This window comes from Canis lupus, chromosome 4, assembly GCF_011100685.1.
Source record: "Canis lupus familiaris isolate Mischka breed German Shepherd chromosome 4, alternate assembly UU_Cfam_GSD_1.0, whole genome shotgun sequence".
Lineage (NCBI taxonomy): Eukaryota > Metazoa > Chordata > Mammalia > Carnivora > Canidae > Canis > Canis lupus.
In genome coordinates this window covers 22877004-23446636 of record NC_049225.1, presented here as the reverse complement: position 1 = coordinate 23446636, position 569633 = coordinate 22877004, and the positions used below count along the sequence as shown (strand labels likewise).

General features: G+C 52.5%; 5 protein-coding genes, 3 long non-coding RNA genes, 1 other non-coding gene and 2 pseudogenes across 25 annotated transcripts; 7 read left to right on the top strand and 4 right to left on the bottom strand.

Annotated features, from left to right (window-relative positions):
- Window positions 1-12084: 12084 nt before the first annotated feature.
- Window positions 12085-46618, bottom strand: CHST3 (carbohydrate sulfotransferase 3). 5 transcript variants are annotated; one of them, XM_038534270.1, is made up of 3 exons: window positions 46517-46618; window positions 19479-19703; window positions 12085-18279 (listed from the first exon to the last, which is right to left on the bottom strand). In XM_038534270.1, exons 2-3 carry the CDS (start codon window positions 19616-19618, stop codon window positions 16986-16988), a joined length of 1434 nt encoding a protein of 477 aa, XP_038390198.1. In that variant the 5' UTR covers window positions 19619-19703; window positions 46517-46618; the 3' UTR covers window positions 12085-16985. The 5 variants fall into 5 exon arrangements, with proteins under 5 accessions (XP_038390198.1, XP_038390197.1, XP_038390201.1 ...); XM_038534269.1 differs by lacking the exon at window positions 46517-46618 and adding an exon at window positions 46098-46227; XM_038534273.1 differs by lacking the exon at window positions 46517-46618 and adding an exon at window positions 46098-46200 and having other exon boundaries at window positions 19479-19736.
- Window positions 46619-103087: 56469 nt separating this feature from the next.
- LOC106558685 lies at window positions 103088-104317 on the bottom strand (annotated as a pseudogene).
- Window positions 104318-107045: 2728 nt separating this feature from the next.
- Window positions 107046-139796, top strand: PSAP (prosaposin). Of its 3 annotated transcripts, none has more exons than XM_038534262.1 (15): window positions 107046-107204; window positions 123718-123851; window positions 126108-126182; window positions 126747-126872; window positions 127970-128170; window positions 128777-128920; window positions 130247-130303; window positions 132505-132510; window positions 134278-134409; window positions 135920-136015; window positions 136306-136492; window positions 136576-136733; window positions 137055-137135; window positions 137387-137494; window positions 138616-139796. In XM_038534262.1, the coding sequence occupies exons 1-15, from the start codon at window positions 107165-107167 to the stop codon at window positions 138649-138651; spliced, it is 1581 nt and encodes a 526-aa protein (XP_038390190.1). In that variant the 5' UTR covers window positions 107046-107164; the 3' UTR covers window positions 138652-139796. The 3 variants fall into 3 exon arrangements, with proteins under 3 accessions (XP_038390190.1, XP_038390189.1, XP_038390191.1); XM_038534261.1 differs by having other exon boundaries at window positions 132502-132510; XM_038534263.1 differs by lacking the exon at window positions 132505-132510.
- On the top strand, window positions 113047-115978 carry LOC119871469. The gene is made up of 3 exons (XR_005357938.1): window positions 113047-114407; window positions 114756-114889; window positions 115419-115978. It is a non-coding gene; the product is annotated as an uncharacterized LOC119871469 (long non-coding RNA).
- Window positions 124585-124688, bottom strand: LOC119871686. The gene has a single exon (XR_005358757.1). It is a non-coding gene; the product is annotated as a U6 spliceosomal RNA (small nuclear RNA).
- Window positions 139797-140103: 307 nt separating the features above from the next.
- On the bottom strand, window positions 140104-505610 carry CDH23 (cadherin related 23). Of its 6 annotated transcripts, XM_038534260.1 has the most exons (69): window positions 505493-505610; window positions 499263-499340; window positions 430453-430595; window positions 429836-429883; window positions 429632-429724; window positions 375381-375575; window positions 371659-371787; window positions 364047-364125; window positions 326831-326943; window positions 324689-324877; window positions 300314-300319; window positions 298396-298545; window positions 297784-297942; window positions 271544-271608; window positions 270087-270324; window positions 268665-268770; window positions 266464-266591; window positions 261578-261650; window positions 259736-259852; window positions 256043-256155; window positions 254763-254870; window positions 248325-248514; window positions 247867-248012; window positions 245415-245634; window positions 243892-244044; window positions 241715-241828; window positions 238671-238819; window positions 229777-229837; window positions 228799-228947; window positions 223767-223902; window positions 221917-222305; window positions 220719-220820; window positions 220442-220444; window positions 216624-216773; window positions 215289-215417; window positions 214272-214400; window positions 213287-213514; window positions 173171-173392; window positions 172746-172865; window positions 171905-172085; window positions 166726-166859; window positions 166059-166268; window positions 165427-165534; window positions 163965-164067; window positions 162487-162612; window positions 161553-161756; window positions 159689-160147; window positions 156108-156224; window positions 154707-154931; window positions 153957-154126; window positions 153619-153756; window positions 152592-152711; window positions 150908-151085; window positions 150541-150752; window positions 148245-148436; window positions 147989-148102; window positions 147292-147421; window positions 146933-147184; window positions 146693-146854; window positions 144944-145200; window positions 144536-144633; window positions 143999-144119; window positions 143843-143922; window positions 143665-143705; window positions 143439-143499; window positions 142827-142956; window positions 142501-142623; window positions 141979-142083; window positions 140104-141086 (listed from the first exon to the last, which is right to left on the bottom strand). In XM_038534260.1, exons 1-69 carry the CDS (start codon window positions 505557-505559, stop codon window positions 140760-140762), a joined length of 10065 nt encoding a protein of 3354 aa, XP_038390188.1. In that variant the 5' UTR covers window positions 505560-505610; the 3' UTR covers window positions 140104-140759. The 6 variants fall into 6 exon arrangements, with proteins under 6 accessions (XP_038390188.1, XP_038390183.1, XP_038390184.1 ...); XM_038534255.1 differs by lacking the exon at window positions 141979-142083 and having other exon boundaries at window positions 143439-143514; XM_038534256.1 differs by lacking the exon at window positions 141979-142083.
- Window positions 180179-207720, top strand: VSIR (V-set immunoregulatory receptor). Of its 2 annotated transcripts, none has more exons than XM_038534266.1 (7): window positions 180179-180275; window positions 192328-192753; window positions 193362-193418; window positions 198637-198744; window positions 202063-202090; window positions 203392-203588; window positions 203762-207720. In XM_038534266.1, exons 1-7 carry the CDS (start codon window positions 180194-180196, stop codon window positions 203797-203799), a joined length of 936 nt encoding a protein of 311 aa, XP_038390194.1. In that variant the 5' UTR covers window positions 180179-180193; the 3' UTR covers window positions 203800-207720. The 2 variants fall into 2 exon arrangements, with proteins under 2 accessions (XP_038390194.1, XP_038390192.1); XM_038534264.1 differs by lacking the exon at window positions 180179-180275 and adding an exon at window positions 182010-182211.
- C4H10orf105 (chromosome 4 C10orf105 homolog) lies at window positions 231967-239727 on the top strand. 2 transcript variants are annotated; one of them, XM_038534268.1, is made up of 2 exons: window positions 231967-232349; window positions 235175-239727. In XM_038534268.1, the coding sequence occupies exon 2, from the start codon at window positions 235180-235182 to the stop codon at window positions 235549-235551; it is 372 nt and encodes a 123-aa protein (XP_038390196.1). In that variant the 5' UTR covers window positions 231967-232349; window positions 235175-235179; the 3' UTR covers window positions 235552-239727. The 2 variants fall into 2 exon arrangements, with proteins under 2 accessions (XP_038390196.1, XP_038390195.1); XM_038534267.1 differs by lacking the exon at window positions 231967-232349 and adding an exon at window positions 233318-233410.
- LOC111095476 lies at window positions 337909-350703 on the top strand. Of its 4 annotated transcripts, none has more exons than XR_005357935.1 (6): window positions 337911-338409; window positions 338515-338663; window positions 338988-341446; window positions 341716-341944; window positions 348364-348484; window positions 350216-350703. It is a non-coding gene; the product is annotated as an uncharacterized LOC111095476 (long non-coding RNA). The 4 variants fall into 4 exon arrangements; XR_005357934.1 differs by having other exon boundaries at window positions 338981-341446; XR_005357936.1 differs by having other exon boundaries at window positions 337997-338409; window positions 338981-339084.
- Window positions 350719-354531, top strand: LOC119871468. The gene is made up of 4 exons (XR_005357937.1): window positions 350719-350884; window positions 351188-351373; window positions 352371-353997; window positions 354329-354531. It is a non-coding gene; the product is annotated as an uncharacterized LOC119871468 (long non-coding RNA).
- Window positions 377951-378066, top strand: LOC119871716 (annotated as a pseudogene).
- Window positions 505611-569633: the final 64023 nt, after the last annotated feature.

The following is a 569633-nucleotide window of genomic DNA, read 5'->3' as shown; positions in this document are numbered from 1 at the left end:
AGCTGTGTGACTTTAGGCAGGTGCTTGACATCTCTGAGCCTGTTTCCTTATCTTCGAAACAGGACCTGATGCCAGCCATCCCCTATGGGGATTGGTGTAAGGATTAAATAAGATACTCCTTGTAAGAGCTGACCCCAGGGGAAGTGGAGTATGCTCATTCTCCTCCCTCTGCTCTTGGGGGTACCTGGGTCCATCTGCGTGCCTGGCTGTGTCTCTTTGAGGCTCCTGGAGTAGGAATGGGCCAGCATCCACTGACCCTTCCCTCCCTGATGGGAGTATTACTGGGCTCCATTCTTCAGTGAAGTCATCATTCAAAGCAGCTGCTCTTTGGTTTGCAAATCTTTCCACAGTGGGGCTGGAGGCCTGTGGCTCCCCTTCTGTGAGGCTCCGATGGGGATTCCTGCCCTCGAAGACCAAGGATCAGACTGTCAGCTGCATGCTCAGCTGCTGCTTTCCTGGAGCTGCCCGCCCAGGCTGAGGATGTGGGCTCACGGGACCTTGGCGCTTTCACTGATCCAGGCCAGTCAGCTTTCTTGTAAGGGATCTCTGCACATGGGCCAGGAGAAGGGATGTTTCTCTTGGGATGAAGCAAAGGGGCAGAGCAGAAAGACACCAAGGAACCTGTAACTCGAGAGCTGAGCTTGTGACCAAGGGGTGATGCCAGCACTCAGCCAGGATCCGGAGCAAGGCAGAGACAGGCAGGTTGGCCTCTGGGAAGCTGCAGACCAGCCAAGTCAGAGAAGGAAGTCAAGATCCCTCTTTGATGTACAAAAGGAATGGGAGTAAGATAAGGCCATGATTGAGAACAGCTGGATTTTTGTTGGTCCTTAACGGATAACTGGATGTTTGTACTTATTTTTGTAATGTGCTCTTGTAGCACAGCTCCCCTTAATTGGCTCTGGAGGTGAAGGAGTTTCTCTCGGGATCCTCTGGACATTAATTTTAAGTTAATTAATTAACTATTTTTTAAGTAAGCTTCATGCCCAATGTAGGGCTGGAAATCACAACCCCAAAATCAAGAGTTGCATGCTTCTCCATGACTGAGCCAGCCAGGGGCCCCACCGTGGCCACTTTTAAATAACAGATGCCCAGACCCCAATTGCAGACCAATTGAGTCAGTCTCTGAGGACAGGGGGAGGGCAGCGGTTCTCAAAGTGTGGCCCAGAGACTAGCAGCCCTCTGCAGGTCCTACTCGTGCACTAAAACTGCAGTGTATTAAGACAGGTGACTCTCTTGGCCTTCTGTGACCATCTCCAGTGACCTCAAGGAGATTCCAAACCAAGAAGAGCCAGAAAACTAGTTCAGCAGAGGCAGGCAGGCAACGCTTTTTAACAAAAAGGTATGAGAGAAACATAATGTATTAAGATATATTATGGAAAATCTATGTGACTAACATGGAAATCAGTAAACCTCCATTTTTACACCTGAACAAATTATACTTTGTGATGCACAATTACATCTTGCAGAGTTGCTTGCAAGGACATATGACCTCAGTAAGACAGCAAATAAAGCACTTACTAACCTATTTTGAGGTTGGCTTTTTTTTTCTTTTTCAGTCGACACACCCTGACCCACTGACTCAGAAACTCTAGGGTTGGGCTCAGAAGTCTGTGTTTTAGCAAGTCCTCCAGGAGATTCTGATGCATAGGAAAGTTTGAGAATGAATGGGTGATTTTTTTTTTTTTTTAAGAGAGAGAGAGAGAGAGAGAAGTGGGGAGTGGCAGAGGAGAGAGAGAATCTCAAGCAGGCTCCATGCCCAGCGCAGAGCCCAACACAGGGCTCATACTCATGACCCTGAGATCATGACCTGAGCTGAAATCAAGAGTTGGACACTTAACCGACTGAGCCAGCCAGGTGCCCCGAGAATCTTCAGTGGGTGATTTTAATGTGTGTCCAGAGTTGAAGATAACTGGGACAGTTCAGGGAGCTCCATTTTTTTGTTGTAGTTAAGTAAGTAGTAAAAGGGCAAGTGTTGATTTGAGTGGCTTCTTCAACAGTGGCTAATCTTTTCCCTGCTGAGCCCCAGAGTTCAGGATGAAGGCATTTGGTCTCCACTCCCTGGAGGAGGAAGGGAACGTGATCTGTTCATTCTTTGAACATCTTCTACATCCATGAAGGAGAATAACGCAAAACTTATCATCACAATTAATATTCCTGCCCAATCATCCTATTACTAACAGCAATAACAGAGGAGACCGGCCCCAAACCTGCTCAGAACATCCTTGACCAATGGTATTTTGAGACTTTACTGATATGCAGAAGAGTCAAGCACAGGCTCCCTTAGCTGCTTCTGCATGAACTCCATTGGACCAACCTCATGGCCTGCAAACATAAGGCCTTTTTCTTGGGTTTTGGCCCATCCTTCACAATCCTAATCCTGGAGGAATTAATTTCTCATTTTGGAGTAATAGAATAGTTGTGGGAAGTGGGTGGAGTGGGAATTTCTAGGAATCACAGCTTTTTAAATGCACTTTCTCTCATTTTCAACCTAATGCTTCTGTTCACCCTTCCTGATGCTGTACCCAGCGACAACCAGTGCTCTGCCTTGTGTTGGCTCCACGGAATTAACACCCGGATCCTTCTGGGTTAAACCAAGTGGAGGATGGAATCTGGCTGGAAACCCCATAATGCTTTTGCTTATCCCATCTGGAAGGAGGTGTGTGTGTGTGTGTGTTTGTGTGTATGTGTGTGTAGGGGAACAGCTACGACATGTCCCATGATCCTATTCTCTCGTGTCTGGAGAGATCTGTGACCGTATGAGCCAGCTGCTGCCTCCTGAGGGGCCACAGAAGAGAACAGAAACCCAGGGCAGGTGGACACTTGCCAGAGGCCACTGTCAGCTCCAATGGGCACACCTCTCTCTGACCCATCCCTCTTGATTTCTAAATACATCAGGCCACATGGACATGCCTCCCCCCAGATGCACCCTGGCCGTCACTAGGTTATTAAGCACCCTCCTCATTCCTACCCATCTCTGCCTTTCAGGTCTCCTGCTGGCAACACTGTAGGGTTTCTCTCTGGCTTCTTCCAAGTCTGCTGGGCTAAGGGAGATGTCTTGGATTTATTAAAATCAGCCCCATATTGGAGCCAGATGCTTCATAGCAAATGATGTGGTCAGGATGAAGTGAAGAAACAAGCAGAACAAACAAGGAGGCTCCAGCAACAGATGCTAGTCTCTTCCTGGGCTTCACTAAGAAGTCTCCTTTCTTGCTCCTTCTCTCCTCCCAAATCAAACATTTGCTTATGCATTTTTGTAAGCTCCCGTGTCTCACTCAGGGGCCAGCAGACCAGTGTTTATTGGGTTGTTTCTTCCAAGCCCCATCTGTGGCCAGGGGCAAGGAGGATGGAACACAGGAGTCCTGGCAAGTGTGAGCTGAAGGCCTTGCAGGAAGTCAGGGGAAGCAGGCAAACACTCAGGCGTTTGTCCTTCCTAATTGCAAGAGGTACAGTGATAATCCTAATGGTAATTAGTCATGGTAATCATAGTAGTGGTAATGATAAATCACTGCGAGGCTTTGTGTTAGGGGCTTCACACATACTGTCTCCCTTTCCCAACACCCTCTGAGCAGGTGCTTTGGCACGACTATCATTATTCCCATTTGTACTTAAATATGGAAACTCAGAGATGTTTCTGTGAACCAGAGATAGAATTGGGATTTGATGGGGTGCCTGGGTGGCTCAGTCGGTTAAGCATCTGACTCTTGGTTTGGTTTAGGTCATGGTCTAGGGGTCGTGGGATCAAGCCTTGTGTTGGCTCCATGCTCAGTGTGGAGTCTGCTTGAGATTCTCTCTCTCCCCCTCTCCCTCTGCCCTACCTCTGTTCTCTCTCTGTCTCCTCAAAATAAATAAATAAATCCTAAAAAAAAAAAAAAAAAAGAATTAGGATTTGAACTCGGGCAGCCTGACTCTAGAGGCTATACTCTTAAACGCCAAGTGACAGATGCAAGGAATACATGTTTGTTAAAGAAATAATTGAAAACTCAGATAAGTAATTTACTGTCAACAGTTTGGCTTGTGTGTTTCCAATCATTTCTCTGTGCAAATGTATTCACAGTACAGAGAATATTTTCTATAAATCAAGTCATATGGTACTTGCTGTTTTTATAGATTATTTGTCATGTAATTTTCCTAAACATCTTTGTCATTTAAAAAGTCTTCTGCATGGTTTTAATGGCTACATCATATGTGTAACCACAGTTTATGTGACCGATTCTCTATTATTCAACACTTAAGTGGTTTTCTACTTTTTCACTATTATAAGCAACATTTAAGTTTGACAACATTACATTTTAGCATTTAGCCGCAGTTATTTCCTTAGGATAAATGCCTGTACTGGATTTGCTGGATGAAAGTATATGAAAAAAATGTTAAGGTGTTTGATACATATCACCAAACTTTCCTCCTCCAGCATCCCATAAGATAAATGGATGTTTCTCCACACCTGCGCCAGCACTGGGTTTTACTATTTTAAAAACATTGTTGCCAATTTAAGAGGTCATTATTGTTTTGGTTCACATTTCTTGGCTCTCTGCAACCTTGATCTGTTCTTGCTTCACTTCTGTAAGCCTTAGTTCATTCAGCAGTAAAACGGGTGATAACCAAGTGCCCGTGTCACAGATTGGGAGGACCATCCAATGAGATCATGCATGACAGGCACTGGGCACAGTACTAGCAGGCAGTACGCGCTCAGTAAATCTTCGTCATTATGATTCTCCTTCAGTCGTGAGTATCCGGAGGACTTCAAGGGAGCCATTTGGAGTGAGAAACAATAATATGAATGTTCACTTGCTTGAAATGTTCATGGACACCCAACCAATCTTGTCACTTCTGGGAAGAAAATTCATCAGAAGTCCATTTTATTCTCTTTACTCCCACCTCTGGCCAGACTCTTAACATAATACCTAACATTTATGAGCACTTACTACAGGCCTGGCCCCTTACACATACTACTTGACTTCATCCTTACAGTTACCCCCCAAGGTAGACACCATCTGTATTCCCATTTTACAGATGAGGAAGCCACAGCACAGACAGTCGGATGGCTTGCCCACAGTGACACAGCATGGATGGGGGCGGAGCCGGGATTTGAGAACAAGCAGGCTGGCTCCGGATTACACACTCTCGTTCTCCAAGATACACAGATGCTAATATTTGCAAAGATGGTAGCGCTTCTGTCTATTTTGGGGGAAAATGCCCGATCTCACTTAAATTTACTTCAGTGTATGCTCCAAGAGGTCACGTGTGGCACCACCAGGGCTCTGCAGGTAGCTTCCAGGACAGGCACTGAACCTCCTGCAACGTCTGAGAAAAGACACGAAGGGATGGGCTCTGACCCTCTGGATCCTGCCACTTTTAGGCTTGTCTGCTGGATCCTGCCCCAGGGAGTTCAATGACTAGAAGTTTTTGCATGAACCGTCTCCTGCTCATGTCCTCAGGACTCCACACTGCTCCCACCACCACATGACCATAGGGCTTTCTGGGCACACTGCTGAGAAGTCATTGAGCCTGCCACAGGACTGGGGGCTGGTCACTCTGCTTCCGGGTCTGAGATAAAGTGCGCTGCAGTGGCAGTCCTGGACCTCTTGAGGAGACCTAGAAAGCTCCCTCGGAGCCGCAGACACAGACTGCAGCACTGTCAAGGCCCGAAAAGAACTGGCGAGTTACACTTGAGCCAGGGAGGCCCCAGCCACTTCAACCTGGACATTCCCATCCCTCATAGACAGGAAGGGATGGACACAGACACAGGGTATTGATGGTGGGTTTTGTTTTGCCCCAATTGGGATTTTTTTTTTTTTTAGGTACACAGGTGGTTACAAGCCTCATTAGAATCATTAATGAATTTCTTGTGTTGGAAAGTATAAAAATATGTAATACTGAGTCCGCCCTGAAAAGTCTAACATAGAATGTCTGTTCTTGTGCAGATAGGGACTGTGCTTTCGATTCTCTACCTTGCAGCTCTGCGTGGGGCCCGGCACACGGTGGGCACGCAGCCAGGGTTGGCTGGGCTCAACTGTTTGTTACTTTCTGGGCTTCAGTTCCTTTATCTGTGAAATGGGGACATAATTTCCACCCAGCTGAGAGCAGTTCTGAGGGTTCAATAAGAGATCATGGGCAAGTGCCCAGCACAAGTATGCAGGTCACAGTAGGTGTGCAGGAAATGTTTCTGAAACCAAACTGTTGCCAACAGGTAGAAATGACCCAAGGGGCCATCAGCGGATGAATGGGTATGCAAAATGGGGTCCATCCAGACAGTGGAATAATATTTAGCTTTAAAAGGGAATGAAGTTCTGATACATCCTACGTGGGTGAACCTCAGAAACATGATGCTCAGTGAAAGAAACCAGACACAGAAAGAAGGTCACATGTCGCGTGGTTTCATTTGCATGAAATGCCCAGAATAGGCAAATTCATATCAGTGGTTGGTAGGGAATATGGGGCTTCCTTCTGGGGTGATGAAAATGTTCTAGAGCCAGAGAGTAGTGATGGCTGCACAGTATGCATGTACTAAATGTCACTAATAGTAGAGCATTCATTCATTCATTCATTCATCCATGCAACCACCACTTGTGCTGTGTCAGGCACAGCGGGAGCCCATGTAAAGGCTCAAGTCTGTCCCCCAGGCTTATTCAGTCATGAAGAAGAAGAGGGGACATTGGCACCTGCAGGCAAGATGTCAGGAGCATTGCCCCATAACGGGGGTCCTTGGATTCCTGCTTCCGTGGGCAAGTCTTGACATGTCTTCTCAATGGTTCTTCTGCTCCCCGGCCAAGCGGACGTGTGTCGGGAAGCAGTGGGCTCCAAGCCAGCTGCGAATGAGCCTCTAGTCGGGGCCAGGGCAGTGGGAGCAGCGCCCACCAGGCAATGTTTTGAATGAATTGACCTCCGCCCAAGTGTTCTCGGCCCCCCAGCGTCGGTCTCTCTGCTCATGCACACAGAAGGCAGAGGGCAGGTTGTCCCGGGAGGACGCCGCTTACAGAAATCCCCATCGAGCCAGGAGGGAGAGGAGGTTAAAGCACAGAAGGGGAATTAATGGAAACTTACAGGAGGAAATGGGATTAGCCCCTGTCCACTTTACCCAAACTCGGGAGGTTCTCCATGGGGCATCTCGGGCCTGTCCCTGAAGCTCTGCTCTGCTTTTCAGGATTTGGGACAAAGGGCAGCCTGACTGCCTGTGGCAGGTGCTGAGAGGCCCATTCTCTTCGGCCCTGGGTTCCATTAGAAGTTCTACTTGGGTGTCCCTTCCAGCCTTCAAAATATTTGTCAGTTCACTGATTGAGAGGCATTCAAAAGAGGGCGAGCATGGGGTGACGGGCTCCAAGTAAAAGCAGTAGCTGTTTATTCAGGGTTCCTCATGAACCAGGCACACAGGCCCACATCCCTGTCTTTCATGTTGATATTGTCCTCATTTTACACATGAGCAACCTAAGGCCCAGCGAGGACAATTCACTGGTCCAAGGTCACACCGCTAGGACGCATGCTGCTATTCAAGCCTGGAAGAGAGCAGACTTTAAAAGTGGGCTTTACTTTTTTTTAAGTAAAGAGGGGTCGGGGACGCCTGGGTGGCTCAGTGGTTGAGCGTCCGCCTTTGACTCAGGTCATGATCCCAGGGTCCCGGGATCAAGTCCTGCATCAGGCTCCTTGCACGGAGTCTGCTTCTCCCTCTGCCTGTGTCTCTGCCTCTCATGAATAAATAAATAAAATCTAAAGAAAATTAAAAAAAGAAGAGGGGCTGGGCTTGTGCCGTCTGATGCCTTTGGTTCTGTGCTTATGCCTCCTTGGCATTTCCATGACCTGTGGGTGCTCAACAGATCGCAGTGGGAGAGTTGAGGCAAAGGATGGAACAGAAGGGTCTGTGAGGATGCGAGACATGGATTCACATCCTGACACTTGCTGGTCATGTCAGCTGTCTGGGCCTCACTCTTCTCATCTGTGAAATGGGACACAGTGAGCACAGCAGGCCACTCTGCTTCCCTCTCCCTTTAGTGGCTCCCTAGCTGCAAGATCAAGTCCCTCCTCTTCCTAGTGTGGCTTAGAGATGCCTGAGCATTCCGGCCCAGCTCTGCTCTCCAGCTTCCTGTCTCATCAGAAGCAAGCTGTTTCTCAGGCCACAAGCAGAGCCAATCCTCTTTGTCTTCCAGGCCCTTGGGCATGCTGCCTCTGGGGAGGGGGGTGCCCTCTGCTGAGCTTTCCTGGGTGAGACACAATGGGGTGGCATTTGAACCCAGGCCCTGGGGACTGCCACTGCGATCACTGCAAGAGCACGCTGGGGGACCTGTGTACTGCACAGGGAGCATCACCTACTATGCACATTCAAGAGAAAGGAGTTGAAACCTTTCCAGGGAGGGCGGCTCTGGTAAGGACTGGACACCAGCTGCCCCCCACCCCAGCCTCTAGCTGGCCAAAAACACCTGTCTTCTTCCTCGATGCTCATTCTGCGCCCCCTGCTCGGATGGGCCTCGGCTGCTCTGGGGTGGGGGTGGGCAGGAGAAACCCAGATGGGTGCAGACGGGGTGGTTGGGTTCAGTGTTCTGACCAGGCAGACAGACGCAGAGCCCACAAGGTCCAGACTAACCAGCTTATTCCTCAGGTTTAAGGGCCAACGAGCCCGGGGAAGGCCTTGCTGCGAAAGTCAACCCGGACCCCCGCATGCCACCAGGGCTTCAAGCTGGAGGCTGGAAACTCAAAGGCCTATGGGGCCTGGGGAGCGATCATAGTGAATGGAGTCCAGCAGTGGCCCCGCTGGCCCGTTGCTGTCTCACCCTGGACAGAGGCGGATTCAGAGGTGGCTCAGCTGGAGGCGCAAGTGCCCTGGTCGATGTTGCCTCAGTGCTGGCGAGGCCAGGCGACTGGGGCACCCGGCTCCTCTCCCCCGGCCGCCCCCCTGTCCCTGCGGGAACAAGAGCCCCACGTCACCCGGAGCAGGTGTTGCCAGACTCCTCCCGCCCTTACAGCCCACTCTGCGTACTTACACTGCGTTCTGGAAACTTCCAACCACTGGCATCTCTGGGCCCAAAGGCTCGTTCCAGAATTCTGGAATGCTGTTTTGCCGGCAAGGTTGTGCTGGGGAATTAGTATTCAGCCAAAGTCTGACAAGGACTGGTGTAGGAACCCTCCAGGCTCACTCATCCCCGGGGGAGAAGGAGTCTAAGGCACCGGCTTTACCAGCTTTACCATTTCCTGGAGGGGGCAGCTGGCCTAGCAGGGGACCTCCCCCCCGCTGGCTCTCCCCCATACCCCCTCCCCTGCTGGCTCTCCCCACTCCTCCTCCCCGCTGGCTCCTCCCACCCCCTCCACCCCTGCTGGCTCCCCTCCACCCCTGCTGGCTCCCCCCACCCCTCCTCCCCTGCTGGCTCTCCCCCACCCCCTCCCTTGCTGGCTCCCCCACCCCCTCCCCTGTTGGCTCCCCCACCCCCTCCCCTGCTGGCTCCTCACCCCCTCCCCTGCTGGCTGGCTGCAGGGCCCAGATAAACCCCTTGCTCTCTAACCCTTATCTCAGCATCAACTTCAGGTGTTACTCAAACCAAGACACCTGATGTTCAAGAGGCAGCAGGAAGCTGGTTTTCACATAAAACCCCTTACTTTTTAAGTGTCGGCCTCTGATGCCAATTGTTTAAAAACAACACCTGACACTGCGTGGGCCGCACATCCAGGGTCGGTTCGGTCCGGGGCGGGTGGTGTGCCTGGGTCCTGAGTTCTCGGAGTTGGTGGCCGTGGCTCTCCTCGAGGGTGTTCTTTTTTTTAGCGACTTGGCTGTCTTCCTCCCCTGCATCTCACGCGGATGACCCCTCCTTGTCATCACCCCCCACCCCCCTTCCTTCCTCCCTTTCTCACGGTCTGATTTTCCGGGGCCCGCCCCTCCCGCTGAGCCTTTACTACCCGCTTGCTCTTCCAATAAACCGCCCAGCAGGTTTAGCAAGGGGTTTACCAGCTGCGGGAGGTGGATTACATCTCCAGGGAACCTGTTTACGGTCGGTAACCTTTGTCCTGCTGTTTAAGAAATGGCTCCTTTTAAGAGTTACCTCCAAGCTCAGATCAACGGTGTCCTGTGGTGTTTACGCCTGGCCTGGTTCCCCAGGGTGACCCCCCTAATGCCGCAGAGGCCCTGCAGGTGTGGGCTGAGTTGAGGAAGCCAAGGACCCAGGGTTTCAGGCGACCCGGAGGTTTTAAGGCAGCAGGGGGGATGCCTCGGGGTGTGAACTTTGACCCCTCCCCCCAGTGCCCCTGAGGCTGCTACATTCTCAACCGGCCAACTCACTCCTGGCCTGCAGCTTGAGAATGGCCCGAAGGTGGGATGGGGCCCTGACTCTCAAGCCTGAACTTTTTTCCCCACCCTCTTTACCCACAACCTTCTTCTTGTCTGCTTGTCATGGCTTTTAGTCCCATATGCTTATATCTGCAGGTTTCTGAGAGCTACAAGGTGTTCAGTAGAATGCCAGCATCTTGAAAAGGTTGTTTGGCCAAAAACACTTCTCACGATGAAAGAATTCTACCCATAAAAACTGTTGTGAGAGAATTCCGGTCAGTTGGGGCAAAGGAAAGCAGGACTTCTCAGAGCCTTTAAGATGCTAACATGCACTGTAACTTCCTAAGCACGGTTAGGCGACCGCAGCTCCTCCAGACACATGAGGAGACACACTGATGCAGACTCCAGTGCTGGGCCTGCCGTGAGCAAATGACACAGGTCCCAGGCCCCTGCTGGTGGCCCAACTTCTTCCCAGATGGATCCAGCTGACTGTCCCTCCCTCGGAGACCCCGTGGAGTATTTGGCTCCTTCCCAGGGTTGGGTAACTCGGAGAATAGTGGAGGAAGATTCAGGAGTCCCAATAGGCCTGAGAGCAGGGAGGAAGGTTGTCTCCAGGCTGTGCTGGTGACTGAGGGCGTGAGTGGGTGGGAAGGTCTCCAGGCTTCTCTGCTCTATGATTATGGCAATTTGTTTCTCCAGGAGGTCATTTGTGGTAGGAAACATAGCCCAGAAATTAAACTAAATATATGTAGTCCCCAGAAGAGTGGATGCAGCAATGGCACCTGACTGGGGGTGGGGTGGCAGAGATATTCAGGTTGGGGTGTCATTGCAAACGGCTGTATTTCAAGGGTGGGGAGGAAGATGGTTTGAGTTCCCAAGGCCTGGCCTGGGTGAAATGGCAGAGGTACGGGTTTGAGTTTTGGGGAAGGGGTCCCATTCCTTCACATCATGCCTCCCTCTGTTGTCACCTCCCTCCAACTCCAGGTACCCAATTGCTCACGAGTGCTCAGTCGTTCTCTCCCTCTTCATGGCTGCTGCTGTCCTGTCTCCCCTGTGCCCCAAAACCCACAAAGCTTTACCAGCAACGTCTTCTCAGGTTCCAATAAAAAAAAAAAAAAAAAAAAAAAGAGGAACCCTCTTCCTTGGGAGATGCCTATTGTCTCCAGGTGGCTGTTAGGAGACAAAAGGGCCAAAATCTAATTGGCACTACAGTGATGAGTCAGGTCATAACGACTTGAAAGGACCCCATTCCATTTCTTAGCCGAAAGGGTCTTTGACGATCACCTCATGTGGTTTTTGAGATTTTGTTGAAGGCCAAAGGACTTTTAGGTGCCATTTCAACATGTGAAGCAGATCGATATGTAGCTGCTCCAGGCGAGAGGGCATTGCCTGCTTTTTCAGCTGACTTCTGGAACAGCAGTTGTAAGTCGCTGATTACATGCCTCGTTCTCAAGGAAACTAGGGCTCAGAGGAGGGAAGTGACTTGTCCAAGGTCACAGGGCCAGACAGTGGCAAAGCTGGGACTTGTCCCCGGGTCCCCTGACCTCTAGCCAATGCTCCTGTCCCTGCCCTGTAACACCGGGGTATTCATGTCTCAGACCTCATCCTTGCAGCCGGCTCCAAGCACAGTTGCCACCAGCTCTGCCATCTTGGTGACGTAAAAGGATCATCACACCCCCTGCACTTAGCCATGCTTCCCCGAGTCTTTCACTTCTCAGGGCCTTTCCTCTGCCCTGCCTCAGGCTAGAAGCACCCCTTTCCTACTGCTGCTAATTTTGTTTCTTGTTAATTTTTGATGGCTGCTGAGAACGAATGCGAAAGAAAGGCAGAGACACATTGGAGACTTTGCTCGCTGCGTGTTTTCATTTTTAATTAAATAAGTCAAGTAAGCCATCGAGTGATGGTTCACATTCTGTTCCACAAAGCAGACCCTGGCGGGCTCTCTGAAGGGCAGCCCCCTGCGTCTCCAGGAGACGGCCGACCGTAGCCGTGACAAGGACAGCCGGGGCACGTGATGGCAAGGGGGCTGGGAGGCACGTAGCCGAGCACAGCGAGCTGCACGTATGTACACGGCCACACACGGCCGTGAAGGGAGGGTCCCATATCACATGACCATGAACCGTGACACAGGGCCGAGGGCTTGGCAAAAAAATGGAGTTTGTGGGACCCAGGAGGGAGCAGGGGAGCCAGGCACAGGGGGCCTAGAACACACGGACCAGATGGAGACTTCTGGGGTGCCCGATTCACTCCCAATGGTAGAGGAAGCAGGGTATTTCCCCCAATAAAATGCCTGGTCTACATTATGAGCTGGCCCATGGGGATGGCACCGCGTCCATACCCGTGGACACACACAACTGCTCCAGCCTCCAGGCACAGTCACGGAATGATGAAGCACATGAGACCAAAAGATCTCAAAGCTCTTAAGACATCTGAACTTGTCGGTTCTGTTTCATCCTGTTGAGGTAAAGGGCAGCTGCCACTATTCCTGAAGTTGTGGGCAGCAGGGAGCTGATGCGGCTGCATTCAGGAGGTGCCCAAGGAGCCTTCCGCCTCTCATCCGGCTGGACCACGTCCTGGCATCTCCACTAGCAAACCCGCCACCTAGGGTCCCCCGGACTTCAGCCGATGCTCCTTCCGCTTTGCGCAGATCAGCAAGGCCTACTCGGCTTCTGCGGATGCATTTCCCCATGCCCACCCCCTCTTCTTCCTGCCTTGGGAATGCATCCCCTCAAGACCCATCTTTGCTTTCAGCCTCGGGGATGGGACCAGGGGACCAGGGGACCAGGGGACCGCCTCAGGGATGCAGCCATCTGGTCTTCGGCTCCCGTCCTTCATAATCCTTCATAATGAAGGGGCAGGCCCTAGAGTCAATTAAAACAGGTCCATTCCCCCCTAATGTGGGAAAGGTCCACCAGGGCTGGGAGAGACCCTTGGGGTCAGGACCAGACCATCTGATGCTTCCATCTCTGGGCCAAGCGTGCATCTTCTGGGACAGGGATCCCCTGACTTCCTGCTGGAACTTACTCCATCATCAGACAGGGCAGAGGTGGTGGGGAAAGATGCCCTTGTGATGGGTGGGGTAGGCCCTCTGCTCTCAGGGCTCCAGTCAGCTGCTGCCCCTTTACACCAGCCCTGGGCAGAAGCTTCCATCCAGGCTGAGAGTACTGACAGCGAGTAAACTCTTCATTGAACTTTTTTTTCCTATTCATTTACTTATTTATTTTCAAGTGTATGCATCACATAAAGGGACCAAAGGTGAGAATTTGTTCATGTCTCAACCTCAGGAAGAGCTTGGTGATAACCTGCAGTGAGGGGTGGGCAGTAGGTGGGAGGGTGCCACGGAGCTGCGAATCTGCTTCTTTCTTCCTCCCTCTGGGGACTCAAGGACCCTGCTCCCCACCGACTGGTCCCTGAGACCCCCACCCCCAACCTGGCGCCTTATTCCCTCCAAGGTGTACAAAGAAGGCTGGAGGAGAAACCAGGAATAGGAGGCAGTGGTGACAGCCTGTGGGTGTTAAGACACTCCCCTGTCTCACTAAGGTCTGGAATGTTCTGTACTATTTATATAGGCCAGGCTAAAGAGGTCTTCGTCAAGAAAAAGAAAATGAGTAAACACTCATTGCTGAATGGACCTCTTGTTCCGGGGAAGCTGGCAGCCTCAGAGGTAAGGCCTCAACTGCTCCCTGTCTGCAGGCAGGTGGACGCTATGCGGGGGGAAAGCTCCGGTAGAGCCGGCAAGAGCAGAGAAACCTGTGCTGGCCTCGCTGGAAAAGGACGCACTTGCCTTAGCTGGACCCCCTTCCTCAGCCCAGCTGCCTGCTGAAAACCACAAATGCACCCCCACCAGGTTCCCAGAGTCGAAAGTCAGTAGTTGCCCCCACCCTGTCCTTCCCCAAACCCCAAAGGTTCCCAGAGCGCTGCTGAGCCCCAAGGCAACACTCATGCGTGTGGTGTCCTGTCTCAGACACCAGGGCAAAGGGAATACAGCAGAAAGGGCCTTAGAAGTCGCATCTTCAAAGCAACAAGAGAAAACCAAGGTACCTTCTTAAACAATATCCTGGGGCCAGGGCAACCCCCTGCCCTTGGGTTTACTCTTCTCTTGCATTCTGAATCATCTTCGAGAGTCCTCATGTGCATGGCGTGAGTCAACGCTTTCTATCACTGTTTTGTCTTGATTTGGGTACAGCTTTGAGTCCCTGCAAATAATAAGGCATTTTATGTCTCTCCTTTGTCACAAAATAAATAAATTAAGTCAACGTGCAGTGTACAAATTGTCAATGTCCTGAGAAGTCCCAAAGGTCCATTCTCGGCACTGTCCTCTGAGCTCGGAGGTGGATGCCTCGGCCCCAGAGGCAAAGGAAGGAAGAAAGCAGTTTACTGTCCACACCAGGAGGGCCCCAAGAAGAGCCCCAGATGGAGGTGGTTGCCTCTGTCCTGCCCCGGCCCCCACCAACCACAGGTGGGGAACAGTGCAGGGAGCAGGGTGAGGCTGGGGAGGAGCAGCCAGCAGAAACATCTGGGTCTCGCTCTGCCCCGGGGTCAAGTTTGCAGAGCTGGAGTCCCTTTGGACCCCAAATCAGAGCCAGCTCCCTGCACAACTTATTCTGGGGCTGGAAACCCAAGGCTGGAGACCCCCTTGAATGGCTGTAGACCATGGGGATGGAGACCCAGCAACTCCAAATGCAGTGATTATAACAGACCCCACAAATGGCTAAGGTCCCACCCTCTCAAACAGCAGCTTCTGGCCAGGACACACTCCCCATGGCAGCACCAGCTGGACTCAGATCCTCTATTTCCCTTGTGCCCATGTTACTCAAACCGAAACTCAGCCCTCTGGGTTTGACAACAGGACAGATCTGACATAGAAGTTGTCCAGGAAATGAGAAACAGCCCTTGTGAACTTGGGCAGCTCTTCGAGTTCTGAGGTGGACTCACTTCTGCTCCCCAGTTTGGGGACATTTGCTGTTTGGCCATAGGCCCCTGACCCCCCAGGAGATGCATTTGGACCTGGAAGAGATGTTCAAATCAGGCCTCATCTCGGGGAGAGGGTGAGAGCTGATTTATGTTGCTTCTGGATAGACAGCAAAGAACCCTGGTGGTTTCTGAGATTCATTCCACATGGGGTTCAAACAGAAAAGCCCGTGGGGCACTGCAGGATGCCAGGTGGCCGCCTAGGCTCTGTTCCTTCTGGGGAAAGCTCTTCCTCCTCCTCCTCTCCCTTCAGCAGGAGCCAGAGTGCTCCCTGCTGGTCCTCCCAGCCCCCTCAAGCCCAGATCACTTCCAAGCATCACTCCTGCAGAAACAAAATCAGAAACATAGCCACAAAACAAGATACCAAACTATAAATAACTTTTTTTTTTTAAAAAGTCCAAATAAAACACCCAGCCTATCCCAAGTTGAGCAACACTCTTCCCAGAGCCCTGAAAGCTGGAATTCCAGACACTAACCATGTAACCATGGTGACCAACCAGGGGCTGACCTCTGTCCCCCGTCTTCTCAGGGGAGGGGGTACCCTGATGTGACTTCTCCCCCAAGAGCACTCTGCATTCTCTCCTAGGCCCGGCCCCACACAAGGCCTGACTGGAAATGGCAGGACTCAGGAGCTGCTTTTTGGCTCCAGTCAGGCCCGAGGCAGCCTTCAAACATGGACAGGCTCTCAGGGAGCCAGCCCAGCTGGGACGGGGCATTTGGGCCGCAGTCACGTGAGAGTTGGCCCACCATTTCAAAACATCCTGCCTGCCAGCAGGGAGGACGTGAATGGGCCGGAGGAGGTAGCCAGGAGAAACCAAGGCAGGCGGGGGCCACAGACTCGGCCGTTTTGTATCTACCGTTCAGTCCCAAATCTGGTCGGAATGGGGTCATGGCCTGGGACCATGTTTCCTTCCCCATCCCCAAATGATTCTAAAAATGTAATTAAAGCCTCCTCTTTGGGTGTGTGATTGTTAAACCCTGTGGGCCTAAAGCAACAAGGAAGACTGTGGATGTGTATATGTGGATTTGCGTTTCTACGGTTTTGTGTGTTTGTGTGTGTGTGTGTGTGTGTGTGTGTGTGGTGTACGTAGAGGCACTGTCTTTACCCATGTAGGTGTGTTTCGTAGCTCTGTGCAGGGCTGATTTCATCAGTAACCAGCATGGCTATTTCATTTATGAAAATACTGAATCACTCTTGGTTGAAAAGCCTCAACTGCCATCCTCGGACGTTCTGGGCCATTCCGGTCCCTCCCCAGGGATCCGTGCAGATGGCACACTGGATTGTGTAGAAATCCAGAAACTGAGTACAGCAGGAAGCCTGTGACCGGTCGGTGCCCACAGTCCCTTCTGGTTAAGCCTCGGACTCTGGCCCACAGGGTCCGCAGGCATTTATGCCTGTTTTGTGTATGTGCGTGTGTGAGAGAGAGACAGAGACAGAGACAGAGACAGAGACAGAGAGAAAAAGGCTTGTCAACAGTTCTGGGCCCGTGTGGGCCTGCGAGGGCCTGCCCGGGAGGCCGCGGCCCCTTAGGCCCGGGTCTGGCGGTCCTCGCCGGACAGGCAGCGGCTCGCTCTCGGGGAGACCCCAGCCCCAAGGCTGCGGTGGGAGAGCTAGCTGGCGGAGGGGGCGCCTACTGCTGCGGCGGGGGGACGGCCTGGCCCGCGGGAGAGGCCGCCGGCCGGGCGCCCCCCACCCTCTCTGCGGGAGCCACCGTCTCAGGGGCGGCCGGGGCGCGAGCAAGGCAGGTGGGCCTTTGACGAGGAGGGCGGCCTACGTGACCCAGAAGGTTCCCCGCTCCTCCAGCAGGCTGACGGAGCGGTTGGCCAGGGCGGCGGCGTCCCGCGCCAGCCGGTAGCCGAAGAGGCGCATGGCGGGCCCGCAGGCGGCCTGCACCACCTGCGCCAGCTTGAAGGGCATGCCGAAGCGCCACTTCTCGAACTGCTCCGAGGAGTTCTTCTGCGTGGAGTAGATGCCGCTGGCGTCCTGGGCCGCCTGCGTGTTCCTGCGGATCCAGTCCTCCACCTGCGCCGTGAGCGGGATGCCGGCGAAGCGGTACATCTCGCGCGCCTTCTGCAGCGGCCAGCGCGCCACGTCCTCGTAGCGCACCAGCATGTAGCGGCCGCGCAGCCAGGCGGGCTGCCGCAGGCCCAGCTCGGCCGACAGCCGGATGCTCTCGCAGTTGCCCCGCAGCCGCTGCACCTCCTCCTCGCCCAGGCGCGCCTGGCCCTCGGCCAGCCACTTCTTCCAGCCCTCGTACTTGCCGGCGAAGGCCACCATGCGGGAGGCCAGCACGGCGCGCGGGTCCCGCACCAGCTGGATGACGCGCAGGTCCAGCCGCGGGTCCTCGGCCAGCGGCTGCAGGAACTCCAGCTGCCGGATGCGCACGGCCTTGAGCGCCATGTGGTCCTTGCGGCGGCAGGCCTCGGCGGCCAGCGTCACGTTGAGCGGCCCGCAGCGGCGGTTCTTGCAGTGGTACTTCTCGAAGACCTTCTTGACGAAGGGCGTGCACACGGGCTCCTCGCACAGCGAGCGGCTGGAGCCGCGGCGGAACATGAACTGGGTCAGGTGGTCCTCGGGCAGCGGGCTGATGAAGTGCTCCAGCACGTACAGGTCGCACAGGAACAGCTGCTTGAGCACGTCGCGGTAGACCAGGGCCGCGCCCGCCGCGTTGGCGCCTCCGGGCTCGAAGGTCACGGTGCGCTCGATGTGCCACAGCGGCTCGAAGAGGTAGAAGATGTTGCCCTGCTGGTTGAAGAACTCGCCCACGAACGAGGAGCCGGTGCGCGTGGTGGCCATGAGGAGCACGTGGCGCCGCGGCCGGGCCTCGGTGGGCCGGGGTGGCCCCCCTTCCCGGGCCGCGGCCTCCAGCCCGGCCTCGGCCTCCCCGGCGGGCTCTACGCCCAGCTGCAGACTCAGGTTCCGCAGGCGGCCCTGCAGCTGGGTGAAGGCTGAATCCAGCTCGCTCAGGGACAGGAGGGACGCGTTGTCCGCCAAGATCAGGGCCGGGTCGGTGCTGTTGGCGTCCACCAGGGGTTGTGGGATCTGCTTCAGCTTGTCTGACACCCTAGGGGCGAAAGAAGGGAAATCGGGGTCAGCGAGCTACCGGAGGCGCCATCCCTTGTGCAACCCGAAGCATCCTCCCGGGGCCATCACCCCAGGCCTCCCTTAGCTGGGTTTCCCTGGAAGCCGACTTTGGAGCAAGGATTTGAGTTTAGCCGGGACATGATCACGGGGAGAACTGGTAGAGAGGTAGGAGGTGAGGTGGGGAGAAAAAGAGGTCTGTAAAGGGTGAGCAGGTGTCCCTGTGGGCAAACCAACCCCACAGGGGCACACCTGAGGATTGTCTCACTCAAGGGTGTGAAGCTCCAGCTGGTCTTAGCTAAGGGCTGCTCCCAGAGGTATCCCTAGCTTACCCGTGTGCGGGGAGACAGAAAGCTCTCTGGCAGAGAGCTGCAGGGGCTGGCAGTAGGACCCTGTGGGCCCCAACTGGAACAGTCCATGCTGAGGAACCCAGGTGGGGCGGTGGCACAGTGCCTGCTACACAGGCCATCCCTGGCGGCTGCTTTCTTGGAAGGTGTTGTGCTGGGAGAGCAGGTCTAGAAATCTTTTTGTGTCTAGCAGGCTCTCCAGCAGAACCACTGCACAAGGTGGAATGCCACCTCCAGGGGGTGGCATTCCTAGTGTAGTCGAGGTGAGTGCACAGCCCCAGAATTTAGCAGTATACAACCTGGACGGCTGCACATGGCAGCCCTGCCCATCAGGGTTTGTGTACCAGGACCCCGCCTTTCCATGGGCTCGCCCTCAACCATGGCCTCGGGCTGGTTATGGATTGTTAATGTGAGGCATCATCCTAGCCAGGAAGTAAATGAATAATAATAGTCATGGTCAGCAAGTATTAGATGCCAACTGCCTGCCAGGCACTGAGGTAAATGTTTTACATGTCCTGATTTAATCTTTATAAGGAAAGCCCCATCGTTAACCGGATTTTACAGAACTTAGGACACAGAAGAGTGAATTTGTTCAAGCTGTCACAGCTAGAAAGAGCCAGAATAAGGATTCCAACCCAGGCTGCCTGAGTCCAGAGCCCAAGTGTTATCCCTATGTAGTCCTGAAGACCTGTGCAGGCCCACTGCCCGGGCACAGGAGGGGCCTGATGATTACTGGTTGAAGGACTGCCTTTGTAGGTCCACGAAGAGCCCTATAGCTACCTCTCTCCCCATCCGCCCCTCCCTGATAAGGAAGACTTGTGCTTGTATCCCTCACCTTGATATGATTTTATTTTCCTTTTCAATGAAGACAAAAACCACCACCACAAAAGCCAGGAAAAGGGCATATTTGCTCCTCATTCTCAGGCTGTGCAGAAAGTCCCGGCAGTCCTGGGGAAAAGCGAGTCCTTTCTCCATGGGGAAGGGTGGGGCGGTGGGCACTCAGCTCAGGAGCATCACTCAGGGCCTGGCTGGTCGTCTTCAGGTGGGGGACACCCTTGTCCTGTGAAGAGACCGGTGGTCAGGACACCCCTGTCTGGAGATGAGGAATGAAGATGAGTTTTTCCACCCAACTTACAAGGGTTGTGGCCCTGATTAGGCAGCCAGAAACCCAGACCCACTCTCCCAGTGGAAGAGAGGTGAGATCAGATCATTCCAAATGCCAATCAGCCCTATGATTCATTCATCCCACTTCCATCAATTTATCCTTTGACCTCACACGTAACTCAAGGGCAAGTACGCAGTAAGAATGTTCCTTGCACTATAAATGTCTGCATTTGCAAAAGACTACAAATACCTAAATAAAAAATGATGGAGATGGCCCTATGAGTGCTGATGCGAATAACCTAATACATATACTAGATCCTTCACTCGGTCCCTTCCAAAATCCCTTACATGGCCCTCGCGTCTCAGCCTCCTGGAGCAGCCTCCCGGTGGCTAGGTTAGGGCTCCCCCGTGCCCACCACCACGCAAAGACTCCTATTAGCACCTGAGACTGTCATAATGTGAGCCCACTTGTAGCGATTTGTTCAACACTGATCATCCCTCTGTGGAGTTCAGGGAGTTTGTCCAGGACCCTCATTATCCTTTAGCACTGGGCTGGGCACACAGGAGACACCTGAGCACGGTCACCACATAGCAGAATGGATAAAGGAATAAATGACCCTCAATGGAAGATGCATACAATTTTAAAAGCTGGGGCAAATACAGCACGGCCTGATGGTGCCCATTTCCTGCATTCCTCCTCACCATCACACACACCCCTGTCCTGCATCATGAGCCCCAGATTCCAGCACAACACCCACCCCCCGCCCCCCATTGAAAAATCTATCCCTTTTCCGTAAGGACCTTCATCCACGGGTTACTATTTGCTCCAAGTGTGGAGAAGTCTCATGACCTGGTGCAGGGCACCCAGGATCATCTCTCCTTCTGGAAAAGATGGATATTCCCACAGAAAGCAGCTGACGTCAACATGGGGGAGCAGGAGGGCAGGAAGGTAGGTCCCATGACTGCACCTGCATCACACAATGGAAGTGGCCAGAGGGACAGTCAGAGCATGTCCTTTGGGGAAGGCAGGGGGGTGGGGGCTCTGCAACGCAAGGAGGCAGATGTGTAGCCTGGTAGCTGATGGCAGCACCCAGCTGTGCGGGGCAGAGGGGTGGCGAGATGTCCTGAGTGTGGGTGACTGGAGAGGGGCTCAGGAGGGAAGAGGCCTGCAGGGCCAGCTCCAGGGCAACTGGAATATTCCTGTCCCTTCCTAATTCTCCTGGGCCTTTCCCCACACACTCACTAAACAACTCCTTTCTGAGCACCCACTCTGTGCCAGCCACTGGTCTAGGCTCTGGGGATACAGCAGTAAACAGGCAGACCTGGTCCTTACCCTCAGGAAGCTTCCATTCTGGTTGGAAAGGCCAACTGGAATTATTTGGGTAGCCAAAATTTATTGAGTGCTTACAGCTCTGTGGCCGGTGCCAAGCTAAGCACTTGATTTGCATTTCCTCATCAGATCCTTACAGTCCTATTAGGTAGCAACTATCCCATTTTATAGATGAGGAAACTGAGGCCGAGGGGTTAAATCACCTGTCCCAGCTTCCTCCAACAGCAGCCTTCATCGCCTCCCCAAGTTCCAGGTCACTCGAGCCTCTCTCTGCTCCCCAGTCACCCCTTCCATAGCACGTATGGTTGGGCTTTCCAGCTGATGGTCTGTCTGTCTTCCCTTCTCAGACTCCGAGTCCCCTGAAGTAGGGACTTGTGTCTGGAACGGCACCCACCATATACCAGCTGCCCGACAAAACACGAGTGAGCAAACCTGTCAAAGCTGGTGCCTGGCAGGCTGTCACATGAATTTGCAGAATGACGGGCAGAGCTAGGTTCCCCATTTAGTCCATGGTGGGGTGCGAGGCCACCCGTCCCTCTGGAAGGGTGAGACCCAACGCTGAGTCTGCAGAGCACCAGGGACTGAAATCCTGACTTTCTTCCCTCTCATCTCTCGGCTGAGAGTTGCCTGTGTCTGACAATATGAGGGAAGCAGAAGGAGCCGGGTCCAAAAGTCCTGGGTTCTAGTCCTCTCTTCCTCTCTATCAGGCTGTCTAACCTTGTATGAGTGACTTAACTTTTCTGGGCCTCAGTTTCTCAACCTGTAGCATATAAAAAAAACCTGTATATAAGGTTGCCATGAGGAATAGTATTTGGGGCACTGTAAGTGTTCATGAAATATGAGAGGGGAGAAGGGGAAGGGGTGGGTGGAGGGAGTTGCCTTGCCCTCGCTGATCTGGCCCTTCTGGGTCTTTGGTAAGATTAGAAGTTCGGCTGTCTTGATGATGAAGCTCCCGTGCCTTCTCCTCCCTTCCCTTGCAAGCACTGTTTCTATTTTTGAGCTGCCACCCCAGTCCCCTAACCGCCCTGAATAATACAGGATTCCTAAGAACCTTCCCGGCCCTAAAAGGAAGAAGCAATGGTGAAAACTCTCTGACACAAAACACAGGGCAGGCTGTTGACTCCTTCGCCCTGTCCCAGCAGGCCACTCCTAGCTTTAGCTCTGGAAGCCCAGACGGTGGTGGGCGGGGAGGTAAGGGAGGTTTAGAGGTCCTGGGGGAATGTGGGAGGTCCTTAGACCCAGGAGGTGCAGAGGGGGCCCCAGGGGCCAGGAAGTCACAGGGTCATGAGGGAGGAAGATGGGGCCAGGATGTGGGGTCACCTGGCAAAGCTCCTGACAGAGGCCCTCTGTAAGAAATGGGTCTGTGAACATCTGTGAACACTAGTCAAACCTTTGTGCTTACCTCCTTTCCAAAACCCATAGTGAACCCTTGCTTAGCTCATGGGAAGCATGAAACATCTTTTCCTTCTCTTGGCAGACGCCGCCTCCCGAGGGAATACTCGATATCTTTTCTCCCCTGACACCCAGCAAGTGATGTGACAGCCAAAGGAAAAGGGGAGACGCCAGCTGAGATCCCATTTCCAGGGCAGCAGGGCCAATGGTGAAGAAGGCCAGAAGCACGGGCCAGCCCAGCTGTGCCTGGATGCAGCAGGGGGTGGGACAGCCCTTGGCCCAGTTAGACCCAGTGCTCGGCTCGGGAGTCCTCCCCGGGAGCCCTTCCCTGACCACCAACCTCACGCCGACCACCTCCCCTCCCCCAGCACTTCCCTTCCCTTCTTAGCATCCTGCTTTATTTCCTTCCTGGCCCGAGATGTACTGGTTTCTTGCCTAATGCAGCCCCTGGCGTGTAGGTCCATGAGAAAGGAGAGCTTCGTCCATCTGTTGCATCCTTGTATTCTGTGCCCAGAATCCCCGTGTCCTACTCTGGGCGTACCAGGCACAGAACAGGTGCCCAGAATACCTGTTGAACGAGTGGACGAATGCCATTTCCAAAGCATTTGGCCCAGCGGGAGTTGCTCGCTCATTCTAAGTCAGTGGGACACACGAAGAAGAAAAAGCAGTTGTCCCCTGGATGAGTGGACGATGTGTGTGCTGTGAGCATGCGCTGTGGGTGTGCGCTCTGAGCATATGCCCTGAGTGTGTACTATAGGGATGTGCCAGGTGTGTACCACAGGCAAATACTGTGCGTGTGTACTATGGGTGCAGCTTCACACTTGGGGCTTCACATCTGTCAGTCTCTGGAATTATCACTGTCAATCTGGGATGTCATTTTGAGGATGAAGAAACTAAGCCTTGGGGCTTTCAGCTCAAGCCCGCACAGCTATGTGCTAGTGACAGGAGGCCAGAAAACCGCCAAGGGTATCCCACATAAATCTTAGTGTGGGAGAACTGAAGAGAAAGTGGGCTGAGCTAAGGCCCCAACTCTAGGCACCAACCTCCCTCTGCTCCTCTCCCCTCGGGGGCCTTTCTGCTTAGGCCTCTCTCCTGCCCAGCGAGGGGGCCCTCACTAGACAACAGTTTTCTACTTGGATGCCTCCCAGTCTGCTCCTGCCTCCCCTAGGGGAAGGTGGGGTTCCGAGTCTGCTGGGAATGGAGCTCTGATAAGGGATGGGCCCTGCCAGACATTGCATCAGGCAGCAAAACTGCACGCCCCTCGCATGCAGAGGCCAAGAGCACCGAGGGGGCTGGGCCTCAGCCGTCAGAGGCTCTGCTCCTCCCTCTGTTCCATCGGAGGAAGAGCCACCCCGAGAAGAGGAGCTGAGAGAGGGCAAGAGGCCAGAAGGGGGGCTCTGGGGTGCAGTGAAGGCCCCTGTGGAAAACTCTAAACCAACATCCCGTGGGCCACAGCCCGGGGGTAGAAGGGAGGTGCCCCACACACGATGCCACCAAAGCCCGTGAGGGGAAACCTCAGGAGGGCTTCCTGGAGTTGCCTCTGAATCCCCCAGAGAGTAGGACAGAGGGCAGGGCAGAGAGGAAGGGCTCCAACGCTGGGCCTGCCCCTGAGGTAGGCCATCTTTGCGTGGGGAATGCAGAAGCCCATCCAGTGGCCTGTCCAAGCTGGGTTCCGTTTCACATAGGTAAGGAGGGCCTGGCAAGGACCAAGGCTCCAGTATCTCAAGCCAAGTGTCTGACAGGAGAGTAAATGCCTAAGGGCTGTTGGATGCACCAGGGAGTGAAGGAAGAAGACAGTGAGGACGTAAATGGATGTCTGGCTGATGCTCCCCTGCGCGGCTTGGGGCTGTCATTCCTCCTCGAGCCTGCTCACAGGCCAGGACTCTAGCTTCCTCTCCCAAGAACAAACCCCTCTAGGACCTCCTTACGGGCCTGCGCCCAGCCCCAGCCAAGACAGAGACAGACGAGAAGCGGCCAAAGTTGAAGGTGCGTCTCACCTCGGCAACAATGGACATCCAAGAACTTGTGAGAAGAAGTGGGCCACAGCCACGAGGTGGGCCACGGACCGGGCTGAGGGCCAGCCTGGTGGGGATGGGGCTGCCACAGACTCTCGGGGCATCAGCTCCGCCTGGGACGGACCCCGGCTGCCCCTCAGCCCTGTTTTGCAGTGTGGGGATGTGGGACAACACACTCTCTGCTCCCATTTGAGAGTTGCTTCATCAGGGCCTGCTCAGCCCCGTGAGCAAAACATCCCGTGTAAACCCTAAAGCCAACAGGCACATGAAATACAGGGCTCCAGAGAACAGTCCCAGGGCCTGCCTGTCAGCAAAGGCACTTCTAACACCTCTCACACTCAGCCTGCAACCCTGGGCTGGGTCGGAGCTGACCCCCACTCTGGGCTTTGTCCAGTCGGGGCCTGCAGTGGAAGCTGGGTCCAGGTTGTCCAAAGAAATGCATCCTGTATACTACTCCCCCTAGATCATGAAAAAAACAAAACATAGCTCTTGTCCTAATCCTGCAGAATGTCGGGACTTGGAAATTTTCTTACCTGCCCTTCCTCATTTTTTATCTATAGAAATTCAGGCTCAGAGAGACTAAAGGATACAAGTGGATGGTGACAAAACTCAAACTACTACACGGGTCTTCTGTCTCCCAGGTTAGTGATGGCCCTGCCCCAGTGTAGCACTCTCACTCTCACAGCTTAGGCCACTTAAGAAGCTTCATTACCGGGATGGCAAATACACGGCACCACACACCACCACTCACGTGTCTTGTGCCTGGAGCAGACATCACTCATCGATGTCCTCTCCATAGCTGCGACTGCATGTGGCCTCATAAACCTTATTGCAGCACCAATCCATTAGAGTTGTCAGGTGAAATAAAACCAATTTGCCCTCCCAACTTTACAGGATCCTCACTGGCTACCAAACAAAATTCCTCACCACCTCTTAGTTTGGCATCCTACAATCTGATGTCACCCCGAAATGCCAGCCCAAACTCCAAGTCTCCTCTTACATAGACCCTCCATTCAAGCACATGTGCCTCATACATCCACCCTCCAAGCCCTTAGCTTAGCCCATAAAGCCCTTTACTGAACAAAACGTTGCAGATTATCATGAATGGTGAAGGTTACTAAGAATAGTTAAGACAAAAATTGGCAAAAAAAAAAAAAAAAAAAAACCCTGCTTTTTTGAAAAGAATTGCAATGGATGCAAAGTTCTTAGAGCCCCACCTTTCTCCCTCACGTGGCTTGTGCTTTCCTGAACTAGAGTGGAGGCAGAGTTACCGAGAGCCTAGGAAATTGCACAGAACCGCTGCCAATCCATTCCATACCACAGCTGGCAAAGATCTTTACACGGCTAATTTTATATTATTACTCACATGCCTTTATATGTTTTTATGAATAAGAGCCAAAACTTAAAAAGTCTCAGGGCTTCCCCACAAAATGTTTTCTGGGTTCTGGCAAAATTTGGGCAAGCCCACTGGAGTGTGTCTTAAGTGTGAACATAAGCTGCTGTGGGTACTACGGCAGAGAAAGGTTGAGGCCAGTTGCCTAAAGAAAGCACATGAGGGCAAATGGAAACGACACATGGGGCCCATTTTTTCACATACCAGATTGAAAGACAACATCTTCTATAATCTACTCTACAGGTAAAGTTATGGAGAAACAATCGGCAAACTGGCAAACACTTGGCGCTCATCAAGCCCCCGCATGCCTCCACCTTCCCCAGCCTGTTGAGGCGTATGACCAGGTTTCACTCAGTGGGATGTAGGTTGGAGCGATGTGAGCCACTTCTAGGCCTGGTCCTTCCGATGATCCTACACATTCCTCAGACCCAGTCTTCTCTTGCTGTGGCAACACTGGAGGCCACATGTTGCAGCTGGCTTAGTCTAGATCCTGAGCTATTGATGGGAGAGCCCCCAAACCTGTGTCAGATGCAGTGCAATAAGCCTTTGTGGGGTGAAGCCACTAAGATCTGGGGGGTGTGTTACTGCAGCATATAGCCTGTTCCGTCCTAACACACGGGATCTTCTGGTAATGCTGATGAGAGCATCCTTTCTGAAGGACAATTTGGCAAAACCATCACCATTTTAAATATGCACACTCTTTGACCCAGGGGTTCCATTTCCAGAAATTAATCCTGCAGATACACCCCCACAGATACGAGGACACACACAATAGTAAACTGTTCATAATTGCAAAAGGCTGAACATAACCCTAATGTCTGTCAACAGGCACAAAAATAAAAACTCAGGACAAAAGAGCTAGTTTGAGGGGCACCTGGGTGGCTCAGTGGTTGAGCGTCTGTCTTTGGAAAAAAAAAAAAAGCCCCCAAACCAGGTAGATAAATGATGGTACACTTACCAGTGCAATCCTCTGTGGTGATTAAAAAGAAAGAGGCAGCTCTGTGTGGACTGATGTGAAATGCCGTTCCAGACATGAGTGATACAAAGTAGGGGCAAATGCAAGGTCTACAAACATCTGTATAAAATCGGGGGTGCACACACACAAACGCTCATTCACAGAATCTCTCTAGAGAGGAAAACAAGAAATTGGCAAGAGTGGTTGCGGGGAACTGGGAAATAGGGGTGGGAACGGGGACCCATTTTTCACATATACCTTCTTGTATCGTTTGAATTTACCATGCTTATTTATTACTCTGTCCATATAAAAGGAAGTGGTTATAGGGGCACCTGGGTGGCTCAGTTTGTTAAGCATTTGACTCTTGGTTTCAGTTCAGATCAAGAGCTTAGGGGTGTGGGATCGAGCCCCACACTGAGCTCCATTCTGAATGTGGATGCTGCTTGGGATTCTCGCTCTGCTCTTCCACCCAGTTCATGTTCTCTCTCTCTCTATAAATAAATCTTTAAAAAAAGGAAGTGGATATAAAATAAGAATAAAAAGAATATATGACATTGTGTTGTAACCCATTGCCCTATATACAGTTCGTGCTTAATGTTTTTACTTGAATGATCAAGCCTGCCTACGCTCTGTGATACACTTAACCCAGCACAAGCAAGAGGGAGCTTGACAAAGATGGTGACTGTACCAGGTTTCCAGTGTCTTGAACCAAAGAATGCGCTTAGGCTGAGGACAGCAAATAATCCTCAACCCGTGAGCCAAAGCCAATAGATGGGTATTAGAGTTCTGGGACAAGACTGAGGCCAAGCTTGTGTTCCAGGAGGAAGTGTGGTAGTTGATTACTGATGTCTGCCATGTGTGTAGGCTGGGAAAGGGTCGACACATGTGTCACATACTTGCCACTCTTACTTTAGGAGGAGCAGCCTAAGAAGGCTAGGAATCTTCTGGGTCATGGAATTCTTTTCTTCTCTCATTCCTCATGTGCCCTATTATTTCCATTTTGGTCATGTTCATTACTACAAAATTCTGTGCTTATTTGTGGGTTTGGGAGCTTTTGCTGGTTTGATTGGTCAGCAACCCTTCACTCATAAACCTGTATACATGCAGATGGGCACATCATAGGTGAACATGTTCAGGAGAAGCCCATGGCAGCTATGGGAGGATTGGAGATGCCCTTTAATATTACACAGCTTTCCCAGCCTGCTCTGCACCTTTGTGAAGATAACTCCACTACGGCATTTCTGGGATCACTGGGTAGGAAAAAACTCTCAGTGTATAAGCCCAGGATCCGCTTCCTGCTTCATTCTTTTCTTTTTTTTTTTTAAGATTTTATTTATTTATTTATGAGAGAGAGAGAGAGCACAAGCAGGAGGAGGGGCAGAGGGGCAAGCAGACTCTTTTCAACTCTGACGGCAGGTGAATCACTGGTGGGGGGGGGGATGGGGGGGGTTCAGAAATTACTGACATCTGAGTCCCACCCCAGCGATTACAACTGAATTGGTCTGGGTATGCTTGGGCGTTGATTGTTTAAAGTTCCATGGGTGGTTCTACCCTAGAATGGGCAAGGGTTGAAAGCCAGGCTTTAGACCATCCAGCTTCCTTAAAGAGCAGCTGCCTATGGCACCAGCTCCGCAGCAAGACCAGACTGGGAGAGGGGGGAGGGGAGGGAGTGGCCAGGGGAGGGTTGCTGATCTTTTGCTCACCAGGGATGGATGCCAGCTGTACAGGTCTGTGTTCCTTGTTTTACTCAAGACACAAGCACTTGGGGAGCTTCTAGGCCTGTGCTGGAGCAGTCCACTAAAAACCAGCTCCCCTATACCATGGGCTACAACTCTGCAATAAAAAGGCATGAACTACTACTACACACAACATGGACGAATTTCAGGGGTACTGAGTAAAAAAAAAAAAAAAAGCCAGTCTCTAAAGGTTACATACTGCACGATTCTGTTTATATAAGATTCTAGAAATGACAAAATTATAGAGAACAGATCAGCATTGTCAGGATCTAAGGAAGGCATGGTCCAGCTATAAAAGGGCCACGTGAGGGATGTCTGTGGTGCTCTGTCTTGACTGGGTCAGTGTCCTGGTTGTGATCTTGTAGGAGCCTGTGTAGGATGTTACCGTAAGGGGAACTGGGTTATGGGTTTATGGGATCTTTCTGTATTATTTCCAAAAATTACATGTGTGTCTATCTATAATTATCTCAAAACTAAAAAAATTCGGAAATTGGGGATTACGGATTGCACCTGTGATGAGCACCGGGTGATGTATGGAATTACAGAATCACTACATTGCACGACTATAACACTGTATGTTAATTAACTGGAATTAAAAGAAAAACGTTTAAAAAGTTAAAAAGTTTAGCCGAAAAGAGAACGAAAGGAAACTGGCTCTCACCACAGAAGGGAGATTGGAAGAAGACCTTGGAAATACAGCTAGAGGCAGAGATGGTCTTTGTGGGGCAACTGAACTAGTTGAATCCAAACTGGAACCTTGAGCTTGGCTTTTTTGTGGAATCATGAACTGGCCAGGACCCTGGGGTCTATCCACATGCAAGGATAAGCCTGAGGACTTTTTGTAGGGGAAACTGAGGGAGGAAGTAGAACCGCCCCATCCTCACAGCAGGAGAAAGACAAAGAGAGGGATGGGATTTGAGGGACCCCCATGGTCTGTGACCAGCTGCACCCCACTGCCGCCGCTGCTGCCCCCATCAGTGGGAAGGCCTGGTGTGGGTTCCAAGTAGAAGAGATGCTGGGAGCGGGCCCAGGGTCCATGTGAGGCCACCCAAGGCTCAGTGTGCCACTGGTGCTGCCACAGGGCCCGGAGACCCCAGCGAGAACTTTGTAGGTTAGCCAGGTATGGCCTCGGCAATGGTGTAACCCTGGGACGCATGGGTCCTGAGAACCTGGGTGATCTCTGAACTACTCCTGGGACTTATCAAGAGGCAGAGCAAGCTCAGGTGCTTGGGGCTATTCTGCAGCTCCCGGGCAAGAAGGAGCAGGAGGAGGGTTTGCACAAACGTGGGATTTGTATAAAGTTAAAAGTCTAGGGTAAGTCCCTTGCGAACCTCTGGATGATAGAAGCTCACGCGGGACAAGTCGATTCACTTGCAGAGTACTTGGCCCAGGCGCTGGCCATGGAGGGAGGGAGAGACACCGTTTCGGCCCTAGAGGAGCTGAGTGGCGAGTCCCCACTGACCGTGAGCAAGGTACTTCGAAGCACTTCACACACATCAATGTATTTAGTCCTCGAAACAACCCTATGAGGAAGGTGGGACAGCACCCTTTCAGCTACTAATCACCACCCCCAACTAAGGCGAGGAGGCGCCACACAACCCACCTCCAGGCACAACGTAAAGCTCGGTTTTGAACCCAGGCAGTCTGGCTCCACATTTCAGGAACGCAACTACTACGCTGTATCACTGAGCAACCAGGTTTAGCCAAAAGGTGGGAGCCTCACAGCAGCAGGCAGCTCAGAGCTCTGGCCGGGATCTCGTCTGCCAGGACCTGTCGCCCACTTGCTGTGTGGACAACTGTCTAGACCTCTGCTTATCTCACACTCCTCAAAGAGACACACATGACCTCAGATACGGGGTGCCTGGAGTCTTGTTAGAAACATCCTTTGAAGGCACAAGGCCACTGCTGGCCTCCCAGGAAACGGGAGCCTGCTGGCTGTCCCAGATAAGCAGCTGTTGCTGGCTGTGGAGGACATCGAGTAGAATGCTGCTCCCGGCCACCCTGTGGTTCTGAACAGGGGGCTGGCTCGTGGCAGGAGGCCAGATCCCAGAGGCCGGTGGCCCCGAGAGACAGCGTGAGGACATGCCGCAGAGAAGACAGGAGACGGTGCCCGTGGGCTCTGCTCTTCCAGAAACAACTTCAAACATGGCATCCTACCTGGGAACAACAGGGCCCACCCTAGCTTTCCTCCACATGCCCACCCCACCCCACCCCTACCTTCCCCAGATGGGTCCCACCATTAACAAAGGACACAGGAGGGCAGCCCGGGTGGCTCAGCGGTTTAGCACCGCCTTCAGCCCAGGGCCTGATCCTGGAGCCCCGGGATCGAGTCCCACAACAGGCTCCTTGCATGGGGCCTGCTTCTCCCTCTGCCTGTGTCTCTGCCTCTCTCTCTCTCTCATGAATGAATAAATAAATAAAATCTTCAAAAAGAAAAAAAAAGGACACAGGAAACAACATGGCGGACTGGGCTTGTTCGGACCCATGTCTGTCTGGCTGCAAAGACGGGGCGGGGCGGCGAGGGGTTCCCAGCTGACTGCCTGCCTCTCTCGTCCTCATCTGTAGGACAGAGTTGGGGACCGCCCTGGATTCGTTCCCTATAGCTGCTGTAACCCGCCCCCATCAACTCAGTGGCTCAAAACAACACCTAGTTATTACCTTAACAGTCCTGAATGTCGGAGGTCCGAGATCAGTTTGGACAAAAATCAAGATGTCAACAGGCTTGTGTTCCTTCTAGAGCCCTGACATTTCCAGCTTAGCTTCTAGAGGCTGCCTGCTCTCCATGGCTCGTGGCCCTCTCACCCATCTCCCAAGCTAGCAATGGCTAGTGGAGTCCCTTCAGGCATCACTCTGACTTCCTCTTCTGTCGTCAAATCCACCTCTTATCAGGACCCGCATGCTGACATCGGGCCGCTGGATAATCCGGGGTAATCTCCCTATCTCAAAATCCTTCACTTAGTCACACTGCAAAGACCCTTTACCTTGGGAAGTAACACATCCACAGGCGTGGGGGGTTCATGTGTAGCCATCTTCGGGGAGCCATCGTCCAGCCTCCCGCGAGCACGTCCCTCATGAAATGGGTACTACAAGTCCCACGCTTAGTGTGGCGTCTAACCGATAGGAGGCCCCTGATGCTTAACCCCAGCTGGGAACGAGAGTCATTTTTCCAGCTGCTTTTACAAAATATTAGGGCCTAAGATTCACTCCCGAAGATCTGGGAGGGGCCTGCGCACTGGAATCGGTATAAGCGCCTTAATGACTCTGTTGGGCAGCCAGGGATGGGGTTGACTCTAATAAGCACTGAATTCTTGTCAGCAGTTTTTCTTATTCCCCGCAGCTACTTAGCACTGGGCCTCCATGCCCAGCAACCGTTCAATAGATGTTTGTTGAAGTACACTGAACTGAAGCACCCCTGGGGCCTCGAACCAGCCCTGGAATGGGATAGGAAGGGCCAGCGGGCTTCTCACTGTTGCATCAGGGCCTGAAGAATGAGGTTCTGTGGGCAGAGGCCGAGGACTTGAATCAACTTCACACCCAGAAATGGTTGCTGGGGTGGGGAGGGGAGGAGGGGTGCTGGAGTCCTTCCTCCTCCCCGAAGTCCAGTCAAGGGGGGCGCCCTGAGCAGAATCCAGTCATCAACGGGCCATTGTTAATGGAACAGAGGGGCTCTGTGCCCATTTAACACTTCCCTCCCTCGCGAGGCTGCTCCCAGCTGAGGGTTGGCTTCTAGAGGACTGCAGGGCTGGGGAGGGCCCCCCCCCAGGCTCTGAAGGGGGAGGATTAGGAGTGGGGGCTGAGGGTTCCCCGGGTGGAGGAGCAGAGGCAGCTTAACACTTGGGCAAGCCGGGTGCTGATGCACGGGCTCAGCTGCAACGCCAGGAAGTTTCCAGGGGAAGCCGGGATCCAGGGAGAGCCAATGAAACCCAGCAGACCCCAACCAGAGCGAGGGGGGACAGCTTTCCCCATGGGATGGTCACGCTCGACTTCCCTTCTTCCCTTTAAAAAACCAGAATGGGTACAACCTACGTGGTAAATGGCACCTTTCATTGGCTATAGAGGAACAGTGTTTTCCAAAGGCCTGGGAGGGTTTTATGTCCTGTGGGTTGGGGATTTAAGAGGCAGGTAATTCAACCAGGGTCGGGCATAAACGTCCCTTTGCTTAGCAGACCTTTTCTGTGTTCGGCACTTGATATGAATAGTGTGAGCTGGATTTTGGGAGAGTAGCATCTAGGATCCCGAGGATATTGCCTGACTGGCACTCTCAAAAATGTCAGAGACCCGAATTCCGCAATCCTCATCTGTTGAATAAAGCAAATCCTCTGGCAGTCTCTGCTGGGAAGTACACTGCTTTTTTTTTTTTTTTTTTTTTTTTTTAAGATCTTATTTCTTTGAGAGAGAGAGAGAAAGAAAGAGAAAGCACAAGCAGGGGGATGGGCAGGAGGAGCAGACTCCCCACTGAGCAGGGACACCCCCCCAATGTGGGGCTCCATCCCAGGCCCCTGGGATGATGACCAGAGCCGAACGAGCCACCCAGATGCCCCAAGTACACTGCTTTAAAAAGCAATTGAGGAAGGTTGGATCTCAGAATGGGGTCTAGGGCAGCAGCAGCAGCAGCACCTGGGAGCTTGGTGGGAGGAGCGCACATTCTCGGCCCGTCCCCAGGCCTCCTCAACCAGAATCTGCAAGCTGTTCCAATAAGCTCTCTAGGTAAGTCTGATGTAAAGTTTGAAAATCATTCTTCTAGAGCAATATTTTTCAAACTCCAGCTTGCAATCAATTTGGTAGGTGGACAGGCTTTTTAAGAAAAAATTAAATAGAATTGTGTAGAACTGAAAATATCAGAGTGTATCATGTGTAATAAGGATTCAGACGGGGTTCATAAGACTTTTGTTTCACTTCTCTGTATCTTTGGCTAAGGTTTTGGTCCAAAGATTGAAAACTTCTGTTCCAGGGGGCACCTGGGTGGCTCAGTGGTTGAGTGTCTGCCTTTGGCTCAGGTGTGATCTCCGGGTCCTGGGATTGAATCCTGCATCAGGCTCCCAGCTCAGCAGGGAGTCCGCTTCTCCCTCTGCCCCTCACCCCACTCATGCTCTCTCTCTCCCTCAAATAAATAGATAAAACCTTAAAAGGAAAAGAAAAAAGAAAACCACTGTTCTGGAGCTGGCATGTACCCATTTCAACCAGCTCCCCTTTTGTAATTGGTCTGAATCAGAAGGTTTTAAAGAGCAGAGACCCCCACACTCCCCTCCCCACATGCCCTCAGGGACAGGGAAACAGATGAGAGGGGCTGCTTTGGGGCACACAGCCTCCTTACAACACTGGCCTAAAAGTTAAACTATGCATTTCCCCATGTTTATAAAACTTTCCGCCTCTCTACTGCCCCCTCTTCTATGTATACATGCCTGGAGAGGTATGTGCACCAAATAGCCAACTGGTTACATCTGGGTGGTGGGGCTGAGGGGGGAGCTGCAGCTTTCTTATCTGCATTTGTCCATTTTACTTGAATTTTGCACAGTAAGCATCTACCACTATTATAAAAACTATAAAGTCATCACTTAAAAAAATACAGCTGAAGGTTCATTTCTGGGTGGAAATAGGGAAAAGAAAGGCATTCCCATGCGAGGGCACGCACATTATCCCAGGGGCCAAGCTGCCTAAGAGGGCATCGTGCCTGGCCAAAGTCTACTCTAAGGCTGAGCCCCACATGTCCCCAGAGCCCTCCCTGACCCAGCCCCCTCAGCAATAATCAGTCCCCCAGAGGAACAGCACTGCCCCCACATACCCCCACACATCTGTCACCCTCTCTTTCCCAGGAAGCCCTTTTGCTACTACTGGTCCTCAGGCCAGCCCTGTGCACAGCCTGGATCCTTACTACCACCTTTGCCTTCATTATCCGGATGAGAGAGGAAGGCCAGCTACCTGGTCAAGGTCACCCAGCAGGAGATGCAAGGCCAAGATATGAAGGGCAGGGTCTGTGACATCAGATCTCCAGCACATTGCTCTCCTGGCACTATTTATTCCTCTGCTTGCTCCATTCTTATATATTAGAGCTAACATTTGCTATACAGCACCACATAAATATGTCAGGAAAGAAGGTGGGAAGAAGGGAAGGATGCAGAGAGGAGGGGATAGGGGAGGAGCAGGGAAGGCCAAGGTCACACTAGGTCACACCAGGAATGGCAATGGAGAAGGGTGGACCTGGCTGCATGAACCCCCACACCTAGGGGACCCTGAACATGCAGTCTGGCCAAGAGGCAGCAATCTGTCCCCACAGGCCCCAGCTGCAGGCCCCAGCCCAGCCAAACAAGAGAGGGAAGTGGAGGAGAGGCAGCTGGGAGCACAGGAGATTGCCACCCTTGGCAGCTAAAGGGCCAGGCTGGGGCTGTGGGGGCTGAGGGATGTGGGGGCCCTTGTGTCACCTGGGTGGAGTCCAAGCTGACTGCGAGGGGGGCTGCGAAGTGGCAGCCAGCACAGCCTTCGAGGGAGCACTCACTGGCTGAGCAATGACCCTGGGCAGGGGTCACACCAACTGTCCAGGGCAGCTACTCTCGAGCTTGAGCCTCAGTTTGGAAGAGATTTCACCATACAGCTGTTTGTACCTTTCCAATTGTGGACCATGGGCATATCTTACTTAGTTTATAAAATTTAATCAAACTAAAAAAAACAAAAAAAAAATTTTAAAGCAGATCCCAGTTTCTCCTCATAGAAGTAGAGGCAAAGTTCTTTTGAGGTGGAGACTCCCATTTTAACATGCCTTTGAATTTAAGCAGCGGCAAAGCCAGCAAGGAAAATCCGGAAGCAACGAGAAACAAGATTGTCCCTCCCATCAAACTTAACAGTCTACTTTCCCTGCAAGAAAAGGGACAAGGGTCCAGAAGTTACTGCTCTGGCTGTTAGGGGGAGTAACTGGTTTGGGTCCCCTCCCTTCTGGGTGTGGGGGGGTGGCCACCCTTGAAACCTGAGGGGTCCTGGGGGCTAAGGCGGGGGCAGTGTCAGGAGGAGCCACCCTACAGACTGTGGAACCCTGGAGGATCCCCACATATCTGTGGAGGGGGCACTTGGAGTTGTGCTAACCTGGGACTTGGGCATGCAAAAGGCGATGAGGGACCCCTGAGAATCTGGCACCTGTCTGTTGAGTCACAGGCTGAGTGATCACCTCAGTCAGGTATCTGGTGGAGGCCCTTGGTTTCCAGGCCAGGACTCAAGCGGGCCGGCTCTTCTGGTGGAAGCCGGGGGCGGGCCCCATGGCTTCCAAAGTACTCTGGAAAAAGAGTAACTCACAGCCCAAGGGAAATCAGAGCTTTTCTCTCCCCCCAGGGGGTCATTCTCACTGCGACAAGGGGACCCAGTGACTGCACAGTGAATCTGAAATGCGAGCCTGAGAATAGAGCTGGCCTGTACCCTCGGTGTCAGAGGAGAGGCTAGCTCCTCCCTCCTCCCCGTCCTCCTCGCAGAAAGAAGACTTAGAGTCTCAGTTTCCTCCCTTTCCGGCCAAAGGAGTTCAGATGAGCCAGAAAACCCCCCTAAGCCTCAGTGTCCTCACCTGGAGGATGGGGCTAACCATGCCACCCTCGTGAGGCTGGGGGGGGTGAGGACACGGGGGAGCACAGGGCAGGCCCCGGCCCCTCCTCCCGCCTGGGGCAGCTGGGGCGGGAGGAGCTGGGAGTCGCAGCAGCAGCTGCAGCAGCCTGGCATCCTGTGCCCGCAGACTGCGCTGAGGAAGCTGGCACTCCGCCCCTCTCTTGACTCACACTCCTTTTCCAGGTCTGGCCCACCAAAACCAGAACGGGTGCCCCCGACCCCTGTGCTCCCTCCAGAGACGTGAATTTCACCCCAAAAGGCCATGTCAGCAGGGTTTGTTTGCATGGCCAAGAAGCTGGGTGCTCTCTGCTACCTCCCTGGAGATCCACAGTCTCCAAGAAACTCCGGGGAGTGATTCACATTGAAAGATGAAAACTCTCCTGGCACTTCCTGTCTGCACCCCATTTGGCAGGCATGGGTTCATACACCCTACCTCCTATGACTCTCCGGTGGCTTCATTTTGCAGCTGGATTGTGGAGTGGCTAGGAGCATAGGCACAGCTATAGTTGGGCAGTTGAGGGTTTGAATTCTGGCTGTGTGACCTTGGGCAAGTCACCTAACCTCTCTGGGCCTCAGCGCTGGCATCTGTAAAATGGGGCTACCTCGTGCAATCAGAGTGATGCGAATAAACCACTCAGCCTGAGGATGCTTAGTACATAAAGAGCTCTCAGATACTCAACTGTACCTAGCAGGAAGGCAGAGGCCTTTAGGATCTAACATAGTGCTGGGCACACAGCTCAACCAGGCTCTACTTTTTTTTTTTTTTTTTTTTTAAGATTTTATTTATTTATTTCACAGAGAGATTGAGCAAGAGAGAGAGCGAGCACACGGCAGGCAGAGGGAGGAGAAGCAGGCTCCCAGCTGAGCAGGGAGCCCGATGTGGGGCTTGATCCCAGGACTCTGGGATCGTGACCTGAGCTGAAGGCAGATGCTAAACGATTGAGCCTCCCAGGCACCCCCCTCAGGCTTTACTTTTAAAAGTGATTCCAACACTGCAATTCCCAGGGTTCCAATCAGACACCTGGCAAGGATATACTTCTGGAAGTTCTTCATGCCCATCACCACTTCCAGAAGCTTCTGTCACAGCTGAGCTTATGAGCCAGGGGTGTGGTGCGGACCCCAGGCAGGGAAGGAAACATTGGGAAGGTAGGAAACAGCAGCTGGGGAGAAGCCAGGACCGGAAGCCGGAAAGCTGACCTGGCTCTGCTACCCAGGGTGTGAGGGTCCCTTACAGGACTTCAGGCATGAGGTCACCAGAGAACCACAGAGGGCAGACTGGCAGGTAGGCAGCAGACAGTGAGACTCAGTGATGTCATGCTTTCCCAGAATGACTCAGTGGTGCCCCTGGGCTGTGAATGGTGAGCTGTGTGCTGCAGCCTCAAGGCCTCCCTGTCTCCTTGCCCTCGGAGCACGGTTTCTCTCCTTCCTCCGTCTCCTCCTGCCCTCCCCGCCCCAGGGAGGGCCCATGACTACAGCATCCGTGCACCGCTCCTGGCTGTGCCCCTGGGGCTGCCTCTGTCACGTCTCTGCAACCTCCACATTGACAGACCTAACCGCCAGAGAGACTTGGATCTCATTCCTGCCCCCGACTCCTCCTCGCTGAGCCATCTGGGGTGGGTTAACCTGCCTCTCTGAGTCTCAGTCTCCTCATCTGCAAAACAGACACATTGCTAACAACCTTGCTGGGCTATATGGGGCTTAGAGAGCCGGTCTATGAAGTACTTGGCACACAGCAGGTGCTTAGCAAATGCAAAGTATGGCATTCAAGGGCCTCTATGATCTGACCCCCACTGACTTTTGAAGCTGTATTTATTTATTTATTTATTTATTTATTTATTTATTTATTTATTTTAAATTTTTATTCATGAGGGACAGAGAGAGAGAGGCAGAGACAAAGGCAGAGGGAGAAGCAGGCTCCATGCAGGGAGCCTGACGTGGGACTTGATCCCATAACTCCGGCGTTATGCCCTGAGTCAAAGGTAGATACGTAACCGCTGAGCCACCCAGGCATCCCCAAGCTGCATTTATTTTAAAAATGCGAATAATAGCTCTTTCTTCTTGATGCTTCCTGTATGCGAGGCACTGCTCTAAACATTTGTATAGGGACACATTTTATTCTCATATCACCCCCACGTGTGTGTGTGTGTGTGGGGGGGGTATCGTTAGCATCTCCATTTTACAGATGACAAAACTGAGGCACAGAGAGGTGAAGCAACTCGGCCGTGGTCACACAGCAGGTGAGGAGCAGGCTCCCTTCCCTCGCAAGCAGCCCGGCTCTCCAGCCTGCACCTGCAGCTACAGCTCCATCCTGCCTCATCTCTCATCTTCACACATCCTGCAAATTACAGTTCAGTCCAACTGGACTCCTCACCATACTCTGCATTCTATCTGAACCTTCCCACCCTGTGCCTTGGCGCAGGCTCCCTCCCTGCGCACAAATGCCCACCTCGTCCATGAAGCCCTCTCCAAGTCCTCCCTCATGGCCACCTGTGTTGGACTTGAGGGTGGCTATCTGTGCCCAAGTCTCCTCTCCCCTTCTAGACTGGAGGTACCTTCTGCTACCCCCAGGCCACCCTGTGCAGTGTCAGGCATGAGCGGGCATGCAGTACCTGGACAGGCAGGCCATGCCCGGGCTGAAGCACCTAATGTGTGCACCCTGGGTGGTGTGGAGGAGAACCTGGCACTCGGGGCCCCCACTACTTCCGCAAGAACAGCCCGAGGCCTGCAGCTAGAACCAGCCCCAGGAGGCAGCCTGCCAGCTGGGCCTCCTTCTCTCTGCTCAGGGGAACAGACTCAGCCACAGGAGGCCTGCATTGCCTTGGGGGGTTGAACCCCGGAGGGACTGGAGGGGCTGGAGGGGCTGGAGGGGCTGGAGGGGCATCTTCCACAAGGGCACAGGACTGAGAACCATTGCTGATGGGGGGGCCCAGAGTACAACCTCCCACCAGCCCACCTAATGCAAAGGGGCCTCTCAGAGGGCCTCAGGCCCATTGTCAGGATCTCAGCCCTGCCCAGTCCATAGGGTAACAACTGTGGCAGCGCACGAGCCCATGGTCCCAGTCTCCTGCTTCCACCTGGTCCCACACAAGGCTCTGGTCCGCAACGACTCCCACCACCTCTGCCCAGACTCAGACCACTCCCCAGCAGGAGCATCCCATCACACCCACCGCTGACCTAGGCTTCCGGGGTGACCCCCACGCTGAGGCCGAAAGGCAGCTGGCCACAAGAACAGCAGGAAGGAGAGGCCGCAGAGGCCGCAGAGAGCAGGATGCGTGCGTCTGGGGGAATGGGGACAGTCTGGGCCAGGGGACAGCGAGGACAGGGGGCGCTGGGGAGGGCAGGCTGGGGAAGAATGACCATCTAGGAGAAGCCACTGGCACCCTGAGCACCTCGACACCTACCCCGGGGGGGGGCTTCTGTCTTGCTGGAGCACCCCGATCGGCCAGTTCCTCTTCGCTGGCTCAAATCCCTTCTCCAGCCATCGATGCCGCTTCCTGAGGCCCGGCCATTGCCAAGCGGAAGCAGCAACCGGCAGACGGCCGGCCTTGCCAAAGGAGCTCTGGGGCCACGGCAAGGGCCCGGTCCAGGTCAGCCCGGGCAGCTGGGGACCCTCGGGGGCCGCGCCGAGCCCCGGGGCGGCGGGCTGGGAAGCCACTGCTCCTCTGGCCGCGGCCACGCAGGGGCACGCCTCGCTTGCACCTGGCAGCGGCCTGGGCGGCGGGCAAGGCCTGGGCCTGCGGGGTCTGGAACAGGGCGGCAGCGAGGCGCCTCCGGCCGAGCCTCGGGGAGCAGCGGGCTGGGCCGGGGCCGGGCACCTGCACCCCGACACGCGGAAGAGGAACCTTGCGAGTGAGAAAACAGCTCCTCTCCGGAGAAAAACAAGAGAGGGGGCCTGATCTTCATGGTCACGGGTGTTTCGGTTCTTCGCCCCCCACCCAGGCTGACTTCCCCTTCCTCGCAGGTGCTAGGCTTCCGCCCGGCCCGGGCTGCGGTCACAGCCGAGCCGGGCCCGTGCCCTAGGCGGGACTCCAGTTGTGAAATTTCTTGCTGAATATTGGTGCCGTCTCGGCTGGCGGGGGGGGGGGGGGGGGGGGGGGGGGGGGGGTTCAAATTATTTCTTCTGATAGCACTGCTTTGGCTCGGGCCCCTTAGCACTCTGCGGAATCCTGCAGATGGGGAGGCAGCTGGAGGGAAAGGGAGGAGAGGGAGGTGGGGAGGAGAGTGGGGGAGGCCGGGCCACCCCTCAGGTGGCTGCGTGGGCTCGGGCGCGCGTGAACGGGCATGCACACGCACGGGGACGGAAGCACGTCCGCCTGCAGAGAGGGGCTGTCAAGCCGTGGAGCCTTCTTCTGAACCAGAACCTCCCTCAGAAGCTCCATGTGTGGGGCACCTGGGTGGCTCAGTGGTTGAGCATCTGCCTTTGGCTCAGGTCATGATTCCTGGGTCCTGGGATCGAGTCCCACATCAGGGAGCCTGCTTCTCCCTCTGCCTGTGTCTCCTCTCTCTGTGTGTCTCTTATGAATAAATAAGATTTAAAAAAGAAGAAGAAGAAGAAGCCCAATGTGAACAACAGACAAGGTGGGGAGAGTTCTGGAACCCCACCCTCAGCAGGCCTCTGAGGGATCCCCACTGACCTCTGGGGCTCCAGGGGACCTAGTCTGAAAACCCCTGCTGCTAAAGGAATTCCTGCCCTTCCTTGGGGAGAGTTAGTACCAACATTGTCTTAAAATAAGGAGCTTTCTGAGGGAAGATGAAATTATTTTCCTAATAAATTATCTTTTGAGTCTAGTCCTACAAATGCCACACATTCTGAGAATCAGGGCCCAGAAAGTACAAGGTGTTTGATTCCCCTCACTGACAAGTTTGTGGGTACCTCTCTGAGAAGTCTTGTGAACTCGGGTCTGAATAACTGGGGCAGAGGGCATGTGGTGAATAATACTTGTAAACACATGCCTAGTTCTATGTACAGGCATATTTCTAAACTCCCCACAGACACTATTTCACTGACAACCCTATTACCTATGACCTATTATATCATCCCCTCTTACCTAAGGCCCAGAGAGGTTAAGTAACTTGCCCAAGGTCACATTGCTACTAAGCAGTACCACGAGCACTCTAGCTTCAGGACATGGGCTCTTAACCATTACATAATTTGCCTTCTGGAATGAGTGTGTGCACGCATGCACTTGTGCCTACAAATGTTTTGGTATACGGTATGTCCAGCTGTTTACTGAAATATTTGTGTGTGGGGGACATATGTGTGTGTGTGTATTTTAGGCCGTGATGATGTGATGGTAAGTATGTAGGGATGCAGTCTCTCACCCACCAAGGCTGCAAATTAGGGGGCTCACCCCAAGTTTTCTTTCACCAGCCTGGCCGCAGCGTGACAAAAGAACTCCTTGGCCAGAGGCAGGACCCAGAGCCTCCCAGCAGTGCCTGGTCTCCATAGCCCAGAGGTTTCGGTTTGCTGATCCAGCTCGGTGCAGTCACATACAATGGAACGGCCCTAGCCACTCCCTGGGTCCCAGCCAGGAACTGCCCCCATCCAGAGCCTTCCGTCTCCCTTCTCACTAGGCGTCTCCCTTCTCACTAGGCGCTGGGTTTTAGAGTTCTTCAACTAAAAGCACAAAGTCCCTAAGCTATCAGGAATTTGCTTCCTCCCCCGTAGACCCAGTAACTCGCGACAGCACAAGAGCTCCTTGAAACCTCTGGCATGAACTCACACCACCAGCGCCTTGCACTGATATGACCTAATCTGATACGACTCTGGCCAAACGCAAAGAACCCTGACATTCTGGTTAGTCCTGAAAGCCCTTCAAGGTAAATGCACAGGCCTTGAGGGTTTCTTCACATGTGAGCCCCATCTTGGGCCAGGGGTCGGGGCACGAGAGGCGAAATTTAGCTTTGGTCCATCCACTCTCAACTGATGCTTAAGACGCAAAACTTCATCAGGCGCCACGAGCCTGGACAACCTCCCCCCCACCCCCCCATTCTCCATCACCAAAGTTGAACTCACCAACCGGGAGACCACCCTCTGCCTCGCTGAGTGGGGCCAAGGCCGAGAGACTTGCTCAGATGGAGCAGGGCTGAGCTGGCCCCCACATGTTCCTTCTGGTCCCAGCAGCCAGGATGCCAACCTCCCGCAGCACAAGGACAGGCCAGCAGTCTGGTCCCCTGTGTTCCCAGACTTTTGAGGCTCCCAAAGCCAAGGAGGAGGGGCTGGACAGGGAGAGGGGAGGGAGTGGGGAGCTGGTGAAAGCAGCCAGTGAGCCAGGTATAACCAAGGGAGGCCAGCACAGACCTTCCCAGGCTGGCCTCCCGGATGGCTGTTTACTTGTGGTATTTAGGAGACGCTCAACTGGGAACTGGCTTATTTATTTTCCACACTTTCCTCCAAATCCTTTTCAGAGAGTCCTCTAGAACCCCAGCGATAAATTTCTCAGGGCCCAGAGAAACCCACAGTCCTTCAGCACACAGCCATCTTTGTGGAGCAGGGAGAGAGGGGGTGGGGGACATGCGGAGGGGAGAGGCAAGAGGGGGAGGAATGGGGGGGTGGAGTTACTGGTGGCTGGGGGCTCCCATGGCCTGCCTGTCCCCTCTCTCCACGGTGGTGGATAAGGGTGGGGGGAGCAACCAGCCAGATTTGGGGCAATGGAGCCAAAGACGGAGCCTGTCTACCTCCAAGCACAGAACGAACCGTCCAGCTGGCCAGGGACCACCCCACACCCAGCCGTGGAAGCCACATGCTCAGGGCAGGACAAGCAGCATTCTATCATCTATTTAGTCATCAGAGAAGAAGAGATGACACTTATGTCTTATTTCTGTTTAAGGAATGAAATGGAGAGCTGTTTTCCTCCTGCATGACTTCATGACAGGCAGAGACCTCTGTGAGTGTTTCCTCATGGCTAAGACTCCCTTGGCTGCCCCGCAGTAGGACTTCCCAGCAGAGCCGCTCGCTCGCAGCCCCTCCCAAGGCTTCACCCATCACCTGACAACGTTCCCAAGTACTTCCATGTCTCAGACAGTGGGATGGAGCCCGGATACAAAGATGAATGTCTAGACCCTGTCCCTCGGGTGGGCAGCTTCTCCCCACACCATCTCCCAACTTCCATCCTGGACAGCATGTCCACTCCACAAGGGAGGCGGAAGAGGCTTCCAACACCTTGGCCCAGCTCACATGGAGCTCACCCATGTGGACTTCCTGGGGAAGGTGGGCAGGGGCCAGCTGGGTAGCGCTCACCCTCCATTGCTTGCAGCATAGCCTGCTGTGCCCTAGCTTCGTGACCTTGGGCATCCACAGCACCTCTCTGAGCCTCATGTCCTCATCTGTAAAGTGGGGACAATAACCACTGTCCCTCTGTGGGGCATGTGTGGGAAAGCTCAGGCTCGGGACCAGCTGAGCCATACATTATCATGCCTCACCCATCTCTCCTGGGGACCAGAAGCCACCCCAGAGCACATGGCAGGTGTGGGAAGGGCAGCCACAACATGTTCCTTTACATTCACCAGGAAGGAGGCGGCAGGTGAGGGTTGATTTCCATGTATAACAGATTGCCACTCTGATGACAGCCGAGAAAAGAAAGGAATATAGTAATCCACTTGAGGATGTTTACCTGGCAATTTCTCCCAAACCCAAACTTATAACTTGTATGGTCTAAAGTAGCAGCTTTCTCCCCACTTCTGGGGTAAGCAGCGAATCATCTCTCAATAGAATTACTGCAAAATCTCTCTCAATCACTTCCAAATCTCTATCATTTCCTGACTCCCGTTCTACATGGAAGGTTCTAGCAGCTTGGAGCCACCCAGATTTTGATTTCCCATGGCCAGTGGTGTAACCCAATCTGGGCAGAGTGTGTGGGAAAAGGACTGCAGTCAGAGGCCCCAGGACCATGTTCACAAGTGTTAGTAAGAAGCCAGTGTTGCTTCCTTGTTGCCATGGAGAACCCGTAGGGACCTTAGAGATAGCCTGGCATGGTGGAGACAGCATGCTTCCAGAGTTAGACTGTCCAGGTTCAAATCCCAGCTTTGTTCCTTATCAGCCGTGTGGCTTTGAAAAGTTACTTACCTATTTTTCCTAATCTGCAGAACAGCGATAAAATGCTAACTTCATAGGGATGTAGGGCTTAATGAGATAAAAGAAGATGCACAGAAGACACAAGGTGGGAAGGTGATATGGGGAAGGGACTGGCTGCGGCATTCCACCTGAAATTGGAGGTGGCCAAGTCCTGGTCACTCCCTCCCTCTCTCACCTGGGGCCACAGTTCTGGTGCCTCCCACATACTTCGGTGATTTCAGCACTGAGACCATTTAGAAGCTTGAAATGCAGACTCTACCAAGTCACAAAGGGGCAGGGGAATGACACATACCCTTGTGATTCCATGGCCAGGTTGTCTCCTATCCTTGCACGCTCTCAATCCCATGCCGACAGGGAATCACTCCCAAGACTGTTTGTAATCCCAGTTCCAGGAACATGAGATGTTTCAGCTTCTCTGGGAAACTCTTGCCATCTGGCACAGAGGAAACTGCCCGCTGCTCAGTACAGGGACTCTGACTACCCTTCCACCTGCTGCCTCTACAGGGTCAAGCCCTTGCTGGACGACACAGCCCCTAGGCCCTTCATGAGACCCATTTCCAGCCAGGCCCGCAAGAGCCGGGAAGAAACACCCAACACCATCCCCTGCTTAGCCAGATGTAGAAATGGAAACTTCCCCGCTGCCCCTCTTAGGGGAACACAGGTCAATGATGAGATCCAAGTGTCCAGTGCCAGCCCACATGGCACAGTGGGACATGCTGCTTGGGCCACTTCTCCGGACAAATCAGGCCGGGCTCCCCGGAACCACTCAGGGCTCCCTCCTCTGCAGAAAGACCAATTCCAACCCAGCCGAGGCCACCAGGGTCGGCTCATAGTGAGTCCTTAGCAAATACTAATTATTGGCGTCATTCATCATCCAACAACTACTGAGAGTACCCACTATGTGCCGAGCACTGGGCTCGGATCAGGACAATCCTTGAGACATCCTGGGGCCCCAGCACACCAGGGCATCTGAAAACAAACACAGCTTCAGGTGCAGTGAAAATAAATAGGGCTCCGCCACCGCCCTGGTTTCTTCGGGACCTTGGGAGTCTTAAACATCCTCCACCCGGGGTTTACACACACACACACACACACACACACACACACACACACATCCAGGGCTGGAATCTCCTCCGCTGGTCCTCCTGGAAGTCCCTCTGAGGAAGCACATCCGCTGTGTGTGTGTGTGTGTGTGTGTGTAAATCTGTGTGCTTTCCTCGCAGGCCCTGTCACTGTCAGCACCCGGCAGAGCCCGGCACACCAGTCCGAGTTTATGAATCACCCCCTCCCACCTCCTCCCTCCCCGCTCCCCGCCCGCCTCGCCTCGCCTCGCCTCCGGAAGGGCCGCGCACACCCAGACACATCACCAACACACCGAGTGTCCACACCAGACCCGCTCCTGATGACCCCCGAGTCCGCGGCACATCCGCTTCCCCCTCCCCTACTTCGAGCCTCGAGGTGCCGGCCCCGACTTTCAAAGACAAGACGGCCCTTCCCGGGCCCGTCGCTCTGGGGGCTCCTCGCCGGAGGGCTGCGGGGGCAGCAGACAAAGACCGCGGGTGTCCCCGAGCGCGGCGGGGCGAGCTCGGTCTAAAGGTCCCGGCCCCGGCCCCGGGGCGCCCGGCTGGCGTGGCGTGTGCCGCGGGCGACCACGAGCTGCGAGGACCCGGCAGCCGCGCGGCGGGGCGGGCGCGGCGGCGGGGCGGGCGGGCGGGCGGGCGGCGCCGGGGGTCGCGGGTGCCCGCGCGGAGAGGTCCCGGGCCGGGAGCGCCCCTGCTGCTCCGGAGTGCGGCGGCCGCCGGGCCGCGGAGGGTGGGGGCGCGCGGCCTCGGCCGGGCGGGGAGGCGGCTCCGGGACGCGGGCGCCCTACTTACCGCGGCCGCCGAGCCTCCTCCGGGGGGCGGATCCGCCTGTGCGCTGGGCTCCGGCGCCGCAGCATCCGCTCGCGACTTTGCCCCCTCGGCGCAGACCGCGCGGAGCGGCTCGGCGGCTCCGGGGCCCGCGGCCCGCGTCTGCGCCCCCCGGGAGGCGGCGGGGGGAGGAGGGAGGGAGGGGAGGGAGGGGAGGGGAGGGGAGGGGAGGCGCGGCCGGGGCGCACGCCGAGCGGGAAGCGGCGCCAGGCGGGCGCCGTCCTGCGCAGCGAGCCGCGAGCGGTGCTGCCCGGCGCCCTCCTCGCTCGGGCCCGAGCCGGCGGACGGCCCGCGGCTTCCTGCACCGCGTCCAAGGAGCCCGGGGTCCTCCGCCCTCCTCCCCCCCTCCTCCCCCCCCCCCTCCTCCTCCTCTCCGTCCTCACCCCACCCAGCTGCCAGCCCAGCGCGCCCGGCAACTTGGGAGCCGTTGGCGAAGTTGGCGCAGCTCGGACTGCGCGCCGGCCGGGCCTCCGGGTGGAAGGAGGGGAGGGGAGGGGAGGGGAGGGAGGAGCCGAGCGGGGCGGGAGGGGGCGGGAGGGGGCCACCCCGCCCCGGGGAGCCGCGCGCTCCGGGACCCCCTCCGTGGGCCTTTGTTCCGGGCGCTGCTCGGCGGCCCGCCCTCCCCGGGGCTCGCCGGGGGGCCGCTCGCATCCCCGCACCCCTCCCGGGGAGGCGGGGAGGAGCTCCCGGCCCGGGGTGGGTTTAGGTGAGCCGAGAGGCGGCTCCTCGCCGCCGGAGCCTCCCTCTGCCCGGAGAGCTCTCGGCTGCGCTGTCCCTCTGCCCGCGGCCGGACGGGGGCGGGGGGGGGGGGGTGGGGGGGAGCGGGGGTGGGCAGGGGGTCCCAGGGACCGTCCCTCGCGCCTTCAAAGACCACAGCGCACCCTCTCTGGGCGGCCTCGGGCCACCCAGCCGCCGTCCCGCCGTCTCGCGCCTCCACGCAGGAGTTCCTGTAGCGCGACCCCCCCAGCCGACACCGGGGAGCGAGGAGGGAGCGGGGTCCACGGGCTCCACCCGAGCTCGGGACCGCTTGGCTCCCACGCGTGGGGCAGTGCCCGGTTAGGCAGCGCCGGCCCCTGGGTTCGAGGCCAACCCCGCCAGGAGCCTGGGGAAGCGCTGGGAACGGGAGGACACAGCGCGACTCCCCGACAGCTGCCCGCATCCTGGCCTGTGCCCTGGCCTCCGCGGGCTTTGATTGGGGCTGGCCAGGCTTTTCTTCTGAGTCTTCTCAGCGCTCAGCGTCGGGAGCTAATCCAGGCCTCTTTGGGACAGTGGTCCTGGCATTTTAGGGAATGATAGAGGGTTTAGAACAAGAAGTCCTTTCCTGTTCAGGAGAAATAGGAAAATCCAAAAAGGTAAAAAAAACCCTCAACATCTGCACTTTGCCACCCTTGCCATTTTTCAACATTAGTAGAAAAGAAACCCAAAGGGAACAGAACAGGGCCCAGGCGTTGGGGGTGGAGGGTGGGGGCATCGGTAGGTGGGAGTCCTCACAGGTGGGGGAAGTCGGAGGTCCCTGTTCATTACCTGGGTCAGGACCAGCCCAAGCTGCCACCTGGACTGTGGGCTGGAGGGGACCCAAGCAAAGTGCTCCAGACTGTGAAGCAAGGCCTTGGTGGGAGGCTTTGATGTTTCTTTTGGCAGAAAACCCCAACTGGGTGCCTCAGTTCTATTATTAACAGTTCTGTAACCTGCTCTAGGGGACTAGAAATCTGGTGAGAACTGACACCGTAAGTCACCTCCTAGGTAAGCATTCCGAGGCCCTCTGCACGTCTCCTGCAGCCCTGGCTGCCCTGGCTGTGTCCACAGGGCACGGGCCTCTGCTCTAGAATCGGTCTGCATGCTCGCCAACCAGTTCCCGGAGCAAGTGGGTCTCTCCAGACTCCATCATCTCTCCTCTAAAGGGGTGGCCTCATTGGAGCCCCACAGAACTGTCCACAAGTTACATTTAGCCGCACCTGCTGGCCTTATAAGGGAGATCTTCCGATCAGACGCATGGAGTCTGGGATTTTATTGCCAGAATTTTGTAAGCATCTCAGGGACACAAAGACTAAAACCTAGGACTGTGTCACCACCAGATTATAGAGCAGGGGCGGTGCTACTGAGGTAGGGGTGGGGAGGAGGAGCATAAGCAGCCACCGCGAAATTCCTGTGTTCCCCCAATACTTAGTCAAGCACCTATTGGGTAGTGGGGCCCACAGAGGTAGACAAGCCTTAGTCCCCCCTTCTGTCCAGAGAAGCCAGATCTATGTCTCAGTAAATACTAGTGATAACGATGTGCTATGTGAGGGGAGGCTGGGGCTGGGGGCAAGGGAGTGGGTGTCTCCAGAACAAGATCACAGGCTTGCCCAGCTCCAGGGGCCCCAGGCAGATGGAATGTGATGTGCCTGTTGGCCCCCTGGAGTCGTTCAGTGCTGCAGCCTTATTCTTGGAGCTGAAGACCCCAGGCCTGGGCTTCGGAGAGGAGCTGGAGTTTTGCGGGCAGAAGAGAAGGCAGAGGTGGGGCAAGGCTTTCTAGGTGAAGTGACCAACAATCGAAAGAAACGGGTTCCTTTGGGCTGACATGGTGGCCAATACATGGGCCTTCAGTTGAGGGTATCGTGGCTGTAAAGGAGAGGGAGAGGGTAAAGTTTTGACAGGACATTGGAGATTTTCATCCTAAAATAGTTTCCAGGCTCCACTTCTTCCCACAGTTGGTCTGCCAAGAGATTTGGTCTCGTTTTTTTTGTCTTCTTTTGTATTGTTTTGTTTACCCTGTTTGAAAAATAATTGAAAAATGTTGCCCTGTTCAAAAAAAAAAAAAAAAAGAACTTTCCAGGCCAGGGGCAAAATGGCAGAACAAGGAAGAAGGTGGGGGGGGGGGGGGTGCTGAGTACCATTTTAAATCCTCCAAGTTAAGATCACTAATAAAGGGGCATGCCAGCACCACGTCCCTCCTGATGTGATACACTGGAAAGGTTACAATGTTGAGTATGAAGCATTCCTGCCAAAAACAATGCACCACCTGAATCTAATCATGAGGAAACACTGAACAAACCCAAACTGAGGGACATTCACAAAACAGCTGGCCTGTAATATTTTAAAATGTCAAGACACAAAAGACAAAGGAAATGACTAAGAAACCACTGCAGATTAGAAGAGACGAGAAGGCTGTGAGCACTGTGGTAGGCAGGCGTTTCAGATGGTCCCCGATGACCCCAAATCCTGGAGTTCACTCCCTCTGCAGTCCCCCCTCCTTGAGTGCGCCTGAACCTGGCGACTTGCTTCTCACAAATGCAACATGGCAAAGGTGAGGGAATGTCATTTCTGGATTACAAAAGACCATGATTTAAGTTACAAGAGACGGTGTCTTCTGTCTTGCTGCATTCTCTCTGGGTCTTACCAGCCTGCTGGAATTGAGAGCTGCCCTATGGAGAGCCCCATGTGGCAAGGCACTGATGCCTCAGGCCAACAGTGCTATGAGCTGAATCCTGCTAACACCTGCTGAATGAGCCCAGGAGTGGATCCTGTCCCTGTGGAACCCTGAGATCACAGTAACCCTGGCCAACAGACACCTTGACTGAAGGACCCTGAGCTAAGCCACATCCAGATTCTTGACCCACAGAAACTGTGGGATAATAAAAGTGGCTGTTTTAAGCTGCCACACTTTGGAGTGAAAAAAAAATGCTATAAAAGACATTATTTAGATAATCGAGAAAATATGAGTAGGGGCCAAATGATCGCTAATATCGTGTCAGTGTTCTATTTCCTGTGTTTGATAACTGCACCGTTCTGTAAGATGATGTTTGGTTCATTACAGTTACACACTGAAGTCTTTAGGGTCATAATTTTTGCCACTTCCTCTTAAATGGCTCAGAAATACTAATAAAAATAAACATTAGGGATCCCTGGGTGGCGCAGCGGTTTAGCGCCTGCCTTTGGCCCAGGGCGCGATCCTGGAGACCCGGGATCGAATCCCACGTCGGGCTCCCGGTGCATGGAGCCTGCTTCTCCCTCTGCCTCTGTCTCTGCCTCTCTCTCTCTCTGTATGACTATCATAAATAAATAAAAGTTAAAAAAAAATAAAAAAATAAACATTAGGGCGGCACCTGGGTGCCTTAGTCTGTTGAGCATCTGACTCTTGATTTTGGCTCAGGTTGTGGTCTCAGGATTGTGAGATCAAACCCTGCAGCAGGCTCCATGCTCAGCAGAGTCTGCTTGTCCCTCGTCCTCTCCCTCTGCTCTTTCCTCTGCTCACCATCTCTCTCTCTCTCTCTGTCTCGAATAAAGAAATAAAATCTTAAACATAAATAAATAAATAGGTAAATAAATAAATAAATACATAAATAAATAGATAAATAAATAACATTAGAGGTGTCTGGCTGGCTCAGTTGGTGGGGCATGTGACCCTCGATGTCAGAGTTACAAGTTCAAGTCCCACGTTGGGTGTAGAGATTACTCAAACATAAAATCTTTTTTAAACAAGTAAACCTTATATGCATTATGCATAGAATACATATTACAGTGAAAGAATTTCATTTATCTATTAATTTATCTGTTGTAAACAAACCATCTCTAAACGTAATGACTTAAAACAACAGAAATGTATGATCTCTCACAAACTTGTGGATTGACTGGGTACTTCTGGAAGGCTCCCTCTGCTCCTTATGGCATCAAGCGAGGAGGGTACTCGCTCTGCTGCCTTCAGCCGGCAGGTGGGCTGGGCTGGAAAATCAGAGAAGGCTTCACTCCCAAGTGTGGCACCCCAGTGTTCCACCACACAGCGTCTCTCTCCCCATGTGGCGAGCTCGGTGTCCTCACAGCGAGGTAGTTCCAGAGTAGACAGGCGTCTTGCAGAGCAGCTCCCTTCTGAAGAGGAAGTATAAGCTGCGTGTCCTCTTAAGGCAGCCCAGTCTCACGCTGGGCCAGGGAACTGCGGAGTCATTCTTGGAATCTGGGGCCCATCCTCCTCTCTGGGTCAGGGAGACCAAGTTGTCTGTGACTCAAGGAAGAATGCTGACAGCAAAGGAAGAGGGGAGGAGGAAAAATCTAAAGGGTGCCCCACCTGGAGTTAAGGAGCCCAGAAACTCAAGAGCCTCCAGGAAGCTCTCCCCTCTCCCCACCGCTCTACCCTAACTCAGCTTCCTCTACTCCCTGGTCATTTTCACCAAAGAGCTCACTAAAAGATGGTTAGGGGCAGAGATGGAAGGAGAAAAGTGTCAGTTGTTGAACACAAAGTGCCAGGAGCTTTCTCCTCATGATTTCTTTTATCCTCACGGCAGCGCCGCAAAGAAACTATGACTATGCCCTCTGAAAAGAAGAGGTAGCAAGCGTCTCAGGCAGTGTGGTGACATGAGCCCCCTCACCTTGCAAAGGCATTGGATCAAAGAATGTCTTTTTTTGCTTCTTTATTCAACAGTTTTGGGCCTGGGTCTGCACTGGGCTTGGAAACACAAGGATGAATGATGTCTTAGTCAGCTATTGCTACAATGATGCTGCAAAACAAACATCCTCCAAATCTCGGTGGCCTACAGCAAGTACGGATTCTCTTCGTTCAGAAGTAGGTCAGCAGTTGAACGTGGAATTTTGTTTCAGGCCACGGGTTGGCTGGGCTTGGGGCCAGCCTCTGTGTTGGTTTCAGGTCTACTGTGCGTGTCCCCTCATTCTATTTGGTCCAGTGGCTACATGTGACACATTCTTCTCGGAATAGATCACAGGAGTACAAGACACAAGGCAAACCGCCCAAGTACATTAAAGCCTCTGCTGACATCTCTGGCCAAAGCAAATGCCATGCCCAAATCTGAAGACTTGAAGGCAGAGAGGGCTATTTTATCCACTCTGAAGCCATGGCGATAACAGTGAGTTCTGTGACAAGGAAAATAAGAATTGAGAGCAGAAATCCAGTCTGCCACAGGTGACTAGGCACAGGCCTTGCCCCCAGGGAGCTCACAGTCTAGCGGGGAGTAATCATGGAGACACAATTATAATGCAGTGAGGTAGGTACGAGGAGGAGGTATAGGTGGGTGGCATGATGGTGTGTGCACACACACACACATGCTGCCACCAGCTAGATATTTATTTTATTTTATTTTTGTATATATTTTTTTATTGGAGTTCAATTTGCCAACATATAGCATAACACCCAGTGCTCATCCTGTCGAGCGCCCCTCTCAGTGCCCATCACCCAGTCACCCCAACCCCCCGCCCACCTCCCTTTCCACTACCCCTTGTTTGTTTCCCAGAGTTAGGAGTCTCTCGTGTTTTGTCACCCTCACTGATATTTCCCACTCATTTTCTCTCCTTTTACCTTTATTCCCTTTCACTATTCTTTATATTCCCCAAATGAAAGAGACCATATAATGTTTGTCCTTCTCCGATTGACTTACTTCACTCAGTGTAATACCCTCCAGGTCCATCCACGCGGAAGCAAATGGTGGGTATTCGTCGTTTCTAATGGCTGAGGAATATTCCATTGTATACATAAACCACAGCTTCTTTATCCATCATCATTTGATGGACACCGAGGCTCCTTCCACAGTTCGGCTATTGTGGTCATCACTGCTATAAACATTGGGGTGCAGGTGTCCCGGCGTTTCACTGCATCTGTATCTTTGGGGGAAATCCCCAGAAGAGCAATTGCTGGGTCATAGGGCATCTCTATTTTTAACTCTTTTGAGGAACCTCCACACAGTTTTCCAGAGTGGCTGCACCATTTCACATCCCCCCCCCCCCCCCGCCGCCCCCGGGTAGACATTTAGGAAGATATTCTAGAGAAGATACCCAAGGTAAATGCTACAGGAGAAAATAAATAGGAGCTGTTGACTGAAATAGAGGGAAGTGGGCAGGTAGGGAGGGTGCAATGGGCAGTCATGACTGTGAACAAAGCCAAAGAGGCCAGAAATGGAATGGTGCGTTCAGGGACACTGAGAAACAGCTTGTCTCCAGAGCACCTGGGGAAAGCAGTGGGTGTCAGGAGTCGATGAGAGGAGGACAAAGGCGAGGCCCAGCCATAGAGGGCCTTCATCAGGAGCTGGGCACCTTCCCTTCACTGCCAAGAGTGCTGCCCACCCTTCTCCACTCTGCTCTCCGTCCTGGGTGACTGGCCTGTATGGACTGCAGCCAAAGAAAGCCTGTCTTCTTCTGGGATGATGGCAGAAAGCAGAAATCTCTTCCCAAATTCCTGCTATTAGGGATTGAAACCTGTTCTCCCCCAAATACATATGTTGAACTCCTAACCCCCAAAGTGACTATATTTGGAGACAGAAGCTTTAAGATGTAATTAAGGTGACATGAAGTCATAAGGGTAGGGCTCTAATCCGACAGGGCTGGTGTCTATAGAAGAAGAGGAAGAGACCAGATCGCTCTCTGTCTCTCTCTCTGTGTCTCCACCAAGGAAAAGCCGTGTGAGGACACAGTGAGGAGGCAGCTGTCTATTAGGAAGAAGGAGACCCTGACAGCATCTTGATCTTGGGTTTCTAGGCTCCAAAACTGTGAGAAAATAAATTTCTATTATTTGAGTCACCTCACCTATGGTGTTTTATTGTGACAGCTCTAACACACTAATATAGCAACCCCCCTTAAAAAAAACAAAAACAGGGACACCTGGGTGGCTCAGTGGTTGAGCAACTGCCTTTGGCTCAGGTCGTGATCCTAGAGACTGGGGATCGAGTCCCACATCAGGCTCCCTGCATGGAGCCTGCTTCTCCCCCTGTCTCTCTCTCCCTCTGTGTCTCTCATGAGTAAATAAATAAAATTAAAAAAAAAAAAAAAACAAATGAAAAACTAGGTTAAAAAAATATCAGGAGATCCACAGACAGTATCTATGAAAAAAACAAAAACAAAAAACAACAACAACAAAAAACTAGGTGACAAGTTAAAGCCACAAACCCAAAATACAGGCGGGTTGGGAATAAGCCACAGGCAGGCAGTTGTCTGTGTCAGAGGAAGCAGGAGGAAGAAAACTGGGCTTCTCATGGTCCTGGGAATAGGTAAACTCCCAAATCACCAATGGTGCTCAAAACTGTGGCAGGTCTGTTCAAAGTAGGGGAAACTGGAAAACAATTGTGCAGAATCCAATTAGTGTGGAAGTGCCAGGGGACCGCGGCACACTGAGGTCTAACAGTGTTGGAGCCAACCCGGCCTCGTAAACTCGCTTTTGCTTCCCCCTATAAACTCACGAAGCTAATAGACTGAAGCTCTTTCTTTCTTTCTTTCTTTCTTTTTTTTTTTTAGACTGAAGTTCTTTCATGACAAAGTCCCTTACTGGGACTTTGAGAGTAGAATCCAAACTGATGAGGACAGACCCACTAAGGGACAAAGAAAGAGAAGCTCCAGGGGAGAGTGGCATTGCCAGGGGGCCAGGGGAGGGTTGAGGAACCCCAGGAAGTACAAACTCACATAAGTGTGTGTGTGTGTGTGTGTGTGAGTGATCATTGAGGCAGATTTTAATTTTCAAAGATGGCTGCAAAAATGATCTCCTCATCCCAAGTGCTCTTCTTACAATGGGACCTTGATATTTATCTCATTAAACAGTGGGATCTAGGCACCTCGTTGGAACTCTGTGACTGGCTTGACCAGCACAGTACAGTGGAAATAAAGGCCATGGCACATCCAAGACCTTCAAATGTCATGTAGTCTACCTTTTTTTCTTAAGAAGGTCACTCTTGGAAATCCCCTACCATCGTGAGGAAACCCAACAAGGCGCATATAGATAGTCTACCAGACAGCCAGCATCCACCACCAGACATATGAGTGAGGAGACTTCAGATGACCCCAGCCCCCAGCTATCAGGTCACCTCCACTCAGTCTTCCAGCTGAGCCACCAGGCATCAAGATGCAGAGACACGCCATCCTCACTGTACTTTTTCTGACTGTTTGACCCACAGAATCTGGGAACACAATAAAATGGTTCTTGTTTAATACAGTAAATTTGGGGTGGTTTGGTGGGCAGCAGTAGGAATTACGACAATCACATTGTAGACTCAACGGAATAAGGAGCTCAAGAGCCATGAAGGTAGAAAAATATTCTTGCCCTATGTCTCCTAAAAGTGCTGGAAAAAATCAATCTAATTTAAAAAGAAGCATTGAGAAAGCACCAAGGTTGAATTCTGCGTAAAGTTATAAGAATAAGGAGAATAAGTAGCAAAATAATATTCTCACAAATAATAGAAGCACGCCAGAAAAACATGTCCATAAAAGAGATGGAAATGGTAACTGAATATTTCAAAACCAAGTTAGAGAAATTTTTTTAAAATGGTAGAAGTTGGGCAGCCAGGGTGGCTTAGCGGTTTAGCGCCGCCTTTAGCCCAGGGCGTGATCCTGGGAACCTGGGATCAAGTCCCATGTCAGGCTCCCGCATGGAGCCTGTTTCTCTCTCTGCTTGTGTCTCTGCCTCTCTCTCTCCATGTCTCTCATGAGTGAATAAATAAAATCTTTTTTAAAAAAATGATAGAAGTTGTGAAATGATGTAAATTGAAATTAGAGAAACTCAGAAGTGATGAGGAAAAAGGAAAAAAAATGGGGAAAAGTGATGATAAGTCAGAAAATAACTAAATATAAAATAAGAAACCAGGGGACCTGGGTGGCTCAGTCTGTTAAGCATCTGCCTTCAGCTCAGGTCCTGATCCCAAGGTCCTGGGATTGAGCCCCACATGGGGCTCCCTGCTCAGCGAGGAGTCTCCCTCTCCCTCTCCTCCCTGCTCATGCTCTCTTCCACTCTCTCTCTCTTACTCTCTCTCTCTCTTAAATAAATAAATAAAATATTTTTAAAAAGTAAAATAAGAAACCCTTTCAGAAATAAGATGAAAAAAGGAGAAACAGAAGAGAGAAGAAATACAAAAGATAATAAATATTCTAAGAGAAAAATGAGATAGAAAGGAAGGCATTTTATATTTTATTTTTTGAAGATTTTATTTTTAAGTAATCTCTACATCCCACATGAAGCTTAAACTCACAACCCCGAGATCAAGAGTCACATACCCTACTGACTGAGCCAGCCAGACACCCCAAGAGGAAACCATTTTAACATCTAGAAATAAAACCAAGGGATAAAAGAGGTTTAGGGGTAAGTGATCCGCGTACAGAGCAAAGGAAGATCCACTATCCATGTTAATAGAAATCCACAAAGAGCCTTAAAGAAAACCAAAACAATGGAATAGAACAAATATGAAAAGCTGTAATTCAAAAAACTGTTCCTCAGAGAGAGCATGGCCTGAAATTTCATATTGAGGAGGCATGCAGTATACCTGGTTTGGCAACCCAGAGACTGAAGTCTTGGAAGACTGTTGGGCTTTTAAAGAAAGATAAAAGGGGGCAGCCCAGGTGGCTCAGCAATTTAGTGCCTTGTTCAGCCTAGGGCCTGGTCCTGGAGACCCAGGATCAAGTCCCATGTTGGGCTCCCTGCATGGAGCCTGCTTCTCCCTCTACTTGTGTCTCTGCCTCTGTGTGTGTGTGTGTGTGTGTCTCCCATGAATAAATAAATAAACTCTTTAGAAAGAAAGAAAGAAAGAAAGAAAGAAAGAAAGAAAGAAAGAAAGAAAGAAAGAAAGAAAGAAAGAAAGGTAGGTAAAGGAGTGCCTGGTTGGCTCACTCTGGGGAGTATGCAACTCTTGATCTCGGGGTTGTGGGTTCGAGCCCTATGTGAAGTATAGAGTACTTAAAACTAAAATCTTTTTTTTAAAGATTTTATTTATTTATTCATGAGGCACACACAGGGAAGATGCAAAGACACAGGCAGAGGGAGAAGCAGGCTCCCCACAGGGAGCCCAACGTGGGACTCCATCCTCAGACCCCGAGATCACACCCCAAGCCAAAAGCAGAAGCTCAACCACTGAGCCACCCAGGTGTCCCAAACTAAAATCTTTAAAAAAGAATAGGGGCGCCTGGGTGCTCAGTCAGCTCAGGTCATGATCTTGGGGTCCTGGGATCAAGCCCTACACGGGGCTCCCTGCTCCAGAAGAAGCCTGCTTCTCCTACTCCCTCTCTCTCTCCCTCTCCCTCTGCCCCTCCCCCTGCTCGTGCTTTGTCTCTCTCTCAAATAAAAAATATTTTTAAAAAGAATAAAAAGAAAGAAAAAAAAATAGAGGACATCCAAGTAAACAGACCATACCACTCTCTGATGAAAGAAGGAAAAGCAAATTGCCATCTGGCTGTCAACAGCGATGCTTTATGTCAGAAGACAATGTCATGTTTAATATAAGACAATATAGTATTTCAGGTCGTGTGAACCACAGATTTAACACAGAGTGACACTGACCATCAAGGATAAGAGCCAAACTGTTACAGACATGGAAAAGCCTGAGGAATATTCTTCCCTTGAACCCCTTCTGGATAATCCACTAGAGAACAGACACCGGAAAATCAAAAAGATTGGTGAATCATTGGCATTAAGTCTTGTGAAATGTCCCAGCTGTGTGAACCAGACTAATCTTTGGGCAAATCCTCCATGATGACCTTGCTGTGACCTGAAAGTTTCTTGAGCTCAGCCCCCCTCCCACATTCTTTCCTTTTGTTTAACCACACCTTTAAGGGGGGGGGGGGGTTGGAGCGGAAGGCTTTGTCCTTGATCTGCCCTGGAGATGGAGATGTGACTATGACCCACATCTCTTCTTAAACATTCTTCTTTTAGGTGGTCTTAAGGGAGGTGGGGTTGTGGGAGAACTACTCCTCCTGCAGCCGCTCCGTTAATAAACTATTTCTTGACAAGCTGGACTTGTTGGCCTTTTTCTTGGGTCTTTTTTTAAATTTTTTTTAAAATTTATTTATGATAGTCACAGAGAAAGAGAGAGAGGCAGAGAGAGAAGCAGGCTCCATGCACCAGGAGCCCAATGTGGGATTCAATCCCGGGTCTCCAGGATCACGCCCTGAGCCAAAGGCAGGCGCCAAACCGCTGCGCCACCCAGGGATCCCGCTTTTTCTTGGGTTTTAAGGCTCCTTTGGCCTTAGGCAGTCATTCTTCTTTTCCAGAACACTAGCTAATAATCAAAGAAGGAATCATAGAATCGAAGTATCACCATTTTGCATCCCTAATGAGTTAAAGAATCTGGGAATTGATCATCTATGGCTGTTAATACCACAAAAAGAAAGATCACCAGACATTGTGCATCTCCTGATGGAAGGACAAAATATAGCCTATTAATTGGTTTTGCCAAAAAGAAGCAGAAGAGGAAGAGAAAAAAATAAACCTGAATCTAACAAATATTTTTTTTCTTGTTTAAAGATTTTATTTATTTATTCATGAGAGACACAGAGAGAGAGAGAGAGAGAGGCAGAGACACAGGCAGAGGGAGAAGCAGGCCCCATGCAGGGAGCCCGACATGGGACTCGATCCCAGGACCCCGGGGATCAGGACCTGAGCCGAAGGTAGACGCTCAACCACTGAGGCACCCAGGGGCCCCTGAATTTAATAGATCACTTAAGGAAATAAAAGGAACAGAGGATTGTTAAAATGATACCTACCATCAAGGTTAACAGAATCCAGATTGTGGAAATTTCTACAGATGGAAGATTTACAGAAACTAAATAAAGATTGCAAGAAAAGAAAGAGATGGAGGGGAACCTTATAAATTAAAAGAAATTGAATTAAGAACAAGAAATCAGGGTGCCTGGGTGGCTCTGTCAGTTAAATGTCTGCCTTAAGCTCAGGTCATGATCCCAGAGTACTGGGATCACGCCCCCCATTGGGCTCCCGCTCTGTGGGGAATCTGCTTTTCCCTCTGCCCCTCATCCTTGCTCATGATTTTTTTCTCTCTCTCACTCTCTGTGTCTCAAATACATAAATAAAATCTTTTTTAAAATCCCATAAGAGGGGATCCCTGGGTGGTGCAGCGGTTTGGTGCCTGCCTTTGGCCCAGGGCGCGATCCTGGAGACCCGGGATCGAATCCCACATCGGGCTCCCGGTGCATGGAGCCTGCTTCTCCCTCTGCCTGTGTCTCTGCCTCTCTCTCTCTCTCTGTCTATCATGAATAAATAAATAAAATCTTTAAAAAATAAATAAATAAAATCCCATAAGAAATCAGAGAGGCACATAAGTCAAACACATATATGGACTATTTGGATCCTGATTCAAATAAACTACTTTGTTTTCAAAGATTTTTATTTTTATTTATATTTTCATGAGAGACATAGAAGGAGAGGCAGAGACGTAGGCAGAGGGAGAAGCAGGTTCCCTGCGGGGAACCTGATGTGGGACTCGAACCCAGGACCCCGGGATCATGACCTGAGCTGAAGGCAGATACTCAACCACTGAGCCACCCAGGCGCCCCCTATTTTTTCAATTTATAAAATATCTGGTAAAATATGAACCCTGATAACATATTTGATGATTTAAGGAACTATAGTTAAGTTTTATAGATGTGATAATGGGGTTGTGGTACTATTTTTGTGAGAGAGTCCTTATCTTATAGAGGTACACAATGAAATAGTTACAGATGAACTGGTATGCATGATGTGTGGGATTTCCTTCCAGATAATCTAAAGAGGAGGAAGGAGTGCTGGGGAGACTATAGATGCGACATGATTGGCCAGGTAGTGATTATTGTTCAAGCTGGATGCTGAGTACATCAGGCTCATTATACTATTCTACTTTGTATGTATTTGAAATTTTCTTCAATAGAAACTTCTTTGAAAGGCTATTTCTGCTGATACTTGATGTCATCCAGGAGAAGAAGGAAACAGGACAGTCAGAGACTATCCCAGGAAGACAATGCAGGAAGAAGGAAGAGAAAGCTGCTTGGAGCAGAGGGGGTAGCCAGAGAGGAGCCTGGAAAGTCGGTCTTGGGTCTCCTTACGTTAAGGAGCTTAAACAGTTTTGAGGAGTAATAGGGGAAAATGGTAAGATTTAAAGCAAAAGAGTGACACAACCAGATTTTTACTTTAGGGAGGTCATTGAGCACATGGAACAGAGGAGGGCTGGGCCGGGGAAGGCTGGAGTTAGCTAGCACCCAGTTTGGGTCCAGGTGAGGAGCTGGTGGTGGCTTGGACAAGATGATGGCTATGGGGATGGAGAGAGGTGGGCCTTGTCAAGATGACTTTAGGAGGTGGCTTGGGTGAGGCCTTGTGATTGACCAAATATGGGAAAGAGGGCAAGGGGAGAGCCCTGCAGTAGTGAGACAGAAGTCCTACTGGGGGCAGACCCTGATCTAAGCCCTCCACATGAATGAGCTAATTTCACCTTCTCACAAACTCTTAGAAGAAAATAATGGTTGTCTCACCTGGATTCTTATAAAGCAAAGTCTAAGAAGCCAAATGCTGGTGCCTACTGCTTTGTTAGGAGGAGAGGCCACAGGGAGCGGGAGAGAGGAGCACAGGGAAGGAGGCAGAGTTGATATAAAGGTATGTGATCCAGGGGCACCTGAGTGGCTCAGTGGTTGAGTGTCTGTGTTTGGCTCAGGTCGTGATCCCAGGATCCTGGGATGGAGTTCTGCAGGGAGCCTGCTTCTCCCTCTACCAATGTCTCTGCCTCTCTCTCTCCGTGTCTCTCATGAATAAATAAATAAAACCTTAAAAAAAAAAAAAAGGTGTGCAATCCAACTCTCTACCTCCAAAGCAGACAAATGAATGTCCTATCCCCTGGGAATATTCTTCAAGAAGGCATCTAAAATGTACCTCAGGACAGTTGGACCAGGGTAAAAAGGAGAAAGAATTTATCTACTAGCTCCTGTCTCCCATTGGAGTGCCCACCCCGAAGAACTCTTCCCCCACTCCACAAACACTTCTTGGTTCCACAGCAGTAGACACCAAGCAGAGCCCTGCGGCATCTCATGCTTTGATGGCCTCGGAGAAGCCCCAGGACAGGAAGCCAGAGCATGCAGTGTGGACATAAAACCAGGTGCTATCAGACTGTGCCCAAGTGAGGCCGTTCACAGTCCATTCAGAGCTAGTTGCCACTGCAGTGGTTAGAATGAATGATAGCAGAGGCCAAGGGCATCTGAAGTCACCCCTAAGAGGTGTCCAGTGCACCATCATCACTGATATCATCATCACCACCATTATCCCGATTTTACAGGTGAGAAAACTGATGCTGAGATCACCCAGCTAGTCAATAGCAGAGCCAAGATTCAAATGTAAGCGATCTGGCTCTAAAGATTGCATTCTTGGGGATTCCTGGGTGGCTCAGCGGTTTAGCGCCTGCCTTTGGCCCAGGGCGCCATCCTGGAGTCCCGGGATTGAGTCCCGTGTTGGGCTCCCAGCATGGAGCTTGCTTCTCCTCCTGTGTCTCTGCCTCTCTCTCTCTCTCTCTCTCTCTCTCTCTGTCTAAAATAAATAAATAAATAAATAAATAAATAAATAAATAAATAAATCTATCTTTAAAAAAAATATAAAGATTGCATTCTTAGCCATTCTGACATCAACCCTTAGTATGCATAGATTCCAAAGCCTTTCAGGATGTCAGGGAAGTAGAGCCATCAAGACAGGCATGATTATTGGGGAGGAGTCAAAAGTAGGGGAAAAGGAGTGAAGAAATAAAAATCATACTGGAAGAGAGCTTTGCAATTTATAATCATTCACTCAACAAACATTTGCCAGGCCCCATTACATGTCTAGCCCTATGCTTGGTGCTGGGGAGACAGAGGTAGATTCGACACACGGTCCCCGAACTGGAGAGCTTGGATGCTGGTGGCAGGACAGACATGCATTAAGTGTTCCAGAGCGAGGCAGTCAGCATGAGAGGCAGGATACCTCATCTGTAAGATGGGGCAGCAGCAGGCTCTGCAGCGCGGGTACTTAGGATAGCGGCTGGGCGTAGTGCTTATTGTATGGCTACTGTCATTATGTGAAAGATACAGTGGAGGGGACATCCCTTTATCCTCAGGCCCCACGCTCTGGATCAGCAGCTCTGTTTCCCCACTTTGAACACAGGGTCCCAGCCACCCACACCTCCCTGGCAGATGAGCCAATGCCTGTCAGTGTCTCCTGTCTTCGGACTTTTTTTTTTTTTTTAAGATTTATTTATTTATTTTAGAGACAGAAAGAAACACGTGTGTGTGCAGGGGGACAGGGGAGGCAGAGGGAGAAAATCCCAAGCAGACTCCCCACCCAGCCAGGGAGCCAGACACAGGGCTCAATCTCACCATCCTGATCATGACCTGAGCCGAAATCAAGAGTCAGACACTTAACCGACTGAGCCACCCAGATGCCTCTGGATCATTTTTTAAAAAAAGTAATCTCTACACCCAACATGGGGCTCAAACTCACAACCCCGACATCAAGAGTCTCATGTTCTACCCACTAAGCCAGCCTGGCACCCCATGGAATCTTGACCAGAAACTGGGTCAATAGGTCAGCCCCGAAGCCCTGAAGGCCTCAGCCCACTTGGCATCTCTCTCTCTAGGGTCAGTTTGGGAAGCGGAGGTTTGTGGGCTGATGGGATACTGTCCAGAGATTTCTTCAGAAAGAAGCCAATGGGCCCAGTTTCTATGGTAACAAGAATGCCTTCCAGGGGCTGCTGAAAAGCACAAAGGCCCATCTGACTCTTACTATAGGCTAGCAACAGGGCCCAAGCTGGCCAGGAGTCTGCTTCTGTGGCTGTGTGTGTGTTGGGGTGGGGGTGGGGGGGCGGGAGGGGGGGTTAGTTTATACCAGGGTAGTCAGATTAGTAACCCTCACTGTGCTAGAGACTTTGAATAGGCTCTACTGTCATGCTTAGAAATATCCCAGGTAGGGGCACCTGGGTGGCTCAGTGATTGAGTGTCTGCCTTTGGCTCAGGTCATGATCCCGGGGTCCTGGGATCGAGTCCCATATCAGGGTCCCCGCAGGGAGACTGCTTCTCCCTCTGCCTATGTCTCCGCCTCTCTCTCTCTCTTGAATAAATAAATAAATAAATAAATAAATAAATAAATAAATAAATAATCTTTAAAAAAAAAAGAAAAGAAATATCCCAGTTACCCATCAAACACTCAAATCCCTCTGCTTGAAACTTTCTAGGCAGAAGGTGGAAGGAAGGAACATGGGTGGTGGCAACGTCCTTTGCAGCTTCTCTTGCTGGGAAACCCACCAGGAAAGCCTGGGACTGGGGAACCTGGTTCCGATCCTGAGCTCCGCCTTCAGCTGGCTCCATCCATCATGGAAACTCCCTGAGCCGCCTTGCTTTCTTTGGCAGGATGATGGGATAGAAAAAGCACCCACTTTGGAACCAGGCCGATTTGTGTCTGAATCTAGGCTTTGGCCCTGAAGTTATTCAACAAAATTTGTTGAGTGCCCACAGAGGGCTGTCCCTGGTCTGGGTCCTGGGGTGCAGCTGTGATCAAAGCCGGCCAGCTAGCTCCCTGACCTCAAAGGCTTTAGTTTAATGAGAGCCACAGGCCACAATCAAATAATATAATGGAATGAAGAGGAGTGTGGTGTGCCATGCTAACAAGTAGAGGGTAGGGCAATGAACAAATATGACCCAGGGCAAGGGACAGAGAAGGATTCATGGTTGGGGGCATGGGGTGGGGGGGTGGGGGGGTAGAGGGAGACTATTTTAGATAATGTGTTCAGAAAGGCCTCTGGCCTGGGCAAAGCTCCTGGCCCAAATCTGAGCCTTGTTTTCCTTATCTGTGACCCACAATGTAGCATGCCCACCTCCCAAGGATGTTGTGAGGATCGAATAACACCACAAAACCTTCACCAAGCAGAGTAAATGACGCCAGAAAAAAGGACATATTTCTCAGCCAAAGACTCACCATGAGTAAGTGAAAAACAATCTAGCAAAGAAGTCCATCTAGTTTCTGATTTTATTTTATTACGAGGTCTTCTTTTTTTCTCTTGTTAAGGTTTTGGTGCATATTGAGACACTAATACTCATTAAATAAATGAAAATCTGCCAAAACCAAAACAACTCTGTGTCGGGTACTCTGTAAGTCCCTAGTAATATACTAAATTCCCTTCATTTTGAGGAGTTGGGGCTTATCTTGTGGATGTTCGAGGAGTGGCATGGTGGGAGTTGGGTTTTAGTGAAAGAACATGACAGGCACACAAAGCGAACCTGAGTCTTCCTTGAGGCAGGAGAGCATGTCACTGATGCCAAGCCAGGCTGGCCAGAAAAGTCGGCATGCCCACAAGTGAACACACACCAGGTGTGGAAAAACTAGGGTATGGGATGCCTGGGTGGCTCAGCGGTTGAGCATCTGCCTTTGGCTCAGGTCGTGATCCCGGGATCCGGGATGGAGTCCCACATTGGGCTCCCTGCAGGGAGCCTGCTTCTCCCTTTGCCTATGTCTCTGCCTCTCTCTGTCTTTCATGAATAATAATAAAAAAAATCTTTAAAAGAAAAACAGGGGTGCACTTTACGGAAGGGTACCCCTGGGTCTGAGCAACCTCCCCTGATGCTCCCCTAGCCTCCCTGTTGTAAAGCCAGCCTCGTGCTCAGCACCAACCTATCTCCTTTCAGAAGAGACAGCACAAGCATATTCTTAAAATAACTGAGACCAATTTGGTGATAGAGACAAGGCAGGTGCAGAAAATCCACAAGCCTCCACACCCTCTCCTACCCCACTTTTGATTCTGTAGCACTGAGCCCTGACTTTAATTTGCAAAAGAGACCTCTGGCTGCAGAGCATAGCCAAAGTGCACGTCAAAGGGGCCGTCTCGAGGTCTGAGTGTCTGCTGGGGAATTGCAGCAGAGAAGTGGTCAGGCTTCCAAATTACAGGGCTGCCAGGCTAAGTGGTGACTGGGATGGATAAAAATAATCCATGGCCAAGGTTGGGAGGTGAGGAATGGCATGTCCCCTTAGAGAACTGGGGCAGCTTCAGACATGGCCTTGGCAAGACACTGGTGGCAGGGTCACACTCCCTTCTGCATGTAGCTCTGCAGTCAAACCGGCTGCCACGAATGGGGCTGTGCGTAGTCTCCGCAGGAGGGCCAGCCCCACTCAGGGTGACCTCTGCACCCCGGCCCTGCCTCACCTGTTGGCCAGCCAAGAGCCACTTTTCCAGAGACGATCTAGGCAAGAAAGAAGATTTAAAATTCGAATGCTAGTTATTTCACTTTTGTCCCATCTTTGGGCCTGATTGAAAAACCAAAACAGACAAAAACTTGGAATAATATTTTGAAGCCTATTTCTGGAGCTTATAGTGTGTTCTGTTTAATCTTTCTTAAGAACCCTGGGGTTTAAAATGTTCTAGAAAGGCAGAACAGTGCACCTAGTCAACTACCATTTGTGTGAAAAATGGGCTGGGGAGGAATATACATTTGGATTACCCCTGGGAAGAATTCTCTAGAAAATGATAACATTAATTGCCTCCAGGAAGGGAAACCAGGTGGCTGGGGCACAGATGGATGGACAACTTTTAAGTTTTTCTTTTGCTTACTGTAGAGAAAGGCTCAGAAGAGAGGGGGTGAGGAAGAAGAGGGCAGGGTACAGGGGTAGGCCTTACATCCAACAATTCCACTGCTAGGAATGTGTCCCAAGAGATTAGAGGTGAAGTGCACAAAGGTGTTTGTAAAAGGATGTTTTTTTTTAAAGATTTAATTTATTTTGAGTGGGCGGCAGAGGGAGAGGGAGAAGCCGACTCCCCGCTGAACAGGGAGCCTGATGTGGGGCTCGATCCTGGGACCCAGAGATCATGACCTGAGCCAAAGGCAGACACTAAACTGACTGAACCACCCAGATGCCCTCGCAGAAGGATTTTACCCAGTATTGTCTGCATGCAGAACTGGGATTAGGAAAATACATTATATATATGCCCACGGAAAACTATGTGGCTCTTAAAAAGGACAATGTGGATTTATAGACACTGACATAGGAAGACATTCCCATCATTGTCGAGGGGGGAAGGCATGAAAAAAAAAAAGTGTGGATTGTATGACCTGATTCCCATGGTAGGAAGAAGAGCTCTCTGCCATCTGACTGGGCTCCAGTGGGTGGGGTGGGGAGCTGGAAGGGAGGAGGTGAAGGAAACCATTCAGAGGGAGGACGCAGGGCCTCCTCGGTGGGAGAATCAGCACAGAAGCAGGAAGGAGCCTGGTGGTTCTGGGTGTGGTTCCCAGGTGGAGGGCCTCGGAGCCGGCGTGGCTGGCAGGGGGCAACGATGCCGCTTGCTAGCGCTGCCATAACAAGTGGTCACCAACTTAGTGGCTTAAAACAAGGCGAAGCCAACACTGCACAGTCCTATGGGCAGAAGTCCTGCCTGGGGCTCCCTGGCTCCAATCAGGGTGGCTGCAGGCCTGCATCCTCTCCTGGGGGCCCCAGGAGAAACCATTTCCGGCCTCCAGATGCCACCCACTTTCCTTGGCTCGTGGCCTCTGCCTCCATCTTCAAAGCCAGCAGCTTCACATCTCTCTGACCCCACTTCCACGGTCACCGCTTCCTCTGACCAAAGCCAGGGAAGGTTCTCTGCTGTTCACAGCTCACATGGTGAGACAATCCAGGGTTGTCCCCCAACCTCAAGGCCTATAACCTTCACCACCTCTGCCAAGCCCTTCTGCCTGTGAGGTAACGTCCACAGGGCCTGGGGGCTGCGACATGGACATCCCTGAGGGGGCACCACTCAACCAGCTACACCGCCTCCCTCAGTTCTCCTCCGTCCCACCAGCCTGGCCTCTTGTTTTATGAAGGAGAAAGAGCAGCAGATCGTTCAAAGACTGATGGAGCCCAGTGCTGGGGGCCCCTGCATGCTCATCCTCTGCACCAGGGGGCTGGAAATTGGTCCAACCTCTCAGGGGAGCAATTTGACAGCAGGTACTAAAATGTTATATCCATGAACCCCTTCCATGGAAATAACAATCCTACTTCTAGGAATGAATCACACAGAAATACAGCAAGCCTGGAAACATCAGTGAGAGGTCGATGCAAGCATGTAGTTATAGATTTAGATATGTTTGTGGCAACCTTGTCATACTGAAAATAACATGTATATGTGTAATGGGATTCTAGGCCATGATTTAAAAGGATAAAATAGATCTACAAATACTGACCTGAAAAAATGTCCACGATGAATTACTGAGTGAAAAAAAAAATGCAGATCAATACTAACAGCATCATCCCACTTTTGAAAAGAAAGGAAGAAAATGTCTTCTGCTGTGTGCTTTCCATAGACTCACATGTAAAGCTGTGTCAACATAAACTGGGGCAGGATTTGAAGAGACTGGGCCTTAACTGGTTACTAACTGGTAACTAGTTACCTAACTGGTAACTAGTTAGAAAGGGATAGAGACAGGGGACAGGAGGGTGGGCAAAATGGAAATTGTTACTTCTTACTGCATAATGTGTAGAGTGGTGGGATTTGGGGTGACTTTTGAACCGGTTTTTTCCTGGTTTTGAGCATTAAGGAAAAACTCAGGGACACTTAGCTCAGGCCCCCATGAGCAGCTCTGAGAGGGTGTGTGTCCAGGAGGGGCAGGGGATGGGCCAGGGAAGCCCTCCTGTGGGAGCTCAGATCTTTGTCATTCTGCAGGACTGACAAAGGACTCTGGGTCCTCTATACTCTGGAGAGAGGACAGGGGAAGCCTGTTCCATGTAGGCCCTAGACTGCTCCACGGCCCCATGCAGAGTGGCCCAGGTGGTCCTAGGAGTCAAGACTCCTGGACAGGAACAGAGGATCTGTGCCCCACTCATTCTGATTGTCACTGGACTCTTTCTGCCTCAGTTTCCCTATCTTAAATGGGAATCATATGGATTACGAAGGCAATGCTGTAGAAGAGTGTATACAAGAACAACCTCACTGCATAAAAATATACATCAACTTTAAAAACGAGATGCAGGGACGCCTGGCTCAGCGGTTGAGCGTCTGCCTTTGGCTCAGGCATGATCCCAGAGTCCTGGGATCGATCCAGTGAGTCCCACATTGGGCTCCTTGCGGGGAGCCTGCTTCTCCTTCTGCCTGTGTCTCTGCCTCTCTCTCTGTGTCTCTCATGAATAAATAAATAAAATCTAAAAAAAAAAATTAAAAAGGGATGCACACAAAGAAAAAAAACAAACTGGGATATCTTCCAGAATATTCTCAGTTGTCCTCTTTCAGGAGCAGGACTAGGGGTGATATTTCTTTCCTTCTTTCCTTGTTTCCAACAATGAACATTGAATCCATGGTATTGTTTGTCACCTGCTTGACCCAAACTAAGTCATAAAGTTAATGCTTTGGGAAAAATGTGTAAGGAGTTCAGCAAATGGGAGGCAGGGAGGGAGAGAGCAGGGGAGGGAGGAGAGTGAGCAGCCCAGCTCGCCACAGTCATGTGTCTCCCTCGCCAGGGATGGAGAGCATCTGGGCAATCTCCTCCCTCCCCAGGCGAGCGTGCCAGTAACACGCATCCCCGTGCCCCACACTCAGCAGCAAGGCCTGGCATCGAGGAGCCTGGGGCTGGGTCCTCAGGATTTTGCCTCTGAGCCTGCCCAGCTCTCCAAGATCGCTCAGGTGGTGGCCGCATGAGCACCTACTCAAGCCTGTGTCCACAGCCACTGGCCCACTGGCAACCGGCCACGGAGCCCGAGTTGTCCTCCTGGCACACCTGCCCCACGTGGGAACAGCAGGCCCCTGAGAAGCGTGTGCTGAAGCAATGCATCGTCCCTCCCCCTCGTGCCTTCCTGAGGGGGCGATGCCACCTGCCCAGGGTCATTCAAAATCCTTCAGCCTGTGAAGGAACGGCACCCTGTCCCGAGCTGGGCCACGGGGGCTGGACTCCATACCCCATTCAGTCCTGACACTCGAGAGGTGCACACTATTATCATCTGTTTTACAGGCGAGGCGGTTTGTCCAGAGTCATGCAGCAAGGCAGAGGCTGAGTCAGACTCTCTCCCAGGTCCTCTGGCTCAGTGGCTCTTTGAACACCCCAGAAAAGGTCAGTGGTTTGCCCAAGGGCACATAGCTGGGGGCAGACCCAGTCCAGAACCAAGCCATCTGCTTCCTGACCAGAAAGTGGGCCCAGGCCCAGCAAGATGAACGTGAGTCCAGAAATCTCCACAAAATCAATTCAGAATGACGCAACAGGGTGAGTTGGCTTGACTGAGAACGTGAGAAAAGGTTTAAGGGCTTGAACTGGCATCAACTCTGATCAGTCAGCAGTGCGGGGTGGCTTCTAGATGGGCTCTCGGATCGCACTGATAGGAGCATGGCGTGCAAGGCAAAAGAGGTGGCACATGCTCTCTGGCCTTCATCTCCCGTAACACCAGGCAGGCTGGGTACAGTTCTGGACTCTACCCCTTGAGAAAGACTGTTCATAGGAACGTGCCCAGGGGGACAAAGCAACATGATAGATCAGATAAAGAGCAATAAGTGGGACCAGGGCATATTCAAAGGGATGTAGGGGATCCACAGGGAACTCGGTCTCTGGCTTACACAGGGATTGTTGTGGGAAAGAGTGCAGGCTGCCCAGAGGCCCGGGTGGCACCAACAGGCAGGTGGATTTCAGCTCAAAACAAGGAAGTTCTTGTCACATCAGAACAGCCCGGTGACAGGTGGGCTGCGTGAAAGGGGCTGAGTCCCTGTCACTGCAACTGATGAAGCATGGGACAGACGTCCAGCTCCTGACTCAGGTGAGGTCAACCTTCACTGACTTCCCCAACCCTGAGCAAACACCTGCTCCTCCCTGCCTTCCCAGGCCCGCTGAACCTGGCTCTGCCCTACCTGCCCCTTCCTGGCCTGTCTCCCTGTAGCTCCCTCGGCTCCACACGCTGGATTCTTTCCTTGAGGTGAAGTCTCCATGACGTAAGCGCAACCATTTTAAAGTGCACCTGTCAGTGGCATTCACACCTTCAGTGTTGTACAGCCGTCACCTCTGGGTGGTTAGGGAACCCCCACACCCCTGAAGCAGACCTCCCCTGCCCTCCGCCCCGACTTTGGCAATCTGTTTTCTGCCTTCACGGATTTGCCCAGCCTGGATATTTCATAAAAATGGAATCATATAGCATGTGTCATATAGTATGTGACCTTTTGTGACTGACCTCTCACAGCATAATTTTTTTGAGGTTCATCCATGCTGTAGCACGTACGACTGCTTCACTCCTCCTCACAGCTGATAAATATTCCAACAAAACCCACCTCCTGGGGATCCCTGGGTGGCGCAGCGGTTTGGCGCCTGCCTTTGGCCCAGGGCGCGATCCTGGAGACCCAGGATCGAGTCCCACGTCGGGCTCCCGGTGCATGGAGCCTGCTTCTCCCTCTGCCTATGTCTCTGCCTCTCTCTCTTTCTCTCTCTGTGACTATCATAAATAAATAAAGATTTAAAAAAAAAATAAAAAAAAACCCACCTCCTTCAGCTCCCAGAGGGCACCATGCTTTTTCTCACCTCCACGTGTTTGCAGACTGTTCGCTCTGCCTGAAACTCTCCTTTTCCCGTGGTCACCTGGTGAACTCCTATCTGTACCTTCTTACCTTCCTTTCTTTCTTAAAAGATGTTATTTTATTTATTTATTTTTAAGGATTTTATTTATTTATTTTGGGAGGCACAGAGAAAGAGGCAGAGGGAGAAGCAGGCTCCTTGCGGGGACCCCGATGCGGGACTCGATCCCAGCGCCCCGGGATCACACCCTGAGCTGAAGGCAGCCTCTCAACCACTGATCCACTGAGGTGCCCCTAAAGATTTTATTTTTAAGTAACCTCTATGCCCAATGTAGGGCTCCAATTTGCAACCCGGAGATCAAGCATCCCATGCTCCACCTGCTGAGCCAGCCAGGTGCCCCTTTAGGTTTCTTTCTTGACTCCCAGGATAAACAAGGCCCCTCTCTCACGGGGTCCTAAGAGCATCTGTTCTCCTTCATGACCCCGAAGAAACTGCTGGCTCTTCTTTTATTTAATTTGGTGGATTTTGCTGCTGGTGTATCTCCCCTGCTAGACTGGAAGCCCCATGCGGGCCTGGGGCTTTCTTGCTCATCATTGTGTCCTCAGTGACTGGTACAACCTCTGGCACTCTCCAGGTGCTCAGACATCTTTTCTTCATTAAACACGTGAGCGGATTCTTCTGTCGAGCACCTGCTAGCAACTAAAAGTTTTATATACATCGGGAGTTCCCAGAGTCAAGGCAGTAGTGGCCAAGGTTGGCATCCAATAACTTTCCAGGTTGCTGCTGCCCAATCCTGCGGCCTCCCTCAGCCCCTCTGGGTTTAGGGGTCTAGGGTGTGCCTCTCCCCAGGGTTGCTTATATGGAAGCCGGAGGAAATAGCTTAGCCTGCTAATTGGGGCGTTTCATGTATCACTGTGAGCAGCTCTATAAGGTCCCTTCTGAACCAGCCTGGCTCTTCCTGGTCCCCTGTCCCTGGGACCCCAGCTGGGTGTGGGGTTTTAGCGCAGGAGCCTGGGTTCCCAAGGGTTAGCCGGGGAACCGTTGTGTTCTTCTGTCCTCTTGTGGTCAGTCCTGAGATAGCAAGTGCCAGCTTCCTCGCCTTCCAGACGCTATGCGGCAACCGGTGGCCAGAGGGCAGGGTTCTCAACACTAACCCCCAACACGTTCCACACTTAACCCCAGCTTTTTAAAAAGGGAGATTATTTTTTAACAGCTTTATTGAGCTATAATTCATATGCTATAAACACTTCAGCCATTCGGAGCATGCCATCCAACATATTTTGGCATACTTCTACAGGTGAGCCACCGAAATCTAATTTTGGAGCATTTTCGGGGCTTCAAAAGAAACCCCCCATCCTTTAACTGTCACTTCTTCCATTCCCACCACCCCAGCCCCAGCCCTAGACAACTACTAATCTGCTATCTCTATAGATTTGTACCTTCTGGACATTTCCTATAAATGGTATCCGGCATATGGTGCTTTGTGACTGGCTTCTGTCACTTAGCACAATGTTTTCAAAGTTCCTCCACGGTGCAGCATGGATCAGAACTTCACTCCTCTTTATTGTAAAATCATCTCCTACCCATGGATATACCACATTTTATCTACGCATTCATAAGCTGATGAACATTCGGACTGTTTCTATTCTTGCCTATTATCAATAATGCTGTTGTGAACCTTTCTGCACAGATTCTTATGTTGGGCACATGTCTTTGTTTCTCTCGTGTATATATATATACCTAGGAGTGGGATTGTTTCTCTCTGGGTTTAACAATTTCAGAAACTGCCAGACTTCTCCCCACAGCAGCCGCACCATTTTACATTCCTACCCACAGCGTATGGTGAGGGTTCCAAGTTCTCCACGTCACTGCCAATGCTTGTTACTCATTTTTTAAAAAAAGATTTTATTTATTTATTCATGAGAGACACACAGAGAGAGAGAGAGAGGCAGAGACATAGGCAGAGGGAGAAGCAGGCTCCCTGCAGGTAGCCTGATGCAAGACTCGATCCCAGGATCTTGGGATCACGACCTGACTAAAGGCACACAGATGCTCAACCACTGAGCCACCCAGATGCCCTAAGGAGTGGTTTTAATAGCCTTTCCATAATTGTGGGTTTTCTTCTTTGATAGTACACCAGAACTTAAGAAGTGGTAAGTTTCTTAAAGATTAGTTTCTATGTGGAATCTGAAACTACATCCATGAATATTTCATACACTTTTATTAAAGACTTTTTTTTTTTGAGAGAGAGTATGCAAGGGGGGAAGGGCAAAGGGAGAGAGAAAATCCCCAAGACGACTCCTCTCTGAGTACGGAGCCTGACCTAGGGCTCGATCCTGTGGCCCTGGGACGATGATCATGACCTGAGCCGAAATCAGGAGCTGCCAGCTTAACGGACTGAGCCACCCAGGTGCCCCAGTATTGTCTTATTTTAAAATCCATGATCTATCTTGCACTGGAAATGGATCTTTAACCCAGGTATCATGCATCAGTCACTTGGAAGTGTTTGGTTTGCCGAATGGTGCAGATCTTCCAAAAGATAACACATCATTAAACAATGCAAAAAAAAATCACATTTGTTGACATCGTCACTCATCTCATCAGAAAAGTTTTTAAATATTAGCAAGCTGTCAAGCCCACAGTGGTGGATACAAGTTTTCCAAATTTCTGACTTCTGCTTTACAGCTCAGATTCATCATTGACAACGAATGTGATCAATCATTTTCCCCTGAAGTGACATCTTGTTTTATTTTTCATCCTTTCCCCTATGATCCTGTTTTGTTTCTTAAATTCCACATATGAGTGAAATCATATGATAATTGTCTTTCTCTGATTGACTTATTTCCTTAGCATAATACCCTCTAGTTTCATCCGTGTTGTTGCAAATGGAAAGATTTCAGTTTTTGATGGCTGAGTAGTAGTCGGTCCACTGTATGTATGCGTGTGTGTGTATATATATATATACACACACACACACACATACACACACCACATCTTCTTTATCCATTCATCCTTCAAGGGACATCTGGGCTCTTTCCATAGTTTGGCGATTGTGGACACACTAGTGCTACAAACATTGGGGTGCACATGTCCCTTTGAATCACTATGTTTGTATCCTTTGGATAAATATACAGTTGTGCAATTGCTGATCATAGGGTAGCTCTATTTTAACTTTCTGAGGAACCTCCATACTGTTTTCCAGAGTGGCTGCACCAGCTTGCATTCCCAACCGTGCAAGAGGGTGCCCCTTTCTCTGTTGGTCACTCTTTCAAGTAAAAATGATATTTTGTGGACCAAGAGGCTAGTTTGCTTCCAACTCAGACAAGCTCACAAGTGCGTTTCCCTACAGCTGTCCACGTAGTTATCAGCCCAAGTGTTCTAGACACGTGGCCAATCTCATCACACAGAATATTAAAAGTCAGGCACTCACGGGCAGAGATTGAAAGAAATTGACCATTTTTAGGGGCGCCTGGGTGGCTCAGTGGTTGAGCATCTGCCTTTGGCTCAGGGTGTGATCCTGGGTCCCAAGATTGAGTCTTGCATCAGGCTCCTGGCAGGGAGCCTGCTTCTCCCTCTGCCTGTGTCTCTGCCTCTCTCTGTGTGTCTCTCACGAATGAATGAATAAATAAAATATTTTTAAAAGAAAAGAAATTAACCATTTTTACTGTTTCACCAAGGACACTCTTGAATGATGCTGGCATTTTTTTGTCACTGAGAGTGTGTGTCTATGCAGGATACAGTGGCGACCTCCAAGTTTGGGGCCACTGCTTTGCTTCCTGCTGAGGTTTCAGCAGTTTGACCTGCCATGGCTTCTGCATCATCAAATGTCCTCGTGGTGAGAAAGGCACTCCCTTAGTACTGCCCCATAGGGTCTCAGGGATTTCACTATAAAATCTTCCATGCAGATAATCGAACTTATGTATACATATAATTTTTTAAAAAAAGAACAGTATAATGCCCCAACTAACAAGTAACAGAAAAAGAAAGTCATAGTAAATGTATGTGCATCTCACCAGCAGACACGAGGTGATGCAAGGTGGCCGCCACACACTCATGCCACATCAAGCGCATCACACATGCCCCACCACAGATGCAGGTGGCTTCAAGGATCCTGTTTTGGGGACCTGAATCCCATTCGGTTAGAGCTGTGATTTTTCTGAAATGGCTAAAAATCCCAGGGGCGTTGCCTATGAAAAAAATATAGTCTCTCATTAATTTGCATCCTCAGGGTATGATTCAAAAGGTGCAAAAGACCACCTTGTATTTAAGTGTGAAATGCAAGTGTGAAATGGAGTTTGGATTTTTCTACTGACGTGAATATCTGAAGAGACTCTTGAAAATCAGGAGAGGACGCTGGAAACAACGTTTCTGTCTCAAGGGGGCAGCCCTGAGCAGTGCAGGGTCGGCCTTGCTGCCTAGCCCCAAATGCCTGCAGTGGGTGGGGGGATGGGGTGACTGGGTGACGGCACTGAGGAGGGCACTTGACAGGATGAGCATTGAGTGTTATACTATATGTTGGCAAATCGAACTCCAATAAAAAAATATACAAAAAATAAATTTAAAACAAAACAAAAACCCCACAAATGCCTGCAGTCCCTCTCCCTCATCATTGCGAGGAGCCAAGAGACCAGCACGGACTCCACACTTGCCACAGGGGCTGCTTCCCTGCAGGAGCCCCTGCCTCAGATCCAACCCCAGGGCCCCCAGGACCTGCTGCTCACCCAGAGTGTCTCAGTCCTTGGAGGCTGCTGACAAAGTGCCCAGAGTGGGGGGCTGATGAACAGCAGAAATGTATTTCTCCCAGTACCAGAGGCTGGAAGTTCCAGATCCAGAAGCCAGCATGGTCACGTTCCAGAGAGGCCCCTCTTCCAAGATGCAGACTGTCGATGTCTCATCATAGACTCACATGGAGAAGAAAAGCACCAGGAAGGGGATCCCTGGGTGGCGCAGTGGTTTAGCGCCTGCCTTCGGCCCAGGGCGCGATCCTGGAGACCCGGGATCGAATCCCACGTCGGGCTCCCGGTGCATGGAGCCTGCTTCTCCCTCTGCCTATGTCTCTGCCTCTCTCTCTCACTGTGTACCTATCATAAATAAATAAAAATAAAAAAAATAAAGAAAAGCACCAGGAGGCTCTCTGAGGTCCCTTTTATAAGAGCACTGGCTCCATTCGCGAGGCCTCCACCCTGATGACCGACCTACTGCCCCAAGGTCCCACCTCCTAATGGCATCACATTGGGGGTTAGGATTTCAACATGCGAATTTGGGGTAGACAGGAACGTTGTCTATCACAGAGGGTGACTGAGGCCAGGCTGGGGCCAGGGGAGGGTCCCCCAGGGAGCAGTCTGTGACTTCAGGCTGGCTGCCTTTGGTAACCTCTGCTGTGTCACCATGGGCCGGCGCCATGGTGAGGGTGCTGGCCTGGAACTGGGTGCTTGCAGGCACATCTGCTGCACAGCATCTGCGTGACTTGATCTTCAAGAAGCTGTGGAATGTCAGGGCCTCTGACGGCCTGGACAGCCAGAGAGGTAGCAGAGAACGGAGTCCTTCCAAACTCCAGAACTGTTCCTGTCCTCAGGGTGGCGTCCTCCAGGTCCAGCCTTATCTCTCCAGGGCCCTGCAGGTAGCATATTCTCTGTCTCCTCAGGGCCTTTGTACATGCTATTTCCTCTGCCCCCAAACCCTTTCCTACCTGCTGCACTAGCCTGATAACTCACCTTCCAAGTCTCACCTTAGATACCACCTCCTCTAGGAAGCCCTTCCTGACCCTCCTAAGTCTGAGTCAAGTGCCCTGGCAGCCCTGTAATCACCCATCAGAGCATTTATCTCTCACTCTCCCTATTCCTGGGTCTGTCTCCCCACTAGAGCTGTGAATCCACAGAGGGCAGGTCAGCTCTAGTTCTCTCCTGCATCCCCACAGGCCTGACACAGGGCTGGTGGTCATGGTTAATAATATCTAGGAACTGATGGATGACGCCAATGAATGGTGTAAACTGGAAGGTGTGGAGTGACTGCATTGCATCTGGAGGGACCAAGGGGAGAGATGCTGTGGGCAGCAGCATGTGCAGCTCAGAGAACGAGATCCTACAAATTTGGGGGACTGTGGGAGACTCAGGGGAGGGAAATGGCCCAGTGGTCTCATGCCTGGCTCCTGGCCAGTGTAAAGAAAAAGGAGCAGCAGGAAGAGCTCCCCTGAAGGAAGTAGGGTCTCTGGGGGTGGGAGATGGGGAGTTCAAGGGCCAGGGCCAGAGGAAGAGCCACATTGAGAGGGATGGTTGCAGGGGCAGGGATGTTGCTGGGGGTGGGGGGCTGTAGGGGGAGAGGCAGGATTCAGGATGGGGCAGGGAACCAAGGACTCTGGGACCCAGGCCTAGACCACAGGCTTGAGGAATACCCAAAGCTGCCTTCTTCACATGAGCCCAGGGGCAGGCCTCGTTAGTATTTCTAACTCTAATATAAAATCCAGGGGCCTCAACTCCTTCATTTTAGGGATGAGTGTGAAACGGGGACCCAGGGATGGGGTGACTGGGCCAGGGAAGCGGCAGGCCCGCGGCAGGGCCTCTGAGCAGCAGGGAGAGGTGGGGACAGGGTGGAATTCAGGCCTCCGCCTCCTTCCTCTCTGGGGTGGAAGGTGCGAGGTGCCCGGTGGTCCTCAGCACTTCTGCAGGCCTCGGCCTCAGCCCCATTTGACAACCCAGGTGGCCGAGGGGTGGGGGGGGCTTTCCCCGAGGTGTGGTGGGCAGTGCAGAGGAGCTCCGGAGAGAGTTCCTGAGGAGGGGGGAGCCCGGGTGCTGCCGGAGGAGGTGGCCCGGGAGGGAAGGAGGGAGGGAAGGAAAGAGGGAGGGACGGAAGGAGGAAAGGAGGGAGGGAAGGAGGGAAGGAAGGAGGGAGGGAGGGAGGAAAGGTGGGAAGGAAGGAGGAAAGGAGGGAAGGAAGGAAGGAGGGAAGGAAGGAAGGAAGGAGGAAAGGAGGGAGGGAAAGGAAGAAAGGAGGAGGGAGGGAGGGAAGGAGGGAAGCAGGGAGGGAGGCAGAGGCGCGCTGCTGGCGTCCGCGGGATGAGCCGGGGCTGCGGGAAGGGGCGAAGCGACCGGGCCGCGTGGGCGCCGCGCTGTGGACGCGCGCAGGTGTCGGCCCCGCCGCGGGCCTCCGGGGGCCCCACCGCCCAACCCCGGGCCCCCCACCCCCACCCCCACCCCCACCCCCAGGGGCGGCCTGAACCCGAACGTGCAGGCCCTCCGCGCGCTTTCGGATCCTCTTTCGCTTCTCCTTCCTTGGAGAGCCGACTGCGGGGTCCGCGGGGACGACCTGAAACTGCGTTTCGAAAGAGGATGAGGATCTGGGCGCCGGGGGTCTTGCGCAAGGGGCGGGGCGGGGGGAGGGGAGGGGAGGGGAGGGGGGGAGCGGGGTGTCCTCGGAGCGAGCGGGGCCCGGGCGGGAGCTGCCCCAGAGCCTCCGCCCCCGCCCCCGCCGCCCGCCCCGAGCCCCGGAGAAGTCGGGGCCACGCTCCCTGCTGGGGGGCGGGGGGCGCCTGGCGGGCGGGGAAGCCCAGGAGTTGCCGGCTCTGTTTTATTTTACGATGAAACTATTTTGGGGGGCGCCTGGGGGCTCAGCGGCTGAGCGTCTGGCTTCGGCCCCGGGCGTGAGCGGGGTCCTGGGATCGAGGCCTGCCCTGCGGGGAGCCCGCTTCTCCCTCGGCGGTGTCCCTGCCCCTCTCTGTGGGTCTTCATGAATAATAAATAAAATCTTTATTTTTAAAAATTCAACCGCTTAAACTTGTAAACGTGAAATTCCAAGTCTGACTTTCTTCTTTCTTTCCTCCTTCTTGCCCAAGGTCACCAGAGAGTTCGTGGGAGAGCAGGGACCCAATCCAAGCTTGATTCCGAGGCCGAGGCCGGGGCCCTCTGGCCAGTGCTCGGGGTAGCAAGACAGTGGACTGCCAGGACCTCTCCCCTGCCTTCTTCTTTCTTCTTCCTCTGGACAAATTTTTCTTTCTTTCCTTTTCTTTCTTTCTTTTTTTTCTCTCCTTTCTCTTTTTCTGCTCGTGTCTCTTTTAACAGATATTTCCTGAGGACCTATCATGGGCTACGGGATGTTCTGGGCCCAAGGATGTGTCACTGAACAGACATGGTTCCTGCTTCTGCGAAATCACTGTGTAGTGAAGGCAAGTTGACAAATAAGTGGGAAAACAAGTGCATAACTATTAATTGTAGTAAGGATTCTGAAGGTTTGGTGTGCATCATATTTTTTTTGCATGCAAATGCATGCAATTTTCTATATTGCACATGCGTAGGCTTTTTATTTTTCATTTCTTTAAAGATTTTATTTATTTTTAGAGAGAGAGAGACAGAGAGAGAGAGAGAGAGAGAGAGCATGCACAATTCAGGGGAGGGGCAAAGGGTGAGGGAGAAAGAATCTCCAGCTGAGCACAGATCCTCCTACCAGCCCGAGATCATGACCTGAGCTGAAATCAAGAGTCCTCTGCTTAACTGACGGAACCACCCAGGTGCCCCATATGTAGGCTTTTAAAAAAACACAAGGATCATATACAATACATGCTGTTCAGTATTTGTCTTTCTTACTTAAAAATGCATGGTGGGCAGGCAGCCCCAGTGGCGCAGTGGTTTGGCGCCGCCTGCAGCCCAGGGCGTGATCCTGGAGACCCTGGATCGAGTCCCACATCAGGCTCTCTGCATGATGCCTGCTTCTTCCTCTGCCTGTGTCTCTGCCTCTCCTTCTCTCTGTCTCTATGAATAAATAAATAAAAATCTTTAAAAAAAAATGCATGGTGGGAAATGTTCCCAATTGGCAGGCACATGCAGGCTACCTTGTTATTTTTGGTGGCAGCATACTATTCTAACCTAGAATTGTGGGGCTGCTATATTAAGGACTTGCCACAGATTCTTGGAGTTCCTGGGGTCCTAGGATTGGCCTCAGGGATGGCTGGAGAGGGCACCGAGTGGGGTTTGTGGTCTGCCTCTCTTTAGCTAGCGCAGCCCTCCTTTGATATGTATCCTCCACCCTGGCTTCATATAAGTCACCTGAAATCTTTTTAAAGCATTGAATCAGGGGGATCCCTGGGTGGCTCAGCGGTTTAGCACCTGCCTTCCGCCCAGGGCATGATCCTGGAGACCCAGGATGGAATCCCACATCTGGCTCCCTGTAAGGAACCTGCTTCTCCCTTTGCCTGTCTCTGCCTCTCTCTGTTTGTGTCCCTGCCTCTCTCTCTGTGTGTCCCTCATGAATAAATAAATAAAAATAATAATTAAAAAAATAAAAAAATAAAGCATTGAATCAGGATCTCTAGGGTGGGCTTGGGGAATGCATGTATTTTTTTTTTTTTAATGAGTTCCTCAGATCTGTCTAAAGTACCACCAGGACTGAGAAGCGCTGTGCTATCGTGGGGTGGGTTTGGGGGTGGTCCACATGAAGATTTTGAAAGCCAGTGACCTCAAAGGAGGACATGGAGTCCTCACAGCAGGTTAGGAGCAAAGCAGCGCTGGGGTTGGAAGTCTTGCTGCCCACTCCAGGGCTCTTCCCTCTCAGATCACCTTTTCTGCAAATTTCCAGTGTATTTGCAAATTTCCCTGTCTTTGAATTCAGAGATCACAGGTAAAGACAAGTGTGTTTTCTTCCTTCTTTTTAATTAAGATTTACATTGCTATTCCAAATATTAAGGCAATAAAGTTCTAATAAAAATAAAAAGATGTACATGGGTAGGCAATTCACAAAAGTAATCCAAAAGACCTATTAAAATGTGAAAAGGAACCCCAAGATAAAGACGCACAATTTATTTATTTATTTTTTTTTAAGACGCACAATTTAAACCAAAGATGATATGTCCTCCCACCCATACCATTGGCAAAGATGAAATGCTTAATGCTACAAAAACGTGGGGAAGTGGGCACTCCCCTTAAAATCATACCCATCCAATCATCTAGAGGGGATTTGGTAATACAGATTAAAAACATTAAAAAAAAATACATTCTGTTTGCTCTAGCAATTCTACTTCTAGGAAAATGCATGTGCTAAGTAAGATACATGTAAAATATGTTATTTGTTACTCTTAAAATAATTGGAAAGAGCAAAAAGATCCAAAAATAAATTATTCTGCATCCCACTGTGGAACAATAAGCAGCCATCAAAAAGGATGCATCTGAGGGTGCCTGGCTGGCTCAGTTGGTGGAGCATGTGACTCTTGATCTTGAGGATGCCAGCTCAAGGCCCACTTTGCGCATAGAGTCTACTTTAAAAAAAAAAAAAGGTTGAAAAAAAGGATGAGTCTGACCTATGGATGTTGATATGGAGAAATGGATATATTGATAAAAATCAAGCTTCAAAATGGTGTTTGGATATGGTCTAATTTTTGCATAAAATTAAATATATGTGTATATTTGCATATGTACACATATTCATGTATATGTGTGTATATAGGTGTGTATGTATGTACGTTTATGTATGATTGTGTACATATGTGTGTATGAATATATGTGTGTATGTGTAGACGTGTGTATGTATATGTATGATTCCGTGTGTGTATGTGACTAAGAGGATACTAACACTGGTTATTTCTGAGCAGTAGAATTACAGAGTTCTTTTGCTTTGTACTTTCATACATATCTATATTGTTAAACACAAGGAATACATAGTTATTAGAGAAAATTCAGAAAAATAGAATAAAGAACCCAAGTTCCCTTTGGTTCTATCCCACAAAACCTATGGCAGGACCACTTTAGCTCATTTGCTTCTGTTTTTTTTCCCTGTGTCTTTTTTATATAGCTGTTGTCATTTGGCATTAAAAATTTCACATCCCATTTTTTTTTCCGCCTTGCATTTTAATGTAAGCACATGCCTCACCATGAAAAACCCTTCTCAAATGGCACCGTTGGTGGCTGTGTAATATTCTATGACTGTCTCGCCGATGTTCCTTATCATTTTCTTCCTGTCGGACATTTGGGTCATCTCAGACTTTCTGCTGTTATGACTAATGCTGTAATGAGCATCTTTGTCATAATGTTTTTCTAAAGCTTCTAGGCTTAGGGTCAGTTCCCAGCAGTTGAATTAGTGGGCTGAAGGAAGGAACACTTTTTAAGTCCTTGGCACTCATTGCCAAATTGCTCTTTGAGAGGGTGGACCTGTATCCCCTACACCAGCCATGCAGGGGGCCCACTCTTGAGAGGCAATTTTCTATATTATTTTCAAATAAGACTGTTTCCTTTTCTGAATCTTTGCCCCACAAACACTCATTTTCCCCCTACCCCTGTCCTCCCTCCCTATGGTTTCGTGGACAAAGCAGGGTACCATGGGTTTAAATCACGACTGACTCTGTGACTAGCTGTGTGACTTGGGGAAGTCACTTGACCTCCCTGGACCTCCATATTCTTCCTCTAGTTCCTGTCTTCCTTCCCATGTGGCTGGAAAGATAAAGCACCTGACCTTGGAGAGTGTTACTCTCTTTCTTCTCTGGGACAGCGCCAAACCTTGTCCTCCAGGGATCTGGCAAGAAAGGCTCTCCTGGTTTGTGAAGGATATGTCCTGCTGCCTTTCCCAGAACCAAAGCAATTGCTCTCCTTCAGGCCTTCCTCTCCTGGGAGAGAGAGCAGGGACGTGTTGGCTCCCAGGCAGCTTTGTCTTTCTCTTTCTTGTAAACCAGTATAGAGAAACTGCAAGTGACCTTCTTCCTCCTTGGCCTACCTGGAGACTGAAAGGTTCCTACTGAAGATTCAGGGTAAAAAGCACCAGAATCCCTGGATGTATTTACTTGTTGAGACATGTTTGCATTCATTAGACCACTCATTTAGTCACACATCCCACTAGGGTTAATGGAGGCCTCCTTCTGGGTGCCTGCCTTGCTGCACTCTGAGAAATACCAAGGCCTCTGCCCTGTAAAGTGACATGTTGAGGGAAGCAGGGTGGGACTATCACAGGCTTCCGATGGCCCTTTCCATCAAGTTTGGACTGCTTCAGCCTGCAGAGCTCTGAATGATCAAGTCCACCTCTACCAGATACCTGGTGTTCCTGGAACCTCTGCTTGGAAGGCTTCCATGTTCTGCCCTCTTGGCCAGGCTGTTGCTTATCCAGGGTCCCAGTTTAGCTCTACCTTCTCCCAGAAGCCTTCTAGGACTGTCCAGCTTCAGACTGAGCAGCCTCCATGTGTTTCCAAGGCAGCCCCTCCTTTTAAATCTGATCACACATTCTATGACCTTCTCTTGTTAGTCATCCCATCAGACTATAACCTCTTGAGGGCAGAGATTATATCTATCTTACTGAACCTTGCATCTATTTTATCCAAAACAATGCTCTGCATACAGTAGACACTCAAAAAATATTTGGGGGGGGGGGATAAGTGTACAGAGAACCAAGGCAATGTGAAGTGAAACCCTCTGAAAGGTACGGCTCTCCAGCATGCTGTGGAAGCCCAATGGTGCTGAAAGAGGTGGGATGTGAATTGGCTTCACAGAGTAAGCAGGAATCAGATGAGCAGATGGGGAGGAAAGGCATTCCAGGTTTAAAAAAAATATATTGGCACAAGCAGAGACAAGATGGCGGCATAGCATAGTAGGTGTGAGGTTATCTGGTTGGCTGGGTGGAGGGCTTTGACAGGGAGTGCGTAAGAAAGGTGGGCATTGCAGATTGTGGGCACAGAGGCGGAAAGTGAAGGGGGCACTCTGGAGAGCAGTGAGAGATGCGGGGAGAGGAATTGAGTGTTGGCTGCCAGGGAGACGGTTTGGCTCTGGTCCTATGAGCAGTAGAGAGACAGCAAGAATTACTGAGCAAAAAGTAGCAGCAGAGTGCGGTGTCATGTGGTATGATGGGCCCAGCTCTGTACAATGAGCCTGAAGACCTGGGTTCAACTCCATTTCCACCTAGCTTTCTGGCCCGGCAAACCTTTTTCATTGCCCCAAGACTCATTTATTCAACAAAAAATGTTGACCTCCTTCATACCAGACACTGTTCTGGGCTCTTGGAATTCAGTGACAGTGAGGGTGGACCCAGTCTCTGTTCTCACAGATCCTTCCATTTTTCACAACTGGAAAGCCTGCAGGGAAAACTATGCCATGAGTGTGGATGATGACTAATAAAATTTTCCCTAATGTCTGTTAAAAAAAAAAAAAAAAAAAAAGAAGGGCACCTGGGTGGCTCAGTTGGTTAAGCACCTGCCTTTGGCTCAGGTCACGATTTCAGGGTTCTGGTGTCATTGGGCTCCCTGCTCGGTGGGGAGTCTTCTTCTCTTTCTACTCTGCCCCTCCCCTCTGCTGGTGCTCTCTCATGCTCTTTCTCTCAAATAAATAAATAAAATCTTAAAAAAAAAAAAGAAGAAGACTGTATGGTCTTGGTAGTATCAGATGGGATAGCTTATGTGAAGCCATTTGTGATGGCTGTAGGAAATGATAATGAAGATGATGGTGGCCTCTGAGATTTAGGGAGTCCCCGAAAATGGAGTGGGGGATGGACGGGGCAGAGAGAATGTATAAGAAGGTCATCTCTTGGTCCCTTTGGGACTTGAGTGAGAATCTCTTGAAGGCAGGGCTCCGCTATGCCTTCCTCTCAGCAAAGGAGTTGGAAGATATGATTTTCTGTGTCAACACCAGCCCACTGATGTCTCCCAGCCCAGGAAGAAGGCCTAGCTTGTTTCTCAGTGAGTCCTTTTGTCTCTAAACCCAGATCAAGTGTTTTAGAGATATGGAGAGAACAATGAGGATTGTTCCCAAAGGAAGCACAGCTTTGGGCAGAGATTGGCTTCCTTCTGGCCACGTTAGGACCCACCCTAGGTCCCTTCCAGAACTTCACTGGCGAGGCCTGGCTTCCTAGGGAGTCAACCACCCCCAAGGCCTTTCAGGGATAGTAACACATCTGCTGCCCAAACTGGATACAAACTATCCCACTTCACCTCTGTCTTTCTAGAGCCCCGTCCCCAAAGGCCTTTGTTCCATCCCATTAAAAACCTGGAGGTGAGAGTGCTTACCTGGGGACCAGGGAAGGGTGAGATGTCAAGTTGCCTGGAGCTGATTGTGGGCCAAAGGGGCACAGAGTTATAGGAGATGTGTATTTGTCTTCCTTACATTTTTCTTGTATTTTCCAAAATTTGTTTCCAATTGAGTATGCTTTTGAGAATTATTTAAAAACTACATTTTTCTTTGACAGGATATATAAATAAATGAGTGAAAAATTAAAATATAAAGGGGATGGATTGTTTCCACATCATGGAGGCTGAGATTTGGGGCTCAGTGCCTGGCACATAGTAGAGGCTCAAAGTGTTGGTTGAAGGAGTGGCAGGGTGGTCCCCTCCTTTCTCACCACCACCCATTTGTCCCTGGAGCATTTACTGAGGAGTACCATGCTCTAGGAGCTTGGGATCCAGGCATGCCTGGGTTCCCAGGCTGGAGGGGGAAGCAGCTGGTACAGGCATTGGAGCCCAACCCAGGTTGTCCCATGCATCATGGGGGATGTGGTCTCCTGTGGAACTGAGGAAGGTCTTAAAAAATTGAGTAATGGGTACGCCTGGGTGGCTCAGAGGTTAAGCGTCTGCCTTTGGCTCAGGGCATGATCCCAGGGTTCCAGGATTGAGTCCCACATCGGGCTTCCTTCAGGGAGCCTGCTTCTTCCTCTGCCTATGTCTCTGCCTCTCTGTGTGTCTCTCATGAATAAGTAAATAAAATCTTAAAAAAATAAAAACTGGGTAATGCTGGAGCTGGATCATGAAGGATGGGTAAGGAGCTTGTTGGACTGGGGAGAGAGTGCAAGCATTCCAGGCCATGGACCCATATCCTTTTGCTCCTTCATTTATTTACTTGCTCATTCTTCACATAATGCTTGTCTGTGGCCCCAAACTGTCACTGCCTCTGTATCTAGAGAATGTTTCCAGAGCACCTACTATGTGCCAGGCCCTGACCCAGTGGCTGGAGATACAGCAAGATTGTCTCTGCCTCCATCATACTTATATTCAAACAGGCTGGCAGAAAGTAAACCTATGCTACAACTCCAAAGATAAGGCCGAGAGGAAAGTGCTGACAGGTGACAGGTGAGGGTGGAAGCCATTCTGGTTGAGGTCATAGGGGAGCAGACTCCAGAATGAGTATCTGGGGGAGGAATGCTCTAGGCTGAGAGAAGAACAAAGGGCAACTCCCTCCCAGGTGGGAATGAGCTGGGTGTGTTGGAGGAGTAACAGCAGCAAAAAGCCACTGGAGGATCCCTGGGTGGCGCAGTGGTTTAGTGCCTGCCTTTGGCCCAGGGTGTGATCCTGGAGACCCTGGATCGAGTCCCATGTCGGGCTCCCAGTGCATGGAACCTGCTTCTCTCTCTGCCTGTGTCTCTGCCTCTCTCTCTCACTGTGTGCCTATCGTAAATTAAAAAAAAAAAAAAAAAAAGCCACTGGAGAATTTTGAGCAGGGAGACAGTAAGGGCTGATGGATGTCTTAAAATATTGTTTTGATGACCACTGGGTGTTATGCTATATGTTGGCAAATTGAACTCCAATAAAAAAATAAAAACAAAAACAAAAAAAAACAATAGCCAAAACTCTCCAAATGATGCCAGTTAGTATGTTCAGTTTATGCAAATTAATCATGTTTATACCTATAATACATGCATTTTTCATTATGTGTATTATGCTTCAATAAAAAGGTTTTTTTTTAACTAAAAAAAAAAAAAGATTGTTTTAACAAGGCAAAACACTTTTCCCCAAGAGGCACTCTTTATTTATTTATTTGTTTATTTTAAAATTTTTTTCCAACAGGCACTCTTTAAAACATATTTGAAAGATGTGCCTGGCTGGCTCAGTCAGAAGAACATTCAACTCTTAATCTCAGAGTTGTGAATTCAAGCCCCACGTTGGGCATACAGTTTAAAAAAAAACACTGAAATTTTTTATACCATAAATTTAAAAAATTTGAACTTGCAAATGATGCATTTTGTCACTTGCTATATGTTATAGATTTCTTTTTGGTAGATATTTTTAAAATATTGTTTCACCCAACTTTGGGGCTCCAGATATAACTCCTTTGACTTAAGAAGAATGTCTACCCTCAACATGCCGTCACTGCAGTCAGCCAAGACAGACTTGCTTTCCATCAGAAAGCCTCTGACTTTATTTATTATTTTTTATTATTTTTCATTTAAATTTGTTCTTTAACTCACTTGCCATCTAAGCAACACAGTACAAATAACTAAAGAGCCACAATGCAAATTTCTCATAGATGTACAACAGATAATGTAATCCTACCAGTGATCTGGATCTAAATGTCTAAAAGTCCTGGAGGAAAAATATAATGAGCACTCCTTTAACAAGCTTTTTTGTTTAAATTATCTTTGGAAGGGCAGCCCCGGTGGTGCAGCGGTTAAGCGCCACCTGCAGCCTGGGGTGTGATCCTGGGGACCCGGGATCGAGTCCCGCATCCATGGAGCCTGCTTCTTCCTCTGCCTGTGTCTCTGTCTCTCTCTCTGTGTCTATGAATAAATAAATAAAATCTTTTAAAAAAATTATCTTTGGAAGTGTAAAAACTGCTGTTATAACTAACTCCTAAACATTTATGACTTACCTGTGACATTCAGAGGAGCATCTGAATTGCGTCATATGATTTATCCTTACTAAAAACTTTCCACTCCTAAAGATAACTTATGGATCAAAATTATTTTCCTTCTAAGCAAGTAACAGGTTGGCCCCAACTAATGGTCATTGAAATTTCTAAAGCTCAAATACTGACTTCACTTTTTGTTTAATTTTTTTTTTTAAGATTTTATTTATTTACTCATGAGACACACAGAGAGAGGCAGAGACAGGCATAGGCAGAGGGAGAAGCAGGGTGCCTGCAGGGAACCTGATAGGAGACTCAATCCCGGGACCTCAGGATCACCCCCTGAGCCAAAGGTAGATGCTCAACCACTGACCCATCCGGTGCCCCTAACTTCACTTTTTAAAATTCTAATAAGCATGTGTGCCCATGACGGCCTCTTTGCTTCTGAGCTCTGAAGTTGAGAGATTGCAGGGGGCTTGTGGGGCCCTTATTTCTGCCCTGGTTGGTGTGCTGAGGCACCCAGGCTCTGCCTCCAGGTGCCTTCTCAAACTGCCCTTTGTTGCATGGGGCAGTGCTCCACAGAGGATGTGGTTGGGTGGAGGGTAAGGAGTGGGAGAAGGTACCCAGGAATGGGGACTTGAGAAAACAAGATAGGTGGGCCTCAGCTGAGTGGATATTCCTGCATATACCGGGGTCGTGGGTACAGATGCTTTAAGAGACTTTTGTGACCTCTACACAGAGGCACCCACATTCCTGGCATGGAGGATGGAGAGCAGGGGGACAGGGGAGGGAGCTGGGAGCCCGCCAAGGCTACTGAGACCATTCTGTGAGGGCGAGGTGGGACCAGGGTAGTACCAGTGGAAGTGGTGAGAGGTGGTTGAGTTCAGGAAATATTAGGCTTCCTCCAGATAGTAGAGCCTGGAACACTTCTTTGGAAATGTGACTGATCCTGGGCCTGGTAGAAGGAGCAGAGACCTAGGAACTTAAGGCCCAATCCCACCACTAAGCCGCTGTGTGACCTTGACACTTGACAAGTCACTTACCCTCACTGGGGATTATTTGTCAAGTTGGCCCAGCCTTGCCTAATTGTCAGGAAGCTGTAAAGCTGGAGTTGAGGCGGGGATGGGCTTCCGGAAGGCAGGCACACTGGGTTCCTGAGGCATCACCGTCCAGACTCAGCCTCAGGCTAACCCAGCTTCATACCTTCAAGGCTTGGGGTCTCAAAGACCCAAGGTACTGAGCACCAGTGACTCAGGACCTCAGCTAGGCTGTCACTCCTGGTACTCTCTGAGCATCCCACAGCCCAAGCTTACTACTCAAACTTACCACTCAAAGGCATTTCTTTAATCAGAAATATTGCTCAATTATGATCTGAATGGTCCAATTCATAGATCAGAGGTGAGGCAGAAAGGAAAAGAACAGTCAACAGGCCCCAGGAGCCCTGGCTCAGCTCTGCTCAACCTGTTCTTCCCTCACGGAAGCACCTCCAGCCTCAGTTTCCCCTCTTGAGGCCCTGCTGTGGGCCAGGCTGACCTTTGAAGGCATGTTGCTGAGATTCTAATGGGGAGAGTTTAGACCTACGAGGTAACCAAAGCCCTACAATGTGCAGAGCCTGGCTGCCCACGGGGACTGCAGATCAGATCACCCCCCCCCCCCCCCCCCCCCACACACACACACTAAGACAGATACCAGTCCAGGGTAAGGAACAATTTTCAAAACCCTGTGCTAGCCAGAGTATTGGCAAGCTTCCAGGTAGGCGTGTGTGTTGTGGCCGCAAGGGAAATTCAAGTAGGAGGGGATCTGAGTGGCATAGTCCATAAGGGGCTGAGAATTGGGATTCTAGGTCTGAATCCCTTATCTTCTGGGGTGTAACCTTGGGCAAGGCTCTCAACCTCTCCAAGCCGCTGGTTCCCCATTGGTACAAGAAGGGCAATAATCTAGATTGGTCTAGAGATCTCAAAGCGCCCTTTCAGCTTTGATAGTTTCTGTTCTACTTTCCTGGGTCACGTGATTGTGTGCACTGCCTGCTGGGACAGAGTTTTTTCCAGGACAGAGACTTCAGTTTTTCTTTCCCATCACGTGTGGGATCCCCTGCCCAGCGGGTCCTTAACCCCTATGTTGACTGCCCCTCGAATGCACCATAAAGCCTGGGACTCTAGATCGCTGGGGAGACCAGATATTCCTGAGCACTTTCAAAGTGTCCTGGTCAGGATGATACATCAGAAACATCCACCGTGGGTGGTAGGACCCACCCACAGCTCACCTTTGAAGGCCCAAAGAAGGCTAGACTCCAGTGTCATCCTGAATGGGGAAGGGAAATTGAGAGTAATGCCAGATTCCATGGTGACTCATGGGGCACCCATCCCCCAACACACCTGTGGGCCCTGACCTGCCCGTGCAAAGCCTTTTCCAGAAATACCAGCTGTGACCGGCCTAGGCACATGGCAGCTTCCCACCTTGATAGTATCTATAAACTTCCTTATCCAAACTTGATAAGCACTCCTCTTTCCTTGGGCATGGTTCCTTAGGCTCCAGAGATTAAATGAAATCCCAAGTTAATTTTTTTAAAAGATTTTATTTATCTATTCATGAGACACACACACACGCACAGAGAGAGAGAGAGAGAGAGAGAGAGAGAGAGAGAGGCAGAGACACAGGCAGAGGGAGAAGCAGGCTCCATGCCGGGAACCTGATGTGGGACTCAATCCCGGGTCTCCAGGATCAGGCCCTGGGCTGAAGGGCCTCAAATTAATTTTTTAGCAGATTCAGGGCACCTGGGTGGCTCAGTGGTTGAGCATCTGCCTTCGGCTCAAATCATAGTCCCGGAGTCCCAGGATCGAGTCCCACATCGGGCTCCCTGCAGGGAGCCTGTCTTGCCCTCTGCCTGTGTCTCTGCCTATTTCTGTGTCTCTCATGAATAAATAAATGAAATCTTTAAAAAAAAATTTTTAGCAGATTAGATCCAAGGCAAAGGCCAAAGCCCTGGAAAAAGAACTGTCCCGGGAGTCAGGAAACTAGGGTTCTGCCTCTAGCTGAACAAGTGACCTCACTTGTTCCTCTGGACCTCAGTTTCTCCTTCTGTACAAGAAGACCATTGCCCTAGGGGGATCTCTGAGGAATTGTAAATTCTCTCTTAACTGGTTTTGGTGCCTTGGGGCAAGTTCTCCTCAGCCTGCAGTGTGCTTGATACAAGCAACCTCTGCCACCGCCTGTCCCCCTCCCAGCCCCCTGCTCCCCCACCCTTCCCTCGGTCCAAGGCTCTACTGAGCCTTTTGCTGATGGCCAGAAGCCAGAAACCCAAGGGAATCATAGTTTTGATTGTCTCTCATTTTCTGGAAGTGGTGACACTAGGCCAATATCTGTGGCTCAGCATATGACCCCAGGCCTGCTCAGTAGCCCAGATGCAGACAGTTTTATGAAAGTTGAGCCCTATGACCGGCTTCCTACCCAAGCATGTGACCCAGGCAGCTGCAGGCTGGGCTGACAGTGAAGTTCCTTAAGGCTGTAACCCCACGTGGGGGCCTGGAGGCCCAGGGTGAAGGTGACAAGGGCCCAGGAGGGACTGTTTGCCCGAGGAGGGTAGGAACTAACCCTTCCGGACCCCTTAAGTGAGGCCTCACTTAAAGTGAGTGAAGGTCCCTTCCTTTTCTATAGTTCTCAGGAGATGAGGTTTTTATAAAGCTGTAGAGGAAAAAGATTTTTACTCCTGTTGCAGGATTTCTTCTCCTTAAGTGACAGTGGCTCTTGGTCACGCCACTTGGAAGAATGAAGAGGTGGACCAGACGAAGGGTGATGGGCAGCAGAGCAATGTTTATTGAGCAATAGTACAAAGCTCCCGAGGAGGGAGGGGACCCGAGAGGGTTGCCACGGGAGTTTCTAAGTCTAGGGGTTTTTTGGGCTTTTGCTGGTGGGCTGTTTTCATCTGATTAACCCTCCAGGTGCATGTCACCCAATCGGGTTTTTGTCATCTGCCTAAGGCTTGGGAAAGAGTGGAAGGCTTCTTCCAGGGTGGTCTAAAATCCTTTAAAGGGTGGTTTCCGGGACACCTGGGTGGCTCAACAGTTTAGCGCCTGCCTTCACCCCAGGGCGTGATCCTCAAGTCTCCGGATCGAGTCCCACGTCGGGCTCCCTGCATGGAGCCTGCTTCTCCCTCTGCCTGTGTCTCTGCCTCTCTCTCTCTCTCTTTCTGAATCTCTCATGAATAAATAAATTAAAAAAAATATATTTTTAAAAAAAGGGTGGTTTCCCCTTGGGGTGGGGGGCTTGAACTTGCCTGCCTTTCTTCTGACTATCCTTCATCACTTTTTTGTGCCTTTCCACATTTTCTCGACTACCAACTGTGAAGGTATACTGCTTTGGTAATCAGGGAAGAAAGCCCATTATTATTTTTTAGTACCATTCCTGAAGCCATCAGCACCCGCTGCTGTGCTCATTTCAGGATTTTTTCTAGGGAGCCCAGTGCTGGGTGGTGGAAAGGACTTGGGCTGGAGGGTTGGACAGACCTGGGCCGGAAGCCTGGCACCATCATTTCCTTACTGCATGTCCTTGGACAAGTCATGTAAATATTCTGCACCCCAGGTTCCTTCTAAAACAGGAATTGGGGCACCTGGGTGGCTCAGTCAGGTAAGTGACTCTTGATTTTATTTCAGGTCTTTCAGGTCATGCTCTCAGGGTTCTGAGATAGAGCCCCAGGTCAGGCTCTATACTCACTGGGGAGTCTGCTGGAGATTCTCCGTCTTCCTCTCCTCCTTCCCCACATCTCCCCTCCAATAAATATATAAATCTTAAACAAATAAAATGAGAATAATAATAGCAGTCAATCCAGGGCACCTGGGTGGCTCAGTGGTTGAGTGTCTGCCTTCACCCCAGGGCGTGATCCTCGAGTCTTGGGATCAAGTCCCACATCTGGCTCCCCGCAGAACCCTGCTTCTCCTTCTGCCTGTGTCTCTGCCTCTCTCTGTGTGTGTCTCTCATGAATAAATAAATAAAATCTTTACAAAAAAAATAATAGCAATCAATCCTAATATACATTTAGCAGGTGCCAGTCACTATTCTAATCACATTACATGTATTTACTCATTTGATCCTCACAGCTCTATAAGGAAGTCACTAGCATCAGCTCCATTTTACAAATGAGGAAATGGAGCAGGGAGCTTCATTCATTATCTTGCCCAGGTCATGTGCTAGTTCATGGTGGAGCTGGGTTGAGCCCAGGCTGTCCAGCCTCAGGGCCTTGGAGGATGCCCATCTCTCAGCCTCATGGGCTTGCGGGCCAGGGAGTTAGGTGGAGTGTGCAGAGGGCTCAGAGCCCCACACATGGTAAGGTCACAGGCCCTCCTCTCACTCTTCCCAGGGTAAGAGAGAATCCATGTGAATGTTTAGTCTCACGGGGATTTCCTACTACGGGGGGAGCACTGGTCTGAGCCACCTCATCACTGCAGGGGTCAGGGCCTGAATGGGGCCTGGACAGCCTGCACCCCAGCCCCTCACTGTTCCAGTGGTGATGGAAACAGCACAGCCAGGGAGGTGCAGCGCCTTGCCCAAGGTCCTGCAGCTCAGTCATGATGAAGGGGAAGCAGGAACCAGGGCTCCTGACCTCTATCATGGTGCTTTCTCTGGGCCACAGCTTTCTAGGCCAGGAAAAGCCACTTGGGGAAGCAGGGAGTAAGCTCCCAGCATCTTGAGTCTGGCTTTAGTCAGATACCCTCTTACCACCTACTGGGCTGGCTGGGATGGGGGGTGGGGGGAGCTGCGGGAGCACCTGCCATCTGTAGACAGACCAGAGGAAGCACGAAAGCATGCTCATCACTCATCAGCAGCTGGAAGGGGAGGGCTGGTGACAGTGGACTAGGGCACCTCTCCTTCCCTGGGCATTGACATCCCCAGCTACTCCAGCCACTGCAGGCCTCTAACCCTGCCACCAGCACAGGGGTGAGGTGACCATGGTGATGGGGCTGTGGAGTGGTTACATCTGGGGGGAGGGGATCGAAAATTGTGGGACAGATACTGGCCTATCTGTAGGGGGAAGGGAGTGGAGGACAACATGCAGGCTCTGGGGTAGGTTCCCCTCTCTCTTTCCACACTTGAGGAAGCCCCTTCCTCTGACTCTTAATAAATAATAAGGAAGTAAAACCCCACACCATCCCCCACATGTAACATCCTCCTGCTCCTAGTTCTGTTTGCATTGTGCTGATGCAGGGCCAGGCCGGTTTGGGGTGCTTCCGGTTTGGGGTGCTTCACGTGCCCCATCTCATCCCATTCTCACAGCATCCCTGTCACACAACTGTACCCATTGTCCTCATTTTCTGGATAAGGACACTGTAGCTTGACAACTTGTCCAGGCTCCCACGGTTGGTACAGCAAGTGATGGAGCTGGGACTTGGACCCTGGTGTCTCTTCCCCTGGACATTTTAGGGCCAAGATTGTTTAGGCATTCTTTTTTTCCTTTTAAAGGAGAACATTTTCTAAAAAACAGCTTTAAGATATAATTCACATAGTAATGGTTATAATTCACTGGCTTGCAGTACATGCACAGAGCGACGCTCTTATCAGCACCACGAACTCTAGAACAATTTCAGGACAGCGTTACTCACCAAAGTGTTCCCACCTCTCCCTCTGTAGATTTGCTTATCCTGGACATTTTCCTATAAATGAGCCATATAATGTGTATGTTTTGTTTTTGTTGTTTTTTTTTTTTTTTTTTTTTTTTTACTGGTTTCTTTCCCTTGGCATAATGTTTTCTAAGTTCATTCATGTCGCAGTACATTGTAGTGGACATTTGGGTCATTCCCATTTTGGGACGACTATGAATAATGCTGCATGTACAAATGTTTGTGTGGATGTAGGTTTTCAATTCCCACGGGTGTATACCTAGGATCACACAGCAATTCTATGTGTAAGCTTGCAAGGAACTTCTAACCTGTCTTCCACAGTGGCCACACCACTTTACGTTCCCACCAGCAGTGTAAGAGGATTCCGGAATTCCCCAACACTGGTTACTGTCTTTTTGATGTTATGGACACCCTAGTGAGCGTGTAGGGGCACATCATTGTGGTTTTGACAACCATTTCCTGATGACAAATGATGTGGAGACTCTTTTCTGATAACTAATGATATTGGCCACTTTTTAGAATAGTTTTAATCTTTATTTTTTTTAACATTTATTTATTTACTTTTTAGAGTGAGAAAGTGAAAAAATGGGAAGGGGAGAAGAGGGAGAGAATCTCAAGCAGACTCTTCTGCAATGAGTAGGGAGACTGATGCAAGGGCTCGATCTCATGACCCGTGAGATCAAGACCAGCGGAAATCACTAGTTGGTCACTGAATCAACTGAGCCATTCAGGTGCTCCAATCTTCTTTATTTTTTAAAAATAGACCCAAGCACCTGGCTGGTAAAGTGTGTGACTCTTGATCTCAGGGTTGTGAGTTCAAGCACCATGTTGGCTGTGGAGCCTATTTTAAAAAAGAAAAGAAGAACAACCTTTTTTTTATTTTTTTTTTATTTTTTTTTTAATATTTATTTATTTATGTATGATAGTCACAGAGAGAGAGAGAGAGAGAGGCAGAGACACAGGCAGAGGGAGAAGCAGGCTCCATGCACCGGGAGCCTGATATGGGATTCGATCCCGGGTCTCCAGGATCACGCCCTGGGCCAAAGGCAGGCGCTAAACCGCTGCGCCACCCAGGGATCCCTTTTTTTTTTTTTTTTAAATAGGAAATGCCTTTATGTGGTTTCTCAATGAATTCTAAAGGAAGTTTAGTAAAAACTTTCCATTCCACCTGCCCTGAATTCCTGCAGAGATATTCTGTGCAAAAATGAAAAATATGTACAAATGTTCTTTCTTGTTTTTACACAAATGGAGTATATTAAACAACTGCTCTGTACTTCAATTTTCTGCCTTATATCATTGCATATTTCGACATTGCTTTAGTGCTGCCAGAACCACCAGAGATCCCAGCGTGTCTGCAGGACCATGAGCCTCTAATTCTCTATGAGGGCGAATCAGGCATCCCTGGCACCAGCATCCAGGAGGCCTTGTAGGATCTGATCTCTATGGCAGGGTTTTGTGTGTGTTTGTTTTATTTTGTCTTAAAGTGGGATCCCTGGGTGGCGCAGCGGTTTGGCGCCTGCCTTTGGCCCAGGGCGCGATCCTGGAGACCCAGGATCGAGTCTCACGTCGGGCTCCCGGTGCATGGAGCCTGCTTCTCCGGGGCATGGAGCCTGCTTCTCCCTCTGCCTGTGTCTCTGCCTCTCTCTCTCTCTCTCTCTGTGACTATTATAAAAATAATAAAAAAAAAATTTATATTTTGTCTTAAAGTGATAGACTTCCTTTGTTAGAGCAGTCTTCGGTTTATAGAAACTTGAGCTGATAATAGAGTTCCCATATGGCGCTTCCCTTCCCTCCCACTTCCCCATTATTACTGTCTTGCATTAGTGTGCATTACTTTGTTACAATGAATGAACAGATATGGATACACTATTATTAACTAAAGCCCAGAGCTTACATCAGCTTCACTCTCTGTGGTGGGGTCTTAACCCACACAGGATGTCAGGCATCCCCATCACAATATACAGAATCCTTTCACTGCCCTCAAAATCCTCTGTGCTCTGTCGGTTATTCCCCACCCTCCCAGCCACCACTAACCCTTCTACTGTTGCTCTAGTTTTGTGAGGCAGAGCCTTTTTTTTTTTTTTTTTTTTTAAGATTTTATTTACTTGAGAGAGAGTTTGGGTATGAGTAGCGGGGAGGGGCCCAGGAAGAGGAAGAAGCAGATTCCCTGCTGAGCAGAGAGCCTGACTTGACTCAGGGCATGATCCCAGGTCCCCAGGATCATGACCTGAGCTGAAGGCAGACGTGCAATCCACTGAGCCACCCAGGTGCCCCTAGGTAACAGAGCTTTGAAGGGGAAGCCCACCCTGTTCAAGTCCTGCTCCCAGCACCAGGGAGGGGGCTAGAGCCCACTGAAAGGAAGGCTGGGGTAGGGGGTCCTTTGAGAAATGTCAATGACGGAACTGAAACAATTTAGTAATGAGACTGATGTCCTTTATTCAAGAGAAAACAGTGCACGGATTGGGCACATATAGGGCCTTGCAAGCAGGGGAACATTCTTATGGAGGGACTTGGGCGGGGGGCAAGAGCAGGTTTTCTAACATTAAAAGGGATAAAGAGAGAAACAGGGCATGATTGGCTGGGTGGTTGGGATTTCTTTCAAAAGCTGGAAGATCCTGTTTCCTAGGATAAAGAATGCTAGCTAAAGTGGAGTTGGAGGCCCGTGACTGGTGCATGATTCCCTGACAGGTGTTTCCCCTAAGTGCAGGCTGATTTAGGTTTAGATTTGTGACTCAGGCCTCCATTTTGTGTGTTGTAGTGTAAATATGGACTAACTTTATCAGAACTGACCTTGGAGAGTCCCTGAAGGAGTCAGGCACTGCTCGGGTTCCCTTGGTGAAGGATTCGGGTCTCAAATTTAAAAGCGTCTTTACAAAGCATACCTTTGTGATCCTTGGTAGAAAGGAAGGGGGAAGAGATTGCTCAGAAATCGCCAGCCTCTGAGTCTCCACCCGGACTGCCAACTCTCGAGGACAGAAAAACCTCTGTGCTGTCATCTACCCAGTCCTGGCCATGAATATGGATTAGTTGAACTTGTGGTTGAAGAGGCAAATTTGACCTTGAAACAGGCTTATGCCTCCCAGAGTCACAACAATTCCTTCTGGGGGCACAGCTTTTTCCAACTGGCTGCACAGCATCATGATCTTGAGGTTATGGTTGTCCAAGGGGCTTGGTCCACCTGGCCAAGTGAGAAGTTTCATTGTTTCAGGGCCTGGAGTTGATGAGGCTCACGAGCAAACTCATGAGTCTGATACATAAACTAGACCAACAGTCTTTGCCTTGAGAAATAGCCCTGTTACCTGAATGGGATCATCTGCCCAGCCAGGCAGCGCATTCTCCTGTGCCATCAGGCCGGTCAGGCAAGTTACCGAGTCTGCTCGGGGCGTGTGGCATCTGAACATGGAAGGGTGGTTGTTTGATGGTGTTGGGCCCTGACACCTGACAGCCCTGCTGCTTCTCTGTAGTTGGTGTCTGTCTGCCCTGGACACGAAGTTGAGTGTCCTAGTTGAGGCACTCCGGGCAATTCCGGGCATGAGTGAAGACAGTGTGGTGTAGACTTCAGCCCCAAACCTTCCTGGGCGTGAATCCTGGTTCTGCTGGGATTAGGGATATCCTAGGCAAATCAGCCTCCTGAGACTCAGTGTCTCTGTCTGTAAAATGGGCATAATTATTTCTTGATTTAAGGATTTGAGATCATGTATGTAGAGTGATCAGTAGAGAACCTGTTGTATAATAGGCGGTCAATTAATGCCAGCTGTTGTTGTTACTGCTGTTATTCTTTGATGCCAGTTTGCCTTTTTTTTTTTTTTTAAGATTTTATTTATTTATTCATGAAAGACAGACACAGGCAAAGGGAGAAGCAGGCTTCATGCAGGGAGCCCGATGTGGGACTCGATCCCGGAACCCCAAGATCACACCCCAGGCCGAAGGCAGGTGCCAAACCACTGAGCCACCTAGGGATCCCCAGTTTGCCTTTTTGATTCTTCTCTCCCTCCTCTGTTAAATTCCAAGTTCCTTAGGAAACTTTTTTTTTTTTTAAGATTTTATTTACTTATTCATGAAAGACACAGAAGGAGAGAGAAGCAGGCTCCATGCTGGGAGCCCAACGTGGGACTCGATCCCGGGGCTCCAGGATCAGGCCCTGGGCTGAAGGCAGGCGCTAAGCCACGGAACCAACCAGGGATCCCAGGAAACTTCATTTTTTAAAAAATATTTATTTATTTCAGAGAGAGAGAGAAAGAGAGCATGCATGCATGTGCAGAGGTGCAGGGCAGAGAGTCTCAAGCAGACTGCTGGCTGAGCAAGGAACTGGACTTGGGGTTTGAGCTCCTGACCCAGAGATCATGACGTGACCAAACCAAGAGTTGGATGCTCAACTGACTGTACCACCCAGCTGCCCCAGGAAGCTTTACATTTAAAGATAAACCATTGTAGTCAGTTTGATGATAGCCCAGTTCTCACTCTCCCTTTCAGTTTCAGAAGCTATTCAGTCTAATCTGATCCTTGCTTTTGTTCTCTCTCCAAGCCTGGCCCAGAGCAAGGGCTGAGTGTGCTCTAGAAGCTGGAAGGGGAAATGATGCCTAAGGCTAGTGGAAGCAGGGATCTCCCCTGGAGGTGGAATGCAGCTGGACCTTGAAATAAAAGGGAGGCTTTTATTTTATTGAATAAAAGTGAGTGCTTGGAACAGAGAGATTAAGCTGGTAAATGGAGAGGGCTGGAATTTCAGAGAGCTGGTTCTAGTCCCAGTTCCGTTATTTACTGGCCTTGTGACTGGCTAAGTCACTTCCTCTTTGTGTTTACTGATGTTCTCATCCCGATGTTCACAGATGGATGGCAGAAGTCTGCGAACCTCCTGAAAACAATGCAAAATGTTGTGTCTGAGCATTTTTTGGCAGAGTGTTCAGGGTTCTCAGCAGATTCTCCAAAGGCTCTGACCTCACAGACTTACAGATTTCTCTTACAGTGACTCAGCACTCCCCGTGGGCTCCACTGTCCACTGCTGACTCACCAGCTGTTAGCAGCCCTCCTCTGAGCTCCCCAAGGGAGCATCTGATTGGCTGAGCCAGGCATAGGGCACCATGAGGACACCTGTGGGCAGAGTTCTGGGACCTGACCATGTCCTGGGGGCCTGCTAGCCTCCAAAATGGACTGTGCCTGGGACTGTGCTCATTGGTCCCCAGCCCAGAGGGTGGCAGGGCCTCGAGGTTCCAAATGCAACTCTGGCTTAAGGTAACATCAGGCCCCTTGCGAGCCTTTCCATTCAGCCTGTTTCCTTCCATTCAGTGTCCTCGGGCCCCTAGCATAGTGCTTAGTAAACCGTGGGTGCTCCATAAAGATATTGCTTGAATGCCACCAAGACAGCTACTTGACAAAGTACAGTGGGAGCAGTGACGAAGGGAATCTCGACTGGCTCCTAAGCCCTAGGAAAGGTTTCTCTCTGCTGCATATCATTTTAGCTGGGTTATGAAAGTTAAACAAGAGTTCACTAGAGCAAACGATTTGAGGTAGGGCAGGGCCACAGAGTTGTGAAACTGTAAGGGCTGATTTAGGCTGCCAGGAAAGAGTGGGGCAGAGAGGCTGGAACCCCAGGGTGGAGAGCACCCTGGGAATTTGAGGGAATGGGGAATACAGAGATGGGGGGTGGGCAAGGCCTTGCCTTCTGAAATGTCAGAGTAGGAGGAGACATCTGACAGCCCAGAGGGTATCGTGGTGCAGTCTACAACCACATCTCTCTTTCGGGACCAAGGAAGTCAGCTCTCTGCTGCCTGGATGGCTGCCTGCTGAGGGCTCACAGCCCTGCATACATCTTCATGTGCTCAGGCTGCCTTAACAAAATGCTGCAGACTTGGGGGTGCAGGGGTCTTAAACAAAGACATTTACTTGCTCTCAGTTCTGGAGGCTGGAAGTCTAAGATCCAGGTTTCCACTAATAAGGTTTTTGCTGGGGGCTCTCGTCCTGCCTTCTCACTATATCCTCACACGGTCTTTCTTCAGTGTGTGCAGGGGAGAGCGGGGGTGGGAGGGGAAGAGAGCAAACTCTGGTGTTTCTTCTTATAAGGACAATAATCCTATAGGATCAGGGCCCCACTCTTACCACCTCATTAACCTTAATTACTTCCTTAGAGGCTCCAATTCCAAATACAGCCACACTGGGGGTTAGGCTTCAATATTGCAATACGTGAATTTGGGGGACGTGGGGAGTTGTGGATACAAACATCCAGTGCATCATAGCCCCTCTTCAGGAATTGCCCTCAGCCAAACAGAACCCCTGGCTCAAGGTTACCCCTTTCCCAGGGGCAGTATTATGTTGAGGTATAAGGGCCATTCCCCTTGCTTTAGTTGAGGATGATTCAACATGGGGTAGGCTGAGAATTCTTTTTTTTTTTTTTTTAATTTTTATTTATTTATGATAGTCACAGAGAGAGAGAGAGAGAGAGAGGCAGAGACACAGGCAGAGGGAGAAGCAGGCTCCATGCACCAGGAGCCCGATGTGGGATTCGATCCCGGATCTCCAGGATCGCGCCCTGGGCCAAAGGCAGGCGCCAAACCGCTGCGCCACCCAGGGATCCCTAGGCTGAGAATTCTAATGCAACTTCATGGCCCTTGGATTTCCCCATCTGCCCTGGCTTGCTGCCCTCACTGCCTCAGGAGTACAGTCCTGAGAACATGCCCCAGTAAACTTCTGCACTCATATCTCAGCATCAGAGCATATTTCCCAGGGGATCCAACCTGAGACAGATGGCAAATAGGTCAATCCAAGAGCCAACTTTGACCAGCTGGTAAAAGCAGCTGGAGGATTGAGTTGAGAAGGTTTTGGAGGTCAGGTCCTAGTAGTGATTCTTCCATGGGTGAAGAAGTGGGCCTGGGGACCGTGGGCTGGATGTTCAGCATCCCTGCGGGGTGGTGCTGTGTCACTGATGTCAAGTGGGGGAGTTGGAGGAAGGAGAAGCAGACCAACGGTGTCAGAGGCCAAAGGAAATGAGAAGGGGGATCTTCCAGGTAGGAATTTACAATCTGCTTTCAGAAAGCCATTCAGTGGAGGGCTGGGCTGGGTTCAGGTTAGTCTGGAGGGAGAATTGGGGACATGGTGAGTGTAGGTGATTGTTTCAAAGAGTAGTGAAGGGGAGGTGAGAAAAAGTCCACAGCTAAAGTGAAAATCATGAGTGAGGAAAGACTTCTTTTAGGATGGAAGAGCCTTGGGTATACTTGCAATCCAAGGGGGAAGAGTCAGTGGCAAGGCAAGAGACTGAAGATATAAAAAAGGAAACCATACTGATGGAGCAAAGTGCTAGAGGGATGACGTTCAAAATATTTAACAATTGCTAAGGTGCAAGTGGGGAATAAGAATGAGGTCACAGGAGCTGATTGGCAAAAGCAGAGGAGGGTATATATAAGGGTTAGCCTCCTACAGAGAAGAAAAGGATTGCTTCCTCAAAGAGGTAATAGAGGAAATGAGCATGAAGATAAAGTGAGGCAGGGGCTTCCTGAGTGTTGTGGGGAAGATCTAGAATGCAACAAAAACTCGAGACAATGGAAACTTAAACAAGATATGTGTGCATTTACATAAATAAAGTCTGGGGGTGGGCCACACTGAGCAAATATAATCATCAGGGATGGAGGCTCTCATCTTGTCCCTTTGTCATTCTCACCCCCTCCCTTTGTCATTCTTAACAAGGCTTTCACTTCATGATCATGAGAGAAGCTTGAGCTCCTGCTGTCGTGTCTGCAATCCAGGTAGCATGAAGAAGAAAGGAGTTTGTAGCCAGAGCTGGCATTTGGTGCAAATCAGTAGAGCTTTTTCAGTAGTGAAATTATTGAAATACTTCTCCACCAGCTGACAATAGCTGAGTCATCAGCTCATGTGTACCTCCCCATTCTCCCCAACTCATCTCCTGGGTCAGTTGGGAACTTTCACGGCATTCCCCCAGTACTATGGCTGGTGTCCTGGCATATCAGTTGTTAAATATTTGCACTGGATGTGTCTCTTCAAGGACAGTACCCAGAATTCACAAAATGGTCACTTGTTCTTTTATCACATTGGCCAGACTAAGGTCCCATGGTTGTAAGGGAGGTTGGGAAATTGGTGTTTATTCTGGGTGGCCATGTACTAGCCAGAAATGGGGGGGGGGGGTGCTGATTACTAACTATAAAGTCAAGGAAAAAGAGGTGAAGGACACTAGGAGACCATAGCAGAATCGACCACACAGGAGGGCTACAGAGGTGTGCTGTAGCACAGAGGGCTTTGTGAGCCTAACTGGGATGGTTGATTCTCCAGCAGCTTTCTCTGGTGGGGATAGAGAAGAAGAAATCATAGGCTGGGAATTGGTGGGTGGGTGACTGAAGTGTTATGGGGAGTGTGGTCCTCATGAAGGGCTGATATTTGAGCTGCCTGAGGGGTCCAAAATAGGAGAAAAGCAAATGTAGGCAGGGAAGACTGAAGGCTGGAGGTCTTGAGGAGGAAGATGCTGGATGTCACTGTTTGAGACACAGAGGCTCAGAGGGCTTCCAGGGCAGGATGAGGTGCCAGGGTGGCTGTCTGGGGAGCCAAGTGAGTGAGCCGGGCCTTCACAGTGGATGCCTCTGCTAAATCAGCTATCTTGGCCATGGACCCTTTCAGGTGTAGAAACAGATGAAAGTTCTCTGGAGCCAAAAGTGAAATACCAATGGATCTGGCAGGTGGGTGTTTCAAAAGAACTCAGGCACTGAAAATGGGGCCTCATGAGGAACTGGGACCCAGAACTGGATAATCATCAGGATTGCTGCTGGGATTTCCAAGTATGGCTCACATTTCTGAAGAAAGAGATCTTTTCAGTTTCCTGAAAACTTGAGCTCACAGTAGGGAGGAAATGAAAGGGATTTTCTTTTCTTTATAAAATGTTCCCATAATCTTTTAATTTTTTAAATTTCTTTTGGTTTTGGCCAAACTTTTTATTTAGTTTTCTGCAGTTGCTTAACACACACTTAAATGGTCTTATTGGGGGAGCAGGAAGGGAAGGCTCTTGTAGATTCCCAAAATATGGCCAGCATTATCCATTTGCTTTTTTTGGATTTACTGGGTGAAAAGCATTTTCCTTATATAAGCACTGATCTCAGGTTTTTCATTACTGAGAACATAGAGATTTCAGTTTGAAGACACTCTGAAATCCTAAGCGTAGCATACCCCGACCACCCTCAAGTAGCTAGCTTATTTGTATAGGCAGAGGGCTCACCTCTCCATTTTATTTTATTTTATTTTTTTATTGCTTTATTTTATTTTATTTATTTTATTATTTTTTTGACCCACCTCTCCATTTTAGATGGCTAGATGTTTGTGGAAGGTCTTAGAATTGCTTTGCCTCATTTACTAGGAAAAATCAGATATAAAAAGTGGCCTTTAATGACACTTTTAACTTGAAGAGTTACAACACGAGTACATGAGTCAAGTCTTAACACATTTAACATTTGCTTGTCGAAAGCGATGTCATAAGGTCAAATAATATTAAACAGATTTGACTTTCTTTCCCTCATAAGAACATAAAAAATTATGGAAGGAGAACTTAACAGGAAATTTTAAAACGGTAATGTAATTTTTCCTTTTAGTAGTCTTGGGTAGTTATGACAGGAAAGGTTCCACTTTTTTGTTTGTTTCTTTGAACGGGCATTTTGGTCCAAAGTTTTGTTTGTTTTTAATATCTGCTTCTGCCTCCCCCTCTAGCAGATCAGCTTCCTCTGCGGCCACCACCTCTTGGTGCTCTGTGGCTTGAACTGCTGTAGGAATCATGGGCAAGGGGGGGAAACCCTCTTTCTTGTCTGCCAACCTGATCATGACCACTTGAATAGAGAGATCCCTTTGGCTGCTTGAGTAGCTGACTTGACTTCCATCGTATCTGTCACGTGAGCTGCTGTAATCATCGTGACTGCTTCCACCATTAGATGGTGGGGGCCCTCATATAGGTGGAGCACTATGTGAGTTACCATTACTGTCAAATGAATCTCTCTAGGAACCTCCACTTGGGTGATCTGAATAGTCACAATCATGACCATAGCCATCTCTATCCTATAGCCTCTTGATGGGTAGTCATTATGTGAACTGGAATGACCATGTCATGGTAAGTATACTCTCTTGGTGATGGTGCATAATCTCTTTTTTGATATGAATTTGGGTAATCTCTGCTTGAATAGCTATCTTTAGTAGAATATCCATCATCTCTTGGGGACAAATAAACATCTCTATGAGAGGGCAGGGGTTCCTTTCGAGGTGGGCCTCCACAACTATCTTTTCCACATGACACAGGAACTCTTCCTCCCATTCCACTGCTGCTGTGAACTGGTCCTGAAGGGGCAGATCTTTTAAGAGGAGGACCGCCACTCTGTGGTGGTTGGTGGTCCTCTTTTTACTGGAAGTGGTCCCCCGGAAGAATTCATGTTAAAATTCATGGAATAGCCCCCATCATCCATGTGTCCTCCACATGAGGGAAGTCCCCTGGTTCCTCCACTTCCTCCTCTTCTGCCTGTGAGACCTCTTGGAGGACCTCTACTCCTTGAGGGTTGAAGTAGTCCATGTCTACCACTTTCAAATGATGGTTTAGTTGTTTGTTCTACCTTGATGGGTTTTCCATCTAAGGACTTTTCATTCATGTCTCTGGCTGCATCCTTAGCATCTGTTGGGCTCTCAAAGGTGACAAAAGCAAATCCTCTTGATTTGTTGGTTTCACGATCTTTCATCAATAGAACTTCCACTATTTGTCCATATTTGCCAAATACTTCTTCAAAGGCTTTTTCATTTGTTTCTGTATTGAGGCCACCAATGAAAAGTTTTCCTGGGTGATTTGCTTCAACCATTTTTTCCCCCTGGTGGGAGTTAGAGGGGTGAAGACCATTCCAAGTTCCTACAAGCTCGCCAGTAGGGGCTTCGTAGCAGCTCAGCCTAAGGGAGGGTTGCCGGTTCTGAGAATGGAAGAGTGAAACTGCTAGCACTATTGCACAATGAGCGAATCTTTTTCGTTAAAAAACATAAAGTAACACGTGTGGACATTGTAATGAGTAAAATAGGGCAAAGATGAGATAATCCAAGTCAGCAGGCTCTCTCCCCACCTCCAGTTCTCTGTTCCTCTCCTCACCAAAAATCCCACTTCTAGGGGGGAGACAGGGCAGGAGGGCTTTGCTGCCCCTGTGTGTGCCTGGACTGGGGGGTCCTGAAGCTCCCTCTCCAGCTCCACATTATCCTCTGGCAAGTCAGTTGCAGCAGGACTTGAAGTGGACAGTGGGGCTTGGGCCTTGCTCTGCCTGTATTTTCCTGGAACCCACTTCCCTCTGAGGCTTGCTGTATACCAGCCCTTGCTCCTTCTAGCTCATGTTTCAAAGGCACTTTTTGAGTATTAGTGCTTTGTCAGGACAGTTTCCTTAGTTAGCTATCATTGTTCAGCATTTGAGATCTTTCTAGTATCCACTCTTATACCGAGTCCTTCTGTGACCACTTTGGATAAAATATTTCTTAGCTCTGGATTATTTTCCTGGGGAGTATATTCCCTGGAATGGTATTATAGGGTCAAAGGGTCCAAACAATCTCACAGCTCTTTGTTGCCTATGTACAGATGGCTAAGAAGGTATTTTAAGAGATTCAAGCATCTACTGACTTGGTAAAAAAGTTACAATAATCCACTTACTGTTTTTATATTCTTCATTAAAATTCTGTCCTACAGGGAGCGAGATGGATGCAGGATCATATTTTTGTGTTCTAGGTATGTAAATGAAGGCAGCAAAAAGCGCATCTCAAAAACATTGTCTTATCCCTCTAGTTATGAGACAGGAGGGTATTACAAAAGAGTTGTGGTTGGTTCACTCTGTCGTTCAGCAGCTCTGAGAGCTCAGTAGCTCCACCAAAGGGAGAGCATATGATCAAAAGGGTCTCTAAATTGCCTTTTGGCAGAGTCTTGTCATGTCTGTATGGCACACAGAGATGCTTTGCTGGAGCTGAGGGACAGAGCTGTGTTCTAGAGTCCCACCTCCTTTGGCTGTTGGGGTGATCGGCCTTGTGCTTGTGCCCGTACCTAGGAAGCCTGAAAATGGGGCAGCCGTGCAGCCATCTGGCCACTGAGGCCAACCAGTGAGGTACCCAGTTTAGATCTTGTCCCAGCTTTACTCAGGGCTCTCACATCGCCCACTGGGGGTGCACACTTCCCTGTCAGCAACCAGTGGGAAATAAGAACCACAGTGTGGGGGTGGTGGGGAGGAGGTGAACCAAAGGCTTTGAGACCTTTTGGTGGCCGGTTCTGGTTCCTAAAGGAGTACAGATTGTTGGAGGCAGATGGATCACTGGGTTTGCCCCTCTCTGGTCAGGTATGACTGGATAAATGTCTTTCCCTCTTTCCCAACTTCCCCTTTGGTATAAAGATGTAATGGAGCTAGCTGATCTTTAGACCTGCCCTAATAGGCTTAGATTTCCCTCCTTTCCTTCCTTGGGCTGGCAGATACTTGTCCCTTAGGAGGGGACAGGGGCAGGGTCAGACCTCTGCTCAGAACCGGACTGGATCTGACACAGGTAGAGGGCAGGTGATTTTGTATGGGCCACCTGCGCCTTTCTTATTCTGGAATGAGAAGAAGATTAAGGGCTGCCCAGTGTGGGGCCACTTCCTTCTCCAACAAGGCCTCTGGCTGATGCACAGCCAGGTTCTCAAATTCCAGCTTCACTTCTCCAATGGCTGAGGCCCTTCTTATTCTTCCCCATCTTCCCCTCCACTTTGTCCAATTCCGGGACAAACCAGGGTAGGACCTTGGCAGGGACAGTATTTAATATTGAAAGTGCATCTGTAGGTTATGAGAAGTGATTGTGGATATGAAAAGTTAACAGGGAAAATCCGGGCCCAGAGTGAGGCCACACTCGGGCCCCAGCTAGGTAAATAGATAAACATCCTTTGGGAGACAGTGTGGGTTCAGTGGGTAAGTTTGAATAATAACCTCGAGGACTTCGATAAAGTCGTTAACCTTTCTGAGTTTGGATTCCCACCTGAAAAATGGAATGGAATTAATAACAGAATATTGTTTCTCTATAATTTCTATAATAAAAAATGGTACATCACGGAAAAAATGTGAGGCATGAAAGATATTCATACATAATAAAATCTCTAATGTGGACTTCTTCAATTACTAGTTTTGTCTTTGCAGGACCTGTCCCTTTCCTTCCACCACATATTTCCCCGTCCCTCTCCTCCCATCCCTCCTCCCGTCCGCCTTCCATCCCCCCTCCCGTCCTCCTCCCATCCTCCCTCCCGTCCTCCTCCCATCCCTCCTCCTGTCCCCCCTCCCATCCCTCCTCCCGTCCTCCTCCCATCCCCCACCCGTCTTCCTCCCGTCCCCCCTCCCATTCCCCTCCCGTCCCCCATCCCGTCCCGCCCCCTCCCGTCCCTCCTCCCGTCCCCATCCCCCATCTCGTCCCCCTTCCATCTTCCCTCCCATCCCTCCTCCCATCCTCCTCCCGTCCCCCATCCGTCCCCCTCCCGTCCCTCCTCCCGTCCCCCTCCCGTCCCCCTCCCGTCCCCCTCCCATCCCCGTCCCATCCCCCTTCCATGCCCCTCCCTCCCCTCCGCCTCCCGTCGCGCAGGCGCCGTGCGCGCCGCTGAGTCAGGGCGGCGGGGAGCGCCGGGGCAGGCCTGGTCGGGGCGGGGCTCGCGCCTGCGCAGTGCGCGGCTTCGGGGCGGGGCAGGTTTATAGCCGCCGAGGATCAGCTGACGCTCTGCATTGCAGGCTGCGGAGTCGGCGTCGCCATGTACACCCTCTGCCTCCTGGCCAGCCTCCTGGGCGCGGGTAAGCCCTGAGACCGCCCGCCCCCGCCCGCCCCCGCCCCGTCGGGGAGGGGATCCCCGCAGAACGTGGCCCACCCGTCCCGGAGCGGACCGCCCGGGGCCTCGCTCCTCCGTTCTCGGTTGTGGACGAGGGGCGCTCATTGCGCAGGCGCGCCCGGCGCTGCCACCTGCGGGCGCGGGGGCTGTGGGAGGGGGCGGGGGCGGGGCCGGGGCCCCGGGCGGGGGGGCGGGGCCGGGGAGTCGCAGCCTCTCCCGCGGGGGTCAGGTTGGGGGCGCCCCCAGGTGACCCCTGCTGCACCTGTGCTGTGCTTGGGGCCGGGCGCACGTGACCGAGACGGGCTGCAGTCCCGTCCAGCGGGACCCATTCTGACCTCACTTGCCCCAGTTTTTAATAATGTTGAAATTGCAGGAAGCACATTAAGTATGTCGTCTGTGTTGATGTTTATCTGTACCTATATATTTGCCCTTGGTTCTGCATCTCAAAGATGATACGGCGTTTTGTGGAGATGATTTTGCAATGAAGTTCAAGTTTAAAGGAGAGCCTTTAAAAGATCTTGCAAAGCCGCTGGCCCGTTTTAGCAGCGGCCTTTATCTTGAGGAAAATGTATAAATACGTGAGAAGCTGTGATTGCCCTGAAATGCTATTGAAATCGTTGCAGGCTATGAAGGAAACACTTGGGAACCAGCTGCATTGCTTTCCTGGAATTAGGATCCCTCCTGCCCTCCCCATGTCACTGTGACCTTTCTCAGTTTCTGTGCCCCAAACTCGTGCCTTCGCATCATAACCTCCTTTAAATCATCATAGTAAAGGAAAGTGAGTGAAGTTGAGTCCTTAGCAAACTTCTCTAGTTTTATAGTCGTGAAGCCAGGTTTTAATTTGTATACGGAGAAGATCCCAAGTCTTTCTTCCCCCTTTTTTTCCAGGTAATACAGCTTACAGAAAGGAAATAAACCTGATCTTTAAGGCCAACCTCCGTTTCTGTTTCTCTAGTTAACTGTAATTAGGGGCTAGCTTCCATTCTGTCATGCAGCTATTCAGATTTTGATAAACAGTAATAAAATAGATGATGGAGTTGACGAAAAACCAAAAAGATAAATAAAAATAAGCTTGTATAGTTGAAATAAGTTGAAGATGTTTTTTCTTGTGTTAGCTTTGAGTGCCTCCCAAGAATGTGTCTTGACCTTAAACGATGCTCTTACACTTCTTTTACTTGTATGCTGTGAAAGGTGATCTGCTTGTAAAGATTTTCAATTTTATAGTCACTGAAGAAAATGTATTTCTCACTGGGGTTGATCCTTCTTGATATTCCGTGGTCTGTAGAATAAACCAACACTAGTCTCTAAATTTTCTGCACGGATTGAGAGAATGACTTTTTGTTCCATATCAAACAGTTGTTCCTATTGGCAGTGAGTCACTCCTCACAAGACCCTGAGGAATTCTGAATCACTCAAATCACCACAAGGGGACTTGTTTCTTTTGAAGTGTAAAATCCTCCTCTGGTATATTTGGGAGTATGGTTAACCAGAATATTTGGTTAATCAAGGGACCCTCTCCCTTTCCCTGAACACTTGAGTAAATGGGAGTATGTTACAATTATAGGCCTTGTTCTAACCTTGCTGTCTGGCCTTTAGGATTACCCCAACGTTAAGAATTTCTTTTCTTTTTTTTTTTTTTAAAGATTTTATTTATTTATTCATGATAGTCACACAGAGAGAGAGAGAGGCAAAGACACAGGCAGAGGGAGAAGCAGGCTCCATGCTGGGAGCCCGACATGGGATTCGATCCCGGGTCTGATCCCGGGTCTCCAGGATCGCGCCCGGGGCCAAAGGCAGGCGCCAAACCGCTGCGCCACCCAGGGATCCCACGTTAAGAATTTCTAGTGATGACTGAGTTTGTTAGTGAAGGTGTGTGGTGACTGAAGCCATCCTCTGCTCTCTGAGAGGTTCTTAGAACTTGCCATTCCAGCATGGCGCTACTGTAGTACAGTGTCATCCTGAACCTGGATGAGCTTTGTTGTGAGTTAATAATGATGTCCTGGTGATTATAGAGACGCTTGGTTTTGAGGGTTTTTTTTTTTATTCATCCCATGGTCCTGTGCTCTTCCCCACCTGATAAAGGAAAGTAATGGTATATTGAGAAAATTGGAGAGCATCTAATCTAATTTCTTTGTAGGTAATGAAGACACTGATGTGCTCCCAAATCACAGGCTGTTTACTGGGGAAGTCAGGATCAGAACCCAGGGCTCCTGGCAGTGCTTGCACTTTCCATAGCCTTCCGTCAACACTTAGCTTTTGTCACCTGAAGGGGTTGTAATTTACATACTGAAAGCATGCACATTTTAAATGTACAATGTGATGAATTATCACAGAATGAACATAACCACTGTAAGCAGCCCCCAAGGTCAAGGAATAGAGAACATTAGCAGCATCTAGAAGCCCCTGTGCCTCACCCATTCGCTACCCTGTTACACTTGCAAAGGAAACAACTTAATTAGCTTCTAGCACCATAGATGTAAAAATAACTTTTTGAACTTTCTGCAAATGGAATCATATGCGAAGGGCATATTGTTGGGTGACTCCTCGTGGAAGAAGCAGGGCTAGTATTAATGAGGTGGTATGTGTAAAGCATGTGGCGTGGTGCCTGGAATGTGGTATGTGCTTAGTGAAGCTTAGCTGCCCTGTTACTGTCCCTTGTGTAGTGGCTAACCAGGTAAATGCTATGTGCCCAGTGTTGAGGCAGGTAGGCTCTCTGGGGATGCTAGGATGTATTATGTGTACGTATATATTCATTTGATAGCTTATGTTTATGGTGATTCACGAAGTAAATTTATGGTGCAGTCTGCTGAATATCAGCAGAACTTCAGTTTTCACCTGACAGGAATTTAGAATAAATCCCAGTTCTCAATTTTCAATCATTAATTTTATTCTGAAAACAATAATGCAGTTAATGAGGGGTTTATTTGTATTAGCCAGTCAAGGATTTGGTAAGTGCTTTAATTGCATTTGACAAGTTATATTTAATACATTCTACAAGTGGTTCTTTAAGTGGAAGTATATTGGATTGACTGGTCTGGGTTTTTCTAGATCAGAGGAAGGAGAAGTAGTTCCTCCATTTTCTTGGTTTGTGAAACTGGAATGGCCAGGCTGGGACTTGACTAGATGGGGAAGAGGGAGGCTGGACATGGTGCTGCTGGCTGCGGAAAGCACATAATGAGGCATGGGAAGCTCTCTAAGCCAAGACCTTGCCACTTGGGCAAGTGTGTGCCACAGCTTTTGGAGACAGTCTTCTAGCATGGTCATTCTAGATTACTGGATGTCAGGCTCAGAGCCTTGCTCTCTGGCTCCTGTTTGATTCTGCCACCAGGAAGGAAGGAAGGACAGGATTTTCTTTCTTTTTTTTTTTTTTTTCAGGATTTTCTTTAAACCAACTGAAGGGAATACTAATTATATTACCTTCCCTTTTTCCTCCCCCCCAAATAGTTTTAAAACAGTAGTGAAAAATACAGCAATTGGGATGAACAGTTTGGTTCTTGCAAGGTACTAGGTGCTTTACTTTTTTTTTTTTCCCCATGAAGACCAAAATTATGTCCTTGGGTAATAATTTGTGTACTGAAAAATAATCTATGTAAACTCCATGTTTTCTTAGGGAATTTATAATTATAATGGGATTGAGAGGAAACTGGAAGAGAATTTTATCATGTTGCTGATACTATGTTGATGATTTTGGACAAGTTACACTGTACTTCCTCATCTGCAAAATAGTTACTGATCATTCCTATCTAATAAGGTTGCTATGAGGCTTTATTATTTTGCTCTGTAGAATGGCATAGGTAGTAGGTACAGTAAGGTTGGCTGTTATACCATGAATAAAATCTGTATCATGTTTGTCAGTGTCCTTGTTGTACCTGCACAAGCAATTCTCCTCTGCCCTTAATTTTGTGATATTCCCTAGCCTCATTCATTTCAGAGGTCTTATATTTAATAAAACCATTAAATTGAATTAGAAATGTGTGTGCTGTATGTAATTATTGGGCAGGAAATCAAATAAGGGTAGGTAGTCTGCAGTTAAGAGGGGGTGGGAGTCTACTGTAGTTGCCAGACTTGGTTTAATATGAGATCAGCCTTTATCAGCACCTCAGGGCCTCTGTCCTGGTAATCTGAGTATTCCTTTTCTAGGCTCTTGTTACTACCATGGTACTTGTTTAAGTCCCCTCATCTGGTTTCCCCATCCAGAAAAGGGGAGCGAACTGTTGAGATAATAGCTGCACACGCTGAACAAGTCCAACCATGTAAAAATTAGGACAAAGAGTGTGTTTCCTTCCCTCCACTGTCCCCCAGACCTTTCCCAGAGATAGCCTGGTACCAGCTCCTTTGGGAGCCTTTCTGAGCAACGTATAGTTGACAGTGTGTGAGAGTCCCCCTTCTCTCTCTTTTTTTTAAGCCACAAATGGTAGCCTGTTACACCAGCTTGGTCTTTTTTCACATGTAGAACATTGTAGGCCTCCAGAAAAGTGGGAGAATAATTATAATGAGCACCCATGTATGCAGCACTTGGTTAAGAAACAGGGACTAACAAGCTCCTCCTCCTTTTTTAAATAACCACCTTCCTGGGCTTGTTATTTAACATTTCCCTTCAGGTCTTCATCCTCTCAAGTGTATGACCTTCAACAGTATGTATAGTATTGGGTATTTTAAACATTTTACGAATATTGTATGTATTCTTGGGTTTTTTCTTTTGGCTAGTGAAGTTCATTCATGTCAATAACCTGTAGCTCTTTCATTTTCACTGTGGTACTTCATTTATGTCATACTTTGTTGCTAGACATTTAGATTATTTCTAGATTTGCTTTTATCTTAAACTGCTTCTATAAACTTGTGCACATGAGCAGACATTTCTCTAGGTCTGGGGTCTAGGTTTGATGTTGTCAGACTTTAAACTTTGCCAATTTCGTAAAAGAATGAATAGGGTTGCGTTCTTTTTAAATTTATACCTCAGAGGCCATTTCATGCTAGTACAGATAGACCTATCTTTTAAATTTTGGGATACTTTTAGATTTAAACAAAAATTAAAAAGATAGTATGGTGAGTTCATGTATACCCTTCACCCAGCTTCCTCCACTGTTAACATCTTATATATTCACTTGTATACTTGCCAAAAGAAAGAAGTGAACATCAGGACAGTGTTAACTATGTTGCAGACTTGATGTGGCCTTTACCAGTGTTCCCACTAATCTCATGTTTCTGTTCCAGGATCCAATCCAGAGTACCATGCTGCACTTAGTTGTGTCTTAATCTCCTCCTACCTCCCAGCTGTTTAAAAAACAGTTACAGAGGATTTCATTGTATGCATGTGTCAATTTAACTTCGTTGATGAACATCTTTTTTTCAGAAAAGAATGAGAATCCTAATGACACTTCTGAAATTTAAAATTGAATCCTAGCTGTATTTAGACAGATAACTGCTTTTGACAAGAAATTACTTTAAGGGATATTTCATAAATTAGATTGAGGGAGATACTAGAGAAAGTTCTTTTGGCCAGTCTTTGTGATGTCACTTGTCACAGTAAAAAAAAAAAAAAAAAAAAAAAAAAAAAAAAAAAAATTCCTGTACCAGTGGTGATGGGATGCTGTTCTGCGATTGTAGGCATTGATACCAGAGGGTCACAGGGCTTCGGATCTCATGAGGATTAAAACTTAAGGTTTGGTGGCAGCCCGGGTGGCTTAGTGCCACCTTCAGCCCAGGGCATGATCCTGGGGACCCCGGATCCAGTCCCACGTTGGGCTCCTTGCATGGAGCCTGCTTCTCTCTCTGCCTGTGTCTCTGTCTCTCTTCCTCTCTGTGTCTCCCATAAATAAATAAATAAATAAATAAATAAATAAATAAATAAATAAATAAATAAATAAATAAATAAATAAATAAAATCTTAAAAAAACTTAAGGTTTGTCTTATGGGATTGCATGTTATCTAGGTTTTGGCTGCCTTTCAGAGCTCTTCTCCCTCTTCCTCTTCCCTCCCACGCTCAGTCTCTGGTGCCTTATTGTAGCTCAGAACCTTTGCATTTTGTATTCCACCTGCCTGGACCCTCTTTCTCTTGAGATGGTGCATGTGGATTCCTCCCTCTACTCAGTTGTCTGCTCAGTTGTTGCCTTCTCAGTTCCCCACTGCTCTGTCCAAATGGCCATGCCATCCTGCTCTAGTTTTGTTTTTCCTTTGACCTTGCTGCATTTTTCTTCATTGCACTCACCACTACCTGGCATTCTGTGATATGCGTATTTGTTGTCTTGATCACTTGGTATATCTGCAGCTACGTGACTCTGCTCGCCTGTAATAGGTGCTTAGATTTGCTAAATGGGAGTGTGAGGTACAGCCAAGTGGATTTCAGCCCAGGAAGTGCTGGTAGGTTAATTGCACGAAACTTCAATGTTAGTAGTGCCAAGTCTTTGTCACAAATAAAAACATCTTTTTAAAAATTTACTGAAAATAGTTTTAAGAGTTTGTGTCTTGGAGTTGACAAATTGGCAGTGAATGTGAGCTCAGATGAAATCTTGACCAGTTTATGTCCAGATTAGAGGGGCCCACAAACCTATTGGAAGGGGTGTTGTGTAGGCAGTAGAGATATAGGAGCCTAACAGAACTTAGATACTCTGGTGGCTGTGATTTGTGGTAAATCGGAAAAGGGAACTAGCTATAATTTGAGAAGTAGTTTTCTCTCTGTTGGTTTTCAAAAATTGGCTGTTTGTAAATGGTGGCTCTAAAGCTTTTTGGTGTCTGCATCCCTGTATACTCGTGAGTTATTGAGGGACCCCAAAGAACTTTTGTTTATGTGGGCCCTAGCTATCGATATTTATCATCTTATATAAATTAAGCTGACAATTAAAAAATAATCCTTTAGAAATGGTAAACATGTTAACGTATTACAGTTTTAGTGAAAAAAAAACTTTTTTGAAACACAGACATGGTAAGTGAGAAGAATGGCTTGTTTTACCTTTTTGCAGTGTTTCTAATACCTGGCTAGATTCTCTGCTGCTGCTGCATTCAGTGTGCTGCCATTCACCTGCCCTTTGCCTCCAGAAAACCTCCACTGCACATTTGGGAGTAAATGAGTGACAAAGGCAGCTAACACCTTGGCATTACTACTGTTATGACACTTTTGAGCTCATAGACGTCCTGAAGGATGATTTAATCCTCCCAATTGCCCTGTGAGGTGAGAGCAACTGAATCAGAATGCTAGGGCATCCTAATATCCTGCCCTAATCTATGCTGTGGTCTGAAGTGTAGATTTTGACATTTCAAATGAAGGATGGTATTCCTGTTCCTAAGGTGAGTCAAAAGTAACCTTTATAGTTGACATATTTATATGTATTTGAAACTTTTTAGTTAATGATCTTGTGGGACAGGCTCAGAGCACTGAAGTTCCGTATTAGTGGGGTTTGCATGAAATCTTTCTTAGCGTATTATTCTGCAAGTGTGCCGAGATCACTCAGCCTGCTAGCAGGGATGGGGTACTACAGCCCATGCCAGTTTCTAGCTGACTGAATCAACTTCTGTGCAGCACCCGGGCCAGAACTAGGACCATGTAGATGTGATGCTGCCCTCTGCCTGGACCTATTCATCTGACTGGACCCTGAGCAGTCTGGCCAAGGGCTCATTTCTTCATGGTCCAATTGTGGCAGCATCTTATCTAAGGTAATTGAAGTTCATCTCTGATCATTACCTGATAGGTTTGATACTTGGAAGAAGAGCTTTGCTAGCATATATTGGATTGGAGTGCTATCAAACGAACTAGGTAGGAATTTCTCTTCTCCAAATTAATTATGCCACATTGCATCACCTTTATGCAATCTAAGAGGTTTGCATTCTTGTCCTCAGTGTCTCAGTTAATGATTGCACAAACTTATTTGCCTGATGACTCTCTTGCTTTCTCCGTGTAGATCAGTTTTTTGTCCTGGAATGGTCTTGTGAGAAAAAATTAAGGAGCAAGAGGAGGGAAAAATTGAGGGAGAGGGGAAATAGGGAAGAACTTTTGTCTTAGATACACAACTAATGGCTTACTGGGGCTGGAGGTGATGGGCGTCAGCCAAATCAGCTCATTACAGATTTCTTTTGTAATAAGAGCAATCTTTGGGCTTTACTTCCTTCAGATCAAGGCAGGCTGCTTTTGAGCACATGCTATTCTGAATGATTAAATGGGCAATGTTTTTATTCTACTCTGCAGAATGTTTTCAGAAGCAGGATCCTATGAAGAAGAGACAGGTCCCTCTGCCATAGAAGCCAGCTCTCAGATGGAGCAGTTGGTGTTGAGTGCAGTGGTTTATCTCCTGCAGGATCTAAGTGCATGAATTCCGAGAAATGTCTGAATGCAGGGAGCCTGAAGTAGATGCTGCCCCTCCCTGGGTCAGCCTGTCTTGGTTGCCTAGCAGCCTGACTGTTTCCATGGTGCTCCGTTACCAAGGCGGCAGATCCATTGCCCTGCGGAATGTCTGCTCTGATCATTGGTACTGCAAAGCTGCTCGTATTTTCTTTTATTCTTTTTTTGGTAACTAGACTCTGAACGGTATTTAGCATATGTTATCTAAGATATTTCCTGGGAAAAACAATGGATAAAAGAGTAAGACTGTTCTAACATATGGAATATAAGGTGCACCTTCTAGGAAAGGTGGTCCCCTTCATTCTGAGAGTGTTTTTGAAAACCTTTGGTGGCTACATTGTGTATGTAGGCTTTTAAATATCCTTATAAAGACTTGTTATTTTGGGACTCTTCTGGTAGATGATTAAGCTGGTATTTATTTATTTATTTATTTATTTTTTGATTTTTTAAATTTTTATTTATTTATGATAGTCACACAGAGAGAGAGAGAGAGAGAGAGGCAGAGACACAGGCAGAGAGAGAAGCAGGCTCCATGCACTGGGAGCCCGACGTGGGATTCGATCCCGGGTCTCCAGGATCGCGCCCTGGGCCGAAGGCAGGCGCCAAACCGCTGTGCCACCCAGGGATCCCTAAGCTGGTATTTAGTAAGGCTTAGGTTTGATTTGAGATAAGAGACTTAGAGTAGTAGTGGCTTAAATACAATAGAACCATCCCTAACCTTCCACAGGAAGTTCAGGAGCCGACCTTCCAGGGCTAGTGTCTGGTGAGAGACTGGGTCCTTGAGGTCTAGCCCCTTTCTTCATGAGTGCTAAAGATCCAGCCATCACACTTGTGTTTAAAGGTGTGAGACTCTACTAGCATCCCATTACGCATGTGGCTTCATGGCCAGACCTTGCTGCAAGGGAGACTCGGAAATGTAGTTTTTTAAATTTTGGCAGCCATGTGTGTAGCTAAAAATCCTTAGTTCTGTTCCTGTGAAAGGAGTGGAGAGTGGCTATAGGAACAACTTGTCTCATGACCAAACCGGAGTTCCTCGCTTGGGTTTGCAAGAGAGCCAGTCACTGAGACATCAGGTTTGCAGCTAGGGAGGAGTTTGAGAGCTAGCCAAACCAGGAGACAAGAGAGCAAACCTTAAATACTCTTCCCTGAAGGGGGAGAGAACATGTTTTTTTTATAATCATAGGGGTTGAGGTTACATATATTGATGAAAAGGGCAGGGACACATTTCCTCACTATTCATGAGGAAAGGTGGAGTATGTGCATTGAGTAAACATATATGTGACCTATCCCATGTTCATTTTGGGGTGGGGACATAAAATTAAAATGAGGAAAAACTGGGATCCTGATGTCAGATCGGTCATCTTAGGAGCAGAAGAGGGTCTAGGGGTTATGTGCGATCTCCGAGAGCCCATATGAACTGGAAAGGGTCTCTGCTTCTGTCTCAGGTAAGGAATGCAGGGCCTGGCTTATTCCTAGGCTGGAACCTTATCAGTGACCTTCAGCCCAGGCCTGTGCAGGGACATCTAGTGTATTTGTTAGATCTGAAAAGAAACAACAGTTGATTAGGGAGAAACAGGCCTATTAAAAACAAGCTTTAGATTTCCTGATAGTTTCAACCTTATTAACCCTATGGGATACAGTTTGTTTCTGCCATATTGGGCAGTAATTATTCCTGAAATTGGTGGTAAGGTTTAATTTTTTTCTGACTTTAAAAGTAACATGGAGAAAAATTATACCATGTTATAAAAATCAGAATGTGAATGCCTTCAGTTGGTGGTTCTTCCTCTCAAGTCCATCATTAACGATTAGGTGTGCTACTAACTGAGCTTCGTAGGTACCAGACACTGTCCTTTCTCTGCTTTCTCATTGATTTTCACAGAATTCCTGAGAAAGGGCACTCTTTTTTTTTTACCCTATATTTTCCCCACATGATTGTGGCCTAAGTAATTGACCAGTTCTTGGCTTTAGTTCGTAGATAGCAGAGCAGGGGGTTTCAGTCAGCCTGGTCTACTCCCCAGTATGCAGGGCACCAGTCATTTTGTCATACACCTCATCCTTCCAAAAAAAAAGAGGTTTTTAGGGGGCTCTATAGAAGATGGGTTCCAGAAATAATTTGAAATATGACAACTATATCAGGATTAGAGGAAAATAAGCCCATAGCTCCAGTGCCATGAATTATTGAGAGCATTTCATCTGTAATGTTTTTAGCACTTTGCTGGGCACCTCTCATTCTTGCTCCTGCAAACCTCTTATTCAGCACATAGCGTCAATTCCCGGGCTTCTAACAATAGAGCCTATGTTTCCCTCTGTGTGACTAACCGACAGCTTCTGAGGATTTGAGATATAACTCTCTAGGTCTTTGAGCTGCCAGTTAAGTCCTTGATAAAATGCAGAGTAAACCAACAGAATAGCTTGGATTCTGCTATTAGTGGGAGCACCTGTTTTGGGCAAGGAACTGGATCAGGGAAAGGTCCTGCTATTGTTTACTACAGGTGGTAGTGATGATGAATATCACTTACTGGACTTCTGTAGCATACTAGCTCTGCCCTGTGTTTTACAAATATTGGTTAATTTGTATAAACTCCTAGGAGTACTAGTAATAAGCCCATTTTGCAGATTGGAAGCCTGAAGTCTTAAGGTCACCTGACTAGAATTGGTGGAGGCATGATCTGAGCCCTTGACTGTCTGATTTCAAAGCCAGCCTGGTAGGGGAGCTGAGACAGTGGATAATTGAGAATGCCAGAGAGATGCTCATAAAGGCATGATGGCTGAGAGATGTAATGTTCTGGCAGTTGAAAGTGTGTAACTGTGTCATTGTGATTCTCAACAATCCCACCAGTAGCTACATCTTTATTTTACAGATGAAGAACAAGCTCAGGACAGCGATTGGGTGAAGGTCATTTATTTGAGTGGGACTTGGAGGCAGATCTGGTTTTCTTTTCAGTATCTCACATTTGAGAAACATTTCATTTAGGTGGTGGGTCAGTTACCTTAGATTTCTCTATTTCTAAGCACAGGGTTTAGTTTCTTTTTGGAAAAAATCATCACACCTAAAACAACATGGCTCTAGTGAGTTCTCCCTGCCTTCCAGGCTCACTGAGATTTTTTTTTGTGTGTGTGTCCATGTAGAGTCTAGCTGCCGTAAAGCCCATTTCTGGTGTAGCTCATGGCAGCCGATCTCAATACAGTAAAATTCCATCATAGCCTATTTTTTTTTTTTTAATAAATGATCTACATGTGAGTTATTTAGAACATGGCTATTTTCTTCTAGGCCTGGGGAGTCAAAAGGAAACACAGTGCACCCATCCCTTTGCTAAGGAAATACAATTGAAGTTCTGTGTCTCAAAAAACAACACAAAGCCCGTCTTTCTTTAAGGAAACTTGCCCATAGGGTTTTAGTGTCTCTGAAATGATAATTTCTCTGATCTCTGTTGTCATTGAGAGCTCAAATGGCAGGCCTCAGAACTGAGGGGGGCTAGTGCCTGGTTTGCCATGAGGAGTGTTTGTGTCTTATATTTAATTAGAACTCTCGAGGAGGTCAGGCACACATTCTAAGAACTTTCTTAGAGTTCAACTTATTGTCTCAAAAGAAGGAAGTTGGTATTTGGGGGCAGAGTGTGGGAGAATGAGAATAGATATGAAAGCTTTGCTGAGAACATGTTTTGAGAAATAACTCATCAGAAAGTGGTTTAGGATATTTTTTATGTATTGGTTATGTATAAACACTGAAAATGTCATTTGGCTCATTCTTATAGGAGTGAAGATGTGTAGCCCCCAGAGGACTTCTAGTCCTGCTCATCACGCAGGATTTCTCTTCCCACAGAATTCCTTGGAGGTTCAGCATTTTGTTTCTGCGCGGTTCCTTCTGCTTTTGGAGCAGTCATCATCTAACGAGGCAGCCCATTCCCTCTTTATAACCCTGTGGATGGCCCCTACCTCGAGCCGTCGTCTGTTTCCCTTAACCTCTACTCGCAGCTCTGCTAGCTGGGTCTGAGGCCACACAGCGGATCTGCCCCCGCGTGATAGGTGGAAGGCCTCCTTCCCCTATGAAAATAGCATTGTTTCTAAGAGACGTTCTCTCTCCCAGCTAACACCTCCAGTCTTGTAGGGGCGTCAGGAATGGTGTCACGCGTCCTCACCCTCCCAACCTGCTGTGCTTGTCTCTGACTCTGGGAAGCAAAGCACACAGGTGTGTTCTTTGTGCTGCCCCTCAGCGGGCTTGTGTTCACATTTACGTTTAACCCTCTGAGTTTCGTTTTCCCAGCTGTCTGTTCTTGTGGAATCTTTTTGTTAGCTTCTCTCTGAGCCTTGGTTGCTACTGCTTCTTGCTTGGAATTTTTGGTGTGAGCTTGCATTCCAGTTAGATGCCCCGTCATCTGAATCCCCCACCTCCTTTTGTCAGTTCTGCTCTATGATGCCTGGGTTTTTAAGACACTAGTGTGAGCTGTTGCCCACAGGGTGAGTTTTCACACAGGGATGACCTCAGATGAGGTCGTCTTGGTTGGGCCTGGGGTCTCTCTGTGCAGCCTGGCTTGGGAGAAGACAAAGATTTCTCTCCTCCTTTGGAATGTTCACGAATTCCGTTTTTCTCTCTCACCCAGTCTTTTGTATTTCTGTTTTTAGGGGCCAGTTCAAATTTTGAAGAAGCTTCCTCTAGCTCCCCTATGTGGTTAGTAATTTTGTTGCTCCAGGGCTTGTCATTCCCTGTGTTTCTATTAACATACCACCATTTCTTCGGGGCCTGTCCGGTCCCACTGTGGAGTCAGAGACCCCAAGTGTGTCCACCTTGTTCTGCTGCTTGAGTGCACAGTTCTTGGCCCAGTCCGTGGAGTTTGGTAATCAGCCTTCATCTTCATGGTTTTCCCCCTTGGTTGGAGAAGAGCCATGCTTGCTTTTAGATCCTTCAGTCCACAGCTGGGATCTGGACAGGTGTAGTGCATAAGAGCTCCCTGAAGTAGTGTGAGGATTTTGTGTCTAAATACATTTTCCGGGAAAAGGATTCATGTCTCAGTAGTGTTCTGACCCACTCTTTGGCTCCTTCACAGGGGATCAGGTCCTGAAATAAGCACCTGAACCTTCCCCAGGTGGCTCCCTGGCATCACCCATGCTTGCATTTCTGCCTCACATTACCAATCCTGAGGATACACAGTTGTTTCTTTGTAAATACACATTGGGTCATTTTAGGACATCAGATTTGTTGTACACCACAGACTATTTGTATAAAGTGCAATTTTAAAAATTTGGCTTTAGGTTGGAGATACATGGGAATGTCTTACTGAGAATTTAATTTCTAGGAGCTGGGAGTTTAGTTTCATTTCTCATTGTCCATGTAATGTGTTTTAGGTTGACATTGAGGACATCATAGGTCTAACAGGTTGCCCACCGTGCATTTTACTTCTGAAAGTTCTGAGGTGGGCTGTTGAGTAACAGTAACTGTTGAGGTTGGGAATGACTTGGCTGTTTGTTAGCTGGATGGATCACAGATAACCAGCTACCAGAAAAGACTTTTAGTCCAGAACAGTAGCTAAAACTGGTAACAAAGTCATTATAGCAAATGATTACTGTTTCAAGTTCCTTGAACTAGTGAACAAACTACAAAGTATTCTTGCCTCTCAGGCCTAGCATGGTGCATCTTCCTCCCCAAGCCTGATAGATTTTGGCCCTTGTGGCCAAATCCTGGCTGGATGGTTGGAGAAAACCCCCTGGGTTAAGTCCTATTTGACTGCATATTTGTGAGACTGGAGATGGTAGTCGGGCCTTATGTAGGGAGGGCTGCTCACTGGCCCTGCCTTTCTCTCTCAACCCTGTGTGGCTCTAGTCGGCTATTGTTCCCCGCTCTTTCTTCCTGGCTTCCCTGTGTCTCACTCTGCATTCTTGGCTCATTTTTCATTTTGTAGCTTCCTGTTATTTTTTCCGATTCTTTTCTTCCAGTTGCAGGTAGAACCAGTTGGTGTATTTTGGGTGCTTCTCAGAATTCTCCAGGGCCCTGTACCTGGAAGGAGCATGGGAGGCGCTGGTGGAACCTGTGGGCTTTGTGTGCTGTCTGTGATGACCCCCACTTCCCAGAACCCTGACCTACAGCCCAGGGCTGGCCTCAGCGTAGCGTAGCTACGTTATAGGTACTAAACTCTTGTGAACCATCTGGGGATTAGTATGAAATCTGCTGCATGTTTCCCGTGGAAACCGGAATCTAAGCCAACAGCTGTTGGAAGGTGGCCAGTTCAGTTGTGTTTGTGAACTGGTTATGGATGTGATTTTTGCTACAAAGGGGCATGAAAGGCTGTGACCTGGGTAGCCGATTAATAATCACTGCCGGTGTCTGAAAGGGTGCATATCATCTGGCTTAAGCTTTCTGCGGACCTGTGACTCAGTGTTTGTGTGAAGAGTTCGTGGAATATAGCTTTGACCACATTTCATTGCCCTCTCCTGGAGTGAGGGCACCTACCAACCCCCGTGTTTTGTGTACTGTGTGTGCGTTACCTGTCTGTAGGATCTCTGTGCCTTCTCATTGGCTTGTATTGAGCTGCGTGACTCCCGAGGTTCTCCATCTGTTTCATGGGTAGCTGTGGGCTTTCTCCTCAGACTTGGGCCTTGTGTTACCTATTTACAGCAGAAGGTGGTTTCGCCCTACTGAGGTGTTTGTTGGAGTTAGCTGCCTGCACCGACACCCGTCTTCACCCGTCTTTGTGTAACCCGATGGAATCCATTGTTCTCTAGCCCAATTGTTGGTCTAGAGGTGAGGTTCCAAAGTCAAGGTTACTATAGACCTATTGTAAGAAACATAAGTACTTTCAAGGCATTTTATAAAATATTTTTGTAGAGTTACTCACATACAACATAACACTGGGAGTTTCAGCCAACCACCCTGCTTTGTTATTCTGTTTTTTTTTATACAACTCCTACATAATTTCCTATTCTTGGGTTTTTTGTTCTATTTGATATATAATTTTATACTTAACAGCTACATATTCTTTTTAGTAAGAGTATCATTAGTTTTTCCTCTCTATTTTTGGCCATTCAAGTTATATCTACTTTTATTTTTAGTATTGTGAATTACATTTAATAAATATATTTATGCATATCATATTTTGCCTCTTGGATTGCTGTATTTCCTTAAAATCTATTTCTAGAAGTGGGTTACTTTTTTTTTTTTTTTTAAGTAGGCTCCACACCCAGCCTGGATCCCAATGTGGGGCTTGAACTCATGACCCTGAGCTTAAGACCTGAGCTGAGATCAAGAGTTGGATGCTTAACCGACTGAGACTGAGCCTCCTAGGTGACCTTGAAAGTGGATAACTTTTTTGAAGAGGGATTTTTTTTCCATTTTTTGAAATCTATTAATATATTAAAAAGTCCTGAACAGTCACAGCCTTACAAATGTATATTTTACTACAACCTTGTCACTTTTTCCCTCCTTGGCTAATTTAACTTTCAAAATATGGCACCTTCTTGCTGTAACCTGTATTTCTTTTGGTCCTAGGTGACTTGTACCTTTCCTGTGCTTTCCCCTAGTTTAATTACTGTGCTTGTGACTGTTGCCTGAGTCCTTTCTTCATTACCACAGCAGATGCCATGCTGTGCACCTGACTTTGAGTAGACACATGTTCACCGTATCACATGTTTGTTGTGATACCAAAGTGGATTATGGAGGATTCTTTGTTAGTAAATTTGTTTATGAGCATGTGTTCACAAAGTTAGATTTGTAAAAGAGCTCTTCTACTAGAATGTTAAGAATCGTTTTTGTAATAAGGATATGAACCTTGTTTTCCCTATAGATTAATAAAAAACTTAATTTGTCATTCTACAGGAGTTTAAAATTTTGTATAATCTGTCAGTGTTTACTCCTTTGATTTCTTTTATTACTTCATGGAAGATTCTTAAAGTTCTAAAGATTAAAAGGCCTGGTACAGTTTAGAAATAGTTTGAGAGGAAAAAAGCAAACCAGATAAATTAGTCCCTCTCAGTCCTGTGACTTTGACTGAAGGTGGTCACCGAGCTTCTGGCCTGGAGCCAGTGGCGCTGTGGTTTGTGTGGCACGCCGCTGGGTGAGGGGCCGTGCCGCTGTCCAGCTCAGTGCCTGGGCTAGTCCTTCCCCCTGGGTAGGTAAGTGAGGTGGGCTACCTTCTCATGATGGTCTTTCTTTTAGCTCTAGCCAGCCCTGTCCTAGGCCTGAAAGAATGTACCAGAGGTTCAGCGGTGTGGTGCCAGAACGTGAAGACGGCGGCCGATTGCGGGGCCCTGCAGCACTGCCTGCAGACTGTGTGGAACAAGCCGACGGTGGTAAGTGCCACTGGTGCCGTCCTCCATCTCTTCATATTGGCTGTAGCTGTTGCCATTTACCAAGTGCTTTCCCTTGCTTCGTTTGCTTCTCACGGTGGCCCTGCGAGGGAGGCAGGACCTGTTGCAGGGTGGACCCATTGTAGTACAGTGGAAACAGTCGCAGAGAGGTGAGGGTTCTATTCCCCCGAGGTCACTGAGTCTCTTGGAGGCAGAGGATGAGGCCTGCCCATGGCCGCCACTGTGTGCACACCATGCCACCTCCCGGGCCTCTGGGTGCGCCACCTCTCCGTGCCAGGTGAGGGACCAGGAGGTATGCAATTTCTATTCCCAGGCCTGGATGCGTGGGCAGAGCTCCATCCTTGGTCACTCCAAAAAGTAGATGCTAGGGGTGCCTGTGTGGCACAGCCAATTAAGTATCCGACTGTTAGTCATGATCTTGGGGTCATGAGATTGAGCCCCGTGTTGGGCTCTGCACCCAGTGTGGAGTCTGCTTGAGTTTTTCCCTCTGCTGCTCCTCCCCGCATGTGTGTGTGCATGTTCTCTTTCAAATAAATGAATATATCTTAAAAAAAAAAAAAAGTGCTAAACTTTTGAAGTCCTTCCCCACTTTTTGGCATTTTTCACCCTCTGCCTCTCAGGCAGATCACTAATTCAAACCCTAGAGTTTAGTAGCTATTTAAAATTTTATTTCTAGCTATAGCCAAACTGGAAAAGACGCTGATTTTTTTTTTTTTTTAATATAGAACACTTCACAAATTTGCATGTCATCCTTGCTTAAGGGCCACACTGATTTCTGTATCATTCCAATTTTAGTAGATGTGCTGCTGAAGTGAGCATGATGCTACTGATTTTTCATCTAAATGGTGTTAAATATAGCATATTAATGTGGAGCTCTCAATACTCATGGAGAATTACTCCAAGATGACAAGGCTCAAGTGCATTCTTCCTGTGACCTGACCCCTCTCAGGAGATGGCTGAGCTTTGCTGGCCGTACCAGCTGATTGCAGAACATGCTTGTGGCTCGCTCTGCGAGGTGCCACCTCCTGTGGCACAGGCCCACTTTGCCTGGATTTCCAGATCTAAAACTTGTCACTAGTGGCTGCAGGTGCTTCTTCTCTTCATTAAGAGAAGAACAATTAAAAACCCTGTTCTTTTAGAAATAGTGTCTGAATTCGTCAGGCCTCTACCCTCTGTGGCCAAAATTACTTTCTGATTTGGTTTTCAATTTACTTCTCATCTTGTTTTTAACATGACTTCTGCTTTTCAAATTCAGCATGTGACAAGGGGGAGGGGACTTCTGCTCTTTCTGACAGGACAGTCTCATGGGTGCCTGAATCTGGTAGTAGCCTGATGAGGCCCAAAGGTTCAAATTGATTTTTTTTTTAAGTTTATTTTTTACTTGTTAGTGCGCAAGAGAACCACAAGCAGGGGGAGGGAGAAGGGAGAAGCAGGCTGAGTGGGGAGCCGGACATGGGGCTTGATCCCAGGACCCTGAGATCATCACCTGAGCTGAAAGTAGATGCAGTAAGGCTCAGCCACCCAGGTGCCCTTAAATTGATTTCTTTCAATGCAGTTTAGTTCACAGGTCTTCCTTCATCTCACCCACATGTGTTAGTTCCTTCCTTCTTCATGGGGTACAAATCAGTTGCCCTCAAGAAGGGAGCTTCTCACGAGCCTCAAGAAGCAGCTAGAGTCTCCATGTCTGGGGCCACATAGAGCTGTGGGTGTTCAGGCTTATCAGGGGATAGGCACGCTGTTTTTAAGCTCTGGGGTGGTGACATATGGCTTCCAGGTGAGCATACCTGCATCTGCATGGTGGGAGGTGGATATAGTGCAGGAGGTAGTGCCAGTGTCTGCTTGGGCTTCTCTGTCCCACCCCCCTTTTACTCTGTGATAGTGATATTGGCCCCAGGTGACCGACTGACTTTCTCTGATTTTTTTCACCCTTTCAAGCCTCAGTTTCCTCCTGGAACTGCTGTGAGCATTAACACGACATTTGGCCTGTGCCATGTGTGCTGAGGTATAGAGGGTACAAGAAAAGGGTATCTACCCTGTAGAAGCACAGTGTTCTGGTCAGTCCCATCTGCTGATTTTTACCCTGTGGCGTCCTTGTACTTCTCATCTAGGTTGAGGAACCAGGCTGTGCCAGTGTGGCAGACATCCCTGGGTAGATAGGACAGAGGCCAAGGGGCTTTTCAGCTGTAGACTTATGTCCTACAAATATGGATCTCTCTCCCTCATGTTCTTTCCTCTTAGAAATCCCTTCCCTGCGACATATGTAAAGATGTTATCACTGCAGCTGGCGACATGCTGAAAGACAATGCCACTGAGGTGAGCCATCATGAGTATGTGTGACTACGTGTGAGCAGTGGCTGTGTGGCCATGTGTGTCTGTTCCTTCAGAGATCGCTCTGTGGCTTTGGGGGTCTAAAGAGGAATGGTCTAAGTCCAGGTAGGAAGTAGTTCAGATCTTCTGAGCCACATACTTTTTCTGTCCCCCCCCCCCCCCATCCTTTAAAAATGTAAAAACCATCCTGTACAGCTACGGGTTATACAGAAACAGGCTGTGGGAGGTAACTTGCTGTCCCTGACTTTGGCATGTAAATGCCCAGGGTTGATGAGGATTTTTGTATTGCTTTTTGCTATCTTTTAGGTCCGTTTTGGCCATTTCTGCTCAGAAGTCCCTGTGCCCTTGAGACTGTAGGTCAGAGTAGCTTCATTTTGAGGAATGTCTGCTTTTTGCCTATTTATCTGATGGAGCCACGGCCACCCAGTGGCCCTCTCCCAGGCCTCTTCCCTGAGGCTGCTGTCTGTTGGGAGCTGTGGAGGTCCTCTGCTCTCGTTGTTTGCAGAGCAGAAGTCCATCCTGATCTCACCCTTACCTGTATCCCCTTAGCAAGAGATCCTCGTGTACTTGGAGAAGACCTGTGACTGGCTGCCTAGTCCGAACCTGTCTGCCTCGTGCAAGGAGGTGGTTGACTCCTACCTTCCAGTCATCCTGGACATGATTAAAGGACAAATGGTATGTGGTGGAGAATACTGTTCCTTCAGGGAACTTCTGGGGCCCTGGGAGGTGCCAGACAATGATTAAAGCGGAAAGTCTTTTCATGGATTTGGTTTTTCTCAGCAGCTTATTGCTACAGTTCTGACCTCTGAGATGGCTTTGGCCCAGCAGAACACTGTGCTTGTAACTTTCAAGATTGAGGGAGAGTCCAGGAGATGGGAACTTGGAGAATACTGAGGGAATTGTAAACTGCTGTAACGTTCATATATGTGCCCATTTGCTAACTCATGTCACATCTTTAGCTCTCCCTTTGAGCATACAATTCATTTCATTTCTGTGATTTTTATCCTGAGGAGTAATTGAGGGAATGTACTGGTGGGTTGAGCTATAGCAGAGTTCTGCCTGCATTTCAAATAAGCATCTACTGTGCATAAACCAAGTGCCACTGCACAGGTTGGGTTTTCAGCAACAGACAAGGGGCTGGGTTTTGTGGTATTTGGAAAGACCTTAAGAAGGTCGTAAAAGACCTTCCTTTTAAGAAAGAGGAGGTGCTTAAAACACAGGGTCAGCAGGCAGGAGTGTCCCGAGACTGGACAAAGGTTTTGGCAAGGATGGCATGGATCACACCATGCAAGGCTCTCTTTAAGGATTGCAAGTGCAATAGGAAGTTGTTGGAGGGCTCAAGGGGGAGGAGTGACATGATCATAGGTGCCTTCTCTAAAGGGTTCGGTCTAGCTCCCACCAGTTGGGAGTTGGAAGAGGGGAAGCTGGCGGGACAGTCTGTGTGAGATGTGTTGGAGCGGTAGAGATGGACAGATGCACATTCTGGTTCAGAGGAGAAACGGGCTGGACCTGCTGATGGAGGGCAGGGAAGGAGGGAGGAGTGAGGAACGTCTTCCAGGTTTCTGGCTTGAGCTGCTAGGAGCAAGGTCGGGGAGCAGGTCCCCTCCATTTGCTAAAGTGGAGATGGAGCGGGGAGCAGGTCAGGTGGTTTTGTTTGAGATGCCTGTGAGTCGGGCCAGGAGGTAAGTACAGGGCCTCATACAGGGGCACCAGCCGATGGTTTTGTTTCCCTCCGGGGAGAGCATTTCCAGCTGGACTTCTTTCCCTACTAGAGCCATCCTGGGGAGGTGTGCTCCGCTCTCAATCTCTGCGAGTCTCTTCAGAAGCACCTGGCAGAACTGAATCACCAGAAACAGCTCGAGTCCAATAAGATCCCGGAGCTGGATGTGGCTGAGGTGGTGGCTCCCTTCATGGCCAATATCCCCCTCCTCCTGTACCCTCAGGATGGCCCCCACAGTGAGCCCCAGCCAAAGGTAAGGCCGTAGGCCCAGCCACCACGGGCCCCGTTTTTAATTGGATTACAGATGAGACGTGAGAGGGGCATAGTGTGTGTGTGTGTGTGTGTGTGTGTGTGTCTGTCTGTCTGTCTGTCTATGTGCATGCTTGTTTCTCAAACTGGGGGCTTTTTCCTTCATCTGACACTGTAGGTACCTGAGCAGCCCTTCAAATGGTTGTGCCATGTTAGTTCTGAAGAACTTGGGATATTTAATATATGCAAACAGTTCTCTTTGTTCCAATTAAATTTTTTTGAAATCAACGCTTAATTGATTTTAAGTCTTTTGATAATTTTAGAGCCTATAAAAACACAGAGCTGGGGCACCTGGTTGGCTTAGTTGGTGGAGTGTGCAACTCTTTGTCTTGGGGTTGTAGATCCAAGCCCTATGTTGGGTGGAGCCATTACTTAAGAAACCACCAACTTTAAAAACCCAGAACTGAGACACTCTCTAGTGCTGTGGTCATGAGCACATGAGGAAATTTTCTTGGGAAATTGAAGCCTCTGTTATCATAGAAGTATGCTGTGTTTACAGACTTCCACCCCCCACCCCCCACCCCACCCCCCGGTCATTCTGTCTCTGCAGGCTGGTGGGGATGTTTGCCAGGACTGTATCCAGATGATCACTGACATCCAGACTGCTGTAAGGACCAACTCTACCTTTGTCGAGGCCTTGGTGGACCATGCCAAGGCACAGTGTGACCTCCTGGGGCCTGGCATCGCCGACATGGTGAGCCTTCTCTCTTCATGCACAGGAGGATGTTCTGGGCCAGGGAGCTTGGCTCTGGAGATAGGCATGGAGGAACTGAGAAAACTTCAGTTCCTGAGGTACTGTTGTTTTAAGTTCCAATCTCAGGGCTTTGAGGAAGAGATTGTTTATACAACTCCCATTTCCTTTTTCCCAGAAAGCATCTGGGAGAGTTGGTGGGTACTTAAATACTTTGTCGGTTAGCTGAATTCATGTATGTAACAAGATGCCTGGAGTAAAAAATAGTGGAAGGAGACCACTTTCGTGAAGATTTTTTTTCCCCTCCCAGTCACTATATGTATAAGAAACCACACTAGATTCCTTTATAACCTCCTTTTAAAAAACCTGGCTGTTACATATTCATAATTCTAAGTGTGCTCTCCTCACAGCCAGTGGGGTTGTTGTCCATGGGAAGCCCTGTAGGCTGGCATGCAGGACACCTTCCTTACCTTGGTGAATGTTAGTCCTGCAGGGTAAGAAACTCATTTTGTTAGGTGCTTAGAAAGTTTCACTTCTTGGATCCTGTTCGCATAACCACATGCCTGTGAAATTAATAAGTAAAACCAAAATGCTAGTTTTGTACCTGGCAGCAGGGAAACCTTGGCAGGACTGGATGTAGGGAAGCTGGTGATGATAACTCCATGGGTCTGGGATCGTAGAGCATCCTTCTTGGATAGGAATGGCTGGTTCTGGAAGCTCTGGGTTCTTCTCTGTTGACTTCCTCTGGGCAGGAGTCTTGGCTTCCTTGGAGTATCTTTGTACATGGCCATGTTACCTTGGCTTCCCCACTTCAGCCCTGCCTGCAGGCTATTATGCACTTTGACTTTCTCACTGTGGAGGCACCCAGTGTAACCAGAACTAGTCTGTGAGGGTCTACAGGAAATACCTAGATGCGGATGAAAATAGGTTGAGCTGAAAATCATCCTAACTTGGTTCCTCCTGTGTTTAACTTTATAATCTTGTCCGGGAATCCATGAGTAGGTTTGAAAAGTCATTTCAGGTTTGTAGCAGCGTGTCTGTAGCCACATTCAGAATTGCTCCTGAGTAGCTGCTCTGTGACCTTTGGGTGACTTTGGGCTGTAAAAGGAGATGGGAGGACTTCATCTCTTCTAAGGGCCTTTGGGACCTTTTGGGACATTTTCAAAACATCCTAGCACACCTTTTTCTACAAGGCATAAGATAAATTGCCATCTTTATTTCAAGATACTTGTAAGACTCTACTCTTGGAAACTTGATAGTCCCCTGTTGACATTGCTAGGAAGGCTGGGATTTTGGTGTGTTACTAACTGCCTGTTTCTCTCTCCCCAGTGCAAGAACTATATCAACCAGTATTCTGACATTGCTGTCCAGATGATGATGCATATGGTAGGTGGCAGGGGAAGAAGCTCCTTGTTAGCATTCTTTGTCTCACACTTTGTGATCCCAAGGATTTTGAAAATTACATGGTTTAGTTTTCCTTTTCTCCCTTCAGATAATAAATTGAGTCAAAATGAACCCTTCTGACCATTAGATTCTCTGACCACAACTCAGTACCCCCTCTTTACTTTCCCCAGCCAGGGGAAAGGCTGAAGCAGCTCAACCCCCAGGTGGTTTTCCTGGTGGCTCGTTGGCCTGTGCATATGTGAGCTGACCATCAGATTTCTAGTATCTGGCTTTCACCCTGGGATCCATGGGAATAGTCTGCTCTGTAGCTAGGCCAGGCCTGAGAATTGCTACATTGCAGCTTGAATTTAGAAGTGCAGGGAGTCCTGCCGGTCAGAGTCGGTCCTGCACTCTGCAGCAGTGTTAGCTGTAGCTGCTGCTTAAGCCTGTAACTCCTGCACTTGCTTCTGATGCATCCAGGTGGCAGGGGCGTCCCTCCGTTGTTAGAGGTAGAAGATACTGATTGTGGAAGTAAGCTAGCTAGCTCCATGCAGAAAACTGTGCTACAGAGCAGGGTGGTCTGAAGAGATTCTTACGTTGGGAATGGGCCCTGGCTTCCTGGATCTGAGCATTTGGGGTTGAGGAGGTGGGTTACACTTCTTGTCTCTCCATCCTGCTGACTTTCTGACTTGGTTGAGACTATGTTGAGTTTGTTCTCTAACCAGGGGTCAGCAGACTGTGGCCTACCACCTGTTTTTTGTAAAGTTTTATTAGAAAACAGTGATGCTCATTCCATTTCTTGCTGCGACAACAGAGTTGCAGAGTTGAGACCTGATGGCCTACACAGAAGATTTATCCTCTGGCGCTGCTGTTAATTGCTCAGGGGCTCCATTCAGGCATAAGAGAGTTAATTTGGGATTATTACACCATACTTTATTCTAAAAATACAAAGATACTCAGCTAAAGTAGGAAATAAAAGTAAGCCTTTTTTTTTTTTAAAGTAAGCCTTTGATTTTGATTTGGTTAGGTGCTTTCTCATCACTAAAAATTTTCTCATTATAAAGAGTATAATAAACACGGATTTTTTTGAAAATACAGATAATACTTCCCAAATCAAAAATCATTTGTGGTTTAAAAAAATATCAGTGAGGTAATATGGTTATATAGTACTTCAGACTTTGTAGTTTGCACTATTGTGCTTACAAAACATTCTTGTACAAAATGATTTTTAAGTGGCTGCATAATCCACCATTTGGGTAGCACATAATTTACATAACCAATCCTCTTTAGGTTGCTTTGAGGTTTGCCTTTGGGATCAAAAGCATGATGAACACCCCCCCACCCCCACCCCTTACTGTTAGATATGCAGATCCTTGTTTCTCCTTCAGTACAGATAACTTGAACTGTAATTGCTGAGTCAAAGGGTAAGGCTTTTGATCTCTTGTCAAATTGGCCTTCTAGGCTTGCATTTGGCTACCTGGGGTAGTTGCCCTGAGGCCTAGGCAGCAACAGGTGTGGTTCAGGATCCCTGACCCCTCGGAGTGTTTTATTTTTATATTTTTAATATATATATTTATATTTTTATATATGTGTGTGTGTGTCCGTGTATATATATATACACGGACACACACACACATATATATGTATATGTATATATATTATTTGGGGGCAGCAAAGCAGAGTTTATTGAGTAATAGTAAAAAGTTTATTGAACAAAGCTCCTGAAGAGGGTGGGGACCTGAGAGATGTACATATTACCTGCCCTGGATGTATTTTATATTATATAGCATACACCCCTGATTTGGGCAGTCCTGTGTCATGTTCCACTTGGCTGCATATCACCTTGCCTTCATGGTGGGCTTAGGCTTCTGAGGATGGAGAGCTCCTCATAACCTGGCATTTTCTGGGACCTGCTGCCCATTGTTTTGAGTATGATTTGGTGTGTCAGGGGCATGGGGATAATGTACAGAAGCTGGACAGTGTGGTCTGTCCCTTGAGGGCCAGAATAGCTCTCAGGGCCCCCCTGAAATGGTAGGAACAAGCTAGGATGCCTATTTGTGACTGCAAGTTTTCCCCTGAACTTCTGGTGATATCTTTACGCCTTCATTAACTGATTGTTGTTATTTTAATTTTTTCTTAACTGTTGTGTCCTTTCCTTTCTCTTATTTTCATCTCCGATTTCCTGTTTTTTTGTTCAACAGCAGGATCAGGTATGTGATGGGGAATTTGCTTGTAGTAGTGGTCTGCTGCTTGTTGTAGTTACTTTGCCTTTTTTTTTTTTTTTTTTTTTTTTTTTAATGGCATGATCTGTGTTAGTAGGCTGGTGGGGGAGCTTCTGCCTTTCTCCCCTCTGATTTATCACTTGAGGTACTGGGGGTCTCCTTTCTCCTTCAAGAGGACAGAAAGAGAAGTCAGCAGGGCCTTGGAGTCCAGTTACAAACCAGCACTTAGCTGACCGTGTGCATGCCACTGGCATGATGATGGGAAGTGACGGGTACCCTGGAGATTCCTCAGCTTCCTTAACTGTAGGCCTGACTTTCGGTGGGACGCCTTGTTTCTGTCATGACTTGAGGGAGCATTGCATGTCTTCAGTGCTGTTTTCCATGATCCCAGAAATGCTTCTGCTGCATGAGCATATCATTTGCAAATAGCGAGCAGACTGTTCCCGTCTGTTGGATCCAGAGAGTTGGAAACAATCTCTTGATTGTGGCTTCTGCCCCTCTGGGTGATGGGGTCCTGCAGATCCTGGAGCCACATCAGACGGCTCAAGAGCCAGGCCAATGGTGGCAATAACACAGGGACTTAAGGCCCCAGACCACACTTACTGAGCCAGTGCCTCCTTCTGAGCACTGGTATCTCTTTTTGCAAATTAAGAGTTTTCAAAGGTACTTTGAAATCTAATGGGAGAGAACTTGGGCTGAAATATCTGAATTTTTACCTGGGATGTCCCAGGGAGGGAGTAGAACAAAGCTCATCTGAGACAAAGCAGCCACACATCTCCTGAGTCTTTGTCTTTTTTTCTAAAAAGCTTTCTGTGTCTTTGGCCCCATTCTGGTTTTTTCCCCATTCTTAAAGTGTGCCAAAGACAGGATATTTAGGATACTTTTGGATTTCCCAATTTTACTTAATTCTAGAGACTTCTCAATATTAAAACAATGTGAACAATAGCCATGGTCTAGCTGTCTTGCATCACAGGTCTTGTGTTAGTGGTCCTGTCCTTCTGCTTTATGGTTTGGTGGTGGGAGGCAATTGCTCTCAGGCCCAGAGCTAGGTGTTGGTTGCATTTGGTTCACAAAGCATACAAAGTATATATGCTTTTCTCATTCTTGGCACCATCATATTGAAATGGTCAGGATGTCCAAGTCACCTTGTTTCCTTTGGTTTGGTATCTGGGTGGGAATGGGATCAATCTGGAGCTTCTGTGACCTGAAAGAATTCATCGGTTTGGGACATTGGGTATTTGCGTGTACTGGGTTTGTGCAATTGTAAAAATAGAATGTAGTTTTCAAAAAAGTTCATCATTTTTTCTTAAATGATCCTGCCAGAGGGAAGCATTTGGCTTTCTGTTTGTGAGCCTGGTGGTTCCCCTTCTAGAAAGATCATGCAGTTTGTTTACTACTGCAAGTAAACCAGCTGGACCAAGAAACAGGTTCTGGAGCACACCAGGTGTCCTCTGAGAGGATATGATTGCCTGTGAAAGGGACTCAGGTGCCAGAAATCCTGCTTCCCTGGGGTGCTCCCTTGTTGGAGCAGGTTCAGCAGTTCTGCTCTCCCTTCAGAGCTTTGTGTGGCCTCCTGCCTGTGTGAAACTAGTACATCTGCACCTGCAGGAGTCCCTTTAGATTTAACATGGCAGTCAGACTTGACGCTGTGACCAGGGTGTTCCCCCAGCACCCCGACCTTTGTGTGTGGAGAGCGGGACTGAGGGATGATGGGCACGGGCCTGCATCTGACTGCCTTTTCGGTGCCTTCCTCAGCAACCCAAGGAGATCTGTGGCCTGGTTGGGTTCTGTGAGCAAGCGAAGGAGATGCCCATGCAGACTCTGATCCCTGCCAAAGTGGTCTCCGAGAACGTCATCCCTGCTTTGGAACTGGTGGAGCCCATTAAGGTACCTGGTGTCATCGTGTCGTGCTGGCCAGAGTTGTGTGATGCCCAGGCCACTGCATGTTACATCATGCTGTATGAGGCACATGCCTTCTTGGTTCCTTGCCTCACTCCGAAAGGTGTTTGAGTTTGGGACCATTCATTAGTTTATGGTGTCCCCTAAACTAGTGTGGCATCTCTCACCCAGTCTCACCCAGTATACTGATTTCCTTGAACCCGAGTGCTCCACGGAATCGGCCTCCATCTGTGGCCTGTCTGTAACCTCCTGATGTTTCTGCCCCTCTGCCCTGCCCGCTGTCATGCAAACCTCCTATTCCAGAACACCCTGGGGCTTGCACGGAAGCCTCTTGGCATGCTGCCTTGCATGCGTGGGTGTGTTTTGTTTTCCTAGCACCCTTCACTTGGTAAAGATCCACTGTATTCCAAAATCAGTTTACATTTAGCACTTTCATGGGTCTTCTAGCAGTGTGTTAGAGATTGAGTCCTGAAACCGTTCACTAGTCAACAAGACCGACCTCATGTTCGTGCGGCTCACAGTTCAGTTCTTAGGAGGGCCCAGGCCATGTCACATTTAATCACATGGCACACGGATGCATTTCTTGTTTCAGAACTTGTGTGTCACTTGACCTTTAGCTTTCTCCTCCCTCTGCTGTCCTCCCTTAACATATGCAGCATGTGGACACAGGGTTAGGAAGTCAGATGGAGCTGGGGAAGCACTTGTGCCTGCCCTGTCTTGCTGACTGAATTAATAGCCAGGGAAAATGAGGGGTCATTACAACTTATATTCTAGCCGCATGTGACTACTTATATTTAAATAAAATTACTCAAAACTTTAAAAAATCCAGTTCCTTGGTTACCCTCACTGCATTTCAAGTGCTTAATAGACACATGGGGCCCAGCTGCTCTGCTGGACAGCAGAGGTGAAGAATATTTCTACTGTCACAGAAAGTTCTGGTTTAGCAGTGTTCCTTTATTAAAGGCAGGCTCTAGGAAAGCAAGCTCAGGTACTCATGAGACTTGAAACTCTAGAGCAGACCTGAAATGTGTTTAAAGCTCTGTCTTCTAAACAGTGAGCAGGTAGTAAGTCCACACTCTATCCTGTCCCCCCCACCCCCCCGCCTTCTCCCTTCTCCAGATTACTCCAGAGCGCTGAAATGATTGTGACCAAATGTGTCACATGGACAGATCTTTAGGGTAGGGGGTGGTTTCCCTGCCTCTGTTTCCTGACCTGTGAATTCCTGTTTTTTGTGTGTGTGTGTGTGTGTGTGTGTGTGTGTGTGTGGTGGGGGTTGGGGGTATGTGGTAGGTGGTAGTATCAGAGAGGGCCGGGCAAAAGGATGGGTCTCCCACCATACAAAACCAGCAGGGATGGGAACTTGGATGCTGGGAGAAGCCACCTTTTGTGTGACATTCTCCGGTCCCTGGCCACAGGGTATCCCTTCCCTTTAGAGCAGCAGGACACAGGGGTGAGGTGAGGGACTCAGCATTGAAGTGCTCTCCTGCCCGTTCCACAGAAGGACAAGATCGAGGAGAAGACGGATGTTTACTGCGAGATGTGCGAGTACGTGGTGAAGGAGGTGGTCAAGCTCATTGACAACAACAGAACTGAGGTATGTGCATTTCCAGAATGCTGCCGTGCTCCCTTTCCCTGGTGGCAGAACTAGCAGAGGAGGTGGGCTTGGCCCTTGCCTTCATGGGACATCGGCCCTGGGAACCCGTACACCTGCTGCCCACTGGCGGGTCCCTCTGGGCTGGGGTCAGGCTGCTTCCTAGGTCAGGCCTTTCTGGGGAGGAAGTAGCACCTTGGTGTTGGCTGGTTTCCTGGTCACGTTCGTATTTTGAGAATCATTCCCAGCATCGTCCAGTCTCCCATCTTCTCATATGATCGTTTGTGTTCCAGGAAGAAATACTTAACACTTTGGACAAAGTGTGCTTGAAGTTGCCCTCGTCCTTATCCAAGGAGTGCCAGGAGGTGGTGGACACTTATGGCTCCTCCATCCTGTCGATCCTCCTGCAGGAGGCGAGCCCTGAGTTGGTGTGCCGCATGCTCCATCTGTGCTCCTCTCAGGGGCTGCCTGTGCTGCCTGGTGAGCAGGGTATGTGTGTGCTGGGTGGGCCCCCTCGGCTTGGAAGGGCCCTGCCAGTCCTGAGTCTGTGCTCCTGTGTGCAGTACGTGTGATTAAGCCAAAGGACGGTGGCTTTTGTGAGGTATGCAAGAAGCTGGTGAGCTATTTGGACCACAACCTGGAGAAAAACAGCACGAAGCAGGAGATCCTGGCTGCCCTTGAGAAAGGCTGCAGCTTCCTGCCTGACCCATACCAGAAGCAGGTATGCCCTAGGCTGCTTTGGGCCAGAATGTCAGAACCTGCCTGGGGAGCGCAAAAGCTAGGGTAGCTCATGGACTGCCTGCATGCCTGATTGAGGTTTCCAGGGAAAATTAGCCATTTCTTACGGGAGTCTATTGGCTCAAGGGAAGCCTCTGGGGGAAAATAACAGGAGCAGGTGAGATGGGGCACCTGGGAAGGGGGGCCTGGGCTGGCAGTGGCCGGAATTCTTATGGAAGAGCATGCGTCCCCCCCTCCCCCTTTTATGCTCCCACTCTGCATGGGCACACCTAGACCTGGACCCGTACCCTTGTTTACCTAACAGTGTGATCAGTTTGTGACTGAGTACGAGCCCGTGCTGATAGAAATCCTGGTGGAGGTGATGGACCCTTCCTTCGTGTGCTTGGTAAGCTCCTCTGGGTGGTGCTTAGCCTGGGCAGTTCTGCACCGAGGGGTCCTCTGAGGTTCTGGCAGTCTCTGGGGGAAGGGCTGTGGGAGGCCAGGGCTTCTAGGCCCTCAGCACTTGGCTCAGCAGCACTGCCTTTTTGGAAGTGGCATGTCAGAGCTGTAGTTCTAGTTGCTTCTAGAAGCTGATAGTTTCTGGTTTTGGGGATTAGTAGGGTGCATCTAATTCTTTGCCCCCTTTTCACCATATAGAAAATTGGAGCCTGCCCTGCTGCCCGTAAGCCCCTTCTGGGAACCGAGAAGTGCGTGTGGGGCCCCAGCTACTGGTGCCAGAACATGGAGGCAGCAACCCAGTGCAATGTGAGTAGCTCGGCGACCGCTGCACAGGCCTGCCTTGCCAGTCGGGCAGCTCCCGGGACAATCCTGCGTGAGGAGGAGCCTCCGTAGTCAGTGCTCTGTACCCTGTCTCTGTGTCCGGGAAAACACGGAGGCCCCGGAGAAGCAATTAGGCTTATTCGCGGCCGCACAGCAAAGGCAAGAGGACTAACTGCATTCTTGCCTGTGAGAAGCGAAGGGTGTGGGTATTTGTTAGTAGGTTTTGCTTCTGCCTTCTTGTTTTTTTTTTTTTTGTTTCTTTGTTTTTTTGCCTTTGGTTCCCTTGTCACAGGGTCAGGATCAGATCCACATGAGGCTGCTCTAGAGGTGGCACAAGTCCTCCCCCTTGGGTCAGTCTCGCTGGAGCCTGGCCTGAATCTTCACCCAGGGCCGACCTGCTGTTCCTGAGTGGCCCTGAGGTGATGGCTGCCCAGCAGCTCCAGGGTGCTGTGGCGCTGTCCTCACTGGGCAGCCACCAGTGGTGGCGACATATTGCTTGGGTGGGACGTGTGGACCAGTTACTTAATGTTTTTATGCAACTTTTTCTTCCTCAAGCGGGTTCCTCGTGGCCAGCAGGGCATGACTGTGGGTCTGGTTGCATCAGTTTGGGCCCCTGCGGGGAAGGGTGGGTAGTGATGCTCACCCTGGCCTGGTCCGGCTCCTTGCTGTGCCAGGCCCGAGCCCACAGCACAGTCAGTGGAGGAGCAGGTGCCTGCCGCTGCCCTGGTAAATGGGCCTGTGGGGTCATTGTTTTCAAGGCCTGAGCTGCTGTGCACCCTGTTGGGTGAGGGTGAGGGCTTCTGCCTTGGGACTTCTGCGCAGTGCCAAGACTCAGCATGTAACCAGATGGAGGGGGCCTGGACCCTACCTGCGTGGGTGCTCACCTCTAAAGCACTCGGTGCTCTGCAGCTGCAACTCTGGACTCTTGCCATAGGAGTCCCTGACATTCGGGTGGCCACATGCTCCCCAGGTCTGCGTGGGGTGCTGTCCAGCCAACCTCGGACAGGATAATGGGTCCCATTTTTGGGTGATGTCTGCTGCACTGATGGGCCAGGAGTGGAGTTTGTCACACAAAGGCTAAAACCCAGCTTCCTCTCTCCCGTCAGGCTGTCGAGCATTGCAAACGTCACGTGTGGAACTAGGAGGGACGTTCCATCTTGGAGAAACTGCGGCATCTTTTCCTACTTGTGTGTCTGGGGCAGTGAACACACCGATCTCTTGACTCGGTTATAAAAATAGGACCCCCTTCTCCCCTTCCTCCCTCCCTCCCTCTCCTGTCTCTCGATTGTAGCATCGCTGTCTGTGTGGGAGGCACCTGGCCTGCAGCTGCCACCACTGCTTCACTGTCCCTTTCCTTTGCCTAGACAGGTGAGGAGGACTGTGCACTTGGAGGGCTTTCAGCCTGCCCTTGCGCGGTGGCTACCTGGAGGCGGCGGCAATGGAGGTGGTGGGGGCCTTGGGTGCTTGTGTGAGCCAGAGCTGCTTGACAGAAGGCTCTCCATCCTCCTTGGCTGGGGCCTTGTTCTGAGCCCTCCACCTACCCCTAAGCATGGACCTCCCCTCTTCCTGGGCTGCTATACAGAGAAGCAAAACAAAGGCAGTTTTATAAGAAAGGCTCAGAATAATTAGACTTCTTAAAAACCACATAGTTCTCACTGGAGGGGAAATTCAGGAAGCGGCTGCTCAGGAGGCCTGGGTGGGTCTCGGGTTTGCTGTCCCCGGGTCAACCTCTGATTCAGCTTTGCGGTGTCTTTCCTGGTGATGCCTTGTTCCGAAGTTCTGTGGGTTTGGGTGGGAGGGGAAGAACCTTCCTGAATGTAATCTGCTAGCTCTGTGTGGAGGTCCTGTGGGCTTGGCTCGTGTGTGTGTGTGTGTGTGGGTGTGGGTGTGGGTGTGGGTGTGGGTGTGGTGACTGCCTCTTGCTTGCTCTTGTGTCCGCCCGACTGCTGAAGCCTTGCCTTGTGCATCTGTAGTGCTGCCCGGAGCCCACCTTTGCTCTGGGCGTCCCGGCCCCTTCCCCTGCGACCCCCATTTCGTTTGACCTTTAGGTAAATGTGGATGACAAGCTCCTAAGCCTCTGGCTGTCAGGTGCAGGGTGTGCTAGGCGTGCTCTCCAGGGGCCCTGGCTGCCGCCCTGCCTCTCTCACTTGGCCACCTCTTCTGTTCACTTTAAGTTGCCAGGAGACAGTAAGACATGCAGTTACTATTAAATAGACTTAATGACTTTTTGGTTTGTTTTGCACTAAAGTTCCTGTGATTTAACAATAAATAAAATCTGTTAACCAGACCTGAGCCTGAGTGGTTCTGTAACACCTCAGCCAGTGAGTTTGGTTTCTGAATAGCTCCAGGGCCACAGACCTGTGGGTGTCCTCTGGCCCTCTTGGCCACAGAAAGAAGGCGCAGTGGGTCAAGGGAACACCTGAAGGTCAGGCACACATCTGCCCTGCCCGGCCCTCTCCCCCTTGCCCAGCCCCGAGGGTAGTTTACTAGAGGCACAGCAACTTGCTGTTCTTGTGAGTTGCCTTTCTTATTTAAAATGCAGACCATTCCAGAAACGTTCAGGGAGTACCAGTTAAACAAAATCAAGGGGGAAATATTGAGGGAATAACTTAATTTAAAAAAGGAATACACACAAACACTCTACATTCAGAACCCAGGGGAACACCAGTCATTTCTCTTTATGAGCCGGGCACAGTTGGGAAGCCGGTGGAATGTAGGGAACGGTTCGCTCACATTGAGCATGTCCACGTGGGGAGGCAGGGATCACTGTCCAGCAGGCGATGTGCTGGAAATGCACTGGGACTGGAACCAAAGTCAGGGAGTTGAGGCCAGGTGGGATATGCCAGCTCTGGGCCTCCCTTCCCTGGTGCTGGGCGCGGGTGAAGGGGGACGGGCACGATGTGGGGTGGGGAAGAGGGCCTGCTCGGCCTCTTGGGGCTCGGCCTTGGCTGAGTTCGTCCTGACTCTTGGGGCCCCCAGTGACCCTCCTTACCTTGTCCTTAGATGCTTATTATTTGTGTCTGGTTTTTCTTAAAAAAATAACAAATTTTATGAAGGTAGAGGTCAGGTGCTGAATGGGCATCTGGCGGAAGTGGACTCTGAGCAGCTGGTGCAGGCTGCCACCAGGCCCGCCCGAGGTCGTAGGCCCAGAGCCGGCCTGGGGAGGGGCCCGCACTGTGGTCCTGCTCTGCCCTGCCCTGGGAGGGATGGGGGACAGGTGCTGCACACACCGCCGAGGCCCCCCATCTGGTCATAGCTCTGTGATCTCCAGGGGGCTCTCCAGGATCACATCACGAAGCTTGTGCAGGGGCGTGGATTTGGCCGACTCTGTGCGGGCGTTGCGCTCAAAGGCACTGGCTTCAGCGGTGGTCAGTGTCTCCAGCGAGCGACCCAGGCCCTTCTGGTCATCCTCGGGCAGGCTGTTAAGGTCAGTGGCCAGCAGTGTGCCCGTGCTGCCGTGCACCATGTGGATTCCGTCGGGCCCCTTGAGCTCTGTCGGTGGCTTGTGGCGGAAGCGTAGGCTGCCCTGGCCGGGGCTGCGCTCCCCTGGCTCCTCGTCCAGCTCAGTCTGGATCAGCTGCAAGAGGCCACGATCCCCCAATGGCTCTGGGACCCACCTGTGGGCTCAAGGCCATGCCCGAGGGCTGAGCAGCTGGCTGGCCCAGAGCCGCACCTGCTGTGTCCCCCTTTTCCTCCCTACTGCACACAGGTAACTGCAGGGGTCTCTGGGCTCATGCTGCAGTAGGCCGTCCAGCTGACCGTGTTTTCTCACACTGGGTACAAAGGGGAACCACGGGCACTTAGGGTGCTATAGTTGTGTTCTTAGAAGGTGGGCCTCCCATGAGAATCCTCTATTTTGTGTATTTGATGAGCTCTAAAGATCCCATGAGGCAGTTTTAGTATCTGGATGTGTTACTACCAGTCTGTCTTCAAGCAGGATCAAGTCTGGCCAGGTAGGTCCACAGGTGAAGTTGGAGGGGATGGGATATAGTGGGACTCAGCATGTGGCACTTCTGTGTGGAACTGTTAGCTTTAGCCTGTTCCATTTGGGAATGGTTGGTCTTACTGGAAATCTGGGTTTTTAAACATAAGTCTGAGTTTTTTAAAGTGTTGACATCACTGCAGGCAAACAAATCTACGTGGACCCATTTGACCCTGACTGATCAGTTTCCTATAGGACATCCCTCCTTCAAGGCACCTTTTTGGGCTCCTCAAGTGTGAGACACACTCCTCAGCCCCCTGCAGAGCCCAGAAAGTAGACTGGGCCTGGGGCTGCTGCCTGACTTCCTGGACCCCATCCATTGCTGTCTTTGGCCCTGGCTGCTAATCTCCAGAGACTCTGAGAAAGAGAAGGGTGGCTGGGGAGAGAGAGGGAGGGTTGGAGGGAGACAGGGAGGGAGGGAAGCAGGGAAGGAGTGAGCATCCCCAGTGCTGGGGCACAGCACACAGCTCCGGGCCCGCCCGGCTACCTCAGAGATGGAGGAGTGGCAGGAGGAGGCTTTTTGCACCATCCGCTGTGCAAAGAGCTTTTTGAGCCGCAGGTAATCCTCCAGGACCACCTTGAGCAGCGAGCCCTGGGAGAGGGAAAGGGTTAACCCCCACCAAGGCCCTTCCCTGCCTGCCACACCCCTCACTCCCATAACTGTTGGAGGCGATGGAAGGTGCTAATAGTCTAGGATGCACAGGCACCCGATCCAGGGGTAGAGAGAGGGCTGGGAGCAGAGCCTGGTGACCGTGACCGGCCAGGACCCACATGGGCTCTGGGCCACTGCAGGCTGAAGCAGCGCCCTATCAGCCCGGTGCCCGGGCCCCTCTTTCTGCCTTGTCGCTCTTGCCCAGTGGAGAGCAGATCTAGCTGAGCCTAGAGGCGGAGAAAGCTGTTTTCCAGGACCCTCCCCCATCCCTGTATCGTCTGGAGCCAGTCCAAGCTCAGAGGTCTGGGTGTAGGGCCCCGACGGGGTGTGGGTGCAGGAGCCGCAGGGAGGACTCACCTTGATGGGCCCCTCCCGAATGATCTGGCCCAGCTTGGCGATGTTGTCATACTCCTGGATGGCTGCCCGCAGGTACCGGTCGTCATCAGGCTTGACTGCTGCCGGTTCACGCCCAAAAGTTCCCTGGGGAGAGGGAACATTGGCTGGAGCAGAGGTAGACTGCGTGCGTGCATGCACAGGTACGCACACGGGGCGGTGGGTACAACCCCCACCCTAACAGCGCAGCCCCTTGGCGAGCCGTGAAGACCTGCTTTACCTCCGTCCTGTCCCTCACGACTGCACCCCCTCCCCCCAGTCACCCGCCCCTAGCTCTGGCCCCAGCTCACGTGGGTGCGGGTGGGGCTGTTCCACAGGTCTGCGATCTCACTCAGGTTCTCCGGCAGGTCATCCTCATGCTCCGCCTGGGCAGCCAGCTCCAGGTTCCGGCAGAAAGGATCCAGCCACACGGGGTTGGCTCTGCGCGGGGAGAGGGGCGCAGCGAGTGGAGCGAGGAGGGGCAGCCCGAGTGGAGAGATGCCCTTGTAGCTTCACCACCACTAACCCCCATCCTTTTCCCTGGCCGGCACGGGCCTGGGGGTTCAGGGCCATGAGAAGTAGGCCCTTGCCTGTGGCCCTTGTGGGTGCACCCTCCCCGCACTAGGATCCTGAAAGAACCAGGCCAGCGTGTGGGTCCGGATTGGCTTTGCTGCAGAGGCCTCACTCCCCTCTGGTGTCCAAAGTCTGTGTCCCCTGAAACTGGGGGCCCACTTAGGGTGTGGATCACAGCTCAGCCAATAGTTTCCGAGTGTAGAGAAGGGTGCCTGGCCCACTAGGGGGCACCCACACCCCAGGTTTTAGCTAGTCTGGTCCCTCAGAGCTTGAGGGGTGGTAGAGAATCCACTCAGACTTTGGGCAGGCCTCCCCAAAGCGCACCCTGAGGGCTCAGGGACCCCACTCACCCGTCGAAGGAATACTTGTTGGTATTGGGCATGTCCATGATGTCAATAAAACCACGATTCCCTGTAGGGAGAAGTGCTGGGGCATGGAGGGGAGAGATGCACCCTGCTGGGCCGGGGGAGCCCCAGCCAGCCTCATGAGGCCTAGGCAAGCCCTCTAGGCCCCTAGGGCCCCTTCTGCCCTCTCATCCACCCCCCACCCCCCAGCCCCATCACAGCCCTTGCTCACCTGCCGAGCCAGCCACAATGGCTTTGAGCTTCCTCTTGTGTCTGGAGAGAGGCAGAGAGAGGGGCTGGTGAAGGGGGCTGGACTGGGCTGGCACCTCAGGGCGCTGCCTGCCCCTGTGACTGTCCCAGGAGCAGGGCTGGGCAGCCGGGCCCAGGGCGGGGAGGTAGGGGTCACTCACACGGTCCTGTAGTACCAGTTCATGAGGATGAAGAGCATGGCAGCCAGGAAGAGAAGGATGGCCAGGACGATGATCGCCATCTGGGGGAGCGGGCCGGGCATGAGTGGGCGGGAGCGCGCAGGGTGGGGCGGTGGGGCTGGGGGCCACCAGGACTACCTGCAGGGCAGACATGTCGTCGGGCAGCCTCACGGAGATGGCGGGCTGCACATCCAGGACGTTGTAGTTCCGGAAGAGATTCCGAAGCTGCTCCTTGTTCTCGTCGATCATCTGGATCACCCTGGGCGAGGGGCAGGGGCCTCAGCTCCCCAGTCAGCCGTTCCTCAGGAGCTGGTCCCACTCAGGAAGGGCTGCTGCCCCCCACCCCCACCCCCACCTTCACCCCCACCAGGCCTTGCAAGATCCGATCCCGCCCAGCGAGGACAGCTTTCTATCTTACGGGGTTCACCACGCCTACACGGGATCCTGCTTGCTCCTCGCGATCCGTGGAATGCTCCCGTCTCACAGATGGGGAGAGTAAGGCGCAGGGGGGTGACGACACCCCCAAACGATTCCCCACTAGCCCTGCCCACTGCTGGGGGAGAGCCCCCCCACAGCCGGCCTGATGGTGTTAGCTGCCTCCTTTGCTGGGTCCCCTCCCCAACTCCAGGGCAGGAGGGGGACTGACTGATGGTCTGAGCACGGACCCCCACCCACCGGTCCACGTCCAGGATGCGGTTGGTATCGCGATTCACCACATGGATGAGCAGCTCTGTCTGTGCGAAGTTCACCCGACCCTTCTTGTCCACATGGAACTAGGCGAGAAGGGGCATTATGGGGTGTGGCAGGAGCAAGGGGTGGAATGGGAGCCCCCCGGCCCGCCCTGCCAACAGACCTATCGCTGCTGAGTGCCGAGGACCAAGCATGATGCCAGTCACATCACCGCACCCGCCCCATTTACAGGGGAGGATGCGGAGGGCCGGAGTCATGGAAGGACTTTCCCAAGGTCATGGTGCTAGGGGACGACCCCCTTTCATACCACTGATCTCTCCACGGTGCCCTGACCCTGTGGCCTGGCCCTCCTCCCCTCAGAGCCCCTAGACCCAGGGCGGTTCCGTGGGGCACCTGCACATCATCAGTGTTGACGATGGCACCAGTGATGTTGGACAGCAGGCGGATGAACTCCTCCTCAAAGCCACGCACGCGGTCGGGGATCTCATTAATGACGATCTTGACACGCTGGTCATCCCTCAGGATGTAGATGCCAATGATGGCCGTGTCATTATGGCCTGCCAGGTCCCGGGCCACGATGTCCACCACAAAGTAGCCAGGGCTGTAGGCCATGAAGAGGTCGAAGGTGCGCAGGATGCCATCCACACTCCCTGCAGGAAGAGCCCGTGGGCAGGGTGCAGCTCAGGGGCCACCCAGTGCCCCTGAATTCCCTGGGAAGGGCCGAGGGCCAGGGGCATGTGGACACACCAAGGGGACGCGGCATCAGGCCCAGGAGAGAGCAAAGACAACAGAGGAGTAGGGGACAAATGAGCATGAGTGTTCATCTGAAGGAGCAGTGGTGCTGGCCTCTGCCCGGCTGCTTAGTATCCTGAGAGAATGCAGCCAGTGCGGCCAGAACTTGTACTTCTGGAGATTTCTAAGTTTTTACTTAAACTTGCAAGTTGAAACACAGCTCTGGGCTGCACTGACCTAAGGATGGTAAGTTTGGGATTCTGCTGTCCCATGTTGGAGGACCACGGAACACGTCTGAGCCCCTCAGTCTCTGTCTGTCTCACACACACACTTCAGAATTCCACGGCCATACCAACGAGATGACCAGAGGTGGTGTCACAGTCTTCTCTTAGAAGACTCTAGACCTGGGTTTGAGATCTGCCAGTTTCTAGCTATGTGACCTTTAGCAAGCTACATAGCCTCTTTGTGCCTTAATTTACTCAACTAAGAGCAGTAGTAGATCAGGGGACATAGGGATGGGGTCTGGTTGTGACTGGAGGAGGTGGCATGGGAATTAGGCTTCAGAGGATGGTCAGGGGGAGCATATCTGAAGGCAGAGGGGAAGGTCAAGATGGTATTTCAGGAGGGGAAGATGAAGGGCCAAGGCCAGTGGAGGGTGGTATAGAAAAGGCTGGAGGAGTGGTGAGGCATTTGTCTTGGGTGGGCACAGGTAGTGGGGGGCTGTGGAAACGGGAAGAGGATCCAGGAGGAAGACTTGGTGAACCTTGAAAGCCCATCCAAGGGAGGAGTCTAGACTGACTCCCGTAGGCAAGAAGAGTGGGGAAGGGGTTGGGTCTGGAAGTAAGGTATTGGGACACTCACCAGGGCACCTTCTAGAACCTGACCTAAGAGGCTCAGCTATCCACACAGGCAAACACACAAGTCAACATTGTACCTTCAGGTACACGTGCTCTTTGGGTTCTGGCTCCCCAGTGCTTAGCCCAGTGCTTGGCCCGGGGGATGGGGAGGTGCACAAATGGGAAGAAAGGTGGACGTGTGGAAGGGAGGATGGGAAGGTGGATGGATGAGTGGGCAGATGGGTGGATGGGTGGGCAGATGCACAGGGTGAGCAGACTGACACATGCGTGGATGGATGGATGGATGGATGGATGGATGGATGGATGAATAATGGATGGATGAGAAGATGGAGAGAAAAGAGAAGAAAGTTGGTGGGTAGAGAGAGGTGGGTCAGAAACTAGGAAGGTAGATGGAGCAAAGGATCAACTAGGGGCTGGCTGTATGATGGTTAGGTGGGTGGGGGAACAGAAGGATTCATGGTGGCTGGCTGGCCAGGCCCTCACCCCCTGCCCACACAGACCCATCTCTTCCACGGTCCATGCAGTGACCAAGATCCTGGGTGGAGGCTCCTACCCATGGTGAAGACCTGGCCCACGTCCTCAGAGTCATTGGCGAGGGCCCGGAAGTAGTGGATGGCCAGGATGCTGTAGAAGACCAGGCTGTTGTTGCCAATGTCTGCATCCAGGGCCAGCACCTGGATCAACTCTGAGCCCACCTTGGCATCGGTGGCCACTCCTGCAGAACGGGCAGGCGGATGTGAGTGGCAGCGCAGGGGGCCGCCTGCACCCCGGACCCAGGCCCTGGCCCCAGCACCTGCAGTGTACTCGGCCTTGGTGAAGCGTGGGGGCTGGTCGTTGATGTCTTCCAGCACGACGCGCACCTCCTGCAGGGTGAGGTCAGCGACCAGGTCGAGGGCCGGGGAGGGCCCATGCGGGGGCGTCCAGCTGCGATTGCTTGAGGCCTTGACGATGAAGGAGAAGACGGCCTCCCGCTCCCGGTCCAGGTCCCGCAGCACCAGCAGCCGCCCGTCGGGCTGCAGATGGAAGTTCTTCTCTTCGTTGCCGGCTGCGGGCGGGACCAGGGCACGGGGTGAGAGGGCAGGGCTGGGATGGGGCGCACCGGGGTCATCTCCAGCCCTGGGGGCAGTGGGGCACTGGCCCTGGCAGGCCCACCTGCGATGAAGTAGTACACGATGGCGTTGGGGCCCTCGTCTGCGTCCACGGCGCCTGTCACGTTGCCCACGAGGGTGCCACGTGGTGAGTGCTCGGGCACGGTCAGCAACTGGTACTGGGGGCTGCCTTTCTGCGGGGGGGGGGTCACAGGAGGCTAAGTGCCTTTTGTGGGTGCTGAGGGACCTTACTGCCTGGGCCCTGTGGGGTGAGCAGAACTGTAACATCCAGGGAGCATGGGCGGGCCCGGCCTGTTCTATGACGTATCCCGGCCCCCGAATGGCTGTCTGAACAAGGGGGCACACTCCTGTGCCCGTGCACGTGCACACACCCCCACACTCACGCAGTCTCCAGGGAGCCTCACGTCCCATGTGCACACAAGGGAACACCCCCACCAAATTGTAGAGTGAGTCTATGCGAGGGGCTCAGCCCCAGCTCAGTGAAGCGGGGCTGAATTTCAGGTTTCCTGTGTGCGGCTGGGAGGGTTACAGCCCACGAGGCAGGCCTGTTCTGCTTTTCTGACTGCCTCGCAGAACCTGGAAATAGTCGCCGCTCAGTAAGTATTGGTTCTAGGGGGTGTATGCACAGTTTCCGTGTGTAGTACAGTGTGCACTGAGCGTGTGCAGGTGTGCCTGCAGACAGGTGCGTCCCTGTATGGATGTGGCTGGTGGGAGGGTGCGGGGGGGATGGATGAGCTCACTGGAGGCCTCACAAAGAGGGGTTCGTTGTCATCAATGTCCTCCAGGGCCACTTGCAGAGGCTGCATGGTCTCATACGGTACTGGCTGGCCCAGGTCGCTGGCCACCAGGATGAGCTGGGGGACAGAGGAACACAGTCAGAGGGCACCAGGGGGGCAGTTCCTGGGGGCCCGGGTCACCACCTTGGGAGGCGTTCTAGGTGGGAGGTGGAGGCCCTGTGCCCAGAGGAAAGCCCCGCCCCCGGGGCCGCCCCCTTACGCTGTACAGGGCCTGTTTCTCCCGGTCCAGGCGCTGAGCCGTCTGGATGAGGCCGCTGACGGGGTCGATGGTGAAGTACTCCCAGTCCCGGTTGCCCGCCGTCTTCAGGAAGCTGTAGCGCACGGCCCCGTTGAGGCCCTCGTCCTTGTCTGTGGCATAGACCTCGTAGACATTGGAGCGCAGTGGGATCTCCTGCAGGGGGTGGGGGGGGCATCTGAGGGAACCCCAGCTCCCAGGCCCCGATGCAGCTCTTGCTCTTTCTCCTCACTGAGTGGAAAGTCCTTGCCACCACCTTCCAGCATCCTTAGGAAACGTCTGCCTGCTTAGCTGGACTTGCCTAGAGTCTTGAGCATCTACTAGAACATCCCTTTGGCCCATCCCCACTCCCTGCCCAGAAACGGCTCGGCCTGGTCTCTGCCCTCCGTGCTTCAAGCTCTCTCAGGGTTACTGCCCTTCCAGGGGCTTCCCCATCCCTCGGATCCCTCTGGAAGGCAGGAGGGGAATCCAAAAGCTGAGGCCACAGCTGGCTCTCTGTTCCTGGGTCTGTCTTGCTCTCGGCTACCCTAATCACGGGGGCCCTAGGTATCCCCAGACAACAGCATCTGCCCAACGGGGTACCTGAAAACGAGGGACAGGTGGGCAAGGATGACATGGTGGACAGAGGCAACACCCGGGGTCTAGTCTGTTACCGATTTACTGGGTGACTTAGACATGCCGCCTCACAGCTCTGGACCTCAGTTTCCTGATTCCCCTGAGTTAAGTCAAAGATATCAAAAAATCTGATGGAGGGACACCTGGGTGGCTCAGGGATTGAGCGTCTGCCTTGGGCTCAGAGTGTGATCCCGGGGTCCTGGGATCGAGTCCCACATCGGGCTCCCTGCATGGAGCCTGCTTCTCCCTCTGCCTACGTCTCTGCCTCTCTGTGTCTCTCATGAATAAATAAATAAAATTTAAAAAAATCTGATGGACATCCTACAGGAACCCATAACAAGGCTGCACAGGGCACAAGGAAAAGAACAACTTTCTAGGCTTTTACTTGAAAAATTATCAGCTCAGCATGGTTTTACTGTTGATCTCACTGATCATGACAATCAGAAACTCCAAATGGCACTTACATCTAATTAATAGAAAGTGGGATGACAAAGAGCATTACTTAGCAAATGCTGGCTGTTTGGGAGACAGGAATCTTTCAAAATATGGTGTCTTGAAGGGAAACACATAGCAAATGGGACCTTTGTTGTGGAAAGAACTCAATTATTTTAAATTTATATCTTGCCTCATTCTACAAAGAAGACTGGAGACAACCTACAAGAATGTGTAAATTATCACAAGAGCGGAGAAGTTAAAAAAAAATCGGGGTAAAGGAAAATAAGTGGTTGGCAGGAAAATGGAAACAGGGGTAGGGGGGCGAGGTCTGTGCACTCAGTCCCTGCAGGGTCACGGAGCTGGGGCTGGCTACTCTGAGCTCCCTGGTGGGCAGCGCAAAGAGGACCACCCATCACGGCCGTGGGCACCGGGAAAAGCAACTCACGAGCTAAGAGCACAGCGTTTCCTGGTGCTCAGCCCCACTCAGGTGCTCAGCCCCTTGTGGGGCCTCAAAGAAACAGAGACAGAGTGACAAGGACCCGACGCTGACATTCTGAGAGGTGGAGGCCCGCTGAAGTTTGGGGAACACGTGGGAGATACCCCAAGTGTACCCCCAAGGAGCTGGTCAGGCCTGGTGCTGAGAGGAAGGCAGGGCAGGCTGGGGGATAAGAGTACACCCGGCCTTTACAAGGCCATTGAGAGCAAGGGATGAAAGAAGGACTGGGGAGTTCTAGAACCTCAGCCACTTCCCCTTGTTTCTTATTTTGACGTCCCTCCCCAATTCCTAGGCCTCGTATCAGCAGGAACAACAGACAGACGGAAGGAACATGTGTGTGTATTTTGAGACACGAATACAGGGGAAGTGGGTGTCCGGGGAGGCTGCCTGTGGGAGCAGACGTCTAGGAACGAGAGATAGGGTATTTATTATTCTTAGTTCCATTTTGTGGCTGAAAAACCACTTAGAGAAGTCACTTTCTCAAGGTCATTGGCTGGTAGTGACAGGACCAGGACCTTGTGCTGACACAGCTCCTATTCCTACCCACTCTCTGGCACTGACCCCTGTGTGACACCGAGCAAGTCTGCCTCCCTCCCTGGCCTCAGTTTCCCCACTGTCACAGCGGGACCCTTGCACTGTTCCAGGCATGACTGCGGGGGGATGTGGCGGGCTGGGCACCGGGAGGGAGGCGGGAGGGCCGGGGGACAGCAGTACCTCTCTGATGTGGAGGACGGTGCCATTGGGCGGGCGCATGAAGACGGGGCGGTTGTCGTTGACGTCGATGACCTCTACCAGGAGCATGGTGGTGCCCCAGAGCGGGGGCTGACCGCCATCCGTGGCCACCACAGTCAGGTTGAACCTCTCGTAGGACTGCAGTGGCCGCTTGGTGGTCACCAGACCTGAGTCCATGTCCACGTGGAAGGCCTCTGGCAGGGGGCAGACAGCACAGCCGTCCTGGCTCTGGCTGAGACGTCCCTCCCACCCCTCCTCGTCCTCCCCCTCCTGCCGGCCTGGGGCTGCACCCATGACAGCCTGCTCCCCTCGCCCCCAAGGCATCATGGGTGGGGTGCAGACTACTCACCCACGCCGGGCCCCTCGAGTGAGTAGGCCAGCTCCCCATTGGAGCCCGCATCCTGGTCAGTGGCCATCATGGTGATGACTGACGTGCCTGCCGGCTCATTCTCATACACGCTTGTGCTGAACTGGGGCTTGGAGAACTGTGGCCGGCAGTCATTGACGTCCAGCACCTGGATAACCACCTGGGGCGGGGAGGGGGGGTAGGTTGAGGTCAAAGGTCAGAAGCATGCTGGGGGGGGAGGCGGCTGCTTCAGGCCACCCAGCCACACAGGAGTAACCCAGGGTACACAGTGCCCACAACTGGAGTCCAGCCTCCATTTATCCGACCCCTAGAGTCTCAGTTTCCTTAGCTGTACGTTGGGGGGACAGTAGTGTCCCATGGCTCAGGGGCTGGAAAGGCTCCCCTGGGATGGTGGGGATGCGCAGCGCCTGGCCCAGGGAAACGCTCCGCAGCTGGTCCTGCAGTCACCTGGTAATGTGTGCCTGGGTCCTGAAGCAGGGACCCCTCCCCGCCACCTCCCGCTCTGTCCTTGGCTCCTTCCCACAGCGGCCCTCAACATCCGACTCTAATCTCCGAAGCGTAATGCTGGACTGTGATTCTTTCATCCCCAAAGCTCCCTGTCGATTGGGATTTGTTTCTGGCTTGGGACCTGGCTCCCTCTGCGGACCCCACAGCCCAGGGTGGGGCCTATGGGCCCAACCAGGCCAGGAGGCCCTTTCTCCCCCCGCTCCTGAGGCCCTGCCTGACGGCGCCCTCGTCAGAGCCCTTCGCAGCGGCGACTCTGAGAACCCTGTCCCGTGCACAAAGCGCCTTTCGAGTGTCCATCCCCCTGACCCACCACTGCCTCGGGCAGGGGGCGTCATCATTGCTTCCCCCTCGCCCCCCTCCCTGCAGAGTGGACACCTGAGGCTCAGAGAGCGTCCAAGCCGAACGCAGTGTGCTCAGCTTGCGCACCCTTAGTCTTCGGACTCCAGATACTGTGCCTTTCCCGGCACAGCAATGCGACACAGCGTAGCCAGTGTGACAGGGCCGGGATTCAGGTGTGCAAGTGCTCCTGGCCCCTTGCTGCTACCTGCTGACAAGACGGTCTCTGCCCACCCGGCTTCCCGACAGCCCCCACGCTTCAGGAGAGTTCCCCTTGGATGGTTGGGCTGCTGTGGGGAGGGGCGGCAGGAACAGGGGGAGGAAGACGGGGAGACAGAGCCTCAAGCCTGGGGGCTTGGACAGGAGTGGGGAGAGAGCTCAGAAGGTGGTACGCTGGCCTCAGGGTGACCGTGCTGATGCTGGGGCTGGAATGGGAAGGGGTCTGGGCACCAGATCCCCCACGAATGATCCTCAAGGAACAAAGTTATAAAGATAACTGCGTTACGCTTACGTTTCGTTGCTGGGCTGTGCTGCTTTCACTGGGACACAATGGACAGTGGGACACGTGGAGCCCCTTGGGTTACACTCGGGTCTGTTTAACTGCCTCAGCAGGGGTTTGGCACAACAGATGTCTCTTAGAGAGTCCCCATCTCCCTAAGCCACTGCCACTTGGAGTCACCCAGCTAAGCTCCTGCTGTCTACTCCTGCCACCATGTCTCGGAGGCGACCGGGGGGCTCTGCATTCTCTAAAGTAAAAGCGTTGCTTGCTGCCTCCGCAATTCCAGTCCTTAGGGGGTCCCTGGGCCGGGCTGGTGGCCCTTACCTGCACTGAATTTTCTCGACGGTTGCTGGCTATATCCCCAGGGTTGTCTTTGGCCAACGCAGTCAGAATATAGTGGTCTTTCTTCTCCCGGTCCAGAGAGGACAGCACATAGATGTCACCCTGGTAGGGGGAGGGTGGAACCAGTTCTTTCAAACCAATATTTATTGAGCATATACTATACGCCAGACAGCGTTCTGGGCTCTGGAGCTGCGGCACTGAGAGAAACAGCCCCTACCCCCATGGAGGTCGGAGACTAGCGGTTCTGCTTGCCTGCTTGCCCCCACTACTCCCATCCACCTGGAGGTGGGATGGACCGCCCAGGCCGGAGCTCACCGCCTGACTGTTCATACCGAGCAGGAAGGAGAGAGCCCTGCTGACAGGACAGAGTGCAGGAGGATGTGGGCAGTGAGAGGCAGAGGGACAGTCCAGTTCCGGCCTAGCCCCCGGGGAAGGCCCCGCCTGACCAACCACCCCCAGGCCACAGTGGTCTCACCCTGTGCTGACACACCAGCTCTGAACCAATTTACATTCACTGGAAATCATCACCCACCCTTTGTCTTGAGTTTCTACTCTCCCACAAGTCTGACACCCATGGCAGCATGGGGGATGCACCCATGGGGCTGTCTTCCCTCCCCACCAGCTGAGTATAGGGCCATGTATGCAGTAGGAGCTCAAACACTGTGCCCACTTTCTGCAGAGCTTCCCACACCTCTCTTTTGACAGTTTTGAAAAGCAGTCACATGGACTTGAATCAAGTTTTCTAGTCCGGTGGGGACACATCTCAGAATTTTTGTGTCAAACAGAGGCTTGTTCCAAAAGACTTTGGCCACAGGGACGGAAAGGCCACAGTCTTACAGGATGTCTGGGACTCTTGCCAGGCTTGCTGACTTGGTTAAAAAAAAACAAAACCCTCTGAGACCACAGAGGTCTCGGTGGCAGGTCCCAGAAAGTGGGATGACTATAATACTTGTGGTGGCTTCTCAGCCTCTGACCCTGGGCCCTTCTCCCTGCCCGCTTGCCTGCTTACCGTGGTGGGGTTGATGGCAAATTTGCCCTCTCCATCCCCGAGGCTGTACTCGATCAGGGCAAAGTTGCCTGAGTCGGCATCTGAGGCAGTGACAGTCAGGATGACGGTGCCTACAGGCACATCCTCGAAGACGGCTTCCTGGGAGCCCAGCGGGCAGGGAGAGAGGGGTGGGGCTCGGGTCCATCCTGGAGGCTCTGCTCCTCCCCTAACCACTCATCTGGTAGACAGCCCAGAGCACCAAGCTGCTCACGGGGAGGTCATGCCCCCGGGGCTCAGAAGCTGGCAGGGGAGGGCTGGAAGATGCCCAACGGCCCCAAGGCGTGGGCACGGCTGCCCACCTGGTAGGAAGGCTGGTCAAAGATGGGGTTGTTGTCGTTGACGTCCACGATCTCCAGGTAGACAGGGATCTCAGCTGCCCGGGGTGGAGACCCGTTGTCCGAGGCCCTCACGGTAAAGTTGAGCCAGTGCACTTCCTCATAGTCCACTGTCCGGTTGGCAATGACTTTCCCTAAGACACAGAGGCACCCACTGCCAGTCTGGCCACTCCTCACTCGTGGAAGCTCTCCAAAGCACAAAGAGACGAATCTGGAACTCTGAGGGGCAGGTGTGGTCCCCTGGAGAAGGACCGTGGCCCAGCAGCACTGTCTGGTGGCAGGCAGGCCAGAGGCCTCACAGCAACTGGTAGCCAGCCGTGCTCCTTACCGGCAGGGGTGAGAAAGCTTTTCACAAGTCAAAGGGATGAGAACCAACTAGTCCAGGACCTCCTCTGAGAGATTTTGCTCTTGGCCTTCTCACTCCCTAAGTGATACTCATAGTAGAAGCCTGCTCTGGCTGGTAGAGATGCTGGCGGAGTATCCCAGGTGTCCAGCAGACCTCAGAGGAGGCTTCCACCCCACCCGGGACGAGGTTCTCTCCTTTCCTGGAGTTTGGGCATCTGGGGGTGATGGGAATGCTGGCCATACTGGATCTGGCCAGCCCACTGAGGGGCTATGGTGGGACCCCAACTGGAGGGTGACAAGTGGGCCATGGAGAGGCTGAACAGGCACAGACATGTGTCCCCCAACCCTCTTCTGGAGTTTACCACCCACCTGCTGAGGCGTCTTCCAGCTGGACATAGCCTGGGGGCATGAGGTCCAGCAGCGTGTAGGTGATCAGCCCATTGAGGCCCTTGTCTGGGTCCACGGCTGCCACAGCAATGAGCGTGGTGCCAGGGGTGGCCCCCTCCAGGATCCGCTCTGTATAGTAGGTGATTCCAAAGGGCTTGAACTGGGGCGTATTGTCATTGACATCTAGGATGTTGACCGTCAGCTTGGCTAGGGTGGAGGCAGTGGGTGAGGGTGACATGAGGGACACCAATATGGCAAGGCCTGGCCTCCCTAAGTGTCAGTCAAGCCTGAAGAGGGTGGTGGCCTTTCACTGTCCTCCTGGGACTCTCTGAAGCTCAACCCAACCCTCATGCGGTGGCATGTGACCCTTCCCTCTGGTCTAGTCGCTCACTCTTCCATAGCGGAAGGGGTTTGGGTTCTACCAACGGGCTGAGTGACCTTGGTGGAGCCCCTGGCCCTCACTATGTCTGGACTCTCTGAAGCTCAACCCAACCCTCATGCGGTGGCATGTGACCCTTCCCTCTGGTCTAGTTGCTCACTCTTCCATAGCGGAAGGGGTTTGGGTTCTACCAACGGGCTGAGTGACCTTGGTGGAGCCCCTGGCCCTCACTATGTCTCAGTTTTCCAGCCTGTCCAATGAGGTGGGACTGTGGTGGTCTAAGGGTCTAAGATCCTTTCCACTATTCAGCCTTCTACTTCCTGTCTGAGTTGTCCCCTCCATGTAACCCGCCTGGGTCCTTGTCCTCTCAGTGGGGGACATGCAGGCAATGACCAGGTCTGCCCTTCCTTCCTAAAAACTTGGGCCTCTGGTCTGTAAAGATAAGCAGCCACTATCTGCCAGGCCTATTTCCCCATCCCAGCAGCTGTCTGTGCCTCAAAGCAGAGGTGACTTGAGGCCACCCCATCACTATGTCCCCCTCCTGTTCTTGCTCTGCCTACACAAAATCCACTCCTTCAGCAGCCTGTAACCTGTCATGCCCCAGGCTGCAGGCAGGGCAATGACCTGTGCCCGTGTCTGCTCTGCTGTCTGCACCTTCCAAAGTGGTGTCCTAGCCTCCACAGACACTCACATTTCCTGGTGCTTTCCTTCCTCTGGGCTGACCCCATGGTTTGCTCCTGGATCTGAGATCCCTGTCACACATGCCAGCCACACCCTCTGCACTGGCTCTGACGAGGGGAGCCTGGCCTAAGTCTCGGCTGGCCTGTCAGTTTCTCAATCCCCATCCAGCCTCTATCAAGCCTTCTTCCCACTCTGAGCTTTTGGGCTCAAGATCACACACAGTTCTGGGCTTCTGTATCCCCCACTGTGCATGTCCCCAGCCTGCTGCCTCTGCCTTGATGGGCTCTGAGTTACCCAAGGGAGATGCCTGGGGGGAATCTTACCATTTGGCACGCTGACAGAGCGCTCTGGGAGGTCGCTGGCATTGTCAATCACTGAGAGAGTGACCTCATAGGTGGCAACCAGCTCCCTGTTCAGTGGGGACTTCACCATTACGGACCCTGTAGACCAGACTAGGTTCAGTCTGAGGGGAACCCCATAACGTTTGGGCCTCCCAGGGGGCGCTCCTGGCTAGCTTTCCCAAACCACACCAAGGGCAATGATCCCCAGTAGAACTGGGGCTTGCCGGTGACATCTTTGGCTGGGATGAGACCACAGGCATCTGCAAGCTGGGGGCACCCCACTCTGCCCCTCACTCACTGCTCACTAGCCAGGTGAACTTGGGAGAGTTATTTAACATCTCTGCACCTGTTTCCTCACTTATAAAATGAGGATAATTACAATACTTACTGCATGGGGCTATTTTGAGGATCATAACTGTAAAATGAGCTTACATTTGCAAAGGGTTTAGAATGGTGCTTGACACATAGTGCCACGTAATTGCTTGTTTCAAAAATGCTCATATTTTACAACAATGTGAGTATACTGACACTTCTGAACTGTACACTTAAATATGGTTAACATGATAGATTTTATGTTATGTGCGTTTTATCACAATTTAAACAATGCTTGTATTCTAGGGAGACCAAGTATAAAAGGTCAAGGCAGCTAGTAATCCCTGAGGGTGTTCCCTGGAGGGGACAGTGGTGGGGTGGACTGGGTAGTCAGGCCTATCTCTTTGTCTTAAGTGAGGCTTGACAGGGCCTGATAGCGGGAAAGGAGTACTGACCTGTGTTAGTACTAGCAAGGAGCTGTTTCCTTTTCTCCTGACCACCACCCCCCCAGCCCCTGCCTGCCCCTGAATCACAGAGGAACCCTCCAGAGGCTTGGGCTTGAACTGGAGAGACCCACTTGGACCAATCTCAGGGCTGGCTCTGTTGGAGGGCCTGGTGGCCTGATCCTAGGTGAAACTTTCTGTCTCCAGCTCCCTCTCAAGCAGTGTGATATCTGGGATTCCCTTCCCCCTTGGCAGATCCCCTGATGGGCTTCTGTCTTCCTCGGGTCCCCAGCCATGGGGCGGTCACTTACCCTGGGCCGCTGCCTCCTCCTCCTCCTCCTCTTCCTACTCTCGCTCCCCGTCCCCGAGGTTGGGGAGCGAGGATGGGGAGAGGGTGGCTGCATTCAGTCTGCAAAGGCTGGGCCACGGCCTTGGCCTGGGCCCACAGGACAGGAAGGGTGGTAGGGGTGTGGTATGGAGGAAGACAATGGGGTGAAGCAGAGATGAGGTGGCAAGTGACAGAGAAACAGAGCTCAAACCTGCAGGCCTGCCAGCCATGAGGAAGAGAGAAGAGGGTTAACATCAGTTAGTTCAGGGTGTAGAGGGGATGGAACAGAGCAGGGCATGGGGGACGGTAGGATTCAGAGCAGACAGGGGCAGGAGGTTTGAGAGGGAAGGGAGTGGAAGGGAAGGGGGGTAGGAAGCCAGGGGAGCAAGTGGGAACCCCGTTGGATAGAAGCACTCAAGGGGCTGAGGCTCTGGCAAGAGGAAAGGGGAGGAAAGGTAAGCAAGGGAGGGAGGGAAAGCATGAGGAAGAGGGGGCAGAGAAGACACTGGAAAGAAAAATAGAAGAGAGTCAGTCAGAGGGAGGGAGAACAGAGAAGAGAAAAGCGGTAGAGGCATCAGTAGAGCATAAAGTCGGGCAGGGCACAGGGCAGCTTTCCATGGTCCTGACCAGCCACTGCGGCGGGCAACCTTGCTCACCTGGGGCCTGGCTAACCTATTGAGATTGTTCTAGTGCTCATGGTTTTCCTGTCTTCTTTTCTCCTTTGGGCCTCAGATGCATATTGAGTGAATCATACTCTTTGGTTTACTGCACCCTGTGATCATTGGTACCACTATTTATTTATTTATTTATTTATTTATTTATTTATTTATTTATTTATTTTTTCATAAAAAATACCACTCTTGTTTTATGTATGCATCTATTCTCTTTTATTCCCATACTCCTCTCCCCTCTTATCCCCTTTGCCAATCACTATATTACATTTTTTTAGTATATTTGTTTATTGGGGTTCGATTTGCCAACATATAGCATATCACCCGGTGCTTATCCCGTCAAGTGCCCCCCTCAGTGCCCGTCACCCAGTCACACACACCCCCACCCACCTCCTCTTCCACTACCCCTTGTTCATTTCCCAGAGTTAGGAGTCTCTCATGTTCTGTCTCCCTCTCTGATATTTCCCATTCATTTTCTCTCCTTTCCCCTTTAATCCTTTTCACTATTTTTTATATTCCCCGAATGAATGAGACCATATAATGTTTGTCCTTCTCTGATGGTCAATCACTATAATGGACTGAAGCATATTTTTCACTTGAAAGTGTTCCTGAAAATCATGTATTATTTTTTTTGTGTATTTTACCTTTACACAAATGGGATTGTGATATCTATATCTATATCTATACATATCTCCCATTCTACTTCTTACTCTTTCAGTAAGTCCTTATTTTTAAGGTCTACCCACATTTCTCTGTGAATCTAATCTATTGCTTCTGGCTGCTGTATAGTATTCATGGTATATACCCACCATGTTTTGCTCTCCAATTTCCCAGGGATGGATGCCCAGGTGGCCTCCAACTCCCACCATGACAGGTAGCATGGCATACAGTCCCGTTACTGACCTCAGAATATCCTTGGGTCATATACCTAGGAGCAGAACTGTTGAATCATGGGGTATGAGTGTACTTTATGCAATATAGCAATATAGCTGTCAAGATGGGGGAAGCAGTCTAAACTTCTACAGTAGTGTATGAGTGTTCTGATGTCCTCACATTGTCACCAATACTCAATACTGTCCAGTATCTTAATTACATATAGAAAATTAATATCTCATTGCTGCTTTACTATATGTTTCTCTGAGTAACAATGATTTTTAGAATTTTGTCATAGCCACATTAGTTTTTCTGTCACTCTCCTGGGCCTTTTAATAAGTATACCTATAGGGGTCCCATGGCCCCTTCCTAACACCCTGGAGTAGCAAAAACATGAAACTCTCGGGAAAATGGTAAAGCCATCAAAATTAAGATAAAAAACGAAAGGCCACAGTTGTTTGTTTTGTGATAGTGTAAGAAAATCATCGAGGGTATATATAAAATTTACAAATGACTTAAATGACTAGCATATGTTTGAAGAAAGTGTTCAACTACCCGGTTATTAAAGAGATACATATTAAAACAAGGTCTCATTTTCCTTACACAATTACAAACATGAAAGCTTTATAATATTTAGTACTGGCAAGAGTGTAGTGAGGGGGGCGTTCTCATGGGAACACTGGTAGAGTGAGGGAACCTGAAAGGAGAGGTGGAGCTGGTCCAAGGAGAAGGAGGAGGAGTGAGGAGAGAGGGAAGGAGCCAGGGGAGAGAGGGAAGAGAGGGAACAGTGTGGTGTTGGGGGTGGGGGAAGAGAGTAGGAGGAGGAACAGCTGAGGAAGGGAGGAACCCAAAGAAGAGGATCAAGAAGAAAGCAGAGGGCACAGAGGCTGGGGCAGGGAGTCAGGAGTGGGGTGGCAGGGGAGCAGGCCCTTGTACCTGTGTTGATATTCACGGCAAAGGCATCCTCCTGGTCGGGCACCAGGCGGTCAGTGTCGTCCTTGGCCACGATGCCGATGATGTGGTACTCGAGCCTTGGGTTGAGGTCGCGGTCAATGGCGGTGATGTTGGCAATGATGGTGCCCGGCTCAGCCGACTCAAGCACGCTCACCGTCTGGATGGGTTTGAGGAACTCCGGGCGGGAGTCATTGACGTCGTCGATAAGGACGGTGATGATGGCCGTGCCGGAGAGAGGGACAGTGCCCCTGTCCGTGGCCACCACTGTCAGCCTGTAGGATTCCTGCTCCTCCCTGTCGATGGTGGCATTGGCGACACGGATGACCCCAGTGATTGGGTGGATGAGGAAGCGGTCCTGAGCCCCAGCTTCTATTCGGTAGATCAGCTCCCCATTGAGGCCACTGTCCCTGTCCGTGGCTGTGACCTGCAGGACTGAGAATCCTATTGGGGGGATGGGAAGTGGCTGAGCAAAGTGGCCTCTTGCAAAAACCTTAAACCAGGATACATTTGTTGGAGGTTCCTAAGGGCTGGGTCTTGCCAGTGGGTATCCTTTACACAATTTGCATGTTTGCAACTTTGTGGGTAACTTTATTTCACATTCTGGGATTATTTTTATTTTTTAGAGATTTTATGTATTTATTCATGAGAGATACAGAGAGAGAGGCAGAGACACAGGCAGAGGGAGAAGCAGGCTCCTTGTGGGGAGCCCAATGTGGACGATCCCAGGACCCCAGGATCATGCCCTGAGCTAAAGGCAGACGCTCAACCGCTGAACCACCCAGGTGCCCCATTCTGGGATTATTTAAGAGATTGAAAAATCTTTAATAATTTAATGATTAGTAATATCTTTTGCAAATTGTTAGCGATTAGTAATATCTTTGGCAAATAGTCTGCTTTTGACATTTGTCCCCTTATCTGTGAACGTATGCAAATTATAGAATTATGATAACTGGAGACTTATCTTTTTCTCAGTTTGTTTGCATTTTAATATTGGTTGTTATTATGATAGTTTTCTTCTCATTTGCTTAGAACTTCTTGATCAGAACTCAGAAAAATGTTCACCAAAGTTTCTTCTTTTACTTGTAAAGTTTTCTACTCTTTTGTATTTTCTCTAGGATCTCTTTGGGTTTCATTTTGGTGTCTGATATTTGGTGAGATTATATACTAAATATTAATATTTTGCATAAGTAGTTTTCACAACTGATTTCATTGTTTCCTTTCCTTTTTTTTTTTTTTTAAGATTTTATTTTTAAGTGATCTCCACACCTAATGTGGGGCTCGAACTCACAACCCTGAGAACTAGGGTCGCCCACTCCACCGACGGAGCCAGCCAGGTACCCTTCATTGTTTTCTTCATTACATAGTATTACTTTCCTTAATTTATCCTTATATGATTCTGGGTTACTTTGTCCCAGAGTCTCGTATTCATATCGTGTGGTTTTAAATACTGCAATTTTGTAATATGTTCTAATATCTGGAAAGGCAAATCTGCCTTATTTATACTTCTATCTCAAAATGTTCTAACTCTTCCAGATGACCTTCATAATCAAATATACCCTCCAAATCATATCTGATTTTAATGGGAATCATATTAATCCTATTTTGACTTTAAAACAGTCTTTCCATCTAGGAACATGGATGGAACATATCTTAATAATCTCATTTTACAGACAAATAAGTGAGGGCGGTCTGGTTTTTCTGACTTCCTCTCCAGTGCTCTCTCCACCCACCCTACTGCCCTTCTTTCTCTCCACTGGGTAAATTCTGTCTCCAGCCTGTGAGGCTCCAATCCCTGTGGACCACCAAGTAGCTCCTGCCTGGGGCTTGGGGCCTGTGCCCTGCTTACCTGGTGGGCAGTTCTCTAGCAGGTGGACAGTGAGGGTGGACGGGCTAAAGGTGGGCCAGTTGTCATTGTCATCCAGGATGGTGACCAGCAGGCCAGCTGTGCCATTGAGCAGTCCAATGTCCTCAGCCAGCAGCAGCAGCTCCAGGACCGGGGGTGAGAAGGCCTCCCGGTCAATGGTGACACCTGACTTCACTGTCACCACGCCTGGCACCCGGTACCACCAACCAGGGAGACACAAAGGAAAAGGGGTAGAGTGGGGAGACAGGGCAAGAGCCAGTCAGGAGGGGATAGAGAGACAGGGGCAGGGTAGGGGGAGGAGATGAAAGAGGAGCAGAGAAGACAACACAGTGACTTTCTTCCCCAGAGGCTCAACAAGCAATGTTTGTGGAGGGCCCTACGGCCAGTTCCCTGTGACTGTCCTCCCCCCAGGTACCCTCTGCAGTGTTCCAGAGTCTTGCCTACGATGAGGGGCCCATGAAGGAGCACTGACCTGCTCTGTTGAGACAGGTGCCAGCATATCCCTCCCTACTGTCACCTGTCACCCAGTTGGTCTCCTGTCCAGGACCAGAATGATGGGACATGGTCTCTGGGGAACTTTAGATGTGGTCTGAAGATAGACCTTCGGCTGCTTCCGGTTGATTAGGGGCCTGAGCCTCTGCCCAGGGCATGGGCAGATGGAGGGAGGGGGTTTGCCTGAGAGCTTATACACCAGCGGGTCCCTTATGTTGGCTCCAAGCTTCCTGCTGGGTCCTCCTGCCTGGCCCTAGGGGGCCCAGTCCAGCTGCAAAATGGGGGTTGGGAGGAATGAGGTCCCCACGGAGAGCCTGGATCTAGTGCTGAGAAGCGAGGCCCTAGGTTGAGCAGTGGGTCATTCCCACCCTAGCAGGAAGACTGGAGCCAGGCTGGGAGTATGGGGGTGGCACGGAGGCCTCACCGGTGCTGTTGTTGATGTCAAAGAGGCCACTCTGGGAGCCCAGCAGCTTGTAGGTCACCACGGCATAGACGTCCAGGTCTGCGTCCAGGGCCAGGATGGGCCCGTTGAGCACCGTGAGGGGGGTCCCTGGGCCGGGGGTGGAGAGGGGTCACTGCGGGGCCGACCTGGCCCCCGCCCTCCCCCTCCCCCACCCCTGCCCCGGTGAGCCATGGCTGACGATGGATGAGAGGGAGGGAGGTGAGGTGGACGGGGTGGGGAGGCCCTGGGCCGGGCTGCGGCAGCCTTGGCAGACTGACGCAGATGCCTGGGGAGCAGCCTCAAAGCCCTGCTGGGGAGAAAACACAAGAGCCGTGAGCAAGCCCCTCTGGCCCGCCTGGGGCGCGCCTGCCTTCCCAGCAGCCTTTGAGGGTCACTCCATGGGAGGGTCGGGGGCTCCCTGAGTGTGTGGGCCCTGTCTAAGCTATGCACATCTGGCCCCATCGGTCTGCACGTGTGTGCTCAAGACGCTCTTTACAGGCGTCTGGCTGTACCTGGCTAGGAATACGTGACACCCACGTGCGTGCAGGACTCCCATGTCCTCGGTCATGAGTGCACACACACGCGAGCGCCAGCAGGCCGGGGATCCCATGGTTGTGCACCTGTCTGACTCTGCAAGTGGGCACATTTGCACCCGGAGCACACTGTGTAGGCCCCTACCCATGTACCTATGTGTGTCTGTGTGCATGAGCCAACCCACACCTATGCCTTGACATGGGCACGTACTGGCATATCCATGTGTGAGCATGCACACAGGCAGGATTGAGAGACGGGGGCGGATATCCAGCCAGAGAGACAGGAGCATCTTAGCTCATCTCTTTCTGAGTTAGAATCCAAGCTTCTGGGGCTGGGAGGCTGGAGGAGGGGTGAGGGAGCCTCCTCAGGGGCACAGGAAAAAGGAGATTCTGTTCCTCTGTATAGGGGGAGGCTGGCCAGTGTACTTGTGCAGGGTAAGGGCTAGGCTGGCCTACGTGGGGCGCCGTGGCCTCCCTCCTCTGATTATACATGCTCCCTGAGCTTCCAGAAGCCCCTAGGATGCCTTGTATTCCAGGGGTGAGGGAGTGGGGCGGGGTGAGCTTACCCCCTTCCTGGGGAGTCTTCATGCCTTAATTGTCCCTCTTGGGGGGGTGGTAATGGGGCTGCTTTCAGACCACTTTGGGGACTAATGATCACAGCTTTCTTTTCCAAGCAGATCTATGGCCTCTTTGGTTGGTCCCCAAGAGGTGTGGCAACCTGGGGCCCACCAGCCCCTCAGAGCTGTGCCCCTTCCTCCCGTCCACACCCTCTGCACCTGCCGGGTCTGTGTTCAGCCATGTGGCGAGGCCGCTTCCCCAGCCAGGCTTCAGCCGGGCCCCTATCAAGCGCAAGGGAGGTCCTCAGGCATCTGGGGCCCAGGTGGTGCCTGGCAGCAGCAGGAGTTCCCAGGGGCGTCTGGCACCTACCAGCGGGAGAGTTCTCCATCACCTCTGCCTGGTAGGTGCTCTCAGTAAAGAGGGGATGGTTGTCATTCTCGTCTGCCAGAAAGATCAGCAGCAAGTCAAAATCCTGAGGGAGGCACAAGGGAAGGATAGGTTGTAGGACAGGTTCTAGCAAAAACGCTCCGGTGGGAGGAGGGCTGAGAGGTGGGGGGTCAGGACGCAGAGGTAGACAATTAAAAAGCCCCCACTTGGGGGTCCAGACACCTGGGTTCAAGTCCCTGCTGTGCTGCTAGCAGCTCACTTGGTGGCCTTGGGCAAATCATGTCTCCTATCTGGGCCTCAGTTTTCCAGTCTGGCATATGGGAATCCTAACTCCTTCACAGAGGTATGGTGAAGTGACCAGGATGGATGAGAACAGCAGTTAATCATGTTCCATCTCCTGGCAAGAAAGGGCTTCTGGCAGGAAGAGGACTCTTGTTTTCAGACCCTGTAGGCCTGCCTGATGCTCCAGTCTGGGCTCAACCAAACTCTCCTCCGGTGCTGTACCTCACACCTTTCAAAAACCACAGTAGAGTCCTTATCTTAGAACCTCTCCATATCCCTGGATGCCATCCCATTGCAGAGCTGAGCAAACCAAGGCCCAGAGGTGGGGCAGCTATTCAAAGCCACAGGGCAAGCTAGCAGCAGAGTGGGGACTAGCCTCCCGGCTTCCTGATTCCCTCCCCCAGGGCTGCTGCTTCCAGGATGACCCAGCCCTCCTCCAGCACAGACAGGTGAGGGGGAGCTGAGAGCCGGGGGAGAAGAGGAGGAGGCAGGAGGTGAGAGATGGAAGAAAGGAGAGGAACACAGATGAGGGGCTTATACAGATGGGGGAGCCGAGGCCCAGAACGGGCAGTGAGTCATGCAGCCCGTCAGAAACAGAGCTGAGAGGAGCCAGACCCAAGGGCTCTTGGCCAGGGCTCTGCCCCAGACCTCATGCGCTGGGGATAGAGGGTTGACTCTTACTCCCAAAGGGACTGTTTTGCAATACCCACCTCCTCTTAGCAAAGACATCCAACTTTCTTGGCTTTTGAGGGAAAGCCACCTGGAAAACGCAACCCTTTCAGAACCCAGAGTATGTGTTTGTGAGTGTATGCAGGTCCGTATGCACACACAGCTGTGGTGTGTGCTCAATTGTCAGTGGTATGGGGAGAAAAGATGACAGCTTGTGTTCTTTGAGTGTTTGCCATGTGCCAAGCACACCATTGACAACTGTCTAGATATTGGCTCCTTCAAGTCCTTTCTACAACTTTGGGGTAGGGGTGGTCTTTATTTTGCAGAAGAGAAGAAAAATGGGGTATGAGAGAAATGTGTCAAGCCGCACACTCAGTGACAGGGAGAACTGGGATTTGAACTGGGCACTTGCTCACTCTGAAGCCTGTGCATCTAATCCCCAGGCATGCTGCCTGCCACCTCTGGCCTGCTCCCCTGTGTCCTCCAGCCTCACCCTCCTGGCTATGCGTGGGTTCTCCGGGTTGTCCTTCACGGAAATGGTTAGCTTGTACTCTGGGATCCGCTCGCGGTCCAGTGGCCGGTTCACGGTGATGACCCCTGTCTGAGATATGGAAGGCTGGTGAGCTGAGCAGCAACCTGCCCCTCGTTTTGGGCTCTGGTCCACAGATGCCCAGCTGCTTGGCCTGCAGCCACAGGGGCAGGTGTGAATTCTCTCCCTAAACTGCCCAAGATCTGGTCGAGAAGGCCATAAAAGGCTGGCAGGGTCTTGCCAGGGCAAGTGATCCACCAATGCCCAGTCTTGCTGTGTGAAAGGGGTGGGCCCCCTGAAGACCCTGCAGGGGCTAGGAGCTGGTAACACCCCAACAGGACAAATGAGGACTTGCTGGTGCATCTTGGAATGAGGCTCTGGCCCCATCTCTGCACACAGCAAGCCTTCGGGGTGACAGGGACCCCAGGGATGGCTCAGCTGGAAATCCAGGATTCCATGCTACCCAGAGACCCCCATGTCCCAGCAGAGGGCAGAGGCTCGAGGAGGAAGGTGAACCAGAAGATGCCCAGACAGCAGAGCAGAAAGCCTCTAGGGCAGGGCCCTCTTCTTCGGAAGGAGCCCTGGGGCCTCCGTACCGTGGCATTGATGGAGAAGGCCCGCTCTCGGTTGCCCGCAGTGATGTTGAAGGTGAGGAGCGCATTGCACCCGCTGTCAGCGTCACTGGCCAGGATATGGGTGACGAAGCTGGAGACAGGGCTGTTCTCACTGATGGTGATGTTCATGGGCAGGTTCAGCAGCACGGGGTCGTTGTCATTAATGTCCAGCACTCGAATCCCTACCATCATCTGGGGCAGATGGGGGAAGAGGAGAAGTGATGGGCTCCGGATGAGGCAGGAGAGCAAGGGGATGGCGATTGCAAAGGAAAGGCGCAGGTGGCCATGGAGGAGGAAGACGGAGGAAGACCAGGATAATGAAAAAGGCATGAGGATGAGAATGAGGAGAAGCAGCAAGCAGAGAGGCAGAGCCGGGGCAGAGGGCAGGGTGCAAATGGCAGCGGGTGGGCACCGGGGCCAGGCCGTCTGGGTGGGGGGAGCTCTGCATGGCCCTGGCTGCCAGGTCCCAGGGAGCCCCGAGAGGCACTGGCAGCTCTGTTAGGGCCCTAAGGGTCAGGACTGGCTCCAGGTCAGCCTGGGGCCTCTCTGGGCGCAAGGGTGGGCATATATATATATATATATAGAAATCTCTATGGAGAGTTCAGGGAGCAGTGAAGGGAAGCCACTGGAATGGGGGCCCTGGACTCACCGTGGAGCTGAGTGGGGGCACCCCCCTGTCGCGGGCACAGACGGTCAGGTTGTAAAAGGCGATGGTCTCCCGGTCCAGCTCCACATCCTTCCGGACCCGCAGCACCCCCTCCACAGGAGAGATCACAAACTCCCCTGCGTGTTGCCCCGGGGGAGGCTGAGTTAGCTGGGACCGGCCGGGAGCTCCGGAAAGCCCTAGCCTCCCCCCGCTTCCTACTACTCGCCCGTGTGGGGGGGATGGCTGGGTGCGGGGCCTCCTGGACCCCAGCTTCAGAGCCTCAGGGAGCCTGCCAAGGGCTGAGCAGTGCGGGAGCGAGGGGGACAGAGCAGCGCTAGAGGTGCGGGTGCTCACGAGCCTGCTTCTACCCCAGCGGGCCTGAGACCCGGGCCAGTTCCCTTCCCTGGGCCACGCTCAGGACACAGCACAGGGACTGACCCTAAGTAAGACGGTTACGTCGGCAAAAGTGGGGGCCCCTTTTGACACAGGCACCCTCTCACCACTACGGATCAGAAACGGGTTAATGAAGGTCTCGGGTACCCCGTAACGTGCCATTCCTTCCAGATACCATGTATTACCCCCAGCGAATGGCTTGCTCTTGGTGAGGGACCCCGAGTACGATAGAGCGGAAATGATGGAGGGCAGGGGAGCCCCAGCTGCCCCACGTACAGGCCTGGTCGGAGCCACAGCTGATGTGTCAACAGGCTCCTGCCAGGCCTGGGGCCACGTCTCGGCCTCTCGTCAGACCTGACTTCTTTCCTTTGATGTACTAGAAAGCCCTCAGCTGGCCCTTTGGCTCTGGTCCTTGTTCCGGCCTGGCCGAGGGGCCCGGATGTCTGAGAGTGTCCCCAGCAAGAGCCTCAGGTTCTCGGACTGACCTGGTAGGGACCTCAGAGACCATCCAGGCCCTCACGTCCTTCGGAAAATGAATGGAGAGTCCAGAGAAGGGTGACAACTTGCCTAAGCTCATTCCAGAACCAGTATTCGAAAATCCAGGGCTCCAGGTCTCAGCCCACTGCACGCACAGGGCAGTGGTCTTCCGGACACCGCCATCAGAGCGCACAGGGTGGGGGGTGCTGGGAGGGAAGGGTGGGGACAGGTAGCGCGTGGCGGGGAGGGCAGAAGGGAGCCCAGGGGGATAGGAGAAGAGCAGGGGAGGCAAGGGGACTGTCCCCAGGAACTAAGGACAGAGAGGAATGACTTGCTTCACTGTCCCTTTGATGCTTGGGGGCAAAGGCCCAGAGTGGGGCATCAACTTGCTGGTGGACACGCAGCATCTGGACGTGGGGGCAAGGGTGGAGGCCCGAACCGCCAACAATCTTCTTTGCCTGCTCCTTCCCATCCGGCCTCACCATCCCTGCCCTCAGCTCCGGTTGCTCTGACTATACTGGCAGCCCTTCTGTGGCCCACCTGCAGCCTCATGGGCTGTACCTCCCTGGATGGGTGCAAGCTATCTGAAGCAGGATTTCCTAAGCCTGACACTTCAAGGGCTCACAAGATCTGGGGATTCCCTTTCTAAGGGGTTTCCCAGCCCTGTCTGGGCCCCTGACCATGTGCCATCAGATGGCATCCAGCCCTGTCTCTAAAGCCAGCCACTGTCTTGAAGGAAGGAAAGGGGTTCGGAGAGCTCAGGGGGGCGGCCTAAGGCCTAAGGCTCTGGGGGCCTGGGCCTGGGCTAGACTCCCATGAAATCAGCTCAAGGATTGAAGATCGGGGAGGTGGGCAGTCCAAGGACCCCACTACAAATTATCCTCAGCAGCTTGCCCCCATTCCACTCCATCTGCACCCTGACTTCACTCCCATGTGCCCTTGGGCATGCTACTGAGCTTTGCCTCGATGTCCCCATATGGAGAATGGGCCAATCAAGAGGTGCCATTGCAGGGTTGCTCTGGGGCTGGACAAAGCCTGGTCCGCCTCATGTGTGCTGGATCTGTGCAGGTCTTGGTATCATTAGGGGGACCTGGAAAGGAAGCCCAGGCAGTGGGGGTCTTTCAAGAAGGATGAGGATGTGTGATAGGTCTGAGGAGTGGGCTTGACTGGGAGGAGCCGCTGGAGGTCCTGGGAAGGCCAAGGTAAGAGCCAGGGGCTCAAGGGGATATGGTCTGTTTCCCAGCTATTTCTTTTTTTTTTTTTAATTTTTTATTTATTTATGATAGGCACACAGTGAGAGAGAGAGAGAGGCAGAGACACAGGCAGAGGGAGAAGCAGGCTCCATGCACCGGAAGCCCGACGTGGGACTCGATCCTAGGTCTCCAGGATCGTGCCCTGGGCCAAAGGCAGGCACCAAACCGCTGCGCCACCCAGGGATCCCTCCCAGCTATTTCTTGACCATGGATCCTCTCTGTCAAGCCTAGTGGGCCTTGCAAAAACAGTGTCGTGCCTGCTGTGTCCCCCTCCAACAGGAGCCCCTCCAGGCTCAGGCTGCAGTGCTGGGACCTGGGTGGCCCTGGCATGTGCCTTTACCACTGGTGGGGCACTACACTGGCTCTCCACAGAAACAGCCCTGATTTGTAGCATGTCAAGTTTTCAAGGCACCACCATGGTGTCACTGAACCAGGAGGGAGGGGGAGCGGTGGGGGGGGGGCGTGGAAGCTGCGCCTCGTGGGAGCCAGTCACACCCCCAGCCTTCACTTGTCCATCCTGCAATGGGGCCGTGCTCTGGGACCCTGAAGTTATCTTTGGGTTTGGAACATCTACTCTTCCTTCCTGGGGGAAGCGGATCCCAAGCTTCTGTTACTCCTCTGTCTCTCTGTGTGTGTGTGTGTGTGTGTGTGTGTGTGTGTGGTGCCTCTCTGTCTCCTGCGACACACCCATAAGATCCTAAATTCCTATGGCTGACCATGATCATGTGTAAATTTAACCGGGAGGTTTTGCTCATGACTCCAAAGGCCCATGGCATGGAGGAGCCTGCAGTTTGCTAGGATACAGGTGTAAGCCTGACCCCAAAGCTGGGTGCAGTGACGGCCTCTTACCAAGAAGGGACTCAGCTGCCTGCCCAGCATGAAGCTTCGGCAGCCCGGCGAACAGGCGCAGGGACACCCGCGCAACCATAAAGCCTCTGTGTTTGTGAGAATAACACAGAAAGTCCCTTGCTCTGCTGGTGTCAGAAGTGGAAGGCACAATGCTTGGCCAGAGAAGGGACTTTTGGAGTAAATGGAATGGAGAGCAAGGCTCCCAGCCTCGCTCTAACAAAGTTTTAGGTTCTTGATTGCAAAGACACCCCAGGTGCTATGTTTGGTCCTTGGACCTTGCGTCCTATCCTTGGGCCAGTCCTTACCTCTCATCTCGGGCCTTTCCCTGTCTCTATGGTGACAGCTCCCACATACCTGCCTCCAGCAGAGACCTCTCTCCTGAGGCCCTGGCTTGAGCATCTAACCCCCACCTGACATCTCTCTCTCTCTCTCTTTTTTAAGATTTTATTTACTTATTCATGAGAGACAGAGAGAAAGAGAGAGAGAGAGGCAGAGACACAGGCAGAGGGAGAAGCAGGCTCCATGCAGGGAGCCCGACGTGGGACTCGATCCTGGGCCCCGGGATCACGCCCTGAGCCGAAGGCAGATGCTCAACCGCTGAGCCACCCAGGCGTCCCCCCACCTGACATCTCAAACCTAACGTCACCTCTTCCTCCTCACCTACTCCTGCTGCAGCCTACCACAAGCTGACTGTCATGCCCTCTCTCCAGTTGCTCAGACCGAAACCCCTCTGTCATCTTAGACTTTCTCCACATCGCATAAGTCAGCACATCCTGTTGGTTCCATCTTTGAAATATACCAGAGCTGTCTACCTGTCACCACCTCTGATGCCACCAGCCTGGTCCCAGCCACACCATCTGCAGCCTGAGTGATTGCAGCAGACTCCCATAGTCTCCCCCATTCCACCCCTTAGCCTCAATGGTCTTTTCTGGGCAGAGGAATTAGTGGTCCTGGTAAAATCTAAGTCAAATTGTGTACCTCCTCTGTTCCAAGCCCTCCCATGGTTCCCATATCACTCGGAGCTAAAGCCAGGTCCTCATCATGCTCTGTGGGGCTCAAGACATCTGGCGCTACCAGCTCTCTGACCTCATCCCTTCCTGCTCTTCCTCTCGCTCGACTTCACAGCAACATCAGGGCCCTTATATTCCTCTGTGAACATGGCAGGGCATGCTCTGGCCTCAGGGCCTTTGCACTTGCTGTTCTCTCTGCCTGGAATGGTCTTCCCCAGATGTCCACATGACCCACTCCTCCTTCCTTCAGGTCTTTGCTCAAATGTCACCTCCTTGGACAGGTCCTCCCTGTGTACCCTAAAATCACAGCTTTTGCTTGGCCCTCCCTGTCTCCTGGCTAAGCTAAGTGCTATGGAGTGTTTCTCCATAGCACTTAGCACCTCCCAGTATACTAAGTTAACTACTCAATCACTTATGTTCATCCCCTGAGTCTTCTGACTGGAACACATGCTCTCTAAGGGCAGGGACTTGTGTCTGTTTTGTACTGTTCCACATCCTCAGCACCTGGAACATGACTGGCATATGGTAGGTGCTCAATAGATATTTATGGCATGATCAATTAAGAATCAGGATGTTTCACAGAGATTTGGATTTCTAGCTTTTGTTTTGAAGATGGGAAGACCTAGCTCCTCTGGGCCAACATTTTGACATAGCCACGCTGGCAGGAGCTGAGCTGGGACCGTCACAGGCTCCATTGCTCCCTGCTGTCTTGCCTAACCCCCTTCCCCCATGTGTGTCCCCTGCCTGACACCGCCAGGCCTTTGAGTTTGGAATTCCTCCTCCAGGCCAACCCTCCTCTTCAACTGAGGACAGTCACCGAGGTAGCTGTGAAGGCTATTCATGGTAACAAGATATGCAGAAAAATCCAGGTGCTAAATGCATCCAGAGGGTCCTGAAGGTTTGGGGCAAGGATATTCATCCTCCCTCCACCCTGGAGTCTTTCCTCTGGGTGTGACGCAGGGGCATTTTCTATCTGATTCTCAAAGGGGCCTTTCTGATCCTCCAAGGCTCCCAGTCTCAGATCTCAGAATGTTCTCACATATCCCTGTGAAGAAGGGGAGGGGTGGGAGAAGAGTATACCCATCACCTTATGGGTGGGGAAACTGAGGCCCAGAGAGCTCAAGGCCACTGCTCCTAAGTGGGGTAGAGGAGAGGCCCCGGGTTGCGCCGCCCTCCACACCCAGCTCAGGCCCCACTCACCCAGAGGGTCTCCATCCACGATGCTATATTCCACTTGCCCGTTGGGGCCTGAGTCCTGGTCATGGGCCAGGAAGGTCCATACTCGGGGCCCTGGCTGGCCCTCGGTGACGTCAAATGGCCCCTCGTAGTCTCGGGGGAAGGTGGGCACATTGTCATTGATGTCATTGACGTTCACAAGCACCTGAGATGGTGGACAAGCTTAGCGGGGGCTGTATCCCACTTGCCCTGCGCTGAGCCCAGTTCCCTCATCTATAAAGTGGGTCTGATAATCCTGTCTCATGGAGCGGATGCAAGAATCCCCAGGGATCATGGATAGGGAGGGCCTTTCAAGCTATGCCTGTGGATAGGTTATTGCCATTGTCAGAGCCTTTTTATGGGCATCATATTATTATTAATAATAATGCTACAAACTTCTATTATTGCTGCACAATGGTTATTTCTCATCTGCTCCTCCCACACCCTGACAAGCCTTTACTATCTCCCTTTCGTGGAGGAGGAAAGTGAAGCTCGGGCCGGTTAACAGACTTGCCTAGTCACACAGCTAGGAAGTGGAAGAGCAGGGATCTGAGCTTCTGTTGGTTTGACCAGAGTTTGTGCTCTTCCCATGAGGGGGAGAAAGGCAGGCATCACTATCTGTCTGATAGATGCAGCCACACAGAGAGGTTCAGCAACCTCCTCAAAGTCACACAGCAAGTGTTGCTGAGCTGCCAAGACCAGGTCAGGGCTCTTGGATTTAGGTGCTTGTCCTGAACAATCTTTCCCTATTACCCTTCCCTGTTAGAGCTTTCTGAACCCTGTCCTCCCCCATGTTGAGGCTATGTCCCATCTCCCACCCACCCACCGTGGTGGTAGAGGTGAGGCGGTGTGACACGATGGGGCACTGGTCTGTGGCAGTGACAATCAGAGTGTAGCGGCCATGGCTAATCTCGTAGTCCAGCTCCTTGGCAGCACTGATGATGCCCTGGGGAATAATAGAGGGGACAAGGGTGGATCAATGGGTGGTGGGTGTGGGGCACCCCAGGAACCAGTTTCTTCAGGGGGTCCTCTCAGACCACTCCAGGAGATGTGCTCTGGCATCCCGATCATGACGGGGAGCCTCTGTTGCCATCCCATCCAAGCTTTGCATCCTTCTGCACTGGCTGCCCCCATACTTTCCCCTCATACTCCATCTTTGCCCTGCTCCCACCTCCCATGATGCCATTGAGGTCTCTTCCAATCCCCTTAGCCAGCTGAGCCTCCTTCTAAACCCCACCATCAGCTGCTGACCGTGTGTCTGTCGATATAGAAGGTGTTGATGATGTTGCCTGCGACAATGGCGTAGTTAACTGTGCCATTGGGCCCCTCGTCCAGATCTAGTGCCTGGATGGTGATAAGGCTTGCGTTGATTGTGTCCGGGCCCTCGTCCAGTAAGATCTCGTAGTAGGGCTTCTGGAACACTGGTGCATTATCATTCTCGTCCACGATGGTCACGTACACGTGCGTGGTGGCCTGTGAAGAAGAGTGTGGTCAGGTTCCTTGGTCAGCTGTCTAGAGGGACTGAAGTGCAGACAGCTGGATGTTCTCCTAGGCTGGGATCACTCAGCGTGATCCAATATGGTGAGACAAAGAGAGAAGGATGAGAATGTGGGCAGTCACAGGCTAGCAGAGGAGGAAATCACAGAGGCTCCTCCAAAAGCCAAGCTAGGTAACTGTTTAGGTCCAAGATGGCACTGCCATCCCCACCCCTTTACCTCTGCCCGTGGCAGACATCACTAATCAACTGTGGCACTGCGGAAGCTAGATGCAACCTCATGATCCTTGTCAGCACAGCAACCTAGTGATTAAAATTAGCATAGGAGATGAACCTCAGTCACTACCTTCGGGCCACAGCTTCGGTTGGGTTGGGGCCTTACTGACCCTGGGCCTCTTGCCAGATCACCAAAGGCAAGGATGTCATGTTCTCAGCCCAACACAGTAATAAGCTTCACCCACTATTCATGGAAATGGAAGAAATACCTATTTTTGGCATTTTTAAGAGGCAAGACACTGGGTTTGGGGCAATTAAATGGCAGGATTTGTTGAACCGTGAAAAATAAAGCTCAGAGAACATGACTTCACCGCAGCAACATTTTCTGCCATATGTTCTCCTGCAACAGGCCATTCCTGGCTGATGCTTGGTTTAATCAGACCACATGAAATATCCAGCCAGTTGGAACTCAGTGATTAGCACTCAAGAACTCAGTGATTAGCACTCAAGAACCATAGAGACATGACTGAGGTGCACTTTACAAGCAGAGTGGATAAATGGGAGAAGGAAATGAGCTTTGTGCTGATATTCTCTGTCCCTCGCGCTGCCCCCCTGCCATTCTCTGCTTCTCCACCTGGGAGGACATCCCCTGTGGACTGCCTCATCTGGGCTCCCTTCCCATCTGGCTTCCAGATGCGGTTTACCAACAGGAGGTCCTAGCAGAAGCCAGGAGGAAGGGAGAAAGAAAGGTGGGGCATTTCTTTCACAATTTTACAGTTGTGCCAGGGGTTGTATTTCTCCTGCTGGATGGCCCTTCTTCCATGGCTCCAGCTCTCGCTGGGCTCATGCCACCTCACCTCCTCTTATTGTCCTTTTGGATGTGTGGGTGGTAATGGCTTCCTGCAGTTGCTGCTCTATGGGTGCTTCACCAATCCTCTGTAAACAGTCCCCTCATTAAACTCTCTTCAGCTGAGCCCTGAGTGTACCATCTGTTTCCTGCCAGGACCTTGACTAAGACAAACCATAATTAGTGACTAATATTAGATAATAAGGTTATAATAACTGCAAAGATGTCTGGGTAGAGGGAATATGACTACTAGCCCATGGCCAAAGCCACAGAACAGAAAACAAGTGCTAAAAAAAAAAAAAAAAAAAAAGGCTGGATGCAGACAGCTCGTGCGTATCTTTTTCTTGGGGCTTTGGAACTCAGCTTGGGTGGTTCTGGAATCATCTCCAGAGGGATAGATGGGCAGAAGATGTAGAACCAAGAAGACTTTCACTGCCCCCAAGGAGGCAGTGAGTCCACTGAGCTGTAGCTGTGGATCTTGGAGGGGTGGGCGTTAGGTGGTTGCTAAAGTTGTTTCCAAAGCAGGTAGGGCTGACACCCTTGAGATGGAGCTCTGTGACCCTGGGCATATTACATTTCCTTTTTGGACTTTTTCTGTTAATAAAGAACCTGACTTGATAGTTACAGTTCCTTCTAGCTCAAACTTCCTGGGGTTCTGGTCTGTGGTCATTAGTCACATGGACTAAATCCCACTATCAGGGAGGCATTCTTCTGGGTCTTAGAATCTCAATGAATCTTTATTAAAACAATAATCACACAGAGAGGGGAAATGCATTATTTTAACATTTCTCAAAATTTTCTACCAGGGTAGAGAAGGAACTCGCATAAACTAAGAAGAATACTCTGAAGTGTCTTAAGAAGGAAATATCTTCGAAATCTCTCATGTTATCTTTGAATCCTCATATGGATTTTATCTTTTCCATAATGTGTTTGTGTTCATTTTTATTAAAAATGGTGGTGGGGATTTATTCCCCCAACAAAGTGCATGTGCATGTGTGCACATGTGTGCACACACACACATATGAAACACATACACACATATATAAAATACACACGTGTGCATTGTGCACCCCCATATATATATATATATATATATATATATATATATATATATAGCAAATGTTAACAGACATAAAGGGAGAAATGGACAGTAGTATAATAATAGTATAGGACTTTAATGCCCCACTTGCATCAATGGATAGGTTATCCAGAAAGAAAATCAATAAGGAAATATTGGCTTTCAATGACATATTAGACCAGATGGGCTTAATAACTATATACAGAACATTTCATCCCCCTACTACAGAATACACATTCTTTTTAAATGCACATGGAACAATCTCCAGGATAGATCACATGTTAGGCCATAAAACAAGTCTTAATAAATTAAGAACACTGAAATCATATCAAGCATCTTTTCTGACCGTGGTGGTATAAAACTAGAAATCAATTCTAAGAAGAAAACTTAAAAAAACCCCCACAAATATATAAAGGTTAAACAACATGTTACTAAACAACCAATGGGTCAATGAAGAAATCAAAGAAAAAATAAATACCTTGAGATGAATGAAAATGAAAACACAACTTTCTAAAATCTATGGGATAAAGCAAAAAAAAAAAAATTCTAAGAGGAAAGTTCATAGTGATACAGGTATACCTCAAGAAACAAGAAAAAATCCCAAATAAATGATTTAACGTTATACCTAAAGGGACTAGAAAAAGAAGAACAATCAAAGGCCAAAGTTAGTAAAAGGAAGAAATAAAGATCAGAGTGGCAATAAACAGATAAAGACTAAAAAAATAGTAAGGTCAATGAAATTAAAAACTAGAAACATGTAATATTCTGAGATGGAATTATGAAGAAATAGAAAATCTGAATAGACTGATTACAAGTAATAAATTTAATCAGTAATTTAAAAACTCTTCCCAAAACAAAAGTCCAGCACCAGGCAGCTTTGCAGGCAAATTCTGCCAAATGTTTAAAGAAATGTTGGTAGTTATCCTTCTCAAATTACTCTAAAAAGTTGAAGAGGAAAGAATGCTTCCAAACTCATTTTCTGAGGCTGATACCAAAACCAGGCAAAGACACCATGAAAAAAGAAAATTACTAGCCAGTATTCCTGATGAACATAGACACAAAAATCCTCAACAATTAGCAAACTGAATTCAACAATACACTAAAAAGATTACACACCATAATCAAATGGCACTTATTCCAGGGATGTGAGAATGGTTCAACAACCACAGAGCAATTGACTTGATACAGTATGTTAGCAAAATGAAGGATAGAAATCATATGATAATCTTGATAGATGCAAAAAGAGCATCTGACAAAATTCAACATCCATTGAGGATAGAAACTCTAAACAAAATTATATAGAAGGAACATACTTCATCACAATAAAGGCTATATATGACAAACCCACAGCTAACATCATCAATGGTGAAAAGCTAAAAGCTTTTCCTCTAAGATCAGAAATAAGACAAGGATGTTCACTCCTACCACTTTTACTCAATATTGGAAGTCTTAGCCACAGCAATTAGACAAGAAAAAGAAATAAAAAGCATCCAAATTAGGAATGGAAGAAGTAAAACTGTTATTATTTGCAGATGACAAGCTACTATATATAGAAAACCCCAAAGACTCCACCAAAAAAAACTATTAGAACTTGATAAATGAATTCAATAAAGTCACAGGATACAAAACTGACATACACGAATTGACTATTTCTATGCACTAATAACAAGCTATCAGAAAGAGAAATTAAGAAATTCCATTTATAATTACATCATAAAGAATAAAATACCTGAGAATAACTTAAACTAAGGAAGTAAAAGACCTATACTCTGGAAACTGGAAGACAGTGAAAGGAATTGAAGATGACACACACAAAAATGGAAGGATATATGTGATGCTTATGGGTTGTAAGAATCAATATTGTCAAAATGTCCATAATACCCAAATGAATCTATAGGTTCAATGCAATCTCTATCAAAATACCAAAGGCATTTTTCCCAGAACTAGAACAAAGAATCCTAAAATGTATACGAAACCACAAAAGACCCCAAATAGCCAAAGCAATCTTGAGAAAGAATGAAGCCGGCAAGATCATGACTCCTGGTTTCATGACTCCTGGTTTCAAACTATACTACAAAGCTACAGTAATTATAATAGTGTGGAACTGACACAAAAACAGACATACAGATCAATAGAATAAAACAGAGAAAAAAACTCCTAGGCATATATGGTCAATTAATCTATGACAAAGGAGGCAAGAATATATAATGGGAACAAATTTAAAATGTATTAAAGACTTAAATGTAAGACCTGGACCACAAAATTCCTAGAAGAAAACATAGGTAGCGAGCTCTTTGATATCAATCTTAGCAATATTTTTGGCTCACTCTCTCCAGTCAAGGGCAACAAAGGAAGCTTTTGCATGCAAACCATCAACAAAACAAAAGGCAACTACTAAATGGGAGAAGATCATTGCAAATTATACATCTAATATGGGATTAATATCTAAGATATATATAAAAAACTTACACAACAAACAAATAACTCAATTAAAAAATGGACAGAGGGCTTGAATAGACATTTTTCCAAAGAAGACCTGCTGATGGCCAATAGCAGGTGAAAATGCTATATGAAAATATGCTCAACATCACTTGTCACCAGGGAAATACAGATCAAAATCACAATGACATATCACCTCATAACTGTCAGATTGGCTATTATCAAAAAGACAAAAAAAATCACAAGTGTTCTAGATCAATGGAAAAGAACAGAAATCCTGAAAATAAAACCACAATTATATGGTCAATTAATCTTCAACAAAGCAGGAAAGAATATTCAATGGGAGAAAGTCAGTCTCTTCAAAAAATGATGTTGGGAAAACTGGACAGCTACATGCAAAAGAATAAAACTAGACCACTTTTGGGGCCCCTGGATGGCTGTTGGTTAGGTGTCTGCCTTTGGCTCAGGTCGTGATCCCGGGATCCTGGCATTGAGTCCCTCACAAGCTTCCTGTCCAGTGGAAGTCGGCTTCTCCCTCTCCCTCTGATCATGCTCTCTCTCTCTCTCTCTCTCTGTGTCCCAAATAAATAAAATCTTAAAAAAAAAAAGAGAGAGACTGGACCACTTTTTTACGCCATACACAAAAACTCAAAATGGATGAAATACCTAAATGTGAGACCTGAAACCATAAAGAACCTAAAAGAGAACATAGGCAATCGTGTCTCTCACATCAGCCACAGCAACATTTTTCTAGATACGTCCCCTGAGGGAAGAAAATGAAAGCAAAAATAAGCTACTGAGCTACATCAAAACAAAAGCTTCTGCACAGTGAAGGAAACAATCAACAAAACTAAAAGGCAACCTATAGAATGGGAGAAGATATTTGCAAATGACATACTGATGAAGGGTTAGTGTCCAAAATATACAAAGAACCTAATTCAACACTCCCACAACAAATAATCCAATTAAGAAATGGGCAAGAGAAAGGAACAGACATTTCTCCAAAGAAGACGGCCATATGGCCAACAGACACATGGAAAGATGCTCAATACCTCTCATCAACAGGGAAATGCAAATCAAAGGAACCATTGTGCATTGTTGGTGGGAATGCAAACTGTGGGAAATAGTATGGAGGTTCCTCAAAAAGTCAAAAATAGGACTATCCTATGACCCAGTAATTGCACTACTGGGTATTTACCCCCAAAATACAGAAACGCTAATTCCAAGGGATACATGCATTTTTGCAGTATTGACAATAGGCAAATCATGGAAGCAACCCAGGTGTCCATGGACAGATGAACGGATGAAGAAGATGTGGTATATCTATACAATGGAATGTTAGCCATAAAAGAATGAAATCTTGCCATTGGGAAAACACGGGTGGACCTAGAGAATATTGTGCTTAGTGAAATAAGTCAGATGAAGAAAGAAAAATACTGTATGACTTCATTTATATGTAGAATAAAAAACACAAATGAACTAACAAAATAAAAGGTGAAAAAAGTAAAGGGGACTAGGGAGGGGTACAAGCTTCCACTTACAAAATAAATAAGCCATGGGGATGAAAAGTATGGTGTAGGGAATACAGCCAATAATAGTGTAAAAACTCTGTATGGTGAGTAGACTTATCATGGGGATTACTTCATATCGTATAAAATATCGATTCACTACTGTCATAGACACTTGAAACCAATAGAATATTGTTATGTCAATTATATGTCAACGAAGGGTGGATGCCTCCAGTGTTTGAGAAAAAAAATGGCCATATAGGAAGGCTGCTGTGTTCATCTCATGGTTCTGCATGGGCCTGGATGCAGCTATGAGCACTCCTCACCTGCCAGGAGCCCAGCGTGGAGTCCTCCCGAGGTGCCAGCAGAGCCTGAGGCAGGGGCTTCTTTCCAGCCTCGCTGATGGGAGCAGGAGTGCTGGCCTTTCCCACTTCCCCAGACTCCCAGAAGTAGGTCTAACCATCATGCAGGTTTCAGGGGTTACCCCACAGAGCCCCCTTCTTTCTGTGACCCGGCCTGAGGGTAGGAGGGAAGGGGAGGGGTCTGACTTTCTGCAGCCTCTGGAGTAAGGAGGAAGTCAGTGCCCCAAAGGCCCTCTCAGCTGGGTCCTTCCTGCCCTGGCACTGAAGAAACAGTGCTTGAGGTTTCTGGACCATGCCCACACCTTAGGCAATGCCTGTGTCTCACTCTGATGCAAGCCCAGGAGGCACACCAGTGGGCAGTGTGGTGGGGAAGAAGGAAGTGGAAGGAAGCCCCACTGGGCCCCCAATCAGGTATTCTGGCTCATGGGGGGAGGGGATGGCCGGGTAGTTGCTTCCTTCCTGCTAATCCCGGATCTGCACTCTTTATCCACCTTCTAGGCCTTGGGGCAGAAGGAGTCTGGTCTCAAGGGTGGCCTGGGTGAGGCCAGGCCAGGAAGGGATACAAGGAGAAAGGTCAGGTGCTCTAGGGTCTCACCCTTCAGTGACCCCACCTCATGTCTGTCCAAGGCTGGCCGGGGGGGAAGAGGGCCCAATCTCCACCTGATTTTACCTGGCTTTCTACCTCCTGTGGGTGGAAGAGCTCACACTCTGCCAGCAGGAAAGGCCCTGGGCTGTTTCCCAAAGTGGAGTCACAAGGTCAGGATCGTGATGAAGTACCCACTTATGTCCTGGCGGTCCCCGGGGCTCCCATCTCAGGGGGACTGGGCCCAGGCATTGTCACCTAGTACTAAAAGCCTTTCCTCTGTATCACTTTTCTGCCCCAGGACTGAGCTTCCAGGAGAGCCTCTAGCCAGGATAAGGTCAGCCATGGGGCACCCCGAATTCCTGGCTACCTTTCAGTTCCACTGATCCCTAACCCAGATGGACTCTAGTGGTCCTCTGTCCTTCAGGCTTGGGTCACATGAGCTCAAGATCCCTAATGGGCCAGCAAAGTCCCGGGAAGCTTCTGCAAGGCTGGGGTAGATGGTACAACAGCTGTGTCCACCCCCCTTCTCCTGACCCCTGGTCTTAGGCACAGCCACCCCCACTCCTCCATTTAGGAAGCCACTTGCTTACTTCTCGGTTTGTTCATTCAGATAAGAGTGCTTTAGACACCTTCTTGGTGCCCACTTTTGTGCCAGGGACTTGGGAAACTCAGGCAGAGCAGCTCACAGTCTAGCTCAGGAGGGCAGATCTGTCCAGGTGCAGATCAGCTGGTTGGCAACTGGGGTGTGAAGAGTGAGGTCTGGAGGGGTGCTTGCCAGGGAAGCTCAGGACCCCTGGGGAAGGGGAAGGATTTGAATTGAGCCCTGAGGGAGAGGGGGAGGCCAGTGCAGGAGCAGAGGACTGAGGGGGTTGTTGCATGACGGTCCTGTGGCTATCCAGGGCACAGGGAGCTAGAGAGGGTGCAAAGTGGGAAGCGATGCTGGGGCCTAGAGGGAGAGGAGCCCTGATGATTTCCCACGGGACACGCTGCCAGATGCACACGCACATGCATCTGTAGGGGTGCCAGGGCTGCTGTGTACCCCTGCACCTGTGCCACGTCTGTGTGTGTGTGTGTGTGTGTGTGTGTGTGTGCATGCACCAGGGTTTTGCAGGCTCTGGGATCTACAGTCAAGTCGGCTCCCACTTGCCTAGCCCTTTGCAAAAGTTAGATTTCCTTCACTCATTCGCTCATTCATTCATCCCCGGGCTGGCTGGAGGGTGCTGGGGACAAGTGCTTGCCCCCAGACAACTCAGAGGCTGCTGGGTGAGGTCAGACACAACCCGCGATGGGGACGCAGCCTGCTGAGTTGGGGTGACACCGTCCAGCCTGCGCAGCAGCACGGCCCTGGGGGGGGGGGCGTGGGAGAGAGCAGCCGCGCGGAGCGCACAGGCCAGGCGCTGCCTCCCCTAGAGGCGGGGAGCCCGTGAGTCACCGGGGAAACCCCTCCCGCGGGGCCGCCGGCGAGGCAGTTCCCCCCACGGCCCCCCGGGGGCGCTGCGGGGCGGGGGGCGGGAGCCGCGGCTGTCGGAGCCCACGGAGCGCTCGGCACTCGCTCCGCGGAGGTCTCCGCGCCGGCCGTGCGCGCGGCTCTCGGAGCGCCAGCAGCTCCCCTGCGCGGCCCGCGCCCGCCCGGCCGGGGCTCCCGGGCTCCCGGGCTCCCGGCGCCGCCCCTCGGCGACATGGGCGTCCCGCTGGGCCCGGAGGCCGGCGGCCGGCGCTGGGGGCCTGTGCTCCTCGCCGTCTTCCTGGCCGCCTCCCGAGGTAAGGTCTGCAGGAGCTGCGCGGGCGGGCGGGCGCGGGGAGGCGCCCCGGGACGACCCCGCGGGGGAGGGGGTCGCCGCGGAGCCCCCCCCCCCCCCCCCCCGCCCCGTCTCCTCCTTGCGGGGCGAGCTCTCCCTGGGCGGCGGCACATCCGCGTGTTCTGACAGCTGCCCCAGCTGCTGCCTGCGGGCCCCTGGCTGCCGGGAGCCCCGTGCGGGAGTGGCTGCTGCGGCGCGGGACACAGACACACAGACACGGCGGGGACAGCCCCAGCATTTTCTAGGGGGCGCCTCGGGCTTTTGACACCTGTGGCATCTCCTTGCCCCTTCTGCCTCAGGGCTCCAGGGACTCACTGGTCTCTGCGCCCTGCTCCCTGGGGACCCTCCTGGTTGAACCCTGGGGTGGGGGCACTGGCCGGCTCCCAGATGCCGGCCCCACCTGTCCTTATACTGAGGGGCTGCGAGCTGCGAGCGGAGTGGTCAGCTGACTCCTGGCAGCCTAGCAAGGCTGCAGCTCAGGGACCGGTGTGGGCGCCCCAGGAGAATGTGGGCCACTTTCCAGACTCAGCCAGGAGCTCCCGCTCTGGGTCCCCAGGGGTAACTTATGGCATCTTTCTGGTTTGGGTTTCCTCAGCTCACGGTCAGAAGCCCTACACCAGGGAGGCGCCACTTTCTTCTTCCAAAGTCCAGACTGTCACAGCTCCAAGTGGAATCCTGGCCAGGACTCAGGGGCTCCGGGGTGGAGGTGCGGGGGCAGAGGTCGGGATACCCCCAGCCTGGTTCTTGCATGCCCAGCACTGGAGTGGCTGGATCTCAAGGGAAGAGGGGGCCAGCAGGCAGCCTGTGAACTACACTTTGTGGGAAGGGCCCAGGGAAAGCTTGAGTCATGCCGGGAGTCAGAGAGGCAGGAGGAAGGTGGGGCGCTTGGCACAAGGACGCAGTGGGCGGGTCAGAAGAAGAAAGGAGGGGGGGCACAGGGTCAGAGCAAGAGCAGGGAGTGGAGAGAGCCTGCAGTGTGCCTTGCAGACAAAGTGGGTGCCTGTAGGCAGCTGTTATCAGCTCCGCGCTGGCCTCTGCTAAGGAGGAGGGAGCCCACACCCCTCACACAGAGCTGCCTAGCCCTGGCCTGGAGTCCCCCTGGGATAGGGGAGGCAGTCTTGGCACCAAGGCCACACTTCATGGCAGGACGTGGCTTCCAGAAAAAGCAGGGGATGGCAGCAGGCAGGAGGCCAGCAGTGCATGCACCAGGGAGCACCTGCCCTGCCCCTTTCTCCGCAAGTGACCCCGAGAGGTCCTTCTGTTTTCCTGCCTCTTCCCCTGCCCTCCCCTGGCTGGGCTGCTCTCTGTTGGGCAACCCCAACTGGGGAGATTGAACTCTAGAGAGCTAAGGTACCCAACGTCACAGAGTAGCTGGTCGCCGCGAGGCTCAGAGCCCTCGCTCCTTATGGTCTACCTGGCCAGGAGCCTTCTCCCCTCGAGGCCTTGGCTACTCAGAGAGCTTGGCACTCCGAAGGGCCAGCTCTTCCTGGGCCCAACTCAAGGACATGATTAGGCCTCTAAGCGGCTTTCCCCAGAAGGGGATCAGAAGCATTCTCTTAGCTTGCAGCTACTCTGGGACTCAGTATTCTTAACTATAGCATGGGCGTGCTAATGAATATTCACTCTGCCCAGGACAGTGTGTAACAAGTGGCTAACGGACGGGGGGCCTGGTCGCAGGCACCATCAGGTGGGACTGTGGGTCGGAAAGACCTACTTGCTGGCCTCCTGAGGTGCTGGGCTGCCTTGGGCAGGACTGCTCAAGGTCAAAGCCTTCATGTCTGGGAAGGTGAGGTGGAGGTGGGTATGTAGGCCTGTCTTCTAAGCTCTGCTGAAGGTGCCCCTTTCCTGGGCCTGACTCAGGGGGAGACGGGTAGAGGGAAGCACCTCCAGAGCCAAGGCCCATAGACCCCAAGGGTGGAACACTCTTCCTTCCCAAAAGGCACTCCTAGGACCTGAGGGAGTTCCTGGCCTCAACATGTCCTTATAGGCTGACCCAGGAGGCCCAGATTCTGGGACTAGCATATGGAGGTGCAGTGAGGTTAAGGAGGGGAGACCCTATCTTCCCCTTCATGGTAAACAAGACTGCGGGGCTTTGTTGAGTAACCCAGTGGTGCAAGCCTATGATGCAGCAAAGGTCAGCTCTTAGGAAATCTACTATCTTCTGTCTAGAACCTTTGGGGTGGCCCCAGAGGCCAGCCCATGGGCATGAGGGGGCATCTACCCAATGCCAGGGATCCCCAGTGGGGCTGGTCGTTCCTGTCCCCCTGTCCCCCACCACCACCCAAGCAGGCCAAAGATCACCTGCCGGGGCCTGATCTCCCTGGGAGAAGGTGGCTCAGGTGGGAGGGACAGTGCTGGGAAGCTGCAAGAGGCCATCTCCCTATATGCATACACATATGGACCTTGGGCCCCAGCAGATCAAGGGAAAGAAGGAAGGACTCCTCGGTGCCCATCTGGCCTATAGGCAGTGACCCCTTTGACCAGCACTGACAAAGCCCCACATACTGAGCTTGAGGTCCCCAGTTTTAGGTCGACTACTCACCCAGGGGCAATCTGGCTTTCCCTGGGCAGGGTGAACCTGGGATTGGCAGTGCACTTTCTGCTGGACCCGTGCGTCCCCTTAGCAGCAGCACCGGCAGGCCCCAGGCCTTGCTGATGGCACTCTGTATGGGAATGGCGGAGCAAGGGACCTGGTGTTGAGTGCCTTGTATGCTTCCCATACAGTCCAGTCACTTAACCATCTGGTCTGGGGAGTCAGTTCCATCTAGGTTCCAATTCCAAGATGGCCATTTACAGGCTGTGACTTTGAGCAAGTTACTCAGCATCTCTGTGCAAGTGCCTTCATCTCTAAAATGGGATGATGACGGCCCCTCCTTCAGGGGCCTGCTGTGAAGAGTCAGTGTGCAACCTCAGCACTGTGCCTGGTGTCTGAGCTCGCTCTTGGCTTTCTGAGGCCACATGCCATTGGCCCTCCATCTAAGTTCCTTGCTGCCTGCAGAGCCCGGTGGAGAGCTCAGGGCATGGACTCGAATATTCCCAGAGGATGCACAGGTCCAGCTACCTGTAGGCACCTACAGGCACTTGGGAGTGTGAAACGTCCATGGAGGCATCTGCAGATTCTCTTCAAGGTCCCCAGAGATGGGGGCTTTTTGCACTTTCAAGGCCACCAGGTCAGCTTGGGGTTTGGTGGTCAAACTGGGGTCTTTCCCGCAATTGATCTTTTTTTTTTAAATTTTTTTTTTATTTATGATAGTCACAGATAGAGAGAGAGAGAGAGAGAGAGGGAGAGACATAGGCGGATGGAGAAGCAGGCTCTATGCACCGGGAGCCCGACGTGGGATTCGATCCCGGGTCTCCAGGATCGCGCCCTGGGCCAAATGCAGGCGCTAAACCGCTGCGCCACCCAGGGATCCCCGCAATTGATCTTTATGTTTAGCCTATTTGTTCTGGTTGCTCACTCCCAGCAAGTGGATGAGGTCCCCAGTTTGGGGCTGCCGCACCCATCCATCATTCAGTAATGACCTTTCTGTGCTTCTGCCCAAGCAGACCTCATCCTTTAAATGTTCCACATAGGATGCTATTTCCTGTGGGGTCCTGGGGGGTCAAGTCCTGCCTCTGTTGTTTGCTCCCTATGGGACCGCGAATGCACCCTCTGAGCCACAGGGAGGCTGGGTGACATGGTTTCAGTGAGGCTGTCCCCCTTCTGAAGGGGAGTCCCAGGAGAGTACTTCTTGAGCTTTAGCCTCCTACTCATTACCTTTGGGATTTCTTTTCTTTTTTTTTTTTTTTTTTAGATTTATTTATTTAAAGAGACACAGAGAGAAGCAGAGACATAGGCAAAGGGAGGAGAAGCAGTCTCCATACAGGAGCCCAATGTGGGACTCGATCCTGAAACTCCGGGATCACGCCCTGAGCCGAAGGCAGGTGCTCAACCGCTGAGCCACCCGGGTATCCCACCTTTGGGATTTCTGAAGCATCTATCTATCCTATGTACTTAGTTTTTCCCTCCAATCAACTCATTCTTTTACTTAAGTAAATAGATTTTTTAAAAGGAAACTTTCTATCACTGCCACCAGTGGAAAGCCAGTATTATTGCCATAAATAGAACAAAATCATACAAGAACACAATAAGAAAACCAAATAAGGATATTAAATTCTAGCTAGAAACTATAGCCTGGGGAAGGCTCTGAGCCTGAAACCTGCCGGCCCTTGTTAAAAACAAACCAAACCAAACCGGGGGGAGGATAACCTTCTATGTGATTCGATGCCATTTAATGACATAAAACTAAAAGTAAAACCATCTCTGCTGCAGTCACCATCAGCTCCTCCCCCCATCACTGCAGAAGCAAATTCACCACTGTGCGGACTGGTAGCTGGTGGCAGGGGACGGGTCAGCTCTCCCAGAGGAAAAGAAAGAGAGCAGTAGTCCCCAGCCTAAGAGGTCAGGGCAGGGTCAGAGGGCCTCTCTGGGCTTCTTCCAGCCCCCGATCCTCCCAGCCTGTTGCCTTCCTCAAATAAATACACTGTCCAAGTAAATACAGTAGCTCCAGCTGGGGCCTCTCTTCCGTTGGGACCAACTAGCTATCCCAGTAACCACGGGGGACGGAGGGGGAGAGGGAGAGAGAGAGCTTATAGCAAGCTGGGCCTTCACTGGCCCGGCCATCTGTCCATCCGCAGGAAGGCCATGCGCCCTCCAGTCGGTCCCAGGCTACCTCTCGCGTGAGTGTCAGCCACCACGGGCAGCCTGCGTTGAAGACAGGGCACAGAAGACTGGAACGTGGACCTTAGGAAGTCCTCCCAGTACTGACCCTGGAGGGAAGCTGGCTAGAGCTAGTGTTCCCGGCTGCAAGCAGTCATCCTCGGGGAGGGCCTGGGGAGGCTGGGAAGGAGTCGTCCAGAGGAGCGTCCATTGGCAGGGCGTCTGGCCAGCTGCCCGGGCCCTCTCCAGGGAGGCGCGCCGGCCCACGGCCTCCAGCCCCGGATGCACGGATGCCTTCCCAAGGTGCTGGAAGTGCTGCTTCCTCCAATAGAGCCTGGCTTCCCCTTCCCAGACTCCCTGGTCTGATGTGAATGGACACTTCCTGCGGGGGCAGGTATCAATAAACACATCTGAGATGCCCTTTGTCCTTGCTAGCCCCAGACCCCAGGGGCTGACCTGCCGGCCCAGCCCCTCGCACCGGGGGCACTTCCTGGTTGGTCCTTGCCTCTGTTTCCCTCTGTGCTCTGCAGCTTGATAAAGACAGGACCGAGCCCTTCCCTGTACCCTCCGCGGACTGTCCTGGGGGCCAGGGCCCGGCAGGGAGCTGGACACCAGTTCCATGTCTGTTGGGTGTGCCTCCCGAGGACGAGGACCTGGCCTTTTGCATCTAGCCGAACAACAGCAACAGCAGAAGATCAGAGGCTGTTTACTTCTAACCCCTAGCAGCAGCTGGACAGAGTTCAGCTGTTTGGGTGGGGCCTCAGGCCTGACTAATCAAGCTGGGGACCCACCTCCAAAGGCTGGGGCGTTGCCTTGGCAACTGTGGGCTTAAACTCATGCCCTGGCAGGGAAAATACACAGGCCTCTCCACACCCACACACACCCATCCCGTGCACACCCACAGGGTTTCATGAGCTGCCTGTCGGGTGGAAAGAGGTGAAGTCATGAAAACTAGTATCCCGAGAAGGAGCCCATCAAGAGCTCGTCTCCCCTGTGCCGGAACAGAAGCTTCTACAAGGGGCTGAGCCCCACCTTTGGCTGAGGATCCCACAGCTAGAAGGTGGCAGGAGCGGGACTAGAGTCTGAGCGGCCATCCCTTAGGGAACTCTGCACCCCCATGGCTCTCTGCCCTGGGCCTGGCTCATGGTGGGACCTCAGTTAAATATCTGTGACATGAAGGAATGGTGTTTTCAGTTGAGGTCTGAGGCTGGGCGAGGATGACTGCCTAGAAAGTGCTGTCAGGAGGGGGTCAGTTCACTGTCCAAGCTGCTGGAGGATGAGGGTGTCGGCCCCACCTGCTGCAGGAGTTAGTGGGGACACTCTTCCTTCCTGCAGGGCTGGTGTGTCCAAGGTGTGGGTTTCAGCTTAGCCAAGTAGGGTTGGGTGGTCTTGGGTAAGTCACCTGACTTCTCTGAGTCTGTTTCCTCATCTTTAAAATGAGGATGATGATCCCTACATCAGGGGTGTTAGCTGTGAGGATTATAAAGTGCTAAGCAAGTCCTGACACATAAATAAGAAGTGGTTCATTCTTGCCCTTTCCTCTACCTTAAGGAAATACAGCAACAGGCTTTCAGAGCTAGAAAGGCCTAGGAACATGGGGAGTCTCTTGAGATGAAGGGAGGGAGGCACAGAGAAGGATGGGACCTGCCCAAGGTCACACAGCAAGGACATGGCTAAGTGGGGACTAGGGCCCAGGGATCTGTCAGACCAAGTGTTTTAATCCTGAGACCTGGAATTTCCCTTGTTCAAAGCAATCTTCCTCCGGGTGCTTCTGCCTCCTTAGCCCAAGAGCAGCACAATGACTGGATGGGTCCCGGCTGGGCACAGGCTCAGGGCCAGGCCAGGGTCATTTTCCTGTCTCACATGCTCTCGGCCGCCCTGGAGCCGAGGGCTTTCCTCCCCACCCACTCTCCCCAGTCTCTGACAATGACCCAGGTGTCCGAAAGGATCTGCTCCTGACAATAAGCAACATCCTCCCGCCAAATAATTATAAATCCAGCTGTGCTATATGTATATCCCCGATAACACATGCGCAGTCGTGGGTGGCACAGGGTGTGTGCATTATTCTCCCCAACTCTGCGCCTTTGTATATCCTCCCGAAGACAGGCTGTCCTGGGCTTTGACCTGGCTTGAGTCTTAGACACAACAAAAGGGATGTTCCCACCCCCACCCCCCTGCCCCTGAACCCCCGTGCCCGGACAAGATCCTGAGAACACTTGGTCCACTGCTATCTGGCCCTTTTGCTAAAATTGAATGCTGTCCCCCATCCCCCAAACCTGAATCCCACTGCAAGCTTCTCTTTTCTGTAAAAAGGGAAGAAGTCCTCTAGGGTGTGTAGGGTATTGGGGATTGTGCAATGCACCCCTCCTCATGTCCCCCTCCCCTTACTCTCAACCCCGATTCTATGTCCCATTGTGGGTTTTCAAGGACATTGCATCTAGGGTTGAAAACCTCTCCCCGGGGCTTCCAGGCAATTCTGGGCTCACTGACACCAAGGCTTGGACCTTAAGGGCTGGGGCCCCGCAAGCTCTGCCGGCAGCCCCAGTGCTGGGGCCCCACTGGAGGCTCTGCTGCTTGCTCCCACCCTGCTCCACCCACCCAAGCTATGCCCCAGCTTGCCCACATCTCAGCCTCACCCCACTTACACCTCTGTCCACTGGGCAGCCCCCACCCCAACCTGGCTCAGCTCCATGTTCCACTTCCTGCTTCTGCCTCCACCACTACTCCGCCTGCCCCCCTTGCAGCTACCTCAGACATCGGCCCAGCCCCCGAGGGGTGTGTGGGATCTCTGCAAATGCTGCTTGAGCTGGATGTGGTTCCCAGCCTTGGGTTCTCTGGGTGGATGTGGGGTTGGGAACAGGGAAGATAAGGCGCCAGTTGGGAGAGGTGCTGGTGGGAGCTGCTGCCTGCTGGGGCCTGCTGAGGGAAGGGGGGAGCTCAGGGCAGACAAGCCCTTGGTCTGCCCTTTGGGTGGGTTTTCTTCCTGGGAGTGGCTGGGAGGGGCCTTTCCCTAGCTACACCCCACCTCCATTTACTGGCACATGTAGAAGTTCTGTGGCCACAGCCGCCCTACTGGCCCATGAGGGAGAGTCCAAGTCACTGTGATCTTCAGTGAATTATTCAACATCTCCAGGCCTCGTGTTTTTTCCTCAGTAAAAAGGAAAAAAAAAAAACAAAAACAAAACAACACCTACCTTATGGGGTTGTTAGACATGCCCATAAAGGACTTAGCATAGCACAGGACGCGTGCTCTTCCTCCTTCTAGTTCTAATTAGATCTAGCTTTACCTGAAGCCGCCCATGCTCCCCCAGGTTCTGAGTCCATACCCTCTGTGGCACTTTAGGAAAATCACTTTCCCCTTCTGGGCCTCCACTCTTCTGCCTGAAAAGGAGACCAGCATCTTGCCAGGAAGTTCTGAAATCTCCTCTCACCTTGGCAAAGGTCTTCCATAGATCTGGGGCTTCCAGACACGGCTCCCTCTTACATGGGGGTGGAGCGAATGGAAGGATCTGGGGTTCGTGTGTGTCTTCCTTCCTTTCTAGGGGTCTTGCAGACATTTTCTTTGGGGCCATGCTTTGCTAAGCCCCCACACTCTGTTTTGCATACGCAGGCGCTCCAAGACTGGATTGCAAGCTGTTGTGGGTCATTCGCACCTTTAGTGGGAAAGAATTTGAAGCCGCCTTCTCCATTCTATTCTGCAGAACTATTTTCACTCCTGGGAAATGTTTCTTGACTTGCCGGAATGAGCGACAGAGCTGTCTAGCTTCTGTGTAGCAAGCACCAACCACTAGCAAAGCACTTTCAGAGCCCTTCAAGTAAATTATTTGTAATCCTGGCCTCAGCTCTGGCAGGTAGATGTTTCCACTTCTGTTCGACAGTGAGGACTCTGAGGCTCAGAGTCTGACTCCCAGGTATTGGACTCCAGAGCAGGCTGGTCCGGTTCCAAAGCTACACCAGGCTGCCTTCCTCCAGACTGAGCAAAGCTTTCCCCTCTGCTGGTGGGTCCCAGGCTCTAAAGGCAGGAAGGGGGTGTCTGCAGGAGGAAGTGGCCTTATCTTGATTCAGGCAGAGGCAACAGAAGACACATGTCGGTTGGGATTCTATTCACATTTCCAAACTCCCCTTCCCTGTCTGACTTACGACAGCCCCTGAAATGCCAATGAAAACTCAAATACCACTAATGTATACTAATCATAGTTTTCCTCCTTATGTCTGTAGAGGGCATTAGAACTCACATCTTCTGTTCTCAGCTTTCCCTCGTTCTGTCCTCTTGCAACTATGCATAGTGTGAATATTTTCCTCATTGTACATGTGAGGAAGGGGGTGCTCTCGGGGCTAGATGGGAGCCGGGACTCCGGCCCCAGCATTCTGCTTTTAAGGGCCAGTGCTTTGAGGGGTCAACATGGTTAAATACTAGGGCGTTGGGGCAGGGTAAAGAGGACCAAGGGATGGCTTTGTTTGCCAACTGAAAACAAAAAGAACTAGAAGATATTTCTAAGAAGACTGGGTGGCAGCAGGTACATGGATGAGGTGAGCTTTGATGATTTTTCCTGGTCCTTCCCTGAGACATCTTGGGTTTACCTGCTTCCTCAACCCAGGGTACCCCCTTTACTTGCTGAAGTCTTACGTGTCCATCAACCCCAAAGACACTTGCTGCTTCAAGAAGTCTCCTGACCATCCCCAGGATGGCTATGTCTTCCCTCCTCCAAGTGCCCTGAAGGCTGGCACCAGTCTGCCCACTAGCCTGTGGGGTGACTTGGTCAGGAACGCATGCTTTGTCTACCCGGCTAGGCCATAAGCTCAGCATCCAGGTGAGATGTAGCACCTGGCACAGGCCTTGCACACAGGGGTGCTCCGTGATGAGGAGGTGGGAAGGCATGGCCAGCCCTACGAGTGGGAGGAGTCAAAAGTGCTAATGGCCCCAGAATGGTGGTCAAGGGCAAAGGGCTGCCTTCTCAAATAGCCTTTGTGCTGCTCGTTCTGCTTCCCATTGGACAGCACAGGGCATGGAGGCTGGAAGTGCCAGGGGCCAGTTGTGGGTAGAGCCACAGGGCCTGCAGGGGTGGTGTGGGGAGATAGACCCACTGGCCGGGCCTCATCTGCCTGCCTGCCCACAGTCTTCCCTATGCCTCATCCAGCTTCCCTGGGGTCAGGGGCGTCCCTCGCCTGGAGAAGCTCCTCCTCCCACACAGCCTGGGACCGAGGCAGGTTCAGGAGCTGATGATGAAGCTGAGGCCTTGGGGAGGTCAGCTGACTAGCCTGGGGCCTGTGGCTGGGGAACCCACATCTTTGGAGCCCCAGACCAACGTTCTTCCTCACTTTGGAGGAACTGGGAGTGGGTCTGGCTCAGGCAGGTGACAGTCTCATCTCTCTGAATAGGTCTGGTAGCAGCTTTCAAGGTCGCCACACCGTATTCCTTGTATGTGTGTTCTGAGGGACAAAACGTCACCCTCACCTGCAAGATCATGGGCCCCATGGCCAAAGGGCACGATGTGACCTACTACAAGACGTGGTACCGCAGCTCGCGGGGCGAAGTGCAGGTCTGCTCGGAGCGCCGGCCTATCCGCAACCTCACATTCCAGGACCTTCACCTGCACCACAGTGGCCACCAGGCCAACACCAGCCAGGATCTGGCCCAGCGCTATGGGCTGGAGTCGGTCTCTGACCACCATGGCAACTTCTCCATCACCATGCGCAACCTGACCTCCATGGACAGCGGCCTCTACTGCTGCCTGGTGGTAGAGATTAGACACCATCACTCTGAGCAGAGGGTCTACGGTGCCATGGAGCTGCAGGTGCACACAGGTGAGGGCCCCCTGTATGGGACGGCCCGGGGGTGCGGTGACTCGGTGCGGTGTGGGTACCTGTCTGCAAGGGTAAGCGACGAGGACACTGTGGCTCTGGGTGTGCGGTGCTGTGTGTCTGACGCCGTGACCATGTGTGATGCTAGATGGGTGAGGCTGTCACTCCAGGGATGTGTTTGAGATGGGGTGGCCACTGTGTGGGGAGCTGTGTATGGGTCTGTGTGGGTAGTGGGGTGTGATGGAGAGGGGGGTATACGTGGTTCGGTCTAGTGAGAGAGAGGGAGTGCACAAACCTAGGCTGGGATGTACTGCTCCTGACTGTATGGTGGCCGTGTTGTGAGACCTGGGGTGTGAGCCCGTGAGCAGTTGTTGGGGAACGTGTGTGTGTGTGTGTGTGTGTGTGTGTCCAGATGAGAGCGTGAGGGGCAATACACTGGGTAGACATGTGGGTGCCAGCAGATACCTACATGCCTGGGGGGCATGTGTGAGAGTGGGCAGGGCATACCTGGCCACGGGGTGAGAATACGTGTCCGTGTGGACCCGTGTGCTGGCTGGGATAAGCCTCCCTGGCCTCATGCCCACCTAACGATCCTTCTCTTTCCTCTACAGACAAAGAAGCCTCATTCCAGTGCATCTCGTACCCACCTTCACCCAGGGAGAGTGAAAGTAAGGGACCACCCTTTTGGCCCTTCTGGGTTCTCTGTTCTCCTCTGCCTCCGTCTTGGACCAAGGCCCCACTCTGAACTCAGACCTCCTCGCCCCAAGCCCGCAGAACCCCCATCCTTTCTCCTCTGCTATCGCCTCTCCCTTCTGCTTTCCCCGTCATTGGAGCCATGGGGCTGCAGTCCCAGAAGCCCACTCCCCTTCCAAGGCTTAAAGCCCGAAGAAGCCGGCTCCTGCTCTGACTCCTTGGGGGTGGCCTTTAGCTAAGTGCCCCCCTCCCAACAGGTGCTGAGTGCCACAGGCTGTTATCAGTGGGTGCTGCTCTTGCTCACCAGTGCTCCCCAACATGGGAAGATTGGAGGGCTGTGGGGGGTCCTCTTGGCTTAGGCCCACTTGCTTAAAACTTCCTCGTTCTGTACGTGGGGAGAGAGGACGGAGAGACTCAGGCAGGGGGACAGCACTACCGTTCTTAGAGCTTTTCCTATATGCCAGGCACCGAGCTAAGTCCTTGCAAGTACTGGTATCTCTTGGATTCTGACAAGAACCCTCTGAAGTAGGCACCACTGTTTTCATTTTCTATACATGGAAGCAGAAGCCCAGAGAGGTGACATAACTTGCTCAAATCCACACAACTGGGGTGTGCTCACTTTACCTTCTTCCCAGCTTGAGGGATGCACAGGGCAGTGGGTGGGTGGCAGTCCGCCCCTGGTGTTTGCCCAGAGAGGCATCCAGTGGAGGAAGGGGGCACTGCTCTGAGGGACATCTGGGTGCTCAGAGGCCAGGAGACAACGCCCAGCAGCTTGGAGGCAGCAGGCAAAGGGGAGACGTCTCAGGGGCGCTCTATTCTTCTGAGAGGACAAGGTCTTGGCTTCCAGAGCCTTCTATCCATCAATATTGACTGGGCATCTAGTGTAACCAGCCCCTGCCCAGGCCCTGGAGACCCAAAAGTGCAGACTTTCCCCCTGCCCTCCAGGAGGACATGCATAGAGTGGAGGCAGGAATGAGAACAGTTCAAACTACAGCCCCAGCCAAAGCCCAGCTCAGAGGCCATGGTGACTTTCTACTCCAACTATATTTTGAACCGACGCACAGCTTTAGCCAGGAATAAAATTAGAACACACATTTCGGTCTGAGCCAGACCCTCATAGAACTAAGGAACCCTGGTTCAAGCCCCTGTCCCTGCACACCACAGACCTTATGTGTTGCCTGGGTACCAAGCTGCTGCTGTCCTCACTTCCTCCACCAGCAGCTCCCCGGAGAGGGTGGACTGTGTGCTCCGAGCAAGCACAGGGGAAGGCAGGGAGCCTCACCTGGAGGGGCCCGCCAGTGCTCACTTCCCCATTGCTCCTTCCACTCTGAGCAACCCTGCAGTCCCCCTTCTTCCAGGAGCTCCCAGAGCTCACCTGTGCCACTGCCCACCTCTCACCGATGGGGAAACCAAAGTACAGGGATTACTTCCAGTCTCTCAGCCAGAGTGCCTGATTCTCAGTCACAAACCCTTCCCTGGGAGTCAGGCTGCCCGCCCCTCTGTCAACACCGATTTTCTGACAATTAGTTGTATGAATTAAAAGTCCTCGGGACAGAAACAGAAGATGCCAGTAGGGACCCCAAAGGAACCAGGTGCAAAACGGAGAGGGAGCAGAGATTTGGTTCATTTTGCTCGATCTAGACTCCTAGAGAAGTAGCTGCTGGAATTAAGGAAATGGAAGTCACCCGGAAAGTCCTGGGAGTCTGGCCGGTAAGAACCTGAGGGTGACTTTGAACTTGACTGTCACGAGTGGGTCAGGCTTCCTCTGCTAGGCACTTCTGCTCTCAGCTTTTGACATTCGCCTTATGCTCCAATTTACAGGGATGTGCAGCCTCCCTCTCTGGTCCCTGCTTCCCTGAACTACTGGCCACAGTGAACTGGCTCCCCAAGGGCAGAGGGATGTGTTTACTTCCATCCTAGCTGTTGAGGGCAGGGAGATGGCTTTGGGGACCTCTGGAGTCCCCTTCCAGACTCTTGGTTCTGGAGGTCTGGAAACTTATTGCTGTGGTGGAGTCTTGTCACTAAGGTGGCATGGTGTCAGCTGAAAAGAAACCCAGCTATGCTTTTGGGTGCCGTGTGGGGGGGTTGAGACAGCACTTCCATTTTCAGGCGGTCATGTGTCCATGGAGAAAGAGGAGCAAGCATGTATCCTTCCCACTAACAGGGAGGCAACCAGTGTTATTATCCAAGAGGCTGGATCAGGGACCTGGGAGTAGACAGTAGGGAGGGGTGGAGACTGTGGCGAGCAGCTAGCTGCCAGCCTATAAGTGCAATTCCAATTGCTGCATGCTTGGAGAGGCCCCGGGGATGCCAGAGCCACTCCATTTCCAAGCAAAGTCAGAAGTCCAGATTTTACATAAACTCTCAATTTTAAAGTGTTGGCAAACAAAACAAAAAACAAAACAAAACCAGTTACATACTATGTAGGCCATGATAGGATGGCAAGTAGATGGCAACAGATAGTAGACACATACCTGTTTTCTAATGGTTTAGAAACATTTGCCTGGTGACCCATGTGGCTAGTGGGCCTCAGGGCTGGCCGCTGGCTACTGCCATCAGTGCTGCTTACCTTTGGAAAAACCTTAGTCCCTGCTTGCTTGAAGACAGGTGCTCCACGGCCCACCTTGGTACCTGACCAGCTAATGATGCTTCCAGACAAGCAGCTTAGATGTCTCTACCTGCAGCCCTGTCTTCTAACATTCCCTTTGGGAAGTAAGAGGGTGGCTGGCCTAGGAAGTCATCTGAAAGCCCAAGTCAGGGGAGGCAGCAGCAACAGAGAGAGGCTGAGGAAGTTGGTCCCCAAGGAGCCCCAAATTGCTGAGGGTCTATTTTTTTTTTTTTTTTTTTACTGAACACCAACTGGAAGGGGGCTGGGCAGCTTACCTCCTGCAAAGCCACCTCCCTATACCCTACACAGAAGGATGTTTGGTTTGCTTTCACCAAGCCCCCTTCTGGGGGACCAGGCAGCCTGACCAAATGCTCTTCTCCCTTCTTGTACCTCCCTCCCTCCCGACCTCCAGGGTACTGGCAGGCTCTAGACAAGGATCCTCTGCTGAGAAAGTTGGGGGGGGCCCTCCCATCCCAGCCTGCTGTGTAAAGCCTGGCACCATTCTCAGAGCTGGCCTGGCAGCTGTCTCTGCCAGTGCGTGATTACCTTGCCAATGAGTTTGGCTCTGGATGCAATCCACCCCCTCTTCCCCAGGTACTGGCCATGCTTGCGGGAAGGGGTAGGGAGCTGCGGTGAGGCTGGGCTCTGCAAAGCTACTAGGGCACATGGGCCCACAAAGCTGTCCCCAAACTCCTGCCTCCTTGTCCTGGCCTCAACACTCAGCCCAGGTTGTAAGGAAACCAAGTCCTGATCCCCTAGAGGGGTCGCAGAGGGGGATCTCTGCCTGGGGACAGGAGTCAGGCCCAGAGGGGGACAGGGAGTCACAGTGAGTGAGCACGTAACCTCACTGAACGTAGTTTTAGTAGCAATCCGGAGACCTGCTTTGATGACTAGAATAGAGCACTTTGCAACCCCCTTCTCAGTGCCCACAAGAAGGTCCTATGACGGGCAGTTAGAAATCCTCAAATATCTGAATTATAGAACATGTCTACTTTCACACTTCCACGTCAAAATGCAGCCTTGCTAAGTTCTGCAGGGAGCCTGCTTTTACGTGGCTTCGAACTTGCTTTATAATTAGCACAGCAACTGTTCCTGTACTGGTGGGTATGTCTAAAGTGCCTGTAAATAGTTTGTTCACTTCCGTGTTATGAACAACCCCCCCGGAAAGCTTATTTACACCATCAGGTTGTTTAGCAACACAATGAGATAAAAACAGCCTTTATTCCCAGATAAATAGTGCAAAGGCAACAGAGACTACAGCCCATCCACCTTCCCCAAGCTCCCGGGGGCCATGCTGATGCCGTGACAAGGTATCCCAGCTCATATTTCAAGAAGAGTGCAAATCGGGAAGGAAACGTGTTTACGATGCTTGTGGTTCTGAGGGCATGTCTGTTCCCAGCTAAATTCCTGGTGTCAGCAGATGGGCTGGAACAAATCAACCCTCTCATGCTGTTGGTGAGATGGTGAAGCGGTACAACCTTTATGGAGGGGAATTAGACAATAGCCTCAAAGAAAATATACATACTCTTTGGCTCAGCACTTTTACTGCTGGGAGGTTATGTACAGAGGTACCTGCCCAAGCGAGCGAAGATGCACACACAAGGAGTTCGCTGCTCCGTTATTTGAAATATGTTGAAATATGGAAGCAATCTGCATGCCCACCGATAGGGGACTGTCTCAATAAATTCTGGGGTGAGCCCCACGAGAAAGCCCTAGGCAGAAGGAGGTAGATCTCTGTGCCATGCAGAGATGTCCAAGCCACGCTAAGTGGGAAAAGCGATCGTCACGAAAAGCAGCCGTATGCTGTATACGCAGAGAACAAATCTGGGCCAGATGTGAGGAAAGTGGGGATGGTGATTGTCTCTTTGCAGGGGGCCCGAGTGGAGGAGGAGGAGGAGAAAGTTAAACATTTTAAGCCATCGGATAAGGATTCACATTTTTTCTAGTTCTCATTCACGTTTCCCCCGCCCCGTGACTTGTATATGTGAGATCACTTCCAGAAGCTGTGTCTGGAGCTAAGGAGTCTCTTGGGATGAGTTGGGCTTTTTCTCATTTTGAATTTTTTTTTTTTATTGTGGCACAACATATATAACATGAGATTTGCCATTTCCACCCCTTTTAAGTGTGTGGCATTGATTCTGCTCACCAAGTGGTGCAACCATCACTACTATGTATCTCCAAAGGTTTTTTGCCACCGGGGTTCCTTTTGATCTTGAACTTCATGGCACAGGGTCTGTGAAGGACCTGCTTTCCCTTTTCAGGCAAAAACCTGTAGCCCAGGGCAGGTGAGCTGTCCCCGGAGGGCTGGGATGAAGACCCTTCTCTCTCTTGGTGCTGCCTCCGCTGTAGACTCCTGGCCTCATTTCTGTGTGCCCTGGGCCCACTTGGGGAGGAGACATGGGGCTTTCTTTGAAAGAGGACCCCTGGGCCTTCTGTGCCTCTGCGGGTCACTGAGGGTCTGGCTGTGGGGCCTGGGTAAAGCTGGTTGCCCTGCTGCCTCGAACTTGCCTCTCTGGGCTCCAGCTTCCCCTCAGGAGAGACAGAGGGAATGGAGTCTCACCTTGGCTGTCTCTCTGTCTTTATAGGCATCACAGCTGCTGCTCTGGCTACAGGAGCCTGCATCGTAGGCATCCTCTGCCTTCCCCTCATCCTACTCCTCGTCTACAAGCAAAGGCAGGTGGCCACCAACCGCCGTGAGTATCCCTGCCTGCCTGGGGTGGGTGAGGGTGTGCGTGATCTGCCCCAGCCCTCAGCTCAGCCCCTGGGATTAGCAAAGGCAAGAGGCAGGCACATTTCCTCTCTGTTCCAGAGATGGGAGCTGCTATAGTCCCTGTAAGGAGCTGGGCTCAATGGTGGAGAGAGGAGGGAACCCAGGTGTGCCACTGGTGGAGGGGGGCTGAGTGCCCACCAGCCCCAAGCGGTCCTGGCTTAGCACTCAATAATATCAGTTGAATGAATAAATAATCACTTGGAGTAGTTCAAATTGGTTTATAGAAGTGCTGCCACTAGGAGATCCTTTGCGGACCTGCTTAAATGTACGGGTAGGCTTGTTGTGTAACTAGCATAGTACCATTAGGACAAATATGAACTTTGGATTATCAGGACTGGAAGGGATCTTGGAGATAACTTAGTTCAGTTCTTTCAGCTTATAGCTGAGAAACCTGAGCTTCTTAGCAGGGTTAAATAATTAACTAAATGTGATAGAAGTTAGTAAGCGGCAGAGCTGGGACTCAAAGCCAGAGCTTTCAACTCATGCCTTTCCCAGGGAATATAATCCCACCATATCATCAAAATACCCATCAGCGTTGAGTGTCCTCGCCACTAACCCCTATCTGGGAAGGCTGCTGTGCTGGGTACCACGCCAAGTATGTTATATACCTTCTCCCGCTGAATCCTTGAAACAATGTGAAATCTTGGTCTTATAACTGTTCCTACTTTACAACTGAGCAAACTGAGGCAGGGAGAGGTTCAGGAACTCACCAGAGGAACCTCACACTGACTAAGGGGTGGAGTCAGGCTTCAAGTTGCGGTCACAAACACGTTTCACCCTCTCTGCGGTGATAATACCCCTTGCCCTTCCTCTGACCCCACCCATGAGCCTGGGCTAGTCCCAGGGACCTCTAAGTGCAAGAGGGTGGGGAGTCCTTGACTCTGGCCCTTGCGTCACCTCCCCTGCCTCTTCCTCCCTGGCCAGCTGCATAAGGTAGCTGAGAGAGGGCTGCTCTGTCACCAGGTGGCTTCTGGCTCACACCTGATGTCCTTTGGCTAGACCGTAACACCTGGACACCCCTCATTCCTGGGAGCCCAACCTGGAGCCCCCACAGTGGCTCACTTGGGGCTGTGATCCCCTTTCCTTTACTCTCAGGCCATCCACACTCCTTTCATGAAACCCGGTATAGCCTACCTCCAGAGATACCTGAGGCTGGCGGGGGAGTGGGGGGCAGGTCAAGGGCTCAGAGCAGAAAGAGGAACCCAGGGGCTCAGGCAGGGAGAGTAATCACCATGGAGCTGCCATGAGCTCATGCTCATCTGTGTAGTATTTTCATGGAGGTGAGGAAGGGACGAGAAGGGAGACACACTCAGCTCCCAGTAAAGAGGTGCTTTCTGTGCCCCTCACTTCAGACCACTATACTGCCTCCATCGGAGAACAGGGATGGGAAAACAAATTCAGGGCAGAGGATCGGCGTGGGGTGGCCATTGCTCTTGCTTTTCTTGCCCCAAAGCCTGTTGCATGGGGTCCCCAGAGGTTAGTCTAAGGCTGTGCCTGTGCCCCAGGCTAGAGGAAGGTCAATGAGACAGGGGGCAGGCCTAAACACCGTGGGGGCTTCCTGAGGACATGGGGAGCCTGGGGTCAGCCCCTAGGATTTCCCACTCCAGGCGCTGGGACTGAGGTGGATCAGTCCTAGAGGGCTTCCAACTGAGGAAGACCCAGGAAAGGACAGATGAACTGGAGGCTGAAGAACTGGGCTGAGAAGGGGGCAGGTGGTCCAGTGGGCCCGCTAGGGCTGTGCCGTGACCAGGGCAGCACATGTCCTCTGAAACTCTAAATGGACCCTGATTATGTGATGTGCAGCTGCTTGCAGCTCCTTATCCCCAAATTCAATATATTCAGTAACAAAAAGATGCCAATAATTTATCTTCTAATACAAGTATTTTTGAGGCCAGTCTGCCCACCCACTCCAAAAAAAAAAAAAATTGAGTTGTAGGATCAGAGTCTTAGACCCAAGAGATGCCAGGAGAGAAACCAGGTGCGAAATGGAGAGGGAGCGGAGATTTGGGACATTTCTTCATCTAGCCTCACAAGAAAAGTGCTGCTGCTGGAATTATGGAAACAGAAGTCACTGGGAAATGCCGGGAGTCAGGCTGCAGGGCAGAGGCTAAGCGCCCCAGCAGGATGGCAGGTCAGGGGGGAAGGGGCCAGGGAGTGTGTGTCCGTTGTGGGTAGGCAGGGCGCTGGCTCCGAGAGCATGCTCAGAGGTGAGCCACACTCAGGGAGGAAGAGAGGAAGGGTTGGGGGCACCGAGGCAGGCAGCTTGCTGCAGAGGCTGATGGGTGTGGAAACCAATCCAGTTTTAGTCAGAGGTTGGGTTCCCTGGCTCTAAAGTGGGGCGAGCAATCCCCCCATCAAGGAGTGGAGAGGACGAGCGCGGGGAACGCTGGGCACCTGCACGAAGCCTGATGCGCAGAGCCACCCCCGAAACAGTGGTTCCTTCTGAGAGCAGAGATTTTAGGAACCTTTGTGCAACTTCCCATGTGTGTTCTGTGTGTGCCCCTCCCACCATGGCTCCCCACAGCGATCTGGTAAAGCTCTTGCAAATGAGACGCATACGGGGAGCTACAAGGAAGAGGGAAGTTGGGGCCACTGCATCTGGCTGGTGGCCAGTTTGGGGGTGGGGAATCCCAAGAATGGGGCAGGCTGGTAGCAGCTTGGGGGAGCAGCAGAAAGTGGCAGAATGGCTGAAAAGTAACGGGGTCTTGGGCCCCTAAGGTTCCTCTAAGAGGTGCCACTGCTAAAGCCACCCTCTAGGCGACGTGGAGGACAGGCCAGAGAGGACCAGGAACCCTCCAGTTAGGAACTGACCTTGCAAGCCCTCCCACTCAGGAACTCATGGCGACAGACCAGAGGGTGGCAAATGTCCAAACAGGAAAGACCAATTTCAGGAGTCAGGCTTTCGGTTGATACTTCAATCTGGACGGTCTCACAGCACCCAGTCAAGCCACAGGAGAAAGCACTGGTTGCCCTTGGCGTCCTGGTGATGAACACTGTCTTTTATATTTGTGAAATGCAGCCCGAGTTTGTTACCACTGGTTAAAGCACCGGGCTCGCCGAGGCCTTGCCCGCAGGATGAACGCTGCCCTAGGGGCCTCCCGGGCCAACAGAAGGGGCTGAGCGTGGCCCAGCCTGGGCTTGCTCCCGTCCCCGAAGGGCATCTGCCAGGGGACGGGAGGGGGCGTCGTCTAGGGAAGCCTCTTCTTCTTGGTGACTAGCTTCTCTGTCTGTATGTCCCCAGGTGCCCAGGAACTGGTGCGGATGGACAGGTAAGGCCCGTGGAATCTTCCTGAGAAAATTTCCCGCAGCTGCCCCGGCCCCAACTCCAAGCTTGGCAGGCGCGCTCTCTGCTTGCCTGTCCCTGGGCCTGTGGCTCTGCAGGGCAGCGTCTACACTCAGACCGTAGCTGGGGTTAATGCAGAAGTGGGGGCTGACTTCTAGCCTTGGACTGACTCCTCTTCCCCAGGATCCTTTCTCCCTCTCCCTCCACTGATAACCTGTACTGTGACAGGGCTCAGCACACGGGCATGGCCTCCCAGGTCCTCTGTGCCCGGGGTCAGCTGTCAGGAAGGAGGGCTCTGCAGGAGGGTCCCTATACAGCCACCAAGCCCAGCCATCTGTGCTGTCTGCCATCTGCCACCGAGGCCTACACATCTGTGCGAGTTGGCTGCTCTCCCTGCCACTCCTCACCCAGTGGGCTGAGCTCCGTTGCTGCTCAGATGAGCCAGGCACCTACCTTCAGGCCTCAGTGTCTGCTGGCCTGGGGGTGTGGGGTCAGGGGCAGGACAGTGAAACATGCCAAGGAGGACAGCACACCTGGAGCTGTGGTCCCTCTCTGCAGGGCACTCCAAGGAGAAAGCCATCAGGCCACAAGGGCAGAGGTTGGTGGCAGAGGCTGCTCTGAGCAGGGCTGCGGGCTGGGCATAGAGCGGCCAGGGGAGTGTGGCAGGGTGCTCTGGGCAGGAAGCTAACGTGGAGCCCAGCATTGAGGGTGTCTTTAGGAATGAGCCACACCCAGGAACTTGGCCCCGGGACCTTTCCTAGGTGTCCAAAAGGGATGATTTTCCAGGTCAAGGGAAGTCCTGCTAGTGATCCTGCCGGTATCTCAGAGTTGACGGCAGGCGGTGCAGGCCTATGTGTGTGGTGTCTTTTTAGAGGTTGTCCCGCACCCAAGCAGGAAGAGGGAGAGAACTCCTTCCTCCAGCTTACTACAAGCTGTGGGGACATTCGAACCTAATGCCATCAATTTTACGGACCAAAGAGGAGCCTGTTGCAGATCCTTAAGTCTGGTGTCTTCAACATGTCTCTGACCCCAGGCTTCCTGCCTGCGTCCAGGGCAGATGGCCAAATGATCGGGTGGAGCTGGGGTCGGATGCCCTCAGCTCAGGGGAGATGGGACAGTGCCGGCCTTGGCCTTCTCTCTCTGACTCCAGATCCTCCCGGGAAGGGGGTGCTGGGGCCTGGGGTGTGAAGGCATAGGAGGAGAAGGAAGCAGAGAAGTGGGACCGGCAGGAGGGCGAAGGCCCCAACCCAGGCAGTACCATTGACCGAGCCAGTTCTGCTTTTCTAGCAACAACACGCAAGGAATCGAAAACCCTGGCTTTGAGATCTCTCCGTCCCCCCACGGCATGCCGGACGCCAAAGCCAGGCCTCCACTGTCCTACATGGCTCAGCGGCAGCCGTCCGAGTCTGGGCGGCACCTGCTCTCTGAGCCCTCCACTCCTCTGTCTCCACCAGGCCCTGGGGATGTCTTCTTTCCAACCCTCGGTGAGTGCTTCCCAGCAACCCTCGGGGTGCTAGAGCCTGCAAGGTCATGACCTCCCCATGGCCTTCAGGGCACCAGCCTCACTCTTTCTGTGGCCTTATAACCTCCCAGGTGGGTGTAGGGGGTGAAAGAGAGAGAAGCCCCCGTTTCATTCTACTTCTCCTTTCTTTTGCAGACCCTGTGCCTGACTCCCCAAACTCTGAGGCCATCTAGACCAGCTGGGGCCAGTGGCAATTGTGGCTGGGCCCGGGGCAGGTGCATCTGAGGCAGAGCTGGCCCTCTGAGGGGTCCTCTTAGCCTTGGTCCCAGCCTTGGTTTCCTCCCTTCTTGCTCTGAGCCCAGACTTTGAGATATCTCTGATGGCCAGACCCTCAACTCCTCTGAGTGCTACAGGGCAGAAAGGAGAAGGTGTTGGCTCTCTCAGTCCCCGTCTCAAGGGTGGTGGAGTGCTGAGATCCCACCCCAGAGACCCAAACTTCACCAGCTACAAATGCCAAATGGCCTACATCCTAGAAGCTCAAGAGTTTCTAGCCCATGGCAGCTTCTCTCCCTGGGACATGAGCTTTGTGACCTGACAGCACAGGTGGGACAAGAGGGCACCGGACAGACGCCCCCACCCCCACATTCACCCAGTGCCATCCTCCCAGGCTTGAGACACAGGACGAGATGTGGAAAAAGCCAGCTCCCCGATCTCGCCTGAGGCTGTTCATCTGTCGGACTCTTTCTTTGTAACCCTGGGGCTCCGGGGCTGGGCTGCCTGCCCTGGGGCCATGGGAGTCTTGGCGAGCTGTCTGCTACTAGCAAGTGGCTAACAGGTTGAGCAAATCTGGGCTCCTGCTGCCTGTCCTCTGGTCCTCAGAGTTCACTGGCCTGGGTCCCTGAAACAGGAAGTGCACACCAAGGCACAGTGGCCACTGTGGGCCAACTGGCATCTTGGGCAATGGGGGCCAGGCCAGAGGTTGCACTCTCCATTGCAGAGGGGGGTAAGGGAGGGCAGGTGGAGCCTGCTGGGAAGATGAGTGGAGAGGCCCCGCCTCCCGCCCTCCCCTTTCCACCGGACAGCATGCTCAGTACAGAGGGTGACCACATACTGTATTGTCTCAACTGTGACCCTCCAGGGGAAAGAGGGGGTGCCATTAAAATCTCCACGGGCAACAAGTGCAAACCCTGTGAATAGACTGTAGATGCTGGGTTTTAATCCCTGCTCTGCTTCCAGGAGGGCCTGAGGTCCAAGGAGCACCTCTCCCCCTCCAGCTCCCAACCCTCCCCTCTGCCACCCCCCCCCCCCCCACTCCAACTTTGGTCTTCCATTTGATTTAATCTGTGCTGAGTCTTCACCTCACCGCAGAGTGACCCTGTCAGGTGAGCATGGACAGGGAAGGGTCTGTGGCACTCTGCTCTGGGCCCTCTGCTACATCTCCTGCTTCAGGGCATGTCCGGGATGTGTTTTTATGGGAGGGGATCCTTTGTGGAATTCTGATTAAAGGGTTTTAAAACAGGGAGAGAGGTGGGGGGCCTCTGCATACCCTGGGGTGCAGAGATGGGGGCCCAAGAAGGGAAGGGGTGAGTTTGAGTGGGGTAGGGGCCCAGGCACTGCACTGAGGAGGGCGTTCATCTGCCAGCAGCCTACCGGGGCTCTGCTGAGCTGGGCCCGGGTGCCCAGAGCCAGGACTTCAGGCCCGCATAAGGGCCCAGCAGGCAGGGAGAACCTGCTGGATTGCCTGGTGGTCGGGGAGACAGGAGCTGGGGACTGAAGAAAGCAGCTCTAGGCTCTCCAGCAGCAGTGAGAGCCCCCAGGCCTGCAGCTAGAACCAGGCAAATCCCCCTGGATGCATGGCATTGCTTCCAAAAGCCCCTGTCAGGCCCAAGGGCATGGGCCAGTGTGGGTGGCCTGCTATGCCTGGGGGCCTCAAGGTATGGATGGGCCTGGGCCTTGAGGCTGCCCGGAAGCCTCCAGTACACCAAAATCCTGGCTCCCGCTATATCCCTGGGGAGTACCTCTCCTATTTCACCTGCTGCCAGGGACACTCAGTGCTGGCTGCCACAGAAAGAGGGTGCTGCTCTAACAGCCCTTGGGGGCCCATGGCAGGGATGAGTGTGGTGACCCTTGCCCAAGGCTGAGCTGGGTCACCCCTAAGATTGAAGGAGGAGACTGCAGACCAGACTCTCCATCCCCCAGCTCAGGAAGAGTGCTCCTGCCCTCACAGGAGGCCTGGCCCAGCCCTCAGCTCCTGACCTCGAGGCCGAGGCCTATAGAATTTCTAAGAATTTGGCTGCAGACCCCAAGCCTGGCTGAGGCTGTGTGGAGGGAGGGAGGAGGGCCCAGAGCAAAAAGCTACCACACTTCCTCCCCAGCTTCCTCCTGCATGGCCTTGAGCTCTTCTTCTTTGGACTCTTAAAAGTGAACACATTTCAGCTTCGTGGTTTCCTGTTTTCACTGAAATTTACGCTGAGCTCCAGGCTCCATCTGCATCCATGACCACATGCTCCACCGCTAGAAGCCTTAAGGCATCCTCCCTGCTGCTAGCGAGGAGGGCAGGAGGCTGAGTGGCCTCCCCCCTGCCCATGCCCCTGCTTGCCTGGGGGTGGCGGTGCCTCAGGAGATGCCTGACCACCCTGGGGGCTGGTCCCTGTGGGCCCTAGCTCAGTGCCCATGGGCTGGGTGCCCAGAGTAGAGCAGGGGAGGGGGATCACTGTGCCTGCTTCTGCTGGGGCTGGGAGGCTCACAGATCACAGCACCCACTGAGGCCCTCAGAAGGAAATCTGTGCTTTCAGGCACTAATCATTAAGAGATATATCAGGTCCCTCAGGGACCATCAGGGCCATCGTTCCTGTAACCTTCTGAAGTCTGCATTTTATAAAGACAGCCAAGAGATGGGACGCCTGGATGGCTCAGCGGTTGGGCGGCTGCCTTTGGCTCAGGTCGTGATTCTGGGATCTGTGATCGAGTCCCACGTTGGGCTCCCTGCATGGAGCCTGCTTCTCCCTCTGCCTGTGTCTCTGCCTCTCTCTCTTTGTGTCTCTCATGAATAAATAAATAAATCTTTTTCTTAAAAAAAAAAAAAAAAAAGACGGCCAAGGGAGAGGTTAAGGGAATGGAATCGTCACTCCCTGAAAACATGCCATGGAAGCCACTGGGGATGCTGCTGTTGGGTCAGGCTGGGAGGTCTGGGCCAAGGGGTGCTGGGGTTGGTATGTAGGAATGTTTGCCAGGGGCAGGGGGTCCAACGCACCACCTTTTCCAGGGAGTACTCTAGGGTGAGGGCCTCGGGAAGACAACCTGTAGAGGTCCAGTCACTCTCCACCACAGCTGGGGCGCTGCCTGCTGGAAGGGGCCTTCCTGGGGGTCAGCTGGAGTGCCCAGGCTGGTCTGTGATTACACAGCAATGGGCAGAAAGGGGCTGGGACTGCCAGCCAGGACACCAGGTGCAGAGGCCTCTCGAGAAGTAGACAGCCCAGCTCCACATGAGTCCCAGCCCACAGTGGACACCGGCCATGTAGCCCTTCCACTGGGCACTCACCGTGCCTGTTTGGCAGCATCACCCCTCTTTCCTGTACGGGTGCGGCCTCCCTACCTACTCTGAGTGCAAAAAGGTCTGCGGCTCCAGTAGCAGCCTGTCCTTCAGACCTAGTTGCACAGCTGACAACTGAAGCATAGCTGCGGGGTGACGGGTTGAACCAGGATGCCAGGGTCCTGTTCTCTGGACACTCCCAGGGCCCCCCTCTGACCCTCCACCAGCTCTAGTGCTTAGCAGCTCTGCCTGTGATTAGTGGGATCTCCCCAAGAGCCCTGAGCTCGTTTGGGCCGGCGGGAGGCGGGGGGGCGCGGAGGTTTCATTTCATCTTGCAATTCTGATCCAGTGGCAAGACTTCCTCAAATATATGTTGGGAGGGATTCTGAAATATCGATATAGCTTACTGAGAAAATGCTGACTTGAGCGCGCAATGCGCCCCGGGCACATGTTGGAGAAGTGGCAGCTGGTGTGCTATCTCTTTGCCTTTTCTGTTACGATACTGTGTTTTCCAAAAACATTTACACATGTGTTATTGCCTTTTTTTTTTTTTTTGATTCCCCCTCCCCTACCAGAGGCTTTATTGTATCCATTTAATGCACAGGAAGATGAGACTCCAAAAGACTTGTGTCTTGTCACAATAAGTGAAGGTGGACCTGGGACTAAAGCCTAGGTGTTCTGCTTCTCAGGCCTGTGCTCCTTCCTCTTCACTGAACGGATGGCATCATAGGCCAGGACTTGGACCTGTCTACGGTACATGCCAGGGCCCTGGGGGGTGAACCTGTGCCTGCAGGCCCGTGGCTCACCTTCCTTCTGCAGGTTTTGGCCACTCCCCTTTCTGCCTGGCAACCCTGAAACTACAGGACTCCTGGTGGGCCTGGGGGCCCATGCACCATCCCCTCCCCACTTGCTCACTGTGAGAGAGGGGAAGGGAGGAGCTCTCAGCTGACCAGGGTCTCTGGGAGGAGACCTGCACTGCATGTGAGCGGCTGCGGAACCTCCCTCAAGACATGGGGTAAGGGAAGGATCTGGATGTCACTGTGGGGCAGAGAAGGCATGCTTACTTGGTGTGCGGCGCAGGGAAGGGGCGAGGCGGGGTTTCCTGAGCTCGAGCCAGGGGAAACTTCATCAACAACAGTGGGGTCCAAGTTTAATAAACAGAAGAGCTCTTGGCCCTGAAGATCAGAGGTCAGCTGCCAAGAGCAATGTCCTCAGCTCAGACTTTCACTGGGCTACTGCTGGAAATTCTTGTACCAACAAGCAGGCAGGGGGCAACTTCTGACCTTCTGCCTGGACAGGTGACTTCTGTAGGTCCCCCCTTCCCGACCCCCCAGCCTGAGAAGCCAGAGCTGGTTGGCTGGGATCATCTAACCTGCTGGCTGTGATTCGTGCGGCAGGGAGGCCCCCGTCAGGCCCTCCCTCTCTCCATTCTCCTGCCAAGGTGCCTCTGTGGCTGGAGGCAGCTCCTGACCTCCCCGGTGCTATTGCCTTCCGTCCTTCCTCCCTGGGCCCGGCCCTTCCTCTTGCAGGGGCCTCCCTGCCGGCCACTTAGAGCCCTCCCCCAAGCCTGGCCTCCTTTGCCTGTGTCCTGGAGCTATCCAGAGAGCTGAGGCCGTGCAGTGATTTCCCCTGGCTGGCTGGCACACCATTGTGTGGCGGGCCTGGGCTGGCCCGGATGCCCCTTGCTGCACAGCTGTTCCTAGCTCTGGGTGACACAGGGCTCAGAGCTGGGTGGGGACAGGAATGCACAGTTCTCAGGAAATTGGGGTGTGGGGCCCAGGGAGAAATGAAGAGATAAGAGGGCTCAGATACAAGATTTCTCTTGGTCGCTGAATAGCAGGCTCCCCCAGGTAAGAGGGCTTCACCGTGTAAGTCACAGAGGCAAATTATGTCTTCTCCAGAAAACCTTCCTTGGTTCCTGACTCCAAGTTCCTGGCACTTTATTACATCCCAGAGTGGTGACTTCCTGTTACCTGTCCACCTGCCCCCTAGATTTTAGGCCCCTTGAGGGCAGGACTGTACCCAACTTGTGTCTGACTTCCCGGCCTGCAGCACAGGTCTGGCATGTATTTGGTGTTAAATGAATGAAGGAAAGAAGAAAGGAGTGACTCTTACTTGCCCTTGTAAGGTTAGTCCTGGGCCAGTGAGGGCTGGCTTGAACCAGGCAGATAATTGCAGTTGGAAACAGGAGGACAGTGTGCGGGTCTGCTGGGCATCCCTGGACAGATATGTGTGGGGTGGCATCCACCCATAAAACCATGGTGACCTTTCCTAAAACCTTGGGACGGTTGGTTGTTCTGATGCTGCTCATGGCTCTGACTGATGCAAGAGGGCTTGAAACAACCCTACCCTTGAATATCCATCTGGTGAAATCTGCCCAATAGCAGGGTAGGGACCTCCTCTGGTCACCTCTGGCCTGGTCCTCGGTTTTGTGCTTGACCCCAGGGGTTCACTGTCTAGAGGGGACAGTCTGACCACAGAAGCAAAGCAAATCTTCAAGGGTCCAGTGCTCCTTGGAGGCAAATGCCAATCATGGTGGGGCACTGGCTCCCGGTGCCCTGGCTTGCCACTTGCAGCCTGTCCTGTGCCGAGAGGGAGCAGAGGGGACACTTGAGAAGATAGTGTGATCAGCTCTTAGGGCAGGCCCCAGAGACAATGTCCCCAGGAGGATACGTAGATAGCGAGCCATGCTCTCGGCTCTGAATGCTGCCCCTGGGCCTGAACTACCTGTGGCTCCCCAAAGCCATGCCTGTTCATTGCTTGCTCTTAGGCCTTTGTTCAGGCAGCTCTCCGGGTCCAGGATATCCTTTGTTGTGCTAACTATGACCACATGACAAGAAGCCCAGGTGTCACCTCCTCTAACCCCTAAGAAGCCTTCTCCAATCCCTTGTTAGTGCTCCTCAATGTACAGAGAGCCTCACTGCCTCCCTTACTCATTTGCACTTTATTGTGGCAGGAACCAGCAGTGGTTCCTCCCTGTGTCCCTGGTGCCCAGCACACAGGGACATCTGGGGAACATTGGCTGGCTGCCTGATTGAATGAATGAATGAATGAATGAATAAACGAATGAACAGACAGAGAAGCTCTAGTGCTCACTTCTCAACTACACTCCCGTGGCCACTGCCATTCTTCCCTGTGGGGTGTCCCTTACACAAGTCAAATACCAGAGCTCTTTTCTCAACCTGAAGGAGGAGGAAAGAAAGTTCAAAGGACATAAAAAATGTCTCCTGTAAACCTTTCCCTGGCTGGTACCTGGTGCTGTTTGTCTGCATCACGCACGGTGTTACAGCCCAGAAGCCGGACACATGTTTTCTCGGTCATGGCCCCAGGGACCCCATGCCTGATGTTAGTCATCTGGAAGGTGCTTTCCTTTCTGGGGCCGGAGCTGGTGATGACCAGAACGTGGACGGTAGAGAAAGGGAGATCATACCTCTCACCACCCAACTCTTCATAGTCTTGCCAGGGAGCTGGAAAGCCTGAGACGTGCTTCGAGGCGGGGCCAGGATGTCAGGGACCCATGGGTGAGGAGGCAGTGCTCATGGGTCTCAACCGGGCTAGGCTGGGTCTCTGGGGGGGTGGGGCGTCAGCATATGGGAACACCTTCTGGCCACAGGGACTGGTCTCAAGTTCCACAGAAACTGCTTGGGTAGTGGCCCACCCATTCGTGGTGGTTAAGTGTGGCTGGGGTGATTCACAGTTCCCTGATTGTCTTTTCTTCTGGGGACCAAAAGGAAGCCAGATGTTGCCTCCAAAATGCAGGGTCTCGGGATATCATGGGTCTCACTGACTGCCTCCCAAGGAAACTCTGTGGGGTTTGGGTGAGATTGGTGTGTGCACTGGTTTAGGGCAGGATGAGGAGCAGCCGCACGGCACATGCTCTCAGCTTCCCACCCCCAATTCATTCTCTACCCTTCCCTCACTAACGAGCTCTGTTTTTGTCTGAAGCAATGATCTATCTGGCTCCCACATTATAAGCCAGTCCTGACAATCCTGTCATTTTTTCCAATCTCCTCTGTAGCGAGGGCGCCCATATGAACCACTTTGGGCCATTGGCATAAGCAGAACTCTGGAGAGTAGTTCTGAAAAACTTTTGCTTTCTTGATGAAGGGGCTGGAGTGGCTTGCATAGCGCTGTCTTCTTGTCATTTCCTGACTTTTTTTTTTTTTAATTTTTATTTATTTATGATAGTCACAGAGAGAGAGAGAGAGAGAGAGAGGCAGAGACACAGGCAGAGGGAGAAGCAGGCTCCATGCACCGGGAGCCCGATGTGGGATTCGATCTCGGGTCTCCAGGATCGCGCCCTGGGCCAAAGGCAGGCGCCAAACCGCTGCGCCACCCAGGGATCCCTCATTTCCTGTCTTGAATGCTGACATGATGGCTGGTGCCATAGTGGCCATCTTGCAACCATGGGGGAAGGTCAGGAGGCATTAGCTCTGACGTCACCGAGCACAAAATCAACATTTGTAATTCTCTCCAGAATTTTTGTTATGTGAATAAAATGCATTCTGATTTATTTATAACTCTAGAGTTTCTGTCACTTATAGCCAAACATGTCTCTAAATGCTATTGGAGCAATGACCAGGATGATGACTTGCCCCAAAGCCAGGTGCAATTAGGGAGGGGTTGTCAAAATGGACTCTTTCCATGTCACACAGTAATGATACCCCTACCTGTTCCCCCCTCAGGTAGTTGCATGTGTCCTGTAAATGTGCCTCTGTTTAGCTCACTGGATGGGAATGGCTGAAGTGACCAGTGGGGACGCTGGCAGCTATGGAACTAATGATGCCCAGGGTGTGCCCAGAGCCAGTCCCATATCCTGGGCATCTCAGAATGTGGTTTCCTGGGATTGGTCAAATTCCACCATCCTCCCCAGAGACACGCCAGATAAACAGGCCTGCTCTGACCTCACAGTCTACACGGCTGCTGCCAAAGGGGAGGGGTCTAACAGTCATCTGTAGGAGGCAGAGGGATGGGACTGAGGCCTCATTGAAGATCAGGTTCCTAGGAAAGACAGTACAAAAATGTCCCCAATCCTTTACACTGTATCCGTGTATCCACACTCTTTTTAGCTCATTTGCAACTTGTTCCTTCAAAAGGTGAGTGTTTGTGACTTGCTTTAGCCAACAGAATGTGCTAGAAGTAACCTCGGTACAGTTCCAAGCCTGGGCTCAAGAGGCCTTGTGTGCTTTCACTGTCTGTCCTGGACCCTTTCTAGCTCCATGTGAACAAGCATGAGCTAGCCTTCTGGAAGGGAAGAGATAGGCGACCCGCCCCCAAAAGCCGAGCCTTCCAACGCCACATAGCTGCCCCCCCAACACAGGTGAGCTCCCAGTTAAACCAGGCCTAAATTGACAGTTTGCAAAGCTGGCCCTAAATCAATGGTTGTGTTCCGTCTTCCCATTTGGTTTGGGTTTCGATGCAGCATTACCGCGGCCATTCAGAGCTGATACAATCCTCCTCCTCAGGGCTTACCAAGCACTTCCGCAGACATGAGCTAATTCAAATCCCCAGACACCTTTACAGATGACAAGACCGACATTCCGAGAGGTTCTGACTTGCCGGCGATGGCGCAACCAGCTCACAGGGCTCCCGACTCCAAATCTCCCCCCCTCAATGTGCAAACGGCTCGCACCCCGGCCCATCACCCCCAGACTGTCTTGCCATCCGGTCCCACGGGTCCTGCCTCCTTCTCCAACCTCGCAAACCTTGCATGTTGCCTTGGGCAGGGGGCTTTTTCTGAGCAAACACCAGACTGGACCAAGAACATTCCTCCCATCCAAGCTGGACATACTGTGACAGCGCGTCATAGCAACGTGACAGAGTACCTTTTCTTATCTGGCACAGAGTATGGGTTAATACAGCGTGACAAGTGGGGTGGGGGCTGGCCAGGCCCTAAGGTATAGGCTCAATCGGTACCATCCCACAGAGCTGCCCTGTTTGGGCAGAGAGGGCTGAACAGAGGCTCTGAGTGGCTGCAGAGGCAGGAGAACCAGCACACCAGTTCTGCACACGCGGGTCCTCCATAAACACTCATAGGCTGACCTTCTAAAGGCACAATAAAGGAATTGCCAAGGATTCACCCACGGCGGGCATCCCACTCCCATCCACCTCGTTCGCCCGTGCACAGAGGTCAGAGCTGCCCTTCAAGCACCCTGCCCTCCCTGCAGCCAGCCCCCAACATTACTCACCGACAGGGTCGGGGTGCCTTCGTCCTCCACGGTAACCCCCAGGTGGTAGAAGCTCTGGCGCTCACGGTCGGGCGGGGCGGGCCGCGTGACAATCTCCCCACTGATCCGGTCCATGCGGAACGTCATGTCCTCATTGCCCGCAGTGATATAATAGGACAGGATGCTGTTGATCCCAATGTCATGGTCGGTGGCTCTCACCTGGACCACAGCAGTCCCTCCACCCACGTTCTGCGGGGAGAGCAGGAAAGAGGTCATTCTGGATTCAAACCCCGGGGGGCAAGGTTAGCACCTGCTCCTGGGAGCCCAAGGGCTTCAACTGGGCCGTTAGAAAGCTTTGCTCTGTTTTCTGTGGAGCACAGATGAGGAGGATACAGATGCTAGTCGTGAACATTCTGTGGGCGCCCACTACACGTGGGGCTGCATGAATTCACCGACTCTTCTCTGTAACCCCATGAGTTTGGTATGATGTCATCTCCACTCACAGACAAGAAGATGGAGATACAGGGAAAGGATGTATGCAGGTCACACGGCCTCTCAGTAGCACAGCCTAGGTCTGAATCATGGGAGCCTGGCCTGAGACCAGGCCTTTAAAGCCCTATACCACCTTGCTTTTATGGTGCTATCACTGGCATGATACCCAGTGATGCTAGGCAGAAATTTCCCTCAGTGGCTTAGTCTAAGAATGAATAGTAAACCCGTTGTTTTGTTTAAAAGCAGCTCTCCCGGGGATAAATCCCAGTTCCCTATCAGTGGCAGTAGAGACAGGTTGCTTCCTTCTTTCTCTCTCCTCTTGCCTCCTCTTTATGCCTCCCACAAAAAGATACTGCATTCCAGGAGCTGGCACTCCGGCTGGCATTGTTAATGAGTGGGCCACACCCCACCTGCCGGATGTGAGGCCCTCGTGGGCCAGACAGACATTTAAACAGGTGCTTCAGGGTCACTCACGTCCCCTGTCCAGCTATAGGGACGCGAGCGCTGCCCTCACCTCGTTCACGCTGACATTGTACCCAAAAGGGCTCTCGATCACTGGAGGGTTGTCGTTGACATCCAGGATGGTCACCTGCAGGATGTGGTCCTTCTTCCGTGGAGGGGTGCCACGGTCAGAAGCTACAACCTGGAGAAAGGAGATGATGGGATTCAGGGCTACAAGGAGGGGAAGGATCAGGAATACGGGGTCCAAAAGGGCAGTCTGCCCAATGGGGAGGCAGAGAGACTCGCTGGTCCATCCCTACCCCTGGGTGGCCTGCCAGCCCTGGGCTCTCCCCAGAATTTTATCTTTTGCCCCATGCTGCAAACGATCCTTGCCCAATTGTTGTCTGACTTGGGGCCAGTATTTGGAATCAGAGTCTGGTGTGCCGGGTCTTTACTTCCTGATCTGTGTTCTGGGCTGTGCCAGCCCCTGATCATGGCCATTACTTGACCCTGGGCTCCTGCCTCTAGCTTCAGATACCCCTGAGCACTCCTATCTGAGCCCTGGCACATAGAGAGAGCCTTCCATAATCTCTTCAGCAATGAGCTGGAGCTCTCCCCATACCCTGAGCCTGTCCCTAGGAGACTGGATGCTTCCTGGATGCCTGCAAGGCAGCAGAAAGTGCTCTCCAGGCTCAGACCCCTGCAGAAATGTGGCCCTGGGGTCCCCAGGGTCCTTAGGACACATGCCGGCCATAGCAATTCAGCAATAATGATGGCCTCTGTGACTCCTCACACCTGTGCTTGTTTCTCACCTGCAACTCCCATTGCACAGGAAGGGAAACCAAGGTGCAGAGAGGGCAAACAACTTGCCCAAAGTCATATTATTTGTGGAAGAGTCAGGGCTCTACTAGCTCTGCTGGGCTCTCTCTCCCAGCTCTTATGACAGGGACGGACACTTCTGCTGCTTCCTGCTCTGGGTCCACTGAGGACCAGTGATACAGGAAGACGACTGCCAGGGTGTGCCGAGCTCTTCTGGATGGTCAACAGAGGCTGAGGGCAGCGGGTGGGCGGGTGGGCGGGGAGTTCCCACCTTGAGGATGTAGTGGTCTAGTTCTTCTCTGTCCAAAGGCCTGGCCACAAACACTTCGCCAATGGAGTCATTGGTGGTGACGATGTCAAAGGCCCCAGCGATGTTGCCAGAGGCCAGGGAGAAGACCACCTGTCAGGGAGGAGGGAGGGTTAGGGGCAAGAAAGTGGGGAGGACAGGCCACCGGGTTAAGCCAAGGGCCCCACCTCTGCCCTCCCGGGCCCTCTGCTCAGTAAGGGCATTTGAAAAGAGAACATTTTATGCAAATGTGGTTCTGTCCTTCAAAATGTGTGTGGCAGGCCCACTGAGGCAGCACAGGACCTGTGGCAGGTTCCCGGGTAAAGAGATGCCAGCATGCTGGCCCAGAGGCCAGAAGAGTGGGTGTGAGTCCCGTTGCACAGATGTTTCCCAGGACAGAGGTGCGGAAGTACTAAGAGTTCTGGAGGCTCTGCCAGAAGCAGGCGCAAGCCCTAGTGTGACATGGGTTCCATTTGGCCCTCACGACAACGCTCAGAGGGAGATGCTGTCTTCAGTTTGCAGACAGGAGGCTCAGAAATATGGAACTGGCCAAGGTCACATGGGTTGCAAATACCCAAGAGAATGAAGGCTTGAATACCTGTGCTTCTGACCCCAAAGTCAGTCCCCCAAAGGTGTACAAGCCATTTTTCGGGGGGGGGGGCAGAGGGAGAGACAATCTTAAGCTGACTCCTCACTGAGCACAGAGCCCAATGTGGGGTTCAATCTCATGACCCTGAGATCCTGACCTGAGCTGAATTTAAGAGTCACCTGCTTAACCTCCTCAGCCACCCAGGCGCCTTGAGCAAGCCATTTTTAAACGGTGGAAACCTCCTCAAACATACTGCCTAATTCACAGGACAGATTAAAGCAGCAGGAAGACGGATATGCTCTATCACCCCTCCTCCTTGCACTCTGGGGTGTCCAAACCTGGGGAGCGTGCATGTGGAATGACCACTTCCTGTTGTGGGACAGGACCCCAAAGCAGGAAGGAGGAGGAGCATGTCCTCTCTGAGACCTGAGACCTGGTTGGCACACGGGACCTAGATGCTAAGGGGTTTGTGGCTAAGGTGACAAAGGAGTCACCAGGAAGGATGAACCCCCTCTGCTTTCAGCTTGCTATGGGGGGCTGAGCTGTGACCCACCTTCGGGTTTCATGTTCACTTGACCCAGGGAGAGCCAACAGCCCGCACAGTGCTGCTTCCTTTTCTTTGGGGATGAGGGTGAAGACAGGGCAGTGGTGCTGGGCCTGGGGGGAACCTGAACACCCCTCCTCTAGCTGAGAGGCTATGGGAGGAGCCAGCTCTCTCACTAGGTGCCCACCTGCCCATTGCTGCCGGCGTCGGGGTCCCGGGCCTTGACGGTGGCCACTCGCTGGCCCACGGGGCAGTCCTCAGGCACGCTGACCGCCGAGTCAGAGGTAAAGTCAAACCGGGGACTGTTGTCATTCTCGTCCAGCACCGTGATGTAGACCTGGGGGGTGAAAGCAGCCAGAGAGACCTCCCGCCTCCTTCCCCTTCCTGGCTCCAAACAGCAGGCTCCCACCGTGGGCCCACTTGGGGCCTGGAGCTCTGATAATTCCAGAAGGTTGATTAGCATTTGGACTTTATGCAGAGGTCTTGAGCATATCTTTCCTAGCAGTGTGATGGGGAGGGTTGCACATGCTCAGACGCTGAGGCCGGGAAAGGGGTCCAGGGGTGGGGGGCGCGGCTCAGAAGTGGTGCGGCTGAGACAGGAAGGCATGGGGCCTTGGCTACAGGGGACAGAAGCTACTCAGGAAAAAAAAAATCCATGAGGAATGTCAGCTTGGCATTGGTAGAGTTTCCTGTTTTTCAAGAGGAACCAGGAATCCAGATTTTTATGAGGAATTATGTGATTAATTAAAATTAAAGGAAAAACTTATGTGCCAGCTGGCCAAAACACATCTGACGGTCAGACATTGCCCAAAGGCCATTTCATTTGTACACCTGGATTAAAGGGAAGGACACGGGGCTTCAGAACGAGGTGGGGGATCATGAGGTGGCCTGGTGGTCCCAGTGGGGAGAAGAGAGGAATTTCCAACTTTCAGATGGCAACATGCAAGCTGTATGCAAAGAGCATTTTGTTTTGTGTCTGTAGCTTCTAGACCACAGACGACCATGAGCCCCTTAGGCTCACTGATGGAAGGTTTGGAGGGGGTGAGAGGGGCTTAGGTTTTAGGAATCCCTGGCCTGGCTTGCCCCCACTGCCCCGCACCAAGGCGAACCTCATCCTCTCCTTCCCTGGGCCTGGGGTACGGGGCTCCCAGGCTGGCCTGCCTGTCTCCAGTGTACAGAGGCCCCACAGAGAGGCTGCAGAACCTCGCTGCCACAGAGGAGACCCACTGCACCCTCCCTGCCGATCGGGCCTTCCTCCTTCTCCATCCTAGCCATGCCCCCGTATCCTTAGGCAGCTGTCAGAACCACGTGGCAACAAGCCCAGGTCTGGTGGCAGGACCAACCCCACCACTTATTAATCAGCTGTGTGATCTTGGAAAAAATTATTCAACCCCTCTGATTTTCTAATTCCTCAGCTGAAAGTAGGAACAAAAACACACAGAATGCCAGGATGCTTTGGGGGGAATGAATGAGCAAACAAAAAGTTAAGGGCGGTATGAGGAGGTCCTCGTCCTGCTTCCTGCCTGGCATGATCCCACGCACTAAGGCTTCTGCCCATCCATCATGATTTTGGTCAGGGAGTTCTATGAAGTCCCAGAGCCCAGCCTGCTCATCCGTGAAACAGGCATAAAGATGCCCAGCACGCTATTCGGAGGCCTCCGTGCTCTGATTCCCCCAAACTCTCTTGCTCCGCTCAAGGCCTTGTTCAGGCTTCCTGAGCTTCCTTCCACCACAGGGCCTTTGCATATGCTATTCCCCCCCCCCCCCCCGCCTTTACACTTTTCCTTCTTGGCTGGGTAAAAGTCTATGCTTTCTGTGGATCTCAGCCTGAGCCACTTCCTCAGGGAAGCCCTGCTTGAATTCCTTGACCTCTTATTGTAGCCTCTCTCCTGTAGCATACATTTACCGGTGTGATAATTTAGTCCCTTCTGCACTGTGTCTTAGGTTTGTGAAGGCAGAAGCTATGTCTGATTTTGGTTTCCTATCGTACCCTGAGCCCAGAGCCTGGCACACAGTAGGTGCTTCCTCTGGGATTACCACTGTGATGTTTGTGAGGTGCTCCCAGTGGCAGAGAGTCAGCCTCAGTGGGTGAGAACGGAGGGCAGGTGCAAAGGTCTATAGAGTTAGATCTGGGTCTGTGTTCCCAGCCAGGGCCTCCCTGTCCAAATCTGCTTCCTCTGCCTCCAAAGGCCTGAAGGTGTTATGTAAGAGCCCACCCCCGTCTGCCCCTTCCTGCTGCCTCCCCATCCATTCCAGGGCCTACGGGGGCTGCGGGGGTCGGGGCGGAGTCAGGTGTAGGTGAGCTGTGGTTTGGGGGTTCCGGCCTTACAGAGGAAATGTTACCACCTTTAAAAGGCCCCTCCGCCTGCCTCCGCACCTCCACCAGTGCTTGGGGCCAACAGGGCGGGTGTATCTGGGGCAGTGGGCCCTGGGGCCCGGGAGGAGTCCAGGGCAGAGCAAAAGGCTGTAGGTCCTGCTTCCTGGAAGAGGGTAAAGTGACCGTGGAGACACAGGGCCTGTGCAGGAGTGTGTGCCCGGGCAGAGGAAGGGGGCTTGCTGAGCTACAGAAGGGTTCCAGCGGCCTCGGTGGGCAGCATCCTGGCTGCCTAGCAGGCTTCACCTGGCCTCAGCTCCCAGACTCCTCATAAAAATGAGGGGTGAGCTGCAACTGGGCCCATTTTACAGAGGAGTCTGCTGAGGCCTGGTGAGAGGGCCCCATTTAATCCGAGCCTCAGCATCTCCAGATGGGGTGGCCAGGGGCCTGAGCTGGGAGCTGCGGCACACGGCGTACCTGCCTAGTGTCCACCACTGAGGGTTCTGCTCACCGCTGCCCCCTGAGAGCACTAGGCATGGAGGGGGCTGCTCTTGGCCCCACTACCTCCAGGCTGGCCCCATGTGGATGGGTTTTGGAGTGCAGCCAAGCCACAGCCAGGGCCACTGGAACTAAGCACCTCCAGGGAGCAGTGGGGCAGAGGACTCCAAGCAGCTGCATGTGCCTCTTAGCCTGGACAGTGGGTTGGTGTCTGAGCCTCTAGACTAACATGATGGGGACTCAGTGGGGAGTGGACATGTGGCTGTAACCACGGCTGCCGATGAGCTGGACGCCCCACGTGATGATGAGCAGGATGTCCAAGCCCAATCCATTGGTCATGTTCTCATTATCACTGCAGGATGCCCTCCTGGTAACCCCTCCTCTGGGGACCACCCCCATTTCAGCCCCCAGACTGAGGTCCCCTGCCTGCCTCGCCCACCTTCCTAGGAACCCTGCCGGACACCTCTGACCTCAGTGGTCATCCTCCTCAAAATGCTCCGAGCACGTAGTGTCCCTGCCCTAGAGTCCTTGAGGGCAGTGACTCACCCCGTTCCCATGGCTGCCCTTGCCCCGCACACCCCGGGCCCCGGCACTATGTGCCCCACCCCACGTATACAGTGACATAACACGCCCCTTCCCCCAGCCCCCAAGAGAGGGTGAGGTTCCCCTTTACAGATGCCACTCCCCTCATATGCTCCTTGGGGCCTAGTTTACAGAGGGCTTCTTTTTTTTTTTTTTTTTTTTTTTTTTTTTTTTTACAGAGGGCTTCTTATCTGTCATCTCCTGCCAGCTTCAGGGCTGCTGGCATGAGCCTCATTTTAGACCCAAGAAAGAGAATCACAGAGAGGTTGAGCGACTTGCTTGTGTCACACAGCAGAGCTGGGACAAAGCCTCAGTGTTCCTTCCATTGTGTGTTTTACCTACTGCTTGCTAGCATCTAACCACTACCCTCCCCACTCCCCACCAAACCCCAGACGCCCCCTGGACTGGCAGGAAGGGCAGAACTGGGTGTGGGGAATATGCCCGAGACTGGACTGGAGTGGTTGTGAAGGGTCTGGGCAGGAACCTGCTGCAGGCCTGTCCACGGGCCCGTCTCCAGGGGAGGCAGGAAAGTGCAGTGCCAGGCAGGGACTGGGCCAGCACTGGCCACAGCCAACAGTCCGGGGGGGGCCCCAGTCCACAAGGCCACTCACCTTCTGTAGACAGAACCCGCAGGAGGCCGAGGGAGAGAGAAGGCAGAGAAGGCAAGGGTACAAATGGTTAGCAGTCAGCAGCTCTCCCAGCCCCCTCCCAGCAGTGGGGTGCTGCACTCGTCTGTGTTCTCATCGCTAGCCTACGCTGCCTGGGACGGTGGGGCATGACGGCCACAGCGCTGTGCCCGGGTGGCCGAAACCCTCACCCACCTCCTGGCCCGCGTGTGGGGTGGCTGGTGAAGATGTACGTTTTGCTGTGCCATGGGGTCCTACTCACCACGGTGGAGTCCACCTTGGGGCCACCATCATCTGCCACCACTGTCAAGGTGTAGAAGTCGCCTTTCTCCCGGTCGACCAGGCCCTTGACTGTGATCACACCCTGCGGGGAGGGGACCAGACGGGACGATGACAACATCATACCCACCAGGTGGAGGCCGCCCCATGCCCAAGGAGTCCTGGGCTCCAGCCACAGCAGACTCCTCGTTGATCCCCAGCATTCCGCCTACTTTCCCGCTTCCGCAGTGCTCCCTCCACCCAGCAGAACCTCTCTGCGAAGCTCCGTCGGCCCAAATCCTACTTCTTTCTCAAATCTTACTCGGATGCCACCTCCTCCATGTGGGCTGCCTGCTTCCCCAGCCAGGTAAGCTCACTCTCATTTGGGCCCCAGGGAGCTCCCTCACACCTGTATCGGAGCTCTTTTCACATCCTCCCCTGTGGTGCTCTGATGTACATCCCTGATTATTCCCACTTCCCCTCCCAGTCTACGAACTCATTGAGGGCTGGGAAGGGTCTCGTTCATCTCTGTGATGCCAACATTCCTCGGGACAAGCCCTGCACACTGCGGTGATTCACACCTTGCCTATCTTCAAAGAAGGGAGTCTGATGAAAGACCCACGAAAGCAGAGATGGAAGAGAAAGATCCAGATGGTAGGTAAGAGACCAGCGGCTACTTGGCTAAGACCAGCTATTGTGACGAAGCAATTGACACCTGAGAGTCTCAACAGCCAAGGTACAAAGAGAAACGTGATGACTTGCACAGCTTTCCTTGTCTAATAACAAGAAGGTTTCTGGGTTTCCTAGGTAGAACCTTTATGTTACCCCTGAATATTGAGAGGGATGCGTTACTGGGATATTTATCTCAAGGATACTCTACGATAAAGGGGAGGGTGCCGTGCGTCTAGAAGGAGCTCATTGAATGCTGGTTAGCTTTAAAAGGATGGAGCAGGGCAGCCTGGGTGGCTCAGCGGTTGAGCGTCTGCCTTCGGCCCAGGGTGTGATCCTGGAGTCCCAGGATCGAGTCCCACATCGGGCTCCCTGCATGGAGCCTGCTTCTCCCTCTGCCTGTGTCTCTGCCCCCGCCCCCATCTCTCATGAATAAATAAATAAATAAAATCTTTAAAAAAATAAAATAAAAGGATGGAGCATCCTGCCTCTCAGGGACAGCCCCTGCTGTGCCCGCTCCTCGCCTCCCTCACCGTGACGGAGTCGATCTTGAAGAGGGCTTTGGCCTGGGCGCTGGTGTAGGCGTCGAAGCGGTAGGTGATCTGATTGAGGTTGTCGATGGAGTAGGCCTGGACCCGCACGATCTCGGTGCCCAGCGCCAGGTTCTCCAGGATGGCAGCCTCGTAGGAGGCGTTGGAGAACTGCACGGCCTCGTCTAGCTCGTTGAGCAGAGTGACGTAGACGCTGCAGAAGCCCCGGTTGAAGGGCGGTGCCTGGTCGGTGGCAGACACGTTCAACAGGTAGCTGGTCTTGGTCTCGTAGTCCAGATAATCCACAGTGATGATAAGCCCCGTGCTCTCATCAATCTCAAACTTGCCCTCCGCACCAGACAGGATGCGGTAACTCACCAGGCCACCGTCCCCTGCAGGAAGACGCGAGAGCGTGCAGCCTCGGGTGGGGCTGGGGCTGCCCCTGGCACACCTGCTACTGTCCCCGAGGGACCAGGTGAGGGGCCTTGGCGGGCCTGTGGCTTGGGCTGTCCCGAGAGCATTGGCCGAGGATGGGGCCGAGGTCTATGTGGACAGCAAGGCCCAACACGTACGACCCCTCTGCGGCTTGGCCTTGGCATGAGAGATATACAGAGAGATTTGGTTCTGCTTCTGGAGCCTCTAAATTCATGCTCAGGTACCTCCCCCCATCACCCCCACCTGCCCTGCCTTAGGTATTTAGACAAGCAGCAGTGGGGAAATTAGGGATCTCTTGTAGAGTATTAGCCAAGGGGCAGCATCCTCAGAAGACTCCATCTGGTCCCTCCAGCCAAAGGGTGCTAGCACCAAGGACACCCTCCCCCATCTTCCTCACTCCTCCTCCTCAAATCCCTCGGCCTCGCCACCTTCTTCAACCAGGAGCTCGAGCTGGGATTCCTTAGCTGCAGTCCACAGCCTTCCAGAGAAATGGCCATAAAACCTCTCAGGGAATCCCAGACTTCCTTGAAGTCATTTGCAAAACTCAGGATGGATGTGGATTTTTCTAGGGAGGGACACGTAGCTCTTACTAATGTCTCAAAAGGATTCCTGGCCCAGGAAAGGCCATGAACCGCTGGGCAACAGTGACACAGGTGACGTGAATTGTACCAATGTGCCGTTTAATAAGGGACGGCAATCCACCTGAGAAGTTTTCAGACCGATTTCCCCGCCACCCCATCCTGTGCCCCAGCGGGGGCTGAGGATGCCGAGAGGGGCTGACATGAGGGAGGCGCTGGGAAACTGGGAGCAGCTCAGGGAGCCTGTCCAGGGGGGCAGTGGACTCCTAGGAAAGTGCTCCTCCCTGGCCTGGGGCAGAGGCTCAAACAGCTGGGCCCCATGAAGAGGGTCACCCTGACTGACTTGGCCACATTCTCCTTTGTTTTGTACCGCCAACCGTGGCCATCTCGGGGGCTCCGGGTCCTCGGTGAGGTCCGGGCTGCCTTCAGAGCACTGCAGCACACTGCCCCGTGGGAAGCCTCTATGTGTCAGGCCCTGAGCTAGCACAGGCCCACAGGACACGGAGCCACCGTGGGGCAGGCCTCAGCCCGCTGTGTGACAAGGCCAAAGGCTAGCCAGGAGATGCCAGGTCCTCCAATGAAAAACCTAGACTTTCCGAGCTTGGGACCTCTTGTCTCTCCATCCAGAGACTGGGACAACTCTCCCCCTCTACTCCTTCTAGGCCTGGGCATCTGGTGGGGATGCCACCAGGACGGTCCCCAGAGCCCCCACCCCAGCTTGGGAGCTGCTGAACAGGGGAGCCTGCGGCATCCCAAGGATGACAGGCAGGAGTGGGAGGGACCATCTGCGGAGGGTCCCTCTACGGAACGGGACTCCCTCGTTTCCCCAGCCGAACTCACCAGTGTCTCGATCGGTGGCTCGGACCACGATGACTGATGTGCCAACGCCCGCAGTCTCTCGAAGCCCCAGGCGGCTGTACTGCTGCTGTGTGAACACAGGGGCCTCGTCGTTGACGTCCTCCACATACACTATCACCTGCAGCCAGACCGGGGGCGGAAGGTCAAGGTGGGATGGAGACCAGAGAAGTCCAGGGCTGGCCCGCCTGGGCCTGCATGTGTGGTCACTGCTCTCCTGGGCCAGCGGTGAGCTCCCCTTAGCTGGGCACCATGTCCCGCCACCTTGCACAGTACCGGGCATGGGGCAGGTGCTCAAACATCATTTTATCTTACTCTTGGCTCTGCTACTAACCCGGTGGGAACCTGTGACTTATGAGTGACTCTTCTGGGCCATCAAGCTGCTCAGCTATGAAATAGTAATATATCAGCCTGATAATTCATGCTCCGTGCCACTTCAAGGGTTGTTAGGAAGACAAAACCAGCCAGGCCTTGCAAAAGTGCTTCAAAAGGTTGAAGTGACCCCATTCGAATATCAGAATACATCTGAGAGAACAGTCAGAAAGATGTTAATTATGATTGTAGCAGAGGACGCTGGTGCTCAGACCCCTTTGGGTTGTTAGGCACTTTCTCTGGGTGTTCTCACTGCCAGCAGCCAGCAACCCTGGCTCTCGGTGGGGGACTCACCCCACCCCACCCAGGCTGCTGGAACATGCACACCCAGAGAGCCAGAAGTGCCTGGGAATTATGTCCCCTGGGGTAGCACTTACCCAGTGACTGGTGGGTGTGGAGTATAAAACACTCTGACTTCCTCAGCCCTGATTGGGCAGTTGGAGTGATTTTCTCCAGAGCTCCCTGTGGGGCTGAGTCAAAGTGTCCCCCCACCCTGCTGCCTTTCCTTCCCTGTTTCACGCTACTTCCAGCTTTTCCTGGGGACACTTCCTACTTATCATCTTCATATCCATTCTTGCCCTAGGATTTGCTTCCGAGGACCCTGGCCAAATAAGTGGCTCTATCTGAATTGTGGAATTATGCATAATTTCCATCACTGCTTATCGGTCCTTTCTAATTACTCTTTAAAGCACACACATCTTGTGTAACAGAAAAAATCAGTTCCAAAAATGTTTATGGAGAGAGACGTTTATGGCTGGAGATCAGGGTCACAGAATTTTTTTTTTTTTTTTTTTTTTGCTACACCACCTGCCCCTGCCCCTCACATACATACAGGAGCACAAGGAGGGTCTGGCCCAGGGATGGGCAGGATCAGGTCTGAGTCTAGAAGGACCAGGGTGGCAGGGGAGAGCAGTGTGTCACAGAGCGCTGGTGTTTGAGGAGACACAGGGAGTCCCAGGGCCCCTCTCTCTTTTCCCAGATGGGGAGGAGGGGGGAACTGAGGCTCAGGGATGGGGAGGGACTTACCCAAGGTCTCACAGGAACTGAAGGGGCAGGAAAGAGAGGGGGTTCTCAGTCCACCAACCTCTACTCCTCTCTGCTCTATGTTGAGGGCGAGCTGGCCTCAGAACAGGAGTCAACGTCCCTCCAGCCTGACAGAACCAGGGTCAGCAGAAACTTGCCAGCAGAGTAGGAGCATCGAAGGGGCAGGGGGCATGAGCAATAGTGTGCGACACAGATCTCACAGGTGCCCACCAGCGCTCACGGCGGGGCCGCAGCACACACCATCCGAGGGCACCAATATCGGGTTTCTGATTGATCCCTGGCTTTGGGATCAGCCCTGGCTTCTCTTCTGGGCATAGCTGGGAATTCACTGGGGAAGTGAAGGGGCTTTTGTAGCAGAAATGGTGGCCTGATTTGTGGAGAACTTTAGCAGGGGGCAGGGGAGGTAACGGTTACGGGGAGGAGAGGCATGTGGGGGGTAAAGGTTTTTCTATCCTTTCCAGCTCTTGGGGTTCCTACAGTCCTGCTGTGTCATCAGATTTCCACGTCTAGACACGCAGAACCCACTATGCAAACTAAAGTGCCCACCCCAGAGCACAGCTGTTCATAAGCCGGAACCGTCTCAGTTTGGTTTCACCAAGAACTTGGCTAGGAAGATCCTGGGTGGGGTGAGTGTGGGGGGAATTTGCATGGACAGATTTCGGGAACTCTCTTTCTGTAAACAGAAACTAACCATCCATCTTTCAAAACTGTGAGCCTTCCCCTTCCCGAGCCTGCCTGTCCAACTGGCCTTTACCCCAAGGCCCGTGGGGACACAAACAGGGCCAGTCTGCCAGGACCATAAAGAGGAGGGAGGCAGGGACACCTGGGTGGCTCAGTGGTTGAGCATCTGCCTTCGGCTCAGGGTGTGATCTTGGGGTCCCGGGATCAAGTCCCACATCGGGCTCCCCACCAGGGAGCCTGCTTCTCCCTATCCCTGTCTCTCTCTGTGTCTCCCATGAATAAATAAATTAAAAACCTAAAGAGGAGGGAGGTGGCATGGAGCCTGGGTGTGGCCTGTTCTCCACGAGGCTGGCTCCTCACCACTATCCTCTGGTTGGTTTCAGCCTTGTTTTTAGCAGCCGAGACAAGAGGCCTAATGCTGTGTGGTTTGCAAACCTGAGAGACAGATGTACAGGAAACGCATAGGTCTGCCAAGTTCTTCTAAGCGGGAGGGCTCAGCTGCTGAGCTCCTGGGCTCCCCGGAGAACCAGCCCCATCTCCAGCAGGGACGGGGCAGCGTGCGTGCATACGTGCAGTGGGCATGTGAGGCTCCCAGGCTCTAGGAGGGAGGGCCTTTCACTCCAGGCTCCTGGGCCCTCGTCTGCGCTGTCCCTGGTCTCTAAAGCAGGGACTGGAAAACGTGGATGGTCCCCAGAAGCCACCTCTGCCACTGCTGGGCAATGCTGGAGTCCCCACCCTGTGTCCAGGGAAGTCCCCATGTTTCTTGGGGCTCAGAGGTGTGGGGGCTGTGTCCTATAATGGCTATCATGCCCCTGTCTTGGGTGCCAGATCCTAAATTCCCACCTTAAAATAGCTCAGGGTTTTAGGCAGTGGACCGTGTGGTCTGAAGGGCCTGTATATGAGGCCGCAGAGCATAGAGAGTGGAGTGAGCGACCTGTGTGGACTGCTTGGGTGTGAAGCCCAGCTCTACCCTTTACTGCTATGTGACCCTAAGCACGTTGGCCGATCCCTCTTTGCCTCAGTCACCTCCTCTATACAATGGGTATAATAACAGTGCCCACCTTGTAGGGCTATTATGAGGGTTAAGTGAGTTCAAGGGCATAAAGCACTTAGAAAGTGCCTGGCACAGAGGAAACACCAGGCGAGGACTTACTATTCCTCAGGGTTCATGGGGCGAGGACCAAAAGGAAGGTGGGCAAGCAGGTGTGCTTCTGGGTGCCCCATCCCCACACTGACGGGCACAGCGGGTTTCGATCCGGTTTATGCTGTCCCCTGGCACACTGCATACCACTTTGTTTAAAAAGGTTTGCGGTCAGGGGAACCTGGTCTGGCTCAGTGGGTGGAGCATGTGGCTCTTGATCTTGGGGTTGTGAGTTTGAGCCCTACATTGGGTGGAGAGATTACTTAAAAATAAAATCTTAAAAAAAAAAGGGTTTGCAGTTACGGTGTCAAGGTTAACAGGAGCAGGGCCTGGAGACAGGTGCCTACCTGCTCCTGGGAGGGTGGGAAGCGACGGGGCCACATGGAGTGCCGTGATGAGGAAGCTTAAAGTCCAGGTTAAGCCAGCCCTGGCTACCCTCTGTGGCCTGAAGTGGGCCCCACAAACAGCATCTCTGACGTGGGTGCACTCATTAGCATGTGGGGAAGCAAGGCATAGTCATGCAGGTGAGCGGAGCTGTGTGGGAATGCCCCCATGTGGTCAGGTCACTGAGTGTGACAAGAAGTCACCAGGGCCCTGGAATCGTTCCAAGCAGCCCCAAGGTGTAAAAACCCCAGGGAGCTGAGGCCCTCAGCCATCTCTGCCTGGCAGATCTCCCTTCGAGGGGCGCTGTAAGGACCCAGACTGCTCTTTCCATCTTCTTCTGGGCCAAGGCGGAGGGGGGCATCAACAGGACATGGCCAAGGCTGAGTCACTGACTCCCCAGCACCTCCTGTGTGATGGTGACCCCGGAGAAGGCTTCTGCTCATTATTTCCAGCCTGGGGAAATCATAGGGTGGAGATGGGGCTGATAAGCAGCTCATTTTGCTTTGCTCAGTCCTGGGTAAAAGTCCCTGCTCACTCCCCACCCCGGCTTTTCCTATCTCCCTCCTACTCTTCGCCTCTGGGGTCTGACTCACTTTCCACGTGGTTCTGGGGAAGGGGCTGTGAGCTGCTGAGTGTGCAGTGAGGGTAGGCAGGGACTTGGAGGGCTCATCTCACTTACCTCGGCCACCCCCCTGCCACTGGGCAGGATAGTGCAGAAACTGGCTGGCCAGGAGGGGTATCTGTGTGTCTGTCTTTGACTATTCAGGAAGAGGGAGGTTCATTTGATTTCAGCCACATAGGGCAGGTGCTCAAGGCGTGTGAGGGCAGGCAGAAAAGGATACATATGACGGGGCAGCTGGGAGTGGCAACTAGAATATTTTGGGGACACTTCCAATGGAAAGTGCACTGGACCTGGATTTGGAAGACCTGGCTCAAGTCCTGGCTCTATCACTAGCAGCAACTCTGTACCTCAGTTCCCTTGGGTGTAAAATGAAGTTGGTAATGTCTCTGCCTCCAAGGTCCTATCTGTGAAATTTCCTTGGCTCATCCTTGTAAGTTGTGTGCGTGTGGTGGTGAGTCCTGCAAGGACACCTCTTTCATCCCTTAGGACACACATCGGCATCACTGGCCCCGTTTCCAGTCTGGAGAAACTGAGGCTCAGAGCAAAATGACACTTCCAAGATCCCAGGCTGGGCTTTGGCATCCCCTACCACAACCCTCGCCCCGGGTCACGGGGCACCTAAACCAGTGGTGGTCTGCTCCCACCGGGTCCAGCTGGTGGCCATCTCTGGTCTGCTGTGGCCTTGGCCCGCCTCTGAGGCCACTGCTGAAGGGGATGTGGGGCCTCGCAACCTGCTGACCATCTATGTGCAAGCCCCCCCCCCCCCACCTTACCCTGACGGAGCTCCGCATGGGGCCCAGGTCGTGGTTGTAAGCCTCCACTATCAGCACGTGGGATGAGTTCTGCTCCCGGTCCAGGGGCCGGGGCCCTCGCATCAGGAGCCCGTTGCTGACATGGATTCGGAAGTTGTTGCCATGGTTACCTGTGGGGAGGGATGGAGGAGATACATGAGCTCTGGCCTGGAGCAAGACATGGGGGGCCCAGGCCCCCAGAATGCCGACCCTGCCCAGAGGTCTTGGGAGCCTGGCCGAAGCCCACGATGGTGAGAAGTCCTTTGCCTCATGCTGCCCTGGCCTGTTAGGATCCCACCTGGGACCCTCCTTATGGGAAGGTGGGGGGGAGGCGGGGGGGAGGTTCCCTGACACTCCCACACCCCGATGTATCAGTGGATTCAATATTGCAGAAGGATCTGGGGCACAATGGAAAGGGGAACCCAAACCAAATTCTTTGTGGGTGGTTGAATTGAGGACTTTGCGTATGGCTTTGGGCTAGTCCAGGACCCATTCCACCAGCTTGGGGCAACAGCACTCTGATTTCCCTTTGGGGATCCACCTTCCTCCACTCTCACCCCATGTGCTCTGAACAGGGGTGATCTTACCCCTGATTCCCAGTGTGGGCCGATTGGCAGATTTTAGTCTCTGGCCAACAGTAATTGGTTCGGGGATGGTCACATGCTCTATCTTGGGATGATGACGACCTCTGGGGGGGCTCCCCTATCCCAAGGCCCCCTCTGTCAGGGTGATATCCCACAGGAGGAACTTCAGGAGCGTAGCAGTCAAATGCAGCACGCTCACTCAAAAACAGCCAAGTGCACATGGTCCAAGAGTGTCCGTTCCCTCCCCTTGCCCGCCCGTGTGTATGGTGCTTGGGGCTCTCTGGGCCTCACCTCCCAGACTCCTGGCAGCCTGGGGAAGCTCTGCCATCCCAAGGGCAGGAGCCCGGCCCCCTCCATCCTAGGGCAGCCCACTCACCATGAAGGATGCGGTACCACACACGCCCAAACTCGCCCTCGTCTGCGTCTGCGGCCTTCAGCTGAGGGAGAATGAGACACACGGTCACTCCCAGGGTTCTACTCCACAGGAGAAGATTGTGTGTGAAGCCCCTTCTTGCCCTCCACGCCACCCGCAGCCATCCGCGACACCCGGTGACAGCTCTATGCTGCCCTGAGTGGCAGGCACCTGCCAGTTCTGCTCCTTGATCCTTCCCCAGGGTCCCGGGGAGGTTGGGGAAGAAGGTAGATGATGGCACCGTAGCTCTCCGGATCTAGGCTTGACTAGGCCAGTCCATGGGAAGCTGCTTCCCTCCTTCAGCCCATTTTGAGATCCCAGAAGCCTCATCTGGGTGGGAGGGAGGGTGGCTGCGGGGCCGGATTGTGTGGCTGCTTCTGGCCCTCACTTTCTCAGTCTGAAGCCATTCTGGCCACACGGAGTCCCAGGAATCCCACCCCCCACCAGGTGGCTCCGTATTCAGTCACCCACACGCTCACTCCAGCCCAGTTTCAGATCACCCCGGCTTGCTGGGCTGTGCCTCAGGCTCACGCAAGGTCTCTGGTGGAGCCCGGGGCGTTGCTGTTCTCACTCAGAGACACGACGCGGCGTTCAGCCCTTTGCACACGGAGTCCGACCTGGAGGCTGCTGGCAGAGTCACAGCCCCAACCCAGGCCCCATCAAACCAAGAACTGAACACCTACTCTACGCGCCATCCACCTGAGAGGAGTAGAGGGAGGCTCCCCTGGCAGGTGATGCAGGAAGAGGCCCGATGCCGTGAGGCTGGGAAGACTCGAGACCTCAGTATGTTGTCTCGATTTGTGGTAAACTGCTTTGTGATCCCCTCTCCTCTCCTCGCCCTGCACCCCTGCGGTGTGCACCACTGCTACCAGGTTCTTACTGGGCTGCGGCCAGTGGTGACTGGTCCGGGAGAAGGCACCTCACTAAAACTTGGGTCAATCTCATCCTTCGCCAGGATTTTGGACGTTGGGCCCTGAGAAAGAAGCAAGTCCCGCTTCCTGCTGGTGAGAACTGGGAGAATGAGAGCTCCTCTTCCGCCCCTCACCAGCTTGGCCGCAGCCACATGGATCTCCTTGTTTTTTTTTTTTTTTTGTTTGTTTTTTTTTTTTTAAATATTTTATTTATTTATTCATGAGAGACACACACAGAGAGAGAGAGAGAGGCAGAGACACAGGCAGAGGGAGAAGTAGGCTCCATGCAGGGAGCCCAACGTGGGACTCAATCCCGGGTCCCCAGGATCATCCCCTGAGCCCAAGGCAGGCGCTAAACCGCTGAGCCACCCAGAGATCCCCACTCCTTACTCTTTCTTAACTGCCAAGTGCATGCTCCCTCCTCCACTGGCCAGCTCTCCCTCCACATATTTGCCTGCTCACAGCCCTCTCAGTCCCTTCAGGTCTCTGCTCAAATGTCATCTTCTCATGGGGCCTTCCCTGAGCACTGGAGGTGGAGGTGCATTCCCCACTCCATTACCTGGGCTGTCCCCGCCCCCACCAGCTTCTGGCACACTGTCTCCTTGCTTAGTGTCTACAGGGCCACAGAGAGGAGGGGCACCTTGGCCCACTGCTGTATCCCCAGTTTCTAAGACAATGGCCCTGGCACGGTGGCCACTGTGCTGTACTTCTGGGAGCTCGTGGTGGGTCCTTTTGTGGAGGAAGCTGCTCAAGACTTAGGTTCCTTCACAGGGAGCTGGCTGCTGGGGAGGTTGTGGGGGGACTCTGGCTTCCGGGAAGAAAGAAGGCTGGGGGAGGGTGTTGTGTGTGGTGTGGTGTGTAGGGAGGGCTGGAGCTTCCACCTGGAGGGCCTCCAGGGGCCCGCTCAAACTATAAGGAGCAGAGCTGTGGCTCTCTCTCAATTTTGTGCTTTCTGCCCTAAGATCTCCTGGATCTTTGAAAATGTCTCTCACCCCTCACTTCACAGCCAGACGCACCTTCAAAGGGCAGGTGCTCTTCCGGGAACCTGAGGGGTTAAGCCTGGAAGGTGAGGGGCCCAGGGACGCAGGAGGGGAGCAGGGCCCGGAACTGCCAAGGCCTGTCACTTCGCTGCTAGGCTGTGGCCTCTCGTCCCCCCTTGTCCCCTCTCCCGGGTAACCTGGAGGCTGGCAGGCACTGAATAGCCGGCTGCAGACCATACCATTCAAACATCGGATGGGGGAAGGTGAGAGCCGCTGCAGAGGCAGTGAAATGGTCCCTGGGGCTCTCCAAGCGCCTCCACCCTGGCCCTTGAGAGGGCTCCAAGGAGACCGGCTGGAGAGAGACCCTGGGAGGGCTTGGGAGCGCCCGGGCTCCTCTGCACAACCCAGTTGCCATCCCTACCCTCTTGGCTGTCCCCTCCCCCAAGGCAGGGCCCCAATTCATCCAGACAAAGCCAGGAGGAGCTGGAGAGTGAGTGACGACTAAGGCCCACCCTGCCCAGCCTGGCTGAGTGAGGGGCACAGGGCACGGCGGAGTCACCGTGGGCACCTGGTGTTCCCTGGCCCTCCCGTGGACAGCAAGACAGCCTTTCTACCCAGCTTGGGACTGCTGAGCGCTGGCTCTGAGGTCAGTGCTCCGGGGAGCGTAGGAAAGGGCGTGGTGAGGAAAGTGGGGCCGGACCCTTGCCCGGGGTACTCTGGGGAGGATGTGGGGGTGCGCTCAGACCCGGGGAATCCCTCTTCTTTTGTGGAGAGTGGAAACAAGGTCCAGTGAAGGATAGTGACCAGCCCAAGGCAACACGGCAAGATGTGTTCTGAGGTCAGGGCCCCTGCTCCAGCAGGCACTGTTCTGTGGAGTTCTGAGGGAAGAAAGAAAGTTCTAGACTGAACTTGCAGACATATGCCCAGAGCAGGGCCTGCCAGTGTGCCTTGGGTGTGCGGGGAGGGAAGAGCTTCAAACTGCCCTCAAGACTGTTCCCAACCTTGGTCTGGTGGAGGCCTCATTTCCCCACAAGCAGCTGGCCCTGGGTGGATCAGAGGGGCTGTAGAGGGACCTGGCAGCTGGTTTTGCTGTGTGTTCCAGGGAGGGTGGGTTGATATTTTCAAGCACTTTAGAATCTCTGGCTTCCAAGAAAACTAGTAAGATGTTAATTATAGCTCATTAATCTATTAAAGTCCTTCCCCAAGGACTGAAGTCCAGACCACCTTTACTACCCCAATAGGATCTGCGGATCCTTGTGAGGGCCTTACAGTAATATCAGGGCTAGCAGGATTGAGACCTCTCCCACTTCTGATTGTCCTCGTCTCACTCCAGCCAAGTACTGCCCAGGGTAGGATAGAGGGCCAGTTTTCTCCCTCTGGGAGACGGTGGTGGGCACACTCCAGCCCTTCTCCATACCCCTATTCAAGGGCAGGCCAACCCACATATGGCTGCCCAGCCAGAGTGCTTTCTAGGCCCAATGCCTGAAAGGCAGAGGCCGTGGGCAGCTAGACGGGCATCAAAATTTCCAGCTGGGAGCTGGGAGGGGTTGTGTTCTGCCTGGAAACGCTGGAAGGAGTGGTGGCAGGGAATGGGTGGGAGGCGGGGTGGGGTGCCCTGGATGCCCTCAGTTGGCTGGGTGCGGGACCAGGCTGCAGGCAGGAAGGAGGCTGAGCGCAGGGACCCGGAGTAAGGTCCTGCCACTGCTGGTGAGTGCCTGGGGTGGGGACAGGGGGTGCTCTATAGGGCAGGGGCTGGGGGCCCCTCCCTGCTCCCCATTGCCGCTGACACAGACTCTGTAGCCCACATACAGAGCCTTAGCACGACTCTGCCGAGTGCCATGCTAGAAACGTAACTGTAAGTTCATTCTAAGCTGTGAGCTGGGGGAGAAGGAGGGAAACCTGCCATCCCCCACCACAGGAAGGTCTCCAAGGTCAAAGAGAAAGAAATGATGATCAAAAATAAAAGATAGTGCTGGCCTGCAAGCTGGAGGTAGCCTACTTGTGTGTTTTGTTTGGCCTGTCCTAGTGTTTTGAGTTTTTGAAACTTCATTTCAAATTTTTTTGGGGGTCAAGGTCATTTCCTCTGCAGCATATCCCCGTTCCCCGGCTCCTCTCTTGCTTGAACCAAATTTGAATCTGTTGTCGACATTTAAATGTCTGGAACACTGGCCTGAAATGTCGAGATTTCTGGCTTCTTTTGGGAAACTCTTGGGAAACCACACCGGGCCTGCATTCCATCAGGCTGGCCGGGGCTCCTCTATCTCTGAGGGCACTGTCCACGTTGGCCCGCCACCAGTCCTCTGTGGCCACATGTTCTCTACTGGCCAGGCTCTGTAAGTATTTTCATCTGCAACCCCAGACATATTCAACCAGCGGCTCAGCCTGACTTTCCATCTCCAAAGATCCTCTGCTGGGCTCCCGTTAGTGATAACATGGGTTATGAGTTAGTTAGGTCATGAGCGATAACAGGTGACTGCTGTCTGGGGAGCGTTTCGAGCCCTACCTTATCAACTCTGTAGCTCTTTGTGGGTTATTTCTTACCTATTCTATAATGGCTCAGTGATCCCAGAGATTGGGAGCCATAGAGCCAGGAGTCTAGAAACCTGGTTCTGGCCCATTGCTTGGCAATGGCTCCCAGTGTGGGCTTGGGCTTGGACTGCCCTTGTTGGGATCTTGGTTTCCTTACTTGTCATGGGAGCAGGCTGGGCTGCACTGGGCAGTACCAATGGGAACGCCCATGGCACCAGGCAGGTGACATAAGGTGTGTAGAGGGCCTGTGGGGGCGGTATGCTGCTCTGGGGGCCGGAGATCTGTCTAAAGGGGACAACTGCTACTTGGCCTTGGCTACTGGGTACCAGGCAGAAACTGGCCCTGTGTTGCCCTTGTTGAAATTCTGGAATTTCAAGAAAAGCCAGATATCCAGATTTTATGCGAAATCTCTTGGTTTTTGGTCTGTGACTTTTAAAATATTCACAATTAACTGAAATTTATAAAAACACACCATGTCCAATGAAACATACCCGTGCCCCCAGTTTGCAGCCCCAACATTAGATAATTGTCAGGGTCCTTGGCCAGTTGCAGCATCCTATAACTGATGACTTGTTCTGGGTCACAGAAAGACCTATTGATGGAGTTGGTTTCACATTCCCAGGTTTTCAGGCATAAGACTATTGTAATTCACGAGAATTTATTTTTTTAATGCCAGGGCCATTACCCTCCTGTCTCCTCTGTGGCAGGTGGGCAGGGGATATAGCAGAACAAGGACAAGAGTTCAGGCCCAGCTCCATCACTTTCTGCTGTATGACCTAAGGCTTGTCACCTCTCTGGTCCTCACTGTTCTAACCTGTAAAATGGCCACGATGGCATCTGCAGCTAGTTTCCCAGCAGCCACCCTCCATCAGCCTTCCCTTCCCTCACCAGCCCTGGGTCCGGCTGATTTGTCTCTGAGCTCCTGTCCCCTTCCTGTTGCAGGAGCCATGAGCACACCGAGTTCCAGTCCCCTTGCCTTCCTCACAGCTCCTGTCACTCCGGGCAGCTCCGCAGAGGCAGTGGACCCCCTCCCCATGCTCATCACCCTCGCCTGCATCTTCCTCCTGCTGGCCAGCTGTCTGCTGTTCATGACCCTCTGCAAACCTGCCGCCCTGGACCCAATCCACCGCCGGGCTCGGGAGTGCATGCCCCACCACCCCGGGAGCCCCAGTGAGCCCCAGCTCAGGCTCTGGAAGCGCCTGGGCTCTCTGCGCCGCTCCCTGCACAGCTTCCACCGAGGCAGGCCTGTTCCCCAACGCCCCCTGCCTGGCTGTGATGACAACCAAGACTGTGACTGTCCGGAATCTACCAAGATGTGACAGGGGTGTTCCCGCCATCCAGGACCCACCCACGGATCCTCCTGCCTCGGACAGAGCCTGGAACCAGGGGCTGCAGAAGCACGTAGGCCCCACGCTCAGCCCCAGTGGGCCCTGTGTGCCCAGGCCCATGGCCTTTCCCAGAACAGCCCTGGGAGGAACACCTCCTCTCTGCAGACCCTCTAGCTGCTGCCTGCTGAGAGCACTAAACCAACTGCAGGGCCAGAAGGTATGACCTGGGGCCCCCCAGTACCCTCCTCTGGCAACCAGGCACCAACCACCTCTGGGAAACGACACCCCTGCTTCCCCCCAGAAGTCCTGCTCACCCTCCAGGTGCCAACGCATGGATTCCAGCTGGGGTTGCCAAACGGCCAAAGGTTCCCTCCAGCCAAGTGAAATACTCGGCCCACACGGGGGGCAAGGTACTGTCGTGCCCTCTGTGCCAACTCAGTGCCCAAGGCAAAAGGAAAGCCAGGGACTCCTCCCCTGGGAATTCCCGGGCCCCAGGAGCATTCGCCTAACAATCCCTGGGTGCAGCCAGCACCCTCGAGGTGGGTCATATGTCCCGGTGCATGCTGGGAGGAGGGCAAGCAAGAGGCTCTCGGCACTGCCCAGCCAATCACCATCCTGACAGCCGTCTTGGTGGCCCCCCTCGAAGGTGCTCACATCACAGTGGACCAGGAAGGGGCTGAGAACAGGTGAAGGAACTCCTTGCTAGGCCAGGACCCATGCTGGGAGGCATTGCCAGGAGCTAGAGGCGATGCCACCCGGGCTCTGAGGGCACATCACAGCACTCCTGCCTCATCCAGGGAAGGAGGCATCCTCCATTTGGGGTAGGAGGGTCCAGAGCGGTCCAGGACAGCGCCTCAGGACGGGACCACGCTAGGTACGCTGAGTTTCTGGCAATCACGTCACTGACTGGCTACCTGTCAAAGCAACCCCACCCTAGAGCGGGCTTCTCAGAATTCCAAACCCCCAAACTCTCCCCACGGGGCCGTGGCTGTACACTTTGGTCCCAAATTTGGAGAGCAAACAGGAGTTCTGAGCTGCCCATCTGCTGCTCCAGAGAGTCGGCTGGCCAGGGCCACCTTGTGCCTTGTCACAGGGCTGCCCCATCCCACCCTGCTATGACTCACGGCACAGCCAGCCAGGTCTTCTCAAAGAGTGAGCTCCAGCTTTGCCACTTGTTCCCAACTGCTGCAGCTCCAGAACCATCACTGGCTCCCAACTGCCAGCTAGATAAACCCAGAGCCCCTTTGTGTGATGCTCAGTGCCCTTTGGGAGCCGGCTCCAAGCTATCTTTCTAGCCTCATCTTGACCCAAGACTCCAGACAAACTCAACTACCTGTCCTCCCCAGGCTTACGCTTCGCAAGGCATCCTCCGTGAAGCCATCTTTGCTCTCCAGCTGAAAGGCACCTCCTGCCTGGAACCACCCCTACACTTCGTGTCTCTCAGAGGGAGGGCAGGGATCACTTCCTCTCAGCAGTGTGGGCCACCCACATCTAGGTCTCCTCCTTCTTACGAGCCTGGGAGCTTGCAGAGAGTGAGACTACGTCCAGCCTCTCACACTGCCTCACCAGCTCCAGGCACAGAAGCATGAATGATGCCTCTATTTCCTGAGTGAAGGGCAGCCCCATCTGCATGTGTCCCCAACCCCCGAAAGCTTAAGGAGTCCTAGGGGTGGGGGAGGGGCTCTTCTTCCCTCACATGCCCCTAGACAGAAGTTTGTCTCCAAGCAAGTTGGTGAGGCCCACCGTTCCTTCCCTTCCAGGTCATTCTGACATCAGAGAGTGAGGCCACCTTGGCCAGAAACTTCCAGGGCCTTGGAGAAGGCACTAATGCCTGAATTTCTCCCTTAGAAATGGGGAAATTGGGGCTGCCCTGTCTCACTCCTGGACTTGACAACTTCAGGCTGTGTAGTGTTCTGTTAACAGAAACCAATTCTTCAGGTTTGGAAAGTGGGGCAGGCCTCCTCCCATGGGAGTTTGTTACCCTTTATCCTTCCAGCCGGTGAACTTCTTTCTGGTTCCCTTCCCAGGGCCTCCCTGAGACGTCCCAGGATGAATTTGGCCTACAGTCTCCCGTGTCATCCCCTAGCCAGTGCGTGTGCCCACCTGGCACTAGGTGCTCTCTTCCTGGAGACCAGGGGTAGGGGTAAGGCTTCCCGGAGACCTAAAGGCAATGGAAAAGCTGGGGGGGGGGGGCGGTGGCGGCCCTGGGAGACTGTCGGTCTGGTAGAGTGGGGTGGCAGGCGTAAGGCTAGAGGAGGAGCTGAGGCCCAGAGGAAGAGAACCTCCTGGTGCGTCCTTCTGGGACCAACCCAGAGACTCTGGCATATTCTCGTGGCTTCCTGGACTCCAGGAGTCAGCACCCTGCTCCCAGCCCACTCGCTTCCTGCTTGGCTCCCAGCGGGCCAGAGGCAGGGAGCTGGACACACTTGCAGCCTAACCCTGATCCTGGGAGCCTGCCCCAGGGACAGGCCCAGATTTGCTGTGCTGGGCTCCGCCTCCGCCTCCACAGCTGCTGAAGAGGGTAATTCATTCCCAGCCTCCCTCCCCACAGCCACTGAGGCCTCCAGGGCAAGGTGGGGGAGGGCACCCGAGCCTCACTTTCAGGTCCTCTCCTTTCTCCCGCTGAGCCTTATAGCTGTCACTCCTGCTCCCCAGGCAAAGGGGCTCTTTCTTCTCGTGCCTGTTTAACCTCTCGAGAGGAGAGCTTTGGCCAAGGACCCATGAAAGCCTCTCTGTGCTGGGCCCCGCCGGGCCCTGGCTCTTTCCCCCTCACCTCCTTCCAGGGAAAATGTGACAGCTCCATGCCCTTGCTGCTGTGACAGGCCCTCTGGGTGGGGTGGAGGGAGAGGAGCGGGCTTTGGGGGAAGGGGAGAGGCAAAGCCTTCCTTATGTTTTTTGGGGGAGCCAGGGTGCTGTCAGTAGGCTACAGAAACGAAAGGCCTACTCTCCCCAGGAGGGAGGAGGGCTCCTGCCTACCTCCCGAGCTGCCGCTGGACCCTCTCCTGTTTCCATCCCTCCACGTGGCATCTGTGCCCTGGCCTCCCTGAGCATGTGTGCAGCCCCGCCTGTCCCCAGCCCACCAGCTGCCCCAGGGGGCCACGGCCACCTGCCTGCACGATGCTGTGTCCCTCAGGGATGTCCTCGGGGACGCTGGCCTCGTAGCTGCTCTGCAGAAAGATGGGCCGGTTGTCGTTCACGTCTAGGACGGTGACGAACACGGTGGCTGTCCCCGTGCGCCGCTTACCTACGGGGCCATTGTCTGTGGGAGCCGAAGGAGGATGGGCTGTTAGCTGCTGCGTGAGGGGCACATTCCCTGGGCACGTGTCCTGTTCATCCCACCCACTCTGGCTCTGGCAAGGGGTGGCTCTTTCCCCTTTTAGATTGAGAATAACACTAACAAGGCTTATTAGGCCCCAGGCGCTATTCTAACGCATTCAGTCCTCACAAGAAGCACGTGAAGTTGGTGCTGCTTTCATTAGCCCCATCTCACAGAGGGGGTAACTGAGGCACGAAGCAGTTCTGTGGTAGCCCCCAGAACATATGCCCTTGCCAGGTCCCTGGCAGCTTGTGAGTGCAAACTGAGTAGGAAAAAGTGTCTTTGAAGATGTAACGGAGTTAAGGATCTTGAGATGAGATGTCCCGGACTGTCTGGGTGGGCCACAGACCCAATGACTAGGGTCCTTAGGAGAAGAAGGCAGAGAGAGAAGGTCATGTTGAGTCAGAGGCATAGATTGGATTTTGCAACCACAAGCCAAGAAATACTTAGAGCCCCCAGAACCTGGAAGAGTCAAGGAAGGATTCCCCTCTAGAGCCTTCAGAGGGGAATGCAGGCAGCCCTGCTGACACCTTAATTTTGAACTTCTGGCCTCTAGGGCCATGAGGAAATAAATTTCTACTCTTTTAAGCTACCCAGTCTTGGCAATTTGTTACAGTGGCCTGAGGAGGCAGGTGCAGGTACCAAGATCACAAGCCAGCGGCTCTCAGGGCCAGGTGGGTGAGACCCATGGGTGCACACACGGGAGGGCCGACCCCAGCGGGCAGCTCCCCCCTCTTCCAGTCCACAGGGGACAGACAGAGGGTGGGCCCAGTGACACTACATCTTCTGATTTTTTCCAGAGAAACTGAACATCGGAGCTTGTACATAAAATCTCCTGATTTTCAAATGTTCGCAACTGATTGTCATCCTGTGTGAAATAAGAGATGGGTCAAACCGGCCTAGAGGAGAGATCTGGCCTCTGGGCCCTCTGCACTCAGGGGTACAAGCCCCGCTTGATTTCTAAGCCTAAGGTGTCCACGGGTTTTGCCCATCCAGGTTCCTGCAGGACCCTCCCAGGGCTGGGGAAGCGGCTCAGCCCCAGGGGCAGCTGTCAGATTGTCCTCCCAGAAGGAAGGAGCTTGTGCGACGTGTCCAGGCAAGGACAGTCACCCCAGGAGGAGTACAGGTAGCTGGAGTGGGCTGAGGACGAGGGGTGACTCCATCCTTCTTCCCAGGCCAGCTGACCACATGCCGGGCCACAGTTGCCCATCCCGAGGTAGGTGATCCTGCCCTCCTAAGCTCTTCTCCAAGCCCATCCTCCCACTGGAGGCTCCTGGAGGTCCTGCTTACTTGCCCCCAGCTGGGGACAGTTCGGGCTGGCAGGGCCCATCAGAGGCCTGATCCTGAGCCCTCTCCTCAGCCAGGCAGTGCTTGACACAGAGGGAATGAGGGGTCTCCCGAGGGCGAGAGCAGGGCAGAAGGTAGATGCATCTGGACATGGGTGGGCTGGCGGGGGGGGGGGGGGGGGGGGCTACAGGCTGGAAAGAGAGGGGCACAGAAAGCTCACTCCCTCTCACCTGCAGCTTATGGCAGATGTTGAATTGGGTGCTCTTAGGAGCGGGGACACAGGCCTCATCACACCCTTCTTCCCATCCAGAGCCCTCATGGGCTCCCTACTTCCTGGAGACCAAAGACCAAATTTCTGGCCCAATGTTCAGGCTTCGACAAGCTGGCCTATCTGACTGCGGACTCCTCCTCCCTCCCCAGGGTGCATGACACGATGAGCCAGCTACTGGCGCACGTGTGCGTGCACACACACACACACACACACACCCCACACACACCTCTTTCCCACAGCCAGGTCTCTTCTGGGGCTGGTTCCTCTGCCTGAAACGCCCTCCCTTCTCAGCTTGCTGAAACCTGACTTGGCCTTCAAGGCGGTGACGGGTACCTGCCCAGCTGCACCATCTGCTCTTGCAGGCAAAGTCCATGTCCTGAAGGGCCCTCTGAGAACCCTACCTTCCTGACTCCGAGGCCTGGGGTTCTGGGCAGGTCTGACCATCCACCGGTGCCAGGGATGGGCAGACGTGTGATTTAGGCCTAGTTAGCACATCTACCCTCCCTTGACCACGGTGAGGGCCTCAGGGACAGGCACTGGGGCAGATGGATCTAATCAGAGCTCATCTGGGGCTTCAGGCTGAAAGACCAGGAAAGAGGCAAGTGCTGTCTCCCTGCTGCTGCACTTGAACCCAAGAGGATTAAGGCCAGGGTTGCAGCAACCATTTGTCGCTATGTCGGCCAGAGAATGAAGACAACACACAGGAGGCAGAGCTAGCCCAGGCAGAGAGACTGAGGCCCCGGTGGAACCATCTGATCCAGTCATACCTGAAGCTCTAGTGCCCTATGGGCTGGTTTGGTGAGCCCATGTTACTTAAATTAGTTTGTTTTAAAACTTGCAACCAAGACTCCTAACTGATCCAAAGACACTCCTAGATGCCACTTCCTCTAAGAAGACTTCCTTGATGGCACCCTTCCCCCTAACATGTTTCTACCTCCCTTTGTGCCTGACATACTTGGCTCCTCCCTTCCCCCTTTCTAAGCCTCATTTGGGCCTCATTTTTCCATGATTGGTCTACACAGTGGTCTCCCGTGCGGGTCCCCTGTAGCTCCCACTCCACCATCTGAGCAGCATGCGTGCTGCACTGCATACTAAGCCTCACGCCCACCGGTGCTCAGTAATATGCTGGATGTCTGGCTGCCCTTTCTCCACTGATGTCAAGACAGCCTCTGGCTGAAGGCCTGGGTCCCGGGGTCAGGCCCGGCTGGCCCTCGAAGGCGTACCCCCACTAAACTGTGCCCAGAACCGTGCTGGTGGTGTGCAGGGGGGCTGGGGCATACCGATGGCCTCCAGGACGAGCGTGTAAGCAGCTGTGGTCTCCCGGTCCAGGCTTACGACTGTTCTCACGACGGCATCACGGTAGCCAACGCTGAACTTCCCATCCACGTTTCCACCTGTGGGCCAAAGCCAATGCAGCCTCTGTGAGGAACAGGGCTCCTGCCAGGGAAAGGGCGGTGGCACCCCGGCTCTGCTTCTGGGCCAGGACGTTCCGGGGGTAGTGTGGGAGAAAAAGGCCATGCTGCCTCTACAGCCCTGGCCAAGGACAGGGTTCTGAGCTCGGTGGGGTGGGGTGGGGTGGGGGGCGGGGGCTCTGATGAGGGTGTGGCCTGCGTGGGCTCAGGTGGGGGTGCCGAATGCCTGAAATCAGAAGGGCTGAACTTTCACTAAGCACCTACTGCATACCAGGCACTTCACGTGGACTCTTTCATCTCATTTGTACTATCACAATCACAAGCCCACTTTACAGGGCAGGCTTTACACTTTACACTCCTTTAGTGGGGTGATGTGTGTTGCCCGGGGTTACAGTCGCCTCTTTTCATATGGGACTCCGGCTTGGCATTCTGATTCCTGATCCCGCGTCCTTCACCATTCTGCTGCCTGCCCATCTGGTAGACATGGTCTGAGCAGTTAACCTGGGTCGAGGCTTTTATATGGGGCCAAGGACTTTGGGGTCAGCTAAGATTTTTCCAGGTCCCTGATCTTGGGCTTTTGGAGTGGGGGCTCCTAGAGGCTCCAAGGAGGGAAGTGTAGGGGCAGGTAGACGGGGTGGCAAGTGGGAGGGTCTCCTCTCCAAGGTGGACAGTTTCCTGTCGGAGTCCACCTGAAGCTGTGAAGACCACCGCCCCCTCCCCCAGCCAGCTGGCAGGTGATGTGGTGTTCTGGGCAGCAGAGGGCGCTGCGGCACTGGGTTTAGGCTAGCTTGGACCAGGACCCCACGCAGCAAACAGCAGAAGGGAGCAAATGAAAATCTGAGAATCCCAGCTGGGAGGGCTCTGAGCAGGTCAGCAGGAACTGGCCAGTCTGGGGCGCTGGGAAAGCATCCTGGGAACTGCCAGGTGCTCCCTTGTCCTTACATGGTTTGTTCCTGGGAAAACTGCTGACCTCTTTGTGGATGGTCTGAAGCACCCTTCACATGGTTCCTAGTGGGGAAGGGGAGAAACTGAGGCACATGTGGTGCTGGGCGCTGAACTATGACTGGTCCATGTTGGGGGGGTGTCTTGATAACTAGGCCTTTCCTGAGGCATTCTTGAGGACTAGACTGTAAGGAGCTGGCCTCAGGGTAACTGGGTCCCTTTAGGGAGAGGAGAGAGGGAAAGATCTGGAAAGGAGAGGCTGAGGGCTGCCGCAAGCAAGGATGGGCTGCCAACCTGGGATCCCTTGCTCCAGGGGCAGAGGTGTCAGGGAGGTTGGTGTGTGCACTGAATGCAGGTGCATACACGTGTGTGCACGTGAGCGTGTGAGTAACGTGGCTGCAGGCGGGCCACGGCCAGAGAGAAGACTGAGCCAGCAAAATGGTCAAGGGACAGCTAAGGGTTGTGAAAGAACTGCCTTCCACCATCCCAGCACCTCTCAGGTGTATCAGGGACTGAAGAACGCTGGGCAACTGGTCTAATCCGGGCATGACTAACACATGGCACGTTTCCCACCACCTACCCAGCCTGTGTCACGGCAGACATCACTAGTTGATCATGACTCCCTTTCTCCTGTTGGGCCAGGACATGGCCTCATACTATCTCTCCACAGCTCTCGACTCGGTATTGGGGACCTAAAACTATTTTATTTAGAAAGACTGAAATCATCTGTCCTTAAACAGATGGGAATTCTCATGAGTAAAGGGTCCTTGGGGAAGGACAAGATCACAGTCTTCTGGTCACAGCTTTATCACCTTGACATGGGGTGGGGGGCAGGGCTCCTGCCCAGGAACCACGGGCTCTACCTCCCTCCAGGCTGAACCTCAGTAAGTTCCCCCAATCTCCAAATAGGCTCAGGAGGCCCCTAGAGAGCCAGACCGGAGGGACCTATCTACAAAGCCCTTGAGAGAAGCCAAGAGCAAACCCTCAGGGAGTCCCAGCAAGAGCTAAAGCCTGAGGGCTGACTCGGCCCCCCTCCCCTTCCTTACCCCCCACATCCCCCGGGGTGGGGTGCCCATCTGGAAGGGGCGGAGGCAGGGCCACACCTGTGATGAAGTAGCTGAGCTCGGCATTGAGGCCCACGTCATTGTCCGTGCAGTTCAGCCAGACGACGCGGAACTCCCGAGGCACGTCCTCGGACACGGAGACGTTGTACACGGCCGGGAAGAAGGTGGGCGTCTCGTCGTTCACGTCCAGCACTGCGGGCGGAGTGAGCGCACGGGGCTAGGCCTGGCTTCTGCTCCAGGCAACCCAGCTCCAGAGGCGGGGGGGGGGGGGGCGGTCAGCACGTCTCGTTCCCCACGCCTGCTGGGGTCAGGGCAGAGCTGACCAGAGCTCCTCAGCCTCCCACAGTCCTGTTCCCCTGGCGGTGTGTTGCCGGGGATGCTGTTCAAGGAGGGACAGAAAGCCCCAGGGGCTCTCTCCAGTACGCGTCTCATGACACCGGTCACGACGATGGCAATGACAGTGACATCTCAACTCTTCCCATGTGTCGAGCCTGTGCTAAGTGCTGCCCGTACACTTGTGCCCCGTGTGCCCCTGCGAATACCCTCACGAGGCAGGCACACCAGACAGAGGAGGGGAGGAGCTCAGAGCAGTTGAGTCACTTGTCCCAAGTCACATAGTAAGGGAGTGGCAGGGTTGGGGTCCTGGGGAGTCCTACCCCTAGTCCGTCACAGGGTCCTGGGAAAACAGCTGGCTTGGAGGATCTCCGCCCGCCTCCAGAAAAGTCTAATTTCCCTTTAAGATTTTTTTTTCTCACCTGATGGGACTTGGGACAATCTTCACAGTGAAATGACCCCACCCCCCTGCTTTGGCTCCTTGTTGTGATAAGACCAGGAGAAATGATCAGCTTGTGCAGGACGTGGCTTCTGCTGAGGTCTGGGGAAAAATCCTCCGGGGCCCTCTCTGAGGGGACCGAGCACCTCCTGCCAATCCTGGCACGCAAGTGGGTCCCCAAACTGGCACCAGGAGCCCCCAAGGCAAGCGTGGGACGATGAGAGGACGCCTAGTCACGACTTGGGTTGTGACTAAGGAGGGTAAATGTTTGTACTGAAGCTACCCCGACCCGCGCCAGTCCCGCTGGGGCAGGCAGGAGCCAGGACGGGCGCCGGCCCGTGTGCTGGAGAACAGGCCACATCTGGCCATTACATTCCGCACCTACTTCTCTGTGATTAGCTCCGGCCCTTTGGCCACAGCTCCCATCAACGTCCTTGTTTTGTCCCAGGAATTAAAGACATGACCGGAACAGAGGAGAAACAGTAAGTGGCCTCGGTCCTGCCCAGACAGAGGGTGCAGGGCTCTACCCCTGCCTGCTGGTGACACCTGGGATCAAAGAGACTGTGATCAAAGAGGGTGCAGGGCTGTGGGTCCAGGCCCCCGGGGGTACTGAGGCAGTGGCCGGGCAGGGAGAAGGCTCTGCTGGTGCTTTCGACTTGGTGGAGGCAGAGAAGGTGGTGTTGCACGGCACGGTGGAGGAGGGTGCCCCATTAGCAAGGCACCCTGGACCCATATCGACGGAGACAGCAGGCAGTGGCTCCCCACCCTGCCTGGCACCCCCGGCCCTCACCTCGGATGGTGAGTGTGCTGGTGGAGCTCTTGGTGGGGGTGCCCGCGTCGCTGGCCACGACGCGCAGCTGGTACTCGGCGATGCGCTCGCGGTCCAGCTCGCTGGTGGTGACCACCACGCCGCTGCTGCTGTTGATGAGGAAGTCCATGCGGGGCATGCCCACCTGCATGCGGTAGGACACCAGCCCGTTCAGGCCCTCGTCCAGGTCGATGGCCACCACCTGGGGGAAAGCAGGGGCCATGTGAGGGGTGGGGACGTGAGGAGGGCCCCCTCCTTCCCACTGACCCATGCTGAGCTCTGGCCACACACGGCCGCTTCCCTCCAAGCCTCAGGCCACACCACTGTCCCCGGTGCACCCTCCCAGGTGCTAAGAGGGCAGCATGTCAGAGCTAAAGGCGTCCAGATACATCAAGAGGGTCCAGGATGGGGTGGGGTGGGGATGGCAGTTTCTAGAACAAGAGTCTACCTCCCCATAGCCTTCTCCTTCAAAACGCTCCTGGGCAAGGCCCCCCCACATGGACCCTGGCTGGCTGGGGGCTCCTAGCCCCATCCTGTTAAGCGGCTTCCCGGCTGCTGCGGCTCCAAGAGCCCTTCCACCACGTGTAGCTCCGCTACATAGAACAGTCGGCAGCGCTCTCTCCCCGCTTCGTTAGACAGGACGGCAGAAAAGAGTTTTGAAAAGTCACTTGATAATTTGATTATTGTCTTGAAAAAGTCACTTGAGGCCACGTGTAGGCAAGCATCCTCCCAAATCCCTAACGCCGTTCCCATCTGCACCTCCAGTGCTGATGAGAGCCCTCTTGCCTCGAGACCCTGATACAGCGAAAGTTTCACGGAAGAGGATTTGAGACCTCGGAGAAAATGTGAATTAACAGTCAAAATTAAAGCTTTGGGTTCAGCCAAGACTCCCAGGACGGAAAGACAATGTCAAGGTCATTTAGTCTAATTCACATCCAACAAGCTGGATGGTGTCAAGAGGGTGTCCGCTCAACTTGAACGCTTTCCAGGACGGGAGGCTCACTACTTCTAACCTATCTGCATACAGCTCTAATTCCCGGAGAAAGGTCTCCCACCCCTCCAGCAGGACTCACTACCGGCCCAGGTTGTAGAGGAGACTGGGGAATGCACAGCTCTGGTCAGAGCCCTCTTCCTGTATCGGGGACAGTTCCCAAGCGAGACGCCCCAGCTCCTTGAACCATCTTTCCGTGCCTAAGCCAGTTCCTGTGGGAACTCAGAAGCTGCGCCCTCGGCACCTCCGTGAGCCCCGGAGACACCCTGGGGCTCATTGGCTCTCTCACCCACCTGCCCCTAAGCCACTGGCCGCTGGTCCCTGGATAGCAGCCCCCCCTGCTGGGGGTTTGGGAGAATGTCCTGCTGGACCGATTGCTCCCTGGGACCTTCTAAGATGATTTATCGGCTCTCCTTTCACAGATGAAGAAACTGAGGCCCAGCACGCCTGCAGGGCGTCACCAAGGTTACCTGCTGTGGCATCCTGACACACGACCCTGTCTTCTCCGAGTGAAATCAGGCTAACCCTTTGCTACTGGATCCCGCTGTGTCTCAAGTACAAGCCCTCACAGCAGACACCTGCCGACGAGCGCAAGCGCTGCCGTGATCTCCTGCAGCCCAGGGGCCAGGTGGCTGTACGCGCGTCTGACCGAATTCCCGCAGCACAGCCAGGCAGGTACTGCTACGATCCCCATTTCACAGCTGAGAAAACTGAGGCCCAGCGAGGCGGTTTGCTCTAGGTCCCACAGCACACAAGTGGAGGAGCTGGGGTCCACACTCGTGTCGGTGTACTCCAGAGCCCATGTCCTTGATCACGAGGGCCTTCCAGCATTTCTGAGAGGGCACCATCCTTCCTGAGTGAGCACCTTCAGGACCGACTTGACAGAGGGTGATGGAGCAGGAGGCAGAGGGGCTGAGTTCAAGATCGGGCCCTAGTCCTTCTTGGCCACAGGCACTTGTCAGTCTCCTGCAAAGAGTGCTCCCCGCCGTGTGGAGCTGCTTTGGGGGCTTATGGGAGAGCACAGGAGAGTGGCCTGCCCATGGGGGCAGAGGGCCTGGGCTTCATCCGTCAACCTCTGGGTTCTAGAATCAGCTACAGGCTCAGGGTGTTGAGGGTCTGGGGCCAGACCTGCCTGGCTTGGCCTCCCAGAATTCTTGAAGCTCCCCTGGTGCTCTCCCCCTACCTCTCCAAATCCACCTGTCCTTTAAGACCCAGCTCAAGCCCCTCCTGCTCCTTCAGGAAGCCTTCCATTCCATGTCTCAGAGCACTGGCTCTCCAAGCCTGGCACAGACCGTGTGCTGCCCGGCGGTCTTGGCTGGCATTTCCCCCTCACTGCAACGTGTGCAACATGAGGCTAGGCACCCAGGGGATCCTCTGCCCACTTTTTGGCTGAGGAGGTGAGGGAGACAGACCAGGAGCTTGGGCCAGGAAAGGGAAACTCACCTGGTAGACAGAGACCCCCGCCGGGGTGCCTTCCAGCACCTCAGCCACAGAAGGCAGGTTCTGAAAAGTGGGGTCGTTGTCATTGAGGTCCAAGAGGTTCACAAACACTGTGGCACTGCTGGTGGCTCTCAGGGGGGGCCTGCCGCCTGGGGGTGCCGGGGAGAGGGAAAGAGGGGTGCAGAAGACAAAGGGACAGGGGGAAAGGGGAGTGGGGAGAGGGAGGCAGGCTCAGAGACTTTTCCATCCCAGTGGTCCTTTCAGGGAGCAGCCTGGACCTGGCACCCCCAGACACTTCTACCCTCCACCCCCCCGAGGGTGCTCTGGGAGCTCCAACTGGCAAGCAAGCGATACTCCATTCTTATCATGACACAGGGAGGACACGTCACTGGGAGAGGCCCCCCCGGACCCCGAGAGTTAGGGCCACAGCCAAGGTGTGTGGGGCTGCCAGGGACACATACAGTCGGTGACAGAGACGACAATCTTGCGCATCAGCTCCGCCTCATCGGGGTCAGGGTTCTCCCGATCCAGCATGACGTGGGTGGTGCGGATCTTGCCTGTGCTGCTGTTGAGACTGTAGAACTTGTTGGACGGCTGGATGCTGTACACCAGGGTCCCGTTCTCCCCCAGGTCCGGGTCCACGGCCACCACCTGCCCAGGAGGGGACCGATGCTCTACTGAGCCCAGCCTGGGAGGGCATCTCTGTGCCCCGGGCTGCCTGCACGCACCTGGCGGTGTCCCTCCCTCCCTCCCTTCCTCCCGGCCCTGGCAGGATCCTGGTGGGCAGGCAGGGAGTTCACAAGATGGGCCAGCAGTGGGAGCTCCGAGTCCCTTGGTGTCTTCACCCACTCAGTTTTGCCCTCAGGCCAGTCCCTTTCCCCACTTAAGCCCCAGCCTTCCGATTTGTAGAAGCGGCACCTAGCACACCCCCATGTATAGGGAGCTCTCCACATCTCATAAATGCCAGGCCCTCCGCAGGTCCCATGTCAGCTGCCCTGTGAGGAGGCTCTACAATTAGGTGCATTTCACAGATGAGGCTCAGGGAGGCTCCCAAGGTCTCAGAAGTGGCTCTGGGTCCCTCCAGAGCCCACGCTAGCAGCCGGCAGCACATCTCCATGTCACTGCTTTCCAGACATGTGGGGTAACACGTTCGTGGGCTTTTGGGGGAGTAGGGGGTGACCAGTACGTCCATGATCATGGAATTCTTTGCAGACTAGGAATTCTTCAGGAGGCTGGGGAGGCCTGAAGAGTTTGAACCTTTGGCTGAGCTTCGGAGACAATCTGAAACCCTGGATTAGGGGACGTGGATCTTTCTCTTCAAAACTTCTCTTCCTTCCTTTGGACTTTTTGTGAGTCAGTTTGAAAAGAATTAGGCTTCTGTGACACCAGGAGTGACAGGGCAGGGGAAGGGAGCCATGGACAAGCCTCTCCCCCCTCGCCCCCCTGGTTTAGAAGGTGGGTCTCAGCAAGCTGGGGATGTTGTGGGCGGGGGGGGGGTGGGAAGCTGGAGGAAAAAGGGCACTGCATCTCCCACCTGAGAACGGGGGAGGGTCTTTAACTCTCCAGGCTCCCCACTGGGTTCTCCACTTGTAAACCTCATCCCAGAAATGGGTGCACCTGAGTGCCCACCTAACCCAGGGCGACCCCCATAGCCCATTCTCTTCCCGTCCCCATGCCTGCCTGTCTCCTGCTTTGGAGAAAACCTCTCTCACATCTACCTCCCCCAAAGGGAAAGCAGAACTCAGGGACGCACAAGGCAGACTCAAGGTCACACAGCACCACCATTGAGGCTGCCCCAGCCCCCACCCTGGAGGCCTCCTGGGGTCCCAGGACAGCAGGACCCACCCCTCTGCTCATCCTTTGCCTTGTGCTGCAGAGGTCACTGTGGCACCGGAGGTGGACAAGATCAACGGGAGGGGGTGGTGACCGCAGTCCCCAGGGCCGCATCAGGACTGTGTCATTCTTAACGCCAGGACACTGGGCGATGACAGCCTGGCCTCGTCAGCTCCTTCATCTTACTTGATGTGGGGCCTTTTGTGCTTTGGCAGCAGAATCTGTCCCTCCTCTGGCTTAGTCCCCAGCTGGACGTGTCTCCGGGGCCACCAGACCAGAACAGACAGATGGGCTGCCCTGGCTGAGGGCCCCCATCTACCCCTGGGCCCGGAGTGGTCAGGGAGAGAGGCCAGGGCTGGTGCTGAGTTCTGCAGAGGCTCCTTCTGCTTCAGAGGGGTGGGAGGGGAGTGGGTGTGCCCGGCTGCACCAGGGGGCAGGGCTGGGGGGCAGGCCTGAGGGGCCCTCGCTGTGCTGTGGGGCAGGTCACCTTAGTTTCCCCAGTCTCTATAGAGGGCACCCCACGACCCCCACATCGACACCAGGAGGCAGGGCTTTTAGGCACTCTAGGTGTCACTTCAGCCAGGCAGAGTCATCCTGCTGACCGGCAAGCCTTGCGTTTCTACAGAGCTTCTCTCTAGAGGAGGGGCGGGGCGAGGTTTTAATCCTCACTTTTCTGGATGGGGAAACTGAGGCACAGCACAGTTAAAGGAGCTGTTCCAGGCTAGCAGCTTGTTGCGGACCACGCGGAGATCAGTTTTATGTGGTGGGGCAGGGGGTGGGCTTCTCCCCTCCTCTCCCTGCCCCTTGAGTGCATATGCCTGAGGGTGCCTGGGGTGGCTGCTTCTGCAGGACCCTACGTGGGGGCTGGGCCCCGGCCTCCACCTCTTGGCCCACTCCCTGGCGGGGTCGGGGCACGGGAGAGGGCAGCCAGCTCAGGCCCCTCCTGCAGCCTCCCCGCTGGGCAACTGTGTAGAGTCTCACCACTTCCCCTCTTCATTTCCCATGTCACGCTCTCATTTTTCTCCTGGCCTGACAGGGAATAATTCTCTCCCTCTCCCCTCTCTTATTTTGCTGGAGGGCTTTGAAAGGCTCTAAATCAATGCCCATCAGCCAGGTCCTTGAAGGAGCCTGCAGCAGCTAGGAGGGAGGGTTGGCCCAAAATCTCCTTTGCACATAGAGAAGGACCAAGCTGCAAGCTCCTGCCCGTGGGGGCGCAGGCCCTGGGCACACCCGTGTGCACACTGACCCACACGCCCAGATAGCTCCTGGCCCACCAGGATGCAGGTACATACTTGTCTGCGCGCAGCTCTGAAAAGTCACCTGCGTTTGAGAGACTGGTGGGTCACACAGCCTAATCTCCCTCTGACAGGGAAGACCGGGCCTGACCTTGCAGAGCTGGGGGGCTGGGGGAACTGGGGAAGAAGAGTCACCAAGCCCCTCAATGACCAGCATTTGCCAATTTTTAAATTCTTAACAATGCACCTGGCACCGAGCTAGGCGCTGGGGTTCAAGAGCAAACAAGACAGGTATGGTTCCAGCAGGGGAGGCGTGGTGACCATAGCTATCCTTAATCTGCCACTCACCATTTGGCTTGTCAAGTACGAACCACACGTCTATCAGGTGGTTGGTACTTACCGGCCACATTTTCTAGGTTAAGACTGGAGCATAGAAAGGCGAGGTGACTTGCCTAAGGTCACACAGCTGGTAAGGGATGGGGCTGGGATTAGACCCTAGACATTTTGAGACCAGACGCTGCCCACTAAATCACTGAGCTACACTGCCTCCAAATAAGCAAGGAACCTAATAAAGAAACACCGATGTGGGATCGGCTCTGGAAGACACAGTATAAGAGAGCGAGCAGAGTTACTTTAGGCAGGGTGGTCAGGGAGGGCCTCTTCAAGGAAGCGGCATTTTAGGCTGGGAAAGGTAGAGGAGAAAGAGGCAGCCAGGGAAAAGCAGGGTGGGGGGTAGAGGGAGAGGCATGCTCTGCAGGGGCTTGTGCAGAGGCTCTGAAGAGTTTACTGGGTTCGGAAGGTTGAGGCTGAAAGGCCAGCATGCATGGTGGGGGTACTGAGGGTGGGAAGGGTGGTAGGGGACACGCGTCAGGAGGTGGCAATCTCTATGCAAACACAGCCTCCTCCCTGACGTCACCCAGAGGTGTGACATCACACCACCCCCAATTCCCTTTCCCCATCTCGGCCACAGCTCCCGCTTCACCTAGGGCCACCATGTGGCCTCAGAAGGCTTCTCAGGGGCCCCAATGTGTACCCACATATAAATGCCCACATGCCATAAAATTTAACCAAATTTATCTCCCCCAAAGGGAAAGCAGATCAGGGATGCATAAGCAAGACTCAAGGTCACACAGCATCACTCAATGGGTCACATCACCCATTCCAAGGCATTCCAGAGAATTCTGAAAATTCTTAAGAATTCTAGAAAATTGGGATCCCTGGGTGGCTCAGTGGTTTAGCGCCTGCCTTCGGCCCAGGGTGTGATCCTGGAGACCCAGGATCGAGTCCCACATTGGGCTCCCTGCATGGAGCCTGCTTCTCCCTCTGCCTGTGTCTCTGTCTCTCCCTCTCTGTGTGTGTCTCTCATGAATAAATAAATAAAATATTAAAAAAAAAGAATTCTAGAAAATCGAACCTACAATTTGTCCTTAAAATGCGATGAAATTTTTCCAAACACTAAATTTCATAATTGCTGAAATTCTCATAATACATTTGGTAGATGTATGCTATAACGAGTTTTAATTTTGACTTTGCCCTTTTCTGAACTTCTGAGTCATGACATTTTTTTTTTCAGCTCTTGGTCACTGAAATGCTTGAATCCCCACTGGGTAGCCGCCCCACACCTGGGGAGGAATGGCCCTGACAAGCCTTTACTGAGTGGTGGGGTCACATGTCTGTCTCCCCCAGAGGTAAAAGTGGGGCAGTTCCATCTGGTAAGAACTGTGGCTTTGGGACTCCTGGATGGCTCAGTGGTTGAGCGTCTTTCAGCTCAGATCATGATCCTGGGGTCAGGAGATCGAGTCCTGAATCAGGTTCCCTGCAAGGAGCCTACTTTTCCTTCTGCCTAGGTCTCTGCCTCTCTTATGAATAAATAAAATCTTAAACACACACACACACACACACTTAAAAAAAATAAAAAAGAACTGTGACTTTAACACAGGTGAGATGGGAATCAGTGGTGGGTTCAAACAGAAAAGTGATGGGGGAAATGGAGGGGAGCATTGCTACCCTCTGTACCCCCGAGCTTGGCGAGCAGGGGGCCTGGTACACAGCAGGTGCCCACTATACAAGGTCTGGTGAGGTTCCGGGAAAGCGATGAGGCACTGGGTAGCAGGCTCTGGTCCACTGTGCACACCTGCTAGTGGCTCAGAAGGCTGTGAGGAAGGCTGGAGGCCAGAGAGGGCCGCTGGGGACTAGGTTTGGGAAATGCCCAAGGCCAAGTGCAGCCCCCATCCCGCAAACCTCTTTGTCTGGCAGGTGGATTCTTCAAAAAAGGCATCCCCTGGCTGGTATCACATGCAGCCACTTCCTCCCATGCAGGACACCTGCCTCACTTGCCCCTCAGTTACTCTGGGAGGATTTTCTCAGAGACATAAAGGAAAGGTAAGAATTGACCAGACAGGTGTTCCAAGGTAGGCTCTTTTGGGGTCCCTGGCGGGAGTTGGTTGGCCAGAGCCCAAGTGCCCACGAGATGGCAGCAGAGAGTTCCCACAAGATCTGGAGCCGTAGAGAGAGCCGAGGAACCGGCATAAGGTAGTGGTTTCCGCAGCTGGCCCCAAGCTTGAAAGAATCCTTCCAAAGGGGCCTTTGAAAAACCAGATTCCAGATCCCTGACCCACTCCCTATTGGAATCTCCGGGATGGGGACCCACCCACAGCTGAGAGCCATTCAAATCTTGAACACATGGAACCGTGGCCCTACTGGCTGTGGTTGGTGAGGGGTCCAGGTGGGGTGGCTAGGCCTCACCAGGGTGGGGCAGCCTTCCTGGAGAGCTGGATGTGAAATAACCCCTGTCTTCTCCCATCCCACCCACGTTCTCCAGCCCCTCAGGACCTGAGCCACCTGCCAGGGCACCCTGAGCCAGCAGAGATGTAGCGCTGGGCCAGGTGGTTTCCAAGTCAGACAGACCTGGGTTCAAGTCCTGGTGCAACCTCTTACTAGCTCTGGGACCCTGCTCAAACCCCAAGACCCAGTTTCCTCCATAGTACAACGGGAGCCATGAGTCCCACCTGCCCCGTGAGATCATAATGAGGCTAGGAGAGAATTCATGAGAAGCCCCTGGGCAGTGCCCAGCACATTGCAGGCATTCAATACCCGGGGTTACCGTGAACTATCAGGTTCATGGCCCTCACGGCTGGCTGAGGGGCTCTGGAGCTGGCTCCTGGGGATAAGCCACCTCAAATGAAGCCAGGTGGGGCACAAGCGTGAGGTGAGGAGAGGACCTCACAAATGTGAACCCCAGAGCAGATCAGGTGTGGTGCTCAACCCTGGCTTTCCTCATCTTCCCCAGGATTCTGGCTCTATTGCGGTCTCCTGAGACTTTGGCCACGTCTCCCCTGCTCCCCACTCTGAGTCCTCCCCCTGCTTGCAGCACTCTGAGGTATGTGCACGCAGCACGCACAGGGGCCCCGGACCAACCTGGAATATTCCAGACCAGAAAATCCCTGGGTGAACTTCCAACACCCCTCCACAGTGACAGAAACAGTGAAGGAAAGGTGGGGGGACAGAGCCTCCTTGCTAGGGGAGGGTGGCGGCCCTCCTGTGGGCACACGCTGAGTCCTGGGGGCTCGGGCAAGCACGGGCACTAGATCGTGCTCCCTTTGATAAAGCCTGAAGCCCACTGCCTCTGAGGACTGGGTGAGGGCTTCCCGCCAGCCTCTGATTACCTTCCGCCGTGCAAGAGAGCTTCTGGAAGTCTGCTCCACAGGCTGGCTCAGAGGGAAACATTAAGTCTATCAGTCCTACGTGGACCAGCCTGTAGGGCGACCCACACAGGAACGGCGGACACCCTAAGAAGGGCAGCTCCAAGTTCCGCTGCCCGCCCCCCCTTACCGTGGTCACGTCAGAGTCTGGAGGGGTCATCTCCACCAGGTTGATGTAGTAGGGGGCATCCTTCCAGGTGGGGTGGTTGTCATTGATGTCCAGGAGGGTGATGTTCACCTGTGAGGTGACAAGGGGCAGAGGGGGAGGCACCGGGATGAGCTGTGCAGGGGCAGGGCCCAGGAGAAGGCACACTCAGGTGCCCATGGGGCATCTCAGCAGGGATCCCATGGGCCCCACCCACTTTGGGGGCTCTGGAGACACCGCCTGGGCTTGCTAGGACAGGAGGGAGCCAGGTCCCTCCAAGAGGATCGAGTTTAGGTGCTGTCCCATCAGGAAGCGGACGGAGGAATGAAATGACCCTTGAAATTCTTCCTGTAACCCAGGCCTTCTCTCACCCATCCCAGGCTTGGTGGAAGGTGACCGACAGGGTGGGGGGCCTGGTGGGATCCCTTGAGATTCCGTCAGTCTCAGCCACGAGCCAAGCAATTTCCCTGCTCACCTGCCACCCAGGTAAATTATTTATGGGGATCAGAATCCTATTAGCAGGGGCCTCCCGGGACTGAACGGGGTTCTGGGGATTTTTCTGCCAAGCCCCTGTCTGAGCGATACTGATCCCAGCCTCCCTGGCCAGGTGAGGATGGGGGTTGGGGAGGTCATGCAGCGAGGTCAGGGAGGCCTCCCGAGGGAGAGCCCGAGGAAGCAGGTAGGATCAGGGAGCGGAGGCAGCTAGGGTGACCCGTCAGCGGGTCTTCTGCTTCTCACTGCGTCCACCCCGGTCTCTTCTGCAGCCCAGAGCTCAGTCAGGACCCTCGGATGTCCTTCCACTAGCTTCCTATAGCTGAGGCTCATTGGTGGGACAGCCGTGCATGGGGGTTCTGGGCCGATAAGAGTCCTACCTACTTACAGTAGGGAAGCCTCGGGATCCTTTCTCAGCACCAGGCTTAGGGGTGGCCAGGGTTAGGGGCCCCGTTTCCTGTTCTGAGCCCCTCTTTCTGGCAGGGATACCTGCTTCTTCTAGGAGCCCCAAGAGAGGAACGCATGCCTTTTACTTGCCCAGCTGGTCTTCTGGGGACAGGGGAGGGACATTTGTCCTTCCTAAGTCCCCCACGCCCCAGGTGGGAATGCCTTTCTTCCCCATAGCTGCCGTGGCTCCAGGGCCACCCCTGGCTGACAATGACTTGGTAACTGCCACCCTCGGCCCTCTCCCACCTCCTCACGCTGCCTCAGGACACAGATGCGCCCTGCAGGTGGGCTGGGGAGCAGGGGTCACGGGGGGCGTGGGCACTCACGGTGGCAATGCCAGTTTTCTGGTTGTGGCCCACACCCCCGTCCACTGCTCTGACGATGAGGATGTATTCAGACTTGGTCTCGCGGTCAAGCAGGGAGGTGGTGGTGATTTCGCCTGCAGGACAGAGGGTTGGGGTGGGAGGGGGAGAGAGCAGAGATGTCTGCACCAGCTGGCGGCGTGTGTGCAGGTGTGTGTTCACGTGTGTGTGCGGGTGCTGGGGGTGTGAGGTGGCCCTCATGAAGGGAGGGGGGGTGGCACCCAGGCCCTGGGAACTGGAACCCCCAATGTAATAACCCCACGTTAGGGAAGTACTTTTGAATGTGCGACCATCTAGGCCGATGATGGGGTTAGGGGCTAGGGAATAGGGCGAAAGCACCCCAGCCCCAAAGACCTCTTTTTTTAGACTTCTGACGTTATCTTACTGACTCTGTCACTTGAGACTCGTTACTTAAGTCCTCCATGCCCCAGTTTCTCCATCTGGTCAAAAGGGCAAGGTGATAGGCACTGCCCCAGAGGGCTGTCCTGGGATTAATTTGGTCGACATCACTGAAGGCTTAGAAGAGCGCCTGGCCCTGTTTATTGAGATAGTCACAGAAACACAGGGACAGCACTGAAACATGTGATGTGTCTTACACACGCTCACATGGCGACTCGTTACTGGATGAGACAACCTATAACACACGGAGAATAGTTATGATTTCCTCAGTGACCCTGTAACATGATTCTATGGCCTTGAGGTTTTTTTCGTTTTTTTTTTTTTTTTAGTGTATAAATGGGTTATTCCCTTAAATGCAAACATTTAAAACTGGCCGTCTATCAGCCTGGTTTTGGCTTTTCTTTCTATTTCGGTGTAACTGAAACACGGAGGTCACTTTGGTAAAGATGTGCAGTGGTGTGCTGGTGTTTGATAATTAGCTCCCCAGAGCAAGCACCAAAAAAACAAAAAACAAAAAACAAAAACAAAAACAAAAAAACCCCAAAAAAGGCATTTCCTGATTTCCATGGTGTAAATACTCCCACCAGGGCCACTTGGTTCGTGGAACAAGGAATGGGGGAGATGCTTGAATTTGGCTCTCAGCAGCAGGTGTGAGCTGGTCTGTGCCAGCCTCAGTACATGGTGGCAGGCAGGCCGTTTCCCTCTGACGTGCACCATGGGAAAGAGCTAGGCTTTGAAGACAGCGAGACCCAGATCCGAATTCCAATTATGGCCCTTTCTACATGTTTGGCCTTGGAAAAGTTACTTAATTTCTTTGAGCCTCAATTTTCTCATCTGTAAAATGGAGATTAGTATGCCTTTGAACCAGAGGTCTTGTGAGGATTAAATGATTCACAGAGCTGTAGGTAAAGCTCCCAGCATGCAGAAAATGCTTACTGCCCTCCCACAGACTGTGAGAATCCCCCAAGGCAGGAAAAACTGCATGCCATCCTTTATTTATTTTTAAATCCCCCTTGCCTGAGCTGTGCCACCTGAGGCAAGTTACTCAACTTCTCTGTGCTTGGTTTATTCTATCACACAACAAGGGAGCTGGACCAGATGGCCTCACATTTCTCTCCCTGTCAATTTGGCCTGTCCTCTGGCCTGCACAGGGCTGAACAGGGAGCTGAGGGGTGGGGTGGGGACAGGTCAGTGAAGGCACTAAGGCCAGAAACAAAAGACTGGCAAAGGTCTGCCCACCAAGCCCTATTCCTTGCTGGGGTGGTGTCGATTAATTGGCAGGGCGAGGAAGAAATTAATCTCTAAAAAGTTTTAAACGTGAACTTGTCGGCATGATAGATAGCTCCTCCTGTCTGGGAAATTAGATCCAATTAAGGCCACCTTTGTGGAGCAGGCCTGGCTAATTTTACCGAGGAACTCAGAGGAAAACACTTACACCTTCAGAGCTGAAGGAGCTGTGTTAAGGCAGCAAGAAAATGTCCCTGCCATTATTAAAGGCTCCAGGGTGGAGAGGTGGTCCCCGGCTGGGGAGGCAGCCGGGTGCTGAAAGGTCAGTGCGCCCATCACTAAATGTGGGCAGCAGCATGCGGCTCTAACGTGGCTTATAGAGTCTAACATTTAAAGTTTGGGCTCTGGAGTCAGAAGTTCAAGCTCTCCAAGTCCTTGATCAAGTTACTTAACCTCTCCTGTGGACCAGTTTTATCAGCTGGAAGATAAGGGTGATGCTAGCACCGGCCTCAGAGTGGTGAAGGCGGTGAACTGGGGTGCTGCTGGTCTGAGCACCTGGCTCATGTTAATGAACGGTATTCTTTGGAGTCCCCTGGAAATGCGGGCTCACGGCGGGCAGAGGCTCCTGAGAGCAGGGAGGAAGGCCCTTCATTCTGTCCGAGGTGGAGTGAGAGGCTCAGGATGGCTCTGGACAAGTTTAGTCTTGTACGTGTCAGTACCATCTGCTCCCCTAGCTTCCAGGAAAAGGGGATGAAAGAAAGCCTGAAGGCAGACTTGGATGGGATACAGGCTTGGGGGGGGGCAAGGGCATGGATCACAGGAAGACTTAATGCCCCACGCCCCCAGGTCATCTGTAGCAGGGGCGGCCAGAAATGACTTCCCTAGGCTTCCTTCCACCTAGGTGGGGCTATTGCCTGGTCCTGGCCAATAAGACATGGACAGAAGTGATGCCTGTCATCTCCAGGCCTGGCCCATACACACCTCCTTAGCACTCCAGGCTCTCTTCCCCTCTGCAGTGACCTTGGAGCCACAACATGGAAGGTGCCTGGGTCCCAGAACTGCCACGTGCAAGGCCATCCACTGAACAAGGCATTGAGCCACTGTGTGTGTTAGAATTTCTGTTGTGTTGCATCACTGAGATTTCATGGTTGGCCTGCTTGGCGCCTCTAGTGCCCTTACCTAAGAGAGCAACAGGTATTTAGAAGCGGGGGCCTTGCGTGCCCACTAAGTGGACCAGGAACCCCAGGAGGGCAGGCCATGTCTGAGTCCATCCTGTGCCCCAGCACCTGGCAGAGAGCAGGCCCCTACCAACACCCAAAAGAATACATAAATGAATAACCAGGGGCCTCTTATTCCTTCCCAGCTTCTGACCTGGGGTCTCTTGTTGTTCTTTTCCTCCCCATTCCCCTCCCAGCTTTAAGAGAGAGAGATCTGGAGAGGCGCACATGGAAAAGGGGAAGAAAGGTGAGAGCTCTATGGACTGAGCAGGGATGTGGGCCCCTGGGCGAAAAGACCAGAGAGAATGATGAGGGAGACGTAACTGTGTTAGCACGTACTGTGTGCCAGGGACTGCTCTATCACGTCCTATAATAACTCATGTGATCCACACTACACCCCTGACATGACCATCCTCATTCTGCAGGGGGAAATCAAGGCACATGCTGTGTTAAGAGGAGCCAGGGTTCAAGAAAGAGGTCAGCGACTGAGGGAGGGGGGCGCATAGGCTTGAGGAAGAAATCCCCCATCGGGTGGTATGTCAGCCAGCTATTTGTAGAACGGAACACGTTTTAAACATCACAGGGCTCCTCACCACTGAAAGCCATCCTCTAATGGACACGTTCATGTTCCAATTTTTTAAGGGGGTAAGGTCAGTAATCACACTCAAGTTAATGTGTCAGGGATGCAAGCAGGTGCTCAAAGCTGGCATGCTCCAAACGAGGGCTTCCTGGGGAAGGGAGCGAGGACTTGGCTCAGGGGCAGGTCCCGGGCTGGGCACGGGGAGCCACGGAGGGCCAGGACGAGGGCTCTCACCTGAGCGGGCGTTGATCCGAAACTGGGAGGAGCCCTCCAAGGAGTAGATGATGGACTCCTGACCGTACTCCCGGGAGCGGTCCAGGTCCGTGGCGTTCAGGAACAGCACTGTGGCTCCTTCCAGGAGACAAACGGGTGGGGGTGGAGAGGAGTGCTCACCCCAGGCTCTCAGCCCCAGGCCCTGGAGGAGCAGGACCTGGGACCTCCTGCTGACCAGCCTTCAGGGGGCAGGAATCCTGCCACAGGGACACCCAGGGCTGAGAGCGGGCTCAACCACCAGAGCTCCCCGGACTGCATGGGGACAAGGCTCCATGGGAGGGGGTCCCGGAACCTGGGGTGGGTTACACCTGCAGCTGTTGGCACCTCCCCTGTCTCCCAGAGAGCGTACCACTCCTCTCCCCCTACCTCTCTCTGCCTCTCACCAGAGAAAATACACTCAGACTGACCAGCTTTGACTTTGAGTCAAAAAGAAATGAAGCCCTATATTAAATTATTCCACCTTTATTGTATTCAATTTTGGTTCTTATTTCATCTTATTCACAAGGGGGAATTTATAAGGGTTTTTATTTTCTCTTTAATGTCTAGTTAAGGCCCTCACCTTCATGTCCATCTCTGTAAAACGCTGGGTCAGGGTACCAGCCTTTCCAGTTGCCCTCACCAGCCCCTGAGAGTGGCCTGTTCCAAGGCCATGTGTGCTGGGCTGTGGGCTACAGCCCCCTCCTGTGCCCCACCACCACCTAACTGCCACACTGAGGAGGCTCAGCATGTGGGCTTCTAGAGTCATGGCACCTGGGCTGGATTCCTGGGGGACCTCTGGCAACCAAGCCTCAGCTTCTTCCTCTGTGAAATGGGTCTCGCTATAAAGCTAGCTTGTGGGGTTGTTGGTAAGGCTCCTAGGGGAAGGCATGCAGGGTGCAGGCTCCCCGCAGCTTGCACTGAGACACAGTTGGGGAATACCATTGCATGGATAAATCAACAGTCCCAGCGGTATAAGGGCCCAGGCAGGGGGCTGTGAGACAAGCCATTCTGGCCCCTTCCAGGCAGTGTGAGGCCTCTGACTCTCAGTCTTACCCTGAGCACGGGGACAGGTACATGGGCCCCGACACACCCTTTATCCAAGCACAAAGTGGAAGAGGATCACGTGCCATGATGAAGGCCTCTCCTAAGCAGAGGCCATGGGGATGGTTGGGGAATGCAAGGGGTTGCTTCAGCAGTGATACTCTCCAGGGGATGCCTGACTGGGACAGGGAAGGGTGGGCTGGGCACAGCCTGGCACCCACCCAAGAAAGTCATCAGACACCAGGAAGGCATCTGGAGGCTGTCTTGAGAAGGCCCCATGGTGCCACACAAGGTCACCCTCCAGACAAGTCCTGATATGGGAGTCCCCCCAGCATATGGAGGGACTTAGCTGGCCCTGGATGTAAGGGTGAGTGGTCAGCCTGCCCCAACGACAGAGTGGGTCCCCTGGGACCTGAACGTGGAGCTGGTGGTCCTGGGTCTGCAAGCTGGACCCTGCCACCAGAGACATGGCCCTTCTTGCTCTCACATAGGAACCTAGGCCATCCTTCAGGCCCGCCTCTGGCCACTGTGGCCTCACAGCACGGTAACCCTGTACTCTCCGTACACTCTTGTTTGACCAAGGTTGTTCCGTTTTTGATGGGTGGCCACTCTCCCCGCTGCTAGACTGTAGCTGAAGTACCCGGCGGAGCGCCTGCACGTAGTAGGTGCTCTGTAAAAAGCCACTGGCTGGCAGACAACTGGACCTCTTCAAAGGCTCCCTCACTGGTCACAGTGTGTCTGCTGGCTTCCCGCCTTCCCACCCTCCCCGGCCCGGGCCCCTACCTGCCATGATGTTCTCCACCACGGAGACGAAGTAGGCAGGCTTGCTGAAGGTGGGCGGGTTGTCGTTCTCATCCTGGAAGGGAAACAGACGGGCTGTAGGAGCAGGGAGGCCGTCAGGGCTGGTCAGCTGTCCAAGGGGAGGCTGGGCATGGCTGGCACCGAGGAGCTTTGGCCTCGCCAGGGTGTCACGACGGGGCCGGGGCGCTCCCCTGGCTGGGCTACAGTTGGAGGAGGGAGGCCAGGCCTTGGTGGGGGGAGACTCGTAAGGGTCAGGAAGATGGAGAACGAAGGGAGCAGGTGCAGCGGTCCTAACTCCCAGCTTCCCTGCTCTCCCGTCCGCCATCCAGCGCAGCTCCAAGCTTACTCCTGTTCTGTGCTCAGCTCGTCATCCTCCATTCTGTGGGGCGGGGGGGCCCCGAAACTTCCCTCCCGGCTACGCCATTTGATGGTGGAAGGTTCTAGGACCCTCCCACCCCTGGAAATGAAGGGAGGAAGGAGCACCCCAGCCCAGGAGGTGCTGAAGTGCGTGGTGGCGGGCAGGCAGGCAGGGTCTGGGTCAGGTGGCTCTCAGAGCCTGAATTCCAGGCCCCTCTGCACACACCAGAACGTGGCTCCTCCACCCCTGGGGCAAACCCTGGCCCAGAGCCCAGCACCTCTAGTTCTCGAGCAGCCCCTCGTCCTGCCCAGCCTTCACCAGAGACCGGGTTAGAGGGACAGTGGCCAGGGCACAGCCTCGGTCCCTTCCCGCTCCCCCGGGCTCCTCCGTCTCCCTCTTCCACGGTCAGGGGCGATTTCTGTACCCCTTAAGCCTCTGTTCCTCACTCACTGCTTCTTGTAATCACTCAACACCAATCTCTTCCTGTTCGCCCCTTGGAGGAAGCCCCAGTGGCCCACCTGACCCCCGCCTTCCCTCCTTTCCCTGGGAGCCCTGGCGGGGGTGGGAGGGGGCGCAGTGTGTGACCCCGGGGTGGGGGTGGGTGGATCTCTAGGCTACTGCGTTCCAGGCACATGCTCCCGGGCCTCATTCCCTGCAGAACTGGGAGCTCTTTGAGTGGCACGCTCCTGGAGAAGCCCCTTTTGCTGGAGTCACTTTGGAGCCCAGCGGCGATGCAAGAGAGGGAGGCGTGACAGCTGGCTGTCCACCCCCTGGGACTCGAGAATCCCATCCTGCCGGACTGTGGGTGCCCAGGGAGGCGTGCTGCTCTTCTTCGGGGCTGCACCCCGCCCCCCCCCCCAGAGAACCAGCGGTGTGAGGACTCGCAGGACGTCCAGTGCCCCCACAGCGGGCCTGGGCGACCCCGGGTGCAGGCGAGGGCCCCATGTACGCATATACTTAAGCCTTCTGCTTGGCTGCGCGAGACGGCGCCGAGAATGTCAGTGACAGAGCACGAGGCAGAAACTTATTAGCAGTGATATTTCCCCGGATCCTGGCACTGCATTCACTATTAGTTCTAATTCAGCGGCTCCCTCTACAAAAGCTTATTGTCCCCTAATGGGAAATCTACAAACCGCGTTTGACTTCTTTATTAAAAACCAACAAGCGGTGGGTGAAAAGGAATCACCTGGCCCCTCCCGCCTGCCCCCTCTTCCTTCGGGAGCCTGGTGGCCCTATCTGCCCTTCCCCACCCCTAACCGATGCCACAAGTGCTGCCGTGAACTACTCATCTTCGCTGAGTGCCCCCCCCTCCCGCCCCCTCTGTTGAGAGAAAATCCCTTTGGTGGTCGGAGGAGGCAGCTTAGCCAAGTGACAGCTACTTAAAAATCACCCACGTGCAAAATCAACCCAAAGGCGGTGACCTTTTCAAGTGTGGTCCTTAGACACAAGTGACTACACCATCCCGAAGCCCTGCTTAAGAGAGGATGTTCACTCACAGCCAAGCTGGCACCTGTCTTTGTTGCCAGCCTCCCCCCCACCCCCCAACCCTGCACTTCATCCCCTCCAGGGCCTCAGAGCACACCTGGAAGGAAGTTGTAGGGCCCTTGCTGGTCTGTATGACAGCTTCGAGGAAACTTGAAAATGACCCTTTCTGCTGGGTTCAGGTAGCTCCAGGCCGAGTGGATTCCTGCCCCCACCCTCACCCCCGCACACAGAGACCCTGCTGTCTGGCTTCAGGGAGGGAGACTAAGGCTGCTGACCACTCTTTTATTCACAGTGAATGAAATGTTAGTTTGGCTCCTTGGCCACCCTCTTCCCACTTTGCTCTGGAGAAGCTGAGGCAAAAGGAGAAAGAGGCCCTTTCTGGGTTCCTTCACTGAGCCACAGGTTGGGAAGCTGGGATTTGGGGTATTCCCTGGGTTTTAAGATTCCATCAGGGCAGACCTTTGAAGGCCTTGCTACTCAAAGTGTGGTCCCCTGACCTGAAGCAGCAACAGTGCCTGGAGCTTTGTGGGAATGCAGAGCCTCAGCCCTTGCTTAGACTCACTAGATAAGAATTTGCATTTTAAGAGGATCTCCAGGAAAAAAAAAAAAGAAGAAGAAGGAAGAAGAAGGAAGAAGGAAGAAGAAGATGATCTCCAGGAAATTCACACAATCCTTGAGGGGTACTGGTCTCAATCGGTCGCAGATAGGGATTTCCAAGGTTTCAGGTGTAGTGGAAAGTGGAAAGAATGCGAACTCAGGAGTCAGACAGGTCAGGGTTCAAATCCTAGCTCACTAGGACTGGAAGCAGGTTCAAGTGTCACTTACCAGCCAGCAAGTGAGGAAAGCGCTGGTAATCCTGGACCTGTAATGTTCCCTCATCTGTAGCATGGGATTGGGAGAGACTGCGTAATGTTGGAAGCACCTGACATGTTATTGGAGGAAATTTTAGGAAATTTCAGGAAATTTTAGTTTCCATTTGGCCAGTTCTGCTTGTCCATCCCTGGGCTGGTGTAGAACACCTCAACTTATTTCCCTACACCTCCCCTATTCTTACCCTCTCCCTCATCCGCTTCCCCCATATTTAGAGCACGTTCTTTGTCTGGCTGAGTTCTCTGGAATTCCCATTTGCACCACAGGCAGCCTGGTGCAGGGATGCTGCCGACGGTATGGAAGTTTGTCTTATCAGCTGTGACGGTAGCCAACATTACAGGTGCCAGGTGCCACCTGTGTGATCTCACTTAATCCTCACGACAATATCATGATGCATGATACCATGATTATCCCATTTTGCAGATGAAGAGACTGAGGCTCAGAGGGAGAGAGTTAAGGACCCCAGGTCATAGAGTTAGAGGGTGGCAGAGCCAGGTTTCAAAGCCATACACCTCCCAAACTATGTTCCTTTCTCCATTCTTTGAGGAGGGGGGCAGGTTTCATAGACACCTTCACATCCCTCCAAGATCTGCTGCTGCATCTTGCAGACAAGGAGAACTCACCGTGCCTCAGCGGAGAATACCCGCCGGTTGAAAATGATGGATGGGTCGGTCAGGGTTAGGAGCATGACCGGGACTGGGGGGCTCTTGGGGCTGTTTTTAATCAAGACTGGTAATGGGCCATGTGGAGAAGACATGGTCACAGTTGTCAGGGAATGCTTTCTGGTTCTTTGGTGCCCCCCACTTCAGAAATTAAAAGTGGGGAGCTACGGATAAAAGGCAGGCAGTGAGTGTTTAGATTTCTGTGGCTCTCCTCTTTTCCAGCTGCCCCCTTCCCCTGGCCTCCCACCACTCCCTGAAATCTGTGGGGCCCCAGACTCTCTGCCCTTCCTTCCCTTTGCTGGTTCTGCACAGCCTCGCCCTCCGATGCTACTCCTAAACCCTGCTCCCTCATGCCCACCTGCAGGGGTCCCCCCGCCAAGGCATCCCCTTTCAACCTTATCATTGCCAGCGCATCCTATGCAGCAAGCAAGCAAGCAGGGTTCCCTGCCCAGACAAGGACTGTCCCACTCAGGAGCTAGCTCTGGAGCCTCTGTCTTGGGTCGAGAGTCGAGAGGATGAGGCTTGGTAAAGCCAGGTGTGGGGCATCACCAGAGGCGGTTGGTGAAGCCACCTAGGACAGGAAGGTCATCCAGCATGCCTGCTCTGGAAGAGACTTTCCTGAGCATATGTCCGATCACAGCCTATCTCCTAACCTGACAATCTGATCTAATCCTCCTGGAGCCGGTAATGCACTAACTCTTCCATCAACACTCACCTGCTCCTGCAGGCAGCAGCCTCTATGAGGCGGGGCGGGGGGAGGCGGGCACGCTTGTGCATATGCAGTGGGGAGGTCTCTGGTGGGGAAAGGCCCACTGATGCCCCATCAGACCACGATCTGCAGCCCTGGGATGGCCAGGGGAGCAGCACAGGGCAAATGAACCAGTGTGGAGATGGATTCAGTGGCTGATAATTACAGGCATGGAAATCACTAACGTGTGCTTGATATTCATGTCAGACAAGCTGTGGTTTGGTTTCAGGCCCCTTTAGATCTTCAGAGGAGCAGACAAAGGAAAGAAAAAAGGAAGAGGGGGATATTTACAAATATAGAGGGAGAGAGACAGACAGACAGGAGAGAGAAGATGACCTCCCAATAACTCCCTTCAACTTCACAAAGCATGGCTCTAAATGAGAGGATCTCGTGACATTTCCTCCTACTTGAGCCCCAGTTCCTGTTCCCCATCAGCAAGTATCCTGAGGCCCCTTAATGAAGTTGGAGCCGGCTGATGGGGCTCTTCTTGCATTCCAGGGCCTGGCCTTCCTGGTTGAGCTGGGCAGTGGGGGAGGGGGGGCAGCTTGCCTGCTGCAGCAGTGGCAGAGGGTTGCTGGGGGCAACCTTTGGGACCATCTGCTGGGTGACTTCCAGAGCTGCAGGGACAGCCAAGGATATAGGGACAGTCTGACACCACTAGGTTCAGGCAGGGCCCCCAGCACTCTGGGAAGCACTCACCACTCCTTACCCCGAAAGGGCAAGAGCAGCACCCCTGGGTACTTACAAACACCTCGATGGTGACAGGGACGGTGCTGTTCAGAGGGGGGTTGCCAGCATCCTTGGCCATGACTGTCAGGTAAATCAGCCCATTGGGTATCTGCTCATAATCCAGGGGACGGCTCACGCTGATCACTGAAATGACAGGAACAGGTCCCCAGGGCCCCCTTTAAGCAGACGTTAGATGCCCATCCAGCCAGGGGTCTTCTTTGGGCAGAGAGGGTGTGGCTGGCACATGCTGGCCAGCTCTGCTTCATCCTCCCACCCCACCTTCCTCTGAACTCCGGGAGCCTCGGGGCCTTGGTGTAGGTTTACCCACTGCCTGATATGCAGGAGGCAAAGTGCTGAGCACCGCAGGTGTTCACTATTTTGGTGGTGACGTAAGTACCGCTTTACAGACGAGGAGGCCAAGCTCAGAGAGGTTCAATAACATGCCCCAAGTCACACAGCTAGCACCTCTATAGAGGTGGGACTCGAGCCTAGATTTGTTGGAATCCAGGCTCTTTCCTAGTTTGTGCTATTACCTGCTTATCTATCTCACCCACTTCTGTGACACTCTCCATCAGTCTGGAAGCTGCTCGGAGGACAGGGTCATGCCTTGGACTTTCTAGTTGGTCTTTTACTAACTGTCTCCAGATGAGCAGAGTTCATCCACTTATCAACCAGTCTCAGGGCTGCCAGAGGTGGTGCTGCCAGTGGGGTACAGGTGGCGGCTCCCTCTCTAGTCTCCTCTGGTCCTGCCACGGCCTTACTCCTCTCTCTCCATCCCTCCCTGGCCCCCGCCCTCTTCCCTGTGGGCTCTCCATGCCCGTCCCATCTAGCAGCCTGCTCTGGGCACTGCTTCGGCCTCTTGGGAGGACACCGAGTGTCACAGACTTGACTCCCAGCACAACTCTGCCTGAAGGTGGCGAGGACACCACTAAAGCCAGAGGCAGACAGAGGTGGAGGGGCAGGATTTGGGGGTTGTGGAGAGATGCCCCTTTCCGATGTCCCCATCACTGCATATGCCTGAACTCCCTCTCCCATGAGTACTCTTCTGTTTGGGGAGGAAGGCACATTGGCTTGCATGTGGGGGTCATTGGGGCTCTGACAGGGCATCGTGACAATACAAAATCACCCCTTTCTATGTGGGAAATGGCAGCAAACGCATTGCTTAGTAATATGAAACTGAAGGGAGGGTCTAGTCCAGGAGAGGCTGGGGTGTGCACGTGGGCGAAGACACTTGCAGGTCATTAAAGTAGGGGGCATAGATTTTAAAGAGAACATCAGGCTGTAGCATCTGGAGCCAGGATTATAATTTCTGTGACCGCGTTTCTCTGACCTGATTGTGGGGTGCAGGAGTGAGTGCTGGACTCAGGGTCCCTGCAAGGCACATCCGTTCTGCCTCAAGGGCACCTGAGCCATCTTCAGGCATTCAGGAACCCTCCTAGAGGAGGGGGTGTCCAAATGAGCCTTAATGCTAGCCAGAGGTTATTGGCTTAAAGGCCAAAGGAGGGCAGAGCAAAGGGACAGGGAGGAAGGGTTTCCTGGTTGAAGGAACAGACTCTGCAAAGACATGCAAGTGACCACTAAGGGGAGAGGGTCAAGGGGTTCAAAGAAGGTTCTGGTGTGGAGACATAGGTGCTGAAAGAGGATGCTCGAGAGGCAACAAGAACCAGATTACACGAGTCTTATTGGACACCTCTGCTGCGTGGCCTTGGGCAAGTCACTCCCTGACTCTGGGCCTTTGCGGCCTTTCACCTGAAGAACAAGTTGGTCTCAAAATCTTGGAGCTGAGGGCTGCTGCTCTTCCCCACCTGGTTGCAGTGATCAGGAGTCCCAGGGGAGCAGGCAGGGCAAGGTCCAGAGTACAGGGCTTTTGAAGCACACCCAGAGGCGCAGGACGCTTGGCTGACACACCTCTACCTTAGGGACCTGCCGGGGCAGCCTGGGTAAGAAAGAGGGGCCCTGCAGACTGTGGGGATATCAGATGCTGGGCTGACCATGGCCTAAGACCCAGAGAAAGATGGAGCGGATCCTACAGGGGGGTGATCCCAGGTTTGTGTCACTTGCTCCAGCTGATGGGCTATGGGGCAGCTTCCTGGGTTGTCCAGGTGTCTGGGAGACAGACGGCCACCCCCCTCTGGAGAGAGGCGTGAGTGTGCAGACCCTTCTCTGGCCCCCGGGCTCTCTTCCCTGGGCTGGGGCTCAGTCCCGCCGCATGCCTACCTCCATAGCCCTCATACACGCTGATGTCAAAGTAGCTGCCGAAGGCGGAAGCATTGACGATGCTGTAGGTGATCTGGTTGTTGGGAGGGGAATCTTCATCCGTGGCCTGGAAGGAAGAGTACAGATGGGGCCCGTGAGCCTTCAGAGGCCGGGACGGGGGGACTGGCCCCTTCAGGATCCCCTGCTTTGGGTGATCCAAGCTCTATTTGTCCCTCAGCCAGAGGCCACTCTCTCATGTTGGGGTATGGAGGTGGCATGGGAATCTAGAAGGTCAGCTGGAGACCTAGGGCAAATGGGGAAGGCTGGGGCTTACTCTGAGGATGGAGGTCACCACCATACCTGGCACAACCATCTCCCAGAACCTTTGGTCTCAGCTTGAACACCCGACCCACAGAGGCCTTCCCTGACCCCTGGGACCAGGTGGGCCCTGTGCTATATGCCCCATTAGTCCCTCCACACCCAACTGTGGCTCCCCGTTCCATTTCTGCCTGCCTCACTCAGATTGTCAGCTCCAGGCCAGTGAGAGCCTTACATTTCATGCCTATAGTCCAGCAGAACATGCAGCACACAGTAGGTGTCAAATAAATGCACACCGCATGAATGCAAGGTATGGGGGGGTGAACACACTGGAATGAGTTCAGAGATCTTTCTTCCCCTTGACTGTCTTCTAGGGTGACTGAATTCATTAGCCTCTTTTCAGACATCTCTGTTCCTAGGGAGCCTCCAAAGGCAGCCCATCACTCTGGGGGTACTGGGAGCTGAGCGGGGTGGGACGGCACAGTGTGTGGGTTCTCCTTTCTTTGCAGGCCCCCGTGCCCACCCCTGGTCTCTTGCCTCCATCCCTGTCTGCTTCCAAAACCAGTCCTAAATGGAGGCCCAGGGTCCTGTCACTCGGGGTGGGCATGGTGGGGGAGGGGAGCGAGGACATCACGAAGTCTCTGGTCAGAGTTGCCATGTATGGGGGGAGCTCACTGCAGGTGGACACTGGTATTGTGGGGCCCCGAGTTCATTGAGCCTCTGTGGGGGGGGGGGGGGTAGCTCTCGCTCCTCCTGTTTCCTGCTCTGTGAAATGGGTGGTGTCCCCATGGACTCTGGTTCCTTCCAGCTTTGGCAGTTCCAGATTCCAAGCTGCCACCAAGGGGTCTGGGTGGGGTGTCCTTATGTGGTCCTTATCCTGCTCACCATTTGCCAAGGGAGATGGGGAGGACATCCCTTTACTGAATGGGTGACCTAGAATTTTAGCTGACCCAGACACTTGCCCCACTTGGTTACTCAGAGGCCTGACCGGGATCTAGGTTGAATTCTTTGTGGACGGCAGGTTGGCCTCACTTGTGGCAGCTTCCACAGGGCAGGTGGTCGGGATGAGGGCACAGAGGGAAGGATGGGAGGAGGGCTGGACAGCAGGATGCCCTGGTCTCTCACCCGGAGCCGCACCAGCTGTGTGACAGAAGGCTCGTTCTCTCTCAGGGCCCCCACGTAGGCATCCTTCTGGAAGGTGGGCACATTGTCGTTGACATCCAACACATTGATCCTGACCCGGCCTGTGGTCTCCTCACCACCCCCATCCCGGGCAATGACTGTCAAGGTGAAGCGCTGGATGAGCTCATAGTCCAGTTTGGCAATCAGCATGATGAGTCCGGTGTCCTTGTCCAGAGAGAACCTATGTCACGTGCGACGGAGAGAGAAAGGGACCCAGGTGTAAAGCAGCTTAGAGATAAGGCCTCTATTTACCAGCCCATCCTTGCCCGAGGTGATAAACAGAAATGAGGTCAGAAATCTGCCCTCTCTTTCTTTCTTTTTTTTTTTTTTCCCTCTCTTTCACTTGCGACACCATCCCTCTAACCCGGGGGAGCCTCCCTTGAGTTGTAAGTTGGTTCCTGTATCCCTGGGTCTGGTCCACAGCTGCCAGCCACCGAGCCTGGCAGGTCCTGGCTCCGAGACCAAAGAGTGAAGATGGGAAGAGATGAGGAAACCCGAGCTGATCAGGACAAGGCTGTGTGAACATGGGTGCCCTGAGGGAGAGAGTGCCCTGTGCGTGGCTCCTGCTAGTGGTTCCTTCCTCCCATGCTGGGGCTCCACCTGGGGTGGCAGAGAATGGCCAGACGCGCCTAACAATCTCTGTCTCCTCTTGATCATTCCCACAGATAGTCAGGGCCCATGATCCAGGCTGACGGCCACGGTCTTACTCATCCTGTTGAGCTTCCAGATGCATCAGGCGCTTCATTTTTAGAAGCAGACCTGCTCTCTGACTTCAGCTTGGCTTTTGATCATGTCAAAAATGAGAGGGCGTCTCCTTCAGCTTAACTGAAGACAGGGGAAGGAGATGGCCCAGAGCCACGGTGGGTGGCAGGGCAAGGCTGGCATAGGTCAGGTGGTGAGACAAGCCGCCACCTGACCTCCACGCCAGCTGTGTGACTTTGGGCAAATGACTCAGCCTCTCTGAGTTTCCTCCTCTGCAAAGTGCAGATGATAGCAGTGCCTGGAGAGGAGTGCCTCCAGCACTTGTGGGGATGGAATCAGGTAATGCGTGTAAAGCCCTCGGCACAGCCTGCCACACAGCGAGGGCTCCCAGATGCTAGCTGCTGCTATGGCCGTAGCTGGGTGCGGTCACCAGCGTTTCTGAGCTGCTTCACTCCCAAAGCTAAAGGCTGCCTTTTGGGGGCCAGAGAAACTACGCCTCAGAGAGTTTAGAGGACTTGACTGAGGCTGCCACAGCCAGGGCCACACTGGCAGCGGTGCCCGTGGGTTCTGACTCCCTGCTGGCTCAGTGCTTCTGCCACGGGGGCCTGGCACCCTCCCTGGGTACTGAGAAGTTTCCTGAACCTCGTGAATAGCGCTGAGTGCCACTGGGCACTGGGCGGCCCAGCGCAGGGTCTTACCGGTCAGGGTCATCGCTGAAGAAGTAGTTCACTTCCCCAAAGGTGCCCACGTCATTGTCTGTTGCCTGCAAAAGTGAGAACAGGACGTCATTGCTGCCCGACCTAGCGAAGCTCTTGATCTCACCGGAACGTGTCCACGGCCAACCCCGTGGTCCTCCCACACAGCTCCTCTGGCTGAATTTTCGAGAGGTACATTGTTCAGTACAGGTTTCCCCAGGCACCAAGAGCTGTTGAGGTTAACAGTGGACAGTGCAGTTCTGGAGGATCGGTCTTCTGTCTAAACCTCTAACTTGGGGAAACCACCTCTTCTGGACTCGTGTCAGGCCAGGCAGGCTTCTGCTCTGCAGATGCTCAGAGGGCTTGGGGGTGAGGCCTTGGATCTGCAGTGTGGGGTCACAACCTATAGGTTTGCAAAATATTGCAGACAAAGGTGGAAGTGGGTTCACCCATCTGGTGGACTCTCCCAGTCCCCAAAGCCTCCATATCTGATGGGCTTCCTGGCAGGAAAGTCCCCTCAGGGGGATTCTGGGGCCCCTGCCTTCTTGAACCCTGGGAATAACCCATTGCATGCAAAAGGCGGACTGTCATCTGGCTGGCAAGGTCCTATACTGCCACCTCGACCCATCTTCTTTGGCACCTGTCTCTGCTCCAGCAAGCAGTCTCAGTGGGGGCTCTCTGCTCGCCCTTGACCACAGCTGGGGCCCGTCAGAATCCTTCTCTGGGATTCCTCTTACTGCTGCTGGGGTTGAAAGCTTCCCTCTGGGACAGTGAAGGCCAAACACACTGGGAGCTGCTGGCTGTGTGAGGACGATGAAGGTGCCCCCCGCGGAGAGCTAGGAGGGGAGAGGTGGGAGCCTGGTAGTTCTGGAGTCCTTCCTCTGACATCCCTTCCACCCTCAGTTTGATTTGTGAGTCCAACAAGAAAGATCTCTTTTACCCGGTCTGGTCCTGCCACTTGCAGTCGGAAGAGACGGGAGGGAGAGAGGCCTGCCTTAGGCTGATGACAGTGGCAATGATGGTGACCACTGCCGGCCTGTCCAGTGGTCCCGACTTTTACATTTTCACAGACCATCCACATTCATCATGACCTCATTTCATCCTCACAACTGTCCCATGTGATGAGGGAGACAGATATTTCCACCCATTTTACAGATCACAACACTGAGGCCCCGACCCCAGCGAGGCCCATTCTAGGTCATGAGCCAGGTTATGAGCAAAATGAGGCAGAAACAGGGATCCCCACTCCCAGGCTGTGGTTCCTTTCTTTAGGCTACCCCCTCCCACCCCGCCATGGGGTCCCTCTCCCTTCTCCAGAATGAGGGCACTTTCAGCAGGGGATTGGCTTTTGTGGGTGGGACTCCCGGCTGCGGCATCATTCCTGGCTTGGTTACGGTCCACAGTATAGGTTAAATGACACCACCCATTCATCTGCTCATTCCTTATTAAGCGCGCGCCGTATGCCGTATGCCGGGCGCTGGGGCTCTGCTCCCTTTCTCAGCCGGGCAACCTGCTGCCTGCGGCCAGATGCCGGGAGGCAAAGGCCTTGGGCTGACCTTGGGGACATCTGCTTTGCATTCAGGGCTTCTCTGTAAGATGGTGATTGGCTAGAGTTTTGGCTAATAAAAATATATTTCAATACTTTTATTTTTTAGCTTTAGTGAGGAGTAACTGACAAAGTGTAACCTATCTAAGGGTACGGTGTGATGATCTGATACACATGGGCCTTATAAAAGGATGTCCCCCCGCTGAGTTCATTAACACATCCATCACCTCCCTTATTTACCACTTTTTTTCCCCCTTTTTTGGCGAGAACACTTAAGTTCTACTCTCTTAGCAAATTTCAATGATAAAATACAGTGTTACCAACCATAGTCATGTTATACATTGGATCCTCAGACCTCATTCATCTTACAGCTCAAAGTTTATACCTTTTTACCAACCTCTATTTCCCCCACCCTCGGTATCTTTGTACTAAGTATTTTTTGAAGTTCTCTTTAAAGTTCCTAGATTCTGTGAAATCTACCAAGTTCTACATTCTTTACGATCAACCTGAATTTTCGAGAAAAATTTGTGTTCAGTATACTTAGTTGAGGAGGGCAGAGAAGTGAGTAATATATTTCTACACCAAATGATCCAAGTGAAAAAAATGTCTAAACTCAAAGGGTTCAAGGGGCACCCGGGTGGCTCACTGGCTGAGCATCTGCCTTCGGCTCAGGGAGTGGTCCTGGGGTCCTGGGACTGAGTCTCATATCAGGTTCCTTGTGAGGAGCCTGCTTCTCCCTCTGTCTAGGTCTCTACCTCTCTGTCTCTCATGAAAAAAAAAATAGAATCTTTAAAAAACAAACAAAACCAAAGGGTTCAGATCTCGGTTATCCAGAAAACTTGATTATACAGAAAGAAGCCATTTCTGGGGCTGTGGCCCTGCTTTTATAGGTCTGTCTCTTATGCCAGATTCCCCCTCAACATCCCCACTGTGTGTGTTCCAGCAGACTGTGCAGACTTCCACTTGGTCAGGCTCCAAGTACACCACAGGTTCTTAGGGATGCGTGTTGAAGAAGTGATGAGGAAGATGCTGAGCCATGGGACCCGCCCTCCTCTGCAGGACTGGTTCCCGGACAGGCACTCCCTGGTACCCTGAGCCACTCCTCAGGACAACTGCCATTTATTTACTGGGCACCTCATACTTGTCACACATTTTATCTTCATAACCATCCTATGAGGTAGGTCCTACCAGCAGTACCACCTCCAGTTTGCAAACAAGGAAACTGAGGCACACAGAAGGAATAGAGCTCACCCAAGCCTTCACAGGGATTTGAAGCCAGTGCTGTCTCACCATGCCCTTGGCCTCTGTGTGTTATCCCTTCTGAACCGAGAGGAGAGCTTGCTCTCGGAAGAACCTATGCCTGGTGATTCTGGGGGAAGGAGACAAAGCTCCTCAGAATAAGCCTTTCTCTTCTCGTGCAGGGACCAGAGAAGCAGCACGGAGGAGCCCGAGTCCCCCTTTGCCCCACTAATCGTCATCACCACGTGTGGTAGTATTCAACTATCGTAAGTGCAGCTTGGTCTGGGGAAGAACTGACCGGATGCCATCGGGCCCCTTGGTGAGGGGGCAGTGTGGCCTAGAGATCCCAGTGCCAGGCTGGTGTCAATAGCTCAGGTCACTGTATGACAATCATCACCCCCCTCAGGCCTCAGCATCCTGGGATGTCAAAGGAAAGGGTCTGGGGGAGCAACGGAGGCAGAGTGGCATCAGCTGGGCTCCCCTCCCAGCACAAAGCGCCCAGCACAGAGCAGGTGCTGCATGAATGCCCGGAACATGAATGAATGAATTCTAGTAAGAAGGGGGTGGGGGCAGGCAACAAGGGAGGGGGTGGCAAAGCCAGGGAAGACAGGATTCAGAGGGAAGGGAGTAAAAGAGGCCGAGAGAAGGGGATAGGGACCCAAGAGAGCAGCAGCTAGGTGGCACGGAGGGGATCGGGAGGAGAGGAAGAGAGGGCTGGGCTTTGGAGGAAGCAAGGGGCCTGGTCAAACCACGAGGGGGTTCCTGGCCTTGGGGACAAGAGTCCTTCCTATCTGGATGCCCCATGGAATTGCACTAGGACTGTCAGGGCATGAAGGACCCCAGAGGTCCCCCTGTCCAAGCCCTTTCACGCGGGGGCCTGGAGCAGCTGAGGCCCAGAGAAATTAGGTGACAAGATGGGCTGGTCTTTCCTCCCTGGGCAGACACTGGCCTCTGACCCCCCGGCCCCAGTCCTCATCGCCTCCCCCAGTGGGCTTGGCACAGCCATGGCTTCCACAGTGACCCTTTTCCCCGGGGCCTCTCGCTGCCTGCCCAAGCCACTGATGCTGACCGAGAAAGATTTGTGAGTCCTTTAGTGCCACCGTCTAATGACCGTATGAAATATGTATGTCCAGCAAAGAGGAGAGGGAGAACTTTCATCTTTCAAATGCGTGAAGCAGAATAAGAAGAAGATGAAAAGCTGCTTTTGTGCCCCTGCTAGGGTGGGGGCAGCTGGCACCGACACAGAGGGCCTGCAGGGGGGCCTGTGGGTTAGGGGGCTCTGTGCCTGGGAGGAAGCAGCAAATCCCATCACTTGGCAGCCCTGAATCCTCCTGGGCTCCCTGGTGCCCTCAAGGGATAGGCCCTTCCTCCTCCAGGACACACTTGTGGCCCTGCCCTCTGGCCTCTGCTGGCGGCTCCAGCCTCATCTTTGACCCAGGCCAGACCACGTGGGGTTCTGGGCCAGACTGGCCGCCCATCTGCTCCCTCTGCCTGGATCAGTTTCTTCCTTTCCTTTCTGGCTCACCCCCTTCTGTCCTCCTTGGCTCCCCAAGGCTGGGTTAGCTCGGCCCTTTGGGAATCATTCCCAGCTCTGAAGGTGCTGTGGAGAGGAGGTTGTCAACTTCCACATTTCCTTCCACTGGGCTGTGGCTCCCTGGGGACACGGTGGGGTCATGGCACCTGCACAGGAGTGCTCGCGATCTCTGTCCTCTACAGGGACATCTGCATCCACGCCTCCACAACATGCATCCACATATATGTGTTTAATTCTGGCCACAGCCCCATGAGCTGGGTTATATAACCCCCTGCTCCCTGCCTTTGCCCAACAGGGAAGCAGACAGGATCATCACCAGGAAACTTGCCTGAGTTTGAAGCACTCACCTGGAGCCCTGGTTTGGCTTTTTTTTTTTTTTTTTTTTTTTAAATTCTAGGAATGAGTATATGTATCTCCCTGCAGGGTGGTGTCCAGGGTCTCACAAGGCAGTCAGACAGCGACAGGGATGGGGGACGAGGACGGCCGAGCTGGCCGGCTCTCAGACCACACCCAGGAATTCTAAGGAATGCCAAACCAGCGTTCCAGGTGAGCACCTCAGGTATGCCTCAGGCCTCCCCTCTGGTGGCTCTGCATACCCTCTGCCATCCCCCAGGGCTAGAATCTTACCCATAGGTACACACTGGTACACCTTACTGCTTACCAAAACTGTCATAAGGGGCCCAGGGACAAGAAGTCAAAACCAATGGCTAATATGATCTTCCTCTGCTCAAGAACCTTTGGTGGCTCCCTGTTATTGCTGAATTAAATCCAGAACAGCTCCCTGGTATTGAGGCCTGGCTGGCTTTGGCAGTCTTGCTTCTACCTCTCCATGGTGCACCCGGGCTGTCCTCCTGGTGCCTGGTTACACCATCCCTTCATTCCGTAACTGCCATCCAAACTCCAGTCCAGCCCCCAGGACCCATCCCCAAAGCCCTCTCACTTAAGGGGCTCCCTGACTACTCCCTCATCTGGACCTGAGAGCCCCTGGCTGTACCACTTTTGGAATATGTGGTACAATCTGCCATTTTTAAAAACTGCCCGAGTATGCTCCGTGTCCACCCCTTGAAAGAGAAGTCTGTATCTTACTCATTTTTGTGTCCTCTGTTGTGTCCAACACAGGGGTCAAGATCTTTGCCAAATTTAGTAAAATCTGGGATTTCCGCTGCAGGCCACCAAGGGTTGGCATGACTTTCTTTCTTGGGGGGGGAGGGGAGAGGGTGATACCCTCCATCAGTAGATACCACAGTGGGCAGTGAGCAGCCAGATGGGGCTGTTCAGGTTACCCAGGGGGGTGCAGCTGACATTTCTAGAGCCTCTCCAACGAGTCTCTCAAGCTCTGATGTCCCACCTGAGTTCTGCAAACTGAGGAGAAGGACTCCCCCAATAGCCCATGCAGTCAGCCTGCTGGGGCACGCGCAGAGCGGGTGGGAAGGGGCAGAGTGGATCTAGAGGGGCAGACACCTGGCATTCCACGGAGAGAACCTTCGTGAAGGCAATGACCAGACTCCCAGCCACGTATTCAGTAAATGTGTTCTGGGCTCTGCCACTATGCCAGCTACCATCCCAGGCACAGGCATCTCAGCTACAGGAGCGCCAAGGCCCTTGCTCGAATGTGCCTTACATTTGGGAAGGGGAGAAGATGAGACTGCAGAGGAGAAATACCAAAGAACACAATTTCAGACAATGGTAACAACTGTGCAGAGAATTAGAGCAGAAAGCAGGCTAGCAGGTGACGGGGCTGCTATTTTAGACCCATGAGTCCCGGGCAAGGCCTCTTTGCCCAGGTGTGCTTGGGTCTCTGGGCCCATCTCCTGCGGGCCACGGAGAAGCCCTGGGGAGCTCCCTCGGGGAAGGGCCCTACCACCGGCACGGAGCTCGGAGGCGGCCAGCCCAGGAAGGGGGGCCCCGCACACAGGTCAGCAGCTGTCCCCGCCGCTGGCACGTGGGGACAGGGTGCGGCTGCGACTGGCTGCTGTCCAGCGCCTGATTTATAAGGCATCTCCTCTGATTCCCCCCCAACACCGGCATTACCCGCAAAACTAATTCCCTCATTTGGGCCTTTATAATTGCATCGTGAGGGCTTATTTCCATGATGGACAATGCCGGCAGAAGTGTAATCTTCTTCTGCTGACAAAAAGGAAAAAAATATATACGCATGGTGGGGGAAATTCCAAAGGTTAAGACAAGGTGAGCCTGCAGTGGGGGGACAGCCAAATTCCTAGACTGGCCAGACCTGAGTCAGAGGTGCCCATCCTTCCCTTGGCTATGGGGCAGGGGGAGGGTAAGACGGTGCCCCTTGCCATCTCCCTATGAGCACATACCCATGCCCAGTGTTATTTCATTCCTTCTCTCCAACAGCCCTACTCTGGTGGTGGCGAGACCAGAATCAATGTTATCCCTATTTTACAGATGGAACTGAGGCTCAGAGAGGTCAGTCAACTTGCTCAATGTCAAATGGCCACAGTACAAGGTATGAACTGAACTGCACTCTTGTGAGCTATTAACCACCCCCCCTCCCCTGCTGCTCCTTTGGTGGGGCGGGGGGAGAGCACCTCTCATGCCCATCAGCAGAGGAAGCAGGAGACGGTCTCTGGCTGTAGTTTCCCAGGATGCAGGTGCACCCACTGGGACCCTGGACCCTCAAATAAGGACCCCCCCCACCTCTACCGAAGCTTGATCTTAGTGTGGGCACAAGGTTTAGGACCTAGACTGGGAGAGGCGGTCACCTGATAAAGGCCAGGGCAGCTTGACTGGCTGGGGCCACCCTTCCCAACCCACCCAGAGCCCTTCACCGAGCACCCTCTGGATACAGCTCTTCCTTTAACTTGCATGCATTACAAGGGCTCTCTGCCCAGCCCCGCTCATCATGACATCCCATGCCCACTCCCAGGACCCACCATTGCATGAGAGTGGTCAGGTCCTCCACAATCCTGGGTCCCTCCCAAGGGGGCCCTCCTCACTCAGCCTATTTTCATTCACAGTGAGCAGTCGCCATCTCCCACCCTCTTCCATCCATTTGCTCTGGACCAAGGGCCTTTCTTACCGACACACTGTCCCCGTGTATCTCTGCACCCACTGCTGTCCCTCTTCATAGCCTAGCAGAGGCCCATCACGGACACTAGGCCTTATGCCCCAAGCTGACTCCTGCCTGCTTTGGTCTTCTCCTGGGTCTCCCTCTGAACTGCCACCCACTGGGTGCTGCTGTTCTCTGACAGCACTGATCCCTCCCAGGACACAGACACCCTCTCCTCTCACGGTTTCAAACAGCCTCTACCCTTCTCTATAGCCCCAAAGTCCTGTCCTTGCATCTTCTCTCTTCCTGTATCCTCACAATTCCCTACCCTTCCTTCTCTTTCTCTCTCTCTCTCTTTCTCTCTCTCTCGGGCCCAGGCAGCCCGCAATACATCCCTGTCCTCCTGCAGCCCATGGAAATCTTCTTCCTCTCTGTCTGGCTCAGGTGGGCCCCCCACCCCACTACGCAATCTCACACACACACACGCACATGCTCACACCCACCCTCAGTCTCGGGCAAGGCCCACCCCACCCCGTTTCAGCCCCGGTGGCCCCTCCACACCCCTTCCCGGCCACCTGTGTGCCCTTCCCTGCAGGCCAGCAGCTGGCGGGCACTCACTCAATCACTCCCCACCAGGGCCCCCACACCCCCGTCACGCATGCTCGCCCAGACACCCCGCACGGGGCTTCTGCTCTGAAGCAAGGCAGGCCCAGCTGCCTCCCCAGCAGCCCTGGGGCCCGGCAATGGTGGCAGGCGGCAGGTGCCAGCGAGCAGTTCTGCTCCCGTGCACAAATCTGCAGAGAAGGGCACACGGTACAATTTGTTCAGGAAACAATAGCAATGTTTGACATGTCATAAGGATTGATGGAGCAGAAATTTACATGGGAGAATGCATTTTTAAACAGCTCCACGGAGTCCCGGTGCTTTGCTGGTAATGCTTTCCACATTCATCATTCGCTGAGCCTCTCTGAATAACTCCTTAAACTACGGGAGATTAACTGCACTCTTGCAAGCTCTGGGAGGCTGGTGTGGCCGGCGTGAGGCACGAGGGCCTCCACGGAAGGACCCCAGGAGCCCAGAGGCCGGGTGACCTCCACTGGCCTGATAGGCCCATAAGGCCTGGTCCTCTCCCAAGCTCCTGCATTCTCCCCCATGGCGCTCTTTGAGATTTCTTTTTCTTTCTAGGATGCGAGACGGAAGCCAATGGCGGGGAAATATTTAGTCCGCCCCACACTTCTGGGGACATGCTTGGTGTATCACTTTTGCTTGTCATCTAAGAAGGAAGCTGGGGCTGACGGGTGAGCGTGTGACAGGTGGTAGGTGGGCAGAAAGGTCTGGCTGGAAGCTGCTGGTCTGAGCACCTTCATGCGGGTCCTGGCCAGGGGAAAGGTCACACTCCCCAGAGGAGAGAAAATGCTAGTAACTGTAAGGAAAATGCTGTGTAGGGGATTAGAAGGGAGTGCTCCAGGTGGGCAGTGGTACTAGGGAGTGAATGATGGGGTGTGGGAGAGATCACGGGAACATTGGATCTGAGGAAGAAAAACATATTCAGGAAAGCTCCTGGGTCCTGCTCTTGGCTCTCTGGGCATATAGGAGGCCTTAAGACAAGAGGATGCCGCTGGGGAGTCTGGGTCTGGGGACAGAGGCTCAGAGCTCGTGGGACAGTGGAGTCACTGGTTTGGGGGGTAGTTACAAAAGGGTAGGGACCCAACTGGTGGTAGGGAAAGGGACGAGGGCCTTTCCTCCCTCATGTTCCAACATGGGATCAGGGACGGACAGCCACCACTCCATTACCCATGCCCATGGCAGACTAATTAATCATGGTACTAAGAGCTGCGAGGTCCTTAGGATCTCTCAACACTGACTTCCCTGCAGCCACTGAGGACCAGTTGTTGTACAAGTTGTGTTAAAGCCTCTCTGCTCACCCTGCTGGACCCTCTGCTCCTCCAGGGTCAGAATGCGCTTCTCCTTGGAAGGCACAGTACAAGACCAGGCACCAAGGGCCTCACAGAGGACCTGCACTAAGTGTGGAGTCATGAAAATGCCGACAAAATGGCAAAGTGAGATCTGGGTTCTAGTCCAGCTTCTGCTCCGACCCTCCAGCTGCAGGACCCTGAATGAGACACTGGATTTCAGGGCCTGTGTGCTACACGGCCTCCTCACCCATCTGCCTGCCTTGCTCTGGCGCCAGTAGCCCACTCTCCATTGGAGCCAGACTGACGATATAAGATGCCACTGGCCAGTGTGTCAGACTCCCAGAGCATTTGAGACAAAAATCCAAATTGGCCAGCCTCTGACATCCTCTCTGAACCATCTCTGGATCACTCGGCTCCTGCCACCCAGTCTCTGGGCTCCAAATAGGACAGGCTTGCTCCTGCCTCACAACCCTTAAACCCCACTTTCCTGGGCCAACAGTGCTCCTTCTCACCTCCATGGGTTCAGCTAACAGGACCCATTTACCTCTGTAAAAGTTCACTCAGCTGCCCACTTGCTGCTGCGTGGGCTAGGAGCCGAGTGGTCACGGTAGTCAGTAGTGGTAACAGGCAATGGGCTTAGACTGGGGTGGTGAGTGCTGTGCTGGGAACTGGCTGGACTCAGCTGGGGTGGTCAGCCCTGCCTGGTGGCTGGGTGCGATGCGGAGAAGGGCGTGGTTTTGGCAGGAACATCTGGGTGCATGTTCACTGGCTACCTCCTCCCACAGACTGTGCGCTTTATGAGGCCAGGACCGGTCTTGCTCCACGTGCATGCCCCGCATCCAGCCAGTGCCAGGCACAGAGGCCGCCCTCCACAGACTGCAGCAGAGTAAAGAGATTATATGTGATGACTTACGAGGTCCTTTCTACCAGTGACAAGCCAAGAGTCCCCGCTCCTGAGTAGATGGACTTCTGAAGAGGCATGGGCACCAGAAGGATATGATGGGGTGGGGGGGAGGTGGGGGATGGAAGAGAAAGAGAGGGGAAGGGAGAAGAGGAGAGGAGGAAGGGGAAGGAGAAAGGAGGAGGAACAACCATAGGAACATGTACTCTAAGGCTCTGCTCTCTCATCTCTCATCTGTCAAATGGGCCTGATAGTAGTACCTGCCTTGCCGAGTCATCATGAGGATTAAAGAAAGGGTTGCATGTAAAGTCTGTCCGTCCATCCTTCCTTCCTTTTTTTATTACAAATTTGATCTATTTGAGAGAGAAAGAGCATGAGCGGGGAGAGGGGCAGAGAGAGGAGAAGCAGAGTCCCCGCTGAGCAGGGAGCCTGATGCAGAGCTCGATCCCAGGACCCTGGGATCATGACCTGAGCCAAAGGCAGATGCTTACCCGACTGAGCCACCCAGGTGCCCCCACATGTAAGGCGCTTTAGACCGGTGCCTGGCAGTGGGAATCGCCTCGGGGGGGGGAAGGTGTTCCTCTGCCCACTGTCACTTCCTAGCAGTCTGGGCCAGCTGCAGGCCGCGTGGGGGTGGAGGGCACGTGGCACTCAGCCCTGCGGGAGGCGTCCCCCTGGCCCAGCACGAGCCAGGCCCCCGCCCCAGGTATGAAGGTGTCTCGCCTCTGTGGCAGGGGGAGGAGGGATGAGGATCAGGCTGACAGGTGTTCTCCAGGTGTGAGGGGTCCCCGGCTTGTTTGTTATTGAGGACACGGTGTTGTTCTTGGGCTCCTCCACCCCCTTCTTTAGTTCTCTTTATTTTAAAACCTGGAAATAAAAATTGATGGGGAGCAAATTGCTCTGGCCAGCAGCTCTGTGCTTAAAGGAGTCTTCCTGGGAAAGCAATTACGAGATGTCAAAGGCTGTCAGGGTGGCAGGCAGCTGCCAGAGCCTGGGGCCTGGGCGGGCCTGGTGGTCCCCGGGGCCTCCTGCTTCGGGGGAGGGATTGTCGGTGGGGGGGGGCCCTCAGAGGCACAGGGATGGCAGAGATCACTGCCTTGCTGAGCGGCACCTGTGGGCCTGGCATTGCCTGAGGAACTGGACAAGCTTCGTCCCTAATCCTTAAAACAACCAGCAAGATAAGAAGCACAATCCCATTTTACAGACGATGCAGCTCCAGCTAATAATAACTAGAAAACCAGTAACAGCAGCTCAGCCTGGTTTAGTCCTGACTGGGTTCCAGGCATTATCCTAAGAAATCTGTGTCCTGACACGTTCCACTTCCATTCCCACTCTGGGGGAATAAATACTCCTATTTCCCTTGTTGTATGGATGTGACAAGTGTTCAACTGACAGAAAGAGCCAGCGCCACCTACAACCCCCTGGTGTTCACTCCACCCAGCAGAGGCTGCTATACTGAGTGCCTGGACCTCTTTTGGCCCCACAGGCTCTTCTCTCAAGGAAGCAGTTGCCATGTCGGGGTATCCACATCCCCAGTGGGGGCTGGAGTCGATGGATCAGTACCCCAGCCTCCTTGCCCGGAGGGACACTGGCTCACCTCTCCCCCTCAGGTGTCTCAGTGGACAGAGCTCCAACAGCCCGCCACAGTAAGTGGCTTCACGACACCCCCTTTAGTGGCCTCATCTCACTTCCCAGTCCCAGGTTACTGGGGGCCACCTCCCAGGTAAGCTGCCTGCCCGCAAGTCCTGTCTCAGAGTCTGCGTCTGGGGGAGCCAGGCCTCAGACACGGGCTGGGCACTGGGCACACATGGTGACAGCACATCCCTGTTCTCACAGCTGCAAGCGGCTCAGGGTCCTCCAGCTGGGGTTCAAATCCCTGGCAGAGCTGGGATTTGAACCGTAGTCTGTCTGACATTCACACACACAACAAAGAGGAAAAAAATTCAGTTCCTAGCCCTCCTATACCACTGTCCATTCCCTTATGCCCTTGGGTTTGAGGAAGACTCAATTGAGTGACTTAAAAAAAAAATCACATCTGACCATCAAACAAAGGAAAGAAGGAGACAGAAAACCATTTCCCAGGGATGCAGGAGGGAGAGTAGCTGGCTGCCTGGGGGTGAACAAGACATTCACAGTCAGAAGGGACGCAGGGCCTCTCCGGGGCCAGTCATCAAGCTGGGATTATGTGGCAGAGGATGAGAAGGGGAGGGGGCCAGAGAGACGGGGGGCCAGACACGGGGGCTGAGGCTCAGTTAAGTGAGCCCTCATGTGCAGAGGAGAGGGAAGGAAGAAGAAAAGACAGTCTAATCAACCCCCTGGAGGTGCAGTCAAACCATGACTCCCCCATTACCAGATCTCACCATACACCCCTGCCCTCACCCCTTCCCTCTTCTCCCTTGCCCCGTGGGATGCAACAGGCAGCTCCAGGCCTAGCAGGAAGGTGAGGGAGAGGTGCCTGGGTCGGGGCTGGTCCCACCACGCGCCAGGACACGTCCTCACCCCAAGGTGACTTAGAGTCCAGGTGGCACGCCCCCCACGCCTGCTGCCATTGGCGGGCGCTGATTGGGCCAGCACGTGCTGCTCGCTAATGAGCCGTATTGATTCCACATTCTCTTGTTGTCTCCCTAAATGGCAAGCCACACATCTGATAGATTAAATACCCACATGATTGCCCACCTGACATCTCCATCACTCCGCCTGCGGGTCCCTAATGAATTTTACAGCCCTGCGACGACAGAAGAAATTAAGGTCAAAGTCCGACACAGGAACTATAAATCACCGGTGATCTCTGAGACCAGCAGAGGGTTGCAGCCCTAGCCCCCACTCACCTGGGCCACTTCAGCCCAGGGCTTGATGGCAAGACAGTCACATCCGGTGAGCGCCCCGAGCACTCATGCCTGAGCAGCAGCCCCCACGCACAGGCATTTGGGTTCCCTCGCTCCCCCGCCCACCCCCACCTCCAGCAGTCAGAATGTTCTGCTCACTTAGAGGAAAGCAGTATATCTCCCTTACAAAGACTTGTTTCTCGAGGAGTTCGAAACACGCTGGTCGCGCTGTTGTAACAATGTCCCCAGAGCAGAGACAAAGATGAGCAGCACTCCCTCCATTTTGCAGACAGAGAGACTGAGGCTTGCCCAGGATCACTGAACAAATTGAAGACCTTTATCTTCCAGACCCTACGTTTAGGGATCTTGCTGGGGAGCTTAGAGGGGTCTTTTGTCCTGGTCTTGTTTCCCCTCTGGGCAGGGGGTGCCTGCTGCAGGTGGTTGAGCCAGCAGAGTGAGCTCTGGCCTTGGATTCAGACACCTGCCAGTCAGGTTCAGCGTGCATCTTGTCATACCCCTCCGCCCCACAGCTTCACCAGGCTCCCAGGGAGGGATTCGGTCTCCGTGAGGAGGCTGTGCAAGTTCATGGTGAAAGGAAAGGATGTGGCATTCTAGAAACAAGGGTTCATTCCTCAGCTCTGCCCCTTCCACGGTATGACCTCAGGCAAACAGCTAACTTTGCTGAATCTCAGTGCTGTCATTTATAAAACGGGGAGGCTAATTTCTACCTCACCACGTCGTCATGGGGGCCTCTGCGAGATGTCACGTGTAGTTGCTGAGCTCGGCGCCAGGCACTGAGTGACAGTACCTACCATTTGTTTAGCACCTATCCTGTGTCTGTGTTCTTTATGTGAATTATCTCACTGAAGCCCCACAACAAATCCATAAGGAGCGAACCTCATCACCATTTTTCCAGAAGAGAAAACCGAGGCACACGAGAGGTTATGTGGCAGAGAATAAACATCCATGCTCCCTTTTTCAAATGAACAAAAATTGTTATTTTTGGGTGGTACGACACTATCTGCCTAGAACTGCTATAGACTCCAGTCCGCCTAGAACCATTATCTGTGGTAACATGTGCCAGCTTCCTTCGAGGATAAGCACGGCCATATGAGTAAGTTCTAGCCAATGAGATGAACTTACAAAAGTTTGTACGATATTTCTAGGAGGTCTTCTTAAAAAGGAGGGAGAGTACCCTTCTTCATTTCTTTCATTCTGCAGCTTAGAATATGGATGTGATGGCCAGAGCTCTAGCAACCACTTTGGACTATGATGATGATGAGTGCCACATCCTAGGAACAGCGTGGAGAAGAGAGCTTGAAGGAGCCACCCAAGGCTGCTCACCTCTATAGGAAAGCAGTATATCTCCCTTACAGGGAGAGAGAAATACACTTCAATCTTATTTAAGAAACTCTCTGGGGGCTGGGGGGTGGTTCTGTGACTGGTAGCTATACTGGGTCACTGCTGATACAAGCAACCTATTCAAAGTCATATAGCTCAGAAATGGCTGAGTCAGGATAAACTTGGATGTTTAAGTCTGGAGCCTGGGGTCCCTACCACTCTGCCTCCTGTACTGAATGCTTGAGGAACATGAGATAATATCACCACCACCACCACCACCACCACTACCATCATCATCATTGCATAGTAAGTAGAGGAGGCTTCTTCTAGAGATGTTCAAACTTGCATTAGTTGGTCATGAAATCAATCTAGTGGGTCGTGACTGGTATCTTAAAAAATGAAATCTGGTAGAAGAAAATAGAATATACTAAGGTTAAAACTATAAGACATCATGAAAGAAATTGAAGAAAACACAAATAGAAAGATACTCCATGCTGATAGATTGGAAGAACGAATATTGATAAAATGTCTATCCTACCCAAAGCAATCTATAGATTCAATGTAATCCCTATCAAACTTCCAATGGCATTTTTTTTCTCCACAGAAATAGAACAATCCTAAGACTAATGTGGAATCACAAAAGACCCAAAATAGCCAAAGCAATCTTGACAAAAAAGAACAAAGCTGGAGATATCACATGCTCTGATTTCAAACTGTATTATAAAGCTATAATAATCAAAACAGTATGACATCAGCAGAACAGACACGTAGATCAATGGGACAGAATAGAGAGCCCAGAAATAAACCCATGCATATATGGCCAACTAATATTTGACAAGGGAGCCAAGTACACTCAATGGAGAAAAGGCAGTCTCTCTAGTAAGTGGTATTGGGAAAACTGGACAGCCACATGCAAAAGAATGAAACTGAACCACTGTCTCCCACCATATACAGAAATTAACTCTAATTTAAAAAAAAAAAATGAAAGACTTGAATGGAAGACCTAAACCCATAAAACTAGAAGAAAACATAGGTGGTAGGTTCTTCGACACCAGGTTTGGGGATGACATTTTGGATCTGACTCCAGAAGCACAGGCAACAAAAGGTACAATAAATAAGTGGGACAGCATCAGATTAAAAAGCTACTCCACAGCAAAGGAAGCCATCAACAAAGTGAAAAGGCAACCTACCGAAGGGGAGAGAATATTTACAAGTCACAAATCTGATAAGGGGTTAATATCCAAAATATATAAAGAACTCCTGCAACTCCACAGCAGAAAAAGATCTGATATAAAAAGAAAAAAAAGGGCAGAGGACCCGAATAGACATTTTTCCATAGAAGACATCCAGATGGCCAACAGACACGTGAAAAGGTGCTCAACATCACGGATCAGCAGGGAAATGCAAATCAAAACCATGATGAGGTATCACCTCACGCCTGTCAGAATGGCTATCATCATCAAGACAAGAAACAACAAGTGTTGCTGAGGATGTGAAGGAAAAGGAAGCCATGCATTTTTGGTGAGAATGCAAATTGGTGCAGCCACTATGGAAAACAATAGGGACCCCTCCCCCAAATTAAAAATAGAAATACCATATGATCCAGCAATCTCATTTCTGTGTATTTATCTGAAAAAAAAAATGAAAACACTATCTTGAAAAGGTATGTGCACTCCCATGTTCACTGCAGCTTTATTTGCAACAGCCAACATAGAGAAGCAACTTAGAAGTGTCCATCAAAGAATAAATGGCAACAGAAAACGTGCTGTATACTTACAACGGAGTATTATCCGGCCATAAAAAAAGAAGGAAATCTGGCCATTTGTGACAATGTGAATGGACCCTGAGGGCATCATGCTAAGTGAGATAAGTCAGATAGAGAAAGACAAATTCTGTAGGATCTCACCGACATGTGGAATCTTAAAAAACAAAAACCCAGCTCACAGAGAACAGATTGGCGTGGTTGCCAGAGGCGGGGAGTGGGAGGAGGGCAAAAATGGGTGAAGGGGATCAAGAGCTACAAACTTCCAGTTATAAAATAAATAATTCATGAGGATATGATGTACAACATGGTGATTAGAGTTAATAACAGTACATGATACGTTTGACAGTTGCTAATAGACCTCAAAAGTTCTCTTAAAAAAAAAAAAAACCCCAAGTCTAGTAGAATAAAATACTAGAGTATATTATTACACGTGGTAAGGAGGTACTGTTTTTGTTCTAGATATGGATGTATGTATGTCCTGTGTATGAAGTTAAATGTAGTTTTCATTATGGATTATGGTAAAAAAAAAAAAAAAAAAGTTTGAAAAACACCAAACCAATGGGCACAGGGACTTTGAGCCACTCCAGAAAGCAGCTAGCAGGAACCACAGCTGTCATTGCCTCCTAGAGGGATTGTGCAGCAAGATTACGCCAACCCCGCCAACCCCGAATGCATAGGCCCCGCTTCCCCAAAAGCTCTGTGGGGCCCCTCCCAGGACAAACCCTCAGGCTGAGGCCCTGGCGAAAGCTCTGAGCCTCTCCTACTTCCGTCATCCCCTCCCGGAGCCCATAACCTTCCCAGCAGAGGGCACAGGTGGGTTTTGTGCAGGCGTTTGGTTGACTGCATTTATGAACTCATTCTGCCCTGGCCATTCTTACAGCTACCTATTGTCCTCTTGCCCAGGGGGTCCATTTTCTCTGCTCTGGTGTCCTGTGAGCAACTGCCTGAGCAGGAACAATCAGCGGCTAACCTACTGAAGGGTGACTCTGACAGGCAGAGTGCAGGGGACCACAGGCTCTGGGCACAGGTGTGGGGGGACTCTCCAAGGGGGCAGGCAGTCACACATTGTTAGCACAGGGGACCTTCGAGAGTCTCCGGCACAACTCCATTATTTTACAGATGAGGACACCAAGGCCCCAGAAGCCGGGGACCCGCTGAAGGTCACCCAGTGACCACAGAACTCCTGCGTCCCAGGCTCAGGCCCTGCTCATCTCCCTGGACTCTGGAGTCAACCAATTCCCACCAGAGCCCACCCACTGGTGGACCACCCACTGGAGCCCAAAGTGGGAAGGCACTTGATGGTGACCAGCAAGCAGGAGAGAGGTTCCAGGGGTTTTGGAATTGGACAGACCCAGGTTCGAATCCTGTTTGGACACTTGCTAGCTGGCTGACCCTGGGGCAGGTTCCTGACCCCTCTGGCCGTCCGTTGCTGGCTTCTGTGTGATGGGCTCAGACGAGACGATTAACCTCCTACAAAGGGTTTATCATTTGCTGAGCTCACAACACCCACTCACGAGGCCTGGCCTTTCATTTCTGTTCAAGGGGCAAAGGTCAGCGGCTGAGCTGCTCTGGTCCAGGATGGAGGATTCTGGGGGCATCAGGGAGGGAGGGTTTGAGGGCCTGACAGGTAATGAGGGCTTTCTCTCCATTTGCCAAAAGTCAAATAGCTGAGTAAATGGCTGAACACGGTCAGATCCTAGGCAAGGTCCCGGGCAATCACGGTGGGGGTGGGGACGGCGGCGGGGGCAGAAGGGGCAGCGCTCCATCCTCACACAGGCCCTGCCATGGCTCCTTCCAGAAGCCCTAGGTGCTGGTGGGCTGGCGGCAGCCAACTGTGTGCTCTGTGTCTCGCCTTAGCGCCTGTCCTACCTCTCAGCCCATCCCATTTTGGTGTTAGGGATTGATATTTGGATAAAAGAGATACACACAGCCAAGGAGCACCAAGGCCTGACAGAGGGACTTGACCCGTTAATCAGCAGCACCCCCCCCCACCCCCGCAGCCACTGCACCAGCCTCTCCAGCTGGAGATGAACCCAAGAATAGATTACAGGGATTCGGAAGTACATGCCCCAAATGGGGGCAGGTGTGCCTCCAAAGGCCTTTCAGGCCAGCTTCAGGGCGGTGGGGCGGTGCTGGGGTGATGTGTGTGTGTGTGTGTGTACATGCACGTGCACACAGTGTTTTACCTCCCTCTTCCCCTCCCCAGGCTGCAGATATTCAATTTTCTTTTAAACGGTGGGGAAATTGGAAGAGATTTTGTTCTGTTTAAGCACAGCTGGAGTCTCCCGTCTCAAGGGACTAGAGAACAATGAGATCAATTAAGATGCCCGCAGTGAAGGGTGTCAGGAGGGGGTGGGGAGGCCCAGCGCCAGGTACTGGGTGGGGGGGGGCAGGGGGCCCTTCTCAGGCAGGGGAAGGTGGGAGAGGTGGCCCAGGCGTGTCCGGAGGCCCAGCTTGGGCTCTCCCCTGTGTTGACCTCCCTGGCTCCATTCGGTTTTGCTGAAGTATTTCGATGAGGTCTGCTCGTCGGGTCGTGTTATCTCCCAGACTTACTAATAATTCATGTTGGCAATTTCTGTCACCAGCTTTATACGATGATAGAATCAAGTTGAACCGATGCTATCAGAAGTGGGGAGAGGCCACCGTTCTAGAACAGCGCGGAGCACCCTGGACGCTTGGCATGCAGCAGGCGCTCGTACCACTACCAAAGCACTGGCAACGTGGGGGCCTTTCCATTCATTGTTCTGCAACCCTGCTGAGATGGGACTTCTTCTCCCCATTTTATAGAGGAGGAGACTGAAACCGTAGGGCCCCCCTGGCAGTCAGTGGAGATGAAGGCAGATGGACCTTGCTGGGCCCAGACCTGAGCCGGAGCCCTGTCACCTGTGTGGGTGGAGCCATCACCTCTCACCTGCTCTCCCAGCCTCCACCTGGTGCCTTCCTCACCCTCACTCTTCCCCACCCCTACCTCAGCCTATTCCCTACATGGCCACCACCGTGATCCATCAAATCTCTCTGGCTGTCATGTCCGATAGGCTCCCTGTCCTCGTCAGCCACCTCCTGTGACCACCTCTCCTCTACCTACACCACCAGGCTCTGGTCTCAAAGTCTCTCCCTGCAGCTTCCTCAGCCTGAGCAGCTCTTTCCCAAGTCCTACCCCTCCACTCCTTTCTTCAGGCCTCCATCCACTGCCGCCTTCTACGAGAGGTCTCTCCAATGGCCTCTGGAGAGAACATAGTAACACTGCCACCCCTGGTGCTTCCCACTGGCCCAGCGCGATTTCTCCCCATGACACTTCTCCCCATTTGACACACTCTGTGTTTCACTGATTCATCATCTGCCTCCTGCCCCTGGAACGTATGGGGATGTTTGTCTGTCTTGCTCACTGCCATCCTTCTAGACTCAATAAACAGCCACTGAATGGAGTATCGTAGTTGCCTCACCCCTCCCCCCCGCCCGTGTCTTCTGCACTGGGAGGGACGGTGGGTAAGGCTTCTGGAGCGGAGACACAGGGGCTCACTGCTGTGCCCAACAGTAGCCAAGGAAGCAGGTCAGCCCCTGCTCACCCGTCCACAGAACTGGGTTGAGGGGCTGGGTGCATTTCAGCCTCGACCTTGCAACCACATGCCCTGATTAGGACTGGGAGGCCCCAGGCCATCCTGGAATCTGGTGGCCATTGTGCCTCCCAGCGCCTTGCCTTTGTTCCTGGACTGGGGTCTGCACCCCCCCCTAGATTCTGCTTGCTTTAGGGAAGTTTCCAGTGCAGTGGGGAGGAAAGGACATTAGCCACGGAACCCCTGAGTGGTGAGAATAGCCAGGGAAAACACCAAGGGGAGCTGGAAAGGAGGGGGACTGAACTGGAGCTCTAACTGGTTCCAAGACATCCACATTTGCGTAAATGCTTTGACATTCTTTCCACCGGGAGTGTCTCCATCCTCTGCCTTTGGTGTAAACTTGCTTTGGTGAGTCACTATAACCAGGAGAATTCAGTGTAAATGACTATGTGAATTTGAGGCTAGGTCAGGAATGGCCACACGACTTCTACCTGGTTCTCTTGGGACACTTTCTCCCAGAGGCCTCCTCTGAGGTGGTGCTGCTCAGAACCCCTGTGTCTGCAAAGCCTGCCCCGTGGGGAGAGGCCGTGTGTGGGTGCTCACGATAGGCCCAGCCTGGGCATCAGACATGGGAGGGAGACGCCTCCAGCTGTTGGAGTCACCCCCGCACCCGGAGGAGCACAGAAGGGCCCCTTGCTGAGCTCTTTCCATAATTCCTGACCTACCCGATCCACGTGGGTAAGAAAACGGCTATCGCTTTATGCAGCCAAGCTCTGGTGGTTTCTTATGCAACAGAAATGGGAACAAGCTCTGTGGGTCCTTGCTCAGAGCATGCCACAGAGCAAGCATTAACCGAGTGCGTGCTGAGTGTGGGAATGCATGGAAACAGCAGAGAAGGGGAGGGAATGAGAAAGCTCCTGGAGCCAGGACGAGCTGTGTAATTTTTTTTTTTTTTTGAGCTGTGTAATTTGTAGGGCCCAGAACCAAGTGAACGCATGGGGCCCCTCATTCAAAAATTAAGAATTTCAAGACAGTGACAGCAGCGCATCAGGTCAAGCATGGGGCCTTCTGAATCCAGGCCCCTGAGCGCACGCCCGGGCCATACACCCTCCTTCACACCTGCCTTCCTCTGAGCACGCTGCTGGCCAGGCTCGGTGCTGAGCGCCCTCCCAAGCTGTCCCATCCCATTCTCACAACAGCCCTCCCAGACAGGACCTCTCAGCGAACCTTCCCCAGGTCGGAGACGACACAGGCTCCGTGGCCCATCAAGGGCCCATCTCAGCAGAGCTGGGCTTGCACACAGGCTGAAGGGGTAGAGGACAGCCCGGTCAGGGTCCTCGAAGGCCACGGACAATAAAAACCCTCTCTGGACCACTGTAAGCCTTTGACTGCTTAGCCTTTGACCCCACGTCACCACTCTGGGGTCTCCCAGGAAACCAGCCGTGTGTAGGGGCAGGTGCTACTTTCCCCACCTGATGGGAAGGAAGCCACACTTTGCAGGAGTGGCCAGCCCACGGCAGAACAGGGTCCATGACCCTGCCCAAGACATTACTGGTCTCCCAAGGACAGGCTGGGAAGAGGGGCAGGGCGGAGAGAGAGAGGGACCATGCCTGTCAGCCCCTACAAGGCCCCCTTGGAGCCAAGCAGTAGCATTCAGCCCTGGGCTGAACAAACTGGCCCCACATCCACCCAGTCTTATGTACTTCTCCTTCCTGCTTTGATTCTATGCCTAGAGAAGAATCCCTTCTCATCTGACAGTCCATCTTCTGCCCATTTCTACTGTGCCCCAGCTCCTTGGAGCAGGGATAGAAGGTCCTGGAGGGCAGTAAGATCTGCCCTAGGAGTAACCTCCTTCCCGGCTGCTGTTCTTTCTTAGCATCCCTCTCTTGCTGCCAGCTACGTGGAACTAATAAATCTGGGGACATGAGCTCCCCGTTGCAGGAGGCGAGGCTGGCTCATGGCACGTGCCATGTACAACCTCTGTCAGCGATCTCCCAAATGCCTACCATGGGCCACCAGGATGGAATAGGGAAGTGAATGGGGATGTCTGACACAGGATTTATTCGCTATCAGAACAGCAGCCCAATGGTTATATTTGAGGTGGGTGCCAATGCAGGAGGAAAAGAGAAAGCTGAGCCCTATTTACGTCATGGGAGTGGAACTCCACCTCACTACAGAGCCTATCCCTCTCTCTATATTCTAGCCACGGGGCCTTTGCACATGCTATTCCCCCTCTTTGTCCAATGTGCTTCCCTCCTTTCACTTCCCTGTTAATGCCTACTCAATTGCCGATTCCTCAGGGAAGTCCTCCCTGACTCCCGTCAAAGTCCTGTTACAGGTTTTCATAGTTCCCTAATCTCTCCATCATAGCAAGTAATAATTAAAGATTCATTTCTTAGTATTCACATCAGGCTTTTCCAGGAGACTATCAACTTCATGAGGCCAAGACTCATACCACCACTGTCCTCAGGGCCATGTACCTGGCACACACTAGGTATTCAAAAAAACATCTGTTGGAAGGACGAATGGCTGGACTGCTTTCTTACCGTTCAGGAAAGCCTGCTAGGCACCAGGTGCCAACTGGACAGGCTGCAGGGCTGCCCCAAGTAGGAAGAAGACACCCCACAGCCTTCCTACCTGACTCTTGTCAGGTCAGGAGGTAGGATGGGAAGGTGAGAATCAGAGCAGCCTGGGGATATGAAGATGGAACCAACCACACAACCTAGAGAACGGGGAGCGACCAACAGGATTTAGGAACCTTTATACGTGTTCATGAACACAGACGTGTGCATTATATACACTCGCCCCAGAGCGCAGGGAGCTGCACACATGTGCATGCAGATATAAGAGCATGCCTGTGTCGTTTATGCACACACACCTGCGAGTGCACCTCATGCGCCCCCCCAAACATATGTGGGTACCTGTCCCCTGCACATCCCTCCCCTGCATGGTCGCCCTACAGAGCCGGCTCCGACTGGCACTGACATCTGCCCTGCACCCTCCCTCCTTCCAGCAAGCCTTTCCTAGTGAAGACAGTGCTGGGCTGCCTTGGGGGTTCCTGCTTCCCTGGTTGAAGTGCTCTGGTCTCCCGGACTTGGTCTGCTCCTCAGTGAAAGTAGCTCACCCAGCTCTGACCCTCGGGTGGCTTGGGGCCTACAGAACTGGAGATTCACCTGATGGTGCCAGAGGTTCTTGAGGGGCTCGTGTGTCACCCAGAGACACAAGAAGAACCCCGGGGCCTGTCCACCTGGGTCCTGCGGCAAGCACTCCCCAGCTCCTCTCTTTACCCTCAGCTCTGAGCGTGAAAGGACAGGCTCAGTGGGCCAACCCAGAGCCTTCTGGATGGGCTGCCCCAGTGGACAAGAGCCCATGGCTCGGGGTCAGGCAGTCCTATGAACTTCAGCTCAGTCGCTTGCCAGCCCTGGGACCCTGGGCAAGCTGTGCAGCATGTAAGCTAAGCTTCCATTTCCTCCCCTGTAAAATGAGAAGGATGGCGTGTGCAGGGTTAGAAACACCAAGTGTGAAGGGCCTGCTTCTGGCCAGGGCTCACCAGAGCCGGCGCGGAAAGGATTATTGCAGCGGCAGAGGCGGTTTATCAGTGGCGGTTTATCGGAGGTCAGCTCGGCCACCCCCCTCCTCCAGGCGTCACCAGCCCAGGCACTAGGTCTGGAAGGAACCGTAGACACATCTTAGTCCCTCGTGTTCATTTTACAGATAAGGTGCACGGAGAGCAGCAGCTTCTGCCCTCAATACCACGGTTGGCCGGGGGCAGAGTCGGTGCTCAGCGTCAAGCCTCTGAACCCTGGGTCCTCCACGTTTTCCCCTCTGCCAGTGGAAACTCCTCTTCTGCTGTAACTGGGGTCTGGAAGAGGCTCAAAGCCTGGGCTGGGGGAGGTCCAGGGGGCACGGAGGTCCAAGGGTCCAGTGCTTCCACCTGCCGGGAGCCCAGGCTGGAGGTGACGGGGCCTCCTCTCCCAGCTTCCCCACCCCCACTGTCAAACTGCTGCCTCCCCTGGGGCTGGGTGATGAGCCCACAGAAGCCTGGCCAGTGCCAGGGTGGGGGCTGGGGAGGCCCCTCACGGCAGGCTCTGCGCCCCAGCCCTCGGTGCAAATTAAAACATTTTCCTTTTCTTCATCATTTTTTTTCTGACACAACTGCCCATGAAACATTTTAATAACATCCGAGAAAAGGTCACAGAGAAGGAATTTCACAGTCCCTGAGCAGGCAGCTATAACTTCAGCTCCTCCTGCAGCAAAGGAGGTGGAAAGATTAGGCCAACCTGGGAAACGGCAGGGTTGGGGAGGCCAGGTCAGGCCGGGCAGGGTGCTGGCGTGGCTTCGCAGCGTGTTCCCTGCTAGAACTCTGCAAGTGCACTGGGGGAGGCTGGGAGACGATGGTGGGTAAGGAGGGTGGCCCAGGGGATGTTGTCACACCCCACATTCACACCCCTTGACAGCAGCCTTGGGAGGTCTCATGCCCATTTTGCAGATGAGGAAACAAAAGGCTTCCAGGGGTGATGTGGACAGACTAGCACACAGCAAAGGCAAGGAAAGCAGGGCTCACAGTTTCCCACAGGGGCCCAGGGCTCCCGTAGGCACACAGGCCTGGTACTAGAGCTTGTCACTGGGTGAAACAGCCCCTTCATTTCTGCATAGCTCATAACCCTGGGGCCGGCAGGGAACAGGGATGGGGGCTGAGAAGGAGGTGGGCAAGGCTTAGACAGACTCAAGAACTGGAGGCTGACCAGATGGGCCAGCTCTAGGTAGACACACTCAGAGGAGGCTAAATGTATCTGTTAAACATGAGAAACTGAAGAAGGGGTCATGGGTGGCATGCAGGGGTCCACGCAGGCCCAGGAACTGCTCTAAGTGCTTGAAAAAAGCCCAGTTTGAGGATCTACTCTCTAGTGGCAGCCCCAGAGGAGACTGGGCCTTATGCATTGTCCCTGGCACTGGCAACTGGCCACCAGCCTAGAGGGGTGCCTTCTGACCCTTCTGCTCCCTAGGTTCTGCAACCCCTCCCCAGAGCCATGGCAACTTGTGCCTGCAAAGTGAGACCTCCGTCCCCAGCAAGAATACCAGAGAGGAATCCCTGGATACTCACCAAGCCTGACACCTGAATTCTTTGCCATGTGGTCCCAGGCCCGCTAGGGCCCTGAAGCACAGACTGCTTGGGTGTCCTGTACCCTGATATTTGAAGATGGTTGCGGGGGTGGGGGGAGGGAGCTGCAGACTCTTTTTGGGTCCAGGAGGCCAAAGCCTCTGGCACTTGCTCTCTGGCTGGGCCCCTAGAGGCTGCTGCAAGAGGATCCACAGGGCCTCAAGCACCAGGTGACTGATTGCAGGGAGCACCTTGGCAGAAGCCGGCGGGAGGGAAACAGCCACAGCAGACTTAGTGTTTCTGTCTGATGGCCCGCCTAGCTAAACATCTGTTTGAAATATTAATAACTGTCAGATGGGAAGGGCCTGGGGGCTCAATACAGTTTCACACCATCTGTCGGTAGAGTAAACAGACTTCAGAGTAGGGGCCCTGGGATCAGCAGGCAATGGCTTGGCTTGGCTTAGCTTGGAGTAAGGATGGAGCAAGAAGTGGAAGCGAGGACTCCAAGGCCCTCAGAATGGGCAGAGGGGGGCAGCAGTGGGCTCAACTGCATCACATTTATTGAGCACCTACTGCGGGTAAGAGCCGAGCTTCCATAGCACACATCTGCCGCTTTGATCTGCTTGGCAACTGATCCTTTTCTGCTTCGGTTGAAGCCCCTTTGGCATATCCCCTTTCCCATTTTCAGCCCATATAGTTTGGATGGAGCTGACCCAGTCCCGGTTCTACCTGGGAAGAGTGTGAGTCATCTCTGGTAGATCAAGATCATGATGATTGGTTCCAGGATGGCCCAGCAAGGAGAATCAGCTCTGGGACTTTTGCTGGAACTACTGAAAATATTGTTTTCCCACTAAGGGTTGATAAATTGGGAAGAAGCAAGCCTAGGGGTGCTGGTGTTCCTCTCGGCCAATGTAAATAAAGCAGAGGCTGGTGCCAAAGTCAGATTCCTGCTGAGTGCCTGGGTCTAGCCAGGCCTGAAATCATTTTTACTTTGAATGACACGAGCTGATTCTTTTTGGCTTGAACCACTTAAGGGTTTGTGTCCCCTGCCATGGAGAGTATCAACCGATACAAACAGACAGACACTGCAGGGGGCCCCTCATAAGTCCCAGCCAAGGGCAGCTGGGGATGGCCAGGCACCCTCAAGGAGCCCATTCTTCCCTGGTGCTCAGAGGGAGGGTGGCCCTCCTCAGAGATGGCTGGCCCCTATCCCTATTAGAGGGCACTTCCAGGGCTCCTGGCCCACCTAGGTCCAGTCTCTCTCAGGAACAAGGCGTCCTTGGCCCATCCCATCCTCCCCCTGGTTGATCCTCTTTCCACATTGTTGCCCTGACCATGGACACCCCATCATAAAGAGTCCAGATGCTTCCATACACAAACACCACAGCTTCTGGGGGCTTGGGGCACCCCCCTTCCCTGACTGCCCACGTTTCTTGGGCAAATCCCTTTGGTGACCTCCCCGTGGTCTTCCCCAGAGCTCAACGGCCCTATAGAAAAGCAGGACTCACCAGCACTGTCAGCACAGAGGTCCCCACGGTGACGTTCTCATACAAGCTCACGTTGTACAGTGGCTGGCTGAAGATGGGCCGGTTGTCATTCTCGTTGATGAGGGTGATCTTCACCTTGGCATAGCCCACGTGGTCGGGCACACTCTCATTGGCAAAGAGCTGGGTGTGCGGAGCAGGGCCCCGGGTGAGCTCTCCCATGCTCCTGGAGCCTTGTCCCCATAAGTCACCCCAGGATCTTTGCAGTCCTAACCCAGAGTTCCTATCTGAGTCACTGCCCATCCCAGTTGGGTGTTGCCGTGAGTCCCTCCATCAGTGCTCCTAAGCCAGGGTGCCACTGATTCTGCTGGGGGCTGGGCTGGCAGAGGCTGGGCTCCTATGGGCTTCAGTGGCTATGACTGTGCCCAGTAAAATTCTGCTCAATTCCCAGACCTTTCCTTGTCCTCCTTGAAAAGGGGAGGCTCAGCCTCTGCCATGGGCTCAATGGATTTCTTGGAGTTGGATCCGCAGGGGATGAATGCGGAGAGGAGGAAGGGGGAGTTTAAGGAGAGGGTATCACCCTGGACCTCCCCTGAAAGCCTCCCACCTGGCAAAGAAAACATGAGAGGGCCTTACGTCAAAGTCGTAGCGGTCCACAGTCTCGTAGTCCAAGGGGACGGCCACCCGGATACGAATGTCTGCTTTTCCTTGGACAGAGGTCGGGGAGATGATGAAGTGCTGGGAATTGTTCCCTACCAGGTATACCTCGAACATGCTGTTCAGGCCCTGGGGCAAAGTGGAGAAGAAACCAGTCAGAAAGGGCTCAGAAGGCCAAGGGTCCAGAGCAGAGTGGCTCTGGTTGAGGCAGAGGAGGTGCAGTGTCCATAGCGGGGCTTGCCTGCGCCCCACCGCAAAGTGCTCTGGCTTCCGCTGGGTGACGCTGGCCTGGCTCTCACACCCTGCCTCCCATCCATGTCTGAGCCCATGGGGAGTCTCCTCCAACAGTTCTTTTTGCCTTTGTTATCCTTTCAGATGCCCCAAATATCCCTTTCAGATGGTTTGGTTCACTTCACACCTCCTGCTCCCGTCCTCCATCCCAGTGACCTCAACCTGGGAGGATCTGCAGCTGTAAGGTCCAGCAGGGAGACAGGAAAGAGGGTCAGAAGGGGACGGAGGGGAGAGAAGCAAATATGTGTCCCCGGTAGTCTTGGGCAGGAGAGGGCATGGGGGACAGACTAGAACACGGCTCCTTCCCCTCCCTCCCTCTGGAACGTGTCCATTAGAGAGAACAGTGGCTTCCTTGCACATGGAATGGGAATTACCCAAGCGGCTGAATGGCAAAGTGAACCCCTGTGGACCCCACACTGTGGCCAGCTGGTGATGGCCTGGAGGACACTGGATCCTGGGTAGCTCAGAGCTGCTATGTCCTTCACGGGCTCTCTTGCAGCCCAGCAGCCTCCATAGTTTCATGTGGGGGTGCTTTTACTCCAAGTCAGGTGTTTCTGACCATTCTAACAGGGCCCGAGCTCATAGAGCCTTTAAAAAAAAAAAAAAAAAAAAAGGCTATGAGGTCTCTGTGCTACCCAAGACCCCAGATCAAAAGAATCACTGAGGAAGGCCGGAGACACGGCTTCCTGACTTCCCAGGGTCTGGCCTGCTCGGAAATGGATTCAACCCCCCATGGGGGTGGGGGGAAATTACCCCCAAATAAGCCTCCTTTAACCTAGGCAGACGGCCTGTGGTTTGTAAAGAGCCCGTTGAGAGCCTCTCCTGACCCTTACTGCAGATGCTCAGTAGTTTACAGACCTGGGCTGTGAGCACCAGGAAGAAATGTCCTCACGCTGGTCACCCCTGGCCCAGGGCCCAGCACAGCCCCTCTGTGTAGGCTTCTTTGGAACCGAGAGCTGGCAAAGGATGCAGGCCTCTCTTCTTGATTGCCTGGGGATCCCTTCCAGGACCTGTTCCTGCTGTGAGGGGGGCAGCCAGGCTATCTGGAAGCCTCTGCATGGCCAGAAGGCAAGGCTGGAAAGGACGCCTCCAGTGAAGCCTGAGGGTTCACAAGTGTCTTCCAGTAGCCCTGGACCTGCCCCACAGGTGGTCAAATCCATTTGTAGAATGGACGCATATTAATATTTATGCATCAGTCTCTTGAATTTTTTCTATTTGTCATTACAAATTGGCAAAGTGACAACACTGCCAATCTTGGGGTTCAGAGAAACACAGGGCCTCCAGAGCTCCCCACCCAGAGTGGCTCCTGCAGACGGCCCAGGTGACGATGCTCCTTTGGTCCTCAGTTCTCCCTGGCATGGAATCCATCCGTCAGATGGAGGGCCAATTAAATGCCCGAAGGGGCACTAATAGCCAAACCCGGCAGTGTGTGACAGCTCTGTGCAGGCGACACCAGCCCCTCTCCCCCCACCACGGGACCTGGAGGCCCGAGAAGGTGGGGGCAGGCTGAGCCCGGCCGGAGCAAGTGGAGGAACACCCTCTCCAAAGCCCCTTCCCCACGCTGCCCCCCGCCCTCCCAACCCCTGCCCTTCCCGGGCTCACTTACCAGGTTCTGTCAGTGGGAGTCGGTCAGTCAAAAGGTATGGAGACAGAGAAGGAGCCGGAAAGGTACGGAGAGGAGGAAGGAACCGGAGAGAAAAGATGGTGAGATCTGAGGTCAGGGTAAGGGAGGGGGCGCCCAGTGGACCCCAGGAGCACACCCTGCTCTAGAGGAACAGCCCCCTTTGTATCTGATGGGCCATAGGCTTTGGGGGTGCAGCCCACACCCAGAGGAGGAGAGTGAAGCCGAGGAAGAGGTACTGGGGCTCCTGAGCACATGGAGTCCTCACCCAGAGGGAGGTTGGGGGGGGCGCTGCGGGGGAGGGGGATGGGCCACACCCCTATGTCCTACTCCGAGGAGCCTGGACCAAATCCCCTGCAGAAAACGACCCCAAGCATTGTCACGTTTTACTCCTCCTAACACAGAAAATGTTAAGATGTGATAAATACAGACACGGACATTTTTCACCTAGTCAAAGGTGTAAAGGGCACACTGCCGTCTCCCTGTCCCCACCGGCCCAGCCACCGGAGGGCCTCCTCTAGAGGCCACCGCGGTACCCCGTCCATGGGTCTCTTCTCCAGCACGTCGTCTTCGCAAACAGGACAAGCGCCAGGAATCTACCCCTCCCCTCCCTGACACAAACAGCAGCACGCCACATGCACTGCTCTGGGCTGGGTTTTGTCACTTAAAACTAGGTCTTGGAGACTGTTCATGACCGTACAAATAGGCGCCGATATTAACAATGACAACACAGCAGCTTTTACGGGACACCTACTCCTGGCCAGACACCGTTCACAATGACCACAGAGTTATCCTCCGTGGCTAAGGCGGGATGTTGGGAGCCCTCGAGGCCACAGAGCCTGCCTGGGGCAGTGGAACCCACAGCAGAGCAGGGACATAGAGGGTGTTCAAGAAGCGACGGGCTTTCAGCAGCTTTTCCTCACCCAGTACTCTGTGCGATCCTCTTCCCAAGGGCCCTAGGGTGGAGATGAAGAAACACTGGAGCTTGGAAACCCCTCCAGAGGAAACGGGGTTCAGAGCGGTTGAGCCACCCAAGGTTGCACAGGTTGTTGGAAGCAGAGTGAGGATAAAAGCCCAGGCCCAGCACCCAGACCGGGGTGCTTTCGAGGCTGAGAGGAGCGGGGGCCAGGGCGTCCCCCAGTAGCAGCTCCGGTGCAGTGCGAGTTCCCTGAGCAAATGCAGGTGGTAACGCTGAGCATCCCAGAGCAGGATCTGAGCGAGCGCCAGCTGGTGAGGCCAAGCAAGGAGGCTAGCCCAAGAAGGGGAGTTCTGAAGGGGTTTTAGGAAGGGAGGGGGGAACTCGGCACGAGGCAGTGGCTTTACACATGGAGCTCTGTCCTTAGCCTGTATCAGAATCATCTGGAGGCTGGTTCAGCTACAGACTGCCGCCCACCGCCAGGAATACCTGATGTGGTAGGTTGGGGGCCTGTGAATTTCTACTTCGAGCAAGTTTCAGGTGCCGCCTGTCCTGCCACTGCTGGTGTGGGACCACCACTGGCCTAAGCAGAGGCATAGAGCAGGAATGAGGAACTGGTGATAGGCAGACAGTGAGCTGATTTGCAAAGGGTGCACGTAGGGAAGAACTGGTGAGATTGTGGGGACAGCAGGAGGCTGGGGGTAGGGGTGCAGTTCCACCCCAGGCACCGTCTGGAGGGCTTTGGCACTGCCTTCCTGAGCAACGGCGAGGCAACCCAAGCTCTGAAGCACAAGAATACTGCTGAAACTGAGGAAGGTGAACGTGGCAGTGAGTGAGTCACACTGGGGCAGCCCCTCCTCACCTGGCTGCACATCCGAACTGCCAGCGGAGCTCTAAACATCAGACACATAGATGCCCACGGCCACTATGTCAGAACCTCTCGGGGTGGGGCTCAGGCAGCTGCATTTTTTTTCTTTGCTCCCTAGAGAATCATGTGGCACAGCCAGGGTTGAGAAGACATTAGCAGGGGCAGGCAGGGGCTTGGTGGCACCCACAGGGATCCAGAGGGGCGAGCAGGGCAGAGGCGGAGGAGGAGTCCTCCATCAGGCCACCACCCATCAAAATCACGTGGGCATCTTTAGAACAGCCCCAAGCTTAGGCAGCACCCACCAGACCAAGCAAATCAGATGTGGGTGGGCTGGGGGAGACCAGACCTCAGGACCTTGTAACATTTTCCGTTTTCATTCTAATGTGCTTCCAAGGGCGAGAACTGCTAGGGCAGAGCGGTGGTTCTCTGAGTTGGGTACAGGGACCCGTAGCTCAGCATTACCAAAAACCTCATTAGAAATGCATATTTTGGGCTACAGCAGTTGTACCCTTCCTAAACCCCAGGGGCGTGGCCCAGCACGGTCCAGCCAGCCTGCCAGGTATGCTGATGCTCAGTGATGTTCAAGAATCACCAGGACCAAGCAAGGCAAGGCAGGGAGCGAGTCTGAGAACAGGGAAGAAAAGACTAGGGGAGGGGGCTGGAGCTGCCACGAGGTACATGGATGGAAGACCAGAGCGAGGGACTGAAGAGATGCCTGGGAGGGTGGGGCTCAGCTCAGTGTGGACTCAGCTCGTGTACCTGGCCGGGCAGGAGCACTGACCCCTCAGGCCAGGTTTCTGCATCTCAATGAATGAGGTCCCTGCCCTCCTAGGTTTGCCACCAGGTGCTGGATGTTCACTCAGGCCTGTCCCCGCTGTGGTCCTGAGACCCCAGGGCAACCTTCTGGCTAAGTCCCACTAAGTGCTCAGCCTGCCCCTTTCAGAACCTGCCCAGAGGGCCCAGTCACCTGGCTGGTGACTGCCAGCCCCTCGGGATGGGATCTGCGTGTGGTAGTTCACCCAAGTGGTGCAAAGCCCCTACGAACTGCAGTCCTCCACCAGACAGCTTCCATTTATCAAGCCCCAACTGTGTACTGTGCGTGACTTAACCAGAATCTTTACTGACATTAGCGTCTTGTGCACCCCTTTTTCTGAAGAAGAAAAGCGAGGCCCGGGAGGGCAGCTCGTTCAGGCCTCACCGCTGCCAGCGAAGGATTTGAAGCTGGGTCTGTTCCGTCTCCAGAGAGGTCTCGGCTCTCAACCACCCAGCTCTCCAGCCCCTTCCACTGCACAGCGTGGCTCCCAATGCAAGCAGGGAAGGGCCCGGGAGGGCAGGGGCGAGGGCGGGGGGCCAGGGGCAGGCTCCTCTGCCAAGGTCAGGGAGCAGCCAGGCAGGTGGAGGGCGGGAGCCTGCCCATGGAGGAGGGCTGCTTGTGGGGCTGGGAGGGAGGGGAGGGGGGGACGGGGGGTGCGGGGAGAGGCAGGGGGCCCTCTTGGAGCTGTGGAGGGGCAATTTTGTTGGGAAGGGAGATAAAGAGGAACATCAAAAGGAGTCCCAGTGCGTGTGGAGAGGAGGCCGGTGGATTAAATTCTCCCCCAGCTGGGAGAGGCGATGAGAAGGCTGATAGGCCGCAGCCGCGGGTCCTGGAGCCGAGCGCAGCGCTGCCCTCCCCGCACCGGCTGGGGCGCCGGCGGCTGCCTGCGGGGCTGCCACTGCCTCGGCTTTATTTGTTTAGCGGAAGGGGGAAGGACGCAGATCACTCGTGCTCCCCACCGTCCCCACGCCCGGGCAGCCAGCCCGCCTTGCTCCCGGTGACTGAAGCCTTGCCACCCCCCGCAGAGGCCAGCGAGCAGCAACCTGGTCCTCCTTATCAGCCGCTGCCAGAAGGGGCTGCCCCCCAGCCCTCGGGCCCCCCCCAACCTTGCCCCCGCCAACCTCCCGCTGCTGGAAGTGGGAGGTCACAGCAGGCACCGCCCAGAAAGGACACCCCTCCTGCTCTCTTTGCATCACCCACAGCCAGCGGATCCACATCCCAAGGGTCACCTGGCTCCGTGAAGCGACCCAGTGGTATTTATTCCAACTAGTTATTGAGAGCCTAGAATGTGCTGGGCCCTCTACAGGTTCACAGAGTGCTCACGACTCTGGGAGGGCCCAGGGTGGTGTTTCCATTAAGAACTGCCTGGCATGGGGATGCCTGGGTGGCTCAGGGCATGATCCTAGGGTCCCAGGATGGAGTCCCATATCGGAGCCTGCTTCTCCCTCTGCCTATGTCTCTGCCTCTCTCTCTCTCTGTGTCTCTCTCATGAATAAACATCTTTAAAAAAATAATTGTATGTATATAAAAAAGAACTGCTTGGTAGTTCTCCAGATGCAGATTCAGGCAGGACCGGGCCCTGGGCTTGCAGAGGGGGATGGCCTGGGCTCTCGCAGGGTCTGCACCTGCCTTCTGAGTACAAGCTTCCCTTGGTTATCACCTGCATGTTCTGGACACTGGCACGTCTGTCTGCAGACAACCTGGCCTTCAAAGGGAGGAAAGTCTGGCCCAACCCCAGACTCCTTCCCTGGACATGAGGCCTGCGGATGTCTCCATCACAGCTCTTGCTTGGTTCTCCACCCGGCTCAGCACCGCCCTGCCAGCCAGCCCCTTGGAAAGGCTCAGCTCTCTGCTATAGGTCAGGGGAGTAGCTGGTTGGTGACCAGTGAAGTGATACAGTAGAGAGAAAGGCCCTGTCACTTTCTAGCTGTGCAGCCTTGGGCAACTCACTCCCATTCCTGGAGCCTCAGCTTCTTCATCTGTGAAGTGGGGAGAATGAGGCATACCAAGAGAATGAGGATTAAGGGCACCTTGTCCCATCTTGTTTTAGTGGGTAATAGGAGTTATATTTTCTTGCCTAAGTCAGGAGGCTCTCTGATAGTAGGAGCTTTTGTGTGTGGGTTTTTTTTTTTTTTTTTTCCCTTTGTGCTCCAAACGCTAGGGGTGCCTACCTCACCTTACCCTGTGAACTATGAGAGACTCTGGAAGGGACCTTAATTCCTTTCCACAGGAGGACCATGCAGACATAGGATGGACCAGGGAGGAACAGCAGGGACCAAGGTGGTCTGTATGTTGGGAGGGGTGAGCGGTGCTATAAAGCAAGACAGGGAAGAGTCAGGGAGCTCTGCAGGCTGGTGGGGTACCCTTAGCTAAGCTGGAAATGGGGCTGCGGTCTGCAGTGCCCAGATGTGCCCCGAGAGTCAGTGCTGTCCTCCCAGAAACCATGTCCAGGACTTAGACCTGCCAGGTAAGAGCCCCATGGCCAGTGGCTCCAGGCTTCAGTGGTGGCTGAAAGCACAGTCTCTTGGGGTTGGACCTAACTCCAGATTGAGGCAACTGCCCTTTTCAGCTGTATAATTTGGCATACAAAATCTTACCTCTCTGAGCCTCAATCTCCTAATCTGCAAAATGGAAAGAATAAGGGAGGGCCACTAACAGCACTCTTGTGGGCGAGCTGCAAAATCCTGGTAAAGCGCCCAGGACTGAGTGAACGTTCAGTAAATATGGGTGGTTATTCTTGTTCTAGAAGGGAGTGGAGGAGGTGGCCCCTGGAAGGGCTGATTTCTAGACATTGGCCTGGAGCGAAGGGCAGGCAGGGCAGGGCAAAGGCGTGGCTGCGTGCAGGGGGCGAGTGGACCCCCCAATGCTGGCCAGGGGCTACAGGTCTGATCCTCCCCATGCTCTATTGGCCTGATCCATGCTATCGAGTGGCAGAAAATCAAAACCCATGAAGATGGATTCTTTATCACGCCTTTGTTGTCCAGCCTTTCACTTAATTAACCCCAATCAGACATGCCCGTGTGAACCTTGGCAGGAGGCGGGCCTCTCGGCACCCTTCCCGTCCCTGCTGCTCCCGCCAGTCCCCTACCCCTCACCCTTGGTGTGCCAAGCTCCTCTGGCCCTGCCTGCTGCCATACCCAGCACACCAGGCTGCCCACTGTGAGGGCAGATAGTGGCCACCGCCTCCATCCCCTAACTCAGCCTCAGCCCCCAGGCCCCTTCCAGCTTTCAGAGCCTGGGAGAACTGATGCCGGCACCTCCATGCAATTCCTGAGTGCAGGGCCACCTGTCTCTGTCTCTTCATGTCCCTCCGACCCCACGCCCTGTTTCTGGACACACAGTCCCAACCCTGAACCCAGCAAAGGCCACAGCACACGCTTCCGTAGTTCAGCCTTGTCTTTCTCTCCTGCCTGCCAGGCTTGTCCGGCCCCGAGCCTCAGTTTCTCTGCCCTGGTTTCAGGCTCTCAGCCCACCTACACCCTCCTCCTCAAACTCCTCTGTGGTCTGGCCCTTGAGCAGGGTGGGCAGGAGCTGTTTTTCCTGGATGGGTCATTTGTTCTCTCTGGGCCTCAGTTTCCAGATCTGTAAACCGGGGTGATTCTCTAAGGCCCTTAATGTGTGCTGTGCTCCTCTGGATGGCTTTCCACTCCTGCTGCTGCTCCGGGCCTCTCTCTACTTCTTCCCCTGCTGCTGCCCTCTCCACCTCTCCTTTCTGTTCCTTCCTCTTTTCCTCCTCTCCTCTCCTCCCATCCCTCTCCCCTTCTATTCCTCTTCTCCTTGCTCTTTCTTACCCCCCATTCTCTTTTCCATTTCTCCTTTTCTTCTTCCTCTTCCATCGCCCTTCCTATTTCCTCCTCCCTCCTCCACCTCCCCCACCTCCTCCTCTGTCCCTCTCTCTGCCAGACTCCCCCCTCCTCCTCTCCCCAGGTTATCTGCTGAATTCCACACACGCCTGCACAGACGGGATCAATCCAAGGCTCCCTTGCCTTCAGCTTATCTCTGCTCCAAATGATTGATTTTCCCTCTTTAAGAGTAATTTGCTGGTGAATTCCATGTATTGCAAAAACCCCTGTGAAATCTAATTCAATCCGATCGGCAGCTGGCACTTTGGGGAAAGAATACTAGAGAGCTGTCAATTTCATCGTGCGGACGTGTGTATTATTTTGCTCACAGACGAGGGCACGAGGCAGGCAGGTGCTCCTCACCTGCACGTGCACACCTCCCCTCCCTCCCTCAGGAGGGATCTTGTCGCTGCCCCTGCAGCCAGCCCGGGCTCTCCTGGGAAGTGAATTATAACGTGCACTGGGTACTTGCATTAAGGTAAATGAGGGGCAGGTGCTCTCAAATTGTTTACCTGATTTGCAGCCCACTGCCCTAGTGCACTATGGGAATCTCACACCTCCAGAGCCCAGCTACACCTGACCACCTGTCTTCTGCATTCCAGCATGTCTGGCTCAGAGCCTCAGTTTCTCACCTTTGGGAGTGGACCACCTCTCAGGCCTGCCCCTAGGTGACCAGCTGTCCCAGTTCGCCTGGAATGTGGGACTTAAAAGTACAAAACCCAGGCAGTTGCAGGCAAACCAGGAGAGGTGGTGTCCAACTCCATGAGATAATGTCTGAGAGGACAAGCTGTCCCCACTGCCCAGGTGTGGCAGTCATGTACTTGGAATGGAAAACAAGTTTCTGAGCATCTGACACAGCCCATGTCCTATAGGTGCTCCCCAAAGGTTGCACCACTTCAGAGGCTCAAGCCCCCATGCAGCTCACACACAGGAGCTGGTCCTTGCTCATGAAGATGGCCGAATGGTGGACCAAGCAAGGGCTCTTGCTCAGCCCTGGTGACCTGTGCTCTGGGAGGGTCCCATCTTGGGAGGGGTCATAGGTGCCACCTATACCTCCTGAATACAGCAGAGTTAACTGTACCTACTCCCACAGCTGGAACCAGCCACTCTGGCCTCATTTTTATGCCCCAAGTAAATAGCCATTTCTGGTGGGATCCAAATCTTTGGGCTGCCCTGGACCTCTAGATATTGGAGCAACCAGTCCAGGGGTTACTTAGAGAAGTGGCTTTAGGGGGATTGGTCAGGAAGGTGAGGCTCACCTAAATAGTGCTTGTGGGCATGGTCAAAGGGCAAGCTTTATGTGGAAGGTCCAGGGGTTCACAAGGACCTTCTCAGGCCATATGGAAATCCATGTCCGCAGGACAGGGGTCCAGGTAGGGTTTATGAGGCCAGAGCTCTGAGCTCTTGATTCCAGGATGACATGTTTCATCTCCCACCCCCCAGATCCCAAAGATCCTGCAGGCCATGCACCCCTCCTCATTCCTTCCCTCTCTCCTGCAAGGGACCCTGTTTGAAAGGCACATGCCCCATGTGGAAAGCTCAACAATGCCTTCCTTGTTTTCCTGCCTGCAACCCAGGCATGCCTCCCAGCACAGGTGGCCACATTCTTAACCTTAAGGTCTACTACTCTAATCAGAAGCTGCCACCTTGGACCTTACCCCCATACCTGGCTTCAACTCTTTCCCTCCTTTGCTCCACTGGCAAACCCCGCACTGGAATTTTGGCTGGGGTTGGGGCAAGGGGCCAAACTTGGGGGGGGGGTCAGTGTTCTCAGATGTGCAGGAAGGAGAATCCAAAATGCATGATGAAAAGGGTATGCATCCAGGTCTGCCCCAAGCCCAGAATTGTCCCTCCCCTCCCTCTGGGGCCTCAGCGGGGAAGGATCTCGTGGCCCCCGTGGCCCCCGTAGGAGGATGAGCCTGGCTGGCTGGTATGGGGGGGCCTCCAGCCCTCCAGGGCCTTCAGGAGGAGGAGCAGGGAGGGGTTGGTAGGAGCCAGGAGCTGGGCTTTGCACTCAGCAGCTGCCTGGCTCTGTCTATTTACCATGCTAAAACTATTTCCTTGTTCCCACAGAGAGAGAAATGTGTGGCAAGGCAAAGAAATCTAAATGCCTTATGGAAATCGGGAGGGCACACTGCCTGCCGCTAATCACACCACTTTGTATTCCCTCTGCCTTTCCCACTTGGAGTCCACCTCCTCAGGCCCATAGGTGGCAGGGAGGGGCTGAGGGGGCGGCGGAGGGAGTCCTGGGAGCCCTGGAACTGACACACTCTGTGACCTCAGGCAAACTGCCCTCTCAGGGCTGCCTTTCAAAATGAGGGATCCCTTTGTCTGAGGAGGCCCGGAGGGCAGAGCTCAAGACGGAGTAGGGGCCATGCACCTGGGTGTGGGGGATCTAGGAGCCAAAGGCAGGGTGATTTCATCTCCCTCCTCCTCCAGGAAGGTCTGCCCAGCTTTGCGCTTTGCATCTCCTTCCCCGAACAAAAGCATCGCAAACGCCCTAAGGGATGCATCCTGGGCTGGAACGGGTGCTGGGCTTCAGGTAGGTGAGTGATCATGCCTGGGGACAGCCCTGCATGTCACTCAGCAGCCCTGGGGCATCCCAGAAGTCTAACCTGGGCAGCCTGCAAAGAGCCCCTCCTACCTGACACATTGCACACCTCGCGAGGCACTCGCATGGGGCACGGGCACACAACTACGGTTGAATGGACAAAGGAAGAGATGCACGAATGAGTGGGCTCTGCGAGTGCTTATCTGTGAATGCGTGGGTGTGAGGGAAAAACAGAAGGTAGAGACAGAGGCAGGAGGAAGGCTGGGAAGGGGAGCAAGAGAGGATAATCAGACTCAAAGAAAAACAGAGACAGAAATGGAGGGAGTGGGCAAGGGTGGGTGGAGGGCGTTCAGATGAGGAAGTGAGCCGAGGTGGAGAGGACACCAGGTGGGCCTGGCCACTGCCCAGCGGGCAGAGGCTGGCAGCTCTCACCTTCTTTCCTCTTCTTAGCCTGCCCTTCTGGGTTTCTCTGCACGCTGGCCCCTGAGATTCCAGACCCTAGCTGCATTCCAACTCCACAAACCCTGCATCCAGTCCCTGCCCTTCCTGCTGTCTGCCATCATCCTCTGTCACTTCACTGTCTTCGTTCTCCTGGTGTCCAGATCAATCAACTTAAAGAACAGCTCTGAGGATCAAGAGCTCGTGCTCAAGAACCATCGATGGCTCCCACTTGCCTGCTGAATTATGTTCAAACTCACCTTGGCATTCAAGGCTCTCTGGTCTCCCTTTCTGGCTTTATGGCGGGGTGCGGGGGGCGGGGTGCAGATTACCTACTTGCTGAATTAAAAGACAGTGGGGAGAAGGATGGTGCTGAGTCCAAAAGCTCACCCTGTGGTGCTGTGTATGCTGCTTACCTTTCATCTCATCTTTTTTTTGGGAGGGTGTGGATGTGGAGAGGTCGTCAGTAATTTATGATTTTTATAATTATAAAAATTAGCGTGCAGTGAAATTGACATTTGGGGGCATTTGGTTTTATGAATTTTAACACATGTATAAATTCGTGTTACCCCATCACAACCAGGATACAGAACGGTTCTACTGTCCCCCAAACTATCTTTACACTCAACTCCTCTTCTATCCCTCAGCCCTGGTAACCACTGATGGTAATCTCTGTCACCATAGCTTGGTCTTTTTGAGAATGTCAAAGAATCACACAGAAAGAATGTAGCCTTTGAGACTGGCTGCTTTCACTGCCTATAATGCCTTTGGGATCACGGGATTCTTACTTCCCCTTAGTGGTCTGCTTATTTTTTTAAGATTTATTTATTCATGACAGACAGACAGACAGACACACACACAGATAGAGATAGAGATAGAGAGAGAGAGAGACAGAGACACAGGCAGAGGGAGAAGCAGGGAGCCCGGCATGGGACTCGATCCCAGGTCTCCAGGATCACACCCCAGGCCAAAGGCAGCACTAAACCACTGGGCCACTGGGGCCACCTGCTTATTTTTTAAGTAGTCCTGTCCCTAGAGGATGAGTTGACATCTGCACCGCTGCAGGAGCTGGAGGGGGTGGTCCCGCATCCCTCTGAGAGGTGAGCCATCAAGGGCAGGGGGTGGGGGTGAGGGGCGGCGGTGGAGGGTGGGGTGGGAGGGTTTTGAAGGCAGGGGGAAGAGAAGGGTCAAGTGGATTAAAAAAGAAAAAAAAAAGGGCCTGGTTGGCCTGCTTTGTAAACGTTAGCGGATTTGGACATTCCCTAATGAGGGCAATTAAGAGTCATTATGCTGAAAGCAGAAAAGTAAACACAGATCCATATGCTAATTGGCAAATACTGCTGCATGTTAGGGCTGGCTGCCTCCTCCCTCTCCCGAGCTGTGCCCCTCTTCCTGCAGACGGTGCCTCCCACCCCCACCCCCCATCACACTCCTGTCCTGCGTGCTTCCTCTTGGTCCTCCTCCTCCCTGGGGCCACTCCTCAGTCGCCTTTGCTGGCTCACCCCCATCTCCCCTAACGTGAACGCTGGGCTGCCCCAGCCCCCCTCTCCCTACACACAACCCTTGCCTCAGTGAGCCCTGCTAGACCTGTGGCTCTAAATACAGTGAGGTGCTGGCGATGCTTACGTTTCTATCTCCAGCCTGGGCCCAAGTTGTGGGATATTTCCAGGATCTAGGTGAGCCAGCTGCGGTCATGCTGGCAGCTTGAGGTCCATATGGTAGGAGGATTTACACCAGAGAGTCCACCGAGTGCTACAAATGAGGGGCCCCCCAACCTAGAGCTGCTTGTTGGACATTTATCAGCATGCCCCCCTGCCTTCTCGATGTTTCCATATGGATATCTAACACACACGTCGATGTAATGTGTTGCAAGCTAACCAAAAGATACCACCTTCTCTTCACTAAACCTACCCCTTCACCATCTCAGGAAGGAAGGACTCCATGTTTCTAAGTGCTTGGGTCAAACACCTTGCACAGTCATTGTAACACACACCCCTCAACACACGCACACCCCCAAAATCCTGACTCTCCCTTCAAAATGGGTTCAGGAGCAGAGCACCTCTCATTCCCCCAATAGCACCTGCAATTACTATCCTTACCTCCCAACGACGGCCCTGCCCTGGGTGGTCTGTTCACCCTGGGCAGCCAGACCATCTTTTAAAATAATTTTCTTAAAAAAAAATAAAATAAAAAATAAAATAAAATAAAATAAAATAATTTTCTTTTGATTGAGATAAAATTCACCATTTTAACAACTTAAAATGTATAATTTGGTGGTTTTCAGCATACCCACCATGTTGTGCCACCACCACCCCGATACGGGTCTACAACATCTCCATCATTCTAAAAGGCAACGTGGGATCCGTGAGCAGTCACGCCGCCGCATTCCCCTCCCCACCAGCCCCTGCAGCCACAAATCTCTCTGTCTCTGGATTTGCCTGTTCCAGACATCTCATACAGAGGGAATCGCACACTATGTGGCCTTTTGTGTTTTGCTTCTTTATGTAGCATAAGGTTTTCTAGGTTCATCCACACGGTAGCACATGTCGGGGCCGCATTACCGTCACGGCCGAGTACTGTTTCGTTGTGGAGCTGCCACATTTTGTTTATGCATCAGCAGTGGATGTGGACACTCGGGTCGTGTTCACAGACTGTCCTGATACTTCAAATGGTAAGGCCCTTGCTCCCTGCTCACCACCCTCAGGTGGCTTCCTGCCTCCCTCCTGCACAAGCTGAGCCCTGATGGCACAGCTGCCTATCAGACCACCTCTGTCAGCCCCACTCCTCCTCCTCCCTCCTCCTTGATCCTCCTCACTCCTCCTCCTCCTGCCCCACGCGTGGGTGCACTGCTGCCTCCGCCGCATGCCTGCTGTGCCCTCTGCCTGGAAGGCTCTTCCTCCAAGTGGCCACATGGCCCACCCCATCTTCACTGAGGGCTCTCCTAAAGGTCACCTCATCAGAGAGCCCTCCTCCAACCCCTCTGGCTCCCTCAAACCCCTCCCCCTGCTTTATTTTTCTCTGCCATAGACTCAGGGTTCCTTCAATCTTCCACCCCTGGAGCCTATGCTGCCCGAGGGCGGGACTTGTGACCGGTACCTAGAAGAGCATCTGGCATGCAGTAGGTGCTCAACACGTATTTGTCGATGACTACATACACTAACGAATTGGTTCCTTCTAGAATATCTCTTCTGCTTTCCTGCCCCAGGCCCGTGGGTGCCTGCTACCCTGCACTTCGCCAGCTGGCGTAGCTTTTGCACGCTCTGGCCTTAGTAGAAGCTTTCCTCGGAGGCTAGTTTTGCCCATGTGAGAGAAGCAGAGATGTCACCTGCCCGTTGACTCTGGACTCAGGGCACGTGTCAGGACCAAGAAGAGGAAAACCTGCACCTTTTAACCTGCGATATAGACGCATGACAACCTTGGTTTTGAGAACTTACTCTCAGTTCCTTTTCAAATCGATTGGTAACAGATGGAGAAATGAAGATGTGGAGAGGGAGAGAGGAGTAAGCGTCTGCCCTGTGCCTTCCTGGGTAAAGTGACAACACGGTCATGAAACGTTGCCTTGCCATGAAATGCCTCTTGCCCCCGGCCCCACGTACCCCTGCACCATCGGCCCTTTCAGGGGACAGAGTCTGTAGGAGCTCTGGCAAGCAGCACTGGGTGCTGGCTCTGGGGGGAGGCTCTGCGCCCCTCTTGGTGGCCCACTCTCACCATCACTGCCCATTGGGATCTGTCATCCCTACTTGTTAATTAGGATGTTTCATTGCCTGTGGGCACAGTGATGGGGTGAGACATGCAGGGACCGCTCCCAGCTGGGCCGTGCTTACCCCTACTCTTCGAGACAGGGGGATAAACAAGATACACCATCTATTGCTGTCAGGGGTGTGATGGGGGTGGCAAGTGGGGTGGGTAGGGGAGTGTGGGAAGAAGAAATCACATTCTAGGGTGAGACTGGGCTCACTGATGCCCATGGTAAAAGGGGCACCGTGGTGGGCATGGAGTGGCCAGGAGGTCATGGACAGGAAGAGGACAGAGGATGAAGTGCATTAGTTCTGCTTCTGATCTCCCAGCATGGGGTTGGGGTGTTTAGGAAGACCACGCTCTGCATTTAGGAAGCGTGACTCCTAAGGACAAAATGACTCCCATTACTTCCTATCGTGAACAGGGGTGGTGGGGGGCAGGGAAGAGGGTCAGCTGCCAGGGAGGTGGGTGAAGGGGGTAGAGTGCTCCACAACCAAGATGAAAGACCACTTCTAGCCAAGGGAGGAGACTGGGCCCAGCTGGAGAGGGGCGACAGTGAGGAGTGGGGCTGCCTGCTTCACACCCCAGCCAGGGCTACTGGGCCTGGTGTAAATAGCACGCTAATTAGATTTAAGGATGAGACTAAATTAGGAGGTGTCAGAATCACACCGAGGACACCCCCTGGTCCTCAAGGAAGCTGGAGCTTAGCATGCTGGGAGGAATCACACCACAGGATGCAGCCGAGCACAGAAAAATCCTAATAATCACCATCGTCATAATAAGAGCCTCGGTGAAGGCAACTGGGGAGAAATTAATAGGAAATAGAGCAGATGGGGCTGCCCTGCTCCCCCTGGCTTCCCTTCCAGAATGGCTTTGCTTTGAAGTCAACAGACATTTTCCTGGAGAGCCTAAAAATCTTGGGGGAAGAACCCGAGAAATGTGAGCTGAAGCTGTGACACAACGGAGGTCTTGCAAACAGACCTGTGCCCGGCAAACAAAGGTGCAGAGTGATGCTCACGCAGGCACCACGATTCCAGTTACTGGCTGTGTGGACACAGCTTTGGGTGGACACTTAGTCGGCTATGCAGTCAGATCACCAGAGAAGCTTTCAGGAACAGAAGCAGCCAGGATGGGCACCTTGGCCTGGGGACTGGGGTTAGGGCACTGCCGACCTCCACTTCAGTATGTGCTTCATCTTGGTTGCTCCCTGGACCAGAGCCCTCACTCCCTCCTTCCCCTCAGCTTCGTGTCACTGATGAAATCACAAGCTGGGTGAGAGGTGCAGAATGTTGGAGGCATTCTATCTACTTCCTTTATACCGCCCAGGGGATTCAGTGGGAGGTGGGTGATTTCCAGCCAGATCCCACTTATCTCCCTAATAGAGGGGAAGAAAAGAGTCTGGATAACTAGATAATCATACATCCACAGAAAGTGCAAAAACTCACACATCTGCTTCCGGGGATGCTGGCAGCCTGGCCCTCCCTCTCTTCCCCATCTCTTCACTGCTTCCAGAGTTTGGTTTCTAGTTCCAATTGCTTTGGAAAATAGGAAAATGGAGAGCTGTGCTCTCTCGGGGTCACATCAGCAGGTAGGGAGAGTTTAGGGCAAGTGGGATCACTTCCTGGGGTGGCAGGGACATAGGGTCCCTGTGTCTCTACTGCAAAGTAGATGCTGGTGGATGGATACATGCGGCCCGGTTGAACAGTGGCCTGGAGCATCCAGAGCTGGAAAACGGACCCTCCGCTGAATGTGTGACGCGGAACCTCCCTGCTCCAACCTCATTCCAAATGCATGTGTGGTTCAGGATGCCAACTCTGCCCCCCCAGCAGAAGGTCAGCCTTACAACAAAAGCCCAAGGAGGGAGCTGGGCTAAACGGTGGTAGTTCATGAGCAGAGGGTCCCCTGGTTTTTTTCATCTTTTTTGTGCCAAGGACCCCTCCGATGGTCTGGTGAAGCCTATGGTCCCCCTTCCTAAAATAATATTTTTAATTGCAAAAAATTTAAAATACATGAGACCACAAAATCAACTCATTGCATTGAAATACAGTTACCAGGTATTTTAAAAGGGCATTAAAGAAGAATGATGTGCTTCCTAGTGCATTAAACAATGACTGGGCAGAGGGGTTAACAAACACTGTAATTTCAGAGCAGTGATAACAATCAATGGTTTGTTGAGATCCCAGGACCCCTGAAACGTGACATGAAAATGTCTGAGGTTTCTCTCGGGGTCAAAATCCCATGTATGGCTAATACCACTGTTTGTTTCTATTTTCATAATTAAAGGGAGTGCTAACGGTCAATTACAGGTTAGTGAAAATAAAGACACAGATTTTTCTCCACCCAGAGTCATGGAGGCCTTGGGGAGGCAGTGGACCCCCGCTTCTGGGGTAAGAATCTCTGGACTGAAAGGAAGCCTGGTGGAGGCCCCTGGGGCCCAGAGCTACAACTGCGCAGGGCTGCGTGGGGACAGGGCCACTTCACGCTGGACAGACTGGTGAGTAAGAACAAATGGGAAAATAAATTTAAATAAATACAAGGTTGCGGGCTGGGCTCCCTGACAGGCCAGGGACCCATGTGGAATGGAGAATAAGAGTGATGGATAAAAACGAGGCCCAGATTAGCAGGAGAATGAGAACAATCTCCCCTTCTCCCTGCCCCCTACACCCCCCTGCCCCCACAATCCCTACAAGTAAACCCAGTATTCTGGAATATGGCTTTTTCTCCCTGTCATTTGCTTTCTTTTATTTATGTATTTGGTGATGTTTTCTCCTTGGGGAGGTGGGTAATTCTCTGTTATTTTTTCCTATGCCCCTCAAATAAATGAATCGTGTCATCTCCTGCCTGAAATAGGAATTAGCTCCTGCCAGATGTGTCCCCGTTCACCTTGCCTTACCTCCTCCCACCCCTTCCCCCGCCCTGCCCACAGCCATGCTGGAGGTGGGAGATCCACCTGCTTAGGTGGGACCAAACCTCTGAGAATGGGGAGCCGTGGCTGCAAATGCGGAGCTCCCTAGTGCAAGCAAGAAGCGCAGGATTGAGAGTTCAAGGCCAAGCTCTGTGACCCACTGGCTGTGTGACCTTGGGGAAGCCCCTTAACCCCTCTGAGCCTCGACTGCCTCCTCTCTGAAGAAACACAACAATACGCCTCTCTCTCTCTCAAAGGGTTGGGATAGTAAAAGCAGTTAAAATTTAAAGAGTGCTTTTTATGGGCCGGGCACGGTTTCAAATACACATATTAACTCACTTAATCCTCATAACAGCTTTGTGAGGAGGTACCATTGCTGTCTTCATTTTCCAGACAGGAAAACTGAATCAGAGAGGATAAATGAACTCCTCTGAGCTTCCACAGGTCAAAAGTAGCACAGCAGGATTCAAACCACGGCCATCTGGCTTCAAAGTGCTCATTTTTCACCATTCCATCTCACCCTACCTGGTGAAAGGGTGCTCCAGGTGACACCAAATAAACAAGCACACAGGCGGGGTGGGAGAGGACACTGGGGGTGGGGAATGAGGCCCAGAGGTCCCAGATCCCTCTGCCCAAAGCAGGGAGCAGAGGCCGCTGGAGTGAGTTCAGGGAAGGGAGGAGGGGCCCACGCTGGGCAGGGGTGGGGGGTGGGCCGGTGGCAGGAGTGAACCTTCTCCTTCCCACCCAGGTCCTCTTGGATTAAGGCTTTGTAGAGTCTTCATTGAGACTGACTGGCCCCACCCATGGTTTTCCAGAGGGGGACACTGAGGTACAGAGTGAAGACTTGGCTGGCTCGGAATCGCTCTGTGAGTCAGGAGCAGAACGGGGGTGGGACTTGGCTCAAGGGTTCTCTCTGCCACCGTCCCTGGGCAGTGGGGGTAGGTCTGGTAGCAGAATGCTGGGCCACGGTTCAGAATCCTGGGCCGATTTTAACTCGGGAGAGCCTCTGTCACAAAGACCAAAAAGGTGGGTCATTCACGGTCTTCCGGGGCAGAGTTCTGAAGGTGTTTTCCATTGGACTTTTTTGGGTTTCATAATAAGGGGACTGGGGTTCTCTGGCTTCTTGCCACCCTGAAAGGAAAACAGCTAAACTGTAAGAGAGCCTCCATCAGACGCTGGAAAGCACCTGCTGGCTAGAACAGGTGGCTGGGGGAGGCCAGGGGGGGGGCTTCTGTGCGGCTTTGCTACATTTCCCTGCTTCCACCTTCGGCTCCTGACAGCCCATTTTCAATACAGCCATCAGAGGGCCCCTTAAGAAAGGTGACTCAGAGCATGTCAACCCCCTGGCTCCCCACTGGACTGGCAGTAACAGAAAAACACCTTCCTGTGGCTGCAGGGCCTGGCCTGGCTCCCGCTGACTGACGCTGACGCTGCTGCTGCTGCCTCACCCCCTGCAGCTCTCTCCAGGTCCCCCTGACCAGTCTCTTTTCTACCCCTTGAAAATGCCCTGCCAGTTCCCTCTTGGGGGACCCCTGCCCTTGCAGGGGAGCATCTGCTGCCAGGATGTTCTCCCTCTGCAGCTCTGTGTGGCTGCCTCCTCTACACCTCTTAACTTCTGCTCTAAGGGCACCTCTTTGGAAGGCAGTCCGGAACCTCTGAGTCAAAAATTGGGGGCAGCCCGGGGGGCTCAGCGGTTTAGCACCGCCTTCAGCCCAGTGTGTGATCCTGGAGTCCCAGGATCGAGTCCCACAACCGGCTCCCTGCATGGAGCCTTCTTCTCCCTCTGCCTGTGTCTCTGCCTCTCTCTCTCTCTGTCTCTCTCTCTCGCTCTCTCTGTCTCTCACGAATACATAAATAAAATCTTTAAAAAAAATGAATGGGGATAGGAAGCAAAAATTTTTTAAAAATCGGCCCCCGCTGTGCCCCATCCATCCCTCACCCTGTTTCTGACTTCTTGACATTCATTTCCACCCAGAGTGGTGTTGGTGCCTATCCCTCTGGCCTCCCAGCTGGGATGAACCAGAAGCTCTAGGAGGGCAGGGACTGCATCTTTAGTACCAATTCCTCAGCGGCGGGCGCACAGTAGGTGCACAAGCATGTCTGTTGAGCGAATGCACACACAATCCCCCAGCTCTATGAGTTTCACCAGGGGCCCCTGAAGGTCCTTCTCAAATGATTCCAATTCCCAGAAATAGTCAGAAGCCGGCAGTGGAGGCCTCTCTGGGGGACACTGGCGCCCCACTCCCCACTCCCCCCTGCAAAGGAACAGCAGGGACAGCAGGAAATGAGGGCTGAGAGGCTGTGGGTCAGAAATGAGACAGAAACAAGTGGATCAAAGGCTCCCAACTCCCGAGAAGAAAGGTACAGGGCAGGTGAGAGGCGCTGCCAATTTTGGGGCCCTCTGCGTCTGCCCAGAGGGGTCCCGGTGCCGACAGTATTTAAAAACAAAGCCTTTTGCTGGAATTTGTAGAACAGCCAGAGGTGCGGATGATATACACCCCCTCCGCAGCAGAGGCGGGATGCAGAGCACAGAGATCTACTTGCCTCGAAGTAGAAGAGTGGATTTTAGTCCAACAGAACAGAAACTTCCAGTCATCTGATCAACCTACCCCCGCCCCCCTCCCGTGCAGAGGGGAAAACAGGACGGGTAGCTCAGCCTCCGGCAGGACTGGGTGGGGATCCGAAGAGGAAAAGTTGACCCAACTGGAGAAAACACAACATGCTGAACATGCTGCGGCCAAAGGGGTGGTAGGTAGAAAGGAGATGGTAGGAATCCAAGTGGGTGCGTGTGCTGCTTATTTCTGGTGGCTTTCCAGGGCACCGAGGAAGAGAGGAGAACGCCCGGCCACCAGGAACAGGGGAGTGAGGCTGCCACTGCCTTTAATTTGAAACACAGAGATGAGTTCCACACCAAGGCTGACTCCTGGGGCCTTGGCCTTGAGATTTTTTTTTTTTTTTTTTTTTTTTTTTTGGTGATTTGCATTACAACCATCTATTTGCATCTCAACTGTCAGGCAGTGCAAATGGGTTGGTGGTGGTTTCAGCCCATCCTATCCTTCCATCTCTTCTGTATCTTCCATCTTTCTGTAGCTGGGCCAAGGAGAAGAAATGACTCAGCGGGGACGACTCAGAGGCCTCCCAAGGACTTCCCAGTGGAGTCCCTGGGAGACAGAAAGGGCGTCTTTCAAGCACCCTTGTTGTCCTGAATTTCCCTGCAGAGCCTGAGATTCAGCAAGAAACTGAGTAGCATCTTCTAGCTGGAGGGGAGCCAGCATCATCTAGTTTTTGTGAGTTAGATTAGCATCCTTGCTGGAAATGACTGCCACAAAGTGCTACCTGAGAGGTTAAACTGCTTCCTCTTTCCTTCTATTTTCCATCGGCGACCTCTACTGCCCCACCGTGGACCTCTGAGGTCACCTTCCTACACAAACTCGGGGGAACTGGACTTTTGCGGTACAGGGCCACTGACTCAGAGTCTGGTTTGGATAAAGCCCTGAGCCACCTCATTGCTACTTTTACCATTTGGCCGTGCTTTAATTCAACCAGCACATATCTCTGCAGTGCCTCCCAGGTGCCAGGCAGAGTGTGAGGCACTGGGTTACGACGGCCAGGAAAGCAAAGCCGCCCCTGCCTGCGAATCCTTCAGTTGAATCGGGGAGACAAATGTTATGCACTAATACCTGCAAAACCACAATAACGGTGAGCGTGAGGGAGAATCACATGTTCTGCAGAGTCTATGACACAGAGATTTCACCTCTCCTCATGCCTGTCCCTCCTCCAAGTCTGCTCCATGGACACAGTTTTCCTCCATGCCTGGCAAATCCAACCATCCTCCCCCCCAGACATAAATCCCAACCGATTGTATCTTCTCCTCAGAAAGAGAACTGGAAGAGATGCTAAATTTTTAAAATCTCTTTTTACAAAAGGTGCCTGGTTTCTCTTGGAGGTTCCCCGTTTTTTCCCAGATTCTGGACGTTGGCAATGTACCTAAACACTCCATCCTGGGAAACCGGGGCCTGACGGGGCCTTGGGAGCATTGACCCCATCCAGATCTAGAGCCCTCCAGAATTCTGGAGAATAGAGAAGAGATGGGAGATACAAAAAGAGTAGGGCAATTCAGAAAGCAATTTATTCCTCCCTCTTAGTTAGGGAATCGGTCCAGGACCATGTCTGGGATGGTTTGGGTGCAGCTCTACTGGGAGGCTGGACGATGACCCAGAGGACCTTGGTTGGTGGGTGGTGGAGTCTGGGCTTCTGGGCTGCCTTTGTTCATCTGTAGTTCTCTCTCTGCACCTCACTGTGCCCTGGAGGCCAGCCCTTTACTGTCAGAGACACTGGTCAACTCTCTAGGGCAAGGAACGAAATGGTCCCTGGTAGCACCGGGCACCCAGTCCACAGAGGGCAATGGTGATGCCTGTGCCTGGGTGGGGAGTGGCCACCAGAGGCAGGCTGGACCCAGATACCCCTCAGCATCCCTGCAGACACTTCGGACAGGCCTTCCAGCAAAGCAGGACTGAGTTAATCTCCAAGGGGCCAGGGTGACCCTGTAATCCCCCAACCAGTGGTGGTGAGAAGGCCCTGGGGGTTCTGGCCCTGCTGCTGCTCCCTGGATCCATCTGGTTAACATCTGGGTGTGTGGCAGGTACTGTGCTGAGTCCTATAGACTAAAGGTCTGATCTCCTCTATCCCTTGGTGGCATTCCCTGTGGCAGATGCCAACATGGAGCTGCTTCCCCATATTCCCCAGCCTTCTGGCAGTGAGGTGGGGCCACATCCCTAGTTCTGGGCAGAAGTCACAGGATAAAGCATAGAAGAGCTGGTGCTTGCCCCCTTCCCCTCCCTCCTGCAGTGACCGACGTGATCACAGAGCGTGCACTGAGCGACGACACAGAGAGGGATCGCCCTGCCCACTTGTGCTGGGTGAGTAATAAACCTCGGAGTGAGAAATAAACCTCTGTTTCAGGGTTAGTTTGTTGCCGCAATAGAAATGGACACATTTTCACCCAGACAGCCTAGTGATGCTTAGAAAGGGTCAATGACTCACCCGAGGTCGCAGAGCTAGCAAACGGCAAGGCTGGACTTGAACACAGGCCCCGTCTGATCCTAGAGTTTGGGCCATGAACCACTACACAAGCTGCCTCCCCTCTGGGTCGCCTCCAAAATCGAGCCCCAATTCCTTGGTTTGGAATTGGGGCTCCCTGTGCGTCCCAGCCCACCCTCCCACCAGCTCACCATGCCAACCCTGCATCAGTCACATGGCACGACCTGCTCCCTCCACCTGCTGGGCCTCTCTGTGGGCCACTGCCCAACCTACTAGTCCTCCTGGCTACCTTTAACCATCTGATGTGTGTCCCAAGGCTCAGCCCTGGTCCCCCCTTTCACCACAGAGCTTTGGCTGGTCTTCCGGCTCCCTCTGGCCCCTTTCTTTCCCTTCCTCAGCTGAGCTCTGTAGCCCTTGCTATCTATTGTCACTGTCCTGTACGCAAGTATCAGTGTCTCTGTTCTCTTGGACATTCAGGAAAGCCTGAAACCAGAGATGAGACTTTCTCCTGAGGCTCTCACTTACACAGCAGCGTCTACAGGGGGTGCTGTGCCCCAGGGGGATAAAAGATGGCCCACTGGGGTATGAGAAAATATTGGAACTTGTTTTTATACCTGTTTATCTCCACCTTTTAAACTTTCTACATTTTTGTGTATGTTTTAAAAAGTACATACTACACTTTGTGTAAACACACTTGGTCCCATGGCTACGCTTCCTCAAAGGACTAAATACAGCTCCTTTTAAACAGTAGGTGCTCAGTACATACTTTAGCTTTCTCAGACAGATGGGTATGGGATGACTTAGCAGGAGACGGGGGCATGTGCACCCATACACATGTACACACAGGGGACTGACTTGCCCTCGTGGTCCTCTGTCCTTGGCAGGGGGCAGGGGTGGGGGCGGGTTGGGGTGGAGGGTGTCCAGGGAAGAGAAGCTGACAGGAGACCAGTTGGATCATGGGAGGAGGGGCTCCTGGGCAGGTGTGCTGGTGGTCTGTTGAGCAGCCAGAGAGGAGCAAGAGGAGTGAGCGGGAAGCCAGGCCTGGAGCAAGGCCAGTGTGGGAGCCTGGTATTGTGAGGTGTAATTGCAGAGAAGCCCCTCAGGCTGGAAAACCTAATGGAATTCCTGAGCAGAGTGGGCTGGGAGCAGCGGTAATAAATAGAAGTGCTATTAAGGATTGTGGCTGCTACAGACACATAGATCAGTGGAACAGAATAGAGAATCCAGAAGTGGACCCTGAACTTTATGGGCAACTAATATTCGATAAAGGAGGAAAGACTATCCATTGGAAGAAAGACAGTCTCTTCAATAAATGGTGCTGGGAAAATTGGACATCCACATGCAGAAGAATGAAACTAGACCACTCTCTTTCACCATACACAAAGATAAACTCAAAATGGATGAAAGATCTAAATGTGAGACAAGATTCCATCAAAATCCTAGAGAAGAACACAGGCAACACCCTTTTTGAACTCGGCCACAGTAACTTCTTGCAAGATATATCCACGAAGGCAAAAGAAACAAAAGCAAAAATGAACTATTGGGACTTCATCAAGATAAGAAGCTTCTGCACAGCAAAGGATACAGTCAACAAAACTAAAAGACAACCTACAGAATGGGAGAAGATATTTGCAAATGACATATCAGATAAAGGGCTAGTTTCCAAGATCTATAAAGAACTTATCAAACTCAACACCAAAGAAACAAACAATCCAATCATGAAATGGGCAAAAGACATGAACAGAAATCTCACAGAGGAAGACATAGACATGGCCAACATGCACATGAGAAAATGCTCTGCATCACTTGCCATCAGGGAAATACAAATCAAAACCACAATGAGATACCACCTCACACCAGTGAGAATGGGGCAAATTAACAAGGCAGGAAACAACAAATGTTGGAGAGGATGCGGAGAAAAGGGAACCCTCTTACACTGTTGGTGGGAATGTGAACTGGTGCAGCCACTCTGGAAAACTGTGTGGAGGTTCCTCAAACAGTTAAAAATAGACCTGCCCTACGATCCAGCAATTGCACTGTTGGGGATTTACCCCAAAGATACAAATGCAATGAAACGCCGGGACACCTGCACCCCGATGTTTCTAGCAGCAATGGCCACGATAGCCAAACTGTGGAAGGAGCCTCGGTGTCCAACGAAAGATGAATGGATAAAGAAGATGTGGTTTATGTATACAATGGAATATTACTCAGCTATTAGAAATGACAAATACCCACCATTTGCTTCAACGTGGATGGAACTGGAGGGTATTATGCTGAGTGAAGTAAGCCAGTCGGAGAAGGACAAACATTATATGTTCTCATTCATTTGGGGAATATAAATAATAGTGAAAAGGAATATAAGGGAAGGGGGAAGAAATGTGTGGGAAATATCAGAAAGGGAGACAGAACGTAAAGACTGCTAACTCTGGGAAACGAACTAGGGGTGGTAGAAGGGGAGGAGGGCGGGGGTGGGAGTGAATGGGTGACGGGCACTGGGGGTTATTCTGTATGTTAGTAAATTGAACACCAATAAAAAATAAATTAAAAAAAAAAAAAAAAAGGATTGTGGCTGCTGACAGGCAGGGGAGAGACCAGGCACGGCCCGGGTGGGGAGGAGGCAGGCTGAGAGGGTCCCTGTCAGCATGGAAGCCTGTCCCATCCAGGCCTGGTGGGGCACGGCCCCATCCCGGAGCCTCCTCCCTCCTGGCCTTCTTGAGCTCTCCTTCACTCGCTGCCCATGCCCCTTCCAGGTGGGCCCTGCAGGAGGCTGCAGGCTTCCAGGACCCCCGAAGTCTCCTTGTGGCCTGGGATCCCCTTGAAAGCACTTATGCTACTCACATGGAAAAGGAGGAGTCATTACTACACCCAAAACAGAAATAAGACTTTTTTTCCAAAGTCCTATTTTATACAAGACCCTCCAACTTTTAAAATATCTAGTTTTTGGTGTATATTTTATAATGTACATACTAGATTAATAGGATGAACATATATTTCTAAATAAATTCCTAAATAAATCGCTAAATGAAGAACTATACACTGGTAGTGTGTGCTCAAAGAGTTTTTGCAGGGGTGGGGGGTAGGCTGAGGATTAGAGACTGCTGATTTTTGCAAGGGAGGAGCAGCAGCAATGTTTGTTTCTATTTTATAGATGGGAACTTGGAAGCCTAGAGATACTTGGCATCTTTCCCAGGGTTGGACAGCCCAGAAAGGGCGGGGGTCTGGATACACCACACATTCCCGGGACTCACCTCATCCTTGTCCACCACCTGGATGAAGAGGGGTAGGGCAAAGCCCACCTGTGCTAGCTCGGTGATGGCCACACTGTATTCAGAGCTGTTGAACTCCGGGGCATTGTCATTGATGTCAATAACCAGGATGTTGAAGGTCGTGGTGACTGACGCATCAGAGGGAGTACGGTCATCATTCAGCTCTGTGCCCTGCAGGTAGAGGACAAACACCCCAGAGATGAAGGCGGCCGTAATCATAACATCATCACTTACCAAGGCTTTGTCAATTCTGGGTCCTGTGCTTTCTGTCAATTATCCCATGCCCTGACCACAATCCTGGGAAGAAGACTCTATCATCATCATCCCCATTTTACCCTTGATGAAACAGGCTCTGAGAGGTTAAGTAACTTGTATAAGGACACATAGTCAGAGTGGGTGTCAAACTCAGGCAGCAGGATTCCAGGACCAAAGGGACGAGGTGGTATGATGATGACAAGACAGATTTAGGGGCTCCTCAAGGGGCAAAGGGGACTCTTTATTCAATTTGGCAGATGATGAAACTGAGGTCAAGAATTTTTGCGCTAGCAGGTAATTAAGACTTAATTTGGCATCTGCTATGGCCCAAACACTGTGCTAGGCATCATGATGGTCTGGGTCGGACTCAGGGAAAAATGGGCTCAAATCCTTGGGTGCCCAGTCTCTGCACCAGAACCTCTCCCCCCCCCCCCCCCCACAAATACCCATTCCCAGTTCCCACTCAATCTTCTGAATCTGAGTCTCTGGGCGGGAGGCCCAGGACTAGCTATCTTTTACCAGTTCCCCAGGAGATTTGGATTCACAGCCAAGTTTGTGAACTCCCCCTCACATTTTATATAAAGATGGAAAAAATGAGCTCAGGGTCCCATAGTAAGCTGGTGGCGTCACTGGGGCCAGGACACAGCTCTCTCCAACTGGAACTGTGCACCTTACAGGAAGCGTGCAGAGAGGAGGGGAGGCAGAGAGGGGCCCGTGGCTTGGTGGCTTGATGCAACATGGGAAAGTGGTGGTGTTGGCCCCCCTACCCCAACCATGTGTGCACCCTGGGTGGTGACAGAGGAGCCAGCCGGCCAAGGAGGGCTAATCAACCTGTCGCTCTGTATCCCTCCCAAGGTCAAGGAGAACAATCAAGGGCCAGGCTGGGCTCCTCTGTCCTCCTCAGGATGGAAGCTCCTATCCCAGCCCTTGTGTCCTCCCCCACCTCAGTCCACGGGGCTGGGGAGGAACCCTATGGCCCAGGGAAAGTCCATACCTTAAATGGGTTTCCCAGGGAATGCCTCTGCAAATCATAGATTTTAATTAAAAGCGGCCATGGGACACCTGGGTGGCTCAGTGGTTGAGCATCTGCCTTCGGCCCAGGGCGTGATCCTGGAGTCCCAGGATCGAGTCCAGCATCGGGCTCCTTGCAGGGAGCCTGCTTCTCCCTCTGCCTGTGTCTCTGCCTCTCTCTGTGTGTGTGTCTCATGAATAAATAAATAAATAAAAAAAAAACAAACAAACCCCAATCCTCTCTTTTCCAATTACAAATCTGTGAGGCCAGGTTTTCTTCAATCAGCACAACATACCACAACAGACAGTGCAGAAGCAGATACAAGGATCCAGAAGTCTTCTATTAAGATAGTCATTAGGGGGCGACAGGGGCCAGAGGCTGTGGCTCCACCACACCTCCAGGGTAAGGACCCTAGTGGTTCCCACCTCCCCCCACTACGCTGCTGCTTCCTAACCAGGGAATAGTCCCTGGGGGAGGCCGTCAGAGTTAGAACTGGGACAAACCCCAGAAATGGGGTCAATATGAGAATCTGAGGTGGCTACTATGGAGAACTAGGAATCATGGGTAACCGTCAGGACCACCGATGAGCACCTACTGTGTGCTCTCTGGTTCCTAAAATGGGGATGAAAGTCCTAATCCTGTGTGATTGTTGATCATGGCTGTGGGGTGCCAGCACGGCCCCTGACCCGGCCTATGCTGGGAGGTGTGGTCCCGTCCTGACACGAGCCCCAGCACCCAGGCAGGTGAGGGGCCGGGAGCAACGCCCTGCTGGAGCTTCAGGGGGGCGCTGCTGGAGGCTGGTACCGCGGTGGGGGCCCCTGCACACGGGAGGCCTGTGCCTGCCGCTTGGCTCTCACCTTCACCGTCAGGATGAAGCCGTGGCTGTACAGGGGGTTCTCTCGGTCCAGTAGGCCGTTCAAGGTCAGCGCCCCACTGATGTAGTCCAGAGCGAAGATGCTGTTGGTATTCCCTGCAAGAAAGAGTAACATTCCAGGTACGCCTGGGGCCCAGGGCAGGTGGACACGGGCTGTGGTCGGGGCTCCTCTCTGCACGTTAAGGATGAAGCATTAACCCCATGGACGCTGGCCCCAGGAGTAATGGGAAGTGTTCTGGAAGATGCGGCCCAGGCAGTAGGCAGCAATGATTCACAGTGAGGACATTCTGCTTTTCGGTTTTCTTCTGTCTCTCGGAAGGAGTCAAGGAGAAAGTCTCAGTTTGGTGCTAGTGTGCCTATAGCACCCAACACTTGCTGTCTTCCTTCGTAACAGAGAGAGAGAGAGAGAGGGAGAGAGAGGGAGAGAGAGAGCAGGCCACAGGCCTGGAGGCTTCTAAAGGGAACAGTATGCAGCTAGGACTTGGTAACTGCTATGGTCCGAACACTTGCTTCCCCACAGAATTCATATGGTGACACCCAAAGCCACACAAGGGCATTAGGAAGTGGGCCCTTTGGAAGGTGCCTCGGTCCTGCAAGTGGAACCCTCGTGGATGGAAGGGATCGCATGCGCCCTGTGCTATGTGAGGACACGGTGAGGAATCACCACCTATGAACCAGGGTGGTGACCACACTGACACTCGGATCTTGGATTTCCCGGGCTCTGGAATTACAAGAAATAAATTTCTTTGTTTATGAGCCACACGGCCTGTGGTGTTCTGTTATAGCAGCCCAAGTGGACTAAAGCAGAAACCTAGTTTTGTTTGCGTTGTGCTTATTTTTATAGTCATTTTCTATCCTATTCCATTCTATCCTATTCTAATTTTCTACTGAGCAGTGATACAATTTCCCTTTACGTTAAATGTAAGTTAAAAACCCAATTCAATCTTAAGAATAAGCATTTATTTTATTAAAACTTGAAGTATATATTTAAAGTACTGGCAAAAACCCTACTCGAGATACACTGGCTCAGATGGAGACCTCTGTGTCCACCCCTCGCTCCCCTACCAACTCCATTTTATGCCCCCCTACAGGCGCCCTGTGTCCCCACAGCGGCTTTCCCAGGTTCCCCAAATCTCCATGTGCACTCCTGCCTCCTCTTCTCTCTGTGAACACCTTCCTCTCTTGGCCTTACCTGCCATCCTCCCACCCAGTGCCCCTCCTCCTCCTCCTCCTCCTCCTCCTCCTCCTCCTCCTCCAGGAAGGCAGTCCTACTTCTCTGGCTGACCCTCCACGCTCACAGGCGGTAGCCACTGTTCTGTTTGCTCTCTCACTGCTCCCTATGTGTTCATGTGATCTTCCCGGCCACCCTGAAGATGGGGGGTGGGCAGTGGCCACAAAGTAAGTGTTCACTAAGTACTGCCTGAGCTGGGCCCTGGATGATGGGCAGCACTGGGGAAAGGATGGATGGATGAATGCTGATCCCACAAGCAGGAACTGACATACACAGGTAGAAGCTACTGTATCCCCTGGCTCACCCACCCCGACCCGGGCTCTAAAGGGATCTGTGCACCATTAGGGGGTCCGTCATCTCTTGGATCAACTAGGGAAAGCACAAAGCGGGGACAATTTCCCTTCTGACTTTAGACTTTGGGAGGGGCTATTCTCCACCAACTCTCTGCTGGCCGGCAAGGCATCCACGTCCACTCAGTCGGTAGCTAGAGGCTGTCCCTCCCCTGTCCTCCTCGCGGGCTACAAGGGTTGGCTGAGGCGGAGGGACAGCTGATGACTGCAGAGCCCGGTCAGGTCTCACGTCAGGCTCAGACTGTGGGCTTTGGGGACTGTGACGTGGGGCCTGGCCAGGGAGTGGACGTCACCCCAGCCTCCCCCTTTGCCTGGAGCTTCCTCCCACGGCCATAGAGAGACCTGGACACCTTCCTGCTGAGTGGGTGTAGTGGGGGAGGACAGGGCTGCAAGGAGGCATGGACACGCATGAAGGTAAGGAAGTGTCTTTTTCTTTAGCCAGGAATTCTGCTGCTGGGGAAACAGGAGGATGGAGGCTTTCATCTGTTTGTCATTAGCTAATCCATTTGACAGTCACTGAGCTCCTGCGATATGTGGGGGACAGAGTCTAGCAGGGGATGTAGCCCTCACCCAGGTATTCACATCACAGGGTGATCAGGGTTGGGGGGGTGAAGCATGGTCATCGCAGGGCCCTTTGGGGGGTGGGTCCTCTGAGTCCCTAAATGCTGCGCTGAAGGGCTGCCCTGAGGCAACATCTCCGAGCCTCCTGCCGCCTATCGCCCCCTGCCAGCGTGGGCCGCACCTCCCCAGCCCCCAGGGCTAGCATCCCATCATTCTGAATTTCCATATAAATTTATTCTTCCCAATAAAGGAACCTATCAAATGTTTAACTAAATGTGATTCAATTTTTATCTTTGCAAGATTTTTCCTATAAATCATTCACAAACCAGAAGCCCCTTGTTGAATGATGTGCTTTGGTTTTTGGCTTGAAAAATGGAGTTATCAACTCTGGAACACGCAGCTGGGCCTCCCCACTTAGCACCTCTGCCCCGATCATGACCATACGGCCCATCCCCAGCTTGAAGTCTGCCTCCAGCTCATAAAATATCCTCTTCTCTGACCCAGGCATTTTTCTCCAGCAAACCTGCAGGCAAATACCCTCCAACTGATACACATTCAAACCCAGGGACCCTCCTCCAACACACAGATACAGACACACACACACACACACACTTTTTCCCCATATCTACCTCCTGCCAAGTACGAATCAGCAACTCCCAGGACCAGCAGCCAGAACGGGTTACACCCAGGGAGCTGACGGGACCACCTGAGTGAGCCATTGGCTCTGATGGCCTCCTGTCACCATGGCAATAGCAGTACTCCTGGGATGCTGGTTCAGGCACAGGCAGGGACGGAGCCCTGAGCCCCAAGCCGGGATGGCCAAGGGCAGGGCTCATTCAAAGACAGATTGATTAGATCACTCATTCCTTTGAGTTCATATTGCGCACCTTACTGTGTGTAAGGCGTTAGAGAATCAGTAGAGAAAAGCAGGCAAGGTTCATCCCTTCAGTCTTGCAGTGAAGATCAACATTAATGACATAATCACGCTATTGAACATGTAAGCAAGCACTTGCTGAGCTAAGTCCCCCCCAGGAAAGCAGCATGGTGTAGAGAGGTAGTTAGGATTATGCCCTCAGGAGGCCGACTGTATGGGTTCAGATAGCTCTGCTTGTTGCTGGCTGGGTGAGCTTGGTCAAGTTATTAACGTATCTGGATGATCTCAGTTTCCTAGTCTGTAAATTGGGCGCAACAATGGTGCCCACCCCAGACTGTTGTTGGGAGGATGAAATGAGTGAATACAGTGCCTGGCACATAGGAAGTTCTCAACACAGGTTGGCCATCTGGTGTATCTGTGCTACCACCGTGGACCACCTGCTCTATTCCCACCCCCGTCCCCACATGCCTGTGTCTAGAACTGTTCGCCCAATAGGAGCATTGAGCCAACCCTGTCCTCTTGCTAGGAGAGCCTCAAAACCAAAAGCCCGTGTGTACAAGTTGGCAGCTCTAAGGCCAAGGCCATCTCAGCAGGGTTCTGGCCTCAGGGTGGGTCACCGTCTCCTGGCTCCTCTCTCTTAACTCCCTTTCCCCAGGGGGATGTGGCCTTGGCAGCCACACAAACAAGTTTCTCTGCTCCCCTGGAAGCTGATACCACCCTGTCAACCCTCTGGTCTTCCAGACATTCTTTATCCAAGTCCCACAGGGACCAGGGGCCAAGGGAGGCTTACCTGGGACGCCTTTCACCTGTTCAGCCCCCATTGCTGAACAGAAGAGCAGCTGCTTCCCCTGGGCCTGACAGGTGCTGTCCCAGGTGCATGTGGATATACCTGGGAGGGGAGGGGTTCTGGGGTGGAGTGGGACCGCACCTCGGTGCCCTCAGGGTTCTGGGAGCTGGTGACTTAATGAGTTCACAAAAGAGAAGCAGGTTCATTATTGCCCTGCTGGTTATCCTGGGGGCAGCCACCTCTTCTAGGAGCTCCAGGCACCCAGACTTCTTCAGATTCCCAGAGGAAAGGCTGGGGGGATGTGAATCGAGTCTGCAAAAGCATGAAAGGCTTCCAAGGGGGAGTCCCAGCCTTCTTTCCCTTATTTATTAAAAACAGTAGCTAGTGCTCATTGAGAATTTCCATGGGCCAGGCACCAAGTGAAGCCATTTGTGCCACCATATTATTTACTCTTCACCATAACTTAGTAAGAACATAGCCCACATCACATATGAGGAAGCAGGTTCAGAGATGACAAATAAGTTGTCCAAGGTCACACAGCTACTAAGTGGCTGGCTTACATCTCTCTTTCTTGCTCCACAGGCATTGGCCCTACACACGTTTACACCCACTCCGCACTTGGCCCCATGCTAAGGGACAAGCAGATGCAGAGATACAAGAAATCATCATCCTACATAAAATGGAGTGGTGACAAAGTTGCTTTTTTTTTTTTTTTTCCTCAGGAGGGGATCCTAGGTAAAAACACCATACATTCTGGGCAGATTTAGGTAGTAGCACAATGTCCATGTGGCAATGTCCTCCGGGTGGTGGCGAGGAGGGCCCACCCTGGGGTCTGGTGGGAAGGCAGGGCTGCAGGCAGGACATACAGAGGCACTGGCAAGGCTACCTCTGGGGCAGGCCTATGGCTCCAGTGAGGATGAGCAGGAGAATTTAGGGAGACAGGCAGTAGCCCGAGATGCAGGGGGACATTGTATGTGCCAGGTGCCCGGAGGCAGGAGAGGAGGGAGTTCCAAGAGGGTTAGTAGGGTCAAGCAGCCGAGAGACAGAGAAGAGAGAGAGAGAGAGAGAGAGAGAGAGAGAGAGAGAGAGAGAGAGAGAGAGGCAGCTCGGGAGAATGAAGATGGGGTTGGATCTTCGGATGCCCCCAGAGGTCAGACAGTAAGACACTGAGGGCCAGTGGGGCACAGACCCGGGGACATGAGCAGGTGCAGACGCGTGGGGAGCAAAACCCAGGGAGGGAGGCCGAGTGGCCACTAGAGGGCGCAGCAGAGTCAAGCAAAGGGCTTCTGTGCCTCAGAGCCGGTCCAGGCAGAGGGGAGGCAGTGAGGGGGGGAAGGTGGATGGAGGGAGAATGGGGGAGGAGGGAAGGTCAGCCCTGGGGGGGGCGGCGGGGGCTCCCCCTCCCCCTCCCCCCTCTGAGGCCGCCAGCCTCTCCCCCTCCCCCGGCGCCCCTCTCCCTGGCTCCCGCCAAATCTCATCACTCGCACATCTTGTCCCCTTGTTATCTCGCCCGCAGCATCTTGACCCAGGGCGAGCCAGGTCTGGGGGGAAGGCAGTTAGCGAGTGGCTGATGGGGCGCGTGGGAACACAGGCATGACTTTCAATTGCTTTGTCTGCTCCGCTGGGCGAACGCGACCTGTCCTGCTGCCCTCTGAGTTCAAGGAAAACCAACGGCTTCCACCCTGGTCCTCCCGGTTCTTAAGATCCACCCCGAGTGTCACAGGCCCCAGGAAGCCAGTCCTGGGGGCTGCGGCATCTCTCACTCCTCTGAGCCCCAGCGCTGGGCTGGCACCCTCAGAACTGCCCTGAGCTGTGGGGGCTCCCCTGGTTCTCGCAGCAAGATCCAGGGTGGCCTGCGGGAGGAGCGCCAGGGGCTCACACTTGCATCCCTAGTGGCACTCAGAAGGACGCCTGAGCTGCGATTAGGAAGGGTCACAGGGTCACGGAGCACACACGAGGCGGGGGCTTGCTCCACCAAGGCCAATCTTATGCGGAGCTCGCGACTGGGTGGGGCTTCGAGGCCCACACACTCATCCACTCCAATGCCAGTCCCTGAATGCAGGACGGAGGCTACCTGGGGGTGACCTGTGGGATGCCGATCCCTCACCTGGCCTCTGACTTGGTCACCCCACCCGTCTCAGGCCCTGGGTCAGGGACCCTTCCGAGGGAGGAGGGCAGAACTGGGGTTTGCACCCCCTTCTCTCCGGGGGTCTCTGCCTGGAGCCTGTTACATCAACACCCAAGTGAAGACTGCCTACCGTGCATAAACTGGCAGGATGAAAAAAGACCTAGGTGCCGGCAACAGATCTGCCACTTACCAGCTGCGAGACCTCCCGCAAACTGCTAATTCCTTTAAGCCAAATTCCTCATCTGTAACGTGTAGATAACAGCTCCCACCTCACCAGGCTGGGGGAGGCTCAGGCGTGATCACGGCAATAAAGCACCTGTTGTAGTGCCTGGCACACAGTAGGTGCGCCTTTGGTTCCTGTTCCTTCTTTCTGGGCTCTGCAGCTTCCTGAACGGAGGACCCAGGGTGAGCTGTGAGCGGGTCTCCCTAGGCCAGCCGATGTGATTGCGTCTGGTACCATGCAGCGTTTTGCGTGCATATCTTTTTCGATTTTCAACCCCCGCTCCCCTGCCATGAGATAGATTCTATTATCCCCATTTTACAGATAAGGAACCTGAAGCACAGAGTGCTTAAAAATCACTGGCACTCGGTCATCTAGGGGTGGAACAAAGAATTCAACTCAGCTCTCACGACGCTAAAGAGTTCATGTCTGGACCCCTACCCCCACCCCCGGCCCCGGATTTTCCTTCCTCTCACGAGAGCCAGCGGTAGCCCACGAGACAGCCGTATGTGTGCGGCTTCAGCCCCCTGGACCCATGGGGCAGGCTGGCCTGCAGGCCCACCCCTGTCCCGTCTGACTGTATTGCTGCATAATAAAAACTGGGCGTCAGCCTGGGATGTGGGCTTTGGGCAAGATGTCTTATGAATTAAAAATTGTCACTTAGCTGCCTGCTGACAAAAGGGGCCTGCGTCCTGGGTGCACCTGGGCTGGGCTGCATTCACCAGCTCTGCGATCAACATATGGCAACCAGTGGTGTGGGTTACCCGGACTCTCAACCAGGGGAGGGGACACGGGTGGAGAGCTCGCTGCCCCTCCGAAGGACCCTCAGGGAGGCGGGGTGGGGAGTGATTAGGCTTAACCCCTCTCCAAAGCTTCTCCTGAAGGCCCTGGGACCCTCTCCCTGCAGATGTCTGCAGGCACATCATCTGCATTCAGGCCTCAGCTCCAGTGTCACCTGCACAGAGGAGCCATCCCTAATCCCCTCACTGCCCCACACCCCTTCACCCTCCACTCTGTTAGCCTGTTTTATTCCCTTCAAAGCACTTCTACTTTCTGAACCTCTCCTGTCACCCGTTTACGTGTTTGCTTATTGTCCGTCTCCCCTCACGGCAACATGAGCCCCGGGAGAGTAAGGATTGGTTTTCCCCAGATGACCAGCTGATGCACAGTAGGTGCTCAACAAATGTTTGAATGAACAGATGGACTGATGCAGGGATGTTGGGGGGCCATTCTGAGGGTAGTGTAAAGGGCAGGGCAGCACGCTGCTGGCGTGACTTGTAATGTCACACATCCCAGAGACCGTGACGCTCTGGGGCTCTGAGCAGGGATCAGCTAATTAGCCATTCCAACCGGGGGGATCGCTTCGCTCCTGATGCGCCCAAAGCGGTATGTCCGCCTGAGCTGAGCGCATCTCAGTTAATTACGGTCACTACCATCCAGCCAGGAGAAGACAACCCTGAGTCCCGCAGGTAGGTGCGAACGGCAGTCTGCTTGACACGCAGACATTTCACGGAGCGATGGTTTTCATCAAGCTCCCTTAAACCAACAAATGATGACCTCTCCTAATAGGACCACAAACTGGACTCTGATTAATTTGCTAATAACTGGCTCTAACGCGTGACACATTAACCCGAGTAGCCAAGGATAGTAAAACTGATTACGTTAGGGCTGCCGAGGGTCGAACAATGGCCCGCTCACCCTAGGCAGTGCGTGGCTCCCTGCACGACAGGTGGCCCCAGGCTGGCGGCCTCCGGTGCTTTGAGGACACTTTAACAGGGGATCTGCAGAACACCACCAGGGGTTATAGCTGGGATCAGAAGCTCCCCTATTTCCTGAAAAACCTTTGCTCTTCAACCCCACGTACCCACATGTGCAGCTATCGGGATGTTCACCACGGCGCTGCTTAATAAAGAAAATTAGGAAGAACCTAAGTGTCCAACAACAGGGATTAGTTAAATGAGAGTCTATATGAAATTCGGCCAGCTGCTAAAAGTAATGCTGCAGAAGAGAAGTTTGTGACTTGGAAAGATGGATATTTAAGACGTGTTTTTTTCTCTTTTTTTTCAAGATTTTACTTATTTGTGAGAGAGAGCACACGCATTGGTGCACAAATGGAGGGAAGGAAAAAAACAAAACAAAACAAATGGAGGGAAGGCACAGAGAGAGAGGGAGAAGCAGACTCCCTGATGAGCAGGGAGCCCAATGCGGGCTCGATCCCAAGACCCCAGGATCCCGACCTGAGCCAAAGGCAGATGCTTAACAGAGTGAGCCACCCAGGTGCCCCATGTTTGTTTCTTAAAAAGGAGACACCAAATAGCATAGTTCCCTAAAATGCTTCCTATTGTTGCTTAAAAATATATGCATAGAGAAAGGAATGAAATGCGTACAGCATGTTGACAAAGATTATCGTTAAGTGGTGAGGCTAGAGCAGGGTTTCTCAATCTCAGTAGCGTGACACTAAGTTGGGAATTTGTTGTGCTGGGGGCTGCTCTCCGCACTGTGGGATATGTAGCAGCATCCCTGGTCTCGAGGATACCAGTAACATCCTGTCCCCCAGTCGTGACAACCAAAATGTCTTCAGATGGCCCCGGAAAGGCGAGGGAATGGGTATGGGTGGCAAAATCACTCCTGCCTGAGAACCACTGCTCTAGAATCATTTCAACTTTTTCCTTTTGACTTAACTTGAATTACATGCATTAAAAAAAAAAAAGTTAATGCAAGTTCCTTTAAAGAATAATCCCCAAACTTCTAGACAGAGATGACGGTTGTTCAATGCTGTGAACATTCTTAATGCCCCTGAATTGTACACTTTAAGATGGTGAATTTTACCTTACCATATATTTAAGCACGTGCAAAAAATTACCAAGGTTTGATGACGTGCGCCTGTGTGTTCTACGTTGGTGTCAGACGTGGGCTGACTTGTAAAGGGATCTGCTTTAATGAGCGATGCTTCCTCTACCTGCATTACGAGTGTTCTGGCCACAATTTGCTGAAGTTAAACTCCCCGAGGATGGGGCCTCTCCTGGCTTGGCCCCTGCTGCGTTTGCCATAGTGAGGAAAGGAATTTGCTCACAGAGGATTCTGCAAGGTTCCAGAGAGCCTGAGCAGTGCAAAGATGAAGCCTCTGCTCCCAGGGGTGTCTAGTCTAGATGAGAAAAATGGGACCTGTGCCCAAAAGATGCCTCGCCATGGGGGGGCGGTGCTGGTGTGGAAGGGGCTCCTTCCACTGGGCTTTGGAGGGCAGATTTGGGTAGCTTCCCACTGGGGGTCTAGCAAGAGCAGAGGGGGAAGGCGGAGTAATCCTTTCACAGCAGGGGAGCCAGCTGGAGGAGCAGTGGTGTCGGGAGCCTTGAATGCCAGGTAAGCAGTTTGGCCTTCTGTTCTACAGGGAGTCCCTGGAGGCAGGGAGGCCTGTTGGTGATGAAGGCATGGTTTTCGTGATGGTAGCGACAAAAGGTGCAGTGACAAGGACCATCTACTGCAGGCCCGTCGTGTGTCAGGCCAGGTTCTAAGCACTTTGCACGAATCTATCCATTATGCTTCATGGCAACTCCACGGACAGGGCGTCATCATCTTCATCATTCCCATTATTAATGTCATTCCCATTTCCCAGGTGAGAAAACCAAGGCGCAGAGAGAGAGAGAGGGAGACTAAGCGATTTGCTTGAGGTCACATCACTGGTAAGTGGTGGAGGCAGGGCTCAAGGCCAGGCTGGCTGACTCCAGAGCCTGTGAGGCTTAGTGCGCATGCCAGGCAGCCCCCAAGAGATGTGTGTGAGCTCACTGGACTCTCAGAATGCCCTGGGAGGCCAGCACTCTCAGAATACCCCAATGATCAGATTAGGAAGCTGAGGCTCAGTCAGGGAGATGCCACCTTCAAAGATACATGGCAACCTCATGACTATACTGGGATTAGAACCTTGGTCATTCGGGTCTCAAATGTCCCTCACAGCTGCTGTGGTCTCTCCTGTGTGGGTCTGGAGACTGGTCGGCGGCGGCGAGCAAGGTGAGGAGAGGGAGAGCAGGTGCGGCGATCCCCCAGGAACCCACCTGCTCGCTTGCCCTGAGCCTGGCTGCCTCTGGGGCCTGCGGCAGATGGGCCCAGAACACCCATTCTGCAACTGAGGCCCCTCCTCTGGCCCAGGTTGGGTGCCAAGGTGTGCCGGGTCGCTCGGCTGTGTTCCCCAGAGGGCCTCCCGTTTTGCCCGCTGCTGGGCCCGGCCCACATAACTCACCCGAGGCTTGGCACTCAAGAGGGCGTCAGGGCTCTGGGAGATTTACGGGCTCCGATAAAGCCATCTCAGTCCTCGCATAAGGAGCCTGTGATATTTGATGATCTGAAAGGCCTTGTCCCGGAGCGGGAGTGCGAGGGGGAAGGAGGAGGGGAGACACTTAAGAAAACAAAGAGGACAAGTGATCAGATGCCCAAGGAGATGGAAGTGGGAGGGGGGGGTGTGTGCACTGTCTGTCATCCTGTGGGCCCTCACCCCCTCGTCTGGCATCTCTGCTGACCCAGCAGGGCGACGTGGCAAAGACAGGTGCAGGGAAGGGGCTGCCAGGGAGTGGGGGCCCCAGAGACCACCCACCACGCTACTGAGCCTCTAGGTGCCAAGCATAGGTCGGAGACATGGGGAGTGCCCGCAGGTGCTCCCCATCCAATGGCAAAGACTGGTCGCCTGGAGGACAAAGCCTATGTGAAAGAGCTGGCTGGGGACTCGACATGAAGTCAGGAGATTGGATTCATGTTTGTGGGCCTCTCTGAGCCTCAGTTTCCTTATTGTGGTTGAGAATACCTGTCCATGTCAGATAGGAGTCAAGGCTGATGATCCAAGTGTCCAGGGGCAGGTGGAACTAAGCAGTGCCTGGAGTTGGCTGACGTTAGGCAGAGAGGACTGTGGGAAGGGGGCAGGGTGGGGTGCCAGGTCAGCTGCAGGAGCACACCCAAGTTTGCAGAATGAGGCGGCCTGGCGTCCCTGGACCTTCCCTTCCAACCCTGTTTCCCAGGGTCAAACCTTGTTCTCTAAGTGTCCCTTGTTCCATTCCCCCATCGCCATGACCACGTGGGAGGAACTCTGGCGTCAGAGAACCCGGAGCTAGAATCCCAGCTCCGCTATTTCCAGCTGCGTGACTTTGGGCAAATGACTTCGCCCCTCTGAGCCTCAACTTCCTCACCTGCCAGGCAGCGACGGTACTAGAATTTGCCTCCTGGGGTTGCTGGGAGGATTTACAGAGCCCACAAGCAGTGCTCCCGCAGCCACCGAGTCCTCCCATCTCCCCTGCCACTTCCCCTCCGTGGCCGCTGATCCCGACAGTCCCACAGCTGCCCCTCCTCCGGCCCCAAGTACTGCAAGTTCTGGAGTAGATGACTTTCAAATCTGGGAAGGAGAGCCCATCACACACACCTTGAGCTGGGTAATTTATGAATCAAATTGTGCTCCGTCAGGGCTCCGCGGCCCAGAAATAGATGTGGTCGGACGAGGTTCAGGGAGCCAGCCTCAGACACAGTTATCTTCATAGAAACTGGCCACCAGCGGGCAGAACCGGCCTGGACGACTGACCTTGAGGGGCTCCCTGGGGAGGGGGCTGCGAAGCCCTCCTCGGCCTGACCCCTGCCCCGAGTCCCGAAGAGAGGACGGCGATCTGCATGCCACTCAGGAGGAGAGCTGGTGACCAAGTTACTTAACCAAGTTACTTAACCTCACTGGGCCTCAGGGTCCTCCCTTGTTTCAAAACGCCTGGCTTTCCTTTGGCAGGGGTTTCTCACATGTCTTTGTTTTGGTAGAAAATCCTTTCATCAGGGAAAATCTTGCACAGATCCCCAGTATATAAAACAGTCCAGAACAGAGCTAGCTGTCCTGGCTGAGGTCGGTGATGGGAGGAGGGGACAGCGTCCAGCACATTCTGCACCCACAGAGGGGCCCCAGGGGACGGGCTGGGGGCTTGAAGCCTCAGGGAACTTAGAAGTCCCCATTGACTCTTTCAGTTTTAAGATTCTAGGACTGTCTACGAGCGCACATCCAAGGATGTACGAGGCCTGACGTTATGCCATCCAGGTCATCCTCGGACCAGGAAACGCTGACCAGACAGGTGAAGTTCTTGAGATTCAGAGGATTAACGTCTTCATCCGGATCTGATCTTTTTGAAAGGGGTAGAGGTTGGAGTGCCTAAGACCACGCCTCTCCAGCTGTGCGACTATGGGCAAGTTAACTACCCTCTCTGGGGTTTCCTGGGCTGTAAAAGGGGGAAGGATAATACTTATCTCATAGGGCTGATGTGAATGCAAAAGCTGGCAATGCATCTCTTCAGTTCAGCACAGTGTCCAGCACATAGTAAGTGCTTAATAAATATTAGCTGTTGCTATAGATTCTTTTGGAGAAGGAAGGACACTTGGCACTCGGGACATTTATGCTGCTTAATCCTCATAGGAGCCCCACTGATGAGTAAACTGATGTGAGAGGCTAATTTGTCCCGAGTCATGCGGCTGGTAAGTGGTTGAACTAAAATCTAAACCCGCAGCTTTTAATGCCAAGGCCTGTGTTCTTTTTTCCTGCTCCTCCCTACAAACACTGCTTCTAGAAGGCCCCACCAGGAAAGCCCCAGTCTGTGCCAGGCATAGTTTCCCAATGTCGGAGGGTTTTCCGGCATCTGGTCAGTGACTCAGAGTGTAACATCAAAGCAGATACTTCTGGTCAGGGCAAGACTGGAGTTACCAACTACCAATTTAGTTAAGTACAAAACCCACCCGACAATGTGGAAAGCATAAAAAAAATTATCTTGTGTTCTACTGAAAATGGGTCAGAAATCAGAAATCATGTTCACAAGAAAAGATGGCAAATTTGTCCTATGGGGGTAGGAGCCCCCTAATCCGAAAACAAGAGGGTCAGGTTTTCCCAAAGATTAGCTTTGGGAACTCCTGCATGGGATAGAGAAGAAGCTAACTTTTAAAAAGTTCTGTGGTCCAGATAATTCTGGAAACACTGAGAAGGTATCTATCTTCACCACGAGACTTGTCAGAGCCTTTAATGTGCTAATGTGCATTGCGACCCACCAGGATGACCACCCTGTGAATACAGTGTCTCTCCAACTTATTTGGCCACAGAACCCTTTCGCCCAGAGCTCTTGAGAGGGGGTGTGGGGAACCCACCGAAAAAAGTGATGGCGAAAAACCAGCTGCTCCCACAGTTACCCTCCAGTGGGGTCTCTGAGCACACAAGTTAGATGTGTCCAGAGTCAGAGATGGAAAATGGAAGAGTGCTGAAAATCCCATCAGGCTTGAACTTCATCTCCCCTGGGGATCGGAGGGTTGAGGATGGAGAGGAACGTGGCCAGCATCACATGCAGGTTAGAGGCAGAGCTGGGTCTACTGGGTCATCCTCAAGCTGGTTCAACTCTGGGTGCCCGACTGGATCATAATCAGATGTGGGTTCTGGGCCAGCGGTGGCTCCCCTGGCAGCTTTGGGGACCATGTTTTATAAAAAAGAAACGTTTCTCACTGTGGACAATTTCAAACATAAGTAAACGTAGAGACAGGAGCACAGTGAAGCCCTATATACCCATCACCTCGAGTCAACCATCATCGACATTTTGTCGATCATTTTAAAAACTGTCCTCCCCCCTGCAGCATCTTCCAGAGTCATTACAGCAAATCTCAGTTCATCCTTAAATGCTGTATACATCTCTGAAAAGGACTTGGAAGTGCACTGAGCCTGCCTTTGTCGCACTAAGCAAAATAAATGATTCCTGATGTCACTTGAGACGTAGCCCCTCTTCCAGCAGGGACCCTGCTTTTGAAGCCACATTAAGATTAGAGGCTTTAACTCTTTCTACTCAGTCGTCAGGGAGCAAGCCTCTGAGATCATCGAAAATGAAAGAAAAGGTGCTGCCCACATGGTAAAGTTTCATTTCCCAACCAAGAACAAGAAGAAGAGCAAAAAAAGATCAGAAGCAAACAGGGCAAGACGACAACCAGCGTCGCCTGGGTGGTGAACCCATGGGGGTGTGTTGTATCAGGTTCTGTGCTTCTCTAAATATGTGCTATTGCACATTTGCCAGTGAGCCTGGCCCTGCTGCCCTGACGAAGACTGGGGTCCTGGATAGGGTTTGGGTGGGGGAGAGGCAAGGGGTGGCCATTTCATCCTGGCAGCCCGGCCTCCAGAAAGCCCTCATCCTCCCAGCTCAAATGTCAGTCCTAGATGTCACATTGTGTCCCCAGGTCCTGGCCCAGCGCCCCACACTGAGAGTGGGTGTTCAGAATGCTTGATGAGTGAGCCCGGCCAGACAGGGAGGGGTGTCCCGAGATGTTCCTTGGCTCACACAGGCAGGAACTTCTGCTGAGCAAGCGGGAAGTGGGAGAAAGAAAGACGTCCTTGCCTTTTTGGCCAAGGAGGAGGGTCAGCAACCAAAGTCTCCGGAAAGACTCTGACCACACTTCTGAAAAGGAGAGCCACAGGTCAGAGTTCAGGGTCCTTCTCACAGGGCCAGCCTTGGGATATGCGGCCAGGGTCCTCTCAATTACAAGGCCTGATCTGGGCTACAGACCCCCCCTCCCTACTCTCTTGGCAGGAGGGCAGTTTCTCCAGGAAGCTCCCCAGCACTGCTGAGGGGATGGGCACCCCCTGGCACCCCCCCTCCAAGCTCTGTGGAGAGACACTTCTGAAGGGGTGGGAGGAGCACAGAATCTTGCTGGAGACAGATGATATCTTCTGGGGATGTTTGCAGGCCTGAGACTCAGCGCCCCTGGAAAAGAGGAAGTTCTTTGTCTGTGGGGGAGGCTCCTGGCACTGCCCCGACACCAAACGGAGCCTCAGAGCCCGAACGCCACCTCCGTCAAAGCCAGAAAGGACGGCAGTCTTTGCTCTTCAGCCCCCCAACCTCTGCCCAGATGTCCAGCCCAGCCTGCAGCTCCCCCCATGGAAGATGACGTGCGGCTTTAATTATCAAGTGCCCGGTACGAGCCTCAGGAAGGAGCCAGCCCCACCAGGCCCGGCTCCTGTTGACAAGGGGCTGCCAAGTTGGCGAGTACCGTCCTGCGGGCTGCCACACTGTCCCCCACTCTCTGGGCGGTGACCAGGCTCTCCCTTCACTTCTGGGGTGCCCGCAGTCTGGCCCCCCCGCTCTCGAGGGCAGGGTGGGGTGAAACAGGAGTGCGGATGAGGCAGCGTGTGCAGAAGGACCAGCTCTGAGCCTGGCCCAGGAGAGAGCTCTGTCGAGTCATGGGAGAGACGCAGAGGGATGAGCTGGGGCAGGAGAGAGCAGGCCGGGCCAGTGCAGGGCTCTGAACAACGAGTGAGTTCTCTGAAGGACAGGGGTGGCTGCCATGGAGGCTGGGGGTGGTTCGAAGAGTTGTGGGTGGCTGGACCGACAAGGGACGGAGTCCAGGATGGTTGGCACGAGTGCTCCAGATTCTCTCTCACCTGGTCACCTCCGCGGCCTTCCAGCAGGCTCCTTGCTTCTCCTCTTGCTCCCTCTCCAGCCCAAGCTCCACCTTTCTCTGATCTTGTCAAGGCCTGACCAAGGCCTTTAAGCTCAAGTTACTCCATTGCAATGTTTCCCCAGTGCACATGGCATAAGGTCCCGACGCCTCATCCTGGTCTGCAAGACCCTAAGTGCTCCATCCCACTCCAGCTTCTCTGAGTTTCCTGTAGCCAGCCACTCCTCTATTCCCCACCTGCCCTACCCTCATCCAACCTCTCTTTCTGGGTTCTTGTTTCTTAGACACCCCCAGCTCATTCTTGCCTCAGGGCCTTTGCATATGCTGTGTCTCCTGCCTGGAACTTTTTTCCCCATAGCTCTGCATGGCCACCACCTCCACAGTCGCTCAGGCCTCTCTCAAATGTCACCATACCCAGGAGGCCTTTCCCAACCACCCAGCCAAGTCGCCCCCAGCTCAGTCACTCTCCCGTCCGCCTCCAATCCACCAGTGTTTTATTTTCTCCCAAGTACCTGTCAACTCTTTAAAATTATCTCATGCATTCATCTGTCAGTTTACTTTCTATTTCCCTCACTAAACTGTAAGTTCCATGAGGTCAACAGCTTTATCTGTCTCGTTCATGGTTATATCCCCAGACGCTGGCACAGGAGAGGTACCTGATAAATATTTATAAGTAATCCACTTAGCTCAACCTCTGTGTTATAAAAAGGGACAAGCTCCCCAAACTGCTCAGCGAACTAGAGGCAGAGCCAACAGACCAGAAGCCACTACCACGACCTCCAGGACCACGTCCCCCTTCCTCGCCCTCTCTTCCTCTCTTTGAGGGGTGGGTGAGCTGTCAAGCCCGGCTCCCTCCCCAACATAAAAGCCCTCTCAGGAAGCAGGCTCCAAGGAGTCCCATGGGGGGCTCTCCCCTGAGCCTCCACCGGTGATGGACTCTGCATCCTGTACCCGAGGCAGCTTCCAGGCAGAGCAGGGGAGTGGTAACCGCGGGGGAGAGCTGGTGCCGAGCAGCTGAAGGAGCTGGCCTGGGAAACAGGCCCCTTCCCTCACTGCTCTGGGCCTCGCTTTTCCCATCTGCGACTTGGAAAGGTTGCACGGGACGCTACCTGGGTCCCTGTGGCCTGTGGCTGGTGAGCCCCACGCAACTGCGCCCCCAGTGTTGGGAGTAAAATGCCGATGGGCAAGGGGACAGGAGGCGGGAGAGCTGTGCCTGCTGCTCCCCTCCCTGCCTGACCCCAGAACCATCTCGGGTTCTCAGGCTGGGTTATCAATCTCCCTGCGCCTGGAGAAGTCCCTGAAATGAAATTCCTATTGGCGTAGGGCCTGTGATATAACAAGTCACTTGCTTTGCTTGGGAAATGAAAGATGGTTAAGGCAGAGTTCCTGGGACAGAGGCGATCTCCATAAATCTGCCAGAGCGTTCCGGGGATTACTTTGTGGGATTAATTATCTGTCCTTCAAACAAAGACCTGACCTCAGCGGCCTGAATGTCCCCAGCCTTGCAGGGGAGGGAGCACCGGGTGGCCCGGAGGCGGGCCCAGGTCGGGCGGCACATGCGGGCACTGTTAAGGCACCAGGTCGGCACTTCACTGGTCCTGTAAGACCCTACACAGCTCCCTCGGGCCCAGCACATCCAGTCGGCCTCACTTCCAGCACCTTTTGCAGTGTGGCCCTTCTGGGCCTCTCTGATAACCAGGCCTCCCGGGACGACCCTACCTACTCGTGCTTCTATTGCCCAGACTTGGGGCAGAGGCTTCTGGTGTGGATGAAAAAGTTATGCGGGCAGCGGACAGGATAAAAACTGGAGCGGGAGCCAGTTCAGTATCAACCGCTTCACCAGCCATTTGACTTTGAGTTTCTTGAACTCTCTGAGTCTCAGTTTACTCACCTGTGAAAAGGGAACAGTGTGGGTAGGGTCTGTACATGATGGCGTTGTCATGTGGACAAGCATGTGGACTTCGGACTCACGTAGACCTGCCACTTCTTGACTTGGATGGCCCTACGTGTTACATAAACCTGCCTTTCTTTTTGTTTCTTTTTCTTTTCTTTTCTTTTCTTTTCTTTTCTTTCTTTTCTTCTTTCTTCCTTTCTTCTTCTTAAAGATTATTTATTTGACAGAGAGAGAGTGAGCACATAAGCAGGGAGAGAGGGGCAGAGGGAGAGAGAGAAGCAGGCTCCCTGTTGAGCAGGGAGCCTGTTGTGGGGCTCTAGCCCAGGACACTGAGATCATGACTGAGCTGAGGGCAGATGCTTAATTGACTGAGCCACCCAGGAGGCACCCCATGTTACATAACCTTTCTGATCCTGTTTTCTCATCTGTGAAATGGGGACAGCAGTAGTGCTTTTTGCAAGCTGAAGATGCAGCCTCTGTAGAGGGTCCTGCATGACATCTTTGTGGGTGGGTGGGGGACTCCACTGGTACCTTAATTACAGCTACAGGACAAGAAGCTTCCCATTTTCCACTGTCACTCTAGGCCAGTCCCTTCTCCCTGCTGAACTCACATTGCGTATAAATCTTCCACTGTCCCTGAGTGGAGCCAAGCAGAAGGCACGATTCTTGGAGCCAGGAAAACTCAGTGCTAATCACAGGAGGGCTGGCCAGAGCTGCTCCAAGTCAGCCAAGCCCCAATTAGCTGTTCTGAGTCACAAGGGCCACAGAGGAAAGGCGGCTGGTATGGTATTTGGTTCCCTGGAGAAACAGGAAGGGGAGTAAATTTCACAGTAGAAACGTGGGTGTTAGATGGTCCCCTCTGAGCAGAGGTGGCTGGGGAGTGATGCAGATCCTGGACATGGGATGAGGTCCTGGATATGGGATGTGGGTGGCTTGGTGCCAAACGCGACCTAGGCAAACTCGGGCAGGCCACCCTGGGTGAGCCTCCGTGTTCTCAGAGGTGAAGCGGAAAGGCCATTCCTCCCTTGCCGTGTCATCCTGAGGACGCACAACTTACGTGGAGGCCCCTGGCAGCTGGCCCACGTGAGGCCCTCAGGAAAACAGGGCTTCTTTCTGGGTTCTCAGGGCAACGTGGTTGGGGCCCAAGCAGGCCTCAGCTTCAGTGGCTCACAACCAGGGCGCCTGATGGATGTGTGTGCATTCCAGGGGATTCCATGATGGAGAGGGAGAGAATGAGGCAAAGAAGGCAGAGCCTCGTTAAACACCTCTGGGCTAGGGTGGTCCTAGCCCAGAGGTGACAGGTCAGAGAGAACATGGAAGCTGGGCTGGTCAGACAGCAGGAGCATCTAATGAGAAATGGAATGGAGCTGACCACCCTGCTTCCATCAACCAGACCATGCAAGCTGGGGAGTCAGGGAGGCTTCTGGAGGCTGTGAGTGGGAAGGTAAGGCTTAAAGAAGGGAAGGACATAGACAGATGGATAATGGAGTGACGGGCAGACTTTGTAGGTAGATAGGCTGCTGCAGGCTCCTCTCCGCTCATCTTTTTCTGTTTGTTAAAGGTTTTATCTTTGTTTTTTGAGAGAGAGGGGAGAGGTGGGGGAGGGGCAGAGGGAGAGCAAGAATCTCAAACAGGCTCCACGCCCAGCACGGAGCCCAACATGGGGATCAATCTCACAACTCTTACATCATGACCCGAGCTAAAGTCAAGAGTCAGGCGCTTAGTTGACTGAGCCACCCAGGTGCCACTCCTCTCCACTCTTCTGGACTGTCCTTTATTCGAGAACATACAGTTGGAAGCAGTCACTTCCCCTAAATGAGGTCAATGAACTTGGGAATAATAGTAATTTACTGAGCATTTACTATATGCCAGGTATTGAGCTAAGCACTGCCCCCTCTGAAGCAGGTGTTTTAACCTCAATTTACAGAAGTGATTCGCAGCGGTCCCACAGGCTGTTGCACTCGGGGCCAGGATTTGACCTCAGACCAATCTGATCTGCTACCTTAGCACACTAATGCCAGAGACATTTCTCAGGGAGCATCTAGGCGGTCATTTTATCCTGTGGGTGGCCATCCCATCACTCCAAGTTGGGTCAAGGTAGGGACAGCGTCCGTACCTCCACACTCTGGAGGATGGCTAGCAGCTAGGGTGGGTGCTCTGAATTCTGCAGAAGCAGGATGAGAAAGAAATAGCAGGACACACAGTAGGTTGGGACTGAGATAAAAGGGTGGAGCCAGACCCAACATCCCTCTGAATCCCTCCTAGCTTTCTCAACGTCAGACGTGATCTCCAGAATTGGAGACCAAAGTGCCTCAGTCCAACCCCGGCTCCGACACCGACAAGCTGAGTGCCCTTGGGCTAGTTCCTCAACCTCCCTGAGCTCTGTTTCCTCATCTATGTTGTAGGGACAATGACAGCACCTTCTTCCCTGGGGTGCTGCCGTGAAGACAAGTGAGCCAACACGCGTAAGCTGCTTAAAGCAGGGCATGTGGCGATGACCCAATAAATGCTAATAAATGTCACCACTGTTGCGTTTTCCTCTTAAGCCCTCATTTGGTCATCTCCTTCTCCCAAAGAAGTGCCAATTCCAGCATTTTGCTGAAGTTGCCAATATGCACAGGCACGTAGTATCGTTAAATATCTACTGTTGCTATTGGCTTGTTTTACTGACATACATGGTATCATGCTATTCCTTTCTGTTCTTTCACCACTTAAAACTAGGCTTTCAAGATTTATCTCTTTTGCTTTCTGTACATTTATTAAGTTGAATCATACGAAACTGCTGACATCCCACCATTTCTGACCTACAAGAACAGTGACTTCACGTGATTTAACCTCCGAGTTTGTGGCTTCTAACTGATATAGAGTATTCTCCAGTGTAGGGGCTGGCAAACCTTTTCTGGAAAAGGCCATAGTAAATATTTTAGACCTTGCAGGTCAAGAGGCAAAATTGAGGACATTGTGTTGGTACCTATTTAATGAGAGAAAATAAATTTCCACAAAATTTTTGAGGAAATCCAAAACAATAACACATTTTTTTTTTTTTTTGGTAATATCGGTCTCCTACTAAGAAGAATGGAACTTTGGGGGGAGGAGATAATATTTCACTTAAGTGCAGTTCAAAGGTAGGATTTACTACCATCAAACCACCTGCAAAATGACTCTTTTGAATCTGTTCTCAGGTCTGAGATCACACAAAAGCAGGCAGCGGGGGAAGCTGGCCCATGTGCCCATATGGGGGATGTGTGTGACCAGGTTGGTCACGGTAGTTGCCACTTGCATTGCCCTGGTCTGTGCTCAGCTTCAGCACCTTGACCCTGCGTTCCCCTCGTTGGCAGGCTTTCCCATCCTGGTGAATACACTTTGCCTATTTTTCCATTGAATTTTCCAACTTTTCCCGAATGATTTGCAGGGATTCCTTGTGCAGTCTATATAGTCCCTTGTTGATTTTAATTGTTGCAGAAATCTTCACCCCACATGTCATCTGTTGTTAGCTTTGTCCATATGTTCTGACTGAATTGGAAATCTTTTGATGTAGATCCATCTTTCACTGCCAGCATGTGCTCTTTGGGTGCTAAGTCCTTTCCAAGCACAAGGTCATGAAGATATACCCCCACATTTCCTTTTATGAGCTTTGTATTTTACTGTTCACGTTGACATCTTTAATCCATCTGAAGTCTACCTTGGCATACAGTATATGGTGGAGAACTTGCTTTATTTTTCTCTACAGAGTGAGCTAGTTTTCCCAACACCAGCTACTAAACAAGTCATCTCTTCCCCACTGATTTGTGGCACCACCTTTATCATATATCAAGTTCCCATGTTTATATGTGGGTCTAGTCCTAAGAGCTGCATTCTGTCCCATTGGCCTATCTGTCTGTCATTTAAAGCGTACTAGAGGGATTAGGGCCCACCCACTCATAGCCCTGTTGTCCTCTTCTGCGCTGGCTGTCTTGGGTGACACCAACCCGGGCTGCCAGCTCCCTACGGCTTGTGGATACTGCTTGTGATGATGAGCTGGCCAATCTGACCCCCCCTCTAGGAACTCTGGAATTAGAAAACTAGAATATGAAGATGGTTGACAGCTGAGACAGAAGCTAGAAGGACAATCCAGGGGCAGCCGTGATGGAGAGGGGGCAGTATGGCCGTCACGGATGAACCAGGTGAGATCACGAGGGGGTCAGTGTGGTAGAGAGAGATGAGTGGGGCAAAAGACCAGAGTGGGGCAAAGATGCTGTGGTAGGCTGAATAATGGCCCTCAAAGACAGCCAGCTCCTGATCCTTGAAACCTCTGAATGTTACTTTACATGGTGTACATGATTCAGTGAAGCATCATGGGAGGGGCAGATTATCCTCTGGGCTCTACATGTCACCACAGGGGTCCTTGAAGAGGGAGGCAGAGGGAGATTAGACTGCAGGAAAGGAGAAGGCAACATGGCCAGGGGGAAAGAGGTTGGGTGGTGCATCCACGTGCCGATGAAGGAACACTGACGGCCACCAGCAGCTGGAGGCGGCAAGAAATGGATCCTCCCTGGGCTCCCCAGAAGGAACCAGTCCTGCTGACGCTTTGATTTTAGCCCCATAAGATTGATTTTAGACTTCTGGCCTCCAGAGCCATTAGAGAATAAATTTCTGTTGCTATAAGCCACAGTTTTGTAGTGGTTTGTTACCACAGCCATGGGACACCGTAAGAAAGATCATGCTTAAGCTTGCTGTTCCAGTTCCTCCTTCCAGAAGGCCCTACTCTCAGGATGGCTGCTCTGGGTTCCCACAGGAACCAGCTTCCTAAGTGCTCTCAGATTCTTGGAACCACAGATGCCCCAAAAGGAACACTCCACACTCCTTCACTTGACCCTTAAGACCCTTCAAATCATCTTTCCTCTTCTGCAGCCCAGCTGGTCCGTCTGTTGCCTTGTAGGCACTTCATGAATAGTCCTCTCCCTCTAAGCCGTGGCTCCAGTCAGCTCCTCCTGCCCAGGATGCCCTCCTTCCCATTTCCCCCACCCACCCTCCCATCCCAGTGCTAGTGCCCCCCCATTTCCAAGGTGGCTTCCTTACGTGGTCCTATCCAACAGAGCGCTGGTATGTCCTGACTTCTTGCCTGGTGCCAGGTGGTGTTCTGAGCACTTTGCGTGCTATCAGTGGGATTCTCTGAGCCTCCACTGTCCCGTCCCTTCAATTCGATAGCTGAGGAAAGGGCCAGTTCAGGTCTACTGCCCATGAGGACCCCTTATTTTCAGCCATTTGGATGCTCCCCTCCCAATTATTGCCCTATCTGCATGTAACTTGTATTATTGTTTACTATTTTCTTTAATCGGGCTAAATTTTTTCATCAACAACTCATTCTAAAAGAATCCACTTAAGAGCTTCACAAATGGAGAACCAGTTCACTGGCCATAAATAGAGATTGTAAAATGGATAAAATGAGCCTATGTGGTTAGATTTTTAGCCACAACAGCTTGCCATCTGATGGCTCCAGCCAGCTCTCTTCTTCTTAAATGGGAAGATAAGCCAAAGGCGAACGAGGTGTTAAAGGTGTGAGCACCCAATTGGACTTTCTCCTGGACAGAAATGACAGAAATAGAAATTCTGAGCAAGGACTGAGAAGGGAATAACCGTTTCACTGTGTGCTTCGATGTGATTTCACGCCCCACCCGCGTGCCACTTAAAATCATCTCTCTGGGAATCGGCATGTGGTTGAAGCTGTTGCCCTCACCCCAGCCCTAGCCCCCCAGCACTCTCTACCTCCTCTGATCTGCGTGAGGACTTTCTGGCAGCACTTGCTGCTCAATGAGTGCCATGTGGATGGATAAGCAGCTATTCATATGCTTCCCTCCCCACAAGTCCTCAAGCTTCTCAGTGGAATGGTTTCCCATTTCCACTTTCCATTCTAGAGCCTGTCTCCCCAAGATCACCAGGTAGGGAGGCTGGATGAAGACCTTGCTAAGCATCTGCTGAGTCATGAACAGGCAACTCTTCTGTCCCTTTGGACCTCTAGAGAACCAACTGCACCCCAGGACCTCAAGCCCTCACTTGCAAAATGCTCCCTTAAGTCTCAACTTAATTGCTCTCTTGGATACCAAAGACTCCCACCATCATTATGAAGAAAAATCGGTCATTGGCTCCTTTAAAATAACCCTTGCTACACCAGCTGCTGCTGTGAAGTGCCCTTCAGCCTCTGCTAGCACTGATTCAAAAGCACCTCACTGATGTGGTCCTTCAGGGTGGGGGTCCTCCTGCACCGGCAGCTGAGGCGGGTGGTGGGGGCAGTGGGCTGGAAAGCCTGATTCCACCTCACTTCCCCCCATAAGAGCAATGCCTTCTGGGGGGCTGGGATGGAACACCGCGCGGCAGAAGGAGATTGTGGGAACAATAAATTCATTCTCTGCCAGAATGTTTGTTCACTTCAATCAATGTCTGAAAGTATCTGCTCTGAAATCTCTGTTTCCAGGATATTGGTCAAATATTTGAATGGGGCAGCTAGTTAATTGACTCAGACAGAGCACTTGACAGAGAGGCAGAGGGAGAGGCTGCGGGGCACCGCTACACAGCTGAGCCCAGAGGTAGGCCTGGCGGTTCCCGAACCTTGGCAGTCACAACAGGTGCTCGGGACAGGGCAGGGGACGGTGGGGCCAGGGGTCCTGCAGAAGTGTGGGTTCTGGAGCCAGCCTGCTCTTCCACCCACTGGCCATATGGCCTTGGGCAACCGGGCCTTAGTGTCCTCCTCTATAAAAAGGGATGACAATAATAGTACCCATCTCATGGGGTTATTATTGGCAGGAATAAAAGGGTTGATGCAGGTCAAGCATCTGGATGGGCTATTTGCAAAATGCTGGCCACTATGATTGATTGTGATTGCTCCTTAGTCTGGCATTCGGAGGTCTCCAGGGGGAGTCCCATGCTGCAAGAGGGTGTTCGGGCTGGAAAGGAAGTTCCAGAAATTGTGTGCTCACAGTCTGCCCTGGCTGGTGACACTTCCCTTCCTTATGGTCTCCAAATCATCCCAAGAGCACTGCCTTCTCAGAGAACACACCTTTTTCTGACCTCTTGAGGTATATGTTCTATATGCTATGCTTCAAGCTTTCCTGATGAAGTACTTGTGCAGTTGGGTTTTCCCTGGGGCCTATATGGACATGTCTAGTGAACTCATGGGTGGGCTTGCAGGGGTTGACATTCTCACTAAAAGAAAGGTCCCTTCTCCTCCCCCCTCACCTTTTCTTTTTTTAAGATTTTATTTATTTATTTATTCATGAGAGACCCACACAGAGAGAGGCAGAGACATAGGCAGAGGGAGAAGCAGGCTTCCGGGAGGGAGCCCAATGAGGGACTCAATCCCAGGACCCCAGGATCATGACCTGAGCCAAACACAGATGCTCAACCACTGAGCCACCCAGGCGCCCCTCCCTTTCTTGTTTTAAATTGCTTTAAACACAGATTGGGAGTAGGGAGGGTGGCATGGTGTCCCCATGGCCCTGTCTGGGCCCTATGGAGAGGGGGACTACAGGCCGGAACTGGAGAAGCTGCTTATATGGAGCGGGGCAGACAATGCACAGGGACTCAAGCAAGGGTGCCGAGGGGCCCAGGTTTCAAGCACAGCAGCAATAGTCGGGGAGAAGCAGTCCTGGTCTCTCCCCATGGTCCATTTTGGTTTTGGGATCATGGAACATCCAGGGGAAGCTGGGCCATTCCAGTGGCTATGGAAGGGTGCTGACAACAGGGGCCCAGGTGAGTTACCCACCTCCGGTGGCTTGGTGCAGGGGATGCCCACAAGAGGTCAGGGGCAGAAGACCAGGTCAGTCATATAGCACATGGAATCACCTGTCTCTCCGCACCACAGGGGCCCCTGCAACACCTGGGGGCTTTACAGAGAGCTGAAGTGTTAGGTTTTGCAGGCAGGGAAGATGGGCACAAGCCAGTAACTTCAGTATTTTTAGAGATTCCATTCCCACCTACAGCTGAGCAACCCTAGTATCTTTTCTTGTGTGTGCTTGTCATCAACCAGAGGACAATTTTTTTTTTTTAAACTCTGTTAACATTCCCACTTCACAGATGCGGAGACTGAGGCACAAACAAGAGAAGTAACCTGCTCGGGGTCCCCTGACACTTGAGCCCCCTCCCTGGGGGGCCCTGCTCATAGCTGGTACACAGCGAACACCACCGAAGACACGGATGTGCTGGCAGGAATGCAGGGGCAGATGTCAACATTTTTGTTCCCTCGGGGGAGTCATGAATCAGAGCTGCGTGGGGGGTGGGAGATGCTGATGGGCTGAGCTCCTTGCAACTCCATCTGCTTACTTACCCGGTCTGCAGGGAGCCCCAGGGCGGCCCCCACCTGTGCCCCTACCCCACCCACTCCTCCTCCCTCTGCCTTGCGGAGCTGAGCCCGGAGAGCCGGGGAACTGCAGCGTGGGGTTGTTGGGTGACTTCAGGTTTAATATCTTTGTAACCATATTGCAAAAGGGCATGCCTAAGACGGCGCCTTTCGCTTAATCTTTCTCTTTTATTGCTTTTTCTCTTGTATGATTTAACCTTGCACCAGGTATCAAGCTAGATAAATAAAAACTTTTATTTCAGATTAGCCCCGGCTGGGGGCTGCCTTGAAAGCTGAGCAGTCATCCAGGGAGTCAGATGAAAAAGGGAGCTGGGAATCTGAGCTGCTTAGAGGGGCTCATCTCAGGTTCAAAGCCCCCAAAAGATATTTGAGACCTTTTCTGAGGGGAGGGGCAAAATCTCCTCCAGTGCCCACAGCCTGGGGGTGCTCAAGCCCGCACAGCAGCCCTCCGGACCCCCTCCCAGGTGGCCCCACCCCCACTGCCTCTTCTCACCCCGTATTTCCTCCCCAGTGCTCCCTCCCCAGCCACCGGACCCTGCTTTTGTAGACTCATTTCCCAGTGGATTGTGGGTTCCACAGGGGCAGTGACAGTGGCTTTCACTTCGCTGCGGGTCCCCAGGGTCCAGCATGGAGCCTGGCCCACAGTAGGCACACAGGCAATATTCAGGGTTAACTGAATGAATGATAGAATCCTGGGATTCCAGTCCACACCCAGACGAGCGGGTTGACACGAATCATTTCATTTCCCAGGCAGCATGGTAAAGGATGGCAGGAAGACTGTGAGCTTGGGAAGCAGGGAGATAGAGATTCGAATACTGTGTCCACCCCTTCTGTGCTGTGTGACCCTAAAAGCACGTTTCAGGAGATCCATGAGTTTGGTTTCCTTGTCTGTAAAATGGCTCTGGGCCGCCAGATCCCGGGCTTATGGCGAGGGTCAGAGACGGTGTCTAGCCAAGGCAAAGTCTCATGCTCAGTGACAGACACACAAGGTGTTGTTCATAGCAGCACGATTCGCGATAGCAGGGATCAGTGCACGCACTCATCAGCAGGAAAACAGATTGCCTGTGGCATTTTCACGTGACGGAGGACTATGCGGTAATAAAAAGGAACAAATGAGACCTACGCCCCCAAAATACGAATGAATCCCAGATATGTAATATCGGGCAAAGAAAACACAAGTCCCGGAGACGACGCATATAACATGATACTTTTTAAATAAGCTTCAAAGGCAACTAAACCCAAACAATATGTGATCCGTGTATATGTGACAAAGGATCACACAAGCACGGGAATGGAAAACAAACCCAAGATTCAAAGATGGGGAGGAATGCAGCCAGATGTGAGGTATGGAGGACAGTCTGGCTCTTGGGGTGGCTGCAGGGGTGGGGGGGTTCATGGGTGTCCACGATGTTATTAAAAATTAATAATGTAGCTAAAGAGGGCCAACATAGACAGATGTTGATCATGATCCAAGAATTATGTCTCTAAGAGTTCCGAGAGCCTGAGGTGTGCCAAGCGAATACAGAGAGAAAATGCAAAATAGATGGCAGCTAATTTCATAATCCTCTAAAGATCTCAAAGCCTTGGAAATCCAGTACAAAGAGGTCACCTGAGAGATGAGGAAAAAGTGGACAAGAGGCAAATTTGTTAAAAAGACAAATGCTTGTTGACACAGGGAAACTGGACAAGAACGTCCCTGCCAAACAACCTCCAGCCATGAACTAGAATAATCCGCAGCCCCATGAGCAACCTCCAGCCGTGACTGATGTACCAGACCCAGGTGCGCCCGAAGAGAAGTTTCCTGGGCTGAGTCTAGGTGCGGTCCCTGCCCAGCTAGGGAGGAGGACCCGACGGGTAGCAGAAGAGGTGCTAGTTGGGCCCTAGGGGGGTTGTTCGTGGGGCGGGGGGGGGGCTCCCACGGTACATGGGACACGTAGGAGGCTCTGCAGTATCCTGAGCAAGGGACAGGGACACGTGCCCCTGAAGAGGGTATGGGAAAGAGCGGAAGTGGGGAGGGAGGGTCTCAGACCGCAGAGAACTTGCTCAGAGGTCCACTGACGGATGTTCTCAGGGGAAGGACGCGAGGAGCACGGTTCTGCTGTTGGCCTGAAAGGCACAGAGGGCGTCCTTAAAGGAGGGAGGAGGAACAAGGGCTTCTCTGGTTTATCACAAAGGCCGGGCACTGGAGAGTGCTGGGAGCAGGAACAGGCTGGGAAGTCGCCCATCCCTGAAGAAGGAGGGAGAAAGATGGGGGGTGGAGGGGTGGAGGGAGGAAGTGCAGGCTTTCCTGAGGCTCACCAGGAGAAACGGAGCCTTGGTGGGAGAGATCAATGTCATTTAGGTATGGTGGGGGGAGAACTGTTAATAATATGCCAGTTTTTTAAAATACATATATGTATATATTAAATATTAAAAAAATATTTCCCCAGGGACACCTGGGTGGCTCAGCAGTTAAGCATCTGCCTTCAGCTCAGGGCGTGATCCTGGAGTCCTGGGATCGAGTCCTACATCGGGCTCCTTGTGGGGAGCCTGCTTCTCCCTCTGCCTGTGTCTCTGCCTCTCTCTCTCTGTGTCTCTCATGAATAAATAAATAAAATCTTTAAAACTAAATAAATATATATATTTTCCCAGTATATTTGTGGGGTTTTTTTGGATATTTTTTTATTGGGAGTTCGATTTGCCAACATATAGTATAACACCCAGTGCTCATCTCGTCAAGTGTGCCCGTCACCCAGTCACCCCAACCCCCACCCCCTCCCCTTCCACCACGCCTTGTTCATTTCCCAGAGTTAGGTGTCTCTTATGTTTTGTCACACTCCCTGATATTTTCCACTCATTTTCTCTCCTTTCCCCTTTATTCCCTTTCACTATTCTTTATATTCCCCAAATGAATGAGACCATATGTTTGTCCTTCTCCGATTGACTTACTTCACTCAGCATAATACCCTCCAGTTTCCCAGTATACTTGTATAATTATATAAAAACCCACCAGAGGCACTGTCCCTAGATATTTATGAATGAAGACAGTCATGGGCTACAAGTGGAATAAACCTTGGACACATTTGTTCCTGCTCTAGAGAGAATGCCTACTAATTTGCCAGTGGCTTCTGGAGGGCTGGGTAAGGCTTGGAGACCTGTCCGGAGACCGGGAAAGTGTGCGGGGATCAATTAGTGATGTCTGCCTTGGGATGGGATTGGTGAATCCGGGTATATGTGGTGATGCAGGTCTGGGGTAGCAATCACGGGTTTAAACAGATCAACTTTCCTTTTGAATATGCCCCTTTCTGCCCAGGCCACCACCAGGACCCCCAAAAACCTAGACTCAGAGGTTAGATGCTTCTTTGTCTCCTCCCTTTTTTTGTACTATTTCTTTTCAGTATGTCACCAGAGCCTGCTGCCTGCCTTCTTGTACATCTGCACAACGACCACCCCTCCCAGTTGGTGTGACAGCCTAGGAGCGGACCATCTTCGTCCCAGGGCTTCCTGTTCCAATCCATCTGGAACTCCCATGAGATGAAGCTTCTAATGACTCCCTGTTCACCCTCCTCAACCCCCCGCCTTACTCAAGAGCCTTCTTATTTTGCCTTCTATGGCCTCCACCAACTGGCCCCGCTGCCTGTCTCGGATCTGCCTTTCACTTCTCCCCGGCCACCTCTTGGCTCCAGCCAGGTGGGTCATTTTCCCCTGTGCCCAGCAGATGCTCCAAAGTTTCTGGCGCTTCCAGACACCTGCTGTGCACCCCCAAGCTGGGGGCTGTGGCGTGCGATTCAGAGATCTAAAGCAGGTCTGATATCCCTGAGTTTTCACTTCTCAGGGGTGGGGAAGAAAAATGCCAAGTGGTTTAATCACAAGGGCTTTGATGTATTTCAAACGATGGGCTCCTGTGATAGCTGCTTCCCACCAGGCCACGGCCAGGGGCCCGATTCAGTAACTGGCATACATGTCAGCTTGTGCAAGTCTGGCTGTATCTGATTATTCTCTCCTCACACACGCATTGCACACTCATGCACACACACACACACACACACACACACACACAGCCTTCACTCAAAGGGCTCAATGCATTTTCAAGAAACTGCCTCGCTCGTTAATATTACGGCAAAATCCAGTAAAGAGTGGCACGTGAGGGCTTTGTCTTTCACTAACACCCCTGGGCAGGTCCCCAGTGTGGCTGGTGGTGAGGCCACTGCCCTTCAAGCTGGGGTGAGGGGTTTTGACCCTGACACTGCTCACTGATTCTTCATTCCAGGCCAATGTTTCTCAACCTTCCTGTCATCGCCCCCACTACAAGCCACTTAAGACATGTTTTCTGAATTGCTCCCCCTTCCATGAAATTTTAATACTGCTGATATATCTGCATTTTATACCTACCTGTGCTTTATAAACACTTTTTGCCCCTCATAACAAATTTTTGCCTCCTTGAAGGTAGTATCACCCCAGTTGACCGCATAGGCTTTTCCTGATCAGTACTTTTCAAAGTGTGGTTCCCAGACCAGCAGTGTCAGCATCACCTGGGACCCACCCCCTGAGGTTCCAATCCAGTAGTTTAGGGTAGGACTCAAAATCTTTAATTTCTAATAATTCCTATTATTAGATATTGATGCTGATGCCACTGGTCTGGAAACCACACTTTGAGAACCACTATTGTTATGAAAAATGGGTGTATTCTGGAGCCCGAGAGACTTCGGTTCAAATCCCTGCTCTTCTACTTAGTAGCTGTGACCCTTGGCCAATCTATATGCTCATTAAGCCTCAATTTACTGTGTGCAGAATGGAGTAATAATATCTCCCTCAGAAATAGCTGTGGGAGATAAATGTGTCCAGCCAGTGCTCAGTGCACGACAGGTGCCCAATAAATGCTCTTCCCCTCCTCTCCCCCTGGGGGATGCTCTGGAGCTGCAGAAGGACAGGCAGGCAGGGCTGTGATGAGGAAAGGGATGTGGGCTGCAAGGCATGGTTGGTGGGAGAGATGGGGCCCCCACAGCCTGGAAGGTGGTGTCTGGGCTAAAAGAGAGGCTGTGGCACAGGGCGTGGTGGAAAGCGCTAGCGTGGGCTGTTGGCCACACCCTCACTCCCCAGCCCTTCTGGCACTGGAAAGGAGTCCCTGCAGCAGCAGTCGTGGGAAGGAGAGAGTCAATTGACAGAACTCATCAGTCTAACATGTGTGGAAACTGAAAATGCTTCCGGAAAAGTTCAGAGAGTGTCAGAACCACCTGGAGGGCTCCTTAAGACAGTTTTCTGGGCCCCCTTTCCCAGGCTTCTGAGTCAGTAATTCTGGGACAGGGCCTGAGAGTTTGCATGTCCAACAGGCATCCAGGTGCTGCTGCTGCTGGTCTAAGACCGTCATGCTGAGAATCGCTGCTTCACAGCCTCCTGTAGATGGGCTCCCGACTTCAGGGGACGGAGAAACAGTGAGAAGTCTGGGTGCTTGCAGGAAGGTGATGGCAGGATAGAACCCTCGGTGCCCTTTGGGACTGAATGATGGAAGCCTTCAGCCTGGGCTCCTGGCCACCAGGGGAACCCTGCTTGCTGGCAGGTTAGAGTGGCCTCGGCTAGTGATGTGGGCTTCGGACAGCACGCCACATGCCTGTCTCCGCCGCATCCTGACAGGCAGCAAGGCAGGAGGGAAATGTCTGGCGTCTTTTGAGGCCTACCATGCAGTGCCCTGAGGACACTCACCAAACACCGCTCAGTTTAGAGAGTGAACTCACTTATTTTTATTTTCACAACTCTGAGAAAGATACAACTGGCCCCATTAAAAGCTGGGGAATCTGGTCCTTCGAGAGTTTCGGTCACCCACTCAAGGGCACTTAGGAAGACAATGTTCTTCTCCAGAACACAGAGTGGTCAGATATTAAATTAAGCAACGTCCCTGTTCAAGGGGGCTCTAAAGCCATCTCAGGCCATGGGCTGGTCCTATGCCACCTGTCCCAACAGCCACCTCTTGTCACCTCGACCTCCTCACCCTCCTTTGGCTCTGCTGTCTCTGTTCCCCCACTGGGATGGCCAGTTGGGGGACACCACGACAGCCTCCCCTTGGACCTGCTTATTCCCACCTGCCCTCCCCCAGCCCACTGGGTCCAGTCTGACCACAGTGAGCTTCCCACAATGCTCTTCAACCATGTCCCTCCCCTGCTGAACTGGCTCCCTGCTACCCTCAGGAGCAAGGCCTGGCATTCTCCTGAGCAGGGCATTCCACACCCTGCCTGGCTGGGCCCTGCCTCCCTTTGTGGCCTCCTTCCTCCAAGGCCTCTCTTGCATGCCACGCTCAGCCATGCTGAATTACTGCAGTTCCACGAATGTGCACTCTCTCCTGCTCTGGGATCCCAGTACACGCTGTTCCCTCTGCCAGCAACACCCCAACTCCACAGTTCCTGGCTAGTTCATGCTCATCAGTCAGTGGGTGGCTTAGGTGATCTCAGTGAGTTTCCTGATCCCAGTGACGGCTGGTGGGGGAGGCACACCCTCCCATGGATTCTTTCTCACTTCCCATTACAGATATTTTTAAACACACAGAGAAGTATAGAGAACCATCTAATGGGCCCCCTAGGGAGCCATGACTCCTTGTCTACACAGCCCCTGCTTCTCAGTCTGCCTCCCTACCTACACTATAGGTTCCTGAGGTCGAGATGGTGCCTCTGGCCCCACACACTCTCAGGACATTAGTGCAGCTCTTGGCCCACAGAAGACCCTCCATCCACTTTAGGTGGATGCCAAGAGTCCACATTCGTTGAGCATTAAAATCAAGTGCCCCTCTCTGTGCTTACATATCTTAGCTCCTGTGGGTGCACAGCCTCCCTGGGAAGCTCAGGCTACTCTTCCCTTCATTTCATAGACTGGAAAACTGACAGTTCGAAGGTTACACAGCTGGTCAGGAGAGCACGCCAGCGAGGCAGTCTAACTCTGGAACAGAGCTGCCCACAGAAATAGGATGTGATACACGATGAGATGAGCACTAGATGTTATACTATATGTAGGCAAATTGAATTTAAATAAAATTTTAAAAAAAGAAATAGGATGTGAGCCACATGTGGTATTTTAACTTCTCTAGTAGCCACATTAAACAATAGATGAAATTAGTTTTAATAAAATGTATCTCAATCAGCGTATCTAAAAGATCACTTTAACACATCATCAGGAGAAAACATTATTAATGAGATGTTTTATAAACCATTTTGCATACTAAGCCTCCCAAATCCTGTAGGTCACCTTACACTCTAGGCACACGTCAAGTGCTCAGTGCCCTAGCCACAGGGCAATCATACTGGCCAGTCCAGCCAGGGGTCAGCACCGTGGACAGCGGCGCCAGAGCCCACACTCGGAACCACTTTGCTTAAATGGATAAAAGAGGAAATGAGCGAATAGAAGTCCCCAGGACCCCTGGGCCTGATCTTTCCTTGATAATTAGTAATGTTTAATACTTTATGGCCCTTTGGAGTCTCTCTGGCACCATTTTATCTGCCATAGAGATTATTAACCCTGTACCACAAGATGACGATTATGGGGTGAAGAGGGGTCAAACGCCTTTCTCTGGCATACTGCTGCGGGTGCCGGAGCTGGGCCTTGAACCTACAACTTTGAGTCGCAAGTTCAGTGCTCTGCGTGGGGTGGGGCACAGCTGCCCCCTGAAGCAGGACTGTCTCCATCTGGCAAAGGAGGGTATCTGTTCAGACCCCAGGCTGGGCTGGCCATTGGGGACGGGAGCCCCATTTTGTTCGGACCCTGGAGGAAGTGATGCCCTTGGTGAGTGACAGGGCAGGCACAGGCTGAGGAGGCAGATGGGGCCCGTGCCAGGTCCTCTGTGGGAAAGAACCTTGTCATCCTTCAGTCTCAGTTTGGCCACAAGAGGCTGAGAACAAATTGATGGCAATGGAGCCATAACTCACCTCTGAAGGCCTCTTTGTTCTTGGCAAAACAGTGGGGTCATTAGTAATGGTGAAAACGCTGGTGTGCAGACATAAATCCCCCCAGCTGCAGGGCTGATAAACAGCCCGGAGGGGATGGGGGTCTAAAGGAGCCAAGCAGGTTAACCGTGTGCCATGGATCACTCATGGGCTCACACCTGTGTCCCCCCATGTGTGGACAGAGCCACCCCCTGCCCAGGCTCTGGAGGTGCCCAGAGACTCAGTCACCCATAGTGGTTGTCAGGACTCACACCTGGCTCCAGGAGCCCGAGACTCTCATTTTTTTCTTTCAAATGAAAATGGTTTCCTAACATCTAGGACCAGAGCAGGCTTCCATGGGGGTACTCAGGGCCAGCTTGGGGCAGTCAGCGGTGTGAGGGTGCCCTTGTGGGCACTCCGTCCTCCTGCTTCAAGCCAAACAGACACTGGGCTGAGACTTAACATCACCAGAAAGGCAAGTGTGTGGGGCCAGATCCTTGGCAGCCAATGTGCTCTGCAGCAGTATCTACGCTGGTTGGGAGAAGTAGAGATGAGGCCATATCCTAGCTTTCTGGCTACAGCTCCCCTGAGGTCTTCACCCTCCTGCCTGTCTGCCTGCTTTAGACTCACCTTGAGGCTGGATTATAGGGAGATCATGCCAGCCCAGGGCCAGGGAGAAGGGTGGGCAGAAACAGGTGGGCAGGCAGCCAGGTGAGCCAGGTACTCAGGATGGGGAGAGAAGGATGGCCCTTTTCTCAAACTGCCTAAAAAGAATTTGGGTGGGGTTGTGGGCTGTGTGGTGATGAACACCCATGAGAGAGTTAAAGAACCATCATGGCCACCCCGTAAGTGAGGTCTTAGCAAGGATGGCAAATGTTTGCCATGGGGGCTGTCTGTCCTCTCTCTTTCTGTACCCGTAGCAGACTCTACCAACTGAATACCACACTGAGCCTGCTTGGCTTCATGGTTCTCTTCAAGTAGCCATCATCAATCAATCAGCTGGCGTGTGAGAGGAAACCCATATGTCATCCTTTCCAAAAGCCCTCAAAGCACATCTTTGGCATAGGGGGAATCCTACAAAGTTATGCTAAGCCTTCTGGAAGTTTCTGCCTCCTGGCCCCACCTTCACAAACATTGCCTACCTGTAGTTTCATATCCTGGGTCTTACTTCTCATCCTGTTGTTCACACTTGAGGTCTTGGCCCAGGAGAGTATGCTCCTCCTGGACATCTCATAATATGCTACCACAGACAATTGTCCCCAGACTCCAGGGTTCAGAGCCCAGCCCAGATACCAAAGGCTGAGCAGCTCTGCCCTCCAGCCTCCTGCTCCCCGGGGAGCGAGTGAGGAGGGAGAGCTGGCTGAGGCCATCTTTGAGGGCTGGAGAGGGCCTACGGGTCCAAGGCTGGTGGCCTGGAACTTAGAATGGACCAATGCCCTGGAGGATGGCCTCTCAGTGTCACACAGGAATTTCCCGTCTGGCCATGACCTCAGGCTAGCTCCTGGCTCCTTGCTCCCCACCTTCATCTAGGCTGGGGTATGTCTGAAACCAGCCCACAGGCAATGAGACGAGGAGACAATCCCTCACCCAGCCAGTGTCCCCTTATGCTGCCACCTTATCCTGGCCCCTCAACTCTATCACTCTTGGCGTTCACTGGTGTTCCCTTAGGTCTCTAGCACAAGCCCCTTATCCCTGGGAGGCACTTCCTTTGCTTCCCAAACTAAAAAACTCATGAAGGAGATCAGCACCAGTATGGGGCCTCCCTCCTCCTCTGCTCAGCAAGAAAGGGCCCCTTGATTCCCAGGGGGACTCTGCCTTCCTGCAGAATGCCTTCCTTCCTTCCTAGGACTAGCTTTCCCACACCCTAGCCTAAGGACTATCCATATCCCGGGCACTGTGAGAAAGGACCATTCCTGGGGCCAACCCCAGTTCCGCAGAAGGAGAATCCCCGTGGGTGCCAAGGACTCTGCATTTTTGGTAGAAGCCACAGGTGATTCTTGGGCATGATGGAATTTGAAAACCCAAGACCCTAGAGTCATATTCCTTCTCTTCTTCCTTCCTTCATTCCACAAGTACATATGGGGCTTACACTGCTGAGTCCTGTACTGGGCACCAGAATGGGGAGGAAATGTGATGGGGGAGGAGAGGCCCGGACCCATGCTACTGCTGCTGACCACATGAGCTGGTTTGGCATTGCTTTGGGGCCTGGGGTACCCCAGCCTTACAGACACAATAATAGTCAAGCCAGCAGCTGCAGGTCCCACAAAACCCCTGATTTCCTGCATTCCCAAGGATGTGTGTGTGTGGGGCTCTTCCTCCTACCAGCTAACTCTCCCACCTTCTCAAGGTTATTATTACCTGCCAATAATAATAATAATAATAATAATAATAATAATAATAATAATAGCAACTAACACATATAAAGGTATTTACAACCTTAATTAGGTTCTTCATATATATTAAGTCTTCTGACACTTAACCACCCAAGATAGGTACTCCTACTGCTCCCATTTTATGAATGAGAAACTGAGGTATAGAGACCCACCCAAGGCAATATGCTCATGAGACTCCATCCTCTATGTTCTTGATCATTACACCTTGGTATCTTTTGAGCTTTAGGGAAAGAATGTCCCCTAAATGTCACTCACTGTTATGGGGGTGTGGTTGGGAGAGGCAATAGGGTAGATACCGGCCTGGTGGCCTGCCATCTTCCCGGCCATCAGTCTGGTATACCCAGAGGCATGAGGCTGACCCATCACTGAGTAGTGGGCAGTGGGGAAGGCCACATGTGGGGTGGGGTGGGGGGTGGGGGGAGCATAGGGACAGAGCCAGAGTCTGTGCGTGAGTGAGCAGCCCCTCATGGGCCTCTCACCAATTCCCTCTCTCCAAAGCCACCCAGCCCTGGGACAGCCAAGCAGAGCTCCTTGGTCTGTCCTTAAGTGGGGACATGGGGTCAGGGATCCCACCACCTGGAACCTTCTCTGCAGCCGGTCACTATTCTGCTTAACCAAGAAAAGGGGTGCGAGAGGAGGGGCTCTGTGCCTCCCCTGCAACATTTTCGACAAGATATGAACTCCTAGTGGTCAGAAATGTGAAGAGCATGAAATTGGCTAAAGTTGCAGTTCTATTCATTTTAAAATGATGTACAAACTGCCACCTTTTCATCAAGTCAGGAAAGAAAAACAAAGAGACATCTACAGCACATTAAGGAGGCGAAATGGGAGCCCTCAGTGACCCAGGCTCAGAACCCCAAAGTGCTCAGATGTCTTGGACCTTGGACAGTGGTGCATACTCCCATCTCCCAACACCACCCAAGTGGCCCCCAACATCTTAGCCTCAGTCTCCAGCTCTCTTCCTCCTCCCTCCTTCATCCACTCAGTCACCTTCCCAGGTCCTCTGCCCAGGGTTGTCCCCTCACACCACTGTCCACACACCCAGGCCTCTGCACAGCCCTGCAGAGCCTGGTGCTCCTACAGTGGGGGTGGGGTGCCAGGAGCACCGAGGCCTTACCTGAGACGATGGTGTAGCCAATTCCCCGGGGACGTCCTTTATCCTGGTCGATGGCGGTGATAACTCGCACCGTTGTGCCCTGGGTAGGAGAGAGGAGGGACCTGATTTGGCTGCTCGGCCACCCCCGGGGTGTCCATCTTTCTTTGTAGCTGCCCTGGCACCTGCAGCTTCCCTCCCCAGGTAGTGGACTCCCTGCTACAAGGCCAGCCTAGGAAGCTGCTGAGGGTTCAGGTCTCAGCTGTCCCCATCAATCTGGGGACATAACCCCAAGGCCTTGGCAAACACCTTGGAGTCCCATGGAGAGGCCTAATCCTGCTAATGCTCTCGTTCCCCCTTCCCCTCCCCATGTCCCCTCATCTGCTGTAACCACCCAGGAAAGAGGAAAAACAAGCCAGGGGACAAGAGATCTGATCTCTATCCCAACCGCCCATCAAATTGCTGGTCTCGGTTTGCCCCACCTAAATATGAATAACAGCAAAAACCCTGGGACCTTGCTTTCACTAGGACTTGAGTAAAGGAGAACATCATGGATCAGTTACTCTACTAACAAAAGCATCATAAATCCTGAAAGTGAGTATCTCCAGGAATGACCCCAGAGGCCACCACGGCCCTATGACCCATGCCCTATCCAGCACTGGAACCAGCAGCTCCTGCCTCAAATGGCTCTGTCCCACACCCTGTTCCTTCTTCCTGCAGCACTGGGGGAACGGGGTGCACAGGGGTGGGGGAAGGAACCGGGATCTGGGACTACCAGGATGGGGATTCAGGGGTCCCTGCTCTTAGGGAGTACACAGCCTGTGGGGAGGGCTCACAGACACTGCTCTATGCATCGAAGGGTGCTCAGATGCAGAAATACCCCGAAGTGCAGAAGTCCATCTGGAAGTGCTGGCAAAGGGTTGTACAGACAGCAACATTTAGGACGAGTCATGAAGAATGAGTGGGAGCTTGCCAGGGAGAGAAAATGATACGGAGGCAAAAGGTACAGTACAGGCGCGGACGTGGAGGCCTAAGGTTCTCCAGGAAGGGATCCTGGCATATAATGGGCACATTCAAATATCAGTTGATGGATTGGTTGGCTGAGGAAGAAAGGGACGTACTAAAGAGTCTCACATCACCATCACCACCACTTGCACATCTCCCCTTGCCCGCGGCAACCTCCGCCTTGCTCTCCAGGCCCGATCATGCAGTCAGCCAGCCACCGCCCCGTCCGCCCTGCCTGCCTGAGGCTCTGGCCCCGGCTGCACTTTTCCCTGGTTACAGCCCCGTCCCCATCCCCCAGGGAAATACCCACCCTGGCATTTACATGTCTAGTGATGAGCTCCTGTGGCCTGGATCTGCTGCCTCTCACCCACCTGCTGTCCATCAGCTGAAATCTGAACCCTGTACCCCTACCCAAGCACCTCCTCCTGGGGGCGCAACACCCACAAGGGGCGTCTCCACCCCCCACCCCCAGAGCAGTGCTGTCCCTGTGTGGCTATCCTCCATCCTCCCCAGGGCCCAGGTGTGCAGCAATCTGGAACACTTCCAGCTCGAGCTGAGGGAAGGTGAGAGAATGTTCCAAGAGAAATGGTTCCCGCAGAAACATGGACACAGCCCTGAGGCCAAGGCCGAGCAGAAAGCCGGTCTGGCGCCCTCCTTGGGGGCCCCTTCCCCCAGGACACAGGAGTATACCCCACCGGGGGGGGGAGGGGGGAAAGACTGTTATGATATCGGAAAAAGACACCATTAAATGAGCCGCTCCCCACGCAGGTTCTGAGGACATGAACTGTGCCAGAGACCAGGAGGCACCAGCGGCACGGGCCCTGTTCTCTCGCCAGCACCCACTCTGCACCCAGTGCCGCTGCAAATGCCTTCTATGGACTAACTTACTTCACCCTCACGCCCTCACGCCTACCCCACAAGCCTCGTCTTCCAGAGGAGGAAACCGAGGAACTTGATCAAGTTAAGTGGCCTTGCCAAGGTCCCACTGCAAGGAAGGGAAGGTGAAGCCAGGGCTCAAAGTCAGGTACTTTGGTTCCAAAATGCTCTTGCCCGCCCAGCGATGCCACCTCCACACCAGGTTTCTGCTTTAATAACGATAACTGCCATTTAGGAATGTCCGTGCTATGTGGCAGGCACTAATCTAAGCACTTCGCAAGCATTAGCTCATGTCAGATTTGGGGCAACTTGCATATCCCACTATTCCTCTGGGCTTCAGTGTAGTAAAGGCTCCTCGATGTAGTAAAGTGGTTTTTTAAAAAAACCAAACCAAACCCCAGCAACCCTGTTAACCTTTGTTCTCTCAGGCTTTCTGATCTGAAGACAGACTCTTTCCCTGTAATATCTGCTAATGGCCCCAGACCCAGGCGTCTGTGGGGAGTCATTTGGGAAGCATTTCAGTGCCTGCAGGAACTGCTTCCCCCAACATCACCCCACGGAGGGCTCTTTTTGGGGGGCCCACTCCTCACATAGGAGAGGCCTGGGTTTGTCTCCAGGAGTAGGTCCCCACAGTGTGGGACGCTGGTGTGAGGCTCAGGTGCCAGGATGGGCTTTCCATACACGGGGACAACTCCCTCTTTTAGAGCCCTGTCTTGGGCCCCAAATGTGTCCCAGTATCAGGGTCTGCTGAGGGCAGGGCCTAGACTGCCAGGTTAACTGGGCCCCGAGTCTCCAGAGCACCTTTCCAGAAAGTCACTACACAGTCAACCTCAAGGGGCACCTGCATGCTCCCAGGCACATACAACCCAGGAGTGGCTGGGCTGAGCCGGGTGGGCCTACAGACAAGGACACCTTGGGAGGACCAGAACAGGGGTCAGTGGTGGCCTTTGCAAAGGTAGGGCTTCATGGCTGAAGGACCCTCAGGCCTCAGAGCCCTGTGAGCATCTCCCCATACACACTCCCACCCTGGGCTGCCGGGAGGCTCATGGGCAAGTGGGGCTCAGAGGGGGGCCAGTGGGCAATTGGGTGACAGAGGACAGAAGGGCCCAGCTCTCCCCAGGAAGAGCCACACCTGACCTGCTGGGAAGTGAAAGCCAACAGGCTTCTGACAAAGTTTGGGGTTTTATCTCTTTTTGGGTAAATAAATCCATTTTTAATAAAACCCTGAGCTTTTAATACAAGTGCAGCCACAAAGACTGGAAATGTTATAAGAAGGAATTAACGGGGAGGAATGGGGGCTCTTGGGATCCCACGGCTCTTGTTTCAGAGTCTCAGTAATTATATTTTCAATATACTGAAACTTATTTCCAAAGACGAGAGGATGGAGAAACGTGGCCCCTGCTGGGCCCAGAGCCAGGCCCCTTACTGGCTGGCTCTCCAGACGGGGGCGGGAATGAGGGGGACGCACCAGCACATGGCTTCACAGGTGGGCAGGCCCAGGAGGCTCAGAGAAGGGTCCACCCTGCCACGGGCTCCTCCCATCACAGGAACCCACGTTGTACAGAAATGAAGCTCCCCTGAGAGGCTAAAGGTACACAGGCCTCCAGAGGCCCTGCTCCTTGTGGCGGGAAGAGCAGTATGCTGAAGGGGTTAGGAGTTTGACTCTGTTGCTAGGCTACCTGGGCTCAAATCTTCTGAGTGAGCTACTTGACCTCTCACTGCCTTGTTCTCCCCGTCTATAAAATGGGTAAAATAACAGCCTCCACCCCTCAGCAACTGGTAGGTGCACAGGGCTTAGCACCATACCTGGTACACAGCAAATGCCATAAAAGTGACTGTCACTGGTCACCGGGACCCCTGTGAGCATCTGATGAAAGCCGTGGTGCCTCTTCCCAGACAATGCATGCTTGTGGTGTGCCACACAGTTATAGCCCATTCAGGCTCCCTAGCACCCCAGATTCAGAATCCGTACCCTGGAGCTAAGGCATCTTCTGGGTATTATATGGAGAGAACGGCTAACAGCCCGGGGACGAGCCAGCACTGGTCAAGCACCTACTCTGTGCCAAGCACCGTGTTTGACATCCAACATGGGTATTCTTGCATTTTCCTCACAAGCCCCAAAACCATGGGGGTATGGGAGGCAACAGGCTCAGAGGGTTCCAGAATTGGCTTAAAGTCTCAAGGTGTGGTGAGTGGCTGGGGCAAGGGTGACTGAGGAATGGAGGCCTGGGTTGGGGTGGGTCTGGGGGCCTCCACTGCTCCACGGCAGAGGGGACAGGCCCAAGGCTCCGCGCCCAGTAGGTGCGCCGCCGACAGAGGTGGATGAGGTGTGCGAGGCCAAAGCCACCCAGCCCTGGGACAGCCAAGCAGAGCTTCCAAAGCCGAACCTCTGAGGTTCGGGTACCGGTGGGAAAGTCCAGGCAGATCTGAGAGGAGCTGAGACTTCTCTAGAAGGAGCTTGTGTCTCCCCTTCCGCAGCCTGCCTCTTCCAGAACAGCGGGCCAGGATGGGAGCTGGAGCTGGATCTGGAGCCCATGGGGCCGGGGTCTCAGGGGTCCCAGCCCAGCTCTCTCCCCGGGGACCGCCTTCCCCATTGCCATGACAGGATTAAGGACTTGAAAGGTGGACCGCAGTTCGCTCAGGGAGTGGGAGGCGCCTGTGCGGGGAGGGGGCCGTGGGGGCCGGAGGGGACTTCCGACAAGAGCTGCCACAGCAGATTCTGAGGCAGAAAATCCTATTTCTCAGTCCTTAATTCCAGTCAATTCCAGTCAAAGGGCTGATAGGCATCAGCTGGCAGTAATTTGTGCAGTTTATCCGCTCTTTTCACCTCCTATCGGTCCTTCACTGACGGGCAGGCCGACATGCCGCTGCTCGAGTGAGGAAATTAAAATTTGATGCAATAATCCCAAATAAGAAGGATTTTATTAGGTAATATATACACTTTAGATGAGGCACGCCGGCCCGATACGCTGATAGAGAGAGGCATCCATGCTGGGAGCCGCAGATAAAGAGGAGGAGCGAGGCAGCGTGGGCCGGGGTCTGGACGGAGCCCCCCGGGCCAGCAGAGCCAAGGCTGGGAGCGGGGACGCCTGGGTCCCCAGGGTGAGGGGGCTGCACGGGCCACGGGGCTCCAGGGACCTGGCCGGCCCAGGAAGTACTGAGTTAAGCCAGGGTTCCACACTGTAAAGCGACAAGCAGGGCCCGGATCAAGGCATGGAAACCGATTAGAAGCCTGGAAAAGTCAGGCTTGGAGCATTAGGGAATTGGCCTGCAGCAGAAAAAGAGGTGCCAGAGACATGGCAACGGGAGCGCTCCTTTCCAGGGTGGGGACGAGGAGCAGACGCAGGCTGCGTGCCCCGGAGATGACTCTGTGGGCGCCGGGGAGAGTCCGAAGCCTCCTCACTTACTTCCTTGTCTGGCTCCCCCGAGCCGAGTCATGACCAAAGAGGTGGGGCTCAGACCTGCCCTCCTGAGAACTCCAGGGGCATTGGCGGGAGTGGCCTCACAGCCCCATAGGGACTACTGAGTCATAACCACTGTGAGTGAATGCCTTGCTGGGTGTTCTACAGGAGCAGGCGACCTCCAGTCCTTAAAACCCTCAGCCAATGCAGACACTACTGCATTACCAGCCATTTGCCAAGGAGGAAGCGGCCCACAGTGTGGAGGATTTGGCTAAAGTGACTGCAGACCCTACTCTGAGTGTCTCTGGCTGCGTGGCCACCATCGCATCCTCACTTCAATCAACAAGTTAGCTCCAAGCGCCTTCTCTGCACTCAGCTCTGGGCACAATGTCCTGGGAGACACACTGGAAGCTGAGACCAGGTCCCAGAGACTCAGGCACCTTGATCACTGGGAGCTCCAAAATACCCTGCTCACACGTTGGTGAGCATTACAGGTGCAGCCATAATCCAGTAGTAAATTATGCAACCTAGGGAGAGTCCACTTTACCAGAGCCAGGGGTGGGGGGTGGGTGTGGGGGGGAAGCAATGGCTGGCTGTTTCTGTGGGCTGGTGAGGATGATGCCAGGAAAAAATAAATCCTAAGGAATGTGGCCAGGGAGCTGGGAACCAACAGACGGGTATATTCTGGATTGGTAACAGGAGTTGGCATGGGAGTGATGAGGATGGCAGGCAGGTGAGAGGGCTGGTCTGACCAGGGCATTGTTCGTTTGATCACTCATTCATTCATTCATTCATTCCACAAACACATCCGTAGCACCCCTGATGTGCTATGCCCCAGTAGAACCCCATCCCTGCCAAACTACTTCTGGTCCAGCAGGGAAACAGAGGCTGAGCAAGCTGTCTGAGAGTCCTGAGTGCTAAGAAGGGGATGGCCAGGGACCAGGCGTAGTTGGAAGGGCCCATCTCCTCTGAAAGGTCAGGGAAGGCCTCCCTGGGCTTAGGAGATATGGGCATAGCAAAGAGATTTTGGAAAGAGATGGCCTTTAGCTGCTGTCCACGGACCACTAGGAAAGAGCAGGTTAGGGCAGGGGGCATTGAGATGTCATGCTCTACCCTAAATGCAGCTTCAGACACCTGCAACAGGAGACCACAAAGCATCTTGCTTGGTAGATCCTCCAGCCCACACCTGGCCCCCAGAAGGAAGTGGCTACCCCCCCCCACACACACACACACCTGAAACCCGAAATATAGCACTTTGAGGATGCCAGGGTCAGGATGGACCACAGTCTCTAAACTAGAAGCTGTGCTTCCCTGGACTGTGATGGCCTATAGGTGCAGTCTGCACCCTGGTCAAGGGAAGCCTGCCCCTCCCTTATACCGAATTCTGTGAGTCCGTGCAGATGTGCAGGTGGGCCCCTGTTGTGCACGTGTTCAGGCAGGTGTCCTACTTTGTTCTCCAATTCGTGTGTCCTTCCTCTAAGCACACTGAGTTCCCTCAAAAGGAAGGGCATGTTTTTCCTTCCACAAGAGCGGCTCCCCTCCTATATGTCCAGGGGTTGCAGCTACCCAGAGGAGCCAGTTTTCCTTAATTTATCAGCCCACTGTTTGTGCTTTATTCTAGTTTGCACAAAAGATGGGTGGCTACCAGGCAAGGGATGGGTGAGCAGAGTTTTCCACCCCCAGCCCAAGTGAGCAAGCAGTAGCATGTTTTGTTCTCGAAGACCCCCACCAGTCACAAGTGACTGGGCCAGAGGCAGACATAGGGCCTAAGGGCAGCCAACTTATAGGCTGGCTGGAGATCTGTGACCTTGTGACATGGCACAATCAATCAGATGCCTCTTTTGAAAAGTTGGGCTTGAAAAATCCAAAGATCGAGCAGTTAGAGGGACAACTGGACCTGTGTGCTCCCAGAGAAAAGCCAAGGCTGAGAGGACTGGGGAGTGGAGGGCACACTGCTGCCATCTTGGGCAGGACTGGTTGGCTGAGAGAGGCAGACTGACCCATGGGGAATGTGGCTGAGTCCAAATCTCTCTAGACCAGGCTGGTTCCACAGGCATCCCTATCATCCCATGTAAATCTTCCTGAACTGTTCCCCTTTGTCTACACTAGTAAGCCTTTGGGGTTTTCTTTGCCTCTTGGAGCCCTCTGGAGATGAAGTGAGAGGGTGAGGACATGGGGTGTGGTGGTATGGTACGAAGAGGGGGTCAGGCTTTCACTTGTGCTAAGATTTCCATCACTGACATGCATAGGGATTGAGGGGAGTAGGAAATGCCAAGAGCCTGTCCAACCGAACAGGGCCCCATCCCTAACAGAAGCTCAGAGGGAAGTCTCACAAGGGCCAGGGAGTGGCTTACCGGAGGAGAATGCTCATAGATGTTAGTGCTGTAAGGCAGGTTGATGAAGATGGGGTCCATGTCCTGGACATCTGTGATGATGATGGCCAAGTTGGCCAGGGTGGACAGAGGCCTGGTCTTGTCTTGATCCTTAGAGGACAAAGAATACACAACCTTAGGTTGTGACATTGTTGACATGCACACAGACACACACACACACACATCTCCACACACAACACCCATGTGCACAAACATGTGTGCCCACGTACGCATGTGTTCCCACACTCCTGCAGGAGGAGCATTAATACACGGATGTTCAAGAACCCTAAGAACCCACAGAGATCTCGGACCTGTGCAGGAAAACACAAACAGGGGCCCCCAAGACCCCGCAGAAGGTGGTTTATCCAATGTCAGAAAGCAGGGCTAGGGTAGAGTCAGCTCTCCTGCCCCCAGCTCGGCCTAGGCCTGATGGTCCCAGACATCTTCTTGCTCCCCACTACTACTCAAGGGTGGGATGACTGGCTTGGGATAAAGAGACAGTGCCTGTCCTTAGCAGCATCTCTTGATTCAGGCAGAAGGCCACCGGCCCTCACCACGCTCACTTCCTGCCCCCTGTCATCCCAGGGCAGCAAGGGAAGGGCCAGGATGGGCGGGACCGCTCTGACACCTGCATCCCTGCTCTGCACCTGGGTTTACTGGTCAAGTAACTTTTCTGATAGAACCAGCAGGGGGAGCTCCAGGGCCTGTGACATTTGGGGGACTCCAGGAAGCAATCCCCAGGGGTCATGCCCGCCACCCCCACCCCACCCCACGCCACCCCCCCCCCCCGCCCCCACCGCCGTGGCCAGGCAGGCAACGTTTAAACCTTCCTACTCAGTTGGAAATTCAGACTTATGAAAGCTCACCAAGAAATGAAACCAGAAACACCATTACCCTAAAATACACAGCCTACAGTGATAAACTGTTGAAATAGCCCTTTGCCGATGAATGACCATGACCCACAGGAAAGGACTCCTGCTGAGCACAGGTTAGGTGACAGGCAGGGCGCTGGAACCTTGTTTGCTTACGTAGATACCATGTGGCCATTGTTCAGATACATTAACTGAGACACACGGAGGTTAAGTAACCTGTCCAGGGTCACACAGCTGGCTAAGTACATAGCCACGACTCAAACTCCGATCCTTCTGCAATAAAAACCTGCCCTAACTGATTTGACTTGGAGCCCTAACACCAGCTCAGCCCCTGACTTGCTGGGTCACTTCGAGTAAGTTCTCTTCCTTCTTGGGGTCTGTTTGCTTCTCTGTGAGATAAAGGGGCTCAATGCAATGACTTCCATGGACCCTTGAGCCTGTACAATCTCTGGTCTGTCCCCTGATTAGGTCTCCTTTGGTCTGTGGTGCCTGGAGCAATGCAAAGCATCCCCCCCCCCCCCACCGCCGGCCCCATTGCAACAAGCCTAGGGCCTGCTCCTGCCCTCCAGATAGAGAGGTGCAGCAGAGCCTTTGGGGAGGGAGGGCTGGTTGTCCTAAGAGTCCTCAGGGGTAGCCACGGAGAGGGACTTCAGGGATGAGGAGTGGGTGCAGCAGGGCGGAGGAGAGTCTGGACGCAGGAGGAGCTGGGCAGACGGTCCACTGGGGAGACACCCTTCTTGGGCTCCAAGACAATGGAACCCACAGCTCGGGCTTGGGGACTGCTGCCCATGGTGAGAGCTCTCCACCAGGGACCCAAGCAATCAGGTAGACAGGGCCAGGGTGGGAGGAACAAAGTCCCTTGATCTTTTGAGCAGGGGAGGCCAGTAGCTCTAATTTGCCATTACCAGGTTTTGCGCGTAGGTGGCTCTGTCCAGCCTGGCACCTGCCCTCCCCATCCTGCAGTCTCAGGGCCACAGCCCTGCTCCTGCCATGGATTCCCTCACTCTCATGGCTTGGGGTGGGGGGATCAGTGGGCATACCTGACAGGGCAGGCACCTCGCCAGGATCCCAGCTGTCACTTGGGGCTGTTCCCAGGAAGTCCTCCCGTTTCCCCGCTTTGTGCCCACCCAGTGGTGGCTGGGAACCCACACTGCTCCCTGCAAAGCCACATAGGAGAATCTCCTTGGGGAAACGCCCAGCAGCCAAGGGCACAGCACCAGTCCTGAGGGGGACTGTGCTTCAGGTGGGGGAGCCATCAAGGGCCAGGAAGGGGCCCTCCTGTTCCTTTGCTTGAAGATCTGATGGCTGCAAGATTAACAGCAATTTAACTGTATTCACCATCTCAGCTCTAGCCCAGGCCTCTTAACTGGTCTGGCCACCCAAGTTCTTGCCTGTGGTCCCTCCCCTGCCTGCCCAAAGCCATTTTCATGGAAGATGGAAATTACTCCACAGGGAGAGGGTCACAGCAAGAAAGAGAGCAAGAGACCTGGGACCCATTCCTGGGATTGGCACATTCCTGGGACCCAGCATGTGCAAATGGGACCCAGCGTGTGCAAATGGAGAGCGGCTGGAGGGGTACCACGGCTGTGTGCGGGTGCAAGGCAGGGTACAGGTGCAGGTGTGTGTAGAGAGCAGATTCTAGTCTTACATGCCCCCTTGATCCCAGAAGTCAGGTTTACAAACAGCAGGACAGACAACCTCCCAGGCAACAAACACTTAACCAGGGGAGAAGGAAAGAATGTGAATGGTACCCACAGTGGCCTCCCCAGAAAAAGCATGCATTTCCCGGTTCCTGGGGCCCCCTCTACACCTTGCCCAAGCCTGGGGGAGCCCCATCTTTCAAACTAGACCCTTGACCTAGTCCATGTGTCTTACTCCAGGATCTGGGCTCTGTGATCTGCCAAGTGGAGCCCCCAGTGCCACTGGCAGTCCCGCTGCAGTGACATGGGGCCAGGGGATGGAGCTGGGTGTCAGGCAAATGGGTCCTGAAGAGTCAAGAGGGACTCCTATAACTTGTTGGCCTGAGCTTTGTTAACAGAAATCCAAGGGACAATGGGCCACCTCCCGACCTGTTGCCTGCTGGACTCCAGCTGTGCCTGGAGAGAGGGAGGAGCAAGCAAGAGAGGAGTGCAGGGCTCAGAGCCTACTTAGGGTGTGGCCTTCTGCAGGGTGGCAGAGGCCAAGGGGCTGTGATGATCTGGAAACTCAGAAACTCCCGCCATGGGGCCCTGGACTGGTGTCAGCCCAACTGGGTTTGGGTTCTTGCTCCCTGCTACTCATCAGCTTGTGAGTCTCAACAGTGTCAGCCATAAAATGGGACAGTTCTTCCTCTCTCTCTCTCCCCTCTCCTGCTAATCCTGGAATTCCCAGGACCCAGCATGATGCCTGGTGTGCACATGGGTGGGCCCTCCTATGTAAGCGTCACCACTCGGGAGCAGTGGCGGGGATGCCTGGATGCGCTGGCTCCTGCGTGTAGGGTGCTATCAGGACATTGCTGGGTTGCCACCTCTGTCTGAGGCTCCAGAGAGCGAGGGGACACCCCACATCATGAATGCCCTGTGGGGTTACCAGTGGGGGCAATTACCTGCATTGCTCCTGGGCCTCAGCGGCCTCATCTGTGAAATGGGTACATTCATATCACGTATGGGAGAGGGCTGCCGTGGGGTTTAATGGAGGCAACCCATTTGAGCGCTGGGCCCGGCACCGCTCCTGCTCTTACTGTGACTATGGCCAGCGTCACTGTTGCAGGGCCTTGACCGGCCGGGGTGGATGCTGGTGCCACCGTTGCTCTCTCCCAGGGTGGGAGGAGACAGGCCTGCGGGGCGGACTCACCGTGGCGTTGACGGTGAGCTGGTAGGCCTGCGTGGTCTCGTAGTCCAGCTCGCGGACCACCGTGACGATGCCGCGGGCGCTGTCGATGGCGAAGAACGGGGACGGGGGCTGGAAGGAGTACAGGACGCTGCCCCCTGCACCCAAGTCGGGGTCCGTGGCGTTCACGATAAAGATGGGTGTCCCCACTGGCGTGTTCTGGGGGCGAAGCAAAGCAAACCAAAGGGTGAGTGGTGCTCGGAGCAGCTGCCTTCGTCGGTGACTATTCCCCCAAAGCCCATTAACCGCGTCCCTCCAGCCAACCAGACCCGCGGTTTTGTCATTTTTATTCTAGGAGGGTTCAGAGGAATTTAAAATGCAGTATCTATTTTTTTCCCCTTTTTTTGATGGCCTCCTGGTGGCTATAACAGCACCAGTTCTGAAGATGATCTGCTCACCCTGGCGTTCTGGATGGGGGCCTTTTGGTCTCCAAACCCCTGTTTCTCGGCTGTGTCGCCTCTCAGGCCCAGGCTGCTCTGGGGGGCGCCTGAGACTCTGCGTGTTGGGAGGCTTCAGGGGTGTGCCACGGTCAGGTGGCAGGGGGCCCTGAGGGCTTTGCCTGGTACCACGGAGCTGACTTGGATTGCCCCGGGGTAGGGCATGCACATGCCATCCCTGGGCCATGGCAGCCTGCCACAGGTGGCCCACAGGACTCCCTCGATGTTACCACTGCCTGGGAGCCCACCAGATTCCCTCTGCTACACACTGTGGATAGACTCCTGTCCTTTTCTGACTTGGGGTCTTTGGTTAAACGTAACTTCCTCATGGAAGCTTCCAGACTCCTAAAGCAGGCCAGCCCCCCTCCTACGCCCCCACCCTCCACCACTGCTTATATTAAGGTTCCCACCTCACCTGGAGATTTTTCATCATTCACCTTTCTTCTCTAATTCCTTGGTCAGTGCCTGTCTTCCCACACAGCACATGCGCCCCATGCAAGCCACAGGGCTCTAGCTGCTTTGCCTAGCATGATGCCTGGCACACGGTGGGTGTCCAATATCATTTTTTTTTAAAGATTATATTTCTTTATTCATGAGAGACACAGAGAGAGAGAGAGAGAGGCAGAGACACAGGCAGAGGGAGAAGCAGGCTCCATGCAGGGAGCCTGACATGAGACCCTATCTGGGGTCTCCAGGATCAGGCCCTGGGCCGAAGGCAGGGGCTCAACCACTGAGCCACCCAGGCGTCCCATCCATATCCTTTCTGAAGACATGAACAAGTGGCTCTTATAGCAGTCGGCGCCTCCTCAGGCTCTGTTTGCATCTCTGCCCAACTGTCAGCTGCCATCACCCCAGCGACCATCACCGTGCCGGGCACATAAGCCATGCCTGGGAAATAGGGTGAGGGAATTTATTCATAATTTAGTGGGCTCTGGGCACATGTGAAGACAGACAATCTAATGAGGCTCTTCGCAGAGACAAAAGGGTAAAAACAATCCCTGTTCCCCTTGACTGATTGCCCTTTGAAAAGGAAGCTAAGGCTCAGAGAGGGTAAGCAACTAGCCCAAGTCACACAGCTAGGCCGTGGTCAAAGAGGGCCTGGAATTCAGGCCTGGCTAATTCTAAGCCAGTGATCTCATGCTCTGTATGGAACACTTCTCGGAAACACTGATGGCAGTTCTTTCCCTACCTCTTCTGTAGGATGCTGAGCTCCATGCCAGCAGGGGTGGTACCTCCTAGCCCGCAGTGTGGGACTAGCCTGTTAGTTCCCTGAGGGCAGAGACCGTATTCCCGCTCCTGTATTTTTTCACATGGGGACAATGACTGGGTGCCTTCTGACACCTGGAGGGCTTCTTTCAAGGAGGCACCCACACTGCTGCCTCCTCTCTGTGCTGGTGGCCGTGACATGGGCCCTGTGTCACTGCTTTGGGTGACTTCTTTCACCAAAGGCTGGTAGCCTTTTCCTGGGACCACCTGCTTGAGGCAAGGGGGTTCTTTATAAGATCCCCAGTCAGGCTGGAAAGGGCCTCTGGAGAACAATGCTATGGAGCTGTCACTGTTTTCCTTCCTTCCTCCCTCCCTCCCTCTCTCCCTCCCTTCCTTCCTTCCTTCCTTCCTTCCTTCCTTCCTTCCTTCCTTCCTTCCTTCCTTCCTTCCTTCCTTCCTTCTTCTCAAAGATTTATTTATTTGAGAGAAAGAGTGAGCATGAGCTGGGGGAGGGGCAGAGGGAGAGGGAGAGAGAGAATCCTCAAGCAGACTCCCCACTCTTCGCAAAGCCTGACATGGGGCTCGATCCCAGGACCCTGAGATCATGACCTGAGCTGAAACCGAGAGTCACACACTCAACCGACTCAGCCACCCAGGTGCCCGCCACTGTTTCTTTCTGAGTGTGCTGACTCTCCCCCGTCACTAGGCAAATGTCAGGCTGAATGGACAGGCTCCTAACCTGTCCTTCTCCCACCAGCACAGAAGACAGGAGGCAGATGGGGAGGCCCCTCTCCTCCACACCATCCATGACTCCCCAGTGCCCCTTGTATACAACACAGGCCCTCATGGTCTGTCTCTGTCTCCTCCTTCCCACTTTATTTCCTGGCAGGCATCCCTTCTTGGCCTTTTGGCTAAGATCATGTGTACCATCTATTCTTATCAGTTTAATATTTTCTGATAGGAGAGCTACTCGTACTTCTCAAACCCAGCAGGCTGCCTCACACCTCGAGGCTTCTGAACCTCCTTTTCCTTTGCCAAGCCTTCCCTCCTCGGCTCGGTGGCTTGGAAAACAGATGCTCTCTTTCCCTCCAAAAGAGAATCAAGTGTGCAAGGGGGCAGAGCGGACAAGTGCTAGGATTTCAGGGATCGACAGACTGTCAGAACCCCAGCCTTGCTGTGTGTCTTTGGGTTATTTAATCTCTCTGATCCTTAATCCCCTTTTTGTCCACTGAAGTTAATAATATCCTACAGGGTTAGTGTGAAGAGAACATGAGCTCCTGAGTGCAAATTTCCCAGCATATAATAAGTGCTTAGAAATTGATAGTTGTGATGTTGTTGCCTTGTGCCTTCTGGAGTACTGTGGACAAGAATGCCTTTGAGGGGAGGGCAGGCAGGTGTCCAGAAGCACTATGAATATCAACGATAATCCTGTGCTGGGCATTCCCTGTCTACACCCTCCCCAGATGCACCAAATACCCTGCTCTGTCTCCCCTTTCCCACCCTAAGGAGACTTCAATGGACTGCATTCATCCCCAGGCTTCCTTGCAGGCTGGCTTCTGCCGTGGGGAAGGTGCTAGTAGGAGCTCAGAGTTTGGGGAAGAGGCAAGAGGAGAAAGGTATAGAGGCAGGGATATCACTTTTTGATTTTACAGCAGCTCCTCCTTCCGGGCCGCAGCCTTCAGTGGGCTCAGGTGGGCATCCCAGCCCCTTCCCCCTTCAGCCCTGCTGGTCCCAGGTGCCTCAACCTCCCTTAATGCCCCCTAGCCCTGCCCACCCTCTGTAACCGTCTCTTTGCTGAAATGCCTTTGCTGGAGCTGAGATGAACTGTTTCCTGCGGGACTTGATGGACACAGGCCCTCTGCAAATACACACCCTGGGCCACCGCATGCAGAGCCCAGAAATCTGACCTCATCTGGTGCTGGGCTGGGGGGAGCCAGCCCCTTGCCCCAACATGCCACCACACGGTACTGGTCTTGAGGATATCTTTACAAGTCTCTCAGCTAAACCAGAGCTCTCCCGATTTCTCCCCTACTCTCTCTGGATCCCACAAACACAACACACGCAAGCACCAGAGTCAGCCCCATGCTCCAGAACAAAACATTCCATCAGGGCCTGTGGTTTCTGCCACGAGGGATGGACATGTCCCCATTTCACAGCAGCCAGCCTCCTGTGAGGCAGCTAGACAGCACTTCAGAGCACACCCCACAAGGCGCCCGTGCCCAGCAGAGAGGGATGGCTCCCTGGAGAATGTCAGCGCTCCAGCCCCCTGCCGTAGGGAGACGGGGACATTTCACCCGTGCATACCTTACGGTCCCCAGGAAAGGCTCTCTGGGCAACTGATCAGAGGACTTAAAAGCAAGATCCAAGAAGACAGGGGAAGAGGGAAAAAAGAAGGAATGGTCCTGTGTCTGACCTTCTTAGATTATGTTTCATGCCCTGCAGTGAAAACCCATTTAATTTCTGCATAACTTAGAAAAGGTTTTTAAATGGGCCTGGCAGAGAGCCATTCATATACTTAGAAGGGACAAGCCATTGGAGAGAAAAGAATGCTGACTTCCTGCATTTCAGGTCCTGGGCACCATGGTCTATCAGGGATATGGGGCGGGGGGGATGTGGGGTGCTCATCAGCACCTATACTGGGGGCTTCTCCAAGCACCCAGGTGCTGTTTCATGCAAATGTGCAGATGTGCCGCTTTAAAGGTCTACACTTTCAACGCAAGCAGATTTCCTCTCTGAGGCCAGGTGTATCTGGGCTTCCAAGTATGCTGCAGGCAGTAAAACTCGGTGGCCCAGAGCATGGACTCTGAGTCAGACCCCCTACATTTGAGCCTGAGCTTTTCCGCTTATTGATCGGAGACCTCAAACATATGCTGTTGAATTCACTCTTTTGGCCTCAGTTTCCCTGTGGAAAGGAAAAAATGTAAAAATGGAGCTGTTAACAGCTACCTCCCTCCAGGGTTGTGAGAAAGAATTACGCAAGACAAGGTGTGGGGAAATAAAAAAAAGCTTCTCGCTGAGCCAGGCATACGGCAATGTTGAGCAATACTCAATAAATGGTCGTTGCAATTATTATTATGGTAATAAAATACCATCATAAGCAGTGTGAGATGAGCTCTATTTAAAGAGGGGTATTAAAAACAGCCAATCAATCTCTTTATCACGAACGTAGACAAATGGACATTTTAAAATTCAGAAAGAGAATATCTTTGTTGATCGGCTGCTCATGGCTGCTACAGACAGGTTCAGGGTAGGAGAACTTCTGGAGACCCTCCCCAGTGGGATCGGAGGGCCGGGGTCTTAGGAAGATGTGGGAGGGGTGCCTGGAGGCCAGGCCTGACCACGCTCCACTCAGGGACGGCTTGAGTGTAGGAGCAGGAAGGAGCCGTGGGAATTATCCAGTCCTGTCTCCCCAGACTACCGAGGATAAAAGTGAGGGGCTGTGCCTTGCTCTAGGTCTCACAGGTGGTGAAGGGCAGAGCCACGCCTGGAAATATGATGCCCGGCCTTACATATAGTGCTTCATTCACCAGCCCCCACCCCGAGATGCTAACCACTGCCTCCCTGCCCACACTCTTTCCAAGATACTCGTTATACCCACAGCTCTGCTCAAGGGGATGGATCTAGGCAGCCAAGTTTGTAACCAAGTGACTTCAGACGGAGGCCACATCTGATTTGTCCAGGGGTAATCACCTGACTCAAATGGGCCAATCAGGTGGGGCCTGGCAAGTAAAATCAGTTTTCTGCAGAACCAGAAAAAGAAGGTTCTTGCTATCCAGTTAGGGCTGGAGTGGGCACCATGACAAGGGCAGTGCCACACAGAAGCCAGCATTTACAGGGCCGAGGAGGCCCATCTGCAGTGATGGTAACAGAGCACAGTGAGGAAGAAAAGCAGAGACAAGCGCATCTGAGAGCCTCCCAGGGGTCTTCACAGACCCCATCTGGACTTCACTTCCTGCCCCTGGACGTGATGCAGAGACTTCATCTGGGCTGTCCTTCCTGTGGCTCCCCCCTTGGCTTACACTGTCCTCATGGGTTTCGGCTCCTTCCTCCCCCTTGGTACCCCCAGAATGCATCCAGCCTCAGGCAAGGCCTCCTCATTCCTGCAGCTCCGCCCCAGGCTCAGCCTGACTCTGGCCCACTGGGATTCCGTCCTTTTAATGCCCAGGCTGGGCCACAGAAAGCAAAGCTCCTAGACTGCTGGGGGCAAGGGACGTAATGATGGGGAGAAGAATAAAACAGCCTAGATGAATGAGTGCTGGCTCCCTTTCTTTTTTAAGTGTCCCCAGATACTCCTTTTAACATGCAAATCTAGTCAGGTCACTGCAATGATCAGCATGAATGTGGGGGTGGCAGGGGTGGGCAGGGGACAGCTTGTTCACAGGCTTGACGCAACCAGCCGAGACAGGCCTGGAGGGGAGATGCCCTACAAAGCCAAGCTCTGCCCACCTGGAGACAAGGAGACCAAGGGGAAGGTATCCCTTTGGTGTCTAGGCTTGGGGCTCAGGGGTCTACAGAGCCATTGCCAGAGCGAGTCTGGGCTGTGGAGACAAGGCAAAAAGGCCCATTTCAGCTGAAGTGGGCTGCCCCATTCTAGGGCAACTTCTCCTCCCAAATTTATTGTGGAAACTGGCTCTCTGAGTCCAGCTTCTAGTTGGAAAGGAGCAGTTGGTCTTTGGAGGAAAGGCTCCAGGCCCCTTGGCCTGTTTCTCTGCCCTAATTCTGCTGCCAGCACTCCTTCCTCTGTGGCCACTCCTCCCCTTGCCCAGGCCTGCTCACTCCCTCATAGCTTTTGGGTCTTCAAGGGAAGTCTCCCCCAAACGCCCCACCCATGCCTCCGAGGAAGCAGGAAGCAGTGTTTAAGCATCATCCTCATTTAATCATCACCCTCTGCCAAACTCCTGCCCTGCCAGGTGAATCCCCCCATGGGGGGCGGACATGGGCCCTCTAGGCAGGTCGCAGACAGGGCAGGTCCCTGCTTCTCCCAGTTCCCGGTAAAGCTCCACATCACTTCTGATGGACCTGCTGTAAATGGACCACCCTGTGCAATTCAGAGACAAATAAATCTTTTTGCTACTCCTGGGGTGACAAGGGAATAGACTCTGGGAAAGTTCTGCTGTGCAAGGGATCTTGTTCGTTAATAATAATGATAAATAGCTCGCTTCTCACATGCAGTGTGAGTTACATTACACTCCGGGCTTCCACAGAGGTGGCTCGGGGTGCTCACTGGAACGGTGGGGGTGCAGGCAGAGAGGGGGCGGGGGAGAGAGAGGAAGGTGACAGGGGACAAAGGAAGACAGGAGGGGATGGTGCAAGGGCAGAGCTGGGGAGCAGAGGGTGATGGGGGTGAGCAGGAGACCACTCATAAGGAGAGAGAGGGAAGGAAAGGAGGAGGAAGGAGCAGAGAGAGAAAAAGACACTGCAGAGGAAAAGTTATGGAGAAAGAAGAGTAGAGAAGTTTGAAACACCTAGAGAATGGGAGATAGGAGTCAGGGGAAAGCACACCATACCGTCTCATCTTCGCGGTGTACCCTCAATTTTTTTTCTGTATTTATTCTGCATCCTCAACCAAAGCTCTGCAACAAGCCCTACCATTTCCACCGTAGGTGCCATCTCTAAAGGCGTTATTAATATTTATGGAATGCTTGCTGGATGCCGCCACAGTCTTTAATATCTTATTATAAAGCCTGTTATAAAATGCATTAGTAATAAATTCCTGACAGATGGAGTTCTGACAAGGTGCAGGCGCCTCGGTGGATCTGAGCTGGGAACAGACGCTCCTGGAACGTGCGTGTGCTGCTCAGAGGCTGGGCTGCTGGGCCCCTAAGGCGAGGGGAGGCAGGACAGGGGAGGGGAGGGGGCTCAATTCTCCAGCCTCAGGCTTGGTTGTCACCAAATCCTATCTCATCACCTCCTTTTCCCCGGACCCAGGGGGAATGAAAGCTCAGAGAAATGAAGCAACCTGTTCCAAGTCACACAGCTTGTAAGCAAGTGGTGGAATTAGGATTCAAATTCAGGTCACTTCTGTGTCCCTAGACCTCAGGGACGCCATAGATGAGGGAGGGTGGGGAGTGGGTTCAGGGCCCCTGCTCAAGCAGGACTGATTCATTCACTTTTCTCTGTGGCTGGAGGTGATGTGGGAGCCAAAGACGGGGGTGGCCGGGATGGGGGCTCTAGGTTGTCTGCATTAGAGAAAGGAGTGCTGATGGGGAAAAATTCAGAAGAAAGAGAGTATCTTAAAATTTGCACACTTCCACTGGAAATCAGGAAATGGGTTCCCACCATGCCAAGAAGTCATGTCAGGAGTAAAGGCCTCTCTGACAAGGGGGCTTCTGGGGTGCGGGTGGGTGACAGTGCCTGCATTTTCGTCTCCACTGAATGCCAAAACAGGTGCCACTCTGGAGGAAGGAGTTCACTGGGGTCTTGGGGAGGGTATCATTCCAAATGCAAAGTTTTAAAGGTTTTGTGGCATTCCTGCTTAGGGAGGAGGAGAAATGGGGTCTGTGGGTGATGTGGGCTGTATTTCTTCCTCAAAGAGGCAAGAAAGAGCATGCAGGCTCTAGCTGAGAGCAGCTCCAAAGACAGCAACAGCACTCTAAGGGGAACCTGGAGAAGCAAGTGTCCACCAGGCCTTGATGGATGTCTCAGGTGGTCCTGTTAGGTCAGGGAGAGGGCACACCAGCTTGTCCACAAGCCCGCATGCATACAGCATGCTTTCTAGCACCTTCCTCTTGCAGAGGAGTCAAGAAGAGATCATTTCACAATATCTTTTCTCTCCATCAGGGTCTGCTTTTCCTCGGATGATGTGCCCTAGACTCTAAAATGTGCTGGGTCTGCTCTGAGAGCTGGGCAGGCTGCTGGGTGGAGGCACCAGCTTTATGGGCAGAAGGAGACCCAAAGGGCTAAGCTCTGAGTCCCACACACCCTGATATGACTCAAGCACTTTTCCAGCTATTCCACTCCTCAGAGCCAGCTCAGTGCTCTCCCATCTCCGAGTCCCTCCTGTACCTTCTCGGCCTCCAGCTGTGTACTGCCCATTCTGAATTCCAGGAAGACGCTCATCAAAGTGCTGACCTAAGTCCCCTCCAGACTTCCCCATGTGTGCCAGGGTCTTCGCCTACCAGAGTGATCTTGGACTTGCCCTTCTCTTTTGCCTCCCATTCTTCATCAGGCACCTGCACCTACCTGTCAATTCTTCCTTCAATATTCCCCAATTCCTTCCTTTTCTCTTTGTTATTTACCGTGGCCACCTCAACAGTGACACCTCGCACTGTCACCTGCACACAGAAGGCATTCGATAAATGTTTTAACAGAATCAGGACTTCCTGTTCAACATAGCAGATTGCACACATCCATTTACTTCTGTTTTTGTCCAAACCTCTCACCAAAATGACAATATGAAAATTAAAAATGCATAGATCCACAAGGACAAAAAGAACAGGAGAGGAGGCAACAGTAGATGAGAGATGTTGACAAACTCCTGGAAACTCGAAACAGATGGAACCGGAGACTGCCTTAGGAAAGAGGAGCAAGCCAAAGCTCAGGCTGGGGACTCAGAACCCTGGAAAATTTTAAGAGCCGGTGACACCAGTTGATGCCAAAATGAGAAAGACCAACTGCAAATCTTTAAAGAGTAGCCAGACGCCCAAATGACTTCCCTGACTTGTGCAGATGACAGGAGGTTTACTTTCTCAAGGGGCTGAGTTAGTTGGGCTTTGGACTCAGGGTGGGAGCTGCACAAAGCACTGAAAACAAGGAGGTTAAATGAAAATCTGCATTTCCCCTCCACTCCCATCCTTGATCAGTCCTCTTGAACCAGTCAGCGTCTTGAAGACTGACAACCAGGCAGGAGATGAGGAAATTGGCCCAAGAGAAACACAAACACAAATGTTAACATGGCAGAGTTCTCTCAAAGAAAAGGCTAGGTCCTCATCTAATCACTGCTTAGTGAAGTCCCCTGGTTAACAAGAGCACTCCACCCTACCCTGCTCTAACACACACAGAGTGGGCTTATGGGTGATTGAATGTGAACTCACTCTTAAATATAAACAGACAACTAAGGGTCATGAAACATTTGAGAAAAGCCTCTAATGTGAAAGACAGAGATAGGGGTCGGGTGGGGGGGGCACTAGGAAGGAATAACAACAACAACAAAAAAGTATCTTAACATCCTTACAGATGCAAGATATAGCATCTTTGAAATAAGAACTTTCCAAGAGGAAGAGATAGTAGAAATGAAAACCTTAACAGAAGAGTTGGAAGATAAAGAAATTTCTCCAAAAGTAAGACAAAACTCGGGGAGATGGAGAATGAGGGAGAAAAATAAGAAAAGCAGAGAAGCAGTTCAGAAGATCCAACACTCAACTCATAAGTGTTCCAGAGAGAGGAAACAGGGTAAGTGAAGGAGACGGTGAGGTAAGAAAGGTGAGAGGTGAGGTGAGAAAATCTCCCAGATTTAAAGGACATGTTTCCAGATGGAAGAGGTTACTATATGTTTAGAAGAGAGATTCACACCAAGGCATAAAACACAAAGTTTCCAAACACTGATTTTTTTTTTATGTCTTAGTTTCAGAGCGAAAACAAAGGGTCAGGAATCAAAATGCCATAGAAGTTCTTAACAGCAACATTATAGACAAAAAAAAAAAAAAAAAAAAAAAACCAAAACATTCCCTCCTTTGCATATGAGGAAAATTATTTCATTCTAGAATTCCATACCCAGCCAAACTATCAACCAATATGAATACAGAATAAACACATTTTTTAAACAAAGTAAAAAAAAAAAAAATCCCATGAATCCCTTTTCAGGAAATTACTGAAGGGTGTTCTCCCACCAAAATGAGGGTGTAAACCAAGAGGAAAATATAGGAACCTGTAGAGAGAGACAAAGAAATTCTCTGGGTGATTCCCCTATCTCCCCCCCCACTTCCAATGCCCACCCCACACAGGCCTCTCTTCAGCTGCTCAGCCTCCAGAAGACCAAGCAAGCCAGAGCACAGCCATTCTGGACTGGAGCAGGAGGAAGAATGCTCCAAGGACAAAGTTGCCAAGAGAAATAGAAGCTGATAAAAAAAATCAATATACATATTTTTAATATACTGAGAGGAGGTACTTAATTATGTCCGAATATTTAGAATAAGTGATAGCTTCACAGAACTCTAAGCAAACAAACAAAAAGGAGGCAATTATCGATTCTGGAGAAAAAAAAGAAAATATAATTAAGGTATGCGATGTGGCACAGCTTGGATAATATTTACATAATCACAATGCTGCATGAACTTTGGTTAAGTTGGGAGGATGCGTGGAGCATGTGACAAGGCATATGTGTGTGCGTGTGCAGCAAAGATGAGGTCGAGCGTGGAGTAACAGTGCCATTCTCATCCTTCAGAGCTGGAAGCCAATGTCTAAAGCTATAATGTCTAAAACTGAAAAATGCATATGCATGCGACTGGGAAATGAGAAGGTAACTATCATCCTTTGAAAGAGATCGTCTTGGGGTGGGAATCAGGAATGGGAAATGGTGAGATGGGGCATTGCTGATTTTATTATAAACCTAGCTTTACTATTTGACTCTTACACTCGTGGATGTGACTCTGATAAAAATTAATATAAAAGTGGAAAAAATCTATCTCCCTATGGCTGGTCCACTGCAGCTCTTCATCTCTTTCTGCCATGACCCTGTAACTCATCCCAGAAAGTCACTGCCCTAAAGCACGGATCTCCCATCTTGCTGTCCTCCCCCAACACTATCCCTGGCTCCTTTTACCCCCAAGGCAAGGTCTCCTGGACCTTGAACATGACCATAGTCTGGCCAAAGCTTCCCTCTCTAAACTCATCTTTCACTTTTACCTCACCGAGACACTCTGCTTCAGTCGGATTGTTCTGCACACCAGCCCCCAGAGTGTGGGCCCACCTCTAGCCTTTGCTCATGGTGCTCTGTCTTTTCCACCTAAATTCCTTCTGATTATTTTTGCTGGAGAGCAGGTATTACCATCCAGCATACAGAGATGGAGACTCCCTTTCCAGAAATGTCTGTTGGCACATGTGCCCAGGCTGGGGTTGAGGCATTCTCTCTCTGCCCCACACACATGGGCCCTGGCCTTCACAGAAATGTGGGGTGTGCAGGATTGGGAGAAGCCTTGTCCAACAGACGTTTGGGCCTCCTTCCCTTCCTCTCAGAAGCTTGATTGTTAGAGCTAGACATGATGCTAATTTAGGTCAAGGAGACCCTAGACCATTTTTCTCACCCCTCACTGCAGCAACCCTACCCCAGCGACCTTCCCGTACAACGAGCGGCTGCAGAGTTCCAAAACATTCCCCACCCCTGCCAAGTGCCACCTCCCATTAGCACCACATTCCAGGGCTGTCCATGGACCTGCCTTCCCCCAGACACCCTCTACACCTTCTCACTCACTGACCCACAAGAGCTGAGGGAGCGAGCACGTGGCAGCACCGGGCAGTATGCATCGTGGATGTGGATAGCTGGCTGACCAGCCCAGTAGCTGGCTGAAGGCCACGTGCAGAAAGGAGGGGACAAAAGGGCCACAGCGGTAGGGTAGCCCATGTGCTCACACTGGCCCCAGTTCCCACAACATGCTGCTTTCAACACCAGGCAGTGCCACTCCCTCCTTCAGGGAATCAGCTTCTATTTCCTTCTCTCTCTGTGGTGTGGGAGGAACAACAGAACAGAGGCACCGGACACGGATCCAGACCTCATCTGTTCAGCCTTCCTCTCCCATCCTTCCCCAACCCAAAAGTTAGGCTGTTTGGGTCCTGAGAGCCACCCTGCCTCCCTCCCCCAGCAGGGACTTAGAAAACCAGCTTCTGGAAACCAGGAACCATCCATCAGGTGATGATACTCCCCATGCATGTTGGCCTGACTGGAAAAAAATCCAGAAACAACAATCCTGAAATGCTGGGTCACATTCTGGCTTTCCAGTAACAATCCACAAGACTGCCTTCTCTGTTGTCACAGAGCATTAACGCAAATATTGATGGTGCAGTTTTCCCACCGGGGGAAATGGGTATAGCAATTCCTGTACTGCCTTCCACATAGAGCTGCAGGGGAGAGAAAATGAGCTAACGGTGGAGAAAGTACTTTGAAAACTCAAAGGTCAAAATAAAAATCACTACCCTCTGTGGAAGTAGACAACTGTACGAAAAAACACGAGGGAAAGGTACGATGTGACCTACGGAAGAGTTCTCTCTAAAAAGCTACCTTCGAGTCCAGACCCTGGGTTGTCTGGGTTCCAGGACACTGTCTCTGAGCCCAGGACTCTAGGGGACTGAGTTCCAAACACAAACAGGGTTCAGCTGAGGCAGTAGGTGGTCTTGAGACTTGGTAGATTCTAGAAAATGGTGATCAGTAGATGCATGGGGTTTCCTGGGATTGTTATTATTTTTTCTTAAGATTTATTTATTTATTCATGAGAGACAGAGAGAGAGAGAGAGAGAGAGAGAGAGAGAGAGGCAGAGACTCAGGCAGAGGGAGAAGCAGGCTCCCTGCAGGGAGTCCAATGTGGGACTGGATCCCGGGACTCCAGGATCACGCCCTGGGCCAAAGACAGGCACTAAACTGCTGAGTCACCCAGGGATCCCCTGGGATTATTTTTCTAATAAGAAAAGGACTTCTATGGGTCTAAGGTAATAACTCACATCTGTTGAAGACATCCTATATGTCAGACCCTGTTTTAAACACTTTCCACGTGTTATATGGCACAATCCTCATGGAAGCCTTGAAGCAGACACTTTACTATCCCTTCCCCAAATGTCCAAGGCCATGTGATAATAAGCAGGAATCCTAGGATTTGTACCCAGGCAGGCTGGCTCCGGGACCCAAGCTGTTTCTCAGGGATGAGTGAGCAAAGTGTACCAGGTCTAGGAGGCAGGGGCATGGCCGAGATGACCTTGAGAAACTGAGACCCCGTCATTCTGCCTAACTGCCAGGGCCTACTGATGACATTTAAGGAGGCTGCCACAGAATGACTTAGGTCATCCAGATGTTCCAAGTTCAGAAGGTGATAGGTGTCAGATGCTGCCACGAAGGTGCTAGAAGTGGAAGAGTGAATTATCAGGAGCTGTCAGGTTGTTTCATCTGTTGATCTCAAACACAGTTATTGAATAATATAGCACAAGCTCATACTTTTCATCTCTCTGACAGAAATATGGTCATGAGCAATTATCTGTGGTCACTTATAGGGAGGAAAGTAAACATAATAAAGGGAGGCTTTGAAGGAGCAAAACCATTGCGGAAATTGTGGTTTGAATCCCAGCTCCAGCCCTTATTTGCTGTGTGACTTTAGGGAAGTCAGGCAACCTCTCTGAAACTCAGTTTCCTTAAAGCGAGATGGGCATAATAAGAAAACCTGTCTCACAGATTATTATGAGGCTCACGGGGGATAGGCAATGATGAGTGCTTACTGTAAAACAGGTGCTCATAAATCTTAGGCCCTGTCATAATGTTATTAGCTCTTGGGGGTGGGTGTAAGGGTCTATAAACTATAAAGTGCTTTGCAAACGTTACTTCTGGTGGAGAGGTCTGGAAGGGGAGGGGATGCTTCTAAAGGCTGAGGTCCTTGCTCTGCTCTCTGCAGAGACCAAAGGTCCAGATAAAAGGCCAGGGGAAACCTTCCTTGTTCCATGCACCCCATATCTGTCCCAGTGGAGCCCACTGGGTGTACAGTGTCTCCAATTATGCCCCGAGACCTCTGTTCACAGCTCCGTGGCTCACAAATGGGGCACCATCACCCAGCCCCCAAATTCATTCACTTGCATGATGATGAATCATGTTAAGCAAAATGAATATGCAAATCTCCTTAGGGCAGGCCTTACATCTATGGGAAGCTGAGGCTAATAAATGGATTCTGAATAAGGAAACAGCTCAAGCAATACAACTTGGGCTCATCTCTCCTCCCCCTCCCCTTCCTGGGCCCCACCCACCATGTGCCCCTTTGTCCCTAGCTGGGTCACACATTCTGACGGGGCTTGGCGAGGCCGATGAAGGAGACAGCAGACGCCTGGGGCAGGCATGAGAAGTAGGTTGGTTAGGCTTGGTGCGGGTTTTCCTTCTTAGATCCCTGATCCCAATCCCGGTGGCTACTGTTGCTGGGAAGTGTGATGTGATAAGTAGAACCTGTCACTTGAAGCCCAGGGGTTTAAGGGCGGACAGGTGGGGGTTGGGGGGTGCACACACATGCCTGTAGGATGCTGAGGGCTGGTGAGGGCTGGAGAGGAAGAGGGTAGCTGTGGGAACTCACTGGCCCCCAGAGGGGGGTGGGGGAGAGGGGGCACTGGGGGCCCTGGGAAATGGCTTAAGAGTCAAGAGGTAGAGAGAGACTGAAATTATCCAGGCTACAAAGGAATCACCTAGGCCAGGGTGTCACTCCCTTGGCTGTGCGTCAGGATGGGGAGCTTTGAAACAAAATCAGTGCCAGGGTCTGCCCCAGCCTCTGGCCAGGTGCAGCAGCACTGCCCGCCCCAGCCCCTACCCCACAGATGAGAAAGCTGAGACCCAGAGTGCGGAAGGGACATGATGGAGGTCACCCAGATGACATTCTCGTGCTTGGGTTAAGGATGGCCCAGGGAGGCCCAGACCCCAAGGACCATACCTGAGGAGGGAGGGTAGCCCGCTCTGTTGTCCTTGGGATCTTTCCCACAGTAGGGGCCCATGAGGGCTATAAAGGCTGGAGTGGGATGGAGCGTCTGTTCCCACAGATCTGGGGAGATGGGTGCTCTGTGAGGGAGATGTGGGGGGAACAGGGCGGGGGGTCCAATTCTCTTTTCTACTGTGCCTGGTAGGCCAGTGCACATGAGCTCCACCACTGGCTTTAGGGACAGCCCCAAGTCCTGGCACACAGACATGCGAAAAGAACCATTAAGACCCCGAGAAAAGACTGAGACCCTGAATCCCAGAAGCACTCTGCTCTGTCTAGGGTAAGACACTCCTAGGGCAGCCATGGCCTCATCTGTTAAGAGCAAACTTGACCAAGAAACAAACCAGCCTCCCTATCTCCTGACAGAACCCAGAGAAAGTGGCTCCCCACACCTCCCGGGTGCTTCAAGTTGAGGACCAACGTGGTTAGGACATTCCAAAGGTCTCCCCAAGCTCCCCCTGGAATTCTGAATGTGGAGAGTGATTTCTACGGAGAAACAGAGCGCTCCCCATCTCTGCTTGTCCTGGCCCCAGGGTGCCCAGGGAAGGGCCTGCCAGCTGCTAGGGCACACTGGCCTTCCCCCAGGAAGTGAGAGAGACCAGGGGCAGGAATTGCAAATGACTTTCATTAAGCAGGGGTGCTAATACCATGAATTACAAATGAAACCCAGATGAAGAGGACCCTGGCAGCCTTACCTCCATTTGATATTAATTGGGCGACACTTTGTTTTAATGGTACATTAATTAATGCGGAATTTCGACGGAAGTCCGCGTGACACTCACATTAATACAAATGAATTCATTACCGTTGGTGTTATTACAAGAAATGACAAATAAATCTGTAACAGTGGGACCCTTCAAATAATAATCACGAATCATTAGGTTTGCCGCTCGTTTGTACTGTAGCTTGCAAATATGTGTGTATGTTTTCTGCTGTCTGTGTGCCTTTGCCTTTTGGCTGGGGGGAGGCAGGCGGTCGGGGCTGGCTCCGGGGTAGTGAAAGGGGAAAGTCTCTTCCAGACTTCTCTGCATCTGCTTCTCCTCCCTTTCTTGCTCCCACCTAAACCCCCAGAGCCCTGCCCCAGGCTTAGTGACTCCATGGCAGGGGTGTGATGGGGGTTGGTCTCCCAAATCTAGGACACCCAGTGTCCATTCTCTCTGTCCCTGAAGAGGTGGTAATGGGCCCAGGGGGTGGATCCTGGCTTGAGGAGCGCTGAATGGGTGCAGCTAGCGGGCCATCTGTTCTCAGAGGTTCCCCACGTCAGACTGGTCTTCGAGCCTCCAAGGGTCTTGGGGACAGAATCCAGGTGCCCAATGACCAGCATTGAGCTGGAAGTTTTATCCACCTTCTCCTCTTCAGTCCTTACCACCTCCCAGAGGCTTTACCCCATTGTAAGGGCACTAAATAGGTTTTAAGAACTCAAACTCATCCACAGCTTGAGTGAGGAAGGGCCAAGCTTGGAACTCTGCTCTGCCTGGCTCCCCAGCTCCCAATACACCAGCTCTTTCCAGGGAGGAGCTGCCACCTGCCCGGGTGGGTCAGCATCCTGGTGGAGGCAAGGTATGGCCTGGACGACCCTGGCAAGCCGATCCCTACTCTCCACCCTCCTGCTCAGGGCTTGGGCTATAAGCTCGCAAGGCTCAGAAAAGGACTGACAAACTGGATCCATAGCTACCACCCTGGTTGTTCCTCATACCTCTCAGTTCTCTGAGGCTGAGGCCAAGACCATTCTTGCTTCTAAAGGGCAGTAAGGGAGACCCCAGGAAGCCACACTGGAGGAAAGCATCAGACGGGCCTGGGTGACTCTGGTGGGTTTTAGTTGTGCAAATCCTTGGCACGCAGGCCGCCTCTCCTCCGTCCTGCACGCGGGGCAGACAGACTGTGCGGAGAGATCACAGTGCTGTTGCCCAGACTCAGCCTCGGGATTCCCAGCCCAGGGCTCTAAGCAGCGTCTAGCCATCGATTGACATTGACATGTGACTAGTGAGCTGTTTGCTATCCCTGTTTTAGAACATCTCTCGCCGGAGGACTTTAAAATAGGATCCAGTCTCTGACAGGGATGCCCAAGAACAGTTCAGCTCGGTAGGCAAGAGGCTGGTTATATGACGTCGTGGGGTCCCTCCAACCCAGGGAGTCTGGGACTCCTCAAATCAGTTGCTCCCTCCCGGCCTATGTGGATCAATCAGCCAGTCTTACCTCGACCCACAACAGCTTTCTGACCTTGGCCTAAGAAGTTAGACCACGTGGAGGCCAAATCCAGCTTCTCTACTCGTGAGCCAGCCGTTGCTCAAGTGGCCCAACCCTGTTGGTCTCTACCCTACGACCTGCCCTCTGCCCTCCCCCAGGGGTCCTGGCTGTTGGAGGTTAAAATGCCACTTAGCTGCTGACTAGCAGTGGGCCCCAGCGCACAGTTAGATGTTTAGGGGACTCCAGCCCCCTCCCCTGCTCACGTTCGCCCCCATTCACACTGGTACTGAATGAACCGATTAATCACCTAAGATTGTTAACTGTACTAATTACGCTCACTCTTGAAACTTGTAGAACAATTATATACTGTCTCTGCCTCATGAGCTATAAATTACGGTGATTGCAGGCAGGCTGTCACTTCTCCCAAGCCAAGACGGAGGCGGTCCAACCAGGCTCTGAGCTGGTTTCTCAAGGAGAACGCTCAGAAGGCTTTGCCTGAGCGGAGGCTACACCCAACACAAGTGTCAAAGGCAGAGACCTTTCCACGGAATAGGCTTTGCCAGTGACAAGGGGCTGGTCAACACTGACCTTAAATGAGATCTTTATTATGCAAAAGCTGTCCCCTTGTTCGCCCAGGAGAAATGGCAACCCCCAAGTATTTCACCGGGAGCTGTACTGCTTCCTTCTTCCCTGTGGCCTTGGCCAGGCTTGGCACGGTACCCCAGAGATCTACAAGGAGGCGCACATGCACACCGGATTTTCCTCCGAGTCGCAGGAGCTCTATACTGCTTCTCCCCAGCCCACCTCAATGCCCATCCCAGAGTCTGCTGCCCCTGCTTCCCCATCCCTTGCTCGAAGGAGAGTTGGTGCCTCTGGCCAAGAGCTTCGTTAAATGTAGGAAGACAAAGAAGAGAGAAGAAGTGGTCAGGTTCTCTTCATTTTACCTGGACCTTGCAATATTCCTGTCCCCCAAGGCCACTGGGCTTTGGAGCACATACCCACAGGCCATGATCACCCCTATACAGACACTCTCTCCCCTCTCTGGCCTGAAACACCCCCCAACCCCCACCAGGATGACAGTTTGTGATGTGGCTGCCGGGGAAACGTGTTTCTTGAGGCAAGCAGCAGGCCCCAGCAGGCTGTGGCTCCCATCCCCTGGGCTCCCTCCCCCATCCCAGCCCCCCGCTGCCCAGAGCGCTCATTTCCACACGTCAGGGCAAAAAAAAGCACTTAGAACCAACTGCTAAGCTCAAATCTATTCCAGTGCGGAGAAATGCACTCCGTCGCCATGCAGCTGACAGGCTCTGTGCAGGCTGGAGCGCAGTGGCCAGGCTCTGACTGACCCCACCCCGCTGGGCCTCCCTTCTGGCTTCTGTTACTGGCAGGGGTCAGACCGGCTGGCCCACTCCTTAACTGCGGCTGCAGCAGCCCAGGGACCCCCAGCCTCCCTGGAGGTCCCCAGGGGCTCCAAACAAACCACTGCCCACTCCATGTGAATGTCACACAGATGCTTTTAGACTCAACTCGTCCAAGAACAAACTCTAAATCTCCCCTGGAAACCAAGTCCCTGGCTCTGTGGATGGTAATACATTCCCGCTGCATTCAGTTGCTAAGCCAGAAACCAGAGTCCTCCTTGCAATTTCGTCTCCCAAACATCAGCCTCCCCCTCTGTCCCTGCCCACCACCAGCTCCCGACTGGACGGCCAGACTGGCCTCCTGACTGGGTCCTGCATTGGGGGACCCCCCTCCTCACCAACCGTGGCTGGTATGAACTCTTTGAAGCACGCCCTGATTGCATTGCCTGTGTTCCCACACCACACAGTGGCTCCCTGCTGACCCTAAGATCAGTGTCGGAGAATCCCTTCCTGACCCTGCTTGGCCCAGCCCCACCCAGGCCTCCAGCCCCTCCCTGCCTTCCCCTTTCTGTCCTCACTTCAGCCACGGGGCCCTCTTTCACATCCTTAAATGAACCAGGTGCTTCTCACCGCCCAAGCCACCTTGTGTCCATCCACCAGAATTCTTACCCCATCATCACCCTCATGAATGCCTACTCAGCCTTCACATTTCAACCAAGTCCCATCTCCTCCAGAACTTTCTCTGATCCCCAGTCTGGCTCAGATTTTGGCTGCATTTGCCCCCTGGGATTTTCTGGGGGGTCCCAATCTCACCTTATGATTATGGGACTCTTCGATTACCATGTGTTCCTCCACCAAGCCATTTGAGGCCCGTGGCCACGTCTGCTTCTGCTCACCGTTGTGCCCCCAGGGCTCAGCACAGGGCTGGTACTGAGCAACACTTGTTGAACAAAAGACACCCTGAGCACCCCTCTCCTGACACTCTCCTCGTCCTCTTATCTGGTGAGACGGTTGGGAGACACCAGCTTCAAAGTCTCTCCCTAGCATTTATTCAACAAATATTGACTGAGCACCTCCGATGTTCTAGACTCCGCCAGGTGATGAAGGTACATGGATGCGTACTGCCTGGAAGGAAATCTGAGGGTGTCAGTGACAGGCAGATGCTGAACCTGAGTTCTGGCTCCCAGCGCTATCTCCACCTGGATCTGGCACCTGCTGGTCTGTGCTCATGCTGTTTTCCTGTCTGGAACATTCTTTCTCATTCTCTCATTCATACAGTGTTCTAAGTACACGGGAAACACTGGTAAACTCCCATGCATTTTCAGTCTCAACTCTGTCATCACCTCCTCTGGGAAGCCTTCCCTATTTCCTGAGCCTGGGTTGGGTGTCCATCCTACAAGCTGCCGGAGCCCTTCCCCGGACCACCCCTTGCCTAGCACGTAGCAGCCATTCGATATCTCTTCTCTGCATGAGTGGATCCCCTCAATTCTTCCACTAGCGTCCCCGTGAGCTTGAAAGGTAGAGCAGGGACACTGGGCAGAGGTGCAGTTGGGGAAGTGGCACGTGCGAGAGGGCCCTGGCCACTGTGGAAGAGGAGAGGACGTGGCTCTGAGGGAAGGCCCGAGGGAGGATACACATCCGAAGGCTGGGATCGTCTTGCCTTGAGTCTGGGGCACCGTGGCCATCGGGTCGGGGGGACACAAGGTTGCCGGGGCCAGTAGTCAGACGGCTGTACGAGACTCCAAACCCCTCCACGTTTTAGCTTTGGTGCTTCCCTGGGTGTCCACTCGTCCCTGGAAGCCCTCCTGGCACGGCCCTGATGCTGCAGGGCGCGGGGTGGCCCCTGCCTGGGGTCATCATCCCCTCCTGGGGATGTGTGTGCTTCACTCGCTCCGCGCCTCTGCCTGGACGTCCTCGGAGAGGCTTCTCTGGCCACAAACCCTGCTCCAGCCCCCTGCCTGCTTTTATTTTTTCTTCATGGGCCTTATCACCTTCAGACACAGATTTACGTGTGGGTCGGTCCGTCTCCTCCACAAGGGGAAAGCTGCCAGCCAGCAGGGACTTGTCCGATCTGCTCAGCCGAGTCCGCAGCTCCTGAGAGCAGGGCCCACACGCAGTAGCCCCTCCAGAGCTATTTCTTGACTGACTGACCGAGCGAAGGGTAAGGAAGATGGCCTGTGGCATCTAACCGGGCACAAGGCACAGTCCTAGAGAATTAGGCTCCCCAGTGGGGCAAATGGAAACCGAGGGCCTGCAGCTCCGCGGGGGACCCAGCAGGTGCTCAGGTGCTCTGCTGACAGCAGCAGGTGTGAACGCCCCAGGTGCTCCCAATGAAACGCAAGCCTGGCTCTGACCGGCTTGCTGGGTTTCTCTCCAGGCCGCTGACCTCTCTGTCAGGGACAGTGCTCCATCATCTTCTCCCCGTCACCCCTCCTTTCCCGGTGGCTGTGTCCCTGGGATGTGAAAATATGGCCTGGGGCACCCACCCTGCCGTCCTACCTCTCCTCTCCGCAGCCCTCTTTCTTCCTTCTGGGAGGAACTGACAGATGAAAGCAGCCATGGCCTGGAAAGGCCGGGGAGGGGAAGGGAGGGGAGAGGAGGGGAGGTGGCTTTCTGGCTGTCACATCTGGTGCTTCTGGCTATGGGCCGCAGAGGCCACCAGTCCCTCCCACGGCAGAATCTATGGGGCAGATGGGGCTCATGTTCTGCCACTGCTACAGCAAGAGGGGACAGGCCGGACCCTGGCCCCAGGCTGACACAGGTCACAGAATGTGCCAGTCATGAGTGGATACCAGACCCTAGCCACGGGCTACCCCCTAATTGCTCCAGATTTAGCGAATTGAGCCATAAGATGACTCCCAGACTATGAGGAAATTAGAACATCATTGGCTAGGCCCCTGAGAACTCCACTCAGAATGACAGGATTCCCTTGGAAGGCGGTTAGATGTAGGAGCACTACGCTGTCTCTCCAGATAGCTGTGGCCAAGGGCCTTTGCCTCATGGCCTTATCTATGGCACTGGTGACTCCAGCTTCACGCTGGAATGCGGGCAGGGTGTTTGGGCTTGGAGGCAATACCCCAGGCATGCCCCGGGGCTCTCCTTCATCTGGTCACTAACCGGTTAACCTCTCGGCCAGTGCTCCCACCCCGGCAGCCAGAACCCAGAGGCGAGGGCGGGGGCAGGGACCTGGGCAGGCTCGGCTCACGGGGCTCTGATTGCCCGCTGTCCAGCCCCCGCTGCCCTCAGCTCCGAGCCTCTCCACGCGGCCCTCCCCTTGGTGGAGCTGGGGGTGATTGGCACCCCTCCTGCTAGGGCTGATTAGGCCTGATTTCACCAGCCTGCTCCCACCTCTGGAAGCTTCCCCTGTTATTAAAGCTGTTTCCCATCCACTCTCGTGGTCTGCTGGGTGAGGTGAGTTTATTTGACTTGATTTCTTCCCCCACCTCCCTTTTTTCCGCTACTCTTATCCACCCGCCTGGGTGTCTGTGGCAGCCACGGAGAGAGACCAGAGTCCAGTAAAAATCAGGAACATTAACTTCTCACCTTAGAGTAAAAATAGCTATAATAAAGCCAGGCAGAAAAGAAAAGCTCCAACTAGTGTAACTTTGATTAAAAGCTGAGACCCGCCTCCTCATCCTGCCGCCACCCCACAAAGCTGAAGCTGGCCCTCTAAATCAGGAGAGGGTTGTAGCAGCCTGCTCTTGCCTCCAATTCACTTTTTCTCAACCTTTTTTCTTCTTCTCTGCTCTCCAAGGGGCCTAAGGATCCCACCCGCTAATCTTCACTCTGCCCTCCAGTGCGTAGTAACTTTGGAAGAACTGAGTCACTCAGAACCAACAGCTCCTGGCAGCTCTGGGACCCTCCCCTCTCCTCATCATGGGGTGGGGGTGGCTGAGGGTAGGATGCTGGGAGGTTCAGTTCCACCCTGGCCCCTAAACTCCTATAAGGTCTGAGCGTGATCAGAGTAGCTCTCTGGGCTTCTATCTTCCCATCTGTCAAATGGAAAGAGAGAACCTTTCCCCTCCCCAGAGTGGTGAGAAGTACAAGGATTCATGGTAAAATTCAGGTTGCCGATAGAAAGATGGTGGCCTTCCCCCCACCCCCCCGGGGTTTGCTCACACTGTTATAACCGGCACCATCTATGAGGAATTGGGTTTTTACAGGAAATCACCTGGCACGGGCAGCATCGGTGGTGTATGGACTCTAGTAAGCAAGCATTGGCCAGCTGCCCCTGGGGGCTAGATCCTGGAGAGGTCATTGCCAACATCCGTCCTGCCCAACCAGTAGGGTGAGAAGAGATTTGCCCTAGGCTCTACCCTCAGGCCTGCCATTGCAATGTTTCCTTCTAGGGCTTTCTGGATGACAGAATTCCACAGGGCAGGAGACCAGGAGGGTGGCAAGTTCTGGATCACCTACCTGGGCTATAAAGGTGAGGACTCTGTCCCAGGAATCAGGGACCTGTGCCCTCACCTGGCTCCCTGTGCACTTGGGACCACACGCTTAGCTCTCTGGGCCTTGCTTGGCACCCCCACCTGTGGACTGGAGCCCCTGGGGAGCATTCTGTGCATCTGTGCATGCAGACTGTCCTGAGGAGTTCTGGGTGGACACAACTTCACAAGGGCCAAGTCCACACACTCGCCAGCTCCCATCCCCACTGACTCCCTCTTCTGTCCATACCCAAGGGGCCACTATGTGCCCTCCCCAAAGCCCCTCTAAGCCACCCTGGAAAGGGACACCCTGCTCAGAGCCACTGGCATCCTTAAAGAAACCAGATGTAAAAGAACCTGCTCTTCCTACACTTTTGCTTAGAGAAGGGGTAAGGAGAACCTGTAGCGTGGCAGCTTGGAGCCCGGCCCAGCGGCCAGGCTGGGGGTGGCTGGGTTTCATTCACCATTCTAGTCTCCTCTCACTCAGGGCACCCGGCTGTGGAGGCAGGAGTCTGGTGCTTTTCAATTTCACGCCAGGTATCAGTGGCCAGGCCCTGGCTGGCCTTATCTCCTCGGCCTCCTGCCCAGCCGGGCGCCCGCTGAGCTCAGCCTCCCTGAAAAACCCAGAGAAACACTGCTCCAGAGGCAAGGCTTGTAGGCAGAGGGGCCCTGGAGAGAGTGAGCTCCGCTGGACAGAGAGGCTGGACCCTGAGTCCCGCTGCAGGGGGTGGGGCCTTAGGACCAAGAATTGCGGCGCACTCTAAGACAAGGGAATGAGGCCCTGAAAAGTCAGTCCTAAATCAATCATTGTAGCCGGAAGATCTTTGGGGACTATTTCATCCTCTATCCCACTGTCCCCCATTTTCCATATGGGGGAAACGGAGGATCTGGAGATTTCAAACACCTGGCCCAAGGTCACACGGAGCTGTTAGGGCCGACCTCCCAGCCCAGGCCGTGCTGCCCAGATCTCCCACAGTGAATCGCTGAGCTGTGTCACCTCTCTGCCCTCAAGTGAACTACCCTGGGGCTCCCAAGAGGGTCTGCGTAGGCCGACAGAACCCTCGTGACCATGAACCCTGCTCCTTCAGGTGGCCAAGAGCCTGGCTTTCCTCATCTAGAGCATGGGGAGGGGAGTATTGAGTCAAAGATCCTTACAGCCCTTACTCCATCTAAATTGAGGGTTAGCAAACTATGACCCCAGGGCCACGTCTGGTCCGCTGCCTGGTTCTTCTATAGCCCACCAGCGAAGAGTGGTTTTTCACTTTTCAGCATCTAAAAAAGAAGTCAAAAGAATTGTCTTTCGTGACATGTGAAAAAGTACATAAAATTCATATTTCAGCATCCATAAAGCTGTATTGGAATACATCCACGCTCATCTGTCGTCCATGGCTGCTCTTGTGCCACAACAACATGAGAGGTGGCAACTGAGACCACGTGGTTTGCAGAGCCTGAGATATTTACCGTCGTGCTCTTTATGGGACGTGTTTGCAGAGCCCCGATGTAAAAGGCTGAGTCTGGTCTGGGCCCCAAACCCTTGGGAGTGGCCGGGGTGGAAAAGCTCAGGGAGGAAACTGGATGGCTATTCACAGGGGCATGAGCGAGTCACGCCAAGCGCGGGGCCACGCCACGTGTGCGCTCCCAGGGGCCCCTCTATGTCTGGGGTGCAGAGGTTCTCACCCGGCAGCCGCCGTGCTGGACACCTGCCTCCCACCTGCCCCTGCCCAGAGCCAGGCCCCAGGCCCGCCTTCCCAAACTTTCCCACTCTTGCCAACTTCCGGAGGCTCAGGGGTGTGCGGGGGGGCCCCCCGCCCGGCTGGCCTGGTCGAGTATGTTGTCAATAAGCGGGTGGCTGTGTGGCTGGCGCAGAGGCCCGGAGGAGAGGAATCAGAGCGGGTAATTGCTGCGTGAAAATGACAGCGCAGCGATTTATCCACCCCAAACTGGGCCTCGGCATACCAAGAGGCTGCCGGCGGCTAGAAATCAATACCACCCCAGAGGAGGGATTATTAGGGAGAAAAGGGGGTTTGAAAGATCCATAAGAGCCTGATGACTGTCTATTTCCAAGGGGACCATCAGCTGCATGAGAATTGTATACAGAAGGGACAGAACTCTGGCCGCCGCTGCGAGGGAAGGCTGTGCGTGGTGGCAGAGTGGGGGCCCCATCCTTGTCCTCCTCCTACCCACCCCAGACACGGGGTGGGGTGGCGCCTCCTTGTCAGGATCCTGAGGCCCCAAGAGCCAGGCCTAGGGGTGGAAACAGTGGGGTCTGTGAGGGAGACCACCCATCCCAAGCATGCACCTGGCCCAGGGACAGCATGGAGACTGTGTTGTCCCAGGCCCAGCAGCAGCCCGATCTGCTGTGTCATCTTGGGCAAACCCGGGAAGGCCCAAGGGCATGGGAAGTCCCTGGGGAACTCGAGATTAGCACAGAGCTGGGAGGTTGGGAATTCCGGGGCTGGGGTCTGGTTCGCACAACTTGGCAAAGTAGGAGGAAACACTCGTTCCTAAAGGGGTCTTCTCTGGCCCCTTTCGCGGCCTTCCTCTCTTCTCTCTGTTCAAGGGGGGCAGGGAAGGGGTAAGCTGGGGGTAATCCTGCTCCTAATGTCTTGGGGCAGTGGACACTGTATCAAGTCATGAGCATGGTCTATGCAGCATGATTGGAGGGGTCCCCACTCTTCTGTCAATCTCCGAGGGGCTGAGCTATGAGCCTGGGAGCCTGGGGTGGGCAGGGCGCTCTACAACTAGGGGCAAGTGGCCCACATAAGAGCTGTCCAGAGGGTCCCAGGCTGCTCAGCACCACACACTGAATAACCCAGTCAGGCTGAACTTGCCAAGTAAGCTGTGGGGCAGGTAGTGGGGGAGGAGCCGCTTTCTGCTCCAGGCTCTGGGCTGGTTCAGGGGGTAGGTTCCCAGTGCAAGCCTGGCAGGGTCATGGGCTCTGGTCTGTGAGGGCCCTCGGCCCCCTCTAGCCCCATCCTACCACCCAGGGCTTTGGGGGTGGGGAGACAGGAGAGAAACCACAACACCTGATCACTTAACATCGAGGTGGTGGGTGGGTGCTCCACATCCCTAAGGAGCAAAAAGTCCCCTCCCCAGAGCCCCTGTTAAAAAAGAGGTCCCCTGACTCCTGAGCCAGGATCCAGGGAGGAAGCAGGGTCATGAAGCCAACCTGCTGCCTGCCAGCCATGCCACCAGCCACGCCGTCACCCACACTACCACGAGTGCACCTGCTTTTGTACCAGTTAACAGGCTAATGGGAAGAAGGCAAACGCATGCAGCTTGTCCCCAAGGAGGGAAAAGGGAAAACAAGTGGTGGCGGGCAGGGGTGGGGTGGGGGGGATGCAGGCAGCAAGCTGGAGATGAAGGAGGAAAGAAAAGAGACACCAAACAAGTCAGGGAAATGGACAAACGGGGGAAGGAGGGTGGGGGACGAGGAGGGAAGGGAGAGAGCTGGCTGAAAGCATGGGGACTGGGCTACGCAGAGTTCCTGAAGTCGGGGAGAGGCTGGGTTTGTAGTGCAGCCCTCAGGAGACAGCAGAAACAAATTGGGTTTTGAAATGAGAGATAAAAGGAGCTGTTATATCTCCAGCTTTGCATCATTTAGTTCATCAGGCTTGACATGTGTCTAACAAACAAAGCCACAAGCAGGCAAAGGAAGACATCAGAGACAGAGAGAGGTTAAGGACTGGGGAGGGGGGAGGGGGCAGGGAGCGTGGCCCTCCCCCGGGCTCTGAGCACAGCTGACGCTCCAGACTTTCATTCTGAGTTGATTCCCTGCTCGAAGGAGCCAGAAGCCGTGAAGTGCGACTCTACGGGCAGGCAGGACAGGCATGAGAGGAGCCAGTCGTGGCCTGGGGAGCAGCATACACCGAGGTGCTCATGCTGAGTGCCTGGCTGGGGTGCCCTGGGCGGGGGACCCAAGAGCATGGAGAGGACGAGTGAAAGCCTCTGCCCTCGGGAGGGTACTCTCGCCTGCCTGGCCTGCCAGCTGGAGAAGAGAGTAGCAAGTGGTTGAGCGGGCAAAGGACACTGGGTGGGGGTTGGTGTCTGGACTTGAGGGGGAGGTGGATGCTGGAAACTCTCCGGGTTCCCAGGACACAGGCAGAAACAGCAGTCACAGAGCCCAGGGCTCTTGCCCTCTGACTCCTGCGTCATCTCCTGATTTCCCATCCTTTCCCTTGGGAACCCAGTTTCAGTTTCTCCCTCGGTACTGCAGAGATAAGAACTCTTGTCCTGTCAACCTCACAAGGCTGGGGTGAGGATTTTATAGAATAGGGCGCCCCAAATCACCTGCTACACTTACAGAACCCAGATGTGCTCATTTAAAGAAAAGAAAATATAAAGAGTCATGATAGCGAACTGCTGGGAGTTTATCAGATGCCGGACCCACCGACATGATGGCCCTTGGAGCATATACTTGTCTCAGCATCAGAGAGTTTTGATGCGCTTGCTTTCTATTCTGTTTTTGCTAAAATCAGATGAATCTGAAGAACAGAAAAATAAAATACGTTGGCCATGACGGGGAGCAGGAAGAGAAATGGTTTGGGGGGTGGGTACCAACAGCTCTGCCAATCATGTGCCCAAGAACCTGTCACTTCAGTTTTCCAGGCCTCGGTTTCCCCAAATGTCAAGTGAGGAGTGGGCCAGACAGGCCAGTCAAGGCCCTGGAACTCTGGGACGTTGGTGGCGGTCATACCATAAACCAGGCAAAGGGCAAAGCACTGGACCAACATATTCCCTCCTTGTCTTGGCTCCTCGGGGACCTGGTGGCAAATTATTAGCACATGGTGGAGGGTGTGAGAAGCTCAAGGTTTGGGGGGGGGGTAACCCTTAGTGTATTTGAAAATTAGCTCACTTATCACGTTCCCAGCTGCTCCTCCCTGAGCAACATGACCAAAGGAGACTCCCGGGGGTGGGTGCCGGCAGCAGGAACACAGCCTTGTTCATCTTTTCCCCTGCCTGCTGTAGAATAACGTTGGCCCCGACTCCGGGCCTCCGTTACTCCTGTCTGCACAGAGGACAGTGCTGGCTGCAGGATCGTACTCAGAGGGCTGTGGGAGGAAATAACCCGCACGTTTACTGAGCACCTACTATGTAGGGAAGGAGGTGGGGAGACTATGGGCTTCCATCCCAGCTCTGCTCGACACCAGCCAAGTGAGTTCCAGTCGTGGATTTTGAAATTTTCCTGGGTCTTGGTCTCATTTGCGAGATAAGATCACAACACCGTCCTCTCCAAAGAGTCCGGAGCAGGAAATGAGCGGCTGTTTGGCCCACGCCACGGGCTCCTTCTAGGGTTGCTGACGCGGCCAGTTCGGGGCCCCAGGAAGATACAGCACCAGTGACTAAGATGGGCTGGCAGCTGGATGAAGGGGGGGGGGGGGGCGTTGGGGAGGCGAGAGCCAGACAGATCGGGAGAGGCACACACAGAGTTCATTCATTACTGGGCTCCTCTGGGGCATGCAAAGTGGGGAGGGAGGGGATGTGGAAATTGCCTTGATAACACTGTTTTTAAGGAAATAAAGAGCCACTTGAAAGAGGCGAAGCTATCACTGGCTGCATTGTCCTTGGCATCACGACACCAGAAAAAAAAATCCTTCAGATTAATGTGCTTTTGTGAATCTTGACTTCTGGGGGTGGGGTGGGGAGGGTGTTGGTGACATTCTGGCTGCCAAAGAAAATGCAAATGGAATGACTCCCCCTCCCCACTGTGTCCTCCGTCAGGCCCCTGACGGATCCTCTCTGCTGTGTTTATTACTACTAATGACTTTCTCGTTATGATTTGGCTCTGAAACATAACCGATGGTTCTGGAGAAATCCCATTACTTCCACACACACTATTCAATTAGAGAGCCGAGCTGCCCTTCTGCTGGGGGAGTCGGGGCTGAGGCTCCGAGGGGCGACCACTTGTCTCTTGCTCCTACCTCTTGGCCCTCAGCTCTGGGCCCCATGAGGTAGAAGGTGGGGACCAGTTGAGTGGACAACACTGGCTCCTGCCGCGGGCCTGTCAAATGTACGGTGTCAAAGGAAGATGGAACCTTCGAGAACAGTCTTGCAAACAAATATGCAAACAGCCTGAATTCTTGTCCCAGTTTTATAGGCCTGACTACCCACCTTCCAGGGCAATGAAGCCTCCTATGGCATGAGGAGCACCGCTGGGATGCTCACCTTCAGTGACTGATGTGCTCTGATGAGTCCTTTCACCACCTCAGACACACGGGCTCCCGGCCTCCTTGCCTTGTTGTGACACTGGCTCATGAAGACCTTTCCCCTGTCACATCACAGGCCCCACTGATCCCCTTTCTGGGTTTGGATGGAAGAGGACTGTGGAGGGATGATCAGTGGTGGATTTCCATGACCCACTGTCCTCAAATCTGCCTCGCCCTGGAGTGGGCCCCCCGCCTCACTCCAGGTGGAAGCTGCAGTCCACACCCTGCGGACATGGCCACTCGCCTTGTTTCATGCCAGTCCTCCTCCCGATCCACTCCTGGGTGGCATGCCACCACCCTAAAGCCTTTAGAGGCTCACTATTTCCACTGCACAGAAAGCAAATGGTCTGCATGCCTTTCAAAGCCCTCCACAGCCTGTACCTCCCATTGGATCCAGCAACCCCCTTCCCTGAGTGCCTTCCCCGTCTGGTCACGCCAGCACCCCCTCACTAGCCCCAACCACACCACGCGCTCCCCACCCCTGTGCCTCTGCCTACCTCCCACAGCATGCCCTCTCCTCGCCTCAGACTCTGTCCAGACCCTACCTCAAGCTCAAGGGAGCCTCCAGTCCTTCCACGGGGGCCCTTCTGCACCCACAGGCCCTCAAAGGTCTCCCCAGCAGCTCCCACAGCCTGCACCCACCTCGCAGAGTGACCCTTCCCCTCTATCTCCCTGTCCCCATGCAGTCCTTCTATTTTAGATTCTCTTTCCTGTGATGGGAACACAGGTGACCTGAGGCCAGGGGCCATGCCGAGGCTCAGGGGACCTGCCCTTCTGCTTGCCCTCTGATACCCAGCCAGGGTGGAGCCCAGGCAGCCACGCAGATGAAGGACTTCGGCCGAGACAGTGTGCTTTTCCTCAGTGATTTCTCAGACTGTTTGGGGCTGATGGTGTCTGTTTCAGTTTAGGGGGCACTTTCCTCAGTGTCCAAACTCAATGCCACATGCAGAGAGCTGCATGGTCAGCACTTCTGGGTGACGAAGTGGAGATGTGATGCCCCTTGCCTGTCATGAATCACCATGTCCCAGGGCACATGGGTGAGGATGGGCCCCAGCTATGCCCTGGCCCTATTAACCAAGCCTGGTTAACCTGCCCTGGAGGAGGCGACATCAGGGGTCAGTCGCCTCCAGCTGGCCAGCTCCAGGGCAAATGCCCCTGGGCATGGAGAACACTCACACCCTTCTACGGGGAGAACACAGGCAAATCCCACCCCATGAAACTCCATACAGTAAAAGCCGGTTATGATGGGTGTCTGTCCACCAACCGAGCTTTCTTCCTGTCTCTTGCAACCCATTGAATGGTCTCAACATGAAGCAGTTTTCTTGGGCTCCCAGGATGTGGAACAAAGCCTTCTGTGATGCCATGAACCCCAATATATTTGTGAGTCAGGGTCAACTTGAGCAATGAGCAGACTCTTGATGCCTGTGGCTTTGAAAGCCCCTTGCCACCTAGAACAAGACCCAAGAGGGCAGGTGGGTCCTGGGCCTTGTGTGAGGGGAGGAGAGCTCACCCCCTCCCAGCAGAAAATGATGATCTGATCAGGAATGCAAAATGGGGATGAAGGAAGACACGGGCCATAATTTAGACAATGTCTTTGGGCTTAACCAGAGGTTATAAGCACCATCCACCCCGCCCCCAACCAGTCTGCCCTTCCTTCAGTTCTACTGCTGTCTTTCTCCTGCTCCATAAACCACCAGCTCCAAGCCATAAAAAGTGCAATGAGCAGTCTGGATGGAAGAGATTGGGCATGGAGCACGCAGTCAGCCATGCTTCCCTGAAGAGCCTCAGAGGACAGAGGCCGGCAGCAGAGTGAACCCGGTCCCCAGGGACCCTCTCCTGGCCACCCATGCGGGGAGGGGAAGACGGGGGCTCCTCGGGCATCAGGCCAGGCACTACTGGCTCTCTTGTCGGAAAGGACCTTTTCCCTCTGCCTGTCTGCGCTGGGGGAGGGGATGCTCCGAGACCTCAGAGTTCAGATCCCCAAGCGAAGTAGCCTGTGGCAGTGTCTATACCTGCCCTACCTTCGGCATCCAGCCAAGGTGCTGATTACCATCCACAGAACAGAGCCGATAGGAATGGAAGTCAGGGCAAGGGAAAGACCCTGAAAATGTCCCTGGGGTCTAACATTTCAGGGGACCTGGGATGACTGTCCTATGAGTTCTCATGTGGCTGGGGGCGGCAGCAGCCTTTTGAGGGGGATGGACATGGGTGTGCTTCTCAAGCTGGCAAGACTCTTCTGAACGGTAGATATTAAAGGCATTCAAGATGTACCCAGCTCAGGGAGGTTTAAATAAACTTATTTCATTTCTCTGTCAACAACAAAAGACTGAGTTGGGGTAGGGTGGCCGCCAAGCCGGGGTGGTGCGGGGGGGGGAGCGGGGAGGATTCCACAGCGATGCCATGTTCTGCTCGGCGGAATGGTGGTGCTTCAGGGGTTGCCAGGGGCAGCCAGCCCTTCCAGATGTGGAGGTGGCAGGAAAAACGTGAAAATCAGGACAGATGTCCCTTGGCAGAGTTGAGGGGGCCTGTTCCACGGGTGAGTTTATGAGCCAGAGTGACCCAGATTCAGCCTGAGATGATGGACACTCGCCCCCAAATTTTATGGATCTGGGGTGGGCTGGAGCCTTGCCGGCCACTCGGAAGGAACCAGCGGGATCTGGGGACAATCACGTATCCGGGTGGGGAAGAGATTGGGCATCTCGGAGCGAAGGGACGCATCAGTGCCTTGAGGGACAGCCTGACACACTTAGGAAAGGCGTCGGAAAACATTGGCTGTTTATCATAAAATCGGTAAAGAAAATAGAATGGTTAAAATTCAGAGCCTGGCCAGGAATGAGGAGGGAAGAGTGGGAGCCTCAAAGGAGATGTTTTCTGAAACCTCAGGAAAAAATAATGCAGGGACACGGGAAGTGGGACAGTGCCTTTTCTAAAACAGGGAGTTATAGATTTAGACAGTTTGTAACGAGGGTGGCTGAGAGCTGAGACTCTTTGCACACCTAGCTCAGCCACCCCATCCAGCCATGCTGCAGCCACCAGAGACCCTGCCCCAAAGCTCAGCCCTGCCTGCATCCTTCCCTGGCACGAAAGCCCTCCACCCCTCTCCACTGCCTCAGAGGAGAAAGTCCAAACCACTGACTGGGATATTTGGGGTCCTTGATATTGTGGCTCTAGTCAATCTGTTTTTTACTATGTCCACTGGGCCTGTTCCAGAACCTTCTCCTTACTGTTCCCCAAGCAGAGCTGGTCCTTCCAACCTCCAGGGCTCTCCTTGTGCTGCCCCCCTGCCTGGGCTCCCTTTCCCCTCCAGCTCAGCAAAGGCTACCCGCCCCTCCCCTCCACTAAGTGCCTTTCAGCCTCTGCAGCCCCCAGTGGGTGTTTGCATGTGTCCTGTGCAGCTGGCCTGGGTTCACAATTGTGTGGGTTTCTGTGGGTCTCCCTCATGACACTAGAGGCTCCTGGACACCAAGGCTGCGTTGTATGCGTCTTTCATATCCCAGGAGCCAGTCTTTGTTGAAATTACTACCCATAAAATCCAAGGCCAAATACAGCATGGCAGGGCCTAGCCCTGTGAGGTGGGCAAAGAGGTGATAATATCCTCACTGTGCAAAGTCCAGTAGTAAGTGACCCTCGAAGCCACCTGGCTGGTGGCAAAGGCGGGACTAGAATCAGAGGGGACTTAGGATTCCATAGCACGGATTTGCTCAATCACACACTCACAGGGTGTCATCTAGGACTCGAGCAGTACCAGGGATCCACATTCTACCAAGAGTTGGAGCCCCCCCCCTTCCCAGGAAATGCAGAACATCATGGGGCGTCATGCCCCGTGGTCTGGGCACATGCAGACACTTAAAAATACTTGCCAGCAATCAAATGTAATGCTCCTAATCTGAAAGCTCTGGTGCCTTGTGGACTTTAAGCTCAGGGTTACAGATTCAAAAGGCCAGGCTATGGGAGTCTCAGGCCAGCCCCTTGGCGCTCCAAGTAACCTCAGGGAGGGCCCACTGGCAGGGCTGCGCTACTGGGGTGTGCCTGGCTGTGGCCCCAGCCTCCAGCTTTGGATGGCTAAGGGTTAACCACCTCAAGTCTCCCCCCACCCCCCGCCCCCCCATCCTGACACTCAGTTCCCTTAAAGGAGGACCTGCCATTACCCTGATTGGACTCTCCAAGATAATCACGGGGCCTCAGATCCCAGCTGCTCTTGTCGCATGTGCTGGCTCCCTCAGACCAGCCGGGAGGCTGGCAGGAGAGCAGCCTTAGTGAGAGGCAGATGGGGCTGTAATGAACGGAAGACGGGTGACAGCTACAGAGGAACAAGTTCATCAATTAGAGCCTTCTTGCCTGAGGACTTCTGGGAAGGGCTGGAGTGGGGAACGGAGGGGGCTGACTGGCTTCCCTCCAAAAGGTCCTGATGTCTCAAGCTACTCAGCTCCCCAAGTCTCAGGACCCTGGAGGGGTCTCCGCCCTGGCTCCCAAGCAGCTCCTTCTGCCTTTGGCTGTGGACAGCAGGGGTCAGCCTCTTTCTGGGAGGGGCTGCCTAGCTAGCAGTTTCCCTGAGGACTAAGGGTCTTCTGAACAAGACTGAGAGACACTCAGTTCAGTCTCAAACCCTTCAACTCCTTAGAAACCGAACTTGTGAGCAGAATGCAAAACTTAACCACTGCTGCTCCCCTCTTTGGCTCTGACTTGCACACTCAGAGGTCAGGGGATGAGGAAAATCTTGGTCCAAAGGGACTGGGGCTGGGATATCACACTATCGCTGAAGCAGGCCACGATTAGGAATCTAAAATCTCGGCACTTCCTGCCTGCACAGGGTGTCATCTATGGCTGAGAGGATCAGGGCAGTGATGGCCTTTGGAGGCTCCCTGTCCTCAACTCCTGCCTCAGTGTCCACCTCCACTCAGCCTGGTTTGGCTGGGGTTAGGAGGGGTGAGCCATGCCCATGTTTCTAAGGGCCGGGGCCTTGGGCCATTTCCTGGGGAGGAGAGCGTGAAGGAGCAACAGAGCCGTCACACTCTGGTGAGGTGACTGTGGTCATTGTTGGTGCAGACAAAGGCTGTAGTAGGTGCCTAATTCAGATGAATCCCAACTCACATATTTTGGAAGGACGGGCAAATGGGTATCTTAGAACCTAAGAAACTACAGTATTTTCGGGGGGAGGGTTAGTACCCATGGTGTCTGGGGACCTCCAACAAAGGGGGCTTAAAATTCTGAACAGGGGACACTAGGCTATGACCTCCAGGGGACAGGGGTACTATTTCCCCTGTCAAAAAGCTAGAGGCGATGAGGCACAGGGGTTTACAAGTAGGGGGGTTCTGGAGAAGAAGAGATTACTCTGAGGCCCCCTGGTTCCTGTCAAGCACATCACAAGCAGGCCAGAGGCTCACATGTGGGTGCTAATGGACCGAGGAGGTGGGTTCAATCCATGGCAGCCTCCCATGGTGGCACTGTCACACAAGAACCCTAATCCCAGCCATCAAACCTGGGTCAATGGGGTGCAAATGGCAGGTAAGCACATTCCAGCCCAACATAGGAAGAATTTTCTTACAATTCTGAGATGCCTGAATTTGTTCTGCATGACCCCAGAAAGCTGAGAGTTCCACGTCACAGGAGAGTGTCTGCACAGAGGCACTGTATTTGTCATGCATTCTGTGGGGTCTGCTAGCCAGCTCTGTGACTCTGGGCAGTCACTTAACATCTCTGGGCCTCTGCTTCCTCATTTGCATAATGAGAAGATTGAACGCACCTTTCTCCAAGGTGGTCTGAGAATGAAATGATGCCTAAAAAGTACTGAGCATAGTCCCTGGCACATGAGATGTGTTTGATAAGCCCTAACTGTCTGGTAAGCATGCTCTGTGCACATTATTCACTAGTGGGACAGAGAGGTGAAAAAAATAAGCATTTGGACTCCTCCCTCTTCTGATGGTCAGAGGGGCTGTGAATGTCAACCCAAGTCAACTGGATGTGAGAGGAGAGGCTGTCAGGGAAGGTAGGTGCTTGGGAACGATGAGGCTCTGCTGCCCACCTGCAAGACCACCAGAGACCCAGCCTCACACATCTGCCCACCAATGACATGCCACCAGGCAAGAAGAATGACACCACCATTGCAACCTTTGGCATAGCAGGCTGAAGGAAGTCAAGTCTAAGGGGGAAAGGGGGCCCTTCGGGCCAGGTTGGAAGTGGTGGGAAATGGGCATGGCATCTGCAGAAGCCTGCCCGTGACTGTGGCTCTGCTGCCACAGAGAGGCCCCCCGCCCTGGTCTGCAGGCACCAACAGGGTAAGAAGCAGGCCTGTGCTCAGCGGGGAGCCCGCAGGGCAGAGCCAGGAAGGGGTGGGCTTCTCTCCCTTTGCTGGGCCTGGCATTCGGGCCCAGAAGCCCCCAAGGAGGGCTTGTTATATGCCAGTGGAGTCCTGTGCGGGGAAAGCCTGGCTGGGAGAGATAAGCTGTGGCGTCCCACCAAAGGCCCCAGCTCCTTGAAGCTGCTCGAACACATATTGATGGGGCCCATTCAGCTCAGCCTGCGTGGCAATTAATAATGGGCCACGCGGAGAGACTGAGCATGGTATGCATGTGTGTGTGTGTGTGTGTGTACATGCTGGGGGAGGGCATAGGCTGGCTTTGGGTGAGCCAGAGTATCCTTCCTCAAGGACACCCCCTCCCTACAGCAGACTTGATCCCCACCCCAGGCTGGGACAGAAAGGCCTGTCCTAGCCTGACCCCTCCAGCTGAGTTCTCTGGGCAAGGAGGCAGCAGGAGGCTGGAGAGGATCTGTGTCTCAAGAAGGCCAGACCCCCCCCCCCGCCCCAAGGGGCTGGACTGACTGCAGGGCGAAGTGGAGTCTGGAAGCATGAGTGTAATGCACTCCAGTCTCCCTTTTCCTTGGACTTGCATCCTGCTAGGAGAAGCTGTGAGATGACGCAGCCTGATGGAGGAAGATGCAGGTGTGTGGAAGCAGGCAGGCGGCGCCAGCTTTCAGTCGGAGGGCAAGGCCTGAGTGCTGCCTTTGTACAAAATGAGAAAACCATGCCCCTTCGGAGTGGACCCTGCCCTGTGCTTGGTTGAGTGAACCACCCTCTCTGCCAAGAAAAATGTGCTCCTTTCTTCAGGTGATGCCACCCAGCTCCAGGCTACCCAGCTTCAAGAGCAGCACCTGGTTGGCTCTGTCGGTTGCGCATTTGACTCTTGATTTCAGCTCAGGTCATGATCTTAGGGTCATGGGATTGAGCTCCATGTCGAGCTCCATGCTTAGAGAGGAGTCAGCTGGGCCCTCTCCCTCTGCTCCTCCCTGCCCTTCCCTTTTGCTCTCAAATAAATAAATAAGCAAATGATCTTACAAAAAAAAAAAAAAAAAAGAGCAACACTTGGGCTGGAGTTCACCAGCCCTCCCCTCCTTGCTCTTGCTCTTCCAGTACAACCGTAGAGGGCAGCCCTACTCAGGAACTGTCTCCTTGAGTGTCCCCTCACAGCTGGGCTCTGCACTCAGAATCTGGAGCATTCTTGCTGGACCCATGCCCTGACCTCTTCCTAGAACCTTATTCCTCAAAGCGAGGTGGGAGGACCAGTGATGTTGGCATCACACGGGAGCATGGGGGAAACAGTCTCAGGCCCCACGCCAGACCTACTGAATCAGGATCTGCATTTTAATCAGATCGTCAGAGGTGATTCCTATGTGCATTAGAACGGCTTAGAAAACCCTGGGGTTGTCCAGACACTGTGTAGGCTAGAACGTGGCGGGAGAGAGAGAAGCAGAAGGTACAGAGAGGCCCCTCTGTAGAGTAGGGGCAGGAATGAGTCCTGTCGGGAAGAGGCGAAGCAGAGGCTGCGGGCAACAGGCTGTTCTGCTGGTTTGAGTCCGATGCCCAGCCCTCTCCTCGTGGACCTGTCACTGGAGACCCTCTGCCAGCACCCGAGTCCTTGCCCATCTCCTCCAGGTGGGTGGAGGCCCGGCCTGGCAGCTCAGAGTCTCAGGGGAGTGCACTGCAGGGCAGGCCTGGGCCTCTGGGGAGAGGAGGAAGGGTTCGGGGGGCCTGGCTGCACTCCATCTATCACCCCCGTCTCTGCACAGACCTTTCATCAGGATTCCCAGGCTGGTGCGCAGGCCTGGGCGCCTCAATCACTCCTATCGTGCCGGTCACAGGAAGAGAATAGCTTTCAGCTCAATTACCCTTCACATTCCAATATCATAACGCTCCAATGAGGCTTTTTAACCAAAAACAAAAAAGCCGTGTCTGCTGCGGGCCGGCTGCAAGGCCAGCCGTGCAGAAGGGACAGGCCTGCCTGCCTGCCTGCAAGCCCTCCAGGTGAGACCCTGGGAAGGGACCCATCCCAAGGCACAGCTGCACAAAGAAGGCTCCTGGGGTCCCTGGCCCCGGGCTTCCAACACGTGTGCCCACCTCTGCTCATCAACTGCTGGGCCTGCTCGGCCCTCGGCCTTGGGGAAGGAACACTGAGCCCCTGTTCTGTGATGGTCCTCTGTGTCACAACACTAGCTCTGTCTTCCCTGCCTGGGGGCAGGAATGCCACATAGAGCCCCTCTTCATGCAATGACCCAATGGCATCATTCAGCAGGGCCGTGACCCAGCAAGCTGGCGCCATGGTATACATGCCATCCCATCCTTGGCTCAGCTGTTCTTACAACAGCCCTGACTAGCCGGGGAACTCGCTAGAGCTAAGGTGATGAACCCCACTGTAGAGGTGGGTAAACTGAGACCCAGGGAGACCAAGGACGTTCGGAAGGATCTCAGTGCAGTTCCCTTAAGATACACTGCTGTCCGGGGACGACGGCAGGGAGACGAGGTCTGCTCTAGTCCAAAGCTTCTAGGCAGAAACTGGCTCACCTCTTCTCTCAACTTTACACCTGAGGTGACTGTGGCCATTTGCAAATTGTTCTCATGGGGAGGCATAACCAAGTGGCCATGCCATGAATCCTGCACGCTCAGTGATTCCCAGTGAGCACACATGTTCCACGTGTGTGTCCCGTCCCATGTCACATCTCTAAGGGCTTGTTCACCTGGCCAGCTTGATGTTAATGGCTTGGATGGCAGTGTCCCCTCCTTGTGTCCTCCTGGCCTCCCACTGGCTGTGACCGATTTGCCCATGATTTAGCACTCTGGGGCGCTGACCTGTGAGGGAGATGCTCAGGGCAGGAGAAGGCAGGGCGGATGTCACGCTGGAGGTGTGTGCATGCATGAGCGCACTGGTGCAGGGTGAGAAGGCTGTCTCTCCAGGAACACGGCCCCTCCTGGCTCTCTAGGCTGGGAGTGGTGTCTGGCACTGCCAGCCCCTCTGGCCATGCTGGCTGTGGCCCTGAGCACTGTCCTGGGGAGACCTCAGAGGACTGTGAGGAGCCACAGCCCCGAAGTCTCACACTGGTCTGCGGCCTGCTAGGGGGCCCTGAGTGTCCAGGGCATGTTTGTTCCACGTGTTAGATGAGAATGCCTGCACAGCTCGGCCCCTAGCCTCACTGTCAACAGAGGGGCAACAACGTATGGGGGTGTACGACTGAGCCCCAGGCTCTCCATCTCAAAAATGGGAAAAATCCTAGCACCTATAGGTCAGCTATAAAAGGTACACATGTGAAGGCACGCACAGTCTCCTGTACTGTCATTATGGCTGTTACTGGTGCTTCCCCTATGCCCAGTACCTCTGGAGCTTATGAGTTCAAGGGATTGTAAGGTACATATCCTACCTTTAATCAGATCATAAACCCTAGAACTTGAGACCAGGAGGATCCACATATTGGACAAGTATAAACAGGGGCTGGAGTAGAAGGTGTGGTCACTAGCCCAGCCCAGGCCAGGCCTTCTAGAAGGCCCGTGCCCTGCTGCCTCCTCAGGAATGCCCGTGAACCCTCCAGGAGGGCCTGTTCTATCTTGTGAGGTTTCTACCCACCTCAGATATAATGAAGCAGGTGTGTGTGGGGGGTCCTTCTGCTTGCCTCAGACCCATTCCAGTCCCTGCCCCCTCCCTCCCCAGCCCATACTGAGAGCGGCCTACAGGTAAAACCCAGGCTGCAGCAGGGCAGGGTGGTGGAGGGGTGGGATGGAGCAGAGAGAATCAATTTGCCAAGCTCACTTAGAGCTTGTTTGTTCAATTCTGCTGCCTGTAGGGAGACGCACGTGATAAGATACACGTATGCCGCATGCCACAAGGGGCTCAGGGGCCAGGACGGGGCAGGTCGGAGGCACGACTCAGGTGTGCTGCAGCGCCAGAGCTGGGCTGGGTGGATGGCTCTGCTCTACCCCTCGGCGACCCAGAGAGAGCCAGGCTTTGGCAGTGGCTGCCCAGGTCCTCCAGCACTGGCCTCTTATCCCATTTTTATTAAAGAGTGCCATTGTGGGTGAGCAGGGCCCAGCCAGGATCTCCTGGGGGCCGGGCACCAATGGCTCATTCTCCCGTGTCCCGAGCACCCAGCATGGGCTTCGCATCCAGCAGGCACCCCGGCAATGTCTGATGAATGAATGAATGAGGGTGGGGTCAGGCACGCGGAATCGACGCTCCTGCCTTCATTACACTTTAGCAGCAAGCCAAGCAGGGACTCCCCAGCTCTCTCTCTCTGGTTTCTGGGCTGGTTGGCACCCAGTGGCCAAGCTCTCCAAGAGGGTCTCCAGCACTCTGGTGCCTACTAAGCCCACCTCTGTGTAATGGGAGGGCTCCTGGGGGCCCAGCAGCACCGTGGCCAGCTCTGGGATGTAGTCCCTTCCAGCACCAATCTCTCCGACTCATCTAAAAGCTCCCCCTCTCAGGGCACCTGGGTGGCTCAGCCAGTTAAGTGTTTAGCTCTTGATTCTGGCTCAGGTCATGATCTCAGGGTATGAGACTGTCAGGCTTTGTGCTCAGTGGGGAGTCTGCTTGAGGTTCTCTCTCTTCCTCTCTGCCTCTCCCCCAGCTCATACATTCTCTCTCTCTCAAATAAGCAAATAAATCTTAAAAATAAAAAAAAATAAATAAATAAATAAATAAATAAATAAATAAATAAATAAATAAAAATAAATAAATAAATAAAAGCTCTCCCTCTCCACACTCACATGGGCTCTCGGGCTCACCCACACTCACCCCTCCTGATTTCTGCAGGGCCCCTCCCCAGCTCCTGGCCCTCATGGATCATCCCCAACGACCACCAGCCTCACACCTACATCTGGACAGCCCACCTCTGGGGACACCAGTCCTCCTGCCGGAAGCGGCCCAAAGGAACAAGTGATCTAGAGTTTGGGGTGTGCTGGGGGTGCACTGAAGAAGGCATGCTCCTACTGCTGTGCCTCCAGAGGACTCTGAATCAGCTTCTTATGGCTGCTCTAACACATTACCACAAGTTTATCATCTTACAGTTCTGGGGGCCAGGGTCTGAAATGGGTCTTATGGGACCAAAATCAAGGGGTTAATACCCCTTGTGTTCCTTCTGGAGGCTCTAGGGGAGAATCTGTTTCTGTGTCTTTTCCTGCTTCTAGAGGCCACTCTTGTTCCTTGGCTCGTGGCCCCTTCTTTCCATGGTCAGATCAGTAGCATGATACCTTCAAACCTCTCTCTGACCTCTGCTTCTTCTTCTTCTTTTTTTTTTTTTAAAGATTTTATTTATTTATTCATAAGAGACACAGAGAGAGAGGCAGAGACATTGGTAGAGGGAGAAGCAGGCTCCTTGGAGGGTGCCTGATCTAGGACTCGATCCCAAGACCCCGGGATCACGACCTGAGCCAAAGGCAGGTGCTCAGCCCCTGAGCTACCCAGGCGTCCCACTGACCTCTGCTTCTACTGTCACTTCTCCTGACTCCCCCGCCTCTCTCTGATAAGGACCGTTGGATTACATGGGGCCTGCAGAAAAACCAGGATATCTCCTCACAGAGGTCCTTAATCACACCTGCATAAGTCCCTTTTGCCACATGTGAAATAGTCAGAGGTTCCCAGGATCAGGATGTGGGGCTTTCCTTTCTTTGGGGCTATTCCTCTACCTATCATACCCCAGTCCCTTCAGCAGCTTCCTCCAACAGACCGAAGGCCTTGGTGGGGAACTTGCCAGCACTTCTGAGGTGGGCCCTGGGAATAGAGCACACCAAGGACTGGTCTGTGGAATTTCTCCCTGAAAGGATATGGGCTGCAGAGGAGAGAAGGAAGAGAAGTTCCCGAAGGCAAGTGGTATCAATGGCATCATGCAACAAATCTTTACTAAGTACCCCCTGGGCATTGGGTCCTGAGGGTCCAGTGATGGGTAGATGGTCAGATGGACATGCCCCTGCTCTCACAGAGCCCACCATCTCACCTGGGAGGCCCACAGAGACCAAACAGTCCTATAAATGAGCGAGTCCTTACATCTCAATATCAGAGCTATGGTGCTCTGAAGACCCAGAACGTGAGAATCTGTTCCATACTGGGAAAAAAAAGATCCATCAGGGATTGTAGATCTCAAGGGATATACGACTTCATGAAGAAAGGGAGGGTACCACCATGCAAAGACCCTGTAGCAGGGTGGGTGCTCCCAGGAACTGGAAAGAAGGCAGAGATGCAGGAGAGTCAAGGGGAGGCTGGCTTGGGGGGGGGGCGGTTGGGATCAGACCCCACCAGCCTGGGGGAATCTGGCTACCGACCACAGAAAGGCTTTAGCAACATCCCTGGTACCCCCCAGGGACTCAGAACAGTGTAATGAATGGGATGGATGGAGGAATGAATGAATGCGCCTACCTTCCCTCCACCCTCCCCAGTAACCTGCTGCATCCCTCCCTTCCGCACAGCAACAGTTAACGGGCTCTCCAACGCTGGCTCACTTATTTATTTATTTCCCCAGCGCTGCTGGCACCGACCCATGCAGCCTGAGCGTGCCTCCGTGGAAATGTCTGTAATCGCCAGCACACTTTAGACATTACTTCCACACCATTTAGGGCTTTCCGCCCCAATAGCTGCTGCTGCATTTCCCTCCACCCCAATCTTTTGGGTTGTGTTGGGGGGATTTTTTTTAAAGGTTGGGCAGTCTCTGAATTTGGGGGATCTGATGGTTTGGGGACGTGGGGAGAAAGACACTGCTTTAGAAGAATTCCTTATTCTTCTCCCATTGCCCTGGACCTGCCCCAACCCTGCCCAGGTAAGGGAAAGAAAAAAAAAAAAAAAAAAAAACAATTACTTCAAGCTGCTAAGAAGCCTTTAAAGATTTTTGCGTTTTTCTGTGCAGACCTCAGATTGGGTTGCTGATATAAGCCACAGCTTTGTGGGAGGCTGAAGGTGCACAATAAAGGTCACTACAGAAGAATCCCCCTCCTAACCAAACACCCTCCTCCTTCCACCTTCTTCAGACTCAAGGCCGGCTCCTCTGAAGGCAGCAGACACACTAAACCCAAACCCCGAGTGGACAAGCTGGGGGTAGAATGCATTTAGACTTGTTCTGGGGGGACAGTAAAGTGAGGACAAAATCCAGGACGAGCTTTGTGACCTTGGGCAAGTTATTTGACTTCTCTGGGTCCATTTCTCTGGCTATAATATGAGAATAATCAGACTCTTCTTACCAACTTGAAGGACTCCTGTGGGGCCCAGAAGAGGCACTGTGGGGAAAAGTGTCCTCCTGCTGTGTTTCTGCCTCCTTCTTCTCAGCCTGTATTTTGCTGGCTGCATTTAGCTTCCTGTAACTGCCCGCCACCCCTGTCCCTGCATCCTCCTGTCCTAGCAGCTGGACAGGTCCATCCACCTGCAGAGATGAGCCCACTCCCAGGGGACTCTGACCAGAGGTTGTACCTGCAGGGGAGGGTCCCTCCGGGATCTCTGCATGCAGGCTGCCAGCTGAGCACCACACACACACCATCACAGGCCCTGGCAGAGAAGCACTGCAGGAGGAGCACAGTGGCAACCCTGCATCTGCGCCACACACACTAGAGCAGAGACACAACATCTCCCAGGGTCTCCCAAGTGGAAGCAGTGAGAGCAGGACTCAAACCACTAACCTCAGCACTGATTCTCACACATGAGAAGTGACCTCTGAAAGGAAGCCACCTATTCCATAGCTTAGGTGGTAATAAGAACCAAACGGAACATATACCGTAGGTTGAGCACGGACAAACGTATTCCGTGGGGATAGAAGCCAGGATGGTGGTAACCCTTAGGGGGAGAGACTGGGAATCATAGACGCTTCCAGGTGCAAGAAAGTTTGTTTCTTGATGCAGGTGTGACTACACAACTACGTTCACTTTGCGATGATTCATAAAACTGAACACTTACGGTTGTTCATTTCTCTGTACATATGCTTAAATACACAGACTCCAAAAGAGAAAAAAAGAAAAGAAAACTCCTAAAGCTGGTGGGGAAGGAGGCATCGGAGAAAATACTCCAGGGGTTAATCTGTCCCACTCACCTAAGGCTTTAAGCTCAAGGCTTCCTCTCTGTCCTGTCCCCGATGACAAGGACTGACCCAGGATTACCAAGGAGAGGCAAATTCAGCCCTGGAGGTGGAAGGTTCCCCACAAAGGCCTCCCAGCTGTGGGCAGTGGGGCTCCAGCCCCCTCCAGGGTACAACTCCCGCCACTCTAAGGCGACCAAGACAGGAGGAGCTGCCTCTGGATGGGCCAGCCCCAGGAAGGCTCAGCAACCAGAGCTGCATGTGACTAAACCTCTTCTGCCCACAGTGGGGTCCTGGGGCCACCGCAGATGGGAAAGGTCAAGCCAGGGTCAGGAGGCAGAGGGTGGGTCTGGGAGTGGGGTTTAGAAACCAGAAGGGAGTGGGTATAGGCAGCAACTCCAAGGGCAGGAGCTAAAGCAAGCCTGTGCCTTCAAGCCGAGCAGAGAGACCAGGTGAAGGGCTTGGGGTCGGATCCCAGCCAGCCACTTCCAGAAGAAGTGACCCGGCAAGTCTGATTTGCTAACCCTTGGCTTGCTTGTCTGTGAAATGGGGACACAGTACCCACCTCCCCTACTTTATTGTTCCAAAGGAAGGAAGGAAGAATAGGATTTGGCTAAATGGAGGGAGGAGGAATGTGCAGGGGGCAGGAGTGAGAGCATCTTGGGGGAGGGCACAGAATGAGCAAAGGCAGGGCAGCAGGAAAGCGGCCACCCACGGTGAGGATCTAGGACAGGAAGCCCGGGGAAGCCTGGGGCTTCACCTCACCTAATGGGATGGATTTCTACCATGAAGGGTTTGTGTTGAGAGTGGCAGGAGGAGCGGGCTGGGCTCAGACAGGGAGCTGCTGAGAGGGGAGGGGTCAGTGGGAAAGGCCTTCTCAGATGCAGGACTGGGAGAGGGGCCATCCCGAGCCTGTGACCCTCCTGGACAAGGACGCAGCCGGACACTCGGCTCTCTGTGGCTGGCAGTCCCCCCCGCCTGGGAGGTGGGCTGGCCGATGGGTGATGAAGACAGTGAGTGGGGAAGATTACATCGTACCTAGTGATTATGCCCTGGGTGCAATCTCTCGGCTGTATTATTGCATCCGGAGAGAAGAGCGGCCTTTCTCATAGCCGGACAGGAGGCTTCCACTTATTATTATAAAGAGGGAGAGCCCAGCGCCTCCCAGCTCCCAGCCAGCGCCGCAGAGTTGCAAAGTAATTAAAGGCTGCTAAGGAATCAGAGAAATTATAATAATTCCATCAACCAAGCACTCACTCACTTTCTCTTGTTCCCCCCACCCCACCCCTGGTAGAAGGCAAGGTGGGTCGGGCAGCCTGCAAACATACCCACACAGGCCCACCGTGGGGTGGGGCCTGTTGTCATGAGAGGGTGCCAGGCCTGTCAGCAAGCCTTACGGCCAATACTCCCAACTTGTCTGGGTAAATAAAGGCCAAATTCCAGGGTCTCCAGAACAAAGAGCAGTGACAATGCTGGAGGTCAGGCAACACAGTCACACGGGCCCCGGGGCCCCGCATCGGAAGGCTGCGCGCCCCGCCACCGCCCTCAAGCTTGTGGGGGCCGTAGGAGCCCAGGAGGCAGCTCCCCTCCCCTCTCCCCAGCCTGGCTCTGGACATCAGACCACCCGGGCAAACAGCGCTGCAACTCCAGGGGAGGGACGGAGACCTCATGGCTTCTGGGGACCAATGCCCTGAGGATCTTCCCCGGTCACCTTAGGTCTCAGTGGTTTGCCACTGATTTCTGGGGGTGGTGGTGGTGGTGGGGACCCTGGGGAAATCTTTTCCTCTGTCGGGTTTGGTTGACCTCTACAGAACGTGTGGTTAGGTCAAGTCACCCTGATGGTCCCTCTGGTGCTGGTTCCAAGGAGCCCACTTGGAACGTCCTCAGGCCACTACCAGTTATCTCTTGGTGACGGCTTCCTTGTTTTCTTTGTCATGTTTTCATTTCATGTTTCCCACATGTTTCTTGTCTCCCACCAGACTGTAAGCTCTTGACCACTCACACCCTGCTATCAACCCATCAGGCCGTGGCAACGGAGTCTCTCTGTCAAGCTCCTTGGACCCCAAGTGACTTTCCTGAAGCTCTCTGAGAATTTTTCATAGCAGTGGGAATACCAGTCACCTACCCCACGAGTGTGGTGCTGCATACATGTGCTTTCCCTGAGCTGTTATGCAACTCCAATGTGCCCCCATTTTACGGATGGAGAAGCTGAGGCCCTGAAAGACCAAGCATCTTGCTCATGGCCTCCTGGTTTGGAGTCAGAACCTATATGCGTGTGGCTCTGTTGCCTTGTGTCACAGTAGGGCTCAGGGTCCCCATGTCACAGATGGAACACAAGTCAGGATGTGGTAAAGCAAAAGCTGGTCCTTCGACCATCGGTTTCATCAGCCTGCCGCCCATCCAGGGTCTGAGGAGACCCCCACTGCCTGGAGGAAATGAGATGTAGGCAGGAGACCTGACCCCTCCAGCCACAGGCCCCACCACGGGAGACAGGAGACCATTTAAGAGAAAGGGGATGAAGACGACAGGTGTGGCTGGCAGCCCAACGATGTTGCAGGAGCATCTCCTTGCAGCCAGCTCTCATCTCCTTCCTTTTAGAGGGTCTTTATTTAAAGGGGGGGGGGGACAATAAATGGTGTCCCGTCATGTGCCAGAGAACCCCTAATGCACGCGAGCTGGGCTCTGCACATAGGCCCCCTGCTTCGTATTCATGGCAGAGGGTCCTGCAGCCACTGCGACAGAATTATATGAGCCCCCGAAGACTCCCAGCTAGAATCGGCGAGGAAACCGGTGTAATTAAGAACATTATTACTGTTCAAACAAAATAATAATTTTAATTACATCTGGGCTCCTTCTGTCTCCTGTTCCCATGCTGCCCTCTTTCCTCTCGCTGAGAGTGGTGGAGGGTGCTCACGGCCATGGCCATGATGGAGGAGGTGTCGCGGGGGTCATGGGGAAACCCGGGGTCCCTGGCTCCGTGGGGGAGCGGGCTGGTGTCTACCTGCAGGGATGGGTCTTCTACTTCTCACAGAACAATAGTGTGTGCACAGCTGGGGACCCACATCTTAGAGGCAGGGGCACACTAACCCTGCAGGTCACTAGGTAGGGGGGTCACTATGACCCTGACAGAGTCCTGACCTCCAGAGGTGGTCCTCACTTCAGAGAGGGCTCTGAGTGAAGCCTCTCCCCTGCATCGCTACAGCCTGTTTGGGGCCCGTGTGACAGTCCCCTCAGCCCGTGCACGAGGCCTCAGGTTCCCCTGCTTGTCTGCCCCCACCCCGGCTGGATCGGGGCCTCCTCTCCGCAACTCTGGGCAAATTACAAGCAGGCCTCGGCAAAGCTACGAAACGACACATGCAGAGGTGCTGAAGGCGACAGGGAGCAAGACTCTATGGCTCCAGTTGCAAGTACACTTGATCGGAAAGACATGAAGAAGTCGGTGAACTTGGCCTCAGTTTCTCTCATCTCTAAAATGGGATGAAAAATTCTCCCCTAAGTTACCGGGTTGTCGTCAGGACAAATGAAAGATAGTGAGACTGCTCGGGTACAGACAAGATGATATTACTTAAGTGGGTACACACACACACCGTATCACCTGCACGCGTGCACACACGCACGCACACGCCACTCCACCTCGAGACTCTGTAGAAACAGCTGGCCTGCTGCCCTGCCCGTGTGCACGTGCCCATGTGCTACAACGCTCCCTGCCCTGGCTGCTGCGGGCTCTGTGGCACCTGCCCGCCGCGAGACAGGAGGTATCTGTCATCGTGCCGACAGTGGGGGACCGGAGGAGGTGCAAGCACCTCAGGGTGCTCACTGAGGGGCACAGAGACGTGGCATAGTGTGGGGCTAGAATAAACCACTCTGGCTCTGGTCAGCAGGATCCAGAGCCCCTGAGATGATTTATTGGTCTCCCTCTCCCAAATCAATAGGTGGGTGGTTATAGATGCAGAGGGGGCCGCCGGGCACCATGGCCCCAAGGTATAAATTAATATGGCCTGTCAAGGGACTGCCTCTCCTGGCGTGGGAGACAACACTCTCTTGAGCAGAGCTGACATCTCAGGGGGAACGTCAGGCACAAGCCAGTGGGAGCTCCCCGACCCCCCACCTCTCGCTGCAACATGAGGATGCAGTTTATAAATCATTCAGCGTCTGATGGGCACGCCATGAGGAGGGCAGCCAGGGGCACTGCTGTCGGCCCCAGTGGGTGCTAATACGTCTGGTCATGCCCACCCCTGCATGCTTGGGGCCTCGTCTGTCTGCGTGCCCACTGCACAGAGAAGGGCATGGTTGAGATTCGGGGACTGGCGGGCAATAGAGGGCACTAGAGAGCTCCAGCAGTGAGGCCTGGGGTGTCCTGCGAGGTGGGGGCACCCTCTCACTCCAGCACCCGGCCTGGCTGCTCTCACCCCCACCCCAGGCTGTGAGCAGTAAAGGACCCCTCACCTGGGTGAAGAAAGCCGGTGGGGGCAGATCCCTTTGCGCAAAGGCTCCTGCTACCCTCCCAACTGCCCAAGAGGCAGAGGGGAGCAGCGGGGCTCTCTGCCCATTTGCCAAGGTCTTGTCCACTGGCCAGGCTCCCGGAGTGGGTGCAGGGGGTGGGGGGGCACACGGTCCCTGCTCAGGCTGGTGGGGGCGCTGAACGTACCACCACCCACAGTCAGGGCCGCATGCCGGACACTTGCTGAGGCTGGGCCCCATGCTAAGTGCTTCCCCCCCAACACGGTCCCGTTTCCTTCAATCCTGGAGACAATTTTGCAAGGCAGGCACAGCTATTTCCCTTTTGCAGGTAGAACTGAAGCTACCTGCCAAAAGCCACAGAACCAGGCCTGTCTCGTAATCCTGGCTCCACCTTTGGCAAGCTGTGGGCAAGGCACGGAGCTTCTCTGTTTCCATGTCCACACCCGTGGCATGGGACTGACAAGCGTGGCTAGCGTGTGAGGCGGCAGTGAGCGCTCAGTTAGCAGGGCCTTGGCCACAGAGGAAGCTCTCAACAATAACAACGGCGTCAACTTATTATATTATCGCAGGGATGAATTACTTTGTTTTACGGACAGATGCTCACCAGGAAGCTCCTTCTCCCTGCTTTCCTGTTTCTACTAAGGAGCTCCAGGGAGGAGTGGCTTTCATCTGTCCTTGCTAAGTGACATGGAGAGATGGGGTGGCCTAGGGAGACCCTGGCTTAGATCATGTCCCCAGCCGAGGGGGCCCGGGGCCCCTGCTGTCCCATCTCGGTCCATCTGCCAGCCTCTTCCCCTCTTCCAGCCTCCTCCCCACCTCACAGCTGGTCACCCGAAGCCATGAGTTACAAAGATCTATGCAGGACCTGTCAGTGATCTGGACAGGTCCCCAGGGAACCTACTTCCAGCCCAGCTTTATTTCCACAAGGGGACACTGGGTGTCTGTGAGGGACACACGTACACCAACTGCCACTGGCCCTCTCCAAAAAGATCTCTGGTCAGGGGTTAGAGTGCCCTTCTATCTTTTGGCAATCCCAATATATGAAAGGAAGCTAAAGAACAGGAAGTATATGATAATCCGGAGACACCCTAACCTCCCTGTGTGACTACCAAACTTCTACACATCCCGTGAGGTCCCAAACAAATGGTCCCTGCGTATAGACCAGGTCATTTCTTCCACAGTGCCTCCAGCCTGCTTTGCACGCCCTAAATGACCATAGCATTTAACACATTTATATGTTATTAGACCTCCTCTTACTTGGCTTTCTCTCTGTAAAATTGTCTTCCCTAAGGCCAAGACCTTGGTCTTAATCACCAGCATTTTACTAAATATACAACAAGCCACAAACCGGGCTAAGGGCTTTACCCACCTGCATTATTATATCTCGCACAATGACCACCTCCCCACTCCCACCCCCTATAAGGCAAATACTGTTGCTTGTCTCATTGATAAGAAGACTGAGGTCCAGAGAGGTTATGTCACCATCCTAAGTTGCACAGCTGGCCAATGGGAGAGCCCTTTTGCTCTACCCTACGTGTCCAAGCCAGCTTAGAAGCCCTGGGCCTTGATCTATAGCTGTTCAGCAAATGTTCACTGTGTTCATTTACAAAAAAAAAAAAAAAAAAATACTGAGTGGCTCAGGGCACGATGGATCAGCTCTGGGCCTCAAAGGACAGGGAAAATCGAGTTCGGCTGGGAGCAGAAAGAAAACACTCGGGTACCGGTTAGAACGGCACAGTGTGTGTGCGGGGGAGCAAGAGAAAAGAGAGACAGAGACACAGGCTCCCAGGCACGGAATCGGCCCCGGGGCTGACAGGGTGATCGGCGCTGGGGAAGCCAGCAGGGAAGGTGAGAAGGGTAGGTTGAGGCCAGGTGGGTAACAGCCCAACCGTCCAGCGAAGGTGCATGAACTTGTCGAAACTTCAAGGACACGGCCCGCCCTGAGATTCCAGAAGTCCTCCTTGACCCCTTGACCCCAGGGGCCACCTGGCACTGTCTGAATTCTCACCTCACCCCCATCTCGCAGCCCGAACAGCCTGGCCTCAGGGTCACCTCCCCGGGGCACACCTGGAGGGCTGGTGGGGGGGTGGGGGGTGGCCCCGGGGAGGACACAGGGGACAGGGCAGCGCTGAAGGTCAGCGAGGCGGACACACCCCCCCTAATGAAGGTAGTGGAGCGGTGCTGCTGGGCACAGACACAGGCAAACACGTTTGAGCAAATTGGAACGCCATAAAAGTCTATTACAGCAAATCAAACAGCAGTCAGCATGACAGCCATTAGCCTGAAATGAATACACGGGGACTTAATGAGGTCTGTCGAGGCTGGCTTGGTGAATTAAGTTGCCAATTCTAGCAGGATTTCCCTTTTCTTTACGGACTTGAAAGCATCCACGCTGCCTCGTTAGGGCTTCGACAAGTGAATTGCAGGCCCTTTCACCCTGATAAAATGGATAATTACATGTAGAACAGCTTAGTGAGGGGAGAGGGCTGGGCAGGAGGGGAGCAGGAACACAGAAACCCAAACACACCTGTCTGGCTTCTCCAGAGCAGGGGCGGGGCCGGGCGGGGCCTTGGGGGGGCGGGAGAGAGGGGCAGGCCTGGGGCAGGGGGCCTGCAGGTTCTCCTGGAGAAAGGGGCAGGGCCTGGCCTTGATCCAGCCTCAGGCCCACTCCTGTTCCCGGCAGCTGAGGATGGGCTGCCCTCACCCCACCTCAGGAGCACTCCGGTAGGGAAGGCCACAGGGGTCAGGCTCCAGGGCTCGCCACCACCAGTGGGGTTTGTCAGAAATGCAGCGTCCGGGGCCGGCTCTTCCCAGGCCACGGATTCAGAGTCGCAGGGGTGCAGGAATATGCATCGTAGCTAGTCCCCTAGGAAATTCTGATGGGGTGTGTTTGGGACCTTCTGATCCACCCCTTCTCGAACACTCAGTTCTGAATGGCTTCTGAAACGCGTAGCTCTGCTTTGGTCTGCATCGCGCCAGGGCTGGGGAGCTCAGTACATCCTTGGAAGGGTAGGGGGATAGAATGCGTGCTAGGTTTCCATACTAGAAAGTTCTTCCTTATATAGACCTAGAATCTGTCTCCCAGAAAACTTGCTCTTCACACCCATCCTCGGGTTCTGGGCACAACAGATCCCCAAATGATCAGGGCTTGTAGGGCTGGGGACAGTGGCTGCTGAGAAGGTGACGGAGACGGGACAGGTGGCTGGCACGACGAGAAGGGGAGCTCAGTAGATGGAAACAGCCACTGGAGCTTCTCTGCCAGCCCTTCAGGGATAATGAAGTACTTGAAGGAGAAGGAGAAGCTTCTCCTGCTGGGATGCATCCGCAGACCACGGGCTATCAGCCTTAGAAGGAACCTGTCCAATCCCCCAGTTTAACAGCTAGTGGGACCAAAGCCAGCAGGGGCAGTGATAAGCCCAGTCTCACCCAGCCAGTCCCAGGCACAGCCAGGACTAAATCCCAGATGTCTTGACTTACAGGACCTCCACTGCTTATCTTGGCAAGAGTCAGCTGGAAAGCCACCTCCTCCAGGAGGCCTGCGGAGATTTCTCTGATCACTCTGGCCACCCCTCAGCACTGACACCTCACAGGGTCTCCAGAGCCCCACCTCTTTCTCTGGCTTGCATTCTTACCCCATTCACTTCCACGGGGCCTCTGTCACACATCACACTTCTCAAGGGCAGGGCCCTGGGGTCGCCAGGGTGACCTCCAGGCCAGCAGGAGAGCCCAGGCTCAATTCCGGGCCAGGAGCCAGCAGGCCCTTTGCTGGTACCTCAGCTGGGGCCTGAACCAGGCAGCTAAGTTCTAGCTCAGGTGACCACACCAGGCCAGGGCTGGTCGGTGCCAAGCCACTCAGGTCAGGAGTGGCCAGGCCCGCATCCAGCTGACACCACACCCCACCGGCCACTGAGCAGCCCTAAGTAGGGCATCAAGTATCAAGTCAAGGAGGGGAGCTGGGGACGTTTACAGGCGAGCAAGTAAACCACACAGGCTGCCCTCCAAGAACTGTGTGTCCTTGTGGCTGGCCCCTCTCAGCCCACCCTCTGAGGAGAGTCATCAGATGTCATCAGATGGGCAGCAGGCAGGCCACTTTATCCTGCCTGTCCCCTGCTGTTGTTAGATAAGGGGGACTGGGGCCCAGAGAGGTTAAGTGACGTGCCCACATGGACCCAGCAATCTGGAAGCAGAGCAGGGGCCGGACCCCGGGGGCTCCTGCCGCCAGCTTCAGCTTCTGTCATTGCTCGTTCTTCCGGCCTTCCAGGTCTCTCTGCGCAGCGGGTGCATGGCACAGCGCCAAGCCCACGGCAGACACTCAATAAATATTTGTTAAATAGATGACTGACTGGAGAGCCTCTCTCCTTGGAGGCAGAGGCCTTCGGAGAATCCCAGGGGATCCCAACAGGGCGGCATTGGAGGTCACATCTCCTGGCAAGGCAGCGAGGGGAAGGCTGGCCCCGGGCCCAGAGGCTGGGGAGGAGGGATGTGACCTCTCGTCCCCTTGCCATCGCTGCTGCCTGTTGCCCCCTGTGAGAGAAGACAACGGGCAGCCATGCCTGCCAGGATGGCAGCTGAGCAATGGGCTCGGGCTCATTAACTCTGAGCCGTGCCCTTGGCTTCCGAGCCTGGGCCCGGAGCACAGGCTGGCACGTAGAGACCCTTAATTAAATTAGGGAGACTTCCAAATGAGAGGGGGCCCGGAGCCAAGCTGCAGCCCCGGACATGCTGGCCACAGCTCAGGGCAATGTGTCCCCCTGCTTGGGACTGTGGGCTCTCCCTCCCGAGGCCCTGCCACATCAGGGCAAGGTGCGGGAGCCTCCGTGCATTCCCACCCTCACATTTGTCCTCCCTTCCCTCCGTCTGGCACCAGCATAAGACCATTGGCTCACAGCTGAGTAAGGAAGGCCAGGAACAGGGTGAGGGGTGGAGGGCATGAGACAAGGTCTCTTCATCTTGGAGGGAATCTGAGGCTGCCCTGGGAGTCGGAAGGCTCAAAGTCAAAGCCGTGTGACCTTGGGCAAGTCACTGTCCCACACTGCGCCTCAGTTTCTTTATCTATAAACTGAACAGGTATTTTCTAAAGACTCTTCCCCTTCCCTGATCCAGTGACATATAACATAAAGGGGCTGGAACTCCAATGCCTTGGTGCTGAACCTGCCTCTCCCCAGGGGAATCCGTTCCCATCATTCCCAGGCCAAGGCTTTATTGCTGCCATTCAACCCAGAGCCCTGAGGGCAGGCCCGAGGGACACCCAATAGAAGCTCTTTACCCACCACCTTCAAGGTCTTTGAATTGCTAACTACCAGCCCAGAAGACTGCCATCAGTCACTGGGAGAGGACAGTAAGGGATGAGAACCCTAGTACCATTGGGAGCCGGCAGCCAGCTTATTAATGAACCGTTTGTAATGCAATAATTTGTACTTCTCAATTACCAGCAATGGCTTGGTTTTACATGCTTGCACTCATGCAAACACACTCAGAGTACACAGACGACCCAAAGGAGCAGAGGGCCAGGGAGACAGGCGGGCGAGCATAAGGCTAGGGAAAGAAAGTGCCTTCCTGGAGCCACCACCTGCTTCCTGGGTTATTGGGGGGACCCGTTCTGGACACAGCTGGAAAGCCGGGGGTCAGGCTTGCTAACCCACGTGCCCGTGGCCCACACTGGCTATGAACGGAAGCAAAGAGGCCACGACACCTGCCCCTTCTACCTCCTGTCCAGTCCTGCCTGCAGCTAGAATTGTGGGGCTCATCCCAGGCAGGCCTTCTATCAGGCCTGAGGCCACCTCCAACCCACCGTCCTTGACCATCCGGTAGGCCCTCACCCTCCGAGCTGTCGGCAAGGTCACTAACCTGCCCAGGGCTGGTGCTTGGGCTGCGGCGTGGGCAGGGGAAGCAGAGCTGGAGCTGCCCTATACCCAGCTTCAGCCCCCGCCCAGATGGCCCACCCTCCACATCCCTTAAGTGTGACCCTGGGGGCTCCTACCTCAGGGATGCGGACGCTGTAGGGTTGGTTGTGAAACGTGGGTGCATTGTCATTCACGTCCCCGACCTGTATGTTCACCTTCCGCGTGATCACCTGGCAAGAGAAGGGTGGGGATTTGACGTTGGCAGTGGCCTCCAGCCTCTTTCTGCCCCAGGGCCCAGGACCCTGCCTCCCAGGGCAGCAGGGGCCTCAGGAGACACTCACCCCCTGGTGGTCACTGACGGAGAACTCCACTGTGAACTCAGACTTGGTCTGAAAGAGAGAAGGGGGGGAGGGAGAAGGCAGGGTTAGAGAGAGGTGCTCCCACGTCCTGAGTCCTGGGCCCTGGGCCCTAATCTGGGCTGGGCTTCTAAATGGCTGTGTGATCTTGAACAAGTCCCTAGACACCTCTGAGGCCATTTCTTCAAATGTAAGGAGAAAACAAGGGTTGGGGTTTTCAAACTCATACCTTAATTTGCTACGGGCTGCCACATCACCAGAATTGGTGTCTCTGGAAAATGTCCTTCAGGGGAGCACTGTTCATGGGGGTAGACTTGTATATACCACAGAGCCACCATTCTATGGGGCATGAACCCAGGGCCATGGTCCTTCTTGCCCGTCCAGTGTTGTCCCTTGTTTGGAGACATCCCAACCACCCCATTCCAACCCCAAGTCCAGATGCGAGCATTGATGGACTGAGGGACACCATTTAGGCAGCATGATGCTACTTTGGGGTCAGAATGGGGCCTCAGAGGAAGGCCCCTAAAAGATGATGAGCCAGCCTCCCTCAGGGTCTGCCCGCCAGGAAAGAACTGGGACAGGGGCATGGCCGGGTCATATACCTCTCTGTCCAGCGGCTGCCGCAGCCACACCACACCTGTGTCGGGCTCCACGGCAAAGAAGCGGGAAGCCTCCTCCCCAGACACGCCAAACACCAGGGGGTCATTGTCCATGTCTCGGGCCAGCAACTGGGTCACAGAGGAACCTGGAATAGCCACAGAAGAGATCAGAGAGTGACAGTAGGAGTGGGTCCCTTCCTCGGCACCTTGCTCGGGAGTCCCAGCCCACACACTGCCGGCAGGTCACTGACCCAGGCTCTTTGCCCCCACCCTGACCACGTGTCACAGTGTGTTACGTGCCTGTCACAGAGAACCGTGGCTCATCGTATTTTTATGTGGGTAATGAAGAGCTGTGGCCTTTGCCTATCCCCTTTTTTCTTGATTTTATTTTTATTTTTAAAAGATTTTATTTATTTATTCATGAGAGATACAGAGAAAGAGAGAGAGGCAGAGATACAGGCAGAGGGAGAAGCAGGCTCCATGCAGGGAGCCTGATCTGGGACTGGATCCCTGGATCCCAGGATCATACCCTGAGCCAAAGGCAGACACTCAACCACTGAGACACCTAGGCATCCCCCCCTTTTTCCTGATTTTAAATTTGGAGATTCCCTGCTCCTAGTGGCTCTGATGAGGGCAGGCCCCTTCAGTTCTTCTGCTCCAGGATGGGCACATCCCTCTCAGCCTTAGCCAATCAGAGCATTCCATCTCCCTGGTCACAATGACTAGCTAAGGGATGAGCATGTGACCCAGACGAGCCAGTCAAAGCCGACCCTGGGACTTGTGCTGGAATGACCGGGAAAGAGAAGCCCTCTTCCACTGGCCTTGCTACCTTGGCCCCACTGGCAGCCATCTCTGGCACCACACAGGAAGAATTTGCCTGAGAATGAGGCCAACAGGAGGAAAATAGAGCCAAATGGTGCACAGAGAGACTCCTGAAGGTTTGAGGGTGTGTAGCCAGCGGTGCCTGATTCTAGCTCCAACCTCCGGGCTTCTCAGCTACAGGAGCTAATATGTCTGCCTCTTCTTCTTCTTCTTTTTTTTTTTTTTTTGGCCCGAGTCCGTCAGTTGAGTTGGATTTCTGCCTTTTGCAAATGGAAGCATTCATTCTAATTCACAAAAAATTACAATACTTGGCATTTGCCCAACAGTGGCGCGGGGCTGGCCTTGTGCTGAGTGCAGGAGTACACAGAGGTTATAGGAAGATGTGGCCCAGCCTCCAGGAGATGGAAGCCAGTACTGGGGTGCTAGGTATAGTTTCTGTTCACAAGAAGAGGACTGAGGTGTCCTTGTTCCCCAGGAAACACAGCCCTGGTCAGAGGCGCCCCCAGGATGCCTGGCCTACAGTCCTGCCTAGGAAGCCCTAGCATATTTAGGGCATCTTCCCCGGGGGATCACAGCCCTCCCTAAGTAGCGTTCAGGCAGGGTAACCAACCCCCTGGTTTATCTGGGACTGAGGAATGACAGATACTAAAACCAGGAGGTCCCAGACAACTGGACAGGCTGGCCACCTTAGCTTCAGGAGGTCCTCGAACCTCTGGAAATCGTGCAAAATGTCATGAGTGTACAGTATCACTTTCTGCAGAGAGGGGCTATAGTCTTTGTCTGATTCTCAAAGGGGTGGTTAGATTAGATTCACGGCCTTGGGCAAGTCACTTCTTTTAAAGCCTCAGTTTACCCCATAAGATGGAACAGACACTCTTTCTTCCCCAAATATAGCTTGTGTTTACTCAACAGCTCTGATGATCAAGCTAAGTAAGATAGGATTCCAAACTCTGGGACTGTTCTCTAGAAAAGAACACTACTGAGCTTTTCTAAGTGATACAAGAATAGCGAATATTTCTGAGTGCTAGCCACACTCTAGACACTGGGCTAGGGGGTTTCTATGTATTGTCTGATTCAATCCTGACCATTGTTCTACCCATTTACCAGATAAGGCAACAAAGAGTGATTAAGTAATTAACCATGGCCACACAGTTAGTAAAAGGCAGAGCTGGAATTCAGATCCCAGGCATTCTGGGTCTACAGCCTTTGTTGGTTTCCACAACCTTACACATCTCAATACTTGGTAAGTGAACTCAAGATTCAGGACTTCTAGGGACATGACCCTATCAGACCCTAACAAGAAGCCTAACACTTAGAAAAGAAAGATTCTGGGCAATGACTGGGCTCTGAGGATATGCCAGACAGTGCTAGCTAGGCTCATTCACCCGGATTCTCTCATTAAGTCCTCCCGGCAACTCAGTTGGTGGCCATTTTTCTACCCATTTTACAGATTAGGAAGTTGAGGATAAGAGAGGCAATGCATCCTTTCCAAGGTCACACAGCAGAACAGGATATGGAAGCACCTAAGGTGATGAGAGGAGGTTAAAAGCAGGAGGGAGAGAAGAAAAATCATGAAACAGAGTCGGAACCACCTCGGAGATCCTCTGGGGAGTACAACCTTCCCATTTTTAAAGATGGAGAAGCTGAAGGCACCTCACTAGTTGCCCAAAGTGCAATGGTGGGGGACAGAGTTGGCAGCTAGAACCCACATTACTGGACTCCCAGTGCAGGGCTCCTTCTGGATGAGGAAGGAGGAGGAGGTATGTGAAGTCATAGGTCAACCAAGCACATCTGCTCAAAGCATGATGTCGTTCAATGGCAAGCAATTGTTCTATATGAAAATAAATGGGAATATTCTGGAGCACAACGTAACTATTTTTGAAGACCAAACCTAAAGCCGTAAAAGAATTTCCAGTCTCCCCCTGACTTCCAGGGATATGCATTTTGTTTCCCTTATGCTCAGATTTGCTTTAGCGGCCAAGTTTGAGGAGCGCTGAGCTCCTTCCTAATGCCTTGGGGAGATTCCATATGAGAAAACCTGAGGCCCAGAGCAGTCCTGCCTGCCCACAGTCAACAACCAGTCCATGGTGGCCCCCTGGAGTGGACGCTTCACCTGCCAACCACTGTCAGGGCCCAGCCTCTCCGCTGGCTGATGGGATTCTGGAAAAGACCACACTGGCCCTCCAGCCAAGGTCAGACGACTCAGCCCGATATCCTAAATGGCTTTCTTAGGCCCGATGTTCAGGCCCTTCCAAGAAGGGGGGCACTGGGCAGGACATGGATGGGGCCCATCAGCTGCTGTCACCCACTCTATAATTTCCTGGACTTTTATCCATTTTCCCCTCAATTATGTGCTGCTCAAAATGGTCCTTTTCGGCTTCCTCACGGGCTCTTGCCTGCTTACGCCTTCTTTGTGTCCCAGGTAATTGCTAGTGACCTTTTCTAAGTGTACTAATTAAAGGTGCCGATTTAATATTATATTTAAGACAAGACACCCCGCAATTTTCCAGCTGGGCACAAACTCCCCCGCCCAGGGCTGTTCTGCTACTTTGCAGAAGCTGGGCCTCGCTTGGCTTCCCCTTGGACACAGGGCTCATTTCTCCACCAGGAAGGCTCCCAGAAACCTCTGTTTGCACCATTCACACAGGAACGAGGCCAATGTGTGGGGCTCAACTCTAACCCGGTGGTTCTAGGAGCCGCCACTCAGGAGAACCATCCCTGGCTGTGGGGCCCTGGGGTACACATACCGCGCTCTGTGTTTATTTCCCATCTGAGAAACAGGTAATATGTGCTGCGACTCAGGCTGTGGAATAGTACCTGGAGTTTTGTTGGGTTTTGTTCTAAAATTGTGATGAAATATATAGAACACAAAAATGCATCATTTTAACCATTTTGACATGTGCAATTCAGTCATACTAGGTACATTCACCACGTGGTACAACCCTCACCACGATCTGCTTCCAGAATATTTTCATCACCCCAAATGACACCTACGTCCACTAAGCAATCACTCCCCATTCCTCCCTGCCCCTGCCCTGGCAATCAAGAAGCCATTGTCCATCTCTATGAATTTGCCTGTTCTGGACATTTCATATAAATAAAATTATATGAGGGGTAGTCTTTGTGTCTGGCTTCTTTCACTCAGAATAAAGTCTTCGAAGTTCATCCATGTCGTAACATGTATTAGTATGTAATCCCTTCCTACGGCTGAGTAACACTCCATTGTATGGAGAGACCACATTTGTGTATCCATTCGTCTGTTGATGGACTTTTGGGTTGTTTCCCCCTTCTGGCTATTGTGAATCGTGCTGCTATGAACATTTGGGGGCAGGAACTAGGAACGAGGGGTGGGGAATTGCTGGGTCCTGTGATAATTCAACATTCAAGCTATGAAGGAGCCATCAAATTGTTTTCCCCAGCACCTGCACCATTTATATTCCCACCAGCAGTGGAGGAGGCCCGGAGCTCTTTCCAGTGGTAGGAAGGATACCCAATGATTGACCGGGGCTGGATGGTGGAGAGATGGGAGCTGGGCAGCCCTCCATTCCAGATGCTACTGGTACCCTACCCGTCAGGCCTCACACATCCCGCCGTCACACACATCAGCTTGATCTCCAAGTGCCAGCCCGGGTTGAGCTGGATTTCTGAGGGACACACTGGACAGGCTGGAAGTGCCAGGGGATTAAGAACCCCCGCAAAAGTGCTCAAAGAATGACTCATGCAAAGTGGCTGATAAAGATTTAGCAGATTACTGCTCCAGCTCCCTCACCTCTTGGGGTGGCTGATGCAGAGGTGTGTTGTACGTTGGCTCTTGGGGATCCCTGCTGGGACTCACCCCCAGCAGCCCATGGCGAGGACGTGGTTGGTCATGCACCTTCTCCTCCCTGCCTCACCTCCTCATTCCTCACCTGCGTTTCCTGGGACCCCCTTTCCAACAAATGATTTGCACTCAAACCCCCATCGCAAGGCCTGCTTTGGGGGGAACCCACAGAAGATACACCCTAAAATTGTGGCATCAGAATCACCCAGGAAGTAACAGTATAGATTCACAGGCCCTGCTGACTCAGCTGGCCCTGGGGTTGGGGGAGCCCAGAGTGTGAACTTTTACGCGGCAGCCCCACTCTCCCTAAAAGAGACCCTATTGCACAGCCAGGTTGGGAAGTCCTGTGACTGGTTTATAGCAGGGTGATCTTCAAATATTTAACAATGGGCATAGTACAGGCATCAACCAATCAGAAAGGATGCTGGCCATAAACAATCGGACCGGTGAGTACTGCCTGTAAGTCAGCCTGGTTTATGGCTCACATTTTAGATGCAGAGAAAAGCTCCTCTGGTCCCAGGATGATTTAAAGGCTCAGTCTTACGGATCTTGGCTCAATCAGTGCTGCAGGAGGACTCTCTGTTCTTGGTCTCCCCCCTGCCCTCACGAGGAAGGACAGCTCAGCAAGGCTAGCACCCTCCACTCTGTGCCAGCTCAACCCAAACAGGGGCCCAGACTCTCCTCGTGGGTAGAAAGTAGAACTGGAAAGAGTGCAAGGCACCATACATCCATGTACACAGCAGCCTCACTCACAACAGCCAAAAAGGGGAAGCAACTCACATCGATGGAAGAATGAGTGAACAAAATGCCATCCATACATACAATGGGATATTATCCAGCCTTAAAAAAGGTCGGGAACTCCGACACATGCTGCAACATGATGAACCCTGAGGACACTGTGCTGAGTGAAACATGCCAGTCACAAACAGACAAACACCGTATGACTCCCCTTATGTGAGATACTGGGTGAGTCAAATTCACAGAGACCAAAAGGAGAAGGGTGGGTGCTAGGGGCTGGGGAGGAGGGAGGAATGGGAAGTTATTGTTTAATGGGTATAAAGCTTCAGATTGGCAAGGGGGAAAGAGTTCTGGAGATCTGGTGCATGACAACATGAGTGCACTGAACACTCTCTTGAACTATACATTAAAAAAATGATCAAATTGGTAAACTTTTGTTATGTGTATTTTAACACAATTAAAGAATTTTAAACCTGGGACACCTGTGTGGCTCAGCAGTTGAGTGCCTGCCTTCGGCTCAGGGCATGATCCTGGGTGCAGGGATCGAGGCCCACATCGAGCTCCCTGCATGGAGCCTGCTCCTCCCTCTGCCTATGTCTCTGCCTCTCTCTCTGTGTCTCTCATGAGTAATAATAAATAAATAAATAAATAAATAAATAAATAAATAAATAAATAACCCAAACTTAAATCAGATTCTGTCCAAGGCCCTGGCTATCTGGTCTGAGGCAGCACCTGTCACGGCAGTTCGCACAGGCTCCTGGGCTCACCCCTCCCAGACCTGGACCTTCTTTCTGCTTCTGAACAGTCTGTGGCTGCCCCAGGGTCTCAGCCCTGGTTGTGCCTTCTGCTGGGAATGTCCCTACCCTGCCAGCTTCCTCACTCTTCACCTCTCAGCCCAAGAGTTACCTTCTCAGAGAGGCCTCCCCAATACTTGATCATACAGAGACAGTCTATCTAAAGAGATGCCCCATCACCCCATGTCTCTGCATCCCTTCCCCTGAGCTGTGACTGTCTCCTGACTTACAGGCTGCCTGCCATGCAAGCACCCCCATGTCAGCTCCATGGGGACCACAGCCTGGCCTGTGTCATGTTCCCTGCTGAACCCCTAAACCTAACACAGGGGCCGGCATCCCAGGGGTGCTTGGTGAAGAGCCGCTGGGCAAACAAATGAGTCCCACAGACTATCTAGAGGCACTAGGTGATGTAGATACAAAGTCATGTAGATCTGTGAGCTACAACGAGGGCAGAGAGTATAGCCAGGTAATTCCTAATTATGTATACTAATGGACAGGAAAAAGCATGGCTAATCAAAACCTAATAATGCTCAAACCAGTAGTGCTTGCTTTTGGGTGCAGGCAGAATCATAGTTGGGGACTGGATGGGGGTCTACTCTCTCAGGAACTAGCCCTGTACCCCATTGTTGGGCAACGTATCCCAACCTTGGGCCATGAACTCTATCCTATGGCCCTATATCCCATCCTGGAGTAATATCCTCCATCCTGGGGTATTACACCCTATCCTGAGGGCCATCTACCCCATCCCAGGCCATGGACCCTGAACTGGGAGCCATCTACCCTATCCCAGGCCATGGACCCTGAACTGGGGGCCATCTACCCCATCCCAGGCCATGGACCCTATCCTGGGGCCATCTATCCCATCCCAGGCCATGGACCCTATCCTGGGAGCCATCTACCCCATCCCAGGCCATGGACCCTATCCTGGGGGCCATCTACCCCACCCCAAGCCACGGACCCTATCCTGGGGGCCATCTACCCCATCCCAGGCCATGGACCCTGAACTGGGGGCCATCTACCCCTTCCCAGGCCATGGACCCTGAACTGGGGGCCAGCTACCCCATCCGAGGCCATGAACCCTATCCTGGGAGCCATCTACCCCATCCCAGGCCATGGACCCTATCCTGGGACCATCTATCCCATCCCAGGCCATGGACCCTATCCTGGGAGTCATCTACCCCATCCCAGGCCATGGACCCTATCCTGGGGGCCATCTATCCGATCCCAGGCCATGGATCCCATCCTGGGGGCCATCTACCCCACCCCAAGCCACGGACCCTATCCTGGGGCCATCTACCCCATCCCAGGCCATGGCCCTATCCTGGGGGCCATCTACCCGATCCCAGGCAATGGATCCTATCCTGGGGGCCATCTACCCCATCCCAGGCCACAGGCCCTATCCTGGGGGCCACCTACCCCATCCCAGGCCATAGATCCTATCCTGGGGGCCATCTACCCCATCCCAGGCCATGGACCCTGAACTGGGGGCCATCTACCCCATCCCAGGCCATGGACCCTATCCTGGGAGCCATCTACCCCATCCCAGGTCATAGACCCTATCCCGGGGGCCATCTACCCCATCCGAGGCCATGGACCCTATCTTGGGGGCCATCTACCCCATCCGAGGCCATGGACCCTGTCCCGAGGGCTATGTACCACCCTTGAGGCCAGGTACCCCATCCTGAGCAGCATATCCCATTCTGGGTGCCATGTACCCCATCTTGGGGCAGCATACCCCATCCTGCAGTCCAGGGGCCCTGGTTGGGGTGGGGGATCCACTCAGTAGGCTACAAATGCCCTTGAGAGCCACAGGGCTGGTGACACATCTCTGTGGTGGCCTCAGTCCCTCAGCAGCAGGCCCCGTCCGTCTTCTAGGCAAAGGGCGAACAATCACAGCTTTCCCTGCAGCCCTGCTGGGCCCACACTGATCGCCGAGATGACTGCTATTACTATTATTGTTGTTATTTGCGCGGAGGGGTGAGGGCCGGGATTGGCATGTCACGCACCCCCGGAGAGCTGGGAGTTTTGGCCGAGAGACGAGGGGTGGGCCGGGAACTCAGGCAGGGCAGTGGCAGCTGCAAGGCTTTTTATTTATTCTGGATGGGGGAAGGTGAAAGCTGTCTGCTCCCCCCCAAACACAGAGAGGGAGCTGCAGAGGGGCCGAGAACACACTGCGCTTCCTCCTGGCAGCAGCATCTTCCTACAGCCAACCTCTGACTGCAATCCTCCTGCTCAGCCGCCTCCCTGCATGCCCACAGGACTCAGCCCTGCGACACCCCTCCCAACCTGCACTGCCCCCCGCCTCGGGACGGGGTGGGGGGGTCCCATTCCCACAGGGTCCCTAGGCCCAGCCCACCAGCTTCCCTCCCTCAAGCATGCCCTGGCCCTGCACATTCCCACGCGTGTGCTCCTGTGGCTTCTCCTCCCACGGCCTCCCCGCCCCAGCCGCCTGTAAGGGCATGTCTCAAATGCCACCCTGGTCACAAAGTTGTCTCCCCTCTGAGCAGCCTGAGCCACTGTTTGCACCTCCGGGCAGCACAGAGAGGCCATCGGCCCTTGAAGACAGAGGCTGATGTCCTGGGACACGCTTTCAAACCTCCTCCCACCCCGAGTGAGGAACTGTGGCTCCCCTCCGGGGCCCAGCGGCTAGCCAGTGCCTTCCTTCGCAGACACCACGCTAATCAATCACAGCTCCCTCCGCTGCTGAGTCTACATCCAACTTCAGAATCCTTCGCAACACTGGGGCTAGCCGCAGCCCCTGCTGGCCAGCCTTAGAAGGGATGTGAGAGCAAGCCTATAAGGACTGGACATCAGCCCTGACCTATGTCCCTTCCCATCCAGGGGCCAAGGATCTCAGGGCAGTTGGAAGGGGGGGAACCAGACTGGGAGCCTACGGGGAACTCAGAAGCAAGGGCTAGTCACGGCTGAAGGAGAACCTCACAGACAAAGCCCCGCATTGTGCAGAGGGAGAAGCAGGGGTCCTGGTCGGGAGGTGACGGCTTGGGACATGGGGGTCGTGGAGTGCATGGACAGTGGCTGCGTCAAGGAGCAGCAGAAGGAGGCCTCGGGCTCTGGGTTACAGGCCCTGGGTTACGATGGGGTCTTTCTGACAGTAACCACTGCCCGGTCCCCACCGCCACAGAGCCTGCCCCACAAGCCCCATGCCCACCGTTCTCCTCCTGGTCTGGAGGGGCCTAGCTGCATTGGTCTTGGTCTCCGCCAGAGCCAGGGGCTCCTGCCCTCCCCCTCTCCCCTGGGACGAGCCCCCCAGAGCCGGGGCTGGCCTTGGAGCCTGCAATCTCATTTGTCTCTCCTTCCGGATCAGACAGGCCGGTTAAGTGCCTTGATTCCTACGGATAATCTCATTTGTCTTAGGTTCACCCTCCCCATTCTCCTGCCTTCAACCAGGCTCCTTCCTCCCAATCCCCCCCAGGGGCCTGAACTTGGTTTGACCTCAGAAGAGCTGATCTTTGTTTTGGGTTTTCTGGTGGTTGCCCTAGGCGGATTTATCTGCCTGGGGGAAGTCAGGGTGGAGGTGTGATGTGGACCCCTCTCTCCTGAGAGGCAGGTGGCCCTCAGCCTGCCTGTGCTGACCAAGGTCCTCACTCTCTTCAGAAAACCCTAGCTCTGGATCAAGGGAACTGTCTCTCTCTCCAGAAGCCCTGGGCCATCTGCATGTCCTCTCTCCCCTGCAGCTCGGCCCACTCAGAGTAGATGGCAGGAACCGTCTGGGGGAAAGAAACCAGCATTCATTAAGCATCCATTGTTTGCCTGGCACCATGCTCAGGGGTTTGCACTCATTCTCACTATCACCTATTTCTCACCATGACCCCACCGAGAGGGGTTAGCATCCCCACTATGCAGACAAGAAAGGTAAGGCTCAGAGGGGTAAAGTGACCAACCCCAGGTCACAGCTAGGAGGTGGCGGAGGGAGGATTTGAACTCAAGTTGGTCTGACTTAGAATTCAGGTTCCCTCTACCACCCTCTCAGCTTTTAACACAAGCCTTTTCCCCAAGCCCTAATCTGAGCAGCTAAACACTGCCTCGCCTCACCCCACAGAGACTGACCCCCAGGGAGACCCCCAGACCCTCTCCATGTTTTAGGCTCCTTCACATTTTAGGCTGCCCTGGACCCCCTGGGTTTACTTGGCTGGGCTGAAGGTGAGTACCCCTGAGGCAGAGACTGTGGGACCCCCCCCACCACCACCCTGGCTTTCCACAGCCCACCTTCACAAGCCAACAAGATGGTGATTCCCTCCTGAGAGTTTGAGAAGAGGTGGCTGGCTCACCTGGGCACACAGGTGTCTGATGGCCAAGGGGACGGGCTAATTCAGCAGAGAAGGAGACGTTACACAGAGCAGGATGATATAAACCAGAGGTTTTGGTGGCAGGGAAGAGGAGGAGCTACATGTTATTGCTATTTTAAAGTAATAAAGCATAAGAGGTTAGGTTGGACATTAAATATTTGAGGGACCCAGTCCAGAGTCTCAGAAGCTCAGAGCTGTTCCACTTCTGGCACAACAGAGCAAATAAGATCATTATCGCAAGGGCTGCCAGGCCCAGCAGCAGACAACAACGTGCTCTAAGCCTCTATAACCTTATGAGTCACATGGAGAGGTTAGGTTACTTGCCTAAAGTCACACAGCTAGCCCATGACAGAACTCAGATTGTTCAGTGACCTATCTGACCCCTACGATGCCATTACAGTCCTTCCTTAATTCATTTAACAAACACTGCCTGAGCACCTGCTCTGTCCTAGGCCCCGCTTTAGGCCCTGATGATACAACAATGAACAAGACAGAAGTCCTTGCGCACGTGGAGCTGACATTCCAGTGGGCACACCTACATCCCCATTATGCCACATGCTTTTCCTGGCTGCTCTCAGGCATTCTGGGGAAGCATGAGCCTGTGCGGGGCCAGTCCCCAGGTCATGGTTCCATGAGCATTGTACAGGGAAGGGTCTTGAGGCTGCATGGGATCAGCAGGAAAAAACACCATGATCCATTAGACACCTGCTGTGAGCAGGGGACAGGGGACAGGGGTAGCCGTACACATACCAAAGCCGTACACATACCTCACACTCTTGATGAGGCTGACAGACTCATTTTACAAAGGAGAAGGCAGGGCTGGGCAGCTCCGTGATGAGTTCACAGGTGCCCAGAGAACAGCTGTAGTAGGCAGAGCTGAGACTTGGATCAGCCTTGGGCTCCCGGTACTCCTTCCAGCACATCACATTAAAGTCCCATCTCGTTAAAATACCTTTAAGACCACGGTCCCGTTTGCCACATCACATACAAGGCATTGTGGAAGAGAGGAGAGCACACACACCCTGGCCCCGGCTGGCAAGGCTCCCCAAACTGGTGGAGACACCCAGGGAACCAGGCTGACCTGTCCCAGGTGGTCTGGATACCCTTTTCTTCACAGGAATGGCAGCCTGAACAAGAAATAACCATGAATCAAGAGGCTCCAGAATGCTGTTTGACCTTCCTAAGTCCTTGCTGCAGCTCCCAGGCCCAGGGGGGCTGAAGTCCTGTCACAGGGGCCCTGAGAGCCGAGTGGTAGTTACTAGATTTAATAACAGTGATAATAGTGGGGTGGGTATTTTTTTCCCCTTCTCCTGAAACTTTTCAATTCATTGAACTGTTCAATTAACTTTACAAAAGGAAATGTGGAAAAATGTCGGCAAATTGAACTTGACATTATCATTAAAATAAACAGAGCACTGCAGGCCTTTAAAGGCTCACAAAGAGATTATCCAAACACTTGCAGGCACGTGCTGACTCCTTCCAGCTCACAGGGACCCTAGCCCTCCCTCCTGCCCAAGCTTGTGCCCTGCTCAACAGTCACATTCACATTCCCCCAGCTCTCAATGAGGCCCTGCTAATATTACCCGTCATCACCACCACCCCCACTGTGAATGTGAAGGACGGAGGCCAGGCTCTGCTAACCAGCTGGCATCCCCAGCGAGTCCTTTTCCTCTCTGGCCAAAGATGGAATATTTTAGTCCAGTGTGTCTCAGGCCTGGCTGCACATCAGATTCCAGATCCTAGTCATCTAAAATTCTTTTCAAAGCGAATTTGGACTTTAAGGTCCGACTTCAGAATCCCAATCCCTCCTGTGCCCCCATACCTTAGCTAGAGCCTAAGGCCCAGGGGCTGCTTCTCTTCACCTTTGGGTAGCAGGAAAGAATACTACTAAGAAAGGTGTCACCGGGAAGCAGGTGAGAAAGACACCCTTCCCCTCACCCCTGCTCTCTCCACTTCCCACTGTGCAGGAGGCCAGAAAAGTCCCTCCAGAAATCACTTCCTCTTTGAGGAGACTCATAATTACCCACAATGATCACAGCACCATTCATTTTGCCCTAAAATTAATACATCACGTTGAGAATGATATCGTACTAATTTATCACAAGATTTATGAAACTTGCACTTTTTCTAATGAGATTTATGCAAATGCCGCTCTTGACACTGTTTGTGTTTTAAAAAGTTTTGACAGGGAAGTGGGGGTCCAGCCCAGCTGGCAGAGGCCCTGCCCCCACTCAGAGCCTGAGGAGAGTGGCTCCATAGTGATTCCTGCCCTTGGAGGGTCCCACGGGAGCAAACCCCTTGGCCTTTCCACTGGGCTCATCCCTCAGTCCCATTTCTCTCCAGATACACCCTTACTCATCTGGAGCCAGCCCTCCCAGCACGTGTACCTACTGCCTTGGGAGGAGGGGCCACTACAGGTGGTAATCAAGGGTCCTCTCACCCAATCAGAGGCCTTCCAGGCCCTCAGTCTCTGAGAACAATCACAGGTGACAGCATCCCACTAGCCAGGGCACAAGACAAAAGACACACACAGGAAGCAAAATGTAAGATGGCACTCACTCGCAGGTGCTGGCCCCATACTTGTATGTGTCTCAGAGTGTCCCCTAAAATGTTGTGGCATGGGGGTCTCACCTGCCTCACCCTAATACCTGCCTTGCCGCTAGCTACCATTTACTGAGCACCAACTGTATGACAGGTACTTTGTTAAGCACTTCACACATACAATCTCATTTATTATTTACCACAAACTCGTGAAAAAAGTATTTCCCACACTTAAATGAGGAGACTGAGTCTCAAAGAAATTTAGTAATTTGGCCAAGATCACACAGCTAGGAAGAGGTGGAGTCAGAATTCAAATCCAGGCCCATCTGACCCTGAAGACATTTTTCTCCAGTACTGAGAGTCCAGTACTGAAGTCCCCAAACAGTCACAGGGGACTTCCCTCTTCTGGGGGTTTAGTAACACCAAATATCCAAGAGTCATATCCCACATATTCCATTATCCAGAACACAGATGAAAACCAGGAAATTAGCCCCAAAGGTCTTTGAGCAGCTAAAAGTCATAGCACAAAATCCATACACTAAATTTCAAGCCCATAATGAAAAAGAGATAAGGTCAGGTCCTCACTCTGAGCCTATTTACTCTCACTTTACATACAATTATAATTAGATTGATTCTGATTTTTCGATTCATAGAAATGTCAAGCAGAGATATGAACAATAATAAAAAGCAATAAACAATAACTTCTGCTGTTCCCAAAAAGAAAAGATCAAAGCTCTCTGAAAAGTGATAGCTTAAAATAATCTGAGTCCTTCCACTAGCTCCTGTCCACAACAATGTATCATCAGACAGTGCTATCCAACCTGAGGTGTTGTTCAATGATGTGCCAAGAAAGTGCTAAATGCTGAGTCATTCCTATGTAAGAAGGCAGGTACATATATAATAGATCTCATGAAAAATCCATGCAAGTCATTCTAATTTAAAAAAGATTTTATGCTTAAAGGAATGCTCCCCAAAGTGTATTTCACGAATCATTAATTCCCTGCGATGTTAATGGGTATTCCATGAAAATGTACTCCTTGGTCAAAGAGGTCTAGGGACTACTATCTTAAAGAAATGTAAACAAGGTTCCTTCCTGCAGGACTTCTAGAGTCTTTCTTACATTAATGTGCATTCTGAAACTCCACAGGTGGTAAAGAAGATACAGCTTTCCCCAGATTTATTTGGCCAAGAAACCCTTTCTTCCAAAAGCATCTCAAAGGATATATGTGGTTCAGGAAATAATTGGGGAAACACTGGGCCAGCAATTTTTCTGGCTATCTTTATTTGAGACATATCTTTGTGGGGTGGGGGTGGATGGGTGGATGGGTGGATGGGTGGAGAGATGGATAAACTGATGGATGGATATATGGATGGATGAACAGAAGGAAGGAACGATGGCTGGGTGGGTGGGTGGGTAGATGGGTGGGTAGAGAGATAATTTGATGGATGGATATATGGATGGATGGACAGACAGAAGGAATAATGGCTGGGTGAACAAAGAACAATCAGTAAAGGAACAACTAAATGAATAAGCTGTTTTCATCCAAGGAGCATATGCAAATCTCTGTCATGGAGGGGAACACATGGGTATAAAATCTGGGATTACTCCTCCAGATGAATTGGCCCATTTCCCTACCAGGTTATAAGTCACTGCTTCATGAGGAGGGAAATTGGGCCTCTGAGGAGGACATCAAGTGAGCTGTTTTTCACTGAAGCCAAATCCTAAGCACCCAACACCTTGAGCTAATGATAATAATAACTCTGAATATGTGTATGATGCCCAATACTTAAAGTGCTTTCCTGGCCATTCATTCCAGGTCCTCTGCCACCACGCCCCCTAGGCAGTGGGCTGGCCAGTGGCTATGGCTATACACTCTCTTCATGAAGGAACTACAATTCAGTACCATTGAGTAAGAAGTCCAGAGTCATCCAGGGTGGGCTCCTGGAATTGGAGTCGGGCCCAAGTCCCACTTCTGGACCCATCAGTGTAACCTAAGCAAGTCTTGCCACCTCACTGACCTCACTGATGTCTCAGAAGCTTATGGCAAAGATCAAGCCAGTAAACATAAGAGGAAGCTCTTCATAAATCCCAGACATCCCCAAGAGGCTTCAATTCCCCCACGGCAGCCTCCAACCAAAGCACTCCACACACTGTCCTAACTTGCTGCCTATCTTCTGGTCTGAATCTACCATCTGACTGTGAGCTCCCTGAGGGCAAAGATGATGACTCCTGTTGCCTGCTGTGCCCCCAAAGCTCCGCGTAGTTCCCTGGAATAGGATAGGCCTTTGGTCAGTGTCTACACAGTGTCTACAACAAATGAGTGAATGAGTGGAAGAAAGGATATATGAATGAATGAATGAATGATGAAAGACTGTAAACTCAATGTGATATGATTCTAGAATTTGCAGGAATGTGGTAATGCTAAAAGGATCCCATCCCCAGTCTCTAATGGACACATTCCAAGGAGTATCCTGCTATCCCCGTTCTGAGCGGCAGTTTTCCCAGTGGGCAACCTGCCTGCTGCCTGTCTAACTGGGAAGGATATTCTTTAATTAGGTCTGTTTAGTTCTTAATTAGGCAGAGGGCAAACTTGTGGAGTCCTTGCATGTCCTCTTTCAATTGGAATAAGGATTCTTCCTCCCAGTCCTCTGTGAACAGAGTTGGAAGTGCTCGGGCCCCACATCATTGAAATGGTGTACCCTAGTGGATGGGAGGTGGGAACTAGTAAGTGAGGAGTTAGGGTGGGCTGCAGAAGGGTTCCCTTGCCTTTTAGAAGGAACTGCCCAGAGACTAATATCTACACACCTTTTCACCCATATTTGTCATGCCATGGTTTACAGTACCCACATTCTCTGGATATTGGGAGTGTAATTCACTCTGGAAACTTGTAGGCAAGACTGTGGCCTCTTCTCTCCCTCTCTCTCTCTTCTCTGTCTCTCTCTTTCTTGCTGGGTCTTCCCTCTTAAATCATTCTCTGAAATCTGCTTTAAGAGGCCGAGAAAGGGAGGTGGAGGCCATGTTCTTCATTCCCTCTAGGTCCTGCATTTCACTATAGACTGTCAGGGGCCAAGTGACCAGTGCCCAGCAGACCATTTCCTCCCCAGAACAGGTCAGAGAGTGTGGTGAAATGCCAGTGAAAATATCCTACCTCCTATCAGGCAAATATAGGAGGGGCTGGCTGCCTTCCCATTGCTATCCAACCAGGCCTGACACAGGACAATGGGAGACCTGTGCACAGTGAAGCAAAGAACCCCTGAATGTGGCTTCCTGGGTGGGGGGTGATAGCCAGGACTTGCCCATGCTCCAATGGAGAAGGAGTTCCTTTGTCTCCAGTGGGAATCACAGAATGTCAGAGCTGGATGGAGCCTTGGACATCATGAAGTGCCCTCAGGTTACTTACAAGGACACAGAGGCCCAGGGTAGGTGAGGCTGGTCAAAGTTCCAGAGACAGTGACAGAGTCAAGAATAAAATCCTGCTCTCCTCTGTCACAAGTAAGTACATTCCTACCTTGTGTCTTCAAAAATGTATCTCTCCCTGCCCATCAACTTTTCTGTACATCCTTCCTCCCACAAATTGTACTGAATATATCAAGACAATCTCAAAACAAAACAAAACAAAACAAAACAAAAAACAACAACAACAACCCCAAAATATAATGTTTCTGGTTGCACTACAATAGAAGGACATAGATGGTGACCCTAATTTAAGGTTGTGAAAGAAAACCCAATTCCTCTAACAGCAACTCAGTCAAATCAACCACCACCATTATGGTTCAGTCAAAGCACTTACCTAGTAAATGGGTGCTGTGGCTACTGTCAAGTTTGGAGCACCGGACTTCAACTATATGCCCCAAACTGTGCAAGTCTGTTGATTTGACTAGGGACCTTAGGTGACTGGTGTTTCCTAGGGATGTGCCATGGACAGGGTTCTGGTGAGTTAGTGGTATTGGATGGAAGGCAGTGCTGGGAGAGAAATTTAAAGGTGCCCAAATAATGGCCTCAGTCAGGACCAGCACCCCTCCAGAGTGGCTTCTGCTGGGAAAGGTGTGGGGAAGCCTCACCAATTAGCATACTCACAATAGTCACAGCAAGGCCTCATAGACAGCCACCCTGGAGGTCAGACCTGCCTATCAGTATGCCTGTGGCAGTTGTGGCCTGGCCAGAGAAGAGGGCACTCATAGCCCACATAGCAAACAACCCTGGAGCACTTGGTTCTGGTGACCACAGGACAACTTCTAAATAAGGCCATGCCTTTAAGACCAGGAGAAATAACCGATCTTCCCAGTATATAGAAACAAACACAGAAAAAGAGCTAAAATAAGGAGATAGAGGAATAAGCTCCAAACAAAAGAATAAGGTAAAGTCTCAGAAAAAGAACTAAACAAAATGGAGATAAACAATCTACTGGCTAAGAGTTCAAAATAAAGGTCATGAAGATGTTCATTGAACCTGGGAGAAGAATGGAAAAATACAGTGAGAAGTTCAACAAAAAGGTAGAAAATATAAGAAAAAACTAATCAGGGCTGAAGAATACAATAATTAAAATGAAAAATACACTAGCAGGAATCAGTAGCAGATTAGAGAATGAAGAAGAATGAATCAGTTATCCAAAAGACAGTGTAGTGGAAATCATCCAAGCTGAACAGCAAAATGAAAAAAATTAAAAAAAAAATTCAGATAGTTTAAGGGACCTCTGACAAAACATCAAGTGTATCAACAATCATATTGTAAGATTCCAAAAGGGAGAAGAGAGAAAGAAAGTAGCAGAAAACATATTTGAAAAGTTAATAGCTAAACATTTTCCTAACCTGGGGAAGGAAACATCCAAGTCCAGGAAGCACAGAGAACCCCAAACAAGATGGACCTCCCAAAGAGGTCCACACCAAGACATAGTAATTAAAATGTCAAAAATTAAAGATAAAAAGAAAGAATCTTAAAAACAGCCAAAGAAAAACAAATAGTTGTGTACAGAGGAAACCTATAATATCAGCTGATTTTTTAGTAGAAACTTTGCAGGCCAGAAGAAAGTGGCATGATATACTCAAAATGCAGAAAGGAAAAAAATCTTACAACCAAAAATACCCTATCCAATTTTGAAGTTGAAGATTATCAACTTCAAAACTAAAGGAGAGATAAAGAGTTCTTCAGACAAAAGTTAAAGGAGTTCATCACCATTAACTTGGCTTTACAAGAAACGCTAAGACTTTTTTAAGCAGAAAAGGCCATAACCAGAAGTAAGAAAATTATGAAAGAAAAAAATCTCACTGGTAAAAGCAAACATAGAATAAAGGTAGTGGATAAACCACTTAATAAGCTGGTATGAAGGCTAAAAAATATATAAAATCCATTATATTTATAATAATTATCTAAGGTATACACAAAATAAAAATATATAAAATATGGTGTTGAAAACATGAGACATGGAGTGAAGCAAGGAGTAATAATGTAGTGCTTTTACAATGTGTTCCAAGTTAAGTAATCAACAACTTAAAATAGACTGCTATGTATAGGGTATTATACACAAACCTCATAGTAACTACAAACCAAAAGCCTATGATAAATATACATGAAAAAATAAAGAAAAAGGAACCAGAACATAACATTAAAGGTCATCAAATCACAAGGGAAGAGAACAAGGGAAAAAGAAAAAACAGAGATGAACTACAAAAACAACTATAAAACAATGAACAAAATGGCAATAAGTATGCAACTGTCAGTAATTACTTTAGATGTAAATGGACTAAATGCTCCAATCAAAAGACAGAGGGTGACTGAATAAAACAAAACAAAACAAAACAAACAAACAAACAAAAACAAGACTCATCTCTATACTGTCTACAAGAGACTTCAAACCTAAAGATATAATACAGATTGAGAATGAAGGGATGGAAGATGAAAAGCATTCCATCCAAATGGAAATGGAAAGAAAGCTGAGGTAGCAATATTTATATCATACAAAATAAACTTTAAAACAAAGATAATAATAAGAGACAAGGGCATATGTAACGATAAAGGAATCAATCTAACAAGAAGATATAACAATTTTAAACATCTATGCAATGCACTCAACAGGGGAACACCTAAACATATAAAGCAAATATTAACAGACATAAAGGGAAAAATCAACAGCAATATAATAATGGTAGGGGACTTTAACACCCCACTTATATCAATGGATGGATAATCCAGAAAGAAAATCAATAAGGAAGGAGTGGCCTTACATGACACATTAGGTCAGATGGGCTTAGTAGATGTATGAAGAATATTCTATCCCTAAGCAGCAGAATACACATTCTTTTCAAGAGTACATGAAACACTCTTTAGCACGAATCATATATTAAGCCACAAAACAAGTCTTAATAAATTTAAGAAGAGGAGTGCTTGGGGCGCTCAGTTGGTTAAGTGTCTGCCTTCATCTCAGGTCATGATCCCAGTGTCCTGGGATTGAGCCCTGCATCAGTCTTCCTGTTCAGCAGGGAGTCTGTTTCTCCCTCTCCTTCTATCCATCCCCTGCTGCTCATGCTCTCTCTCTCACTCACTCACAATCTTTCTCAAAAAAATAAATAAAATCTTTTAAAAAATAAACTTAAGAAGACTGAAATCATATAAGGCATCTTTTCTGACCACAATGCTATGACACCAGAAATCAATTACAAAAAAAAAAAAAAAAAACCTGGAAAAAAACAAAACACTTAAAGGCTAAACAACACACTACTAAACCACCAATACTTCAACAGAGAAGTCAAAGAGGAATTTAAAAAATACCTTGACACAAATGAAAATGGGAATATTATAAAATCTATGGGATACAGTAAAAGCAGTTCTAAGGCAGAAGTTCATAGTCATACAGGCCTACCTCAAGACACAAGAAAAATCTCAATCAAGCAATCTAACCTTATACATAAAGCAACTACAAAAAAAGAGAACAGGGCAGCCCCGATGGCGGTGCCTTCAGCCAAGGGCGTGATCCTGGAGGCCCAGGATCAAGTCCCACATCGGGTTCCCAGCATGGAGCCTGCTTCTCCTTCTGTCTGTGTCTCTGCCTCTCTCTCTCTCTCTGTCTCTCTCATGAATAAATAGATAAAATCTTAAAAAAAAAAAAAGAGAACAAACAAATTCCAAAGTTAGTAGAAGGAAGAAAATGAAGATCAGAGCAAAAATAAAATAGAGACTAAAAAAAATACCGATAGACCAATGAAACCAAGAGCTGGTTTGTTGAAAAGATAAAATAATAAACCTTTTGCTATACTCATCAAGAAAAAGAAAGAGAACTCAAATAAAATAAAAAATGAAAGTGGAGAAATTAACTGACACCATAGAAATACAAAAGGAATAAAGGGACACTATGAAAAATTATATGCCAAGAAACTGGACAATCTAGAAGAAATGGATAAATTAATAGAAATATACAATCATCTATGACTGAATCAGGAAAAAAATGGAAAATCTGAATAGATTGATTCATGAAGTAATGAAATGAATCAGATATTAAAAACAAAACTCCCAATGAATGTCTAGGACCAGATAGCTTCACAGGTGAATTCTACCAAACATTTACAGAAATGCTCATATTTGCCTTTCTCAAACTATTCCAAAAAGTTGGAGAGGGAAGAACACTTCCAAATTCATTCTACAAGACCAGGATTACCCTGATACCAAACGAGACAAAGACCCTACAAAAAATAAAATTATAGACCAATATCCCTGATGAACAAAGATGCAAAAATCCTCACAAAATAATAGCAAAGCAAAGTCAACAATACATTAAAAAAATATTCACTGGGATTTATCCCAGGGATGTAAGAATGGTTCGATATCTGCAAACCAATCAATGTGATACACAACATTAACAAAAGGAAGGATAAAAATCATGATCATCTTAAAGGATTCACAAAAAGCATCTGTAAATATTCAACATGCATGCATGATAAAAACTCACAAAAAAAACATTTATAGAGTGAACATACCTCAACATCATAAAGATGCACATCCATGAGAAACCCACAGTAAAGTTCATACCGAATGGTGAAGAGCTGAAATCTTTTTTCTCTAAGATTAGGAACAAACAAATGTCCACTCTCATCGTTCTTTTCAACATAATACTACAAGTCTTAGCCACAGCAAATCAGATAAGGAAAAGAAACAAAAGGCATCTAAATTGGGAGGAGGTAAGACTGTCACTTTTGCAGATGACATGATACCATATATGGAAAACTCTAAACATGCCACCAAAAAACTATTCAAACTAATAAATGAATTAAGTAAATTTGCAGCATGCAAGATCAATATACAGAAATTAATTGCATTTCTCTATACTACAAGAAACTAAGAAAACAATCCCATTTATAATTGCATCAAAAAAAAACCCCAAGAAAATACCTATGAATAAGCAACCAAGGGGGTGAAAGACCTGTACATGGAAAACTATAAGACACTGAGGAAAGAAATCAAGACAACACAAATAAATGGAAAAATATCCAATACTCGTGTATTAGAAGAATCAATGCCATTAAAATATCCATACCACCCAAAGCCATCTACAAATTCAATGTGGTCTCTATCAAAATACCAATAGTATTTTTCACAAAACTAGAACAAAGAATTCTAAAATTTATATAGAACCACAAAAGACCCCAAACTGCCAAAGCAATCTTGAGAAAGAACAAAGATGGAAGTATCAGATGTCAAAGTATACTACAAAGCTATAGTAATCAAAACAGTATTACTGGTACAAAAACAGACACATTGATCAATAGAATAGAATAGAGAGTCTAGAAATAAATCCATGTATATAAGGTCAATTGATTTATGACAAAGGTGGCAAGAATATACAGTGGAGAAAAGACAGTCTCTTTAATAAATAGTGTTGGAACACCTGAACAGTTACATACAAAAGAATGAAACACCACCACTTTCTTACACCATATACTAAACATAAGTGGTAAAGCCTTGGACATTAGCCTTAACAGTGTGTTTTTGAATCTGTTTCCTCAGGCCAGGACAACAAAAGCAAAAATAAACAATTGGGACTACATAGAAGAAAACCATCGATAAAATGAAAAGGCAACTCACTGAATGGGAGAAGAGATTTCCAAATGATATATATATATATCTATCTAATAACCAAATACATAAAGAACTTATACAACTCACCATAAAAAAATCCAATTAAAAATAGGCAGAGGATCTGAATAGATATTTTCCCAAAGAAAGCATACAGATGGCCAACACACATGAAAAGATGTTCAACATCACTAATCATCAGAGAAATGCAGATCAAAACCACAATGAGGTATCAGCTCACACCTTTCAGAATAGCTAGTATCAAAAAGACAAGAATTAACAATTTTTAGTGAGTATGGAAAGAAAAGGGAACCCTTGTGCACTGTTGGTCGGAATGTAAATTGGTGCATCCACTATGGAGAATAGTATGGAGGTTTCCCAAAACATTGAAAATAGAGAAACCATATGATCCAACAACTCCACTTCTGGATATTTATTCAAAGAAAATCAAAAAGATATGGGTATGCCTCTATTCATTGAAGCATTATTTACAATAAGCAACATATGAAAGCAACTTCAGTATCTACTGATAATGAATGGATAAAGAAGATGTGGTGTATAAACGTGTATACACTCACACACACACAATGGACTATTATTACTTAGCCATTAAAAACAAATGAAATCTTGCTCTTGCAATAACATGGATAGACCTGGAGCCTATTATGCTGAGTGAAGTCAGAGAAAGACAAATACAAGATAAGTCACTTATATGTGGTATCTAAAACCAAAACAAATGAGCAAAGAAAACAAAATAGAAACCGACTCATAAGTACAGAGAACAACCTGGTCCTTGCCAAAGGGAAGGGGTAAAGTAAGTGAAGGAATTAAGAGGTACACACTTCCAGTTATAAAATAAATAATTCATGGTGATGTAAAGTACAGCATAGGGAATATAGTCAATAATGCTGTAGTAACTGTAGTGACAGATGGCAACTAGACTTATCATGGTGAGCATTTCATCCTGTATATAATTGTTGAATCACTATACTGTATACCTTAAACTAATATAATATTTTATGTCAGTGGAAGGGAGGGATGGAGGGAGGGAGGGAGGAAGAAGCGAGTCCAGGGAGCCATGGCCAGGCCACACAACAGGACTGCATGATTCCATAGTAGTGCCCTCTCAGAGGCCCAGCTACAGCAGAAAGTCTTGGCTCCCATGAGATTTCTACACCCAGTCGAGGGGCCTCTCTAAAGCCTCCATTTCCCTCCACCTGGTAGCCTCACAATGACAAGGATGAAGGGCAAAGGAACAATTTCAACATGGTCACTGTCTAAGGGGGCACTTTAATAAAGTGAAATGAGTGAGTGTGTGGAGCGACCAGAAAGAGAGTTCTAGAAGCCTTCCCCACAACCTCACCACATGGCCAGCCTGGAGGGAACCCTCTGGAAAGATCTCCATCAACCACTTTCAACCCAGCTGCGATCACATGGCCTGAGGGGCTGGCAGCCTCACTTTCATGCACTTAATCAATGCATTTGGCACTCCTGCCACTTGGATATCCTCGTGGTGCCAAAAGTCTTAGTTGAGGGAGGTTGGTCAAGGATACAGCATCTCAGTTATGCAAAATGAGTAAGTTCTAGAGAGAAAATGTACAGCATGATGACTAGAGTAGCAATACTGTCCTGTATACTTGAACTTTGCTAAGAGGCTAGGTCTTAAGCGTTCTCACCACACACATACACATACACACACAAGAAAACAGCACCTATGTGAGGTGATGGATTGGTTAATTAGCTCGATGATGGTGATCATATCACAAGGTATACATATATCAAAACATTTAGTTGTATGCCTTAAATACATATAATTTTTATTTGTCAATTATACTTCGATAGAAATGGGGGAAAAGTCTCGATTGCTGGGATGGAGCCAAGGCCAGTTACGGCCACTCTTAACAGGGCATTTAGGATGGGGAGCTCTGGAGCTAGATTTGCCTGAGTGTGAATGCTGAGTCGGTACATTCACTAGCTGGGTGACCTGGGGCACGTTATTTTACCTCTGTGTACCTCAGTTTCCTCATCTGTACAATAAGAATAATGACAGTATGTATCTCACAAGCTTGTTGTGAGAATGAAGTTGACACATGTAAAGCACTCAAAAGTGTCCGGCACACAAGTACGTACTCAGGAAATGTTGGTTACTAATACCATTCCCGAAGCCATTGCAAAGATTTCTTAGTCGCCTGTTCTGAACCAGGCCCTTGGCTGTCCCTTGTTCAAGTAGCCCTGGCTCAGCTATCAACTCCTATGTGGAAAAGTCAGTTGGCCTCAGTTGCCTTGTTTGCAGTATGATGATCTTCCATTCTACCAACAAATCCACTGGCTATTCACTCACCTACTCATTCCTTCCTTAAATAACATTTATGGAGGATCTATCATATGGTTTTTAGTATGTGTGCCAGATACCAAACTAGATAGTGAGAATGAACAAAAATCATAACATAGGGGTGCACCTGGCTGGCTCAGTCAGAAGAGCATGGGATTCTTGATCTCAGCTTCATGAGTTCAAGCCCCATGCTGGGCATAGAGCTTGCTTTAAATGCACACACACACACGTCATAACATAAATAACAAGCAAAAATCCTGCTCTCAAATAGGGCTATAGTTTAAGTGGTCTTGGTTTTCTGATTCTGGCAATATGATACAGGTGCCTGGATCAAGCTGAAGTTGAAAACAACTTAAAATACAGATAAATTATTTACAACTTATTAAATAAATAAGTTGATAAGAAAGTAAAGACCACTCAGGCCAAATACTAAGGAAGACACCCAGAGAAGCTGGCTCGTGCCTCAGAGTCATTTACTAAACTAGGCAAACCAGACTTTTCATTGTTACAGCTCCTAGTGCTCAGAGGAGGGGAATGGCTCCAGGGCCCATTGTGTCCCAATCAGAAAACCATCCCCACCAAAGGAGAGACCCCAAGAACCACACCTTTAGTATAAGATGAACCAGAAATAAACCTGTACTTCCACATGAACCAAGAGTCTTTAAAAAAGCATGTGGCATTGAATAGAAAAAGGAATATGGCCCTCAAGGATGCATAACCACAAGATGGGTCACACATACACTTGCAGCCCAAGTTCACAATGCCAGGGTGTTGCTGAAAATCCTTGAGAAAAAAAAAATTAATTTAGAGTGGGCCCAGACAAGCAGTGGGCTAAGTGCTTCATAAAAACACACACAAATCCTCTCTGGAGTAACCCACCCAAAGGCCTCAGGTATCAGAATCCCTCCCTCCCCTACAGTCAAAATCAACACACATACCAAACATCATGGCTGAAAACCTGAAGGAAAAACAAAGAGCACAATCAGACCCTCCAACACTCCAGCTATTGGAATTATCAGGCACAGGATATAAAATATGTTCACTATGCTTCAAGAACCAAGAGACAGGTTTGTCAATATGAAAAAGAAGAAGTAAATTTAAAGAATAGATCAAATAGACCTCCTAGAAATCCAATTATGATCATTACAATTTCAAATGCACTGGTTTTACTGAAGATTCGACGTGGCTGCAAAGTAAATTAAAGATAAAATGGAAGAAGTGATCCGGAATGCAGCACAAAGAGGCAGAGACGGATAATGTAACAGACACCCGAAGAAGCACGGAGGCTAAAATAAAAATGACTAACCTGTACTTAACTGAGATTCCAGAAGGAAAAAAATGCACAAAAGCAATATTCAAAGAAATAATGTTCCAGGATCAATCCAACACTCCATATCTATAGATTCAAGAAGCCCAAGGAAACCCAAACCAGATAAATAGAAATTCATACCAGGCAGGTCACAGCAAAGCTGCAAGACAACAAAGAGAAATAGAATACCTTAAGAGCAACCAGAGAAGAAAAGAACAGACTACCTCAAGGAAACAACATTTTTTTTTTTAAGATTTTATTTATTTATTCATGAGAGACAGAGAGAGAGATGTAGAGACACAGGCAGAGGGAGAAGCAGGCTCCATGCAGGGAGCCCGACGTGGGACTCCATCCCGGGTCTCCAGGATCAGGCCCTGGGCTGAAGGCAGCACTAAACCTCTGGGCCCCCCGGGGTGCCCAGGAAGCAACATTTTAAATTGGGAACTAATTTCTCATGACAGCGGTGGATGCCAAGTCAATAGACTGATACCTTCAACACACTGAGGACAAAGCAAATGCCAACCTACAATTCTCGATGAGGCAAAGATATCTTGCGAGAGCATGATGGAAACAAAGACACGTTCAGGTGTTTAATTGGTCTCTTCAGGAATCAATGAAGTCACAGCTGAAGGTCACTAGAGGTCGGGGAGGGAACAGGTAAACAAGAAATTCAGGTGGGGACCGTGCTGTTCTAAACCGGCCAGCTCTCCTCCATCACGGTGGGTTATTGCCAGATCCAATCAACAAAAACTGGAAATCTAGGTTTTGATACAAAATCTCCCAGGGTTTAAGGGTTGGCAACCAATCCGGTGTTTTAAGGAAACCCTGAGTGGACCGAATAAACCAAGTCTGCAAACCCAACACAGCAAGTGCATCTATTATGGGGGAGGCGAAGGAACAACGAAACAACAGGGTCAGGGACGTCAAGTAGCCAGGGCAGTGCTAGGAAAGGGCTCTGCAAACAAATCCAGCGGCCCCAGGGGCCCTGGGACTGGGGGGTGGCCCTCCTTCGTGGTGGGGGAGAGGTTCCCACCTTTCCTCTGAGTGCTTTTGTCACATTCACAGAGTGCTATTCTCTGGAGAAGGTGCCAGGCCAAAGCTCCTCTGTCTGGGAGGCCCTTGACTTCCTAGCAAATGCCTTCTTCACACGCCAGACATCTTCACACACCCCGGACATCTCCGGGGTGGGGTGGGGGACAGTGGAGAGCCTTTCCTAGCTGACTTCGGAGTTGCCTGTGTTTGCTGCCATTGGGGCATTCACTTTGTCGCATGAGATAACGTGTCTGTGGTCCATCTCACCACTCCCCTGAGAGCTTGACCCTGCCCTCTTGCAGGGTGTGTGTGGGGGCACCCAGGGGGCAGCAGCTGAGATTCTTATGAAGGTACAGACAGTGCAGGGAGCCTGACCCAGGGAATGCAGATTCCTACACATTATGTATGCACCAACTCTCCACCCCACGCACAGGGTGGATACATTATACAAAAGGCCTCTAGGCTGGTTGCATAAGTGATCATAAAGAGCATTAATAAGCAAAATATGGAAAGATAGCAGTTTGTTTTTATGCATGGAGTGGGGAGAGGAGAGAGAGGTAAAGGAGAAGCAGCAGGCTGCCTGAAGATAGAAGACTTGATATCCTCAAACGCTCACTTTAAGGTGTGCTGGACATGGGGTTAGTATGGGGGACGAGATGGCCTTCACCAACCTTGTGATCTGGGGGTGGAGGCAGCTCTCAATAACGAATGGCACCCTGAATTATTTAATTACAGTGGTATTAGGGCCTTACGGAGAAAAGGGAGCAGCTAGGCCCTGCCCGACCAAATGATTTAACCATTCTTTTCCTTCTTTGTGTCTTTAATAACCATTTATTTCACTTTTATTAAATAATTTACATCATTCAAAATTCAAAAGGCATAAAAGCTCCCACCCACACAGTTCTTACCTTGCACACTTCTGTTACTCTCCAGAGATACGTTTACGTTACTTGTAGGGGAGCAAATATGTGTGCACATGGAGATACATACACGTATATTTACATATACTTTATTTCTCTCATTTTTTTTTTTAAACATTTTTTTTTTAATTTTTATTTATTTATGATAGTCACAGAGAGAGAGAGAGAGGCAGAGACACAGGCAGAGGGAGAAGCAGGCTCCATGCACCGGGAGCCTGACGTGGGATTCGATCCCGGGTCTCCAGGATCGCGCCCTGGGCCAAAGGCAGGCGCTAAACCACTGCGCCACCCAGGGATCCCTCTCTCATTTTTTTTAATACAAGTAGTAGTCTCCTGTCCTGCCCTTTGCTGTATCTTGGACAGATTTTTTTTTAAGGATTTTATTTATTTATTCATAAGAGACACAGAGAGAGAGGCAGAGACACAGGCAGACGGAGAAGCAGGCTCCATGCAGGGAGCCTGGTGTGGGACTCGATCCCAGGACTCCAGGATCACACCCTGGGCCAAAAGCAGGCATTAACCACTGAGCCACCCAGGGATCCCTCTTGGACAGATTTTATAGCTGAAGGAACTGACATGTGAACTTGGATTTGGAGGGTAAGCTGGAGTTCTGCAGGTCAAAGGAGAAAGGGGACCGCTCCAGGCAAAGGGAATGTGCTAGACGCATCCTGGGTAGATGGAGGGGTGTAGCCTCTGCCAACAAGAGGAGGGCATGGAGCGCATGCCTTGGCCAAGGTCATGTCCCCTCCCAGGATGGCCTGTGCCCCATGAGTGACTGAGGATGCGCACAAAGGCCTGGCCCTGCCTCAGTCTGGACCATCCTTGCTGCAGAGCCCCCTGCCCCCCGCCGAGGATCAGCTGAGGCGTTGTTGGGACTACAGCAGGGTCCCCGCTTCTCCCTCTGCCCAATCCTGCTCCCTTCCCTCCCGCACACCCCCAACAAACCTCCTGCATACAAATCTCCATCTCGAAGTCTGCTTCTAGGGAACCTGGCCTAAGACAAGGAGAAACGGTCCAAGAGCGGGAGAGCTGGAGTTTGCCATGCCAGGTTCAAGTGCAGCCCCCTCCTTTACTGACTGTAACTGTGGCCCTGGTTACCTGTGAAATGAAGACTATGATGCTTGTCCCACTCTGTGGAGGCTTGGTGTGACATGATATGTGGGGGGTACCTTGGGAGACACTATTGTCACTGAAGCCACCTTCCCTGCAGTGGAGCCCTAGCCTTTATCCCATCAGTCTTCCCCTCCCATCCTACAAAAGTACCCTGCTTCTCCCCTCCTCCCACCCCATCCTTTCCAGCTACAGGCCCACCTCCTCTGGGAAACATTCCCTGAGAATCCTGCACTCTCCGCCTCCTCCTCTGTACTCTCAGAGAGCCTGGCGTCTCCACTAAATAATCGGTTAATTCAGTGTTTCACACCAACATCCCTAGACCCAGGGAAGGGAATTTGCGTCTCGAGACTCTGGAGATGTACAGCTTAAAGAAGCAGACGACAAAGACTGGATTAATTCAAGGTCTTGTGATTAATATTTTACTTGTTCAGTTAAATAGTTAACTCATTTATTCACTCAGCAAATCTGCAGCGAGAGCCTACAAAACAATGAACAGGGCAGACATGGCTCCTGTCTTCAAGGAGCTTAGAGTCCAACGGGCCTGCCTTAAGAATCTCTGTAAATTCTGCATTCTACTCCATAATATATATGTGCGTGTTTATTTCAGTAAAAAATTTGTCTTTCTGCATTCCACTGTCAAATAACACCAGCACCTCAGGAAACACGACAGGTTTATCTGTGGCTTCTCGTGTGCCAGTTAGGTCCACGTATCCCAGCACAGGAAGTGCAGACAGCGTGTCCTTCTCCACGTGGCCTTGTCACAGAGTCTGAGCATCCCGGGGCCAAGCAGGATGCAGAGTCCCCTGGAGATCAGCCTAGAGCAATGGGTTCCATACCAGTTCCCGCCACCCAGGTGACAACAGGCCAACGTGCCCAGCATCCATGCCCACTTGTCCACACAGTGCTGCCCTGCCCACCCAACTTCCCTTTGGTCAGGCAGCCAGTGGAGGACCCTGGACTCTAGAGAGGTAGGCCCGTCACTGGCCTCAGAATCAGGATTGAACCAAAGCAGCCAAACGGTCTCGCTCCCCTTGGCTGATTCTGGCCAATGAGATTAAGGGGAGGCCTGCTTAGGTGCCAGTGGGAACATCTTCTCCAAGGCAGGTCAAAGATTAAAAAAAAAAAAAAAAAAAAAAGCCTTGGTGTCCTCCCTTCCTCCTTCCTGGGATGCAGAGGTGGGGCCCGCAGCAGTAACCACCTGCTGAGGATAAAAGGTCACCAGGGGAAGGATGGTGACAGCCAGAAAGACCCAGGTCTCTGATCCTTCAGCCACTAACCAACCAACTCCAGCAAATGCCGATCTTCAGATCTTGGGGCAAGCAAACACCAGCCCTTACTTGTTTACACCACCATCGGCCAATCTTCTGGAACGTGCAGCCAGATACACTCCTAAACAACACTCTTCAGAGTATACGACTTTTAGGTACATTTTTCATTCTGTCCTCATGGTCTTATGAGGTGTTCATTTTACAGATACAGAGCCCATCAATGTAGATAATGCCAACACCTCTTTGTGATAAAACCCCAGCAAACCAGGAATGGGAGGAAACTTCCAGAATGCCATCGAATCCGTATACCCAAACCTCCAGCATTATAAGGCTTTCTACTTAACGGAAACAGTGTTAGTCATGGGCCTTCCGAGATCAAAGACAAGACCAGGATGCCCGCCATCGCTGCTAATGTGTCACAGGTGACACGCGGGGTGGTCAACAGCATCGCCAGGCGGTGGCCGAGGAGGGCCCCGCGCTGACCTCAGACTCGGTCCTCCTGTCAGCTGAAGGAGCTGTCAGACAGGCCTGTGTCTCTAGGACAGAGGACCCGCTGTGAGTGCCACACAAGCCCTGGGGGACCCCAAGAGGGCCAGGTCTAGCCAGCAGCCATGCCAGCCCCCAAACTGGGACCCCTCTGTGGCTGGGTGGAAGTGACTGTGAGAGCCTCTCTCCAGGCTGGAAGGTGCCCCTCACCGAGTTCCCTGCCCACTGCCTCCTCTCTCTCCTGCTGCCCTGGAGATGGAAGAGGAGAAAGGAAGATACTTGGCAGGTGTCTTGCAAGCACCTCGGCCCCGTCTGCTTATCTGCGTCCCTGCCACCTCGCCACGGCAAATTGCTTGTTGATAAATGAGGCTATTTAAGAGCGAGTGATGCTGGCATTACAGTTATTAATGAGGACGACGTGGAGAGACGTTTAAGAGCAGCCCGACTGTTCTCACATCCTCCTGCCTGTGAGTAATGGGGCCGCTGTGCCACAGGCCCTTGGCTCTCACATCTAGGTACGGGCCCTGGGAAGATGGCAGCCACACGCTGTGCTCATGGGAGCTGCACAATAGCAGAGGGTCCCAGAACTATGACTTTGACACGAGCGCTCGGTCTGGAGGACAGGAGCCAGCACATCCTCTGGGAGCTTGGGCAGTGAGGATGCAAGAATGTGCATGTGAGAGAGAGTGTGTACACGGGTGTGTGCCTGCAGGTGTGCATGTGTGCATACATGTGTGTATGTGTGTGCATGTACGTGTGTGTGTGCATGTGTGGGTGTGTGTGTGTGTGTAGGAGCATGAATGACGAATCCCAGGCAAGACGTGCAAATGAGCATTACACATCAACAGGGTGAAACACTGTGTGCCAGCTGATAAGGAGCTGGAACTTCATCCTGCTAACCCTCAGTGTCCTCATCTGTAGACTGGGTGTGAAAATCACATCCACCATGCAGACTGCTGGGAGGACTAAATCAGATAATCTACATAAAAAGTTGAGCCGGGAGCCTGGCCCTAAGGCTGCAGAAGGCCAAGGAAAAGGTGGGGAGTTTCTCCTTCCCATCCTCTTTTTTTTTTTTTTTTTTTTAGGATTTATTTATTTATTTTTAGAGAGAGGGGAAGAGAGCATGAGTAAGCAGGGGAAGGACAGAGGGAGAGAACCTCAAGCAGACTCCCCACTGAGCACAAAGCCTGACCCGGAGCTTGATCCCACGACCCTGAGATCATGATGTGAGCTGAAACCGAGGGCTGGATGCTCAACTGACTGAGCCACCCAGGTGTTCCCCCTACCCCTGTAATTATTAAAGCAGACTTGCTCATGGGAGCGAGTGCCAGGGCGGAAGGAGAGAGTGCCTACCTGGGTTTGTGGGGATGCTGGGAACAGAGCAGAGGGAGGAACAAGAAGAGGCACAGGGCTCCAGCTGGGAGACCCAGCTGTGACACACCCATACAGCCACGCTGGTGGACAAAACATTGAAACACTCCGTGCCCGCTGATAAGGAGCTGCTGCCCCAAGTGCTGGCAATCCTGTGGCCCCAAAGACCTCAATTCTCCCACCCGAGGGTTTGTGGGACCTGCTCCAGCCCCACGGCAGGCCAGCGTCTGTTCCGCTCAGCGTGTCCATGCCGAAAAGGTTAGGAAGCATCTTGAATGTCACCCGTGGCAGGTGTGAGGCTGTGATTTCAAGCCTGAGCAGGGCGAGGTTATGCCAGGTTGGGTCACTGAGTCCTCGGACTACCCTTCATCAGAGGAACCTCCTAGAAAGCAAGGCCCGGGCTCCAGCCTCTTGTGGAGTCTGGGCTGCCCCTGTGCTGTGATTTATCACGAGGCCCCTGCCGTCCTCCCTGTCAACAGCAGCAACAGTGGGCAGCATTTCAGATCTTCCACACGCCACTTCAGAAGGCAGCAAGGCACCGAGGACTGTGTCCCTCAGTGTCCTCTGTACTTACACCCAGATGATCCATTCCTGCCGGACAGTCCTTCTAGGAAGAAAACCGACTCTACAGATTAATGGGCACGCTCTCTGCTGCCTGGAAACACCTCAGCGTGTTGGATTTGACTCTCAGGACACTTAGGAGCAAACCTGAAGCCCAAATATAACCGCTCAATTCAAGCACCTGAGACCACCTCATCCCTCAGCCTCCCCCAGATACACGTGACATTCCCCCTCCCATCCCTTGTGCCTCCGGTGGCACCGGGCTTTTCCCTGTCAAGTCCCCAGGTCCTTGAGGAAGTAAGAAACCTTAAATAAACAACCAGCCCAGCAGCACTGGCAATATCTCTGACCCTCCACTGGCCCAGCCATGTGGCCTGGCCCCATGGGCTCCCACCCCACTAGTGTCCCCCCAGGGTGGAAGGGACAGCCTCTCCCTTGCCTGCAAGGTCTGCCCTGGCCTAGAAGAGAGAAGCTTTCCAAGGGGCCAGAAAGTCCTGGCACCAACTTTGAAGTGGTACTGTGGTTGAGAGAAGACAGAGAGGTTTCTCTCCTAGGGTAGGGGTAGGGGTACGTGGGGTAGGGGTAGGTGGAACAGAAGACTTGCAAGGGAATCTGGGATCTGAAGTCCTTATTGTCAAAGAATTATACTTTGAGGTTCAATACTAGAGGAAATTAAGAAATGCAATGGGAAAGGAGAGGAGGGGAGGGAGAGAAAGGAGGGAGGGGGAAGGGAACCTTCCACTTGGAAGCCCAGCAGCTGCCGAATGGCCCTGGGGGTGGGGAACACACAGAATGGGGACTGCCAGGACTGAGGCCCTGGTCCCCATTGCAAAGAGCCTCATTCAAGCTCCTGCTCCTCTAGGGAGGGTAGGTCCAAAGAGGACTCAAGCCAACCTGCTCCCGGGGGCCTTTGCAGGAAAGGGCAGCCTAGGCTCTGCTGGCGCCACTCAGCAACCGAGCCGACCTGAAACGATGCGTGACCTTGCCAGGCCCCCAGCATCCAGTGCCACCCTTCCTGGGAAGAGCATCCCAGTCTTGCTGTGGGCTCAGCCCATGCAGGCAACAGGAACTCCACGCACAGCCAGACCTAGGGCTGCCCCAGAGGTCCCTACCACAGTCACCCCCCAGGGCTGGGCTTGGGGGTGGGGAGTGGGCAGTGGGAGGAGAGGAAGCCCTTGGGAGGGAAGGAGCCAGAGGGAGCTTGGCTCATCAGCTCTGTTGACTGGTACTCAAGTGGAGGGAGGCGGCAGGTCAGGGACCTGCCTAGGGACCCAACGACCCTGGTTTATCTAACATGAACTCTGAGAAGAGGCACCATTCAAGTCCTGGGGCTTTGGGGGTCCTTCTGCTCCCAAGCACACACCCCTTCCTTCCCTATTTCCTGACGCCTAAGGAGGCCTGTGGGCGGGCACCTGGCTGTCTGCCACACACCTGTCTCAGGTAAGCCCCCAGTTCAAGCCCTCATCCCTGCTCTGCACCCTCTGGGGACAGAGAACTTTCTCCCTTTTACAGTATCTGTTCATCCAAGCACTGCTTTGGGCCTGGTCGGGACTGTGCTGGGGCCCCGCAGATAGTCAGGAGAAGCCAGAGCAGCTGCGAGCAGAGCCAAAGTCCAGGCCTCCTACGGAGAAAACGGAGCTGCTGCTAGGGCCACACCTGGACAATGATGAGGCTGGGAGATGGGGATCCCCGGGAGTCTCGAAGTTCCTCACCCCACACCTCAGGCCCAACCCAAGGTTCCCGCGCTGTCAGGCTACAGATTTGCACAAAGCCGTCCTTTTTTTTTTTTTTTTTTATGATAGTCACACACACACACAGAGAGAGAGAGAGAGAGAGAGAGAGAGAGAGAGGCAGAGACACAGGCAGAGGGAGAAGCAGGCTCCATGCACCGGGAGCCTGATGTGGGATTCGATCCCGGGTCTCCAGGATCGCGCCCTGGGCCAAAGACAGGCGCTAAACCGCTGCGCCACCCAGGGATCCCGCACAAAGCCGTCTTGATATGGATACCCAAAGGCTAAAACTGAGCCCCCATCTTTCTCTGGGGAGAGGTTCCTTAGCAGGTATCACCAGCTCCAAAAGCCATAACCAGAAGCCAGCCTGACTCTACCACTTGCCATACCCATCACCCCAACAGGCAGCCCATCAGCTAGTGCTGTGGAATCTACTGTCCTCCCCCCTGCGTGGGGGGTTCCTCCTACCTTGTCTCCACTCAGTATTCCACCCCACCCTTTCCCTCATTAAATCCAGTGGTGGCTTCCCAGGGCTTGGAGGACGCAGAGGCCCATCCCCACATGCCCTGTACACGTGAAAGCCCCCCACCTCTACCTCCGCACCTATGCTCCTGCTGCTGTCCTCACAGAACGCTCTTCTCCATGCTCCCCTGGTTTGGGTGCACCCCAGCTGTCCCCCCAGTCTTGGCTCACACACTGTGTCCCTACCTGCCTGCCTGGGACAGACCCATAGCACAAGCCGTCCTCTCCCTTAGAGCACTTTCCAGCACTGTGGTCCCACCCTCATCTGTGGCTTGGGTAACCTGGATGCTGTCACCAGACTGGCAGACCCAGGAGAGCAGAGTCGTGTCTTCTCACCATGGTCAACCCCGCACAAAAACCCGGCGCACAGCAGGATGTCATAAATGCCTGCTGGACACACCACTACAGAAACGACACAACTAGAGAGGTATGACAACATGTAGATGTGGGTGGACACACTACAGATGGAACCTGTGCCCTACCTGGCTGTCTGGGGCAGACATGTGCTTACAGACACTACTAATCTCATTTCCCAGGCCCCTGGCCCCTGGGTGGGCCATGTACTGAGTCTGGTCAACGGGACCCAGGAGGCAGTGTCGTGTGTCACCTCCCGGCCAAAGCATGGAAGGGGGGAGGCAAGTTGTCCTCACCCTTCCTTCCTTGCCCGGGGGGCCTGTGGAGTCCCTCCATAGGTTGAGACAGTCGTAGAGGCAGGAGAGTGAAGCCGGATGATCACTGAATTACTGTGTGGAGGCCATGTGTCCTCGGAGCCACCTAATTTGCAAAGCCCAAAAGATGATACCAATAAGCACGTGATCATGGCCATGTCTCTGTGCAGTGGCCCTCCAAGTCCCTAAAACAGGTCCTCTCACAGATATGCACATGCTCGTACACACACCCACGCTCCTCTGAACCTCTGGTGTGGCTCTTGTTTTGTTTTCTTTTTTAAAGATTTTATTTATTTATTCATGAGAGAGAGAGAGAGAGGCAGAGGGAGAAGCAGGCTCCCTGCGGGGAGCCCAATATGGGACTCGATCCCAGGACCCCAGGATCACGCCCTGAGCCCAAGGGAGACGCTCAACTGCTGAGCCACCCAGGTGCCCCCTGGCATGGCTATCATAGCAACATGTGCTCTTACCACTCAGGCCTCTCTGCACCTCTGTTCTGGGCCCCCAGGGCCTCCTCCCCTTCCCTGGCCATCACCCCCAGAGTAGTTGGCTCCCCTAGCCCCACCATCCTCACCTGGCTCCCCAGTCTCTAATGTGGCACCTGACAGGCTCTCATATGAATCATGACCCCATAACTACAGTGTGATGCTCCTCAAGAAGACCTTACCTTTTAAAGAATCACAAATTTAAAGACCCAAAGGAATGACACCCCAATGGTAGAATTTCTGGCATAGACAAGAGCAGTGACACTTTCTTGGTTTGAACCTATCCTCTCTGAATCTATTCTGTCCCCTCTCAGAGGTCCCCCTGCAGAGGAGCAAGCCCACCCTTGGCCTCACCCCTTCCCCCTTATTCCTGCTTCATTAAGGGAGTCAGCTCATTCCCTACCTCTCACTCCTTAGACAAACTGCTCCAAAGGCAAACTTTCCTGCAGGCTCCGGAGCCTGGAGGAACCACTCCTTGAGAGAGGGGAGAGAAAGGCTGCAGGAAATGAGCATAGGGAAACCCCAACGACAGTGGCCATGCCTTCTTCACTTCCGTCATGTGGGCAGGTTACAGGTCAGTCCTCACCTCTGGAAACGGAGAAGCATATGGGCTTGAAGTCTGCCCCCTTTTACTTATTTGCTGTGTGACCTTGGGCAAAGCGCTTAACTTCTCTGAGCCTCATCTATATAATAGAAGAGTCATTCCTGATTCTTAGGACATCTCAGAGAATTAAGTAAAAAAACACATCTGAAAGTCCCTGCTTGGAAATGGACACTCAGTAAACAAGCGTCTCTTCCCTTCCCCAACCCAAAGCCATTGAATCTCCGTGTGGCCAGTGAACAGACCTAAGAATCAAGGGGACAGATATGCCAGCCCTCTGCTGCCCAGCCTCTCTATTCTTAAAGAAGGAGAGAGGAAAAAAAGACTCCTTTTTGGTCAAGTTATTTGTTAAGGAGAGGCTCTAAGAAAATACGAAAATGTTTTACGTCTATATTTCAGGCTTTGGGGATGGGCTCTCAGATTTCTCTCCCCATAGCTACCGGGGTTCCTAATGTACTGGGGAACCCAGGTGACCCCTTAGTTATGGAGAGCAGCACCAGAGACCAAAAAGAAACATGGAGGGAAGGGGGTGCACGGCATCCCAAACTCTGCCCCAATAGCATCCAGTGGACTACTTGAGGACCACACGTGCCTGGCACAGCGCTAGGTCCTAGAGAAGTCAGGATGGGTCAGATGCAGTCAGAGTAGCAAACAGACCTCCGTGACCAGTTCTGCCAAGCAGGGATATTCAGGATACTCCAGGAGACAGAGAGGGGCAGCTCGCTGTGATGGGGTAAGGTGGTCACGGGAGTCCAGGAAGATAGAGCCTCGAAGGGTAAGAAGGAAGTAGCCAGAGGTAGGGGTAGGGGTAGACACTCCTGGCACCAAAAAATGCAGGTGCAAAGGCCCAGAAGCGCGAGGTTGCATGATGTAGCAACAGAACCATAACTCCCCAGGGTGCAGGGGGTGAACAAGGCCGAGGTAGGAGGAGAGGCTGAGTCAGTGTCCCACAGGCCAGACTAAGGAGCTTTTATCCTATTGACAATGAAGACCTATAGAAGGACTTTTACAAATTGCAGTAAAATATACGGAACTTAAAACTTAGCACTTTGGGCACCTGGATGGCTCAGTGGTTGAGTGTCTGCCTTTGACTCAGGTCATGATCCCAGGGTCCCGCGATCGAATCCTACATCAGGCTCCCTGCAGAGGGAGCCTGCTTCCTCTCTGCCTATGTCTCTGCCTCTCTCTGTCTCTCATGAATAAATAAATAAAATCTTTAAAAAAAAATCTTAGCATTTTAAACATGTTTAAATTCACAGCATTGTGACACCTCACCATCGTCATCTCTGGAACTTTGTCATCCCCCGGCGCTGACTATACTTACAACCAGGGGCTGCACGCTGCCCCTGGTGACACTGCTCGACTCTCTGTCTCTGAGATGGACTGTTCTAAGCACCTCGTAAGAGGAATCACACGGTATTTGTCCTTTGGCAACTGGCTTACTTCACGTACTCTGTGTCCTCAAAGGCTCACCCATGTATGGCATGTGTCAGCATTTCATTTTTTTTTCTTTTTTTATCGAGGTAAAACAAACGTGGCATAAAATGCATCATCTTACCCATTTGTAAGTGTACAGTTTTCAGTGGTATTAAGCAGGCACACGTTGCCAAGTGGTCACAGGCACCAGCCACCTGTGCGAGGCCTCACCTTGCAGAACGGAAACTCCGTACCCATTAAACAGCACGTTTAAAGGATTTTAAAGGAGACAGGTAATCTTGCTTCATCAGTACAGTTAAAAAGATTTTTCTGGCAGTTGTGCAGAAGACAGATGGGTGGGGGCAGACACTGCAGGCAAGGCTGTGGGAGGTTATTAACGAAACCAGGCCACAGAGAGTGAATCACCTCCTTCTCAGGTACCAATTCTGATAGATTGGTTGTGGCTGTCTGGGGCGCTGTGTTGAGAAGAGAAAAAGTGCGATGATTGACTAATGATGTCTGGTGGGGGCACAGGACAAGGAAAGGTGGTGTGAGTGCTAGGGATTTACCAGTCCCAGTCCCGGGCCAAACAGAGATTTAAGGACCCAGCATAGAAAGAAAGGGATAGGCAATGTGAGAGACATTTCTGGAGTAGACAGGAAGGTGGATTTGCAAAGTTCTGGGAGAGGCAACTGGCTTACTACTACTCACTGCATTTTGGGAGATAGGTGGGAGGAAAATTCTGGTTTAGATCTGTGTTTGCAGCACCTGCGGAGTCCTGAGGTAAGGTCCAGCGGGCTGCGGGCAGAGGCCTGATGAACACCAGCACTCGGACAGGAGCCAGAGAGGGAGGCCAAGAAGGAATGGTCAGAGAAGCAGGAACAGGGCCCCCGGGAGAGAGGATGGGGAAGTGGGAGAGATCGGCCATGTGGGACGCTGTGCAGAAAATTGCATTCAAGGTCAAGAGTGAGGCAGCCCACCGTTTCCAGTGCCCCTCTCTGTCAACATGTCCTTTAAAGTCTCTTCCAGAGAATGTTCTGAGAGGAGGGGTATCCCCACTCGTGAGGAATGGGGAGCAGGCCAAGCAGGCATGGGTAGGGCGGGTGCTTGGAGGGTCCTGGCAACCCTCAGGGTTAGATCACACAGGTGTCTGATTTATAGTATTTCTTTAGCCTGTATGTTCACTCTTGTCTATGAGATATCTGCCACAATTGAGATCAAATGTAAAAATAAGAATTTTAAAACAGGCAAATGGAAGAAGGCCTAACAGACAAACCCAAAGCTCCCCAGTGTCCCCTCCCAATGCTGTTTCTGACCTCAGCCAGGTCAGTGGTTTTCCATTTGGCCATAAGGTGTTCCGGCCCACAAATCTCTGCAGACAACCCCATGGAGCAAACTGGAGCTGGGGACACATCGTCCCCCCTCCTGGCTCCTGGCACCCTCATCCGCCACGTGTGTGGTTGTCTGTGTGCAGCTGCTACCAACAAATCACCAAAGGTGCATGAGCCCTGGGGGTGCAGGGGTGGTGGGTGGGGGGCTCCATATACACAACCAGAGGGTGAAGACCACGGAAACCATCCTCTCATTTTGATGAGCAGAGACTGGTGCCCAGAGAGGGCGACCAACCTGCCCATGCTCCACAGCAGACTGAAATGGAACCAGAACGAAAACCAAGGCCCAGACTCCCTGGCTGATCTTCCTCCCATCCGCCTCCAAAATGCTGGAACCCAGGCCTGGAACTGGGGCGCGTCCCTCAGCTGAGATGCCAGCCTCCGCCCCTCAGGTGGGCTGCTTCCTGCCACTGGCCAGGTCCCCACCCTTTCCCTCTCCTTCATTCCCCTGCCCCCAACCCAACACCCCATCCCAAGCAAAGCCGGGGGTGGGTGGGGACCCCTCGGGTGACAGATGGGCCACGCACTGTTTTCACTTGTCACGCGGGCATACAGAATGACAGACCTTGGGAACCAGCATTAATACCGACGATTTATAGTCAAATCTGTCACGGCTGAAGGCACTTCCCCCAAAGTTGGCTCGGCCTGAAGGTCGCTTTTCCGAGGTGATAAGTGCAAAAAAGATGTCCTCACCCGCCCTCCTGGGCCCTCCCCCTCCCAAGCAGAGCTCAGGCTGCAGCACAGAAGGAATCAGAGAAGAGGAGGCAGGAATGGAACTTCTCCAAGCAGAAGTCTGGGCCCATCACCCACACGCTCCCTCCCTCACTCCCCCAACCCCTGGTGATCCTACAATGTATTCTCAGGTGGATGCTCTGGGGAGATATCTGTGTGCTCAAGGGCCAAGCCAGGTGAATCCCCTCTCCAGCCCCCTGGAGGGGATGGCTTGGTGAGTGGGGAGGGGAAGAGAGAGCCATGACTTGGCCCAGGCAAGGTGACCCTGCTCCAAGGCTGCACAGAATAGATCAGCATCTGATCTCAGGCCCCATCAGGGAACCAGAAGCGGCCCTAAGAGGCCTGGAAGGGACATAAATCACTGAGCCAAGCTTCCCAGTGAGGACAGAGGTCAAAGCCACTCAGCAAATATTCACCAAGAACCTCTAAGGATCACAGAACAGAAGGGCTAAGAGGGCCCTTGGAGACTGACCTGGCCAATGTCCCCATTTTACAGATGAGCAAATTAAGGCCTAGAGAAGAGATAGAAGAGTCTAAGCCTGCTCCTTCACTGGACAATGACTGGCACCACACCGGGGGCCTGGCCTCTCAGCCACGGCTCTTGACCCGCCTGCTTGCTCTAGGGGAGCCCCACACTATGCACAGAGTTGGGCACAAGGACAGGTAAAGAGGAGGCCTGTGGACCCGGAACCATAGTGGGAAAGAGCAATGGTCACCGCTAATGCATCAGTTCTGCTCACCATCACAAGGACTCGGGAGTAGGAGCGTATTTTCCCCATTTTACTGGCGAGGAGACTGAGGCACAGGTCTGACAGCCAACTGTTATCTGATTTCAAACCATCTTCTGACTGCCATGCTCTACTGTGTCCCCGGAAAGGGCTACCCGGCTGACACTGTCACAGATGGGCTCTGATTCGCTGCCAGCGTTTGGATGCGAGGCTCTCCAAGAGGGGAAAGGGCTCTCTGGACTGAGGCAGTCTCTGAAGGCTTCCTGGAGGAGGCAGCCGAGACATCAGAATGAAGCCGGAGCCTTCGCTCGGGGCTGGCAGGCACACAGTCTAACCCATTCCCGAGGAGGTCAGCACTGACCCTACCTGGGGACCCTGCAAGGGCCCTTGGCACAAGCTGGCCGGGGTGGCTTGGAAGTGCGGGCTGCAGCGGCAGCTGGTGCAGGACCACGGAGAGGGGGCGGGGGAGGCCGGGGGTGCCAGCATCCTGGACTCCAGAGCCTGGCACGGAGTGGCGCCATTCTTGGGTTATAGATGAGCTAAATTAGCTGTGACGCTCATTAGCGGCAGCTCCTAATTAGTGAAAATTAATATTGGCTTTGATAAAGACGTTGGCGCCGGTCTCCAAGGTGGAGGCATTATCGACCTTGTCAGCAGGGCTAACGACTGGGTAAGTGGAGGCAACAGGGGCCTGGGAGTGTGCAAAGGGTTACTGGGAGGGGACACGAGGCTTTCCCAGGTGCCCGTCTGCGGTGTCAGCGCTGGGGACAGGGCTCACCTGCCCCTCAGCCGTCTTTCCACAGGGGCCCATCCCCATCCCAGAGATGCCCCAGGGAGCCCGGCGCAGACCAGTCCCGGTGGTGGTGGCGGCTGGCACGGGGCCGAGGAGACTTCACCCATAGCTACCTTCAATACTGCCTGGCTACTCGGTGTCTCAGGCAGTGTCTTACATTTTTCTTTTTTTTAAAGATTTTATTTATTCATTCATGAGAAACACAGAGGCAGAGACACAGGCAGAGGGAGAGGCAGGCTCCATGCAGGGAGCCCGATGCGGGACTCGATCCCCGGAGCCCGGGATCACGCCCTGAGCCAAAGGCAGATGCCCAACCGCTGAGCCCCCCAGGCGTCCCTACATGTTTTCATGTGTATTTAATGTTCCCCAAATCCCTGCAAATCAAGACTTGCATTATTTCCATTTTACAGAAGAGAAAAACGGAGGCCCCAGGGGCAGGTGAGTAACTTGCCCTGGCACCGATGGGTAGCAGGACTTGGACCCAGACCATTGACTCCAGAGCCATGCTCCTGCCCCCGACCCCAGCCCCAGAGGAGACAAGTGGACACCAGCACAGCACAGCACACCCACGAGTTAACACCGTACCCGGCACACGGCAGGTAAGCAACACACAAATGAATAAGCAGGGGGAGCTGTTAGTTTTGCCAGAGCATTTATCGATTTCCTCACTGTTACCCCTCCTTCCTCAATCTGGTTAGTACTGTGGACAACCTGACTCTCAATCTGGGGCCACTGAGATGCTTCCCCTGAAACTGCCCAGGACCGTCTCAGACTCTACTGCCCCCACGGCAGGGGCTGGTGGTGGTGGTGGTAGTGGGGGGACAGAGGGGGCACCCCTGATTCCCAGGCAGTGCCTGGGAGCCTGGAGGCCTCAGCTCGCCCACGCCCAGCTATGCTGTTGCCAAGTGACCAGCTCTGGGACCTCATTCCTCAGGCCCCCCGGGAGGTGACTCGGCACATGTGGCTTCCCTTCACCCACGTCCCTGCTCCCCAGCCAGGGATCCTGAGGCCCTCCCAGGGTAATGAGGGGAAGTAACAGATACATCTATTTTTAATCCAAATAAAGGGAAAATGTTTGCCACCATGGAGCTTATAAAAATAACAATGCATTATTCCGGCATTAATAACAATAAAGATGTCAAACTGTCAGATAAGAAGTTAATCTCATTCGAGCACAATTAAAGATGCTATTACCTCACCACCTGGGGCCACTTTGGCTTTTACCACTCAGCAGGCTTAATAGATAAAGGGGCCACGCCAAGAGGGTGGGAGGTGCCGGTACCGCCACCTGCTCCTGCTTGACCCACCGCTTAGCCGCCCCTTCGATGACCCCTGCACAAGGACACAGCCCCCTTAGCTGTGGAGGACCCTGCAGGACCTTCAGGACCAAAGGAGGAGCACAGCAAGCCGGGGCCTGGGCCTGCACGCCTGCCATTGACTGAGCCTCCCCCGGAGGAAGGATCCCTAAGACAGTCCTCGGTAAAGGTGGAGGGGTCCCTGCTCTCTAGTCCCTGACTGTAAGAGGGTCCCACCAGGAAGACAGAGCGCTGTCAGTGTGGAGCAGAGGGGAAATCCAGCGTAAGGAATCGGTCACACAGTGACAGAGGATGGTGTGGTGACTCAGAGATCAACGAAAGCAGGAACAGGCTCTGCACGGGCAGGACAAGGGACGAGGTGATGGTTCCAAAGCCTAAGGGCCACGGTCACCTGGTGGGAGCTGGAGCCACTGTCCAAAGTGATGAAGACAAATACCCGGGCCTCTCCCTTCCTCCCACTGTCCAGTCTCCTGCCATGGCCTCCCGGTGGCTAAATCCAGATGGCTGACCTGGGAGTCTGTGTAGGGCAGCCCTCAGGGTCAGCTCCCTGGGGTTCAGAGCAGGGCTGGAGAAGGCCAAGAACACATCCAAGGCCAAACAAGCCAGGGTCCAGCCCTGACACTTAACCAGCCATGGTTCACTGGGCACGGATGCCATGCCAGGCACACCTAGGCGTTGGCAGGGTGGGGCACGAACGTGAATCAGAAGTCACATCAGCCCTCACATTACTGCCCAGTGAAGGAAATAAGCACGCAAACAGATCATTTCCAAGTACTATGACAGGTGCGAGGCTGCTTTACAGGCCTTGAGAGGCCTGAGGAGAGACTACAAAGAAGGAAGTAGAGGACGGCTTCCTGGAAGAAGGTAGTGATGGCAGGGGATTGGTGAAGGAAAAGAAAGAGGAGAGGAGACGGAGGAAGGGGTGTGCTGGGCAGCAGGAACTACATGAACGAGGCAGGAGGCAGGAGGCAGGAGACAGCAGAGGCCCTCCTGTGGCTGCCAGGGCACAGCTGGGTCCGTGCGGCCTGTGCTTCCGTGCTGGGGGTGTGGCTGGGCTCCAGAAGGTGATGTGAGTATCACAGGTTTGGGGGTGATCATGAGATGAATGGAGAGGGAGGTCCCACCATGTGGGGGGGGCACAGGGCACATTCCTGGGAAGCACTACAGTTAGGTGAAAGGAGACCAAGAAGGAGCAGTCCCAGAGGTAGGAGAGAAGCGGGAGGGTGCCCGAGGAGCAGTACGCTTGGTCTGAGTACCCACAAGGGCGAACGCTGCAGAGTCTGGGAGGTAAGGTCTGAAAACCACCTGCTGGGCTGGGCAAGGCAGAGACCGCTGGCTGGCCTTAGTGTGAGCCCAGTCAGTGGCGTGTGGGAGCAGGAACCCGGCTGCCAAGGGCAGGGGGATGAACGTGGGACTGAGGTCAACAGCAAGCAACAGTAGCCCACCCCGTCACAGAGCCTGGCTGCACAGTGTGTAAGATGACAACTGTCGCTCTTCAAAAGACATCGGCTGCTAAGAGAATGGAGACAAGCCACAGCCTGCGAGCACGTATTTGCAAATCACACATCGGATAAAAGGCTCCTCTGAATATATAAAGAGCTCTCAAAACTCAATACTAAAAAAAACTTTTTTTCAAAAATGGCCAAAAGATTTGAATAGTGGCTTCACCAGAGTAGCACGTGAGGAAATGCTCGAGATTATTTAGTAGGAAAATGCAAATCAAGACCACAATGAGAAACCAACCACACACCTCCTAGGATGCCTAAAATTAAGAATACCTGCCATAAAAGAGGTTACTGGGAGTTGGGAGGAGGGGAAAATGGGGATGCCTGGGTGGCCTGGATGGCTCAGTGGTTGAGTGTTTGTTTGCCTTTGGCTCAGGGCGTGATCCCGAAATCCCAGGATCAAGTCCCCCGTTGGGCTCCCTGCATGGAGCCTGCTTCTCCCTCTGCCTGTGTCTCTGCCTCTCTCTCTTTGTGTCTCTCATGAATAAATAAATAAAATCTTAAACAAAAAGAAGGAAGGAGGGGAAAATGGAGAATTAGTGTTTAATGGGGACTGCGTATCTGTGGCACTGAGATTGTTCTGGAAACACACAGTGGTGATGGTTGCACAACCCTGTGAATTAGTTCCTGCCACTAAAGTCGTACACTTAAACGTGGTTGAAATGGGTGAAGTTCATTACGTGCATTTCACCACAGCTAAGAAAGACACACACGGAAAGCCCTCCCGTGCCAAGTGCTGGAGCGCGGAGCAGCGGACACTCGTGCACACTGCTGATGGCCGGGGGGTGGGGTGGGGGTACAATCACTCTGAAAAACTTCCAGGTTTTTCAGGAAGTTAGGTAGCTTCTCGGGAAGTTAAATACACGCCTATGACCGAGCCATCCCACTCCCACTCCCAGACGCTTTCCCGGGTGAAATAGAAGCCTGTGTCCATCCAGAGCACACAGATCTCACGGCAGCCTGATTTGGAAGAGCTCCACGCTGGAAACCACCTAGATGTCCAGCAACAGGTGAAGGGAGCAAGACACTACAGTGTATCTTGACAATAGAACCACACGCAATGATGCGAAGGGACACACGGTGGGTGGGTGTGGATGTGTGCGACAGCGGTACAAGGGATCCAAGGATGATGCCAAGGGACAGAAGACAGACAAAAAGACCACACGCGGTTAGGATTCCATTTGCAGAAAATTCTGCAAAATGCAAACGAACCTTTAGGGACAGGCGTAGATAGTGGTTTCCAGGGAGTGGGTACCAGGGTGGGGAGGGCGGAGAGGAAGGATTTCCAAGGGGTGCGAGGAAACTTTTGGGGCGGTGGGTATGTTTGCTACCTTGACTGTGGTGATGGCTTCAAGATAGACGACATATCTCAAAATGATCAGTTATACACCTGAAATGGGGTTGCTTTCCATTTATGTCAATGATCCCTTAGAAAAGTTTGTTTTTCTCAAGGTGCCCGGGTCCAAAAGGAAGGAGAGTTGGTGGAGGGAGACATCAGGTCCAGGAGGGCTGTGTTTTAGGATGGAAGGGACATGAGCCTACCTTGGGGCTCTCCTGGGGGCTGCTGACCATCCTCAGGCCCACAGAGAAGCACCCCAAGGGCCTGCGTGAGGGGAGAGGGTGTCCTGAAGGCCAAGGGAAGCCTCTGTGAAGACCATTCTGGAGGAGGACATTCTGGGGTGGGGGCGAGGAGCAGAGGCTCAGCACCAATTGTCTGCCTCCCCGCCGCCCTCCCACCTGCCCCTGCAGAGCAGCTGCGTAGGGAACCAGTATTCCAGGTAAGAGAAACAAAGATCATCCTTAGCAAGGGAGGGTGTGGAAATGCCCCCAAATAGAGGGCTCCCGGAAGCCAGAGGCAACAGAAACCACCTCCCGTGGTGGACCAGGGAGGGTTTTGTGGAGAAGAACCTTGCAGGGACAACATGAGCCAAAAAACATTAAGACGAGCGCAGACCCGCCATGCCACACAACCAACATCCCTACAGCTGTGGGATGCGATAGCCTAGGGGAACCCAGTAGCCACATGGGCTGGAAGGGTGGTGAACCCAAGCACAGAGGGCCTGGTCTGGTAGACCGAGGGGCCCGAGATTGATGTGCGGGTAGTGGGAGCCACTGAGGGTCGTGGAGCTGAAGAATGACACCACAGGAGCAATGCTTCAGAGACCCTGCATTTCTCATGCTCAAAGACTGGCCACAGCTCATCATTACCTAGGCTCAAGTTCAAGTAATGAGGATCTGGCCACATAATGAGGATCATCCCCCACCGTGGGACCGTGCCTCTTCATACCATCTTTTCTGCCATGACTCCCTCCCTCAAGCCCCTCTCCTGTCCTCAGACTAGCTGACCCTCTCTCCCTTGGGCACTTTAGGCCACTCACTGACTCTGCTTACAGTATTGCCCCACTCAAGTGCCTTCGTTTCTCCTCTAAGCTAAAGATCTAGCCACTCTGACATCCATCCATCCATCTATCCCCTACCTGTCCATTCGATAAATACCTTTTGAAGTCTTATTGTGTGCCCAGCCATCAACTAGGCACCAGGGACCCAGCACTGAAGAACAAAGTCTCTTCCCTCATGGGGCCAGATGTAGGGGGTGGGGAGGGTGGGAGGCAGACAACAAACACACAAATGGGGGATCTGTGGATGGCTCAGTGGTTTAGCGCCTGCCTTCGGCCCAGGGTGTGATCCTAGAGACCTGGGATTGAGTCCCACATCGGGCTCCCTGCATGGAGCCTGCTTCTCCCTCCTCCTGTGTCTCTGCCTCTCTCTCTCTCATGAATAAATAAATAAAATCTTTTTAAAAAAAACAAACACACAAACAATGAATACTTTTGGATGTTAGGTGTTAAGAGGCAAACAAAATAGCGTAATGGGAGAAAGGGTGTGGGTCATATTAGAGACAGTGGTCAGCAAAGACTTCCAGAGAAATGAACATTGAGGAGGCCCCCGTTTTTGCAATCTCTCTGTAAAGACCCGGGGTAAGAGTGTTCCAGATAGAGGGAACAGCAGGTACAAAGGCCCTGAGGTAGGAGTGTGCTTAGCTTGTTCAAAGATAGAAGACAAGTCCAGTAGCTGGAGCAGAGTGAGCAGGGAGGAGGGTGATAGGAAAAGAAGACAGAGGTGGGCTGGGGTCAGGCCATGCTGCCTTGTAGGCCAAGGGTGCAGTCTGGGCTTAGTCTAACTAGAAGCGAAAGCCCGGGGAGGACTGCAAGTAGGCAAGGCTTGTACTGATCTAGATTTTAAAGTGACTTCTCCAATCAGAAAAGGACAAACATTGTATGGTCTCATTCATTTGGGGAATATAAAAAATAGTGAAAGGGAATAAAGGGGAAAGGAAAAAAATGAGTGGGAAATATCAGAAAGGGAGACAGATCATGAGAGACTCCTAACTCTGGGAAACGAACTAGGGGGGGTGGAAGGGGAGGTGGGTGGGGGGGTAGGGGTGACTGGGTGATGGCCACTGAGGGGGGCACTTGATGGGATGAGCACTGGGTGTTATTCTATATGTTGGCAAATTGAACACCCATAAAAAATAAATTTATATTAAAAAAACTAAATAAATAAAGTGACTTCTCCAGCTGCAGGGTGGAGCGTGGACTGGAAGGCCGTGGAGGGATGGGGGTGGGGGGTGGCAGCAGGCTGACCTTCCTAGTCCCTCCTGGAGGAATCTGTCTAGATACCTCCACATTCGATCATTATGATGACACTTGAGTGCTTACCACGTGCCAGCCCCATCCAGCTCCCCCTCCCACACAGGTAACCAACTGGGGGTGTCACTAGCTTCAGTCCTGGCTTGCACCACGTGGAGGTCTCACTGTCTCAGTGGACCCCTGTCCCACAGTATGCGCTCCAGGGCTGCTCAGCACCACTGCTGCCGCTGTTACTCTGGGTCAGCGATGAGCCCTCTCTGAATGTCTTCAGTGTGGCTGCCATTTATTTTTGCTCCATCCTAAACCCCTGTGACAGACTCTCTTGGAAATCTTCATATGCAGTGGTTGGTCATGCCTCCCCTAAAACTGAAAATTCCTTTTGGTATTGACAATAAACTTAAAACTCCCTTAGTGCCCAGCACAGAGCTTTGCTTATATTTGCAGGATGAAGGGTAGAAGATGGAGGAGGAAGGAGGGAGCAGGAGGATGGAGGAGGGGACAGGAGGAGAGTGGGGGAGGAGAATGGAGGGAGGGGGAGGAAGGAGGAAGAGGAGGGGGGAGGAGGGAGGGAAGGGGAGGAGGGTGAAGGGAGAGGAGAGGGGGAGGAGGGAGGAGAGAGGGGAATATTAGGAGGGGGAAGGGAGTGGGAGGAGGGAGGAGGAGGAAGAGAGTAGAGGATGCCCAGCATCCACCAAGACCTGCCTCGAATGCCCCTGCCCATGAGGCTGACCTCAACCAAGAGCTGGGGCTGCACACCAGCCACACACAAGGCTCCTTTCATCTTGGGGACAGACCCACAGTGCATCCCAGGGGCACCTGTGGAGACACCCAGCCCGGGTGTGGGGTGTGACTGCAGTGCCTGGGCCTCTACCCGAGGGCACGCCTCTCTCCTGCAGCACCTCCATCCCTGGGCCTTCCCCCTGCCCTCGGGCCTGCCCCAGGGCTCAGGACACGCCCAGGACACACTGTGGAGGCCCGTGGCACACTGGAGCACACTGGAGCACACACGCTCCCTTCAACCCCGCCGTTCCCCCGGGACTCTCCATCCCCCGGGGCAGAGACTCGCTCCCTAGTTTGGTGCCACAGCCCACGAGGCCATGTGGGAGAACCTGCCCCAAATTCCCACGTTCGGGACCATCCCAGACATGGTGATGGGAACCTCGGGGCACCTGCCCCTCCAAGTCAGCTAGCTGCCCTCCCTGCTCCTCCGGCAAGGACACGCGGCCTCACAGAAAGGCCCCGGCCTGGTCCCCAGTGGGTCCCGCGGGCAGGAAGGTGGGTTCGAAGGCTGGGGCAGAGGGGGCAAAGACCAGCTTCTGCACCTCAGCTGCTGACCACCTGCTACAATACCTGAGCGGCTTGCCCCTCGGGCTGAGCCACGGCGGGGTGTGCACATGCCGATACAAGCGGACAGGAGCAGACAGGTGTGGACAGGAGCGGACAGGTGTGGACAGGAGTGGACAGGTGCGGAAAGGAGGTGTGTCTAAGGACTTCCCGCGTCTCTGCCTTCCATTTCCCTGACCCAACCTCCCGAGGCCAGGCCCAAGTTGGGGTGTGATGCAGCTGCAGAGCCTGGCAGGGTCGGGAGCCGCGCTGGCAGAGCTTGGGGAGCAAGTCACCGGAGGGCTGTGGGGCACACGAGGGCTGGGGCAGGGGTCTGAGCTGGCCTTGGGGTTTGGTCAGCCCTACTTCCTCTCGGAGGGGGAAGAAGTAAAGGTTGGCCTCTCCGCTCTCCCGTCCCCACTCTGAAAGGAGGCTGTGGGGGGCAGGACACGGAGGCCTCTGGAACCAAGGGACCCCAGGAAAGAAGAACTGAGGGGCACGGAGTGGAGTCAGAAGGTCTGGTCCTCATTCCAGCTTCTCCTCGACTCGCAGTGTGACCCTGGGACGCCACATACCCTCGGTGTGCTCCTCTGCCAAGTGGGGAGAAGGGCGTCACCAACGTATGCAGCGCGGGCTGGGTACCAGGCACTGTCCTAGGCTGCTCGCTCCACCACGGCCCGTGGGGCAGACAGCACCATCCCCCCGTTTGCTGGATGAGGGAGCCCAAGCACAGAGAGGTGAGCTCACTTGCCCAAGGGCACACAGGGAGTAGGAGGCAGGCAGGCTTTGCATCCCAGCAGCCTGCTCTTAACCACCGCACATACTACCCCCCTGCCCGCCTCACACGCTCCTGGCACCGGGGACTCTGTAAGGGACCTTGTGGAAGGTGCGCCTCCGCCGTCTTCGGAGAGGGGTCCCCAGGCTGGCGGCAACAGCATCACCGGTGAGGAACACAGATTCTCAGGCCCGACCCGGACCCGCTGAGTCCAACTCTGGGGGTGGGGTCCCATCATCTGTTTTCAGCAAGCCTTCCAGAAGATTCTGGTGCACGCTGGAGTCCGAGAACCACTGGTATAATACGTTTTCTCCCCACAACGTTTCTTATTCAAGTTCACACTTTTCTGTTTGTAAGGTTCACTTGCTGAAATTAGCTGACTGTTCCCAGCATCTGGGAGACGGTTCTCGCCCTCACTGTCTTCCTCTGGGGCCTCCGAGGGGCTGGTCCAGCCACCCTGCCCTGAGCCAGCCCCTCCTCGCACCCCCTCCTACTGTCCTCCACAAAGAAACACCTTCTTTGGTTCCACAAAGAAAAACACAGCCAATGTCCTCTAAGTAATAATAACCCCAGAGAGCACACACCCCACGGGGCTGGCAAGCTGTCCTTCTGCTGTCCCCCAGATTCCAACATTGTAGTAAGTGGCAGCTTCCGAAGTGGTCTGGGACCCCGTGGGCGTCCACACACACACACACACACACACACACCCGGAGCTGCCTCTGCAGGAGGTGGTCCATGACCGGGGTGGGGAAGCCAAGACCATCCTGTTTGCCTCTGTCCCCGGGGTGTGGCAGCGGGAGCTGGTCCCCAAGGCGGGGGTGACACGCAGCCTCCACTGAGACGCTCCCTTCTGAACGGCCTGCTCCTCCCACCCTTGGGAGGAAAATTATGACTTTCTCAGGAAGGAGGTTTTTTATTTCTTGTGTTTTTTCCTCGCCCCTCGTTTGGCACACGGCACTAATTTATGACTATTTTCCCAAGTCCGCTGAAGTAAGAGGGTAATGGCTTTCCGCCGTTTCCTTTCTCTCACCTGTCATTCACCGCCGGCTACCTGACAGGACTGCAGACAATGTTCCAATCACAGGGGCAGGTTTTTTTTTTTTTTCCCCAGGGAAACGAAGAATTCATAGTGGCCGTGGGGAGAGTTATTTCACTCCCGGACGGAACGACGTCAGGTAAACAGCTGTAAAAATTCATAACCAGCGGGGCTGCCTCTGGGTAGGGGGTGGGCACATGGCCCACAGCTCAGGCTGGGAGCTGGCCCGGCTGGGGGTCCGGAGAGCTGGAAGGGGGGGACACTCAATGGCTCAGGGCCCTCCGCTTCCATTATTACCCATCGACTCCAGCCTCTCGACCTTGAGCAGGTCACACTGCTTCTCTGTACCTAAGGTGCCCCAGCTGCTACCTGGAGAGAAGAGTCTTTGCCCTTGGAGTCAGGGGCATGATGACCAGGCACGGACCACCGTGGTCTAGAGGCCAGGTGTTCCCTTGTGGGGGTCGCCTGTCCCCATCTGAGCGGCAACTGGCAGGTGAAAAACTGGGATCCCTATAGCGGCGCTGTTCGAGCAGGTGCGCAGTCATCACAGACACATTTTCTGTTCTTACTGTCCTGTAAGCAGGCGCCCCCATCCACGTGGCTACTCAATGCTCCAAATGCGGCCAGTGTGGATGAGACAGTGAGTTTTATGTTTCCACTCAGGTTGTAATTAGCGGACATTTAAATAACTACATGTCTAGTGGCTGCTGTTTCGGACAATGCCGTTTAGACTTGTATGCCTGTAGCGTCTCATACTGATTACCGCTGCTGTGAGGACTGCATGAGATAATGCACATAAAGTCTGGGCACCTACTTGGCCCCCCCGTAAGCACCAGCTCTTATTGACGCTGTGGGACGCCGTCAGAAGGCCAGGAGGGAAAGGGGTCTGCATTCAGGACTGTCAGGTTAGAGCAGCACTTTAAGTAACTTACTTCCCGTCGCTGGTTTGCGGTGTAGCTGGTAGGAGCGCTGGCTGCCACCGCTGAGGGGCACATGGGACACCTGACCAGGGCCGACAATCAGTTGTCCAGGAGAGGTCCTGTTGTCCTGCTCTGTCCTCTCCCTCCTCTTCTGCACTCCCATCCTCCTCCCCTCCCAAGCCTCATTCCTCACACCCTTGGCATCACCCAGAACTACAGGGAGGAGTCATCCGCCCCAGCTGTGGCACAGCGGGGCTGCCATTGCTTACGGATGAGTAAAGTCCCCATCGCAGACAAACGGTGGGGCTCAGAAGATCCCTCTTGTCTGGAGCCAGAGCACCCAGAAGATGCAGCAGGACCCGCTGGGGGGATGAATGATGCCTTGGCCATCTCCTGAGACCCACAGATGCACTGCCCGTGGGTTGCTCACTACTTCTGTGACCTTGGGCAAGTTTGTCGTTCTGAGCCTCAGTTTCTCCAACAGTCACTCAGAGACATCACTACCAACCTGATGGGTGATCATGAAGGTTAGGTACAATAAGATGTACAAATTGGTACCTCGTAGGCACTCAATAAACAGAAGCCATTATTACCACCATCAGTGCTATATTATCCAGAGGTACCAGAGCACCCTGAGTCCGAGGTTAGTCGCTGGTGCCAGGCCACCCACGTTCACATACTAGCTTCACCCCCGTGCACCAGCTCTGTGGTCCTGGGCAGCTGCAACATCTGCCCCTTTCCCCACCCATAAAACAGTAATGACAATGACAGCACTTCCCTCACAGGAATGGTAGGAGGGTTAAAAGAGCTTATAGCAGACACTGGCACAGCGTGAGTACTATATGCGTTGGTTAAATTAGATATTCTGGTGAGGCCTCTAAAGAGGTCTTCCTTATAAAGAAGTGGCCAATGTAAGAAACCCCAGCAGCTCTGGGTTTTGATCTGCTGATAGCAGGACACTGCCTGGCCGAAGCAAAGGGGCAGAGGATCACGGACTCACCAGGAAAACTTCAGGCAAAAGCAGAGCGGTTCTAACATAACGATGCCTTTGACCTCAAGGATCCTGGCTCTTGGACGCCCTGGGGACTGATGCTTGGTCACAAAGAGAATCACAACATCCTGATTTATGGGCAGGAAAAGTCTGGCCGCAGAGCTGGCTGGGCAGAGAATGCTAACTTCCTTCACTTTCAGCCCTGCTTTCCCTGCCACTCACTCACCTCCCCCAGAGCCAGAGAGGGGAGGCTGAGAAAGGGACACTCCCCAGGGTGAGGAATACGGGCGGGAGGGAAGGGAACCCTGTCCTTGTTCCTCATCATTCTTTTGATGGCATCAGACTGACCAGAAAATGCCTGGAAAGGAAAAGGCAATCCTCACCACTTGGGTGAGGGCAGGCGGGGGTTAACCAGCCTTGACGGTGTGCCAGGCTCTGTGCTGGGCAAATGTCACACGTCATATGTCACAGCCCATATGTCATCCCTCCAAATGGGGGCACTGGGTTGGAGCAGGGATAGCACCCTGCGGCTCCCAGGCAGCGTGTCTTCTCGATGTGGCCCCTGGTCTAATCTCAGGACGCAGCCTCCTTACTGCCGTGTCTCAAATAGACTCAGATATTTGGTTTTTTTTGGAGCTAAAAAGCAGTGCCACTTTCCCCATGGCCATGTTTCTGGTCAGTAAGGTAGGTAATCCTAGTTGCAAAAATATATGTTCTCCTCCCCTACCCTTCACCCACCTGCCCCATGATGAAGCTGTTTTCATTTTAGACAGAGGGAAATGCATCTGGGAAACATTTTAATGTTCCTAAATTGGCCTTTAGGCAAAAGAAGAGGTGTCCATCCTCAGATGCTCTCTAAGATGGGAGGTCTTCTAGTTTCCTGTGTTCAAAGCACGAGGCAGGGACTCAGCCAGGCTCAGGGGGTCCTCAGGCTGTCTACCTCTGAACAGTTGTTTGCTTTTAGAAAGCACCTGTGCACGCAGGGACAGGTGAGGTGCCCCAGGTGAGACAGGAGTCACCATCCCCGCCACTGAACACTTGGTGGGGGCCGGGCCGTGTGCTCACCACATTCAGAACTCCCCTCAAAGCCACAATAGTTTTGCAAAGTGCTCAGGACCAGCCCCATTTTATAGATGAGAAAACAGAGGCTCCCAGACTCAAAGTAGCTCCTGGAGGTTTCGGCACGCCTGGGGTGCGGCCAGGGCTCAGGGCTCCTCCTCGGCTTGGTGACCTACAGCTTGGCCACTGACGGGGAGGACAGCGGGTCCGCTGGCTTCAGAAGCCGTGCACTCCGCGTCTTCCTTCTCCTCCCTGCTCAGGCCCTGAGACACCCACGCCTTCCACCAGTTCACACCTCCTTGGGCAGGATTCCCTCGAAGCAGGTGGTGGCGGGGGGGGGGGGACCCTGAGGAGGGAAGCGGGTCCCTTCTCCTTAATTGACTGTAAATTGCTCCAGAGCTTTTAATGAAGGCCGTCAGGAGTAATTACGTCCGCGGCTGCTGGCCACTGTGTGTAAACACCGAAGGCGGGGCGGGGGGTGGCCGCACCGGGCATCTCACATCACATCGGGGCTCTCCTGTGCCTCCTTCCCCCGTGGGTCCCTCTCAGCTCACACCTCTGTCCCCGAGGAGGAGCCACAGCTGGCCAGACAGGGGCCCGGCGAAATAGGCAGCCGGCGAGGGGCAGTGCCAGGGAGCCATCGGGCGGCCGCCGTCGGGGGAGGCCAGGGTGGAGCACTCCCGCCAGACTCGGGAGCCACTTCCAGGGGCTGGGCAGCAGCACGTGGGGTCCCCACACCGGCAGCAGCATCGCCTGAGAACTTGTAGAAAATGCAAATTTGTGGGCCCCATGTGGGCCTACCTCCTGAATCAGAAACTCAGGGGGCCGGTGTGGCTGGCGAAGGTGGGGTAACAAGCCCCCCAGGGGGTTCTGAACGGCCAGGGAGAGGGAAAGGACGATGGGAGAGGCCTGCTAGCCTCAGTTTACAAGACGGGGAGACAGGCCTAAAGAGCTGAGGGTGTTAATCTCAGGGCGCACAGCTAGGAATGGAGCCAAGTGCACCCCGGGGATCAGACTGTCCCGTCCAAACCCTGGCACGGACATTCCAGAAGTCAGGGCATGAACTTCCCCTCGTCTATAAAGGGGGGGGTCAGCCATGGCCCTGTGGGTCCTCCAGGGGACCAGTGGTGGGAACCCAGCACCGGCTCACGTCGTTTTCATTCCAAGGCCCCGGCATCACACTCCGAGTCCTGTGATGTGACAGGACACAAAGAAGAGCAAGATCGAGGAGACGTGGACTGTTAAAAATAAGCGAGTGCTGAGACCAGCACCCCCCGGCCCCCCCGCCACCCAGGGCACAGACTGTTAATTGTTGCTGTGCACGCCTGCCACGGGGAAGCCCTGCCGCCTGAGCTCTCCTGTCCCCGAGATGTCCCCAAGCTGTGCCGTGGGTCTCCCCTCCATTTCCTCTGGCGGCCTCTCCCTCAGAAGAGGCTTTCCTGACCCAAGGCTGTCAAAGCCTAGGGATGGATGTGTTCTTGCACCGGGGCCGACACATGACTCATTACACAAAGGAGGAGTGCCACCTGTGGCCATTCCCCATGCCATGCTCCAAAGGGGACACCAAGAAAGGAAGGTCATCACTGTCCAGCTACTGCACGGTCCAGGCGACCCCACCTAACAAGGCTTTAAGACGTGGTCCTTGCCCTCAGAGGGTTTACAACTTGGTCTGTTCCCTGGCTGTACCCCGGAAGTCCCCCTAGAACACCAAGGTGCTGCAGGGGTGGCTGATAAGGATGACACCCAGGGTGACCAGGGTTGACCTGAATGGCCAGGACCCCACAAGAGGGTTTGCACCCCTGGCCTCATGCCCTTGTGTCAGTACTGGGCAAGGCTGAGCCCATGAGGCCACCTCCACAGTAGTGTACTGGGTCCCCGCACTACAGATCCACTTTGATCTGCCAACCCCAGAGGCAGTGAGGCTGGGCTGACCCCAGGGGTGACAGGCTGCCACCAATCAAGGAGATCTGTCTGCGGGCTCTGACTCACTCACCTCCACTCTACCCAGCCTGTCTGAGGTGCCTGGAGCCAGGGGCCATACAGGGACCCAGCAGGTGGATGCCGCTGCCCTCACCTGCCCTCCCCACCCCAATCCAGGGGCAGCTCTTGATGAACAAGGTGGAAGGGACAATGACCTGCTGGCAAAGAGGCTGGAAGCTGCTTCCGGGAGACCTGACAGGGCGAGCAGGGTGCCTGGGCCCCTGCTGACACTACTGGCCAAGAGAACATAGGAGACAAACGCCGCCTCCCTGCCCGTCAGGGTGAGTTATCCACAACATAGGGTTTCTCTAGAGAGCTCATAAAGCAGCTGATGCGGCGAAGCAAGTCTACACTCAATAATCCCTCCATCTCACTCCAGTCGGATGCCGGCATATTCATCTTGAATTATCCTTTTCAAAGGCCAAATCAATCCTAGGAAGTGCTAGGGCTCTGGCCGTGCACAGTCCTGCTGCTAAGAGAGCCAGGAAAGTAGGATCCACAAGCAGTGATAGGACACCAGGGGTGGGGACAGAGACAGTGGAGGCACAGCTCCGTTGCCCAAGGGCAAGGGGCCCATGGGGACCAGAGCTGAAGCTCTTGTCCCCTGCACCCACTGTGGCATGCAGGCAGAGGGGGAAAGTGCAAGAGAGGCCAGAGATGGTGGGTGAGGAGCCCGTACCAGCCCTGGGGATGGAAGATTCTCCTCTTCACCCGCTCTGATCTACTCACCCCCAAAGAGGGTGAAGTATTGGTTATGGAGGGAGAAAGACTTGGCTTTGAATCCAGCTCTACAACTTCATGACCATGAGCCTTGGGCAGGTGACTACCTCTCTAAATCTGTTTTCCTCACATGTAAAATGGGCTTAAAAACCACCTCCTGGGCACCTGGGTGGCCCAGTGGTTGAGCATCTGCCTTGAGCTCAGGTCGTGATCCTGGGGTCCTGGGATCAAGTCCTGTATCAGGCTCTCCACAGGGAGCCTGCTTCTTCCCCTGCCTGTGACTCTGCCTCTCTCTCTCTCTCTCATGAATAAATAAATAAAATCTTAAAAAAAAAAAAAAAAAAAGCTCCTTCATAGGGCATGTGAGCATGAAATGAGCAGGCGTGCAAAGCCTTTGCATGACACCTGGCAGACAGGAGGGTGACCTGGAGGGAGAAGGTGGGCAAAGTCTGTCCTAGGTCGGAGAGCTGGCCACGGGGCTGGGGACCTCCGGAATCAAGGAGAGCAGATCCAGGGGCAGGCCTCTGTCTGCAGGTCTGGGGCAGCTGTCCTGTGAGGAGGAACGGGCTGACTCTAGGAGCCCTGGGCCAGACCAGGACGAATGAGGAGCAGCAGCAGGAGGGAGACCACCCATAGTAGGAAGGTGGCACTCATCGCCCAGGGGACAGGGAGGTGCCCACCGCTGCAAGGGTGCACCTGGCAGGGCACTGGGCGGCTCGGTGGTTGCAGGTCTGCCTTTGGCTCAGGTCGTGATCCTGGGGTCCTGGGATCGAGTCCCCGCATTGGGCTCCCTGCATGGAGCCTGCTTCTCCCTCTGCCCATGTCTCTACCACTCTCTCTGTGTCTCTCATGAAAAAATAAATAAATAAAATCTTAAAAAAAAAAAAAGGTGCACCTGGCACCTTCATCACCCCTTAGCAGACAGCTGCACCAATTGGCTTCCTGGTCAGGCTGGGAGGGGGACCAGGACCTCTGGATTCTCCCACCTGGAAAGGGAAAAATGCTCTTGGAAACAGTAACACATAAAACCATAGCAAATATTTAAGTGTTGACATAGTGGGTTTGGGCCACTTAAGATATCATTCCTGTCCCAAGCCTGCTTCTCATCTAGTTGGGAAAAGCACTGGTCAACGATAACAATATTAGCATCTATCAGTGCCAAGTTGGTTCTAAACACCTGAAGTTAACTTACTTAATCCTCACCCTGATCCTCTGAGTATACACAGTACGTTCATTCCATTTTCCAACTGAATAAACTGAGCAGAGAGACCTGGTGATACGGGCCACACTCGCTGAAGATGCAACAGTGGGCTTCTTGGAAGAGGAGGCCCTAAGGACAAAGTGGCTCAAGAAAAACAATGTCCACCATTTGTACAGGAACTTTATTTTCAAAGCTCTCTCATGAAGCTCCCTGTGACGTTGGCGAGGCAAGTAGGATCACGCCCGTCTCCAGAAGAGGAGTCGAGGCTCAGGGAGGCTACGGCCCCACCTGGAGCTACGAAGGGGTAGAGCTGGGGTCAGAAGCCGGGCCTCGTGCCTCCCCTCCCAATGCCTGGAGCATCACACCGAGGAGAGGAAGGGGCAGGTGCCAGGTGAGGGGACCTGCAGGGACACCCCTGCACCGAGGGATGACTCTCCACGGCATGCACACACACCCCTTCTGACAAAATACCTCGAGCTCCTATCCTGGGCTAAGCTGCAGTTGGACAGTCAGGCTCACAGGTCCCCTGAGCCGCGTAAAGAACAGTCGGGGCAAGGGGGGTGATGACAAGTTCAAAACCAGCTCTGCCTACACCGTCTCTCCGAGCAGCTGGAAGGTTTTTGTCTCTTGTAAATCACAACTTTCGGCTGGTTCCCGGGGAGCCCAAGTGTTCCCTGGTGGCTGCAAGCTCAGCACATCCTCGCCCGACCACACCACACGGCTGAGCCAGGCTCATCGGCCGGCCCACCGGCTCCCCGCAGAGGGGGCGCCCGCCACCTGGCCACTCCGCTGCCGGAGGCCCCGCCGCCTGCCCTGCCGGTTGCTGGGAAAGGACGTGGGCCCGGGAGCAAACAATCTGCTTCATCTCACACTCTCATCCATCGTCCCCAGTCATTTTTTTAGCAATAGATCCAACCCTGCATAGTACGTCCAGCAAGGATTAGCAACTTTTGAATAATGGGGGGGAAATGAGGCCTGGACGGGGAAACTGGTGGAAGCTCATTCAGCTGCATGAGCAGAGCCAGGCCGGGACCCATCTCCTGCCCCCGTCCTGGGCCTGTCTGCGTGCCCGGACCAAGCCGTGCTGGCCACTGTCCTTTATCTGGAGCAACGGCACCTTCACCCTATGCGGACCCTTAGCCACTGAGACCCTTTCCTGGGTGACAGGTCGTTTTATTTTTTTTTTTTTTTAAGATTTTAATTATTTATTTGAGAGAGAGTAAGCAAGAGACAGAGAGAGAGTACAAGTCAGTGGAAAGGGGCAGAGAGAGAGGGAGATGGAGATCCCTGTTGAGCAGGGAGCCCAATGTGGGGACTCCATCCCAGGACCCTGGGATCATGACCTGACCCGAAGGTGGATGCTCAACCACTGAGCCACCCAGGGGCCCTATGGGGTGACAGTTTGAGGAAAGACCCACACAATCCTGAGAGGTAGCACAGTGGGGTATCAGGCATAGCCGGGAGCCTGAACTCTTAGGATTCAAATCCTGACTTTGTTGTGGGAGCTTGGACAGCTTGTGTGACCTCTCTGAGTCTCCACCGCGGGGATCACGACGGAACAGGCTTCCCATCACTGCGGCAAGGATTCAATGAGACCCCGCAGGTTAGCTAACTAGTAAGACGTATGTACTAAATAATTACTGTTATTATTTTTATTTTTAACCACAACAACCTATTTCTGCCATCCAAGACACAACACAAATTGCTTGTGCCGTGGTTGGTCGGCTGGTTCCTCCACCTTCTGAAAGGCCTCTCCTAGGGCTCCAGCCTGTCAAAACCCAACCACACGCTGCCACCTTTACTATAAATCTTTCTCTGTCCCTGTGCCCAAGACGAATTCCCTCTCCCTCTGAGCATTAGCAGCATCCGTAGCTCTTGCTCCCCACTTGCCTGGGATGAGCTGGGCATTTACCATTGGCCTCCTTCTTCATGCCTATGGGGGCTCCTTCAAAGCAGTGACCCCCATACCGGATCCCAAAGTTGTGGTTGAGGGCAGAGCTTGGGGTCAGGCACCAAGAAGTTCAAGCCCAATTTCCAGCTCATACAATGCTGTGTGAGCCTGTGCAAGTTGCTTATGCTCTCCGAGCCTCTGCGCCCCCCTCTGTAAGATGGGGGTTACATGGCCCACTTTCTGGGTTTGCCGTGAGGATTCAATGAGCCCTGTGGATGAAGTGCTTCCCTAGACACAGGGTAAGTGCAGAAGGAAAGAGAGTGACTGTTTGCCAGCTACCTTGAATATGCATGTCCCTATCCCCACCCCCGAGCGTGGCCTGGCACAAGTGTCCAGGACAGGCCATTAATGGCCCGCCCACACGACAGGTGGCACATCATCGTTATCATTAGTGTTATTATGGCAGCATCCAAAACGCCTGGCCCACCCCCACCCTCGTGCTCAGGGGCAGTGAGTCCACAGCCAGGGTAGCCACAGGCTCAGACGTGCCCAGGCAGGGGTCTCATGGGAGTGGCTACAGACCACAAGACCCCCCTCCCCCAAATGTGCACTCCTATGTTGCCCTGAAGAAAGACAGAGAGGAGGCAAGGCCACGGAAGTATCTAGGCCCTTCCAGGAATCCTGGGAGTCACCCTACCCCCGCTCCTAGAAGGAAGAGTAAAATCCCTACTCTGAGGTCACCAGGAACCCAGGGCTCCAGGCTCCTTGGTCCCAGTGTCTGATCACCTGGACAGAGAGTAAGTCTCCAGCTTTCCTCCAAAATCTCACGCCACCCCCTTCCGATGCCAACAGCCTCAGGGAGCGTCCGGACTGCCTCACTTTCTCTCCTTACGTCCTCGACCCCGGACTGTGGCAGCTGTGAGGCACCTGGAGCTCCTTCTCCGAACCTGAAGTCCAAGCTCTCAGTTCACCAACCCAGGACGATGCCCCTTCTTCCCCAGGCCCATGGGCACCAGGCACCTGCATGGGCAGAGCCCTCTTGAGCCCCTTCTGCAGCTGGCATTTGGGGTCAGGGCAGGCTTCGGTCTGGAATCCAACAGGAACTCTCTGGGGCCCCTGGGCAAGCTCGCCACCGTGGGCCTCAGCTCTCCCACCTGGAAACGGGGAGTGTTGGACGAAGGCAGTGGTCATCAGGGTGCCTTGCAGGAGGCCCTAGCTGTTCATCACAGGCCCTCAGAGGGTCCTTCAGGTTGGGGGTAAAAGCGAGGGTGAGGGATACAGGCTGTTACATCTCCCCACTGTCTCCCTCTGACCCTGACTTCATCCACAGATGATTTCCTCTCAGCATTATTATTGTCCAACACACTGTATATCTCCTGCATCGTTATTAGCTACCGGGCTCCCAGCCTCTGTGCAGGTGGTTGCCAGGAAAGCCCAAACCACGCTCAGAGCGCACACCCAACTGCTATTTGGGACCCTCTCACTGGACTCCCCGCATTTAACATCCCTCTAAAATCTTTGCCTCCGACCCCTGCCGAGGAACTACTCTGGGGGACCATGACCCCCCGTCCTCCGTGTCATTCCTAACGAACGCTTTGGTTCAGAGAAGAAACTTTCTCACCCTGTGAGTTTTGTTCATCCTCTCCTGAGACATGATTCTTCCCAGAACAGGCACAGGGAGGGGGGACAGCCCCCTCCAGGACCCCAGGTACACAGAATGTCCCCCAGGAGAGGCCAAAACCCCTCCCTGGCCCCCCCCTTACCCACCCCTCCCCACTTCTGCTCCAGAGCCCCACGCCCGCAGGTCTGGGCACCCCTGCGTGTCTGCAGCTCCCGCGGGGAGCCGTCCGAGTGCTTGCAGGCCCTCCGCTCCCCTGTCTACTGAGACGGCTAATGTGGGGTCGGCCCACCTGAAAATTGTCTCCCCGGGTCCAGACGGAACAGCTGGGCATTGATGGCGTTTGCAGGGAAATTAATCAGCGCCGACTGGCCGCGGTGCCAGCCGCTGCCTGGGCCCGATCCATCCTAATGAATCCCGAGCTCCCGCCTTAATGGCTCCTGACAAGACTAATTGAGTCACGCAGGTGATTAGCGTGCACATTATCACCTGAATTGTGGCTCAGGATGCTTTGGGGGTACCAAGGGGTCTGCTGGGGGGAGGTTGGCTCCACGTGCGCCGACCTTGGCGACATACGGAGGGTCCGGGAGCCAATGGGAGGGGGCTCAACGACATGCGCAGCATCCCCTCGTCCTCATGCCTTCTTCGTTCGTCCCTCTACACTCGTTCAGGTCTGCTGAGGCCTCTTTGACCCCCGCACTGCGCCCGGCACAGCGCACACAAGGGCCCAGCTTGCTCAGCTGCAAACTGGGGACAATGACGCCTCTCTGAGGCTCTCCGTCTACAGGAGGCCAGGTATTGAGAACCCTCATCAGAGGCCCTGGCAGGAGGCTGGCCGTCAATAAATGCTAGCTAATATTATCGCTCCACATCTCATATTCTACATAAATACTAAAATTATAATTAATTGTAATGTCGATATTAATAAAAGTAGTAAGTGAAAACGAACAGCCGATGGGGAGTTACACACAAATACCCACGGCGGAACTCACTGAGAGCTTTCAGAGAGGTGAAGAGAAACCGGGGGCGGCGGGGGGGGGGGGGGTGCAGGGATGGCTGCAGGCCTCCCGAGCAGGGTGACATCTGAGCTATGCCCTGAAAGATGAGTAGGAATTCACCAGACAGGAAGGAGAAAAAGCACTCCCTGCGGAGGGATGAGCATGGGAAAGGCACAGTGGGGAGACAGAGTGAGGCACTGGGGTGCGGAGTGTGTCCCCACGGCTGGAGATCAGGGTACCTGTGGGAGCAGAGGGTGACAGGCCGTGATGAAGTTTTCACTCCTTCCTTTAGGACCTTGGGAGGCTTTTGGTTGGTGGTGTTTAGGACTGGGATAGAAGGAGTGATGTTGGTGCCCAACCCCAGGGACGCCGTCCCCCTCCAGGACCTGAGGTACGAAGATTAGGGTCACAGCCAAGGTAGATGGATGAGGAGACCCCGCCGCTCACAGAGCTGCTCGGTCGGCCCAGTGCATCCATGCCAGGCCTCACCCTGCTGCTTCTGCATCTCTCCCTGGGGGAGATGGCACCCTGAGAGCCCCCAGCAAATATACCACATGCAGCCCCAGCAGGCTGCTGGGGTGATAAAAACAAGACCCCGGCACAGCGTGAGCTTCGTCATTCACAAGCACAGGCACGCTCAGCGTCTGTGCCATCTGGGGCACGCCGTCCCCTGGGCCCGCTTACTGGGCAGCCATCCCTGTCATCACCAACACCTCGCTCCTGACACCCTCGGGAGGGGAGCACCTGGCCTGGGACTGCGGGAGGGTGAGCAGGCTCAGAGCCAGCTCCAGACCCTGCCAGTTGGAACGTTCCCCGCCCCCCCTCCCCCAACAGGCTCGTACACTCCAGACTTCACTCCTTCCCCGAGGTACAAGCCACGCCCGGGGCTGGGCCCTGGGGACACAGAGATGGTCCAGGCCACCTGGAGGTACTGACCGGGCAACAGGAGAGGCAGATGAGCATCTGAGCTCTGTGACAGAGACTAACAGAGGAATGAAAGCTAAGGGAGCAGCACTTGAATCCTGCCTGGAGAAACACAGGAAGGCTGCAGGGAGGGGGCGGCGTCCGAACGTACCAGACCATCAGATCGACCAGCAGAGGCTCAGCACGTTCCAGGCCTCAGGAGCAGCAACTGTAGGCAGAGGTGGGAACCTGACTTTCATGCTCACAGAGCTGCACAGGGGCTGGTGTGGCTGGAGTGGAGTGAGCGGGGGTGAGGGGAGGAGATGGGGTCAGGTAGGAAGCTGGACCGCCGTCAGCCTTCCCGCCACTTTCATTCCAAGCAGGATGGGGGACATGAGCACACTTCATGACAGGCTCTGTCTTGGGTTCAAAAGCACCCCTTGAGCCCTCGGCTGTAGGGGTGGGAGAAGGCTATTGTAGGATAAGGGGGCAACTGAGACCGTTGTGAAGCTGCTGGGATAATCCACACCTGGACTGTGGTGGTGAGAGCAGAGGGGCGAGAAGTGAGAAGATTCTGGAAATATTTTGAAGATGGAGCCAACAGGATTTCCTGATGAACTGGATGCAAGGTGAGTGAGAAAGGGAAGACGCAGGGACGACCCTAAGTGTCTAGCCTGAGCAACCCGGTTTGGGGTAGGGGGTGTGGTGGTGGGGGGCATGTAGTTGCAATTGAGATGGGCAAGGCTGCAGGGGAACTAGGGTCTGGGGGGGGAAGGTCAGGAGTCCAGGCCAGGCGCACTGAGCCTGAGAGCCCGTCAGACATCCAAGTGGAAACACTGAGCAGAGAGGTAGGCACACAAGTCTGGAATGTTCCCTGCAAGGAGGCCCAGGAAGGAGATAGAAGCCGCCGACCTGTCGGTATACGGACAGGACCTGAAGCCATAAGATCAGAGGAGCCGGGCATAGGGCTAGAACTTGGGGAAGGCATACAGGAGCTGGGCCTGGGGCCCTGCCACGCTCCGAGGTGTGGGAAGTGTTCAGGAGCCAGGAGAGGAGGCTGGAAAGAAACAGCCAGAGAGCTGACGCCCTGGTGGAGAAGACCCAACTGCCAAAAGGCCACAGGTCTGAGAACTAAAGACTGGCTTTGGCCACCTGGAGGTCATGGGTGACCTTGACATGGGCCATAATGGTGAGTGTTTGTAGTGGATTCGAGAGGCCACCTAGAGGGAACACCCAGGAAGCGTCCAGCCCTCATCCTAAAGGTGCCAGGTGGCCATTCACCTGCTAAGGGCCAGGGCCACGGTGGGGGTGAGGCCACCAGCCCAACCAGGCATTGAGTCCTTGATCTGCCCTTGCTCTGCCCTTGCTCTGCCCCTCCCAGGCCAGCTCGGCTGCCTGTGACAGATAGTCACGTCTGGAGCAAGATGCACAGGGACAACGGGGCCCTGAATGTTAACGGGCCGGGGCCGGCGGGCAAGGCAGAGCTACTTGATGACTTCATTTTGCTCCTGTCTTCCCTGGCTGGGAGATGGTCCTCCAAAAGAACATCAGGCAGAGGGAATTGGAGCTGGAGATGGGTGAGGAGATAGAGTGACACATCGTAGCCTCGTAAGGGATGTGGGACAGCCGTGCTGTGCCCTCCCACCCCGCTCCCCAGCACGCGGCTGCTGGCCCGCTGGCCGGAACTGAGGCTGGAGAGCATGAAGAATGGAAAGGCTCAGAAGGTCTGGGGTGAATCCAAGTCCCAATCTCTAGCCCAGGAGAGAACATTCGCAGGAACTACACACCGACAGAGCCTGCAGCCAAGTCTACTCTGATTCTTAAAAGGAATTTGAAAACCCATTAGTTAAAACACTTTGTACACTACCTCGAGCCCTCAGTAAACACTGCTATTATAATAGCATGTTATACATATATAGTATATCATGTGTTGTATTACTATTATTAATCTGTAAGGCTCCAGTGGTCAGAATTAGGCTCAATCAATGGTGAGAGTTCTGGGGACAGATTTCAGATTAATATTAAGGAAGAATTTTTCATTCCCAGAACTGTCCCACAGCACAAAAATAAACTGTCTTATAGGATCATGAGCTCCCCATCATCATGCATTAAGCAGAAGCAAAATAATCAGCCCCAGGGCTGGAAGCTGGTCTGCCCATAGCTCTGACCTCCTGCCACTTTCAGACTGGCTTGGGCTCTGCCTCTAGCCGTGGATATTGACCACCCCACTGGAACCTGCTCCTCTATGCACCTGTCTGTCCCCACTGCAAAGCTCTGGCTGGCAGGACAGCTCAACCAGTCATCCTCGGGCCACACACAGGCTCTCCTTTCAGTAACAAAATATTCCAGGTATGGAATCCAGAGAAGGGACTAGCCCATCCCCACTTTGCAGGCTGGAGCACGGAGGTTCAGAAAGCAAAGGGCCAGTGAGAGCCAAGCCTCGAGGTCAAGCCTCTAGGCCACCCCCCCTTCCACATGGCAAGCAGGGGGCTAGTCCCTCAGACAAGTGTTTCAACCCTTACCCTCTCCCTGGCCTCTGCTGGTCCGAGGCCTATACCTTGTCATAACTGCGTGAGTCCATACCAACCTCTGAATGGCCCAGGGCCACACAGGTGATAGCACACAGGGGAGGGCTCCAGGCCTGTTATCTGAGGGCCTGGAGATACACTGGGCCAGCAGGAATGCCCAAGCCAAAGCCCACAGGACCCGCCTTCCCCATGCCCTCTCATCGGTGAGATGGGAGATAAGGCCCAGAGAGGGGAAGCGGCGTGCCCAAAGCCACACGGTGAGAAACAAAAGCTGAATCCATGACTTTCAGGCCAAAGCTTCCTGCCCCATCCTGATGCCAGGGGAAGGGAGGACGCCAGGAGGGTATGGGCCAGCTTTGCAGCAGCCCCTGCCTGGAGAGATGAACAGAGCTGTCTTCCAGCTCACTGAGCCCTCTCTCATTCCTACGGTCCCCTAGAGCCAGGGATCAATCCCCACTGCACCAGATGGACGCCCCTGCTGTGACTGCCAAGCGCAGCCTTAATGGGGCCATGTCCTAGGAGTTGCTCCGGGAAGCCGATCGATGCTAGCGTTTGCAGAAGACAATCAAGAGCCAGAGCCAAAGGTAACTAGAGCGGGGCCTGCTGCAGGGCTCACTGGGGTGGGGGCGTCCAGCCTAGGGCTTATGACCATCAGCACTGGCCAAGCAACATCCGCCACACCCCACCACCTTCCCCGCACCACAGGCCTCCAAGAACCCCATACTCGGGGCTGGGCAGGGTCACAGATGGGGTGGCAGAACCAGCACCGCACACCTGAGAGCAGCCTTCACGTCTCCTGGCCCGCAGCTCTGGTCCATTAGTGGCTGGCCACACCTCTGCCTCAATGGCCTACCTGTCCCAAATAGATTCCCTCCAACATAAAGCAATGTCCAGAATGACGGGGTTAGAACAGACACTTCTAAAGATTAGCTGCAGGAAACAGCGTGTGAAGGAACAGAAAGGGAGCCTTTCGGGACCCTGCTCAAGGGCCACCACCTCCCAAAAACCTTTCCTGCTTCCTCCTGCCTCTGCTCTGTCCCCTGAGGAACACCCCTTTCTCTTTCAATCCTCCACTGGGACTTGATCAGACATCTAGCCCAGCCCCCATCACTGTGGCACTGACTTCTTTATCCCTCCGTCCAATTCCTGTCTGGGTGCATGGCAGCCAGGCCCCAGCACAGAGGGTGCACATCCTCTATATCTGATAAACTGCTGAATGAACCGAAAGAGCCTCTAATGATAATAAAGGCTGCTAACATTCATTCATTTGCTGAGCCACATATGCTAGGCACCTACTATCCTACCTCTGCATCAGCCCCATGCTGGGCCTGGGCTGTGGGGAGAAACCCCAGACGAATCGAGAAGTCCATATACATGCCCTGACACAACCCAGAGGGGAGGAAACAGCTCAGCAGCATCTCCAAGAGACTTCTAGGTACCCTCTCCACCCTCTAGAAGGTGGTAAGCCTGTAGAAGAACATTCCAGAGAGGCAGGCAGCCTCCTTCTCGGACCACCCTTTAAATACCTACATCCACAAATCCAGCCTTTCATTCCTGATCCATGGGGGCTGCTAGTCACCTAAAGAGCTGCCACATTCCACAGAGGCCCCCATGGGCCCTAGAAATGAAATGCCACTGGACCGTGGGGATAATCCCCACAATAGTCAGAAATACACCTGCTATGCCCCGCACCCACCTGGATAAAAGCTTCCACCAGGAAGAAGGGAGGGGAAGACCTCTTAGGGGGCTGCTGTCATGCCACCAGCAACAGCAGGAGAGAGTCTGGGGCCTGTTAAGGCTCCCCTCTTGAAGCAGAGATTTTCTTTGAAGAATTTCGCATCTACTCTATCAGACATCTATACTTGGTTTTACATAAAAGAGTGTTTAAAATGTCCTCTGAGTTAAATATCTTTACACCCCTCCACTATCCAGACCATCCCACTTTATTCTCAAGGACAAGCGAAGCTCCAGAAAGATGCACCACGCCAACCCCAGATGCACGCTGCTTCTGCTGCACAGCCCCACCCCCAGACCCACGGGGTAGGCACACCTGAGCTGAAGAAGCCCCAGATGGCAGGCACTTTACCTAAAACAACACCAATAAGAATGAGGACTGAGGAGGCAGTGTGGATAGAGGTGGGAGGGACTTTTCCAGGCACCGCTGCTTGCACGCATGCTCATAGGAACAAGCATGTTCCTGTCAGCACAGCTGCAAGATGGGTTTGTCCAATTCAACCCCCATTTCTTAAGAAGCTTCTGGTCCCCAGAGCCGAGCAAAGGCCATGGGGCTATGGGTGCACACCTTCAGTTGCAGGTGTAGAAGCCAGGCACCCAGGAAGAAGATCATGGGGACAGAGCCGGGTCATGAAGGGATTCATGCTGGGTGGAAGGAGCTGCTTGTGATCACCTCCTAAATAGTTAATTTTGTTTTCCTCATGACAAAAACAGGCACACTCCACACAGAAAACCCAATGACCACGGAAAAGCGCAAAAGGCTATGAAACAAACTCTCTGACAGCCAGCGTCTTTAAATTATCACAAAGAGGAACGAGCCATTCTGTAGAACAAAACTAGTGCAAAAGTGAAAGTCAACTGACTTGGGCTCAGTGTGATAAATCCTTGGACACTCAGAACTCCCCTATGTTGGAAGAGGAACAGCCCGGGAAATACTGAGCGTCCCATCCCCAGGGACAACCAAGGAGGGGCCATATGAACACCCATCAGAGACACCATGCAAGAGGCTCCAATAATGGGTGGAAGATGGGCTCAATCTCTAAGAGCCCCTTCACTTGGGGGGAGAGGAGCCCACCCCATACCTCCCGGCATGCCCAGCTGCAGACCCTGCGCCAACTCACCCACGGGCGTGTCCTCGCTGATCAGCAGGTATGTGTCAAAGAAGTGGTTGGTGAAGAAGGGCAGTCGGTTCACCTGGCCTGGAAGTCAGAGGACAAGAGTGTCAGGCAAGTACCCTCATGCCAGCTTCTGTAAGGAGACACAGGGTGGGGGCTGCAGAGAGCATGAGCCTGGGTCCGCTGCCACGGCCACCTTCCCAGGACCTCAGCAAGTCACCATCCCCCCTCTGGGTAAGTGGGAAATAATGCCGGTAGGGAGGGTGAATGGTCAGCGAGGCCACTAACTCCATGTGGCCATTATATCCCGGGCCACGCTGAGACACGCCAAAGCATAAAATACATGCAGGATTTCAAAGACTTTCTATGAAAAAATGGGTGTAAAATATCCCATTAACCTTTTATATTGATTATGTGTTGAAATAAAAATATTGCAGATATATTGGGTGCAACTTCTTATTTAAATGAGTTTCTTTTCTAGTGCAGTTCCTAGAAAAATCTCAACTCACACACACATTGTATCCCTATCGGGCCACCTGGCTGCAGATGGCACACGAGCGTGTCAGGGCCCCGGGCGAGGTGCCTCCATGGCTACGAGCCTAGTGCCCAGGGCAAGGCGTGGCACTCGGGAGCCCTCAGTAGGTATTTGTCGTGTGAAGGAGCGGCCAGCCCACCCCACAGGATGAACAGCCACCACTGCCATCTCCAGAACCCTCCTCCACGCTGGCCACTGACGTGCCCCTCCATTCACCTTCACGCTTTGGCGGGGCTTATCATCTCCCCGTCTCACTGCGGAGAAGAACAAGGCTTGTAGGGAATAAGTAGTAACTTGTCCAGGATGAGTGAGTGGCACAGGCCTTTGGGGGTCCCTGGGTGGCTGGCCCCATACGCCACCCTAATGGGCTTGGGGAAACGGCCAGTTCTGGAAGGAGTTGGGGGTGGGACCAGCATGAACTGAGGAATTTAGTGACTCCGAAGATACCCTTTGTTCCATGAGTCCCCTGTGTGAGGCCCCCCAAGGCCGGCTTCACCTGTCCCCCGAAACCCCCTCTTCATGGCCTTCAGTAGTGTAGTATAATAAAAAATACATTCGGTCTTTGTCCCAGTTCCTGGCCCAGGGCTTCAAAACTCCTTAGAATTTCCAGAGCAAGAGGAATTGTCTTTTGTCCTTTATATGGAGCCCCTGTGGAGCACAGCTGAGTTTATGGGACCGCGAGGACCCCGGGTGGGGCTGGTGGGCAGAAAGACCAACTGGTTAGAGGGGGGTTACTGGTTAGAGAGTGGGTGCTTTCCCCCACCCGGACCTCCAGGGAGGGGAGGGGGCTGGAGATCTGATGAGTGTCCAGGTTGAAGGCGTCCACGTGCTGGGAGGGTGGCCTACCTGGAGAGCACACGGCAGCTCCACCCTGCCCTCGCCCCGCTCCCATCTGGCCGCCCTAGGTCGTACCCTTTGTATTAACCCAGCAAATGTAAGCCAAGTGCCTCCCTGAGTTTTGAGAGTCCGTCTAGCTGATCAAACCTGAGGAAGGGGGGGTGGGGTCCCAGGAACCCCTGATTTATGGCTGGTAGGTCAGAGGGCAGAGGGGCATCGTTTCCTCCTCCTCGTAAATCTGCTCAGAATGATGCCATTTCTGATTCCTCAAACCTTCTGGCCACTGTCTCACGTCCTGGCTGGGACTGCTGACCCTTCGGCCTTTACCTGTCCAATTCCTATTCATTCTTCAAGTTTCATCTTAGACGCCTCTTCTTCCAGGAAGCCCTCCTCGATCACCATCACTACAAACCTGAACTCACACACATTCCTCCCCCCTCTCAGATCAGGAATCCAGAGCCCCTCACTCATATAACAGCCTCAGAAAGAGGCCAACGGTCAGGGGTCTTGCCTTTGTTCGGAATGTCACTGGGCTTCTTTCTAGCCACATGATCGTCCCATGCCTCAGTTTACCCAGGTGTAAAATAGCAACAGTAAGACTTACTACTTCATGGTGGTCCTGAGGATTAAGTGAGATTACACACACATACACACACACACACACACACACACACACACACACGCTTATCCATGCCCCAGCACACAGCAAGCATGGGAACTACTATTAATATTGGTATTTTTTTTAAGATTTTTTAAAAATTTATTTATGATAGACAGAGAGAGAGAGAGAGAGAGAGGCAGGGACACAGAAGGAGAAGCAGGCTCCATGCAGGGAGCCTGACGCGGGACTCCAGGATCGCGCCCTGGGCCAAAGGCAGGCGCTAAACCACTGAGCCATTCAGGGATCCCCTAATATTGGTATTAATAACAGTGCCACCCACTCAGCCAGAAGGGCATGCTTTGGATCACCAAGCGGAGCCTTGGGCTCCAGGAGGGGACTCAGGCTGAACCCAGGCAGAAGGCTCGGGGTGCCCAGAGAATATAGGGGAGGGATTGGGCAGCAGGGGGAGGACACCAGTGAGGAAAACCGTCACCTGCAGCAGCATTATTCATTTTAGAATTTTCTTTTACAGGACCTGCGGATAATCAGCTGCGGAGAGCACCGCACGCATGAGTAGCTAGCTGGCAGGGCCTCGGGGGGAGGTGTCCCCTGCCACATACCAAGCAGGGCCCATGTTCTCAGAACAGCCCTGCTGCCCCCGGGGGCCCTGTGGCCCTGGGCTACCAGTGGAGCACCTGGGGACAGACCAGGCGGGGGCGTGTGGTAGGTGATGGGGACACAGGGGTCTTCAGTGATGGAGAGTCCCAGCTTCGGGTGCCCATGACCCACTCCTCTGTCCGGACCCCCGCCCACCCCACACACCTGACCCCCATGAGTCTACGTCCTCTGCTCGCTCTGCCCTGGTGGCTTCTCCCCACCTTCCTGGCCACTCACACTGATCATCCCCTGCACAGTTCCCGGGGACCCCCCAGCTTGGAACACCACAAACGCCGCTGCGCAGCGTCCTGCTTCTAACCACAGGCCCGGGGGGACGAGGGAGCGGGGAGGCTCCGGAGAACACAACATCCCAACGACAGAGATTCGGGAAGGGCGTGGAGGAGGGCAGTGTCCTGGCCCCGGGCACCTGATCCCAGAATGCCTGGCATCAGGCACAATTTGGGGATGCCAGGCCAGGAAGCGCTGACTTCCCTCAGAGTCGTGGGGTGGGGGATTCCTCTTTGGGCCTGACGAACCTTGGCGAATGGCAGAGCCTTGAGGCAGCTGGGCCTGAATCCAGCCCACACCTGCCTCCCCAGGTGTCTGATTGCTCATGGAGGGGCTGGAGACCCCTATGGGGGGGGGGGGCATGACAAGGGAGGAACCCCAGGCAGAGAGGACAAATGTAGGGGCCTTACATCTTCTGCCAGTCGCTGCTGTGCGGCCTTAGGTAAAGCTCTCTGTCTCTCTGGCCCCCATTTCTAAGCCTCAGGGAAAAAGCCCTGCCCTGCCCTGCCCTCTCACCCGCCTCCCCGCCAGGGGCGTCCTGTGCACTGCGTCACTGTGGCTGCAGGGTGGTCCACGGGAGCCCGGGGGTCAGAAGCCTGACACGCTGCTGTCGGTTACAAAAGTGGGTAGCCCCAGCCAGGACCCTCAGGCCTGGGGACCAATGGCATGACCTAGCAGGGTACTCAGAGGCCAGGCCAGACAAGGATGGGCCAGGGCAGGCCTGCTCAGGCCTTCACCTCCTGCCTTCCTGACCGGCCCGCAGATGGGGAACACACTGAGGCCAGACGGAGAAGGGTAGCAAGCTTCGGCAGAGAGAAGATGACGGGCTGACGAGGGGGTCTGACATCTGAGGGGCGGGGTGGTTAGGCCGGGATCCTGACCCACCTCTGAGCACCCAGGATGGGAGGAGAGACCCACTAGGGCTGCGGGGCAGATGCAAGGTGGGGAGAGGTAATGTGGGATGGTCTGGGGGACAAGGGAAGGGTTAGGGGTCAGGAGCTGGTGTTGGAAGGGCAGGGTGCGAAGATGGTGTCCTTCAGTCCCTAAGTCAGCCATGGTCTCACCAAGCCAAAGGAACGACGCTGGCCACCTCCGTCCACCTCGGACAGGGACCAGGAAGAAGGGACTGTACCCAGCATGAGAGACCGCGCCCCTCACATACATGCAAAGCAGACTAACGCCCCCCCACCGCTCCCCAACTCCGAGAGCTGGTTTTGCCAGAGTTGCTGGGTGCTCTCAGGCAACTTGCTTAACTTTTCTGTTTCCTGTGCCCCGTTCTGCGTCCCCCAGAGAAAGATACAGCTCCTAATCAAAGAGCTAACACTTATTTAGCACCTAATATGGGCTGGGAGCTATTCTACGTGCTTGATAGGTGCGTTAACCCAACGGATCATCCTGACAACCGAAGGAGGGGAGTCCTATTGTCCTTCTGACTTTAGAGATAAAAAAGCTGAAGGCCAGAGAGGCTAAGGATGCCCCCCCAAGGGAGGCCACTGGAGAAGTGGGGCTGGAACCCAGGAGTCCTGGCTTGGTGCTGCTCCCTGGGGCCCACCTGAGATGCACGAGCCCTCTTGCATCCCCAGAGCTCAGGAGGAAAATGCCACCTCTACGGAGGATACAGCCAAGCTCTCAGCGCCTGTTTTATTTTTACATCTGTATTTGTTCTCGACAGAGGGGGAAGGGCTCCAGCGGCCAAGGTCATGGAGCCCCTGGGGAGGCAGGGGAGAGTGTCCTTCTAGCATCCGGCAGAGCCAGAGGGTCAGAGCTGCGTCAGCTGCCCCCGCTGAGGCCTCCCCGCATGGGGCTCAGAGGGGTACCCTGACCAAAGCTCCCCAAGGAGGATCAGAGACCCGGACTGAGGCTCAGCCACGCCCCGCTCTGCATGCCCTTGGGCCAGCTGCTTTTCCAGGTGTCCCTATCTCTGCAACGTAGGTGAGGGGTTGAGAGGGTCTGAGAGCCCCTCTGGCTCTGCCCCGAGACTCTGTGAGGCTCTGTTGTAAGCCCGGGCTGCCTGACTGGAAGTGAGCCCCCCTCACAGAGGCAGGCCAGCAGAGACCCTTCCAAACTCCGCGGCCAGCAGAGGGGACCTCTGGGGGGCTCTCAGGCAGCCTGCACCAGGCTGGCTTCCTCCAGAGACTCCCTGGCTCCCTAGAGTTATCAAAGGACCTGGCCTCACTCAGAAACGTGTTTGCCCATGTCACCAGGCACACCGTGCCTGTAGCTCTTCCCCAGGGACACCCTGGCCCCAGGGGACACTGTGCCAGCCCTGCCTGTGGTCCTGGCCTTCCTTCAGCACGGCCCAGAGCTGCTTTGCTCCTGGCCACCAACTGTCCGGGAGCCAAGGGACAGGAAGATGCCCGGGTCTCTCCTGGCCTCCTCCATGGGCACCGGAGCTGTCGCCGATCTGGCTGCCGCCAGTGCCAGGGCAAGGAGGGCAGGTCCTCCCAGCAAGGGGAAAGGGCTCCTCACAGCCACACCTAGGCTCAAGCTGTTCCCTCCTCCGGGATTCCCTTCCTCCTGCTCCCCTAAAGCTTCTTCTCAGTCTTCAAAGCCCCGAGTAAATGTTTCCCTCTGTCTGGGTCCCACCTGTCCCCGCAGGCCCAATGAGTCTTTTCTCCTGATGGGCTTCTCTCCTCCTGTATTCCCACTCGCTCCCCTGCATTCCATGTAGTAAATCCTAGCTGTGTCCCCTCCCACCCCCACCTCCACCCCCGGTTGGTTCTGGATTCCTGGAGCTCACAAGCCATTGCTTGCACACCCCAGCACTGGGGATAGCAGACACACACAGTGTCCCACGGCAGGTGCTCAAAGGGCCGCTGTGAAACTGAAGAGAACCGGCCAGTCCCCACATCCCGCAAGGACGGTTCTAGCACCCATGCCTCCTACCCCTAGAGCTCACCTATTTCTAAGGCTCCTCCCCTCCCTTCACAGGGAGGCTGGTACTTTCAGCCCTGTGAGTGCTGTGGAAACAACTGAGGCCCAGGGGACGGTGGCTCAGCGGTTTAGCGGTTTAGTGCCTGCCTTTGGTCCAGGGCATGGTCCTGGGATCTGGGATCGAGTCCCACCTTGGGCTCCCGGCATGGAGCCTGCTTCTCCCTCTGCCTGTGTCTCTGCCTCTCTCTCTATGTCTATCATGAATAAATAAATAAAATCTTAAAAAAAAAAAAAAAGAAAAAAACAACTGAGGCCCAGAGACGGAAGTGTGTGCCCAGTCACAGGGAAGTGTATGCACAGCAAGGCAAGGTCTGCAGCCCTCTCCCAACCCCTGTCCCAGAGCACAAACCCCACGGGGCAGGAAGGGCAGAGGGCTGGACTTACCCCAGCATCCAGAGATCAGCACAAACAGCCAGCCCACGAGGCAGCTGGTGGCAACGTGGCACCTCATGGCTCCTAGGGACACAAGGAAGGAGAGGGTGAGAAGCCTGCTCTTTGAGCCCCTCCCACACCTCCCCACCCCTGCAGCCCCAGGGAGATCAGGCCCCAGAAAGAGGAAAGGGAATCAACTCACATGGGGGGTGGGGAGGAGAGGAGGGGAGCGCAGCAGGGAAAGAAGAGAGGGTCTGCATCACTGGGTTTCATCATCGTCCGGGGCTGGGTATGACACAGTGGCCTGGGCTGGGGGCGGTGGCAATGGTGCCCCCCAACCCCCACCCCGGAGCAAGCTCAGCTGCCGGCACAGAAACTCGTGACTGAGGCATTTGGGGCTCGGTGGGACGAGGGGTTTGCTGCCTGGGCAGCCCCAGGAGTCAGGGGGCTTGGTTAGTCTGGGGACAGGGATAGGAGATGGGTGCTGAGTGTGAAGTCAGGGGTCGAAGAGAAGGCCTGCAGGCCCAACACCCCGGGTCCCCTCCCCAAGTGCCCAATGGGCCTGTCTTTTCCCGCTTTTTATGTCACTGTATTATCTCATAAACTCGGATATGAAATGAGGCAGCAGGCCATGGTGTACAAAGAGGCACAGAGAGGGAAAGTAACGCACAGGGCTCCACAGCAAGCCTGTGGGGAAGCTGAGGCCAAATTCCTAGGGGCTCAGAGCAAAACTCCAGAGAGATCTGCCGCCCCCCCACCCTGAGGACAGCTAGGTGAGATCCCACCTCTAAGGGTGTCGGGGAGGGTGGCTGCGCCTCCCACCAGCGCAGTGGCCCCGTAACAGCAGGGTCACTGTTCTCTGGCTCCTCCTTACCCTCACAGCAGCCCAGGGACGGGCCTCCCAGAGACCAGCAGTGACACCGGGAGGGACCCGCTGCTCAGTTGGGAACCCCTGCCTGTCTCTAAAATGCCAGCCCTGTTGGTGCAGGGACACAGCGCGCTCACCTCTGCACCGCCTCAGGGCCTACCTAGCCAAGGGCCCACACATCATCCTCTAGTTCCACAATTTGCTCCGAGACTCCTGGCTAATGGGTGCAGGGGTCAGAATCTGGACCCAAGTCCAGCACCACCCCCCTGGGCGATGAGTGATCCGGAAAGACACGGAGGTGAACGGGAGCTGAAGGGCAGGGATCTTTGGAAAGCCTTCCTTGCAAAGATTTTCTTTGCAAAGATCCATCTCTGAAAGATCTAGGGGCGAGAGATTCCAAATGAGTCACAAGGTCTGATCCCTGAACTCCAGACCTGGAGCAGCCTTTGTCACCCCGGGCCCTGAGTGGCCTATGACATGAAGGGGCCAGAGTTCCTGCCATACACACCATGCCGTGGCCTGTGACGCCCCCTGGTTTCGACCCTCCTAACACCGTATTTAAAACGGCCTGATTACTAGGCAGGAAACAGGAATTTGAAGAATAAAAGATTCCAAGATGTACTTAAATAATAAAAGATGCCCCCCTCCACCATAGATTCCTGTATTTCCACCCCCTTGAGCTTCGGGACGTTAACAGCCCATCACAGGGTTATGAACCGATATGCTATAGGGACCAGGCCAGGAATATAAATGAGGGAGATGCCAGTGGGTGGGGATGATGGCCACTCAGAAGCCACAGGCTCTGTCCAAAAGTGGCAGCCACTGTTGTGTTCCAGCCAAGAGGGAACGGACGGGGCGCGGGCCCAGTGTGGCCAGAGCTCCTGATTCTTCTCAACGAAAACCCGGCAATCTGGCTTTTTATCTGAATTCAATTGTTAAATGTTGGCAAATAATTTCATTTTTATGAGCCTAACAGGACGTGTCTGATGGCCGGAGCGGACAGGCTGGGCTGGGCACACATCCGACCAGGCCCTCCTCCGCACCCAAGCAAACATGTTCGCATTACACACACGTATGGAGCAGTGCGGCTGTGTTTATCTTTAGACTAATGGAGTCTGCCTCTACACAAAAGAAACTTGCTTTTCTCACATCATGATATTTCACGGATGACCCTCCAGGTCAACACTGCTCCATCGACACCCTCCTCTTTAGGAGCCAAATCGTAGTTCAGAGTGCGGATGTGCAGGTGAGAGACACAAGCATCCCCTACTGTTGGGCATGTGGGCGTTTCCAGGTTCCCACCACCGCAGGCAAGGCCACAACAGCAACCCCCCCCCCCACCCCGCATGTCATTGTGTGAGGACTTGGGTTGCTCCTGAACGTGGCTCTCCAGCTGTGGCATTACTGGGCTGATGAGCTACAACACCGAGCATGTATGTAAACCTCTAGCAGACATGGCCATGTTCTGTTCTGGAAAGGTTGTGGCAATTGCCTCTCCCTCCGGCAGCACACGAGAGGACCTCTGTGCCCACCTGGAAGTGATCCCTCTTTTAAATGGCTGCCAATCGGACGCATGACAAATGGTATGGCATTGCTGCTTTCATTTGCATTTCCCTAACTACTAGTGAGGTTGAGCACGATGCCTTTTTCTAAATCTTCAAAGCACTTTCCATCTGTTATCCTGCGTTAGCCTACCATATCCTGCAAAGAAGCTGGCCAGCACTGCCAGCATTATCCCTGATTTACAAGTGGAGAAACCGAGGCACAGGGCAATTAAGTGACAATCTGACACCTCCCGGTGAGTGAGTGCCTTAAAAAAAAAAAAAAAAACTCCAGTCCTCTGCCTTTCCAAACCAGATGTTATAAGAATTAAACAACATCTGCCAAAAACATCATCCACAAATAGCTGGGGAGTGCAGCCATTCTGTGCTGGGTGTTGCAGGAAGTTTGCAGTGGAAGGAAGGAAGGAAGAAAACCAACACGTACTGGGACAACTCCCACGGACCAGGGATTTTCAGAGGTGTCATTTCATTCAGTCCTCCCAAATGTCTCTATAATGTAAAAACTATTGTCCCCATTTTACAGAGAAGGAAATTAAGGCTCAGAGAGGTCCCTCCAGGGTTGGAACTGGCTCCCTCCCACTGTGCCACCATCACCCATCCCCTATACACCACCCACCCCACTTCCTAATGTATCAAAGGGAAGGGCCCTGCCTTTCGACACGCAACACAATAGACACAGGATGAATGTCTGCAAAGAAGTGTGCACATGTGGGGCACCTGGGTGGCTCAGTGGTTGAGCGTCTGCCTTCAGCCCAGGGCCTGATCCTGGAGTCCCAGGATCAAGTCCCACATCGGGCTCCCTGCATGAAGACTGCTTCTCTCTCTGCTTATGTCCCTGCCTCTCTCTCTCTGTGTCTCTCATGAATAAGTAAATAAATAAATCTTAAAAAAAAAAAAAAAGGTGCGCACATGTGCACAACACACACCCATGCAAAATGCATCTCCTTTCCACAACACTGGCTCGCTCAGGCTCTGACACTGCCAGGCTCACACTGCCAGGCACACTGTCCCCAACCCGTCTCCCGAAATGTCTGCTTCCCCTTTGGAGGCAATCATGCCAACTGGGGCCTCTCTTCCATGGGTCGACGGCAGCCAAACACAGCCGGAACTTTGCAGGGGTTGGTGGGGCCACCCCCCGAAGCAGGTCGAAGCAGGGGCAATGTTTGCTCTCTGCTGACTCTCAGCTTGGGACAAGGTAGCCTAGACAGGAGATCCAGGGGGGACCCAGGCTCCGAAGGCTGAAGCAGAGCAGTTGGGCAAAGGAGAGTCCCTCCGGCTACCTGGTTTTCCCTGAGATCCCAGTTCTTGCTCATCCTCTGGCCCCTTTGGCTATGGGAGGGAAAGCAAGGCCAAAAGAGAAAGAGAGAGAGAGAGAGGGGCTAATGGCAGTGGGAAGAAGCCTCTGGGCCCCAACCTTCAGCCCAGGTATTGTAATGGATGCTGCACTGCCTGCAGGCATTCTTTGACCCTGGGGCTGTGCAAGTGGCACGTGTTCCCTGGGAGAGCCTGACCTCCCCCTGTCCTGTGCAACACCCCTCCCACCTCCCACCCAGCACAGCTGCGTGGCCTCCTTCATCGCATGAGGCTGTAGCACCGTCAGGACGGGGCCTGAGCTCCCACCAACCCTCACCTGTCCCCAGTGGACCAGGAAACAAACACACAGCCTTTTGTGCTGGGCTTCCTCTCCAGGCCTGGTGCCAGAGACATGCCCTAGAGGTATGAGCAGGGTCACGGCTGGCTGCCCCAAATCTTCCAGGTGCCTGGCTTAGAGCCCATTCTTCCAGGAAGACTTCCGGAAATCTCTCAAACACACCCACCACCAAGAAGACATGAAACCAGGCCCCACAGCCCTCGAGCTACCAATTCTCAACACCCTCCTTCACACGAAGCCCTTGTGCCAGGCACCAGGGGAGGATCAAGGGCCATGAGAATGGCTGGAAACGCGGGCTAGGTGTCAAATAAGTGATAGAGACCTTTGCGGCTCAGGGTCATCAAAAACGAAGTCCTGAACCTCAGAGTGGAGGTGAGATGTGGGCTGCACAAATTTCAAGGATTCACTACACTAATATTCACTGAGTGCACATTATGCACCAGTCACTGTGGCGTACAACATGTTGTACATGCTGGGGCTCAGAGAGTTCGAGTAACTTGCCCAAGGTCACACAGCTAGTAAGTGGTTAAGTCTGGATTTGAACCCCACTCGGATGGTGATCAAAAGCTGGTCTCCCAGCCTCAGCCCCAACCCTTACTGAGCTCAGACACGTGCTCCAGGGCAGGCCCAGGTTAAGGGTCTGGTGGGAAGGCCCCGGCCAGGACTCTGCATCTACCATGAGCTGAACTTGGGTGACAATTCCAACCTACTTCACAGCCATAGTATATAGGAGTCAGCAGCAAGGCCAAGTGCATGTGCCAGGAAGAAGGGGAACAGCTGGGGAGTGGCCTCCTGTTTAGTCTGCCTTTATGGGTACTGGCATCTCACAGGCCTTGTCCCTGGCACCCATACCAGCAAGACAAGGTGAATACCATCAGAGGTGACCAAGTCCCCCCACCCCATGGGTCCCTCCAGCACCATCCCCAAGAGGTTAATACCTTTATCCCTGGAAGGAGAAGACTACAAAAATGACCATACTCGGGGCAGCAATGCTACCCACATTGGCCTCCACCTTCCCCTGTGCTCAATCCATAAAAAACTTGTTACTCAGGCAGGCCTGGGCTGAGGGCCACAGGAGAGGCTCTGGCAGGTGGCACAGTTATAGCACCCAGGGAGTCACCCCACATGGGAATCACCTCCCCAATCAAAGCAAAGCCTCTACTTACACCCCCGAGAGCCAGTGAGCTGCAAGGAGAGGCCTCGGAGCCAGGTCTGGCCACTCTGCACGTGTCTACCCTGACATTACTTACTTACCGTGTGCCAGGGACTGTGCTAGACATTGGCACACAGAAGAGAACAAGCTGGAGACCTGGCCACGGGCGAGCTGACACTCCCAGAAGAGACCGACACAGACAGTGTAGGTGGACAAGCTCTACAGTGTGTTTGGGAATATAAGTGCTCAGGAAAGAGGAAAGGAGCAGGGTGATCTGCCCATCACTGAAGGTGCTATATGAACAAATAGTGAAGAAGCAGGAGAGTGAGCCATGTGGTTATCAGGCAGAAATGTCTTCCAGGCAGAGGCAACAGCCTGTGCAAAGGCCCTGAGGCGAGAGTGTGCTATCACACTCCAAGAGCAGTGAGGAAGCCAGTGTGGCTGTGACCGGGTACACGGTGGGGAGAGCTGCAGGAGATGAGGCCACAGACACGGGGGGGGGGGGGGCATCACTGATGTGGGTACACTGGGAGTCATGGTCTCCAGCCGTCCAAGAGTGTCACAAAGGAGTCAAGTTTTACTGGAGCACTTGGCTGCTGTGTTGGGGACTCTCGGGGCAGAAGCAGGCAGACCAGTGTGGAGGCCCCCGTAGTGATGGAGGCCAGAAACATCTGATGCTCTGGCCAGGGCCTGGAGTAGAGGGTGCAGGATCCAGAAGATTCTGGGCATATCTGTCAAGGTAGAGGTGAGAGGGTCTCCTGCTGCAGAAGATGTGGCCGTGCTAGAAAGACCTGAGCCTGAGGGTTTGGCCCAGGCCCCTGGAAGGATGGAGCTGCCATTCTCCAGTCGGGAGAAGGCTGCAGGTGGAACGGGCTGAGGGGCAGGAGCAGAAGGTCAGTGAGGGGCATGGCGAGTGTGGAACGGCTGTTGACAACCAAGCAGCAATGGGGATGGGGGACGGTAGGACACCCCAGCTAGACTTCAGGCCTGGGGTGGGGTAGAGATGCATAGGGCTCATCAGCAAAGAGGTGCTACTTGGAGCCACCAGGGGGTCCCACACCCTCTAGCTAAGGCAACTTGGCTCAAAATTGATCAATATTTGAAAACTGTGTAAAGAGCCACCCTCGTCGTGTGTGGCCCGGAGATGCCACTTCCAGACCTGTAGCTGAGGAAGCCATCGCGGCGGTGCATGAGCGCTAAGCCGCAGAGATGTTCACTGTGGCCCCGGGGAGCGACCTGCACAGCCAGCGGAACAGGTGCAACGGTCGAGGTCCCCAGGAAGCAAACAGAGGCTCACGTGTGTGTAGGTTCGTGTGGTGGACGTGTGTAGGGCGGGTGCGCACCTACAGGACTACCGTGTGGAAGTCTCATCTGAGTGGTGCTCATGGCTGATTACGTATTCTCCTACACGCTTACTGCATTCTCCACGTCTTCTAGAACACCCCCGATGTCTTTACAACCAGAGGCCTAGCTTCTGTCCACCCCACTAAAACACGGGCAGCAGCTAGTGAACAGACAGACAATTCTGATTAGGAAGATCTTTCCTATGCTCTGCTGAGCCTCCCTGAAGCCCACAGTCCCAGGTGGGAAGCCCGCAGGAGACCCTGGGGACTGCGAGGGTCGTCAAAGGTCCTCTGATTAACGCCACCCTTCTGCTGGGACTCAGACCCTCCCGGGCAGGGGGGTCCCAGCTCAGAGACACCCCCACCTCCCAGCCCAGCCCTGTTACCTTCTCACACTGGGCTGGGGTGTGGGGCGTTCTGATTATGCCCACCTTTGGCAAGACTGCCCTGTGCTCCAGCCACGGGGACTCACGAGCCCAGGGATGGGCTAGACCTGACCTTGGAGATGAGGCCCCGGTCTGCAGCTTGGCCCTGTCCTATGGGCTCTCCTTTTTCCAGGGGGATGGCTGGGGGAACCAACAATTTAAAAGAAAAACAGGTGCCCGAAGGTTCTCATATGCTCCCCCACACACCATACACACACACACACACACACACACACACACACACACACACAAGCTGGGCTCAGGGAAACCCTGCAGGAAATGTGCCCACAAGATGCCCCTGGCCCAACCACGGAGGGCCCCTCCTTCCTGTCCTACTGCTCCCCCCAGACTGGAGGAAGCCAGCTTCTCACAAAGCTCCCCTCGATCCGTAGGGGTGTCACCAAATGCCTCTGGACCAAACCCAAGATAAAGCCCATCACAGCCTGGTTTCTTGCACAGACTAGAAAGCGTGTTCCTTGCTGCTGCCGGAGCAAAGCACCCTCCCTCTTCTGGGAAATCAGCCCATTCTGGGCTCAACTCCCAGGTCAGGGTCCTCACGGTTACCATCTCCCACCTCTCCCTGCAGCCCAGCCAGGGGACGCAGGAGCCGAGAGTGCACTCGGTGCAGAGTGGCACTGCCTTCTGTCCCAGCCAGCCAGGGGACAGGAAAGAACAGAGCGGAGGGGGAGGGAAAGGGCAGGAGGGGACGTGTGAGCAGCTTTTCAGTTTCTCAGGAGTGAGAGATTTTCACAGCAGGGCGCCACAATTTAGTTTGAACTGTTATGAATTCCCATAAAATCAGATGCACTCAACTTTGAATAGAAATACAGAAATACACGGCAGAAATCAAATACAATTTGGGGATTATTCACCACCACTACACACAGAGGGGTTCGTGCATGCAAGGAGGCGCCTACAGATGACACCATTAGTGTCTAATGGACAAGCCACTGTCAGCTACCGATGGCCACGCTTCAAAGCCCACCCTAGCCAGGCGACTGGCAGGGCAGGCTGCTGTGATGGAAGGTCGCTAAGAGGGACTCTTCCCCGTGAGGAGGGAAGAGACCAGCTGTGGCCATTGTATCTGTGCCCCTGCCCTGGGTCCCTCCCCAGAGTTTGCACTAAATGACGCCCAGGGGTGGGCTGGGAGTCAGGCAGGACTGGGAACCCCAGGGTGCGATGCCACAGCTGTCCAGCATCCTCCATGCAAGGCCTGGTATCTCTGAGTCCCCTTGGCCTATAGTTTAAAAAAAAAAAAAAACACTACTCAGGAGCATCTGGATGGCTCAGTGGTTGAGCATTTGCCCTTGGTCAGGTCATGATCCTGGGGCCCTGGGATCGAGTTCTGTATCAGGCTCCCCACCAGGAGCCTGGTTCTCCCTCTGCACTTCTGTGTCTCTCATAAATAAATAAATAAAATCTTTAATAAATAATAATAAATATTTCTAAAACTACTCAGTAGATGATATATTTTATTTTAGTATATTCATTTTGGATGTAATGCACAGACATAGTAAATAACTGTACAAGAGGGTATGTGGCAGGAAGTGAGTCTCCCCTCTACCCAAGCTCACACTTTCCCAGAGGCCACCCTGGAGGAAACATTCCAAAGTATTCCATGTACATACAAGGATACAGCATACACATCTCTTCCCTTCTTAAAAAAAAAAACCTAAGCCATGTCCATGCTATTCTACTCCATTTTGTCACATGACAATACATCCTGAAGGTTGTTCTGCTCCAGAACATACAGAACTTGCTCCTTTGAGCAGCTGTGGAGTGTTCTATATGGGGAGACCATAACTTAATCCCTGCTGATGAACATTTAGGTTGTTTTTAACTGTTTACTTTGACAAATGAAGCCACGATGAATATCCTCGTTCCTATATCTATACACATGGAATGCAGAAGGAAATTTTCATATTTTTAGAGCTGTTGACAAATTGCTCTCCAAAGAGGATGCACCAAGCTGCCATCCCACCAACTCTCAGGAAAGGGCTGGTTTCCTCACACCTTTACCAGAACTGGGCACTCACTATTTTTTCGAGCTCCAGAAAAGGTAGCTGAAGCTTCTCATCCTCAGATGCCCAGCCCCATCAGGACATGTTAGAATGGAGTTGATCAAGATCGGCTTGCTCCTGTGACCCTGGCTCATCAGTAGGCTACCAGCCAACAGACTCTGTCCCAGCTCTAGGATGTTGCTACAGTCTGCAACCTCTCCCTCACTGGGGTCACTGCCCATCACCACACCCTGTATTCTCCCTGTATCCCTTGGCCAGGCTGTTCCTTCCACCTGGAGCACAACCTGGTTCCACCTTGCATGTCCTGGCCCCCCTTCAAGGCACAGCTCTCATGTCACTTCTTCCATGAAGCCATCCTGTATCCTTGCTAGAAGTTGGGCCCTCAGCTCCCCTTGTTTTGGGTACATTTTTGAAGGCAGCTATTCCAGCAGTATGGGTTAGACTTGTACACATCCTTCTCCCAGAAGACCCTCAGCTCCTTGCAAAGTAGAATCTACTTTATCCTATACAGCCCTTTGCCCAGCTAACATCTCCTCCTGGGTGTGTCTCTAGCATTTAACATATCCAGCAGTGCCCTGATTTCTTCTCCAAGTAGGTTCCCATTCTCACCTTTCCCACCTCAGTAAAGTCACCTCCATTGATACACTCTTGTCTTTTCAATTCAGTTAAAAATAGATTTCATATATCCAATAAGTGGCACTTTCCTTCTTACCCACTCAGTTACCATTTTGCAGGCACACTAGCTCTCTCTTGACCTCACAACAGCCAAGTTCATTCCCAACCCCTGACCATCACTGTGGTTGATCAAGCTATTATTCCCTCAACTCTTCACTCTGCATAGAATTCCACATCTATATTCATGCTGGGGTCTCATGGTAGGCAGAGTTGCTGTCCCATTCTTTCTGCTGGGCTTGGCCATATGACTTGCCTTGACCAGTGGATGTTCTGGGCAACCTCCATACTAGCAGAAGCATGTGGTCCTTGTGCAGAGGGGCTTGCCTCTTCAGCTCCTGCCTTTCAATCTGAGACAAACGTGCCCCCCAGGCAGAGGCAGAGTGAGTGGACTGGAACCACACATGGCCCAGAATCAAGTTCAGTCACATCTAGCCTAGATTTACTGGCCCTCCAGTTGACCACAGACCAATAAGTGAAAATAAATAATTGTTAAAGTGGTTTGGTAGGCAGCTTTGCTGAGGTAATAAGTAACTGATGCCAATACTATGAAATATATATAACTATATATGAACACAGAAGGAAATCTTCATGACATTAGATTTGGCAATGATTTCTTAGAGATAGCACCAAAAGCATAGGCAAAAAAAAGTTAAATAAGCTGGACTTCATCAAAATGAAAAATTTCTGTGTATCAAAGGACACTGTATCAACAGAGTAAAAAGACAACCCACAGAAAATATCTGTAAATGATGTATCTGATAAGGGATTAATGTCTATCATATATAAAGAACTCCTAAAACCCAACAGCACAACAAAAAATCTGATTCAAAATAAGCAAAGCATTTAAATATACATTACTCCAAAGAAAATATACAAATGGCCAAGGAGCACACAAAACAATGCTCAACATCATTAGTTATTAGAGAAAAGCAAATTTAAAAAATCACAATGAGAAACTACTTCTCACTCATTAGGATGGCTATTATTTAAAAAAAGAAAACATAAATTAAGTATTGGAAAAGAACGTAGAAAAACTGGAACCCTTGTGTATTGCTGTGTGGAATGTAAAATGTTGCAGCCATTGTGGAAAACAGTATGACGATTCCTCAAGAAATTAAGCACAGAATTACTATATGATCCAAAAATTCCACTTCTGGCATATAATATGCAAAAGAACTGAAAATGGGTACTTGAACAAGTATCTGTGAAGCAATGCTCACTGCAGCATTATTAACAATAGCCAAAGGTGGAAACAACTCAAATGTCCATCAATGGATGAACGGTTATACAAAATGGAGTCTATATATACAATGGAATATTATTTACTCTTAAAAAGGAATGAAATTCTGACATGTGCTACAACATGGATAAACCTTGAAAACACTATGCTGAGAGAGATAAGCCAGGGGCAAAAGGACAAATACTGTCCTTGGTTCCATAGAAGTACCTAGAGTCATCAGATTCACAGAAACAGAAAGTTGAATGGGGGTTACTAGAGGCTGGGGGTGGGGAGGGAGAAAGGAGTTATTGTTCAACAGGTGCAGAGCCTCACTTTGGGGTGATGAAAAGCTCTGGAGAGGGATGGTGGTGATGCTGGCACAATAGTGTGAATGTACTGAACACCACTTAAAAATGGTTAGAATGGTACATTCTGTTATGCATTATTTGTTGCCAGAAAAAAATGCTAAAAATGATTAAAACAGCAAAATTTACATTTTGTAAATCCTGCCACAGTAAAAAATATGTATATATAAAATAAAATAAAAGGCCACCACTCCTCTCATATTACTACTCAAAATTTAATAAGCGATATGTCGAGTCAGGCACACCAATCACAGTGGGGGCCAGCCCCATCAAAATAAACTTATGGGGACCACCAGATGCAAATCAGCTCAGCCACCAAGTGAGTTCCCCACCCCCCACCCGACACCACACTCTAACCCCTATTTTGCTATATGTCAGCTTAACTGTCTCCTGCTCAGGGAAGCCTTCCCTAACCACCTGCTACAGTTAGTCATCCTTATTTTTTTTTCTCACTGCACCCTGTTCTTGCCTTCCACACCTCTCAACACATATCACAGATGCAGAGTAGTCTTCTGGTTAATTGTCTCCCCCACGCCACTGAAGTTATAGGGGGATGGAGTACCCAGATGCCTAATCAGTAATGACCAAGGGGAGAAGGTGGATGAAGGTTCCGGCACGGTAGGCTCCCTTTCACAATCTCTCTGCACATTGCTCAAGCCCCACCGTCTCCTCTGATGCAAGAATCAGAACATGAAAATAGGAAGAGGCCCTAAAAGGCAAAAACAGTGAATCCTTCTGCTTTTGAATGAGACACTATTGCACAGAGCAATTTTTTTGTGGAAATATCCTCTGGCATAAGTGGTACAACTTTGTGGGAGGCCACTGGCACAATAAAACTATAGCCCTGAAAGCATTCATACCTTTTGACTTAGCAATTCCACTAATAGGAATTCTCCCAAAGGAAATCATCAGAATCATGGCACAGAGATCTGTTTTGAGAATGTTTACAGAGCAATGTTTAGAACAGTAAAAACAGGCAACTTATAATCAATGATAGTCGGGCCTCTCAACCAATCATGCTAGTGGCCAGCCCTGTCCCCTGCCACCTACAGTAGTAGCAACGAGTCACTGCTGAGAGCTAAGCCAAGGGTCAGGCCTGCCCACAGCAGTCAAGACCCAGGCCCAGCAGGAGGGTACATGCAGTCTACACAGAGGACACCCCTAGAGGACCTGGTTGTGGAAACCAGGGGAGATTGTGCTGCTGGGCCCCACAAGACTTCTATGTAAGACTACTGCTTTCAGCATAAGGAGATACAGCTGGCCTACCTAATACATGGAAACAAACACAGGGAGTCAAACAAAATAAGGAGATGGAGAAATATATTCCAAATAAAAGGACAAGATAAAAATTCAGAAAAAGAAATAAATAAAATGGAGAAAAGCAATCTAACTGATAAAGTGTTCAAAGTAATGATCGTAAAGATGCTCACTGGATTTGAGAAAAGAGTGGAAGAACTCAGCGAGAAGTTCAACAAAGGGATAGAGAATACAAAAAAGAACCAATCAAAGTGGACAAATACAGTAAACAAAATGAAAAATATACTACAGGGAATCAACAGATTAGAAGATTCAGAAGAACAGATCAGCAATCTGGAAGACAATTAGTGAAGAGCAGACCTGCTGAGGATAGATTAAGACCCTCTGTGACAACATCAAGTGTACTAACATTTGCATTATAGGAATCCCAAAAGAAGAAAAAAAGAGAGAAAGGGACAAAACTGAAGAAATAATAGCTGAAAACTTGCATAATCTGAAGAGGGAAACAGACACTCAGGTCCAAGAAGCACAGAGAATTCCAAACCAGATGAACCCAAGGAGGTCCACATCAGGACACATAATTATTTAAAATGACAAAAATTAAAGACAAAGAGAGAGATTTTTTTTTTAAATTTTATTTGGAAGAGAGAGAACATGAGCAGGGAAAGTGGTAGGCAGAGGGAGACGGAGAAGCAGGCTACCCACTGAGCAGGGAGCCCTACGCAGGGCTCCATCCCAGGATCTTGGGATCACGACCTCAGCCAAAGGTATATGCTTAACCAACTGAGCCACCAGGCAACCCAAAGAAAGAATCTTAAAAGCAGCAATGAGAGGCAAATTATTACAGCTGAAACCCCATTGGGCTATCAGCGAATTTTTCAGCAGAAACTTTGTAGGCGGGATCCCTGGGTGGCGCAGCGGTTTGGCGCCTGCCTTTGGCCCAGGGCGCAATCCTGGAGACCCAGGATCGAATCCCACATCGGGCTCCCGGTGCTAGGAGCCTGCTTCTCCCTCTGCCTATGTCTCTGCCTCTCTCTCTCTCTCTCTCTCTCTCTCTCTGTGTGTGTGACTATCATAAATAAATAAATAATTTATTTAAAAACAAAAAAAAAAAAAAAAAAACTTTGTAGGCCAGAAGGGAGTGCCAGGATATAGTCAAAGTGCTGGAAAGAAAAAAAAAAAATCTACAATGAAGACTACTCTACCTGGCAAGGTTGTCTCAGAACTGTAGGGACAGGGCAGACCCAGTGGCACAGTGGTTTAGCAGTGCCTGCAGCCCAGGGCGTGATCCTGGAGACCCGGGATCAAGTCCCACGTCAGGCTCTCTGGGTGGTGCCTGCTTTTCCCTCTGCCTGTGTCTCTGCCCCTCTCTCTCTCTCTCTCTCTCTCTCTCTCTGTCTCTATGAATAAATAAAATAAAATCTTTAAAAAAAAAAAGAACTGTAGGGACAGAGAAAGTGTTTCCCAGACAAGCAAAAACTAAAGGAGCTCACCAAGTTCATGAAATTGGCCTTACAGGATGTGTGAAAGGAATTTCCTTAGGCAGAAAAAGCCATAATTAAAAGTAGAAGATTATGAAAAGAAAAAAGTGCACTGATGAAAGCAAATATATACTAAAGGTGTATGTTTCTGGATGCCTGGGTGGCTCAGTGGTTGAGCATCTGCCTTTGGCTCAGGGCATGATCCTGGAGTTCCAGGATCTAGTCCTGCATTGGGTTTCCCACAGGAAGCCTGCTTCTCTCTCTGCCTATGTCTATGCCTCTCTATATATATCTTTCATGAATAAATAAATGAATAAAATCTTTAAAAATATATATATTTCATTAAACATATACCTCATAAAGCTAGTAGGAAAGCTAAAAGACAAAAGTAGTAAAACCAATTACATCAACAATACTTAAGGGATACACAAAATTCAAAAAGTGTAAAATATGACATCATATCCATAAAACATGGAGGATCGTAGTAAAAACCACATGCCTGTAGAATGTGTTAAAAAGGGAGAAAGTGACAATAATACAGTAATAACAGGTGATTTAATACTCCACTTATATCAATAGCCAGACCATCCAGACAGAAAATCGATAAGGAAATGATGGCCTCAAATGACACATTAGACCAGAAGGACTTACTAGACGTATCCAAAACATTCCATCCCCAAACAGCAGAATATATATTCAAGTGCATGGGGAACATTCTCCAAGATATATCATGTTAGGCCACAAAATAAGTGTCAATAAATTTGATAAGACTGACATACTATCAAGCATCTTTTCTGACCACAATGCTATGTATACAAAGAAAAGGGGGGGGGGAGGGAATACAGACACATGGAGGCTAAACAACATGCTACTAAACAGCCAATAGGTCATTAAGAAATCAGAGAGGAATTCAGAAAAGACCTTTACACAAATGAAAGTGGAACCACAATGTCCTCAAATCTATGGGACTTAGCAAAAGCAGTTTTAAGAACCAAAGTTGTAGCAATACAGGCCAATCTCATACCACAAGAAAGATATCAACTAAATAATCTAATCTTACATGTAAAGAAACTAGAAAAGGGAGACCAAACAAAATTCACAGTTAGAAGAAGGAAAAAAAAAACATTAAATTCAGAGTGGAAACAAATGAAATCGAGATTTAAAAAAAAAAAAAAGAAACTAATGAAACTAAGAGCTATTTCCTTGAAAAGAGAAACAAAATTGATAAACCCTTAGCCAGACTCATACATGACAAGCCATACATGACAGCAAACATCATGCTCAATGGTAAAAAGTTGCCAGCTATTCCTCTAAGTTCAGGTACAATATAAAGATGTCCACTCTCTTCACATATTCAACATAGTACTGGAAGTCCCAGCATCGAAGAAGAAAAAGAAATAAAAGGCATCCATATTGGCGAGAAGAAGTAAAAGTGTCACTATTTGCAGATGACATGATACTATATGTAGAAAACCCTAAAGACTCCACCGAAAAAATCTTAGAACTAATAAATGAATTTAAGAACATGGTAGGATACAATATCAACATACAGATATCTGTTGCATTTCTATACGCTAGCAGAAAGAGAAATTAATCCCATTTAAAATTGCATCAAAAACAATAAAGGAATGCCTGGGTAGCTCAATGGTTGAGCGTCTGCCTTTGGCTCAGGGTGTGATCCTGGGGTTCTGGGATCGAGTCCTGTATCAGGCTCCCTGCATGGAGCTTGCTTCTCCCTCTGCCTGTGTCTCTGCCTCTCTCTCTCTCTCTCTCTCTCTGTCTCTCATGAATAAATAAATAAAATCTTAAAAAAAAAAACAATAAAGTATCTGGGAGTAAATTTAACCAAAGAGGTGAAAGACGCGGATGAAAGAAATTAAAGACAACATAAATAAATGGAAAGATATGCAATGTTCAAGTATTAGAAGAATTAATGCTGTTAAAATGTCCATGCTACTCAAAGAAATCTACAAATTCCATGTAATCCTTATCAAAGTATCAACAGTATTTTTCACAAAACTGGAAGAAAGAATCCTAAAATGTATATGGAACCAAAAAAGACCCCAAACTGCTAAACCAATCTTGAGAAAGAAGAACAAAGCTGGGAGTCTCAGATGTCAAACTATACTACAAAGCTATCGTAAACATAACAGTATGGTACTGCTACAAAAACAGACACACAGATCAATGGAACAGAACAGAGTGCCCAGAAATAAACCCATGCTTATATGGTCAATTAATTTATGACAAAGGAGGCAAGAATATACAATGGGGAAAACAGAGTCTCTTCAATAAATGATTTTTGTAAAATTGGACAGTCACATGCCAAAAAATAAAACTGGACCACTTTCTTACACCACACACAAAATCAACTCAAAATCGATTAAAGACCTAAATATAAGACCTGAAACCATAAAACTCCTAAAAGAAAACAGACACGCAGTAAACTCGAACCCTGGCCTTATTAATATTTTTCTAGATATGTCTCCTAAGGCAAGGGAATCAAAAACAAAAATAAACAATTGGGACTACATCAAGCTTAAAAGCTTTTGTACATGAATGAAACCATCAACAAAACAAAAGAGGAACCTACTGAATGGGAGAAGATCCAAAAAGGGGTTAGTATCCAAAATACATAAAGAACTCATACAACTCAACAGTGAAAAAACAAATGATCAGATTAAAAGTGGGCAGAGGACTGGAACAGACATTTTCCCAAAGAAGATATAAAGATGGCTAACAGAGAAATGGCAAGATGTTCAACATCACTGCTCATCAGGGAAATGCAGATCAAAACCACAATGAGATACCAGCTGACCAGAACGGCTAGTATTAAAAAGACAAGAATAACACATATCGGCAAAGATATGAAGAAAAGGGAATTCTTACGCACCGTTGGTTGGAATGCTTGGTGCAGCCACTATGGAAAACAGTATGGAGGTTCCTCAAGGAATTAAAAACAGAAACACCATATGACTCAGTAATCCCACTTCTGGGTATTTACTTGAAGAAAATGAAAACACTAATTCACAAAGACAGGCACCCCTTTGTTTATTGCAGCATTACTTACGATAGCCAAGACATGGAAGCAAGCAGCCTAAAATCCATCGATAGATGAATGGATATAGGTATACAATGGAATAATACTCAGCCATAAAAAAGAATAAAATCTTGCCATACATGGCAGACTGTGAGGGAGCCATGGAAAATCATTTTCAGAGAACATTTATTGACAAGGAAAATGTTCACGACAAATTGTTAATAGATAACACAAGCTACTAGACTATGCATAGTGTGTTCCCATGTTGGAAAAAAACCATAAGTTATATGTGCATATATCTATACAGAAAACATATCTGTATCTTTATTATATCTCCAAACAGGGAGATTACAGATGGTTCTTTTTTTTTTTTTTTTTTAATCTTTGGTATTCTGTATTTTCTAAGATGTGTGCATTGAGTGACTGACAGCATTCAAACAAAGCAAATAGGCCATTTATAAAAAACTTGCAGCCCAGACAGGAAGGTCCTGTCATATGGATAGATATATAGATCAATGGAATAGAACTGAAACTTTAGAAATCAAGCTATGGGGCAGCCCGGGTGGCTCAGTGGTTTAGCACCTGCCTTCAGCCCAGGGCATGATCCTGGAGACCTGGGATCGAGTCTCATGTCGGGCTCCTTGCATGGAGCCTGCTTCTCCCTCTGCCTGTGTCTCTGCCTCTCTCTCTCTCTCTCTACAAATTCCATGTAATCCTTATCAAAGTATCAAAGTATCTCTCTCTCTGTCTGTCTCTCATGAATAAATAAATAAAATCTTAAAAAAAAAAGAAATCAAGCTATATGTCTACAGTCAACTGATTTTCAACAAGGATGCAAAGATCACGCAACTGGGGAAAAATTGGTCTTTTTTTTTTAACAAATGGTAATGGGACAACTGGATAGCCACATGCAAAAGAATAAAGTTGGACCTTATCTCACTCCACATATCAAAATTAATTCAAAACAGATCAAAGACCTAAATGGAAGAGCTAAAACTAAAAGAACTCTTAGAAGAAAAATAGATATAAATCTTCATGACCTTGGATTAGTCAATGGTTTCTTAGATAGGACACCAAAAACACAAGCACCAGAAGAGAAAATAGATTCAATTGGACTTCACCAAAATTAAAATTTATGTTTTACTGCCAAGGACACTATCAAGAAAGTGAAAAGACAACCTAGGGAACAGGAGAGAATACTTGCAAATCATACATCTAGTAAGGGACTTGCCTGGAACATAAAAGGAAACTTTGCGACGCAATAATAAAAAGACAATTAAAAAATGAGCAAAGGATCTGAACAGACATTTCTTCAAGGTGTACAAACAGCCAATAAGCACATGAAAAGCTGTTCCACGTCATTAGTCATGAGGGAAATGCAAATCAAAACCACAGTGAGATATTCCTTCACACTCACTAGTATTGCTATAATCAAAAAGACAGATAATAACAGTGTTGGAGGGGATGCGGAAAACTCAAACCCTCCTACATTGCTGATGAGAATATAAAGTGTTGCAGCCACTTTAAAATAATCTGGCTGTTCCTCAAACCATTAAACAGGGTTAGCATATGACCCAGCACTTCTAAGTATATACCTAAGAGAAATGAAGACCTATGTCTACACAGAGACTTGCCTGTAAATTTTCACAGCAGCATTATTCATAACAGCCCCAAAGTGAACACAGCCCAGATGTCCCTCCGTGGACAAATGAACAAAGGGCATCAAGTCCCTACAATGGGATATTATTCAGGCATAATAACACCTGCTACAACATAGGTGAACCCTTGGAACCCTTAAAAACATGCTAGGTTCGAAGGAGCTAGTCACAAAAGACCACATGCAAGTCCATTTATATGAAATGTCCAGAATAGGAAAATCTGTAGAGACAGACACAGATTACTGGATGCTAATCACCTGGGGGTGACCGAAGGCTAAGGAGCTGATAGCTGTAAGGTATGGGGTTTTCTTGCGGCGAGGATGAAAATGTTCCAAGATAGATTGTGCTAGCTGTTGCACTCTGCTGTGAATGTACTAATAACCATTGAATTGTACACTTTAAATGGATAAGTTGTATTATATATGAATTATAGCTCAATAAAGAGGTTTCAAAATGTTTAAGTAAATTTACAAGTCAATTAATAAAGCCAGTATAGAAACTGAAGCTTATCGGAATTCAGCTAGTTAACCTGTCGTGTTCAGCCACTGTGCAGAACCCTCTGCTCGCCTCCCGGCGCCCCACCCCGAACCAGCCTCACAGCTGCCACCTTGCCACACCTGAGGCCTGTTCTTCACGGTGAGCCAATCTGGGCCAGGCAGCCCATTTTACAGACAAGGAAACTGCCTTCCTTCTCTTCAGACCCTCAGGCCAAGAGCTAGAGATGGAAACGGAGACCCCCGAGCCTGAGCCTGTCCTTGCCATTCACTTACTGTGTGGCCTTTGGAAAGCTGTGACATCCCCACCCCCCACCCTCTGTAAAGTGCAAGGTATATTTGGGTTTCCCGGCATTCCCACCTCTGCTCTTCTCTGCTCTCGGATGCTGCCCACCCTTGCCCACCCCCCTCCAAAAAAAGTCAAGATCATTTATTCAGGAGCCACGCAGGCAGTCAAGGGAACTCCTAGTGGCTACCTGTTTGATTTCTACTGGAAAATTCACTGGTATCCCCAAGGCTGAGGGGTGGGAGCGAGGCCAGGACACCACGAGACAGGTAGAGGGGTTCACAGCCATTCTGAGTCTATACTCTCTTCTCCCCTTTTGCCTCCTCCACTCTCACCCGCCTGCACCCCAAAACCTGCCGCAAAGGAGTCCAGAATGCTGGGCAGCCTTCGCCCAGAACTTTCCATTCTGTGTCCTGAGACATAACCCCCGACTCCATGCAGCTACCAGGAGAACATCTCTGGTGACTTTAACTCTGTAAAGGCTTTCCGTAAATGTGACTGCATCCTGGACAAGCAGATGTTGTGCCCATTTCATAGATGAGGAAACAGAGTACACTGAGAGGGCCAGTTTGATGCTGAGGATGGGCCAGGCGGTCAGCGGCACAGCCTGCGCCTACCATCTGAACAGTGAGCCTCCTTCTTGCCCCAGGGGCCCCACGGGGGCTGCAGGTGACACATAGAACACACAGGTGTCCCCGTCCTGCTGTGGCGTCTCCCGCACAGGACCTGTAAAGCTCAGGCCAGTCACACTGCCAGGCAAAGGCCCTTCCCAGGCTCTTCATATCCCCATGCCTCCTGAGCGACCTGGGAGCCTGTTCTCTCCCCATCCCACTTCCCCCCACCCCATACCCTGTCCCCATCTCCCTCTCTTTCCCACTGTGATTTTATTCAAACCAGGTCCCCCCCTTTCACCCTCACTCCCTCCAGAATGCCTTCCATGACGCACTCCAGTATCTCATGGGTACCCCTTCAGCACTCAGACTCTGCTCCCTGTCCTTAAGCATGAATGGGAGTTCTTAGATGCAGAGCGGTCATAAATTGCCAGGTGACCCTGGGCAAGGCATCAGGTATCTCCAGGCCTCAGTGTTCTTTCTCTGCAAAATGCCACTTAGGACATCACACTTCATGCCTTTGCTGGGGCAGGTTCCTACAGCCAGAGGTCCTCCATCCCACTCGGCCATGCAGGGACTCACCTGTCAGGGAGAGGTTCAAACGTCACCTCCCTGGAGCCCCATGCAACCTTCTGCCCAGGGAAGTGGCCCCTCCATCCCTGCCTAGGGTCCCTAATATGCAACCCGTGCTGCTTTAAAGCACTTGGCACAGGGCAGCATGAGCCCTTGTTTACCTGCTGGTTTTGCTGGCTGTGCTGAGAACGCCTCCCAGCCAGCCCAGAGCCGGCACATAGTAGATGCACAGTTTACGCCCGACGCATATATGGCTGAACAAATAAACAGGTGTGTTCCCTTCTAGTCCAAACTGCATGAGGCTGTGGAGCAGGGGAGGCCCAGGCCGCACCCCACCCACTGGCAGGAGAGGGCACTCTTGGGCAGGGGGTACCCATGGGGTGGATGTCCCCACCTCAGGGGCGGGGAGGAGGGAGGGCAGGGTGTGTGCTCTGTAACAGGAACCTGATGATTTTCCCTGCAGTTAAGTGATACATCTTTTCCAAATTGCCTGTGACAGCCACTTTGTCCCCATGTAATTGTGTGAGATGCTGTTCGATTGTTTTTATGCTTATTAATATCACAGCTCCCGAAGGGAGAAAGGGTGACCCAATGGGGCTCAGGGGAGTAGGAACTTGGGACCCTCCTCATAGAGCTTAGAGAAGAAGCTGGCTCCCACCAGGTGGGCAGAGAGGGACAGTTCTGTACAGGAACCATCAGGAGGCTGCAGCGAGAGATCTACGTTCAAAGCCCTGCTCAGCCTCAGTTTCCCCCCTGTGCAAACCAAGAGAATGGCACTTCCTTAGCAGGGATGGTGAGAGGATTAAGTGAGAGAGCCCAGGAGTGTGCCCAGCACAAGGGGCCTGTCCACGGAGTCAGATGGCCCCCTGCCTTCCTCCCTTCTCAGTACCTATCTCCTCTACAGCAGTAGCAGCGGGGATGCCCGGTGACCCACGCAGAGCACGGCACTGCCTTTGTGCTCATCACAGTTCCCCCTCCAAACGCACACCCCCCCCACCCCCCCCCCCACACCTGGGCTGCAAGCTCTGAGAGTGCAGGCTGCGGACCCCAGGTGCACGTAGCACCTGGTAGGAAGGAGCAGAAGCTGGAACACCATCGCTGCCCACCCCAGCTCAGCACTGCCCGGCCTCCCGGTCATCTCGCAGCCTCCTGGAGACGGGAGCATCACCCCCATTTTCCAGACGGTGAAACTGAATCTCCGGGAGGTGAAAAGGCATGACCCCCAAATCCTGGAGTGCTTGGACCTCGGTATGACTGAGCAGACTAGGAGTGTGACATTAGGTGAGCCTCAAAGCTGTCACCTCCGCCACAGCCCTACCTGTCTCTCTAGATCCCAGTCCTCAGCAAACACGACCCACGGTGGCCAACTCACTGTCCTGGAGCTGCTGCCTGGCTCTCTCTCTGCCCGTGCACTGCTGACCTCTGCCTAGACGTGCTCCTCACTAGCCAACTCGGGGAGGGGGGCCCTAATCTTTTTCCCTCCTGGGGTTGGGGGGGCGGGCGGTGGCGAAGGACTTGCCCGGAACCTGAAGCAAGAAGTGATTTCAAACTCAGCCCCAGGTGCAATGCATAGTTGGCCATCAGGTGGTCCCCGAGCCCCGGTTTCGTGCGAGCACGAAATGCACAGCAGGTCCTCCTCCCTGTCCAGTAGCCTGGCCGTCACCTCCTCTGGGAAGTCTTCTCTGATTGCACCAGCGGGGCTCTGGCCGGGCCTTCCCGCCCACCACCGTGTCCCTGAGAACAGACTTCCTGTGCGGGCACTCTGAACTCCCCTGGAATCGGGGTCCTGTTCACCTTGGGGGCTCCTGGCATAGCACGGAGGAGGGGGGGTGTCCAAATGATGCATTGAGAGTATAAAGGAATAAGAGGAGGGGAGAGAGGAAGGTCAGGAGGGGGTGAAGGTGGAATGCCAGAGTAGGACTCCCCTCCCAGAGACCACAGCAGGGGTGTCCCAATGCCAAACCCTCCCAGGAACTCTGCAGGCTTTTCCCACTGCTCCCCAGGGCCCACGGAGCTCTCCAGGGGCAGGGGCCGGGGGGCAGGGGCTCTGGGGCGAGGCAGAGGAGCATACCCTTCCCCTTCTCTCGGGGCCTCCATTTTCCCACCTGTGAAATGGGGATCCAGTTCCCCGCAGGCAAGGCAGGCACACGGGGGGCAGGGAGGGGGGTGCGCAGAGCAGGTCCTTTGGCCAACAGAACCACCCGCATCAGCGCAGGCAGCCGTGGAGGAGGTCACACGGGCCGGGAGCTGGGGACAGGCCTGTGGCAGCCGCGGGACCCTGGCGGCCTAGCTCCTCTGCCAACCACCTTCCCTCCCCACACTGGAGACCTGGGGCCGAAATCAAAAGAAACCCAGAGGTCCGCAGCCGGCTGTCCACTTTGCAGAAAGCAAAACTGAGGCCCCAGGGTGAGGCAGGAAGAGTATGAGCACTGAGTGTACCTACCATGCGCCGCCGATCTAACTTCCTAAGGCCCCGGGACCACCTGGGAGGGGCCCGGCTGACCCACGGCCCACACTGCAGATGAAGAAGCAGGCCCCACGGACCACCCGTACTTTGCCTGCGCTCTCACAGCAGGACGTGAGGAGAGCAGGATTCGAATCCTGGAGGCGCTGGCTCTGCAAATGGAACTCCTTCCCTGGCACCACAGAGCAAGGGCTGCGGGGAGCCAGGAGCCCCAGAGCCAGGGAATTCAAGTGGAATGTTCTCTGACACCAATCCAGCGCCCTCTCCCTTCTCCCTGTTACGGGGCTGCCCACCCTGTCCTACCTTCCAGTTCCGCTGTGTGCAATTCAGCGCATCACTGACCACCAAGACCAGACTCTACAGGTGGCTCTTCATCTGACCACTCTGCTCTACGGCATCGTCCCACATAGAACCTCAACTGGAGCTTGCATACCCCTGGTGATGGAAAACTCGCTACTTCACAGGATACATTCTATCTTACAGATAGTTTGGTTAAGCAGGGTGTCCTTCCTCCAAAGGGACCAAGGGCATCTTCTAAAGACCTGAAGTCTTCTCGTGACTTCAGACCCCTCTGCCCATGTCTGCTTCCCTTCAGCCCCTCACACACCCACTTCCTCACATTCCTCCACCCCGGCCTCTTTTCATTTATCTTCTGACCCTGCCACCCTCTCCCCCTCTCTAGGAACCACTCTTTAACCTTTACTAAGGGCAAGGGTATCTTTTCAAAAATACTCAATTTAAGAAAAAATATTTCACATCTGTATGAGCAATACACAAATCGTAATTCTTAAAAATAACAAATTGCAGGCCAGAGTAATCATAAGTAAATTGATATTGATAAATAAGCTTTTCTCCAGAGCAGTAGGTGGTTTATTTTAATCTAATGAGTTTTGTATTTTCCCAGCTTTCAGATTCCATGATGAAGGGCTGTCTGCAATAGAATTACGACGCTCTCCGAAATATTGTAATTTAATGCCTCATTTTGTCAAGACTTTCTTGAAAATGAGATTTGTTCCTAGTGAAGAATTTTACTCAGCTCTTTCCCATATGCTGCCCCCCCCCCTCAGGCACACAGGTTCTCCTCAGGCCAGGCCTGGGGTGGGTGTGGGTGGGAGAGAGTCAGGTTAAACACGGGTGCGAGCAGAGCGCCCGGAAAGCAGCACGGAGAACCATTCCTGGCAGACACAGCCTTGCTCTGTGGCTGAGCAGCACCCTCTGCCCACTCTGAGCCTCCCCACTGCCTCCTGCCAACAGGCTGGGGAGGACAAACCCCATCCTGCCTTACAAGATGCTGAAAGGACTCCTCTTTGGGGGTTCAAGGGAGCAAGAGGAGCACCTGTGACCCCTAAAGACACAAGATAAGAGTAGCAGATGCCATGGGCAAAAACCAGAGCTGGGGAAAAACATACCAGAGCTACTTGTGGAGAAGCCTTTGGGAGTCATTTGGTTGAATGCCCCCCAGGGACAGGGAGCTCACAACCTACTCAGCCAGCCTGGTGCACTGTTAAGTACACTATCGCCAGGCCCCTGGAGGGAACTGTTGATGGTGCTGGGGCCAAGAAATGTTGAGAGGAGTAGAGGAGGAGGTCAAGAGAGCTGCCAGACTGGCCGGACTCACATCTTGACTGCCCATAGCGGTGTGTGAGCTGGCCTGAGATGCCTCACCTCTCTGGGCCCCAGCTTCCTGCATCTCTGAAATGGAGATAATAATAGTCCCTCCCTTACAGAGTTGTTGTGAAGAGAAAATGTAATGCAGGTAAAATACCTGGAATGCCAGCTCACAGACCGTAAGCTCTCAAGACGTGTTATTAACAGTGAGAGTATCACCGTCACTGTACTACGTGTGTGTGCAGATCACTCAAGAGGACGCTAGGAAACCAGAGGTGACAGCCTCTGGGGGCGGTGGTGCCCAGCGCAGGGGGGGACCCAGGTGGCTGGAGGAACGAGGTGGGAGAGAGATGTTTCACTATATTCCGTTTGGGGCCTTTTGAATTTTCCACACGTGCTAGATGATCCATCCAAAAATACATTTGAAAAAATAAAATACAAGACAACTTGGTATTTCAGAAAAGAGAAAGACAAATTTCTTCTTCTAATGGACCCCTAGAAACTTCTGCTCCCTGTTGGACTTCTCCAGAGTCACACAGTGTCAACGCTGCCCTTCCAAGCAAGTCATTCATTCATTCAACAAATGCCTCCTGAGCCCCAGCCCTGAGATGCTGGGTGCAAGGCATTCAGCAGAGGCTGAGACAGATCCCAGCCCTGCAGCCTGGCAGGTGAGAGAGGCCACTGCCTTACCATCCCTGTCCCAGGTCCTCCCAGTAAATCTCTTACGGTGACACTACCTTCTTCCCTTCTGGGGCCACTCTCCCTTAAAAAGCTGTTCTTGTGCCTAAAAGTTTAAGATCTCCACTTCTTTTTTTTTTTAAGATTTTATTTATTTATTCATGAGAGACACACAGAGAGGCAGAGACACAGGCAGAGGGAGAAGCAGTCTCCCTGCGGGGGAGCCTGATGCAGGACTCAATCCCAGGATCCTGGGATCACGCCCTGAACCGAAGGCATACACTCAACCACTGAGCCACCCAGGGGTCCCTGATCTCCACTTTTGATTTGAGAATTATGTGAGTTGACCACATAATATTCAAGTGTTTAGAGGTGAAGTGAACTAATGTTCACAAGTAACTTTGAAATGCATCCCCCCCAAAATGATTTGATGGATGTTTGGGGAAGATAGAAGGATAGATACATGGTAAAGGAAATGCTACAAAGTGTAAACTGAAGAGTCCAGTGGTGGGGATATGGGTGTTCACTGTACAAGTCTTTCAACCTTCCCGCATGTTTGAGAAATTTCATGATAGAATGTTGAGGGGAGATTAGGAGAACTAAAAACGACACAAAACTTCAAGTAGCTTTTCTCATCTGGGTGGCCTCCAATGCTCTTCTGCTATGGGTTAGAGCTTCTCCTGGGGAAAAGGTCTCTGCATGTCCATCTGAAAGGGCCTGGGCATAGTCTCCAGTCCTTTCTCATTCCAGCCACCACAGGGGTGTGTATACTAATAGGCTGAGGATGACATGGAGCAGGGGCAGGGTGGAGGCAGAGGGGATGCTTCATTTTCATCCTCCTTTACTTCACTTCTCCAGAGAGCCCAATTCCAGCAGTACCAGCAGCCTGAGAACCAGCCCTAAGAAGAAAGTTTGCTCTGATACTTCAGGGAGAAGACAGGGAAGTGGAGGAGAGTATGTGCATGTCTGCAGGGCAGGGGGAGAGGGTAGGTGGCTGAATCCATGCTGGGATCACAGAAGAACACTAACCCTCAGTCCCCTCAAGCCATTCTAGGGACCCTAAGACACCTTCCCAGATTTTTATTTACTTCACGGTACAGTAACAACAAGGACATAGATGGTGATGGTGATGGTGATGGTTATAGTGATCATTTATTGAGCACATACTATCTGGCAAGCATTGCATTTCTTTCTTTTTTTTTTAAGATTTTACTCATTTATTCATGAGAGACAGAGAGAGAGAGAGGCAGAGACACAGGCAGAGGGAGAAGCAGGCTCCACACAGGGAGCCCGATGTGGGATTCAATCCCAGGACTCCAGGATCATGCCCCGAGCCGAAGGCAGACATACGCAACCACTGAGCCACCCAGGTGTCCCAAGCATTCATTGTGTTTCTTATTTAGTTCCCACAACCATCTGATAAAAGGATGTAATTATTATTAGACCCATTTCACAGATGATGAGATTGAGGCTGAAGGAAGACGTCATGAACCCAAGGTTGTTCGGCCATTAAATAATGAACAGGGATTCAAATCCCACTTGGGTACCACTCCACCTTGTGCTGTCATGTACAACTTGGAGCAGATCGATGATCCCAATGAGATTAGAAAATCTGGACCAAAAAAAATTCTGGAAGCACTAGAGAGGTATGAGGGCAGACAGATCCTGAGGTGTGAAGATCCAGAGAAAAAGCTCCCAGAGATAAGCCCAACATTCTAAGAGCCTCTTTTCCACTCAGGGTGTTGGCAAGAAATGAGAGTGGGGAAGCCAGCAGAATTTTGGCTATTCTGTGAGCCTAGGGAAATAAAAACTGGAATTTGGGGTGAAAAGGCAGCCAGCACGTAAGGATCCAAGATCCCAGAGAGAAGGGAGACATTGAGAAGTGAATTCAGCACTCAGCTCCAATATTCCCCTCCAGGTGTCTGCCATTTCATAAGCTTTGGAGAGAAGAAGCTAAGGAACCAAGCAAAAAGCAGCTGAGCAGTAGAATGGAGTTTTTAGCTGACTCATGCTATTGAGGAGACAAAAATGGAGTTTAGGACTGATAGGGGGAGTGGTTTGAGTTAACACCCAGGCTCTCAGTTAACAGACCTTTGGAGAGTTGCTCCAGAAGTGTCCATGAACCAAAAGTAAATCAAGCATTATAAAGACTTTAACTCACCCTGAGTCAGCTCAGCCCCTGGCCGGATTATGATGACTGACTGCTCTGCTGTCTGTCAGATGATAAGGTGAATCCTCTATAAAAAGAAGTGGCAACAGCCAGAGCCTCTACAGTTTTTCATACAAAATGACTGGTGTTCATTAAAAAAATTACCAACCGTACCATAGATAGGACCAAGAGAAAAAACAGAGAATAGAAACATGCCCAGAGGTAATCCAGATATTAGAGTTATCAAATGCGGGCTTTAAAAATAGGGATTAATATAGTCAAGAAAACAACTGACAAAAAAAAAAAAAGAAAACAACTGACAATATGGAGAATCTCATCAGAGAATTCAAGTCTACAAAATAAAGAAAAGGAAATTCCAAAAATGAATAATGTAACAAAAATCAAGGTCTTGGGCACTTAGGCGGCCCAGTCGGTAAAACATCTGCCTTCAGCTCAGGTTCTGATCCCCAGGTCCTGGGATCAAGTTCTGCATTGAGTTTCCTGCCCAGCAGGGAGCCTGCTTCTCCCTCTCCCTCTTCCCTTCCCCCTGCTCATAGTCTTTCTCTCTTAAATAAATAAATAAAATCTTTTTAAAAAATCAAGATCTTAATGGATGGGTTTAACAGTGAAATAGACACTCCTGAAAACAAGACAAGTGAACTGAAAATAGGCCCGCAGAAAATAACCAGAACGAAGCAGAGAGAGAAAAATACATATAGAGAACTAATTTTTAAAACAGCTCATGAGATATATAGGATATGGTGTAAATGCCTAGTACATGTGTAACTTAAGCGCCAAAGAAAAAAGAGAGAGAGTAGGGTAGAAGCAATAGAGCAATAGTTGAAGTGATAGTGGCCAAGAATCTTTTGAAACTGATTAAAAATACCAAGCCACAGATTAGATAAATGCTATGAATATAAAGCAGGATAAATCAACTGTTTTATATAATAAACTGCTGAGAACAAAAGGCAGTTTATTATTGCCTTTGAAAACAAAAGGCAATAATAAACTGTTGAGAACAAAAGGCAAAAAAAAAAAATTTTAAATGAGTCAGAGGCAAGAAACATTAGTTTCACAGGTGCTAATAAAACTTACACCTGACTTTTCAAAAGGAACATAGAAGCCAGAAAACAATGAATGGAATGACATCTCTAAGTGTGACAAAAACATTTTATATTCAATAAAAATATTCCCCAAAAGTTATGGCGTAGTAAATACATTTCCAGATGAACAAAGATAGAAAATGAAATGATATATTCACACTAAGAGGAGAGATCTTCAGGTGATGGGAGAATTATTCCAAAGGAAAATAAGAAACACAGTGAAAAATAAAGGACATCAAAAAGGGTAAATATGTAAGCAAATAGATATTGACTAAAAGGAAAAAAGTAATAATGTCTTGTGGAATGTAAAATACATGCACAATTAAAACTCACAGCAACATTAACAGAAAAGGTAGAAAGGGGACAAATAGAGTTAGTGGTCTAGAGACTAGCATTGTCTGAGAGATAGTAAAAAATTGACTCCAGTAAGTTAAGGATGCAGGCTATAACCTCCAGGGTAGCTGCTACATGAAGAGTAAAGGACTATATATATAAGCTAAGGAATCCAAAAGAAGGCAATAAAATAGAAAAAAGGGGCAGATAGGTAGGTAAATAGAAAACAACTATTAAGATAATAGCTATAACCAAAGCATACTAATAATTACTTTAAGTATAAATGAAATAAATATTCACCTTAAAAGATAATCAGACTGAATTTTTCAATACTACATTATGTGTACAAGTGATACATCTTGAATATAAGGATACATAAGCACTGAAAGCAAAAGGATATAAAAAGTTATGCTGTGCAAAATCTAATTGAAAGAAAGCTGGCATAGCTACTTTAACAGCAGCCAAGTAACACTTTAAGGAAAAAAGCTACCAAAGATTACCAGACATGAAGATAGATATTTCAAAGACAGACATTTCAACATAATCAAAGGGTAAATGCACCAGGAAAGCAGCTGAAGATAAGGAAAGTAGGAAGATAATTGAATTCTAAATTTTTACTTGCCTGATAACACAGCTTCAAAATACATAAAGCAAACATTGACAAAACTAGAAAGAGAAACAGACAAATCCCCAATCATAATGGAAGACGTCAATGCATAATTCTCAAAAATTGATGGAAAAAGCAAAAAACAAATCAGTAAGGATATCAACATCTAAACAACATTATTTACATAGCTGACCTCATTGACAAAAATCAAACACTACACACAGTAACAGAATAAACACTCTTCTTGTGAGGCAATAGAAAACTTACCAAAATCCACCATGCTGGGCCATAAAGTAACTTTTAATATGTTTCAAAGAAATGAAATAATTCGAAGAATGTTATCTGATTATAGCAGATTAGGCTCAAAAACAACCAAGAAAATACTGAGGAAATCCCCAAATGTTTGGAAATGAAGCAATGCTCTTCTAAACTAAACAGAACAAAACCCATAAATCCAAGAAGAAACTGCACAGAAATTAGAGAATGTTTTGAATCATACCATAATGAAAATGTGACAAATTTTATGCTTAAAGGAAAATTTATATCCTTAAATTCTGTTTTTAGAAGAGAAGAAAATCTTAGAAACAATATTTGATGTACCTAACTCAAAAAGATTTTAAGAAGTAAATTAAACCAAAAGAGAGGATAATGTTTCCATCTCCTTTCATCCCAAAGAAGACCAAAAACAATTCTGAGTAGGAATAAAAATTAATGAAATAAAACCAAAATCAAATAGACAAAAATCAGTAAAAAATAAAAGCAATTCTTTGAGGAATCTAGTAATCTGTAAGATACTGAAGAAAATAAGAGAGAAGGCACATATTACTAATATCATGAATGAAAAAGAAAGTATCACCACAGATTGCCCAAAGAGTACAAAGATGATAAGTGGACAATTAAGGAAATACTATGAATATCTTTATTTCAATTCATTACAAAATTTATATAAAATGGATAACATCCTCAAAAAATTCAACCTACCAAAACTGACATACAAAAACATAGAAATATAAATAATCCTATTTCTAAATTGAAACTGTAATCAAAACACCTTCCTACTCAAACATCTAAGTTCACATGGCTTCTCTATTGAATTTTTGTAAAACATTTAAGTCTAAAAAAAGACTACACAAATCTTATCCATACTTCTGCAGAAAAACAAAAAAAGAAGTAACAGTTTCCAATTTATATCATGAGGCTAGTATAACTTTACAATATAATCTGACAAGGATATCATAAGAAAGGAAAATCACAGATTGATCTTTTTCATGAACACAGATCAAAAAATATTAAACAGAATATTAATAGTTCACATATACCATGCAAAATATAGTCAAAAGAAAATGCTGTTGTAGCTTTTCTATTAGCAGCCAAAGGATTATGAAAAGAATTATCTATCATGACAAAGTTGGATGTATTCCAGGAATGCAAGGTTGGTTAACTTTTGAAAGTCAATCCATGTCATTCTCCACAACAGAAGAAAGAAGAAAATCTGTATATTCATAATAGATGCAAAAATGCATTTGACAAAATTCCACACACATTTATGATAAACCTCTAAGCAGAGAGGAATAGAAGAGGTCATCTTTGGAAAATGCATGGCTAACATCATACTAAATGGCTAAAGACTTACTTAAGATCAAGAATAAAACAAGAATGCCTGCTATTACCACTTCCATTCAACATGGTATTGAAAGTTCTAGTCAGAGTAATTAGGCAAGAAATTTCCAACTCCAAATTGGAATGGAAAAAGTAAAATGATCTCCATTCACAAATGACATGATCCTTGTGTAGAAAACTCCAAAGATTCCATTAAAATGGTGTTCAAGCTAATGAATAAATTCAGCAAAGATGCAAGATACAAAATCAACCTGCAAAATTAAGTTGCATTTCTATATCTTAGCCATATGTGATCTAGAGAGAAATTTAAGAAAACAATTCCATTTATAATAGCATCAAAAAGAATAAAATAGGAATAAAGTTAACCAGGGAGGCAAATGACCTGTACACTGAAAACTACAAAACATTGCTGAAAGAAGTTAAAGAAGACATAAATAAGTGGAAGACATTCCATATTCATTAACTGTAAGACTTAATATTGTTAAGATATGATATCACCCAAGGCATTCTATACATTTAATGCAATCCCTATCAAAATCTCAATGGTAGTTTTTTTTTTTTTTTTTGCAGAAGTAGAAAAACTCATCCTGAGATTTCTATGTAATCTCAAAAGATCCCTGAATAACCAAAACAATCTTGGAAAAGAAGAAAGTTGGAGTATTTAACACTCCCCGATTTCAAAATTTGCTACAAAGCTGCAATAATCAGAACAGTGTGATATTGATATAAGGACAGAAATACAGACTCGTGGAACAGAACTGAGAGCCCAGCAATCAGCCACTGCCCATGTGGTTAATATATTTTCAACCAAGATGTCAGGATGCTTCACTGGGGAAGTGACGGTCTTTTTAAAAAATGGTGCAGGGAAAACTGGATATCCACATGCAAAAGAATCAAGTTGGACACTTACCTTAATGCCATATATAAAAATTAACTAAAAACCAATCCAAGACCTAAATATAAGAACTAAGACTATAAACTTCTTAGGGGAAAATCTTCATGACATTGGATTTGGCAATGATTTCTTGGCTATGACACTGAAAGTGGAAGCAACAATGATAAAGACAAATTGGACTTCATCAAAATTGAGAAACTTTCGTGTATCTACAAACAGAGCAAAAAAGGCACCCTATGGAATTGGGAGAAAATATTTGTAGATCATATACCTGCTAAGGGATTAACATCCAGAACACATAAAAATCCCCTACAACTCAATAATAACCACGCCACAAACAAACCAATTCAAAAATAGGCAAAGACTTACATTTCTCCATAGAAGATGTACAAATGTTCAATAAGCACATGAAAGGATACTTACATTGCTAGCCATTGGGGAAACACAAATCAAAACGACCATGAGATACCACTTAATACCCATCAGGAAAGCTATTATAAAAAAACAAAAACAAAAACAAACAAAAAAAAAGTGTTGGTAAAGATGCAGAGAGATTTTAACTCTTGTGCAGTGCTGGTGAGAATATACAATGGAGCAGCTGCTATAGGAAACAGTATGGCAGTTCCTCAAAAAAATCAAATGTAGAATTACCATATGATCTAGGAATTCCACTCTTTGATATACTCAAAGAACTGATGGCAGAGACTCAAACAAATACTTGTACACCAATGTTCATAGCAACCTTATACACACTAACCAGAAGTGGAAAGAGTCCCAGTGCCTGTCAACAGATGAATGGATAAACAAAGCATGGTATATATACACACAAGTGCATAATATTCAGCCTTAAAAAGAAATGAAACTCTGACACATGCTACAACATGAATGAACTCTGAAAACGTTCTGTTAAGTGAAACAAGCCAGGCACAAAAGGACAAATACTGTATGATTCCATTTATATGAGATACCTAGAATAGGCAAATCTGTAGAGACAGAAAATAAAATAGAGGTTACAGGGGCTGGGAGGGGGAGGGAATGGAGAGTTATTACGTAAAAGGTACAGAGCTTACCCAGCTACTGTTTGGGATGATAAAAAGTTTGGAAATGGATGGTGATGATGGTTACACAACATGGTGACCATAATTAATATCACTGAATTGTACACTTAAAAAAATTAAAATGGTAAATTTTGTGTTAAGAATATTTTACCACAGTTTGGAGTGGGGGGGAGAAGAAAATTTCCCTAATTTGAGAAATGAAATCTATGAAAAACCTACAGCAAGCATCACACTTAGTGCTGAAATATTGAAAACTTTCTCCTCAATGCCAGAATCAAAATAAACAGAGCCACTATCACCACTTCTATTCAGAATTATGCTGAAAGTCCTAGCCACTGCAATAAGACAAGAAAAAAAGTATTGGAAAGGAAGATAAAACATTGTTATTTCTAGAAAACATGATTATATAGGTTAAAAATAAAAACTCTATAAACAAACAGAACTAATATGCAAATTTAACAAAGATTTTTGGATTCAGGGCAATATTGTAAAAATCAATTATATGTCTACATACCTGGTGCCCCATTTACACCATTAGACCAAGCACAAATGAAGAGATGCTGCCCATGTCTTCCAGGCTGGCAAATGGGTCTGTGTGTGTGTGTGGACAGAGATGAGGCGTGTAACGTCTTGAAGGCCCATTTCTACAGCTAAAGAACAGCAGCCCATCTGGGCTCCTAAGCCTGGGAAGGCAGCTGGGGCCGAAGCATGGGTTTGGGCCGAAGCAAGTTCCTTCCCTATCCTGTACAAGGGGGCCTGGGACCCCCTCAGAGGTCAGACCCCTGCAGACCGTGCTCAGAACAAAGATCAGGTGCAGGCTGGGGGCCCCTGTTCCCCTCCCAGGCACTGGAGCAGATTTTGAAATTCCCCAGAAATTAGAAATAACAAAAATTTTAAACAACATTTATTTTTAAATGATATGAACATTTATGTTTAAAAAAAAATAAAACACAGAAATCAATCTAGTAAAAGAAGCGTAAAGCTTCTACCCAGACAACTAAAAAGCATTCTTTAAAGAAATTTATTAGAACACAGGTAAATGGATGAGCTTATCTTCTCTGTGGATCAAAAAGCTCAATATTGTAAAAATGTCAATTTTCCCCAAATTGACCTACATATTTTTGATGCAGTCTCAATCAACATCTCAGCAGAGATTCTGGGGAATTTCAAAAGCCAATTCTAAAATTTATATAGAAATGCAAAAAAACAAAAGTAAACAAAAATGTTGAAGAAGAACCAAGCTGGAGGATTTACACTACCAGATATTAAGACTACATGTATAAAAAAAAAAAAAAAAGACTACATGTATAAAGCTATAGGAATTACACAAATTAAAGTTTGTACTGGTACAAGGACAATCAAATATGCTCAACAAAATTGCACAGACATACATGTATGTCAAAAGACACATAACCAACAATCATAACCTTTCCTGTAATATGGCTGTTACTAGAAACAACTCAATTGTTCATCCACAGTGGAAAATGCGTAAAGTGTGGAATACCCATACAATAGAATACTATATGGTGATGAGAATGAATGAATGTAAGTATACACAACAAAGCGAATCTCACCAATAAGTTAAATAAGAGAAAACCTCACAAAGAGAACATACTGCATGATGACCTGCATTCTACATGGACAAAATAGACGAAATGAACGTATGAGATTAAAAGTCAGGCGAGGAGTTACATCTAGGAACTAATAACAGGGAGATGGCTTCTGATATTTTCTTTTTAGAAATTATTTATTTATTCATGAGAGACACAGAGAGAGAGAGGCAGAGACATAGGCAGAGGGAGAAGCAGGTTCCCCACTGGGAGCCTGATGCAGCACTCAATCCCGGACCCCAGGATCACGCCCTAAGCCGCTCAACCAGTCAGCCACCCAGGCGGCCTTGATATATTTTTTTTCTTGGTTTGGGTAGCAGTTACATGGGAGTGGTCACTTTATAATAATTCAAGCTGTATGATTTGTACATTTTTCTGTATGTGTTATACTTTAATTAAAACATTGACTAAAAAGTCTCAGTTGGATTGGCGCCATCAGGGCTACTCCCTACTCCATGCCCTGCCTCTCTTTGTGTTTGCCTACCATGGGAGCACAATGCCAGTGGGCACAGGGTGAAGTCACAGCCCCTGGGCAGGGGGCCTCTTCCTCCATGAAGCCTTCCAAGACTTCTACTTCCCTCACTCCCTTTGAACCTACACAGCCTTTCTCATAAGTATGATAGTTACCCCTAGCACCCCCAAGCAGCCTGCAAGGCTGTGAGCCTCCAAAATGCAGGAGCTGAGAATAACAGCAGCTTAATAATACATAATAACAGCATTTGTTGAGCATTTACTATGTGGCAGGCACTTTTTTTAAGGATTTTATATGCAGTAACTCATTTAGTCCAACCACCCTGTGATGTAGGTACTGCTGTTGCCCTGACTTTCTGGATGAGAAAGCCGATGAAAAAAGTGATTTATTAGGTTGCCTAAGAGCACACAGCTAATAATTGGAAGAGCTAGGATTCGAACCTCGAGAGTTTGGCTCAGAAACACTCCCCTTGTTTCAGCAACTGGCCCACTGATGAGGCCTGGTGCCTGCAGCCCCGGTTACACCACCCAGATGCTCCAGATGGGGAGCATCTCTTCGAGCACAAATGAAGAGATGCTCCCCATGTCTTCCAGGCTGGCAAATGGGTGTGTGTGTGTGTGTGTGTGTGTGTGTGTGTGAACAGGAATGAGGCGTGTAACGTCTTGAAGGCCCATTTCTACAGCTAAAGAACAGAAGCCCATCTGGGCTCCTAAGCCTGGGAAGGCAGCTGGGGCCGAAGCATGGGTTTGGGCCAAAGCAAGTTCTTTCCCTATCCTGTGCAAGAGTGCCTGGGACCCCCTCAGAGGTTAGACCCCTGCAGACCAGACTCAGAACAAAGAGCAGGTGCAGGCTGGGGGCCCCTGTTCCCCTCCCAGGCACTGGTCAGGGGTCCTCTGCTCCAGGCCAAGCCAGCCTCCTCTGGGAATGAGCTCTCTCTACCATCTCAGACTCTCCACCCCTCACCTGACACATCCTATAACCAGTTTCTTCTTGAATCTGCCCTTAAGCTCTCCTGCTGCTTAAGCACGGGCACTTTGCTCTGTCTGGAAGAGGCCCTCATCCTGCCAGAGACGTTCTTTGTTTTTCTAGGAGGTATGGGAGTCCAGAGGCCCCTTTGTGCCAGGTCTGGGTGGCTGTAGCCGGGCTCCAGTGACAGATACTTAAAATGACAGGACCCCTCCCCCCCCCACCTCCCCAGCATTCAAAGATAAAGTCAGAGTCACCCGTTCCCAACTTACGTCAAACAGCGCTTCCCTTATTGGAGGCCAAAGCCTGGGGAGACAAGACAATCTCATGTCCATGGCAACCAAAAGTAGCCCAGAGAGGGGGCCACCCTGGCAAAGGTGACACAGCACATCTGTGCCAGAGATCAGAGCAAGCCTGACATCCGGTTAGGCAAACAGCCCCGGAAATCAGGCCTGGGGGCAGGACATTGGAGGAGGCCCACCCTTACGTTCATCCATCGCTCCACAGTGTCCAGGTGCAGAGCCGCAGCACACCTGTGTGAGCACACACGTGCACACACACGCACACAGCCAAGGCCATCCGGGTCCAGGTCGGAACGAGAGGGAGCTGTTAGTACAAAGCCCTTCCGAGCCGGACAGATGAAAAGCAAACAGAAGCTGTGTCTCCAGCTGGCCTTTCCGATTTCCCTCTGCCCTCCCTGACACCCAGGCCCTCCACGGCCAATCCCGAGGAAGCTGTGAAACACAGGTGCAACCAGGTCACCTAGTTAACAGCCTCCCTCCCGCTGTATTATTCATGGGCTCCCTTCTTCCGGCCTGAGCTCCAGTTTCCGACAGCCTCGGGCTTGGCTTGGTAGGTCAAGCCACCTGGCAAGTGTAGCCTTGGGCAATCCCCACTCTTTACACCCCGTGCCCTTCCCGTCCCCTTGTCAGGATGCAGCCATTCCGGTGTTAAGTCAGCCCTCGGGTGTCACACTGCACTTCAGGGTAACGGGAGAGCTCTGGGGCCAGTGAGGAAGAGCACAGAAGGAACACCTTGGCTGAGTTAGGCTCGAGATGCTAAAATTTCCACAGGGAGCTGCAGGCCCCCACCCCTCCTGGTGCCCGCCCCCCCCCCACCCCACATACACACAGAATCAGGCAGATATGATACTCCACATAAGTGTGAGAGCCCGTGGGAGGCAAGGGCCATGCCTCCTCCATGTCTATGCTCTGGTGTGCTGTGCAGTGTGCTCTGCAAACAAGAGGTGCTTAATAAATACTTGCTGACTTGTACACTCTTGCCAAAAGATGGGCATCAAATTGACAGAATGGGCATGCGTCATTCAGCCACACAGACACTGCTGTTGGGTTTAGAGATCTTTGTGTCATTTCAATATTTATCTGCATATATCTTACAAATCCCACGTAGGGTAAGTCATTCATACACATGATAACTTATGAATAAATACCGATTGACTTATCACAGTTTCTAGATATCACAATACATTCCAAGCATTCCCATGCCTCTCGGGAGTCCCCTACTCCCTGAGTGGGGTGGACTGCCCCGAGGATCTCCCCACTACTTCACAGATGAGCACACCGTTGCACAGAGAATTAGAGCCCTCGAATCCACACAATGACTGTGATTAAAGCCTTCACACACTCACTGGGCATGTCTTGCTTTACGGTTCACGCACATCTCTACCTCCTGGGTCCCGTGCACACGCCGATATGGGAGAGCTAAGGGTGTGCCTGTGGTCCCCCATGAGGCTATGCAGGCCCAGACCCTGCGTCCATGCTGAGGTCACTGCAGGACTAACACTTGGCCAGGAACACAGATGGGAGCTCGTGGGCCAGCCAGGCCACCAGCAGAGGGCAAGTGTGGGCTGGGGTCCACTCATCGGACTTCTTGCATTCGACCCCCAGGCTTCACGGGTGGGAAGAGCTGGGGGTCCGACTGGGGTCGCCAGGTCCAGGCAAGTGCAGAAGCCACCGAAGAAGCGGCCCTCCCCGACGGGGGTGACCTGGGCAGGCCAGATAACCTGAGCTGGCACGTGCCCCATTGTTCCCGCCCATGGACGCTTAAATCACTGCCTGGCCTTGCTCTCTGAAATGCCTGCGTGCCAGGGGCTCCTAAGGGTCCCACCCTGAAGCGGGGTCAGTCACAGGTGAAGTTCACAGCACCACACACACACACACACACACACACAGGCTGGACTGTCTCTGTGCAGATCTGGGGTGGCTCATTTGTCTTTCTGAGCTCGGTGTCCATCTGTATTGTCGGGGATTTGATGACATGCCTTCTCCAAGTGCAGTGCGGAGCAAAGAACTGCCTGAAGATGAAGAGGTCAGACCGCCTTGCTCAAATTCTACCCCACAACCTGCCTGCTGTGTGACTTTGGGTGAAGCGCTCACCTCTCTGTGCTTCCTGGTTTCTCATCTGTAAAGCAGGAGTAACGGCAGGACCTATCTCCATGCCGCCGTCGGGACCACGGGAGGCACTTTACGTAAAGCACTAAGACCAGGGCCTGGCACACGGTAAACGCTTAGTAAGTGCTTCTAGTTATTACTGCCCATCCTGACACTATGACAGAGGTCGCACATAACCAGTGGTGCATAGGCCACATGCACTTGTCTTCCCTACAATATGCATTCTGCAAGGGTAGGAGCCACTCACTGATGGGCCCTAGGGGCCTAGAACAGTGCCTGGCATTCAGCAAAGTCTCCATAAATATTTGACCAATGAATGAACGGCCTCATGGTGTTTTTTAATATCTGAATTAGTTGCTAACATTTAAGGTAACAAAATTCTGCATTTTTTAAAAAATCTGCACTTCTAGATGATTTTGGAAGTCACTTGTCCTGCCCTCCTGCTTAAAAAAGCACGGGTGAGGGGCAGCCCTGGTGGGGCAGCCCTGGTGGCGCAGCGGTTTAGCGCCGCCTGCAGCCCAGGGTGTGATCCTGGAGACCCGGGATCGAGTCCCACGTCGGGCTCCCTGCATGGAGCCTGCTTCTCCCTCTGCCTGTGTCTCTGCCTCTCTCTCTCTCTGTCTCTCATGAATAAATAAATAAAATCTTTAAAAAAACAAAACAAAAAAAAGCACGGGTGAGAATGAGAGCAGTGGTGCCCCCTTCAGATGGGGTGAGCAAGTACAGTTTGCCCAGCACCTGCCCAGTCTGTCTCTTAACATCAGCTGTCTGGAGGTCATAGGCACCAGAACGTTCACCCTGGCCCGGATCAGTCACAGCTGAAGTCCAGACAGCGAGGAAGGTCTGCATTTCCCCAGCCCCAGAGCAATCTGCCCACCCATGGGCAGGTCTTCAGAGCCCCAGGATCCCCTCCCAACCCCCCACCCACTCCAGGAGAGGAGACAAGCCTCCAGGTAGCTGAGGACCCCAACCCCTTGGCATCCAAGCCTCCCTAATTTGGCTAGGCCAGCCCCTCTCCCCCAGAGGACTCAATCTCTAATGCTCCACATTGCAGCGGCTTTTCAGGCTGACACCCCGTTTGTGTTGAAAACTCCCCAGCATAGAAAGCAATGAGTAGCAATGAACTCACTCCTTATCTTTCTCCTGGAAAGCGTGCAGAGAAGATGGGGGAAAAAACAAACAGGTGCACACTCCAGAGATAAAATGCTTTTATCTTATCTATCACTCGCCTCCCCAGCCCTGCCAGAGCTCAGGTCCATGGGGATGGACCACATCTTCCCATCCTTCAAGAGGCTTCCCCCAGCCACCCTATTTTTTGCCTTTAGCTTGCCAATTGCCCCCTCTATCTTCTCTGTAGCACCCAGGACCATCTGTCAATGCTCCAGGTGTGTCTTTATTATCCGACTTTCTCCCCCAGTTCCCTGCAGTAGCTACGAATTACAGGTAGCCACTGAATCCTTGGAATGTACCTGGTTCATTGGAGATGTGCTCTAAATGCAAAATACACACCAGATTCCAGAGACTTGATACAAAAATAATATAAGATATATATTAAACAATAATTTGTTATGTTGACTATATGTTGAAATGATAATGTTTTAGATCAACTGGGTTAAATAAAATAGATTTCCAAAAATAATTTCACCGATGTAACTTTTTTTAAGTGGCTACTAGAAAATTCTAAAGCCACACCTGTGGTTTGCATTTGTAGCTCACATTATATTTCTATTGACCAACATTGCTGCAGACTCTCGGTATGAACTCCCAGCAACCAGTAGAACCTGGTACACTGGTGATGCCTCAATACTGGCCAACTCAATGGCTGAAGGAAAGGACTCCCCAACTGTGTACCTGAGACCCTAAAACATAGGGGATGGGTTTGGAAGGACCTTCCACCCCACTGCCCAGCATATGCTGGTTTCTCGGTGACATTCCATCCACAGAGCCCCGTCTAACACAAAGCCACAGGCCTCCGTAGAAGGGGCAGAGAGCTCTGGCTTAGAGCTCTATCACCACTGGTTCCCCATCACAAGCCAGGAAAAGCCGGCCTCCCTTGCTGACAGGACCAGTGACACAAATGGATACCCAGACCTGGTCCCGGCCACCCTGGGGTTTTTTTCCTCTCTCTCTTTCCTCCCCCTCTCTCGCTCTCTCCTCTACGTCCCTCCCTCCTTCGCTTTCACTGGCTCCCAAATTACAGCCTTCTTCCAGAAGCAGAGACAATCAAGGTGGTATGCAGGGCCCTTGTCACAAATGGCATCTCAGGTCCTCTCCAAATGGAGCAGGGCCTTTCAAGAGAAAAGCAGGGCCACTATCAGCCTGCCTGGGGCAAGATGCATCTCCAGGAAGGCATGGGCCAGAAAACACTCCCTCCCTCGTAGGCTGATCAGCCTGCGGGAGGCTCTGGGTGACTGTGATTGCAGAGTCAGGCACTGGGCCGCGAGCATCTGAGAGATGAAGGCCTGCCTGGCCTCCTCCACACCTCATGCTGGGGCAGGAGAAGCAGGGCTCGGCCCCTGACTGGCCACCACCCAGGTCTCCCTCACCCAGGGAGAGGGCCTAGAATAAGTCCATTCCCCAGCTCTGGGCCTCAGTCTCCCCACCTGTAACACAGTGAGTCAAGCTAGTTTCTAAGGACCCTTCTACTCCTTGGAATGGAGGTCCCACACTCAAATGGCTACAGGGGCCAGGATGGAGGGCAACCTGAGAACAGGGGGCCTGAGTGTGAGATAACAGGGAGTGATGAGGCCTGTGGAGAACTGAAGGCCGTAAGCTCACCTACATCTAAAAGGAGGCCTTCCGGCCAGACTCAGCTGTGTGACAGGAGTGAAGTAGGAACGGTGGTCACTTCTGGAGCGGGGTGACACTGCCTGGGAGGGGGCATGCGGGAGCTGGCCAAGGCACCGGGAATGCACCTGATCTGCACAGGGTACACATCTGCAAAAGTTCACCACTTCTACTTTAGATCTGGTTATCTTGCTGTATGCACGCAATCCTCAATCAAAGAATTCTTAAAATAAAAACATAAGTAAACAAAAGGGGCGGCTGTAACTCGGCACCAACCAGCAACTGCCAGTCGGGAACACAGACCCACCATTGCCAGCTCCAGTCAGAGATGCCAGAAATCTAGGGTTTTTTTATGCAAAAGTGCTGGTGTTTTAATGTTGTTAGTAACTAATTCAAAATTAAAAATCGCAACCACACGCGCACACACCCCTTTAGGCAGAATTCAATTTATGAACTTACAGATTGTCAAGCTCTCAAAATAAGGGGAGGTTTCACCTCTTGGCTAGAATACAGTGTGCCTAACACATGACTAAATCAACAAGGATAATAAAAGCTACTACATTTTGCATGTGTGCTGTGTGCCAGGCACTGCACCAAAGGCTTTCTACACAATTTTCTTCTCACGTCGAGAGCAAGCTGACAAAGGTAACTGAAAATTTGCTCCCATTTAACAGACGGGAAAACTAAGGCCTGGGCAAGGCTACACGGCAGACCAAGGCTTCCGAGCTCAAGAGTGGACACACTGGTGTTCAATCCCAGCTCTCTCTGCCTCCGAGCCGCCTTACAAAAATTAGGAAGGGGACAGCTTTACAGTCATGATAGTAACCAACCATGGTTGGTTTTAGACTATGCAAAGGAAATGTAAAAAAATACAAATGCTAAACCTGTCCCACCTCATGACCCAGCTGGAGGCCGGTGAGGCTGAGGACGTTGTCCGTTATTCCCATGCCCCTTGGCAAAACGCTGAGCCACATGGACTTTCACTGCCATAGGAGGTAGCACCTCGGAAACACCCAAATATACAGACCAGCAAGGGGGAGCCATAGCCGGCCCCATTCCCCATGACAGGTCCAGATCAGATTTCACAGTGAAAGACTAGAATGCTGTCTCCATGCGGCCACTTCTTAAATATGCCAAGTTTCTCACGGACACCCGTCTGGTCAATAAAGTTGGTAAGAATTTGCATTTTCTGCTCTATGGGATTCAATAAAGAGATTTCCATATTGAACCAAAATAAATATGCCCCATAAATGCTCCGATTTTTCTGAATTGACTCTTCTGCACAAATGATCAGTCACCACTGTTGCAGATATTCAGATCACGATACGGAAATTTCCAGCAGTCCAGCACACCTTGTGCCCTCGTCATTGCACCCCAGGGCAACCATGATTCTGACTTCTGTCACAGAGATGGGATTTGCCCACCCTTTGTCCCATTCATACGGGGCTTGTGCTCTCCTGTTCTCAGAGTCTCCACAACTCCCTGTCATCTCACATTTGGCACTGCGGTACTCTTTGTCTGCCTCCCAGCCCCCGTAGGTATGTGAATTTGAGACCTCCACTCCAAGGGCATATGCTAGAGCCCAGAACACAGCAAGATGGGCAAAGCTGCTCTGTCTTGAAAGGAACTGACATGAATAGGGAAGACTGGTTACAGACGCACCAATGCCCGGTGTTAATGATCAATTAACATTGGAGTAGAGAAGGAAGTGAAACAGTCACCTGGCCATAGCCCACTCAGTCAGTGAGCACCAGGTCCACTCGTGTGGCGGCGGCCTGGGGATTCAAGGAGGAGTCCGACACAGCCCATGCTGCGGGAGCTCACTGTCCAGATGTGGGGTCAGATCCCTGCAGGGGGGGTAAACAGCGCTACAGAAGGAGGTGAGGGCGGGAGGCACAGGCTGGAGAGGTGGCAGTGAAGGCTTCCCAGGGTCGGTGACCCCCTAGCAGTGTCAGTAACACGCCTGGAAGCGCATGAGGCCGGAGCACAGAAAAACCCCTTCCGATCCCCACTCCCCTCCCACTAGAGGCAAAATATTCCCATCCTGCATAACCCATCCAGCAGAGTCTACCTCGCGAATGACCTTGCTCACCTATTAACTACACAAACAGGATTGTCCTGATGTCAAGAAAAACTCCAACCGAGGCTCAAGATAAGAAGTTAATTTTTTAAAAAAACAACAACACCATCATTGCTTGAAACCAGTAAGTTCAAAGGCAATGAAGGCAATTTTTAAAAATATCTTTATATTTTCAGACAGTAAAATTTTCAAAACCTGAGGGTTCATGAAAATGGTCTTTCTTCACCTGGCTGTGTTTGAGCTCATTGATGCAGGAAGGGTTCACGTCAGTGTCACTGTTGGTCAGGCTCACATCTGTGCTGACCCATGTCCCCCCCACCCCCAACCCCACCCCCCACTTCTCACTCACCACCCTGCACTCTGGAAGGATTATCCATCTTCCTGGCAAGGAGGCCAGCTTAGGGGGGAAGGACAGTCCTCTTTTGACAGGGCTGAGGATTGTGCCCTGACCTTTCACCTGTGACACCACCGGCCTCACCAGGCCTCTGAGCCAAATCTTCCAAAGTCTACTCTCGGGCCAGCCTTGATGGCTTCAGGGGCACCATTATTCCTCCAAAAGACCAGGAGGGGAGCTGCCATCATGCCCTGGCATCATCCTCCTGTCTTGGGGCGCAGGGTCTCCCAGGGCCCCAGGACAGCAGAAGTGGGATGTCCAACCCTGGGCTGGGGGTAAGAGTGGAGCCTGGTCAGCACCCTCCTCTCCGTGGGCTATCCCAAATTAGCATTTATGCAACTCCCTCTGCCTAAGTCCTGTGGCCGCTGAAAGGTGTGATCAATGGGGCACTCTACCATCCAGATGGGACAGATGAACCAGAGGACAGTTAGTCAATTCCTTCCCTTTGAGGGACAGCACCTACCCAGCCCCAGGCCATCTAGAGGCAGAGCAGCATATCCAGCTTCCAGAAACCCTGCGCTGTGCCCACTTTCTACCAGCCCATATGCAGCACACGTAGCAACATTTTAACTGCACAGAAAGCTGAGCTGCCACCTGAATCTGTTTAAAGGTCCCCCAAACAGAGACCCTTCCTGGCATCAGCAAGGGATGGACCTGAGAGGCCAGCAGTGAACTGTTACCCAACCCTAGCATAACTGTTCTGGAAAAGAAGTTCCAGTCGCCTTCTCAGAGCCACGTTCTTATCCACTGCCCTAGGTGACACTCCTTCTGCTCCAAGAGGTTGTGAAATGCTCATTCCCTAGAAGGTACTGTGGACCAGGGCTTCACAAACTTTACTGAGCAAACAAACCACTCAAAGATCTTGTCAAACACACATCCTGGCTCAGGAGTTCTGGGATGGGCCAGAAGAATCTGCCTATCTAACAAGCCCCCAGGTGATGCTGCGTCCATCGGCCACAGTCGGAGCGGCAAGGCTCCACCAGGCCCTCCTTCACCTCCCAGAAGTATGTGTATGTACAGTAAAGGCTTCAGAAAGACGCCCTTTCAAATGTTAAGCTCAAAGAAATGAACATCAAATGGTGAAATTGTAGATAAGGTGGTTTGTTGGATGAGGGGGGGCTATTCGGGCGGCAAACAGGCCCATCTGCCAACATAACCCTCTAATCAAGCTCTTTAGTAGGCAGATGTGAGGAGCCCAGCTGTTTGAGGACCAGGAAGGCCAACACAGACATGTGCATGGGGGCCCAGCCCAGATAAGGTCAGAATGCCAGCCTGGGGCCTTGCACCCGTCACTGTCCTCCACTACCTGGCTCACACCCGTCACTTCTGGAGTGCTGCCTTTCCAGCCCACGGGGCACTCACGCTCTCTGCCACGCAGGTCCTCTGCTTTCTGACTCTCCCCAGCCCGGGGACCCAGCACCAAGCATCCTTTTCCTGGCTGAGGGGTCTCCTCCCAGCCCCTCCTGGGACAGGATGACCTCTCGTCCCCCACCCCCACACCCCCACGGGTGCTGCGTGCACCATGACCCAAACACGAGCTCCAAGCCAGCTCTCCCCAGGACCGGCTGACTCATCAGCAAGCACCCCACACCTGGCTCCAAACACGGCTCCTCAAACCCCCGGGGACCCCCGGCAAGGGTCTGACTGACTCCACCCAGTGCTCCCGCAGGGACCCCCCCCCCCAATCCTCATGTGCCCCTCCAGCTCATTTCAAGGCACAAATTGGGGTGGGGGCTCTTGCTAATCACCTGAACCGCAAGGGTCGATGCCTGCCCTGGTCCAAGAGAGCAAAGTACACAGAAGAGGCTGCCTTCTGAATTACTCGGGAGGCTACGGGCGTGTCACTACTCAGAAAAGGCCGATAACCCCCCAGTGGGCCACAGACAGCACCAGGGCAGGGGGCCGGGGTCGCGGCGGGGCGGGGGCGGCGGCGATGGCTCGAACCTGCGCTCCGAGCCCTGCGGCAGCGCCCCGGGTGCTCGCGTGGGGGAAGGAAGGTACCTGAGAGCTCGCCGGCTGGGGCTGGCGGGGCACCACGTCGGAGCGCGCGGGCTTTGCTCGCGTCCCGGGCTGACCCGCAGGGGAGCGGGGGCGGCGACCCCGAGCGCAGGCCTCCGGGGCCGGCGGGCGCCGTCGGGGGCGGGCCTGCCGGGGAGCTGCTCCGCGAGGGGCGCGTTTTCCCAAAGCCGGATGGGTTTGGGGAGGTTGCGGGGGTCCTCCGGGGTCTCCCGCCGGCACTGGGAGGTGACCGGGGCGGGGGACAGCTACGTGACTGTGGGCTCCTCCAGCGCCCGTGCCCATCGCGCGGGGGCGGTGCGCCCCACCCCATCCCACCGTCCAAAGGGGGACCCGGAGCGCACGGGGGCGGGGATTGGGATCCCGACGCCGACGGCCTCTTCGCCGCCGGGATTCCCCCCACCCACCCCAGACCCGGGCAGACCCTCTCCAAGCGCGGAGAGCCGGGCGGCGGGGGGTCCGGGGCCCAGGCGGGGAGTGCCCCTCCCGAGGCCAAGCCGGCGGGAATTCGAGTTCCCGGGAATCCAAGTTGCCGCGCGTCCGGCCGCGGGCTGCGAGCGCCGCGCGGGGCCGGGCCGGGCCGGGGGCAGGGCGCGGGGCGCGGGGCGCGGGGCGCGGGGCGCAGGGCGCGGGGCAGCCCCGGGCGCTCGCCGCGGGCGCTGGCCGAGCCGGAACAAGTGGCTCTCGGCGGCCGCAACTTTCCGGGCGCGCGGGCGAGGTGCGGAGAAGGCGAGGGGCGGGGAGGGAAGGGCGGCGCGGCTGTCGGTACCGTGTGCGTGTGCGGAGAAGCGCCGCGTCGCGCCCCGGCTCTGCGCTCCTCCGGGCCGGGCCCCCCCGGGCCGCCGGCTCCGCTGCAGGCCACCGCCGCGTCTCGCCGCCGGCGCCGGGCTCCCCCGCGTGTCGCCGGCAACTTCAGGCGCGCCGCGGGCTCCGACGCTGCGCGCCCCGATCGCCCCGAGGCTCCGCGCCCCCGCGCTCCATGCCCGGGCCCGGCCGCCCCCGCCCCGCCCCGCCCCGCCCGGCTCAGCGCCCGGCTCAGCGCCCGGCTCAGCGCCCGGCTCAGCGCCCCGCCGCCGTCGGACGCGCCTCCCCGCGGAGCATCGCGCCGCGCAGCCCGCGCCCCTCTCTCCCGAGCCGCCGCCGCCGCCGCCGCTCAAGTCGCCGATCAACTTTCCGTCGCTCCCTCCGCCCCGCGCGGCCCCCGCCCCCGCCCCCGCCCAGACCCCGCCCCCTGACGCGCCCGCCCGCGCGGCCCCGCTCCCCCCGCCGCGGCCCCCGCCCGCGCCCCGCTCCGACCCCGGGGGCCGCGCCGCCGAGCCGCGCCGGGCGCTCAGGCTGCGCACGGTCGAGCTCCGGCCGAGCTGCCCTCCGCGGACGTCATGGCACCGGCTGCCGCGGCGACTCGACGAATCCCCCCAGGGGGCAGCGAGGGCGCCCGCGGCTGCGGCCCCAGGTGCGCGCTGGAGCCTCGCCCCGCACGGCCGCCCGCCCGCAGAGGGGCTCGCCGAGGGGTGCGGGCCCGGCCGGCCTCCTGCCGGCTCCGCGCCTCGGGGAGAACCGGGAAGGGCTCCGGGGAAGCCGGCGCGAGCGAGCCGGCCCAGGGCCTAGGTGAGCCTGCGCCATCTGTTGGCTTTAAGCGCCCCCTCTCTGCTCCCAGGATCGCTGAGCAAGGAGCGGGCCGGTCCCTCGAAGTCCTTGAGGCTGCTGCTGCGCCCCGCTTGGCCCAGCCCGCCGCCCTCGCCCATCCCGCCCGTGCGCGCCCACCTGCCCACCTCCCTCCTTCCGGCTCACAATGCCCCTAGGTGCTTGCAGATGGAGGACCCCGGACTGGAGGAGCGCCCTGAGGTCACCCGAACACCCTCACTTACGCAGTACACCCTTCTGCAGTAATGGTCTCCCAGCCTCCTTTTGCACGCCTCTGGAAGGGAAACTTCCTGACTTTTTCAGACACCTGGATGGGGGAGCAGTTGTATTTGATCCAAGGGTTGTAGCTGAAGACGGTCATTCCTTGACCTTGGTCTCTACTTCACCCGACTAAACATTCTGAATTCTCTGAACTGTTGATCATATGACACGATTTCTGGACCCGTCGCCGTCACAGTGAGCATACTGACAGCAGCTGCCTGGAGCCAGGCTCTGGGCAGAGACTCAACGCCTTCCATCCTCAGCACAGCCTTTCCAGCAGGTCCTGAAAATAGGCTTGAGGGAGGTGAGTGACTTGCCCCTGTGGTGGAGTCAGGTGTTGAACCCAGAATCTTCTCCATTCACTCATTCATTCACGGTTGTTACTCTGTGCTAGCTAGCTGACATAGGTTCTGGGAAAATGATGGGGAACAAAACAGGCTTGGTCCTTGTGCCTGGTGAAGTTGCTCCTCTGACGGGGGAACCAGACCTTGGCCGATGAGATACATAAACAGGTAAATTTACAGCTGGCATCAGTGCTTAGAAAGAGGAGTGCTTAAATGGCACCTGGCCTAGTGGATCAGGGAAGACTTCTTGGAGGAGGTGACACCTAGCTGAGATCTGAAGGATGAGCAACGGAGAGAGAAAGTTTTAGGCAGGAGAAATAGCATACCCGATGGTTCTGTGGTGGGAAGGAGGGCCAGAGAGCTGGAGTGCTGAGAGCGTGAGGAGGATAGTAAGTGTAAAGCCGGAGTGGGAGCAGGAGCCAGACTGTTAGGGCGTGTGGGCTTTAATCAGAGTTTGATGTTTATCCTAAGAATGGAGGCTTTGAAACAGACGGTTGGTTGGAAGTTGAGGGATGAGACTGTCATGATCGGATTTGTGGTTGGAAAAATGAGGAATTAATTGGGAGGCAATAGATGATAAGAGACCAATGCAATTAAAAATATTTCCTTATCATCTATGTGTCAGGAACTTTTTTTAGGTCAGGGGTAAGCAAACTGCAGCCTTCAGACCAAATCCATCTTGCCACCCATTTTTGTAAATAAAGCTTCAGTGAAACCCAAACATGCCCATCTAAGTATGCCTCCCTTTACACTACAGCTGCAGAGTGAAAGGATCGAACAGAGACTGTGCAGCCTACAAAACTTAAAATATTTATTTTTTGGCCCTTTACAGAAAAAGTTGGCTGACCCCTGTGAATCTGGACACAGGGTATGTCAGTGAACAAAACACACACACACATACACACACACGCGCGCATGCACGCCCAGGCACATGCACACAAATCGCTACCCTCCCAGAGCTCACGTTCCTGTCACCCATCGTGGCTGTCTAGGTAACAGAGGCTGGGACTGGGGTGGTAATGACACAAGTAGAGAGAAGTGCTATTCAGGAGGTTAAAAAAATCCACAGAACCAGAAGAGGGAGCCATCATGGGGTGGCACAGAGATAGGTGTCAAGGAAACCCAGCTTCTGGCTTGTGGAAGCAGATGGACCGGCTGAGATGGGGATTGCCAGAGGGAGGCCACCACGGGGGGATGCGCTTCGGGTGAGTGAGAGGCATGCCATGACCGAGCCCAGATGTCAAGTAGCCCATTGGACACGTGAGTCTGGGGCTTGAGGGGAAAGGGCGGGACTAGACCTACAGTAGGTTGCACATAGTCATGTTTTAGACAAAGTTATAGAGCCAAAAGTGGGGGATTCTGGGTTCTGAATAGGAGACTGCTTGCTAGCTGGATGGACACTGGACCCCTCTTTACCTGACGTTCCTCATTCAGATAATGAAAGTGCTAGAAGTGGTTTTCTTCAGAGATTCTTGAATCCTAACTGTCTTTCTTTCTGGTTTCCCACCATCTATCTTAAGCTAACTCCCCCAACTGTCTGCAGTCATTTTACACACGAACACAACAGCTCTGAGCTCACGGAGACCATCACCTCCTCTGCTGTGGGCACCATACTTCGTTTCACAGGACTTCTACACCTGGAACTGGAGTGTCCATCAGGGTGCAAACAGCTCACGGAACCATTCTGAGGTGTGACAGGGAATGCAAAGCAAATTTGGCCACATGGTGATAAAGGAGCTGAGAAGTCAAACAGGGGATGGCAAGGTAAGCCAGAGGTCAGAGGTCAGCAACAGCAGGAGGTTGCTGTTCTACCCCTGGGACAAGGAAGGAGGAAGCAGTGTTACCAGGCTCGGGGTCACACAGTAGAAGATGGAAGCGCAGTGGACATGTCTGGTGGGAGCTGAGGATGCCGCTACCATCCAAGCACTGCTTAGGGCCCGGTGTGAAGAAGAGATGCCCTGGCTTCTCCCTCCCTCCAGGCCTCTGGCCTCCCACCAGGGCCTCCCTTTAGTTGGCTCCAGCCAGAGACCAGCAGACCCCAGGGCTTGGGAGTTGCAGCTGCGGGCAGCTCCGCTGTGATACAGAGCACAGCAGAGGAGAGCGGGGCGTGGATGTGAGGGGAACGAGCCAGCAGACACAGAAATCAGTCCCAGAGAAGGGACACAGATGTGAATAAAATCCAGTCCCTGTCTTCGGGGCACTCCCAGTCTAAGAGGGAGGCAGACACAGAAATCAGTTATAATCTAGCGACGCATGTGGCAAGGCAGAGAGGTAGCCCAAAGGAGAGCGGAGGGAGAGATTTCCCAGAGAGTTCAGCCCAGAAAGGCTCCCTGGACAAGGAGACCTCAGAGCTGGCTTTGCTGCAGGGATCAGGAGTTCCTCAGGCTGTGAAAGCATAAGGGCCCTCCAGGTGGAGGGAACAGCGTGAGCAAAGGTGATCCTGGAGGTGGACGGCAGTCCTGCTGTTCTGCACAAGAAGCAGCCAAAGGAAGGTGTTTGCAGGAGACTCGGAGCTGGGGAAAGGACCCAGCCTCTGTCCTCTGGCCCGGCTGGACTCCTGCCGGGAATGTTAGCGTTTCTCCCCGGCTGAGGTTGCACAGCTCTTGGGGGCTCTCCCCACCCCCCTTTCCTTAGGAAACATCTGCCCCTCCCCACGCACCTGCAGCATTGAGGAGGGTGGATGAGTGTGGTGGAGACACCTCTCACCACCTTCTGTGGTTTGGGACTAATTGCTTAACCTCTCTGAGCTCCGGTTTCTGCTTATGTAGAGGAGATCGTGGAGCTTGGCCAGCCTTCCTCCAGGGGCAGAGTGTGAAAGCTCGCTGGCATCAGTAAAGAACCACACGGATGTTCACTACCCAGACCCCAGCGTCATGAAACCCCTCTTCTACCGGGGGCTGGGTGGGGGCGCCCCACTATATGAAGGGAGGGATCAGGCTCAGCTCTAATTGCACCAACTAAAGGGAAGGCCTCCAGAGTCCCGCCTCCTGGGTATAGCACAGAGCCTAGGCTGGCCAATCAGAAGTGCCACTCTCAACTTTGGGACCTTGAGGAGAGTCACAAAGTTTAGAAATAGTCTGGAATAATTTAGAAACTGTGGAAAACATCAAACCCCGACAGACAGCTCCTAGGGCCTGACCTGGGCTACATTCTCAGCTGCATTCTTGGCCACTGGCCTCCTTTGGTTGCGTTTTTCTGGGCCTATCCTCCAGCCTTCTGGTTGATTGCACAATCCCACCTCCCTGTCACCTCATCTAAGTATGAAAGTCACTTTCTACATCAATCAGCCTAAGTTCATTCCTGTGGTGGGCAACCATAAGAACCCTGCCCAGTGTGGACCATAGGATGATTCCCCCTGGCAACTGTAGAGGATCATAGTGCACCATGGGATCGGCATAGGTGAGTTCCTCCATCTATGCAAATTTGCATAGTGAAAGGATCAGATTTAAGGATCAGATTCTCTTCTCCAGATTTAAAAAAAGGAAGGAGAAGGGGAGGAAGGAAAAGAGGGAGGGAGGAAAAGGGGAAGGAAGGAAGATATACTGGCTCATTCCATAACAGAACACCTTGTCCAGGTATTTCCAGAAGTAGCCACATCTCTGTAGTGGATTCTAGTTCATCTTGAGCTCAGAGACACATTCCATTTTAGGATCCTAAAGATAGGAACTGTGTGTTTGTTCTTTCATTTAACAGGCATTCCTGGAGTGGCCACAGTGTCCCAGGCTCCAGACGGGGTACGGAAGACACAGAGAGGCATGTGATGTCATCCTGGTCCTCCTTAGAGAAGCTACAGTCCAGTTGGAGAGACAGACACAGAAACCAATAGGAAGCATAGGGTAATGTCATTCTTGAGACCAGGACCAGGTTCAAAGTGATAGAGGGACCCCGAGAAGGGTGCAATCCACCCTAACCAAGGAGTCTGAATGACTACCAGCCAGGAAGGACCACTTAAGGTCTTGAACGATGAGTGTGCCTGGCAGGATAAGGCCACAAGGGCATCTGAGGTGAGCAAAGGGGGAGGACTGAGTGTGTGCAAAGCCATGGGGGCAACAAACAGCATAGAGACTTCAGGAGGTATGGCTGTAGGGCTGGACCAAGGCGCGCCAGGCAGGGATGAGAGAGGAGTCTCTGGAGCTGGACCAGGGCTGGACGGAGAGGAGCCTGACATGCCACCCCGGGCCTTGGGGATCACTCAGCAAGCGATGCTGAAGGTGGAGGGGTGATGATGCCCAGTAACAGGCGGGCATGAGGAGCTGAAGGATGAACAGCAAGAGACAGTGCACTGTCCCAGGTGGCCCTGGGCTGGCATCTGGGAGGAAGGGGCACCGCGCCTCCACTGTCCCTGTATCCCCAAGCACCAAACAATCAGCTGGTTCACCGGCACTCTGAATGAGTATGAAAGGAAAGGGAGGAGGGAGGGAAGGAAGGAGGAACCCACATATGCTGTTTTAAACCTGCCCAGCTTATTAAATCACCTGGGCTTGGATTATATCCTGCATCTGGCCCTGTCCACACTGGGGAGCTTGTGTCCCTGCTGCGTCCCTGGGAATGGGGGCAGGCTCCCTAGACTCGGATCTTAGCCCACCTGTCTGGGCCTCAGTTTCCTCACCTGTCCATGGACACCTTAGCCCCCAGGTTCCCCGAACGCCTCCCCGGGTTGCTGTTCAGGTGGAAGGAGAAAACACACGCACTCAAGGGCTTCATAAACTGTGAAAGCAAAACAACACTTACATACAAGTCGCTCCTCCCCACGAGGGTCGATTATTATTTTTAAAGCACATAAACACCTCTCCTCTGGGGGTCCTCCACCACGGCTTCCCTTTGCAACCCCACAACACAAGCCCTGTTCCCTACTCCCCTTTTGTTCCCAGCCCTGAGCTGGTGAAAAGCGGTTAGTGGCTTCCTGTCTGCGTCCCCAGCCCGCTGCCCTCTCCCGGGAGCGTGCCTGCCACCATAAAGCAAACATGTGTGCTCCTGAGCTTGGTTTGTGAGCCCCTGGAGCCTGGCACAGCTGTGGAGGCTCAACTCCGCTCCAGGAAGAACCAGGCCGAGGCCGGAAGGCGCCAAGGTGGCCTGGGGTGGCCCATCTGCCAAGTCCAGGGTCCCAGGGAACCCCCCACCCTGGGGCACGGCTTCCCTGGGCCTCACCTTGGAAGCTCAGCCCTCCCCCAGCGTGGCCTCCGAAGCGGGCTCTTTCCCTCACGCTCCGGCCCTGCTCCCCGCTCCCCTCTCCCATCATTTATTTATAAGGTATTCATAACAAAATGAATGACAAAAAGTTAGAAGCTAATTAAAGCTGGCACAGATTGGCACACGGAGGCATGAATTATGCATTGGTGCAGAATGGTGCTTGGTGGGAAGGACTGGTACCGAGCGCCCTGGGCACTGGCAGGAAGTGGATACAGGACCCCCCACCCTCCCGGCTCCGACAGGGCCCCCACCCTGCCTCTCCCAGGGGCCCCCTCCATCTGGGCCCTGTGTCTCTCTCTTATCAGCCACCACCTCCCAAAGGGCGATTTCTCTGCACAGCCCAGCACGTCCTGGCTGTGAGAGGCGTTGACAGCAAGATCAGAGGCTAGACTCCTCCCACAAAAGCACCTCCCCACTTCTCTAAGCATGTGCCCACTGCAGCCCCTGCAGGGCAGGGCTGGGCTGGGCTTCCAGAGGGGTGGGGGGGGGGAGGTGGTGGGAAAGGCCTGAGATCCAGCCAGCTAATCACTGACATGACCACACTGGAATTGAAGACACCTTTCAAGACTGTGTCGTCTACACAGCACGATGTCTTCACAGATGGAGAACCTGAGGCCCAGAGAGGGCCAGGCTCTCTATACGGCTACACAGCAAATAATAATGAATACTAACAATCATATTGCTAGCATTTATTTAAAGCTGAATTTGTGCCAGACACGGTTCTAAGCACTTGGCATGGCTCATCTCTCGTTCAGTCCTCACGTGAGGGAGACACTGTAATGATCGCTCTGACAGATGAAGAAACCGAGGAAGCACAAAGCAGCTTGCCCAAGGTCACAGTGGAGCAGAGTCTGAATCAAACCAATCCTACAGGCTAGGACAGCAGTTCTCAGCCCTGGGTACACTTTAGAAGCTCTTGGGAGGTGGGGCAGGGGTGTTAAAATAGAAGCCAAGATTCAGTTTTGACTGGTCTGGACTGACACCCAGACGCTGTCCTCTTGAAAGCTCCCTGGGTGATTCTAATGTGCGAAGGAAAACCACCACTTGTTTGGGGCTGGGGGCCGGGGGTTGGATTTGGATCTCAAAAGTCACAGATGTGAGTTCTTGCTCTGCCGCTACTGACTGTGAGTTTGAGTATATGGCTCAACCTCCTGGGCCCTCATTTTCCTCACCTGTAAAATGGGCTTAGTAATATCTTGGGCTCCAGAGGTGGGCTGTTTGGGTTCATCGGGAATCCTGGCTCTGCCTCTTAGGCAGCTCATCTAAGTTTTCTTTGCCTCGGTTTGCTCATCTGTAAAATGGGGACAAAGTTGCGAGGATGGAGTTAGTTAATGAACATAAAGTGGTACCCCAGAGCCATGGCCGTTGGCTGTCCTGGGAATGGGGAGCCTTGCCCCTCCTGGCTCACAGGGCTGCGGCCGGGATCAAATGAGGAGGCAGATAAGAACAGAGAGGCTGTGTGCACCGTTCACTGTTAGAAAGACCGCCCTCCTGGTTACCTGTCCCGGGCCCCGGCCTTCAGGGACAGGAGACAGAAATGTATTATCATTGCAAACATCTCAGACCATATAGACAAACCACTGTTCTCAGTTTGGCGTGTATCCTTCCAAGTAATGTTGTATGCACATATGGAAATACATAGTTTTCGGCTGGGGGCAGGGGTGGAAGAGAGAGACATCTATCAGGGCACACTTCTGTACTTTTGAATTTTGAACCATATGAATGGCTCAAATATAAAATTAAATATAAAGGGTATGCTTCAGGCACAAGGAAAGTGGTCCCAGATGGAAGCTTGGATATTCAGGAAGGAAAGAAGAGCAATAGAAAGGGAAATATGGGTAAATACAAATGAATCTTAGTTGTATAAAACAATAAAACTAATGTCTAAAATATATAGAGAGAATTAAAATAGATGACACAATAGCAGCACATGAGTCAGGAAGGGGGTAAACGGAGTTAGAATGTTCTAAGGTCCTTGCATTGTCCAAGAAGAGGGTAAAAAACGGGAATGTTTGGGAAACATTAACAAACCAAGGATGCCCGGTCTACCTCTAGGCTAACCCTAGGAGAATGGTAGATGGCTGCAGCCAATAGAAGGGAAAATGGGACAATAAAGTAATGCGTGGGTGTATATTTAAGGAATTATTTGTTGTTTATAAATTGAGTCATACTTCACACATTGTTCTATAACTTGACTTTTTTTCTGTTAAAATCTGTCCTGGAGCTCTTTCCGCATTGGTACACAGAGGGCCTGGCTCCTCTCTTTAATCTGCCAGCATCATTCCACAGAATCATGGTGACAACAGAGCATGAAACTGAGTGTTGGGCCCTTCCAAGCGTGGGGTGCTGTGTGACTGCACAGGCCCCACGCCCTTGGAGCCAGCTCTGCCCGAGACGATGGTGCAGAGAGAAGGCAGTGCCCACGGAAGTGTCTGCAGCCTGGTCTGGGGAGCAGTAGGCGAGCCCTGCTCTGTGCAGGCTCTGAACACCCCACCCCCCCGCCCGCCCGCAGCCCCTTTTGTCACACGCCAGAAGACCTGATGTCCAGGAAAGAGAGAGGCAGCCTGAGATCAGCTTCCACCTCTGGACCCACTGCAGTCAAGCCACCCCAGAAAAAAATCTAGTTCCTGTCCTGGTAACAGTCTTCAAGGAATGGGGGTCCCATTTGGCATAGTCTGTAAGTCCCCTCCTGCTAGACACACGCCTTCCTCAGGTCATCTCCGGAATCCCAGAGAGAGAAAGTTGTTCTGTTTTCAGTGCTGTGGTAGTCTATGCAAGCATGCACAGAAGAGCATCTCTGTGCAGGTATGTGTTTAAGAATTCATAATCCCCCTTCCTTGAACCGGAAGGGATCGGGCTTCATCCCAGCCTCTAGCCAGTACCTCTGGCTGGCTGTATTTAATAGCATTGTCATTGCCAGATTTATTTTTATAGTAATCTTTTATGTATTGCAACCCACACTGTTTTTTTTTTTTTTCATTTATGGTGGTGGTAAATTTTTAAAAATAAATAAACAAGTTGAAAGGTGAAGGATTAAAATTGAGATTGAGTTGATAAAGGTATAGTTGGCACATGGAGAGGCCAGAGTTGGTCAATGTGGCAGAGGAATGGCCGAAATGAGGGGTCCTGACCTGAAGAATAACGTGGAAGCATCAGTGTAGCATTCAAAGCCCCCGCCCTCTTACCCTAAGAAATGAGGCCCAACATACCTTTCTGGCTTCACCCTAACCCTGCTTCCCTACAAAGTCTCTGTCTCAGCTGCGCAAATTCACTGATACACAAGTATGAAGATGTTCAGTGCGGTGCTGTTTATAATGGGGATGGGGACAAACCTACATGTCCTTCCGTAGGGGATTGGTCAAACAGGCTGCACCTTGGCTCATCTGTCCTACGGGCCACTCTGCTCTCTGCCTCTCTCTATCGCCTCTCCTAGGTTACCCTGTCCTCTCTCCTGCCATTGCTTGCTGTCCTCCCCTGCTCTCTGCTAAAAGCCATCCTTCAAGTCCCACCACCTCCTGGAAGTCTTCCTATCTGCCTCCCAGACCCCCAGGTCCTCCACTGACCCTCAGAATCCTCCCCACATCTGTACATAGGATGGAATCCTCAGTGATCTTTTTGTACTATGTCTGTCTGTCTTGTTTCAATCAAATCCTAAGCTCACAGGGATGGAGTGTAGCTGAAGGAGCTTTAGACAGAGGTCAGAGGACCTGGGGTTCAGTCCTGACCCTGCCACTCTCTGCCCAAGTGAACCTGAACAAGGCATTTCTCCCCCTGAACCTGTCTCCTCATCTAACCATGAAGAGTGAGTTCAGGGTCACAGGATCCCTCCTGCTCTGAGAATCTCAGGTCATTTCACATTTTTTTCTGGATTTTCCTAGAGAAGTGGTAAAGAGTTCGATTTTACGTTTTAAGAGGGTTGCATTCACAATCTCATTTAATCCTCACAGCTCCATGAGTGTGGTACTATTATCGTCCCCATCTCACTGATGAGAGAATGGAGGTTCCGGAAAGCTGTATCAGTGAAGTCGAGCTAGGTTACGGGGTGGTACCAACAAACCTTGGCTTCTCAGTGGTAATAAAAGTTTACTTCTTGTTTATATGTAGTTCAACACTGGCGGTGGCCGTCCTCCCGAGGCTGCTTGGGGACCCAGGGCACTTCCATCTCAGTGCTGTGCTATCTGAACAGATGTCCCTGTGGCCACACATGAGTCCCTGTGACAGGGCAAGAAAAGGAATGGAAGGGATCCATAGGCTCTTACCTGCTTTGGTCTGGAGTGACACACATCTCTGCTCCCATTTCTTTGGCCAGAACTAGTTTGTCCCATGGCTCCAACCTAACTACCGGGGAGGCCGGCCTATGTAGTGCTGAGCACTAAGAATTTGCAGCATGGAAGCTAAGGAACTTGACCAAGACCACATCACAAGCAGGAGAGGCAAGGATCTGAACCCAGATAGCGAGACTTTAGAACCTTGGTTTAACCACTATTTTATATTGTCTCTGGGGAGATAGCAGGTCCACAGGGGATGGGTAATAGACACTGGTGATGGCATGACAGGCTGGCATCACATGGGAAAAAAGACTGGGAAGAAGCAGCAGCCAGACAGAAATAACATCAGGCGGCCACTGTCCACGGGAACAATCCTAATAGTTCCCATCTGTTGAGCACCTGCAACAGGCCATAAAATGTTGCATCTGACTCTTTCAATATCCTGGAAACAAAACCCACTTCCACTCTACAGATGAGGAAAGTAAGGCACAAAGAGGTGGAGCAAACTGCCCAAGGTCAAGCACACGAGAACCATCTGGATGCCCCCATCCCCACCCCGCAAGTCCCTCTGGAGGTCCTCACCCAGGGGTTGTCAGAAGGCTTGTGAGGAGGGACTTGGTTGAGGTGTGAGTTCCCGGTCTGGGTCCTGCCAACCCTTCATCACCGAAGCCCTGGCAGAGGCGGCCTGGGGTAGAAGGGGAGCTCTTTTCCCAGGGCCCAGGGACAGACTAACTCCAGGTGGCTGGGCTTCCCCAGGGAGTCCGGATCTGCAGCGCGGGGCGCCACCTGGAGGCCGAGCGCGGCATGGCACCTCCCGCCCCTCCTGGTCCTCACCCCCCAGCCTGCTGTGGAGGGAGAGTGGGGAAGACTGGACACTGGCCTCCCCCACCTGCTCCACAGCCCTCTAGCCCCAGCCGTCCTGGGTCTCTCTCTCAACGTGCTTCTACCGCAAATAGTAACTGATGGGCCAGGTGCCCTGTGGGCTCATTTTGGATTGAGAGTCTAGATTTTTGCTCAGCCGCTAGCTGGCTGTGTGACCCCAGGCCAGGCACTGCCCCTCTTTGGGTCTCAGCTACCTCCCTTGTAAGAGGCAGATTACAGCTAGAGATAACACAGTGGGGGCTGGAGGCAGGCAGGCCTGGGTTTGAGTCCCAGCTGGGCCACGTCCTTGCAGTGTGGCCCTTTGGGGGAAGTTAATTAACTTCTGTGTGCCCCACAGTTAACCCATCTGCAACGTGTGGGGTATAATCCCTGGCCTGTTTACTTTCTCTGGTGGCAAGATAAAGATCTTGAAAGACCTCTATAAACTGACTAGTCCTGCTCAGAGACATTATTCCCATCCCCACCTGACCAAATTCATTCACTTATTCATTAATTGAGCACACCCCTGGGCAAAGGGCTGGGGATATGCTGGCGAGCACTAAGAGCATCTTCTGCTGCCTTGCACACCTTGCATACCTTGAGGGAACCAAGGAGAAAAGATGTAATAGCACTTTCCAGAGGGCACTGGAACCTTCTCCTTCTCCTGGCTCCATCTCCTTGTGGGAATGGCAATAACCACAGGTTCTTGTTCGGCACATACAAAGCACCCAGCACTGTGCCTGCCCAGCACATCATAGACACCTAACGTGTGGTTTGATCCTTCCGGCAAACTCTGAAAGGTAAGGTGGGCATCCTCATCCCCATCTTAGAGATGAGCAAATTGAGGCTGAGGGATTTACAGTTTAAGTGGAGGAAGCTGGATTCCAATTAAGAGCCGTTTGGCTCTCCGGTGAGAGTCCAACTTTGAATTATCCTGGGTAAAGGTCAGGGGCACCTGGGTGGCTCAGTTGGTTAAGCGTCTGCCTGCAGCTCAGGTCATGATATCAGAGTCCTGGGATCGAGCCCCATGTTGAGCTCCACGGGGGAGTCTGTTTCTCCCTCTGTCCCTCCACCCTGGTTGTGTTCTCTGTCTCTCTCTCAAGTAAAAATCTTTTAAAAAAGAAAAGGTCATCATTCCTGAGCATGTCCCCTGTGTTGTGGGAGCAGCGCTCTACATGTTTCATTTTACTCGATCCCTGTACCAGCCGTGCTGGTTACGTACATCAACGTAATTTTACCGATGAGAAGACCGAGGCCCCGGGTGGACAAGGGAAGGCGGTCCTTCCCCTACCATCCTGCGGACACCCTGGGAGTCAGACAGATTACAGTAATCAGCTAATGCCTGAGCAGGGCTCTGAAGATGCAAAGCCCTTATTGAGAGTGCTAAGTATGATGATTAAGTCAGAACATGGAATTAGCTGCGCAGGGGGAGCGGTCTGCAGCCATCAGGAGAGGATTAGTGACTTGCTGGCCGATTAAGCCGAAGGCAGGCTAGGAGTGAGAGGAACTGAGAGGCTTACAGCTCCACGGTGCTGCTCACCCAGAGGGGGTGAGTGATGCTGGGGCTGCAAGGCCCCGATGGTGCCCAGTGTGGAGGGCCAGGGGCAGCGGCCACAGAAAGCAGGCTGGGATCTAGTATCCTTGCCTTTCTCCCATCCATCCATCCATCCACCCAACAGATGCTTACTCACCGTCTGCTAGGTCTCAGGCACTTTGGATACGGCCAAGAACAAGAGAAGGCTCTCATAAAGCTCCCTGCCTAGTGGAGGGAGGCAGACATTTAATGACAATCGCATATCAAGGAATTGTTGCTCATCTTTTTAAGCATACTCATGGTACTGTGGTTATATTTCATTAAAGAGCCCTAATCATTCAGAGATACATATCAAAATATTTACAGGTGAAATGATAGGATACCTCAAATTAATACAGAGAGGGAGGGAGTGGGAGTAGTAGTGAAAAAACGTTGTTCCTGAGTCGGTAGCTCTTGCATCTGGGTGACGGGTACAGGGCGGTTAGGCACTGTTCTGTTTTCTTTTGTATAGGTTTACAATTTTCCATTGGGAAAAAAAAAGTGTTGAAAAAACACACAGGCAGGTAGGTATAAATGGGAGCGTGCCATGAAGGAAAAGCAAATGACATGGTGAGAAATTGTATTGAAAAGTGTCTCCACTGCTTGACTCATTAGAAACACAGACCATCTGGGTTTGAAATCACCCAGTTTCAACCGGGGAGTCAGGGGAGATCATTTTTGACAGGGCGAGGTATCGGGGCATCCTTAAGTCTTGTGATCACCAAAGCTATCCTTTCTGTCCCTTCCCACCCTGAAAGGTGGGCGGGCAGGGTCCTGGGGAGACGGCTCTAGCTTTTGGGCATCCACCACACCCCTCTGGCTGACGAGGGTCCTGGAGAGCCCAAGACCAGCCCCCAGGTACTCTCATCCTAGTAACGGAAGGAGCAGAGGGAGGTTGCCCTTGCAAACCTGTAGCCATCACGGCTCATGCCTGTGTCATGTGTGTACATGGCCTGTCTGCCGTAAGCACCTCATCGGTAGAATAATCTCAGGGGAGCGGAGCAGGAGTCCCCATTTGCAGATGAGAAAAGCAAGGCTCTAAGGAGTTAAAATAAAAAGACTGACCCAAAGTCAGCAGCAGAGCCAAAAACTGAAGCCCGTGTTCTTAGTGTCCCTCCCATCCACCCCCTACTTGTAAACACAGCCATCGTTCCCAGGTCACAGGAAAGGGCAGGTGACAAGGGACTCAGAGCTGTAGTTTCCTGGAAATGTGCAAAAGCAAGCAACTTTTGGCCTCTGAACACCAGGCAAAGCAGAGTTCAGGGGCAAGTCCCCTGCCCCCCAGGCAGCATCCTTCAGCTACTGAGCTGATTCAATTTCCAGGTATTTGTGACAGAAGAGGCCCCAGCTCCGGGTTAAGGGCATATGCGGGGTGCAGGGACCAGCCTTGACAGTGCTAGTGTGAAGGAACCTCAGGCACTGGGAGGGACAGGAGCCCCAGCAGTTAGGCCAGCAGTGTCCTGCACTGGGCACTCAGGATTTCTCCTAAGTGCACAGACTGTAGCACTCCTCCGACGGGTTCCTTTCTGCTACTAGAAGAGCAGCAATGATAAGGCAACGTGATGTGGCCGGCCTTCTGTCCTCACTGGTGAGGAGCTTGCCCTCCGAACTCAGCAGACCTGGGTTCAAATCCTTGGGCAAGCCACTCAGCTCCTCCAAACCCCAATAACCTAGGGGTCCAGGGGTGGGGGGATGAGACAATGAAGGCAAAGTATTTAGCAGAGGCGTTCAGCCTTCAGTGGGTGCCAGCCTCTGTCCTCCTCCCCACTGGGCAATGACACCTCTTCCTGGTCTCATCTAAGCTCGTGTTTCTCTAGAAGCAGACCCGAGACAAGGATTCAAGTGCAGGTAGCTTATTGCAGGTGATCCCAGGAAGCCCCAGGTGAGCAGTGAGCAAGTGAGGCAAGCAAAGGAAGGAGAACAAAAAAAAGGTGTGTTACTGGGTAGGTTACCAATGTAGACATCTGGAGCACCAGCCCACAGGGAGTGCTGGGAAACAGTGTGGTGGAAGAGGAGTTCTCAAACTTTCCTGTGTGTGGGACTCACCCGGAGGGCTTCTTAAAACACCAATTGCTGGGCCCCACCCACTAGAGTTCGATTCATTGGGTGTGGGGTGGGATCTGAGAATGTGCATTTCTAACAAATTCCCAAGTGATGTAGATTGCTATAGGCCTATGGACTGCACCTAAGAGCCACTAGTGTAAAAGATGTCTCAGCATGGTCCTACCTGAGGGTTGATGACCACCAACTTTGTGTCCATGTGCTTGGGAACTGCTTCCAAGGGCATTAACCTCCACTTACTCGCTTGCTGCCAAGCTTGTGCCAGAGCCAGAAAGCCTGACTAAATCTATTGCTAGAGCCTACTGCCACCCCAGGGGAGGGCCCGTAGCCTAGATACAGGGTAGGGAGAGGAACAGCCGAGAAGCCTACAAAGTGGTTTGATGTCTGATTGATGGACTTCCATGGGAACGAAGGATTAAGGATGCTCTAGCAATGTGTACATATGGTCATATACTTCTGAAAAATTAGCAAGTGTTTTGCTCTTTTAACATTCTGCACATTTCTTTTAACATTTTACACAAGTATTCTTTTTGTACCTAATTTGATTTTATTTTTTAAAGATTTATTTATTCATTAGAGACACACAGAGAGGCAGAGACACAGGCAGAGGCAGAAGCAGGCTCCCCACAGGGAGCCGGATGCGGGACTTGATCCAGGATCCTGTGATCATGCCCTGAGCCAAAGGCAGACGCTCAACCACTGAGCCACCCAGGTGTCCCTGTGCCTAATTTTATATTTGTGATTTGTCATTCTTTTTCCTAAAGAGGCCCCCTAAATTATCTAATTATCTTTCAGGGACTGTGGAATCTGGGTTGGTCCCTGCTAATTAAGGGCTAATTACAAACACAGGCTCCTTTGCTAAGCGGAAAGGAGGGTCCACTGCTTGACTCAAGAAGATAGACCACCTGGGTTCAAGAACACCTAGATTCAATTCGCCTCTGCTACTCCCAAGCTGAGTTACTTTGGAAAAGATGCCTAGAGGCACCCCCGGGGGGCTCAGGGGTTGAGCGTCTGCCTTTGGCTCAGGTCGTGATCCCGAGGTCCTGGGATCCAGTTCCGCATCAGGCTCCCCAAGGGCAGCCTGCTTCTCCCTCTGCCTCTATCTCTGCCTCTCTGTGCGTGTCTCTCATGAATAAATACATAAAATCTTTTAAAAATAAAGAAAAAAGGTGTCTAATCTTTCTAAGACCTCCATTTACTCATTTACAAAATGAGAACAGTAATCATATTTTCCCTGCGGGATCCGATGAAGATCAAATGAAATCGCCCCTAAAGAAGAGCCAGGCCCACAGTAAATGTTCCATAAATATGGATATCTTTTTTTATGATTGTCAGTCCCCATGGTTTACTCTTATCCTTTGCCTCGACGATCTGGTCTTTCCTCCAAGTCCAGGTGGGAGTGAAGGAATTGGGCGCGGGGGCGCGGGGGGGGGGGGGGGGGGGGCGGAAGAATTCCTTCGGGATAGGCAGGCCGCGTCTCTAACCTGCTCGCGCACCTGCTCCCCCGCCCAGCCGGCCCCGCCCCCTCGCCCTGGGCGCCCGGCTCGTTGCCCGGCAACCACTGCCCGCCCCCGCGCGAGGATTGGCTGGCCGGCCGGGCTCCCGGCAGCCCCCGCGGCTCCACGGAGCGGCGCGGGGCCATCTGTTTCGCGGCGGGCGGCGGCGGCGGCGGCGGCTTCGGGGAGGTCGGCGCGGGCGGCGAGGCCGCGGCGCTGGGAAGCTTTCCGGCCCGAACTGAGCGCGGCGGGTCGGCGTCGCCGCGAGTCGGGGGGCGGGACGGCCTCGCGGGGCTGAGGGTCTGCGGCGCCCCGCCCGGCAGCGTGCACCTCGTCGCCGGCCGAGCCCCGGGGGTGCAGCGGGTGCAGCTCGGAGCCTCCGCGGCCCGGGCTCCTCTGCAGCGGCCCCCGCGCTGCCACCCGGGCCCCGAGGCCCGAACACCCCCCTGGCCCGGGCCCACCCGGCGGAGGCAGCCTGGTTCAGCCCTGGGGCCTCGGGCGAATGACCCCCAGAAGCTTCTT

Coding starts and splice junctions, on each gene's coding strand:
- CHST3 (XM_038534270.1), bottom strand. CDS start 19,618: ATGGAGAAAGGACTCGCTTTTCCCCAGGACTGCCGGGACTTTCTGCAC. Junction 18,280..19,478: donor GAAAATAAAATCATATCAAG/GTGAGGGATACA, acceptor TTTCGCCCCTAG/GGTGTCAGACAAGCTGAAGC.
- PSAP (XM_038534261.1), top strand. CDS start 107,165: ATGTACACCCTCTGCCTCCTGGCCAGCCTCCTGGGCGCGG. Junction 136,493..136,575: donor GGGGCTGCCTGTGCTGCCTG/GTGAGCAGGGTA, acceptor TCCTGTGTGCAG/TACGTGTGATTAAGCCAAAG. Junction 137,495..138,615: donor AGGCAGCAACCCAGTGCAAT/GTGAGTAGCTCG, acceptor CTCTCCCGTCAG/GCTGTCGAGCATTGCAAACG.
- VSIR (XM_038534266.1), top strand. CDS start 180,194: ATGCAAGCCCAGGAGGCACACCAGTGGGCAGTGTGGTGGGGAAGAAGG. Junction 180,276..192,327: donor CCCACTGGGCCCCCAATCAG/GTATTCTGGCTC, acceptor CTCTCTGAATAG/GTCTGGTAGCAGCTTTCAAG. Junction 198,745..202,062: donor GCAGGTGGCCACCAACCGCC/GTGAGTATCCCT, acceptor GTATGTCCCCAG/GTGCCCAGGAACTGGTGCGG.
- C4H10orf105 (XM_038534268.1), top strand. CDS start 235,180: ATGAGCACACCGAGTTCCAGTCCCCTTGCCTTCCTCACAGCTCCTGTC.
- CDH23 (XM_038534260.1), bottom strand. CDS start 505,559: ATGAGGTGCCACGTTGCCACCAGCTGCCTCGTGGGCTGGCTGTTTGTG. Junction 254,871..256,042: donor AGAAAACTGGCATTGCCACC/GTGAGTGCCCAC, acceptor GTCACCTCACAG/GTGAACATCACCCTCCTGGA. Junction 152,712..153,618: donor TTGCCATCAACCCCACCACG/GTAAGCAGGCAA, acceptor TCCCCCTACCAG/GGTGACATCTATGTGCTGTC.